The 453,116-nt window shown below is 35.7% G+C and overlaps 1 protein-coding gene and 1 pseudogene across 4 annotated transcripts; both read right to left on the bottom strand.

The window, feature by feature from the left end:
- Window positions 1-4,220: 4,220 nt before the first annotated feature.
- On the bottom strand, window positions 4,221-451,228 carry GPHN (gephyrin). 4 transcript variants are annotated; one of them, XM_053673315.1, is made up of 24 exons: window positions 450,764-451,227; window positions 363,193-363,271; window positions 278,707-278,764; window positions 253,489-253,581; window positions 241,158-241,196; window positions 218,792-218,886; window positions 212,270-212,336; window positions 205,843-206,115; window positions 204,453-204,560; window positions 187,044-187,178; window positions 127,868-127,910; window positions 96,544-96,681; window positions 82,034-82,126; window positions 72,373-72,428; window positions 68,650-68,769; window positions 66,974-67,032; window positions 65,967-66,120; window positions 55,738-55,859; window positions 37,795-37,882; window positions 23,868-23,941; window positions 19,477-19,541; window positions 16,614-16,717; window positions 7,052-7,148; window positions 4,221-5,190 (listed from the first exon to the last, which is right to left on the bottom strand). In XM_053673315.1, exons 1-24 carry the CDS (start codon window positions 450,825-450,827, stop codon window positions 5,057-5,059), a joined length of 2,358 nt encoding a protein of 785 aa, XP_053529290.1. In that variant the 5' UTR covers window positions 450,828-451,227; the 3' UTR covers window positions 4,221-5,056. The 4 variants fall into 4 exon arrangements, with proteins under 4 accessions (XP_053529290.1, XP_053529291.1, XP_036981804.2 ...); XM_053673316.1 differs by lacking the exon at window positions 204,453-204,560 and having other exon boundaries at window positions 450,764-451,228; XM_037125909.2 differs by lacking the exon at window positions 241,158-241,196 and having other exon boundaries at window positions 450,764-451,225.
- Window positions 169,704-169,848, bottom strand: LOC119034825 (uncharacterized; annotated as a pseudogene).
- Window positions 451,229-453,116: the final 1,888 nt, after the last annotated feature.

Below are 453,116 nucleotides of genomic sequence, written 5' to 3'. Positions count from 1 at the left end.
CAGTCTTTGCCTCATCACTGTATCCGCAGTGCCTTGCACGGAGACTGGCATACTACCACAGAACCTAATGAATGCTTGTCCAGTGAATTACTGAATTATTACAAAAGGCCACAGGAGAACTACTGGTAACTGACCATTAAAAAACTGGTAAGAATCGAGCAATTCTTTAACATTTTGGGTCTAGGCCAAGTTATTGGTGAATTCTATAACAATGTACTTTTCTGTCATGGAGTCAGGCTTAGTATTTTTATAGGTATGTTAAAACACAGTGTATTATTTAACTTGAATTCATCATCACTGAAATAACAAGCTACATGGTTTATCTGTTTTGAATTCTACACTTACATTCTGCATCTCCTCTTTCAATGATTGGGAATAATAGTGACTTACCTTGTTAGGGTTTCATGAAATTAAGAGTTTGTTATGGGTTACAGACACAAAGTTTTGTTGGCAAATAATTTTAAAAATGAAAGCCATCCAAAGAATCCACTTGCTATAATATGCAATAACACTTAATAGCATTTACTTGGTAAACTCAATCCGCTTATTATTTTTTTTATTGTGTGATATGGTTTAAAACAACCCATACATAGAACCAAAAAAGCAAGTTAAAAAGAAACCACTTAACTTCCACATGGCTATAAGCAAAAATCTAAAATCATCTTCTAGTCTTTTATTTTAATATTATCTACCAAAACAAAGAATATAATACATCATATATGTGTAATTCTAAAATAATTTTGGTCAAATAAATGCAAATTGATTAGATGGCATTGAGACTTCCGCTGTGTCAAGATGAACCATTTCATTGAATCATAGCTTTTCAATTAAATGTGAGAAAAAACATAAATGAGAGAATGTAGTTACCAATGATAAGGGGTTAATTTCTAAAATATATAAACTTATACTACTCAATAACAAGAAGACAAACACCTAATTAAAAAATGAACAAGGACCTAAATAGACACTTCTTCAAAGAGGACATGCAGATGGCCAATAGACATATGAAAAAATGCTCAACGTCAGTGATCATCAGAGAAATGCTAGTTAAAACCACAATGAGGTATCACTGCATCTGTCAGAATGGCTGTCATCAATAAATCAACAAACAATAAGTGTTGGTGAGGATGTGAAGAAAAGGAAACCCGCATGTACTGTTGGTAAGAATGCAGACTGGTACAGCCGCTGTGGAAAACAGTATGGAGTTTCCTCCAAAAATTAAAAATGGAACTGCCTTATGACCCCGCGATCCCACTTCAGGGAATATATTGGAAGAAACCTGAAACACTAATTTGAAAGAGTACTCATGTATGCACCCTTATGTTCATTGCAGCGTTATTTACAATAGCCAAGATCTGCAAACAGCCCAAGTGCCCATCAGTGGATAAGTGGACAAAAAAAACTGAGGTACATTTACACACTGAAATATTACTGTTCATAAAAAAGGAAGAAACTTTTACCTTTTACAACAGCATGGATGGAATAATAATAAAGATTATTATTCCAAGTGAAATAAGCCAGTCAGGGAAAGACAAATATATGATCTCATTTATGTGTGGGATCGAATGAACAAAATAAACGGATGAACAAAGTAGAAATAGAGGCAGAGATGCATGGAGCAGACTGACAGCTGTCAGAAGGGTGGGGGTTGGGGCCTGGATGAAAGAACATAAAGGGATTAAGGAAACAAATGTGTGTGTGTGTGTGTGTGTGTGTGTGTATCACACAGACACAGACAACAGTGTGGTGAAAGCTGGGGGAAGAGGGGTACAGTGGAGGGGGAGGTGGAGGAAGGGTGGGAAGATGGGGTGGAGAGACTTTGCTGGTGGCAATGGGGCCACGGTGCCACATGCAGGTGTTTTGTTGAGTTGTACAATGGAAACCTGTAGGGTTTTATGAACCCGTGTCACCCCAATAAATTCAATTAAAAAATAAATAAATACCCTGACTGGTGTGGCTCAGATGGTTGGCATTGTCCCACAGAGTGAAAGGTCACCAGCTTGATTCCTAGTCAGGGCACATGCCTGGGTTGTGGGTTTGGTCCCTGGTCAGGGAGCACATGAGCAGCAACCCGACAATGTTTCTCTCCCTTTCTCCTTCCCTTCCCCTCTCTCTAAAAACTAACTAAATATTAAAAATAAGTGAATACATTTCCTTTGTATCTGTGACAGGTATGTTCACATTTTCCCCTTTTCTAACTCATAAGGAAAAATGTTTCTTTTCTTCTCCAGGCTGATTGGACCACCAGGTTCCTTAACTACAGCCTTTCCTCTCCCCTTTCTCCATCTGGGGACTTACTCTTGCTTTTGTAATATGCCCACTACTGTTTTTTTCTCAAAGCCCACAAACAAAAACGTTTCGTCCATCTTATTATCAAACTATCATCCTGTGTCTATCTTTCTTATGCACAAGTTCCAAAGCATTTATATTCATGGTTTCTATTTTGCGATCTGGCTTTTGCCCTCAGCCCATTATTGAAATTGCCCTCTTGTAGCTCAGGAATGATTGCCGAATCAGTAAGTCTTCCTGAACCTTCATCTTTCTTGACATTTCTTTACATTTTTAAAATTTTCTTTCCTCTTGGAAACTCTCCTTGGTTTTTGGAACACGGCTCTGCCTGGTTTCTTCTCTTCTGCAGAATGCGCTTCCTTTCATTCCACTCGTGGACTTTTCCCTCCAACACTCCAAACTAAGATGCTCCCACTGGCATTGACCTCTTCTCTGCCAGGTTTCTGTTGCTTTAGCTTAGTGTTTGAGTATGGACTCTGAAGCCAGATTGCTGAATTCGAATCTTGGCTCCTCTAACTAGCTGTGTGACCATGGACAAGTTGCTTAACTTTTCTTCCTGTGCCTCTGTAATATAGAAATAATAATCCTTACAGGGTTGTTGTGAAAATTAAACAAATGGAAAGTGCTGGGCATACAGTAAGTTCTATAATATACTTCACTGGACAAATATTTACTGATGCCTGCATTAAGATACATAGGTCAGGAAATCTAAGGACTAGGGAATAATATAAGTGAATAAAATAAACAGAAATTCTTGTGCTCAGAGCTTACATTTTGTAAGAAAAATAATTATTATTAACTGTCTATAATTCTCTATTTCTGGAATGCCCTTCTTCCTGCATCATCTTTAAAACTGCACACTTCCTTTAAGGTCCACGAAAATGTCGTCTTATCCCTTGAAATCTTACCTTGTAGAAGGTTATCATTTGAAGTCTTCCAACTCCTTAAATCTGAATTTTGTAATTTATCACATTCTACACACTGTACTATGGATTTCCAAGTATCAACATATCAAATATTATGGTTACACAAGTTTTTAGTATCTCCCTCGATGGAGTTTAATGTTAGCTACTCTCTCTATTCATCTTTGCACACAGTAGCACGATATGCCTTGCACCCAAACACATATTAGATAAATATTTTTGAATGAATGTGGGTAAAGCACTGTTCTTGGCCTTTCATTTGACCTCTATTAACTAACCTTCTTTAATTGCAAATATAAAAAAACTTAAAATACAGAACATTTTATTTTTCAACTCTGGAAATATCAGGTATTAGTATCAAATATTTGTTGTTTACAACTTGGCTTTATTCATCATCGTCACCTGATGCTGTGTGCACTAGGAGTCCGGTATCTGCTGTTCGCTTTACTCAGTGCGCCCCACCGCGGAGTCAGTGTCCCCTGTCATCGCCATTTGAAAAGTGCTCCTGAATTTTTACCAAAGGAGCCCTAGGGATAGAGTGTATTTCACTGGTTGCATTTTCTGCGATCAGCACAGAGTTCTCCCATTTCTCACTTCCTTTCTAACACGATCAAGAAATTTCTAGGTACTCATCTGGAATTTTCTGGTTCATAGATATTTGAAATTTGTTTTTATGGCATCTGAAATAGGATTTTAGTTTTATCCTCCCAAATGAGCAACTATCTTTTCTCTGAATTTGTTCATAATTCTCCAGCTGTGACTGGGAAGAGCAGGCCGACTGCAGGTTCTCTACTGCTTTCTGATCTGTATGTTCACGGTTCTTCAGAGCACGATACTGTAGCGAAATACAGTCATATCGCATTTGAAATCTCCTTTATATCACTTGGGCTTGCTAAGTCATCTTAAATATGCCTTCTTTCCAGGCGGAACCCTGCCAGAATGCATGATAATGTTCTCTTTTTTTAATAACGAGGCCAACACCATGGATTTTTATATAATGATCAGGATTTTTTTATTCATTAAGTTTCAGTATCATTACAGAAAATGTTATAGTACAGAGTTGTTCAACATTATTTTTTTCTTTGCTCTTGATTTCCACATGAATGCTGGTAACACTAATATCTGTACAAGATCAGTCTTTGATTTTATTTTTTGTTCTGTACAATTTTAAATGTATTGGTTAAAAAGGCTGTCAGCACTTAAGGAAGCATTTTTCCCCCAGTTTGTTTGTTCAAATAAAAGGTATCCAGTTACTGCCCAAGAGGACTGTGCCATGAGGCTGCTGGGGTGAGAAACTGCCCCGGAAGCTCTGAGAGGGGTGGTTCTCCTGGAGGCAGGGCGGGCCGCCCCCGTCACTCTTCTTTTGGCACTGTGTACATAAACACGAGATACATGATAAAGAACAAGCAAAAGCTCTCTGTAAAGCGGTTATGAAGCATACTAAGAAGGGAAATCCAAGTGTTGCCTACGCTAGTATAAATAAGCAGACAGCCTTGATTTAAGAGCATAAGTAGTTGTTTAAAGATGAGAAAAACACAAGTTCTGCAGGCACCTACTGCTGTCTACTAAAAGCTATTGCTATCAGACCTAGCATTGAACACACAAAGCGACTGCGAGAAAGGAAAAATCGGCTTTGATATAATCAGAATAGAGTTGTCTGTTAAGATTTATTTTTAGGTGTTTTTTCTTTAAAAGGTATTTAAATTCTTTTGAAATATAGTTCAAGATGTTGACTATACAGATCAACTTTTATCCAAATCAGAAAAACTAGCTGTGCCGTTGCATATTACAGGGTACAGTCAATGATATGTGGGCATGCATCGAGGCTTCTCCTGCGGCGGCCATCATAGCCGTCCGATGACCATGACGTCCACCACCTCGCCCTTGTGGAGCTCCACGTACTGCTCTGTCTTTGGAGGTAGCATCAACAGTCCATTGGCACTGCGCATGCTCATGAGACGGCTGCTCATCTGATTACCTAGAAAGAAACACGCTCATTACAGCAGCCTCGGCACCACAGTGGACACATCTGGAGCCCTTGTTGTTCCTTCCAAAGTAAGAACCCACGAACAGAAGCACAGGTCTTTGAGAGGAAGAGAGATGGTCAGACTTCCCAGTACGTTTTTTAGGTAGCCTTGCTGCTGTATCCTGCAACCTTCCCACTGAACTCTAAAAATAACAATACAAATTACTGCTTGTAAGAATAAAACCAGAATTTTGTAGCATTATGCAAATGCCACAGAATTTCTCTCTTCAGGCTGAAATGTTCTGTGTGTCTGAAAATAGAGGCTTTTAAAAACCTATTAAAATAATGATGATAATAGCAGCAACTACCATTTCCTTCGTAGTAGTTACTAAGTGGCAGACAAGGTGGTAGGCAAGTTACTTAACCATCTTATTTAATTCTTATTCTCACAAGACTCAAAAGAGTTGAAGTAACTTGCTTAGGGTCCTATTAACTACTTGGTGGCGAATTTGAATTCAAGTCTCTGAGACGGCAAGGCCCACGCACTTAGCCATGTGTTAGTTGGTATCTACACTTGAGAGGATGCTTGTTTAAACCACAATACAGTTTTACTGGAGTCACACAGAAGTTAGGTAAAACATGACTAGAGAAGTTGGGGATAAAAGCTTAAAGGTTAGAGGAGGTAACTACAGCACTCCAAATTATCAATACTGATTTCTCAGTCCTTAAATTTACCAACATCGAGGGTATACTAGTGGCTACAGAGAATCACATAATTGGGCTTTGATCTCACATTTCAGGGTGGCTTACCCACAATCCCTTGTTTTCCTACAAAGTTATACTCAGAACTTATTGGTTGAACAAATAGATAAAAATCTTTTGTAATTGTAGATTTGTATTTCAAATGCTTATCTAGAAAGCCTGGCTCCAAGGAATAACAAAATCTTTTTTATTATTATTTTACTCTTGTCCTGTTATGCTATACCGTGTAGGAAAATTTTAGCCATCTAATCTTTCAAAAAGGAAAATATATAACAATTCCAAAGTAGGGATACCTAAAGGAGGAGGCTATATACAAGGTCTGTCTAGAAAATGTCCAGCCATTGTTAATATAGCAAGAATGGTTTGCATGACATCGATGTAACCTGGCAGCCAAGGAGAATGGACTGGAATACACATGTGTGAACAATGAAGACTTCACTGTATTAGCCAGTGGGGGTGGTAGACACTGTTGAGTGAGCATGTGTACTGTGTGGCTGCTCCATTCAAAATGCCTGAGCCAGTAGAGCAATGAATCTGCATCAGTTTATATGTCAAGCTTAAACATTCTTCCATAGAAACTATTCAGATTCAGAAGGCCACAGCTATGGGCAACTGGTGATTAGCAGCTTCATCAAGATAATGTGCCTGCTCATGCATCATGTCACGTGCAGAGATTTTTGGCAAAACATCAAATCTCTCAGGATACTCAGCCACTCTACAGCCAAGATTTGGCACCCTACGACTTCTGGCTTTTCCCAAAATTAAAATCACCTTTGAAAGGGAAGAGATTTCAGACCATCAGTGAGATTCAGGAAAATAGGACGGGGCAGCTCATGGTGACTGGAGAACTCTGTGAGGTCCCAAGGTGCCTACTTTGAGGGGGATCAAGGTGTCATTGTCCTATGTACAGTGTTTCTTGCATCTTGTATCTTCTTCAGTGAGTATCTCTACTTTTCTTTTTTTTTTAAATTTATTTATTTAATTGTTGTTCAAGTACAGTTTTCTATTTTTCATATTACATGGCTGGACACCTTCTGGACAGACCTCTTGTACAAATGGGTGTTTCAGCGGGACTGGTACACAGACATACCTGCGGCTGTGAATGACTAACCTGTACTCTGTGCCCAAGGCAGTGGTTCTTGGTGATGCCAAGTCAGTATACACCGATGGTATTCTGGGCGAGGATCCAGTTTTACATCACATGATAACTATAGAACATAAAGGAAAACAAAACACATTTGGTCACTTGACCACTTTGTAAAACTACAGGGTGGTGGAGGTTGTGCAAAGAGTACAGTGGACATGGGAAACCGTGAACGTCTGTTCCTACCACTGCCACCTTATGTTCCTGACATGGGAAATCCAGAGTTGCTCTGAGGAGAAGAGCCAAGAAGCTGGTTTTCACAGTGGAGGAAAAGGCAGATGAAAGAGATAGTGTCTATTTTTGACATGTAATACTATGGATTGTGAGGACAGGTGCTTCTGACCTATGAATTCAAGAATTTTTTTTAAAGTTCATTTTATTTTATCTTTTTTTAAAGATTTTATTTATTTATCTTTGGAGGGGAAGGGGGAAGGAGAGAGGAAGAGAAACATCAATGTATGGTTTCCTTTTGTGTGTCCCCTGCTGGGAACTGGCCTGCAGGGAACCAGCCTGCAACCCAGGCATGTGCCCTGACTGGGAATCGAACTGCGATCGTGTGGTTCGCAGACCCATGCTCAATCCACTGAGCTACACCAGCCAGGGCCTAAATTCAAGAATTTTAACACTGAAAATAAAAGAAGCAGATGTCAACAAAAAAAACAAGATCTATATCCGTTTATCTGTATGCCCATCTATCTGTCCATCCATCCATATATCCAGCAAGGATTTACTGAGGTGTTATTTAGCTACCCATTCACACACCCATCCCTGATGTAAATGGGAGAGCTCTTTCTTTTTCTCTTGAATACTTCCCTAATGTCCCAATACTGATGTACAAGCTCATTAAGGCAACTAAAAGTAGTCCCTGCCAAAAGTTTTGGTTTAGCCACATCACTGGTAATAAAAGAATTCCTCTGAATAACTCTTTGCTATGAAATTACATCTTTCATATTCTCCTAACAAGGATAAAGTCATTTCTATCATAGCAACTTTAGTTCACATACATGACATAGAATAGACAATCAACCTTTAACTTGGAGCCATTGTCTTTTAAATCTGTTATTAAATTCACACTGAAATCTGAGAAGTTAGTGTGATAATGTGCTAGTAGCAGGTGCCTAAAAGGTAATCGTCCAACAAGTTTATACAATATGTAATTATGGACAATAGCCCAAAGATTAGCTCAATGTTAATGAAAACAAGACTTGTTCCAGAGTATAAGAAAGAACATTTTATTAGCATAATAATAATTTAAGTTACTCTACCTTAAAATGATCTAGAAAGGCTTTATTCAAGTAATACAGATATTGCTTAGATAAAATGATACAGTTAAAACTGAAACTTTTGATTGAAGTAAGTCCGTCTTCAATCCACTTTGTTTACTATGTTTTTAAGCATTCTAACCATTCACTCTGACAATCCATGATTTTTCTCTGGAATCCAGAATAAAATTTAATTCTAGGGTGTTTTCTTTTATTTAATAATACTCCATTCTTTTACTTAATCTTGCTTATGTTCATATTCTATTTCATATGTATTGGAGGTTAACTTTACATTATTCCTAAATTATTTTGTGCTTACCTGAGGGCAAAAATCTCTTTCGGTCTCCCTCTGTGTGTATGTGCATTTGCCAATACTAAACTACAAGAGCTATTCACATGGCTGTGTGACTTGCTAAAGTGTTTGAGCAAGGTTTCCCCTAACAATGCACTGATTGGCTCATGGTGGTGCAGTGGAACAAATCTTGGAATGAAATGATACCTGACACTGAGGTTCTACTTCCAGGTTTACTGCTAACTGGTGGCTGCACTAGCTGGTTATTTAGTTTTCCTACACAGGTCTGTTTATCCACAAAATGGGGTTGTTTATTTTAAAGGAGATATTTAAATTAACTTAAGAAAGAAGAATCAGTTGCATCAAATTGAAGAGAATTATTTTTTTTCATAGCTTCACAAACAGCTGTTCCTTTTGCAGCAAAAGATAAAACTAATTAGATTTTATGGTATTTCACTGAAACGCAGGATACTTTATTATTGTTTTTTTAAATTAAATTTTATTTAGTTACTTTTCAAGTACATTTTTTTAAATCTATTTCTCCCATCCCACCCTGCAGGATACTTTATTAACCAATATTTAGTCATATTGACATAGTGCTGGTGTATTACTTACACCACTTAAACTTAAGAAGGCACCTATTCACTATGAGCTTCAATGCTCGCAAGAATGATGTATCATGAATAAACACAACTTCTGGTGAAAAAGCATTGTGAATGGTTGATGTTTCACTTCTGATGACTTCTTCTATTCACTCAAAATGGGCAGTGGGCTGTGGGCTAGGACTGTTTCCTTGGCATATTTTCCTGGCACACAGTAGTCATTCAAGGGATGAAACTATTATTTAGTGTGGTATTATATATGTTGTATATATAAATGTCTAAGGCAAAGAATTGGGAAAAAAAGGTCAAAACAATCCGGAAGATAAGCCACAGAATGGGAAAAAAATATTTGCAAAAGGCCTTTCGGATAAAGGCCTGTGATCTAAAATATACAGAGAATTCATAAAACTCAACCAGAAAAAGTACCACCCAATTAAAAAATGGGCAAAAGAACCTGAACAGGTTTCTCACCAAGGAAGATATATACATAGGTAGATAAGCATTTGAAAAAGTGTTCACTGTCAAATGTCATTAGGAAACTGCAAATTAAAACAACAGTGAGATATTATTACACACCTACTAGAAAGACCAAAATCCCAAACACTGGCCACACCAAACCCTGTGAAGAATGTGGAGGAATAGGAACTCTTAGTCACTGCTGGTAGCAGTGAAAAACGGTACAGCCACTCTGGAGAACAGTTTGGCACTTCCTTATAAAATAAAACATACTTTTACCATACAATCCAGTAATTGTGTTCCCTTGGTATTTACCCAGCGAAGTACACATTTATGTCTAAACCTACACACTAAGGTTTGTAGCAGCTTTATTCATACCTGCCAAAAATTGGAAGCAACCAAGATGTCCTGCAGTAAGTGAGTGGATAAATAAATGGTGATACATCTAGACAATGGCATATTATTCAGCATGAAAAGAAATGAGCTACCGAGCCATTTGAAGACATGAAGAAATCTCAAGTGTATAGCACTAAGTGAAAGAAGTCAATGTGAAAGGGCTACATACTATATGATTCCAACTATATCACATTCTGGGAAAGGCAAAACTGGGGAGACAGTAAAGAGATCAAGGGTTAGTGGGGAGGGAGGGATGAATAGGCAAAACATAGAAAGTTTCTGGACAGTGAAACTATGCTGTATGATACTATAATGACAGATACATGCAATTATACGTTAATCAAGACCTATAAAATATTGGACACCAACATGAACTCTAAGGTAAACTATGGACTTTGGGTGACAAAACAGGTTTATCTATGATAATAAATGTACTGCTTTGGTGCAGGATATCAATAGCAGGGGACGCTGCCTGTGTGTGAGGACAGGAGGTCTATGGGAACTCTGTACTTCCTGTAATTTTGCTATAAACCTAAATGTGCTCTAAAAACATAGAATGTTTAATGAAAAAAGCAGATATATTTTATCCTTCCTTTTCCCCCTGCCCATCTTATAGAGAAGTGACCTCAAAGAATTCTCAGAGTAAATAATTAATTGCAAATACAGTGTAATAATATTATCACAGAGCTGTGTATGTGGTATAAAAGGGCATGAAGAAGTACGTGATCAACCCTTCTTAGGGACACTGAGAAAAGCTTCCAGGGGATGTGATGCCTGAGTCTTATGACTAAGGAATTTCCTAAGCTGAGAAAGGAGATGGTGGTGGTGAGGGGAGAAACTTCTAGGAAGGAGAACAAACACAGGCACAGGCAGGGGCTCTCATGTCCACTGTGGAAGAAGCAGTAACTAGTTCGGTGTGGTTGCAGTGCAGAATGGGAAGCGGATGAAGCTGGAAAGGAAAACAGGCCTGCAGACGGAAGGCCTTCCACGCTCGCTTGAGCAGTTTGCATTTAACCCTGCGGTCGTGGGAAGCACTGAAGGATATTAATTGGTGATGCTGTCAGGATTAAAGTTAGACAAAAAAGATTTAAGAAGAAGCAAGATTAGTAGAAGGGAAACAATGAAATATGCCAAGGGTTATAATCTAGTAAATGTTGGAGCCATCATTCAAACCAGGGCTCACTTGGCTACAAAACTCAGGGGATGGGGACTGTGGAGGGGCTTTAGGAGGATGGTGAAGTGCGATAAGACCAGTAAGGAATGCAGCAGCTGATCTGTGGGATGCATAAGAATCAACAAAGAAAATTTTGGCCCCTGCTGAGGTTTGTGAATGGAAAGTATTAACTTGAATAGCGGTTTACTCCTCGTTAGTTGTGCTTAGTGGCCTGGAATAAAAGTGAAGGGCAAAGAAGTTTGTAGATACTTAGAGTGGGTTGTAGTGGAGGGAAGAAGAAACAAAAATAAGTTGAAGGTGTTGGAAAAATGTTGAAGTGATACACCACCGGATTTAGATTGGATGGGAAAGTGGTAAAGCCAGAGGGGCTTATGGACCCAGGGCAAAGTGTGAGGGTTACAGGGTTGTTTATACTCTTTTATATCTATTGATCGGTAACTTGCCATTGTTGCTAATTTGTACATCAGAGTTGGTGATTTTTTTTTTAAGGTTTCACTTATTTATTTTTAGAGAGAGGGGAAGGGAGGAAGAAAGAGAGGGAGAAAAATATCAGTGTGTGGTTGCTTCTTGCACACCCTCTACTGGGGATCTGGACCACTACCCAGGCGTGTGCCCTAACTAGGAATTGAACCAGCGACCTTTTGGTTCACAGGCCAACACTCAACTCACTGAGCCATACCAGCCAGGGGTCAGAGTTGGTGATTTTTGAAATGGAGCAGTTCTGGGTATTGAAAAGTGTGTGTGTGTGTGTGTGAGTTGCGAAGTAGGCATAAAGGTATTTAGAATTGCAGAAATAAAGCAAGTGATGGTGAGAGGTGACGCAGTGAAGAGAAGATGGCAATTAGATAGTTGCCAAAGACCTGACTGTCTCTGGAGGGTTTGACGGCGGTAATGAGAAGGTAAAAGCTCTAAAAGATTTGGGGGAACAGGTTGGGACTAAGAGGTGCAGAGGTTGGAGAAGAAAGTTTATGAGGAAACAAATGACCAAAGGGGATTCCATTTGGGTGAAGGTCAAAGATGACATCCTCGAGGACCCGGGGGGTACTGGGGCTTGGCCTCTACTTGGCCAAAACTTCCAAAGAGTGATTAAAGGAGTTTTACATTACATTTTTTGATAAGTGCTATAGAAGTTATGAGACACTAATTTCATCAGTCTACCAGAGAGGACCTTGAGATTTTCACCCTCTGAGTCATCTGTCTAATATTTATCATGTGACTTTAAAAATTCTTGCACAGGTATGGATCAGTTTCAAGTTCGTTTTTGCCAAAATTTCTATGACCTAGGTACCTTTTTCATTTCCTAATAATAAGCTAAAACTGATTTATATCTTTCTTATAAATCATGGACAGTTCTATCATTTTCAGTATCTGTTTTTGATCCACAGGCTATAATATATTCATATAACTGGCATTCAGTAATATCTTTTGATGATCAATGACCAATTTTGTCACAATGAACAGTTAGATTTCTCTTGACAATTGCAAACACCTGAGCAATTTTCAAACAATATAAACATTTTGTTGAAATGTTTTGCATTTTATTATTTATGGCATTAGTCAGAAAGCATTGATTCAGTTCTTATACCATGCTGGACACTAATGTTCAAGAGAAGAGGGAAGGCAGACAAATTAGAATTGTCAAGCGAGGTTCCAACATGCTTGTACTCTCCTAGGACATGCTGACCTGGTCCCATGGGAGATGAAAGTATTTTCCCTTTTCCTTCTCTTAATCAATGCTTGCAGTGAGGTGAGCTGTTAATATTAATAGGAGTTACCTCAGGTATGTTCCTAGTGAAAAAAAATTGAGAATGAGAGACAGCGTTGGTGCTTTGATGAGATAATAAGGAAACACATGATAGGGTGTCCTTTTGTGGAAACATTAGGTCAATAATTCTATTGGATGAGTTGCTAGGATTATGTTTCTGATTGCCTATTAAAAATCAGAAGTATTTCAATCTCAACCATACCTGACCAAGGAAACAGGGAAAATGTTTATTCCAAACTGATGCTCTTCAGAATGTGTTGACATAAAAGGGTGATGTTTTTTGTGCTGACCTTTTAACAGAGCACAGCATTGCCCGACCTGTAGGACAGCTACATCCCCATCCAGCAGTGGGAGTTCCTGATGCCAGCAGTGAATATCCACCCCACCTCCCCAAAGCAGCAGGAACTGGGAGAGGCCGTGACTGGCAAATGTTTTGGAGAACAGTGATAAGAGGTGCAGGCAAGCTGCATCTCAGATGGTCAGAAAGTAGAGACCATGTTTCGAGTAAGTGAACAGGATTATGTTTTAGAGTGGCAGCTAAGTTAGTAAAGATGTGGGGTGATTTGGGACGTTAAAACAAGAGAGGCAAGCAGCCGAGTATACTGATGACTCATTCTGAGCCCCAGTGACACTGCTCTGTAGGAGAAAGGGGTCTGTCTGATTCTTAGGCCAGTTCTCAATTGCCTGGGCGGACAGGAATGAGCAGCATTGTGAACAATGAACGCACTAAGCTTCAGTTTGACTACAGGGCACTATGTTGTCAGAACAAATCACTGCCACGATGTCAATTTTAAAGAAGAGATGGTGGATGTCAAAAATGAGAAATAAATAAGATTCATAGTAGCTTTGCAAAGTTAAAGAGAAGTCTTCTTCCTTTCTCTTACAACAGTATGGGTTTTCCTTATTTCCTAAATTTAGCAAATATGAAAACAGTGGAAAAATTCAGAATTGCTGATTTAAATGATTAAATCTAAGTTTCATGGCTCTGACCTTTTGATTTGGTTTGAATAATTAATAACTTTTTATCTTCTTTTCCATTGAATTTAAAATAAGATGACCACTGTGATTACTGAAAAAAACTGAAGAAAGTTTGGTTTCAGAAATGTCTAACTGAACTTTTACTAAAATTTTAAGGAGAATATCTCCTGTACATACTAGTCTACAAACCTCAATATTTAGAAGGGCAATATTAAAACATCTGAAGCTTAGATTTTCTTAATGTTTTCTATCCTATATATTCTCAGAGTAATTTTTTTAAACATTTCCTTTTACCCTTTTATATTTTATATTCTTCCTGGGAACCAGTCATATAATTCTGTTATATCTGAATTTATTAAGAGCTCTTGAATAGTAATGGTTTGAGTACTGGGAGAACTATATATTTACATTTAAAAGAAAAAAATTAAACTCTTATACAATGCACAAAAATCAACTCAAAATGGATTAAAGACTTAATGTGAGACCTAAAACTATAAAACTCCCAGAAGGAAACATGAGAGAAAATTTTCTTGACATTGGTCTTTAGGAATAACTTCTTGGATTTGACACCAAAAGCACAGGCAACAAATCCAAAAGTCACCAAGTGTGACTATGTCAAATTTAAAAACTTCTGCACAGCCAAGGAAACAATCAGCAGAGTGGAAAGGCAACCTATGAAATGGGAGAAAATATGTAAACCATCCATCTGATAAGCAGTTAATATCCCAAATATATAAGAATCTCTTAAAACTCAGTAGCAAAACCTAAATAATTTGATTAGAAATGGGCAAAGGACTTCAGCCCTGGCTGGTGTAGCTCAGTGGCTTGAGTGTGTGCCTGTGAACCAAAGCACTGCTGGTTCGATTCCCAGTCAGGGCACATGCCTGGGTAGCAGGCCAGGTCCCCAGTCAGGGGTGCACAAGAGGCAACCACACAATGATGTTCCTCTCCCTCTCTTTCTCCTTTCCTTCTCCTCTCTCTAAAAATGAATAAATAAACTCTTTAAAAAATGAGCAAAGGACTTCAGTAGACATTTCTCCAAAAAAGATATACAAATGGTCACCACATGTATGAAAGGGTGCTCAACATCACTAATCAATAGAAAAATTCAGATCAATACTACAATTAAATATCACCTCAAAGTTGTTAGGATAGCTATTATTAAAACAAACAAACCAAAAGACAATAAGTAATGGTGAGGATGTGGAGAAACTGGAACACTTACAAACTGTTAGTAAGAATGGTAGAATCACTATGAAAAGCAGCATAAAGGCTCCTCAAAAAAAAAAAAAGTAGAGCTACCATATGACCCCACAATTCCACTTCTGGGTATATGTGCAAAAAAACTGAAATGAAAGAGGTATCTGTATCCCCATGCTCATTGTAGCATCATTCATGATAACCAAGATATGAACACAACCCGGATGTACTCAACAGAGGAAAGGACAAGGCAGATGTGGTGTACACGTACAATGAAATATTATTCAGCTTAAAAAAAGGAAGCCTACCATTTTTGGCAACATGCATACACCTAGAGTACATTATTCTACGTGAAATAAGTTAGTCACTAAAAGACAAGTGCTGTATGATTCTGCTTCTATGTGGTATCTAAAATAGTCAACCTCATAGAAGCAGAGAACAGAATGTTGGTTACCAGGGCCTAAGGACAGAAGGAAATGGGAAATTTTTGCTCAATGGATATACAGTTTCTGTTATACAAGGTGAATGAGTTCTACAGACTTGCTGTATAACATATAGTTAGTAATGTGATATTGTGCACTTTAAAATGTAGAGGACAGTTCTCACGTTAAATGTTCTTACCATGAAATGAACAAACAAACCAAACCAGTAATAACACAAGGAAATTTCTGGAGGTGCTAGATATGTTCGGTACCTGATGGTGGTGATGATCATGGGTGTATGCGCATGTCCAAACACATGAAAATGTATATTAAATATGTACAATTTTTGTATATAAATTATATCTCAATAAAGCTTAAAAAGAGTCATGGTGTGGTATTTTAGTTTATATTTCCAATAAAATTGTTCATTGTTATACAGTGTGTGTTACATAATTAGTTGTATAGTAGTAAATCAAATCGAAGTTAGTGGTGGTAGAGAAGGGGACTCTAATTTCCAGGTAACTTTTATTGTGCGTATAATTCCTCAGCCTTAGTAGTCCTCTTCCGAACAAAATGGGCCCCTTTCCTTCTGATTCACTAGAGTCTCTTTTTAGTCCTTTGTCTTTTTCTTAAAATTTATCAGTGAGGTTACAGAAAAAGTAGGGGGGTAAACTGCTGTCCTCTGTGAGTTACACAGGGGAAGGAGAGTTCTTGTCCCTCCTCCCACACAGGTTCAGTGTTAGGTCAGTGCCCGCCAAGTCTATTGACAGTTTTCTCATTACCTCTCCACTCCCATCCAGACCTTGTGCTGAAGAAAATCATTCACATTAGACTCATGGAGTAATTTGGGCAGGGAATAAAAGGGACTCGTTCCTCTCTATTTTCAAAACTAATATAAAATTATAGGCATTTCTGGATCTAGATCATATCCTTATATGTTATTAGGCTTTAATTTCAGTTCCTGGTCATTCGAAAACATTACCCTGGCTTTGATGATGGTTGGCCGAGGATCCAAGATGCCCTGCATCTTTCTCAGTGCGGGCACGACAAAGAGGTTGCAGGTGACCACGGCTGACACAGGATTCCCTGGAAGTCAACCAAGCAGTTATTTGCAGTTTACACATAAAAAATTGCCAAGTAATTATGACCGTCTACACCTTCAGGTATCATAGAGAAGTAAAGTGACTACTTGTCTTTCTCTTTGGAATCACCTTAAACCCAAAAGGATGTCAGAATAGGACTGCAGCCAACCAAATGCCACAGAGGGTGTAGCCTTTTGGATTTAGCAGTGAAATTTCTGATGTTTAGAAGCCATTTATTACTATTTATTTCTACTTTTCTGGAGCTATACATTGAAAGCCATTACTAATTGGTAAATTTAAAGCTGTTTCTCCTTCTGTTTTTAAAATTTCCATAGTAACACATGCTCAATACGAAGAAATATTAGAACATAGGATAAGCATAAAGAAATTTATCCCTAATCCCTTCTGTCCAGACATTTCTTTAAATTAAAAAAATAAAACCAAGTGATTTAAAATGTGAAGGACTTGAACACTACATGGATTGAATTGTGTTGTTTTTCCTCCCATTCATTTTTTGATGTCTTAACACCCCGATGTGACTTTATTTGGAGATGGAACCTTTAGAGAGGTATGAAAATCAAATGAGGTCATCAGGGTGAGGCCCCAATTCAATAGAACCAGTGTCCATATGAAAAGAGAAAGATCAGGAGTGTACGTGCACAGAGGAAAGGCCATTTGAGGGCACAGTGGGAGGCGGCCATCTGTGAGCCAGGAAGAAAAACCTCAACAGAAACTAACCTTGTCTGCATTTGGCCCGTAGATGCCCCATTTCTGAAACTGTGAGGAAATAGATTTCTGTTATCTGTCATCCAGTCTGGGATATTTTATTATGGCAGCCTCAGCAGATTAATACAAACACCAAGTTCTTTTAGAGTTATAAACAAAATTCGAGACATTCAGTTGTACCTCTTTAAGAAGAAATCTGGGGGTGTTAAGAGGGGAAAGGTGGGTTGTGAAATAAATGACCGGGCAGAGAATAACCAATTTAGTTTCTTGTGTGGCATGCTAACTAGCCAACTTGTGTGGCCCTACTCAGTTCCAAACCTTTCTGAGTTTAATGAACTCATTCACAAAATGAAAGGGTGGACTACATGATTCTCAGTATCCCTTCTGGTTCTAAAATTCTCATTTTATTAATACTTTTATACAGTTGTATGTGAATATATATGCATATACTGGGGACAGATGATGGGCTATTAGATTTGGAGGTTCCCTTGGCCTGGCTATGTGCTGTTAATTGTATCGTTAAAGTAAAAGGCAACGGTGAGTCTAGCCTATTATTAGCTAAAACCATACCTTTAATTTTCTTCTACCTACAAAAGTAGCTAAGAGTAGATTTTTTAAGTTGTAAAAAGTCATGAGTGATACTTATTATTTCAACAGAAAAATGAGTTGTCCAATAGAACAGCAGACTCTTAATAAGAATCAATTGCTTTTCCCTTGCCTCAAAATACAAATAGATGGAAATTTTTCTGAAAACAAACCAAACCAAAACAAAACAAAACAAAACAAAACTCCTGCTATTGTTCATTTAACAATGATTACAGAATTCCTGTAATTGCTATTGCTTTATGTACAATTACTATATAAAAATAGGACTGGAAAGAGACTGATATAAAAATTGGAAACAGTGGTTATTTTTAAAAAAGGGAGATTGTGGATAACATTTCTTAATGCTTACCAGTATTTCTAATGTTTCCATAGTGAACATGTGTTATACAGTACTTTTAAGAAGTTACAAAAATGGCAGGTAGATACACAAAACTTTTAAAACTGCGTTAAAATTTACCAAGTTTAGTAATGGCTTTAAATGCATGGCCCTTGGGACAGCAGAGATACAATTCTGAATTTTAAAATCCTTGTACAGAGAACCTCTTTGCTGCTTCTACAATCTGAACAATCTGTTGCTGGCTCTTTTGGTTTATTTGGGCTGAGCAGAGAGAATTTCAAATTAAAGTATCAGTTTGAATATGGATTATTTAAAAATCTCCTTCGGTAGATAAACAATACTTCCCTGGTAATGGTGAATGAGGCCTTCGCTCTAACAGTCTTTTTTATTCATGTCACTGATGGTCTGCAGTGTCTTTCAGGCAAATTAAAGCTGGACGGAGGCTCATGTTTTCTTATGTAATGGTTTTTAGACTATCTAAAGGTACATTAAAGGCCCTAAGGAGTTTTATACTACAGGCAAATTTTGAAGACTACTTAACTTACATGTCCTCTCTCTTAACATTTCCTATATGATAGAAATCTAACCTCTTTAATGCTTATATGTTGGAGCTTTAAAAATGATTCTGAAGTTCTACACTTTTTCCGCCTTTCTTTTCTTTCTATCTGTATTTTGAGACTTTTTGTTCTGGCATTTGCACAGGTGATTCTAAGCCCTCCGGCCCCTTGAGTGTGCTACTTCAAGCTGTGAGATGTAGTTAGACTGCTAACTTTGAGCACTTTCCCATAGGGAAAAGCAGGTGCTGCAGAAAGACCCAGGGACAGCCCACACTTGGAATGTGCTCTGAAAGAGACTACCTCATCTGACTTTCACACCAACCCTGTGAAGTCGATGTCAGCCCCATTGTAGAGATAAATAAACACCTTCAGTGAGGTTAAGTGATTTTTACAAGTAAGGAAAGCTGGGACTTGAGCCTGGGTCTTTCAGACCCAAATCAAGTGCTCTGACAAGATACCAGTTACCTAAGATTTGAAAAAAAATTGTTTTTTTTTTTAATCAGAAAAGGCAAAATGAACTATTTTAATTGTTCTTACCTGGTAGTGCAAAAATTATTTTTCTTACACCATCAATATCCAAAGTTGCAAATGTTGTTGGCAGTCTGGAAAAAAAAAGAGGCGTTAGTGACTGCAAAGCAGTACGATGAGTAAATTCAGTAAATCTGGTGTTCTTGTCTCGGGGCTCTCCACATAGAAAGCTTATCATATAAAAATACTTTTCTGTTGATTCTTTCTACCTTGATACTCCCGCAGTGTTTCCAGAGCATTTACATTAATTTGTCTTTAGCATCTACTGTTCCCAAGCAACCAAACTCCCTTGTTTCCTGTAGCTTATGTCCCCACTTCCTGCCAGTGTCATGCATGAGTATCCCAGGTCCAGGGGTTCCCCACCCGTCTGGCTAATGGCGTCTATATTGTTGTTGCTGGAGATTCCAAACAATCATTCTCATTATAAGGAGACTACTTAGTAATACATACCTATCAGATAACTGCCTATTGCTCAATATGAGGATTTCTCATCCCCTTAAAACGGTACTTAGCAATGAACATACGAATCTCTCTCCTATGAAAGGAGTGTTTTGATATGTCAAAACAGATAAAATACCAATGACTAGAACAAAATTAAAGCAACAGCAATTTAAAAAAATTCTGAAATTATGCTTCCTCAAGATTCTGACAGGAATCCTTAGCGTGAGGGGTATGGAGAGGAGTGAGTGTGAGAGGCACGGAGGAGGTGGGCAGTTAGGAAATTTCTATTGATCACCCTTTATACGGCTAAACTGTCATTATGTTAATGAAACTCGAGTGATACAAAATCTTTAGGGAATGCTGAAATTTCCATTTAGTTGAAAAATTATCTTTTTAAGCACCCAAATTACTTTATTTTTACTATTTTTGCAGGTTGGTCATTCAAAAATGGGTCAGTCACTCATTATCTTTAGCAATAATATTTTTGATGATTTACAGCCATCATTATGAACTTATCCTACTCTCCTTTTCACTTAAAAACCATAACCCCACACCGGACACTGCTGTGTTTCTACAGCTGCTGTTGCTGACTTTTTTTCACCAGTATTTTTTCTGTGGCTCCCCGTAATGCTAGACTGCCATCATCTCAACCCCTAAAGCTTGAGTTAGGTTTGGGAACCAGACAGTAGTAATAATAGTTACACTGATGGAATGATAATACTAATAGCAGTAAGAAAAGTCACTATTGTAAAGGAAACATCTATGCATGACATCCATTATTTCATTTAAGTTTCAAGCAATCTCATGAGGTGACAATTGTGGGATACTGTCACCTCATGAGACTGCTTGAAAATTAAATGGAATTGTTCATCCCATTGTATAGATGGGGAAATTAGGACTCAGAGAGATTAAGCAATTTGCCCCAACTCACTTAGCAACTAAGTGAGGAAACAAGGATTTGAACCAAGGTCTGTCCAAGTGTGTGGCTCCTACTTTGACGAGGCTCTCCTCTCTAGGGCATGCTGTGTGTGGACTTTGTGACATCTATTTTTGGCTACTTCGAAGGATTTTTTGCTTACTTTTTGATTCTTTGCTGTGTCTAGAAGAATGAGATTAAATTGTGATCCTAATTTATGTACAGGTTACTTGGCAATGCTTGTTACTGTGTGATGAAAATAATTTCCAAGGTACATTCTAGAAAACAGCTATGTGCACTGCTGATGACCCACAAAAACTGTGATTGGTAGATCAGGTTGACAATACTCCAGAGGCTTTTTTTTTAGTATCTCTGTGTCGAAAATGAAAGAAGTTAATTACATTCTGAATGCACTGTATGTGGGAAGAGCGAGGCTCAATTGTTCTTCAGCTTTTATATTTGTTCTTGTTCTACTAAGCAGCAATTACTTTTCAAATCTTATCTTTAGACAAGTATATAATTCTGGCTGAGTAAAGGAAGCCCATTAAAACTTCCAAACCACTTTATTATAGCAAACTAACAGACATAATAAGAGTGGGGAGGGAATGTCTAACAATTTCCTTCTACTGTATTTAGAGCCAATTTAAATCATCTTCTGCACCTTGCAGACAGGTGCTGTGATTTTCCTAAAGGCACTCACTTAGAAAAGATTGCACTACAAGAAAACACTCTGTTTTCATGCATTACTATTACAAGTGTCCTACTGCTAGACTGCGAAGTTGTTTTTTTCTAAGCTCTGGGAAGCCATTTCCTTGGAACTCAGCACTTATTGTTCAATTCTGTTGAGATGCGACTACACAGAATTTCTACAGTGACTGTAGTCACAGAGGCTTATGACTAAGTGAGTAGAATAAGTATTAGGATCTGATGAACTCCTAAAGTTGAGGCAAGTGATAAATGGAAGACTGAAAATAAAGAGTAGCAAAATTATACATCATAGGTGCTGAGATGAATTTAAATGATATATATCACACAAATAATTCTCTTCTAGCAGTGAGGGCAAGTAGTCTCAGTCTCTGTCTCACTGCAAAGGGAATAATCAATTTAATTTTAGGGATTAGTTAGAAGCACACTGACATGCTTTTGGGATGTCCTCTGTAGTCTATCAAATTAGTACTGCTCATAGAGACAGGAAAATAAAAAAAAGCCTATGTACTCATACCATAGCAATATTTGCTTAAGACAAAATATTCTTAATAAGAATGATCCAAATCTGATAATTTCAACAATAAAAGAACATTGTCAGTGGCAGCCATATTGGGGCAGAAATAAAATGCCAAGAATTCTAAAGTCTGTCAAGTTGTGAAGAAAGCTTTAGGGATAATCTTAACTTCATACTTAAATGGCAAAATCATGGAGGTAAAGCCTGATCTCTATCCCAGAACTGACATGAGGAAGCAATAAGTCAGGGAGGTTTATGAGCGCTAGCTGGACACGTAAGATAGGCTTCTGGAATATGCTAATAGTTCCCATAGCTCACAACAACCTGTAAATCTCACCTCTCCTCCCTCGGGGTTCATGTGAGCACCCATCAGAGTGTATTTCTGAACTAAAGCATCACTACTGCTGTCCCTGACAGCATGAAGGTGTGCTGGAAAGCCCACCCACGCTCTGAGCCTTTGAATAGGGAACGAGAGTGGTCTGAATAGCCAGACTATTGCTCGAAGACATGGCCACCAAGATTTCATCAACACCAACGTTTGGCATTCCTTGGGGATTTATAGTTGATTACAGAACCTCTACCAGTCATTCCTTAAAGAGTTATTAGTTTTCAGGCTATGTGCAAGATCTTGGTATGTGGTTATTTTTCTTTCCTCCTGGGAGGCAGTAAGAAGCAGTATGAAATCCTACTTAGGAAGTACTCATGAAAAGAAAAAAAAGGTGAATCCGAATCTCATCGAGGCTTTAGACCTAATTTCCAGGCTATAGAATATCCTGGAGAGAGCGAACAAATGAAACAAGGCCACAAGGAAACAATCAGCTAAACCCATTTGTTTAGGACAAATGATTCGGTTTCCTCACCAAGTTGCCTGACAAAAAAAGGAGGGGCAGTAAATACGCTCTAACAGCCGAATACCATGAGTGAACTAACTTGAATTCTAATTCAAACAAAACAATCACGAGAAGGCATTCTTTTTCTTGACACGCAGGAGAATTCTGACTATGATCAGGGTATTAGATATTAAGGTATTCTTGTTTATTTTGTTAGGTGAGGTAATGCCATTGTGATTACGCAGGAGAACACTGCTGTTGTTGCTGTTATTATCTGAGATGTGTATGAAAATGAAATTTCTAGAATTTGCTTTAAAATAATCCAGCCCTCTGTTCCCCCAAAAAGGTGAGGGATGAGGCTGATAGTTACAGAAGCTGGGTGATGGGCTCAAGGGGCGTTCACTGTGCTCCCTACTTTTGTATATGAGTTTTTTCATATTAAAAGAGTTTTTTTTTAAGATTTTATTTATCTTTAGAGGGGAAGGGGGGAAGGAGAGAGGGAGAGAAACATCAATGTATGGTTGCCTTTTGTGCTTCCCCTGCTGGGAACTGGCCTGCAGGGAACCGCTTGCAACCCAAGCATGTGCCCTGACTGGGAATCGAACCGCGATCATATGGTTCGCAGTCCCGTGCTCAATCCACTGAGCTACACCAGCCAGGTCTCATATTAAAAGAGTTTTTAAAGAGAGACAAAGAATCAGTGTGGAGAGGGAGAAAAAGAGAAGGAGAGCAAGAGACATGGGAATTAAAGAGAAAAAGGCTGGAAGGTTGCTTTGTTTTATTTATAGCAAACTCAGTGATTCATGAGGAAGATGAATTCCCATTTCAGATAGGAGCTACACTTGTGCAAAGAATTTTAATACTATAATATTTCTCTTATTAGAATATATGATCCATAATAGAACATATAAAATAGAAAGCATTTAAAGCTTTGTTAGTCAGAGCAAGCCAAACCAACCCCATATATGAGATAATAGGATTATTTTCATACCCTGGTTTCATAAAAACCCTGCCAAAATGGATCTGTGCATGAAGATCGATGTCCAGCACCTGCTTGAGATAGTCCTGCAAATACAAAAATAATCACTTTACTTTTAGACACATTCCAACACCAGACTTTCAAAACTTTAAATGAAGATACAATGAATTTATAAGATTAAAATACCATCTTATTTTAGTGAAGTTGACTTGTTTAAGACAAATACTCCTTCATTCCTCAGTCCTTCATTGATTCATTCAATATATATTTATTGAGCACTTGTCTGCTGAGTACCAACCTAGGTACAGGGGATATAGCCTTGAACAGAAGAGACAATGTTCCCATCCTCATAAAAAGTACATCCTAGCAGGAGTACTTAGATAATAAACCAAGTAACTAACTACATTAACATGTAAAGCTTTACTTGATAGGTTATTGTCTCTTTTTCTTTCTCACAAAGAATTTTTATTGTATTTTTTCCATTACCATTTATTCTCCTTATGCCCTCTTCCACCTCTCTCTTTTAAGACAGAATTTTATGCTCAAGAAAGGATGTTAACAAACATGGCTTAAGAAATTGTGCCTGGAAGGGAAGTGACCTGTATGCATCCTACACTAATCCGCTTAATGGATTTAAAATAATGTATACTCCTTCAGGAGAGAGTTGGACGTTACCTACAGATGGCCAATTCTAATTAAACCAACAAAAATGAAAACTGAAATGGTGCTTTAAACAGAAAGCAAAGGGAGTTTCATTGTTAGCACAATTGCTAATGGAAACAAACCAACCCAAGGTTACGGCCAACCCAAGCTTAACTGACAGAACCTGATCTTTGGAAATGAAGGCAACACTGCCCTGCAGTTTGTTCTGCAGATAGAAAGAAAAAAAAGCTGCAGTCCTTAAAATTTCTCAACCTCTTGATCTGTTGTTGAATTTCTTGTTCAATAACCCAAGGGTGAGTCTAGTAATCTAGGAAAAATTTAAATATTTCACAACCTATGGGTCACTGTATTTTTGAAATTAGTTCCCTTCTCTCCATCTACACAGCTTCAGCCAACATCTCACCTGGAATATGGAAACAGATCTCTCTGCCAGCAGTACTGCCCTCCTTCATTCATCATCCCCTGACCCCACAGTAGTGAGAGGTATCAAGTCACTAAGTAAACCTTCAAGTTAGTTAAAGAACAAGTATAAAGGACCCACGGACGTGGGACAAAGGGGTGGGAACTGACTGCAGCAGAGGGGGTGAGGGGTGGTTGGGGGAGTAGGCAGAGCAGGGGAGAGCAGTGGGGAAAATCGAGACAACTCTAACAGAACAAGAACAAAAAAGAACTTCCTGGTTTCTAGGAAGAAGCCTCATCGTTTAAATACCATCTGCGATTCTTGTATTTTCTAGCGCTTATTCACCAGTCTTTGCTCTCATCAGTCAATCCTCTTCCCACCCAGGCCCATTCCTCAATCAATCTCAATCTACCCTCCTCTTTCCCTCCCAGCAAGACTATATAGTTTTCAGTTTTGAAAGCTTTCTTGCCCCCAGCTTTTGAAAATATTCTTCCTTCTGTCTGGAATACTTTTTTGTACCATCCTCTTTCCTCCACCCCACCCTTATTTGAGTCTCGGTCATCTCGGCCTCCCCTCAATTTCTGGGCTGGATGATAGGTAATTTTTTTTGAGGCTATCTTATTAGATGAAATAAATTTAGAAATGTTATATTTTCCTGATGGACTGATCAATGTACATAATATGAATGTCCCTCCTCATATTTAATAATCTTTATCTCCCTTTTTTCTGATATTGATATAGCCACATCAACTATCTTTCATTGTAATTTTTCCTAATCTTTTACTTTCAATTAGCTGTGTTCTTAAATTAAGGTGTGTTTATAAGTATCATCCAATTCATTGTTTATTTAAATGCAGAATGGCAATTTTTAATCGAAGGATTTAATATAATTACTACTATATTTGGGTTTAAAACTATCTCAAAATTAATAAAGACCCATGGCACCAGGGGAAAAAAACAAAACTATCTCCCTACTATTTTTTTCCAATTTGTCACTTTTGTTTTTATTTCCTTCTGTTCTTCTTTCATTCCTTCTTTTGGATTCACCAATTTTTTGTTATTTTAATTTCTTTCTCTTCTATTAGCTTGTTAGTTAGATAATCTTTTATTATTATTTCAGAGATTATAATATGTATTCTTGACTTATCACAGTCTACCATACTTTTGTATTTTTAACACTTCCCAGACAACACCAGAAATTTAAAACATGTTAACTCCACTTATTCCTCTCTGCTTTCTGCACTATAATGTACCACAAATTCTGTATATATTTTAAATATTATATATATCTTTTCTATATATACTATACAGATGATATATACTCTATATTTATGTTTTATATTGAAAACCTCACAAGGCATTATTATTTTATACAATCAATACTAATTTCTATTTATCTACATATTTACCTTTTCTTCTTTTCTTTTGCTGTTCGGTCCTTTCTGAATTTCCATGCTTCCATAATCTTTCTGCCTGAAAAACCTGCTTTAGTGCAGGTCTGCTCAGTGTTTGTTTGACTAAAAATGTTTTTATCTTAATTTTTGAAGAAAATTCTTGCTGGATACACAGTTCCACACAGGCAGTTATTTCCTTTAGCACTTTACAGATGCCATTCCAGTGTTTTCTGAGTTCTATCCTTTCTGTTTAAATCATTTCTGCTAGTTTTATTGTTGGTCATTAGAAGGAAATGTTCCCTTTGTTAAGATTTTCTCTTTGTCCTTGGCTTTCAGTTGTTTTGGTATAATTACTTAAGTATGGTTTCTTCGTATGTATCCTACTTGAGATTAGCAGAACCCCTTGAATTTCTGACTTGATAGCTTTTATTGGTTTTGGAAAACTCTGCCAATATCTCCTAAATATTGCTTCTACTTACTCTCCTTTCCTTCTGGGACTCCAACTGAACATATGTTAGACCTTTCTCCATAGCCCATATGTCTTTTATGTTTCTTTCATCTGTTTTCTAAAACTTTCATTTAACTTTTATGAGTGGATTCTAGTTTTTTACTGAAATTCTTCACTTCATCATTTCTTTTATTAAACATTAATTGCAGTGTTTCAAAGACCATGGTTTTTTAGGGTTTTTCTATTTTCTTCTTCTTTCTTAGTTGTTGGTCATTTTGGCTGGTTATTTAAAAAACTGAAGTCCAAACATTACGTATGGAAAAGAATTGAAGAGGCTCTGGATGATGATACATTCCTCCAGAAAGGGTTTAATTTTCTCTGGCAGCTAGTTAAGGTAAACTAAGATTATCTTGATATAATCAGAGACCCAGGTAATTTGAGGAAGGATTTTAGTCTTTTTGAAAGTTTGCCCTATTCCTAGAGCACAGTCCTCAAGGGTTTAAAATGAAAACCTGAGATACTTGCCAAGGCACCGCCTGCATGGCAGACTCTGAACCTTCATGAAAGTGAAAAATTCTGTTTACTTTATTAATTTATCAGCTATTCTTTTATCCTTGATTTCTTGGCTCCCTGTACCATTATACCTCCCCTGTCTCCCTGGCTTAGGAATTAGTAGTGGGCTGACCAAAAAGTTCATTTAGGCCCTGGCTGGTGTAGCTCAGTAGATTGAGCGTGGGCCTGCGAACCAAAGGATCGCGGTTCAATTCCCAGTCAGGGCACATGCCTGGGTTGCAGGCCAGTCCCCTGGGTTGCAGGGGATGCATGAGAGGCAACCGTACATTGATGTTTCTCTCACTCTCTCCTTCCCTTCCCCTCTAAAGAAAAATAAATAAAATCTTTAAAAAAAAAGGTCATTCAGTTTTTTCCCATATGATGGCTCTAGTAATGCTTGGTTGGCTTTAACTTTATTTGAAATAATTTTGTTAAGATTGTATTATGACAGCTCTCATATCAGTGTGCATTAAAAAGCTTATCAAAACTGGTGAATTTTTGTGGAGCCATTTTAATACCAAAGATGGAAGAAAATATGCAACATTTTCAGTGTATTATGCTTTATTATTTCAAGAAAGGTAAAAAAGCAACTGGAATACAAAAAAAGATGTGTGCAGTATATGGAGAAGGTGCTGTGACGGGTCAAACAAGTCAAAAGTGGTTTGTGAAGCTTCTTGGCACCATGGACTCTTTGGCCATATAATATCTTTGCCGTGGAGCTGTGTTATGCACTGGAAGATGTTTAGCAGCATCCTTGGCCTCTACCCACTAGAGAAGCCAATAGCGGGAGAAAGCTGACATACTCAAAATATCCAAATCAATGAAGTTATTGGTGAGAATGAAAAATGTGTCTTTTATTTTATGGGAAAAACTAAATGGTCTTTTTGGCTAACCCAGTGCCTTGAAGAAAACTGTGGTGAAGAATTTTCAGTGTTAATTCAGTGTTATGGTTTATTTTCTTCTGGTATATTTTCCTTTTTTACCTCTTTAAAATATTAAAATATATTTATTTTAATAGACTTTATTTATTTTTGGAGAGAGGGAAAGGGAGGAAGACAGAGAGGGACGGAGAAATATCAGTTGGTTGTCTCTTGTATGTGCCTGACTGGGGACCAAACCCACAACCCAGCATGTGCCCTGACTGGGAGTTGAATTGGCAACCTTTTTCATTGTGGGATGACACTCAAGCAACTGAGGCACACAGGTCAAGGCTAAAAAATTTTTTAACGTAGCTTTTATAGCTGTTCTTGGTGGGAGGACTGATCCAAATAAGCCATTCCACAGAGCAAGAGCAGAAACATCCAGACCTTTCTTAGGCACTCCTGTACTACTCTGTCCTTGAGGCTCCCCACACTTAGGTTATACTGTAATTGCCTGATAACTGACAGACATCCTTTACTGGAATAGAATCTGAGAAGAGGAACCCTGCACACTATATCTACAATAAAACCCTATTGAGTAGCACATGAATTTCATTCATTCGTTAGTTCTACAATATTTTTGAATATCAGTTATATCATGAATTCTGTATGTGCTAGAGATTTAATGATCAACAAGAAAGACATGGTCACTGACACAAAGATGTTCTGTTATATTTTACTCAGCCTACAGCTTACAATAAGTAAATCAACAAATGAGAATTAATATAGTGTGGTACATGCTATACAGGAAATGAGAAGGTACTGGGATAGGGAATGAGGTGGGGTAGAGAATAAGGCCGTTTTAAAAGAGGTGGTTTGGATGAGTAGGATTCAGTCGTATGAAGTGTGGAGGAATAATTCCATGCAGAAGGAAGTACAGACAAAAGCTTCTAAAGCAGTGAAGAGTGTGCCTACAACGGAAAAGACAAGGGAAGGTAGTGAACGAGAAGAAAAGAAGCAAGGGGTGAGTACGGATTGACAGAAAGTGGCCATGTCTGCAGGGTCTTCAAGGTTATGAGGCAGTTTGGAAAACAGATATGCTCATTACATATTTGCTAAACAAATGAAAGTGTTTTATTTTTCTTAAAAACATCTTTTAAATTCTTTTTGAACATGCAGGAATGCTTCATGTTTCTTCTGACAGAGGGAAATCTTGTAACAGACATAGGAATAAAGGCTGAGAATCATCATCATTCATACGTTTTTATCTACCTATAGAAGCAACAAGAATCTCTGATATTCTGAAAGCTAGAATTAGATAGGAAGAAAAAAAATGAATGAATGAAGAAATAAGGTCTTTTCCTCAACCCAGGTAAGAACGTCAGAAAAACTGTAAAAGACTTTGAAAAGGGCGAGAAGATGATTGGATGTTCAGTGTATCACAGCCTTCTGGGTTATTTGTGTCTTTCATTATCTTTGAGCTATTGTACAAAAAATAAGCTATAGAAAACTGATAGTGAACATGATAATTATCCAAAGAAATGAAAATTAGTTCTGATTATTCACCTGTAGATACAGAATAGTTTTGCATTTATTAGCAAATTTATTTCATCATTCCTGACTATGTTTGTGTTCTCTGAATTTTCCATGAACCAGCCATAACCTCTCACTGGTTCATTATATTTGAACCAGAGATTTATGATTTTATCTTTAAAAATTGTACTTTAATTAATTATGGTGCCCTGGCTGGTGTAGCTCAGTGGATTGAGCACAGGACTGAGAACCAAAGGGCTGCTGGTTTGATTCCCAGTCAGGGTACATGCCTGGGTGGTGGGTCAGGTCCCCAGTAGGAGGTACATGAGAGAAACGCATTGATGTTTCTCTCCTTCTCTTTCTCTCTCCCTTACCCCCTCTCTAAAAATAAATGAATAAAATCCAAGAAAAAAAACTCTGGAGATGCCACTGAAAGGCTCCATTGATTTACCTGGCAGAACCAGGTAAACTTGATTGTCAAAGTGCACTTCATGGGTGGCTTAAACCTAGGCATATCTCTCCTTGGTTCTTGGAGTAAATGCTAAGTGGTAATAAAACTTGAACTCTGCTAATTTTTGGTTTCTCTAATTTTTCTGCTCTATTGATTTTAGTATTTTTTTTTTCTGTGCATGGTCAATACAATGTTCCCACTTGTGGTAACAGTGATTGGAAATATGGTATAAATGGTCTGACCAATTGGTGAGTCCCATAAATATAAGATAAAAACTAATTTTATTGGGTAAGAGAAGACAAAGAATCTGGCTTATTAGTTTTCTTATTTGGCTTACTGTCATTTTAAGCCAACATCATCGATTAAGGGTTTTGTGATGTCTAGGAAGAAAAATAGTTCCATATTTGAGAATGATGCATGTTTTCTTGTTTCTGTTTACTCTTGGCCTGTGGTTGAAATTTTAGAGCTGACACCGTATGTTCTTTATGTGTCAGTGTCTGTGAGACCACCATGTAGAGTGGGCCTTCCTTGGAGTGGGCTGCAGATTCAAGGTAACCCCCACTGGACCCTCTCCATCTGAATCTGAATGTGATGGAGTCATTGGGGAGGGGAAGAGGGGCAACACAGAGTACTCACCACTACCTCTCTGGTTCTGCAGGACCTAAGGAGCAGAGCCTGATCTCAGGGTCACAGTTAAATCTGCTTTGCCAGAGGGGGAACATATAAGCAGCAAAACAATTTTAAAGGTGCTCTGTTCTGGTTGACTTAGAGAGACAATTAAGTGCTTATATACATAGAATATTCCTAAAATTCTCAGATCGTAAGCAATTTAACTTATTTTAAATGTGCTATACTGGTGTATTCTTATAATTTTAAGAATCAAAGTTTACATAATTCAGGTAAATCTTTGAGAAATGAGACTAACAATTATTTTGGTTATTAAGAAAAGCCAGACATGTTCTTTCTATTACTTATCAGTGTTAAGTGTAAGTATAATTAGGCAAATATATTTTATTTCACTTGGGTTTTTCTTAAACTTATATTGGTGTATTCATTAAATAAGCTAACACTATTCCTGCATAATAATTAAGATTGTGAAAAATGTAAAATCGGGTTCAACAAAATCAAAGATGATTCTGACAAACTTAAAAAATATCTTTTATTATATAATTTGACATCGGTATACATTATAAAGTGATTACCGCTACAAGTCTAATTACCAGCCATCATGATATAGCTGACCCTTCACCTATTTTGTCCATGCCCCAACCTTCTTCCACTTTGGTAACCACCAATTTGTTCTCTGTATCTATGAGTTTATTTTGTTTTGCTTGTTCATTTGTTTTGGTTCTTTTAGATTCCATGTATTAGTGAAATAATGCAGTATTTGTCTTTCTCTGTCTAATTCCAATACCTTGAGCATAATAATTCCCTCAAGGTCCATCCACACTTGCCAATGGCAAGATTCCATTCTTTTTTATTGCTGAGTAGTACGTGTGCATGTATAGAAATACAAATAAATAAATAAATGCATATGCATACCGCATCTTCTTTGTCCATTTATCCATCAATGATATCTTGGCTGCTGTGAATAATGCTGTGACAAACACATCTTTTTGAATTAGTTTTTATATTTTTCAGTTAGACACCCAAGTGGAATAGCTGAGCCACACTGCAGTTCTTTTTCAAAATTTTTTGAGGAATCTCCATAGTGTTTTCCATAGTGGCTATACCAAATTACATTCCCATCAACAGTGCATAATGGTTCCCTTTTTTCCACATCCTCTCTAGTACTTGTTCTTTCTTGCCTTTTTGATAATTGCCATTATAACAGGTGTGAGGTGGTATCTCATTGTAGTTTTGATTTGCATTTCCCTAATAACTAGTGATATTGAACATTTTTTCATGTGCTTGCTCACCATCTGTACACCTTCTCTGGAGGAATGTTCAAATTCTCTACCCATTTTAAAATCAGGTTTTGTTGTTGTTGAGTTGTATGAGTTCTATATATATATTTTGATATTAATCCCTTATTGGATACGTGGTTTGCCAATATCTCCTCACATTCATTAAGTTGCCTTTCACTTTGATGATGGTTTCCTTTGCTGTGCAGAAGCTCTTTAGTCTGATGTGGTGCCAGTTGTTTATTTCTGCCTCTGCTTCCCTTGTCTTTGAAGAAAGATCCACACGAACATCACTAAGGTTGGTCTCAAAGAGTTCACTGCCTTTGTTTTCTTCTAGGAATTTTATGGTTTCAGGTATTACATTAAAGTCTTGATCTATTAATTTTTGTATATGGTATAAAACAGTGTTCTAGTTTCATTCTTTTCCTTGAGGTTGTCTGGTTTTCCCAGCCCCATTTATTGAAAGACTGTCCGTTCTCATTGTATATTGTTGGTTTGTTTGTCATAGGTTATTGTCAACACCTGTGTTGACAACATTTATTTCTGGAATCTCAATCATTTCATTGATGCATGTTTGTTTTTATGCCAATATCATACTGCTTCAAATACTATAGCTTTGTAGTATAGTTTTAAGTCAGGATGGTGATACCTCCAGCTTTGGTTTTCTTTCTAAGAACTGCTTCACCTATTTGGGCTCTTTTGTGGTTCCATATAAATTTAGAATTATTAGAATTCTGTGAAGTATACCATTGGAATTTTGATAGGGATTGCATTGAATGCATAGATTGCTTTGGGTATGATAAACTTTTTTTGGGAAAGCTTTAATTTATTTATTTTTAGAGAGAGGGGAAGGGAAGGAAAAAGAGAGGGAGAAAAAACATTAATATTTCGTTGCCTCTCGTGCGCCCCCAACTGGGGACGCAACCAGAATTGAACAGGTGACCCTGACTGGGAATCGAACAGGTGGCCCTTTGGTTCCCAGGGCTGCACTCAATTCACTGAGCTACACCAGCCAGGCTGGGTATGATAAACTTTTAAGTTCAAAAGTAATTATGTTTGTTGTATGTCATCTTAAAAATTACTTAACATCTTGAATTGATTTTAAGTTAATTAATAAATAATCATCATATATATCTTGATTATTTCTAAGTAAGCTAGCACACTGGATCACTGGTTACTAATTATGGTTTTAAGTTAACACTTTTGTTTTTTAGTTAATATATTTTGCTTTTTAAAAAATATGCTATAGACAGGCTGTATCTTTGGGTCGTGAATGTCTCTTTCATCTTTGCTACATTAAGGTGCAAAAGGAATGTATGTGGCTGTAGAGAGTTGTATTCTGTGTGATTATGAACCTGCTAGTCTGCTAAACTGCTTGTACATGATTTCTCAATGACCTGAATCTCCAGTTTTTGCTGTGAAGTAGAAAGTAGATTTTCCTTAAACATTATAATAAATAATGTGTGACTGTAATTATGCTATGAGCAATAATAACAAAAAGTATAATTATGTGTGTTCTTCCATTTTTCAAGAAAAAATAATACTGCTAAAAAATCCAGTTATCAAAGTATTTGTTCTTAGGATTCTTTACATACTTTTTTTTTGGATTCTTTACATACTTGTAAATTAAAATTTATTAAAAATCCCTACTTTTGTTCATGTGGGTTATATCTACTGTATTAGAAACTAAAACTAAGAAATTAAAAAAATACTTATGGTGGGTTAATTTATTATAGAAATAGCAATGGTGAAGCCATTTCATGTTAATGTAAGCACCTTATTTTTTATACATTGTTGTATAATTTTGAAAATCTCTTTAATATTTAAGTTAACGGGAGTCAGTTGTATTCTCTTATTTGCTTCTGCATTCATTTTGATGAGCTACCACACATCATATGGCCACTGCAAAAATTCACTGTATACTCACAAGAGAAGGAGAACAAAAAGGCCATATAAAGTCTTAGTTTTATTATGAAAATAGTTGTGACCCACTTAAAGCAGTGATTTTCAACCAGTGTGCCAGGGTACACTGGTGTGTAACAAGAATTTTTAAAACATGAATACTGACTATTTAGTCAGGGGCACTGATCACATTTCCCTTAGATTGTCAAGTAAAAAATGACAGCAGCCAACACAACAATAGCCATTTGGTGTGATGAATAAAAATTATACCTATATTTCTGTCAGATCAGCAAAAATGTAATTTTTGGTGTGCTGTAGAATTTTAGTAATTAGTTTATGTGTGCCATGAAATGAAGAAGGTTGAAAATCACTCACTTATCAGATTTCAGGGACCCTGGTAGGTCTGAGGACCACTCCGTTCTAAAGCAAAGAGCAAGTTTGTTAAAAAAGATAAGAGTATATAATAAAGGACAAAACTTTGAGACTGATTTGCCTTGGTTTACAACCTATGTCTGAAACAAAGCTGGGAAATATATCAGAATTATAGTAAGCTCACTCAGGTTTGATGGGCTTATTTCTTTGGTTTACTACTGATATTAATGCCTTCTGTTCAATATGAAAGTTTATTCTTTTTGTGTAATCTACTTTTTTGTGTATATTGTTTACTTTATTTTGCCTTTGATTAAGGCAATAAAAAAAGCAAAGAACTAAATGCACTCATTTATGAACAATACAAGGTTATTTTACAGTAACGTTACATTGTATGCTTATTTTCCAATACCTTTTATTGTTTGAAAACTAGGTAACTAACTACTATTTCTCAGATACCCATGATCTGATGTCAATTAGATACCCAACTAATTCTTTCTGACAACTCTTTTGATTTTTCCTTCTAAAGATCAGACCAAAATTTAGAACAAAAAATAAATTTTAGACTATCTTTTACACCTGAAACTATCTTTGAAATTTCCTAGAGGGTCTCTAGGAAATCAAAATGATTTGTTCTTTCATCTTATTAAAAATGTTAAAAATAGGTTTGATTGACATGTTACCATTTTAAGAGTTTCATGGGAGGAGAGTTGCTGACATATCTGAGAAGAGAGGCTGCCTTAAGGTGAAGATTTGTATAGGTAAAATGTTAGTAATAAAACTGCTTCGGAAATTGTATGCTTTACGGGAAATGCCTGGAGATTTGACAATGCCCTTGCTGTCCATTATGTATTCACCCTCAGGGAAAACACTGATAAAAACTTTTATGAAATAGGTAGATTTCTGTATCTCACCAGAAAATTTTACTTATCGTCTATTTTGATATTATAGACTACAGCAACAACAACAAAACATGTACAGGCATAAGTATCTGTCATTCATGGAAAGTTTTTGTTTTATTCTGATGCTTGCAGATAGCTCAGCTACAAGCTACAGTGAATAGCTTGTATCTGCAAAAAAGGCAGATTCAGAGCACTAGGGAGAAGGACTGTCATAGGTACTTTAAAATATGGGCACTTCGAAGAACAGTCTCTTGGAACAGGTTTCTGAGGTGATGTAGCTTAGATAAATTTTATTCGGTGCCAGTGGACTGAGCCAGGAATCCCAGGACTCTTTAGAGTGGAAGCAGGGGGGTTCATGAAAGCAGACTACTAACCCAAGATCTAGCAGATCAAGAATGACACAGGGCTGAATGAAATGATAAGAAAAATTTTATTGTATTTATTTGTTTGAAGTATTATTGATTAGTTTTAATATTCTATTGCTGTATAACTCTAAATTTGCAAAACACACTTGAGAAGGCCTATATGGTTAATTAGAACGCTTGCTGTTAACTAATCAGGGAAGCCTATGAGACTAGCCTTTTTTGTGATCAGTAATAATCTTTGTGATTATTTGGATCATATGAGGTAAAGGAGACACTCAGGAAAAACTAAGAAGCTCTTAAGTAGGCAGTCTGAGTGTTATCTTTCTTGGTTATCTGCACCATTCATTGTTAGTGAGCTATTTTATAATTTTGCAGGTTATATAGTAATAAATATAATTCTTTAGTTTTCAGGGCAAAAATCAGATCCTGTTTACCTAAAAATTTGGGTGTTTTGTAAAAATAAAAACTCTTTGAAAAGTCTATGTGGAGCAGGGTGGGGTAGAGGTGGGGAGAGATTCTGAGAGAAGCAACTGTGAAAGGGTCATTTTTCTTTGTGGAGATCTGTGGGTTCCAAAAGCATCAGGGGCCCTTTGGTAAAGAAAACCAATGTGCATTACTGTATTGGCTCTGTTTACTTGTGAGCAAATTTCTAGGATGAATGACATCTTTTGTTAGTTATACGCTTGTTGCCTCTTTGGAAGTACTAGGAAAGACAAACGCTAGGTCTAATGGATAGGTATTGTCCTATAATTAAGTTCATTAGTAACTAAGATAATTTATACATGACACACTTCCTGGGAATAACAAATTTAACATTTAAGTACTCAACTTCAGGATTGCTCTTGTGGTACTAGAATACCATGGGCAGTTTGATGATAGTAAAAACAGACATTTTACAAATAATTTCTTACAGATCTACTGCAATACAGACTTCAGCCCTTAGCCTTTGTAACCTCAGGGAGTCCACAGCAATCCACTCTACCTAAAACCAAAAACTTCTAGGAGACTTGAGGGAAGACTAACCCAGCAAACTGCGATAAGGAAACTTCCTACCTAAACTTTAACAGCTTTACTCTTCGGTGTAATTTGAGATGGTACTCTTGGACTGAGATTCTTTTTCTTTTATGGTTTTGGCATCTGAAGTGCTATCCTTAAATATTCTAAAACTAAAGTTGTGAATGGAAGGCAGGCATTCTCTGTTCAGGTTACTGATTCTGACATTTGTTCCCAGAGCCGATAGAGTTCACAGTGCAAAGAGCCAGGTGATGACCTGAGGCAGTTTTATAGCTAGTGAATGCAGACACCAATAACACTCATATGTATGTAAGATTTAGCTAAAGAAAAATCAAACTCCTAAAAAATACAAATTTTAGTAAAAGCTATTATGAAAATCTTTTCAAAATTTTCAGTTCAGTCATTAATATGAGATAAAAAGAAACATGGAAAGGGATTAGAGGATGGCAAAGTATTTTGTAATCTGAAATGTTAATGTACCAAAACAAAGCTGGTTATTATAATAAAGAATATTTCACTTTCATGACATTATTCAATGGACACAATAAACATCATGAACTAACACATTTCAATAAGATACATAAACTTGATGCTGAGATATTCAAATATTCAAATTGTAATTTTATAAGACTAAGCATATACCATATGCAAATATACTGTCTTTTAAAAGCCTATATGTTTCTATCTATGCTTGTATTTTATATTCACTATTATTATGATTATTATTATTTGTCAAGAGGGGCAAGGGACTACGTAATCTTTCCTTTCTTCTCTGTGAGGAACTAAGGATTCTTTACCACATTTACAGTATGTGGTGGGGGAGGTCATCTTTAACATAAATTTAAGTAGAAGGAAGGATCTTGGAGCTTTAACTTAGGGGTAAATATTACATATAAAGGAAGTCCTAATGCACTAAAGTTGAGTGAACAAAAAGCCAGAAGTCTCCAGGGTGGATAAAAACCATTATGTGCATTGTGGGATTCTCTATGCGGCTCCTGAAGTAAGCTCTCTGATCTATATCACTTCCCTTTTAGAATGCCCAGAAATTTCTGAAGCCCCATGGATTTTTAGCTTTGTAGGAGTCCGATTATGTACCAGATATTTACCAGATCATGTACAGTTAGTATACTACATGTAAGGATATTACAGTGGATAAAGTTCCATGAGACCCATTTCTCATACCTTTTCCCCCATGGATACACCCCCTGATGTGATGATGACATCAGCGCGACTGATACCCTCATTCAAGGCGTTGAGTAAGTCATCTGGGCTGGAAAAAAATAAAGATGAATATATTAAGACACGAGAAAAATATTTCAGACATGATGCCTACTTAAAACTAAACTACATTTTTCATTGAGTAGGCATTAATCTGAGCACAGCTGCATATTCTGTATGAAGTAGGAATCAAAGGGTCTCTGTCCAACAGCAGCATAATTCTTACTGTGGAGAAAAAATCGTGAGTACGGAAGGCAGTGGCTACTGGTACTTTCACAGGCATCCCCCCCACCCAACCCCCACTATTTAACAAGCAACATAATAAATGAAAACATGAGGTGTTGGTATCCCCAGTTGCCTAGACATATCCCAAATTTTATATTGAAAGTCACATGTCTTAAGAAATCCCAGGCAGACAGGACAGTTGTTTACCCTACTGTTGGAGAGATCACACAAGACTGTTGATGGGGAATATGACTTAAGTTAGTTCGGTTTTGAAAAATGGGCTGGATTTTTATAGGTGGAAGGGTATGGGGAAGACGATTGGCCTGTGGTGAAGCCCTGGCGTCCCTAGATCAGTGGGGAAAATAAATTGTGTAGAATGAAGGACTTGAATTGAAATGATGGGGTAGGTGGGGGTAATCTTATGATAAGATTTTGCAGGGCCCTCAAGCTCAAGAATTTGGACTTATCTAATGGGAAAAGGGTGCAGGGGTCCAGTAAAAAAAAAAAAAAGAGGAGCCAGTAGGTATTTCCTAGGGGAAAAAGGGATAGAAAAAAAGAACAAGAAAAGCAGAGACCATATGAAACATTCTGAGAGGGTAAAAGGACAGGATGAATATGAGGGACTGAAATAGGCAGATTCCTGATAGTTGACTAATAAGACAAGTGCACTGGCTCCTTCGGTTGCACAGGTCAGAGGCCTGGGATGAAAAGATGGAGTGAAATCAAGGGTCTTTTCATTCGGATGTTGGAGGGTTGCAAAGGCCTAACTTGAGATTAATCAAATGGGAACAGAATAAAATGCCAGGTGTTGGGGCTTATGGAGGGACAGGAAGGCAGCAGCTGAAAAAGAATGTTTAGTTAGTGTCTTTACTCCACACAGGCAGCTGGGCAATGTGCACTGCACCTGCATTTTCCTTCAAGTGATGGAATACAGAAAAGGAGCCTTTTGAGGAATATTCGTCCAAATTACACCTTTGTTTTCTGAAAACTTCTTACTCTGTGGGTGTTACCCTTCTTTCCCCTTGGACATGCAACATATACATCTAAAAAGAGAGAAATCCTAGCTTCTGATTTTTTTTTAGTTCTTGCTTTTAGTCCCTTTTGAGGCCTATTTTTGCTCTTGGGTTCCATGAGATAGGACTACATCTTTCCATAAATCCCTTCTTAGCTTAAGCTAGCTTCAGTAGGCTTTTGTTAACTTGGTATCAAATATCTCAATGAGGTAGCATATGTTTTCTGAAATCTTTCATGGTAATGAAGTTTGTTCAAGCAGAAGGAAGAGGAGGAGGAGCAGAAGAAGAAGAAGAAAAAAATCGTAACCAGGACATCACTTAATTTTATACAAAGGGGGCCACAGGTAAAGAGAGAAGCCTGAGATTTACCCGAGAGGCTACACTTCACAGGCTCTACAAGAGATAAGCAAGTTGGGAGGTGACTTAGTGCAGAGATTAAGAGTGTGAACTCAGGCAGGCTGCCAAGTTTAAATCCTGGTGTTACTATTTGCTAGATGTAGAACTTTGGACAAGTTACTTAGCTTCTCTGTCTTAGTTTTCCATCTATAAAGTAGGGATAACATAGGGTTGTTATGAAGATTAAGTGACATAGTACATATAAAAGTTTATGGATACAAACTAAGTTTTAAGAAAGGTAGTTGTTATTGCTGTGGTATTGACAGACACTTATCGTAAAAACATACTTAACAACCTAGCAAAGTTCAATGCTAGCATGCTTGGCAGTTTTTACTCAGGAGAATGTCTGTGATTAACACAGAAGGAAATCTGAAGCTGGGCCTCAAATGCATTCGCACAGCTATATGCGTAAAGCCTCGGTCCTCCTTCTCCTTAAGCCAGTGCCTGTCCATGTGCGTAGTGGGGGTTGCTCGGCTCTGAAGAGTGAGATCCAAGGAGGAGAGATAAAAGTAAAGGTTTGAAAAATGGCCTTCATGAAGTTCAACCTACCGACATAAGGACTCTTCAAAAAGAGTCATCCAGTAAATGGCTTAGGCAGCCAAAAAAGTACCCCGCTATTCAACAAAGGTAAGATCTATGTGTAAAAATAAAAAAAACTTTAAAAAGATACCAGTTTATTCTTTTCTGTTGAAATACCATAAGCTATGCATGTGATGGGTTCCTGTCCACTGTATTCCTTGCTGGATTTCATTATCATTAAGCTGAACCAAATGGCATATCTATGGAGTAAATGGGAAAAACATTACAAACACAGGATGTGGAATGTGGTTCAGGTGAGTAAACAATGGATACTATCAACAAAATACAAATTTGTGTTGGTATAAACATTAGCTAATTTCACCAGTCTTATTATAGAATTGATAACATGCTGACTCCACAAAGCAGCAGTGACATACATATCATCATGTTATTAATCTTTGTAGGTGGATAAAGGTCTTGCAACAGGTTAGCTGAGTATGAAAACATACTTTTCAGAGATTTGTTTCCTTATTCATTGCTTTCATATTATCTGGGACATATATTTTTCCTGTTTTTTTTAAAACTGCAGAGTCATTAACTCTGCACATAAAATTTTCTAATTTGTAGAAATAACTAAAAGAGATTTAATACTAAATCCTTATTGTGACTTCTCAAGTTTCAAAGAATATGCTCAATGCTGTTTTCTACTCTGTGGCTGCTGGGTTCACAAAATCATTGAATATCAAAGTTGGAAAGGTCTTTAAGGGTCATTATGTTCAGTATCACAGCTGGGCACATTCGTGGGTCCTATCCTTCTGTCTCCCTTGCCCTCTCTTTGACTCTACTCTGTTGCATGGTTCTGCCCTCTGAGATCTAGTCAGAGATTTTGGCTCAGGAAAGGCACAGCTACCAATATATGACAGTAGTCAGAGGATGTACTGTAAATTTCATTCATGCTGCCATTAGAATTGCACTTGTTCTTTCACAACCTGAGAGGTAGACTGAACAGCTATTACTATGCCCATTTACAGAAAAGGAAAGTGATATTCAGAGAAGTAAAGTAGTAAATTAAAGGCAGGTAGAGTAGTAAGTGGTGGAGCTAGGACTAGGAGCTCTGGCTCTTCCTTAAGTGTTTGTTCCATCCCACTACCTAATCAGAGTGATTGTCTAGTTTTTTCAGAAATATGACATGTCATACAGGGAAAATTCTCATGATAATGAACACTTGTTCAAAAGCATCAAACAGAGGTGCTAAGGCCGCAGGTAGGGATCTGTCTGGGTGACCAGGAGAGTGAATATGTGGACATATTGGCACAGTTCTGAGGAATGAAACAAACATGACTATGATTCCTATATTTGGATGAAAACTAAACATTTTTATGAAATATAACTTTAGGGATTGTTTACAAGTCGCAAATTTGCTCTTTTTGTGATTCATATTATATTTTAAATAGTGAAATATTTCCAACATAATAGTATAATAAACACCCATGTATCCTTCTCTCAGATTTGACAAACACTAATATTTTCTTGTATTTATATTTCCTCTCCCCCACTTTCTTACTTTTAAGAAATAAAAACTGAGTTTGCTTTCTAAGACTAAGAGATTATACTGAATAATGATAAGAGAAAGAGGTAATAAGAATTATAAATCATGGATATTATAGTAGAATATAAACAATTCATGATTTTTTCAGTTTTGTTAAATAAAGAGATCATAGCATATAATCTCCTCAAAGGTAGGAGAATAAAACTATAAAACATTATAATCTGATTTTATGTAATATAATGTGAGCTCATACAATATGACTTTATGTACTTGTATATGATATTACTTCTTATATCTAAGATCAGTTAATATTTAAGAATAAAATTAATGACAATAATACTCATGTTTTAAAAGACCTCATATTTTAAAATGTTTTAACGATTTAGTAGCTAGCTTTCTGAGGGCGGAGGGAAATGGAACTCTCAGTAGGCAAGAAAAATATCGGCAGTTTTAGATAGTGGGTGGCATAATAAGCCTAATATTTAGGACAGCTCACAGTGAAATAAAACTGCTGAGGGAAGTATATAATTTTAGCAACAACAATAACAACAAATAATTAAAACACTAATGGAGATTCACTTATGACATTAAAAGGATGTTCTGGAACAAAAAACATAATTAAAAAATTTTAAATTTAGTAGTGACTGTATTAAACAATTTAGAAGGTAACTATATCCCTGTTGAAAACTAAATTAGTGGCCTGGAAGACCAACTGGTAGAAGTATCTCAGAGGAATGAACAAAAATACAAAATGATGGAAATCATGCAGGAAGTAATAAGACACTTGAAGAACAGGTTAAAAAGAAACCGATGGAAGTGGAAAACAGAAGAATATTTCATTTAACCAAAAGACCTGGGCTTGGAGATTGAAAGCTTTACTGAACTTCAGGCAAGGTGTGTAGTATCCAGCCATGTACTATAAAAGACAGAGACAGTTATTGAAGACACATGGCACACAGGACAATGACACCTCAGTCCCCTTCAAAGTGGGCACCTTGGGACCTCACACAGTTCTCCCAATTGCCATTAGCTGCCCCATCGTATGTTCCTGAATCTTATCGATGGACTGAAATTTCTTCCCTTTCAAAGGTGATTTTAATGTATAATGGAAAAGCTAGAAGTCACAGGGCACCAAATCTGGGCTGTAGAGGGGCTGAGTCACCAGGGCAGTTTGATGTTTCACCAAAAACCTCTGCACAAGATGTGACACATGAGTGGGTGCACTGTTGTGATGAAGTTGCCAATCACCAGTTATCAATAGCCATGGCCTTCTGAATCATCCAAATAGTTTTCATGGAGGAATGTTCAAGCTTAATGCAAAATTTGATGTGGATTTGTTGCTCTATTTTCTTAGTCATATTGAATGCAACAGCTGCACAGTACACATGCTCACTAAATGGCATCTACCACCCCCACTGACTAGTACAGTGAAGCTGCCATTGTTCATGCACCTGCATTCCAGTCCACTCTCATTGGCTGCCAGGTTACATCCATGTTGTGTAAACTGTTCTCATATTATCAATGAATGGATTTTTAAAGGACAGATATGTGTGTGTGTGTGTGTGTGTGTGTGTGTGTGTGTATAAATGCCTGGTAAGATTGTGTAATTTCAAGGATAAAGAGAAAATCTTACAAGCTGTCAGAGTTACTAAGAAAAAAATATTGATTTTGGACTTCTTACCTATAATACCAAAAATTATAAAACAGTAGATCAACATGAACACATTCTGAGAAAAAAGCCTGCCACCAAATTTTATATCCAGTCAGATAGCATTCACCAATCCGGACAGAAGAGTGATATTTGTGAAAATGCAAAAGTTCAGAGAATAATCAATAAATAATGTTCTGGAAGAATGAATCAGAGATTTCGAGATAGGGGAAGAGAAGCAGAAAGCTGGTGAAACACGAACACCTTTATATAGCTATATGTAGCTAAATCAAATACATACATAATGATCAAATATACTGAAGAATTATATGTGCTACATATGAATTTCCTGAGAAGTTGTAGAGACATACTGCAAAAGAAAACTTAATAATAACTGACAATTAAGAGTGTGATCACAGCAATACCACCTAAAAGTTGAGGGGGTGGGAGGAGATGGAGGAAGTAAAAGTATTCTCAAGTCTCGCTGGTGTAGGGGACGAATAAAAGAAATGGGAATGTCTTGCAGGAAGGATACAGTTAACATCTTTGTAAAACACAATAGTGTAGAAATGAATATTTGATTATTAGTATCAGACACTGGAAGGAAAGCATGAGGGTGAGACTACAGCATAACTTCAAAAATAATAAAGGGATAAAAGGAAACAAATAGTATCTGGACTAAACCAACAAGACGAAAAAAGGACAAGGAAGGAATAACAAAGCTGTACAAACAGGAAAAATTAAGTGCAACATAAACATAAACATAAAGGAAAGAAAATGTCAAGGGATGTTCTTCATAGCAAACTTCATGGTAAAGCAAAATAAACGTCATGCCAGGAACAGGGTTACACAAACTTAAGACAGATGCAAGACTGAGTTTTTCTTCTCTTTAGCTCAAATCCCACTGAAATGTTATTTACAAAAGATACACTTAAAAATGACAGACTGAAAGTAAGGGTAGGGAAAAAGACACCAAGAAGCAAATGTAAACAGACAAAAAAGCAGCAGTGGCATATTAATGTCAGAGTGGAATTTTAAGTTAGAAGAACTGAAAAGGATAAAGAGAAGCAACAATCTGTAATTAAAGTCAAGTTTATAAAGATGAAACAACAATGTATGACTGTCTCACAGGACAGGGTCTCATATTATCTGAGCTCCTTCATTGCCCTGCCAGATCCCTGCACATTGTGGGAACTCAATAAATGAACTGAACACACCCTGGTCTCTACTCACTCTTTCCACAGTAGATTTGGGAACGCATGATGTTCAATGATCACAACCATAATGATATTACATTGTCTGTGGATGGAAGAGAAGATACTATTTAACATTTATATGATCATAAATAGTACTTTATTTGAACGGCTGTCATATATAAGAGGGAGTCAATTTATTTGGTGTTATGCTAGAGGGCAGAATTAGAATGAGTGAATGGAAGAAAAAGTGATAAAGACTTTAACTCAATGAAATGGAAAAAGCATCTGTGTCATAACAGCCATCTGACAATAAAATATGCTCTCTTATGAGGCAAATAAGATTTTTCTTACTAAAGTATCACACAAAAACCTGATGGCTAATTAGAAATTTTTCTAACACTTCCAATGGTGAAAGATTTGACTAAGGTAACATCAGAAGTTCCTTTCAATTCTAACATATTGTAATCATATGGAAATAATGAAATTTATGGAAATAAAATGACCATTTTCTCTTCCCACATAGACAAGAGCATAGAGGGAGAAACTGACTCGAGCACTGCAGTATAATAATCATCTTGTGATCACACTTTTCTCCTTCTCACTTTTTGAACATCAAGAACATTTGACTATTTGACTTGTATAAAAAAACCACATCTTTTCTTTTCAAAGCTATGACATTCACCTTCAACCTGGGAGACGGCTACCCATCATAAGCCCAACAATCTCCCGAGAGTTCTACCTTAGTCAGATGTCAAAGAAGCTTAAACTTAAAGGAAAGCTAGATAAAAGAGAAAAAAGAAGTATATCTCAAAATACATCTATCAGAGAATAAAAGTGGCTTTCTCAAACTTTATGTATGAATTAGTTTCTGGGAAGTAGGAATACGTCAATGGTATCTTTTGACTGTTAGATCTTTTCAGACTTCAGGGGGCTTTCGAGACCTGCTTTTATTTCAGAATTTTTTGCTTTCTTTTTGAAAAAGATTTTATTTATTTATTTATTTACTTTTAGAGAGAGGAGAAAGGAGGGGGGAAGAGAGGAAGAGAAACATAAGATTGGTTGCCACTTGCGTAAGCCCAAGCAGGGACCAAACACGCCAGGCATGTGCCCTGACCAGGAATCAGACTGAAGAGCTTTTGCTTTGCAGTACGACACCCAACCAACTGAGCCACATCAGTCAGGGCAGGACTTTTTGCTTTTTGAAATTTGTATCTGCCTTAAGTTACCATAATTCTGATTCTACTCTGCCTTTTTTTCTTTACTATGAAGTCTGCAATAAAATTCAAAACCAAGACGGAGTTTTATTGAAGTTTAGATTTTATGGATTTCAGATAGAGCATTCAGAATGCAAATGCAGTTTTATTTAAAAATATTTAATATAAACACACAGATGGACAACACTTGCTAATTAGTTTCCTGTTTCATCTGTTACACCAACTGTGCGCTGCATCATTTTAAGTCGAGTGAAGATGACAGTGAGGATGAGAAAAAATTGGGGGATTGGAGATTAAGGATAATGGCAGTTGATCATACCAAGAAAACAAACAAAAAATAGTTAAGGACATAACCTAATTTCCTCAGAGGTCAAAGATAAATTCCTTAACTACAAATACTTTCTGGTGCCTACCTCATGTGTGGAATAAAACTACACACTGCACGCAGTCATCAGTTAGTCCCTCTCCAGGCCCACGAGGTGTGGAGTTAGATAAAGACAGAAGAAAGTGCAGTCTCTGATTATGTTCACAAGGTAGTGCGGAAAACATATGGCAAAAATTTAGGACAGTAAATGAAATTAATATCACTGATTGAATTCAAATATGTTAATTAAAATTAAAGTAAAATGCATATAAGGAGAAAAGATGTAAATGTTGAATGGCACAAAATAATTAATATTGGTTTAGGATAATTAGAAAAGGCTTTTTGGAGGACATTTCTTTTTATGGGGGTGAGTAAGAAAATGCTTTCTAAAAGTCCAGTAAAACCTAGAGGATATTCTTAGGAGAATCAGTAACATCAACTCTTAAGGATTAAGAAAGTCAACAGTAATAGCCACTAGAGGAGTCTGTCACCGAGAGTAGGAAGAATATTTTTGTTATTAAACACATGCTTGTTAAAATAGAATGAATATTTTTGGTTAATCAATAAAAGTCTGAGACCTCTGCTGATTACTGGTCAGAAAAAAATCCATTATGTTGAGTCAGAAATTAATTCTTTGCATTTTGTGCAGAAAAGGGAAGCACGCAGTTTATAAAGATGACGACAAATTGAATTCAGATCAAATTCCCCCCGATAATTAGAGATTTCCACTTTTAGAACGTTAGGTAAGTACCAGGAAGTTAGCATATGTTTCATTCACAAACTGGAAGATGTAAGGCACTGGGCTTTGCCCAAATAATCACTGTACCGTTAAGTCTATTTTGCTAATTCCTGCTAAATGTGCCAGTTTATAAAAATCCTATTTGCTATCTCAGTGCTTATTCCCCTTCTGTTCATGCTTTAATGTGAAGAGGCAGCCTCACAAATTGGCAGCAGCGGGAGCAGGCAACTCAAACCCAAAACACCATCTCTGACAGAGCCAAGCAGGCCCAGCACGACTAGAGTGGGGCCAGCTTCTGTGATCTCCTCTTTTCCAGAATGGGAACCTTTCCTTAATCATGGGAATGTCCCAGCCCCTTAGGCCTTGAAAGGATAGAAGGCCCAAGTCAATAGTTTGGAGGCTGTATTACCAAGCTGTTTTACAGCTGACTAGACGTATAAGCAGCTCAATAGTTAAAATCAGTTTTAGGAATAATATAAATTCAATTAATGTTATGGTTTATTTAAAAAGATTTACCCAAGTAGATTCTGGTATCTGGATCATGATTACTGCTTGTTGTATTTTAAGAGGTATATGTGTAACATCATCTGTTTAAGTCTGAGGGAGCAGCTCCTTAGCTTTTTAAATTAGAAGCTTCCTAAATCCATTTGGAATTCTGCCTTCATCCTCATCTTATACTTCTTTTTCTTCAGAAATATAAAAGAAATTGCCCCAGTTGCAAAAATTTCCATTGCACCTTTTATGAAGAGGCGTCTTAGTTATTCAGGCAGTTCTGTTGTCGGTGCTGGGCTTTCTGGCCTGCTCCTACAGCTAAGGTTTTCGGACTCACTTTAAGGGACCCTGTAAGATTCTGCTGGGCAGTTACACAGTTGGAAGTTTGTAAGTCCCATTGAAAGACAGGGTGGTATACGAAAAGATGGCAGGACTGTCTAATCTAGGAGATGTACTCTTCCCAAGTTCTGTGGATGCAGAGTTACCAAAACGCAACTTGTCCTAGGCATCATGGAGCTGATAATCTGGTGAGAAAGAAAGTGCCCTGGCTCAATATGAGCAAACCCCTTTTGCACTGTGTGTAGGCAATAAAAGGTAGCAATTTACTTAAGAAATTTTATCAGGAAACTGAGGGAAAAGGAAAAAAAGTAAAAACAGAGAAATATGTATGTGCCCAAATGACTGATATCTTAACCAAGTCTGGCCACGGTTGTCTTTGTTAGTACGTGTAGTAACTATACTTATTCACCTACACAAACACCCTCATTTGTCTTGGACTCTTCCCACACAGTAGGGAAACAGTAGCTCATGCTTCCTTAGGAGGCCTGGTTACCAAACCAGCCATGGGGAAAACTAGGGCGTCTACTGACCCATATTCTCGCCAGCTAGTGTTCAGTTGGTTATTCAGGATGACTTTTCTATAATTTAGTTGTAATTCCAATCTGATCCTGGGTGGAGGTTAGTGTAGCTTACACTACTCGGCTGCCATCCTGGACCCCCAGCTACTGACCTACATTCAATGTAGAAATAGGATGGCTTAGAAATAGTCTGTCCCACATATGAGTGAAATTAGATGGTTCTTAGCTTTTATAGGTTCTTACATATGGTTCTTATATATATATATACTCTCTCTATAAAAAAGGAGTCTATAAACTCACACTAATTTGGACCAATTAGAAATCTCTAGGCTTGACTAATTTCATATCCAGGCCGTGTCTGGTGTTGCTCTCTTTCCTTTTCCTCTGCTTCCTGACATGTATTGAGTAACTAGCTCCTGTGCACTGCCACTGTTCTAACTGCTGAGAATAAAGCCATGAACAACTGGTTTTATATGCCTACCAGCAGTTGAGGACAGCAGTTGTTTTATTTATCATTCTCCTGCTGCTATTAACATAGCTTTGCATATGGAAGATATTCAACAATTATCATAACATTAAAAGAATAAAAATTTTAAAATACTTTCAAATAGAGTTATATGCTAAGATCTAGTTATAAATATGTTCATCATTTACTTGCAGTTGAGAGAAAGATTAGAAACAACCTATTACCTGACAACAAGGGATTATATAAATAGATCATATTATACTTTATACTACAGAATAATATGTAGGCATGGCATTAAAATAATATAGCAGAGTACTATGTAATGATATGGACAGATGTTTATAATATATTGAGTAAAAAAGGTTAAATAAAAATACAATTTCTTTGTTTTCTTACACACACGCGTATATAGTATACATGCACAGAATTAAAGAATGGAAGAAGAGTAATATTGGGAAACAGAATTATGGGTTAATTTCTTTTCTTTTTTTAACCTATGTTTTCTAAATTTTCTTCAATGAACACTTATTTATTCTGTTGTAAGATTAAAAAGTTGCATTACAGATATATATCTAGGACATTTGTTTATGGTATCTTGCCACCTACCTTTCTATATTGTTCTTTCTTCTTGCCAAATGCACTTCTTGTCAGGCCTCCTGAAGGAGGGCTACACTGAAGTTCTGATGTGGTCTTGACTAGGGTTTGCCCTGTGCCTCAAAGAACTCCAAGTTCTAAATGATTTACTCACGTTCATTTAGGACAAATTTACTGAGATGTGGATGTCTGATCTGAACAAATTCACATTAATATGTGAAGAACTCTCTCAGATAGAATAATGTTGAACACAAATGGATCTCTAAATATTAGCTTGTCAGAGGGTATAACAAAATAAACAGAACACATTTAGCTGGTGTGGAAGATTTCTGGGGCTAAAATAATAAAACTTCTCCTCAATAGACTGGGTCTTGAGGGTCAGGGGAAAAAGAGATGAACTGTCTGCTAAACTGTTCTTGCTGTTCATTCATGGCTTTTTAAACTCTTTCACTTCTTAAAAAGCTTTTTCTCCCTGACCTTCTCTTAAAGCAGTGACAGAAGAGCTCAGATAGTGAGTTGGGGAGGAGAAGAATAGGGGTAGCCGTTTCTGAACCTGGGACATTAGTAAGTTGAATGAGTGTAGTTCTGACTATCAAATTATCATATATTCTCATTGTGTGTACTCTCTCTTCTCATTCTCTTCCCCTCACTCCCTCTCCTCCCTACAGAAGATAGTATGAACTTGAAATAACAAGTTATCCAAAGTAATAGATGCTGCAAAAGTAGCTCCACCAGTTTTGGGAGGGAAGGAAAAAGGGAAGAGATTAAAAAGCAGGAGGGGCTCTTCTCTCTGTGGAAGGGAGAGTGGTCTATTTTGCTGTGTATAAGAAGCATTATTTAGAAATCTGGAAAGTAAACCTGAACTACTGTATTAAGCCTTCCTGCCATCATCTCCACTTCTGTATCACTTAGAGATCTGGAATTTTGCAATTTAGTTTCTTATAATTTATTTATACACAGTCAATATTTAGTTTAAAATTTAAACTAAATTTTCCTCTCTGCCTTTTGAAATATTCACAGCTACTATTTACTTATGAGTTTTATTTATAAAAATGGATATTGCTTATTTAGATGATTGACCTTAATGTTAATGAATTGTGGGTATTAACCCTAGTTCAAAGGGCAGCATGGTAGTGCGAAAAGAGAAAGGACCTTGGAGTTAGACAGGCCTGGCTTGGACTCCTTACTCTGCCTTTTGCTAGCTGCATTAATCTGAACAGGCTATTTTTTTTTGAGCTTCAGCATTATCTATAAAATGTGGATAAAAGATATGTGGCTCTGATGTTTCATGAGGCTTAAATAAGAGATACAAGTAAAAGAACGTACTATAGTTCTATGCAGGGGTTGGCAAAAGTAGGTTTATAGTTGTTTGTATGGAAAAATATATAATACAAGAATAAATAGTGATACAAGAATAAACTGTATTTCAGTACTCACAACTATAAACCTACATTTGGGTACCTCCCACATATATAGTAGGTACTCAGTAAAGATTAATAAAGACTGACATATTTGGGGTGAGAAGCCTGGAGAAAATGAATGTGGACTGCATAGAGAGGAGTAGAATAGAATCAAAAACCTCTTTGTATTAATAATTCTTACTAATAACTGTTTCATTAATCTCTGTAGTAATGAAGATTGGCACAATGCCTGATATAGCATAACTATGCATAAAAGCTTGCTGAATTATTACAGTATGCTTACCCGTATATAATAAAACCTCAGTTCTGCCACAGGCATATACTTTGCACTTTAGAAAGATCAGATTGGTAGCAGAACAAAACTGGTCAGTTAGCAGGCAACAAAACCTGAGGCAGGGAGACCAGTTACAAGGCTAGTTTCGTATGTCTGGACAAAAATAAATGGAGCCCTGAACTAAAACAGGATGGTAAGGATGAAGAGATTGGAATGTAGAGAAGAAATACTGAGGAGGGAAAAATCTCTGGTCCTTAAATATAGGTATGAATATGAGAGGAGCTGTAATAACTTCCATTCAGGCTTCTTTTGGGTTGGGGACTGTGTGGATGGTGGGAGCAGACATAATAGAAGAACTATAGGAAATGGAACAAGATGTTAGTGGGGAGGGCATTGAAAAAGGTGGAGATGATGAATTTACTTTTGGATATGTTGAGTTTGCAATGGATACTGAATTTAAAGACATATCTAGTAAGCAGGTGAATTCTAGGCATGGAACTGAGAAGATTTGTGAGCCATTAGCATAAGAAATTATAAGGACAGAAAGCCAAGAGTGACCCATGTTGCCACCTACATTTAGGGAATGAGCATTGGGAGAGGAACTATGAAAACCAAGGAGGGGTCCTGGCTGGTGTAGCTCGGTGGATTGAGCATAGGCTGTGAACCAAAGGTTTGCTGGTTTGATTCCCACTTAGGAAACTGCCTGGGTGGTGGGCCAGGTCCCGGTGGGGGGCCACATGAGAGGCAGTCACACAGTGATGTTTCTCTCCCTCTCTTTCTTCCTCCCTTCCACTCTCTAGGAAAAAATAAATAAAATCTTAAAGAAAAAAAGAAAGGTTAAACTACAAATGAAGCAAGAAGAAGTAGAAATGGTATACTGCTAGAGAGAAATGTATAATTGTGTTGAGAGAACTACAGCTGCGGTCTGCAGGCATTTTATTTGTGATCACAGACACACACAATTTAAACAAAGCTTTATAATTCAGATGAAGGTGGATCAACACTGATACTCTTCTATGTATCACAGTGACTTCTGTGACTTCACAATAAATTTTTATTTAATCTTCTTTTTTAAAGAATTTGTTTATTCATTTTCAGAGAGAGGAGAAGGGACAGAGAAAGAAACATCCATGTGTGAGAAATGTCGATCGGTTGCTTCTTGCACACTCCCATCTGGGGACCTGGCCTGCAACCCAGGCATGTGCCCTGATAGGGAATTGTACCAATGACCCTTTGGTTTGCAGGCTGGTGCTGAATCCACTGAGCCACACCAGCCAGGAGTGATTTAATCTTTCTTTTTCACTCTACTTCCGACTTTGAGTTTTGGAACTTTCTAAAAACATTTTTATCATTTTACTGGGATATAATTTATAGTACACTTCTAATACATGTAATTTCAAGGGCAAAATCTATGTCTATTTTAGCTTTGTATCTTCAATCGCCTTTGCCTTAAAATTTACAATAGATGCATGATGGAATTTACTACATCCTACTTACTTTCTATGATTCATAGAACAGCAGCTTGGTATCCTTGGGAACTTGTTAGAAATGTAAAGTCTGAGCCCACCCCTGATTTAATGAATAATTATTTTTAACAAGATCTCTAGGTGATCTGTATGGATACACAATCAATCCATCCTGACTGACTGAATAATGAATAAAAAATTGTATTGTTCTTATTTCTAGTTCACCTCCAATTTTAGCCCATGTGATACACCTTGGCCAAATTGTCTTTCTAAAATAATGATTTGTTATGTCAATTCTGCTTTAAAGAGCTCCAAATTTAACTAAACTGAGTAGTTCTGCCTGGAATGCAAAGTCTTTCAAAGTTTCTACCAAATTTACTTCCATTATCTTCCTTACCCAAACCTCCTCCTAGTCAGTCTGGTCTCACTGGAGTGGCTGTTTATTTCTACTTCTCTATTTTTGTTGTTTCCATGTTCCCTATTCAACATACTCGCTTCTTCTAACCATAAAAATACTATTCATCCTTCATGTTCTAGCTAAAACTCATTTTTATAAAACAGACCACTCTCCCACAGTGATGCTTCTCATCTGACACATTTATATTGATTATTAGCAGGGAATTGTGATTATTAATCTCAAGAAAATTTGATTCCATTCATACCTCTGCCACGACCTTGTATAATGCTAAGCAAATTCACTGAACATATTTGGGTTTCAAAATTTGTCTTTTTAGAGAAAAAGAGTGGGAACCCCAACAATATTGTGTTTGACACAACATGACAAAATATACCTCAAGAAATGTATTTTAACATACACATAATACTTAAGAGATGAACGCTCTTAAATTACAATTGTTAACTCTCAGGTATTTGAAGCATCCCTCCCATAATCTTCACTAAAATGTACAATAAGCAAAGGCAAAATTCAGTCCAATCCAATCCAAACATGTTACACAGTAGTATTCTACAATTTTAATATTGATGTTAAAACTGGATATGTGGTAAGAATAAGAGTTGAGAAGTAGAATCAAATATCAATAGAATTTCAAAACCAGGCTCAAATCTGTTTGTAAATACAAGAACAGAGTTCTTACTCCCTCCTCTTATCTGTCTTGGCTGAGTAAGGGTTGTGTCCTGGCTGACATTCTTGAGCTATTTCTTTCTCTGCTTGAAACACAGGGCAGTTTCTGTCATGACCCTTCTTGCTGCCTTGGAGAGCTTCAGGTAGAAATCTGTATAACAACATTTACTTTCTTCAGTAAATGGTTACATAGGAAAGAAAAGAATGAAGAGGGAGGCGACCTTCACAGAATATCAACAGGCTGCAGATTAATTGTACCTTGTTTCTTTTGCTAAACTCCCAGCACAGATTTCCATGAGAACAGTTATAAAGTCTCCCCTCACACATTCCACCTCTGCATTCCCAACCATTTCCTCTGGGCCCCTGCAATACAGCATTCTAGGCTGAGGAGGCCTCGATTTGTATCAATTGTATTTAAAAAAAGTTTTGTTCTATGAAGGTATTTCAATCCGAGAAAAGGATATACACTGGAGATCTGTACATTCTCAGAATTGCCCACATTTATAGTTTTGTTGTTCTTCAGATGCTGTTTTCAAGATGCATTTGGAGTTACATGCAACACGAACACTAATTATTAGGAAATGTCTACCACAAACCAACAGTGTGGGCCCCAGACAATTAAATGGTAGCCTCTAAATATTAGACAAATACATGAACGTTTCATTGGTGTTTTGGCTTTTAAAGTAAGGTAATGGCAGCATATAAAGTGTATCAAGTAACTTTCTTTTTTATATATAAGGGTACCAAAATAAGAAAAGAAAATGGACAGAATTATAGTCCAGAACAGATGGAGATTAAAATGACACATGCTTCCAAAGCCCCTTTGCCTTATGCTATTTCTTAGAGCTCATTAATGCTCTTGGAAGGAGGGCCGGAGTCAGTGGGAGATAGGAAACAAAACCCGAACAACCAGGTGGGTTTGTTCTACAGAGTTTCAGGCCTGCTTTGTGTTTTTGGAACTCTTCCGAGTCCTATCTTTCCTCAGAAGTGAACTTTTGCCTTTTTAAAAGATGTATCTGCATCAGGATAAGTCTTATGTGTTTGAAGTTTATATGGAAGGAGAGGTTACTAGTCAGACACAAATTCAAATACCTACCCTTACCCATCCCACCCCCCTTATTTCAGTGGTTTCTTTCTACCGGGCTGGCGAGCTTGGAGCAGGGCCATATTAGGTGATCGGCGAGACTGGCTTCACCACCATGCGTTCTCTGGGGGCCAGGACTTAGCTACGGGCTTCTCTAAGGACATCCAGGCAAACGTAAGTCGTGAAGAATATAAAAAGAGTCACGTTTGAAAATATGTCTCACAGCCTCTACTTCAATGTCCTCAGAGAAGGAGATAAAATCAGGAGGAAAGAAGAGACCTTTAAAAGGTGAGATGACATAAAAGCTACTGCTTCTCAGGTTACTGAGGAGGTTTGATGTGTTGTGCCCAGTTTGAGCCTAAGCTGGGGTTTGGAGGTGTGAGAGTGTGCGTTGTGAAGTGGTAGGGCAGAGCCTCTGTAGAGCCCCATCTGATCCCTGAGAAAGCACTCATCTCCAGAGATGAAGTATCAAGGTATAATGAGCCTTAGTCAGTGACAGGGCAGTGATGAGAGAGAAGGGCCATTATGGGCAACAGATGCATCATGGTCTCCACCACACAGATTTGTCTCCTAGCTGTGTCTCCACCGGGCTGGTACTTTGGAGTTACTAAAAGCAGGCATACCTCTGGAGACCTGGAAACAGTGCCTGGTGAAAGATGGCTGAGTAGCAGTGTTGCCTGGTGGTGGGATACTCAGAAAGAGCAGACTTGCTTTTGATCACATGTAAGACAGTTGGAGACTCACAGAAATACGTGGGGAATTTAGCAGAGGGATGAGTTAATTTAGTAAATAAATATGCTGCTAGATATGGACATTATAGTTAATGTGCTTCCTTTTGAACTTATAAGTGGGTGAAGCCTGGAGAAACTCAGATTACATAAGGATGCAAAAATAAATATAGAAGCCCTAGAAAGCAATTGTACTTAAAGTTCAAAGAATCAGTTAATGCTAATTTTGACATTTTCTCTTACTCTTCTCACCCATGTCTTCCCTATCTTTCTCGACACAGTAAAAGTATGAATAGGAATAAAACATTATCACCATTAGTTCTACTAGGTTAAAGACAACGCTATCAAAAAAGATTCCTGCAAACTTAATATACTCATAGGATAGCAAAATATTTCTCCTTCTGTAATGGCATTCCAGGAAAACGCCTGCCCTTAACATATAGCAGCTTCATTCTGAAGAATGAAGATTAGTGAAAATTATGGTATTTACTTTTGGTCTCTTAAGCAAAAATCCCACCTAGTTAGTACTCCCAAAATTCATATTTGTACAAGAACAACTTAAAAATAAATCCAGTACTTACTTGTCTCCTACAATTCCCAAGTTGATTGTGGGGTAACCATGTTCCTGAATTGTGGCTAAGAGGGTTGAACGGTTGCTGTCTCGAATCTTTCCTGGTAAGAGGTCATCTTCAGGATTTAGCAGCTACAAAGCCAAATAAAAAAAAAACCCACCACAAATTATTCTCTCAGGATAATACTACCTATTGTTAAAGGAAAAAGTAGATCTAGCAAACAGAGGTTAGTATATCTAGCATCTATGACAGTATTTGGCACGTAGAAGATATATGCTCAAAGGGTCTTTGAATAAATATTGAACGTCTAGGAAAATAAAAAAATGGTGTTGCAAAAATTTAAATGGTGACTAAACAGAAGGACAAATATAATCCCAGCTCTGGCTTATTCGACACTAGTGCTCTGGAGATGCTGGTCTTCCCAGTGGTTGCTTCCTAGGGCAAACTAAATAAAAACTTTGACTTTAACTCCCAATAGTATTTTCCAATTTCTTTCACTGAGACCATTTGAGGTGGAGACTGTGTGACGTGATAGTCTCGAATCTGAAGAGAATGGTCATTTATCTTTTCTAAGCTTTTGATCTCTTTTCTGAAATGGAATAAATAATACCTAAGAAGTTAAACTTATCTGAAGGAGAAAGAGACGTCTTATCTCTTTATTAGCAAACTTGAACAAGTAATCCTTACTTATAAATATAATGCCATGAACTCTGAATTGAATTGCCCTTTAGAGATTTAATGTCTAATATCATATGTCTGTAAGGAAAATATAAGAAGCTTCTTCTATGTTAGGATGTTCCAGTGAGACAGTTGTAGCAGAGTAGAAGGAGCCCAGGATTCAGATAAGGTTCAAATTCAAGTTGCACAAACATATTATGACTTAATTTCCTCACTTATAATATATTGGAGTGAACAAAAGTAGGTTTATAGTAATAATACAGATAAATAGTACAATAATGAATAAATAATAATACAAGAATAAACTGTCTTATGTACTCACAACTGTAAACCTACTTTTGCTTACCATGGTATAGTAATAATAACTACCTTACTGTAGTAGTTGTTAGGATTAACTGAGATAATGAATACTCCATTAATATATCATAAGTGATGTGCTTTCTTTTCTTTATGATATGGTACTGAAAGAGCACCTATTTCCCTCCTAATTGTTCTCATACTGTTACTCCTAGATGCTTGTATAGATTAAATTAGTTTCTAATGTGAACGTGGATTTAGCCATATTAGATGGTAAAATACTTAAGAGCAGGGAGTCCTTACATACACACATACACACGCACAACACACAACTTTAGTTTTATATGTTAATTTTAAGATGCATTTTGATTTCAGAAATATAAAAGGAAAAAACTGTACATACTCGAAGTGAGGAAAATCTGGAATATTATCTTAGGAGGTTGAATGCAAGCCCGCACATTTAGATGTTCAGGCTGTTCATAAAGCCAGTACTCGGGGCTGCATATCTCACTTCTCCCAAACAATAACCTCTAGCTCCTTCATTCTTCCTTTTGACTCATGTGGCCGGCCCTTTAGCTTTATGTTGGAAAAGTAGTAGCTTTGCAACAACCTGTCCTCTTGTAATAGCTGGAGAAAAACTCTGATTGTCTTACTTAGTGTCGCCTGGGAGTCTTTTCTTTGTATACTGCACTAATCTAACTTAATCAGATGCTGTGTGACACTGCAACCCACTTTCATTATTAGTCACTGGCCGAGCTTGAAAAATTGTCATTGCAGTGTTAGTATAGATTAATTTTCTGATCTCACTTAACATACTGTTAATGAAGTCATTATAATTTTATAAAGGCCAGGGCTTGCAGCTCTTTAACTCCATTAATGAAATAACTTGTTTCAGATAGAAAACTGTGTGCTTATATAATTTTTTTCCACAACATGGTACAGACCACCAACTAAGTAAGATTCCTCTGTTATTAGTGTGTTTTCTTTGTCATTCATGCTCCTATTTTGCTGTAAACAGTTCCAGAAATAACAGAACAATTAAAGATCATAGGAAAATCAGTTACTGTCTGTAAAACTGACATAATGAAATAACAGCTAGTTAAATGAGGGATTGGGATTTATAGTGTATTTTAAATATTTTCAAAGAAGGCATAAGGAATTGAATGGAAAATTATAAAGCTGAATATTCTGCAACAGAAAAAAGTTACAATATGCCTTCCCCTTTAAAACTGAATCTTAATTTCTGGTATTATACTTCTGGTCATCTCTGGAAAGATGTCTGAAACTTATTACAGTTAAAATACAAAAGAAATAAGATACAAAGTAGTTGTAGGGACAGTGCACCAACCACAAGGAACAATATTTCACAGAGAAGTTAAACTGCCTTTGAAGAGCAAGGCTCCAGGCTTTGGGTTCAGGATGGTAGACTAGGGAGATCTTGAGCTCTCTTTTTCTCATTGATACCAACACTGCAACTATATAATAGTTACTACCTCTGCGAACTACCTGAAGACCAGCAGAAAAGATTTTCTACAACTATGCATATTTTTTAAAAAGCCACACTGAGACAGGTAGGAGGGGCAGAGACTCAGTCTAGTTAGACCCACCCTGCCCCTGTGTGGTGGCTCACAATTGGGAGGGTATCACAACGGCAGAGGTCTGCCCCTGAAGAGTGAGGTGTCAGAATCGCAGCCTGGGGGTCCTGTACCAGGAAGAGGAGCTCCTCTAACATCTGGCTTTGAAAACCAGCAGGGGTTAGGTCTGGGAGAGCCAAACGGCTGCAGGAAACTAAGGCTGCACTCTTCCCAAGTCTCAGGACAGAGGCAGCAGTTTGAAAAGCACTTGGGTCACATGTAAAGGTGATACACTGACTAATTTTAGGGCATCTGCTGGAGGGACGGGGATCTGTTGGAAATTTCTCTAGAGTCTGAAGTGCTGGTGGGCATTACTTATTTCCCCCTTTTACTCTCCTTCCATCTACCTGGTCTGATGCTGGCAGCTGCCATTGCTGACACTCTCCATTAACCTTGCTAACACTGTTCACCTTACTTCGGTATTTCCCTGAGGACCCACACAGGACCCAAAGTGGTTCCTAACCTGCCACACCTGGCTGGTGGCTTCAGTCAGCACGAGCACACAGCAGTGGGTCTGCAGCAAGCTGGGGCTGAGCCTTGTGGCCAGACACGCCTAAGGGCTGCCCTCCACACCACCATGCCCGCAACAGGTGCAGCCAGGCCTCACAGCCAGCCTGGCAGACACCAGCCTCTCCCGACAGTGCGTTCAGGGCAGTTGTGGCCCAACCACAACAGAAGACCTATCAATAATCACTTTAGATGTAAATGGACTAAGTGCTCCATCCAAAAGACATGGGGTGGCCGGATGGGTAAAATTACAGGACCCTTGCATAGGCTGCCTACATGAGCCTCACTTCAGATAGAAAGACACACAGAGACTGAAAATAAAAGGGTGGGAAAAGATATTACATAAAAATGGAAATGAAAGCTGAGATAGCAATATTTTTACCAGACAAATAAACTTTAAAACAAGAGCTAAAAGAAGAGACAAAGAAGGACGCAGAAATTCCACTCTGGGCACTTATTCAAAGAAAACAAAGCAGTAATTCGAAAAAGATACATGTGTTTGTCATGGCATTATTTACAATACCCATGATATGGAAGCAACCTAGGTGTCCATCAATAGATAAATGGATATATAGGAAGTTTTACACACACACACACACACACACACACACACACACACACACACACAGAGGAATATTACTCATCCTTGAAAAAAGAATAAAACTTTGCCATTTGTGACAACATGGATGGACCTAGAGGGTATTATGCTAAGTGAAGTAAGTCAAAGAAAAACAAATAGTGTATTATCTCACTTACAAGTGGACTCTAAAAAACCTAAACAAATGAACAAACAAAACAAACAGACTCAAAGATAGATACAGAGAACAAACTAATGGCTGCCAGAGGATTGGGAGGTGGAGCAACTGGCAGAAAGGTGAAGGGGAGCAAAAGTACAAACTTGTAACACAAATATGTCATGAGGACGTAAGTACAGCATAGGGAATAGTCAGTAATATGATAGTAACTTTTATGGTGCCAGGTGGTTACTTCTCACGGTGCTCACTCCATAAGGTATGGAGGTGTCAAATCACTGTTGTACACCTGAAACTAATGTAATATCGTGTGTCAACTAAACTTTCATTAGAAAGAACTTGACATTCTAGAATGAACAAGAAAAACGAAGTAAAACATAACCCATGGTCTCCCTATCTTGTTACTTTCCTAGCTACCACACGTTCAGTTTTGATGTCCTGTTTCTGTTGTCAGTGGTACCACTGTCTTCTCAGCTTTCAAACATTTGTCTTTGATTCTCCCCCGCCTTTGCAGTCCACTATCTTTTCAAATGTCTCAACCATTAAGAGCATCCTAATCAATATCCTCCTTGACCCAATATTTTCACTCCCTCTCTTATCAATACTGCCCATCCCCCAATTTCAGGCATTCAATACCTCTGAGTTTCTGTAAAGGCCTTATAATTCACTGTCTTGTTTATAAACTCCTTCCTTCTGAGAAATAAAACAGAAACAGCAACTTGCAAGATAAACTGTATCAAACCATGCCATATAACTCAAGCTACCTTAAGTCGAATTGTTTTAACAGACGCTTCTTCAGACCTATATGCTCCAACATAAGACTGAACAAATTGAGACCATGGTTAAGTTGTGGTCTCAATATGGACTCATATGCTGTAAAGATAAGAGTATTTCAGCAACTCACTTATTTTACAAAATCTGACTAGTTTCTGCCTAAAACTTACAAACTTTTACCTTAAACCCACCCCATGACAAACTCTCAAAATCCCATAGGTATCCTTCTGTAACTTGCCCTTTTTGAGACACTACTGAGACTTTGTCAAGGTGGTGCTCTCCCTGCTCGGAAACTCTCATGTATCTAGTTGTGGATGATCAACCAGTTTCCTTGGTCGCCCTCATATTAGGACTTTGACGGTCACTGGGCTCCCACCAAGAGCTGGGCAGGACTCCCTGCCACCGGTAGTTTCATACTGGTTACACTGCACTTCACTGCGGTCTCTTGAGCCTCTTTGGTTGGGGGACTCTGCATCTATGGTAACACATCTAGCACTTACGCCAAAGTGAGCCATATGTATTTTGTTTGTTGTAAGAATACTGTTCCCAGGATGTCTTGGTTATCTGATTAAATTTGTCCTAATTTTTCTTTTCAGATTGTGGGAAAGACAGCTAAAGGAATGGGGAAAATTTTGAGGTAAAGGGAAGGCAATGAGGGAACCCTCATCTAGTTCAGTTTGACAAGTATTTTTTAGCTTTATTTTTTCCATAAAAGTCACAGTGAGGTTATCTGGCAGGAGTGAGAAAGTAGGGCTGCTGCTGAGGTTTAAAGGAGGTGTCGAAGGCATAAATGAACTACCTACTGCAGGAATGTACCAGGAAATCAACAAGACAGTTACATCAGAACTACTGAGCAACTCGTAGGTGCCAGGCTGATATTAAATGGCAGAAATTTGCAGTGGTAATTTCAGTTTTATGAATTTTTTTCAGTAAGTTTTTCCTCTTGGGAGCAAAATTGTAGGTGGAGGATGGAGTCATCAGTTCTGGTATTAACATAGTAAACAAGGAACAAATTAAAGATGTGAATTTACGGGAAGTGTTAGTGAGGCAACTTTAAAGTAGTGAGCCCTGGTCTTCAATCTAGACAAGAAGTATATAGCTTGAAGCAAGTAATACACAATCTAACCTGATAGATTTCAGAGACTTCTATTGAAAAGTTGGAGAAATGAAATTTAAGAAAGCTCTAGTGGGAAGCATGTGGCATAGTGGGGAAAGTTATTACAGGGAGACAACTTAGCTACGAAACAAGGCTACAGCACTTACACAAAATATTTTATGAAAATTGCTTTGTTTTTGACCGTCAATTTTCTGGGTAATTATAGTAATCTCACAGTGTTACTTTAGTTATAAAGCACATAGCAGCTCTGGGCTTAGTAAGTACTCTACTTCTTATTCTTTCTCTTATTAGTGGGGAAAAGGATTTAAAGATTCTAGCTCTATAACAGCAATTGCTTGTGGAAGGCCCCAAATAGCCTTACATAAAGATTTTAGACAGACCGTACATATTTAAAGTTCAAACTTGTTTGCACAGCCTCTGCTGTTGACAGGGGCCAAGAACATTATAAAGAAATGAAACAGAAAGAGAGAAAACTTGAATGAAGGAATGAGTTATAAACTATGGCTGAAGGGAACTGAAACAGAACCTTAAAAACTAGAAGACCAGCATCTATTAAAGGAATAATTATTGCTAGTACTATAGGTTGGTAGATAACAAGCATGCAATTTGACTTCTTGAATATACTGGCAGCTGGCCAACTGCTGCCCAGTCTAGAGACCTGTAGGTCACTATCTAAAGTTTAACGAGGATAAGAATGTATTTTATGAATAAAGAGATGCTGTCATCAAGAGTCAAAATTAGAGAAGACAACTGGGAAACAGAAAGGTTGGTGAAGAGGAGGAAGATACACGTACAACTGCCTCCCAAGTGTAAACTTGCATCCCTTGCCTTCTATTTATACGTGCTTCCTAGGTGACGTTGGTTAGTCTCAAGATTTTAAATGCTATGTATATCCTAAAAAAAAAAAGAAGGAAAACCCTACTATGTGTATGCCAGTAACTTCAAAATATACACTTTTAGCTCTGCTCTTTTTCTTAATGCTCAGGTTTAAAGCTCAAGACTACATAACTTAATTGCCTAATCAATATTTCTACTAGGATTTTTGATAAGTATCTCAAATTTAACATGTCCAAAATAGAATCTCTGATTTCTACTGCCTACATCTTTCTCATTTGGGTAAATGATAACTATCTTTAGAATTGCTCAGACCAGAAAGTTTGGAGTTAGTCTTGACACTTCACTTTCTCTTATATCCTGCTTTGAACTCACCCACAAAACTTATTGGCTTTATCTTCAAAATATATCCTGGATCTGATTATTTCTCACCATCTCCACTGCTACCACTCTGGCCCAGATCTCTTGCCGGAGTATTGCAGATCCTTCTAACTAGTCTCTCTGCTCTCTTCCTTTTCCTTCCTTATACCACATAGAAGCCAGAGTTAACATCTAAAAATTTATAGCATGCTGCTATATCCCCAGCAGTCAGAACAGTGCCTGGTATCATCAGCACAGCAGCTTACTAAGGGGAAAGGATGATGGGAGTGGTCTGTTCCGGTAGAGAGGAGCATTTTACCATTGGTATTGTTTAAAACTGCCAGTGCATGGTGATAATAGAAAGCAGACTGATCTGCAGTCAGTTTTATTATTGGTTTCTACTTTTCTACAGATAATGCATCTGCAGAGTAAAGGATTAATGAAAAATTTATCCATCTCCACGGATAAAATTGACCTTGGGTTGACTTTATAACTCTTTTCTCCTGAAAATTTGATAAAGATGAAACATCCGCTTGTTACTAGGCAACATTTCTATGGTAAAAATGATAAAAAATACCTTGCATATGTACTGGAAGGAACTATTATACACATAAACTATAAATACCTAGTAGGAAACTATAGCATTGGGTTTCCACCAATGTGGTAAGCCTTGTAACTGGGAATTTCTCTCGGGAGGACCCTAGAAGCTGCCTAAGATTGCAAGAATACTAATTCCTATGTAGGACATGGAGCCCCTAAGTTGGTGGCTCCCATACTCTTCTAGTGAAATTCTTGTTCCCTTGCACCTGAACGTCATTTGAAGGACAGAGGAGATACTCTTAGATGGCTATGTAGACTGCCAAGAAGACTGGTCCCACTGAAGAATGCCTGCTGCTGTCCTGCTTGATGCTGAGTTTCCTTTCCAATATCAAAGTACACTCGTTCACAATACAGTGTATTTACATCTCATAAGTCCGATGTTTAGAAAAGAGAACCCCTGGTGGGAATTCCAGCATTTAATTAATTGTTCAAAAATATTAACTGAACAAATGCATGACTTTGGAAACATATGCCTAAAATTATATAATTACTGGATAGCATTAACTAAATTTTAACATACACAGTTTGTTGAAATCAATAAGGGTCCATAGAGGCTACACTGTGGTAGTTGTGGTCTATGACTGTGCTTCCCAGATTCTGATATAATTCCCTTATCCTGAACAAGTTCACGTAGTCACAAAATATTGGGCAGGTTTTGAATATGGTATACACAGACATCTTGTGTGCCTTTCTTCGGTTTGCCTAAGGCCACTGTTCTGCTTACCAATTACCACAGCGAATTCAAGAAGCAGACATATGTGACGCCATTAACATCAGGGGAAATCAGAACTAAGACTTAAGGAGAGTTGTGCTATGAATGACTAAATACACTTGCCACAGTGACAGACAAGTGTAATTTCTTTTAGCCTCTCTGAAAATAAATGAATAATATTTTTCTATTGTTTTTGGCTATCTGAGGATCTCAAACCTTTAGGAGAGATACTATGCTTTATTTCTCTCTTGTCCCCCCAGTTTCCAGTATAGTGCCACTCACAGAGGCACCCAATAAACATCTGTTGAATGAAACTACAGGATCATAGAGAAACATAATAATGGCTAATTTGGGATTAGAATAGGGGAGGAATGTTGAGCTATGTCAAACCACAGATTATAGAATTTATAAGCATTATTTCCTTGGAAAACAATGAATACAACAGGCCAGAGGAAGTAGAGGAGGGAGGTCATACAGAATCTATCAAAGCCTCTCCAAGGATTATCAAGTCTATGAGATCAGGAAACTGGGACTACAAATTCTTCCTTAGATTTCATAATGTAAATTTCTTCTCTATTTTCACCCCATCACCTTTCCCTACCAGCAGTGAGTAGCTTATAAAAGAGTATAAAAGATAGATTTAAAAATATTGCCAATATATGGGGATAACTGCAAATATTAGTCCAGCCCTACAAAAGCAATAGGAAGAATACAAGAAATATAGCTGAAACAAAGTTGCCTAATAACTAGTTATTTATGAGTTTGTTCACTTTATTTAGTTTTCTCACTTAGATGTGCAAAACATATAAATAAATCACAAATAAGAGTAGTTCATTTAGTTCAAAATAAATTACTTTCTGACACTAAACATAGTTGTCAGTTGGTCCTCGGGAAATTAAAACCATTGCTATGTAATCAACTGAAAAGAATGTTTTGGGTCAATCACTAGTTTTAGGGAATGACTAGTACAAATATACTAGGAAGTAAGCAAATCTAGAATGCTGATTTACCTCTCCATTAGCAAAACAAAATATTTTATTCTTTCCAAAAGAACTATAAGGGTATACAGAGAGCCTTGAAAATGTTCATTCCCAAGACATGAAAAGATTAAAAATAATAGTAACAAATGACTTATTTTCAGAACAAAGCTAAAGCTAGAGAGAGGGAGAAAAAGGAGGAGGAGGAGGAGGAGGGAGAGGAGAAGGAAAAGAGAAAGAAATCCTGTTAATCTTTCTATAAATAGCAAGGTCTAAAGAAATTAATTTGAAAAAATACCAATAGTTTCTGATTTTCATCTTGGGCTTTGAATTTCCAGCTGATTCACTTTTCAGTATTCCTAATTTGACATTAGAGTCTCCAACTGAATTTTTGTATAACCCAAGCAGAACAGGAATAGAAAACTTTTCAAGAGTTCTCAGAAAAAGATTGACTAAATTCCTCTTCCTAAATCAGGGGTGAGATGACATTTTGACATATTCTAAATAGCATGCCACTAGAGATGCTATCTTTAGAGGGGAAAAAAACCCCTAATTATCAAACCCTTCCTAGTGATAAAGATCACATGGAATTTTAGCAGGAAGAAGGCTAGCCATGGTATCCCAATTCACTGAACTATTTCCTACACAGAGGGGCCCTATATCACACAGGAGTGGGCACAATTCATTGTCCTAATAGACTCAGCACTTAGTTTGCACAGCTGAGTATCTACAGCTATCAGTCAACATTCTTATATTGTACTGTGTGTGTAGAAAGGCCATGGGTTACAATATTTTATTTTAATAAGTGAAAGGAACTATTTATATGTAATTTCTAGTTCTTCCTTCTCTTATTCTATACTTGAACTATCCTGAAGCCAATTTTTATTTCTCTGTCATGGGAATGTGGTAATAGCTATAATCCACAATGCTCTACATACAACACAGATGTCAGAAATACTTTTATCTGAAAGTCCCATTCCGCCATCTCCTTTTTACCTCATTCCCTGTTGACATGACTGCAACCACCGGGAACTTATTAACTTCAACCTCCGTGACACCTACAGTTGCCAGAAGACCAATCTCTGAGGGGCCCATGTGAGTTCCTTTGGCCAACACGCATTCTCCTCTTTTAATGTCATGGCCAATGGGTCTGAAAGTCAAAGCAAAACCATAAGCACGATGAGAAAGAGTAATATTTTCTAAACTCAGAGGGAAATGCTAGTGTCAGAGAAGGAGGACACTTGCGGGGAGAAAAATGGCAAGAGATGAGGCAGGAGCAGAATAAGGAAAAGAAGAGGTTCTAAAAACTCCATGCTTTTAAAATTAAAAATATTGAATATCATAGAAGACAGAAACAGGATTTGTATCTATTATTGCTAAACAGGAATATGGTACTTCATATTTGAAAATTACTTTACAAATTTGCTTTGTACCACATTATTGTCGAAAACACCAAATGCAAACATTCTTTGAATAAGGAAATAAATTATACAGCATTAGTGATAAAAAGTCTATAGCTTGTTAGTTTTGTGGTGAGGAGAATAATATTAATGAGATTACATCTATGGAATAATTTCCATTTGGGCCCCTTAGGCTGGTCCTAGTTATGTGTCTGCATCAGTCCATTCACCTTGGCCTCTTGACATAGGGGTGGTAGAAGTGTAGCTTTGTCACGAGGAGATTTGAGCAAATTAGTATGAATGAAATCAGGGTAAACATATTCCATTGTAAGCAAAATAATGTAAAGTATAAGCTCTACTCATGGTAGGACAGTGGTCTCATCTTTGCTTCTGACTATTTCATTTGCCTTTACCATCTCCATGAAAATGTGGGCAAGGCAGACATGGGATGTAGAATTCAGGAAATTCACTTTCCTACTTGTTAAAACCCTGAAAGCTAATGGTTAACTGACGAGCTGTGGATTTATAATAGCCATGCTCTCCTGAGTTCAAAATCATGTAGGAACAAAAGTCAGCAACACATTCTATATACTATGAACTTACCTGATATCTTGGCCTGGCCGAGCTTGCACCAGAATTCGGACTTCAAGTTCTTCAGTGCCCTATAATAAGAGGAATTTTTGTAATTTCAGATAAAACAATTGATAGAATTTCTGATCAATAAAACTTAGCTCCTCAGATGCTTTTATCATCAGACAGGCCCAGAATATATACAAATATAGAGAAACAGAAAATCATTTGCTAACCCCTTTGAACATGATGACTTTCTATCATAGATTCCTGCTAAATAAGGTTTGATGCCAAGGAATAAATACAGTATTTTCACACTTTAAAAAATATATACCAATTAAAATACTGAGTCTTACTTTATAAGTAGCCTTCTCAAGGAAAACTAATTATAAATGTACAGGGCAGGGCAAAAGTAGGTTTATAGTTGTCCATATGGAAAATAATACAATAAATAATATGAGGATAAACTGTTACACACTCACAAGTGTAAACCTACTTTGGCTCCACCCTGTGTATATATTTGGCTACACTAATAGATGCAGTGAACGTGTAAGGAGATAACTTATCTCTTCTTTCCGAAGAACCATGGTTGCAATACTATTCCAAGGTCCCCAAATTATCTGTAGACATTGCAGTGAAGGACTGATCATCTGCCTGGTAGTAAATCTCTGTAAAGTAATAATGGTCATCAGTTTTTTTACTGATGGCTGTGAACAATATTGTGACACTGTGACTGCATCTTGTCATCTGGCAGAGTCCGAGGATGCACATGCTCTGCATTTCAATGCTCTGTGAGGGCAATAAATCTGCTGACAGTTTTAACAGCAAGCAATGTGATCTGTATTCCAGGAGGTGATTTTATAAGCCTGACATGTGGGAAGATGACATAAAAAAACCCCAGGTCAAGAAAAGTGGCTGTCTCTCAGCATAGCCAAATTTTACTATATGCTGGACCAGGGGAATATTATTAACTCCAGCTTTTAAAATATGAGCTATCTTAAACTTCTTCACAAAGCAATTAAGATAACCAGTCATTAAAACCTCAGTTGAAACTACTTTTTTGACTGGTGGCTGATCCTCTGGTTTCAATAATTGCCACTGGTTTCAGTGAAATGAAGGCCTGCTTAGACCAAAAAGGGTCCCAATGTCCTTCATTTCGAGCAACAGAGGGAGAACTGGCATGAATTTAATATTTCCAGGCTGTCATTTGGTGGCACACATTCTCCCGAAGTACAGATACTAGAGCTGAGTGCCACTTGGTTCAAATGTTTGGCTTAGTGAAATGTTCAAGAACTTGCCCAAGTGTTCTTTGTTAAATTCTTCCTATTAAATTCTCCTTCACATTTTATCAGAAGGTAGTTTCAATTAAAAAATTTCTCAGCCAGAAGGTATGCCAACAATTAGTACCTCTGCTTTTCTATCTTGAGCCAGTTTCTTTCCTTGTTTGCATGTGAAGTTTTTTTTGAACAAATGTGGTTCAAAGTTTGGTATAATCACAGTGATGATCATAAAAACATCTCCTATAACAAAAGATTATAGGCAATTCCTAAGCCTAAGGCAATTCCTTATTTAGTGGAGACCCATACAGTACATTGTAAACTCCTCACATAACCAAAAACACTGGGTTGATCTCATAAACATTGCAGAAAATGAGCATAACTTAAAATGCTGCTGCAGGAATGCAGTGATAAGACCTGGTGATGACGTACATCATCGGACTCCCTGATAAGTTCGGTATCTTCTACTTGTACGACTGCATCAGCACCGCAGGGGATGGGAGCACCTGTTGTAACCCGCATGACTTGTCCAGGCATTACTGTCTGAGTTGGCTGGAAATAGGAACATGTAAGAAAGAGCTGATTTACTTTACTGCTGCAAAGGAAAAGTAACATTTTCCTACAGGAGATGTTACATTTTAAGAAACAAACCATAAAAGGAAAGTCTTATGGTCTTATTCATTTTGGGCCAAAGTAATGAAAGCTACCCCCAAACAGGTTCACTCACACCAAGAGGCTTTAACTTGATTTATGGTAATGACCATTATATAGATATCTTTCTTGGTGCTCTGTTTTCCTTTTGAAGAACTGCCACTTAAATTTGCCACTACTGTCTCTCACTCAAATGATGTGGTTTTTCTTAATATGTGTAAAGTGACTTGAGAATCAAGGAAAAAAATGCCATGCAATGTGATTTTTGTGAATGACAATTATGAAAAACCAGCACGTTAGTCATTGCTTAAAGTTCTGATATTTGAGAAAAGTAATTTATAACTAAACTTTTTGGTTAAATATAGGCAAGTCAGAAAAATCAGATTATTGGTCTTGAAAATCTTTCTAAAACATATTAGTTCATCTTTCAATTCATATTAAAAAGTCTAGTTAATATAATTAATTTAAAAATGATTCCAGTGTCTGTACTGATTTAGGTGAAACACTATATTCAAAGTTCTCATTGTCTGTCTGAATGGCACAGGGGACTGACCACGGGGCCTGCCCGGCAAACTTCTCCTATCACAGGGAAGAGTGTATTTCTGTCAGATCCATCTAATAGGTCTAAGAAAAGGCCTCAGAAAAGTCACTTGTCATTGGCCATATTTTAGGTCAGAACTGGGGAAAAAATGCTTCAGATTTCTCCCAAAATAAAACTCTGAGATAATATTAATTCCCCAATAAAAATATATTACAAAGATCTGCCTCATAAGTATTTATTTTAAAATTTAGGTCACAATAATGTGAATATATTTAACAGTACTGTACACTTAAAATGATGAAGATGGTATCTTTTAAGTTATGTCTTTTAACAGATTAAAATAATTTTTAGGAAATAGCTAAGGAAATATACCTCTCCAATGGATATACAACTGAAATAAAAGTGGACATTTACTTCTTAGAACAGCCTTAAAAAGCTGCTTTCAGTACTATCACTACAAACAATATCACCAATGATATTATTTGAACCCTACTCTGTGTTAGGTACAGTGTTAAGTGCAATGTTACATTCTGTTTAGGTTGTTACCTAAGCCTGATAAAAGGCGAGTATTTGTTTTATTTTCTGTTTGCCTCTCCAGATCACATCATTGTACTATCCTGAGCTAAGGCCTAAAAGGCTGACCTCTATGGACTATTTCAACCAGGTTTCCATCACCGGCTTCTGGTTAGGTAAAGCCAATGTGAGGGGCCAAAAGGAGATTAGAGGGGAGAAGAAAGAGAAAAGTCGAGTTTATATTCCCTTTGTTCTTTCCCTGCTGGGCTGTAGGTGAAGGCTCTGTCTCACGTCTACTGCTGAGGGGTGGCCCTGTCCCATAGCTATGAATCTCCATGGGTCCAGGTTCCACTCTTTCCCTTCGCTCCTTCAGACTAAGAGGTGGTAATAGAGTTTCACTCTTAACTTTGGAGTGCTTCACATTCCTTTGTTAGTTTCCTTTAACCCTGCCTGCATCTTGGATATAGTCCCTGTATCAATCTTCATAATCACCCCTTTCCAGGCATATTTATTGCTCTATCATTCCAAAGCCTAGAAGGTACCTGGCCCAAAATTGGTAGCCAATAAATAGTTCTGGAATGAATAAATGAACACAAATAATGTCATTATCACAACTGCCTGAATTGTGATCCTTTGTGGTTTACACCTCCGGTGTTATCCCCGCTTTTCTCCCACAAACAGTGAAGGGGATTTTTGGGATTGAACTGTGTATCCCCTTATTCTGTTCTCTGAAGAAAAGACATTCCAGGCTTATTCAAAATTGTTGTATTTTAATGTAATATTTTACCAAGGTAATGCATAGGATTTAAAATGAAAAGTTTAGGGCCCAATACACTCAAATTTCTTCTTTAATATTCAACCCCAGATACTTCTCCTCCTCCTCCTACTACCTATTGTCTGGTACATCTCTTAATATGCTGTATATGACCATTTTTGTAGTACAGTCACCTCTGATGAAAAACACTGAAGGTATGATATGACATGTGTTTTTTAGTAGAGATGCTAATGCCAAAACAATCTTCTGAGCCTGTGGAAAAAAGGCATTTAATATAGGCCTAATGAGGTCCTTCCTTTGCTGAAAGCGCTTTTTTGGCTAAGGCAAAAAGTAAATCCTAAAGTAAGTTTCAGGGCCTTTGCTTCTTAAGCTGAAGTATGTTAGCATGAGGCCCTACCTTAATTTAGTTGGGTTCAGTGTACCATATACTGTAAATATACTTTAAGGTTTACTGTAGTTATATGTGTACTTTTTTCTACTTCTTACTTAAATCAACACTTAAGAAGTGTTTTGTGTGATTATTAAATAAAAAATTTGGCACCTCTCCAAGACTAGTCTAAATGATAAATGAAAGATCACTACCAGCTCACTTATATTAAATACAATGTAAAAGATATTATTAGATATGTAAAGACATTTATATATCCATTTAGAGTAGATGTATAAACTGCACTTGAATTGAATCAATGGACAAACTCTAGCAATATGTGAAGTATAATTACTTCTTTTAAACTGTTAAGACTAGTAACTAATTCTTTATTGATATACCTATATGCTTTATATAAAAAAAGTTTAAATATTGATTTTTCTTTAATGGTTATATTAAACTGGAGTTTTTGAGCTTTGTCCAATGACAGCATTGTATAATTAAATAATATTTTCTTTGAAAGTGTCCAGTGCTAATCAATAGGACCAAACCACACTCTGTTTAAGACCAATTATTTTGGTACAGCAAGAAACCATTCTGTAAATCACTTTCTCAGTGTACGCAATGGCACCTCAATGCTCACGTGTATGTCTTTCAATAAGTGAGCAATCTGACTCATCTGTATGATATGTAAGTTAAAAGGATATCACAGGTAATTAAAAGAAAAACCACCCATTTTTTGGGTATAATTTTGATATTCTTTTTCCCACTAGACTTCTATAAGAACTTACAAGAAGTTGGCAACTTTTAAATTTCACAACTTTTCTTGAGCTCCTAGTTCTTGAGAACAGTTCGTGGTCTTAGCTAGCAAATAAGGTTTGTGAAATCCACAAAGTCCTTAGCAATGTGCCGCTGCCTATCCAGATGTGTTCTAGGCCGAGACTACCACAAACTATTTGCAGTTCCCTAAACATTCCATGTAATTTTAAAAACACTTCTGGAATGTAGTTCTACTCAGAATATTGATGTTTACACAGGAACAAAGAACCATCCAATCCCAGGGCTCAAACATGTTTGTTGGCATGTCTGTGAGACATATGACCTACACAAGCCATACATCAATAGATGAAGATTCTTTCAGTTAAGGAAGAACTGGTTCTTCTAATGGGAATTGTCCCTTAATCTCTTTAATAACCTGTCTAATGATTCTCTAAGATTTCCCTTACAATGATGGTAGAAATTAGAATTAGATCCTGAAAGTCCATGCAAACTGAAATCTTTAGGACCTGTCAGGCCTATGAACCTCACCTGCTCACCAGCTTGGGATTCCCCAATGATGAAACGATCTCCTGGGCCATCAGCAGCTGTGAGATGAACAGAACCAAGAACAAACATCAGAATGGACCTATAGCAAGGAATAAAAACCTAGTGTTGGAATTCTAAAATTTGACTCAAATGATCATATAAGGATTCAGGAAAATGGAATACATTTTTGATCTCCCAGACGAGATAATGGCTTTGTTACTCCTGGTTTGATCTGTGGTATCCAAAACTCACAAGTACCCACAGAAGTATTCTTAATTTGTGCTCTTTCTTGGTGCCCTTTGATATGGTTAGTCTTCCTGTCGCTTGATAATTTACACATGTACTTTTAAAGTAGGAAGTTCTTTTTTGCCTACCCTCCTAAAATGGATATCACTATATAGATCACGGATATCACTATATAGATCAATATTTTTCCATTTTCTATATAACTTGTACAGTTTTCCATAATATTTTCTTATTTACCACTCACTTGATCTTCATAATAACCCAGTAAAGTAGGAAAAACATACATTCTTTTCCTCATTTGACATTTGAAGATAATGAATCATAGAATGAAGGAACTCAGGTAGAAAATGTTAAGTACATCGAACAAGTTCTGGTTAGTGGTAGGGCTAGGACTAAAATCCAGCCCTTAATTCCCAGTACAGTGTGTATGTGTGTGTGTGTATATATTAATGGGCCAAAATGTTATTTCTGAATCAGAATGCATGGGCAGCGCTGCATCACATTTTCCACTATTTTAAAATGGGAAGAAACCCTTTCGCAATTAAGATGAGAAAAAAAACCCCACCCACCAAAACTTCTTATCCATTGTTTTTCTACATACGATACAGTAATGATAGGATAAAAATATTCCAAGAGATAAATGCATTCCAAGGGGTTTCTTCATAGATGATATGGATTTCAGACCAATACTACTGAAAAGGCAATGCCTAGCTAATGACTTTTAAGATGAGGACAATTAATTCCGTGTTATCTGCCTATAGCAAAGGTTTGAGACAGATACAAAGAAAAGACAACACTTTCTCTATAACTATTTTAATTATATTTGCAATCATGCTGATAAATAATAAAAAGTATTTTCCTTTTTTAAAAGGGACATATGAAACTCATTATTTCTCTATGTGACTACAATGTCACATTTTTACTAAAGGCTTATAAACAATACTGTTTACAATGAGCTACTCTTTTTGCACAGATGGCTTTGGTTAACCTACTGTGGAGAGAGACACAAGAATTAACATTGGGTGTCTTCTATGTACAAGATGTTGGCTCTTGTGCTCCCCAGACATTATCTCAGTTAATAAACTCTCCGTTTCCTTGTGTGTGTGTGCTTTTAAATTATTATTGTATTTTCAGTGTTCACTGGTAAAAAAAAAAAAGAACAGTATTCCTGCATAGTTATTCTTATTATGCTGTTTTCATGGGTCCTTCTTTGTTAAAAACTTTTTTTTAAGTGAATAATTTTAAACAAACATAGAAGGCATTGCTTCAACAATTATCAACATTTTACCAATCTTGTTTCATCTATTCCCCCACTTACTTTTGCAGTATTTTAAAGGAAATTGAGATTTTCTTACTGTAGATGATAAGAACTCAGTTACCTTTCAGAGCTCTGCCCTCGATGCATCTCAAAGGTGAATACATTTATTTCAAATTATTTTTCTACTAACGGTATTACCAGCTCGCCATCTCTCAGCAGCAACCTAGACATTTTCTCTTTTTACTTCTTTGCAAGGAGGGAAATTTGCTGGTTTTAGAGTAAAATAAAGCTGAATCCGAATCTTACTCATTCTCTTGGTTCTGCCTCTTACTAGCCTCAGGATTTTTGGCAAATTGCTAAACTTTTTTCTAGCCTTCAGTTTTCTTGTTGATAAAAATGGGGATAATCATTCTTTAAAAATACTAACATCTTTTAAAGCTCTTCATTTCTTTCACTCATTCACTAAATTTCTACTGTCTTTTATGCCCCAAGTGTCACACAGGTGCTGAGATAGAGTCAGGAGTAAAACCAGACACTGTTTCTAGTCACAAGAGAAGGTGAGCTCCAAAATCAACTTGTAAACAATTTTTTTAAATGAGAAAAAATAGAAAATATATTTATCATGCATAGTAAGGATAAATCCTATTTCATGAAGTTTATTTTTATTTACATGTGTGCATATGTATATTTGTATGTATTGTATATATTATATGTGTGTGTACATCATTAGCATGTACTATATACTTTATTTAATGTGTGTCTTCCTATGAATGTGGTTAAAATAAAACTCTTAAAGCCACTGATGTAATCGGGTAGACGGTTACTAATTAATCATATTAATGTATATAGAAACAAATTAAGAAAACCACTCTAAAGGAACATGGTTTTATGAGAGCATACAGTGAAAGTACCCACACTACACTAAAGGGTCAAGAAAAGCCACCCCGATACAAGGAATTTTGATTTGAATACGAAGGATGAATAAGGCTAACTAAGCAAAAGGTAGGGATGTATGTGTGTGTGTGGGGGGGGAGAGATACATATGAAGTGGAAAATGCTCTATCTGAAGATCTTCACCCGAAGACAGCAGTATGCGTAAAGGCCTTTGGTTCATGTCTTCCTTATATCTTATATTCTAGCCATTCTCAACTTCTAGCACTGTAGCTCCCTGAGATGACTCATATTTCAGCCCCATAACATGAGCTCTTCCCACTGCTTGGAATGTCCTTTCTTTATTCCTGTCTTTGATAAAAAAATTCTCAGCTTTTAAGACTCACTTCAAATGCTATTTTTTATGATGTTATATCTGATTCCCCTTCCTCTTTTGTTTCTCCAGTTTATTACTCAAATAACTCTATTTATGGTTCCTAATATATTGCAATTATTTGCTTATTTTTCTCAGGGGAATCCCTAACACTTGCTGTAAAATAAGCATTCTATACATGTTCAATATGTAAAGTATTCTAAATGTCCAATAAATGGGTGTGGCTTCTAAGAATCTTTTTAGAAAGATGCATGAATGAATAAACAAATATATATTACTTTTCAACACAAAATGCTGTATTTTGAATGCCTTTCATTTTCTGCTAGGTACACTGTTTTCTAAATGTGTGTTAACATTCACTATCTTTAGAATGTTTAGAAAGACTGTTCTGATGGAGTCTATATAACTTAGGTAATGTTGCCAGTTATTCAGTCAAGAATAGTGTCTAGTTCATCATTAATACTCAATAAATATTGTTAAAAGAATGCAGACATGAATTTGGCATTTTCATAATACTTAGGTGAGAACTTATTGTAAATTTATTGTATGTGTTACTATTGTGTTTTATCAATCTCTTAAAAATACTTTCATAATTGTATATTTTCTCTTATGAGCTCTGTAGAAATAGGGATCATTTCCTTTCTTTTTTGAAACCTCTTTCTCTTCAATCTTCCTCCCGTCTCCTGCATCCTCACATGTGCAAATGAACATACACTCAAAATGTTTACAGCAATGTTCTGCACAAATATTCTAAATAAATGTCACTGAATAATGAGTGGCTGGAGATCACCGGGGGCAAGCCTGGTACAGAGTTCTGGGAGGCCAACACCTGAAAGAGCCTTAAATGATTCTAAGCAGTAAGATTAGGGAAGGTGCGCTGAGGAGAGAATATGTGCTCACTTAAACTACGTTCTCCACCTTGTCCTGGGAAACAGGCCTCTATACGGAAAGCTCAGTCAACCAACATTATAGAAGGCTCTTGGAACCAAGAGAGAAGTCAGTTCTTTAAAAAATATATTATTTCCCTCATAATAGTGTTTCTTAACCCTTAAAGTGCATATAAATCACCTGGTGATCTTGTTAAACTAGATTTTGATTCAGTGGGTCTGTGATAGGGCCTGAGGTTCTTCTAACAAGCTGATGGTGATACTGCTCATTCATGAACTACTCTTTTTGAGGAGCAGAAAAGACTGCAGTGGAAATAGACGAATTCAAACTAAGAGAAAACTGAAGGAATAAAAAAATCAGCGAACAACTGAAGTCCTGATTTTACATTAACACCAAGATTTACTATTTCTTACAGGACCAATTTGATATATATTAAAAAATATCTATTAAAGACACAAGCAAAAGAAAAGTTAATATTTTCAAGATGAATTTTACAAGCTTGGGTGTGAGGGAACTGAGGTGGAGGGACAGTGGTATTATGAACTTAAAGCCTGAAATGAAATTAATGCCACAGTATGCCATTAAAAAAGATGAATGGATTCCAAGAATTTCTGTAAAGGCTTAGTATCTTCCAGTCCCCCCACTCCCCCACCAATTCCGACATTTCTGTTAATACGTTTTCTCTTTCTGTTTTGTAATAGTAGAATTTAATTTGAAGGAGTGGTAAAGCAATATAAACCAAATCCTAACAACAAATGCATTAGGTAAGTAATTTATAACACTTAATACTAGATCCTGAAGCTGCTCCCATGTCCACCGTTTTGTTAACGTCCAGAAAACAATTTTAGGTAGTCTTGTTTATCTGTTTACTTAAAGATTTATGATGATATCATTTGATATAAAATTAATTCCATTAGGTAGCTCTTCATTGTGGCAATGTATAGAAAATAATCTTCCCAAGCCATTTGCTATAAACTTACTACTCATTTTCATTTTCCAGTCATATGTGAGCTCTCTTTAAGCCTCATGAAATGCTTGACAGATATTAATTTCTTTTTAATAATAAAGAGTCTCATCATTTCCATGTTAGGGCTGAATAAAGTGAGACTATAGAGATAGCAGAGATCCTAGGAAATATCTTCAACAGAGGAAGAAAGCAGAAGGATTAAGAATTTGTTTATTGCGCCCTGGCTGGTGTGGATCAATGGATTGAGCACTGGCCTGCGAAACAAAGGGCAGCGGGTTCGATTCCCAGTCAGGACACGTGCCTGGATTGAGGGCAAGGTTCCCAGTAAGGGCCATGTGAGAGGCAACCACACACTGATGCTTCCCTCCCTGTCTCTCTCCCTTCCCCTTTCTAAAAATAAATAACATCTTCAAAAGATGAATTTGTTTACTTTGATAATGGAACCAAACTATCTAAGACCAGGATGATAGGCAGTAATAGGGTAATAGTATTTCAGTATCCTAAAAGTAAGATTATAGGAAGAATTGGGGTGGGGAAGGGGAAGGTGAGAAGAGCAGCACAAAACAATTAGTACTTGCTGCAGTTATACTGAGGGAGCAAGTCAGGTGAGTTGTTTGGAATTTTAAATCTGTCGCCTTCTCTTATGGAAAGCAGGGAGCTAGGAGAAAAACATTCATTTATTCTTAGTATTGGTAAAAGAGAGATTATTTCCTTAAATAGAGTATTAATTAAAATTACTTATTCCAAATTATATCTCTGCTCACATGAGAAATACTCCCATAATCACAAGGCCTCTTCCTCATCCGGAGTGTCCTATAGTGGAACTCAATAGGCTGTCAAATGAGTTAGGAGAAGCAGCTATGGCCAAAGAGGTTCTGAATGGCCAGAACGAAAACCCTGGAACATGACTTTCATGCAGGATTAAGAACTAGCTTTAAATCAAAGAGGTTACACTGATAAATAAATAAATGGAAATAAAGGTCATACTGAATTAATCTACTGGAAAGAGGTACAAAGAAATGTTAATAGTGGCTAGAAAGTGAGATAATGGGTAATTTTAAATGTTCTTTTTCATTTTCTGCATTTTCCATAAGCATATACTTCAATCAGAAAAAAAGAGAAAAACTTTAAAATTTACTTTACCCAAATGGCAAGGATTTCTCTTAATACAACCTCCCAGAATTGTTTGTAACATGTAGTTATCAAAGTAATTGCTGACTTGTTATAATTTTCCCTTCTTCTAAATGACCCCAAAACAATTTTTGAAGGGATAAGCCTTCCAAATTGAACATTTCAAGCTAAATCTGAAATTCTGAGATATTTTTGCCTTTATTAATGTGTAAGAAGAATTTGTGTAAGAAAGTTGTCTAGTTTCATTTTTTTGAATGTATCTATCTAATTTTCCCAGGACCATTTACTGAATAGATTGTCTTCACCCCATTCTATGCTCTTGGCTCCTTTGTCAAATATTAATTGTTCATATAGGCATGGATTTATTTTTGGGCTCTGTATTCTGTTCCCTAGACCTATATGTCTGTTTTTATGCCAGAACCATGTTGTTTTGATTACTATGGCCTTGTGGTGTTAACTTGTTATCAGGTAGCATGATATCTCCACCTTTGTTCTTTTTTCTCAATATTGCTCAGGCTGTTTGAAATTTTTTGTGGTTACATATACATTTTTCGAAGATATGTTCTAGTTCTGTGAAATATGCCTTTGGTTGCTTTTTTTTTCATGCAACAGGATGGGCAGACCTAGAGGGTATTATGCTTAATGAAATAAGTCAGTCAGAGAGGAATCTAAAGAACAAAACAAACAAAATTGAAACTGACTCATGTACACAAAGAGTAGCCTGGTGGTTGCCAGAGGGGTGGGGGGGCTGGGGGGCTGGGAGAAAGAGGTGAAGTACAAATTGGTAGTTACAAAATAGTTATGGGATGTAAAGTAAAGCATATGGAATATAGTCAATAATGTGGCAGTAATTATGTATGGGTCCAGTTGCGTAGTAAAAATATTAAGGGAAACACTATGTAAAGTATACGATTGTCCAATCACTTAGCTGTAAACTTGAAGACAATACATAATAATATTGAAGTAAACTGTAATTAAAAAAAAAAGAGAAATTGTATGATAATGGGAATCCACCCACATCTCTACAGGAGGGTGTGAATGCATCAAGATGACTGATTAGCTTAATGAGTGTTAATGAGGGAGAAACAGCTTAAAAATATGAATAAAAATATTGTATTGATTCTAGTTGATAATACACTTTCATTTTCTTTTACCTTTCAAAGTCACTCCTGCTGAATGCAGTTTTAGGTTCATTAGGTCACAGTTCTTCCTATTATTTAAATCCTCATCACTTGATTCCTGCCTTCTATACATCTTATTCTATCTTAATTTTTAAAAGCTGTTCCTATTTCTTATTTCCTTAGTCATTTTTTTTTTACTGTCTTGATTTTTCAACCCACATACCTTAAAGCAAGTGATCCTCCAACTGGTTTGGAGTTTTATGCCACATATTTCTGAAGGATACTGGCTAATGCTTAGTGATCCCGAGCAAGTTAGCAACCTCTTTACACCTAGAGAGTTAGCAATGCTCACAGGTGCCACTGGTTATTACTGGAAGGCCTAAGGCAAAGGCAGAGGAGAAGAAAAAAGGGAGAGTAAAGGGAGTGGGGAGAAAGGGATGACAAGTGAAGGAGGACAGGGGTGGAGAGAAGAAGGTACACAAGTAGAGTGGCAGAGAACCACAACAATAGCCTCAAGGATATTCTTACCAAAACACTGCCTGGCGGTGGTATTATAACACAGGGAAGAATAAGATCTTTTCTTATAAGTGTCTTTTTGTTCACTGATGACTTTTGCTGCTTTAATTAAGATGCTGATATATATACACAGATATATCAACCATTCCCAATTTGAGATTTAACTATATCCACAATGTCATCTGTTTTGTGTTATGTCTCTGCTGTATGTTCTATATATTAGAGAACTATCAAGACTTCACAGGAAATAAATCATATGAATTGGATGGATGCATGATATATAATCTGTTGAAAATTTTACACTGTGGGATGTCATTTTAGACGTTTTTCTCTATGTCAAACAAAACTAAAACCCTACCACTTCAAAATAAAAGAATAAATAAGACACTGAGTTATGACTTTATATAAAAATTTCCTTGATAGATTCTATAGCAGGAGGCTCTTTTGTGGCTCATGGAGGATAACTGGTCTTCTTGGCAATAAGAAAAGCCGAGAGCAATAGTTTCTTTTCATTGAGCTGCTGCTACCTCATGAACAAATCACAGAACAACATTCTATTTGGGGATAATTTTGCCTCAATTTATTTTCTCACTTTCTCCTACTTTAGGTTACAAAGGATGTAAAAGATAGTCTTTTTTGCCCCTTTGTTATTTCATTTGTTGTAGCTGTTTGTCCTATTCTGGAAGTAAGAATTTTTTTGTGTGTGCTTTCATTGCAATATTTTATGGCTACCAATTTATAAGTTCAAAACAGAATTTATATTTTGGATTAGGAATAAGAAACAAAAAGATCCAATGAGGCTGTCAGGAGATTAAAATAATTTTATTTCTGGACAATATGCATTATATAATATATACTGCAGAAAGACTACATTTGGAAAAAATTTGTTAGGGATTTTTTATTTATGTTTTCAGAAATACTCTAATTTAGTGAGATCAAACTGAACAAGATGCATCTAAGACAGTGTTTCTGAGAAAGAAAACACTAGTAGGAATTAATCTCTTTACCATTTTATTTACATAGAATATGAGGTTAACAATTTACATAAATGCTACACTTTTTTCAGAGATGGTGTAAATAACTGTGTTTATCACAATAACAGTAGTGATAGTCATAGTACTATTATTAAACATTTAAAAAAACAATTATGGAGTGTTTTTTTTTTTGTGGTGTCAGGAAATTTACTAAGCCTTTTTATAGTCTCATTTAGTCTTCACAACCATCTATTGGGGCAAGTACTGTTATGATTATCACCATTTTACAGATGAGAAACTGAGGCTCAAAAAGTTTAGGTAATTTGCTCAAAGTTATATGGATGGAACTGGTACTAGAACCCAGATCACCCTTAACCACTTCCTATACTGCCTCTGCCATAGAAAGATTCTGGTATGAGATGGCGATGGAACACGGAAATTAATGGATGTATTTAATTTCAAAAAAGAGAAAATTATTTCAATAGCTAGATAGAGTAAAAAGAAAATAATGACAAAAAAAACCAAGTAAGAGACTCCAGAAATGATCATTACAAAATAATTGGTCTTAACAGCTTTGATAAGCTGGGAAATGTTTTTGGACATTTCTTTGACGACATCAACCTTGAGCTAATAAACAACAATAGTTTCTAGGCAATTCAGTTGCATTTTCATTTTGGGTTCTTAGATGGGACTTTAGGCAGGAAGATGCTATTTCATATGTGTTTTTAAGCTTTACGTAGTCTGGGGCAACTCTGACGGTGTGAGCTGCTGGTACCATCTGGGCCTTCAGAGGTTTGAAATATGGCATCTTTCAAACAATTAGAGGTTTCCCTCATGCTTGCTTTTTTATAAAGCCTTTATTGATGTGTGAGTTTAAAGCAAGAGAAAAGACCACCCACTTTATTCTTACGTTGGAAATCTGCTCTTCTTTCTTGTGCCATATAGATGTTTTCAACTGGAAAACATATGGCAAACCTCCAGATCAGGCAAGACTGTCTACTGTCTGGTATGTGTAGAGGTTGAAATAAATTACAGAATAGTGTTTTTAAAACTAATTTCTACATTTATTTGTAAATAAGATTTTCAAGCAACTATGGTAATTTCACTGAAAAGTCTTAAACAAGATTGTGTCAGAAAATATATAGGTATAGGTTAATTTTGTTATCTGTGAATAAAATCATTTTGATAACAAGGGGGAAACAGATTTAACTGTTGTTGGATGCCTAGGTTGAGCAAAATATCTGGGAAAAAAAGTACAATGTGAGTTATGATGATACTCAAGAAAGCCAAAATATTTACCTCGAACAGCATAGCCATCTTTTACTGATGCTGGGAAGGGGGGTAGATTATCTTTTGCATATATATCTTGAGCAAGGACTCGGCCCATTCCATCTGAAAGAAGAGAAAAGAAGCAAACCATGGATGTTGAGAGTGATGGTTAAACAGGCAGTCATAGAAAAGTTAAGCAAGTGTGCTTTTCTGGCAAGGCTTGTCCACATGCTCAGTCAGTCTGAAATGAAAGACTAGATTCAAACAATTAATAGTAATACCTGCAGAGATTATCTGAATATGAGTAGCTACAAAGTCATCAAAGATGTGTTCAAGTTGACATGTCATTGATTCTTTGACAACCCAAAGATGACTTTACAAAGCCAATTTTTAAACATTTTCATACCCATTAACATGGTAATTTCACCTGTAGAAATATATCATAATAAAATGACTAAATCTTTTTTCCCAAAAGATTTATTTATTTTTAGATAGAGGAGAAGGGAGGGGGAAAGAGAGAAATATCAATGTTTGGTTGCCTCTCGCATGCTCCCTACTTGTGACCTGACCCACAACTCAGGCATGTGACCTGACTGGGAATTGAAACCCTGACCCTTTGGTTTGCAGGCTGTTGCTCAATTCACTGAGCCACACCAGTCAGGGCAAAATGACTAAATCTTTATGCACATGTTTATCTCAGAGTTGCTTACATTAGTGAGAAATGGGAAGAAATAAAAAACCCAATAGTACAGACATTTAAATAGACAATGATCTATACTTATGGCAGATAAAAATATACAGGCCAAGTAACACTTATGAAGAATATTCACTGACACAGGAAAGTTCTTATAATATAGTTAAAAACATGCAGAATTGCACGTTTAGTTAAGATACATGCATATATCAATAGAAAAAGATGGTGAGGGCATACATGAAATACAAAGCATTATTTCAGTATGCTAGAATTCTGTATGATTTTTATTCCCTTTGCTATACACTTTTCTGAAAATTTCTAAGTTTTCTAAAATAATCATATCATTTTTCTGAATAATTTTCCTTATGAAGAGATAAAGAAAAGAACTTCCTTATCATTCCATTTGAATTTTTGCCTTGATTTTGGCTTTATTAACCTAAAAAAAATTAGCAACTATAAGAAAAGGGCAGCAACCTACAATGTGAAGTGGTTATTAAAAACACTCAGGATGACAATTATTTTTGGCTAGACCTCAGGAATTTGAAGCAATGCCAACAAGAATAAGTTTCAAGAGTTATGACCAATTCCTTATATCCTCTAGTCAGAATCTTCATTATTGTTATTTGAGAGAAGTAAAAGAGTAGTAAATAGGAGGTGAAGAGGAAGAAGAGGGTTAGGAAAACAGCCCCAAATTTCTCTGCAAAGACTGTAAGTAATTAAGGACTTGATTTACGTGAAATGTTTGTATAATTTAGAAAATAGCATTGTTTCCATAGCTAGATGGGTGAGCTTTTGTGTTTGTTTGCTTTTTGTTTGTGGCTTTGTCCTTCACAGCCACCTAGGACCCTTGGTTTCAAGATCCAGAACCAAGACATAACGACGGAGAGATTTTAAATATTCTACTCTGATGCACAGCAACGGTGACATCTGAATTAGAAGCATGAACTTCTTGGCAGATTTACAGCTTCACATACTGCTAGCAGGCTGAGGCTGTTCTGGAGCTCTCCTACAGCTATGGACCATGGTTTGTAAGATCAGGGAAGTGGTGGGTCCTGAGTGCTGGGTTTGCATTCACACATACAACGTTAACTCCCAAATGAACCTAAGGCTATAAGGCAGTCTCTGGTAGTAAGGCCTGTGGCATTTGCCTAAGATTACAATAAAACTCCTGGGAGAATCCTTATGGAGAAATAATCTGGCCAGTGTAGAAAATAAGAATGTGAGCTCTATACCTCCTCAGATCCCAAGAGAATGGCTTTGCTGGAAATTTAAATAGCTTAAAGTAATTATCAAAGATAGCACAAAGGCTGAGTTTCTCTGTAGTCTGGTCCAGTTAATCTAGTAAATGTATATATAGCATTTTATAAATTATTAAATAATATCACATACATAATTTCATTTAATTCTCACAAAAATCTAGTAAACCATTATTATTTTCATTTTACAGATAAATAAAGAGAAGTTTAAACAGGGTAAATCACTTACCCATGGCCATGTATTTCATAGGTGGCTAAAGTAGAATTGAAGTTTAAATCATTGAACTTCAATCTTTATTACAATGGCCAATAGCTACAATTCATGTTCCCTCTACCTATTGCTTTTCCTCTATTTTTCTGACAGAAAAAAATTTTACAAGGTGATTCGTCAAAAAATTAATATAGAATTACCATATGATCCAGCAATCTGACGTCCAGGTGTATATCCAAAAGAACGGACAGCAGAGACTTGAACAGATATTTGTACACCCATGTTTACAATAATACCAAGTTGCACCTGGGGAGGCCAAGGGAGGCCTCAACCTGATCCAGGTTCTTGTCAAATTCCAAGAAGGAATTTGAGAGCATGACAAATTTAGCAAAGCATAGCACATTTATTAAAACAATGGTATGCATTTGAGAAGTGAGAACGGGTGACCTCGAAGAATGAACTGCTCCAGTGGGTTCTGAGGGGAAGGTTCTTATTAAATGCGGGCAAGGGGTGGGGGATAAGGTGGTCCTTGGCTTCTGATGCTAGTGGGGTGACTAGTGACATGATTCATCCTAGTCCCTCCTCCTCTCCGGACAGAAATTTTTCTTTCTTTTGTCTTCTCAATTACAGGAAATGGGGGAGGGAGAAATAGGGGACTAGGTGGTCAGTGAAGGTCATGACTGATATTCAAGCAAAGACAGAAAGGAGGAGGGGTAGAGTTAGAGGCCAGTGTTTCATATTCTAACTTTTCTGTCTCAATAGCATTATTCACAATAGTAAAAAGTTGGAAGCAACCCAATTGTCCATTAATGAATGAATGGATAAACAAAATGTGATCTATACTAACAGTAATACAAAGTCTGTCTAGAAGGCACCCAGCCACATAATATGAAAGACAGACTTCCAGTCAAGATGGAGGCATAGGTAAACATGCTTCGCCTTCTCACGCAACTGCAGCAAAAATAACAACTAACTACAGAACAAATATCACCCAGATTTATCAGAAAATTAAGCTACGTGGAAGTCTGACAACCAAGGAATGAAAGAAATCACACTCATCTTAATGGGAAGGAGGGGTGGAGATGCAGAGATTCGCTGAGAGGTACAAAGTGGTGGAGAGGCAGGGAGAGGTGCAGAGACACAGAAGGGTGCAGAGAGGCATGGAGGTGTGGAACAGGTGGTCCCACATCCACGTGTGGTGGATAAAAACTGGGAGAGATACCTCGGGGGTAAAGGACCCCAGCCCTAGACCAGATGACCCAGCCCAGGGTTCCAGTGCCAAAAAGTTAAGTCCCCATCACTTCTGGCTGTGAAAACCAGTGGGGGTTAGGGTGGCAAAAGAAACTTCAGGATTCTCAGGAGACTCGTCTTAAAGGGACTGCAACAAACTTTGGACTTAATAAGACCCACTCCCTCTGGGATTAGGCACCAGGGCAACAGCTGGAAGGACACCAGTGGAAGTGCGGGAGAGGTTGGAGTGACTGGCAGGAGAATGGGTGCAGGGAAACAGCTTCTTGCAAGGCAAAACTCCAGAGGCCAGGCAGTGGCGTTGTTCCTCCTCTGAGCCCTCCCACCAAAGAGCCACAAAGTGGTAACATGGTTTGCCCCACTCTGGTGATTACCTAAGGCTCTGCTCCATATGACTTACAGGTGCACTTTTCTACAATAGGCCATGCTACTAGGACATGGAGTGAAAGCAGCTCTACCTAATACACAGAAACAAACAGAGGGAGGCTGCCAAATTGAGAAGGCAAAAAAAAAAAAAAAAAAAAAAAGGCCCAAATGAAAGAACAGGACAAAATTCCAGAAAAAACTAAACGAAACAGAGATAACCAAACTATGAGATGCAGAGTTCAAAGCATTGGTTATCAGAATGCTCAAATACTCACTGAGTATGGTAACAGCATAAAAAAAGACCCAGGTAGAAATGAAGGTTACATTAAATGAAATAAAGAAAAATCTGTTGGGAACCAGCAGCGGGGGGGATGAAGCCCAGAGTCAAATCAATGACTTGAATCATAAAGAAGAAAAAAGCATGCAATCAGAACAGCAAGAAGAAAAAAGAATTAAAAAAAAACAAAACCAAAGACAAACTAAGGAGCCTCTGGGACACGTCCAAATGAAAACAACTCCCAAATCAGAGAGAAGCCAGTAGGAGAAGAGGAAGAGCAAGAAAATGAAAATTCATTTGAAAAAATAATGAAAGAAAACTTCCCTAATTTGGTGAAGGAAATAAACATACAAGTTCAGGAAGCACAGAGTCCCACAGAAGTTGGACTCAAAAAGGACCACACCAAGACACAACTTAATTAAAATGACAAAGGTTAAAGATAAAGAAAGAATCTTAAAAGCATCAAGAGAAAAGGAGACAGTTACCTACAAAGGAGTTCCCATAAGATTATCAGCTGATTTCTCAAAAGAAACTTTGAAGGCAGGAAGGGACAGGCAAGAAGTATTCAAAGTGATGGAAAGCAAGGACCTACAACCAACACTACTCTACCCAGCAAAGCTATCATTTAGAATGGAAGGGCAGATAAAGTCCTTCCCAGACAAGGTAAAGCTAAAGGAGTTCATCATCACCAAGCCATTATTACATGAAATGTTACAGGGACTTATTTAAGAAAAAGAAGATCAAACCTATGAACACTAAAATGGCAACAAATACACAACTATCACCAACTGAATCTAAAAGAGAAACTAAGCAAACAAGCAGAACAGGTACAGAATCATAGGTATGGTGATTACTTGGAGGGTTACCAGCTGGGAGGGGGAATGGGGAAAATAGGGGAAAATGTATGGGATTAAGAAGTATAAATTGATAGGTACAAAATAGACAGGAGGATGTTAAGAACAGTATAGGAAATGGAGCAGTCAAAGAACTATATGCATGACCCATGGACATAAAATAAGGGGGACTGCTGGAGGGAATGAGGGTACTGGGCAGAGGAGGGCAAAAGGGGAAAACTTGGGACAACTATAAAAGCATAATCAATAAAATATATTAAAAAAGAAAAAACAGACATTTATTGAAGAATGTACAAGATACAAGAAACATTGTACATAGGACAATGACACCTCAGTCCCCTTCAAAGTGGGCACCTTGGGACCTCACGCAGTTCTCTGAGTTACCATCAGCTGCCCTATTGTATTTTTCTGAATCTCATTGACAGTGTGAATTTTCTCCCCTTTCAAAGGTGATTTTAGTTTTAGGAAATGCCAAAAAATCATAGGGTGCCAAATCTGGGCTTTCACGGGCAGAGTCACCTGGGTGATCTGATGGTTCATCAAAAATGTCTGCACAAGACGTGATGCATGAATGGGCACATTGTTGTGATGAAGTTGCCAGTTACCAGTAGTGGACTTCTGAATCACTGAAATAGTTTCTGTGGTGGAATATTTAAGCTTAATGCAAAATCTGATGCAGATTTGTTGCTCTACTCCCTGCCACTTTGAATGCAATGGTCACACAGTGCACATGCTCACTGAATGGCATCTACCACCCTCACTGACTAATACAGTGAGTTGTCACTGTTCACACGTGCACATTCCAGTCCGCTCCCCTTGGCTTCCAGGTTGCATCCATGTTGTGCAAACTGTTCTTGTTACATTAACAATGGCTGGGCTTTTTTTGACAGACCTAATATTATTCAATCTTAAAAAGGAAGGAAATTCTGACATATGGTATAACATGTATGAAACTTGATGACAATGTTAAGTGAAATAAGCTATTCATACAAGGATACATAATATATGATTCACTTACATGAGGTAATTAGAATATGAGAAATCAATTAGTCAGGAAGTAGAATGGTGGTTGCCAGTGGCTGGGGACAGGGGAGAATAGGAAGTTATCATTTAATGAGTACAGAGTTCCAGTTTGGGGAGATGAAAAGTTTGGGAGATTGATGGGGTGGTAGAACAATGTGAATGTACTTAATGCCCCTGAACTTTACAATTAATAATGGTTCAGATAATAAATTTTATATTATGTGTTTTTTACTATAATAAAAAAGAAATGAGGTATTGATACATGCTACAACACGAATAAACCTTGATTTTGGCTTTATTAACCAAAAAAAAAAACAAAAAAAACCTAGTGACTATAAGACAAAGGCTAAGTAGAAAAAGCCAGTCACAAAAGATCACCTATGATGCCACTATGTGAAATGTCCAGAAGAGACTTACAGAGATAGAAAATTGACCACTGGTTACTCAGAGCTAAATGGGGGTGTGACGGTAGGAGAGGGATGATAGCTAATTGGGATGGGGGATCTTTTGGAGGTGATAAGTGTTGTAAAATTGACTATGGTGTTGGTTGTACATATCTGTGAATACACTAAAACATGAAATTGTATACCTTGAGTGGGTGAAGTATATAATATATAAATTATATCTTCATAAAGCTCTTATTTTTCAAAAGGCAGGAATGAAATTTTTAAAAGAAGAATATTCCTCTCATTTCACATATAACTATATTTAGATGAGTCAAGAAAAATCATATTTATAGCACACATATACCATCAGGTCTTTATAGACTTCCTTTAAATATCATGGAAAGAAACATAAAACATTTCATCTGGAAAAAAACCCCTGCTTCATACATAGGTTATTAATATAAATGTATTAATATATTTATATAATTGGCCAGTATTTTTAATTTTGGACTTGCACTAAATATAGGGCTGCTATAAGATAAATTATATCCCTAGTGGATTAGTTCTGCTTTTGGAGTTGGTATCAAATTAACTTACCAGCAGATTTTAAATCTCTTCAAAGAGAAAAACATGTATTACCTCAAGGTTTGGTCTAAAAGCCTAAAGGACAGAATTTTTAGAGAAATATGCAATAGATTAAAAAATGGTAAAGACTCCCTGTTTCAGTAGATACTAGATCACTGAAGGAATAAATGTCAGATACACAAGCACCTACTGTGTACCCATATCTCTCAACAGGGTCTGGAACTAAACAATGGACTTCTTCCAAGCAGTCAGTGTAAGAATTCATTCAATGTCAGACCAGATGATCCACGCGGGAACTTAAAAAGTATGTAGTAGCTCTGAAAATTACGTCCTCACATGGGGCAGCCTCTCTTGTACACACATAGATACACAGATGTCAAAGCACCTCTTTTGTGTGCCCATAGGTGGAGCCCAAGTATTAGTGCTGAATAAACTTTGGGCCTGTGATTTGAAAAACGAAGCCTCAGCCTTCTTGAAATTTGAGTGGAACCCAGGCAGCAATAACTTTTCAAGTAGATAATATGACTGTTTTAGGTTTCACACTTAGTAGAGAAACACAATGAGCAGCTGAAGCTGTGGGAGCCAAAAGTTTTAAGTTCATGAAAACATGAGCAAAATTCCTTTTTCACAGGTGCTCCACTCTAATGAGAACCTTATTTATAATAAGCAAAAGATGGTCCCCCCAATATATAATTAATATAATATGCTTTCTTAGGAATAGTTGGTGGGAGTTTGCAGCTCCTCATAGTCAGAAGCAAGCCTCTCAGCTGTAGAAGGCTAGACTGCGTGCCAAGGAGCTGCGGTCCCACTTTGGAGTCTGAGGAGGTAATGCCCATCGTGTTCTACTCTCCCTCTCACACTGTATTCTCTAAGTTCTGTATAACAAAGAATATATTCAATTTGATGAGGATGATAACAAATATGTATATTTCTAGATTCTGTGCAGGCAGAAATCTTAAAGGCAGGGCTATGTATCACTGGGGACCCTGAGCCATACATACCATGCAGTGCTCTGAAGAGGTCGGTAAGACGGGAGGAGTGTAAGATTCATGCTGTTTTGTGGGGTATGCTCACTTACGCCGTAAGAAGACAGTGGCAGTTTGCCTGGCCCAAAGGTGGTAGCCTTTTTATGTTGTCAGCAGGAAACTCAAATTCGAGCCAGCATCCCACAGATAACAGTCATTAGTGAATTCCCTACTCTCTAGAGTGCTAGATTTTTTACACTGAGATGACTGGCCTAAAAATATCTTCAGAAAGTCTTTACAAATTGAAATGGCTGACAATAGATGTACATACAAGGAAAATCGAGACAGAGAGCTATTTATAAAGTTGAGTATGATTCGTGAGCATTGAACCCAAATGTATTCTCTAAATGGTAAAAGTAAATATTTAATTTGGTTGGTTGGGCATTTATTCTGTCCTAGATAATAGTCTCTTCTTGGCTGTCTAAAATAAGATGTTAGGAGAGCTGAGTGACTTTTGGATGTAAGAGGGAAAAGCATGTTAATTTCTCCAAGTCATTTATCAAAATGATTTGACAGTTGTAAAGTTCCCTGTGTCTAAGAAGGAAATCAAGGGAAAAGTCTGAGTTTAGTGGTCCAGGAAATTGATTCCTTGTCCTCACTTTGGCTAACTAAGATACCAGCAGTTAGATATTTCAGGAATGCGGGAAGAATGTGGTAGATAACGGAAGGCTGAAAAGAGAGATAACTATCCAAGACTTCCTAATATAAAACATGAATATAAGCCAGTTTTCTGTTGATTATAAAACTCTCAAAAGTTTACTTATCTCACTACAACATTTAAAAACCATCGTGACATCCAATTTGTGGGAGAGGCTCCTGAAGGATCTTTTTTGACCTAAGAGCTACCCACTGTGCTCACAAAAATAGTTGAGAAGGCAGACTTGATGCATACACTTAGCTTGCCAAATGACCCGCAGCAGGAGCAATATTAGCTAAGTGCATGGATTGAGAGGAGGGTGAAGCATGTACAGATTTGGGTCATTACCACATTAACAAAGAAAGTTTTATCATGAAGTAATATACTTATAGAAAGCCTCGTGATTATTTAACAGACACTAAACATTGAACATGGTGAGTAACTTCAAGCCTATCCCAGTATAAGTTATTCCCTGCATTTGGACAGTGAATTTGAAAGACTATACAACATTGGTGCATTATAAACCTCACTTTCATATCATAGGCTTCATGTAAGGCCATATTACCCTGAAGGTGCTGAGCTCCTCTCATATTACAGGCTTCATATTTGTGTACACCGAGAAAGAGCGAATGATTTAGGGCTGAATCTTTATTTTTTTGAGGAAAACAAGTATATTAATTAATATCTAGTTACTGCAGAAGACAAATTTATGGAATAGTACAATAAAATCCCTATAATTGTGGGGGTGAGGGGGGTATAAGGGGACTAAATGGTAATGGGAAAAAATACGATGAAGTATTTGGAAAAAAATTCCTATGCTTTTGAAACACATAGCTTGTTCAAAGTGATACTGTGTTGTGCATTTGTATTTTTCCATCTTAGGGATGCTCATTGTGTGCCACTGTAATGAGTGAGAGCAAGCATTACAGTTCTTATATCATAAAATAAAAATAAGCTTTGTGCAAGGTTATAGAATTTGGATAAAAACAAATGTTATGATTATCAGAAATGATTAAGTCATGATTTAACAATACAAAAAGATGCAATGGAATTGGTAATGAAATTAGTTCTCAGGTTGTGGTGCGGTTTCATGATGTAAATTTTATTCTTGAGTACTATAACTTACATGATATATTCATTTCTATACATAAAATATTAAGCTTTAAAAATACTAAGTGTAAAAATCATTTAACTAAATTTAAAGCAAAAGATATATTTTTTGGGGAATATTAGTTTAAAGAAATATCTATTGTTTTTGAGGTCTCAGAAAATGTTTCAAATGAGAGTAAATGCTTGCTCTTTGAGGTACTTAATGATGGAAACTACCACACCAAGGTGCTAGGAATAGGGTATTACTGATAAATGGGCAGCTCATAAGTTCAAGGGTGGACTTGTTGGTTAGGATTTGGTAGAAACAAACAAAATGCTCTTTATATAGTTCGAACAATTGAAACTCTTCTTTATTGGTAATTTCTCAATTACTGTTCTATAAACTACAATATATTCCATAGGAAAAACTGTTTTTCTTATTATAATTTCCATTATTTTATTTTGTGTTTTTATTGTATTTTTTTATTACCATTTGTCTCCCCATATACCCTTTCACCTCCACTCACCCCTCCCCCTCACAATCACCACACTGTTATTGGTGTCCATGAATTCTTTTTTGCTCTATCCCTCCACCCCTTCCAACCCTTCCACCCCCAGCTGTCAGTCTGCTCTCTGAGTCTCTATTTTACTCATTAGTTCAGTTTATTCATTAGATTCCACATATGAGTGAAGTCATATGGCACTTGTTTTTCTCCGACTGGCTTATTTTACTTGGCGTAAACCACATATCCTAGTATCCTATAAATAACTGCTAACTTTTGCAACATTAATTGTCCTATATTAGAATATTACAGTGATGATTATAAAAGAAAGAAGGAAATACTTGTAATATGTAACAAGTATTTTATAAAAAGAAAAAAAGATAAATGAGGAAATAAAGCTCCTAGATGAGATGCAAGAAGAAATAAATATTGAATGTACCAATCATAATGTTGACTTTGAAGTAATACTGGTAACTTACTTTGGAACTGCTTAAATCAAAGGAAGGAAACTAGTAAAGCATACAGTCTCAAGGTTGTAATAGTATCACAGAATCATTCAATGTTATTTACAAATGATAAGACAAGACATTAATAGTTGATTTTTATGTTTTTTAGCAAGTTAAAGAAGGAAATTGGGATTGTGCATAAAATGAGTTGAAGAAAGAAAATAAAAATTTTAACTATTTGGAAACATTCTGTTTTTGAAAAATGGAGTTAAAGTTTTAAAAATTATTGCAAATCTATTTTGTATACACATTGGACAGATTACAAAGATTATTGCTGATTATGATAGAATTTTCTTCATATGCTTATGTCCCACAGTTAAATGGAAGGAAGACTGCGACGTCCCTGGTACAGAGCCCATGCCATGGGGTGAGTGAACAGCCTGCCAGGAGTTGCAAAGTCTTTCAGAAAACAGGCAGAAAGGTAACTGCTGCAGCACTGGATGTTCCAATAGAAAAGTTAATCAATTCAAACCTAAAAAAAATAAAATAAAAAAAAAGCTAATGCCAAGTTTTCTTTCCTGGTAATTCTCTTGTTGGTGGTACTGGCAAGCCTTTACTGACACTGAAATTTGTTTCTTTTCCTTTCTTCTAAGTTTCTCCCCAAAGCTTGGAAAATTTTGTATATTTACATACATTTTCATAATTCTACCAATATAATTAAGAACAAACAGAAATTTCCAAAAATCTGAGTTCCTTCTTTGAGATTTGATCATTACAGGGATCGGGTATCCTGATGCTATTCCTCTGTAGAAATTTTCTATTTTTGTTCCATTTTAATTGAAACATTTTCTCCATTGCTTATATTCTGAATCCTAACCTAATACTGTTAATATAGATGATGGTATCTCAAAATAGATACTGAAGGAGTTCTAGCTTTGATTCCATAATTTGTAAGTGCTTATCTTCGGGCTATGTTCTCAGAATCCCTATGTTTCTATAGAAGGGAAGGGAATCATTTACTAAATTCTCAATATGGCAGCTTAGTGCAAACTAGATGACTTACATTTATTATTTTCTTTAATAGCATCTCACAGTGACCTTATTGGGTAGACATTGTTTCTATGTATGAGAGATGTAGGACTCAGAAAGGTTATATGGCTGCCCAAGGTGTCTCAGGTAGTAAAAAGTAAAGCAAAGAGTATGTTTGATGGCAAAGCCCCTTCCAGTACACCTTACTTCACTTTTCATTACTCTCTGACAGCTCCTGAATCCTCAAGAGGAGTTAATGAATTCCTAGCATGACTTGTGAACCATTTTGGTGAGAACCTCCTACAGGTCAAAATAGGGAGCTTCTAATCTCTTCTGGAGGGCATTAATTTCTGCTTAAGACAATCGCCTATCTTCAGGCAGTTAGCTCACTGTAAGTCAGAGACAGGAGGGATTCTTCTGCTGTGGTCAGCGTTCTAAAAGAAACGTTGCACTTCACTCCTTCAAAATGAGTTCCAACAGCAAAGCTTAAACATTTCTTGACTAGAATTACTTAAGCCTCTTTGGAAAAACAGAGAACCAAGGTCAGAGATGCTGAAGTCTCTGATCATTTAATCTTAAATATGAAAGCCTTAGTGCTTGTAATCTAAAATAATGTTCCTAGAAGAGCAGAATCCTTTCTACTGAAAGCTCATAGTTTCTCCCTTGTTAACTGAAACATACTGGGAATTACAGGAACTAATGCCAGAATATTTAAATCTGCTTTACTGTAGCTAGCACTGTACCAAATGTGAAGTTGTAATTTATTCCTCCAACACAGTTTACAAGCAAAGAAGATGAACTGTAAGTGGTAGTCTTACAAATACTATCATCCATTGTTATGCCAGGTATGCCTCTCACAAGAAACCAAAGGAACGTATTTACAGTCAATGGAGCACTTGCTCCTTAAAGGCCTTGCTTGCAGATAGGAGCTGAAAATGGCAGAAATGTTAAAAGACAGACCAGAGATAATAAAAAATTCACTTATAGCAAAAACATATGAAAATGAACAATGTTTTATACAATCACACACATCTAGGCACTTGCTTTAGAAGAACAATAATCCCAGAAGTTAATAATAAAGACCTAAACCAAAATGACAGCTTTGGGAATGGCAAACAAGGGATGGAATCAAGAAGACATAGAAGCAGCAAGTGTTGTAGAGGTAAAGAACATAAGTTGAGTTTGGTTATGTTCAATTTACTAGCAGCGTGTATACACTTGGTGCATTAAGTTTAGAGCTCAGGCAAGGCCTGGGCCATGATACAGATTTAGAAATCATATAATAGGTGGTATTTGAAATCGCTGGCATGCATGAGGTTATTTGAAGTGCATGTGTAAGATGTGAAAAGAACCCAAACCAAAAGTGTCATAGAAAGTTTACATTCATTTAGATTCAAGGAATGGACAAAGGAAGGCAAGCCTACAAGAGCCTATGAAGGAGACAGGTATCGCATTGTCTACCTGTCTCCTAAACTACACAGTGAGATCCACGAGGGAAGAAGTGTTGTTTTACTCATCTTTGTCTATCAAGGACTTAACATAGCACCTAACATTTAGCAGATATTTAATAAATGTTTTGGAAGAAAATGAATTATGCTTCTATATATGATGTTTTAACAATCCAAACCTAAAGTGCCTAAGAGGTCTAATTATATATAATACTCTTGCTTTAAAAATTGAGTTTGATCAGATTCAAAGATTGAATGCAAACTTCACTATTATTTTCCATAATCATGAGTGGAAACACTTGACAAGAAATTTAACAGTCTGTGAAGAGTGTGCTAATGTGTAAGTGACAGCTGATTTGATGAGCAGATGAAGGGGAAACAAGCACGTGAGGGGAAAAGAGAACCCATCTGAAGGCTTTTTTTTTCTAGAGGAAACAGAAATGGCCACTTTCAATTCTTTTTTTTCCTTAAAAGGACTAAAATTTTCGTTTAAATGTGACTTGGCATACACTGAGATTTTTCTAAGGACTGATGTTAGGGAAAACCCCCCCTGAAATTACAAGAGTCCAGGGATGGTTAATTTACGTTCCTAATAGGTAAAATATTATTTACATTTCTTCCCAACTTAAGTTTACGTTCATATTTTCTAAATACATTTTGGTGTTGACTGATAAAAAAATATATGAATATCCTGCATTAAATAATAGAAAAACCCTATTTCATTAAAGATGATTTTGAAATCACATAGTTAATTCTTGACTAATTCTTCACTCTAGCAAGTGTCTAATCTTTATTTCCTTTAACGAGAAGTAATACAAAACAACAACAAAATTAAGCCTACTGATATACATATTATAGGATTAGTGTAAACTATATAAAACTTTTTGTCTAGGTAGCGCCAGGGAATAAAAGGCTAGAATTTGACATTTAAAATTTCACTAGACTTAGGCCTTTTAATTTTAACATAATTTGTTTTGTTACCTCTCATTCAGTTTTATATTTTTGTACTGGAAAAAGAGCACTATCATGTGGTAAAAAGGAGCATGTAAGCCGGGAGTCTTGGTCCTATTCCTTTTCTGCTGTTCTATCTGAGTCTGATTTCTTGCAGGAAAATTAGGGTGTTTGTATAGATACCCTCTAATGGTTACTTAAGTTAGAATACTTTATGACCTATGAACAAAATCTTTTTAAATGTAAAATCAATCCTTTTGTGTTGTTTTTATCTGCATAACAAAAATAATGAAGAAGCTATATTTTATTCAGATTGCACTAAATGCAACTTTCATGCTGAGTTTTAAAGAAAGGAGCGTTTGATTAAAAACTGAGTACAAACCCTGTTCTCCCGTAAAAACCCTGGAGAACACCACCTTTCTGTTGTCTTTAGGGAAATTGGTTTTAATGGTCTATGAATCTTACTTGAGGAAAACATGAAAAGAAAAGGCAATGGGCAAATAGGATTGTACCTCGGTAGTTGATGATTTCTGTCCCAAGCACCGGAGTCATCTCCAGGACTGTGATGAAGGCTTTGTCCATAGATGTTAGAGGAAAGGGAGACATGCGGTGTCTTCTAGCCACCTTGGTGATATCGACAGCACTGTGACCTAGACAGGAAGATAATTAACTAAGAATATGATGCTTAAACACTGATTAAAAAGTGGGGCTGACATATAAATATCAACAACTCTCAATTTCTTATATCTGCAAATGAAGATTACAAGGGGAGGAATTTTCTCCTGCCTCCAAAATATAGCTTGCTTTGGTGGACTATTAAAGCAGGTCAGTGATGTTTTACATTATGTGTGAAAACTTGGTGGAATTTTAATGATGATATTGTTTGATCCTTTTCCAGCGTTACTATGTGTCATGGCACTGTTCCAGTAACTCAATCTTCACAATGATCTTGTAGGATGGATCATGATTATCCTTTTTTACAGATGAGGAAAGAGAGGTTTAGAGATTACATGTTTTGGTCTAAATCACAGAGCTGGTAACTGAAGAGCCACAATTCAAACCTAGGTAGCTTGGCTGCAGAGTCCATGTCCTTAATCACTATACTAAACTTTGAACATTCAATGAGCTAGTTAGTAAAATGCAATACCCAAAGTTCATCTTATTTAAGATTTCACAGGAAATCTTTCTTCTGAAAAGAGTCATAAGAGATTAGCATTTAACTACTTTCGACATCACCTTAGTCCCATGGAATTAATATCACCCATTTACTAAAACTCCTAATTTTATATCTCTAATCCCAACCTCTACCCACAACTATAGATCTGTATGCTGTGCAAAGAGCCAGTGAATAAGAATATATATCTCCAAACTTATAAATCATCCAATGTGCACTTGGATATGTAACACACAATTCAAACCTAACCTGTTCAAATCACTCTTTATTTCACTACCCTCCTATGCTACCCACACAATGTCTTATTCTCTTGCAATTCCCATCACAATAAACAGCAACTCCACATTTCCAGTTACTGGTCTAAAACCTCGGAGACACTACACTCTTGATTTTTCTCTTCTTGTCAGAACCATATCTAAATTGCCTTTGAAACACTTGGAGACTCTGATCATTACTTGCCACCTCCACCACTATGACAATAGCTGGAACCATCCCTTATTTCCTGGGAAACTGAGTAGCCTCCTACAGGTCTCCCTGCTTCTTTGTCCACTAAAATTTATCTTCCACACAGTAGTTACAGGAATCCTTTTAAATTGTGAATTGGATTGTGCTCATCTCTACTCACTCCCTCCATTGACTTTCCATTCCACTCAGAGTGGAAGCTTTGCTGTGGTTTACAAAGCCCAGAGTATTATGGCCCCCACTGTTCTCATTTATTATTTTCCCCCTTGTTCACTGTACTCCATCTATGTAGTTCCTTATTTGTCCTTGAGCATGCCAAATACATCTCTCGTCAGGGTCTTTGTATTTGCTGTTTTCTCTATTTGGACCTTTCTCCCTTGATATTATGGTTCCATCTATCCCTCACTTCTTTCGGGTCTCTGTGCTAAAATATCACCTCATCAGAGGGTCTTTGTTAAACTTCCTATATGGAATATCACCTACCACCACTCTCTATTATCCTTACCCTACCTTTCTTTTCTTTATGGATATATGTGTGCATGTGCATGTATCTAGATATGGATATTGATATCTATATACTTATAACATAATGTATTTATATTCATGTGTTTATAGCTTTCTTCTTCTTAGTATAATGTAGGTTCCATAAGAGTAGCAGCTTTTAATCTTTTTGTTCAGTGTTGTTATTCCTAATACCTAGAACAGTAACTGGCACATATTAAGCAATGAAAAAAATAAATATTTGTTGAATTAAAAAATAATCTTTAATGACCAAAAAAGAGACTTCTTAGAACACTATATCCTTATTCATAAATAACTTGACCTTTTCTTTGGAACCTTAAAGGTCTGTGGCCTAAAAGGTAAATGGAAGAGGAGGAACTGCAAACACTGTTGCTTGGCTATGCTAACCTCTACCCACAGCTCCCTTCTCACCAGCCACCTTGCAGCTAAGTGTCCATATGATACAGTTCTGGGCAGTGAGATGTGTAGGAAGAAGTCCCTGGGGCAGGCTTCTCATCACAAATAAAGTGATAAAGATGCAAAGGTCTAAGAAGAGAAAGCTTTTGCTCTTCTACCTTCTTTCTACTTGGAACATGACTAAATACTGAAGGTGCTGTAGCAATTTTCAATCATGAGGATGAAAACCTACTCAGTAAGTATGGAAACATAAGAAAAAAGAACCTGAGCCTCTGATGACAATGTGGCCTGTTGACAGGTCTTCAGCTGCCTGCTTCCAGACTTTCGATATGTGAGACAGACTTCCACCAGTTTAATCACTCTATAATGATTGCCTATATCTCTCAGTTGTCTGTTAGTTCCTAATTACTGCAATTTATTACATTTAGTACTCTTACCCAAACCCTAGCAGCTGCTTCCTACATGTTTGCTGAATTCACTTAAAGGTACTACATCAAAGAGTTTTCATTCTAAGACAGATGACATTATTATAAGCACTCAAGGAAAAATATATATAACGATGGTTATAATTATGATATTCCTTCCCATGGATAATCATAAAATTAAAAAATCTTCAACGCTTGAAAGCCCTGAAAATTTATTTAGTACTAAATATGAACAATATTTTCTACTCAGACTTTCAGTGAATATATAAAAGAGGACTATGTATGATTGATTTATCATTCACACAAGTGAATGATAAATGGAATATATATGGAAATATATATAATTATTTATAACTCACTTTCACTGAAGTTCTGGTCTTGTTATTCAAACATCATAAAAACATACTGTCACAACCACTGTAACTGGGAGAATGACAGAATGCTTCTGCTTTTTATTCAGATTTATAGATCTCGGATTTGATCTTTTCTAAAATAGCCTTTCTTTATGTTACAAATTGCATATAATCTTATGGAAGATATCCTTTCAAAATGTTGTTTCTGATTAGAAAGCTGTACTTTTTAATTGTGCAGTTTTTTGTTGAATATGCATTGTTTTCCATAGACTTTTTGTTATTAGGAAGCAAGTTTGATTATCAGTAATACACACCCACTGAACAAATATTAATATTTATTCATGGATTTTATGAACCAGGAACAGTTAGGGTCGTGGGATATACAGAATAAGATATATTCTGCCATGAAGAACATTACAGCTCAGCCAAGGTAACATTACATTACCCTGCTAAGAAGAAATGTAAGTAAAGAAAAAAGCAGGAGGGTAGCAAACCATCTGATGGTTCTCTAACTATAGAGATAGGTAGTTCTCTCTCTCTCTTTAAATTAGAAATTATAATGTGGATATCTACCAGCCTGGAAAAATATTCCCCATCTTTAAAATAATTTGTACCTTGTTTATATTTTTCTTACAGTACCCACTGCCTTCCATCATAGGTTATAGGCATTTAAATATTTGCCTTATCTATGTTGGTCGATTGTAAACTCCTTGAAGGCAGGTTTATATCTCCTTAATCTTTATATCCTTTGCCACACTTAAAATAGTGCTTTTTCTTATACTTATAGTAGTTACTGAATAAGTACTTGTATGTATGAGTAACAATCTTTCAAGCAAAGTCAAAAGTTGGGAAGGAAAAGACAAACTGGTGCTTCCTGTTCTGCCCTTTTGCTTTTCTTTTTTAAAAAAGTACATTTTATTGATTATGCTATTACAGTTGTCCCAGTTTTCCCCTCTTTCCCCTTTATGCTCTTCCCTCCAGCAATTCCCTCCTCTTTCCCATCAGTTCATGTCCATGGGTCATGCATATAAGTTCTTTGGCTTCCCCATTTCCTATACTATTCTTAACATCCCCCTGATCGATTTTGTACCTAACAATTATGCTTCTTATTCCCTGTACCTTTTTCCCCATTTGTCCCACTCCCCTGCCCAGCTGATAACCCTCTGAATGATCTCTATGTCTATGATTCTGTTCCTGTTGTAGTTGTTGCTTAGTTTGTTTTTGTTTTCTTTTAGGTTCAGTTGTTGATAATTGTGAGTGCTGTCATTTTAATGGTCCTAGTTTTGATCTTCTTTTTCCTAAATAAGTCTCTTAACATTTCGTACAATAATGGCTTGGTGATGATGAATTCCTTTAGCTTTAACTTGTCTGGGAAGCACTTTATCTGCCCTTTCATTCTAAATGATAGCTTTGCTGGATAGGTAGGTCCTTGCTTTCATTACTGTGAATACTTCTTGCCAGTCCCTTCTTGCCCTCAAAGTTTCTTTTGAGAATCAGCTCACAGTCTTATGGAAACTCCTTTGTAGGTACTTCTCTGCTATTCTCTGCTGCTTTTAAGAGTCTTTCTTTATCTTTAACCTTTGTCATTTTAATTCAGATGTGTCTGAGTGTGGTCTTCTTTAGATGTAACTTGTTTGGAACTCTCCATACTTCCTGGACTTGTATGTCTATTTCTTTTGCCAATCAGGGAAGTGTTCTTTCATTATTTTTTCAAATAAGTTTTTAATTTCTTGCTCTTCCTCTTCTCCTTCTGGCATACCTATGATTTGGATGTTGGCACTTTTGGAGATGTCCCCGAGTTGTCTTACTTATAAACTGCCCTAATTTTAAAAAATTCTTGTTTCTTCATTCTGTTCTGGTTGAATGTTTATTTCTTTCTTATGTTCCAAATCATTGATTTGAACCCTAGCATCCTTCTCTTCCTTGTTGGTTCCCTGTGGATTTTTCTTTATTTCACTTAGGTAGCCTTCATTTCTTCCCTTATGTTTTTGCTGTAATCATTGAGTTCTCTGAGCATCCTTATTGCCAGTGTTTTGAACTCTGCAACTGATAACTAGGCTATCTCCATTTCATTGAGTTTTTTCTGGGTGTTAGTTCTGTTCTTTCATTTGTGCCATATTCCTGTCTCCCTGTGTTTGTTTCTGTGTATTAGGGAGAGCTGCTTAGATGCCCTGTCTTAGTGCACTAAGGTGTGGAGCCTTAGTCACCTGGGAGGGGCAACCCACTTCACTGCTTTGTGGTGCTATGTATAGGGGAAGGGCGGGAGAGGGGACAATGCTGCTGCCTGGCCTCTGGAGACTTGCTAGGCATTTGCTCCCATTTCCTATTTGTGACTAGAACCCTTCTCAGTGCGGCCTTGGTGATGATTCTGAGTTGGTGGATTTGTGAGGTTTCTAGGACCATGCAGGCCCTTTAAATGGGCTCTCCTGAGAAACTGGAAGTTTCGTCCACTACCCCAACCCTCACTGGTTTTTACAGCCAGAAGTTGTGATGATTTCTCTTCCTGGCCCTGGAACCCTGGGCAGCACAGTCTGGTCTGGGGCTGGAATTGCTGGTCCCCAAGGTATCCCTCTAGATTTTTATCGAGCACACCAAATTTTATCAATTTTATGAATGTGGGAGTGCCCACTCTGCCACTGCTGTTTCTCCACACCACATCCTCTCTGCCCAGCACCCTGTCTCTGCCCCTCCTACCAGTCTGGATGAATGTGGCTTCTTTAAATCCTTGGTTGTCAGGTTTCCACAGTTCAATTTTCTGGCTGTTTTGGGTGTTTTTTGTTTTGAGGTTAGTTGTGATTCTTCTTGCGGTTGTGTGAGGAGATGGAGCATGTCTACTTATGCTTCCATTTTGACTAGAAGTCCCTTTTGCTTTTCTAGCCCTTCTAATATTTACATATTCTGCCACGATGTGACTACTCACTGGATGAATAATCCAAACTTTGGTGCTAATGCATTAATATTGGTTTCTGGCTAAAATTTTTGCATGTTATCAGAAGGGCCTTCCAGATATATAACAACTTATCTGAAGAAAATAGGACAAAGAAGAAGTATTTTAATTCTCTGGCATAATAGAAGGTGTGTGTGTGTTCTCTATAAATATTTACTGAGCACTTTCTACATGCTAAGAGGCGTCTTCCCACTCAAGATCCATCCAAAATTACACAGTAAGAACAGTTGGCTACTTCATCAATACAGAAAGGTTAACTTGATCCTATAAAAATGAGAAAACAGAATTTGTAACTGACTTTCTACATACAAGAGTAAAACTAATAAAACAGACAACAGCTGCTGTTTTTAAGTAAAAGGAACTACTATATAACATTAGCACACTTAGTTGTGTTTTATCCATCACAATGGGCAAGACAACTCTTTGTCCATATAAAATCCCATTAAAAAAACAACAACTGTAGCCCAAATAGGTTTGAAAGCCATTGATCTAGGTGATCCAGTGCCCTCATTTTCAAGTCAAAAGTGGACAATGCTCCACGGGCAGCACCAGGGACATCTACACCGAAGCAGCAGCAGCTGGAGGCCTAGGCTGAGAACACGGCATTCACACATACAGCAGGGGATCTTGTGCAGGCTTCCCAGGAACGGCCCATTTTTAAAAGGCACAAACTTCCAAAATAAATCTGGTAAGCAAATAGCTATGTTTCCTTTTTTGGTTTGCTTCAATTTTTAAAAGAAACACAATTTCAACTGTTTTCTGACATTGACACCAGTGATTTACAAGAATCTTCAAAATGAAAGCCTCACAAAATTTAAGAGTAGTTATCTCTGATTCCTTATTTTGGAAATTACAACCTCAAAAAGCACTTCTATCCTGGGTCATTAGAGAACTCAATCAGGAAGGGGAAAGGATCAAGAAATATTTTCTCCTAAACACCAACCCTCTTCTTGATTCTGAGCCTAGCACAGAAATCTGATAGGAGAAGGAAAAATTGAAAAAAAAAGTATGCAGTTTTTTGTCTTGAAGGTCAGATGGGATATACTGCCTAGCATCCAATTTTCATTGAGTAGTCCATAAGCCCCACTTAGAAGGAGGAAACAAAGGAAAGAATAATTTTTTTAAGCAAGAAATTTATAATGAAAGGAAGTTTGGTTTTTGGATAGAGAAATTATCCAAAATTTTATAGAAAATTTGGATAGTTTTTCCTGTAAAGCAAAAAGTATTTCATGGCCACAAATATATTGATTGCTATCCTACAAATGAATACCAATGGTCACTAAGAGGATCTGTGAGGACATTGGCTCCATTCAACTCATATATACTACACTGCAAAACAAAACCAACATGTGAACTTAGGCTCTACTGAGAAGATTATAGTGTGCAAGGGGATATTTATTTTAACTTACAATAGTAAAATTAGCTGGTGATGTACGACTGTTAGTGCTAATTGGTAGGAGGGCTAGCTAGTTTAACAAACATAAGCTTTAAATTACTTTAGGATATTGCTTTAGAGATCTTTACATGGGAGTGGGGTGTGGGGATGGGGAAAGGGAGTCTAGACATCTCCCCCACTAGTAGCTTCCAAACTGAGCAAAGAGTAACAGCGTGAATTATTATAACATCTATATTATTATAGCATTCTTCCACAATGGTTTAGTTTTCTGAACTAGATTTGTAGAATTAAAGTGATCCTAAATTAGCTACAGATTGATGATCTAAAAGTTTCTCTAATAAGCTTAGGTTTCCATAAGTAAAACTGAAGTTGTCTCATTTATATTTTCTGGTTTATAAGTCTAGACATGAAATTGACTATATTAGTTCAGAATCTTTGCAGGTACTCAAAATGTTATTGAGATTTCTAGCTTCCATGCAGCAGCTATACAAAGACTATATAAGAAGTCAGTGTAAAAACAGCACAGGTTCACTCAGGATTGCATTATCAAAGACAGTTTAAATAATAATGGCAATGTCTAGGATGTAGAAAGGGACAATGTCAAAGGGACACAGAGTACAAATGGCCTCCTTATACTAAGTAGAGTGAACGAGGATCTTCATTGTATAGCAGTAATCTTGTTTTTCATAGGGCATGACCATCTTGAAATAAAGCTGTTTATACCAATGAAATGATTTGTCCCACTTCAAATGCATCCTTTTTTAATCTGCCAATTCTTAATATATAATGTCTCATGTTGGCTTGAAAATCTATTTTTTAAATTAGAAGTAAATGAGGAAAAGATGCTTTCAGATAACTGAACAGCACATAATAGAAACAAGATGTATATGCAGGTTCTTCTTGATTAAATTTAAAATCTCAAGAGGAGACTTCATTCTTCAAAACAATCAGTAAAAGAATTCCCCAGCTACTTGAAGTGTAAATCAATATTCATTCTTTGGATATGAAGAAAATCTAAAGGAAGGGATCTTTTCTGCCTTATCAATATTACTGTCTCTATTTTCCCTTGTATTTGCTTCTTGCTTTCCTTGTATTTCTATTTCCTGGATCTTTCTGAACAGCAAAGCACCTAAAATAATAAATAGATGCCTTAGGAAATTTAGAGAAGATGATAGTAGTATTTTTTAGGTTAAACAGCTAGGGAATTTGGTAGGGCAAAGCATGTGTGGTTCAGATATACGAAGCACTTTGTCTTTCAGAGAAATCTCTCAAATTAAGTGAAATAAGGTATAAAACTCTCGAGAAACACTGGCAACAGGAGAGTTCTTAGGCTCAAGATGACAGGGTATGCCCTCTGTATTTTAGAAAATAATGTCTTGTGTTGTTTCAACAACAGTTTTATATGCTTTTATTTGTTTATTCAAGATAATGAGCCTCACAGCATTTCTGATAAAACCTAAAACCATGGCTGAAAGGACTGCATTATCTTCTACAGCTGTATAAAAAATGTTAAAGAAAAGCACTCTTGAGATTTCTGTGCATCTAGATTATAAAACAGGGTATTGTTATCACAAAATGTTTGCTCCATAGTTTATATCATTGGTTCATAATTAGCGGAAGGATAAAACTCAAGTCCTTTATAAGAGTAGGTAAAACCCTTTTTGCTTTCTTTTTAGCCTCATCAGTCATTACTTTATCATTTAGAAAACTGATTCCATTGTAGATACTGGAATATAATATACTATTTCATATTTTCTTGCCTTAGTACATTATGCTCTTTTTGCCTGGAATAAATTTTTGTTCTCATCTTTTTGTTTTCCTTGGAAGTTATTCTTCTTCCTTCACAACTTTCTTTGGTAAGGGAGCACTCAAATAATGATGGTCACATGTCAAAATGATCTTGGAGTCAACCTGAAGAGACTGCCTTTGGCTAAAACTGGGACAACATAAAAATCAAAATCAATTAGGAGAGTAAGAGTTTATATAACCCACTTAATAAAATAAAAATAAAAATCTGTTAGCACATCAAAATATAAATAAACAAATGATTAAATAAAATTCTTTCTTATGACAGAATGTCAACTGGTAAGTGAAAAAATGTTAGAATTAGAAACTCACCACATGGCAACCATCACTGTAATAATTGGTTCAGGCAAAAATCATCAAGAATACCAAAATTAGAAGGTGAAAGCCTCATGAAAAATAGTATTTATATGGTTTCAAAGCATATCCCCACAAGATTATTAACTACAAAGAAAAATGATAATTTTACAGTGGTGAAACCTGGCAGACACCATCTTAACCAAGTGATCAAAGTTAACATGACCAGTAATGGCACAAAATTACTGCATGAGCATCCTGATTTGATGCACCAAACACACATCATCACATTTGAGGTATTACTGACAAAGCCATTAGGAAACGTGTCTAATTTGATAGTCTAATAATTGGTTCAGTCTAATTTGATAGTCTAATAATTGGTTCAGTCTAATTTGACAGTCTACAAAATAACTGACCAATAACTGCCTCTTCAAAATGGCAAGGTCATGAAAGACAAAGAAAGCCTGAGGAATTGTTCCAGATAAAAGAGCCTGAAGGCACATGATAGCTAAAAGTACTGCATGGTTCTGGATTGGATCCCAGATCAGAAGAAGAGAACTTGTTTTTTTCCTTTTGCTATAAAGAATATTATTAGAAAAAACTGGCAAAATGTAATTTGAGTAAGATTATATAATAGTATTGTGGCAAGGTTCATTTCCTGATTTTGATAATTGTACTGTGCTTATGTAAGAATATTTTAAATATTTTTTCTTTCTTTTAAAAAAGGAAATATACACTTGAATTATTAAGGGGTAAAGAATGATCACATCTGTAATTTATTCACAAGCAGTTCAGAAAACAACTATTTAATATACAGAAAATTAATAAAGCCAGTGTGGCAAAATTCTAAACTGGGTGAAAGATATATTGCATATTGTAATATATCTTTGCTTTGCATATTACAATTCTCATTGCATATTGTATGAACTACTTACTTTACCATACTTGCATTTATTTATATACATGCCTGTTTTCTTAACTAGATTATCAGCTCTTTTAGAAAGAAAAAAGTGTCTTAAGAGCAAGGCTGAAGAATGATGTGTACACACTGGTTACACAGAAAATTTCTGTTGAATGAGTTTTAAAGGTTTGACTTTACTCAGTCTAGAATATATACACTGACAAAGATAAACATTATATATAATTTCAAACCTTATTCTGGTCAACAATTTCAATATGCTTTTTGATAGAACTGTCCATAAAAAAACTATTGCAAATGTTTGTTAACAATGAAAACAAGTTTTCTTCTTTCCTCTACTTTTTAATGAAAAAGTGATGAAAAGATCAATGTAGTAGTAAAAAGAAAAAGGAGAATAAGAAAATATGATAATGACCTTTTTAAGCTAAGGTTCAATAATTAGAGAAATGAAAAATTACCTTTGTTTAATGTATATACTGTCAAGTTTAAGACTAAATGATAACACTGTAAACAATAATGTAAGCAAATTTTTACAGTTATTTCTGAGATCAAGAGGTTTAATCCATAGAAAAATTATAAGGCCAAAAGGAGAAAAACATAATTTATCTCCCAAGGTCAGGTATTACTATCAATTTGTCATATACAAGTAAGCTAAAAATACAGTATTACAGGTAAATATACAATATTTGTTGAGAGAACAGGGTAAAAAGAGAAGTAAAAATGGTATTAAAAATATAATCAATCAACAAATATATTTGCTAAAGTAACATAAAAAAGGGATAAAATATTTTAAAAAGTTATAAATGTAGAGGTCAAGTGCTAATATTCCCAAGAAAGGAACACAAAGTCCTTTGGGTTGAGGTGGCTTCAGATGGTCAACAGGAATCCTTCATGACTGTCTTTATGAAGCTAGTCACTACAAGGTGTTCTTAAGGACTGAGAGCTCTTGAGGAAGGTCTCAAATTGGGATCCTTGGTGTTTTGCCCTTAATTAACAACATTAGTGGTGTATGTACATTAATAATTGTGGGTTCTGGTAACAGACACCATGGCAAAAAAAAAAAAGCTTCAGACACAATCTTCCCCTGCCCTTCACCCTTCTTTTGTCAGATCTTTTTTGTCTTTGCTTATACTATTGATTAATTACCCTTTGCTTTGCCGTCACTCTGGTTTAGCAATAAAAGTCTCACAGCTTGTTTATTATTTGAGCTGTGATCCCTTGGCTCATTTCTGTCCTGCTATTTTATTTCTGGTTTGGTGCCCTTTTTGGGTCTCCGAACTATAGCTTGCTTTGTTAGGCTAGCAGAATCCCTTTTTTCTAACCCTAAGTATCCAAAAAGCTGATTAAGAATTCTCTTATGCCCAAAGAAAGAGTATGTTAGAAAACAATTTCAAAGGTATTAATATATAAGTGTAAATATATATATATATATATATATATATATATATATATATATATATATATATATATAATTTTTTGTCAGCTTGCATTTGTAATGTTTTCATTGTAAGTACTACTGGTATTAAAATGCAGAATTAGAATTATGTTTTCTTTAGTAGGTCCTCATTCTAAACATTCTCTAGACAAAAGTAGAGAAAATAATTTTTCTTTAGAAATCATAAGCTATTATATCTCTAAAAGTGGAATGTTTTCTAAGCATTAACTGTTCTCTATAATGCCTTGGGAAAAAAGACCAAGAGAAGTTCAAAGTCATCTTTGTAGTTGGAGGATTTTACCAGCTCATAAAATAGAATTTCCCTTAGTTAATCTTCCCTACAGGATGGTGTTTCTCATAGAATTAGGAACAAGCGCATACGTATTCAACTTCCAGAATGCCCATTCAATGACAAACAAATAAAAAAGTAAGTTTCAGTTAATATCTTTTGTAAAATATAAACATTATTAAACATGATTTTTTGGCATGTGGTAGATATTAATTTGTGCAGTTGAGAAAAGGAAATTCTTTGAATAGATTATCGGTCATAGAGAATGTAAAGACTGAGCTTGTGACACTGGTGAAAACAGAAATCTAGTTTTTAAAGTATTTTGCACATGATAGATAAAATCTATGTAGTTTCTTTTTTTTTTTTTTTTGAGAAAGTTTATTTAGCAAATTACAGAGGTAGTAGAGGTGAGTCAGCTGGGTTGTGCAGGCACAGGAAACAAGCTGCAAAGAGAAAGAAGGGCCCTAGGAGCTTAGGAGAAAGGCAAGGGTAGCCGCTGGGGGAGGTGGAGTAGAAGAGGGGGACAGGAAAGGTTCGGGTGCGCTACAGAGAGGGAGAGCACCTATGTAGTTTATCTTATATTGGTACGTGATATGATCTAGGTCCTTCTACACACCTAAAAAGTGGGATTAATTTACTATTAATTCTCCTGATACAAGCACTACATTTTTTCCAAAAAAGTATGTATCACAGCATGATTATAACTACAGAAATAAAATCCAATCCAGTGTATGTACTGGGAAAAAAGAAGTATATGTATTAGTCATGGCTGTCTAATGACAGCCATGGCTGTCATACTACCATGGCTGGTAGTATGATGAGTATGATTTTTTATTTCCTAATTTCCTGTATTATTCAGATTCTTGACAACGATCATGCATCACTTAAGAATATTTAGTAAATGCTTTTTGATGAAAATAATTAGTTTCTTAGTCAATCCCAATCAATATCTTCCAAATTCTGTGATTCTAGGAAAAATTCTCAACAGCATCTGATTGCCTTTTTAACCATCAAATGGTTCCTATTATCCTAAAGATAAAATTTAGACTACCTTGAATAATGTGCTAGGCTTTTCATAATCTGTCCTTTCTCTCACACATACCCTTAGTTCAGCTATAGCAAACACCAATTTCTAGTGCAAAGCACGGTTTTGTCCATGCATCTGTCTCAACTTTCCTTCCCCTTCTAGTCCAATTAGCAAACACCTGCATATATCTTAAGACTATGAAAATAAAGTATAGGTCATATCAATAAAAGGTACTATAATTCATATATTGCCAAAATTAGAAACTGGGCATCATTCTTTCTTTTAAAAAATCTTTATTGTATTTTTTCATTACTATTTAGCTCCTTATAGCCTCCTCCCCCCAGCAATCATCACATGGTTGTCCCTGTCCATGAGTCCTTTTTCCCTTTTGTTTCGCTCCTCAACTCTTTAACCCCCCCCCACCCCACAGCTGTCACTCTGCTCTAATTCCTAATGCTGTCAACTGTGATGCCTTAAATATTTAAAAAATCCTGCTTTTTTTCTATTTCTATTGCTTCAGCTTTAATTCAAGTTCTCATCAGATTCCTGCTTCTGATCTCACCCCAACTCAATCTATCCTCTACACAGTAGTAAATATTATTTCAAAAGTTCACATTTGATCTTGTCATTTCCATGTTTTATTATTTGAGATAAATAGACTTAAATTCCACTGAACACTGAATTAGTACCTCCCTTTGCTCCTCCACATCACTTTCTACTGTTTTCTACCTTGGTCTGTACCCCCAAGGGGCTAGCATTTATATACAGAACAGTCTCTCTGTCGGTGTGGCTTCTGCTTGATTTCATCCAATGGGAAGCACTGGCAGGGAAATGGAGAACAGACGAAGAGCAGAGACAAGCTATTCCTTAGTCCTCCTGTTTGCTGCATTAGCTCCTCTGTTGTGACTCATTCTTTCATTAAATTTTTCCTATCTTGTTTGAGTGTGTCATGTGACTCCTGCCAGGACTAAGTATCATACAGAAGCCAAGGTGAGACATAACCAGACACAGTATATTTAGGACAGAATGCAGAGACCAGTATGGTTAGAGCACTTAGGTTTTAGCGGGAGTTAAGGCTAGAAAAGTAATTAAAACCAGACCATGGAGGTCCCTAAATGCTTGGCTTTGGAGTTTGAACTTGATCATACAAGCCAATGGGGAACCATTTACATAACTTTATCTTGTAAGCCAACATTTTAAAGTTTTTAAGTATGGGAGTGGCACACACAGAGATTTCTGGTACACAACACATTCAACCATAGAAAAGTTAAAAGATTAGTTCAAAGCCACATTTCTAAATACAGGGTCTGGCAGAAATAATGCCGTTGAGTGTGGTTGGTAGGGTATGTGAATGTCTCGTATGATATGGACAGCAATTTGAACATTTCACCTAAAATGTCATATGGTGTGCTTGAGTGTGATGTTATGTTACACACACATATGAATTGTTGTGTTACAGAATTACATGCTTATGATTTTGTAAAGAAAGGTTTTTATGTAATAAAAAAGAGGTGTTATTTGTACTAGATCCTGTGGGTAGTAGGTCAAGATGAAAGAGCCAGATCTCCAAATTTTTAGTTCAGTGTGCTCTCTCCTATATCACAAAAAGAGAACTTTCTTTCCTTCAACTTCATTTACACAATATGAATTGAATACTCTCTCGCTGTATAAAAGCACTTTATTAAACATTAGGGAGTGATGTTGAAATAAATAAAATGAGATTCCTATTTTCCACAGTTTCATGGAACACACAAATCAGGCTGTGTTTTAAGAAAAAAGTGAAACAAAACAAAACAAAACCCTGTAACTGCTATGTTTTAATTAAAAAAAATACTATGATTGACAGCAAAGCAAAGTGAACAAATAATTCTGATGGAACAAACTGTAACCTTTCACAGATGAGGTGACAATTAAGTTGAGCTTTAAATAATAAAAAGGGAGAAACATTTGAAGCAGAATGAATAAATAATACAGATTTCAAAGTACATACTTTTAGAGAATGAGGAAGCGCCTAATGAGCTCAGAGGTGAAGAGGATAAAATATGTATAAGGTGTAAGGCTGGTCAATTAAGTTAAGGAAAATTTTGAAGAGGCTTAGTAGTATAGAAAATAAAGAACTATTTAAGATCTTTCACAGAGAAGTGATGCATACTTAAAATTGGAATACTTGGCCAATGGTAGATCGGAAGGCAGAGAGACTGCAGACGTACAGACTAGAGAGTATGCTACTACAACCTTGAGGGTGAAAGATGAAGAAGGCCTGAACTAATGCAGCAGGAATTGGAAAAGGGGTATTAGGAAGAGCCATAAAAAGGGGTTCTATGATTGATGGTGCTTTGGGAAAGAGAAAGTAAATATTATAGTGAGATTTCAAGTTCGGTTAATAGGGTAGGTGGGAGTGTCATTAATTAAGGGAAAATTACAGAAATAACTTAGAGGGAAGGGTATAAATCTGGTTTGTGATGAGGAAAACGTGAGAAGCCGGCTGGACAGCAAGAGGTGATTGCAGTATGTAACAGCAAGTGAGGTATGCAGTTTGGGAGAGAAGGTGGAAGTATATTTAAGAGTCATTAGTATACAGTAGGTAAATCTAATAATATACATTTCTTTTTTATTTTGACCAATTTATAAGTGTATAGTACAGTACAGTTTTGTTAGCTATATGCACGCTGTTGTACAGCAGATTTCTAGAACTTTTTCATCTTGTGTGATGTAACTCTATACCTATGGAACAATAATGCCCGATTTTCTCCTCCCTTCAGTCCCTGGCCACCACCAATTTATATTCTATTTCTGAGTTTGATTACTTTAGATATCTCAGATAATATCTCATGCAGTACTTGCCTTCTTGTGATTGGCTTATTTAATTTAGCATAATGTCTCAAGGTTCATTAGTGTTGTAGAATATGACATAAGTCCCTTCTTTTTTTTTTAAGGCTGAATAACACTTTATAGCATGTATGAATTCAATTGCCGATGGACATTTCATTTGCTTCCTTATCTTGGGTATTGTGAATAACAAATGGTACAATGAATGAGTGTGCAAATAACTCCTTGAGACCTTGTTTTCAATTCTTTTGGAAAAATATGCAGAAGTGGGGTTGCTGGATCATATGTTAGTTTCATTGTTAAGACATTGAGGAACCACCTTAAGCTGCAAGGAAGCTTCCCATAGTAAGTAGTTGCACCATTTTATATTCCCACTCACAGTACACAAGGGTTCCAATTTCTCCACATCCTCACCAACGCTTGTTATCTGTGTTTTTGTGATAGTGGCCATCCTAATGGGTATGGTTTGGTTTGCATTTCCCATATGTGTAGTAATGTTAAGTATGTTTTCATATGCTTGTTGGCGTTTGTTTATCTTCTTTGGAGAAATGTTGTTCAAGTCTTTTGCCAGTTTTTAAATTTTTTTTTTGTTTGTTTGTTATTAAGAAGTGTTTTCTCTTCTCCCAACTCTCATAAGAGTTTGAGAAAAACTGGCTTTAATTATTTTTTAAAAGTTTGGCGGAATTTAACAGTGAAGTGCTCTGGTCCTGGGCTCTTTGTTAGGGGGCTTTTGATTGATTACTGATTCAATCTCCTTACTACTTATAGGTCTGTTTCCTCATGATTCATCTTGGTAAGCTGCGTGTTTCTGAAAATTTATCAATTTCTCCTAGGTTGTCCAATTTGACACAATTGTTCATAGTAGTCTCATAATTCTTTTTACTTATGCGGAATTAGTTGTAATTTTCTTCCTTCACTTTTACTTTTAGTTAGTTGAGTCTCCTCTCTTTTATTCTCAGTCTTGCTAAGTGTTTGTCAAATTAGTTGATGTTTTAAAAAATACAAGTCTTAGTTTTGTTGATTTCTTCTATTTTTTGTCATTATTTCATTTACTTTGGCTCTAATCTTTATTGTTTCCTTCCTTCTGCTAACTTTGGGTTTAGGTTTCTTTATTCCCTTTTGCCAGGTCTTTGAGATGTACAGTTAGGTGGTTTTCATTTTGGTTAGTCTCAAGGTATTTTCTAATTCCCTTGTGATTTCTTCTTTGACGCATTGGTTGTTCAAGAGTCTGTTGTTGAATTTCCACATACTTTATTCCACAAACAGTAGGAATTTTACAATTTTCCTACTGTTTTTGAGTGCTAGTTTGATTCCACTGTAGTTGGAAAAGATACTTGGTAGATTTTTTTTTTGGATGGGGAAGTTTCATCCAATTTTATTTAAAGTTAGTACTGATAGCAAATGACTTAATATCATCATTTTGTTAATTGTTTTCTGTCTTTCTGGTAGCTATTTTGTCCCTCCTTTCTGCTCCTGCTGCCTTCCTTTAGGTTTTGTTATTTTTTTAATATAGACCGTCTTTGATTCCTTTTCCACTTTGTTTTTGTGTATGTTTTGTAGGGTATTTTTGTGTTTCTATGGAGCTTACATAAACCATTTTATAATTACAACAATCTATTTTATGCTGATAATAACTTCAATCATATACAAAAACTTTTATATCTTTCCACTTCTACTTTATATTATTGATGTGACAATTATAGCTTTATATATTGTGTATTAACATACTCTTATAGTTTTTTGATGCTTTTATGTTTTAAATTGCCTGAATTAAAAGTGCTTTATACACTACCATTACAATATTATAGAATTCTGAATTTATCTATTTGCTTTTACTGGTGAACTATGTATTTTAATATGGTTTTGTGTTGCTATTTACTGTCCTTTTGTTTCAACTTGGAATGCTGCCTTTAGTATTTTTTTATAAGGCATGTGCAGTAGTGATGAATTCCTCAGCTTTCGTTTATCTCCAAAAGTACTTATTTATCCTTAATTTCTCTTGACAGCTATACTAGTACTCTTAGTTGGCTCTTTTTCTGTAAGCACTCTGAATGTATCATCCCACTCCCCTCTAATTTGTAAAGTTTCTGCTGAGAAAAACATGATAATCTTATGGCAGTTCCATTATACATGATGAGTTGCTTTTCTCTTGCTGCTGTCAAAATTTTCTTTTGTCTCTGACTTCTGACAGTTTGACTCTTCTGTGTCTTTGTGTGGGCCTCTTTGGATTCATTCTAGTTAAAATGCTTTGAGGTTCTTGAATTTTATGTCCATTTCTTTCCTCAGAATTGGGAAGATGTCAGCCATTATTTCTTCAAATAAACTCTCTATCACTTTTTCTCATTCCTCTCCCTCTGAAACTGCCATGATGCATATATTGATTGGTTACCTTGATGTTGTCTGATAAGTCCTTTAAACTTTCTTTACTTGTCTTCATTTTTCCTTTTTGCTCCTCAGATTTGATGACTTCAAATTATTCTTTTTTTCAAGATATTTCTTCTGCTTTATGAAGTCTACGCGAATGTCTGGTAAATTTTTTTCTATTCAGTTATTATAGTATTCAGTTCTTGAATTTCTGTATAGTTCTCTTTTTTTATAGTTTCCATTTCTTTGCTGATATTCTCATTTTGTTCATGCATATTTTCCTGATTTTCCACAGTTGTCTATCTGTGTTCTCCTGTAGATTATTTAGCTTCAAGAAAATTACTTTGAATTCTTCATGAGGAAAATTGTAGATCTCTGCTTCTTTGGGGTTTCTGGAAATTCATTTAATTCATTTGACTAGCCTATGTTTTCCTGTTTATTCACGTGCCTGATAATTTTTTCCCTGAGTTTATGCAATTGGGAAAATAACTACAGCTCCTAGTCTTTGTAAACTGGTTTCATATAAGGGAAAACTTTCACCAATCAGCCCACTAGAGGTTCTTGGGACCTGTGAAAGCTTTTTGGTATAATCTCCAAAGCACAGGTTTGCCAGTGTTCCCCTCCCCACCCCCGCCCCGAAGGCAGCAATCTCTTACTCCTTCTGGTGTCTGTCTACAGTAGTGTAGGTGCTATGGTGTTGCAACCAGAGCCAGTCGGCTCTCCTTTATTCTCAGGGGCCTTCAGGTACCCAAAGTATGCTGACTCACATGCCCAAAGTCAGTGGAGATAGGAACCAGTCCTTTGTGCAGCGCCCCCAAAACTGAACTATGGGACATATATTTTGCTCTTCTAACTTCTTCCCAAGGCAGAAGTTGTGAGTTGGGTGCCTTCTCCACAGTTCCTTGAGCTACACGGGTCTCTATACCATTTCAGGCTTTCAAGCAGCCCCTACTCTCCCTTGCTTTCTGTGGCCCCCAGGCACCAAACTATGCCAGTTCCATCAGTGTTCCAAGCCAGGCGAGACAGAAACCAGTTCCTCAGGCAGCCTTCTGAAAAGCTAACATGTTGTATGCATATTTCACTCTTCTCTTACTCTCCCTTCTGCAAGAGCCTGCAAGCCAGGTGTGCTCTGCTGATCATGGCAACCTGTGCTGGCTTGGGGGAGAAGAGGTAAAGTGAAAAAGCCCTTCTTCCCATTTTAATGCAGCTGTTCTTGGCTTTGCATTCACCTGGGGTACTGAGACCTGTTAAATGGTTTTTGGACTTTTCATAAAATATTTTGGTCTACATGTTGTTGTTAAGTTGGTGTTTCTATGGCAAACAGAAGGGTTGAATTTCCTACTCTATGATCTACTAACTTAATGTTTTTAGCTACTATAGCAGATATAATATTGACAATTAAGAAGCAGAAAAAGTTGACTAAAAGTGATAAATGAGCCATATTTTTTCATATAAAATAAAATGTGATAATCTAAGAAAATAAGACAAGTGAGATAAAATTTAAACTAAATTAGTTAATTAAACTACCTTATGAAATTATTAAGTTTCACAAATAAAAAATGTTTGAGAACTTGGTAATTAAATTATACGAGGATATATGAGTTGATTTATTTAGGATATTAGATGAGAAAGTTGAGAAGGGCAGTGCTTATAAATAATACCTCACTAAATTCTTGTGGAAGTGAATTGCTAATTGTCTTTAGTTATGTAAAGAAAAATTAAATAAGTGGTGATAAGTGCTGTTGTCTGATCCAGTAAGTGCCAATCCATATGGTAAGGAATTAGACTGTAGCAGAAGAAAATTAGAAACATTTTTCTAAAAACAATTAACTATAAAAATTTAGCATACTTCTTCAAGGACTATTCATAATCCTTTTTACTGGGAATCATAAAAGAAAAAAAACTTCATATTTTCAGTATCAAGGTAAGAGAAAATTAACGAGGAGACTTATCAATGTAGGGTAGATTGAAGGTAACTTGTTTAAGATTAGAACAAAAAAGCATGATAAAATACTCTAGGCAAGAGGTGGTTAGTTACTGGTTCAGAATCTGGGTGGCAGCAGTGAGAATGAATGAAAGGATAAGGCCAGAATGAAAACATGAAATACTCTGAAGAGAAGGAGCAGTTAAGAAAAATAGTATTGGTGACAAAAAGATTAGTGATTTTGCTAATGTTTACTATTTTCCTTCTCTGTTCCAATTCTGATTTCTTACTTGGATGTTCTGTGGTCCCTTGCTTGCTCTGCTTGCTCAAATTTTCTTTTCATTTATTTACTTACCCATTGAACTAATTTAGTGAGAGACAGTCATTGTGCTAGATCCTGGGAATTAAGCCAATTAACAAGATAAATGAAGTACCTACAAGGAGCTTAGGGTGAAGTGGAGAAGACGGACAACTGCTATACTAGAAAAAAAGGCTTGCAATAAATAAGGTTTGGAAACTACAGGGTACTAGAGAAGAATGTAGGAAGGACACTTTGCTCAGATTTGGGCAGTGATGAAAGTCTTTTGGAAGAAATGTAGGATAAGTAAGAGTTGTCCAGGGGAAGAGACAGGAGAACAACATTTTAGAAAAGAGGTAATTATTTGTAAATTGAAAGTTTCATCTGGCTGGAGCACTGAATTCCTGGTGGGAGTGGTAGAGGGTGAAACTAGAGGTGAGCAGGAGCTCCACTGTCAGCAGCTTTAAAAAGTTGGGACACAAAGAACAACGAGAAGGTATTAAAGGATGAATGGAAGTCATTTGAAGAGTATGAAAGGTTTAGATTTGTATTTTAGAAAGATAAAAGTGGTTGAAGGAAGAGGGATAAAAAAACACTGAAGATTTTTTGGTTTGGACAACTAGGTGTATAGTGATGTCACTCCTTGAGATATGTGAAGAATATGCGATATGAGATTCTAAATTTGGTTTGGTCATGTTGAGTATGAGAAAATTGTGGAGTGTCCAAGAAGAGATCTACAATACATGATTGAAAATACAATGGAAATTTAGGGAACAGAAGGATTTACTGAAATTTTGTGAGTGAATGACCTTATTCATGCAGAATGTGGAATGTGAAAGCAAGGTCTTAGAACTCTGAATAACACTGATATTTAATGAATGGGTCCAAAGTAGAAGTCAACAAAGAAGACAGAGAAAAAGGAAACAGGAAATTTAAAAGAAGAGAACAAAAGCAAGGAAGGTAGGTAATTGTTTCAAGAAGGAGGGAGTGATTAAAAGTAGTGTCCAATCCTGACCTGTCTTCCTTTAGGCTTTCCCTTCTGTATACCCTCATTTTCTTAAAACTAGGCCCTCAGAGGTGGCAGCCAGATTATCTGATAATTTATCTAAGATTAATGAATTCTACAGGCTACGAATGAATTCTAATTTGTTACCATAACCAGTTAACAGATTTTCATGGAAGTGGTAGGTTTTTTTATAGGAGGCAATGCCTTCACACTAAAGAGCAGTTGTTACAACAGTAACAGTAATGCTAGTAGTAGTAACTGTAACAACAGCTAACACTTATTGATTACTGTGCACCAAGCATTTAGCTGTTTAATCCTCACAACAACCTATGAGGCATACTTTTATTAGCATCAAGGGAACTGAGGTGAGGAATGTGGGACAGAGGTAATGAATGAGCACTTGCTCAAGTTCCTACAGCTAGTAAGCAGAGACATCCAGACTCGAACAGAGGTAGTTTAACCCGGGAGCACGTTTTCTTTTATAAGGTGAAACAATGAGGACTGGTGTTTGATACTTGCAGATTTTCATTCTACCTCAATTTACATTAAAAACGCAACAACTTGTTCTGCTTATGTGTAAGCCTAAATTTGAGTAGATCAATTTAAAGGGTATAGGCTTGTTAAAGCACAAATATTGCTTTTTGAAAATTGTTTTATTGTGTGCCTAAATTAGAATTAACATTTGGGATCTACAATATTTTCAATGCTCAGGGGGTTTAATGGACTGGATCTACCATTACAGGTAATATTTATCAAAACTGATGGTTGTGGGATGATGGACAGGTTTCTTAAGTACACTGAAGATCACTATTATTAAAATAATGACAGCAAAAGTAGGATATCTGACATTTATGTATGGGTATTAAAAGTATGTGAACAAGTCTGGATTGTGGCTCACTTGGAATGTTAACCTGTACACCAAAGGGAGGTGAGTTCAAATCCCTGTCAGGTCATAGATGAGATGTGAGTTTGAGTCCCCAATCAATATTTCTCTCACATCAACATTTCTCTCTCTCTCTCCCTTCCTTTCTCTCTAAAATCAATAAACATATCCTTGAGGATTAAAAAAACAACTTTGTGAACAAGATGGAGATACAAGTAAGATTATAAATAAATCAATAAAATATATTAAGAAATAGAAAAAAACAAAGCCCCACAGAAAGTTAGGAGCTGCAGATAAACTAACATACCTAAAAATTTTCATTTAATATTTCTGGTAAGAATTTTGATGAATGATATTTGTATTTTCTATATCCACCGAACCCCCTTCTATTATATAATAAACATACATCTCCAATAAAATAAAAACACCTTCAAGTAAACAGGTCTTTTTTAAAATATATTTTATTGATTATGCTATTACAGTTGTCCCATTTCCTCCCCTTCATTCCCCTCCACCCTGCACACCCCTCCCCCCCATTCCTCCCTTTAGTTCATGCCAGTGTGTCTTAAGTTCTTTAGCTTCTACATTTCCCACACTACTCTTGCCTTCCCCCTATTTTCTACCTACCATCTATGCTACTTATTCTCTGGACCCTTTTCCCCTCTCTCCTCCTCTTACTCCCTTGTTGATAACCCTCCATGTGATCTCCATTTCTGTGGTTCTGTTCCTGCTCTAGTTGTTTGCTTAGTTTGCTTTTGTTTTAGGTGTAGTTGTTAATAACTGTAAGTTTGCTATCTTTTGACTACTTATGTTTTTTATCTTCTTTTTCTTAGGTAAGTCCCTTTAACATTTCATATAGTAAGAGCTTGGTGTGATGATAAATTCCTTTAACTTGATCTTATCTGAGAGGTACTTTATCTGTCCTTCCATTCTAAATGAAAACTTTGCTGGATAGAGCAATCTTGGATGTAGGTCTTTGCCTTTCATGACTTGGAATACTTCTTTCCAGCCCCTTCTTGCCTGCAAGGTCTCTTTTGATAAATCAGCTGACAGTCTGATGGGAACTCCTTTGTAGGTGACTGTCTCTTTATCTTTTGCTGCTTCTAGGATTCTCTCCTTCATTTTAATCTTGGCTAATGTAATTCTGATGTGCCTTGGTGTGTTTCTCCTTGGGTTCAACTTCTTTGGGACTCTCTGAGTTTCCTAAACTTTCTGGAAGTCTATTTCCTTGGCCAGACTAGGGAAGTTCTCCTTTATTATTTGTTCATATAAGTTTTCTACTTGTTGCTCTTCCTCTTACCCTTCTGGTACTCCTATAATTTGGATGTTGGAACATTTAAAGATGTCCTGGAGGTTCCTAAGCCTCTCCTCATTTTTTCGAATTCTTGTTTCTTCATTCTCTTCTATTTGGTTGTTCCTTTCTTCCTTCTGGTCCACTCAATTGATTTGAGTCCCAGTTTTCTTCCTATCACTATTGGTTCCCTGTGCATTTTCCTTCATTTCACTTAGTGTAGCCTTCATTTTTTCATCTAATTTGTGACCGAAATCAACCAATTCTGTGAGCATCCTGATCACCTGTGCATATGATAGGTTGGCTCTCTCTTGGTCGCTTAAAAGTATTAGCTCCGGGGCTTTGATCTGTTCTTCCATTTGAGCCATTTTTTTCCCCTGGTCTGGTTGCACCTGTTACGTATGAGGGGCAGAGCCTTAGGTGTTCACCAGGATGGGGCAACCCAGTGTCTGGTTGTGACATTGTATGTGGGGGTGGGGCCAGAGAGGGAGCAATGGCATTTGTTCCTCTGTCTTTCAGATTTCAGTCCCTTTTGCCACTTCCTACAAGCGAATTGGGCCCTTCTGGTGCTGGTTCCCAGGTGGGTGGGCTTGTGTATGTTCTAGGACCTCGTGGGTCTCTTCAACAAAGTCTCCTGTGAGCCTGGGAGTCTCTCCCAGCACCTCCGCCCCCACAAAATTTTTCAATCAGTGCTTTTAGGCTTTGTTTCCCGGCGCTGGGGCCCTGGGTTGCGCAGTCTGTCTGTCTCGCTGCCTGTTTTTGCCTGTTTTACCTTGCCTGTCTCACTAGGTCTGCTCGTTGCCTCCCCCATCTAGGGTCTGCCAGCCACTGGTTTTTCCTGCCATGACCCCTCTCCACTGGCCGCTGGCTCTGCCCCTCTTACTGGTCTGGAAGAATGGTTGTTGGACTTCCGTATAGTTCAATTTTCCGTCAGTTCTGGTTCTTTTTTTTTGTTTCTAAATTTTTGTTGTCCTTAAGTTTTCTCCTCGCACACGGAGCGAGGAGGCACAGTGTGTCTACTTATGCCTCCATCTTGGCCAGAAGTCCCAAGTAAACATGTCTTTAAGATAAAATTATTTAAAATTAAAAGCCCATTAGAAATGATGAGTGTGCTAGTCTTTGAGAACTGACAAAACAGTTTGGGAGAAAACATTATTTGAAAAGGAGAGCAATGCTGAGTTAGTTTCAAAAGAGAGCCATGGGAAATCCCTTACTTTGGTAGTAACTCAGCTGAATCATAATTTTACTTTCTTGCACAATCTCTTAATTCATTCAAAAGAGAAAGTCAGTTTTGTCTTTCTATTAGCCAAAAACCTGAAGTCTCTACTTTACTTATGTTATAGTGTATTCAAATGAGAATCTCCAGAAATTAGGACAGAATTCTATACCATAGTTAAATAAAGCAGGATGCCTGTTCATGAAGTTATGGTGCAGATAAATTATGTTGCACCATAGGGATATTTCTGCCTGGATAACTACTATTAGCTATTACATTAGAGCAATCTAACAAGAGCCAGAAGGGAGGAGAAGGGAACAGTGGGAAGAAAGATTATCAGGAACTACTATAAAGGACACATGGACAAAACCAAGGGGGAGGGTGGAAGCAAGGGAGGTAGGGAGGTTTGGTGTGGGTGGGGAGAAAATACGGACAACTATAATTGAACAACAATAAAATTATATAAATAAAAAAAACAATGGAAACATTTCAATTCCACTGTATTATTCCACTGTCTTCATCAATACAACTTTAGTAATCCAGAAAACTCTTGCTTAGGAAGATAAAACTTACAAATTACTTTATTGTTCATTCTAGGAACTTCCTGAAAGGCTCTTAAAGTAGCCAGCAGCAAAGACAGGTTTACATACCAAGACCCTTTAAGCCCTCATCTCCAAATTCTTGTACTGGAGGTGGCTTGGGTACTGCTGCAGTGCACAACTTCTTCCCAAGAACTGAGCACACTGTGGGCACAGGGGCCCTGGTCTCCACTGCTTGCCACAGGGTGACCTGTTGCAGGGCTAGGATCGACCTGTCCTGCCTAGCCCTGGGCCCTGGCTGAAGAAGTGGGTGGACAGGCAACTGGAAGGAGGTATCTAGAATTTGGCACAACAAATCATACTAGTGCTAAGTTTGACATTGATATGTTGGTTTCACTTCTGAGGCAAGAAAGAAAATACAAGAGACAGTGTGTGATAAAAGTTCCTCCAGAAATGAAATATTAAGATTACTTTGTGGCTGGGAGTGGAATCTCCACATGTGGTGGTCTACTTCATCGTGAAAATGTACAAATATCGCAGAAGGTAAAAGTGAGTTGTAAGAGTGAGCCTGTCATTGAGATCTAAAGGAAGATAGATTAGAAGACAATATTAAGAAAGCAATACTACCCAAAGCAATCTATGGATTCATTGCAATACCTATCAAAATCCCCAAAGCTTTTTTTTTCTTCCAGAAATGGAAAAGCCAATTCTCAGACTCATATGGAATGGCAAAGGGACCTGAGGAGGAAAAATAATACAGAAAAAGAACAAAGTTGAAAGACTTTCACTTCCTAATTTAAAAATTTACTATACATTTACAGAAATTAAAACACTGTAAGACTGACATAAGGGTAGACACAGATCAGTGGAATAGAACTGACAGCCCAGAAATAAACCAGTACATCTGTAGTAAATTTATTTTTGACAGGGATGCTAAGGCCACTAAATAAGAAAAACAATAATTTCTTCAACAAATGGCACTGGGACAACTAGATATCCACAAGTCAAAGAATTAAGTTGGATCCCTCCTTATACTACATCAACCTTAAACCTCACACTGCAACACAGTCTCTTTCTTGGAGTAAAAAACTACTCTTTGGTAGGTATGACTGATAATCCTCCGGTACATGTTCCATGTCCTTCATAACTGCCACCCTGAATGTTTAACATAGAAACAGTCTTTATTCCTTTGTGATATTATTTGCGCTGACTTGACAGGAAGAACATACTGAATAAATGGAATTAGTTAGATTAAGTATTCTGATGATTTCCTTCCTAGAAAACCCCGAATACTGTATTTGTGATGATTACATCTGATTTGGATATTGAAGTTCTCAAGGAGATAAACCCCAAACTGAAGATTTCAAAAAGCTGCCAGACCTTTTGCATTTTATGGGCAAAATTTCAACAAAAGTGGGAAAATTGCTAGGATTGAACCCATTAAGATTCAAATGAAGCCATCTAAACCTCTATCCCTAAATGCAAAATATTCTTGTATTGTTTTCATTTTACAGATGAGAAAACTAAGGCAGTAGAAAACATACTGCTAAGAGCTTTTTCCAGAATACATTTTAGCTGATCAGTTTCTTTTTTAAGAAAAACAAACAAACAAAAAACCAGATGGCTAGATTGTTAGTTTATTTTTATTTTTTTAATTTTTAATTAATTTTTTATTGATTATGCTGTTACAGTTGTTCTATTCTCCCCTTCATTCCCCCCCACTCTACCCCCCGTCCCCACCATTACCCCCCTTTAGTTTATGACCACATGTCTCAAGTTCTTTACATTCTATATTTCCCATACTATTCTTGCCCCCCCATCTATTTTCTATCTACTGTCTATGCTACTTATTTTCTGTACCTTCTCCCCCTTCTCCTCCTCCCACTCCCCTGTTGCTAACCCTCCTTGAGATCTTCATTTCTATCTTTCCACTCCTGATCTAGCTGTCCTTTTAGTTTGCTTTTGTTTTAGGTGTGGTTGTTAATAACTGTGAGTTTGTTGTCCTTTCACGTACATGTTTTTTTAACTTCTTTTTCTTAGATAAGTCCCTTTAACATTTCATATAATAAGGGCTTGGTGATGATGAACTCCTTGAATTTGATCTTAAAAAGTAAGAAAAGTGGGCATTGATTTAAAACTCAAAATCCTAACAACTGAAGGGAAATTCTGGATTTCTTTCTTCTTTTCTTCAGCCTCTTTACTTTAAGCTTTACAAGAGGCCCTGCAAGTAGGGAAGGTGCTACATACTATGATTCAGAGAGTAGCGGATGAGCTACATAATGCCACCAAGGAAGTTTCATGAAATTACAATGACAGTGGCTCAGCTGCTTTAGTTATAATATTGGCCTCTCATAGAATAATATGTGCTGATTTTGAGTAAGAATGTTCTTATTTGCCTGTAGACTTCTCTGGTATCATTGATATTACTAAAAAATCCAGGAAGCAAATAAAGAAGTCAGAAAATTGGGTGATTTGACTAATAACCCTATATCTTGTTCTAAAGGACCTCAGTTGGAGGACCAACTGAGGAAGGGATTTATTCTCTTAGCTTAATTTTGTTGTTTTATTTCCTCCAATTTTATTGAGACATATTGACATACATTGTTGCGCAAGTTTAAGGTGTACAGCATTATAACTTGACTTTCATATACTGTGAAATGATTACCACAGTAAGTTTAGTTAACACTATTATCTTATACTGACACAAATATTTTTTTTCCTTCTGTTAAGAACTTTTAGGATCTACTTACTCTCCTAACAGCCTTCAAGTATATCACACAGCAGCGGTAACTATAGTCATCATGTTGTATATTATACCTCCAGTACTCATTCATTTTATTTTTGGAAGTTTGTGTCTGTTGACTACCTTCATCCAATTTCTCCACCCAATACTCTGGACCTCTGGTAACTGCAAATGATCTATTTTTCCATGATTTTTAAAAATTCCGCATGTAAGTGAGATCATGCAGGATTTACCTTGCTCTGACTTATTTCACTTATGCCCTCAAGGTCTATGTTGTTGCAAAAGGCAGGATTTCCTTCTTCTTCTTCTTTTTTTTTTAAATCACAACTTCTTCAGCTATTCATTTGTTGATGAACATCTAGGTTCCTTCTCTGTCTTGGCTACAGCAAACAAAGCTGCTACGGTCATAGGGGTGCAGGCATCTTTTCGAGACAGTGATTTTGTTTCCTTTGTACCCAGAAGTAAAATTGGTAGCATTTGATATTTCTAATATTAACTTTTTTGAGGAAACTCCATACTGTTTTCCATAGTAGGTGTACCAATTTCCAATCCCACCAACAGTGCACAAAGGTTCACTTTTCTCTAGTTTTCTTTTGTCTTTTTGATGACAGCCATTCTAATAGGTGTAAGGAGATATCTCATTGTACTTTTGATTTGCATTTCCCTTACAATTAGTGATATTGAGCATCTTTTCATGTACCTGTTAGCCACTCATGTATCTTTTTCTAAAAAAATGTCTATTCAGGTCTTCGCCCATTTTTAATTGGATTATTATTATTATTTTTGCTTTTGAGTTGTATATATTTTGGATATTAATCCCTTATCAGTTACATGGTTTGCAAATATTTTTCCAATTCCCTGTGCTGTCTTTTCACTTTACTGAGTTTCTTTTGCTGTGCAGAAGCTTTTTAGTTTGATTCAGCTCCATTTGCTTAATTTTGATTTTGTTGCTTAGTCTTTAGGTGTCATATCCAAAAAAATCATCACCAAACTCATGTAAAGGAGCTTGTTTCCTATGTTTTTTTCTATGAGTTTTAGGGTTTCTGGTCTTACAGTTAGGTCTTTAATTTATTTTGAGTTAATTTTTGTGAGTGGTGTGAATTGAGTGTCCAGTTTCATTCTTTACATGTGAATATCCAATTTTCTCAGCATTATTTATGGAAGAGACTATCTATTTTCTGTTAAGTATTCTTGGCTCTTGTGTCAAATATTAATTAATCACAGATGCTCTTGATTCTGTTCAATTGGTCTATGTATCTGTTTTTATGCAAGTCCCATATTGTTTTGAAGGAACAATAGGGACATACAAGAAGGATCCATCATGTTTCCTTGGGGAAACTTGGAGAAGGCATCACAGAGATCACATGAACTCAGTCTCAACAGATAAGAATTTTCTAGGAAAACAAGGGGAATGGATATTTTATGTTGCAGGAGAAAGGGTCCAAAGGAATAGAGGCAGGACACAGTACTGAGAGAATGGTGAACTGCTAATAGGGTCTACATGACTGCAATATAGTAATACATGGCAGAGGAAGAAATAAAGAGAGATAAAAGTAGACTAAGCAATAAGATATTGAGGTTAGGAAGTTCAGAGTTAGAACAGCTTATGGAGATGAAGGAATTCTGGGTATGGCTATGGGTATAAGTAATAAAGTGGGGCTGAGAGGAAAGAATTTTAACTTGTAGAAGTCACAGAACTATGAGGCTATGATGTTAGATGGGCTCTCTTCATGGATCTAAATAGCTATATGGACCACCTACATGACAACTGCACCCTAGAAAACCATGATTAAGAAAAACCTGGACCTTCGTGATGTCTTACCAAAATGATTAATAGCAACCAAGCCAGTAAGAGCATTAACTGAAATGAAAGACAGTCTTAACAACACAAAGATCCATTAGAGGTGAAAAAGGTTCAAGAAGTCTGTTCTCTGTAAGAAATTATTTTTGTTCCTAATCACCATCAGTTTATTCATCATCATTTGAAGATCAACCATAAATGGAAACTGTACAGTAATCATCACAAAACATCATTTTAAAGTTCATTTATCCCTATTATTTTATTTTAGTGAATATTCAATCATCATTCCCTTGACTCTTAGGTTTCTTAACCTTAGTATGGGACTATAAGACTTTACATCTCTTATAATTGAAGAGTCTTCTTCAGATTCTCATGCCTTCCAAATGTGAACACTCACTAAAGTGTAGAAGTTAAACAGAGCTGTTCATGTTTATTTTTACATAACTCTGACATAAAGGTCCTGAGCAAACAACTGCAATGTGCTTGCCTCTCAATCCAAGGGTTTCGAGGTGAGGTAACAGTTTCACAACACAGAAATGGGAAAAATTTACATTGAAGACAATAAAATAAAAAATTAATTTTTACCTATTTGAAGTACTCCGATTATATTTTGATTGTTAAATAATAAACACATTCTACTGGAAATATAAATCATCTCATTTACTAAAACTTCCAGTGGTGAAACTATCAAATAGACCCATTTCAGTATGATCCAACTGTACTTTTTCTCTTAACAAAGATGAGAAAGAAGAAAGGATGACACCATTAATATTAAGTGAAAGAGAACAGTATTAACATAATTAGCACTTATGTAGCACTTTTCTCTTAGGATCCCAAACCTTTTAAGGGACAACATTCAGTGTCACATAATTTCAAGGATACAGGTAAGGAAAAGCTATTTATGGTTCCGTTTTATAAAATAAGAAAAAATGAATAATATAAGAAGCTAAAGGACTTCCAAGTCAGTATTACTAGTAATCAAATAAAGGAAATAAAATAAAGGTTTCTTCATCCATAGTTCAGGGCACTATTTCTAAAACATGTGCCTGTGAGGTAAAGAACTTTCAGGAATTCATATTCACAAAATGATCATGATGTATCCTCTCAGGAGTGACTTTTTATTTTTCAGTTAAGAGCCCTTTAGTGAATTTATATTATGATTGTTTTCAGTTAGTCTGTTTTTAAATAGCTTTTTGCAGTGGGCAATGAAAGAGCGTTCTCATCCTGGAATCACAGAGGAGTTCACTACCACCCTAGCTAGGAGTGCTATCAAAGTTTTGCTGCCAGCTTGCAGAAACAATCAGAATAAGGGAAACATCCATTAATATATTGATACCAATACTTTTAGAAGGTAAAAACTCTAATATTCATATTCTTGATATAAATGTTACCTACTACCTTCTTCATTCTTCTACCAAAATGTGATTTTTTAGTTCTCATTCCCAGTGAACCCAAAACACTAATTCAGTAGTCCATCTAAAATAAGGACATACTTACTGGCTCTGAGGATGTTTTCCTTGCTGCTGCACCTGGACTGCACCTGCAGAGAAAGCATAAACTCAGTAATTTAGGGCTTAGAACATAGGTAGCCAGATATGCACACAGTCCTACTGGGCAAGCTCCTGAGGTCTAGGAGCAAAGGTTTTATATATCTCAGATACCACAACTTGTTAGTAAAAATTTATTATATTTGTTCCATATGTTTTATATGATCATTTCTTCACTTTAAACAACTAATTTACAGAAAAAATGGGTGTATAATATTGTAAGTGTGACAGAGGTAAAACCAAAGGCAATTTTTTGTTGATGTGTATTTGAAATTAGTATATGGAAAAAAATTCAAGTTACCAGATATTCAGTTGTGAAAATAGACACTTAATCATAAGGCATTATGAATATCTCTCGACTAGAATAATGCAATTCAAGTAATGAAGTTGTAATCAAATACTCTATTATCTTTTTTGGTTATGTATGTTAATAAAACAAAAAAAGAAAAATCTTCAGATGCAATATTTATGTGTGATTTTAATGACATTTGTTATTTATTAATATTGGTTATAAAAGATGCTTCTGTTGGAAATCAGTGAACCTGAACACATTTCTCAGTTCTTATGTCTGTATATAGTTTATCAATCAGAAATCCTTAGGCTTTGATTAAAATATTTTAGTTCAAAGTGGGACATTCTTTCAAATGCTGCAAAACTGATGAATTCAAGAGCCACACTGAATGGCAAAACCACTTATTAATTTTAGAGATAATTGTATTTAAACTCCACACCTCTTCTTCCCATTCCACAGCAGCTTGCCCCAAATGGATATATACACAACAAATTAACTTCTATTGCTTAACACAATCTACTATTGTAATGAAACAACTTATGAAAGGAATGTTGCAACTTAGGGTGGGTTATGGTTGTCCGTCCCTGAAAAAAGCAATTGTTAATGCTTAAAAAAATAAAAATAATCACAAACATACACACAAGAAAAAAAAAAAACACATACACACCAAAAAAAAAAAAAAAGAAAAAGAAAAGAAAAAAAAAGGAAAAATAAATCCAGATGTTAAAGTTATTCTCTTTTGGTCCAGATTGTTTAATTAATTTTAAATATACTAGAATAAAGAAGCTAATGTAAAACAGTATTTTTATATTCTTTTATTCAGAATTTTTATTGAGGAACAATTCTGGACCAAATGGGAAAAAAATTAATGACTACTTAAAACAATATAGGGAGGAAAACACAAGAGCGAGATAAAAAAAGAGAAGAGAGGGGCTTGAGGAAGTAACTCTAGTAAATAGAAAAGAAAGTATGGGTTTATAGAAGGTACAATATGTAAATGCAGAATGTTCTGCTATTTCTTATTGAAAATTCATACCAAGAAGGTAAGAATCACTAATGAACTTGCTGCAAGATAAACAAGCAAGTTGGCATACCATGAAATGAAAATAGGTGTAACTATACCACTACAGCCATAAAGAAGAAAATAAACAAATGCTAATAGAAAAATTAATAGACAAGCTTAATACAGAGATAAACTACATTCTAAAAAGCGATTCAAAGAACACAAGAGAAAGCTAAAGAGTGAGAGAATAATCTGGGAGAGAGAAGAAAAAGAAAGGGGAGAATGTTTAAAGACAAAAACAGAGTTCAAAGAAGTCAAATGGAAGTCAAGAAAGTCTTCAACAAGATGTAGAAACAGAAGGAGCCCAAACCCATAACGCAAAGCAATGTTTGCGAATGGAAAGCAGCTCCTTTGATCAGTAATAGTTACTCTTAAGTCGTAGCCTCTATTCCTCCAGAGTTCATCTTTAAGCCCTTCCAATCTAGAGTGGAGCTAGTGTATGGATAGAAACAAGAGATTTATAATGAACAGAACAGTTCAGATGAGTAGTTTAATTTTTCTCATCAAATGTTTCAACAGATTTGTATAGTGTCTAAATGGAAATGGTGGTGAAGAACTACCTGGCTTTACCAAAATAACAAAACAAAACAAAAAACAAACCCAAACCAAAACAACAATAAAAGAACACCATCTCCCTTCCTTAGATGGCTTAAAAAGTTAACAAAAAGTTCATTCATACCATAAATTTAATAACTAAAACTAAGTTTTGCTTTGTGGCACCTCAGTTTAGAGCTGTATATTTCAAACAGTTTTGGAAGAGAAATTTGGACAATAAAAACAATTCAATTCCCTGAATCTGGGTTATTTATTTAGGTTCACAAATTGTCAACAGCAGTATAAACCAATGTTTTCTCAGCTATGTTACACTGGGTATTTGACCCAGAGTTGAGGAAAAACACTTTTAAAATAAATAATTACATAAACTTTACTGATCTTAAGTATCTATGTAAAAAAACTGAGGAAAATAATTTTAAAAATATTTATGCATGTAGCAGATGCTCCTCTCTTTTACATCATGAAACTGGTCATGTTTAGGTATTTACTTCACTTTATACAATCCCAATATAAAGATTTTATCTAACTCACAATGAAATGAAATTTACTTGAAAGAATAAAGTTGAGAAGCAACTATTGTTCTTGTTATTACACATATGAATTATAAAGAAGGTAACATGGATCTGTCTTAAGTTTAATGGTTTATCGTTTTATTTTTCTTTATCTTACCCTGGCTTTTCAATGGAAATTAAAGAAAACAAAACAAAGCCAAGATTTTGAAGACTAATAGCAATTTGTCAAACATAAAAAATGAAAGGTATGGTATTAGATTATTTATTACTTTATTCTGTTGGAATACACCTGACTTTATGGTGTTGACAATGAAGTCTCTTTTCAACTGGAATCAAAACTAAAACAATGTGTAGAAACAGTGTATTATATTAAAGTCAATGGAGGAAATTAAATATACAGGAGACTTACTAAAAACATAAATATTCATTTACTAATCAAGACTGCTTTCAGACATCAAATAATTCACTTAATTCATTTCAACATGTGTTTATATGTGTAATGTAATTTTGCTGAGGATCACATTGTCAATTAGCAATTCTTAAAGTCATGAAATAGAAAACAAAATGGGGGAGAGCACATAACAAATGGTAAGGGGAAAAGTGAAAATGCTTTAAACAAAGCCAAGAAAATTTTAACAAACAACCACAATCTGTAGATACAGTTAGAGAATTGACTTACCTTATGCTTAGGTCATAACAAGAATAGCACAGTGTTTAAAGTCAGCTCTTCATTATGGGAGGTACAATTGAAAGCCATAGGTTATAATAACATGTATTGCTACACAGAAGTAAAACTTTTTCAGCCCAACATGAAAAGCTAACTCTTATGGGAGAACATTTCAACTTATGTTTAATGCAACATGAAGAACAGTTGAGGGTGTAAACATCAAAACGCATGAATCTCACACCAGTAAGAGAGAGAGAGACCAGTCTCTCAGGAACACAGAAGATTTAATCTGTGACCATAATCTGTGACACATATGGGAAGGCACATCACTCTAACATTGAAAGATGCATGCATGAGGTATAACCACCCTCAGACAAGCCTCCACCCGAACCCCCACCCCACTTGTACACACACAAGCCCACTAAGGTACAGGGAAAAGAATGTAGTGCCAAGCTGTTATGAAGAAAGCAGGACACACAGAAGCGCAGCAGTGGTTATGCGATTTGAGAGGTGTTCTTCCCTTAAACCATCCCATCACCATGCTCATTTAAAGAAGCCAGGAAAAGACCCTCTTCAATGCTGCAGTAGCTACGAGCCCCCAGCATGAAGCTAGTGTGTGGAATTTTGATCACCGTTCCCTGCGATGTCAGGGGCTCTCCAGTGGAAGCCAGATGTGTAACACCAGTTAGTGGGGTACAATGTGTGAATAACAAACACCTTTCCCTTCTGCATCTCACAGAAGTGAGGGAGGAGAAAAACAAATAAAAGCAAATCCACATTAAGAGTAGGTTCATAACAATATAAATATGTATAAATATTAAAATAAAGATATTTGACTGCAGGTTCACATGACTTAGGTTTCTTAAAAACTGTCTCTATTTTGCTGCTCACCAGGCTAGTATGTACTTTTTCCCTATAAACACTTGGAATAAATTAATCAAAAGAATATGGCTCAGTGAAAAATTCTGAGCAGTTGGTCAAATGGGGTTAAAGTCAAGAACAAAATTAGTCATCTTTGAGAAATATTAAGCCCTATATATTTTTAGCATAATTTTACTGGTCAGCAATCACATTCAAAATTAGAAATTAAGCTTCTATAATCTGCTTACTCATGTAATCTGAGAAATTCTATAGCAGTTTTTTTTAAACACTCAACTTAAATTTTAACCCTTTTTACATTTTAAAAAGCAAACAACAAAAAACTATCTATTTAGAAACATTACTTTCTTTCCTGTGTGCTTTTCTCTACTGTCAGTCAAAGATGGGCTGTTCTTCTTCCTGTCAATAATGGGGTCATATCAGCTCTTTAGGAAAAAATTCAAATGTGCTTTTCTATAACTGAGGATAGTAGTTAACTTCATCTATTTTATTTTTTGTATGAGATGAATTTTGAATCATGTGTGGCATGCAATTTAGTTAACAGTTTTTTAATTGCTCAAACATCAGTTATGTATCTCACCATTTTCTCTCCCTCATCCTATTCTTAGCAGGCCAGAATATCTTCACCTTCTTCTTAGCATGTCTGTATTTTAGGCTCTAGGTCATTCCTTAATATCAGTTTCCTGACAGGAATATAAAGACCATGGGGCTGAAAGGAAATAAGTATCAGTGGTTTTAGCTATCAAGGTGGAAACAAATGTCAGGAGCTGTTATCAGGGGAGCCATTGACAGTTGTGAAATAACTCTGTAAGCACACACTCTCTTCTTGTAACTTCCTCATCAGCTCAAAATGGAAGCAAATACTTATTTTTAATTCAAAGGAAGAAATTTATTAATGTACAGTTATGTTTTACAATAGGGGTCGACCAAAACTGTTTGGAAATGCCATAGCCATATAGCCATATGTACTGGTAGGAAGGCAAGACATAATCTAAGGCATGGGGTGAAGTCTGAATTACCTCCTCTATAACATTCCTTGTATTCTTGAACTCTTAAGATTGTAGCAAGCTGCTTCTTCTCTCTAGAATATCCTATTGCTTATTCTTTGATCCAAATACTGCTTGTTTTTTAAGGTCCAGTCTAAAAAAAAATCCAGCCTAAATTATACCTGGTGCAAATAATATTGCCCAAATTCCTTAATCAGAAAAATAATTTCTTCTTTCCCTAAACTCTTTTAACAGCCTTATTAAGATACAATTAACCTACCATAAAATTCACTAATATTAAGTATACAGTTTTATGATTTTTAATATATTTAAATGGCTGTATAACTATCACTACAACCTAGTTTTAGGTTTACCTAAGCTCTTAAAGCCTCTTATCTGAACTAATATTCCAATTATTGGTGCAGGTCCCAAAATATGCTGTAGATTCTGGAGGGAAAGGACTTGATTTGAATTCTCTGTATATTCTCTTTCTACTAAGTCAAACATAGTGCTTTGTACAGAGTAAATATTTGCTAAATTTGAATGTTTGTAGTAATTATAGTTTTTCAATCTCAGCAGATTAAAAATGATTTTTATAGTTATAGGATGATCATAGCCATTCCTATGCAAGCTTAAAAATAATTTTACTTATTCGGGTCTGCTCTATTAAGAGATAAAATATGAAGGGTATGGGTTAGATCTAAGAAATATATGGGCACCCTACAGAATGATCTTAAAAGTTTGGAAAATGCAGTACTATTATTATTACTTAAGGATATTAAACAGTGACATGTGGAGTACATAAAGGTATTCTATACCAAAAGTTTCAGTTCGGGTTAAGAAGATTCCTTATTTTCTAGGAGAACAGGATATTCTATAACTCATACAGCCAGATCACTAGAATGAGAGAGAATAAAGATTTTTGATGCATCATGGCCCCTTTCACTTCAATTTTTCTGACTTATTACAGTTATTTAAGAATAATCTGTCTATGAAAGAACAAAGTTTGTTGAATGCTATGTATTCATAAAAATAACAGGACAGAAAAAAAGAGCCTCTTCGGCATTTCCCCAGATTTTTTTGCCTCTTTAGCCTACCCCAAACAGAAGGTTTGATTTAAACATTAGGCAGCAACTCAACAATCTCAGACCCTTAAATTCTATTTTTTTCTTTTCCCACTTCTTATAGCAAACATGGATGATTGGTCTAGAAAAGCTCTCTTCCGTAAGTCCACTCATTCACTTTACCTACAAATTAGGGTACCACCAGTATTTGGCTCATCTGAGCCTGATGACAACTCATTTGTGTTTAATGAGATTTATGGTATCACGACACATATGCAACTGAAGAACTCAAAATTCTGGTTTATTTCTGACATAAAAGGCAGCACAATAATGTGAGTGTTTAGTGGTATGGTTTCTAATATTGGTTTTTACTTTTCTTCGCTATGTGGCCTTAGACACAACAATCAACATCTTGAAGTTTTAATTTCCTTATCCATAAAATGGGGAAAAATTAAGTAGGGTTCTGTATGTGAAAGTGAAAACTATTACAAATAAAAAAGAGCAATACAAATCTGTAATTATTATTGTCCTTATGTGGATTTTAAGTCACCTGTATTGTATATTGGTAGAATCTGAGCCACAATAAGAAGAATGACTGCTCCAGATCATGCCATGAATCAGTAACAATATAATTACCAACCTCTATACTCAAGCTTCAAAAAAGGCTGAGTAAAACCTGCAAGGATTAATATAATTTCATTTTGTATGATCTTAGTCAAGTTATCTCATTTCTATCATTCTTAGTTTCCTCAACTGTAAAAATGAGGATATTTCCAGGGGTTTCAAATGAAACCCCTGGAAAAGGGGTTGAGGTTGATGGACCCCTAGAAAGAACCTGTGGATACAAGTCAGAAGGGTCCATTCACTGGAATGAAGAAAAAAACCTCCATTTTTTTATATTCATCAACCTAAATAAATTTGAGTATTTTCTTTCATTATGAGCTTAAGTGACAAGCCAGTGTCATATTAGCAGAACCTATTGTTTTAAGTTATTATGAGCATCTTAAAATATTGGGATGTTCATCAAGATTTCAAATTATAGCAGTTTAATGATTTTGTTAGGTTTTTATTATTTAATGGATTTATAAAGCAGTATTATATCATAATTTATTTTATACATATTTTGATAATGATTTCAATTTAGTGTTTTTTGTAATCCTGTGCATTTTATTTTATATATTTAATTTTTTTCTGCAAAGAAGAGTATAGGCTTTGCCAGATTTCCAAATGGGTCCATGGGAGAAAAAAGTTAAAAAAAACTGTCAGAACAAGATAATTTCCAAGCTTCCTTTTATGTCTAGAAGTTTGTGGCTCTAAGAAACCATTCCCACTTCCATCTGCTGCCCTTTATTAAATTATATATAAAAGAAGTTCTTTTTTGGGGGAAAAATTATATAAAATTGGTCTCTGAATTAAGAAATTGGTCATTTAATAGGTCATCTACAAAACAAGAAAGGAATATGGATATCAAAGAGTTATAAAGAAGAAATTCGGCTTCACTTACTCTTTTCCCACTGGTTTAGATAATTAATTAAATGGGTTAACATTTAATAGTCATACACTGAAAACTCTCTACCCAAAGATAAACTTACACACACACACATACACTCACACCTCTATAGCTAATTATTCTTCAAGCTCTTAGTCATGTGGTGATCACAGAGTGCGGCAATGCTATTATCTATGTACAACATAAGCCTTTGAAGGTGCACAGACAATATTCATAAGCAATAACAATTGTACAAGTCTCTTCCAGAGGATCATGCTTAAATGTCTTGCCACTGTTGTATAAATTACTACTGTCTCAAATTCCTCTGATTTTCTTAAATCCTAGGTAAATGTAAATAATTTTGTTTTTCAGTACTGACCTCTTCCAAAGGAAGCTAGAACTATGACAGATTATAGTGATAGTGAAGTGAATTACAATTACCACTGTAAATCAAAAAACTCTTTATGTTGCTTTATAGGTGACTTGGCAAGTTCCTTATTCCTAAAGAGAATAGTATAATATGTAGACCATTTCTAAGACTAAAACTGGTTATCACCATGTCTCAAGGGAATATGAGTTTGAACATCAATATTCTTGATGAATATTCTTAATGTATTTCCTAGTATGTTTACTTATAAGTTGAGCCACCCTCAACCCAGTACTAGCAATATTTTTGAGTTGATGTTCTGGGAATTTTAATGTTGATTATGATAAATATGAGGAAAATATGCTATCTAATTATATATATAAAACAAAGCTAAACAGCACATTTTTGACTAATAGGACTTTCAGGTTATTCATGACACCATTTCACAATCTTCAGATGGATAAGTGATTATTTTGCAGAGAAATTTATATCTATTCTAGAGATGAAAAGCAGGGATTGCTACTGGCTTCAGATCATACAGTAAAGTGATGAAGGGGAGCAGAATATGCCACCAAACATGTTCCACTTTGGCATGTGGATTATTTCGAGATAAGGTAATCAAGACCCAGCGGGCTCAAGAAAAACTTTTACCTCTCCTTTATTTAAACTACAAGAATTTGAATAGGGGGCCTGGTTCAGAGAGAGAGAGAGAGCTATTAGCAGAAGTACCTTTTGTCTGAATCTATCTGTATGGCAAAGCAAATGTCTGCTTTTCATATTGTGAATTATCTCCTCCCCTTTGAAGCCTCAGGCCCCCATTTCTTTCCTTGTCTCAGAATGGCATATAAGCCTCAACTGTCTGACTTGCTGTTGAGTCTCATATTTTTATTGGGCTCCCATAGGCACAAAATAAATAATCTGTTTTTCTCCTGTTAACCTGTCTTACGCCAATTATTAGATGAGTCAAAGAACCTAGAAGAGTGGAAGAAAAATTCATCTTTCTCAACATTAGCAACAGAATTTAGCTCTCTTGACTTCCAAGTTCACTTTTCTGCATACTAGTAGATGACCTTGTCTTTTTAACCAGTGAATGGCAACCATTGCATTCCTAATCAGACCACGAATTTTTATTGCCTTTTTGCTGCTGACTCTTTCTTTTAGCAATGACATCTACTTAGAGTAGTCATGTGGATGTACAAGTAAAGAAAAACTGGTATGATGAAAGGCAGGTTGGGAAGTAGCAATTTAAAGCCAGACTGCCTGGATTTCAATCTTGGTTCTATCATTATTAGAAGTGTAACAATGAATAAGTCATAATTTCTCTATACCTTTGTTTCCTTATGTATAATATGAAAATAATAGCAGTACCTATTTCTTGTGGTTGTTAATAAAACAACATGTGTAAAGTGCTTGCTTGGAAGATTATCTGGCCCAGAGTGAACGGTATATGAGTATTAGCTATTAGTATGTTTGTTGTTATTATTATTATTATTCTTTTGTTTGGATGATATTCTGGACCTGCAATAAAGAATGTTAACTATAACAATTTCTCTTGTGATTCTGACAGCTCTCATAAGTAAAATCAAGTAAGATCAGTTTAGATCAAATGTAATTCGATTTGATCTAAACTTTAAAAAAAAGTTTAGAAAAAGCACTAATCAATTTTATGAAAGAGGCTAAGAGACAGATAGTCAACACAAAAGCCTGAATTATTGGGCACTGATAATTATTATTGTTTTCTGACATTTCTGGAAGAACATCACATAGGTTCTCACTAAACACAAATTTTGAAATAATGAGTTTCTAACTAGATTTGATGTTCTTCTTGGTTTTCATTGAAGGGTAGCAGAACATGTCACCCCAAAATGTGCTCCTTTGGCATAAAGATTATTATGAGAAACAGCAGATACAGAAGAAGCTCTGAAAAAAGAGTTAAAGGTACCCTTTTAGTAAGGGATTTACAATATATTTATCAAATAAACCTGCACTTATAAGACTGTCTCCAGCTGTATAACTAGAAGAGAAGGATGACTAAATCACAAGAGAATCTTATCAGTGGAGTAGGCACTAATTTAAATTTGCATAACAAACCTTAACTCTGGTTTAAGGTGTTTTTCCTGGTAACCTCCCCCAAACTGGCCTCCCTACCCCCCACCTTTTTTTAGCTGAAGGTAATATTTAAGTTGGTGGTTTAGGCCAGTTATTTCAATCAATGTGCTGTGGCACAATGGTGGGCAGTTAAGGGGTACATTGGTGTGCCTCAAAAGATTTTAAAACATGCAGTACCCGATTATTTTTAGTTCAGGGCACTGACCCCTTTTCTCTTAGATTGTCAAATAAAAAAAATGAAACAGCCAGCACAACAGTGGCCATCTGGTATTAATGAATCAAAATTATACCTATTTTTGTCAGATTAGTTAAAAACATGTATTTTTGGTGTGTTGCATAATTTTAATAATTAGTTTACATGTGCCATGAGATGAAAAAGGTTATCACTGGTTTAGGCTATTTGGGATGTTAATCATTTTTCCCTGGGCATTTCCAAAGTATACAAGAGATATACATGTTCATAAACTTCTGTTTATTTTTCTCTTATTAATCTTTCATCAGAGTCGGTTCTCAGGCATGAACTCAGAAAGATAGACGGCAATTTATTTTCCTCCCCTACACATTCTTAAGTGTCATATTGTATCATTTATCCATTACAAAACAAACAAACTACTGCTTATACTGAGTATAATATGCTATGTAGGGATCAGGCTGCATTGCCTTCCTCTCTAAATCAAAGGTTGGTATACTGCAGTAGTGGTTTGAAAGTTGTGACTTATTTCTCTAAATGCTTATCTAGCATTCACAAGGCACATGGCAGATATATAACAGCAAAGGTATTTCTACAGTATTATTAAAGTAGCAACGATTTGAAAATGTTTAGGAAGCGCCTTTGAAAATTGGAGATAAGAGTTAAGTTGTCGGAAGTTTTGTGTTTCAATTCATTTGTGGTGTATGTTATGTCTACTCAAGCCTCTCATGATCTGACCATGTAAACAGTTAAAAGATATCATTTGAAAGTATTATTAGACTCTCATTTACATTATGTATGTCCTTTCCATTTTCTTTGAAGTCTCAAGTTTTAGATGTTTGGGGTAAGTCAAATGGAGAGAAAATCCACTGCCAATAAAACCAAACTTTTAGCTTATAGAGAAGGGATAACTATGCTAAAAGTTATTTTTTAAAAGGTACATTTAAGACTCTCATATGAATATAAAATGAATGTGCGTCAATAATCTTTATCTAAAGTGTTAATGAGAGAGCCAGGAAGATGCTCTAATCGGTTCAAAAGAGAGTCAGAAAATACACAGGCATGAACCATCAGAAATGTTGACATGAATTTTCAGATCAGTTGCGCAAAAATTAACTGCTTCTCCAACTGAACACAGTGTGCATTTCTAGGAATTAGGATCATTTGCATTACTGTTCATATGCTACAATTTAGTGTTGTATGATAGCTGGACAGTGAGAGGAGATGACTCAGAAGGGTGCCCTGCACAAGAAAGTCAATAATCTTTTTTTGAATATTTTGAAGTCTTAAACAATTTTACCTGAGAACTTTATAAACTGGGAAGCCCTATTAATAGAATTTATGTCTGTTACTTAAATTCCAGGATGCATTTGAGCATTTCCCCCTAGTATGTACCTTGAATTTCTAAGTTTCTGAGATTGTATGAAACACCTACTGTACTCATTTTTAAATGGACTGTAGTTTTTGTTTTGACTGTAATTTTAAAATTGTTTATCATATTAAAAAATAAAATAAACTTAAGTGAAATATAATGTCCATTAAAAATGTGACCTAAAACATAATTTCTAAGTGTTAACACACAGCAAAATTTTGTATTTCTTTTTCATCCAAGTCCAGTGAAAACACAGTTTGGATATACCTTATTTTGTCAAGATTCAATCATGATAAATTACAAAGGCAAAGAGAACAACCTATTAAAATCAAAGACATGCAGTGTAATGTATGTCTTTATCAATATATTTATACAAGATAAATATATTGATCATGGAATTACTATATAATTACCCATTATATTTTTAGGATGAATTTTCATTTTACATGCTTTGTTTATTAAAAAATAAAAAGCCAAATAACCATGTGTAAGAGAAGGTATGAATTAGAAGCGATATTCTTTCTTAGAACATTGTTAAGTTTAGGTTTGCATGCAGCTGGGGTTGGTTTTAGTGCACTTTAATTACCTTGCAATTGGCTCATTTGCTCCATGTATATTACTGCTTCTACTCCCTCATACTAGTGTTAAGTTCACATATTTACATTCGTTTAACTCATTCTGGGGATGAGCAGGATAGGTTAGATCATTTTAAATGTGTGTAACTTTGTTTTTTCAACATAAGCCCTATAGGTCTATGCCCAGGATCATGCATTATTTGATCTACTAAAACTAACTTTGTGCATGTGACACATCCTTTTTTAAGCAGTGAAAAGCAGAAAGTTATGCTAGCTACATGACCTTGGCTAAATTACTTAACTTTGTAAACACTTGTTTCCATATGTACAAGAATCAGGATAATCACATTATTCATTTACTGGACAAATATTTCTTAAGTACCAGTGCCAGACTCTAATTCAGATTCAGGGAATAAAACAAGAACAAGATTAACAGGGACCTTGGAGCTTACATTCTAATTGGAGTAGATTGATAATAAGCACTTAAACTAACTGGTAGATAAGCCAGGTAGTTTTTAGATAGCATAGATTTAGTTTATTGAAGTTTTAGTAAAGATTTCTGTATAAAAGCTTTTGTGGTACCTTACTGCTATAAACCCATGATAGCTACTATACTTGTCAGTATGCTCCAGACAGCATATAGATTTGTACTTAATTAGAAATGTTGATGAATTTTCAAAGTTTATATAAAAATGCATCATATATTATAATGATCATCAAACCGGTGATCTTAGTACAATATACATATATACCTACTTTTGTCCACCCTGCATTTTGTGTGTATACCCATACAAACCCATTTGTGTGTGTGTATTCTATTTGCATTAGCAAATGCCAAAAGTCATTAAACTCATTCTATTAAACAAGTGTTTTAAAAATAAGTAGAAGCAGGAATATATCTGGGTGTCAGAGAATCAAAACTGATCCTGATAAATACAGTACTATTCAAATGCAGGGTTGATATATGCCTTCCATGTAGAAAGAATACATTCCTAATTTTCTATTATATTATTTTTATACAATTACAGTTCTATGCAAAGGGAACCTGAACTCTATCACAACCTTTAGAAGTGTTAAAAGATCTAAAGATATTATAATAAAACATTAGTACTTGTTAAATCTAGGTGGTCAACATAGGATATTTGTTATTTATTCTTTGTTATATGTTTAAAATATTTCATTAAAAATGAGAACAGTACAACAATGAAAAAGAACATGATTCGTCAAAGGACATTTAAATGAGGCCACCAATATTTATAAACCCTTCAGTTTAGATTTCTTGAGTTTAGAATCTGGGATCATCTGGATAAGCTTTTGCCCTCTTTAAGAACAAACAACATGCTTATGTTTTCAAACCATGTATTTTTCTTTTTTTCCCCCTCTTGGCTAAGTATACATTGAACTGAGAACACTGTTAACTTGTTACCACTGTCCTCGACAGTGTCACTATTAACCAGTTCAGTCCCTTTACTATTCTCAGGGTTGCTTCAAATAGTTTTGCTATCTATGCCTTTCACTGCTCCGTTGTTACAGGTGGAATACAATCCAACCCAACTGCAGAAACTCATCCACCAGAGCTTTCCAACTCTTAAATCTCTTATACACTAATAGTTCTTAAAATTTTTTCACATAGGGAATTCTTTAAAGATAATTATTCCTTCTATATATGATTCTTTTTAATTTACTCTACATTCTCTATAGAATTCCCTTTCTCCTCTCTTTTCTTCAATTCACCATTCTTGTTATTTCTTTTTACTAAATGTTAATAGCAATTAACATGGGGGAGTTCAAAGGTTGTTTCTTTATAGCAAACTGAGATACACACATTCATTTTCTCTTTGCTTATTCATATTCACTGAACATGAGAAAAACAAGACCACCATTATTGAAAATGAAAAGAAAAATAGAAACTGCTGTTGAAAATGACAGACATTTGCTTTAAAAAATTTTCCTAAAATTCAACCCTCTTAGTATAAACTGACCATTATTTTGTTTGTTCAAATTATTGATAGATTTGTCCTGAACCATCAATACATCCTTCCTCAGTCCTTCCCCTGCATATATGATTGCAATAAAATATTTAGGATTAGTTTAGTCTAGAATTGCAGAACAACTTTGAAGTTAACTGGCTTCACAACTCTGTAACCCTGGGCTCATTCATTTACATTATGTTTTAACTCAACTAAGCTGAAAAAGGAATATATATTCTTTTTATAAGTAGTCTTCTTACAGGGTCACTATATGACTTAAAATTATAGGTAGAAATGTTATGCCTAATTAATTTATGATGGTTTCATCAAGATTATCTCTCTCCTATTCCTGTGAGCTAGTTGGCCTAGAATACAGGCATAGTAGACGGCTACACCGCCACATTTATACACTAAAGCAGCTATGTGCATCCCATTTTGTTTCTTTATAGCAAGCTGAGATACACACATTCATTTTAACAACAATTATTAAGGCTGACACTCTTTCTCACTGTCTGAGATGGGTAGGGTTATTACTTATTGAAAAGAGGAAGGAAAATAAGAAACAGGTAGAGATTTAAAAAGATAGGTAATTTCTATTAAAAAGACACATATGAACACAAGGAAAGGAAAAAGAAGCACAGAAAAGAGTAAAGTGAGGGAACTGCAGTAAGAAAATGGGTGAATGTAAATGAGGTAATACATTACAGTACAGGGGTTTTTATAGATTATTTTCCTCTTTACACTTCTTACTTCGATCTTCAAAACACATGGCAGACCTTAAAAGCACCAATATTATCTGTGATCTGATATTATCTTTTAATGTAAATGGTCAGAGTTAACAGGCATAGCTTATAAAATTTTAAAAGGTGTGCATGTCAGAGAAATAACTGGTATTTTGAATCACATCATGACTTATGAACAGCAAAATTTCTTTTTATGGAAATTTGTAACTTCAAACATTAAAGCAATGTCAGTACAACAATATATAGTAGGAGAAGTAACGAAATAAAGAACGAATAGATAGATAACTGGCTGGGAAATATTTCAGACCAAAGTCTTGACACAGAGCTCAGTTACATCTAAGTTAAATGCAAGTGAAAGGGAGTGATACAGATGGACTGGAACAGTGGTACCTACATGCCCAAGACACTTTAGAAATGCTAGAATCACTGACCTGTAGCAGTGAGAATGGCTACAGAGACCCTTGCTATGTATAATGATAGCAGCTGAGGTTGAATGAATAACCTAAGATTATTTTGACTTGTCTTTTGAACTCTTAAACTGTACTACAAGACTCTAAATCAGATGAACTAGGGAGATTACAGATAAACTTGCTATATATAAAGGGAAATGAGCTAATGGAGTTCATTTAGATAATTCTGAGCTTCTGGCTATACATTTTTTTTGTTATTGTTTAAACTTCATTAGCTTACATTTCAAAAGTTGGAGTAATTGACAGTTTTGTGGTTCAATTACTGTACTCACATTGATTTTCTTTGGGAACATACTGATATGAATTAAGCAACACAATATTTTGTGTTTGTAAAAATAATTCAGGAATACAATTAAATGCCCAATTTCAGGAACATTCACTTGCTTCCAATCTTTTCAAGATAAAACTTTAATGTAAAAGGAAAAAAAGAATATGTTTTTTCTACTTAGAAAAACAGTATCCAGTTTAATTTATATTCCAGTAAATAAAAATGCATACATGAAAAAAGGTGAATGCTTACTGGAATTAATGAAGAGTACTGATCACCTGATCATTAAATCAATGCATCTAATACACAGTTAATTATTGAAGGCAATTATAAGGTTTGTTTAAAAAACAGTTTGGAACTGTCATGGACAAAATGAAGTTATGTTTAATATATTTAAAACTGTATGATTAGGCTCTGAAATTTGATGGTTAAGAAAACTAAAGTCATTCTTTTTTTAAAAGATTTTATTTATTTATCTTTAGAGGGGAAGGGAAGGAGAGAGGGAGAGAAATATTAATGTATGGTTGCCTCTTGTTTGTATCCTGCTGGGAACTGGCCTGCAACCCAGGCATGTGCCTTGACTGGGAACGGAACCGCGATCCTCTGGTTTGCAGGCCCGTGCTCAATGCACTGAGCTACACCAGCCAGGGCTAAAGTCATTCTTAATTTGACCCAAACTACTTCAGACTCAGCCAAAACCTGAGATTGATAATTGAACCCACATTTTCTCACACAACTGCTTTCAGGGCTCAAAGGCCTCATTTTCTTCTCTTTCCTACTCTTTAACTTGCGCATTCTTTGAAGGATGCCTGCTTCCAAAACTAAGAAGGACTAGTGACTAATTTAGTAGCATCTGACTCCATAAGATGATTTTTGCCGCAGTTCTCACTTTCAAGGGAATTCCTTGTAAATTCCCTTCTCTGTCAAGCACTGTACAGAAGCTCATCATCTATTTCTGCAGCTTCAATATTAAATTCAAAGGGCTCCATTACTAAAGAATTTTTTCTTTCAGTGCAGATATACAGAGCAGTCTTCTCAAAGAGCCATGCATTAGTTCACGTCATGCTTCTCAACAAAAACAGTTAGGTATGGCAGCTCAAACAGGATGGGATGTAATGGCCGTATACTGGTATAGCAGTACGTTGCCAAAGAGGAAACAACAACAACAACACAAAAGAGCAAGTCCAATTTTTATGAATGAATCTAGGTAATACTGAGTGCAGAATGGCATGGACAAAATTTCAAAAATAAACCCTTCTTTTCTCGCCCTAAGGCAAACTTAGAAATAGGACAAGGAAAACTACTAACATAATTGCAAACTATGTCTATATAAGTCCACGTGAATCTGAATTCCATTCAGGGTTTCATGGAACATGAATCCAAAAATATCTTTAAGGTCTTTCTGAATTCACCCTTGTTCTACAAGTCACTACTTATGCTTTGTAACTAATTAATTGGAGAAATTCAGAATAAGTGACCTATTCTTTAAATACTAAAGCAGATAACAATTAAAAACCAGTGCTTGTTTCCTTTTCTCCCTATCTTCTCTCCCCACCCTTCCTCTTTTCTTCCTTAAAATACAAACATTTGAGAATCCACATCCTTACTTTTCCTGCACTCTTAATTTCAAGGCGTATATTCAATTATCAGTTTTCCTATGTAACTGATATTGAGCCAGTTCTATTTTACTATAAATTATGTTATTTTTATATAATAACCTTATTATGTTCACCATTCTTTGCTTTCTGTAGTAACAAAAGTCACATGGAAATTAAGTCAAAAGCACTTTAAAAGGGAGATTCACAAATGGTTCAAGTACATATATTTCAAAGGCCGTATGTGATTTCAATTTATTGTCCAATCATTGATACTTACTCCTGGATAGAAAATACCTTAGAAACCACACATGAGTTTGGGTCCACAAAATATTTAAGCTGAAAGTAGTGTGATAAAATGAGTATACATATAAAATACCCTGACATCATACACATGTAATTATACAAGTTGAACTTTTCAAAGCTTATGGAAAGGACACTAACATAGATTGTCCATTTTTATCTCTAGCTTAGTCTATTGATGATAGAGTACCTTATGAAAAAACCCTCAACACTTCTCTATAATTCTTAATTCTATGGTTCTTGTTAAAATGAGATTAAAATAAAAATCCTGTCTTAGATGCTATGGAAAAAAAAGATAAAAAAGAATTAAAGACTGTAAGCATTATAAATTAACCTACACCAGAAAATGATAGCTGTAAAAAAAAAGAACATCAGCTAATACAAATAAGAGGCTAAAAATACATGGGAAAGACTATCAGTATGATTTAAGTGGATTCCACAGAATTCAAAACATGCCCTTATGTGGAATTGAGTGGACTTAAAATACATTTATCAAATTTCTTTGTAAACTATATCTCCTTTGCATATGGTATTTATTCTGACCAATAATGTTTGCTGAGTTCTCTGAATGTCTTCTGTACCACTCAAATGTATAATTTAGAGCAGAGAAGAGCATTTAAAAGGTAGAAATTTGCATTCTCCTCTAAAATGTAATATTAATAAATAATAATAATCAAACTTTGCCTTTTCTCCCCTTTCGAAAGAGGTCTATACTTGGCACATAAATTAAATAAGCCTTACCATCAAGTTAGAATAACTGACACAATCTCTGTACAGAGAAAAATATGGCCTAAAGAAATATTATTCCATTTTTAAAGTTATATAATAAGGCCTCAAGAACTCATGTCTATTCTAGGAAAATCAGCCTTAAGCAAGTTCTTTTGAGGGACTTAACAATAACTTGGTGAATTTTTAAAATAACTCACCCATGACTATTTTGTGAACACAGGACCCCAAAATGATGATTTTCCTATAGACTCTTCTGACACTAACACTGAATAGCTTTAATTTTTAGCCTGAATACATAGAATGATTGAAAAAAAACAGACAATATTCCCAATTTGTATAATTCTTAGATGGGGCCCTATTTTTAATTTTTGGTATATTCTCTGTATACCTAATACAGCAGTATCTTCTCTGTAGTAGAGATGCTCAATGGATACTTGATTAATCATAACCTATTGGTAGAGTTAGAAAAACCCAAGGTATAAACAATCAAGTAGAAATAACACAATCACATCAATTTCAATTTTTACATTCATCTAAGACATCCAAATCCATTACAAACTTTCAAGGTCAAAACTTTTTTTAAATCTGAATTTGGTACTCTGACTGAACTTTAATGTTGAAAGCAAAACGCACAGAGGATAATCAAGATCAAATTCCTTTAAAACTTACCATTAATACTTTAACAGGATTAAAAATCCTGTTTGATACATTCATGATAAATTAGCTTTCTCATGCACAGACCAATGAGCAGGCATAATCTCTTTAGATTCATAGTCATACATCTGTTTAACTTTCTCAGCTGGCTCAAATACCTATGTATCTTGTTTACCAGATACTAAGGACCCAGAAGGCATTTAATAAGTCATAAAAGTCAGCACTCCCTAGGGGGGTTCTTAGAAATAATAGCACCACACTATAGAAACCTATAGAAATTTAACTATATAGATAAAAACCACTGATATACGTGTCCAATTTATAAAATCATTCAACACTGACTGATGCTGCTGTGTAGAGGTCCTTGCCCTAAATTGCCAGTTTCCCTCTTCCTTTACCATCCACTATAATGAGTATTCTAAGAAAGATGTTCCATTTGAGCTACTGGAAGAAGAAAACAGAATGTAAAATCCTGCTGCCATTTAGAATTTGTCAGGGTAAAAATAAAAATGCCTTGGAGTAGGCTGAATTCTGTTAGAGGTTAAAATGCATTTTCCCCAAGAAATAATGTTACAAATAGTACACACATCCCTATATTAATCCATGCATATCTATTTGACCCTCAATTCAATTAAACTATAATGCTATTTCAACTTATTAAGGGTAATATAAACTTTTTAAAAATTTAATTGTTGTTCAAGTAGTTTTCTGTCTTTTACTCCCAGCCCAGCCCACCCCCCAGCTCCCCACCTCCCTCCCATTTCCACCCCCACCTTAGTTGTTGTCCATGTGTCCTTTATACTTGTTCCTGTAAATCCTTCCCCTTTTTCCCCTGAAATTCCCTCCCCTGTTCCCTCTGGTCACTGTCTGCCTGTTCTCTATTTCAATATAAACTTTTGAGTAGTAGACTAGAAGTCTGGCCACCATTTATGAAGTTATCTTTATGGGAAATGCTTTGCCCCACTCATAAGGTAGAGTATGCCCGTGGAGTATGACATGCAGTGGAATTCAAGGACAATATAATGATGGGTTTGGGACATTCTACTCCCAAATATGGCACTTTGGCATACTGAGTATTTTAAAATAAAAAAGTTTAAGAAAATGGCAGAAACAAGAAGGTCCTTTGATCCCTTCCTCACCCTTCTCCCCTGAAACAGGACGTAAGACCCTAAGGAAAGGAGAATCCTTATGTCCGAGATGAAGGGGCACTGAGAAGAATCGGAACAAACAGGTATCAGAAGAAACAATCTTTGCCCTAGCCTATTTCTCCATGACTGTCCACTAGCCATCAAAACCAGCATAAAAACACCCAGGCTTCACTATTTCTTTGGGACTTTATTTCCTTATAAAGGCTCCTTGTCATGCAAAATTTATATAAATAAATTTGTATGCTTCTGTCCTGTTAACCTTTGTCAGGTTAACTTTCAGACTCAACCAGGAATCCTAACAGTGTCAAGGAAAACTTTTTCCTGTCCTAAAATAACAATTATAATAAAAAGTACTATTTTTAGTAGCTGTAACCTTCAGTGAGGTGGTATGTGTGTGTGCTAAGGAATCCAGACACAAAACAGAAAAGTAATTTTGGAGAAAAAAGACAAGAGAAAACCTAAAGAAGAGAGTCAATTGGCTGAATAAAGGAAGCAGTTGTTCATATATATCCTATTCAATATACTTGACCATGAGTAGGAAAAAGAAGCAAGGAGAATGGTGTAAGTGTTGATGTTAAGTTAGGTCAAGTTGATGGTGAAGTTAATACCTGATTTCATTCAGTCAAAGTGTGGCTAATAGCCATATGCAAAACATATTTCACTGCATGACAAATGTAGCAGATACTATATCTGACAGAGTTCAAACTAAAAATAACTTTACTTTGTGCCTTTAGTAAAGTTTATATTTATTGAGTACTTACATATAGCAGGCACTGTACCAAGCAGTGTTAAGTGATTCAATACTTAAAATACCCTAAAAGGGTGCCATTGTTCCAATTTTATAAGAATATGAAGTGCAGACAAGTTAACTTGCCTAAACTACGAAGAGGCAGGGTTGGGTTTCAGATCCGGAGCTGAGATTCAAATCTAGCCCAAACTCAAAATTTTTAAGCACTATGCTAAACTGATCTTTAGTAAGTTTACTTCAATACTCTGAGAAAACAAATATAACTAAGAAAGCACGAACATCTTTATTAAAATATGGTGAGAAGCTGGTTTAGCTAGATGCTTTCAAAAAAGTTTATTTTAAACCAATCTCAAATAAAATACATATACCACATTGTCAAATCTTAAATTTACCTTATATGGCAAGCATGAGACTATTTAGAGATTTTAATATTCAAAGAAAAAGGCAATAAGGAAAATTCCCAAAGTAGAAATTTTAAGTATGACTTTAAATAACAAATGGCTTCAAGAAGCACTGAACAACTTAAAAGCCAAAAAAGAACTACTACACTGTACTTTTCTCAACTCTGGGAGAAATGCCCTATGCACTACACATCCGCTGTATATAATATGTCAGCTTCTTAATGAATCTAGAATGGCACCGCTTTTACAGGAGCTTGAGGAATCCTGGTTGAGAAAGGAAGTGTTTTTGAAAGGGGGAAAACGGTGACCAGAGAAAACTGACATTGCTACTTGGTGAAGTCCAGTCTACATATTACATTGTACCCAAATGCATGTTTGTATGAACAAGCAAAAGGAACTTTACCTTGTTGGCTGTAAAGAAGACACTTTTCTGAATCTTTAAAAATTAGACCAGGTTTGGTGACAAACTAAACCTGTCTGTAAATCTTTGGATATGAACCACCATAGGGTGTGACCATGAGCCTTAGTGGTCCTGCTCTGTGATTCGCAGGCAGCTATGCACTTATACTCTCTCCCACACAGCAGAGACAGCGGGGTAATTAAGAAAAAAGAAGGGAAAGGAAAACAAAATGCTGGCCTGTGGTTTGTAAAGACACACGAGGGAAAGAAATAATGGACATCAGCCCAGTTAGCAGTGAAAGTCACTTTGATGTCAATTTTCCTCACTATTGAATAGAAAGTTAAGGAAAAAAAACCACTGGAAATTTATATTCTGATTCCTCTTTTGACTTAAAATGCCTACCAATACTTGTGTAGTATTTTGATAATAAATAAGGAAGTTTTAACCAGAGGCCTATATATATGACTTATTTATCAGTCAATAACATCGGATTCTGACTTCAATTTTGTTGAAAGTTAACTAACAAATATTCCCTACTGGCTTAACAAATAAATCTCAGCTTACTACATATTTTCTTTGTTTGCGTACCAATTCTGATTGTCATATGAACTCCTATGTGAATTTATAGAAGTATGATTTTTCATAGACTTTTAGTCTCAGTGTTTTTCAAACAGGATGTCAAGGAGACTGATGGGGGTCACAGAGAAGAAAGCTGCACTGCTCTGGGTAAATTTCAGGTTTCAACAATAGGGTGAGAAAGTCAATTCTACAGTTTGAGATTCCTTTCCCTTCTACTACATCTAAGGTCAATAGGAATTAAAGTTGTAGAGAATGGAATAACTGTTTCATATTGATGAAGCTCACACTCAAGAAAAACTGGGCCAGCTGTTCTATTGCTTATTTAAAAAAAATGGAATATCAGAATACACTGTAGGAACAGTCAGTCAGGCAATGGAAAATTACAATGTTTTCGAAGCACTGACCTAAATCAGCAATTTCTAATCTTTTCATCTCATGGCACACATAAACTAATGACTAAATTTCTGTAGCACACCAAAAAATACATTTTTGCCAGTCTGACAAAAAAATAGGTATACTTTTGATTCATTCAAACTGGATGGCTATTGTTGTGTTGGTTGTTGTCCTTTTTTAATGTCACAATCTAAGGCAAAAGAGGTCCGTGCCCCTAGGACATGCAACAGTTAGGCATTGCATGTTTTTAAAATTATGGTGGCACATCAGTGTGCCCAAGCACACCGGCTGAAAATTGCTGACCCAGGTTAACATTATGTTTCAGGGAATTAAAAAATGCACGCAAATCTTAGTGATATTTGACACATACAAAACGGGATATTTGAGACTCAGTTCAAACTCATGACCTACTTATATTATGACTAATAACCTAGCTCACTGCATGCTAGATGGGAGAAGAAAGTATAAAATCCAAAAGAAGTTAAGTCAATGTTTCTATCCAATCAAGTTTTATAATCTAATAACAGAGTATTATTATAAATACAGCAATTAGAAAATAATTAGACGTCATTCATTCAACTCACATTTACTGAACTTACTGTTTTTACCAAACTGATTTAACCTGTGAAATAAAAAGCAGCCTGTGTTCTCCAGGACCTCGCCATACTACAGAGAAAGGCAGTTGCATGCACATCAATTATAACTCATCATGGTAAGTGCTATAATAGAAGTTAGTACAAACTGGCATTGGGAATATGTAAAGGATTCCTAACTCTGACGGGAGCAGGAGTTTGGGGGAGATTATCAGGAAAGGCTTCTTGGAGCTGGGATACATAACAGAGTTTTAAGGGACATTAATAATTTAGGTAGGTGAAGAAAAGGCAGGGAGTCAGAGAAAAAGGCAAGTGCAAGTCACAGATACTAGGGAACCTGAAACTCAGACAAAAAGGTATGGTTGAAGCTAATTTTAATCATCATGGGGAGTGGTAAGAGGAGTAGTTAATAAGGTAGATAGGAACCAATTCCTAAGGGTTATAGATAGCCATTGAAAGATTTTAAGTAGGAGAGTTGTATGATTACATTAATATTTTAATAATTTCATTCTTTTGAGGAATGTGAAGATGGATTAAAATATTTATGAGATAAATGATGAGGATAGAGGGTTTGAAGAGCAATCTAGTGATACATAAGAAATTCAACTAAGTCATTGAAAGTAGTTCTGGAGAGAAGGACATAGGTTCAAGAGATACAAACAAAAGAAAATGTAGGACTTATGTCATGAGGGATATAACTCCTAGATCTCCTATCTGAATAATTGGGTAGGGTCATATATAGCAGATGAAGGAAAAAGTTTGGGGGCTGAGTTATGTTTAAGGTCCTTATAAGTTTGGAGAGAGATATGAGCTAGAGATAGAAACTGATGTTAAGGTAGTTACTATATAGAATATGATGGTAATATATATGAAGTTCTTAGAATGATTCTCTACATATATAAGAATGGATTAAAAATTCAGTGGGCTATAATCTACAAGAAATATAAAAGAAAAAACACATTACTTATTAAATAAAATATAAGTTAGATCAAAGAAAAATGTTACCTTTACTATATGCAAATGTCTAAACAAAGGACAAAAATAATCAAAGGCATAATTAAAAAATATTCTGAAAAGAAGAGCAACTTAAAAAAAAGATTTTATTTCTTTATTTTTAGAGAGAGGGGAAGAGAGGAAAAAAGAGAGGGAGAGAAACATTCATGGGTTGCCTTTTGCATCCCCCACCTGGGGATCTGTCCCACAAACCAGGCATGTGCCTTAACCAGGCATGTGCCTTGACCAGGATTCAAACCCATGAGCTTTTGTTTGTGGGCCTATGCTCAACCCAGTGAGCCATACCAGTCAGGAAAATATTCATGATATTTTTATGCATTCTAAACGTGAAGCCAATTCCATAGGTCAATAACTATCTAGCAAATTATAATTATATTTAAATAAGGCACAGTAGGTCCTCAATAAATACATATTAAATTACTATAAAAAATAGTAATATATTTATGCTATGTGATATCTAACATGTCCTTGAATCAAAGTTTTCTATTTTATGGATACATCTACACCCTCTCCTCAAATATTACCCAAAACTATATAATCAGCCTAAACCAGGTAAATATATACTGTGAAAATATAAGACTATTGCATGACATTCAGAGAGCTGATGGCTTTTAGGAAGTCCTGACCAGCAGAAACCATGGCATTTAAGAAATACAGTTTTGGCAGCTTCTATAACTTTGGGTAAGATGGTTAAACTCTTTGACCCTTATCTTACTCATCTGTAAAATGAGAATGACAATAATATATTTTGCAAACAGAGCTGTACTGAAGATTCATTACGATAAAATAAATTAGATAAACACAGAGTTTGTCACATAGTTAGGAAAACTATATTTTTTTACAAAGGAGCTGTCAATTACATGGAGTAACATTTTCTGGGTAGTGTTAGCCAGGTAAGAAGGTAAGATTAGAAATTATCTTGTTCTTGTACAACTCATGAATGAATTTATTTTTGAACAAAGCTTACTATGTTTTGGCTTTATGAATGCCATAGAAGATAGTGACATGCAATTGGTAAAACCAACATGTTGCATTAGGGGTTGGAGAATCTACTTCTACAGTAAGTAGAGGTAAATGAAGACGTGAGGGAAATGTGAGGAAAAAAGAGACTGCTCAATGAAGGTTTGGCTACCTCCATGGTGATGCTTTAGAATAAATAATGCACTTTATCAACAGTCCCATTAAGAGGCTTGTATATGAAAAACATGAGGCCATTCCTAAAATTCTAATAACTAAAGTTTTTAGTCTAAAATTTTGTGAAACAATCATTTATCAATTTAAGAGGAAAGCTATTTCTGTCCAGATGATTATCATGAATATTAGATTCCCCAAGGAGTTCTTCCTGGTATTGGCATTGAGTGGAATACAGAAACCCTACCACAGTGACAAAAAGAGAAACACACTTCATGACAAATAAATAAAGCTCATGTGTCACAATGAAAGAAACAAACCCAGATCTAAAGCCAGAGTTCATTTAAGAGCCGAGTGCTATGGAGGAAATGCCACGGCCCACAGGATCCCGTCCCCCAGAAACCAGTTCCACATTCCAACCTGAGAGCCCTCCTGCACACATGCTGTCACAGAGAAAGCAATACCCTGATGGATGTTGTAGGCTGTGATTGGAGATGATGCCAATGGTAGACTTCGTACACACTCTCATGGGAAATGGAGAATTGCCTGGATGAAGTGGCAGAAAGAAATGGGTTATATATTTTTTACACTGGGAATCGCTAATCCTGGGAAATTAAGAAAAGACCTATGAAAAAATGTGATGAAATATCAATCTTCTCTTTCAAAGTCTTTGCTGAATCACAAGTAATTCATTTGTTGCGCATTACCTGGCTTCTCTCTATAAATATGTATTTCAAGAAGAAATTAATTATCCACAAAATCAGTTTTAAGAGAAGAAATCTGTGAAAGCTGCAATTTGTAAAAGAAAAAAATTAAAGATGACATAATTCTATTGACTCGGTAAATTAAAATTTGTGAGGCTATGGTTTTAGTCATGTTATCCCTTCAAGACTTTTTCTTAGAATTTAAAGCCAGAAGATGATATTCTGCCTCTAGTCTTCATATACTATCTGGTATTTTAGATGGTGCCATCTTTCTGTTTTTTTTCCATAACATTATGAGATAATATTTCTCCAGTCAGATGGTAGCTATTGTGGCTTGCACAAATAAATATATATAGATATTATATATCTCTAAAGTAACCAATAAAGATCTTAAAATTTATAGGCTATTAAAGTCCTTTTATTTACTAGTCATATTTTGAGTTATGTATACCCTTTCCTTTTATCTACTCAATAGTACCCCTGCTTTGGAAATAACATTATAAGCCAATTAATAACATTTTAATAAATCTGGCTTATAAAAACAAAAAAACCATTTATGCTATGGTTTAACACAGTAAGAATAAGAAATGAACCCCCCTAAAAAGACAAAGAACATAAAGGTCAAATTTCATGTAGAATATTTTGTTAAAATATGAATCTAATGAAGATAAGTTCTTCTAGCTTATAAAAACATATATAAATATAAGTATCCTGAGTAACCTAACTAGCTTTTTAAAAGGGAACAAATCTTCTGCTTTATATAAATACAGGGGAATCATTGACTTTTAGTTTAATAATCCGTTTGGATATTTTCTTGCTTCTACAGTTAATGAACCAGAGTTTTCACTAATGTAATCTAAATCTTTAGCCACTAGAGACAGACCTGGAATCTTTGTCTTTAGCCAATACGAGTTTAATAATGAATTACTTTGTTCAAAGGAATCTTTATATAATTAAAGGTTGTGGTAATAATCCAGTGGGCTGTTTGGACTTTAACCATTCAATGTGATACAGTGATTGCCAGAAAAAAGTTACTTAAAAACATTGCATTATAAAGATAGGAATTTCCCCCTAAAACAGCTTACTTTTCCCCTTTCAGCCAAATGCAAAGTGCAAGGCAAAATAAATTAAGGCAAAAGAAAAATAAAATAAGAAAAATGGTGAGGGCGAGCATGTTTTTGACCATGTAATAAAACACGTGCAAAGTATACCTCAGATACACTATAGGTAGATGAACACGAGGGAAGCCGAGCCTGGTTTTGCAGTGGGGAAAAGAAAACACTGTTAAAGAGGAAATGATAGCATAGTAAGGGTCCCAGAAGTTTAGGTGGCTCCATCACCAACATACTTGTCAGATAATAAAACAGCCTTATAAGAAGACACTTGAGTTTGAAATCTCAAGGTTCAAGTGATTTGAAGAGACCTTGTGATAAAAAAAATGCCTGGCTTATAAAAAAAAATTCCATGACGAAGATGACCCCTCTGATCAGACTCTGGTGCACTTTTGCTGAAAAGATGCTCATTGAAGGTTAACAGGAAGCAGAGCACTGGTCACTTTTCCTACAGTACCACACTGATCTTCACTGGTTTAACACGTGCACACTACCTGTGACATTATCACAAGATGACTGTACTGTACATTTTCCTGTTATTCTTAAAGGAAACTAAAGCCATCCAGTATTCTGATTTCCTGTTCCTATCATTCCATTCTCAGTACTACTGAATCAATCTCTCTTTCTGCCAATAGCAACACCAAAAAAGATAATAAAATGTGAACACAAACTCTTCTCCAGACCTGTTTTTTTTATCAGAAGGTTTCAATGTTTCATTTTTTTAAAATGACTATTTTATATTCAAAACTATGTTCTATCTCTACGACTTTGAACTGATAAATTTATGGCCTGTTTTTCCTTTCTAGGTTGTCACACTCATGTTTAGTTCTGTGGCTTCTTTCATCACATTGTCATGATGCCATGCGAGGTACATTTTTAAGGATGCATTCTCTAGTTACGGGCTTCTTCATGAAGTTACAAAATCAAAGTTAGGGTGGGAAAATGAAGGCATAGGAAACATCAAAATGAAAGAATCAGAAATACCCTTATCATTGGATTTGTCCTTTAACTGTCTTTCAGAACCCAGCACAGCTAAATGTAGTAGGTGCTCAATAAGTGTTTAATGAATGAATAAACAAAGAAACTCTTTTCTCCTTAAAAAAAAACTGTGTGAAATAATTTTCAGAAGGTTTTACACTTCTCATTACAAAAATTTGTAATAAAATGTATGACCACCACTTAATGGGTTATTTTAAACTAGTTTCTAAATTATGGTGAATTCTATTCATATTAATAAATTATAGCTTTTGTCCAACCACATGCACATCAGATTTTCTTTAACAAGATACCAGCTGTTAGAAAACCTTGCTCTGCATGTTTGTTCTGTTTCCATAACTATACCCATAAAACTGAAAAACTTTATCTTTGAAACAGTTTGAGTCTTGTCTTTCGTTGCCTATCAGTTCTCCAGTTTTTATTACTAGGGAAATTTACTTGTCCAGGAGATCTTCTCTTAGTACCTTATTTTTGTAGAAAAGTTCTGAGAAGGGCAATTTTGCAGTAAGCATTAAACAACTCACAGATGATGTCATAAGCTATTGCAGGCGATTTTGTAAGTATTAGATGATAATTTTTTAGTTTGAAGCACAAGATAAATTTTTATTTTTCAGTAGAACCAAAACCTCAGGATTATAATTAAGTTTACATGTTAAGAGAATTCTAACAAAGTGAAAGGCAGCAAAATTAGCCTGTTTTCCAAAGAGATAACCCTGAAATTGATTTACGGCCATCTTTATCATTCATAAGACATTGCTTATCAAGGTACCCAGAATGTTACATAATTGTTATAAATGAAGTGCATATTATTAACATGAGTAAATGCCAAAATGTCAAAAAAAAAAAAAAAAAGACCCGAAAGCCTCGCATAATGTTTTACATACAAAACCTGAAAGACACAGAAATTTGTCTAAAGAAAGAAGAGTATATCAACTGGGGTTTACTCATTTAAAAGCTACTGAATGTTTATTTACCTAAGGACTGATGTTCCAGCTATTCTTCCACACCTCACCAAAAGTTGGCTGATTCAATGCAGATACCTTTTAGATTTTTAAGTGCTGCTGTATATTAAGGTATGAGGTTATTACTTGTTTCTGTCAGGGTGTCTTTCCCATTTGTATGAAATTTCTTATAGATAGAAGATGTGATTTTTAGGTGAGGTCAAATAGGACATTCAGTAGAAATAAAAAATTGATCATAATCTCCAGGGGAAATATGTTTATCAAAAAATAATGACATAATAAACAGAAGCGCAATGTAGACAGCAAAAATACTTTAAAAACACATTGTTTAAAAAGTTTAAGAGAGGAAGAATGGAATTTATCTTTATACATGAAAGGGTCACCCCCAAAAGAGGAATTTATAATCTATACTTTTTCCATGATAGTTCTATATTTGAAGGGTTTAATGTTAATTCCATAGTGAGTTTTACTTTGTGAGTGTGTGTGAGATATAAAGAGGAAGTAGCTAGGAAAACAAACAACATAAAAAGAAAGAATAAAAATGTAAAAGTAGAAAATTTCAGAAGATCAACTTTTTCAACACATGCTTCCATGCAGGATGATGTGAAAACATCTGTAGAAAAATGAGCAACTCTTCTTTGTTCAAGCATTAAAATGAAGATAATTTCACACAACCTCTATAATAATAATTTTTTTGGTCAGTGTCATCTTGATGCTAGCCAGTTATAACGCTTCTGGGCAAATGTGTTCTGTCAATGATCAGGAAGTAAATACTTTAGGTTTTGTGTGCCATATGGCCTGTGCTGCAACTGTCCATCTCAGATGTTGTAGTACAAAGACAACCAAAGATTATATGCAAATAAATGAGTGTAGCTGTGTTTTAATAGAACTTCACTTTTTCATATAACTTTCACATGTCAAGAAATGGTGCTCTTTTGATATTTTCCTCCATCATTTAAAAATCCACTGAGCCATACCAGCCAGGGCTCATTTTATTCTTGTCATTATTCTCAACACATTATCCATCTAAGGATCTGCAGTAATGTTTGTACTTATTAGACAAACTCTGCTTAGGTACAAAATGATAATTTTATTATCATTAAAATTACCAAAAATACACTGGGGGTTCAGAATACTTCAGCTTTGTACAATGTATAGAAAAAGATGACAAACTGTTAACTTGGAATCAACAATCTAATAAATCCTACTTTTTGGCATATAGGAGTAAATGATGGATAAAGATGTATATAAATAATATTCAAAAATTACATTTGACAGAATATTCTATTTTATAATTATTGATTATCCATAATAAATAAGAATGCAAGGTTCTTTTCTCTCTACAAAATATATTGTGTAGATGATACTAACTGAAGTATCAATTATTTAATAAATTTCTTATTCCAAGCTTCTGTATGTTGTCTCACTTTCTACAATTACTAAATAAAATATTTAAGTGGCAACATGGTTCTGAATGTTTCCTCTCAATGAAATATTTGGTAATGTTTCAATGAACTGAAAGGCACCCACAGACTTATTCTTGTGTGTAACTCCAACAAATTTTCACAAAACTGAATGGCCACTATCTGCCAATTTACTTCATCTTCCAACAGAAACAAAATCTGTTTATATAGTGTATCACACTGAGAATAACTTTTTTCTGCTTCTGTAATCAACATTTTTTAATGTTCAAGGCATATTTTAAAGCATTCTGGGATAGCAGAAATTAAAGGGGGAGAGAAACTGAATATTCAGCTAAACATTGTTTTGCATCTTAGCTGAACTCTCCCGGGAAAATACAATTTGCCTTTTGATAGTTTTTTGCTACACCTTTCTAGTAAACAGAAATCTTAGAATGATATACCATTAGTCAATCTTTTCAGAAAAAAGGCAATGACAACAAACTGACACTGAAATGAAACCAAAGATGAAGATACTGAGATCAGCCATTATGTACTGTACTATGCAGTATAGGCGTTGAAAAAAGAAACTGAAGAGTGGCATGAGATAAACTAATTTGCAAAGCATGGAACTTTTAATTTAACCCTAATATAACACTAACTCCCTACCAGACTGACCTGAGCAAGTCTCAATTTTCTAGTCTTGGTTTGGTTAGGGAAGAATATGACAGTAAATACATATATTAATGAATATAATCAGAATACTTTGTGGTTTTTTAAAATATCCAGATATGTTTAGGCTAATTTAGTAATAAAATTTGTTACTCTTTTTTAAAAATTTTCTATTTATTTATTTATTTATTTATCAAAATATATTTTATTAATTATGCCATTACAGTTGTTCTATTCCTCCTTCATTCCCCTCCACCCTGCAACCCCTCCCCCACCATTCCCGCCTTTAGCTTATGACCACATGTCTCAAGTTCTTTAGATTCTATATTTCCCATACTATTCTTGCCCTGCCCCTGATCTATTTTCTACCTATCATCTATGCTACTTATTTTCTGTACCTTCTCTCCCTTTCTCCTTCTCCCACTCACCTGTTGCTAACCCTCCATGTGATCTTCGTTTCTATGGTTCTGCTCCTGATCTAGCTGTCCTCTTAGTTTGCTTTTGTTTTAGGTGTGGTTGTTCATAACTGTGAGTTTGCTGTCCTTTCACTGTTCATCTTTTTTATTTTCTTTTTCTTAGATAAGTCCCTTTAACATTTCATATAATAAGGGCTTGGTGATGATGAACTCCTTGAACTTGACCTTGTCTGAGAAGCACTTTATCTGCCCTTCCATTCTAAATGAAAGCTTTGCTGGATAGAGCAATCTTGGATGCAGGTCCAAGACTTGGAATGCTTCTTTCCAGCCCCTTCTTGCCTGTGAGGTCTCTTTTGAGAAATCAGCTGACAGTCTGATGGGAACTCCTTTGTAGGGGACTGTCTCCTTAGCTCTTGCTGCTTCTAGGATTCTCTCCTTCATTTTATCTTGATTGATGTAATTATGATGTGCCTTGGTGTGTTCCTTCTTGGGTCGAACTTCTTTGGGACTCTCTGAGCTTCCTGGATTTCCTGTTAGTCTTTTTTAAACAGTGGAATAGATTCTGAGTTTGATTATGGATGATCTTTTAAATGCTTTAAGAATATGAATACAAAAGGACTGGCTCAAAAGAAAGAAGTAGAAAAATGAGATATTTGATATCCTTTCCTTCTCTGTTTAGCTATTAGAATTTAATGACTGATACTAATAAAAACAATTTTAGACTGCCATAATAAAAAATTTAATATAGAGATATCATAACTATATATGGTAATAATTAAAAACAAATTGAGAAACCAAAGAATTATCATATTACTATATTTTTTATTCTATCCTTTATAACAAAGCTATTATAGAAATATGAATTAAATGTATGGCAATAATCTTAGAAGATGAAAATCATGGCTAGAATTCATAGGAACTTCTTAAAAAGCCTTAGGAATGGGACGTTAGGGCTAAACAGAGTCAGAAATGATTTATTATGATAATTTAGTGTTTCTTCTGCCATATTTATACTACATACCATTTCAGAGATTTATTTCTATTTATCTTAAAAAGACAATTTTGGTAGAACAGGAAAGCATTCTGAGTCTGAGCTGATGGTCACAAAACACTGTTTGCCTATATTATATAAGTATAGTACTGAGTGGCTTACTGCATTGCTGTCCTTCCAAGTGTTATCTTGAGTATATTACCCTTTATCTCAAGTATTTGTAAGATGTTACATGATGGTTTCTTATTTTTAAACAAAAGATACCTTACGGTTAATTAAAAAAAAATAGAATCTGAGTTGAGAAAAGTCTATTAATTCTGGAAAAAAGTCTACTTGCCTGAATAACTATGGTAACACTCTTAACACTGATTATTTTCCTTGACAACTGAAATTGGATCATAAAGCCTCTATCACTTGGATCCAGCCCTTCATCTGTAATCTCACTGACACGTCCAACTGGGGGCAGAAGACGTCATGAACAGAAAAGCTCCAAATGAAGTCTCATGGAAAGAGCCACAGAAAATTATTTAATCGTATAAGAAACACAGATTTTGCAAAGAAAGTTTTAATTTTGTAATGAAGCCAGAATGTTACTAAATCAACCTCAATTATCAGTGTGGCCTAAGAGTCCTCCGCTCTGCCAATTTAATCCTTATTTCATAAACAAAGAGCATGAAGCTGCAGCTAAGAAAGAAAGAGAAAGGGAGAAAAGAGACAGAAAGTAAAAAAGATGGAGATGAGAGGACAAACCAATCAGATTTGGAATTACCGGCCAGCAGAAATTTAGGGAAAAAAAATCACCGAGTGAAACCGTACATTTACTCTGAGAGAGTATCCTTTCACATTGCCTTCTAGGTGATCTCTGAGCTCCTCCAGCTTTCGATGGAGCTACATGTAAACATCAGAAAACGAATTGAAAAGGCAACTTGTTCTCTTTTCAGTTTTCCTTTTAAAAATAAGATCATAGCATTATACATTTCTCACTGCCTTTGGCAAACATTTCAACACATCAAAGATCTTTGTATAATACAAGAATACATACTCAATAAACCCATGACTAGGAAGCCAATATTTTCTTTTAATTATTGCATCTTGTCTCCCAAAAGTATTACAGAAAATAAATCCTGTAACTATCCTTATAATCCTTTATAGATTTACTTAAATTTTTTCTATTTGGTAGAAATATGGAGTAATAAATTTAAAGATTATGAAATTTGCCTTTCTTTCCCTAACACACTTTCTGATTTAAGGCTGCATCCATATTAAACTGACTGAATTCTAAAATGTATCTTCTGTCTTATACATAACTTGTGTATATACATAATCATACTATGTATACACTTAAAAACAATAAGCATAAAATTACGACTTGATTGTTCCTATACACCTAAAAACCGAATGTAGACGTAATTAAACACACACGCACTCTCACACACGATCCATTTTATAGCAGATGGTGCTGCAGGTATGGATGCCACTGGATCTTTATTTCACTATCAGTAGTTTCCAAAAGGTTATGTTGTTCCTCACATTTTCGCTTGAGTCTGATTCATAATCCACAGTCTAGACAATTATGGAGTTACCTTTCCCTAAAGACAAAGGTACAATATGACACCTCACAGACAGACAGTGAGGAATGCTACTGTTACACCATCGGGATACATTAACGTATTTTAATGTATTTTTCTGACTGAATAATTTTATCTTGCCTCATTTTTGAAATAGGACATAATCAACACTTTCCATCCCTTCTGATTATGCTTAGTGAAATAACACTTAAAAAAATACTACCCAGTATATAGCAGTGTTAGAGAACAGAGAGGATGGCTTGTCTGGAGTAAAGGACACATACACACAGACACACCTTCATCCATGTGCACTCATGTGCATGGCACACACACAAATAAATAAATGGACACAAACAAAGTAAAATTAAGAAGGCGGAAGAGGCAAGGAGAGGAAACTGTGTGGACATTAGTGCTTCATAAATTGTTAAATAGAAACAAATTGAAGGTGTGTAAAATTTTGCAATGACTCAATATTAGGCTTCATGGTAGGTACTGAATTTTGGGACATCACAGTGCAGTGAAATTTCTGTTTTATCGATTAGTTTAACACTCCTGTTATAAGAACAAATGGGATTGAGATATAAGAAGTCATTAATTTGGAGGGATATTCCTCTGTATATTGCAAAATTCAGATTTTCCATCTTGCATTTATAATGGCAGCGTTCAAAGTTATCAATGGCTATGTCAGTAATTCTTAAGAGTGATAACTTGTTTAACTTTTCATTGTGACTAAATGTCAGAGTATCAAGTGCCCAAGATGTTTAATAACTAGCAAATGGGACCATCAGATCAGAAATCTTTAAGTTGTATATTAGCACATCATATACACGAATGGGCAAACATTAGATATATACTGTTTCTGTTGATTGTTATGTCAAATTTTTAACTTTAAAAAAATAAAACAAAGGGGATCGAGAGTGCTTAAATACTGTTAGCTATATTTGAGCCCATTATACTAGCATCATATACAATTTCTAATTCTTAAGGTTTTATGTATATGTATGAAATATCTGTTATTATCTCATAATAATTATTTTCCTGGACTAAATTACAAATGGTAATGATACTAACATAACATTTAATTACTTTTTACAAAAAATGTAAAAGGAAAGATAATGTTCTGAAAATAAATACTTGTTCTCTGTAGGGCAGGAACTTAACACACAGTGACATCAGTCAGAGGAACGGTTTACTCCAGAACCCCGAATTACAGGCACCTGGAATGAGGCAGTTGCCCGTTTTCTTGTTTGTGGTGCCATTCAAAGCTAGTTATTTGGCAGCTTGCCTTCAGCTGGTTGCTCTATGTGTAGCTGAAACAAACAAAAAATATGACCCAACAGCCAATAAAAATATTAAAATAAAAAAAAATGGGATGGTGAAAAATGGAAAAAGCCCCCTTCCTCCCACCACCCTCCAAAAAGGAAGAAGTGTAGGCTATAGACAAAATCTTGCCAAAAAACGTTAGAAACATATTTACTTTGAGGGATCCAACTCTACTAGCAACTCCTTTGCTTTCATCCGGCCGTCTAATTTGCTACAATGAGGGAAGATGGGTAAAAAAGACAGAATAAAGAAAAAGTGAACTTAAAAATTTTTCTATGCATTAGTAAGTAATACATGCAAAAACATCAATTGACTCTTTGAGGTACCTCTTAGGAGGTCAAGGAGTTAACTAACCCAAAGGCCATATGACATGCTCTGCAAATAGGCTGGCCATTAGAATTTAATCATCGTCATGGCACTATTCCTGAGATGAAGAAATGGGCACTTACTTTCAGTTATCTTGGAGATTTCTGATGAAGCAGTATCTGGAGTAGTGTTACATTTACATTTGGCTTATGAAAAACAAAGAATTACAAATACACCTATGCACAGAGCTTTGTCTCTTTCAGTGTTTTAGTGTCTTTTCCACTGTAGTATCAGAAAACATCAATGATATGATTAAAGGCATGAAGGTTCCCCAAGTGGAAAGATCAGTCCTGATAAGCATCATTCTTAATAGGTGACAGAGTGAAGCTCCTCTGCTTGGTGACCCCAAGCACGGAGATTATTCAGCTGTCACTGAGAGTCCTAATTAACAATTGTGCTGCCCAACCAGAAAATTTTAATGCCAGACCAATATCAGATAAAGTCACTTTCTCAAAGCTTTCTGTATTTCAGTTGAATTTTCTTCTTAGGTAAGATAGGGGAAAATAAAGCTGCAATTTAAAAAACCTGTTTTATATCACTATACAAATGACAAAAGGAAGGTTCTTAACACAAAGTGTTTTATCAGATGAGATATGAACTAGAAACTCCTTTGCTTTTAAAAAAATTGTATTTCTTATTGTATTTTTTTCTATTTCCATTTATCTCCCTTATACTCTGTTGTTACTTTGTCATGGCCCACACTAATCCTTTGCTTTTTAATAGAGCTGTAATGACAAACAGGATTTTGTTTAAAGAGGAAGACAAAAAAGGCGGGGGAAGAAGGGGAAAGAAGTTTCACATTAAGTGGATTCCTACATGTGCAGAATGGTGGTCTCCACTCTGACCAGCATAGGCCAAGTTAACTGTGATGCTTCTGTTCATATTCAGAGACAGTAGAGAATATCAACGTGATGCCAAGTGTTAAAGTCCCCTGGAACAAATAAAAGAAACCTGGCCGTGCTGCAGAATTGTATCTGGCAGGCACACTACAGACGGTCTTATCCCTTTTGGGACATCTCTGACAGTATATAGAGATTGCTTAGGAAAAATACTAAGAATTAAACTTTCATTTTGAAGAAAAGCATCTTGGCACAAAAGAATGGTGCCAGCTTCTGGTTTCACTTGATCTAAACAGTTTTTACTAATCATCAGCATTAACTAAATGTTATGCCCAAAAGATAATCACCAGTTCTCATTCTTCTTTGTCAAACAGAATTCTCAAATTTAGAATTCTCAAATTTAGGCCATCCTATAGGACAGGGTTTCTGGATAGACAGTGAATTACTCTCTTGTGCTATTTTCTTGACCTCAGAAAACATCTTTATATCAAAAGCTGTTTCCCACTTTAAAAGGAGACTCACAACATCTCAATTATAAACAGAAACTATGTATTTTCACATGAAAATATAGTCTAGTGTCTAATGCTGCTTTCTGGAAATTTTCAAAAATTGTGAAGACTTTCAGTAACAAGTGAATACCCTTTTCCTAATTTTTTTAAATTAGTACAAAGCTTAAAATTATATCAAATCCAAAAACATAAGGCTATCTTTTCAAGGTTACACAGATGTTAATGTTAAATCTGGGCACAACATCTGCAGTTCCTGACTGTTAGTTTAAAGTTGTATTCCCTTAATAGGCCTTGAAATAAATGGGTAGGACAAAAATTGATACCTGTAAGAGGACATGTATGTAATAGATCTCTCTGTAAACAAAATTTTGTTATTATATTTATTTATGGAAGACATTTTTCCTAAACCATTTCAGTTCCATTTGCAAGTATAGAAACTTAAAGACTGAATTATAAGAAGAGAAAAGATTGTCGCCATCGAACACTAAACAGAAACTCAGACTATAATACTATTTTAAATAAAGGTTTGGAGCAGACAGCTCATTTGTCAGTGCTTGACATCAATTTTCTTCTTATAAATCAGATGTTGTAAATTCAAAACTATCGTAACAGGAAGACTTTAGAAACCCAGTGTGGTTATCAATTTCAGAAGTGCCATGTGACGCTCTGTGGCTTCTGAAACAGGTGCTGATACCAAATACTGAACATCTTCAAAGGGAATTTCAAAAAGATATGTCTCATATAAACTAAAATTTGAGAAGTAGAAAAAAGTCAAATCGAGGAAATTTAAATTGCAATGCTCTCATTTATTCTAATCAACCCTGATTCATCAATTATGATGGAGATGAAAGAAATTCATAGTGAATCCAATTGCTTATATTATTTTTCTCTGATAATTTAAAAGTAATCACAAAATATTAGCATTTGAGTAAGATGAATTAATTTATTCTTCTTGAGTTTTATGAACCTCATAAATTATCTAATTTTATACATTCTCTTCTGTTAGGTTAAACATTCTCTACCAGTAACTAAGCAAGGTTAAATTGTACATGTTTATGTTACATACAGGATCACTGCAATATTAGTGAAGTGTGAGAATTAAATGTAAAGAATTGCAGGGATTATGAATTGGTTAAAATTGTTAGTTTATTAAATATATTGAAAATTAAAATGAAAGTCCCAAAACAGAAAAATGTTATCACTAATAATCTTTCTACTCTGAAGGTATCCTTTTACCAGGATTTTGCTGAAACTGTAAAAGATATAAACCAGAGGACCAAAACCATTTCAATATTTTCCTCAGCCTCTCAGTCAGAATACATAACAAAATATTCATTAAAAGTAGTCTGAAAATATTGCCCTGTATTGCTTCTTTTGCAACATTCTGGGAATCTTTCCTCAGGGATTAATTACTAGGGAATCTATTGTTATGGGTAAATTACCAGGATGTGGCCTATTAAGTAGTAAAATTATTCTGCCGTATTCACCTTTTTAATAAAGGTTTGGATGCTAGAATAATGCAACAAAAAATATTACCTGGAAGCTAATACAATATGGGTTATTGATTTCCTCTGGTTTAGCTCAATTCTTCAAAACTGAGCTTACTGTAAAATCATTTTGACTGCTAACACGGTAAAAAATTATCCCATCCTACACTCTCTTGCCAATAATAAGTAGTTGTGCTATGTTTTCATTGAAGCAAATATAGATTTTAGAGTAAAAAGATAATTTTATATTAATTTCTTTAAAATGTATTTCAAAGAAAGTTTAGGCTTATAGAAGCCACATTTAAAGGTAAGCCATATAAAGTGCCCATATCATTGGGTGTATTGCAGTCACACTTCAAGATCTTTGCTGAAATTTTTTGAGAAAAGGTTGTATATTTTACGTGTTTATTCTATTGATAAGAGAACTAAGGTCTAGAGAGGCTCAGTGGCTTTGTGGAGAACTATAAATTAAATAAAGCACAGCTGGCATTAAATTCTCTGAATCTCAGATCTTCTCATTAAATTTAGATCTCATTATGAAATGACTAATGCAGATTCTCCCCTGATATATTTTCTATTGATTTAGATTAAGTTTATAAACTTTTTTGTTTGTTTGGCCTCAGGGCTGAACTATTCTATTTTTAGAATTATCTGATTTACACTGAATTGCCCTGAAAGAGAAACATTTTCAACACTATTTTATTATGTCACTTTTTAAAAAAAGTATGGGCATCAATGACAGAAAATAAAACTTTTTTCTTAGAAATTATCTGTCTTCCAGTCAATACCCCTCAGGGTATATTGGTACAGCTATACAATGTTTCTGCTAGTTACGATGTACAGGAGGACATTTTAAAAAGTTTTACTTGAAACCTCAAAATTTAAGCAAACTCCTGTAAATAAAATACTTTTTAGGAACTGGTTATTATTTCAAGTCACTATATTTGAACCCTTTGAATACCATTGGTACTTCACTGTAAAACAATTCTGTTTCACTTGTGATTTATTAAGGCAAGTAAAGCAAAAATATTTGATATAATATGTGCTAAAATATTCATGCAATAAATTTCTGAATTAATTCATTTTGTCTTTAGTAAAAGTAGAATGAGAAGAGAGAGCAGATAATCCCAATGTATTGAGAGAGCAAAATACATGGCCAATTTTAGAATACATATCATTTTAAAAATTAAAAATCTAGAGAATAGTTTACTTTGGGATCTACTCTTTATTAAAGTAATGAGTGAGACATAGCTGGTTAATTATACAGGTTTAATAGATGGCTCTATCTAGTAAATTCTACTGCCAAAATAATGATGGCACACGTTATTTTTGTTGAGCTGCTTTGGCACAAAATTAAAAAGAAGCTTATAGGAATCAAGCTTGAAATCAAAAGGCTGCATTCTTAATTTCACTATTCTTTTATTTCTACAGTTCTCACTTTCCTATCTTCCTATAACTTCTTGTAACAAACTTCAGTGGGCACCAAGAGAAGTCATTGTTTCATTTAACAGAAACAGCTTGACTTAAATAAAAAATATCTGAAATGAATATGAAAATTTTCAGTCAATAGTCTAACTTTATGGAGTAACATGGAATACAAAGCCTGAATAAATAAATGTAAATTATTTTACATTAATTGGATAGTAATATAATATCAGAGAGAGGAGCTAAACAGAATGGTAATATTTATTCAGTCAGTGCAGAAACCTATTTCAAAGGAACAGACTTATAAGACTACCAGGAACTTTAAAGGCTACTAACTTAATACCATGATGTTACGAATATAGAAACTAAGGTCTATTTCAATAATGTTACAAAGTGACGGACTAGGAATGATCCTCAACATTTAGTGTGTCATAGTGCAATACTTTTACATGAGCAAGATAATTTTTAAATGTGTGCCAGTAAGTCAAATACAAATGCTAAAAATTGCTCTTTCTAGAATATTATTGAATTGCATTCATCAAGATGTAAAACTGATCTCTTCCTGGTATGCATATAAATTACATGAATCAATAGCTTAAAATTTCTGCATATAATTTAAACAAAGGTACAATCAATACAAGTTGCTGAGTTTAATTAACAGAAAACTGTAAAATATTTAACTTCCAGACATTACATCATTTTTTAAAAACAGAAATAACAAACAACTAAAATATCCATAATAGGGGATGCTGAGAAAACTATACTATATCCACAAATTAGAATCCAAACAATAATCAATAATAACATTGTATAAGATTATTTAAAATAATGTAAAGATGTTCATGTTACTAAATGAATAAGAAAGGTTAAAATATTATACAGTTGAATAATACTTAACATTTAGTGAGCATTACTTGTATTTCAAACTCTGTGAAAAGTGATTTACATGAATTTTAAAATTTAAGCCTTAAAACAATGAGGAGTATTATTATTTTTCATTTTATAGTTGAGATGATTATGACTATGGAGGTGAAGTGACTTTCTGAAAGCTACACATCTAGTAGTGATAAAGCTGAAATCCATCACCCGGCCTTTCAGACTCCAGAACCTGAACTCTTACTCACTGCTTTCCCAATATGATCCATTTAAATCAAATATTTCAATGCACAAAAAAAAATACAGAATGATAACAGCAAAATTTTAACAGTTATATATTAAGTGTAGTCTTAGAGGAACTCTTTCTTTTCTTTATATAAATTTTCTAAAATGAGCAGATATATTATTTTTTATTAAAAGAATAAAAGAAAAACCTAACCAGATTGACTAAGTGATAAAATTTAACTCTACAGCTAATAATGTCTGGTTAGCTATATCTTCTCAGGCTACCTGATCAAATGTCATTTTCAAGTTCAGACTTCAAAGTGGCAATTGCACATTTCACAGTTAAGTTATACTTAGCATCAATGATGAATATATCAACATTAATTAGAAAAGGATGGGGAAATTTCAGTTTCAATTATCATTATATATAAAGGCAAATGGGAAATAATCACATGAACAAAAAACAAAAATCAATGAAAAATCCTGTATATTTGGCAGAATGTCATAGAACAACTATTCAAAATAATTGGTAAACTCTTACTTTTTACAAACATTTGTTCTATGACATTCTCCTAAATATACAGGATTTTTTTTTTTAGCACCACACTCTAACCAACTGCCTGCTAACTGGCTGCCTGCTAAGGATGTTTGTTTTTTTATGTGCCCCAAGCATGAACCAGCTCTGGCCACCAATGCAGGCAACAAGCTAGGATGAACCCAGGACTGTACAACTGCTTTGCCCCTGACTGGTGTGAGAGCAACACCACCAATCAGGTTTGTCCTTGCTCATTGCCAGGGGGTTAAATATACAGGATCTTAAAATGGTGCGTAAACTCTTAATAGCTAAAATATATTAGTATTACCTAATTAATGATTTATAAACTCATAGTAATAGCTAAAATATAATACTATTACCTAATTTCAGTTTTATCAAAATATGAAATACTTTACCATGCTTGACAGTGCCTTTCTCATTCAAAAAGTATATAAGAGAACCATCTTTTTTTTTAAAAGATTTTGTTTATTTATTTTTAGAGAGGTGAAAGGAGGGAGAGGGAGAGAAACATCAATGTGTGGTTGCCCCTTGCATGTCCCTGACTGGAGACCTGGCCCACAATCCAAGCATGTGCCCTGACTGAGAACTGAACTGTTGACCCTTTGGTTCGCAGGCTGCTACTCAATCCATTGAGCCACACCAGCCCAAGATAAGAGAATCATCTTTTATTTGAAGTCTCAAAATTTGTTTTGCTACAAAACCAGAATAATTAGCAAAACAAATAGGGACATGGCAAAAGTGGGGGAAAATGGGGACAACTGTAAGAGTGTAAACAATCATAGTAAAAAACCACAAACAAACAAGTTGCTATAAAGGAGAAACTAAACAATAATGAACAAGAATAAAAACCAGTTATTCAAGTCTATAGGAGCTGGTTATTTAAGGCAAGTGAGTGAAAGAGCCTGCAGGATATAACGAATGCTAAGTATTGATATGTCAGGTTGATACTATTTTTTAAAGGGAAGCTGAAATATTTTATTTTTAATTAAAAGCACACCATTTTAAGTGTTGTAAATTTATCTTTTTTTTCTTAAAAAAGAGCTCCCTCAATTATATCTCTAATGAAATGATTTTACAACAACTGGGTTATGACTTAACCTTTGACTTAAAAGAGGGCTCTCTCTATCTATTAGAAGACAAGATATCATAAGGAGACATTAGTTGCTATCCAAATGCAAAAATAATATCACATTGGAAATGAGTAGAGTTGGCTGGGAATTACAATTTCTGGTCTTGAATCTTCAAAAGACTTTGTGAAGCATCTCTCATTTTGAATCAGGGAGCAGAAATTCTGTTCCCTTCATAGAGTGAGGGCAAATCATTGTTAATGCTCAAGCACGGTACTGGTGGTCACTTACACATAGAATAAGATCTCTGGACTGAGAATACCATGACCACATTGTCTTACTGGACAAATAAGATTCAAAATACATAATTTTGACCCAGGATATTTTTGAGAAACATAAGCAGTTTGCTCATTTGATTATATTGGTGGTTCTTAAAGTGTGGTCCACATTCCTGAGGGTCCCTGAGACCATTTTAGAAGTTCAAAGGCCAAATTATTTCAACAATAGTATTATGATATTTGCCTCTTTCATTATGCTGACATTTTTCAATGATGCTACAAAAGCAATGGTGGTTTGGCACATTAGTGAAAATTAAGGCAGTAGGTCCAAACAGTAGGAATAGTCATTGTATTATTCACTACCATGTACTATCAGATTAAAAAAATCAATAGTTAAAACAAAGAAAGCTAGTTTCATTTAACATTGTCTTCAATGAAACAGTAAATACTAATTTAACTTAATTTAAACTTGTCCCTTAATTGTGACAAAAAGAGAAGCATGAATAAAATACTTCTCCTCCATACCAAAGGATGATGACTGTCTTGAGAAAAAGCACTTAAGCAGTTGTTTGAACTGCAAGCGGAACCAGTCAGGTTTTGAACAGAATATCATTTTTACTTGAACAAATAAAAGAATACTGACAAGCCATAATTATTCAGTCTTAGATATTTGGTAGATATTTTTCTTGAAAATGAATGAAATGAGCCTGTCAATTCAAGAATTCAGTCCTAGATATTTGGAAGATATTTTTCTTGAAAATGAATGAAATGAGCCTGTCAGTTCAAGGAAAACAGACAGGAATCATTGTTTTGCCAAAGATAAAATTCTAGGTGTTAAGCAAAAATCAAAGTTGTGGAAAACATGTATTACGGTGAGTTTGAAAGTTCCCAAAGATTCCAAGTCTTTCTCGATGAGCTTGGCGGTTATATTTATAAAAATGATTTCAAAATATAATAAAATGAAATTTGCCAACACTGGGCAGAATTGATATTTTCTAAGTTATATATGTGTTGCAAAATCATGCCTGGTAGAAGGCTCATTTAAAGTTCAAGAGAGAATAATGGATTTTAATATATCAGAGCATAAAATGGTCCTTGACAGGGTTTTAGATTCCACACTTTTAACGGGCTATTAATTGTAAATTTTTGGTGAGTTTTCAAATATCCACAGTTATCTGCAAATGCTATTAAAATGGCCCTTCCTTTTCTAACTACGTAACTGAGGCTGATTTGTTTCTTCACATTCTTCAACTCAAACAACATGTTACAACAGACTGAGTGCAGAAGGAGATGTGAGAATCTGTCTTCTATTATACCCAACATTGAAATACATTTGAAAAAAAAAATAAAACAATGCCATCCTTTCCAAATTTTTTGGGAAAATATTATTTTTTCATAAAAATGTTGACACATAAAAGATTATTATTATTTGAAGCAAATACACATTTAAAATTCATTGGTTTTAATTTCTTATACAGTAGATATTGCTACATGTAATCCAAGTAAACAGAAGATACGTGGGGTCTTTAATAATTTTTAAGTGTGTGATGGAGTGCTGAGACCACTATGAGAACTGCTAGATTTGACAATGTTGAGAATATTATTGCTCAATAACCATCAGATGGGGCAAAAACTGTGCACAAAAGAACTTACATTTTTATGTTTAGAGAATGTACATTTGATTATCACTAATTTAGTGTTTTCCAACATTTTTTAGGCATTTGTTGACTAACCCATATTGCTATAATGTCATTTACAGCTGAGGAGAGGTTGATATACCAATGTGGATATAATTTCAGGCAAAAGCAAAGAAACAATGTTTAGTGTAGTCTTAATGATTTTGTGATCTTAGAAATAGTGAAAATAGCCCTGGCTGGTGTAGCTCAGTGGATTGAGCACAGGCCTGCGAACTAGAGGATCGTGGTTCAATTCCCAGCCAGGGCACATGCCTGGGTTGCAGGCTACTTCTCTGCAGGCCAGTTCCCAGCAGGGGACACACGAAAGGCAATTATACATTCATGTTTCTCTCCCTCACTCCTTCCCTTCTAAAGATAAATAAATAAATTTAAAAAAAAATAGTGAAAATAATTTGCAGGCCCCAGTTGGTACTATGAGTGGTACTATGATCTAGGCTAGAATTTCAGCAACTCTATGAGATTCTCCACAGACTTGTGAACCTCAAGTTTAGCAATGAACTTGCCATGTCACATAACCACCCTGATGTTCACAAAGGAAAGTGGTGATAATATGAAATAGTTCATAAAACTATTTCTTTAAGAAAAAAAGTCAGAGGAAGTATTATCCTGATACTGGATCACTAATACCATTTTTATATGTAAAGGAAATCACATTGTCTTCCAGAAGGCCTTAATCATTGAAAATTGTGAGTTAAGAAAATACTTTATCTTTTATTCAGAATAATGTGAATTTTTATGCTCAAAGGATAACAAAAACATATAAAGAATTCATAATTATGCACTTTCTTTGAATATAAGATTAGACAATCTATAAATGAACATACTATTAATGTAAAGATATTGTAATATACTTTTTAATTGTTGTGTAAACTTAAGTTCAATTAAATAGAAAGCGCTTGTATTTTCTCCCTACGAGGAAAATAATTTGCATGTTAGTCTTACACAAAATTCCATTCTAACCTTTAAGGTACAAGAGTGTCAATTGTGTTAATTGTGACAAATGTGTCAATTGCAACAAATGGGTCAATTGACTACATTTATTTATTTAATTTTAAGGTCAAACTTCAGATGCTTAGGGTATAAAAGAATAATTGAATTGGTTTAAGAACATCCTCTACTTTAATAATTATAGGGAATAATAAATTGAAAATTTGAATTTTTTTCCTTTTCTGTTCTCTTCCTCAAGCCTCTTAATTTTTTAATAGAAATGCTCCTGCTTTTCATAATTGAAAGCCAGCCCTCATTAAGTGGTGAATCCTGCTCACTTTAAAATAGAATTTATCTATAACATATTCTTTTAGCAAATCGTTTTTTTGGAGACTATTACCACTTTAGAACTTGAGCCCTCTACATGTTACCCACTTCTTATTTAAATAAAATCTACATATCATTTGATTTCTGGCTTAGGAACCATTTTACTTAAAGAAATGAAAAATTAAAATCTCAAGTTTGTTCGTAAAAGATACCTCATTGTGTCATAAAGCAAGAAGAGTGGAAATCATCATTTCAACCATATTTCATTAAACGAAGATATCTGATATAAAAAAGAAAGAACTTTTTCCCCCCAAATACAATAAAGTAATGTTATGTTAGGTGATAAATATTTGCTGGAGACAATGCCTTTCAATGAACAATTATTTTAAAAAGTTAACTATATTTTAATTAAAAAACAAAACAAAAATCCAATAATTCATAGTTGTCTTCATTAGATTATGAGGAAGGTACTAAAATGAAATTCAAAGTTGGATTATATATATTTTATAGGTTTTGTTTTCACTAATTTTAAAAGATCAAAGCTCAATCTAAGATATTATGTTGCACTGAATGTATAAAGTGTAAATCCAAAATAATATTTAATGTTACATTTGTTGACATAAAAGAAATAGATGCACACATGCAAAAGGACAGGGAGTCTTTCAGTTTATATGCTGCCCAATAATTAAAAGCTACAGAGGGCAAGGCTGGAATTGTTTTTGAATCCTAATTTGGTTATTTAAAACTTTTTTTGTTTTCACAAAGACTAGGTTAATTTCTTTTGATGGTTATTCTCACATTATTCTATATTCCTGCTGATAAATCATAGCACTTATTATACTGTACTACAATACTGGGTGCCTGTTCTGTTTGTTTGTTAAAGTGAGAACAATACCTGCTCATGACTGTTCTCTGAGCACCAGGCAAAGCCTTATCTAATAAATTAATAAACCCTGTTGGGGAGGCAAGGATTACCAGTTATTATAAACCTCAGAAAATTTAAGCAACTTGTTTAAATGTAGTATTAAGTAGAGACCCAGCAATTTAATCCAGGTCTTCCATAATCAAGTTAAGTGTTCTTTTTAGTGCTGATCATTTAAAGACTATATTACGTAGCTGATGTAAAAAAATATTTGCACATATATTCTGTACATAACAGACTGCATGCCTAATCTGAAATGCAGGAGTAGAGTTTCTACAGAATTTGGCAAACACTGAAATGAATTAAATTATAAATATCATAACCAAGCTGTAGTAACAATAAAAATGTTAAACTCAACTTGTGTTCTAATTTTGTATTGGACATCATTCCTGGGATGCTGCATACATATCTCAAATTGAACACATTCAGAACCAAAATGTATTTATTTTCTTTTCTTTTTACCTTCAACACTTGTTTCTTCTCTTTTACTCCTTGATGTAATTAAAAAAACATTGCCATTTACCCATACCTCAAATTAAAGACCTAATTTTCCTTTTTACTTTTTCTCTGTCCTAAATTTTAATGCTAAAAATTGAAATAAATAATTCACCTAGAATAGACTGAAGTGCTGAAATATACAGCCTTGAAATCTGATCAGTAGGCAAAGGCAAAGAAAATTCATTATTTAAAATAAAAAAGAACTAGTAACTAAAAATGAATTTTGAAGTCACCGAATTAGACCATGTATTCAATACTAATGAAGATTTTGCCTGATGGTTCTTGATTGGTGATAACTGCCTGAAGGCAACTGCCTGTGAAGTGGTCATTATTGCTGAATATAGTTCTCAAAACTTCCACCTAGCACAAAAGATTCTGTTCTGTTTTTATTTATTCATGTGCTTGGTAACTCGTTAGAGAGGTTTTCTCTGATTATCCTAAGTAAGATTTCCCTATTATTTTTTATTTTCTTTTTCTTTTTTTAAATATTTGAACCCTGGTGTGCAAATCCTCCTATCAATTATTTTCATTGGTTTATGTATGTAGGTATGTATTTATTTTTTACTTTTTTTAATGGTATTTGTCCCCATTGCCATTTAGTCTTCTTATATCCCACTTCCCACCAAGCAATCACCAACACTGTTGTCTACTTCCATGAGTACTTTTCCCTTAATTCCTCCAATCCCTAATCTCCTCTCCCCACCTTAGGTGTCATCCTGCTCTCTATGAGTCTGTCTTTGTTTTCCTTGTTAGTTCAGTTTGTTCCTTAGTTTCCACATATGAGTGAAATCATATGGTATTTCTCTGGCTGGCTTATTTCACTTAGCATAGTTTTCTCCAGGTCCATCCATATAGTCCCACAGGGTAAAATTTTCTTTCTTTTCTTTTCCTTCCCTCCCTCCTTCCTTTTTAACAGCTGAGTAGTATTCCATTGTGTAAATGTACCATAGTTGTTTTATTTAGTAATCTACTGATGGACATTTGGGGCTGTTTTTTATCTTGGCAATTGTAAATAATGCTGCAATGAATACAGGGGTGCTTATGTTCTTTCAAATTAGTGTTTTAGGTTCTTTCAGATATATTCCCAGAAGTGGGATCTCTGGGTCAAAAGAAGGATCCATTTTTAATTTTTTGAAGCATCTCCATAATGCTTTCCACAGTGGCTTTCCCACCAACAAATGGGTTCCCATTTTCTCCACATCCTTGCCAGCACTTCTTGTTTGTTGATTTACTGATGACAGCCCTTCTGACAGTTGTGAGATGACAAGTCACTGTGATCTTAATATGCCCTTCTCTGATGATTAGTCACATTGAGAGTCTTTTCATATGTCTACTGGCCATCTGCTTTGGAGAAGTGTCTATTCAGGTCCTTTGCCCACTTTTTTAATTGGATTTTTTATTGTTGAGTTTTGTAAGTACTTAATGAATTTTGGACATTAATCCCTTATTAGATGTTTTGGTGAATATGTTCTCCCACTCTGTGGGTTGTCTTTTTTTGCTGTTGACAATTTCCCTTGCTGTGCAAAACCTTTTTAGTTTGATATAGTCTCATTTGTTTATTTTTCTTTTGTTTCCCTTGCTTGGGAAGATTTGGCTGATAAAATACTGGTATGGGTAATGTCTGAGATTTTGCTGCCTATGTTTTCTTCTACGGTTTTTATGGTTTGGGGCCTAACATAGAAGTCTTTAATCTATTTTGAATTTATTCTTGTGTGTGGTATAAGGTGGTCCAGATAGATTTTTATGCACATATCCGTCCAATTTTTCCAATACCATTTCTTGAATGAACTATTTTTTAGATCGCTGTCATGTATTTGCTTCCTCTGTCAAACATTGACCATAAAGGTGTGGGTTTATTTCTGGGCTCTCTATTATGTTCCATTGACCTATGTGCCTGTTTTAGGCCAGTACACGCTGCCTTGATTACTATGGCCTTATAGTATAGTTTGATATTAGAAAGCATGATTACTCCAACTTTGTTCTTCTTTCTCAGGATCACTGTTGCTATGCAGGACCTTTTGTGGTTACATATAAATTTTTGAAATATTTGTTCTAGTTCTGTGAAATATGTCATTGGAATCTTGACAGGAATTGTGCTGAATCTATAGATTGCTTTGGGTAGTATGGACAATGATGTTAATTCTTCTTACCCATGAACATGAAATGTGCTTCCACTTATTTGTATCGTCTTCAATTTCTTTCTTTAATGTCTTATAATTTTCCAAGTACAGGTCTTTTACATTCTTGGTTAGGTTTATTCCTAGGTATTTTATTCTTTTTGAAGCAGTTGTGAATTGGACTGCTTTCTTTTTTTTTATTTTTTTATTTTTTTATTTTTTTTATTTTTTTATTTTTTATTGATTATGCCATTACATTTGCTCTATTCCCCCCTCCCTTCCCCTCCACCCTGCATACCCCTCCCCCACCATTTCCCCCCTTTAGTTCATGAACATGTGTCTCAAATTCTTTAGATTCTGTATTTCCCCTACTATTCTTACCCTCCCCCCATCTATTTTCTATCTACTGTCTATACTACTTATTTTCTGTACCTTCTCCCCCCTTCCCCTCCTCCCACTCCCCCTGTTGCTTACCCTCCATGAGATCTTCATTTCTATGGTTCTGCTCCTGATCTAGCTATCCTCTTAGTTTGCTTTTGTTTTAGGTGTGGTTCTTACTAACTGTGAGTTTGCTGTCCTTTCACTGTTCATCTTTTTTATCTTCTTTTTCTTAGGTAAGTCCCTTTAACATTTCATATAGTAAGGGCTTGGTGATGATGAACTCCTTGAATTTGGTCTTATCTGAGAAGCACTTTATCTGTCCTTCCATTCTAAATGAAAGTTTTGCTGGGTAGAGCAATCTTGGTTGTAGGTCTTTGGATTTCATGACTTGGAATACCTCTGTCCAGCCCCTTCTTGCCTGTAAGGTCTCTTTTGAGAAATCAGCTGACAGTCTGATGGGAACTCCTTTGTAGGTGACTGTCCCCTTAGCTCTTGCTGCTTCTAGGATTCTCTCCTTCATTTTAATCTTGGCTAATGTAATTATGATGTGCCTTGGTGTGTTCCTTCCCGGGTCCAACTTCCTCGGGACTCTCCGAGCTTCCTGGATCTCTCGGAAGTCTATTTCCTTTGCCATCTTGGGGAAATTCTCCTTTATTATTTGTTCAAATAATTTTTCAACTGGTGGTTGTGCCTTTCCCCCTTCTGGTACCCCTATAATTCGGATGTTGGAACGTTTAAAGATGTCCTGGAGGTTCCCAAGCCTCTCCTCATTTTTCTGAATTCTTATTTCTTCATTCCTTTCTGCTTGATCATCTTTTTCTTCTGTCCGGTTCTCTCCCTTGATTTGAGTCCCAATTTTCTTTCCATTACTATTGGAATCTTTTGTATCCCCATTCATTTCAATTAATTTAGCTTCCATATGTTTCTCTAATTTGTGGCTAAAGTCAACCAGTTCTGTAAGGATCCTTATAACCAGTGTTTTGAACTGTGCATCTGAAAGACTGGCTATTTCTTCATCACTTAGGTCTATCGGTTCTGGGGCTCTGAGTTGTCCTAAAGCCATTTTTGGTCTGTTCGCGCTGTTAAGTGAGCGGAGCGAAGCCTTAGTTGTTTACCAGGACGGGGCGACCCAGGTCGCTGGTTTGTGACGCTGTGTGTGGGGGCGGGGTCAGAGAGGGAGCAATGGCGTTCCTCTCCGCTAGCCCAGCGCATCCAGTCACTCAAACGCCTCGGGCTTGCTTATCCGATCCTAATTTTGCGAGCCTGCTGCACCGCGCAGGTTTCCCTTCTCACTGGTTTCTCCGCACGTAAATGCGCGCGTAAATGCGCGCGACTGAGCGACCCACCGCGCCTATTCCCTGTGCGCTCCGGCAGCCAGCTCGCTGGCGATCAGCCCTCGGTTGCCTGCGCGCCCCGTGCACCGCCCTGGGAATTTTTTCTTGCTAACCTGCTCTGCTTCTGGCCTCGCTCCTTGTACCGGTCCAGCCGAGTATCTAGTTGTCCTTTGGACTCCGTATTGTCGATTTTCCGTGTGGCTTGGTTGTGACTGCTGTTAAAAATAGTTGTTCTTAGATTTGGTTGTTCACAGAGGCGAGGTGGACCCTCCACCTACTTCTCCATCTTGGCGGAAGTCCCTGGACTGCTTTCTTAATTTCCCTGTTAGCTCACTACTGGCATATAAAAATGCATCTGACTTCTGAATATTAATTTTGTATCCTGCTACTTTGCTAAGTTCATTTATTAGTTCTAGTAGTTTCTTGGTGGAATCTTTGGGGTCCTCTACGTACAGTATCATGTCATCTGAAAGTAAAGACAGTTTTACTTCTTCCTTTCCAGTTTGGATGCCTTTTGTTTCTTCTTGTCTGATTGCTGTGGTTAGGACTTCCAGCACTATGATGGATAAGAGAGGTGAAAGTGGACATCCCTGTCTTTTCTCAATTTTAAGGAAAATGATTGTAGTTTTTACCCATTGAGTATGATACTGGCAGTGGGTTTGTCATATATGGCCTTTATTATGTTCCCTTTAATCCCGCTTTGCTGAGAGTTTTTATCATAAATGGGTGCTGGATTTTATCAAATGCTTTTTCTGCACCCACTGATATGATCATGTGGTTTTTATCCTCCATTTTGTTTATGTGGTGAATCATATTTATTGAGTTGCAAATGTTGTACCAACCTCACATTCCCAGAATAAATCCCACTTGATCATGGTGTATAATCTTTTTCATGCATTGCTGCATTCAGTTTGCTAATATTTTATTGAGAATTTTAGTGTCTATGTTCAGGAGTGATATTGGCCTATAATTTTTTTCTTTGTTGTATCTTTATTTACTTTTGGAATCAGGATAATGCTGGCTTCATAAAATGAGTTTGGGAGCTTTCCCTCCTCTTGAATTTTATAAAATAGTTGCAGAAGGAGAGGTGTTCTTCTTGGAATGTTTGTTAAAATTCACCTGTGAAGCCATCCAGTACAGGGCTTTTGTTTGTTGGGAGTTTTCTGATTACTGCTTCAATATTTCACTAGGTGTGATCTGTCTAGTTTTGGGAGATTGTCTATTTCTAGGAATTTATCCATTTTGTCCAGGCTGTCCAGTTTGTTGGTATATAGTTGTTCATAATATTTTCCTAAAATCCTTTGAATTTCTTTAGTGGTAGTTGTTGTTTCTCTTCTTTCATTTCTGATTTTATTTATAATTATTTGGGGCCTTGCTCTTTTTTCTTGATGAGTTGGGTTAAAGATTTGTCAATCTTTTTTATCATTTCAAAGACACAGCCTAGATCCACTAATATTTAGTACTGTTTCACTTATTTCTGCTCTTATCTTTATTATTTATTGCCTTCTACTCACTTTGCGGTTTATTTGCTTTTGTCCAAATTCCTTTAAGTGTGAAGTTAGATGGTTTATTTCAACTTTTCTTGATTTTTTCTCTCTCTTTTTTTGAGATAGGCCTGTAATCCTACTTTGTACCTATCAATTGTTTCTTATTTCCTGTACCTGTTCCCCCATTTTCTCCCCTTTCCCACTGACAACCCTCCATGTCATTTCCATTTCCATGATTCTGTTCCCGTTCTAGTTGTTTGAGTTTGTTTTTGTTTTTTTTAGGTTCAGTTGTTGACAGTTGTGAGTTTGTTGTCATTTTAATTTCCATAGTTTTGACCTTCTTTTTCTTGGATAAATCACTGTAACATTTCATATAGTAAGGGCTTGGTAATGATGAACTCCTTTAACTTGAACTCATCTGGGAAGCACTCTATCTGCCTTTCCATTCTAAAGGATAGCTTTGCTGGATAGAGTAATCTTGGGTGTACATCCTTGCCTTTCATGACTTGGAATACTTCTTTTCAGCCCCTTCTTGCTGGCAAGGTTTCTTTAGAGAAATCAGCTGATAGTCTTATGGGCCTCCTTTGTAGGCAACTGTCTCCTTTTCTCTTGCTGCTTTTAAGATTCTCTCATCTTTAATCTTTGGCAATTTAATTATGATGTGTCTTGGTATTTCCTCCTTGGGTCCAACTTGTTTGGGACTTTCTGAGCTTTCGGGTCTTGTATGTCTATCTCCTTCACCAGATTGGTGAAATTTTCTTTCATTGTTTTTTCAAATAAATTTTCAATTTCTTGCTCTTCCTCTTCTCCTTTCAGCACCCCTATGATTCAGATGTTGGAATATTTAAAGTTGTCCCAGAGGTTTATAAACTTCTCATTTTTTTTGGAATTCTTCTTTCTTCATTCTGTTCTGGCTGTAGGTTTATTTCTCCCTTTTGTTCCAAATCACTGATAAGTCCCAGTTTCCTTCTCTTCACTGTTGGTTCCCTATATATTTTTCTTCATTTCACTTTGTATAGCCTTCATTTCTTCTTTTATTTTGTGGTCATACTCACTCATTTCTGTGAGCATCCTCATTACCAGTGTTTTAAACTCTGTGTCTAATAGGAGTGTCTATCTCCTCGTTGCTTAGTTCTTTTTCTAGAATTTTAATATGTTCTTTTATTTGGGCCATATTTCTTTGTCTTATTTGTTACCTTGTTCAGGATAGAGCCTTAGGTATTCACCAGGGTGGGTCTGCATACCTAAGTCTCACTTGGCTGCATTGTGGTGCTGTATGTGGGGTAGGGGTTAGAGAGGGAACAATGTTGTTTGCTTGGCTTTTGCCCTGCTTTCAAGAGACTGGCAGTTCCTGCTGCCTCCATAATCCCCTCAGGTTTTTAAAGCTAGAGGTTCTGAGGCTTTAACTGGTCCTAGAACCCTGTGTTGTATGGTCTGTATTGTTCCCCAGTTGTTCCTCTTAGTTTATCTGCACGCAAATATGAGACTGCCTGGTCTGCCAGCTGATGCCTTGCCATGAGTCTTCTCTGACCCGGCTGCCTGTCTCACCCCTCCTATCAGTTTCTGGCCAGAAACATTTTGGGTGAATGTTTCTTCTTTAACTCCTTGGTTGTTGGACTTCCATACAGTTGAATTTCCTGGCAATTCTGCTTTTTGTTTTTAAATTGGTAGTTTCCTTCTTTTGGCTGTGTGAGGAGGCAAACTGTTTCTACCTAAGTGTCCATCTGGCCAGAACTCCTATATAAGGATATTGTTTTCTTTTATTTTTAAAGATTTTATTTATTTATTTTAGACAAGGGTAGAAAGGGAGGAAGAGAGGGAAAGAAACATCAATGTGTAGTTGCCTCTTGCATGCCCCCTACTGGGGACCTTGCCTGTAAGCCAGGCATGTGCCTTGACTGGGAATTGAAGTGGTGACCCTTTGATTCACATAGGTCAGCAGTCAACTACTGGGCCGCACCAGCCAGGGTGGGTCGTGTTTTCTTATCCTTTCACCTGCCCTATGTGTTTCAGTTGAAGCATTTAAGCCATTTACATTTAAGGTGATTATTGACAGATGTTTAGTGCTATTTTATTGATAGACTATTTTCCTGTTCTCCTTCCCCTCCTACTAGCAAGTCCTTTAACATTTGTTGCAGTACTGGTTTGGTGTTAACAAACTCCTTTAGATCTTTCTTGCTTGGGAAACCCCTTATTTCTCCTTTGATTTTAAATGATAGCCTTGCTGGGTAAAGTAGCCTTGGTTGTAGGTGTTTGCTCTTCATCACCTAGAATATTTCACACCACTGCCTTCTGGCCTAAAATGTTTCTGTTAAGAAATAACATGACAGTCTAATTGATGGTCTTTTGTATATAACTACTTTGTTTTCTCTTATGGCATTAGGATTTTTTTCCTTGTCTTTAAGCTTTGTCAATTTAATTATGATATGTCTCTGTATAGACCTCTTGGGGTCCAACTTGTTTGGGACTCAGCTTCCCAGACTTGTGTTAATTAGGGAAGTTTTTGGTCATTATTTCTTCACATAGGTTCTTGACCTCTTGCTCACTCTCTTCTCCTTCTGGTATTCCCATGATGTGGATGCTATTATGTTTCATATTGACCAAAATGTTTCTTAAGTTCTCCTCATTTAAAAAAAATTCTTTTTTCTTTTTGCTGTTCTGCTTGGGTTTTTTTTTTCCTACTTTGTCTACCAAATGATTGATTCAATCCTCTTTATCATCTAATGTATGGTTTATTCCTTTCAGTGTATTATTTATTTCAAATATTGCATTCTTTATCTCTGACTGATCCTTGTTTATTGTTCCTATGTCTTTTTTCATGCTGTTGAGTATCCTTGTAATCATTACTCTAAATTCTCTATCTGACAAATTGCTTGCCTACATTTCATCTAGTTCTTCTTCTGGAGAATTCTTTTGTCCTTTCATTTGGGATCTGTCTCATTATCTACCCATTTTGGCTCCTTCTTTATATTTGTTTCTATGTATTAGGTAGATCTGCAAAGATTCTGGGGTAGGCCTTTGTCAGGTGCTGCTTGTGACTGGCCCTGGTCAATCTGTTTGGAGCTATCGGCGATCCAGAGCTGTGGTTTCCTCTGCTAGGCATGGGTGTATGCAAAAGAACCAGGCTGCACACCAAGGCTGGCTTCAACCAGCACCAAGCCAGGGGGAGTGTCAGCTGAAGTCTCAAAGCCCCCCAAGATCCACCTTAGTTGTTAACTAATCAGTGATATAGCTTTAAGCTATACTCAGCATCCTCGATTAAACTCCACAGGGTTGGGCAGAGCATCCTGAGGTCAGGGCTATTTCATCCCTTCAGGCTGATGCCATTTGGAGGGGAGTGCTCTGTCTTAGAAAAATTATTCCTGTAGTATGGGGGATGAGTCTGGTATCTTGGTGGCTGTTTCTTTGGTTCTCTCCCTAGAGCCACCAACCCCAGACTCTCCTTAGCATCTCTAGTCTACTCTGCCCTCCCTCTTCCAGAGCCCAGGGTAAATGGCTACACATGAAATTTTTTGCATTGGCTGTTTACAAGGCTCTCTGTGTCTCTAGCCATCTCTCCCTGGTGGACAGAAACCTCACTGGTTTTCACAACTATATATTATTTGAGTTCCTTTCCCAGCTCTGGTGCTGTAGGCTGGGGAGACCAGCTTGGAGATTAGACCGCACACGTTTAGGGGGAAAGCTCTAGCTGCCAAAATATCTCTTTTACACTTCAGCTGCCACCCATGGGAGCCTAGACTGCCCTCGCACACCTCTTACACACTCCCTACCAGGCCCACTGTGGTGATGTGGCTTCTTCCATCTGTCCCTGGTTACACAGTTTGTCTCTAGCTAGTGTTCAGTTCCCTCCTATTATTTTCTATCACTACGACTTTTTCATTTCTTCTTGCATGAATTTCAATGTATAATTATTAAGTTATTGTGAAATTATAATTAATAGAATTATTTATGTTTATCTACCTATTTATTTTAATATACCATCAACTAAACTGTAAACTCCATGAAGGCAGCAGAAATTATGTCACTGACATAAAAGCACATATCAAGAGCATCTAATTTAGATTCAATCAGGAAGTCTTATAATTTGAGACATTTAATAAAAAGATAAATTTGACTTTTGTTAGTTCTTTGAAAAGTCAATATTATGGTAAGTGAAATAAGCCAGGTGGCCAAAGACAAATACCATATGATCTCACCTATAAGTGGAACCTAATGAACAAAACAAACAAATGAGCAAAATAGAACCAAAGACATGGAAATAAGAAACAAGCTGACAGTGACCCGATGGGAGGCAGGAGAAAGATAATGGGGGAAAGAAGGGGAAGGGTCTAGTCAATAAACATGTATAAAGGACCCATGGAGATAGACAACAGGCTCGAGAGTGACTGAGGGAGCAAGAGTAGTGGGGTGAAAAGGCAAGGAGAGCAGTGGGGGGAAAACTGGGACAGCTGTAATTGAGCAACAATAAAACAATAAAAAAACAAGTAAAAATATCAATATTTAAGCTAGTTTTTTTATTATACTAGTATTCTGATTCAGCCTTAACAGTTTAATTTTAAAATTACAACAAAGCAATAATTTTATCTTTGAGGTACACCTTCCGGTGCTGGTAAAAAGTTACCTAAAAAGAACAGATTCTTATTCCTAGTTAAAAATATGAAAAAATTCTTAGGAAAAAAGATATTTAAATACTATGCTTTATTTTAATTTATTGTCAGTTTGAACATCTAAGTGCTAACTAAAGAAAAAAATGTCAAGAGAAGCTACCTGCTCTCCTAAAGCTTTGCGATAAATATCAAGATTTTTTGGGGGGGAGTTTCACTTAAGTAAATTTGGAAATACCAAGTCATTTTTAAAAGTGGATTTAATATTCCCTTTGTAATTAAAATGTAATTACAAAGTTTTATTAAAAAGGCCCAAGTACTAAGTATAATTAAATTATGCTTAAAATATTCATGTTCACAGGATACTGTTAAGGGGAAAAATACTTTGTCTTGGATAATTCTGTATTCCCAAGATTTAGGTCTTAATATTTGGTGAATAGCTAACCATTAATACTGACCTTTCAGCTTTAATTATTTCCCAGACTTGATAAATGAGTACAGCTTGTACAATTAAATTTAATGCAGTCAATAAATTATTTTGTTTTAGCAATTTAGAAGACATGAATGAGAGTCATCTATCCAATTTGTCTTGAGAACTCAGTGTTTTCATTCAGTTGAGGGTGTAGCTGACTGGCATCTGAATGGTACTGACATACATTTTATGTCTGGAACGTTTTTACAAATTTTCTTCACTAAAGATATAAAACTTCAATTTTTTAAAACTATAATAAATACCAGTAATTTTTGGTATAAGTCTAAAGACAATGATATACAACACTAATGCTCTGAAGACTTTGCTGTGAAGGCTGTACCACATGAGACGGTAAAAGCACTGCTTGATGTTACTTCTAGTTAAATCCAGTTATAACACTGATACATTCAGAAAAGTTCAAATTGAGGAAGATAGCTATGTAAGTCATTAAATTTGATGACAGAGAAAAAAGTCACCATTTGAAAAATTACCTGAAGGTCTCTAGAATAAATTTAGTGTACAGCCCGATATCTAACACCATATCTTATTAAGTAAAAAAAGAAATTTTACTGTTAGCCTTTTGACACCCCATAGAAAACTTAATGGCACAAATGACTATCTTAACCAGGGCAGAGACATTCCAAGAGATAGCAGTAACAGCTATAATTAAGTTTTTTACTTAATTTATCACATACACGAAAATAGGCAGCGAATGTCTAATCCTTATTTTCCCCATATATAATTCAGTACTTGGGAAAATGACAAAAAACAAATACTAAGATACTTCTTCCTTCCCCCAAAGGTTGGCATTAAAACTTTCTTTCTAATTAATTTAGATTTGTTTCCAAATATTAGGCAGCGACATTCCAAGTTGAATATGTTTGAACAAATTCGGAATGATACTAGAGCAGGGAGCTACCCCAGCCTGGATAAGTTAAAAAAATTCCATCGGTGACAGTATTTTACCTTGTTAATCTTATTATTTATTGGCCAGAAATGCATTAATCTTCTGTGTAAGCATGTAATTCCACATCTATACTGCTGAGTATGCTAAGAAGATAACGAGTCTACAACAAAGAAACAGTATCTACAGAGAGTGATACCTGTAGCTGTGATGATGTAGGAGTAGACATTTTTATGCAACTTTCATTGTTCTAATGTTGGCCTAATATGACAATTTGTGAAACAATGGATGGTAACTATTTTACAGTCCATTAATCTTTCACTGTACTATCATTCATGCAATCCGACCTTGACAAGCAGAGGAAAATATTGGTTAGTTTTTCCAGATTCACATAGTAGACTATGGTGCTAAGGAACTGTACTTACTTTTGGTGTTGGGCAGGAAGCTGTAGAAAGGCGAGATGTGGCCTGAGCACGAGGCGATTCCGAAGGAGTAGTGCTGAGGGAAGCTGTATCTCGTGGGAGCACCTGAACGCCACGAGAAATAATGGATTCTGGAATCTGAACAAGGGGGATAAGCATGGCTTAATATTCTGAAATTACCAATAGTATGTAAACTCAATACCTGCACCGAATATTTTTGTGGGGAGCATGGTATTTTTTGCTGTACAGTGCTCATGTATTTTGTCTCATGTACTGTTAGAATGCATTCAATGATTTGGGCTAGAATAGAAGCCTTCAGGTTTAAAATATTTTCCCTGGCCAAACAATATTTTATTAAACTTTTTAATGACAAATTCCAACCACAATGTAATTGTGGTTTAATGTAAATGTGTTTAGGAGTAAAGTAGTTGGTATGCATATACTGGCTTTCATTTAATAGTTATGTGTTTCCTAGATATTTTCCATTTCTTTTCAGATTCATTTCTATCCTTCAGCCTCTCTGCTCCAAGCTGACCTGCATAGATAGAATCAACAAGCTAACTTGAGCTCTCTGCCTTCCAGTTGGGTTCAGCTAAAGGGAGGCACTGTCAAGAAACTGAAGGGTTGGATGAAAGTAAGGTCTGATATTTATTTCCCTGGTTTCTTCTCTACCAGGTCATCATAAGTTGGCTAGGATCACAGCTCGTGTCAGATGTCACATACTTACAACTCTTTTCTAGATTCTAACAGCCTCTTTTCCCTTTGCCCCACTAAGACTAGGAGTACCAATGGTTTCTTCCACTATTACTAGTCTCAGGGCACTGCATTACATCAGGTTGCTGTCCCTAAAATCTGCCCAGACCTTTGTAAATACCATAGTCCTTTATTAAGCTCTTCTTAATTATCCATTTAAGTATGCTATGACTTCTACTGGAACAGTGATGAATATACTTTTCCAATTGCCATTTCCTTTATCTAAAAAATGAAGATAATGATAGAATCTACCTCAACGGATGACCGCTGAGGGTCACATATGATAATGTATGTAAATTATCTAGCATTTCCAAATAGTAAATACTTAATAAATGTTGGCTATTATTGTTACTACTATACCTATCAACACTATAAAGACTGATGTAATTGAGTATCACTATTCTAAAAATATACAAACAGAAGACAAATCATGTGAATTATTTATTTTTCAAGTCATTAATATTTATGTCAACTATAAAATTTATTATTTGGGGCTATGCATGATTTAGTTCACGTTCTGGGCTAGTACTGATGGTGTGGGTCTTCTAATCTCAAAGCGAGAACTTGAACACTTTCATGTTTCGTGCACAAGAGGAGTAAAACATTTGATAAAATAAACATGTAATTAACATTCAAATATCACTCACTAAGTAAAAAGGAAGCAACAGCCAGACTTTGTGATTAGAAAGGTGCTCCTGGTTTTATGTACCCTGTCTTTCTCACAAAGGACTTAATATTGTCCTATTTCCAAAGAAGCTCTTTCATTTACTTTCTGTACCAACATCCTCAATGCCAATGGTACTGCCACTATTTCAAGGCTTGACAGTTTACATAATTTATGAAAAATATCCCCATAATTAGGATGAAAAGCAATACAAATTCTGAAAAGAAAAATGGCTCCATCTGCCAGTATTTTGAGTACCAAATTGTGATAAACATTCTAAAGTAATTAAGGTAGTCTGATTTAGAAGAGCTATATGTTGCCACTTATGCCTAAAAGGCCATGATTAGAAAGAAGATCAAATGCCTCTATTATATTTCACATGACATCATGTCCCTCTACTTCATAGCAATTATCACACTTATACTACAGTGTATGTGTGGCAGATGGATCAATGTCTAGCTCACTTTCTAGAATGCACTATTATAATGATGCAACTGTGTTTTAGGTACTATTGTGTGTCCAGTACCTAATAAAATGCCTACACAAGGTTTGTATGCATATGTGATATATGTATTTCCAGATTCACATACACATACATATACTACACATCTCTTTCGCTCTCTGTGTATGAATGTAAACAAAACACTACGATATTTGAGAGGAAAGATAGGTTTAAATTTTGGGGTATATCCTTTTGAGTTAATAGTCTGAAGACACCCAATGAGCTATTAGAAACATGAGACTGCAGCTTACGAAGGAGTTAGGGACTGGATATATACTCTGGAAATTATCAATGGAGGTGGTCGCCGCAGTCATGCAAATGTTTCAGATGACCCAAAGAGGCTATGTAAAAGAATGAAGATAATGGTTGAAAATTCTAGGTGATATCCGTATTAAGGGGCTATAGAAGAAAAAGAATTGGGGAAAACATCTAAATAGGATGAACATAATCCTATTTTTCCTTGAATAATCTGAATTTATATCTACTATCCTGGCTCAATTATTATATAGCACATTTTTACACTTTCAAAAGTATTTGAGTTTGAAAAATAAGTTATTCATCTTCCTCTCTTTTTTAAAAATTAAGTTTCGGGGGGTGATACTGGTTAACAACAGTATGTAAGCCTCAAGCGCACAATTCTGTAACATTCATCTGTCAACTGCACTGTGTGCCCACCACCCAAAGTCTAGTCTCCTGTCACCACATGTATATCTGAACCCCTTTACACTCTTTATCTTCCCCCAAGCCCTTTCTCCTGTTAACTTTCATACTGTTGTCTTCTTCTCTTTAAGAAACTGTTAGAGACAAAAGAGGAAAATCAAGAGAGTAGCTATAAGGGAAGGAAAAAAAGAATAAACTTTCAAGATGTTAAAATCTATAAATATTGGAGAAATAGGAGTAGGATGATAGTTGAAAAGAAGCCATTAGTTCTATCAATTAAAGAAGTTACCAGTAAAGGAAAAAGTAAAAATAAGGAAGCAAGTAAGTATAATAAAACAAGGTAATTTTTGGAAACAAAGTGAGATATTCAGTAGTTGGAGTAAAGATCTATTGTTGAGAAAACAGGCAAGTAAAGGTGGGAAAGATAACTTTTTAGAAGACTAGTCACAAAAATTTGGATTAATGCTTTGAGATGAATGAGAATGGAAGACAGCTATTAATTTGCCAAAGGAATTATCAGTCATCCTTGTGGGTCCTTTCAATTTTGGCAACCATAAATTTGCAATTTCATTATGAAGCCTGGAAATAAATTTTCAACCCATCTCAGAAAAGAAACTTATGCTAGAGATACTTAAAAATTATTTGCACAGATATGGTTGGGGAAGATATATAGATAGATAAGATCATAAAGACAAAGATCATATTGCAAGAATATACCAAGATAAAAAGAAAACACTAAATAAGATGGGGGTAGTCATTAATTGCCTGAGAGAGAGCTTATTTCATGAAGATAAATCTTGGTTATAAGACATAAAGGAAAAAGGTGGATGTAAGAAAAAGGAGGCAATAAATATGGATAACTTTGCTCATGGATATTTGTATTATTTTCATTTTGGAGACATTATGAACAATGCTACTATGAACATTCTTGTTCATGTACCATAATTCCCACATGCATTAATTCTAGGATATAAATACCCAGGAAGAGAATTACTATTATAGGGTATGAATACCTTCTTTTAAAAATATTTTATTTTTTAGAGAGAGGGGGAGGAAAGAAGAGAGGAAGAGAAGCACCAATGTGCAAGAGAAACATCAATTGGTTGCCTCTCACATGCCCCCAACCTGGGACCTGGCCTGCTACCCAGGCATGTGCCTGAACTTGGACTCTAACTGATGAACTTTCAGTTTGTGGGATGACACCCAATCTACTGAGCCACACCAGTCAAAGCTGAATACCTTCTTTTACAAATGTCTAAATTGGTTAAGCCAATTTATATGTCTATCAAAAGAGAATGGTAACAGTTGCTCTTACTGCACAATTTACTTCTACCTAATGTCAATACTATTAATTTTAGTCAAATCTGGTAGGTAGTAATAATATCTTCTGGTGGTTTTAATTTTCCTTACACTATCTGTTAGTGAGAGTAAGCTCCTTTTCATGTTTATCAGTCATTTAGATGTTCTCTTTTCTAAAGTCCCTGTTCAAGTCTTTTGCCCAATTTTCCCTTATTGTATTACTCTTTTTTATTAAATTAAAAATTATATTTCTGTATTTATCCTGAATAACTAGTCATTCATCAGTTTTATATGGTGTAAATATCTATTCCTACTCTAAGGCCTATCATGTCTTTTGATGAATATAGTATTTTAATTTAGTTAAATCTATCAATAGTTTCTTTATAGTGAGTAGTTTCTGTCTTAAAAGGAATCCTTCCTGTGGAAATGGCAGGGTAGGAATGCCAAAAGTCCATCCTTCCACTAAAGAGGAGATTTAAGTAGCAATAATGTCAAAATCAACTTTACCAGAAATCTAGAAACTAATAAAAACTTTATAGCAACCAGGAGAAGGCTTAATCAATTAAAAAACAAAACCAATGAATCACCCACTATATAGTTCAGTGGGGGCCTTGAAGACACAGTCCACATTCCTGGTAAAGCTTCTTACAACAGAATAAACCTTATTCTCAAAAATTTTGGCTGTGTATTTCAACATGTTTGTTGGCTCACTGAAGGACACACTTGAAGGGCTTGCCTTTATTTCTCCTGGCTTGGAACAATTTCAGAGTTCAGAAAACTAACTGGTGGGGGGCAGTAATTGTCAACATTTAAAAGCAGATATATTAACCTCTGTCTTGGCAAGGAATAACAGTTGGGACAAACAACAGAGTAACTGAAATATTCAGGTATAAAGGCTTTGAAAGTTCCCAGATATTCCTGAGAATCCAAAAACACATGCATATGCCCAGGGTTAGGCTCATTCTTGCAAGGCTTCACCTGATCTTTCACTCCTTGTTTAAGTTCAGATTGCACAATCAGGAAGTGAAGGGTAAGGCAGAGTTGTAAACTGCCTGGCTGAGTGATGAAGACATGCCCTGATACATACAAAGAACCCATCTGCAAAGAACTGAAGACTTTTCTATTTCTGTAGGCATATTTATTCAAGGTAGTTAAGGAAATCTTTTGAGTCACTAGCTGACCATGGTGCTAATGGTATAGAGACTTCAGTTGCCACATATAGCAAAGAATAATAGACTCGACAAAAATAGTTCAGAAAAGTTAATCAACAAATAAAAGAAAGCAGCAGTAATATACTCCAAGGAGAAAGGAGAATCTGATTTCCAGATTGCCACTTTTAATAGTCAAAGAATTCAGTTTTCAACAAAAAGAAGGAATAAATAGAAACTGTCCCTGAGAAAGCCCAGACATTGGATTGACTAGACAAAAACTGTAAACCAAGTATTTAAAATATATCAAAAGATATATTTTGATAACCATGGACAAGACACTACATAAAGCATGGAAAAGAAAATATTAATAAAAATAAAGAAATAAAAGGGAACCAAATAGACATTCAAAAGTTGGAGAGTATAATAACTAAAATGAAAAGCCAACTAGGGAGAAGGGGATTCAGCAGCATATGAACAAGAAGAAAAAAAGAACTAATGAACTTGAACTTAAATCAATTTAGCATATCTAGTTTTAGGAACAGAAAAAAAAACAAAAAAGGAAAATAAACAGGACTCATCAAACCTATGGGACACCAACGACTGTCCAAAGACATGCGTGATAGTTCCAGGGGAGAAGAAACTGGCAGAGGCAATAGTTGAAGAAATCATGCCTGAAATTTTTCCAAATTTGATGAAGGCATAAATCTACATGTGTGAGAAGCTCATAAATCCCAAGCTGGATAAATTCAAAAATATCTAACCAAGAAACATAATCAATCTGTCAAGAGTGAAAGACAAAGAGAATCATGAAAGCAGCAAAAGACAAGCAATTTAGACAAGAAGTACTCAATAACAGTAACAGCTGATTTCTCAACAGAAACCACAGCAATCAAGAGGCAGTGAAATGACATTTTCAAAATGGACCTGAATAGTAAAAATAGATGGCATATGAATACCTAAATGGGTTCTTTCAGAAAACATATATTATGTATCTTCCCAGAGTTTTGGTACTAATCTTTTAAAGGGTATGACTAAGCATAATGAAAAGAATATATTCTTTACTAAAGAATAAAACTATCAAACTAGGTTAGTAAGGTATCTGACAAGTCATTCATAAAAGTCTTGTGTAAAAGATAAAGAAAGTGGGTTTTGATGACTATAAGAGAAAAATATGTTACCTGATCAAGCAATTATAGCCATTTGGGTTTCTGGTAATATGTGCAACAACCTACCCTAAAAAAACACTGTAACAGTGATTTAAATAAAAGCATAATTAATATATCTGTAGGTGACAGAGCTACAAAAAACAAGTAATATACTGAATGGTCAATATAGATTTCAAAAAGATCTCCCTAGGCTGATCAGTTGAATGTAGCAAAATGAAATTTAACAAGAATAAATATGAAGATGTGAATTTAAATTAAAATCAATGATACAAAAAATCTACAAGAATATACAAAGAAAATACATACTTCATGACTTTTTTCTAGACAGTAAACATGTAAGGTGTGACTATAACCTACCTTTATATAAATGTAAAAATGTAAATGTTCATATGAATGCTTCTTACAAGGGTTAACTATACTTATTAAAATTACTCTTCCATTAATTTTTTTTTTAGAATTTTTGTTGTTCTCAATGGTATGAATCAGAGTCCTTATTAACATTTGTTTTCCTATGTAAATTTGCCTTCCAGGAAAATAAAAAGGGGTAATCTTATTGATACCTATATTTCAGTATCAATTTCTGATGGTATATACAAAACAGTTAGGATGGTGTCTGCTCTATACTGTAGCGTTCAAAAGTTATCTATTATCATTATCAATACAGTTGTTTAATATAGTGGTTTACTACTGGGAGAGAATATGCTGGGTTTTTTTGTCTATTTCTTAGAAGATTCCTTATATATCAAGGGCATTATAAAATATATCTTACTTTATTTATGATTATTAAGGTATAGTTGGCAAACAATATTATATTGGTTTCAGATGTACAACACAGTGATTTGACATTTATGTATTTTGTGGCACGATGACCACAGTAAGTTTAGTAAGCATCTGTCACCATACAAAGTTATGCACTATTATTGATTACATTCCCCTTACCCTGTAGTTTTATACATGTCTTATAAAGTTAATTAATGGACATCTATTCCTTAGAGATGTATGAGGCACTGTACTTTTTCATGGAACATATTTAACAAATATATACTATATGCCACACTCTTTTGGATGTTGGATAGATCATATAAACTGAGAGATGTAATCCTCATCCTCATGGACCTTATACTCTACATACATATAAATCAAACATATGAATAAGTATATAATTGGAAGTTGTAATAAAGTACTATAAAGGAATAGAACATGGTCCTATGAGAAAGAATAACTGCAAGAACAATTTAGGTTGGGGGAAGCAGATAAGACAAGTCTTTCTGTGAAAGAGATAAACTGGAACAGGAAGAATAAACACATTAGCCCAGCAAAGAGTAGGGTTAAGAATGCGTGTACTCAACATGTGTGTATATGAGCCTTTGGAGAGGGACAGAGACATCACATTCTGAAAGGAGGTTACCATTAATAAAAATGTAAGAACCACTCACTGAGCTAGGGCTTACAAGGTGGCTAAAGGCTGAAAAAGAAGAAAAAAAAAGGAAAAAGAAAGGATTGCCTGGTTGGGTAAAGAAAGAGGCATGAAGGGAGAATTGCATAAGTAATATCTGAAGGTTGAGTTAGTAACAGTGAGGATAACAACCCCCTATTATTAAATGTTTACTTTACCCAGATACCATGTTAAGTGCTATTAAATCCATTTTCTTATTTAAATATTCATAAATTACTCATGAAGTGATAATAGAGTTAATATCATTGTTATTTCTATTAGAAATGTTAGAGAAGACTGGGGCTCAGGAAGGAGAAGTAATTTATCCAATGTCAGAATTAATAGCGACAGAACTAAAACTATTAGATGTGAAAGCTCATGTTAAGTACAATGAATACTGCTTTCCAGATTTGGAAAAGACCTGTGTACTTTATTTTAACGTACTTTCTTATTTATCTTATTCATAAGATAATAGTGAACTTTGTGAAAAACTTATGAGAACATATATTAGCCCAAGTAATACTTGCTACTAATTCATCACACTTACATATATAATTAATCCAACAATATTACTCAAAGGTCAATGTTAGGAAAAAAACAATTGGCATCCTAATGAGATACCCCTTTATTAACTATAATAGTTCTATAAAGATTTCAAACATTCATTATTAAAAATCATATAGCCTTCTACAAAATCCTGCTTTGTGGCATCCATATGAGTAGAAACAAATAGTATAAACAATAAAAATGGGAACTAGGCATATGAACATCTTTAACAAAAATTTATTTTTTTTGTAAACATCCACACATCATTGTATTCCTTTTGACTCGAGAAAAATTGTGAAAGACTTTGAAATGGAGAAAACAGTATTACTAGGTGTCCTGGGTAGTGGACAATTCTGGATTATCTGCACTGTTCATAGCCTTTCAGCCATTTTACAATTCTAAATTGTAAAAACTGATAGTAATGTAAATGGTTTTGGTCCATACGATTCTATTGGAGGTGTAATGACTACTTTGCAAATAATGACCAAGTACTGCATCTATTTGTAAATTCATTTTAGCTTTTTTAATGCAAATATAGTTGCATTCTGTTTTCTGTGAACTAGTTGTAATATCTTTCTGTGATCCTCATTAATCAATGAATAAAATAACATCTTTGTATTCATTCATTTGATATTTGTATTAAAATTTTATTTAAGAACTTATTTTTAGCAGTTTTAGAGAGCATCCACTGAGATGCCCAGTGGAATTATCTAATATAACAAACTGCTGTCAGAATACAATTTTAAGCACTTGCTTAATTAAGCCCACAAGTATCTTTTCTTTGCAACCAGAGGTGAATCTCAAATGCCAATGGAAATTATATAACTGTTTGTTTCTTCTAGGTTTAAAAAAACTGAAATACAAACCCCATTATTTTGATTTGTGTTTCATCTGTTTCTGGTTTTTGCACTGCCAGGAAATTACTGCTCATTAGTGGCATAAATAATTGGGATGTTGGTTTTTGACCACGTGGTGATCTCTGTAAATAGATTATAGATTTTTATTCTCTATTGGGTGAAAGATGACAGAGTGCTGTTTATAGTCCTTTTTTATTTCTCTATTTCTTCATTTTGAGCGCAACAAGCAGTCAAAGAATTGTAAGTTGTAGAAAATTGTATTATGTATACACTTCAGCTTTACTGTCTGCTAAAATACATGTATGTATTCAGATAATTCTTAATTACCTACCCCTCCTGATTGTCTCTGTGAAGTAAAAATGTCTTACTTTCATTAAAAGTTATAATTAATATGAATCACTGAAGTTACAGTAGCAGCAAGAGTGTTACAGAAATACAACCGGGCATGTGCTTTTGTTTTTTTAGGGCCAAAAAACTTTCTCTAAAGCAGTTTCGAGCTTTTGGTCTCTGGACCAAAAACCGTTTATACATTTAGAATTTATTTAGAACTCCTACAGCTTTTGTACAAGTGGGTTATAATTTTCATTATTTATTGAATCATATATCAACACAAAACAAAAATTTAAAATACTTATTAATTCATTTGAAAAAAGCAAGGATTAACATATTGTATGTTAAGTAAATTATATCACAGTATTATGAAGGTAGTTTTCATCTTGTGAAAGAGCCTAATATATGATGTCTTTCTGGAAAAAGTCCAGCCATTGTTAATATTATGAAAACAACATGTGTAACACTGATGTGGCCTGGCAGGCAAGGAGAGTGGACTGGAATGCACATGCCCGAACAGTGACCATTTCACTGTACTAATCAGTGGGGGTGGTAGATGCCTCTGAGTGAATATGTGTACTGTGTGGCCATTGCATTCAGAATGACTGAGCAAGTAGAACACCAAATCTGCATCAAATGTTGTGTTAAGCTTGAACATTCCTCTGCAGAGATTATTTGGGTGATTCAGAAGGCTGCAGCTATGAGCAACTGCTAATTGAAAGCTTGATAACAACACACCTGCTCAGGCATCACATCTCCTGTACAGTTTTTTGGCAAAACATCAAAACGACCAGGTGACTCAGCCCCGCTACAGCCAGATTTGGCGCCTTGTGACTTCTGGCTTTTCCCAAAGCTAAAATCACCTTCGAAAGGGAAGAGATTTCAGACCATCAATAAGATTCAGGGAAATACAGTGGGGCAGCTGATGGGGATTGGGAGAACTGTGTGAGGTTCCACAGTGCCTACTTCGAAGGGGACTGAGGTATCATTCATTGTCTTATGTACAATGTTTCTTATACCTCGTATCTTATTTAATAAATGTTTATATTTTTCATATTAATGGTCGGATACCTTCTGGACAGACCTCGTGTGTGACAGAAGATGGTTTAACTTTGGGTGGTGGGCACACAATGCAATATACAGATCTTGTATCATAAAAATGTACACTTAAACATATAAGATCCTATTAACCAATGTGACCACAATAAATTTAATTAAGTAATTAAAAGATATAATTAAGTTTGCTAGATGGATCACAACTGTAAATTTCATGGGAAGTTAGCATATCAAAAAAGGAGCCCAGCCTTCTCCAGGCTAAATTTATATAAATAAAAGTTATAGCTTCCCTGGCTGGTGTAGCTCAGTGGATTGAGCGTGGGCTGTGAACCAAAGGGTTACTGGTTTGATGCCTAGTCAGGGCACATGCCTGGGTTGTGGGCCAGATCTCCAGTAGGGGGTACTCAAGAGGCAACCACACACCGATATTTCCCTCCCGGTCTTCCTCCCTCCTTTCCCTTCTCTCTAAAAATAAAATTAAAAAATATATAGTTATTTCAGTAATCGCATGCTTTGTGTAAAGTCCCTGGAAAACTGTCAATTCCCTCATAACGTCTTTATGGTAAGGAGAAATGCAGCTCAAAATTTTTGAAATAGCTATATTTCATCCCCAATAGAAAATTTTACTCTCTTCCATTCTGATATTGTTGGTTACAGTTACTAATTGTGGCTATAAATTCTCTGTTATCTCTACAGATGGATTTTGATGCTTCCCTGAACTCCTGATACTTCATAGACTATATATACTCTTGGCTACAGACTTCTTAAGTGACATTGCTTAGACAACTTTTAGAGGACAACAGTGGGCCGTGTTAGTATACCTAAACCCTTTTTAGTCTAGTAGCTGGAAGCTTCATGAAAGCAGACTGCATACATCCAGCAAAATGAGAATTAATTACACAGGACTGAATAAACTAAAAAAATGTTTCATGCTATTTATTTACATTACCGATGTTGTATCAAATGTTTTTTCTGATATGTGAGGAAGTTCTTTTCCTCCATTAGCTTTGTATTACACAATTTAGTAGATCCTGATTTCTTAAAACTAAATGAAACATTTAGAATGATATTTAAATCTGACTCCCTCAGAATTCAGAAACCCTTACTGTTTTGACAATATATAATGACCTTCTTTACAATAGTGATTTTCCCATATATATTGGACAAATTGATGGTGAAATGGTGCTCACTTAATCTAACAGGATTGCCACTTTTTAAGAACAAGGATTGGCTGTATTCATGAAGCCAGGGCTCACAAAGCCCTCCCAGGAATTAAATGACCTGGTACCTGGAGTAGAGGGCCTAAGCTTTATTTATATGAAGTAAGAAAGGTCAGTTATATATGCTAATGAAATTTTGGTAACCTGGAGAAGAGAAGTCACCCAAATGACAGATACTTGCAGATGAAATATCAGGGTGAACAGAGTTTCTTGGGCTTGGTTTCCTATTCTTGTCATGGCAAAAAAAAAAAAAAAAAAAGAGTTTTAAGGTAGAATCTGAGATTCCCTATGAAAACTTTGAGATAGAAGTTAATTTTGTGGCCTCTGATTTGCAAAGCAAACTTACTGAGGCCATATTGTTAACTAATATCTTGCTGCACTTACATATATAATCAGGCCAAAACTTAGTCATTCTTTTGTGTCCCAATATCACTTTTGAGACTATTATGATCATGGGGTGGGAGAGAGCTGTCACAACACATGGGAAAAGACTATGAACTATCCTGACTTTTCATCGTCTTTCACTATTTTCAACTCTGCAAGTTACAGAAAATCAATACTAATACAAACCATTGTTGTGTATAAAAATGCAAATATATTCTGTCTGGAGAAGGAACACTTGATTATTGCCCTGTGTACACTAACCAAGTTTGTATCTATTTATAAATTCACCCTAGCCTTTGAAACTATTGATATATACTTGTGTCCCTTAAATTTTTCTCTGAACTGGTTGTAACAGCTTACTGTTCTCTCATTAATTAATTAGTTAAATCTCTGACATAGATTTGTTTTATATTTCTATGACTAGTATGATTCAACCTTTAAAAATATTAATTTTTAACATATATTGTGGTCTCTAAACTATTTGGTTTCATGTGGCTTTATCTAAATATATTTCTGACTCCACTGGTGTTTATAGCTTAAAGCTGTTGCTTGAATCAGTAAACTTTGTGAGTAAATACACTCTACTTACAATTCTTAGACTGTGTAATGCATTTTATCATTCAAGTATTTCAAGCCAACATCAAAATATCCCAATTCTAATTTTTGAGAAGAATTTATGACTAGTCATCTTCCAGAATATAACCCTGTTTCTTTCTTCTTGTGCTGAGAGGTGCTATAGCAGAGTGGTCAAAACTGCTGATTCAAGAGCCAGACTGCTAGGACTTGAATATCAGTTTATTCACTAGCTACTTATATGCCCTTAACCTCTTTGTGTTTCGATTTTTTTATAAGTAAAATGACAATGTATGTAAAGTGTTGACACATGTAAGATATTTAGAAGGGTGACTGAACACAATATTATTTGAATATACCAAATAATCATGGGTAGAAACATAGGATATATATATCCAGAAGGTATCCAACCATGTAATATGAAAAATAGAGACATTTACTGAAAAAGATACAAGATATAAGAAACGTTGTACATAGGACAAGGACACCTCAGTCCCCTTCGAAGTAGGCACTGTGGAACCTCACACAGTTCTCCCAATCCCCATCAGCTGCCCCACTGTATTTCCCTGAATCTTATTGATGGTCTGAAATCTCTTCCCTTTCGAAGGTGATTTTAGCTTTGGGAAAAGCCAGAAGTCACAAGGCGCCAAATCTGGCTGTCGCAGGGCTGAGTCACCTGGTCGTTTTGATGTTTTGCCAAAAAACTGTACACGAGATGTGATGCCTGAGCAGGTGTGTTGTTATCAAGCTTTCAAGTAGCAGTTGCTCATAGCTGCAGCCTTCTGAATCACCCAAATAATCTCTGCAGAGGAATGTTCAAGCTTAACACAAAATTTGATGCAGATCTGGTGTTCTACTTGCTCAGTCATTCTGAATGCGATGGCCACACAGTACACATATTCACTCAGAGGCATCTACCACCCCCCCTGATTAGTACAGTGAAATGGTCACTGTTCGGGCATGTGCATTCCAGTCCACTCTCCTTGGCTGCCAGGCCACATCAGTGTTGCACATGTTGTTTTCATAATATTAACAACAGCTGAAATTTTTCTGCCATATATGTTGGTTTGATTTTTTTCTTCTTTTTTAAAGATTTTGTTTATTTATTTTTAGAAAGAGGGGAAGGAGGTAGTAAGAAAGAGAGGGAAACATCAATGTGTGGTTGCCTCTCACATGTCCCCTACTGGGGAACTGGCCTGCAACCCAGGAATGTGTCCTGACTGGGAATAGAACTGGTGACCCCTTGGTTCACAAGCCAGCCCTCAGTTCTCTGAGCTACACCAGCCAGGGTGATTTTCTTATCAAAACTTTGTAACTATCTCTGTTTCTTTTTGTAATGGTATCATTTATTTCCAGACAAATCAATAGGATGGCAGGTTGCTCATTCCGACTGGAGTTTTGAATTCAACGTACTGTTTTCTCCCTATCCTTTACCAGTAGGAAATTAGCAATTCTTTTTCTTCCCAGGGCAAGCAGCAGATTTTTCTGGTATGCAGTAGAGCCTAGGGGACAGTCATTACTGTGCTGAACTTCAGAAGATTTAATTTCTGTCAGTGAGACGAGATTCTCTGTTACACATCTCTTTGGATATCATTTTCCTTTGTCTCAAATTCCCCTTTGCCTGTCATTGTGACTTGGATTTTCTAAACTATAAGTTGCCTTGAAGCTGCATTGCAGAAGTTATAATTTTTTCAAATTTGGATCCAGTCTCTTTGAAAAAACCTTCACCCTTACTTAGCAACCAGAGGGACAGGATTTATTTTCCTTCGTTTCCCTCTTCCTGTCACATTCCTGTACTTCCTGTCCTTTTGAAACAGGATTCTCACTCAAATACAAAACTTCAGGGATTCTTATTGGATACATTTGTCATTGTAAGAAAGACTTTTCACCTGTTCGATGGGATGGTATTTATTGAGGTATATTAGTTAAGATGCTTTTTGGTTTACAGACAACAGTATATCAATTTCTAACTCTAACTTTTAAAAAGTAATTTATTGGCTCATATAACTGAAAAGTAAAGAGGTGGGCAGAGCTCAACAGGGGTTTGAGTAAGTGGTTCAAACCTTGTGAACAGGACCCAATGGCTCTCTTTCTCTTCTGTTTCTCAGGACTGCTTCTTTACTGTTGGTTCCATTATTGCCAGCTATTCCTTTCATGGTTCCAAGGTTAAATTCTTGAGGCTGTGTATTTCCTCATTGATATCCAGTAAGAAACAGTGAATTTGTATTCCCAGCAGTTTAAAATAAAACTTAAGAGTTGAGACCCACTTGCTCCTACTAGCCTGAATTAAGTGTTTCTTGAACTAAAAACTGTGGCTATGTGAAATAGATATGCTGATTGCAGTAAGCCAACCTGTCCTGGAGGTTTAGCCAGTCCTCCACCAAACCATGTGACTGGGAAATGCAGTGTAGAGTTAGAAAGAGGGAATGGGAAATGGCTGCTGGAGAGGCAACTAACAAATATCTATTGTAAAAAGCATTCCTCAAGCCTGTTTATTTTCTGAAAAAGCAAACTGAGCAGTTTAGCAAAAACTAGTAATCAGATCACATAACTAACTGTTGAAGAGTTAGTACATTGATCACGTGTCACATTTTTTTATCATAAGTAGATAATTGAGTTTGGAAAGTAAAAAAAATAATAGAAAGAACTCCCTAGTTACATTATAAATTCTTTATAGGCTAAAACAATCCATTTATATTTGCATTCTGAGCATCAAGTATGGAGTTTGGTACCTAGAAAGAATTTTGTAAATATTAAACTCTAAATTTATACAGTTATGATTTTTCCCAATATGCATTATTTGGTACAAACAAATAGCCTCTTGTGACTTAAAGGACAATTATTCCCATCTTATACATGAGAAACTGAACTGTGAACGTTGAGTAATTTGCCCCAAATGTTAACTGGGAGACTCAGGACTTAAATCTAGTTTTTCTGATTTTAAGTTGCATAATTTTACATTATTCCATGTTTCACATGCCTCAGAATGGGAACCAGCTGAAGAAAATTGTGATGTTTTCTCTCTAATAGGCAATTGGATTATCCTTTTCAAAAATTAATTATTTTAAATTTACCTGGGTAAACCTTATAAAATTTAGCCAAATAATTCATAGATAAATTGTAAATGACTGCGCTCATGTAGAGATCTAAAAGACTGACAATAAACCAGGGCATTCAGAACCAATGAGGCTCATTAATGAAGTTGGTGATAGATAAGCATTCATAGAGTTAACGTAACTTCTTTAGGAGCATTAAAAACATTACAAACCTCCCTTTTAATTATTTTCTGTTACCTATTTCTTCTTTTTCAATTTTTTTCTATGGATGCTAGTTCTGAAAAACTAGAACATTATAGTCTTTGATATATAGAAAGCACAAAAAATGAAAGTCTACTTATAAAACTGGGTTATCTGTGAAAAAGACCATAACCACTAAAAGAGGGGATTATTAAATATAAATCAATAAATAAGAAGTTCCTGAGTTATGACATCTAATTAGAACACTTAAACAGCCATTATCAACTAGTTCCTCCAGAGAATGAAACCCTAATGATAAAAGGAATCCACTGTATGTAGTAATGAATTTCTCTTCCACGCATCTAGGATGGTACTAGTTATGTGCCATCCATGAGAGGACTAAAATATGAGTCACTAAAATAATTTTGAGTGTAATAATATAAAACTCAAAATACAGTAAGTTAAAAGTTGGGCTATGCATACAAATACTTTAGTTTGAAAACCAGGATGGTTATTATAGTTGTTGTTTTATAAGATGTTGTGGTTTTATAAGATGAGAATACAAAAACAGCCCTGCTTCAAATCTGGTATATTTTTGAATGTTTGTAACTTATAACAGAGCTATATTGAGCATTTATATACTAGTTGTCAACTGAAATTCATCAATAAATTTACTAATCAATATTTAAATTTTCTCCTTGTCCTTTGACTAGCCCAAATTTATTTCCAACCAGGCAGTGCTTGTTGGATGTAAGGTTTAAAATACCCATTTTGGTTGTGTACCTCCCAGGATACTGCTGACACTAGTTCTCTACCCACCCGTTTCCCCAAATTCTGAGTTTTTGTTCTTCCTAAGTATTTAAAGTCAAATTTTACTTTAGTACTTCTTTTTCCCTCTCAGTTTATATCCATGTTAGAGATTGAGACTGATTTTTTTTTTTGCATTCATGGTCTAAAATATCACTTTAATCTTTTCTAGCCTGACAGTTTTTGCAAATATAATTCAGCCAATGACTGAAAGAAATGGTATGTATCCTTAAAAGTTTCTATTGGAAGGTTAGGAATCTCAGGATTTGTATCCAGACTCAACTCTCTAAATAGTTGTAATGAGAACATAGTGAAGAAAAAGAAAAAAAGATGCAAAACCATGAGCAAAAAAATCCAACATTAATACAAATGAAATATTAGCTTGACCAATCAGTTTAGGTTTTAAGACATAAGGTGAATCTCTTAAAGGGATTACTTTAATAAATTCAAATAATTTATTTGAAGGTATGTGATAAAATTGCTAAAGACAAAAACAAAGTCTGAGCAATGAATTTCTTGGATGTCATGTGATGAAAGCTCATTGCCACATACTAAGGAATCCTAATAATACTAGAATAGTTTAGGTATAGGAGAAACTCTATTAAATTAAATTCTGTGATGAAATATACTCAGTGGCACTTACACTTTCACAAAAAAGCACTGCTGAAGATCTTTCAGAATAAAACACATCTTCCATAATATGTTACAGCCTACCTCCAATGATAGGAAGTAGGCGGTATGCTTGCCAAATCATTTATGCAAAAACCTCTTACCCGTTCATCTGCACTGCCTGTTGCATGATGGGAATAACTGATGAGACCAGGGATGGGCTGCTCACCGTGTGCCATGATAACAGCAGGACTGGTGTAGAATGGATGCTTCTAATGCACAACACATAACAACTATGAATATAGTGACAAGAAAACATGAAACTACACAAGCAAAATGACTGGAAAGGAAAAAGGGTGAAAAACAAATGGAACAATGAAATGTCAAATCAGTTTAGATTTCAAATGCTATAATCTTTTTTTCTTAAGATTGAAATTGGTGGTGCTTTTTACTCTTTTAATTAAGAGTAAAAAAAAAGAACATACATTTATTTTTAAATGTACCTAATTCACCAATAAGTTCCATAAAAACAAAACAAAACAAACCTCACACACAACCTAAATAGTAGTCTTAAGTAACAACTTAATGGGTCAATAAATAGGTCTCGAGATAGAATCATCTGGTCTTTAGTGAAAGAATCATCTACTAGTTATCCGAATGGACACTTCAAAAGGATCTCTATGATACTTTATAATCTATATGCTGTCAAACAAAACCCTCATGCCAGCATCATAACCAAAATATCTGGATGATCCATAAAACTTTAGGAATTACTTAAAATGGCAATTAGATTTTCAATCTGTATGCTTTCAATCAATAAACAGTCATTATTCCCAGAATTGGTATGCTATTTCCTGATGATTTTAATGCATACTGGGTAGATTATACTAGGTATGCATAATAATATAAATCATGTTCTGTGGTTTTAAGATGACCAAATTCATTCAAGTACCTCATGGTACTCTACTCCCAGAATTTCCCCAAAAGAAGTTTTAATACTTTGGAAGTATCCTAATACTAGTACTTTATTAAATTAAAATGAAAATACCTTACATCCATTTCCTCTCTACACCACTGTGGTAATTTGTGTTAAGTTACATTTAAATAAGTGCTTAGTTAATTGCTGAAAAGCCTTACATTAAACAGCCTTTATTTCCTTTTTAACTAATCTCTTGAATCATCTAAGGTCTCCTATGTTCAGTTTGCTGTTCTTTTAAGAATTGGTCAATATTTGATGTTTTGAATTTATGAACATTGTATATTTAGTATGATAATACAAATGATACCTCCAAAGAGTTCTTCAATATCACACTGTTTATTATTGCAGCTATTACTTCACTGTACCAGCAGACTCTTTAAACTCAGAACACCCTTCAATGTGTTCAAGGACCCTACATTATGGAAGAAACATCTGGAGTGTCGTGAGTATCCCAGTTCTTTAAAGGATGTACTGAAGAGATTTTAAACTTAGGGAATGATGGCTTGGGAAGATTGATGAAGTCAGTACATTTACCTGTGGGTCCTTTAGATCTTTCAGTCTCTCAGCAGGCTTACCTTGGCAGCAATAGCTGCTGCTGTTATATGTGATGAAGAACTGTCTTCTGTGGAAGCAACACCACTATCTTTCTTCTCTTCTTCCTCTTCCTCACACTGAACCCCTTTATCTTCTGTCTGTTTATGAGGGCTAGTTGTGGGAGGAGGGGAAAGAGGAGGTGGTGGGGAAGGTAAATCTTCAAGTTCATCATGCACTTCCTTTACTTTTACAATGGCATCACGTAAAAGATCAATGGCATGAGGTAGAGCTGGCAGTATGAACTGAAAGCATTCCTGTATACAAGAGGGAAAAAATGAAGATGAAGCACTCTTGCAGGCATATAAAATGGAAACAATCAAATTTATCTGTGATTTTGGATTTGTATTTCTCTTATCAGTCTTAAGAATAAATCATATTTAAAGCATTACTGTTGTAATATGTAACATTAAGTAGCCATGGCATATATTACAGTATTCTGTGAAGAACTATAGTACTATATAAGCACACAGTACACTTAAAAATTTTTTATACAACTTTGGGGTTTAAAGATATATTATGAGGGAAAAGACAGTTTTCATTTTTCTAATTAGAACAGAGCACTATAACAAACCAACTGAAGACGGAACTGTTTTATTCAGAGATCTCAAGTTCTGACTACCATCACAAAACATAGTTAGGCAATGTTACATTAAGTTTGTACAGAACACTGCATTAAAGTCAACACGGTCTTCTGGTCAGCTGCTCACTATTAATACTATATCACCAAAAAGAGAATAGGTAAGAACTTTAACATTAGAACGTAGGGCCAGATATGTTTGGGGAACCTGTTTGGGCAGAGGCCTTTCTCTTTTACATTTAAGTAACTTACCTTAAAATGTAATCTGTAAAGATGTATCTTAAATTCATGTAGGGTTACTGGACAATGTGAAAGTGTGCCCAATATTTTGACCTCTCTTTGTATGACTCAATCACTTTACTGATAAAGGCTGTATTAAAAAGAATCTAACCTTAACCAAAAGGAGGTCTGGCCTTTACACTCAGACTTTGGGAGTTGACCTCTAGTTCCTTGGAATGTCATGCCTGATTAGAATCATCTTTGTGCCCTGGCCAGGTGCTCAGCTGGTTGGAGCATTGTCCCATACACCAAAAGTTTGTGGGTTCAATTCCCAGTCAGGGCACATATCTAGGTTGAAGGTTTGATCACTGGTTGGGGCATGTATAGGAGGCAACTGATTGATGTTCCTCTCTTTCTCCTTTAGTCTCTCTAAAAGCCTGGGACTTTAGCCACTGGACAATGTAACGATGTGGTTTTTTATGAGGGCTTGGGGAAATATAGCACTTTTGCCTTTGGAAAGAGCTAAATGACAGCTATGTGGGCAATATGTGATCAAGTCCCAACAATAACTCTAGATACCAGAGGCAAAGTGAGAGTACCTAGCTAGCAATACTCTGTGTGTACATTCTTATATTATGGAGAGAAGGCAATGAGAAGATGCCCAGAAGTTCCTCATTTGGTGCCTCTCTTAGACTTCTTCCCTTGGCTGATTTCAATCTGTATTTTTCCCCCTGTAAAGCACTGTGACTGTGAGAATAATAGCTTTCAGTAAGTTCTGTGAGTCCTTCTATTGAATTTTTAAAACTGAGGGTATTTCAGAAATCCCTTGAATTGCAATTGGTGTCAGAAGTGAGGGCAGTTTTGTGCAGTGTTCCATCACAGTAGTTGGCTAACTTATGTAGTTGGTCAATACTCCCTACAATTGGTGTTATAAGTGCCATTTACTAGAAAGACTCTGATGCATGAAACATGTGATCTGGAAGGAGGAAAGATGAGAGAGTGAGGAATAATGACTCTTAAGAGCCTGAATGAACACAGGGTCACCCACAGAATGGAAATGCAGCTGTTCTGCAATTAGTTATTGAAGATAAAAGTTAGCAATGGAATTTCAAAATGAAAGATTCAACTCCTAAGGAGTTATGCCATTAGATGTAAAATAAATGCAAAATAACAAGAAACAAGGTACATATACAATCCCTTGGTTACTGTTATCTGTGCTAGCAAAAATGAATGTAAGGGAGAATGTTGGGTGGATGCTGAGGCTGAGCCAAGCTGAGATTCTGGCTGGTCTGATACATATAGTTGGTAGCCTCAGAGCTGCTTCCAAAGGAAAAAAGTTAGGTTGAAGCAATAAATAGTGAATAAAGTTAGAATGATTCATAAGAGAATGAGAGATACAAGGAACTTGTCTTAGCAGGGTGGAAACTGAGAATATCATGCTCAGCAAAATAAGTCAGACAGAAAAAGTTAAGAACCATGTGATTTCGCTCATAAGTAGGATATAAAACTGAAAGCAACAAATGAACAAACAAACAAAATCCCTTAGACACAGACAACAGTATGGTGGTTACCAGGGGAAAAGGGGTGGGAGGCAGTCAAGGGTAAAGTGGTCCAATATATGATGACGAAAGAAGATTTGACTTTGCGTGGTCGGCACACAATGCAATATAGAGATGTACTATGAAATGTACGTGTAAAACCTATATAATCTTATTAACCAATGTCACCCCAATGAATATAATTAAACAAAGAAACAAAAATGAAAAGGCTAATAAAGTGAGCACTGATGGGGGCAAAACAAAGGTCTTAATGTAGCACTGTTGTGGGTTGAGTAAACAACTGGGAGCACTTGCTGGTCTCCTGATAGAAGTGTCTTTGTTTTCCTGGGGACTATGGCCACTGGGTTTAATATGAGGGCTTTTTGGCTTAATATGAAGGCTTTGAGTCCTAAACAAGTCTCTACTGACCTGAGTTTAGAAATATTAAAAAAGCTAGAAGGCAAAGACGACTGTAAAAAAACTCACCTTGCATCATTTAAAGTGATGGTCCCATAATCTAAACCCAGACATAGAGTCTGGGTCCCTTGGCCCAATGCAGGCCTAGAAATCCAAGGCCATATGCACAAAAAATGAGTAAAATGGTCAGGGAATGAAGAAGAAATTTGGGGGGAACTTTTTGACATGGGAGTCCCATGTATTGTGATTCTAAAACCTGTTGAAGTCTTAATGAGGGATACTATTAATTCGAGAGGATATAGGAATGAAATAGAAATTAAGATAAAAGTTTGGATGAAATAGAATGTTTGTACAGTGAACTTTTTGTAAAGCGGTGAATATCCTTTACTTAAATATATTATGGGAATGGATATTGTGTTTGGAGAATTTTTCCTCTACTTAGTATTGTAAAACAAGGCATGCAAACCACTCTTCCACTGATATAGATTGGATATGCTAAGTGGGAATCAATAAGACTCTCTCAGCCCACCAAGGTCATTAATTTGCTGTACAAGAGCCCTGAGTGGAGTGAAAACTGGGGCTTATGGCAAAAACACGTGAGTGCCACCCAGCAACAACGTCTGGGATTTTGGACCAGAAAATTTCTATTTGGGAAGGCAATTACTAGCTTATTATTGAACTTTGAGACTTCTCTTATTATTGACAGATATAAAATAATATAATCTTGAAACCTGAAATATCCATAGTGTCTTAGGTAATGTCAGAGAAATGCTCTAATGGGGAAGGCAATGCCCAGGAGAGTTCCATAATAAAATGGAAATGGTGGATATAGGATCATGCTACCAGGAGAATGCAAGGAGGTACTCACGAGCAGGTAGCCTCTTTTCACCTAGGGCCGACTTCGGAACCACCTGAGGAGCTGCCGGATCCTATGGCCACTTGGGCCACTTGGGCGGTGCCCTATAAACAGCTTTCTATTGATCAACAAAGAGCTGCTTGGTTTATGGATGGCAATTCCAAGGTGAAGGGACAGCATCCTGTTTGGAAGGCCGCCACTCTGATTGAAGAAGGTAAAAACATATCAGCTCGATGGGCTGAACTGCATGATGTTTGGCCCTATGTTTGGGTTTTTATTGACTCATGGGAAGTGTCTAATGGCCTGGCCATATGGTCAGGCTGAAGGACAATGGAAAACTGGTCTACTAAAGGGATCCCTGTGTGGGACATGGTCGTATAGGAATCACTCTAGGAATGCAAGGGGTATATTAAAGTAGAATATGTTAGTGTCCATCAAAAGAACCCCCTTCCAGAATTAAAAACTGATTGAAACTTGTAAGCAGATTCAGTGTGCTTCTTGAAATGGCTACCTGGGCCCATGAGATCAGTGGATGTTAGGGGGCTTCAGAGATGGGATGAAGGTAAATATATTCCCCTTGCACTTTCTGAGACACAAAATGCCAACAAGAACTGTTCTGTCTGCTAACAAGAGAGACAGAGATGGCAGAGGGCTATGCAGAAGATCCCACAGAGGGAAAGTCCTGCACACAGCTAGCAAGTTGGCCTGATGCCAGTAGTTCCTGGAGGCTACAAATGGGTCCTAACAGGAATAGACACTTACTCTAGACTGGGCTTTGCTTAACCATTGGTAGATACAAATGCTCAGTGTACTATGAAAGGATCAGAACAGAAGATATTGCATAAATGACCATTATACTAAGGAACACACTTTCATCAATAGAGCAATGATTTGATAGAAAATTGGGATGGACAACTGAAATATTTGTTATCTCAAAGGGGAGGAGATAAAGACATGAATGGCTGGTGTACACACCTTCATTGGTGTGTGATCACATTCAACATGAGGGAGGCCAAGGGACAGTCCCCACTAGACAGATCCCTCTACTTTTCTGGGGAAGTGAGGATTGGGGGAGGATATACATTTTAGGATATACATTTTACTTTAGGACTATACTTTTTTCCCCACATCACCTCAATTTTTTTCTACCAGATGTAGCACCTCAAGGACCAGGGCTATAACTGTTAGTGCCTATTAGTTCTGTATTTGAGTAACCAACCCTACCTTCTATGAATGGAAATGAACTGAGTGGGAGGCACTTGCTAAACAAGCATTACTGATGGCAATCTGGATTGCACAGTGACCAAATCAACTGTCTCATTTGAAGATTTTCAAAGGAAAAGTTTGTGTATAAACAGAGAGAAAAAATGATAGCTAAAAGTTAATGAATGAATAAATGAATTATACAATGAGGGAAATCCAATATTATATTGATGTATCAAAAGAGGTTTAAAACAAGAGATGATGTTGTTTCTTAGCTCGGTTGTAACAGACACCAGAAAGGGAAATGCCATATGTTGTTGAGACTATTGCTTTTGGAGCATGCCAAGCCTTAAACCTGAGTAGCGTCATTCTGGGAGGCGTTTTGGTCATATGATATGATGAGAGACTAGGCTAACTGTTAATGTGTATGTAGAAAGCCAGTTGTGCACACCAGTATCTCCTGAGTCTCATTTTTCACACTGTATATATTACTATACTGTGATATGTTATAACACTGATAGGTCAGTAAGATTATACAACTGATATCGTGGTTATATGAACTAAGAAACTGAGTTAAAGCCTCCTCAAAATGTAATACCAAAGGAAAATGACTGGCCTGAGCAAAAGAGCTTATTTCTATGCATAATTTCTATGATAAACAGTTTTATGTGAATGTATCATAGACTATAAATAGTAGATCAAGGTGGAAAATCAGTAAATCAGTACAAAAATATGAAAATGTATGTAATAGCTATAAAGAATACATTAGTTGTTTTTCTAAATCTCTTCCAATCCCACACTGGCTTTTCCAAATCTTAGGCATATTCATACTTGTACTGTTTTTGTGTCTATAATAAAAATGCTATAGTCAATATAGATGTCCAGCCAGACAAATACAATCATTTTGCCATAAGATACAGCACTGGCCAAAGGCCAGGGGGTAACTTGTCTAAATAATTAACCTTATTCAAAGAGAGTCTGGTTTTTGCCCTCAGTAACTGAGAAGTGATAGGAACATCTTTGTACTGGGGATTTGACCACCAGACAGTTTAGCAGTGTTATTTATTATGGGGGGCTTTGGGCAATGTGGTATCAGTTTTGCCTCTGGAAAGTATTGGATATTAAAGGTATCAGTCCAACTTCTGGGAAGGGCTAGAGACTAAAGGTCAGCCATATGAGCAGTATGCAATAAGCTCCAGTAAAAACTTTGGACACCAAAGGTTTGGAGCTTCTCTGATTGGCAGTACTCCCTGGGTTGCAATACATCGATACCAGGAGCTTGATACATTCATGACTCCACAGGAAAAGGATAACAGAAGCTCCCATTTGGTAATTCTCCTCTACTTCTTCCCTTGATTGATTAAATCTGTATCCTTTCCCTGTAACAAGCCATAACCGTGGGAATACCATCTTTCAGTGAGTTTTGTGAGTCTTTTTGGTGAATTACTGAAACTGAGAGTGGCTTTGGAAATGCACTGAATTGCAATTGGTGTCAGAAGTGAGGGTAGTCTTGTGAAGTGCTCCAGCTTACTGGTTGGCTAACTCACAGCTGACCAAAACTTTGTACACTAAACCATGTATTTCTTGAAGTTTCTTACCTGAGATCCTTTCTTGCTACCCGGCAAGTTAATTATGAGAGTTTTCCCTCTGATTCCACATACAGGTCTGAAAGGAAGGAGAAACTCGAGTTTCTAAATGTTGGTTTAAACACATTTAACAACAAAAATCAATCACTGTACTGCACATGTGAACAACTGTTTTAGAAATAAAATCGTTGTGGCTAGAGATGCACCAACTGCTATACAAATTGGGAAATCTAAGGTTTTTACAATAACACTTATTGTGGAAGATGGGAAATATGTGCTGAACATGGAATCAGAATAAATTAAAGCCACTTTAAAAAAATAAGAAATAATGATCAAATTATCTTTTTTTCCTAACATCAGGCTCTTCATATCTCATACAGTTGTGAGACTTTAACATTTAGTCCCCTCATATCCCCTTGCCCCCTGCAATCACTACACTGTTGTCCATGTCCATGCGTTCTTTTTCCAGTTTGCTCAATTCCTCCACCTCCAAAATTAAAATGATTTTAATGACACAGGGTATTAAAAATGACTAGTGTAATAATATTTATGTTTAAAAGGCTAACACAAAGGTACTCAAGAGCTAAATGAGACATGTGAGCTCTTCTCAGGAAGTCAGTAAGTTTTAAAGCAAAATAAGGTTTCTCACGAATGAAGGGCAGTGGTGAAGAGTTTGGTGAACTCAGTTGTTAACAGATGCATTGATAAACAGTCAATTTAATGTAAAAGGTCTTTCAGAGACCACTGTAAATTTCCAGGCCACTTTTAAACCAAGTGGTTACATAAGAAATATAAACAGTATGAAAATACTGAAAAACTGAGATAAGAGTTGAAGGACTTCATGAGTTGGAATCATGCTCTACCAACAGCTGCCTGTGTTACTTTAACCTGGAAACATCTCATTTTCATCATTTCAATCAAAGGTATTGATTAGATCAGTGTATTTCTAAAATTGCATGGGTAAGATAGAAAAAGTCATATAAAAATAATTTTCCTAAACTTCTATGATTGAGTTTATTCCTTAACTCTCTAAAATAACCTAAAATTATCTTCTATTCTGTTTTTTTTATTTTCTTATTCACAAAGAGAAGAGCTGACAGCCATTTTTTAACTCTCCATATTATTTTGTTTTCAATTGTGATTTAATTGACAAGTAACATTGCATTAGTTGTAGGTGTGGAAAATAATGGTTTGATATATGTATCTACTGCAAAGTGACTATCACAATAAATTTTGTTAACATCCGTAACTACAGTTACAATTTTTTTCTTGTGATGAGAACTCTTACAATCTACTCTCTTAGAAACTTGCAAACATACAAAATGGTATTATTAACTATAATCCCCAGGATTTAGGTTTCTTATAGGTGGAAGACACCTTCACCCATTTCACCTACTCCTCAGTCCCTGCCTCTGGCAACCACCAACTTGCTCTCTGTGTCTATGGGTCTGGTTATTTTAGATTACACATATGAGATTACATAGTATTTGTCTTGCCCTGACTTATTTCACTTAGCAAATGCTTTCAGGGCCCATCCATGTTGTTGCAAGTGGCAGAATTTCCTTTTTTAGTGGCTGAATAATATTTCACTGCACACATATATATGTCCTTCCCCAGGCTAGGGGCATCTTCAGCCATGATTTCTTCTTTACCCATTCATCTATCAATGGACACTTAGGTTCTTTCCATGTTTGAGCTATTGTAAATAATCATCCAATAAACATGGGGGTGCAGGTATCTTTTTGAGACAGTGATCTCATTTCCTTTGGATAAATACCTGGAAGTAGAATTGCTGGATCATATGGTACCTCTATTTTTAATTTCTGAGGAATCTTCACACTGTTTTCCATTCTCACTGAACCATATTACATTCATCACCACCAACAGTGTACAAGGGTTCCCTTTTTTCCACATGTTGCTGTTATCACTTGTATTTTGATAACAGACATTCTAACAGGTGTGAGGTGATAACTCATTGTGGTTTTGATTTGCATGCCTTTCATGGTCAATGATATTGACTATCTTTACATGTACCTGTTGGCCATCTGGATGTCTTCTTTGGAAAAATGTGTATTCAGATTCTCTGCCAATTCACAAATCTGATTTTTTAAAACTTAGTTTCATGACTTCTACATCTTCTATATTTATCTTTGATATTAATCTTTCATCAAGACGTATTACTTGCAAATATCTTCTCCCATCCTGTAGGTTGCCTTTTTTATTTTGTTGATGGTTTCCTTTGCTGCATAGCTTTTCGGTTTGATGTTCCACTTGCTGGTTTTTGCTTTATTGGCTTTGCTTTTGAAGTCAATTTCAGAAAAGTACTGCTGAGAATGATGTTCAGGATCTTATTCCTAATGTTTTCTTCTAAGAGTATATCTTCATGTATTATATTTAAATCTTTAATCCATACTGAGTTGATTTTTGTGTTATGATGTAAGATAGTGGTCCTATTTCATTCTTTTGCATGTGGCTATCCAGTCTTCCCAACATTTATTGAAACTATCCTTTCCCTATTGTATATTCTTGGTCCCTTTGTCTTAAATTAGTAGGGCATATATATGTGTATTTATTTATGGGTTCTCTTTTTTGTTCCACATATCTGTGTGTCTGTTTTTATGCCGTACCATACTGTGTTGATTACTCTAGCTTTGTAATACAGTCTGAAATAAGGAAGTGATTTTTCTTTTTTATAAGGATACTTTGGCTATCTGGCTTCTTTTGTGGTTCTATTAGGATTATTTGTTCTATTTCTGTGGAAAATGCCATGAAATTCTGATAAGGGTTACACTGGATGTGTAGAATGCTCTGGGAAATATATAACTTTGTTATGGTAAGGTGATTTTCTTCTATTTGCATTTTTCAGTTGTCATTAACATGAACACATACTCAGTTTTGTCAAATGATTTTTCTGTATCAACTGAGATGCTCAAGTGTTTGTTTATCCTTTATTTTGTAACTGTAGTACAAAATCATTACACTGATTGCTTTTTTGTATGATGAACAATCCTTGCTTTCTAAAGATAAATTCCACTTGGACATGGTGCATAATTCTTTTAAGATGCTGCTGAATTTGTTTTTCTAGTATATTGTTGAATATTTTTGCACCAATGTTCATAAAGAGTATTGGTCTGTAGTTTTCTTGTACTTTTTGTCTGTCTTTCTTATCTGGATAGTGCTGGCCTCATAGAATTAGTTAGGAAGTATTCCCTTTCCAAATTTTTGGGAGTGTTTGAGAAGGATTAGTGTCCATTTTTTAAAAATTTTAGGTAGGATTATTTAGTGAAGCCATCTGATATAGGCATTTTAATTATTGGTAGGCTTTTGATTACTGATTCAATTTCCTTACTAGTTATAGATCTTATAGAGCAATTTGGTTTTTCTATTTCTCTGTGATTCAATATACTAGGCTTTGTGCTTGTAGGAATTTGTCCATTTCATCTAGGTTATCTAACTTACCAGCATACAACAGTTCATAGTAGTCTTTTATAATCATTTTATTTCTGTAGAAATGGTAGCAGTGTTCCCACTTTCATTTCTGAGTTTAGTAGTTTACTTCTCTTTTTTTCTTAGTCAATATAGCAAAGTTTGTCAATTTTGTTGATCTTTTTGAAGGCCCAGTATTCGGTTTAGTTCATTTTTTTCTGTAATATTTTTTATTTTCTATTTAATTTATTTCTTCTTTAATCTTTATTATTTTATTCCTTTTGCTAGCTTTGGTTTTTGTTTATTTTTCTTTTTCTAGTTCCTTAAGTTGTAATGTTAGGTAGTTGTTCTGAAATCTTTCTTCTTAAATGTAAGCATTTATAGCTATAACTTTCCTTATTAGCATTGTTTTCTCTGAATTCCTTAAATTTTGGTAGGAATCATGGAACTGAATATGTAGGAATATGTGCTGAAAGAAAAGAGCTATTGATTCAGAATTCTCTGTCTACTGAAAATATCCTTCAGGAATGAAGGTAAGAAAAAGGTATTTTCAGATGAAAGAAAGCTATTAGAAGATCTCTCCAGCAGATTTGTCTAAGAACTGGAACTCTCAGTCAATAATAACACAGTAATGATTAACACTTAAACAAGACATCGTAAATCAGTTGTTGTTCTAAGCACTTTACAAGGATTCACTCATTTAACCCAAAGAAGACTGGTACTATTAATACCCTCATTATACAGATGAGAAAACAAAAAGGAGGTTAAATAGCTAGTAAGTAGTAGAGCCAGAACAGAACCCAAGTCACCTGTCTGACTTCAGAGATTATGCTCTTAACCATTACTCGATATTATTTTCCAACTTACTTGCACAGAAAACCTGTAGGATATTAAGTAATCAAATAGATAAAAATGATTTGAAACAGATTTGGTGAATTTAGAGTTATTATTTAACTCTGCTCTCTAGAGATAAAAACAGGAATGCAAGGCACCAACATGATACATTACCTCGAAAAATTCTGTTAGAACTAGAATGAAATACTGATTTATCAATAGCAACCATAACGAAACATTTTTTTGAGTACTTACAATATGTCAAAAGTTGTTTTAGGGGGCTGAGGATGTAAAAATGAATAAGATGAAGCTCCTGTCCTTAAGAATTTTATGCAAACTAGGTAATATAGACAAGTGAGTAAATAACTACAATATAGCATGTGTTATAATAGAAGCATGTACAAAGCCCAAATTACAGATGAGGTAAAAATGCTTTAGAAAGAAAGCATCAATCTAATCATGGATGCTTTAGGAGGGAAATTTTTAAAAAGCTTCAAAAACCACAAAAAATGAACATTCATGGAAATATTCTACAATTCCCTTTTCTATAATTCATGTAGACTATCGTCTGTTTCAAATCTGTGAAAACTCCCAATTAAGTCAGCAATGAACAAAAAGAAAAGTCAGTGGAATCTGTTATCCTTCTTTGTATGCTTTAATTTTCAAAGCCTTCAGTATAAAGATGATGAGCTTACACAAAGTACTTAGAATCAGCTCATGCTGATTAATTTTCCACTTACTCAGCAGTCCAGTGCTCAGTAATTATGTAGATTCAAAAGGTAGAAAGGAATTAGTCCAGAAAAATCTTTCAATGACACAAAAAGTAATATTTCTATAACAGATCAAGAAAGCTATAGTCAATTTAAAGAGTTACTTCAACAGATGAGAAGAACAAGTTTTCCAGGTTCACTGTGGGATCCTTAAGGTAAGGACCAGACCTTATTTCTTTTTCTATCCTTACTATCCCTAATAGTTAATATTGGGCCTGACAAATAGAGCATTACCATGTGTGCTACCTTAGAATTTTTACTATAAAAAAATTAACAAGAAATAAAGTTTGTCTTTCTTGACTTTATGTCTTGTATGCCAGAAAGAGCTTTCTATGCTCAAAGATCACCACACTTAATTCCATACAGAAAAGGGACCAAAGGTGACCCCTTGAATTCATGTGTAGGTAATGTAAGAAAGGGTTAAAAAACAAACAGAATAAAAAAATCAATATGAGCTCCTTAAAGAAAGTCCATCAGCATGGACTTTTAAATTTAAAATCTCTACCCTTCTACTTTAATTCTATTTTTGCTCTTACTAAAATAAAATGTTACAATATAGGACATGTGGGAGCAAAAGAAATACAGTATCTAATGACCACTCACACTTCCCAGTAGCTATGCTTCAAATGGCTGCCATTAATGGGATATAAACATAGTCCAAGCAATAGAAAGGGCATTATAACTCATATCCTATGCATTGAATGCATATATTTACTTTTATATTCATATGCACACAGGATCAACACATGGCTATAAATAATAACTGTGAAATGTTTAAATTTTAATGTTGCTGTGCATTTAGGTTGCTCTGAGGCCAAATGTCTATTGAATTAAGTTATTAAATCAACAGATTATTACTAGGTTGACAGTTCTGTCCTTAACTTAAACGGTACATGTTGTCATCATTAAGAGAATTTTAATCTAACAGTTGCTAAAGTAATAACCAATAAGTAACTAAACCATCAGATTGAGTATGGATCTCAACATCTATGTCAACAAAGGCATAGATTTAAATATACAAATTTAATATAATAATACATCATTAATTGAGCTTTTTTCATGGCCTACATATTAATATCTCTAGTTAAAAATTGGAATAAAAGTTCCTAACATAAATGAAAATAACTTATTTATAAAACTCTACTGCTTAGTTTTACTAAATTAGGAGTTAATGACAGTTAATGAATATTAATGATGGCACATAATCACAAAAAAGAATAATTTTACATTTTAATAATCTGGACTCTCCTCTGGGTTAGTATTGACAACTTTTAGCAGTAATATAATACTTTTTATAACTTTAAATATAATATGAAGATGAAAAGTAATTTGAAAGAAACTATGACCAAGATTTGGCTGGACAGAATACTGAGACTTTTAATTCTGGGGAACAAATAGGGCAAACTTAAGTGTTACAACTCAAGGATCTTGTGTTTGTCAGTCTATTGTAGTGACCAGTGGTAAGGAATTAATTTTCCTTGTAACATGTTGGTGACTTTCTTACCTAGAGAGCATGCCCAGAGGTGTAACATTAAGTGATCCCATCAGCATTGCCAGGGCCATCCCTGGCGCTTCCCGTTCTATTACTTCTTTTGTGGCCTGTAATTAAAGATTAAATAGTAAACTGAGTGAAATTAGCCAAAAAGAAGGAATGCAGAGTAGTAAAAGTAACTTCAAAATAATTATAAACCATGCTTTCTATAAATCGTTCTTTGTAGATCCTCAAACATTTTATTAAGGCATTGAGACTCAGTTCTTTGGGACCACTGAATAAGAGCTCAGGACCACGATGTGGGGGGGTCTTTTATATCAGCAGACCTTTCTTATCCTTTACAACTCAGAAGTGTTTGATAAAAGTCTCATACTGCCTAATAACCTGATTTTAAAAGGAAGTATCAGACTGCTATAATAGCACAATAGATTTTCACAGGGTAAGAAATCAGGGTTTGTTTTTTTTTTTTTTGGTCAATTACTCTTGAAATAATTAGTCCATGAAAACCTGAGATGATGTTGTATCTCTCCTAGCTCTAATTTTATGATATAATGAAAAAGAACTCAAAAAGTTACCAGGCAACTTTTCCCATGTATTGGGTAAAAGAAAAGCTCTAGATTACATATCTTCAACATAAATTAACTGTTTTAATAATAATTAATAAAGTGATAGGCTTTAATCATATAATAGAAGTTTTGAGAAAGGGCATTCTTCAGACAAGTGTGTTTAAATCTGGGATAAGCTAATTAAGGAGACAGGAAAATTTAATTTTCTAAAGGTGAACCAAAATAAGCTTATATTTATTATTCTGTGATGGTAAAGATAAGATTTAGGTTAAAACTTAGGAGTGAAATATATGATTTAATCAATTTCTAATCCTCTGTTTGTATAGATATAACAGATTTTAATACTTCAAGGTGGTAAAAAATGAAATTGGTAAAAGAAAATGTTCCAGTACATAAGAAAAATGAAAATAAAATAAAAAGTAAATTACAGAGTAACAGAGGGAAAGGTTCATATTTCAATATTTAATTAGAAGTAGAGAGATATTCCTAAATAAGACTGTAGCTCTGGGAAAAATTTTGGTTGAGGACTGGGCAAAGCAGTTATTTTATCTCAAGTATGTGTAGTATGTGTTAGAAGTCAGTTGATACCATAAATAAGCTCTTAAGATACTGTAAATTAGTTAATCCCTTAGAATTACACAAAAGAAAGGACCACTAGAGTTGATGTAATCTACAATACTTAACAATGGCAGAATTTTAAAAAATATAATCTTTATTATATTTTACCATTACCATTTAGCCTCCTTATCCCCCTCCTGCCAGCAATCACTCCCCTGTTGTGATTGTAATTTTGATGATGCCCATGTGTCCTTTTTCCTTTATGGTCAATCCTTCTACACCCTAACTTCCTCTCCCCAAATTTTTAAAGGAAAACTAACACTACCAAAATGCTTTTCAATAAAATGTGCTTTAAAATAGAGGGCCAGAAGGCAGGACAAAAGGAAATTCTTAAATTCCTAAATTTGGGAGTTGATTACTTTCTTTTAAAAATATAATTAAAAACTGTCAAGCTAGCTTTATCCAGAATCTATCCCTTGTTTTCCAAATCCAATCTATTTGGTATGATTTTGAGGTATCTTGATAAGAAACACTAGTTCCATGTTATAGTAACATACTCTAAAGTATAGCAGCATACTTTGAAGATAAGGAAAGAAAATACTGACATATAGCTGAGAGGAAGTCTTTCACTTAAATAGATGGATGAAATATTTATCCATGTCTATATTAGTTATTAGGATACCCACTATGTTATAAGAATAATTCTACACATTGATGTAGCATTAATGAAAACAAACATATAAGACAGTGTAAACTCACTGTTACCTAGTACATAATAAACTCAATTGGCAAATTATATTTGAAAACTACCTAAAGGGGATGCAAATCATTAAATTTTCTGGAGACTCTAAAACAGAGGTGTCAAACTCATTTTCACCGGGGGCCACATCAGCCTCGCAGTTGCCTTCAGAGGGCTGAAATAATTTAGGACTGTATAAATATAACTACTCCTTTAATTGTTAAGGAGTTGAAATTATATTCGGCTCTTTGAAGGCAACTGTGAGGCTGATGTGCCCCATCCCACCCCGTGAAAATGAGTTTGACACCCTGCTCTAAAATATACAATTGGATTTGGCCAGATCACAGTGGACCACCTGTAATGCCTCATCTCACTTTTTAAATAATTGTTTTTTACTGGATGTTTCTTTTGTGGCATGCAATTGAAGACAATGAAATGTCTTAGTGAAATGCAGAGTTATATTAGATAGTATTTGAGGCCATTGTTTACCACACTGTGGTTCACTTTAAGAGAGAATCTATATATAGGAGAGAGTTCACAACTTAAGTGTCACAACTAAAAATGGGTTCTTTTCTGTGCTACCAGTATTTTTTAAAAAATTATGTGGCTTGTAAATAAAGCAACCAGAGGGGAAGGAGGGGGGAGGGAAAAGAAGGGGAAGGTTCTAGTCAAGAAGTAGGTATAGATGACCCATGGTCATGGACAACAGGGTGGGGACTGACTGTGGGATTGGTGGGCAGGAGAGAGCAATGGGGGCAATTGTGAAAACTGTAATAGAACAACAATAAAAAAGTTACCCTTGAGGACAGAGCCAAATTCATAGATACCTTTTTAGTAGACTTCTGGAACACAATCTAGTTTCATCTTATTCTTCCACATTTATCTTATTAAAAGTTGTGTTTTATATATTTGGGTATATCATCTGAATTAATTTTAGGGTATATATATATATATATATATATATATATATAGATTAATGAACATCATGTATTCTTTACACAGAGGTCTTCATCTTTTTCCAAACATAATTTAGGGAGGACAGTTAATTTTTTCTGAAGACTTTCTAGAGAATTTTGGCTTATAGACATAAATCTTGTATTTTTAGAGCAGAAAAGATAAATATATATTGTGTTGATGTCACTAAAAGGCACTGGTGCTGACAATGGTGATAGAGATGGTCAGACTCTTTGGGACTAGACACACAAGCCTTTTCTATGGGGTATCCCTAAATAATGTACAAATTAGGCCTTTCTCACATCTAGGTCAAATATATCTTTCCCATGAAACAATGGAACCTTCTATTTCCTTTTTATTTTCTCTCCCTCTTAAGCTGTGTGGTACAGCAGTGAGATCACCATCCAATGCCACTACATAGTTAAGGCCCATAAGAATACAGGCTGGGTGTATTGCAGCACCTAGCACAATACTCTACATGTAGTATGTATACTCAGTAAATTTTGTTGAATAAAAGAATTCATGAATGAGTGAACCAATATGGGTTTGAAACCTGACTTTATCACTTAGTTGTTCAGTGGATTAGAACAAAATATTTAATCTCTCTGAGGTTCAGTGTAATTATGAATAAAATGGAGATAATGCTAAAACATACCTACATCTTATGAGAACTAAATGATGTAAGTAAATCACCTAGCACAGAGTAGGTATTCAATACATGTCAACTCTGTCTCTACTTTCCAATTGACCTTACATCCTTGTAGTTTTGATCATACTAGTTAGAGAACAAAATATAAAAATCCAGAAACCAAACCTATGAACAGTGGTTGATAACTAAAGCTGAAGGAAAAGAGAATGGAGAGCAAGAACCTAAATCTCGGAGTGTTGGCAAATGGGGGCAGGAAGCAGAAACTGAAATAGTGACATCTAAAGGGAACAGGAGGTCAAATGATGTGGGAATTAGGAGTCAGGTGAGTAAGAGCTGGTGAAAGCATCTATAAACCAAAGATGGGAAGGCACAACTAGAAGAAAAAGAACAAGAAAATAAAACAAGAAAAAGTGATCTAAATTATTAAATATTCAAACAAAAGAATAGTTTTAACAAATGTAGCTTTATCCCTTCAATCGTGTGCACTAGTTTGCTACAGATAATGAAGGTTATCCATGCCATTATTATCCATGTAGATAACAATTATTCATTATCAATAAACTGTTCATAATCAGTGGCAAAGAGGATGCCATTAGAAGTTTGAAACCATTTTTCTTAATTAGCTTAACATTCCCACTTTCTTATACATTATTAATTTGATTATCAAATTCTTTTTCCTTGAGCAATAGTAGAAATTTATATTCCTACTTCAGATATAACCTTTTGTGAACTAGAAAAGTCCAAAACAATGAAGTTTAATTGGATCCAGCTTTTATCTTTAAATTAGGCATTTTATCTTTAACTTCTAAATACTTTCTAAACTATGGAAGTTGCAACTTCCTATGGAAAATCACTTACTGTGATCTTTTAATTTTACCCTTGACACTTTGAAGATAACATAAAAGTCAGAAAGATGCTTCAAAGATGGCTCAAAGTGGCAGGGAAAAAAAGTGTGCATAAATAATGGTTGTGTAGGCCAGGGAACTTGCCAGTGAAATTCAGGTTCATTTGTAACTTCACAGGAAAAATGACCTTAAAAAATGTTATTGCTAACAGACAATTATGTTTAAATATTTCCAGGATACCCAACAGCTACATGTAAATGTGTAGAAATTGCTTATAAGCATGGTGATTGTGAAAAAACACTTAGTCTAGTGCTTTTAATTATTTTTATAGGCATTTACTAAGAGCATAATTTGTATTAATATTTACATGTTTGTTATTTGACTACATGTAGATTTAACAATATTTCCTTGTAATAATTACTGCAGTGCCCTCTGCTGATTAAATAATCTTAAGTAACAAAGAAAATCTTTGAAACATCATCTAATGGCTATTAGTAATGTTGCAAAGCTATTAAGATAGGACATGGTCAGAGGAGAGGTTCTCATATTTCAGGGAAGTATAATCTGATGATAATGTATTTTTTTCCATGAATTTTTAGCCTCCTTCTTAAACATTTACATCTTCTCCCACTCCTGGAAAAAGCAGAAAGCTTTTCAAAATGAATATACTTCATTTTGTTTTTCAGTTAAAGTTGTGCAATATTTAAATAAGATATGGTTATTTAAATGTACAATATTTAAATAAGATATTATTTCTCTCTAAATGTAGAGAGAAAGCAAAAATAAAAGAGTAAAGGCAGACTATAGTATAGTCTTTTCAAGACTATACTTGAAAAACAATTTAAAAATTTTAAAAAAGAGTAAAAGTTTAAGTACTGCAGGCAATTTTATCTTCCATTCCATTCTGTGAACATACAAGTATATTTTCCAATGAGCGTGAGATGCCAAGTTAATTCTATTGTTTCTACAGTTCATTTCAGCTCCCAAAGGCATCAGTGAATTAACATGACACTGTGCTAAGTAAGGTTCTAATGTTTAAAGGTAAGTGTTTCATGTATAACATGGTTCCTAAAGCAAGCCCACCAACTTGTCTGACTGAACAAAATTATTTATTTCAATGTTAGGGTAAAAACTAATTGTTCAGCCACTGAGAACATACCTTCTATAATAAACCAGTTATTTTATGAAAAATCTCCGTTTGCTAATATTTAGATCCCAACTCTTGTTAAATAACCAACTTGAGTACACAGCAGTGATTACTCCTTAGCTTTCACACATTTTCTGTATGCAGTGATTATTCATATCGTTTTCCTCCTTTATCTAAAAATTAATTTAATAAGTATAAAATATTATCATACAAAAAATCAGGGAGCTCAGGTAAAAATTGTATTTTATAACATTTCACAAGAATACATATCTTTACATTCTACTTATGTAAATAGTATTACTCTATACCTCACTCCAGATAATGTGAAAGAATAGTGATATTTCAATGGATTACTAGCATTTTTATATCTGAACCATGCATTTATTTTTTTTTGGCATTGTGTGAAAAACAAAGTTATCTCTTATGGTTGGGTGTTGGTTGTATGTCTTTCAACTATATAGGGAAAAATGTTATTCATTCACGCTCCTCAAAAGTTAATTCATATGTAGATAATGGGGAAATAACCTGTTACTCAAATCTGAAGCAAGATGAAGTTGGAAGATGATCCAATTTGAAACAATATTGAAAGGCTGTTGTTTAGCCAGTGAACTGGTGAATATATAACCCAGTCTCTCTACTCCAGGTACTCTGGACTTCTATTTTATTTTTCAATGACAATGGGCGTTCAATAGTATATTAGGTTAGCAGTGTGTATGCAGAAATCTAACAGCTTCCTAAAAAATCTATATGTTGAATTTCCACTGTATTAAAGATTACACATCAATTACTTGGTTTACTAAAAACAGTGCAAGTTTTTAATGTTCACACAATAATATAACGTAAGGCTGTTCTTAAACATCTTAACTGAGAAGAAACAAGCTTTTAAGTACTATTGGCAAGTGGCTTACTGCAAACTGATTTAAGAAAGCCGGAAACTCTGCTCCTTTGCCCGGAGGTGTGATGATTCTCACTGCTGGCATCTTTAGAAAGTATCCACATTAGAAACATGAAATTGCCATTTTGGTTCTCTTTCTGCAAAACTAGAGTCTCACCACAACAGGCACAAGTGACAAAGTGAGAGAAACAAGAAATAGGTGGGGTAAAGAATATGAACTAAGTGAAAAAAATTGCTGTGAAGAGATGGAAAAACCCCGCAAAAGCTGCTCCTTTCTACTTTAATTATTATTATAAGGTGATAACATGTTGTCATCTCATACCACCTTCAGTTTCAAATTAGGGGCCAGTGAGGAAAGAGGAAAGTGAGTATAGTACTTCCTAAAAGCAAAGAAATCTGATCTATCTCTTGTCTTGAGATAAGCTTAACTCAGAAGTTCCATGAGGCAAAAATAAAGTTCAAAACAAGAAATCAAATAATAACAAATTTATCTATCTAAAGAGATTAAAAATGTATACACATAAATAAACTGTCCTCTACAGTTTGTTCCTCTAAAGATTTCAGAGTTCCTAACTTCTCACTTTATGATCAGGCCTGTTGTTCATCACCTATAATCTAATCATCCTTTATTATTCACATGTTAAGTGAATACCAGCTTCTGTTATACTTCCAGAAATTTACTACTCTCAGTTTTCCATTTGTAACAAGAGGTAATGATATTTGTTACCCTGCTTAAAAACTAAAGTGTTAACACTACATAGAAAGCATTTTTAGTTAACTAAAAGAATGTCACAATACTTATAATGCTAGTATTAATATTATATACCATATAAATTTATAATGCTCTGAAAAACTTTTATTTCTTATTCATTACATCAGCAAGCTAAACACAAATACTATTATTTAGCTATATAATTCAATAATTAAAGAAATATTCACATCAGAAGTTATTTATGGTACCTTTCTTACAAACACCTATATTCTCTATTTAAATAGTTATGTGTTCCTGTATAACATAATACAGAGGAAATATATTGTATTACTTCTCTTTTTGTGAGTGAAGAAATAGACACGACAATAAATTTTATGACTAATCCAAAGCCAGAGTAAGAAAATCAATAGCAAATTTAGGACTTGTAGACTCCAGTTCTGAACTTAATCCATTAATCTTTTACTATATACTTTTAGTTTATAAGGCACTATCTCCTATTAAGATATAGGAAGGATCTCGTACTCTGTTTAAATGAGACAGGACATATTAAAAGCTTAGTATTATTCCTAACACAGAGCAAGTACTTCACAAATGTTGGTAGTATTATTTATACTAAAGCACAAATCTAAAGGCACCTATATTGCAGAAAATGCAGTTATAGATAGTCAAGGCACTTATGGAAACTGACAGTTCTATAGTAAGCAGAGTAGAAGCTATGAGTATGTCTGTTTTGAGTATGTATGAATTACCAGATGTTTGAAGAATGAAACATACCATCAAGAATCTTGAGAACTTAATATTTATCAAGTAACAGATTTGGAGATACCAGTTACTAGGTATATATAGCCTTGGACATTCCCACAAAACCTCTAAAGCAGACTGGGGGAAGAACCCAAGAAGATTGAAAATATCTTTTGAAGAAAAAAGAACAGCACCTTGTTCTTTTTGCTTTCACCTTAGGTGAATTTTTGCTTTCACCTAAGTCCAAAAGAAAATAGCAATGCAATTATGTAACTAAGCAAAGATGAACAAAATATATGTGTCTATAATCACTTGTGGTAAATAGTTCAAATTGGTAATCCAAATAAGTTTATATCAATTTTTAATTTCCATAGCAACCATACACTAAAATTGAAAGCTGCAGCCTGGGTCTTTCCTCTTGTCAGGGCTGAAATAAGCCTCAGGATGATGTAAAATTGGGGATTATAAAGAGTCTATTCAACTCAATGCTCTGCTGCTCATACTAAACACATGGATCTTACCATAGTCATTTTAAACCATCCATTTTTATACTTCATAGTAGAAAGATCTACTTTGTAAGAGTCTCTACATATATAAGAATGGATTAAAAAATTCAGTGAGCTATAATCTGCAAGAAATATAAAAGGAAAAATATATTATTTGTTAAAATAAAATTGACATAAGTTAGATTAAAGAAAAATTTTACCTTTATTATACGAAAGATAAATGTCTAAAACAAAGGATAAAAATAATCGAAGGCCTAATTTAAAAAAACTATTCTGAAAAGAGGCGTAACTTAAAAAAAAGATTTTATTTATTTATTTTTAGATAAAGGGGGAAGGGAAGGAGAAAGAGAGAGAGAGAAACATCAACGTGTGGTTGCCTCTCACGCACCAGCTACTGGAGACCTGGCCCACAATCCAGGCATGTGCCATGACTGGGAATCGAACTGGTGACACTTTGGTTGCCAGTACTCAATCCACTGAGCCACACCAGCCAGGGCAGAGGTGCAACTTTTTTTCTTAATCCCTTCACTTTTTTTACCCAGCCCCACAACCCTCCTCACGTTTGAGAGCTGTCAGTCTGATTGCCAGAGGGAAAGGCGTTCGGGGGAAGGAGAAGAGGGTATGGGGGGAGAAATGGTGATGGAAGGAGACTTGGTGTGGTGAACACATTACAACATACAAATGATGAATTATAGAATTGTACACCTGAAGCCTACATAATTTTATTAACCAATGTCATCCCAATAAATTCAATAAAAAATAAAAAAAATAGATGCAGCTCCCTTTTGCCACCAAAAAGGGTAAAACTGCAAAAATGAAAAAAGATAATAAAAATTAAAAAAATTCTCTTTAAACTTTAATTTTTACTGTTGATACTATTACAAATGTCCCCATTTCCTTTCCTTTGCCTGCCTTCACCCAGCCCCTGCACCCTCTTTCCCTCTGGCCATCACCACAGTGTCGTCTGTGTCTATGGGTTATGTGTATATGTTTTTTGGCTAATCCTCTCACTTTCTTTCATCCAGTCCTCCCTCCCTGTCCCCACCCCTGAGAGCTGTCAGTCTGTTTCATGTGTTCATGCCTCTGTCTCTATTTTGTTTACCACTCAATTTTGTTTATTAGATTCCTTATATAAGTGAGATCATATGATATTTGTCTTTCTCTGACTGGCTTATTTCACTTAGCATAATAACCTCCAAGTCCATCCATGCTGTCACAAAATGTAAGAAAAAATTAAATAACAGTTCTTTTGCATACTCTAATTTGAAAACTAAAAGAAGTATTGTATTTTCTAATTATAAGAGTCTTTCAACGAATCATTATAAACACGTGCACATGGACACATGTATTTGTATGGTATCAGATTTTGGGCTGATATTTCAGAATCAAGATCTGCAATTTAAGGTCTGAAGATCCCAGACACTTTCACAACACCCAGACTATGGTGCTCAGAACAAGGTAGTTCACTCTCCAAAAAAAGCCTATGTCACCTTCAAGTTTATGGGTTTTTTAAAAAATATATTTTATTGATTATGCCATTACGGTTGTCCCATTTCCCCCCTTCATTCCCCTCCACCCTGCATACTCCCTCCCTCAACATTTCCCCCCTTTAATTTATGTCCATGTGTCACAAGTTCTTTAGATTTTATATTTCCCCTACTATTTTTGCCCTCTCCTCTGTCTATTTTCTATCTACTGTCTATGCTACTTATTCTCTGTACCTTCTCCCCCTTTCACCTCCTCCCACTCCCCTGTTGCTAACCCTCCAGGTGATCTCCAAAGAAGTTGGACCCAAGAAGGAACACACCAAAGCACATCATCATTACATTAGCCAAGATTAAAATGAAGGAGATAATTCTAGAAGCAGCAAAAGATAAGGGGACAGTCACCTACAAAGGAGTTCCCATCAGACTGTCAGCTGATTTCTCAAAAGAGACCTTACAGGCAAGAGGGGGCTGGAAAGAAGTATTTCAAATTATGAAATCCAAAGACCTAGATCCAAGATTGATTGCTCTATTCAGCAAAGCTTTCATTTAGAATGGAAGGGCAGATATAGTGCTTCTCAGATAAGGCCAAGTTTACGGTTTAAAAGAAGTAAAAATGCAGTCCAACCTTGTACAATACAACAAAAAATTGCATTTCATAAAACTAAGGATAATGTATATGTGTGTAGGTGCAGACACACACATCCTAAGCCTGGAACTGAGTTTCTAGGGCTATAGGCAACTGAAAAGCTGATGTTATTAGGGCAGTTGGTGGGACTGGGGTGGAAGAAGTTGGTTGCCCATCACCTAGTCGGAATGGGTGGAGATGAACGCCCCTACGAACACACACACATATGCACCCATGCCTAGGGCTACTTATTTACAATATTTTCTCTTCCACTGCTACCTTGATGATCATTTTGGATGAATGATATGCTGTAGAAATTATATCCTGAAGTGTGGCTTAGGATATACAGGAATCAAAACAAATTTACAAGAATCAACTAACAAAGGATATTTAAAATTCAGGTTTGTAAAACAAACCAGAAGATTTAATAACCAGGTAGTATTATTTTATATTAAGATAACTATGAACAGTTTTAACTCAGGTCCTGTCTTCACATAATAAAAACTAAGTATCCAAGCACAGAGGATACTCAAAGCAGGAATATTAAGTGGGGTAACAGACAACTGACATTTTGTTCAACACTGTAATACAAAAAGGGCAGACTTGTATACTAACCAAGTTTGTTGCTGGGGAAAGGACAGCAAACAAAGAAATAGGTGAGGATGCAGGGGGTGACAATCCTAGATTCTGTCACATCCTGGTTTCTCAGAGTTTTTCTTCTTCTTTCTTTTATTAATGTAGGTTGCCCAGAAGCTGTAAGACTCTTTATAATTATTTCAGAATAATTTTCAGATATCACAGCTTCTGCAAATTCTCTATTTTAAAAAACTTTTCATATTATAAAATGATGAGTCAACATAAGAAATATTTCCCTTAATCTTCTTGACCTGATTATCAACAGCAATGACAAGAAAACATCAAAAAGATGTTTGTTTCAAAAGAAATAAAAAAAATTATGAAAGTATTCATTTGAGCAGCTCAAAATAAATCTGGCCTAAATCAATCAGGGCAAATATAGGTCTATTCTTAAAGTTATGTATAAAAATGTTCTTGTGTCATTCACAGTGGTAGGTCAAAAAGCTAAATAAATGGCAACTGATAGAAATTCAAAATACTAGTGTTAAAAGCAGTAAAGATTATTAAAGCAAAGGACAAGTGATATGGCTCATTATTATAACAGAAAAGTAACTTCACAATTACTGAGGTGCTACCTCAGAACAATGTAATGTTTTGAGTTTAATATTATATATTCTGGGCATTAATCTTTAACGATAAAGGACACTGCTTTTGGTTAAACTATGGGTAACTATGACATGAGGCTCAAAAATGAGTGAGTTTTCAATCCTGACATATTAAGATTGTGCTATGAATTGTGCTCAAGGTTTTCCAAAGTTTTTCAATTAAGTGGAACAGTAAAATTATTCTAAGAGGCCAAGTTATTTAAGAGAAGCAAACTTTAAATGTATTATTTTTATATTAATGTAAATATCTCAATTTTTTCTTGATTCCAATATTTTTCAATTGATTCTTTTGGGTTTTCTAGGTGAATAATCCTATCTATTAACACAGGGTTTACAACTTAAAAAATCATGTTAAAGTTCTTCATCTTTCAAAACACTGGTAGACAGTGCTATGTTACCAAAAGCTAACTGTACTCATTCTCTAGGTCACAAAGAGACAGCTAACTTCACCACTGTCTCAGACAGCTAGTTGATACATCTTTGAAATGATATTACTGCTAGTTGACTACTGGGAATTTTCTGATTTACTGCCTTTATTCTCTTCAGTGATGCACACACAAACAAATTAAAATGCAGTAATCATCCCGTCTAGAGATAACAACCAGGAACTCTACTAATTCTACTTTAATCAATTTCCTTTTTATTCATACAGATACATTATTTTAAGCATATTTTAACCCCTTTCTTCCTTTCTTCTCTCAACTGTTTCATTTAACACATACATATGCATACATACCTTCTCTCATTTTTTCTTACTGAGGTGAAAACAACTTTATTCATCACTAAATGTATAAATTTATTGAAAAGTAAAACTAGTAAAATATGAAACAACAAAAAGACGTAAATTTAAATTAAAATGAAAACAAAGGCCAATACCATTAATCAGTCTAGACTGTTAATCAATTTCCCTACAGATTCTCCATGAGGATTTCCATCAGTTTATTCATTTTTGACTAATGATACCTATTTTTCTACAACTATGGACACTAAAGATAAATTTGGACATTATTTTTAGTTCAATTTTTATTACTGACATCAAATTCTATTATTTTTCTTTATTGCTATTTCAATAACACATATAGGATTTTGAAGGTTGGCTCAGGAAACTACCTTCTGTAATCTCCATAACCAGTTAGTCAGTAAGTGCTATAAATTCCATCCTGAGAGTCATCTATCTCTTTGTATCCTCATCAGCATTTAGATTCTCAGAATTTTTTTCCAGAATATTTCAATAACCTTCTGATGGTGGTATAACTAAGTTTACTCTCACTCAACCCATTCTATACTCTGTTGCCAAAGTGATCTTTCTAAATTGCAAATATTAAATTTACCACTGTTTAGCATTTTTGAAAAAACTTCATTTCCTTCTACAGAGAAATCCAAATGCCTTTTGTATGACACAGAGTCTCCATCATATGACCTCACCTCCCTCTCTAGGTTCTCTCCTGCCACTTCTCAAAACCCAGTCTGTAGCCAGACTGGCCTATTGGAAGGTTTATGATTTCAGCCATTTTGCCTGTATAGAATTGATACATTCTTTACAATATGAATCAATTTTACAAACATAAGGTTGAGCAAAAGAATACGGACATACTAGGTTACGTATATGGTGTCATTTATATAAAGTTTAGTAAAAAAATCTATAATACTAAAAGTCAGAACAGTAGTTACTCTTGAGGTTAGGATGTAACTGAAAGGGAACACCAGGATCTTTTGGGATGCTAATATTCTGGTGTCTTGATTTGGAGGCTGCTGGTTACATGGGTATGTTCATTTTCCGAAAAATCCATTAAACTATAACTATACTATCTGTGTGCTTTTTATAAATTCAAGTAAGAAAAAAAACAGTTCCTTTATCACTTCTTTGAAAATTTCTCTAATTCCCTCAGATGAACTTTATCTTGTCCTAATATATCATATACACACACTACTATATTGATGATCATGTTATATTTTATTTATTCAGTTCTTTCCATTTTTAAACTATAATGTAACTTCCTTGAATGCTGAGATTATAACTTTAAAACTTTTTTTATTTATTAATTTTAGAGACAGAAAGGAAAAAGGGGAGGGTGAGAGGAGAGAAAGGAGAGGGAGGGAGGGAGGGAGAGAGAGAGAAAGATCATTTTCTTTGTTGTTGTACCCATTTATGTGCTCATTCATTGCTTCTTGTATGTGCCTTGACTGGGGATGGAACCTGCAACCTTGGTATATCAAGAAAACACTATAACTAACTGAGCCATGCAGCCAGGGCTAAGATCATAACTTTCTGTCCATGTGTCCCCAATCCCTGGCAGAGTGCGTGGCAATTAGTGAGTACTCAATATTACTCTCTATATAGTATATATTATATAATCTATAGTACTCAATATTAATAAGGGTTTTTCAATTTCTGCACTATTAACACTTTGGGCCAGAGAATTCTTTGTTGTGGGGCCTGTTCAGTACATTGTAGGATGTATAGAAGCATCCTTAGCCTCTACTCACGCCATGTCAGCAGAACCCCCTCCCCCAGTCATGACACTGCCAAATGTTCCCTGGGGACCAGATATGCCCCCTGATTGAGAATCATTTACATAGATAAATGTTTCCATGGAAAAATACAAGCCAAATGTTAAACAATTCACTTACCCAGAAACTTTGGGTCTGAGATAAATTACATGTTAGGGGAGACTAAAAAATTATTGGAACTTTTGAGGGAAGTTAAACTTTACCTGTCAGAAAAAAGTTTATAAAATGCTTTAAGTGTCTATATAACATAAACATTAATCTCATGCCCAAATATTGTTTTTACTAGAATTCTTATGTAGAAAAAAAACTTTACAAAATGATTTGCAAATAGAACTATATATTTGGTATTTTTTGAAATGACTACTAATAGTACCTATGTGTAGTCAATGTCCTAATTATAAATTATTTCCAAGGTTTATTATCCCTGAACAAAACATTCATTTAAAATATTAAGGTTCAATAAGTTTTCATCTGCAAAGTTATCATAAACTTTCGACAAGAAAAATAGCTAGAAAACAAACTATTGTGTACCAGCTATTAAAAAAAACTCACAAAGGGCACCAGTAACTTGTTAGAATATAATGTGCTTGTATTTTATTAACTGTATATCTTTGATTCAGAATGTATTTTGAGCTTGACCTCCACTGTAAGAGGGTGGGTAATGAAATAATTGAGTACTATTATATTAATGGAATTTGAGAAAAGAGAAAATAAATTGGTGTGTACTTATATGACAAATGATATAAATTATAAATCTGACTCTGCCAAAAGTATTTCCTTAAACTTCTCTCTGTAATTATAATCAGTCTTTATGTACTTTTCTGAGCCAAAAGAAACCAGAACAAAGGGAACAGGCAATTTATAGAAGAAGAAACAAAATTGGACAAGTGCAAGAAACATATTTCATCTCACTATTAGTCTACAATATGCCAATAAAAGCATATAGTTTTCAACTATCAAACTGGTAAAATTAAAAATGATAATGGATGTGCATTCTCACAAACTGACAGTATGAATACACAAATTTGTATACATATTCTACAGGGCAATTTTGACTCAGTTATTCTAGTTTAAGAATATTTCTAGCCCTGGCTGGTGTGGCTCAGTGGATTGAGCATGAACCTGCGAACCAGGGGGTCGTGGTTCGATTCCCAGTCAGGGCACATGCCTTGCGGGCTGGTTCCCAGCGGGGGATGCAGGAGAGGCAATCATACATTTCTCTCCCTCTCTCTTTCCCTTCCCCTCTAAACATAAATAAATAAAATCTTAAAAAAAAAAGAATATTTCTAAAGTGATAATCAGAAATGTATTTGATAATTTGTATAAAGAGAATATTTATGATAGGAAATAAGAATGAACTTAAATAAATAATGACAGGAAAATTAATTTACTTATAGCTTATTTATACTCTGATATGACTGACAGATCTCACTTTTTAAAGAACAGCTAATTACATTAAAAAAGCTTAATTTATATAAAAAAGAGTGATTAAGAGCAAGGTCTCTGGAGTAAGACTATCTATTTCAAATTCTCGTTCTATTATCTTCTACTAGCTCTGAGATCTGGGTTATATCACTTAGCAATTTAATCTTTTTAAACATAACTTTCTTATCTGTGAAATGGTACCCATTGAATTGGCTTGTTGTGAGGATTAAATAAGATGTTGTATAGCCTGTCACACAGTGAGTGCACAATAAGTTATAGTAGTTATGGTAACAATTGAGATGATGTTATTAAGAAACCCAAACCTGTATTTATGATGGGTTCCTAATTTTTCAAATTAATCAATTAGTCCTAGCGAATAATTATGTATTGAGATTATTGGTAGTTTATATTTATTTCATAAATAAATCTATATTCATAAAACAGGAGTTTTTAAAGCAATTAATAAAAGGCAAGATAAGTAGCAAAAAATCTCTTCCTTCTCCTAGATGTATATACTTCTAAGTTAAAATTTCATCTTTAATACTATCTCGCAATAAAAAGGTCACCAGTTTATGCTCTTATTGAATACCTCTGATATATGCTAAGTACTGTGATCCTGAAATTCTAACAATAGGAATAGAAGAAAACTTTGAAAACAGATCCTGTTAATAAAATAGGATCTTCCTGCAGATGATTTTATTTTTAAATTAGTAAACATTATGAATAGCAGAATATCTCAACAAAGCTCTGTGTCTTTGATCCTCTCTCAAAATTGACTTATTTTTAACCATAAGGCAGTGAGTTGGGATGAAAAAATAATTAACTTATAAGAGGTATTTTCTTTCAGAATATTTGCTTAAGACCTCTATAATGGAATTATCTGATTATAAAATAAATATGCACATGCCTACTATTGTAATATGGCTATGAAAAAACAAAAAATATTTATTTCTGAACATGAGATGTTTTTAATGCTGCTGATATGAACAGAAAATAATCTCTAAGCACTAAAGTGAAATACTTTAGTACTTCATAAGTACTAAATGATGTAAGAAATCTAAAAGCATTCAGAGATAAATACAAAAAATTTGGAAATGCTTTGTATTTTATAAACATCCAAATGTCTAACAAGTATGTTTTTCAGGTAATTATTTTGATGTTAAAGACTATTAAATATATATAAAGGAGCTTTAAACCAAACAGTTTATGTGTCTGAGGCAATTAACTTTCCATTTCACTCCACCAGACCTCTTGTGCTACAGGTGTAATGTGTGAGTTTTTGCCAGCAACACTAAAACATTTAATGGTAGGAGAGCAAAGGGGAGAAAAAAAGATTAGGGGACATAGAGACTGGTTATTACTGCTTGTTATTTACTGTCTATCTTTAAAACCAGGGAGTGAAACTACCTTCATAAAATGTTCATGTAAGGAAGCTGCATCTTCCTTTGCAAGGTCCAGAATATGTCCTGCAGGTAATTCTTCAGGAGGGAAAGGGGGGGGGGGTGGGATTAGACGACATCTTGTTTGTTCGGAGTATTTGCCTATAAGGAATCTGATGATCACGAGGAAATTTACAGGATATTCTTGTTACTAAATATAAAAAGGACTTGAAAACTATAAGGGAATGGTAGGAATATGGTCTTTTCAGGTTAACTTTCATACAAAAAGAAACACATTATACAACTCTATTTTCAATTTATCATTCCTCAAAATAAAAATAGAATTCCAGAGATCATAAAAAGTATATTTATTATTAATAAATGAGTTAAATAGAATGTTGTTATTCTTATATTTTCCTTTATTCCAGATCTTATACTTTAAAATATCTGTATAATTTTTTCTTGCATTAAAAATGTTTTTCAGAATAAATGAAAATCTTTAAACTCATTTATTATGAAGAAAACAAGTTACACCTGGGTATAATTTCTATTTTACTGCTTTGCTCCTGACAAAAGTATTTTTTAATTGAATTTAAGTGGTGACACTGGGTAACAAAACCATACAGGTTTCAAGTAAAAACTCAGAAAAACATCATCTGCACACTGCATGGTGTGCCCACTGGCCAAGCAAAGTCTCTTCATCCCCATCTTCCTCCCCACTTTGAGCACCTCCACAAGAGGACATACAGATGGCCAAGAGACATAGGAAAAAGTGCTCAATGTCACTAATCATCAGAGAGATGCAAATTAAAACCACAATGAGATTATCACCTCGCACTCACTAGAATGGTTATCATCAATAAATCTACAAACAAGAAGTGCTGGCAAGGATGTGAAGAAAAGGGAACTCTTGTGCACTGTTGGTGGGAATGCAGACTGGTGCAGCCACTGTGGAAAACAAACACAGAGTTTCCTCAGAAAAATTAAAAATGGAACTGCCTTTTGTCCCAAAGATCCTACATATGGGAATATATCCTAAGAACCCAAAACATTAATTTGAAAGAATATATGCACCCCTCTCTTCACTGTAGCACCATTTACAATAGCCAAGCTCTGGAAACAGCCCAAGTGCCCATCAGTAGATGAGTGGATAAAAAATCTGTGGTACATTTACACAATGGAATACTGATGCAAGTACTTTGATCTTTCCATAGCTGTGCTGTTAGAAATAAATTACTAGTAGGACATCAGGAGAAGGGAGGAAAAATAGGATACTAAAACTTAACTGTAGTACTTTAAAGGATTTCTTCAGAAAAATCAGTATGAAACACTGAGCAATAAGAATAAAGCTAACTGTGTCCAAGTTTAAAGGCGCACATTAATTTAAGGAGGACAAATAAATTCCTAGTTTAAATGAGTAACTAACCAGATCCCTCACAAAAACTAATTAATATGACTGAACTTTTCCCGACACCAAGAATTCAAGTGAGCTTTAGTTGATAATAAAAATAAATTAATCCCAAACCTTTTCAATATATAGTTATACTTCTTGGGAGAAGGGGGATCCTCATTGTGTTTATAATTACATTCAAGAACTTCCTAAACATTAGTTACCTACTTATCTCTAGCCAACCTCTATTTTCCACTATAAAACTAATAATCTTGGCTTCATGTGATGCTGTTTATTAACAGCTACCAATGGAATTGTAATCTGTCACTAAGAGCTCTAGGCCTTAAAATTAAAGAGATTCTTACTGGCATTTAAACTATTACCAGAATCCTTCAGCTGTGATGAGGCATTAACATAGAAGACATTCTTATTCCTGAATCAATGATGCTTACAAGAGGTGAAAGAATGCTCTTATATACAATCATTCTTTGAACATTTTCCCTAAAGAATTAGAAGAAAATAACAATAGTTTGTGGGTACTACATTTTTTTGTTAAATGTTTTTTCCCTCTCTTGGGATGTAAATTCCTTGAGAGCAAGGCATTATCTTTGCCTCATATACTCCTAACATACACATGGCATATAGCGAGCCTTTTAAATAGGCGGAGCAGAATTACTGGATATAATGAAATAATCTCTCTCCCATACATACAGAGTAGTACAAGTTTATGTACCACCTTTGGAGAACTGAGAAGAGAGTCACTCAAATTTTGCTGTTTTGACAGGTTACATGAGGAATCTTGGCTGAGACAGGCTGGATTGAGCATGTAAAAATCACCAAAATAAATTGTAAAAACATTATCTACTAATGGATTGAAAATCTCCTTTCCTAAATTCATTATTATTACAAATTTAACTACTACAGTTTTAAATTCCTTGAAGACAAGGACCACTGCTCTCCAACTTTGGTTACTCTTCTAAAGTCTAGGACACTATGCAACACAATTCAATTTAATAAAATTTTTTTTACCAGTATATTAAAACACATACACACTCATGCACACATTGCCTAAATCATATCCTTGGTTCATCATCTCTAGGGGTTAGGCCCAGGAATCTCTTCAGAAAAACCTCTATAGGTAGAAGGCTTGGGTATCCAGGATTGAGGACTACTGCACTGAAATGAATTCCTACTCTCATGGCTGGTTCTTCTAAACACACCCTGGTTGCCTTATTTCAGTCCCATTATCTTTATTAAAACCTTGTCTTTCAAATGCATCCCTCTTCTCTTTTTTAAAAGTGAGCCTTTCTCTGGTTCAAAGACATGCCATCATTTTGTCCTGAAGTTGGTATTTTTTTAATTCAACCGTCAGAATCATTTTGAAGTCCTTCATCTGTCTGTGTTATTTTACTTCATTCTCCTTTTCATTCTTAGAATCTAGGATCTTCTAAATTTCACATGGCCTTCTGTAACCTTTCTAAAAGTTTACAATTTATTCTCCTAATACAATATCTTGACCTTATCCATCTTTCATATTAATTATGTAGTTTCCTGATATCTTTGCCATTGATTTAAATTCCTCTTAGACAAATGCATTAAAAGTTCTGAATACACTTCTAGGTAAATACTCAAAATATTTGAAAGAAAAACAGCACCTGCATACCAATGCTCACAGCAGCATTGTTCATAGCCAAAACATGAAGCAACTCAAGTGCCCAGATGAATGAATAAACAAATTGTGGTATAAACATACGATAGAAGAGTAGCCTCAAAAAAGAATGAAATTCTAATATATGCTACAACATGAATGAGTGTTGAAAATATAATGTTAAGTATAAATCAGACATAGAAGGACAAAAATGGTATGATTCCACTCATATAAGGTACCTAGAATAGGCAACATCAGATTCAGTAAAATAGAGGTTACCAGGGCCTGTAAGAAATGGGGAGCTACTATTTAATGGGTACAGAGTTTCCATTGAGATGATTAAAAAGTTATAGAAACAGAGAGATGTGATGGTTGCAAACAATCAGGACTGTACTGAATTGTACATTTAAGATTAGTTAAAACAGTATATTTTATGTTATGTGTATTTTACTATAGTAATAAAAAACTACTGAAATATTATTAGAGGAAAGTAAATTAAAACCCCTGTCCATATCTTTTTTCTATATTCTCTAAATTTATAACTTTCTTTTTAGCCTTTTCCCTTTCATTTTTGAAAAATAAAACAAAATTTAATATAGATACTCTGCATTTTCCACATTTTAAGTGCAACGATGCTATAGATATGTACACACATAGATATACATACACTTGTATGCAAATGTACATACTCTACTTTAAATCTCCTTGGACTCTTTACATTATTTGCAAATCTTCATTTCTTGTTTGATCTGGATTTTTATTTAAATATCAGTGAATAAGACAATAAGCTTTATAGTGCAGATAATTTTTTATTCCAAGTACTTTTAGATGCCAGGTACTCAGCAAATAATGAGAAAATGTCAATTTTAAAACTTTATCCATGCACAAGAAAAATAGCCTGAAAGGAGGGAAAGATAAATACGTTGAAAGGATCTCTATAGAACTGATATTATATAAATTATGGGGTGACTGAGAAATGATATTCTCAAAGGAAAAAAATGAACCAAAGTGGAAAGCTACTTTAATTTTAAAAAACTATAAAAAACTATAAGTAACATGATTCTTTTCAGAGATACTTTTAAATTTTAAATAAAATTAATAGTTGTAATCTGTCCTTATGATGTCCTGGAAAAATTGGGGGAAATAAATTAGAAAATGAACTTAGTATATGGAAAATTATTAAAAGATTCTATACACAGGAACAAAAGTATATAATATATGATGTAAAAAGGCAACTGAAGCAAAGACAACAAATGACTTAGAAAGAAATATATTTCCAACTAAAGAGAAAATTGTAGAGTTGTATTAAAAAGCTGAAAGGATGGTGATAATGAGTTTGAAAGTCAGTTTAGGAATAAAGTGGACTGGACTATTAAATAGTGCAGCATTTTTCTATTTATAAGATATGTTTGGACAATATGTAGGCAATACTTTTCTTGGAAATAAAATCTGATCAGGGTTACAAGATAACAGAGGAACAATGCCAGTGATTTATCAAATGCAGACAAGTATAAAGGAGGCAATATGGGCCAATCAGCATGTTTCAAGGCTGAATACATAGGAGATAAACATAACATCTCAAGTTAATTAAGAGGGCGGCCATGTGCATCAGATAGGTAGAGGAGACAGTAGTCAAGCAAACTTAGTCAGCAGTCCAACTTAGTGGCATAAGGCAAGTAGAGAAAGATAGCAGAAGTGCTAAACAATCTGAACCTACATATAATATTACAGGCATAAATTGGGCGGGGCAAGATAAGGCAGGCAGATGGTGTAGGAGTATGGTAGGAGAGCTGATAGAGAATGCTGAGCAGTCTAAAATGCTAAAATAGCAGCAGATGGATATGGTAGTACCAGGCCATTTGCTGATGGACAAAGCACCAGTGAGTAAAGAATGCAAATCAATCAGCAGATGAGTAAATGGGGGAAAAAGTTGAGGAAAAAAAAGTCAAAGGCAGTCAAAGCAGGAAGACAGAATAGCAGAGAGCCAATGGCAGATCATCAGAAGCAGTTGGGTAGGGGAGTGAAAAGCTGTCAGCAGGGGAACAAAACACCATTCAGGAAAAAATGACACTGAGGGTGAAGCAATCTCCTGAATTTGGTGTCTTCAATCTAGAAAGCAGTCACCCATAAACTGCATATGCGAATTCACAAGAGAAAAGCACACAAATGGAAATAGCCAATGGATCTGAACTCTACTGCCCAGGGATACACAGTGACCCTAGAACATAGATACATAACAATCCACAAAAAATAAAACAGATGGGAAAAATGGGTCAGAGCATTTTTATAATGATTAAAAACCAAAACACTAAAAATTATTAATTTGGAAATGATTGGCTGGGATTGAAGTCTTCGCTTACCCCTTTCTGGAGCCCACAAAATGGGAATGTTGGGAATTTCTGCAGCAGAAAAACAGAAGAGAAAAGGGATTCTGACTCCCAGTTTGAGGAAAGCAGATCAAATTTAGGGCTGTTTGAACTGGCTCATGGAAATAAAAACCAGCCTGAACCTTCTCCCTTCCTCAGAATAAAGCCATTTCTGAGGTTTGAGAAAGGTTTTGGAAGCCCTCACCCCATCATTTCCCACAACCTCCCCTTTCACACTTACCTCCAGTGCAAACAGTTTCCAGCAAGGAGGTACTTGGGAAAATTCACTCCCATGTTTACACCATGGTAAAATTTGAGAATGGCCTAACTAATAGTACTACTTCCTACTACTAATAGTGTGGGTCTGCTTTCTGATTCAGTGGGATCCCTTCCATCCTTTTTTGTGTATGAGCAGAGGGGACAGGTTACTAGAAGCAGCCTACTTCTTTGAAAGTGAATGAGAAAAAAAACAGGGGCAGTAATACCAATAAATAGTAATATTAACCAGTACCTTGGTATCTCAATTGTCAGGGGTCTTAATTCCATTAAGATAGCCACATCTTGAAATTCATCAGCTTTAGAACCTGTCAAACTCTGTACTCAGCACATTTTGACAAGAAAAAATATTTCAGCACTTTGCTCTTGCTCGAGACTCATCACACTTGCTAGAACTTGGAAGGAAGAGTCACAATGCTGCTCACAGGAGAAAATGCTTCATTGTTCGGTACTTGTTGGTTTCAGCTCTTGTCACAAGTTCCAGAATGAATTAACTATGAGTATCAACACAGCACTATATGCCTAGCCCAGACTTCTACCCTGAACTCAAGATGCAAATATCTAACAGCCAACCTAACACCTCTACTTGGATATCTTAAAGACTGTTGAAATTTCCATGACCAAAGTAAAACTCCTGACCTTCCTCTTCAAACCTGCTTTTCCTAGTCTTTTACATTTTAAATGAATGGAAAAATTCAAAAGAAATATATTTATGATACATAAAAATTATATGAAATCCAATCTCATTATCTATTAGTAAAGTTTGATCAGGGCACATGTGGTAGAGCCCATTCATTTATATGCTCTTGTGGTGGTTTTGGGCAGGCAAGGGAGAGCAGTTATGGTAAAGACCATATATTCCACAAAGTCTAAAATATTTACTACCTAGACTTCTAAAGAATAAGTTTACCGACCCCTGTCCTACGGCATTTTGTTGTTGTTGTTGAGAAAGCAAGGAATAATAACTAAAATTCAAACAAAAATAGAGTATTATTGTTAATACTGTTGTTATTGGTGTACAAGGTAAACATATGAGGGAAGGTCCATTTATACTAGAATTTGTTTTCAGTATTATATAAAAGAAGCCCTCTTATTTCTCTAAATTTTATTTAATATTGATGGTGATATTCATTCACCTATCCAACACACAGAACAGCCCCATCTTAAGGGACAGGGTATAACATAGGAAAGTCCTGAAAATGGCAGAAAGAGAAGAAATGAGGAAGGAAAGTATTAGGACCCACAGACAAATCTTGTATCGAAGAAACATAATACCCTGTTTCACAATAACGGTAGCCCTGGCTGGTGTGGCTCAGTGAATTAAGTGCCGGCCCGAGAACCAAAGGGTCACTGGTTCGATTCCCAGTCTAGGGCACATGCCTGGGTTGCATGCTAAGTCCCTAGTGGGGGGCATGTGAGAGGCAACCACACATTGATGTTTCTCTCCTTCTCTTTCTCCTTCTTTTCCCTCTCTAAAAATAAATAAATAAAATTTAAAAAATGCGAAACTGGCATCATGTGAATCTCTTTTGAGCTTCATAAATGGTGTTATACTAAAGTGACCTCATGATAATGGAGGTCTATATACATATTTATATAATATTCAAAACTAACAGTCATCCTCTTATTGGCTGTAATGCCTACATTTTGTAGAAAAGTATTTTTAAAATTTGCAAAACTGACATATCTTCTCAGTACTTAAAGTTTTAGCCTGAGAATTATTACATGAAAGGATATTATATCATATACTGCAATCAAACTATGGAAAGTGCTGAAGAAGGTGGGGGGAAAACACACTTAAATGATCACACTGACATCCATCACTACAATGCAATCTTCAATCTTCACATTGTAGTATAATTTATTTCCTTTTATATCAGTTGGTCCTTTAGCACAATCAACTGCTTCTTCTGCATCACTGCCTTTGACCTTTGGTCTCTCTCTTTCTCTCTCTCTCTCTCAGTGAGACTGATGAGGGTCCATTTTCAGAATCCACACTTCCAACAGCTTTACTGCTTCTTGCTGTTCAGCATCTTTTGAAGAAACTTAGATTCTTTCCCTAAATTCTCATCAGTGTGTCTGTCATTAATGATTACCTAAAATGGTTACTGCCCCCATTGGAAATCTGTCCTCCATGTTTTAATAGCAACCATGTTCTTTCCAAGTTCCAACATGAGGAAATAATGCTTATAAAATTATTAGAATAATTCCAAGCAGTTTATTGTTATATGAATCTACTTTCTGACTATCAGTTCCCTGTAAGTTTCCTTTTGTGGCAGGTAATTAAAAAGTTACAAATACTTTGCCTTCCTAAACATAGTGATATAATTCTAAGAAGTTCAGGCGGACTGACAGATATAAATCCATTTGTTGTCATTACATTTTGTATGAAAAGCAACATTAAATTCATTTTATAGGTGGAGATCTAAGATAGATGAGTACACATTCATGATTTCAGACAATAATAACAAAGAAATATCCTGAAAACTTTATTTTTGAAAATATGTCTATGTAAATACACTTTAGCACTTGTATTTGCAATCTATTTAATGATATTTAGTTGTCAGTATCTTAGCATATATTTTGCAAAACTAAAGTATTCAGGTATACTAGCCTCTGTACATTTTATGAGAGTACGCTTATACGGGTGAGCTGGAAAGATGATTTCAAGATTTCATCATTCTGGCAGATTCAAGGTAAAAAATACAATATTTAGCATGTCATCTCTGTTTCTTTTAACTTTTTTATAACTACACTACTGTAAACTTTAGGAATCTTGCTTGATTTTTCCCCAAGAAAAAATTCTTTCAGTATTTATTCAATCATTATCTACTGATTTTTTAAACTAAAGCTCTTTATAGTATATTGCAGGTAATAACAGCAAATATTTATGTAGCAAATAAGTATCATTTTTACTCATATTAATTCACATAATATAATTAGCTTATGAGGGAAGTACTTTTATTCTCTCCATGTTACACATAATCAATATAGGAAATTAGTAAAGTTGTGTAAGGTCACACACTAGTAAGATGTGAATCCAGTATTCAAACCACATAGTCCATGCTTTTAACCACTGTTATAGTGCCTCATATATGGTTAAATGGGCAACTCTACTTTTCTAGTAAGAGCTCTATTTAGACATAGATTTTGTCATAATAAATATATTTTTATTTTACTGATATAATCTCTCTTCCCCATAGGACCCCCTAAAAGCTGAGTATATATTCTGGTACACTGCAGGCATGTAATTAAGAAATACACTTAAGGGAAAATGAAGACAGCATTTTATTTATAGGCTCTTTATATATGACATTTTAAAAAAGATTTATTTATTTTTAGAGAGAGGGGAAGGGAGGGAGAAAGAGAAGGAGAGAAACATCAATGTGTAATTGCCTCTTGCATGCTCCCTACTGGAGATCTGCCCTCACAACCCAGGCATGTGCCCAGACCTGGAATGGAACCAGTGACCCCCTGGTTTGCAGGCTGGCACTCAATCCACTGAGCCACAGTAGCCAGGGCTATATGTGAAATTTTTATTTTTGCTTTATACTCAAAATTCTGACCTCGAGGAACAATGTGCTTTTCCCTCTTTTGTGTGGCAATATGAAATGATAGCCTTTCAACATAATAGTTTTAAATGTAATGTCACTTACTGCCCTAATTATATCACGTAAATGGTTTAATTTTGTACCTGTAACTTTGTATTGGCACAATTATACTAAAGAGCTTTTCTTTTTAATGCATAAATAAAGTAGAGGGTAGCTGTTTTAGGAAAGGCTATGGCTGGTAGAAAAAATGAGTACAAAAATAATACTAAAGTAAGTGGACTCAAGAGAGAAATGTACTGTTTACCTTCAATTATTGAAATTGTCATGCAAAAGAAATGTACCTTCTTTTGTGTACTTCAAAGGGCAGAACTGGGACTACTAGGTAGAAATTATAAGGCATCAAGTTTCAATTTGATATGTTTAGACTTTTAAACAATTAGAGTTCCACAAATAATGAACTCTCAGATGGAGAAAGCAGTGATTGAGATGTTCAGGCAAAGCCTGGGAATGATAAAAAGGACATGCTAGGACTTTGAACACAGAATCTCCTCAAACTCTGAGAAATTGTGATTTCTCAATCATTACACTGTTTGTAGCTTTCTTTAAAATGCTAAGCTAACTCAAGATTCAACACAGATAAAATCTATAAGAAAATATTCCTTGATTGTAAGATTAGTATTAGCTAAAAAGGTTCCCAAACAACAAATCAAAATAAGAATTTTGTACTTCACAGCAATTTACATTTTATCCGCAAACACTGGTATAGATAGTAACTAGATTTTCCAATTACAACAGGACTTTAAAAAAAAAAAACAGGTCAGGTAAATAATCTTGAAAGAGAATGACGTTAGATCTGGGGAATGTACTGATATGCATTCGAATAAATTCCAAATCTCAAAAAGGGTCTATTTTTAGAGAGCTTTGATGGCATGATTTTACAGTGTTGATAGTAGACTTCTGAATCTGGCTTCTAAAGAATCTCTGAATAATGACAGTTGCTGTTTTTCATCTCTACAGATGGTACTCTAGCTGTTCTAAGAAAGATTAAAATAACATAGGTCTAGTTTATCCATTCTTCTATATAAAGTGAATTCTCTGCTCTTGCCAGAAAGATTTTTTTAATTGTAGCTTCCTCTGTAGCTTATACAGTTCCCCTTCTTCTTTACTCCTATCAGTAATGTCCTCTTCTCTCCTAATCTAAATACTATTTTTTTCTCCCTCAATTTTAGCTTAAATTCTACTTGTGTAAAAATTTCCCCAACTACTTGGCTCTCTCTTTTCCCTTTTAAAGACATCTTTTGCACTGAAATGGCTGAACATTTCTGGCACTAGCTTTATATTCTTTGATTTGTAAAATCACTACTTTAGGAGTACATATACTTTAGCGTTCACTCATTAAGGCCTAAAGCGCTTAATGGGACATTGTTCCTAAATGGGACAAAGGCTGTGAATGTTTGATATTTTAACTGCTTTTCAATGCATAATGCAAAATAATTATAAGCCCCATGATAAAGTGGGCTATTACAAAAATGTTATCCTGACTATCACATATCTGGGCCACTTAAAGCCATTTTCCAACAATTTTAAACTACAGAGAAACTAGAGACCTAAAACTAAAATAATCCACATTCTTCACATCATATAGATCACAGGTGGCAAACACAAGGCTTGTGGGGCAAATCCCGCCCTCCACTTTGTTTAATCCAGCCTTCCTTCTACCTTGTTTTATCCGGCCCGACACCTGGTTTCTACCTGGTGGCAGTGCCCAGCTCTCGCTTAACTGTTAAGGAGTAGTTACATTTATAAAGTCCTAAAATTACAACCATGAGGCCTGGTGAAAATGAGTTTGACACCCCTGATATAGATTATAGAAATTCTTATTATTGTTCCTTTGCCCTATACCTTAGTGGAAACAAGTTGACTTACATTTTTACCTTTTTTAGACATATGTACCAGATATATTAGAAGCTAACATATAAGAAGTACAATGGTAAATAGCAGATTTATTTGGGGCTGTCATGTCTAATTAAAGCTAAATAGGTAATAACATTAACTAAATTAGAAAAAAAAGTTAAGAAACAAAAACGTTTACCAAACATCTAAAAGGTACCAGGCATTGCACTAGATACTTTTACATGTGTTATAATCACCAGCTTGGATGACCTTGGCAAGTCGATGAATTGATCTGTGTCTCAGTATCTCCATCTTTACAACAGATACAACAATAATACCTGCCTCAACGAATTAGTATGTGCTTAAAACAGCACCTGACACATACTAAGTTCTATACACAAGTGCTAATTACTATTATTATTAGCTACTTTTATCTCAATTATTAGAAAAACAACCTTAACAGGTAGGAATTAGCTAATTTAGCAAATGAGAAAATTAAACTTTGAATAGGTCAATTTGCCTTAATTTCATAGTTAGTAGTAGAGTGGGGTTCAAATTCAGGTCTGACTTTATAGTTTTAGTGTTTCCACTATAGCATACTACATGCCAAAATGTTTAGACAAAGATAAGACAAAGAAACATGTTTGCCATTTTCAAGACTATAAAAATTATAGAAAGAGCTCCTTAACATGGCATGAAATATAACCTTCTCTGACCATAAAATAGTGATGTATTTTATTCAATTTAGTTTTAAATATTTCAGGTATAAAGGTTTCTTGTATTTTGTTCTGTTTTCTTGTATTCTGCTCTGTTATCAATTCTATATTGTTGAGTTACTCTACTTATACAGAACAACTTTATGATACTCAAAATCCTAGCTCAATATAGTTATTTTTAGCTTTACCACATATAACTATTTTATTTAGCCAAAATAATCGTAGAACTGTAAAATAAATATTCAATACCAGTAAATGATATTTTGCCAGGGAAGAAATCAATGTTTTCTAGACAATACTGATACATACTTGAGAACAACTATATACAAGGTCTGGCACAAATAACGCCTCTTTATTATTACAAAATAATAAGCATGTAATTCTGTAACATTACAATATTACATTCAAGCACATCATAGGACATTTTGGGTAAAATGTTCAAATTAAAACTATACATTATTACACCCATATTATTACCCTACCAACCACACACAAGCAGGTGTTACTTCAATGCTGGACCCCGTATTTTAAATCACATAAGTTAGAGACCAAATTCTTTCAAAAACAATGTTACTGACTGTGTTTCCTATGCTTTACTTATTTTACTGTGACTATTTTGTAACTACCAATTTGTGCTTCTCAGTCCCTTCACCTCAATATTGTAGTAAATATGTGTGGTGCAAGATGGGGTGTTGGAAATGTTGTGTGGAACACTATAAAAAATAAGATTGTTTAACCACTAAGCTGTACACTGAAACCAATACAAAATATAATTGAAAGAAAAATTTCTTTCAGAAACAAATTATTAAACATGGTGTTGTTGCTATGTTGCTATAATGTAGGAGAGTTTTCTGATTGCTAACATGCCAAATGTTAACTTTTAGGTGAAGCTGTTAACTGTCAATTTTCATGAGTCACCAACTGATAATAATCAACATATAGCCAGTAACTCGGGGCAATTATGTCTCCTTCCTTTAACTTACACAGTGTTTGTGTTTTTAAGTGTTATAACATAAGAAAGAAAAATGGTTAATGACTGCATGAACTCACACCTTACACTTATTAGTGTAAAATAATAAAATATATAAATTTCAACAAATTGATTATAAAACAGATTTTATAAAACAAATATTTCTTCTGTGATTTGATATTTTAGAAAATATTATTCATAACCTAAGTGAAAAATATTTGTGGACAGGCTTAGATCTGTTCCAAAAAGTACGATATAAATATTATATAATCTATAAACAGAATATGACTTCTGAAAATCACAGTCTTTCCCTAGAAATTCATCCTCTATACCAGACTATGCGTATTCTTCCCTTTTCAGCACTGGTCATTTTCTTAGATGCCTCTTCACTTACATAATGAAGTATAAGCATCTTTCTAAATGAATATCCCTTATATCAAGTTTACAGCTTTCCAAAATTTTTGCTATTCCTCCTTTTGTTTATTTTATAATGACCATTTATATCAGGAGGTACTGTGAGGAGGCATTGCTAAGAACTACAGTTTGAAAATATATTGAGAGATTTTATACACTGCATAATAAATCCATTAATTTGACCAGTTTTGAAAATTGAAAATTTTATACATTATTTAGAATAAGGGATCTTTTATTCTTGTTATGCTATACTGTCTATTAAGTCAATGGGGCAATACATTTTATTATGGCAAAAAAATGTTTTCTTTTAAACTTCCCTCTAAAGTTCAAGATGTCAATGAAACCCAACATCATTTCGGATTAGTAGAAACAAAGGTAAAAATCAATGAAGGTAAATTAAATATCAATTTAAAAAGTCAATACAAATGTGCGTAAAGATGAATTACCATTGCCCAACAGAATAGGGGCTGACAAACTTTTTCTGCAAAGAGTCAGATGGTAAATATTTTAGGCTTTGCAGGATATAGAATTTTAATTGCAAGTCCTCAACTCTGCTTTTGTAGCGACAGGCAATATATAAATGAATTAGTGTGGCTATGTTCCAATAAAACTTCATCTATGAATAGTGAAATTGAATTTCAAATAATTTCATGTGTCACAAAAGATTATTTTCCTTTTGAGTTCTTCTAGTCATTTAAAGATGCAAAACCATGCCTCGGCTCACGAGTCATACAAAAGATGACAGACAGGCTGGATTTGGCCTATGGGCCATAATCTGCCGACCCCTGTGATAGATTAAGAGTTTCTTGAGGATAGGGACTACACCTTATTTTTTTAATTCTAGCACCCAGTATGGCATCAAATACATATTAAGAATTAAAAATACCAAACTTGATGAATGAATGAGTGTATGAAAACTAAAATGTATTATAATTCATAATTTATGAATTAAAATGTATTTAATTCATAATCAAAATAATATATTAGTATACAGTCCTTTATTCTGGTATAGCATAGTACCCAAGTGATGAAAATTATTTTTACCTTATAAATATTAAGTAGCTTAATATTTTCTAATTTACCATTACATAGTAAATATTTCTTTGTAATTATATAGCTCTTTTAATGCTTCTTAATCTTTTATTCTCTTCTAGAATTTACGTCTAAAAGGTTTTTACTTCACCTCACTTATATACCCTTAATTATACTTTTACTTTTAAGAAGTAATTAAAAACTACATAACAATACCTATTTTGGAAATAAATCCTGTTGATAAGACAATGGGACATGAAGAGATAATGCTTTGTATGGTAACGAGTTCTTATGTTCCACAGAATATTATATAATTAGCATTTCACTAATGCCAACAGATTATTCAACCTTTTTATAAGATCAGAGATAATGCAATTAATTTTTTTTTAAATTAAGCTTTTCATAGGAAAATAAACCTAAAAAGTTGACGAGTATAGATTATTATGCTGTATGTTAGCTTTGATAATATCTCATGTTTAAAGGCGGAGAGCAGGCCAGCAGGCATGGAACTATCAGATGAACTATATTCTAAGATACAAAGCCTAAAAATAGAAAAAAATCATAACTTGGAAAAATCCACTGATTGCATAATTCCTATAAAATATGTAAATAAGATATACTTTTTAAAACTTATTATTCCTTATTTTTTAAACTGACCTGGGAAGAAATCTAAGTCTATTAAATTTTTCATCTTCTCTACAGCTCATTCACACTGATAAGTTTAGAATGCTTTATTTCTTTCATTCGGTTTATTGCCTTCATTTTTCCCTAATAACACACACATCTCACAATCAATCATCCTTTTTGATTGTAGATAAAACTAATTATTGAAAGTTACTCACTATAAAATATTGGTACGTGAAGGGAGAAGTTTTATATTATTTTATATTTATCATTAATATTTGTGTTTTCTATCAGTAACTTCTGAATCTATTAAAAATATTTGCAACCCTAAGTTTTATATAAGTAAATGTGGTCTAGAAATAGTTTCCTCTCTTTTCAGGAATAATTATGTAAGACAAACAACTTAAAGACAACCAACTATATTACTACAAGCTCAAAATTGTACTTCTGGATTCCGGACATCTCAGTGTTGTTTTAAATACTACAAGAATTGCAACTATTCATGGGTGTAGAGGAAATGGGAAATTAGCAGAATTATTTGGGGGTGGCCCTATATTGCTTTCTTGTTTATTTTTTCAAAGGCTTAACAGTCCAATGGACTTTTGTTGTACATAATCATACCATATATATTTATATATAAAATATAAAGTGATTGTATTAAAGATCAAGAATTCACAATGAGGTAATTACCTGTTTCAAAAACAGAGAATACATATTAATGTATATTTTTAAATCATAAAAAAATAACCTAATACAATTTTGCCCAGTTGGTTGCTATAGGTATATAAGAATATAAGAATATAAGAATACCTCAGAGTTTTACAGGTAGCTGAAGAATAAAGAACTTCTCAAGATCACAGAAAAGGATAGACTCTTGTTAACTAACAGTCCCCAAATAAGGGAATGGGAGAATAAACAGACATTAGAATGGTAGAAATTCAAGACTCCTGATTTATATATATGGAGATGCAAAAAGTAAAATACAAAGCTTACTATATAAAAATTTAAAATAGGATTGTGACAATTTCATGGATATACTTTAAATCTAGTATAAGATTTTTTGTTCATTTGGTAGTTACATACAAAAAATACTATCAGATTTCTCCACTTGGTAGTTATGTAGTAACTAATAAAAAATCTTTACCCCTTATAAGTTAACCCTTACATAGCACTAGTACTGAATCCTCACATTTACCCTGGTAGATAGGTACTTTTATTTTGCTCCTTTTATAGGAATCTTAGGCACAAAGCAGTTTAGTCTATAGCCAGAATTCAAAGATCTGAATTTTCAGCCTAGCATTTTGGTATTGAAACTCCACAGAATACAATAATACTAAACTTTGTGATGTAAATTATTTCCCCATAATCAAAAATAATATTATTATCTGGTTGTAAATGGATTCATGGAAACTGTTTATACTTTTCTGATGTGAAAATAAGTAATATGAAAATATCAAACCATCACACACTAAAACAGAGACATATAAACTTAATTTCATTTACTTCAAACACAACACCTAACTCCAAAAATCAAGGCCTTCACATATGTAGGCAATTTTCTTATAAACAAAACAAAACAAACACATCTCTACAGGGGATGGCTTCCCTCCAACTGTACTTATTTAGTCTCACAGTTTAAAAGAAATGTAAAAGTTGGTCTAAGGACCATTTACCCTTAGGGCCCAGAAACTAAATAAATTATGCAAGGATGACTTCATTTTTAAACAGCTGAAGTTAAGAATTTCTCCATACAACACTATTCTAATTGACTTAAAAGTAAAACTATTTTATTTATAAGCCTACTTATAATAGTATCCAAAAAATTTCTGTGTCATGAATAGAATAACACAGAATTCTATTACATAGAATAGAAATTAATTTACAACTTGTTTAAAAATTTGTAGTTTCATACACTAAAACAGTGGTTCTCAAAGTTTGGAAGTAGGGTCTATGAGCCAGTAACACCCCCATCACCTGGAGCTTTGTTAAAAATACAAAATCTCAGCACCCACTGAGGATTTTACTGAATAAGACACTCTGTGGGTGGTGCCCAGCAACCTGTTTTAACAAGCCCACTTTGTGGTGCAGGATCATTTGAAAAGGACAGTATAATATTTAATATGTGCAGAGCAAAAGTATCCTGCTATTAATAAGATAGTAGATAGTGTACTGGTTTGAAAATAGAAGGACACAGTTAACACTAACTTGAAATTCAGCCAAGAAACACTTTTCGGGGGAGGTAAAGGAAACAATATATATAACTCTGAAAATGACACCCGGCTTATGGCTTCCTTAAAAAGAAAGACTTTCCCCTGTACCACCGAGTACTGGCTACTCTTCATTCTTTCCCTAATTTCACTCCCTGTGCAAAGGTTGAGGTGATTCTTGTGGCATAAAGCCTAGATATTAATTCTGCTTTTTGACTTAATTAAATTCAGATTTAAAATTATAGAACATACAACTTTCTCTCACTAAAAGAACTGTAATACTGGTATATTCTATTGCAACCATTTTACTGTGCTTTAAGACCAGTGACAAGTGTATCTAAAGAAAAGAGAAATCAGATACATTCTGAAGTATATTAAGAAAGCACATCAGACCAGATATGCTAAGAGTCAGAGTTCTGATATCACCTCCTTTGACGATATGCCTGAATTTTAGCTGATAACCAGAGACCACTGAGCAAATGCAGGAGTATCTTCTGCATCAGCTCACTCTTCCTTATATTCTATCACTTCTAGCTTAAGTACAAAGAAAAAAGTCAAGAAACATTTTTTTAGATAATTTTTCCACAGCAAGTTTTTCATATCCTCAGCACATGAATACAAGAAAAGCATATTCTATCTCACCTCTGGAGTGACATCTCGTGGTGCAAACCCTGTTCCTCCAGTTGTTAATATCAAATTAAGTTCCTTTTCATCACACCAATCTATCAGGGTTTCCTGAAAGAAAACAGCAATAATGTCACATGCAGAAGGATGTTTCTGTCTGCTCAAAACATCCACATACTCAAATATATTATGTATAGTGAAGAAAAACAGATTATTTTCAACAATCAACATAAAAATTTTGAAGCACAATTCATGGAACAATTTCTCTGTTAATGAAAACACACTGCAGTTTTGGGTACTTATTTTACTCATAGAAAATAAGGCAGTTTCATTTTTAGTTTTCTGAGGAAATGCCACACTGTTTTCCACAGTGGCTGCACCAGTCTACATTCCCACCAATGGTGCTCTAGGGTTCCCTTTTCTCTTACACCCTCACTAGCACTTGTTTGTTCATTTGATTATGATGACTATTTTGATGAGTGTGAGGTGATATCTCATTGTGGTTTTAATTTGCATGTGTCTGATGGCGAGTGATGCTGAGCATCTTTTTACATGTCTCTGGGCCCTCTGCATGTCCTCCTTGGATAAGTGTCTGCTCAGGTCCTTTTCCTACTTTTTAATTGGGTTGTTTGTGTTCTTGAAGTGAAGTTGTGAGAGTTCTTTATATATTTTGGAGATCAAACCCTTGTCTGAGGTATCATTGGCAAATATGTCTTCCCATACAGTTGGTTCTCTCTTAATACTGTTTTCTTTAGCTGTGCAGAAGCTTTTTATTTTGATGAAGTCCCATTTGTTTATTTTTTCCTTTATGTCCCTTGCTCTAGGGGACAGATCAGTGAAAATTTTACTGCTTGGAATGTCGGATTTTCCTGCCTATGTTCTCCTCTAGGACTTTTATGGTATGGCAACTTATATTTAAGTCTTTTTTCCATATGCAAGTATCAAAGTCTTACAAGTAAATGAAACACATTTACTTTCAATGAAATACCGTAAGTTTATAATTAATGTTTGCTATGTACTCATATGGCATATCTAAGTTATTTAAAAATATTTTATTGTTTATGCTATTACTGAGTTCTTTTCAATCATTCAAAATCTATTCAGGTATAAAAAACTGAGCACTATCTATGTGTCAATTATATGATCTCATTATTGAAAACTGTACCAATCCCACCCTGTAAATATTCATACTTCAATTTCCTATTTAAAGAAAGAGACTCATTCATTTTTCATTCAGGGATTCTGAGAGATCAAGAAACTTATTTGCTTATGGGTTCAGAAACTAAAGAAGAAAGAGCTAGGATTCAAATCAGATCTGTGGGATCCTCAATATTATGTTCCCCTATATTCTGCCTGTGGTTGTCAATATTTTCTGCTAAGTCTCAAGTTCATTATGGAAGTTTTACATTATTTTTGGATCTATTTTACATGGCTGCCTTAAATAACAGATGTAAGAATAAATAATTGCTTACAGTTTTTTCCCCCCACAATACTATGGCACATATAGAGACTACCATTAAAGAATTATATACTAAAAAAATTTGGAGTTAGTAGAGTCCTTTGAAGATTTGGCTCTTATCAAATGCTTTTCCATATGTATTGATATGATCATGTGATTTTTGTCTTTCCTTTTGTTTATGTGATATATTATGTTTACTGATTTGTGAATACCATCCTTGCATCCCTTAGATGAATCCCACTTGATCGTGGTGTAATGATCTTTTTAATGTACTGCTGGATCGTTGCCAGTATTTTGTTGAGGATTAGTGTCTATGATCATCAGCAATACTGGCCTGTAATTTTCTTTCCTTGTTGTGTCTTTATCTGGTTTTGGAATTAGGATGATGTTGGCTTTCTAAAAGAGTTGGGGAGTCTTCCTTCTTCTTGGATTTTTTTGGAATAGTCTGAGAAGGATAGGGGTTAGCTCTTCCTTAAATGTTTTGTAAAATTCTCCTGTGAAACCATCAGGTCCAGGGCATTTGTCTGCTGGAAGTTTTTTTGATTACCATTTCAATTTCATCAGTTGTTATTGGTCTGTTCAGGCTTTCTGATTCTTCTTCATTCAGTTTTGGAAGATTTTATTTTTCTAGAAATTTGTCCATTTTACCCTGATTTTCAAATTTCTTGGCATAAAGTTGTGCATAATAATTTCTTACAATCTTTAGTATTTCTGTGGTATCCACTGTAATCTCTCCTCTTTCACTTCTGATTATGTTTATTTGGGTCCTCTCTTTTTTTCTCAATGAGTCTGCTTAAAAGCTTGTTGATTTTGTTTATCTTTTCAAAGAACCAGCTCCTGGATTTATTGATTCTTTGGATTGTTCTTTTAGTTTCTATGTCATTTAATTCTGCTCTGATTGTGGTTATTTCCTTCCTTCTGCTTGCTTTGGGCTGTCTTTGTTATTGTTCCTCGAGTTCTTGAAGGTGTAGGTGTCTTATTTGAAACATTTCTATGTTTTTCTAGGTATGCCTGTATCACTACGAACTTCCCTCTCAGGATTCCCTTTGCTGTGTCCCATAAGGTTTGGACTGTTGTGAGTCCATTTTCATTTGTTTCCAGAAACTTTTTGATTTCTTCTTTGATCTCATTATTAACCCATTCATTGTTTAATAGGATGCTATTCAATCTCCATGAATTTGAGTGTTTTTGAGTTTTTCCCTCTAGGTTAGTTTCTAGTTTCAGGCTCTTTGGTCTGAGAAAATGCATGATATGATTTTAATTTTCATGAATTTGTTGAGGCTTATTTTGTCCTAATGTGGTCTATGCTTAAAAATGTTCCATATGCATTTGAAAATAATGTATATTTTGCTTCTTTGAGATGAAAGGTTCTATATATACCTGTTCGGTCCATTTGATCTAGGGCATTGTTCAAGGCCACAATATCCTTGTTGATATTTTGTTTGGAAGATCTATCCATTTTGGAGAGTGGGGTGTTAAAATCCCCTAGTATAAGTATATTGCTGTCTATATCTTTCTTGAAGTCCTCCAAGATTTTCCTTATACATTTGTGCTCCTATATAAGGTGCATGTATGTTTACAATGTTTATGTCTTCTTGATGTATTCCTCCCTCAAGTATTACAAAGTGTCCTTCAGTGACTCTTTTTATGGCTTTTGCTTTGAAGTCTATTTTGTCTAAGTATTGCTACCTCAACTTTTTTTCTTGTCCATTTGCTTGGAATATGTTTTTCCAACCCTTCACTTTCAGTCTGTGTAGGTCTTTTTTTCTGAGGTGGGTCTCTTGTAGGCAGTACATGTGTGGGTCATGTTTTCTTATCCATTCAGCTACCCTATGTCTTTTGATTGGAACATTTAATTCATTAACATTTAAGGTTATTATTGATAGGTACTTAGTCATTTTACCCTTTTTATACTTGTGTTCTCTCTGTCACTCTTTTCCTTCCTCTTCTTATAGTAGTCCCTTTAGCATGTCTTGCAGTGATAGTTTGGTGAAGGTATATTCTTTCAGCCTTCTTTTGTCTGGAAAACTCCTTATTTGGCCTTCCATTTTAATTGAGAGCCTCGCTGGGTAGAGTAGTATTGGTCTCAGGCCTTTGCTTTTCATTGGAATATTTCTTGCCATTCTCTCCTGGCTTTCAGTGTTTCTGTTGAGAAATCAGCTGCTGGCCTTATTGGAGTTCCTTTGTATGTTAACTTCTCATTTCTCCCTTGCTGCTTTTAAGATTCTCTGTCTTTAAAACTTGGCATTTTAATTATGATGCATCTTAGAGTAGACTTCTGTAAGTTCATCTTGATTAGGACCCTCTGTGCTTCCTCAACTTGTGTGTGTTTTCCCCTCTCCAAGTTCGCAACGTTTTCTGTCATTATTTTTTCAAACAGGGTTTCTGTCCCTTGCTCCTTTCCTTTACCTTCTGGTATTCCTTCGATTTGAATGTTGTTGTGTTCCATGTCTGCAGTTCCCTTAAGCTATCTTCATATTTTTTTTAGTCTTTTTGGTGCAGCTGCTCCACTTCGGTGTTTCTACCTTATCTTCCAGCTCACTAATTTAGTCCTTTGCTTCATCCAGCCTGCTTGTAATTCCTTCTACTGTTTTTTAATTTCTTTCTGGTTACTGTTTATAGTTTCTATTTCCTTTTTCATACTGTTGTAGTTCCCACTCAGTTTCTTGTAGTTGTAAGTTCCTTGAGCATACTTATGACCATTCTTTTGAATTCTATATGTGATAGTTTGCTTCCCTCCATTTCATTTAGCTCTTTTTGTGGGGAGTCTTCCATTTCTTTCAATTGCAGCTTCTTTCTTTGTCTCCCCCTTTTAGGTGAGTCTTTTTGTTTGTTTCTGCGATTTCTGATGCTCTGCTTTACTGTCTTTGTAGGATGAACTTCTATGGTAAGAGTTCTGTGGGACTCAGTGCTATGATCTCTTTGATTTCCTTGTCTGGATGCTCTAGGGTTGTCCATTATTCCATTTGTGTGGGCTCTCTTACTGTATTTGGGTTTTACCTGTTGGTGGCTCCTTTGTTGGTGGGTTCTCTTCTCTGGTGGGTTTACTGGTTATTCAACAACTCCCACCATGTCTTGAATGTATTCAGAGGTGTCTGTTTTTAAATGTCCTCTGCAATCTCTGGTTTCCAAAGTTCATATAAACTAGGATTCTGTTGGCTGTTCACTCTGTCTTCAGAATATTGGTGTCCTAGTTGGGTCCACGAGCAAATGGGTTCAGTTCCCATCTACCTTGCTCCCATCTTTTGCCTCCAAAATTCCCGATTCTTAATTCTCAAATTAAGGCCATGAATTGTAAAGCTAATTATTAAAGTCTATATTAACTTACTACTTATCAGTCCTTTAATCTTTTCCATTTTGTCACTATTTTGCCCATGCCATGAAATAAGCTTACTTAAAACATTGTGTATTGTGTGAGTCCATAACCTTTTTTAAAAAGAGCTTTATGATATTTCACATATCATAAAGTCATCTTCTTAAAATATACAGTTCAGTGGTGTTTAGTATATTCACAGTATTGTATAACCATTACCACAATCTAATTTTAGAACTTTTCAGCACCCCAAAAAACACCTGGTAGGCACTAGCAGTCACTTTTCTTCTTATTGGGAGGTCCCAAGAAGCATGAATTTACATTCACAAAACTGGAAACATACTAGTCTTTTGTGACTGGCTTCTGTTACATAGCATAATATTTTCAAGATTTATACATGTTATAACATTTATCAATATATCATTCTATTTTTATCAAAAAATTTTAGTGTGGGAAAAATACTTATATAATAAAACCTGCCATCTTAATCAGTTATAAGTGTATAATTCAGTGGCATCAATTACATTCACAATACAGTACAACTATTACCACTGTCTATTTTTAAAACTGTGCACTACCGATCCCAGTATGGCTCAGTTGGTTGGAGTGTTGTCCTTTAACCAAAGGATTGCAGGTTGGCTTGCTGGTCCAGGTATGTAAGATCCTGGTCTGGGTGCCTAAGGGAGGCAATCAATCAATGTTCCTCTCACATTTATCTGTCTTCCTTCCTCTCTCTTTAAAAGCAATGAAAACAGTGTCCTCAGGGGAGGATAAAAAAAACAACTTTTTCATCAACCTAAACAAATCAAGATTCTTTTGATTCAGTGTTTGCTTGGTTGCTATAATCTTTTGACTTTTTTTGAATCAGAGTTCTGAAAAAGTTTGTTCTGACAGTTTCTGCTTGTTTTACAGTGTTTCTGTGGAGGGATGGGAGCCTGGAGCTCTAAAACTAGTTATTTTACAGCCCATTAGTAATCTAAATCAATATGCCATATTACATAAGAAATCTGTCAAGGTAAAACAGTGCATTGTCTTTGGTGTGGTTCCTATCTCATACTCAAGTGTTTTTTCAGAGTAAGAATTCTGAATATTTTCTTATTTTTCTTTTATTCTACCTATAATTTCCATAGTATAGTCCCATTAATAAACAATACCAAAGCTTTCCAAATATGAATAACTAGGTATGAATTTTACTTGTTTAAAAGCTAATTCAATGTGCTTTAAAGTTTTATTTAATAGCACTGTATATTTATTTTACAATTTCATCACCATCAATTTTAAACTGGTTCATGTGGGACCCTGAATTCAAAGATAAAAAGATTCTTTCAACATAATTTGCTGTTATTATATTTTTCAGTTCTAAAATTTTCATTTGATTATTATTATTTTATTATTATTTTTTTTTTTACTAAGGTATGGGCTTGTGACCTTGCATATTTCCACCGGTGATTTTTTTAAAAATTTTATTTATTTATCTTTAGAAGGGAAGGGAAGGAGAGAGGAAGAGAAGTATCAATGTATGGTTGCTTTTCGTGTGTCCCCTGCTGGGAACTGGCCCCTGCTAGGAACTGGCCTGCACCCAGGCATGTGCCCTGACTGGGAATCGAACTGCGATCTTTTGGTTCGCAGGCCCGCACTCAATCCACTGAGCTACACCAGCCAGGGCTCATTTGATTATTTTTAATAGTTCCTATTTTTTATGCTAAGATTTCATACTTCTGCATTCATTACAAGTATATTTTCCTGTCCTACTTAAGCTGGGTTATAGTAACTACTTGAAAAGTCTTTCTCTGTTAAGTCCAATAGCTGGATCATGTTGGGGTCAGTATCAGTTGATCATGAATAATTTTGGACTGTACCCTAGGCATGGTAAATGATATGTCGAGACACTCAGTTTTGGTATATTATTCTGAAGAATGTTGCTTTGTTTTTATTCTTGTAAGCAGATGACTTGTGAAGACTTAACTGCAAACCTTCTCTGCTCTGTAGTAGATTACAATTCAAAATTTAATTCTTTTAGTCCTAGCTGTGATGCTTGTAGTTTGCCCAGCACATTCATGGTTTAGATGTCAGAGATCTAGGAAGCTATTTACAAAATTTGAGGCTACTTTCCACACCTTTCTCCTTTTTTGCATTTCCCTCTTCACTTTAAAGCAGCTGTGATTGCACCAAACTGTTCTTCAGGCCAGGAAGCCTGAATATTTGAGCTGCCAGGTAGGTTAGACTGAGGCTTACAATCAGGATAAAAGTCATACAAATGGGATACTCAACCAGTGCCTCCTTCCAGATGTCAGAATCTGCTTGATTTTGATCACTCTCCACTACTTTCAGATAGTAATGATTTGTTTGGTTCAGAGTTTATAACTATTTGTGATAGCAGATAGGTGCTTCTGATAGGAGCTCCTGAGATAAACTACAATAGAGTTTCCCACCAAAGAAACACCTATTATTTTATTTATCAATAAAATTTTGTATGTCCCTTTAGGAGTCTACCATCATTTCACACCATTCTATTCAATGCTGCAATATGAAAAAAAAATTAGTGACTATGCAAAAGAAGCTTGATTAAATGTATCATCTGTTACACAATCATAAAATAGGTTCTATAAATGATAATAAATGAGAAAAAGTGTTCTCTGTTTTACCCTGTTCTCATTTTTTGTTCCACTTTTAATTTTTTTTGGCCCCAAGTGAGAATGGTTTTAGTGATTAGTTTAGTGATTGATTTTAGTGATTTAGTTTTAGTGATTTTTATGATTCTAAAAATACATGCCTATTAAAAACACAAAAATAATTCAATCAACATAAAGAACTGGAAATCACCAAAATGTTACCAGAGATAACTTATTTTAAACTTTGGTTAATCATCCTTACATAAAAACTTCCATATATAAATATATATAAACAACATATATAAATGCAGACAATTAAGCACAGGTGTTTTTAACTTGCTTTTTCTTTTTTTCCTTAAGATTTTATTTATTTATCTTTAGAGGGAAAGGGAAGGATAGAGGGAGAGAAACATCAATGCATGGTTGCCTTTCGTGCGTCCCCTGCTGGGAATTGGCCTGCAGGGAACTGGCCTGCAACCCAGGAATGTGCCCTGACTGGGAATTGAACCTCGATTGTCTGCTTCGCAGGCCCATGTTCAATTTTAACTTGCTTTTTCAATTCAACAGTATGTCATAAATAAATTCAGTATAATGATTTTGAAGTCTACATAATAGTCTGTATATTTTAATTAAAAAACCTACTAGTAAACATTTATGCTGCTTTTGGTTTTTCGCATATATAAACACTGTTTACTCATTATAAATATTCTGTGAGGCACTAGGGTAGAAGAAGAAGTAATGGAAAGGAAATAAATAGGTTTGAGGGCAAGACAGATTTGGGTGTCGATTCCATTTCTAGTTGACTTACTAGTTTTCAGTCCATAGACAAATTACTGAAACTCCTAAACAAACAAACAAACAAATAAAAAAATATATATATAATGAATAGGAAATAGAAGAATTTCTATCAAATCACTTTTTTGCAAATGTCAATGATAAGCTTCGGACAAAGTTTTGTATGTGATGTGACTTTTCCTTTGAACATTTTGTTGCAGGCTAAATATTGCTAGAAAAATTACCGGGCATGAATACCATATTATTTAATTAACTTAATTCCACTTAAAAATCTTAACAAAATCCATCTGGAAACAGTTTTATTTTCTGACAGCTTTCAGTAACTTTTATATAATAACTGTCACTGTGGTTTTGTTTTACATTAGAATATCAATGGTAACAAAATAAGATGTTACAATATAACTTATATGTCCATTAGTAAGAAATAGAGGAAATTCATTTTAGCAAGGTTAAAGAAATCATAGTTTTAGCCCCGACTTCTCTGTAAAGATATTATGTAATAATTAGTAAAGGAAACAATAGAATATTGATCTATAGGCAGCAAAAAAGGAAAAAAAAAAACCAGAAAGACAGGTAGTTTTAAACTATCTTTTCAAAGGTAGGCAAGAACTTTTTCCTTTACCAAGTCAGACTGTTCTGACATTGAGAGGAAAATCACATATTCCATATTATACAATGGTAATGCTAAATGTTGTTTTTTTAAGGGATGGTGCTGAATGATGAGAAATACAAAGGAGACAAAACGTGTAGCAGTTTTATATTCCTTATACTTGAAATATATATATGTTTTCCATCATTTCTCTGGGATGCTATTATTCTGAGAATATAACATGAGGAAAAAAAGCCTCTCAGTTAAACAAACAGTACCAGAAAAGAAGAGAGATGAAAGTCATCAACAGTGAACAAACCAGGCAAAGCCATTAAATTATTTGGTTGGGGAAATTAATAAACTTCCAGTTACAGGATATTACCTGTATGCTGCAAAGAACCACAACATTCATTACGCCCCTCAAATATAATTCTTCCATGAAGTTGTCTAAGCTAAAAATCTGAGTTAATCTTTATTTCTAACCCTCGCTTCTCAAGTCTACTTGTATCATTTCACGTGACTGTCATTTACTGTGTTTACTGTGTACCGGGCACTATGCTAAGTACCTTATAAACATTTAATCTCCAGAACAACAGCAGGTTTTACAATCCAACAAAAGCATGTTTAGGAAAACACAGAATGATCACGATACACACAAGGTCACAGCTCAATTAAGGTGCAGAGCCTGTTTTATTAACCACTATGATGTACTGTCCGTTACTGTTGCCACTAACATGAGCCTTGTCTTTATCCTTATCCATCTAGATTGGTAGAAAGCATCCTAAGTGTTCCGCCTTTCTCCTGCCTCCTTCTAATTGGTTTTGATATGGACAGTAAATCCTCTAAAATAAAATCTGAAAATGCCTTTGCTTCAAATTCTCTAGAAGCTTTCCTTCCTAACACATTTAGATCATTTAATGAGACTCCAACCTAACTTTTCAGCCTTATCTCCTGCAATTATTCTTAATAATCCCTTGACTAGAACCAAACACGACTGTTTTTTCTCCTATGACCAACTGTAAATTATGGTGCTGTACATAAGAAAGACAGAGTGATTATCTGCCAGTTTTTGAGGCCTATACCGATTAGGCTACAAGCTATAGAGCTGGGGCAGAATCTATGAATATAAAGTTAAATCTCCTATTGTTGTTCAGGAATAAGATGGAAACCTACTACATTCTCAACCCATCTCTAACCCAGCTCAATTCCTAGTTGGACTGGAGTGATCATTTTCTCATACTTTGAGCCTATCAGTAGAAAGGGAGACAATCTATGATGGATGTTAAATATTACCAATATGGTTCTTTTATACTCAAAATAAATTTATAAAAATGACTTAGCATGCAAGAAAACAGATCCACTATTAATATAAAAACATGAAAAAAACTTCAAAATAGATGTGTGGGGGGAGTGGCAGCAAAGGACTTCAAAGTAAAATATAATTAATATATTCAAAAACAGAAAATATATAAAACAAAACAAATGAAATCATTGAGAATTTTACCAGAAAATTGGTAATAAAATATAAAACTGTAATTCCTGAAATTCAGATCTAAATGAATAGGTTTATCAAAATTAAAGAATGTAAATACAGTTAAAATGCAAAAGACAGAAATATTAAACTCAAAGACAAAGTAACAAAAAAGTACAAACAGATATGTGAGACATACTCAAAAGGTTTAGTTTATGTAGAATTAGATCCCCAAAAGACAGAAAAGACAGAATGGGAAGAAGCAATAGTCAAGAACAATGTCAAAAGATTTCTCCCAAACTGATGAAAGGTATCAACAAAAAGCAGTAAGTACTATTGGAAATGGTAAAAGTAATTATTAGTATTAATAAAGGTAACAGTGGTGTGTTGTAATGCACACTGGGATAAATCACCGACCCCCTGCCAAAACCTGCAAAAAACTCCAAACAAAACACACTCATAATATACATAACAAATTAATTAAAAGGAAAAAAATTGAATAATAAAAGCTACTCTATTAGAGAAGATGTCTGTATTTTTGCTATTTATATGTAACACTAAATCCAACTCACCACAGAACATCTCAAAGTTTTAAAGAACTGAAATCATACAAAGAGAAGAAATTATGATTTTTTTTCTGTATGAACTGTATGCATAACTAAATAGGAGGTAAGATGAAGCATCTCTTCATAACTATATTTCAGTTAACTGAAAAAATTTAAATCTGGCCCTGGCTGCGTGGTGCAGTTGGTTGAAGTGCCGTCCCATACACCAAAAAGTTGCGGGTTTGACCCCAGTTAGGGCACATACCTAGGTTGCAGGTTTGATGCCTGGTTGGGGTGTGTATGGGAGGCAAACCAACAGATGCCTTTCCTTCTCCCTGTCTCTCTCAAACCTCCCCCCCAAACCCAATAAAAACATATCCTCAGGTGAAGATTAAAAAAAGAATTTTAATTGTCATTTCTTCTAATTGTTTGCATGATATTTTTTCTATTTTTTAAAGAATTTTTAAATTTTTATTTATTCTATTACAGCTGTCCCAATATTTTCCCCTTTGCCCTCACCCATCTCCCCCATCCCCTGCTCCCATAGTCCATCCTTACTCCATTGTCCACGTCCATGAGTCATTCATACATGTTCCTTGATTACTCCCTTCCCCCCTTTTCGACCATTCACCCTCTCCCCGGCTTTCCTCTGGCAGCTGTCAATCTGTTCCCTGTTTCCATGTCTCTGGTTTTGTTTTGCTGATTAGTTTACTTTGTTCATTAGATTCCTCTTATAAGTGAGATCTTATGGTATTTGTCTTTCACTGAGTGACTTAGTTCATTTAGCATATTATTCCATCCATGCTGTCACAAAGGGTAGGAATTCCTTCTGTCTTTCCGCTGTACAGTATTCCATTGTGTAGATATACCATGGTTTTTTAATCCATTCATCTACTCATGGCACTTGGCTGTTTCCAGCAATTGGCTATTGTAAATAGTGATGCTATGAACATCAAGGTGTGTAAGTTTTTTTGAATTGATGTTTCAGGGTTCTTAGGGTATATTCCCAGCAGTGGAATAGCTAATTCAAAAGGCAGTTCCATTTTTAATTTTTTGAGGAAATTACATGTTGTTTTCCACAGTGGGTTTCTATTCTTTTAATATGAACCTATATGACATCTTTCAATACATAATATCTCTACTGTAGATAACATATATTTGGGTCTTTACAAAAAAAATTTTTTAAGATTTTATTTAATTATTTTTAGAGGGGAAGGGACGGAGAGAGGGAGAGAAATATCAATGTATGGTTGCCTCTTGTGTGTCCCCTGCTGGGAACTGGCCTGCAACTCAGGCATGTGCCTTGACTAGGAATCAAACTGCGATCCTTTGGTTCACAGGCCCACGCTAAATCCACTGAGCTACACCAGCCAGGGCTCTTTACAAAAAATTTTTATTCAGTTTAACAGTGTGTACCTTTCGATTGGGCTAGTAAATCCATTTTCATTTAACACTATTATTGATATGGCTAGATTTATATCTGCCATTTTATTTAATGTGTTCTATTTGTCTCATTTCTTATTAATTCTTGTATTACTCCTTCACTCTTTTATCAGAAGTAAATATTTTCTAATGTAACATTTTAATTCCTTTAATATTTTTTCATTACATTTTATTTTAGCTATTTTGTTAGTGGCTGCTCTAGGTTTTACCATGTGTATCTTCCTAGAATCTACTTCAGATTTATGTTAACTTAATTCATCAGATACAAAAATGTTACTTCTATATAGTTTTATTCTCTATTCTTCCTTTTTTGTGTGATTATTGTTATCCATGTTATATATGTTTTTTACACATAAATATATATGGACACACATATATCAAATCCAACAATAAGCAATGCTATAGTTAATAATGTTAAAGAAGTTGTGAAAATATATAGGACAAATACATATTTATAGGGTTTGTTATATCAACTTATTTACTATTTGTGGTTCTCCCATTTTGTTCTTTTGGATTCAGAACCATCTATGCAGCTTTGCTTTTGCACCAACCTGATTTGCACTCTTACTTCTAAATATATTGCATTTGTATTTTATAGGCTCAACGAAACAGCTATATAGCTATTGTTTTATACAACTGACTTTTCAATCAGTTAAGGGAGGGAAAGAACATGAAATATGCATTTACACATATAATTATATGTATAAATTATATATGTATATAATGTATAATTATATGTCTTATAATGATATAATTACCTTTGCCAGTGTTCTGTGTGTGGGGGGTGGGGACTGTGGTTATCTGCTTTCAGCACAAAGAATTTTCTTTAAATATTCCCTGCAAGGTGGATCACCTAGGAACAAATTATTTCAGTTTCTGTTTATCAGAGAATTTCTTTATTTCATTTTCAATACTGAAAGACAGTTTTCCTAGATAAAAGATTCTTAGTGTGTTGACAGCTTTTTTTCTTTCTGTATTTAAATATGTCATCCTACTGCTTCTGGTCTCCATTTCTATTGATGATAAAGTCATGTTAATTTTATTGTAGCTCACTAGTACAGTATGTGATGAGTCTTTTTCTCTTACTGATTTTTATTTTATTCTCCCTGTCTTTATTTTTTGGTACTTTTACTATGATGGGTGGTATGGAATGAAAGTTTTTCTTTAATAAAAACTCATATGTTGATACCAAATTCCAATGTGATGCTAATTGAAGGTGAGGCCTTTGTGAGGTAATTAGGTCATGAGGGTAGGATCCTTATAAATGGTATTAGTGCCCTTATAAGAAGAGGCCAGGGAACTGGCTAGCTCTCTTTCTGCCATGGAAGGACGCAGGAAGGAGTCAGCTGTCTGCAACCCAGACAGGGTCCTCATAAGAACCTGACCATAATATCCACCCTGTTCTCAATCTTCCATTCTCCAGACCTGTCAGAAATAAACTGTTACTTGAGTCACACAGTCTATGGTACTTTGCTGTCTGAACTAAGACTATGTGTGTGGGTGTGGATTTATTATTTGAGTTTATCCTATATGACATTAATAGTTTCTTGGATGTTTAAGTTCATCTTTACAGTTAAATGTGGCAAGTCTTTAGCCATTTATTCTTGTAGCAATTTTTTCTGCACTTTTCTCTTCTTCTTATACTCCTATGCCCATATATAGGTGTGCTTAATGTCCCACATTTCTCTTAGGTGGTATTCATTTTTCATCATTCTTTTTTCTCTCTGTTCTTCAGTTTGCATAATCTCTATTGATCCCTCACTGTGTCCACTGATTCTTCTGCCAACTTGGAAATGTTGTTGAGTGAATTCCTCTAGTGAATCTTCCATTTTCAGTTTGTGTTTTAGCTTTCTTTACTTCTTTCGGTGTGGTGTCCTGTAAGTTTTTTTAAAGAGTGTATTTATATAGACTGCTTTGAAATCTGTTAAATTCAAGATTTAGAACTTCTCATAGGCAGTTTCTGCTGTCTGCTTTGTTTTTTTTGTGTATGGTTCACTCTCCTGTTCTTTGTATGTCTTAGAATATTTGTCAAAAACTGGACATCTTATATATTTTAGCAGCTCTAGATAATGACTCCTCACCCCTTCTTCAGGGCTTTGTTTTTGTTTGCTTCTTTGTTTACTGAATTGGCTAGGCTACTTTAATAAAGACTATTTTTGATATTGCTCCTCCAAGGGTGCAGTCAAGGTATGCACAAAATCACCTAGAGGTGATATTAGTTTTAATAGGGTTCTCTTTGCCTCCTTTCTTTCCTTCATCTGTCTGTTAAGCTGTCTGCCTCTTTGCTGGCATACCCAGCTGTTATGCCTCACTAATTTTCAGCTAAATGCCTGGGAGATAAATCACTCCACAGTCTGATTCAATTAAATTCTGGCAAGACAGTTTTTCAATCTAGACTTTCAAATTTGTTTTGACTCAAAGAGGACTCTTTTTAGCTGTCTCTTTCCCATGTTTTTTTCTGGTAAACTAATTGTTTTAGCTTCTTCCTCTTGTAGAGCAATTATCAGCTTCCTCTTCATGGTTTACCACCAAAATCTCCATTATTTTTCAGAATGACTTTAGGTTTGAACTTCCCTACACTCTGTTTCAAATAAGTCCATTCCTTTAGGTAGAGCTTCAGACCTATATGTTCCCAAGGACTATGCTGAATAAAATCTTTAAGCCACTGTTCTAAGTGTCGTATAGTGTTGGTAGCCTTTGGTCTTTTTGACTTGCTTCACCTAGTATAGATGTTCTGCCCAACGAAAAAGCTAAGGTGAAGGTGATCAAGCCCCCAGTTCTCAGCCTGCTGCACCTGGGCTAAAGCTTCCATCCAATGAATGGGGACTGGATGGAGGAAAGGGGTCCCTGACTTTTCCGCTGAATTCATCAGGAATTTAACCTCCACAAGACAGAGTTGGAGATATAATAAATAATGAAGGCCTGTCCGCCTTGGGAGCTGAGGAGAGAGGGAGCCCCATACTTGAAGCCAAACTAGAGTGAAGTTTCCATCATGCTGAGGAGGAGTGAGGAAGGGATGAGGTTATGGTTAAGTGCCAGACACTGTCACTGTTTCATCTGATATTTAGAATTACTTGAATAAATGTTTCCTCATTTGTTGTTGTGTTTATAACAACATCTAGATACTTTCTCTTTTCTTTATTTTTATTGTTTACACTATTACAGATGTCCCATATTTTCCCCTTTGCCTATCTCCACCCAGTCCTTGTCCTCCCTTCCTTAAGGCTATCACTACATTGCTGTCTGTGTCTATGGGTTACACATAGATGTTCTTTGCCTAATCCCTTCACCCTCTTTCATCCAGTCCTTCCATGCCAACAGCTGTCAGTCTGTTCCGTATATCCATGCCTTTATTTCTATTTGTTTGTTAGTTTATTTTGTTGGTTAGATTCCACATGTAAGTGAGATAATATGGTATTTGCCTTTCACTGGCTCTCTATTTGACCTAGCTTAATAGCCTCCAGGTCCATCCATGCTGTTGAAAAATGTAAGAATTCCTGCTTTTTTATTGCCATATAGTATTTCAGTATGTAAATATACTACAGCTTTTTTATGTACTCATTATTGATGGGCACAGACAATTTAAATGGTTGTTTACTTTTCATTTTTACCAGATATAATTGATTCACAGGGGAATGAGGTCCAACAGCGATTCTCATTCATAATTTATAGAAGTAGCTTGGCAATAGTCCAATTTTAAATGTATGTTATACCTCAACTACATTAAAATATATAGGTAATGTTACAATAAAACTGTATAGAGGAAACACTGCATTTATACTAAGAAATAAAATAGAACACAACTAAAAATAATTTTAAAAGAAATTGCAAAGATCTGTATGAACAAGACTAAATGACTTTACTTATACACTTATATTACATTTCTAAATGTGAATACTCATTATTGAAAAGACATATACTTATGTGCCAAAGAACATTTCAGTCTAATGAACCACATATAAGACAGTGTTCCTATAAGGTTATAATGGAGCTAAAAAACTCCTATCTCCTAGTGACATATAACACAATGCGTAACTCACATGTTTGTGATAATGCTGGTATAAACAAACCTAATACATTGTCAGTAGTACAAAAGTATAGCACATACAACTATATACAATATTATAATACCTGAAAAAAATGACTGTATTACTGGTTTAAATATTTACTATGCTTTTAATCATTATTTTACGGTGTACTCTTTCTACTAATAAAAACAAAAATATGCTGTAAAACAGTATGCTCTGTTATGCCAACAGCAGCCTCATACAGCTCTTGTTTATTGTGTCTCTTGATTGCATAATCAAGAGACTTTATAAAAATCTCATGTTGTTTTGAAAGTTACATGTTATATAGGCTTGTAGCCTAGGAGCCATATAGCTTAGGTGTGTGGTAGGTTAGACTACCTAAGTTTGTGTAAGTTATTTTATTTTGGTTAGTTTTAGTAATTTGTGAATTTTTAGGAGCTATTCCATTTTTTTCTGTTATTCAACTTACGAGTATAAAGTTCTTCACAGTATTCTCTAATCATCCTCTTAATGAATGGGAAATCTGTAGTAAAAGTGTTTGTTCAATCCTGATATTGATGATTATGTCTTCTTTCCTTTATCTTTGTTATTCTAGTAAGAGGCATATTAATTTTATTGAGTTTTTAAAAGAACCAGCTTTTTATTTCATTGATTTTTCCCTATTGTTTTCCTGTTTTCAATTTCACTGATTCCAATTCTTAAGTATTTCCTGTCTTCTGGTTTTGACTATATCTGGCTCTTCTTCTTTTAGTGTCTTGAGGAAAAAACATAGATTATTGACATGAGAGCTTTCCTTTTCTTTAAATATTAATGTTTTCATGGTATATCTTTTTATATACTTTTACTTCCGACCTACTTGACTCATTGATTTTGAGATAATTTATCTGAGAACAGCATATGTTGGGTCATTTCTAAAAATCCATTATATCAATTTGTCTTTAGATTATTTATATTTAAGGTAATTACTTGATATCTTAGGACTTAAATCTGTGCCTTCTCTTTCTCATTCCTGTTTCTTCATGCTTTATCATGGACTACTTCAAAAGTTTTTAGGATATCATCTTACTTTGGTCTATATTATTTTGTATATGTACTTCTTTTAGTGGTTGCTCTGAATATTACAATTTATAGATGGAATATATGACAGCCCACTTGTATTGACATTTTGTGTCAAATATAGAAACTTTACTTACATTGAGGCACCTTTACCCTCCTACATTTTAAATATAACTGTGTTAATTATTTACTCTACATACATGTATACCACATTATAGGCTTTATAAATTTTGTTTTAACCTACAAATGTGATTTAATAAAATCATTTTTAAAAAGATAGTCTACTATATTTATACATTCTGTTGTTTTTCCTTCTTTCTGAAGTTTCAAGCCTTTTTCTGTTATCAATTTTTTTCTCTTTAGGTATTTATTAAGCCATTATTTCAGGGTAGGTTTTCTAGTGACAAATTCTTTCAGTTTTATTTGCCTGTGTATGACCTTATCTCCCAATCATTCCTAAAGAATAACTTCACTGGTTATAGACCTTATGGTGGACAGTTCTTTATTTTAGCATTTGAAAAATGTTGCGCTACCACCCTCCCCAAACCCCTGCCTCTCCATGTATACTACTAGCACACAAAAAAGATAAACATAATAGATCAATGAAACAAAAGACTTAATATATGTGTATGTTTCTGTAAGAATATGAAAATCTAGTATACAATAAATGAGGCAATTCAAACCAGGGGTTGGCAACAATTTTTCAATAAATCGGGCTGCAAATTGTAAGTCATCCTATATATAAATAAAAACAAATTTATACCAGTGTAAATTACAGGTAGACTAAAGAGTTAATATTTAAACATCTCTATTTTTCATATATTTTACTGATTATGCTATTACAGTTGTCCCATTCCTCCCCATTCATTCCCTGGCACCCCTCCCACCTTCATTCCCCCCTTTTAGTTCATGTCCATGGGTCATACATATAAGTTCTTTGGCTTCTACATTTCCTATACTATTCTTAACCTCCCCCTGTCTATTTTGTACCTACCATTTATGCTTCTTACTCCTATACCCCCTACTCCCGCTGCTGATAACCCTCCATATGATATTCATTTCTGTAATTCTGCTCCTGTTCTAGTCGTTTGCTTAGTCTGTTTTATGTTCAGTTGTTGATGGTTTGAGTTTGTTGTCATTTTACTGTTTATATTTTTGATCTTCCTTTTCTTAGATAAATTTCTTTAACATTTCATATGATAAAGGCTTGGTGATAATGAACTCCTCTAACTTGACCTTATCTGAGAAGCACTTTATATGCCCTTCTATTCTAAATGATAGCTTTGCTGCATAGAATAATCTTGGATGGAGGTCCTTGACTTTCATGACTTGAATACTTCTTTTCAGCCCCTTCTTGACTGTAAGGTTTCTTTTGAGGAATCAAATGATAGTCTAATGGAAACTCCTTTGTAAGTAACTGTCTCCTTTTGCTGCTTTTAAGATTCTCTCCATATCTCTAATTTTGGGTAACATAATGATGATGTGCTTGGTGTGTGCTTCCTTGAGTGCAACTTCTTTGGGACTCTCTGAGCTTCCTGGACTTCCTGGAAGTCTATCTCCTTTGTCAGAATGGGGAAGTCCTCTTTCATTATGTTTTCAAATACATTTTCAGTTTCTTGCTCTTACTCTTCTCCTTCTGGCACCTTTATGATTTGGATGTCAGGAAGTTTAAAGTTGTCCCATAGGTTCCTAAGCCTCTCCTCATTTTTTTGAATTCTTACTTATTCATTCTGTTCTGGTTGACTGTTTATTTCTTCCTTCTGTTTCAAATCATTGATTTGAGTCCCAGTTTCCTTTTCTTCACTGTTGGTTCCCTGTACATTTTCCTTTATTTCACTTTTCATAGCTTTTACATTTTCCTCTATTTTGCGACCATACTCAACCAATTCTGTGCACATACTGGTTACCAGTGTTCTGAACTGTGCATCTGATAGGTTGGCTATCTCTTCGTCAGTTACTTGTATATTTTCTGGAGCTTTGATCTGTTCTTTCATTTGAACCCATTTTGTTGTCTCGGTGTGCCTGTTATGTAGTGAGGGGTGGAGCTTTAGGTATTTGCCAGGGAGGGGCAAACTGCATTGCTGTGTTGTGGTGCCATCGATGGGCAAAGGGACCAAGAAGGAACACTGCCACTTGCTTGCTCCCAGCTGGCTTTCAGTCACCTCCCCTACTTCCCAGAAGCAAATTTGGCCCTTCTGGTGCTGATTCTTGTGGGGGTGGGCTTGTGTATGTTCTAGGACCCTATCAGTCTCCCCAGTGAAATCTCCTGTGAGGCTGGGAGTTTCTCTCACCACCTCAACTCCCAAACATTTTTTCCATCAGAGATTTTGAGGCTTTATTTCCCTGCACTGGAATCCTGGCCTGAGTGGTCTTTCTTGCTCCCCAGTTGTTCCTCCAGTTTATCTGCATGCAAATGTGGGGCTGCCCAGCTGCTGCCTCACCCACCCTGGTCCTCTAGTTGTTGCCTTGATGTGAGTCCTCTCCATCCCTCCTATCTGTATGGATGAATGTTTCTTTTTTACTTCCTTGGTTGTCAGACTTCCATATAGTTCAATTTTCTGGCATTTTTTGGTTGTGTTTGGTTTTAAATTTGTTGTTGTTCTTTTGGTTGTGGGAGGAGGCCAAGTATGCTGCCTACACCTCCAACTTGGCTGGAAGTCTCTCTTTAAAATAACTACACACAAGCTGGTAGTGTAAATTGGCTTAACTACCTTGGAAGACAGTGATTTCATCTAGAAAAGTAGCAAATACACACTACTTAAAGACCAGGAATTCCTTTCTCAGTATATATTCAGAGAAACTTTTACACAGGATGGTTTTATAAGAAGTTTTCATAATAACTACAACTGGAAACAGGCTGAATGTCCATCAACGGTATTTCTCAATAATTTGTGACATGATAGATTATTTTGTGGAAGGAAGGAAGGAAGGAAGGAAGGAAGGAAGGAAGGAAGGAAGGAAGGAAGGAAGGAAGGAAGGAGGGAGAGAGAAAAGAAAGAAAAGAAAAAAGAAGAGAAAAAAGAGAAGAAAAGAAAAAAGAAAAGAAAAAACTAACTGCTATTGATGACATGGATGAATCCCAGAGTTGAGCAAATGAAGTAAAGCACAAAAGATTACATACAGTGTGACTCAATTCATATAAAGTTTAAGCAGAAGCACAAATAAATAAGTTACAATGTTTAAGAATGTGCATGTAAGTGGTAAACTGTGAGGAACAAATAATGACAAAAACTCAGGATATTGGGTGAAAAAGATGGTTGTGATTGCACCAGGAATGTATTCACTTTTTATCCCTTAAGCCTTTGGCCAAGCATCTATTCACCGTGAGGTGATTTATTGTAATTAATATATGTATATTTAATTCAAATTATGTATAAACTAAATAATGATTAATTCAAATTTAAACTCAGTTGCTCTACTTAAATAATTTAAAATCACTCAGATATTATGCAACTAAATGAGTACTACAATCAGATGTTTTACATTTCCTCCAATGAAAACAAAAAAATTATACATATTATCTGATTTCAGCTGAAAATGTTAATGGTGGTATCATATGCTGGTAAAATAATTTATAATAGTTTTTCTTCTAACACTTTAGAATGCAAGAATCAATTTCATATATTTTATGCCTTGGGCCCCAAGCTCTCTGAAGCTGTTTTAGATATAATACTAGTAGTTGATAGAAAAAAATCATATCACCAAATGTCATCTGTGAACTGTGCTTTTTTTCATAAAAATCTCTTTGGTGATAACTCATGTAACTCTACAATTTTAAAAAAACACAATGAAAGAAACTCTTTAGAGAAAAATCACTATAATAAATAGGCAACATTTCTGTGCTTAATTAAACTGAAACAATAATATATTAATCCTCTGGTTCTATAATAGTGCTTTCCACGGGGAAGGGTTTCAGTCCACTGTTATTACCTCAGGCAAATTTTTTAGATGATTGCATGTATGAGCATAGCCTCAACTAACTTGAATAATGACAATCCCAATATCAATGACAAGACAGGATTATCTTTTCTGAGTTCCAGCTGATTTATCCAATGACTGTTGGGAACTGCCCTGCCTAGTTTCAGAAGCTGCAACCCCCTCATGGTTAAGGCTGAGTGAATGATCTTGGGACCATAAGCCACTAAGGAGACAAAGCTTATCTCCCTGGCAGGGGCGCTGCCTCTGCTCCTTTTACTTCACTCTGCCTGGCTCCCAATGCTTGATCGGTTAGCTAATGACAGGTAAGATTCCTCAAGGGAGGAATGACCTAAGACAGGACAATCATGGGGAGGCCCCAGAGAAGGACTTGGGGGGCTATAGCAAAAGGGGGTGAAAGACCCTTGCCCCTTGGCTTTGACATAGCCTGAGTCCTCATTCTGTCTGTAAGAAGTCTCCTAATCTCTTGGCTGCCTTACTTCTCCTGCCTTATACTTGACACAATGACAGAGGGCAGTGCAGCCCGTGCTGGAAAGGGCGGGTTCCCCGGGTAATCAGGACAAAGAAAGAATATATAAAATCCTGTGAAACCTGCTTTGCTAAGAATACTCTCAATTAAATGATACGGGTCTGAGCAGGAAATAAGTTTGTTTCCCAAAGTTTTATAGCCCTTTAGCTAACAGACCCTGACTCAGAATAAACCCTAGTAGTTCTTTGTATGCTATCTATTGTTTGATCTTTACTGCCTGACAATGATTAATGAGCTTTACCTGTACTCCTGTGCAAAATGAACCCAATAAAAGCCCACTGAGGAAAAGGCGCTTGGCCCTTCTCCTTTGAGACATCGGCCACCTTTCCTCCCCAAGAAGATCATGTCTTGGTAGACTTATTCTCATCTGTGGTGGCTGGCAGCGGGCCAGGGGGTGGGGACCTGCGGGTGGAGCCCCCCCACAAATGACTTAGTGAATATTTGGTTATCTGAGAGAGACACATAATACAAAGTAAGTAAGTCCAAAACTTACACTCTTTTCTCTCAACTTAGTCCTTTTCTTGTATTTTCTCTTCAAGTTAACAGTTAATACAATCTACTCAATTTCCTAATCCAAACACCTGAGTCCATCTTTCCTAAACATTCAATAAATCACCAAGTATTTTTTTATTCTACTTTAATATTTCTTGAATCTGAGTTTATTAAGCCTTACTGCCACCACTTTAGCTCAAGTTTTAATCATTTTGTGCCTATATTCCTGCCACCTGCTCTCCTTCATTATAGATGGAAACTCCTCTTCACTGAAATAATTTTTCTCATTCATCACAGAAAAACCTAAAAAATTTTACCAAACTGATTATGTTACTTTCTATCTTCAAATCCCATGATGGCACCCTGTAGTTTTCAGCATAAAATCTATATTTCTTAACATGGCATAAAGGCCCAGTGTCAGCCCTATAGCTCAACAGTTTATTTTATACCCTGTGATCTGTTGCCACATTATCTCATTTTTACATGCTTTCACAGAATACAGAACTATATAAAACTCCAGCTTGCTGAGTTCTTGAAAAGACTCCTGATTATCTTTTTCAAATGGCCAAGTGTTCTTCCCATGTCTTTCAAGAACATTTTATTTACCTTAATTGCTTAACATATTATTATTGTAAATAAGACAGAGCACCTTTTAGAAAGATGGATTTCAGCTCTATATCCTCTATATAAATATTATTTAATTATATATATATACATATATATATATACATATATATATATATTGATTGATTATCCAAAGCTTCCACAGTTTAAGTTTTACTGACACATAATGCATATTTCAAGAAGTATGCTCACATTATTCTGACCCTTTAAACCCTTGATTATATTTCTGGAAGTAATGGATCACAATTAATTTTAAGAAACTCACCTTTATTAATTCCCATTTTCTCTTTTGAAAAACGAGAAATCTGGATTAGACCAAAGGTTCCTCCCAGCCAATTATTTTGTGAAATTATATCACATTTCATGCTGTTGACACTGCTTTTTTTAAGTCTCTTGACACTGCTTTTTTTAAATGCTAGAATATAACCATGGCATTAATTTCTGATGACTATACATAATACCTGACATACTGAAACTAATAGTATATTATATAATAAAGAACAATGAGCTCAACTAATATAAAAATTAAATAAACAAATTAAGAAATTATTTATTAAGATTGAACTTATTGAACTTGGTTTTGAAAAGTGACCAAATCAAGCTTAATGATTTGTTGAGAGCTTTACATGTCATTTTAAAGAACTTAACTCAGTACTGTTTATCCTTGACTATTGTTATACAATTGTTCAAATTCTATTTATGAAAAAGGTAGTAAGTTCAGTTTTTGTTAGATTGTAAATTAAAAAAAAATTATGGGCACTTTTACAGATGTTCCCCATTTTCCCCTCTTTGCCACCAAGGCCCTGCCCCTGGCCTTCACTACATTGTGACATTGGGCTATGCACATACTGAGGTCTGTCTAGTGAGTACCCAGCCACATAATATGAAAAATAGAAACATTTATTGAAGAAGATACAAGATACAAGAAACACTGTACATAAGACAAGGATGTCTCAGTCCCCTTCTAAGTAGGCAGTGTGGGATGTCATAGTTCTCCCAATCACCATCAGCTGTCTTGTCGTATTTTCCTGAATCTCATTCATGGTCTGAAATCTCTTCACTTTCAAAGGTAATTTTAGTTTTGGAAAAAGTCAGAAGTTGCAGGGTGCCAAATCTGGGCTATAGTGGGGCTGAGTCAGCTGGGTGGTCTGATGTTTTGCCAAAAAAATTCTGCAGGAGACATGATGTATGAGTGGGCATGTTGGCGTGATGAAGCTGTCAATCACCAGTTGCTTGTAGCTGTGGCCTTCTGAATCATCCAATAGTTCCCATGCAGGAATATGCAAAATTTGATGCAGATTCATTGCTCTACTTGCTCAGTCATTTTGAATCTGACAGTGACAGAGTACACATGCCACTCAATGGCATTCACTGCCCTCACTGACTAGTACACTGGAGTTGTCATTGTTCACGCATGAGCATTCCAGTCCACTCTCCTTGGCTGCCAGTTTACTTTGAAGTCGCACAAACCATTCTCCTTACATTAATAATGGCTGGACTTTTTCTGGACAGACCTTGTCATATACATATATGTATTTTGGCTAAATTACTTTTAAACAAGAGCCACATGTTATGTTAGAAGACCAACAGTCCATAGGATTTAGTAAAATGTTAGAGACACACAGAAGATTGTAGTAATGCTTTAATTTTTAAAAAGGTCAGTTTTAAATTTTATACTGTACTGTACTGTAAATTTTAAATTAAAATATTGTTTCCAAAGGAACCAGAAAATATTTACTAGAAGACTAATATTATTTATAACTGCTGCAAGCTCATAGGGAAAAGAGATTAAAACAAGATAAAAAGATAATACATTGTGCATGCTAATGCTTACATGTAGTGTTTTCTTAAGTATATTTTCAATGAATTTCACAGGAGAGGGTTCCTTTTTGATTCTCTTCACATTTTTTATAGAAATGCATTGATAATGTTAGATGAAATCTGATGGTGGTTATCTGATATATATACACACACATATAAATGCATAGAGTCTGGCATAAATAATGTCCCATTTTTATTACAGAATCTTATAAAATCATAGGCAAACAATTCTGTAACATAACAATATCACACTCAAGCTTACCATATGACATACTAGGTGAAGTCTTCAAATTAAAACTATTAATTACTACACCCATATTATTAGCCTACCAACCACACTCAACAGGCACTCCTTTTGCTGGACCCTGTGCCTGTGTGTGTACAAAATTCAAATAGGATAACTGGGAATTAAATGCTATACTAACACACCTAAATATTCAACAGCATAAAGAATAAGATATTATTCTCCCAATTCCCACCAAGATACTAAATCTTTGTAGAGGTGAAAAATGCCATACTATACCTTGATTTCTTCTATTTCATCTGGTACTATCTTGTATGCTGATATCGTCCCACCCAACCTGAAATCAGAGGAAAATATTCTCAAAGCTGGCAATAGTGCATAAAAAAATAAAACTATTTCTGCTAGTAACATCACAATGCTACCAATAATCCCCAATGTCCACCCCAATAATTGTGGAGGAAAAAACAACCATTTTGTGATTAATTTTTCCATATAGTAGTTAAAAGGAAGTGGATAATGAATGACTACCGAATGAGAAAAAACATTAAGTTAGATTTTTAACCATACTAAACTTTTATGATCGATGGTTTTAATGAATCTGAAATGGTCAGTTTTGCTGATAGATTGTCACTAAGATATATCAAAACGAAATGGCAGTTATGGTATTTGCTTTTTTTGTTTTGTTTTTTTATAACAGACTTTATTTTTTACATAGTTTTAGGTTTACAGATAAATTAAGCAATAAGTAAAGAAATTTATTTCACAGACGCCCCACCACAGTTTTCTTTCTTAAAATTACTCATTAGTGTGGTATATTTGTCACAACTGATAAAACAGTACTGATTTTGCTTCCTTTAGGAAAAATAATTTAAAAGAGGATTCAGAGAGATTTGTGTATGCAGCACTGTGCAATGAAAAAAGACGATGTTCGAGGGTTACAAATTTAATGTTTAATATATGATCTTTGCCTTGAGGCAGTAATGTCATGACATGTCATGTTCATGTGTTTGAAATATTTTTGGAAAGCAACTAAGGTTTATGTAACACCTAACACTTCCTAGGCATGTTATATATGATCTAATTTAACTGTTATAACTGTCTTCATTGTAAAAAATGGGGAAATTGAGACACAGAAATATTCAGTAATTTTCTTAAGTAACTGAAGTACTTAGTAAGTAAAGGTGCTAATTAACATATACATTAAGTATAAAATACATACCAGACTTTAAATACTTAGTATAAAAAAGGTTAATTTTAAAATAGTGATTACATGTTAAAATAACATTGTAGAGATACTGAGTTAAATAAGCTATACTGTATTAAAATTAATTTCATTGACTTCTTTTGAGTTTTTAAAATGTGCTACTAAAAATTTTAAATTACATCTATGGCTTGCATTTGTGGCTACTATCATATCTCTATCAGACCGGTGCTCTAGGTTCTTAAAATTCCTAGATACCTACCTAATACTGCTCTAATTCAGTGCTTAAAAAGGAACTTTCTGATTATGTATTTGACTTTATAAGTACTAGATACCAGAAAAGGAGTATCAAAAGTAAGGAACTTATAGATACTTTAGGATATCTCCTGTCTCATATATATTAATAAATGACACTCTTGTTTCCATTAGAAAATAACAATCTAACCAAATTATCTTTATTGAAAACTCTACATTTAAACTCTTTGATGTTACCATTTATTCTTGCTAATAGAACTAGTGTTCAGATCATTATTTGAGATTTCACATACTTAAAGTGTCATGATTGAATGATAAAAAAAAACTAATGAAATTTAACTTAATTCATATCATATTAGGTATATAATTGATGTGCTAAATAAGACCACAGTAAAATAACTAGAGCAGCACTGCATGTTACTAAAATGACAAATTATATAACTCTGTAGGAGGTTTAAAACAGCTATTTAAAAATCATTTTCATTGTCAGTTATTAAAGCTATACAATTAGGAGTTAAGATTGTTGGTTGTTGGGGTATTAGTATACACATTAGAGCAAAAACACTACTGAAAACTTAAGGACTTCCATTTATAGCCTTTACAAATAATGAGTGCATTGTTTTATTCATTGAGTTCATAGTATGTAATAGATACAATCAAGAGTATGACAAAGCAAAGAAACAAAAATTTTTGTAGGGAAGCAGATGAATACACAAATATCTGTAATAACACACTACAAGTAATGGATCTAGTATACTCACTAGATAGAGACTGAAAGTTTGAAGTTATTTCAAGGTAAAAGTTTTAAAGTACCTATCATTGTAAAGTAGACTGGCTATAATATAAGCAGTCTACAATGCCTATTACATAAATGGCATAGATTACAGAAATATTTCAATTCATTAGTACAATGATTCAAAGATGCCATGGTATTAATGTTTGATTTACAGAAGGAAAATAAAAAGAAATTTGCTATGATGAACTTCAATTTTACTCAACAAACAACTTGTTTTTCTTTTGATAAATGCTGACTAACACTACCTCAAATATTGCCTTTCCTGGAATCCCAACCTGGGGAAGGTAAACTTCCAGATTAGTATTCCTACATCAACTTCAAACCAATGATAATGGTTTCAACTGTTAAGGCAGGTTAAGTGGGGATGGAGAGTCACACAGGAGGGTGGCACAGGGGGGATAAATGGTGACGGAGGAAGACTTGATGGGATGGTGAACACATAATATAACATACAGATGCTGTATTACAGAGTTATACACCTTAAACCTATATAAGTTTTAAAGTAATGTCACTCCAATAAATACAATAAGAATAAAACTTAAAAAAAAAAAAAAAAAAGGCAGGTAGCCCTAACTGGTGTGGCTCAGTTGATTTAGGATCATCCTATAAACTGAAAAGTCATGGGTTCGATTGTCAGTCAGGGCATATGCCTAGATTAAAGGGTTTGGTCCCTGGTCAGGATGCACATGAAAGGCAACTCACTGATGTTTCCTTCTCTCATCAATGCTACTCTCCCTCTTTCTCTCCTTCGCTTCCCCTCTCTCTAAAATACATAACTATGCCCTCAGGAAAGGATAAAAAATGGCAGATAAAATATATGATTTAATGTATTGCTACTTCTTTTAAAATGAATGTAGGACATAAATATTATGCATATGAATAGTACATTGACAAAATAGGGTAATCATATGATTGAATGACTAAAAACATGGGAAAGTTGGAGTGTGTCTGTATTATACCAACAAAGAAATGAGAAAGGAGGTTAAAACTGATAAAAACACCAGGAAAAAATTAGTAAAAAAGAAACTGCCCAGGATTCCACAATGGCTGCAGAGTAGATGGAAGCTAAACTCACCTGTTCCCAGTGCCGAAATGTTTTACAGGTAAATTATAGACCAATCAACCTGAATAACCAACTAAATACTAGCTGAACTAAAATACAGCCATACCCGGGTCCTCATCAGCTTCAGAACTCATCAAACCCTGTGCTCACTGCATTTTGACAAGAAAAAATGTTTCAGCACTTGGCACTTGCTCGGGACTCATCACACCTGATAGAACTTGTATGAGTCACAATGCTGCTCCGCAAGAGAAAGTGCTTCACCACTTGTCATGTTAGGTACTCAGCAGTTTCGGTACCCTTCTCGAGTTCTGAAACAAATTAACAATGAGTCCTGAGGCACCACGGTACTGCAACCAAGCATTTACAGAAGAACCCACACCAAGACTAGTAAGAAGGACGAAGATTTAGAAAGGGCTGGCCCCTGGACCCATGTGTGGTGGCTGAAAAGCTGGAGGGATATCTTGGCTACAAAGCTGCCCCCTCACCCAGGAGTGTGGAATCTCTACCCCAGGCAGGGATCCTAAACAGAGCAACAGAGATGGGAAGAGGAGCCTACTAGTATCTGATTATGATAATCAGTGCCGTCCACCCGAGAAAGAAGAGAGTCAGAGACCCAGAACCCACCATCCCAGGGTCAAATACTTATTATTACCACACAAGCATGGGGAGTGCAGTGCCTGGTCCTACAACTATAGGTGACAACACTCTGCTGTGCTTAGGTACTGCAGAGGGTCTGCTGACTGCACCCAGCAGGGATCTTTGGGGTGCTCTTTTTCTGGAGAAGCTCTTGGTGGGGACTCAAGCAGTGACTGAACTGTGTAGCTTTGGAAAGCAGACCAATCTTCCCTACCTCAAGCACCATGTTAAATCACCTGGCCTGCCCTTCCACTCTGTGGCCCCACCCTGATGAGTTTAGTTGTTAGTTCGGGTAAAAGAGCCATGCAGAGTTGGGTCTTTCAGAGTATATCTCCTGAGGAAGCTTTTAACTGGGAATCTCTCAGGTAGATAGTGGGTTCTATGGCTAGATCCTGAGGGGATGGGGGTGCTTCTACCTTCCCTGTGAGCTCAGGCCGTGCTATACTTCAAAGGAGAAGAAGTGACCACCCCACTCCTACAGGCTTGCTGGCATCACTCGCAATGGGAGATTGTTTGGATTTGTCCTTCGAAGTCCCAGTGGCTACACTGTACTGAGCTCAGTTCTGCAGGGGCAATGGAGTACTGCTCAGATCTGGGTTATTCAGAGTGTGTCTTCCTCAGAGGCTACTGTCTAGGACCAGAAAAAAGTACTTGTCCCCCTCCTGCGGGTATGCCCAGCACACCCTAATGGGAGACTCTTTAGATATGTTCTCCCCAATCCTGGTAGCTCTACCCTGCTGAGTTTGCTCCTGCAGAGGAGATGGCTGGCTGCACCCAACCTGAAACTGCAGCATGCTCTTCCTGGAAGAGTTAGGGTTGGAGACTCTGGCAGAGACTGCGTGGTTAGGCTCTGGGCCACTTTCCCCTCATTGAGTGCCTGACTGCGTAGCTCCTAGGAAGGGAATCCACTAACCCTGATCTCCTGGCCCCAGTCACCCAACCCTACCAAGCCCTCAAGCTTTGGAAGGGTCTGTGGGTCACAGCCAGTCTGAGCCAACTCTGCATTCTTTATTTGGAAGGCTCTGGAGGAAGACCAGTCACTGGGCTATGATGCTGTATGTGGGGGCTTGCTCTGTTTGTATTTCAGTCCCTTCTGCTACTTCCCACAAGCAAATGGGCCCTTCTGGTGCTGGTTCCAGGTGGGTGGGGCTTGTGTACGTTCTAGGACCTTGTGGGTCTCTCCCACAAACTCTCCTGTGAGGCTGGGAGTCTCTCCCGGCACCTCAGCCCTCAAAAGTGTTTTCAATCAGTGCTTTTAGGCTTTATTTCCCGTCTCTGGGTCCCTGGGTTGCACAGTCTGTTTCGCTGCCCATTTTCGCCTGGTTTATCTGCGCATGAATGTGTGACTGCAGTCAGCCAGTGGCCTTGCACACCTCACTGGGTCTGCTCGTTTCCTCCATGAATCAGGGGTCTGATAGCCCCATACCACCTGCTGCTCGGGTCTGCCAGCTACTGCTTGTTCCTGCCATGACCCCTCTCTGCCAACGCTGACTCTGCCCCTCTTACCAGTCTGGATGAATGATTGTCGGACTTCTGTACAGTTCAATTTTCTGTCTGTTTTGGTAGTCTTTTTGTTTCTAAATCTTTGTTGTCCTTCATTTTGGTTGTGTAAGGAGGCACAATGTTTCCACCTACGCCTCCAACTTGGCCAGAAGTCCCTTCAAGTGTATTCTTTCTTTTACAATGAGGACAGTGTGTTATAATGGAAAAAACAGGAGATTTGGAATGAGTCTCTAGTCTGCCTGAGTACAGTAATTATGGAATACTTATAGTATGTTAAATTTATAGGTATATTAAATCAAGTTGTGTTTTATGATACCATGAAAATAGAAATGTCATTTTCAGAAATCAGTTCAAAGGTCAAAATTAACCATTGGTAAAGTTTCTATTAAGTTAGTTGTAATAAGGGCATAAAAAAAGATGAGTTAAAGTAAGTTTATTCTTGATTTTTGTTAAAAACACTTATAACTTACTTGTTTTCTTTAATTACTTCTAGATTATGAAGGATTTAAGCATCTATGTTCATCAGGGATATTGGCCTGTAATTTTCTCCCTTTGTAGTATCTTTATCTGGTTTTAGAATTAGGATAATGCTGGCCTCGTTAAAAGAGCTTAGAAGACTCCCTCCTCCTGAATTTTTCAAAATAGTTAGAGAAGGATAAGTATTAATTCTTACTTGACTGTTTGGTAAAATTCTCCTGTGAAGCCATTCCAGTCCAGGACTTCTGTTTGCTGGGAGTTTATTTTATTTTTTAATTACTGCTTCAACTTCCTTAGCTGTAATCAGTCTATTCCGGTTTTGATTCTTCCTGATCCAATTTTTGAATATTGTATGTTTCTAGGAATTTATTTATTTCACCCAGGTTGTTCAACTTCTTGGCATATAGTTGTTCATAATAATTTCTTATAATCCTTTGACTTTCTGTGATGCCAATGTTAGTTCTCTTTTATTTTTTATTTTATTTATTTGCTTCCTTTCTCTTTTTTTTCTTGATGGGTCTGGATAAAGGTTGGTCAATCTCATTTATCTTTTTAAAGAACCGGTTCTTGGTTTCATTAATTTTTTATATTGTTTTTTTAACCTCCATGTCATTTATTTCCTCTCTGACCTTTATTATTTCCTTCCTTCAACTTTCTCTGGACTCTTTGTTCATTTTGTAATTCTTTTAGGTATAGCATTAGACTGTCTGAGATTTTCCTTGCTTCTTTTGAGGTAGGCCTGTAATGCTATTATGAAAGTCCCTCTCAGGAGTGCTTTCACTGTGTCCCATAGATTTTGGATTGTAGTAGATGTTTAGTTGTTTCTAGGCAGCTTTAGATAACTCCTTTCATCTCACTGTTAACTCATTTATTGTTTAATAACATGCTATCTAGCCTCCATGTGTTTTAATGTTTTAAATTTTTTATTGTAATTGATTTCTATTGATAGTTTCATATCAGAGAATAGGCTTGATATGATTTCAGTCTTCTTGGATTTATTAAGACTTAACTTGTGTCTTAACATGTGCTCTTTCTCTGAGAATGTTCCCTGTGCACTTGAGAAGAATGTATATTTTGTTGCTTTGGGATAAAATGTTTTGTATCAATTAAATCCATTTGATCCACTGTGTCATTTAAGGTCACTGTTGCGTTGCTGATTTTTGTCTGGAAGATTTATCCATTGATGCCAGTGGAGTGTTAAAATCCTCTACTATAAGTGGAACCTAATCAACAAAATAAGCAAGCAAGCAAAATATAACCAGAAACACTGAAATGGGAAACAAACTGACAGTAACTAGGGGGCAGAGGGATAATGGGGGAAAATAGGGGAAGGTCCATCAAGGAACATGTGTGGCGGACATGTGGACAAAGCCAAAGAGGATAGGTTCAAGGGTGGGAGGGGGGATGGGTGGAGTGAGGGGGGTGGTGGGATGAAAATGGAGACAAGAATACTTGAACGGCAATAATAAAAAATCCCCCACTGTGACTGTATTCCTATTGATCTTCTCCTTAATGTTCACAAGATGCTCTTTGTATATTTATGTGCTCCTATGTTGGCTGTATATATGTTTACAAAAGTTATATACAGTTGTTATGGCCTTTGTTTTGAAGTCTGTTTTATCTGATATGAGTATTACTACTCCAGATTTTTTTTTGTTTCAATTTGCATGGAATATTCTTTCTATCCCTTCACTTTCATTATGTACACATCCTTCGTTCTAAGGTGGGTCTCTTGTAGACCACATATATATGGATTATGTATTCTTATCCATTAAGCTACCCTATGTTTTTTGATTGGAGCACTTGATTCACATTTGAAGTTATTATTAAAAGGTACTTATTTATTGCCATTTTATTCTTTATTCCTATGTTCCTTTCTTAAGCATGTCTTTCTTTTTTCCTCTTCTTAAAACAGGCGTTTTGCCCTGGCTGATGTAGCTCAGTGGATTGAGCGCGGGCCTGCGAACCAAACAACCGTGGTTCAATTCCCAGTCAGGGCACATGCCTGGGTTGCAGGCCAGTTCCCAGCAGGGGATGCTCAAGAGGCAACCATACATTGATATTTCTCTCCCTCTCTCCTTTCCTTCCTCTCTAAAGATTAAAAAAACAACAACACAGGCCTTTTAACATTTCTTGCAGTACTCTTTTAGTGGAAATGAACTCCTTTAGTTAGTTAGTCTGGAAAGCTCTTTATTTTACCTTGATTTTTTTTAAAGATTTTATTTATTTATCTTTAGAGAGAAAGGGAAGGAGAGAAGGAGAGAAACATCAATGTGTGGTTGCCTCTCATGAGTCCCCGCCGGGAACTGGCCTGCAACCCAGGCATGTGCCCTGACTGGGTATCGAAAGGCGATCGTGTGGTTCGCAGGCCCGCGCTCAATCCACTGAGCTATGCCAGCCAGGTCACCTTGAATTTTAAATGACATCCATACTGGATAAAGTAGTCTTCGCTAAGTCCTTTCTTTTCTTTCTTTTTTATATTTTTCCTTTTAATTGAATATATTGGGGTGACACTGGTTAACAGTATATGCAGGTTTGAGGTGCATGATTTTACAACACATCATTTCAACACTGTATTGCGTTCATTACCCAAAGTAAAGTCTCCTTCCATTAGTAGGTCCTTAATTTTTATTACTTTGACTATGTCATGACAGTCCCTTCTGGCCTAAAGTTTTTGTGTTGAGAAATCAACTGACAGCCTTGTGGGAGCTCTTTTGTAGGTAATTAATTGCTTTTCTCTTGCTGAATATAAGATTCTCCCTTTGTCTTCAACCTTTAGCATTTCAATTATGATGTGTTTTGATATGGGAGTCTTTGAGTTTATCTTTATTGGGATTCTCTGTGCTTCCTAAACTTGTCTGACTTCTTCCTTCACCAGGTTAGGGAAGTTTTCAGCCATTATTTCGTTAAACAGGTTCTCTGTTCCTTGCTCATTCTCTTTTCCTTTTGGTACTCGTACAATGTGAATGTTATTACGCTTGATGTTGTCCCTTATGTCCCTTAGACTTTCATAATTATTTAAAAATTTCTCTTCTTTCTGATGCTCCGCTTGGGTGCTTACTGTTGTCCTATAAATCACTGATTTGATCCTCTGCTTCATCTAACTTGCTGTTGATTCTTTCTAGTGTACTTATTTTAGATATTATATTCTGCATATCTGATTGATTCTTTTTTATGATTTCTATGTTCTCTTTTAATGCTTACTCTCTCTTTGTTGAAATTCTCACAGATATCATTCATTCTTCCCCTAAGGTCCTTGAGCATTTTTATAACCACTGTTATAAACTTTGCATCTGGCTTCTTTGGTTGATTCCATTTCATTTACTTCTTTTGGAAGGTATTTCTCTTGTTGTCATATTATGGGATTTATTTCTTTGTCTCCCCATTTTGTCTCCGTGTAGTAGGTAACTATGCTGCGACTTTCAGTCTTGTTGTGTTCACTTTATAATGTATGTGTCTTGTTGGGCTCAGTGACACATTATTCTAGACCAGCTGAGCTTGGTGCCCCAGGAATGTTTCCTATGGGTTATGTGCACTCTTCTGTTTTAGTTGAGTCTTAAATGCTTTTGGCCTTTCATGGGTGAAGTTAACCCTTCAGGCTGACTATAAGGATACACCTCAATCACTGTGTATAAGTCACTGTGCAGAGGCTGCCCGCAAAAGTGGATCTGTTCCCAGCATCCTCTGGTGCCTGCCAGAATCTCCCTTTGGGTGTGCCATTTATGTGGCTAGTTGGGTGGAGCTCTGGTATGATATGAGGCCATCAGTGGTTGTGTTGGCTCTGGGTCTACTTTGGCTGAATTCAGGTACAGGTCAATGCCAGACATTGTGTTTAACTGGCCTTGGGCTACCTATGTGGAGCTACCACCCTATTCACTGTTTTTGGCTAACTGGCTCTGGATGTGTGTGGGAGGTACTAATATGTGTACAAGGGTTGGATTCTTCCAGCTTAGAGCTGCGGCAGATCTATAAAAGGTCTGAGGTTCCCCGAGGTCCGTTTCCACCTGCCAGCTACTTACCCCACACTGGGGCTCTGCCCTCATATGTAACAGGTGCGACCAGACCAAAAAATTATGGCTCAAATGGAAGAACAAAGCAAAGCCCCAGAGGCAATACTTTTAAGAAACCAAGAGACAGCCAACCTATCAGATGCACAGTTCAAAACATTGGTGATCAGGATGCTCACAGAACTGGTTGATTTTGGTTACAAATTAGATGAAAAAATGAAGCCTATACTAAGTGAAATGAAGAAAATTGCACAGGGAACCAATAGTGATGGAAAGAAAACTGGGACTCAAATCAATTGAGTGGACCAGAAGGAATAAAGAAACAACCAAACAGAAAAGAATGAAGAAATAAGAATTCAAAAAAAATGAGGAGAGGCTTAGGAACCTCCAGGCATCTTTAAACGTCCCCACATCTGAATTATAGGGGAAATCCAGAAGAGGAAAAGGAAGAGCAACTAGTGGAAAACATATCTGAACAAATAATAAAGGAGAACTCCCCCAATCTGGCAAAGGAAATAGCCTTCCAGGAAGTCCAGGAAGCTCAGAGAGTCCCAAAGAAGGTGGACCCAAGAAGGAACACACCAAGGCACATCATAATTACATTACTCAAGATTAAAATGGAGGAGAGAATTCTAGAAGCAGCAAGAGATAAGAGGATAGTCACCTACAAAGGAGTGCCCAAGACTGTCAGCTGCTTTCTCAAAAGAGACCTTACAGGCAAGAACGGGATGGAAAGCAGTGTTCCAAGTCATGAAAAGCAAGGACCCACTATACAGCAAAGATTACAAGAGCAAAGATAGAGCAAAGATTGCTCTATCCAGCAAAGCTTTCATTTAGAATGGAAGGGCAGATAAAGTACTTCCCAGATAAGGTCAAGTTTAAGGAGTTCATCATCACCAAGCCCTTATTATATGAAACGTTACAGGGACTTAAAAGAAGATAAAAAATACGAACAGTGAAAAGACAGCAAACTCACAGTTATTAACAACCACACCTAAAACAAAAACAAAAGCAAACTAAGCAAACAGCTAGAACAGGAGCAGAGCCACAGAAATGGAGATCACATGGAGGGTTAGCAAGAGGGGAGTGGGAGGAGGAAAAGGGGGGAGAAGGTTAAAAGAATAAGTAGCATAGACAGTGGGGATAAGATAGACAGGGGGAGGGCTTGGTGGGAAATGTAGAAGCTAAAAAACTTATGATACATGGACATGAACTAAAGGGGGGGAATGTGGGTGGTAGGGGGTATGCATGGTGGAGGGGAACAAAGGGGACAAAATGGGACAACTGTAATGGTATAATCAATAAAATATATTATTAAAAAAAGAATACAGTTGAGGCAGAGTTCTAGTTTACTTTAGTATATAAACACTTAAATAAAATACATACATATATAAACACTTAAATAAATATGCATGTACATATGTATATGTAATAACCATATGCACATATGGTAATACCATATGTATATGGTATTACATTGGCATTGACAGTAGTGAATAATAGTAGCAATACTATTAATAGTAGTATTGGATAGGCCAAAAAGTCTGTTACATTTTTTCTCTAAAATAAAAACACATATTTCATTTTCACCAATAATTACTGATTTAGATATTTTGAGTATGTTGCCTATCTCCCGCTATTGGCTTCTAGTGGGTAGAGGCCAGGGGTGCTGCTAAACATCTTTCAATGCATAAGACAGACCCACAGCAAAGAATTATTTGGCCAAAATGTCAATAGTATCAAGAAACTTGGCAAACAGCTTTTGTTACATTAGATCAGTCATAGCACCTTCTCTATACACTGCACAAATTTTTAATTATGTTTCTGTTGCATTTCTACCTTTCTTAAAATAATAACGTGTAATATACTGAAAATGTATATTTTCTTCCATCTTTGATATTAAAATAGTTGCACAAAAATTCACCAATTTTGATTTCTTTAAATGTACACTCATACAACTGTAAAAATACAATCTAACAAAATTGTTTTGAATGAAGTTAAAGACAATGAAACACTACTAGAGCTATCTTACAGAACAAACATAATGGACTTTTTGGCCGACCCAATATATTGAGCATTTTCTATATGCCAAGCATTATGTTAGGCTTTACATTTACTGTCTCATTTAACTCTCATAACCTATAATAATGACTATGAAAAAAATGAGAGAAGCAATTTTTCAAAGGTTTCATAACTAAGAGCTACAGAGCTGGGCTCAAGACTCAATTCCAAAACGTGAGAAGCAAATTCTAAAATTCAAATGGAACTTCAAGGGAAACAGAATAATCCATCTTGGAAAGAAGAAAGTTGGAGGATTCTTACTTCCTGATTTCAAGTTACTACAAAGCTACAGTAGAAAAGACAATATGGTACTGGCATAAGGATAGACGTAAAGCAAGAGAATAGAACAAAGTCCAGGAATAAATGTCATATTATGTCACATTATAGTTTTTTTCCTTTTTATTTTAATGTGGTAACTATAATTTAAAGAATTTACATTTTAACCATTAAAAATATTTTAAATATATTTTATTGATTATGCTATTACAGTTGTCTCATTTAACTCCCTTCTCTCCCCTCCACTCTACACATCCTCTCCCACCCATATTCCTTCCCTTTAGTTCATGTCTATGTGGCATACTTATAAGTTCTTTAGCTTCTACATTTCCCATACTATTCACACCCTCCCCCAGTCTATTTTCTACCTACCTTTTATGCTACTTATTCTCTGTACATTTTCCCCTTCTCTCCTCCTCACTCCCCTGTTGATAACCCTCCCTGTAATCTCCATTTCTGTGGTTCTGCTCCTGTTTTAGTTGTTTGCTTTTGTTTTAGGTGTGGCTGTTAATGATTATGAGTTTGCTGTCATTTAACCGTTCACATTTTTTATCTTTGTTTTCTTCGGTAAGTCCCTTTAACATTTCATATAATAAGGGCTTGGTGATGATGACCTCCTTTAACTTGACCTTATCTGAGAAGCACTTTATCTGCCCTTCCATTCTAAATAAAAGCTTTGCTGGATAGAGCAATCTTGGATGTAGGTCCTTACCTTTCATGACTTGGAATACTTCTTTCCAGTCCCTCTTGCCTGTAAGGTCTCTTTTGAGAAGTCAGCTGACAGTCTTTTGGGCACTCCTTTGTAGGTAACTCTCACCTTTTGTCTTGCTGCTTTTAAGATCCTCTCCTTATCTTTAATCTTGGGTAATGTGCCTTGGTGTGTTCCTCCTTGGGTCCACCTTCTTTGGGACTCTCTGAGCTTCCTGGACTTCCTGGAAGTCAATTTCCTTTGCCAGATTGGGGGAGTTCTCCTTTATTATTTGTTAAAATAAGGTTTCCACTTGTGGGTGTTCCTCTTCCCCTTCTGGTACCCCTATAATTCGGATGTTGGAACATTTAAAGATGTCCTGGAGGTTCCTAAGCCTCTTCTCATTTTTTTGAATTCTTATTTCTTCATTCTTTTCTGTTTGGTTGTTTCTTTCTCCCTTCTGGTCCACTCCACTGATTTGAGTCCTAATTTCCTTCCCATCACTATTGGTTCCTGTACTTTTTCCTTTACATTTTAATCATTTTTAAGCACACAATTACACAATAATATTAATTAAAATCACAACGATGAGACACCATCAATACTATTTATTTTCAAAAGTTAATTCACCTTATAAATGCAACATTCATTGTTTTTATTTCAGAATCAGAACAGACTATTGTTTTTGTTTTTAAATAGAACCAAGGAAGAAGTAGTTAGTTTAAATTTAGAGGCTGCGTTGTACCAACATTGTGTTTTTAAATACATAATTATTCTTAGTCAGTTTGGTCAGACACTCATGTACATTATAAGAGGAACTTAGTGACCTGTGACTAACTAAGGGGACTACAGATTCACATCTCCTGTCTCACTCTCACTCCACGGGATGAACAGATTGAGTAGAATGTCTACTGACCATCCCAAAATACTTTAAATAATTCTATACTTTCCTTCTAAACATTTGCTTTCATATACATGACACTTATGAATATGTTGGGTTACATGGCAAAGTGGACTTAAAGTTGCAGATGGAATTAAGGCTGCTAATCAGCTGACCTTATAAGAGGGAGTTTATTCCAGATTATCTTTGCATTCCCAATATAATTGCAAGAGTCCTTAAAAGTAGAAGAGAGAATCAGAAGAATTGCAAGTGTGAAGACTAGGTCTGCCTGATGTTGCTTGCTTTGAAGATCAAGGAAGGGGGCCATGAGCCCAGGAAAGAATGTGGCCACTGGAAGGTGGAAAAAGAAAGGAAATGGATTCTTCCCTAGAGCCTCCAAAAAGGAATGCAACCCTGTCCATATCCAGATCTTAGCCTAAGTAAGACCCTGTATGAGATTTCTGAACTACAGAATTACAAGGTAACAAATTTTTGTTTTAAGCCATTATGTTTGTGGTAATTTGTTATGGTAGCTACAGAAAACTAGTACAGAAATAAACGTGTGATGCCTAAAATTGATAAAGCAAAGGACATAGTATAAAATAAGAATGTGAATATCAGAAGGAGCAACTAAAAGAAAGTGTTTTAGGGAAAACAGCTGGATTCTGTTGTTATTATGAGCTATTTTAGAACCAACTGACTTTATAAAATATTACTTCAAAGAAAAATAAGAATTAAGTTAAAAAAACAAAAAGCTAAGGAGGTTGTTTATATGGTAGAAAAATCTGATTGCTCTTCTAATGTTTTTAGGAGTGAGAGCAGAGAAATCAGCTAAGCTGAGCTGTAGCTGATCTTTTTTCAGTTTTTATTTTTATCATTAACTAGCAATCACCTTTTAAACTTTTCTGTTCTCACCCCAAATATACCTATTCTTCCTTCTTAACTTCTAACACTACAGAATAAACAATAGGACTAACAAGCAGAAAAAGTTTGTTAATCATGACTTGTAACACTAAAATACTGTACTTTCACTCCCAAGTTAATTACTGAGAGGTTAACAGAACTCATAGTATTGCATTGCCCCGTATTACTGACTGGAAACTTGCAGGTAGAAGGATGGTGTGGCTGAAGAATATTCCAACTTCAGATCCATAAAAGAGCTCTAACCTGTGGTAAAAACTTAAATGAGGAATGTAACAAGACAAAGATAGTCTGATTTTTTAGAGAAAGGGCAGAGTAAATGCAAGATGCTTCAAATGCAAACTGTTTGGAAAATAACAATTTCAGGGCAAAATAAACATCTATTTTTCTAAGATGTTTAATATGAATTGGTTATTCAATTCAAGTGTATGTACTCCCATATGCTGTCTTGTTTTTGATATTGTTTCTGGAGTGAGTGTGTGTGTGTGTGTGTGTGTGTGTGTGTGTATGTATTTTCAAAATGCATTATACATTTCTAAAAAGGAGGAACAGTTCATACCTTTTTTTTTAAAAAGGGATTCCACTCAATGTTTACTATTCTCATATGTATATATAAGGCACTTTACATATGACCATTGAATAAGTATTATGAAGATGTTTTACCCTGACTAAGAAGAACAATTAAGGATGTACCTTGTTCATTCTCTATTTCTGTTTTCCCTGTTCCCTAGTAAGTGGTTCATCCAGGCTTCCTGCCAAAGCTAATTCAACATTCTGACAATTTACCTTAGATATTATAAGCTACTAGTGTTATAAATTTAAATAGCACTGAATGAGCACATACCTATAGTGTTCTTTATAGTCCAGCAACATGCATTCACAATAGCATGGAAATTCAATAAAACACTAAAAAAGAATAAGAGGTACTTTCAATAACATTTTAATTTTAATTGCTTTTTTTACATACTTAGGCTCTGTTGAAAAAATTTTGCTAAAATCTCTAGAGTGGCTCTCAACTGGCAGTGATTTTGTTCCTTAGGGACATCTGACAATGTCTGAACTTATTTTTTTAGTGACAGCTTGGATGGTGTTACCAGAATCTAGTAGATAGAAGCCAGAGATACTGCTTAACATCCTACAAAGCACAGGAGAGCCTCCCCCAGCAATTATTTGGCTTAAAATATCAATAATGCTGAGAATGAAAAATCTTACAATAAAGAAATGTAGAACCCAAATAGTTTTTTAGAAGCATTCACAAAATCTTTATCAGGGATCTGATACATATTAAGCTCTAGTTCTATTTCAACCTGTCTTTCCAACATACTACTACTAATAAATATGCAGTTTTATTTATTTAATTCTAATAAATTTAATGAACTATAATACGCAAAGCACCGTGTTGTACACTTTAGAGAATACAAAGAATAAAGTTTATAATACAAATAAGTTTAAGTCATCATCCTGGCCTATCAAGAACTGACAATATAGTTATAAAAATGTAATATAATCAAGTACAGTGACATATAATTAAACTTAAAATAAATGACACACACAATGAGAACTACCAAATAGTAGAGCACAGAATACAGAAATCAGAATAGATTAGAATGGTTACTCAAGAGAAAAGGACATTTATTTAGGGCCTTACATGGACTGAATTTAAATAGGTAGAGATAAAGAAAAAAAGTACTTCATGTGAGAAGCACAGTATAAGAGAGTAAGGAGCTACATGTATTACCTATAACGAAAGTTGGATATTCAAATGAGGACCAAGGAGGTCCTAAATATTAGGCTGAAAAACAGTTCTTACTATGAAGTCAATGAGTAGCAACTGACATTTCTTTAATAAAAGAAACAACACATGAAAGCAGATTTAGGAAGTGTATTAGTCAGGGTTCTCCAGAGAAGCAGAGCCAGTAAAATATGGATTACAGATATGAATACAACTATACATGTGGATAGCATATATAAGGATATTTATAATTGGCTCACATGGTCAGGAGGCCAAAAAGTCCAACAATCAGCTATTTATAAACTGGAGCACCAGGAAAGCAGGTGGTGTAATTCAGTCTGTAGGCTGAGAACCAGGGAGCACCGGTATAAGTCCAGAGTCCCAAGGCCCTAAACCAGGAGCTTCCATGTTCAAGGGCAGGAGAAGACGGATGTCCCAGCTCAAGAAAAGAGAGAATTATCCTTCCTAGAATTTTTGTTTCATTTAAGTACTTGGTGGATTGGATGATGCCTTCCCTCAACAGTGAGGGAAAACTCTTCATTCATTCTACTGAATCAAATGCAAATGCTTTACAGAAATACCCTCACAGATACTCCCATAAATAATGTTTTATCAGCTATCTGGGCATCCCATAGGCCAGTCAAGTTGGCAGATAAAATTAACCATCACAGGAAGATTATTTTGGGAGCAGTATTGGAGCATGAGAGAGGCTGGCAGAAACATCAGAAAGGGCTAACTGTTACTAGAAGAAAACATAGGCAGTAAAGCCTCTGACATTTCTCTTAGCCATATTTTTTTCTGACATATCTCCTAGGTAGGACAAGAGAAACAAGAGAAAAAAATAAACAAATGAGACTATACCACACTAAAAGTTTTGCATAGCAAAGGAAACCATCAACAAAAGGAAGACACAACCCACTGAATGGGAGAATATACTTGCCAATGATATACTGAAGAAGGGATTAATACCCAAATGTATATGAAGCTCATACAACTCAACAACAGAAAAACAAGCAATCCAATTAAAAAATGGGCCGAGTCCCTGAATAGACACTTCTCCATGGGACATACAAATGGCCAATAAACATGAAAAGATGCTCAACATCACTAATCTTCAAAGAAATGCAAATTAAAACCACAATGAGATATCACATCATCATACCTATCAGAATGGCTATCATCAATGAATCAACAAATGACAAATGTTGGTGAGGATGTGAAGAAAGGGGAATCCTCTTGCACTGTTGGTGGGATTGTAAACAGTACAGGCACTATTAAAAACAGTATGGAGTTTTCTCAAAAAATTAAAAATGGATCTGCCTTATTTCTCATATTTCTATTAGTAATATTTTTCTGATCTATCTCCTCAGACAAGGAAAAAAAAAAGAAAAATGAATGGGACTACATCAAACTAAAAAGTGTGGCACAGTAAAGGAAATCATCAGCAAAATGAAAAAACAACCTACTAAATGGGAGAACATGTTTGCTAATGACAAATTTGACAAGGGGTTGATATCCAAAATTTGCAAGAAACTCATACAACTCAACACCAAATAAACAAGCAAACCAATTAAAAAGTAGGTGGAGGAGCTGAAAAGACACTTCTTCGAAGAGGACACAAAGATGGCAAACAGACACATGAAAAGAAGCTCAAGATCACTAATTATCAGGGAAATGTAAATTAGAACCAAAATGAGATATTATCTCATACCTGTCAGACTGACTATTATCAATAAATCAACAAACGAATGTTGGAGAGGATGAGGAAAAAGGGAATCCTCATGCAGTGTTGGTGGGAATGTAGATTAGTGCAGCCTCCGTGGAAAACAGTAAAATGGATCTGCCTTATGACTCAGCGATTCCACTTCTGGGTATATTTCTGAGGAAACTCAAAACACTAATTCGAAAGAATATAGGCACCCTTATGCTCATTCCAGTGTTATTTACTATAGACAAGATATGAAAAACAACTAAAGTGGCCATCAATAGATGAATGGATAAAAAACTCTGTAGTACATGTACACAGTGGAATATTACTCAGACATAAAAAGGATTGAAATCATAATATTTGCAACAGCATGGGTGTACCTGGAGGGTGTTATGCCAAGTGAAATAAGTCAGTCAGAGAAAGACAAATACCATATCATTTCACTTATATATAGAATCTAAAAAGTAAAATTAATGAACCCCCAAAATTGAAATAGACTCGTAGATACAGAGAGTAAACTGGTGGTCACCAGAAGGGAGGTAATTTGGGTACAAGGTGAAGAAATGAAGAAGTACAAATTGGTAGCTATAAAACAGTCATAGGTATATAAATAAAGCATTGGAAATATAGTCAATAATATTACAAAAACTATGTATAGTGCCAGTTGGGGTACTGGAAATATTAAGGAAAATAATATGTAAAGTATACGATTGTCTAATCGCTAAGCTATATACCTGAAACCAATACAAAATAAAATTGAAAGAAAAAAATTTGTGTTCCTCCTACCATAGTGTTAAATTTACTGGTGCTTAGTGGCTATTCAGCCAGGGGCCACATTTTCCTGTTCCTTGGATGTAGATGTTGCCACATGACCAGTTCTCACTAAATGAATGTCAGCATAATGATCTAACTTTCTGGCTAAGGTTTTAAGAAGTAGATTTTTCTTTCCTTTTGTCATCTGGAAGCAAAGGTCTCCAAGATCTTAAGGGGTGGTGAAGCCACAGATGAAGAAATAAGACCTGCTTCAGGCATAGGGGAGTATTCCCATTGGACTACTACATGAAATATAAAATTTGGGTGAAATCGAAGAAATCCTGGGTTTATTTGTACAGAATTTGGTGTTATCCTAAATCTGTGCTGTCCAAACAGGGTAACCATTAACTACATGTGCTTATTTAAATTTACTGAAATAAAATATTTAGGATCCTTAGAAGGAATTAATGAAAATATTTTTAACAGCTGTATGACAGTTATCTGTTAAGAAATACTGTTAAATACATTATTTAATTTGGGTCTTCTGAACCAGCGTTTTGAGGGTGGCAAGCGCAAACTATGCCACTTTCGTGCACAGCAGCATTTCCCATTAACGTAGCTTTCTTATAGTGCAGGTAAAATTTAGTATAAAAATACATATTTGATATAAAAATATCAAAAAATATATATTATTAAGGCTAACATACAACATTTGAAACAAATAAAGAGCAGGAAAGACAGTGTTGTTTTGCTCCCATTTTGACAAATATTAATTATTTTCATAATTTTGTGCTACATAAAAAACATTTCAGAGTGGAAATAAAAATGTGAAATTCCTTTTAAATGAATTTTGGCTTCTTTAAGGTGACAAAGGTTTTGAAGGGAAAAAAAGCTTTGTTTAACTAAGACATTTTTCTGTAAGTAAATAAATGAGTGTTGACTTCCCAGAAAAAGACCCAACTACTGTGCATAATTTCTAGACAATTAAAAGCACAAATTTATGAAGTTTTAAAATTCTCAAATAACATCATTCTCTTGACTTTTGTGGTCAAATTTACCTTGGAGTACTTATTCTCCGAATGTTTGCTTATAATCACAATCTGACTCAACGAAACTGCAGTTTGTATTTTCTTGTCCTCTCTTCAATCATTATCATGATGAATTAAATTGCTGGTCACTATCAATGCACACAAACATTGAACAGGCATTCCTCTATCATTAGAGTACTTGAATACTTAGAATCACCAGGGTGCAAGAATGGAGTGAGATAAATCTTTCTCCTACAGAAAATCTTACCTGAGGTAAATTACAAAGACTTGAAATACCTAATAACAGGCATTCTAGGATTTCTATGAAAAGGTTTATGTGTCACTAACTCATACACTAACCAACATAGGAAGATTACTTTGCCTTCCAAATTAGTCACTTGTAAAATTATGAGTACTGGTGGTTTTCTATTGTATACTATCTATGAAATTACCTGTCTTTTTCTTTCTATAGTCTATTAGAAAACAACGCTACCCAAAAGCATAGTTATTTTGAATGTAGTAGAAAAACCTGATGATTCGCTTTTATTCTACTTTTACTAATGTTTGGATATGTTACCTGAAAACAAACTTCTCTTTTTTCATGTACAATCAATAATTCTATTCTTTTAAAGGTGGCATATTTGGATTCTCTTCAGTTCTTCATGCTTTAAAAATAAATTATGCAATATAATTGGGATTCAGTGACACAAGACAGCTAGAATTTGGTGATTTTCTAGAGTCAGTACTTACAAGCACAGTAAGACACTGGTGACAAATAGCCACATAGAATGCTATGCATTAAAAAAAAAACTATCCTATCTCATTGAAGAAATTTACAGAGCTTACTTTCCAGTCAAATTAACCATATCCTCCGTCTATACTTTACTATGGTGCCAGATTTTCTGCAGCTAACTCAGTATCATTTTTTCCTCTAGGTACTGTACTACAAATTACCCATTTGGAATTGGAGGCAGCCATAATCATCAGTTCACAATTCTTGAAATTGCTTCGACTTTCTGACTCCCTCAATGGTAGTGGTAAAACTAAGGTCTAGCACAGGTCTTACTGACCTTCATTCCTCTAGTATTTTAACAAATTTTGTAAGCTGCTAATTTTCTGTAATATAGTCCTTCCTACTTGAAAAAGCTGGAGTAGTTTCTGTTTTCCTGATTGAATCATGATTGATACAACTAGCTAATCAAAACCTACAGTTATTAACAACCACACTGAAAACAAAAGAAAACTAAACAGACAACTATATCAGGAGTGGAACCATAGAAATGGCGATCACAAGGAGGGTTAACAACAGGGGAATGGGAGGAGGAGAAGGGGGGAGAAGGTACAGAGAATAAGTAGCATAGATGGTAGGGAGAAAACAGTGGGGAGGGCAAGAATAATATGGGAAATGTAGGAGCTAAAGAACTTGTAACACATGGACATGAACTAAAAGGGGGGGATGGGGGGAGGGGGTGTACAGGGTGGAGGGAAATAAGGGGGAGAAAATGGGACAACTGTAATGGCATAACGAATAAAATGTATTTTTTAAAAACCTACAAAAACTGACTCCAAGCTAAACTTCTCCAAAGTGGCAAAGGGAGAGACATGGCAATAAAAGGGAATATCATACAAAGAAAAATGAGAAAATTTAATGTGGAAAACAAAAAAATAAACTTCTATGGTTAAAAACCATAAGAAATTATTGAGTTATTAACATTCTTTCGAAAACATTATTTTAGGCCTGAGCAGTGTGGCTCCGTTGGCTGAGTGCTGTCCCACAAAGTGAGAGGTTACAGGCTCAATTTCCCGGTCAGGGCACATGCTGGGGTTGCAGGTTCAACCCTAGTCGGGGCCTCTGTGAAAGGCAACCAGTTCATGTTTCTTTCTTGCCTCGATGTTTCTCTCACTCTCTTTCTCCCTCCCTTCCCCTCGCTCTAAAAGTAAATAAATAAAATCTTTTAAAAAACACGCTATTTTAAAAAGCATACATTTAAGTATCTAGCCCCAAACAGTTAAGTTATAAAAGAGCAGATATACTTTTATTAATAGCAATGGATTTTCTTCTTCAGTCAACAGTCTTAGACTTTCACTAGTCTTCCTCTATGAGAAAACTATTCAATATTACTTTCTCGTGTCTACCCTCTTCTTTTACTATCTTAGGAAAGAAGAATGGTAACTGCTACAACTGCAACAATAAACCTGCAGCATTTCCACCATGTCCAGCTGTTCTTATTGGAAAGGAAAAGGTGGCTATTGTCAACTGAATTTCTGTAATATAAACATTCACCTTTATTTTTATCTTTTCATTACCTATAATAAATACAAAAATAAAAAAGTATCAGCTCTTAGGTCGGATTAACATAGTTATGCATTTCCATGCTGTTAAAACTAAAATTCAAAGTAAAGAACTGTAATAAATTTCCACTTCAAGATACTCATATATAATTCATCTCTGAAGGCTTGCTTGGCTTTAAAGTAATTTTCTGTACACATGATGTTCCAGACAGACATTAAATGCCTAGCAAGTGAAACTGAAGAATGGTCACTTGCTAGGAAAAATAAATACGTAACAGGTTTTTAATTGAGACATATACAATGAGCAAAATACAAATATTAAGAGAGTAAACAATGGGAAGAAACTCACTTTAGTAATATTCAGGGTAACTGTGGAATATGAAGTGATGGTTTTGGTTCCAAGAAGATTATAATCTTGATGGAAAAGCAAAATGTGTATGTGTGTGTGTGTGTGTATACATATATATCATGTATAGTCTCTCTGTGTGTATATATGTATGTATATGTATGTATATGTAATATACATAAATATGTAAAATATATTTGAATTTTTATTTATTTATTTTGAGAGAGAGGGAAGGAAAGGAGAAAGAGAGGGCAAGAAACATGTGTGATTGCCTCTCAACGTGTCCCCTACAGGGGACCTGGCCCACAACCCAGGCATGTGCCCGGACTGGGAATAAAATCAGCAACCTTTTGGTTCACAGGCCCATGCTCAATCCACTGAGCTACACCAGCCAGGGCTAATGTGTTTTATATATATATTAGTTACAGCTTATATACCATATATTAATGTGATATATATTAATATTAGCTTATATACACCATAAAATATATATCACATAATAATGTATATGTTCACATGATATATAAAATATATTAATATAACAAAATATTTTATATGTTTTGGATTATATTTTATATATTTTATGTTTTTTCTCATATTTTCTCACATATGTGAGAAAGTTTTAATAATAAAATATGTGAATGAGGGAAGTAATTACACTGCATACTCCCTGAACAAAGCCAAATTTCTTAAAAGTTCTGTTAATCTCTTAGGTAGAGTCTTATATCTCATTCAATTGCAATCTCTCCTTTCTCTCAAAAAGTCATTCAAAGCTTACCTCTTACCTTAACCTTTCCTTCCCCTTTCCTTCCTCTTCTCTGGCCACCTCTTTACTATGTGAAGCATCTAGTATACTTTTGGTTTTTCCAACTGAAGTCTATACTTATTATCCAGGAAGAGAATTAAGAGATATGAAGGATATAAAATACTATAAATATTTTTACTGCTGGCCAAGATGGAGGCATAGGTAGATACACTTTGCTTCCTTGCACAACCAAAAGAAAAACAACAAATTTAAAAACAAAAATCAAGCAGAGATGACAGAAAAATTGAACTGTATGGAAATCTGACAACCAAGGAGTTAAAGAAGAAATATTCATTCAGACTTGTAGGAGGAACAGAGATGTGGTAGATGGGATGAGCTCCTTGCAAGGCAGGGGAGGCTAGTAGACCAGGTGGTCCCAAGTTCCTATGCAGATAAGCTGGGAGGAACAACTGAGGAGTGAGACAGATCACATAACCCAGGGTTCCAGCACAGGAAACTAAAGCCCTAAAATCCTCTGCTGGTAAAAACCCCTGGGGCTGCAGCAGCAGGAGAAACTCCCAGCCTCACAGGAAAGTTTGCTGGAGAGACCCACAGGATTCTAGAATGTATACAAATCAACCCATTCAGGAATCAGCACCAGAAGGGCCCAATTTGCTAATGGGTAGCAAGGCAAGTAACTGAAAGTCAACAGAGAGACAAGTAAGCATCATTGTTCCCTCTGTGACTCCTCCCACACACATGGCACCACAACACAGCAATGTGGGTTGCCTTACCCTGGCTAATACATAAGGCTCTGCCCCATACAACATAACAGGTGTGCAGAGACAAAGAAATATGGCCTAAAGGAAAGAACAGATCAAAACTCCAGAAAAAGAACTTAAGCAATGAGGAGAAAGCCAACCTAACAGATGCAGAGTTCAATACATTGGTAAACATGATGCTCACAGTAACGATTGAGTACAGACACAAAATAAAGTGAAATACAGATAAATATACAGGGAACCAAAAGTGAAGGGAAGGAAATCAGGACTCAAATCAGTGATCTGAAACAGAAAGAAGAAATAAACATTCAGCCAGAACAGAATGAAGAAACAAGAATTCAAAAAAATGAGGATAGGCTTAGGAACCTATGGGACGACTTTAAACTTTCCAACATCTGAAGCCCAAGTGTGCCAGAAGGAGAAGAGGAAGAGCAAAAAATTGAAAACTTATTCGAAAACATAATGAAGAAAAACTCCCCAAATCTGGTAAGGAAATAGACTTCTACGAAGTCCAGGAAGCCCAGAGAGTCCCAAAGAAATTGGACCCAAGGAGGTACACACCAAGATACATTATAATTAAATTACCCAAGATTAAAGATACAGAGAGAATCTTAAAAGCAGCAAGACAAAAGGAGAGAGTTACCTACAAAGGAGCTCCTATTAGACTACCATCTGATTTCTCAAAAGAAACCTTATAGGCAAGAAGGGGCTGGAAAGAAGTCATGAAGGGCAAGGACATACATCCAAGATTATTTTATCCAGCAAAGCTTTCATTTAGAATGGAAGGGCAGATAAAGTGCTTCCCAGATAAAGTCAAGTTTAAGGAGTTCATCATCTCCAAGCTCTTATTATACAAAATGTGAAAGGGACTTATCTAAGAAAAAGAAGAAGATCAAAACCAAGAACAGGAAAATGACAACAAACTCACAACTATCAACAACTGAACCTAAAAAACAAAAACTAACCAAGCAAAACAATTAGAAGAGAAACAGAATCACAGAAATGGAGATCACATGCAGGGCTATCAGTGGGTAGGGGACAGGGGAAAATGGGGGCTATGAACAGGAAATAAGAAGCATAGTTAGTAGATTCAAAATAGGGGGATGCTAAGAACAGTACAGGAAATGGAGAAGCCAAAGAACTTAATATGTATGACCCATGGACATGAACTAAGGGGACAGAGGGGAGTGCTGGCAGGAGGGGTAGTGCAGCATGAAGGGGAAGTGAGAAAATCCGTGACAACTGTAATAGCATAATCAATAAAATATACTTAAAATAAATAAAATCTTCAAAAAGTAAAAAATTAAATGTTTGAAATACGTAATATCTATCCCATATGATCAGATGGAGACAAAGTAAAAAAATCTTGAAAAAAAGAAGAGTATAAACCAAAGCATGAAAGTTGAAATTAGACTTGTTCATATAGAAGACAGAGCAGGAAAGTAAGGGGTATTTTGTTGAAATTAGTATAATATAAATGTATGTAAATAAGAAAGGAATGAATTCAGAAAGCACTTGGGAATACACCATTTTAAGTAAGATGATAACTTTTTAACTTTTAAAAATTTATTGATTTCAGGAAGGGGGAGAGAAGCGGGGGGAGAGAGAGAATGAATTTGTTGTTCCACTTTATTTATGCATTCATTGGTTGATTCTTGTATGTGCCCTGGGCAGGGATCAAACCCACAACCTTGGTGTACTGGGACATTGTTGCAACCAACTGAGCCACCTGGCCAAGGCCATTTTGCATACTATTTTTACAGGAATAGTATGCAAAATGATTTAATTAGTAAGAGAGTAAAGATAGAGAAGTCAGGAGGTCAGTGGAATATTCCAAAAGAAGTGTAAGTAGTAAGCTAACAGAAATTGAGAAAAAAGATATTAAAAAAAATACAGCCACAGAAATCTTCAATAAAATTCTAACAAATTAAATTCATCAGCCTATCAAAAGGATTGTACATCAGATGAAGTGGGATTTATCCCTGGAATGTAAGGAAGGTACAACTTGTCCAAAACAATCAATGTGATGCATCACATTAACAGGATGAAGAATAAAATTACATGACCATCTCAAAAGATGCAAAAAAAGTATTTGAAAAAATTGAACACCTTTCCATGACAAAAGCACTCAAATTTAGTACAGAAGGAATTAACTCAACATAATAAAGAAAAGTCCATAGGTAACATTACACTGACCAGTGAAAAACTGTTAATTTTTTCTTTAAGATCAGGAATAAGACAAGGATGTGCACTCTTACCACTTCTTTTTCAACATTGTACTAGAATTCCTAACCAGAGAAATTAGACAGGAAAAAAATAATAAAAGGCTTTCAAACTGGAAAGGAAGAACTAACACTGTCTCTGTTTGTAGACGATACGATCTTACATAAATAGAAACCCTAAAAAATGCACACATACAAGAATAAATCAGAGCTAATTAAGAAGCTTAGCAAAGCTGCAGGAAACAAAATAAACATTCAAAAACCAGGTGCACTTTTATATGCTAAAAACAAACTATCTGAAAAGGATATTTAGAAAACCATGCCATTTAGAATAGTATCAAAAATAATAAAATATTTATAAACTTAACCAAGGAGGCAACTAATTTATACACTGAAAACTTCAAAATATTACCAAAAGAAATTTTAAAAGATAAATAAAAATGGAAAGACAGCATGTGTACATATATTGGAAGACTTAATACTGTTAAAATGTCCACATTATTCAAAGCATCTGTTGATACAATGCAATCCCTATCAAAATCCCAAAGACATTTTTTAATAGAAATAGAAAAAACAATCCTAAAGCAAGAACATAGCTATAGGCATCACTCTTCCTGATTTCAAAGCTGCAATAATTGATACAGTGTGGCACTGGCATAAGAATAGACATATATCAATGAAACAGAATAGAGACTCCAGGAATAAGTCAATTTATATACAGTCAATGGGTCTTCAACAAGGGTGCCAAGATTTCAAAATGGGTAAAGGATAGACTCTTCAAAACTGATGTTAGGAAAAATAGATATCTACATGCAAAAGAAGAAAATTAGACCAGTGTCTTACACTATATATAAAAGCAAGCAAACAAACAAAAACTCCAAATGTTTAAAAGACTTAAATGTAGGACCTAAAACTGTAAAACTCTGAGAAGAAAATATAGGGGTTGATATTGGTCTTGGCAATGATTTCTTGAACTTGACACCAAAAGCACAGACAGCAAAATCAAAATAGACAAGTAAGACTACATGAAATGAAAAAGATTCTACACAGCAAGAAAAAAAAAAGAGTGAAAAGATATCCTACAGAATAAGTGAAAATATTTGCAAACTACTAATCAAGAGGTTACTATTCAAAATATTTAAGAATTTCCTATAATGCAAAAGCAAAATAGTAATAATGATAATAATAATAATCCAACTAAAAATAGGTAAAGGGCATGAATAGACCATACCCAAAGCAGACATACAAATGGCTGCCAGATGTGAAAAAGCACTCATTATAACTAATGTTGTTCAACATCACTAATTATTACAGAATTATAGATCAAAACCTTAATGAGGTATCGTTTCATACCTATTAGAAGGGTTATTGTCAAAAACAAACAGACAAATAAGCAAAAGAAACCCCAAAACCAAGAGATAACAAGGATTGGGTAAAATGTGGAGAAAAAGGAATCTTTATACAGTGTTGGTAGAAAGTTAGAATGATATGGCTACTCTGGAAAATGGTATGGAGGTTCCTTAAAAAATTAAAAATAAACAACAATATTGTCAACAATCCCACTCCTGGATATATATACTGATCTGGAAGAGATACATGCACAATGTTCACTGCAGCATTATTCATAATAGCTAAGATACAGAAATAGTGGGAGGTTCCATGGTGTAATGGTTAGCACTCTGGACTCTGAATTTAGCAATCCAAGTTCAAATCTCAGGGGGACCTCTTACGAATCCCAAAAGAAATAGACCAAATGTTCTTCCGCCAAGATGGAGGTGTAGGTGGGAACATTTTGAGTCCTTGCACAATCAAATCTAAAAACAACAAAGTTTTAACAACAACAAACGCAATCAAACCACACAGAAAATCGAATACAGAGTCCGAAAACAACGAAATGCTCAGCTAAACTGGTGAGAGGCGTGAAGCCAGCAGCGGAGCAGGTCGGACAAAAAAGATCCCCGACCCCGGGGGCATGCAGGTAGCCAAAGGCGCGGATCCCAGGTGCGGGGTAGCTACAGGCGGACCCAGGGAAGGCGCAGGATGGCTGGCTGACTGTGGCTGGTCACGCATTTGCACGCAGATAAACCAGTGAAGAGGCGAGCATTGAGACCGCACGGCGCTGGGCAGGGGGCTTGCACATTTGCACTCTGATAAGCAGGCAGGGGTGAGCGATGAGGCGGACTGGGCGAGTGGAGAGGACTGCCATTGCTCCGTCTCTGACCCCGCCCCCACATACAGCACCACAAACCAGCAACCTGGGTGGCCCCGCCCTGGTGAACACCTAAGGCACCTCTCCTCATACATAACAGGGGCGGACAGATCAAAACATGGCTCAAGAACAACTCAGAGCCCCAGAGCCCAGAAATCTAAGCGATGAAGAAATAGCCAAACTTTCAGATGCACAGTTCAAAACACTGGTGATCAGGATGCTCACAGAACTGGTTGATTTTAGTCACAAATTAGAGGAACATATGAAGGCTAAACTAATTGAAAGGAAGAGAAATGCACAGGAAACCAATAGTAATGGGAAGGAAACTGGGACTCAAATCAAGGGAGTAGACCAGAAGGAAGGAAAAAAAGACCAAACAGAAAAGAATGAAGAAACAAGAATTCAAAAACATGAGGAGAGGCTTAGGAACCTCCAGGACATCTTTAAACGTTCCAACATTAGAATTACAGGGGTACCAGAAGGGGAAGAGTCATGAGTGGAAACCTTATTTGAACAAATAAGAGAACTTCCTCGTTCTGGCAAAGGAAATAGACTTCCAGGAAATCCAGGAAGCTCAGAGAGTCCCAAAGAAGTTGGACCCAAGAAGAAACACACCAAGACACATCATCATTACATTAGCCAAGATTAAAATGAAGGAGAGAATCCTAGAAGCAGCAAGAGATAAGGGGACAGTCACCTACAAAGAAGTGCCCATCAGACTGTCAGCTGATTTTTCAAAAGAAACCTTCCAGGCAAGAAGGGTCTGGAAAGAAGTATTCCAAGTCATGAAATCCAAAGACCTATAACCAAGATTGCTCTATCCAGCAAAGCTTTCATTTAGAATGGAAGGACAGATAAAGTGCTTCTCAGATAAGGTCAAATTCAAGGAGTTCATCATCACCAAGCCCTTATTATATGAGATGTTAAAGGGACTTACCTAAGAAAAAGGAGATAAAAAAGATGAACAGTGAAAGGACAGCAAACTCACAGTTATCAACAACCACACCTAAAACAAAAGCAAACTAAGAGGACTGCTAGATCAGGAGCAGAACCATAGAAATGAAGATCACATGGAGGGTTAGCAACAGGGGAGTGGGAGAAGGAGAAGGAGGGAGAAGGTACATAAGTAGCATAGACAGTAGATAGAAAATAGATAGGGGGGAGGGTAAGAATGTATGGGAAATATAGAATCTAAAGAACTTGAGACACGTGTTCATGAACTAAAGGGGGGGAATGGGGGGAGAGGGGTGTGGAAGGGAACAGAGGGGGGAATAGAACAAATGTAATGGCATAATCAATAAAATAAAAAATATTAAAAAAAAGAAATAGACCAAATGTTCATCAGAAGATAATGTCGTACATACATACCATGGGATATTATTCAGCCTTAAAAATGAAGAAATTCCTGCCATTTGCAACAACATGGATAAACCTAGAGGACCTTATGCTAAGTAAAATAATCCAGTCACAAAAGGACAAATACTGCATGATTCTAATTATATGAAGTATTTAAAATAGTCCATGTCATAGAAGCAGAGAAAAAGAATGGTGGCTGCCAGGGGCTGGAGGAAGGGAAAATTAGAAATTGTTTTTCAATAGGCATAAAGTTTCTGTTATGCAAGATAAATAAATGCTAGAGATCTACTTTTCAACATAATAGCTATAACAATATGATATTGTGTACTTAAAAATATAAGAAGATAGATTTTATGTAGTGCTCCTTACCAAAGAATAACAACAACAACAAAATAATAGGAGGACATTTTTGGCGGTGATGGATATATTTAACACCTTGATTATGGTGATGGTAGCATGAGTGTAGGCAGAAACCCAAACAGATCAAGGTGTATAAATTTGTAGGTCAATTATACTTCAACAAAGCTAAAAACATTCTATTCCTTACTTTATAATTTTTTATTATTATCAAGTGGACCACAAGAAATCTTAAAGAGTATATTTTCAAGTATATAAAATTATAATTACTTATACAATTTACACATGCTGTGGCATGTATAACCCTGTACTGCTCTTACTCATTCATCAGCCAAAATATTTTTCTGGTACCATACTAAAAGGCCTTTTTCTAACTATTCTTTTCTTTTATCCATTTTAGAGAGTAATAATACGCTGTATTTCTGAAACACCCTGTGTGTGCATACTATACATTGCTGGCTTGCTTTTACTGTTTTGAGTGTTTCTATGCCTTTTTAGGAGTGATGTTTCCTATAATTAATCTCTGTACTTTGCTAGCTGTGGTTTTTTTTTCCAGTATCGAGTTTCTACTAGTATAAGTGAATGAATTTTGGACAGCTTTATTTCTTTCCTTCCAATCATCCTTTTAAAAAAATTCTTTGTATATTTGCATAAGATTAGAATGATTTACTCTGTAAAAACAGGATGCCTAAACTTTATTTTAAAAGAAATGTGCCCATTATCTGAAGAAGACAAATTCATCAAAGAACTAAATCAACATAGTTATTTTTTAAAGGGGGCAGGGAGAAATGAGATGGTGTGAGTTAATTCCTCACCTTTTATAGCAGGAAATCCATAAATATTCTCTAAATTTGACAGATTCAGAAACACAGGATAGGACTATCATCTTTAGTTATGAAAGTAAACATGATTAACTGAAATCAGAAACAGTCAAAAGTAACTATTCATAGGGAGCTGGTATAGGACTGGATATGGGAAGAGTAGCATCTTCATTTTAACTTTATGCTTTTCACTTCTATATAAATTATTTTACTACTTTGATAAAAGAAAAAAATGAAGATTTCTTAGTGGCAGAAATTTTATAAATCTGTCACTAGGTGGCAGTATCAGCAGAAATCTAGACTTGAACTTCTCAAACTTCAGCATGTAAATTCTGATAGGGTAGATTTTGTGTAGAATCTGAAGTACTGTGTAATTTACAAGGTGCTAGGTGGTGCTAAGGCTGCTGGATCAAGGACTACACCTTAAATAGCAACCAGAAATCAACTGTACTTTCTGTAGGCTCATTCGTGATTACTATAAGAAATTTTATAATTTAAGATTATACATGAAATTAAGACAAAACCACTACCCTTCCTTTAAAAATACATTTCCACTGAAACTACACAAGGTAAAAACATTAAAATCAGTTTTTAAAGATTTTAGTTGTGTCTGTACCCAAGTAAAAAATAACTATTGCATATAAATCCATGTATACACCTGTGACAAATCAGCAAACTCCACTGAACAGACACATATTAAATGTAGACAAACACTATTTTTAAAAGCCCCATTGAATTCTTCTAACCATAAATTAAAAACAAGAAAGTATTTATGAATGTTACTGCAACCAGCACAATTACTCAAGTGTTAAGTAATTCTTTAAGACTTTCATTTGACAATATCACAAGTGTTTGATAAAAATCTAACTTTAAGCTCAAATTGATATGCAATGATTTGACAGCTACACTCACAGAAACGTGATAAAAGATAAACACATTTAAGTTCAATAGTACTTAAAAGTTTTTTAGCAGGCTCCTAAAAATCAACAGTTCCTCCCATGAATGTCATTAATATATTAATCTCTCACAATGATCCAAAATTATCGGTTCAGACTTCAGCTCTACACTAATTATAAATAAGATATGTGCCATCTTCATTACTCACATGGATAGGAAAAAATGAGGAATAAGAACTGTGTGGGAAACTTAGAGCTTTTAATTCCCAAGTCAGTGCTCATAAACTCTAGATTACCATAGTACAATTAAATTACTATGTCAGCTGCATGGTAATTTAAATTTTTCTAGTAGCCCAATTTATAGTAAACAGAAATTAGTAAACTAAAGTAATATACAATACAATGCAATCCCCATCAAAATACCAATAACATTTTCACAGAACTAGGAGAAAGAAAGCTAAAATTTCTATGGAATCACAAAAATCTCAAATAAATTAAATAATCCTGAGAAAGAACTAATCTGAAGGCATCATGCATCCTGACTTCATACTATACTACAAAGCTATAGTAATCAAAACTGTATGGTCCTGGCATAAAACACAGAAACACTCACCAAAAACCAGATATATAGATCAATGGAAAATAATGGACAGCTCAGAAATAGACCTACACATGTATGGTCAACTATCTATGACAAAGCAGACAAGAATATATAATGGGGACTAAATGACAGTTTCTTCAATAAGTAGTGCTGAAAAAAAACTGGAAATCTATATGCAAAAATAAATTTAAAATGAATTAAAGTCTTGAATGTAAAATTTGAAACCATAAATCTCCTAGAAGAACATACAGGCAGTGAGCTGTTTGACATGAATATTACCAATATTTTCTTATACCAGTCTCCTCAGGCAAGGGCAACAAAAGGAAAACTAAACAAAAGAAATTATATCAAACTAAAAAGCCTTTGCACAGCACAAGAAATCATCAACAAGGCAAAAGGGCAACCTACTGAACGGAAAAAGATTTTTGCAAGTGATATATCCAATAAGTGATTAATATCCAAAATATATAAATAATTAATACAACTCAACATCAAAAAGATAAGTAATCCAAATAGCAATGGGCAGAGGAGATGAACAGACACTTCTCTAAAAATATACACATGGCCAGTAGACATATAAAAATATGCTCAACATCACTAATCATTAGGGAAACACAAATCAACACACATGAGATATTACACCGCACCTGTTAGAATAACTATAATTAAAAAAAGACATCAAATTACAACTGTTGGCAATGATGTAGAGAAAGGGAACCCACATGCACTGTTGGTGGGATTATAAACTAGTATACTCACTGTGGAAAATGGCATGGACATATCTCAAAAATTAAGGACAGAACTACTACTACACACTCCAACAATTCCACTTTTAGGCACTTCTCTGAAGAAAATAAAAACAATACTTTGAAAAGATACATGCAACTTTATGTTCACTGCATTATTATTTATAATAGCCAAGATATGGAACCAATGTAGGTGTCCACTGACAGATGTATACACAATGAAATATTACTCAGACATAAAAAAGAATAAAATCTTGCCATTTGCAATAAACAACAAAGATGAACCTACAGGATATTTGCTAAATCAAATGAGTCAGGCAGAGAAAGGCAAGTACCAAATGATGTCACTTATATGTGAAATCTAACAAGCAAAACAAAACAGAATAGAACTCATAGACACAGGAACCAAAGAGGTGGTTACCATAATTGGGAGGGGAAGGAGGGCAGATGATATATGGGAAGGGCATTAAGAGGTACAAAATTTTCATTATGAAATAAGTAATGGGGGTATACTGTACAGTATAAAGAATATAGTCAGTAATATTGTAATAATTTTATATGGTAACAGATGATAACCAGACTTACTGTGTCACTTTATACTGTAATAAATATTAAATTACTATAATACATACCTGAAACTAACAGAATAGTGTATGCTAATTATACTTCAATAAAAATGATACATATTGCATAAAAGAGATACCTTTAGAAAGTCAAAACATAAATGACAAACTTAAAAATACTGTATCAACATACTACTAGTTAGATTAAAAAAAAAACCTCAGTGAAAAAACAGGCAAAGGTCTGGAGCAGGCAGGAAACAAAAATGGCTTTTAAACACGAAATGAATATCAATGTCACTACTCCAATTAAGAGTAAAGCAAACAAACGTAAAGGAAACATCTCATGTCAACAAAGAAAACACCTTTCCTGAGTAGTGTACTAACAAGGATGTGGCTAAACAGGCTCTGTAGTGCATTGCCATTAACATTATAAATTACATAGATGGAGAAATGTCTATGGCTATTAACTGTACATGAATCTTCAACCCAGTGATTCTACTTTTAGTAATTATAATTTATTCTGTATTTGCACATGCATGTAAATGCCAATACCATGGATATTCATGAAGTTTGTAATAACAAAGAACTGAAAACAACTCAAAGGTCCATCATTAGGAGACTCGTTTAATTATAATATTGGGCTGGTGAAAAAGTTTGTATGGTTTATTCCATAAAATCAATGACACATTTTTCATTTTCACCAACAACTTTAATGATTTGAATATATTGTGTATGTTGGTTATCTCCTGCATGGTATAATGTTGATTGTTCAAAATTTATGTCTCAATCTGATTGCTGTCAACTTCAGCTGGTCTCATTGTCCAGTGAGAAATCTCCTGCATGAAACTTCACAAACCACTTTTGACACGATTAGTCACAGAATCTTCTCCATACACTGTACAAATCTTTTCTTGCGTTTAGTTCAGTTTTTACCTTTCTTGAAACAATAAAGCAAAGTATGACAAAGTTGTTGCATACGTTCTTCCATCTTCAATATTAAAATGGCTACATAAAATTTCATCAAAGTTGTTTTTTTCTGATGCATGCTGATATGACAGCTGTCATAACACAATCTAACAAAACTGTTTTGAATGAAGTTAAAGACAAGTAAGCACTACTAGAGCCATATTACAGAATAAAACAAACTGGCTGGCCAACCCAATATTTTACAGTCAGTATACCATGTAACTATTATAAAAAAAGGCAGTTCTAAATATAAAAATATAGAAAATTATCTATGAGCTATATGAAATTTTTTAAAGTGTAAGAGCATATGCCCATCATGCTAGCACTGTTAAAAGTTGAATGGGGAAAATTAATTTTAATACTATATTTTATTTAACTCAATATAACCAATTAAGATTTAAGCAAATAATAAATGTAAATAATTATTAATGAGCTATTTAAAATTTTTTCATGTAATTCTTCAAAGTCCGATGTGTATTTTACACTTACATCCCAATCTGGACTACCTACCTTGCAACTGCTTACTAGCAACATGTGGCTAGTGGCTAACCATCCTGAACAGTGTATACCGAGATCAGCAATTTCAACCGGTGCACCATGGCACACTGATGTGCTGCAAGAGGCAGACTGGTATGTCACAATAATTTTTAAAACAGGCAATACCTGACTACTTACCATATTTTGATATGTATAATGTGCACTTCTTGCCCAAAGTTTTGAGGGAAAAATAAAGATGATCATTATACATGAGTAGTACTAATTCTGTATCTATATAAATGCCTTTAATCCTTTTACTTATGCTTATGTGTTAAAAATATAACTCCAGAAAGCAATAACGATGTCCATATGCAAAAAAATACCCTGAAATACAATAATTGGTTTTGTTTCTAAATAGAAATAAATAAAAATTGGGTTAAAAAATTAAAACAAAAGACATTTTTCCTGAAAGTTTGGGCCAAAAACATGGTGCACATTATACATGGCAAAATACAGTAGTCATGGGCACTGACCTCTTTTAAAACCCTTAGACTGTCTAATAAAAAAATAAAAACAGCCAACAAAACAATAGCCATCAGGTGTGAATGAATCAAATTTATATCTGATTTTGTTAGATCAGCGAAAAATACTTTTTTTGGTGTGCCAATAGATGAAAAAGGTTGAAAGTTGCTGACCTAGACCAATGTTTTTCAAATATTTTTGATTCGGTGTTCCATGTGTAAAAATGTTTACCATGTACTCACAGTTTATGTATGTGTATTTATTTAATAAAGATATTATGTTACATAACACAGCAAAGCTCTCTCTTTTTTAAAAAGTTGTATTTATTTATTTTTAGAGAGAGGGGAAGGAGGGGAAAAGTGAGAGAGAGAAACATCAATGTATGAGAGAAATACAAATAGGGTGCCTCTCACACACGCCCTAACAGGGGACTGGGCCCACAATCCAGGTATGTGCCCTGACTGGAAATTGAACCAGCGACACTTTGCTTTGTGAAACAATGTCCAACCAACTGAGCCACAGTGGTCAGGGTAAGGTATGTGTATTTACGTATAAGTATATTAATAGACTATTGCCATGAGGTAATATCTCAAGATATAAAATATATTTAAAGTGAAATATTTCAGTATTCAAGAAAGTGAATATCAGCCCTTATTTATAATGGTTTTCTTAGTATTATAATTTTTGACTGACCTTGGATTAGATTTGATTTTTGAAGGCTTTATAAAAATCTCATAATGTGGCTACAAAAATAAAACAATCCTGCTAAAAGTATAAGACTCAGCATTGTCATTTTCTTGTTTATATTATCAATATTGTCTATAACGTGTTGTATTTGCAGAAATCTTCTAAAGCCATTTGCCTATTTTATGAGTTAGTGTAATCAGAACTATACAATATATAAAATCCACTTAACCAGGGTACCTATAAACTAAAAGCAAATGAACAATGAGGGCATCGCTGTCAGCCTCTTTATATCACGGAACTTCCTTTTCCCTTGGGATACCTCACCATACTACACTTATATGCTAGTGACAGTATCTATCTAAAACATTGGTTAAGTTTATATTCTAAAATTTCAGATAAAAATAAATGTTTTCACACTTTTTACCAACACAAAACATTTCTATAATAGAATAAATAAGCTAAGATGCTGTAATATATCCCCCCAAATTCAGTGACAATGCTCTATCATTGTCAACATTTGGTTTCCAAGCTTGTTACAGCGATCTCAATCCTAGTTAGTCAGATGAAGAAAGAACATGAAAGAACATGCATGGAAATTTTGGGGGGCCAGACCAGGGAAGTAGCAAGCATATAATTCAGGCTCATATTCCACTGGCTGGCAGTCAACACATGGCCACACCTAACTGCATGGAAGGTTAGGAAGAAAGAAGGGACAATGGTTTTGGTGAATAAGTTGCATCTCTGCCACAATGGTCTCAAAAAAGCTGTACTCTGGAATGCATAAAAACTACTTCAGAGACAACTACTCCAGATTGAGTGGGTATGTGAACCACATGAGGGCTAGTTAACATCCAGATTCCTAATTCCATCCTTGGAGATTCTGATTCAAAAGGCTTTGAGTGAGAGTTGGAAATAAGCATTTTAAACAAGCTCTAGGTGATTATGATGTAGGTAGTCCAAGATCACACTTGGAAAAACACAGCTGTAGACCTCTCTGTTGTCAATTTGTGATTCATAAACACCCACAAGCTTGCAAAAGAAGGGAGATACCCTGACCTTTCCTCTCATCAGAATTTTTTTCAGTATGAAAAGAAGACAAGTTAAAAGAAAGCATGGCCAACCTACTATACAACAATGCTTCTTTTAAGAGCCTACAGAAGATCGTAACCAAAACATGAGTGGCACAGCTTTTTAAGTATCATTTACTATTCTTTTGCTATTTATTTGTTAAGTACATAATTTCTAGAAAAAAAAAGAATACTATAAATACAGGTCTGACATTGATATCAAAGTAAGACATAATTATGGTCCAAGGCCAACAAAATTAGAAAACCAGCCAAATAATATACCAGTAGAACAAAAACTTTATTTTCAGGACAATTGTTCCAGATCACCTGCCTACCTTGCTGGAATCTAAGCCAAAGCTATCTGGCCCAATTAGGAGTGACAGTAACATGGGGAAATAAGTCAGGATGATCAAAATGATGTCTTAGAATATGTTCACTCCAGTCTCAAATTCATTTACTTGTAGAATTAATCATGAGATTTTCTACATGGATAAAATATAAGAAGGCCAATGACTTTTAGAATTTCACTGAGCCTTGTTAAGCTTTAATTTATTTTGTTCCTGCTACCAAAAAAGTACACATTGATATTATTATAAATCAACCTTATCTGTTTTTTACAAAAGGAACCAACACCATCCACTCTATTCATGCCACCCTCACCCCAAATTAATGTATTTTTCATATTTTAGGATCCATAATAACCTGGTTATTATTGTTGTGCTAGTCCTTTCTATATTTTCAGATTTAGAAATAAGAGTTGTTATAAGTTTGATTTTAGTATCAGAGAAGTGATACTCCCAGAGTCAAAAATCAGAACCCCAGTCTTCTGAAAAAACTAATAATATATAAAGAGATGATTAGGTTTGTTTGGGTTATTTTGTTTAGATTTTATAAAGAAAAAAGTTTTCAGCCCTGGCTGGTGTGGCTCAGTGGATTGAGTGCCAGATTGTGAAGCAAAGGGTCATCGTTTGATTCCCAGTCAGGTCTCATGCCTGGGTTGCAAGCCAGGTCCCCAGTAGGGGGTGCATGAGGGGCAATCACACATTGATGATTCTCCCCCTCTCTTTCCTTCTTCCCCTCTCTCTGAAAATAAACAAATAAAATCTTTTAAAAAAAGGAAAGAAATTTCAGAAGTAACTTGGTTTAACCCTCCATTTTAAAACTAAAAAAACAAAACAAAACACATAAATGCCTTGTAGGTCATCTCTTCTGACACTGCACCCAGTTACACAACTCATATCTCTTGGCTCCTATTCCAGTATTCTACTTCAACATAATGCTTCTGTCATCTCATTAGATGAAATATAGAACAAACATCAAATCTGAGAGGTGGTAATAGGCATATGCCATATAGACAATAGGCATAAATGCCTATGTCTATAGGCATTTATAGACATAAATGTATAAATATATAGACACAATTATATACATAAACTGTCCATAAAAGAATGAACAAAGTAATTGGGTTGTATGTTAATGATTACTAGTATTGTATAAGGAATTGCCAAAGTTTGGCTCCAAAAAGATGCTAGTATTCACTGACTACAATGGCATATGGACTCAGAAGATGTACACTAAAGGAAACAAGAGGGGAAAAGTAGGACTGGTAATGTAAGGAAAATCCTCACAATTGCTAAATATTCAAAATCTTTTCTGATGTTTCACAAGCAAATAAACAGAAGTCGTTAGGAAAAAAGAATTGTTTTATTGACTATGAAAGCTATTTCAACATATGTGTTGGTTGATTAATTAATAATATTAGTTGAGAAGTCATAAATAAATTCCTTATGCATTTTACTTTATCTTAAAATATAAATATCTATCCACCCATCTTTTGATGTGAAGCTAAGGCTTTTCTCTAAGTATGGGTCTTCTTATTAAAGTTAACACCTAGTTTCTTTCATTAGCCACACAAAAAATTATCTATAATTATTTATATAATCATCAGTTAGAATATTTTTATTACTTTACCCCATAAATAACCTAATCATATATCATTTTTTAAAGTTTTCGGTAACTTTATTTTTCTAAAGCTTACTTTTTATGCCAATAAACTTTTCAGTCTTTTATTCTGATAGTTTTTAATATCTTACTCAGTAATTAAAACAAAAAGCTGTATTAGCATAAGCTGATTTGGGATAAACATAACTGATTATTGAAAGATAAATGTCAACTGCTGGGAAAGAAGTATGCAGCTATGCTAGAGAGTAGCCTAACACTCTAATAGTAAAGGTTTAGTAGATTATGTATGCCTGTTAGTGTGTTTTATTTACAGAAGCAATTGAGAAGATAAATTCATCCAGTGCATTAGTTAAGGGAAGGTCAATTAAATGTATATGCGTTATTCTTGTATTTCTTATATTTTGGCATTTATATTTTTCATCAGTTTTACTATCATATCATGGCTTCCTACCTTACCACCTAAGGTCTTAAACATTAGGAACTATTTCTTCATTTCTCCAGAGCCAAGAAATATGCCTGACTACAGGAGGACCTTTATGTATGCTTACTGCAAGAATGAAATAAGAGATTTCTCAATAATTTATCAAACAGCCTAAATTTCTCACAAATTTCCCTTTATAAAACAGTAACAAGACTATTCATATCCTGTTATATGAGACAGAAGTATCCTGGTACAAAGAAATTTCTTACATTGGAAATATTAGAAATAGCACTCAGAGTAGTAGATGAAATAAAGTACAGTGAAGAAATGATATTGGGGAAAATGGCCCTGGGGAAAAATGAAAACTATGGGAGGATATGATGAAAGTTCTTGGCCAAAGTCACCAAATTCCAAATTCATTATTCTACTTAATGTTTAATATTTTAGATATTAAAAGTTTGCCAGTAATATATCACATTTGGCATGTCTAAAACAATTTTTAAAGTCTATTAGCCATTAGACTAAGTTTATAGCTATTAGCTATAGCTAATGAGATTTTTAGTTCAAATTCAATATTTGGTTTGTCAATTCTATATCCAAATGCTGGTTAAGAAAAGTGCCTGATGATTAAGCTGATCTCTTAGGGATGAGATATAAAGCTATTTACAGCATGACATCAGAGTAATGGCACATGAGAGGTTCCTCTGGTCTCTCCCTGTTAAGTTACAATAATTTGAACAGCTATCATTCAACAAAGAATTCTCTGATCAACACACAAACATGTCTGATGTCTTAGAGATCTGCTAACTGAAACATCTAAAGGTGGGCGAGTGGAAGCAAGACTAGGAAGAGAGAAGGGAGAAGAATGGAGTCTGTAGCACACCGTGAGTCTCAGAATAGAGGAAGAATCAGGTTACCGCTCACACTTCTTGATCCTTAGAGGAGGAAGGAGATACTGTGAGCTCAGCCAGAGTGGCTGATCCCTGGTGAGGCTGAGTCCAGTGACTGGATGCAGAGTCGGAGCACAGAGGTGTGACTGCATTTGTCTGGAGGCCACAACTGCCAGGCAGAACAACAAAGCTAAGGAGCCTGGCCGACCTCCTTCACCCTTTCAGAGGTTGTCTCTACCCTCAACCCTCCCAGAGCTAGCAGTGGGCCTAGAGAAGACTGGAGTGGTGAGTGCTGGGCTACTAGAACAATGGAGGCATTTCTTCCTGAGTGCTGAGTACATGTGGATGGTCCCAGTGACAGGGGGTAGAGGTAGTGAGGTGGCTGAGGTCTGGCAGTTGGCATAATTGGGAGGAGACAAAGCCACAAAGGTACCAACAACCTCTCACAGCTTACTCCTCTCCCCCCCACCCACTTTACACTGTCAACAGTGTCTGGTTGCAGGGGACAGCAATGGGAATTTCACAGGCTTGAACCCTATTGCCCAGCACATTCCCTCATGGGGGTGGTGCCATGAGATAGAGGTCATTTGGTCACAGAGGTGACACCCACTTTCCCAGGCAATAAAGGACATTTTCTCCAACCCTAAAGAGATCCTGTAAGCCAGAGCAGTGCAGGAGAACTAAAAACCCTGGGCTTCAGCGTCTCCAACTGAAAAACAGGACTTATCAATCTACTAGAGAAGCACCACTCTATAATCTCATTCCCACAGATGCCTAGATACAGAAGGAATCCATCGAATACCATGAATCACCAAGGTAATGAGGCAGCTCAGAAAGAAAATAAAAAATCTCCAGAAAATAAACTTAAGGATGTGGATATATGTGATTTTAAATGACAGAGAAGTCAAGATTGCAGTTCTAGAAATGCTCGAGATACAAGAAAACACAGATAGACAGTTTAATAAAGTCGGAAATAAAATCAATGAACAAAATGAGTACCTTACCTAAGAGATTAAAACTTTAAAAAGGAACCAAATAGAAATTCTAGAGATGAACTCAATAAAAAAGACGAAGAATGAATTAGTGAGCTTAGGAAACAGAGCTGACCAGTTGGAGGAAAGAATTAGTGATATCAAGGAACAGAAATCTAGAAATAATGCAGATGGAAGAAGAGAGAGAATTAAGAGTAAAAAAAACAAAAAACAAACAAAAAAACACTATAAGAATTATCTGACTCCATCAGAAAGAACAACGTAATAATAATGGATCTATCAGAAGGAGAAGAGGGAGAAAGGGAAACAGGACCTACGCAAACAAATAGTTAGTGAGAACTTCTCAAACCTATAGAAAGAGCTTTAATCCTTAAATCCAAGAAGCAAACAGAATATCTAATTATCTCAATCCAAAAACACCTTCTCTGAGACACATTATATTAAAACTGCCAAAAATAATGACAAAGAATTCTCAATGCAGCCAGGAGAAGAAGACAAATATAAATATATATATATATATCCCATTAGATTATCATCAGATTTCTCAGCAGAAGACAAACTATGAGAAGACTCAAATATTCAAACTATTGAAAGAGAGAAACTACCTGCCAAGAATAATATATCCAGCAAAGTTGTCCTTAGATATGAAGGAGAAATAAAGATTTTTCCAGACATTCAGAAGCTGAGGAAATTTACCACCACAAGACCTCCATTACAGGAAATACTGAAGGGGGTTATTCTACCTGAAACAAAAGACAAAAGGATACAAAACTATGAGTAAGAAAATTACTAACAAAAGGACAGAAGCAAAATATTGCAACCCTTTTTCAGAATTGCATATTATACATTCTAATATAAGGTTAAATGAAGTAAAAACATTAAAAATACAGAGAAGACAAAAGCTACTGCAACTTGGAAATGAACTAATAGCATAATTGGAGAAATCTGTGACAACAAAAACATAACAGGGAGGGTATAAAGGCCTCACTTTGCAAAGGGGAATGGACATAAGATGTATTCAGAAGAAAAAGGACTACTGTAAATATAAAACTTACTTTTGCATATACCTAATGGTAACCACACATACAAAAACCAAAACTGAGACATATAACTTAAAAAAAGAGAACAGAGAGGGAAAATTAATCACAGAATACCACAAAACTAAAACAACAGGCAGAAACACAGGGGAAAATAAACAATGAAGACACAAAGCTACCAGAAAACAAAAAGATTAAATGGCTAGGGAAAATCCTTATACATCAACATTCATCCTAAATGTAAAATGACTGAACTTATCAATAAAATGGTACAGCATAGGATATTTAATAAAAAAAACAAAACAAAACCCAACCATATGCTGCTTTCAGCAGGAGACACATCTTAGCTGCAAGGACAAAGGTAGACTCAAAGTGAAGAAGAGGAAAATAATTCTCCAAGAAAAAGGCACTCAGACAAAGGCAGTTGTAGCTACAGTTATATCTGACAAAACAGATTTCAAGATAAAAAAGTTAACAAGAGACAAAGATGGATATTTTATAATGATGAAGGGGACAGCACATCAAAAAGGAATAATACTTCTCAATATATATGCACCTAACCAGGAAGCACCAAAATATATAAAGCAGTTACTAATAGAACTAAAGGGAGAAACTGACAAAAATGATTTTAGTAGGGGACCTAAATATCCCATTTGCACTAGGTATAGATCATTCAAACAGAAAATCAGTAAGGAAATATCTGCCTTGACCAACCAAAGGGACATAATTTACATTTACTGAGCCTTTCACCCCAGAATAAACATTCTTCTCTAGTGCACATGGACCATTCTCAATGATAGGCCATATGTTTGGACACAAAACTAGCCTTAACAAATTTAAGAGGACTGGAATCATACCAAGCATATTCTCTGACCTCAACGCTCTGAAATTGGAAATCAACTGCACAAATAAAGCTGGAAAAACCACAAATACTCATATGTGGAGACTGAACAACATGCTACTAAAAAATGACTGGTCAAAAAAGAAATAAAAGGAGAGATCAGAAGATACACAGTGACAAGTGAGAATAACAGTAAGTACAACATATCAAAATGTTTGGGATGCAGCACTACCAGCAATGAGGGCATTTTATACCGTTACAGACCTATCTCAAGAAATAAAAAAAATTGCAAATAAACAACCTAATATTACATTTTAAAGAACTACAAAAAGAAGAACAAATGCAGCCCAAAGTCAGCAGAAGGAAGGAAATAAAAATTAGACCGAAATTAAATGAAATAGAGAACAAAAAGTCAATACAAAAATTATGCAACAAAGAGCTTGGTTCTTTGCAAAAATAAATAAAATTGACAAACCTCTGGCTAGACTTACTGAGAAAAAAAAGAGAAAAGACTCAAATAAACAAAATTAGAAATGAAAGAGGGGGAGTTATGAAGAACACCACACAACTAGAAAGGATCACACAAGAATGCTGTGAAAGCCTATGGTTCACCAAATTCAATAACCTACAAGAAATAGACAAGTTCTTAAAAACATATAACTTTCCCAACCTGAACCACAAAGACTGGGAAAAATCTAAATTGACCAATCAACAGTGAGAGAGTTGAAATAATATCAAATGCCTTTCAAAAAATAAAAGCCCAGGACCAGATGGCTTCATTAGTGAATTTTACCAAACATTAAAAAAATTAATACCTATCCTTTTCAAACTCTTTCAAAAAACTGAACAACAAAACCACATACCAGTATCTCTGATGAATACAGATGCAACAATACTAAACAAAATAAGCAAATTGAATATAACAATACATTAAAAAGACTATACTTCACAATCAAGTAGAGTTCATTCTATGGGTACAAGGATGGTTCAACGTATGCAAATTGATCAATATGATAAACCACATTAACAAAATAAAGAATGAAATCATATGATCATATCAACATATGCAGAAAAAATGTTTCACAAGATATGATATCCGTTTATAATTAAAACATTCAATAAGATGGGTATAGAAGGAAATTGCCTCAACATAATAAAGGCTAATATCACAAACCCTCAGCTAATATCATATTCAATAGTGAAAAACCGTAAAATTTTCCTGTAAAATCAGGAAGAAGACAAGGTTGCCCATTCTCACAATTCTTACTCAGCATAGAGCTAGGAGTCCTAGCCAGAGCAATGAGACAAGAGAAAGAAATAAAAGGCATCCTAATTGGGAATTAAGAAGTAAAATTGTCACTTTTTGCAAACAACATGATTGTTTATACAGAATACCCTAAAGACTCCACTAAAAAACTATTACAAACAATTAACAAATATAGGAAAGTTGCAGGATAAAAAATTAATGTACAAGACATCATGGCATTCTAATATACACCACCAACAAAAAATTAGAAAAGGAAATTAAATAAATGATTCCTTTTGCAATTATAACAAAAAGAATACCTAGGAATAAAGTTAAAAGATGTGAAGAACCTATATGTTGAAAAGTCTAAGACATTATTAAAAGAAATTGAAGAAGACACAAAAAAATGGAAAGATATTCTCTCAATAAAATCGACATAGTTAAAAATGGCTATATAACCGAAAGAAATATACACATTTAATGCAATCTGCACCAAAATCTCAATGGCACTTTTTTAAAGAAATAGAACAAAAAGCATCAGATTTATATGGGGACACAAAGACCCCAAATAGCTGAGAAAAAAAGAACAAAGCCAGAGGTATCACACTCTCTAACTTCAAGTTACACAACCAAGTGATGATAATCAAAACAGCATGGTGCTGACAGAAAAAAAAATACACACAAAACAAGAAACAGAATTTGAGCCCCAAATAAACACACATATATAGGCAAATAATCTTCAACAAAGGAGACAAAACATAAAATGGAGAAGAAAATCTCTTCAATAAAACATGCTGAGAATTTTGGAAAGACACATGCAAAAGAATGAAACTAGACTGTTGTCACCACACATAAAAATTAACTCAAAGTGGATCAAAGATCTAAATATAAAACCTGAAACAATAAATTACATAGAATAGATATGTATTAAACTTCTGGACCTTGGCCTTAGAAAGGATTTTGGGACTTCAACTTCAAAGGCAAAGGAAAAAAATAAATAAATTGGAAATACAGTAATAACTCAGTACTCATAGGCTTTAGAATTCATCAAACCCCTATACTCATTGCATTTTAATGATGAAAAAAAATGTTTCAGCACTCAGGGCTTGCTCAGTACTTTAGCACTTGCTGTAACTTGTATGAGTTATGATACTGCCCTGCAAGATATGATGCTTTTGCATGTGGCTTTGTTTGTTTCAGCACTCATCATGAACTTTGGAACAAATAAACGAGTACCAAGGTACCACTGTGTATGAAAATAAAAAGGAACTGCACAGCAAAATAAACTGTCAACAAAACAAAAAACACAATCAGCCAAATAGGGGAAGGTATTTGCAAATAACACCTACAATAAAGGGTTAATATCCAAAATAAACGAAGAATTTATATGACTCAACAACAACAACAACAACAACAACGAACCCAAAGAACCCAATTAAAATGGACAGAGAAGTAGGCTCAGAAGTCCTGATGCCCCTCTGACTAATCATGCCCACGCTGAGCTGCCTGGCTGGCACTTTCTACCTGGTGGTCACATATTCAAGTTTTGTTAGATGCTCAACTCCCCAGGGTACCTTCAGTAGCAAAGGTGCTTCTCCCACTGCTGTTCCACTGCAGAATTTCTCAGAAATCAGATAGATGCACTTGGCTTTCTTTCTTTAGGGGACAATGGATTGGTTTAAAACTATGTTGTTGTTTAAATATTATACTCCAATAAGGAATTGTTTGCTTCCTATTTGGTCTGGAGATAAAACTGATTTCTTCCCCACTGTTTTTAGACTGCTTTGCCAGAAAAAGGAAAATTTGAATGAAGGGTGAGAAATGCTCCCTGGTTAAACTGGTTGTTTTTTTCCAAAGAGAAAGGGTTGGGGAGACAGAAATTTTTTAAAAAATGGGGAGAGTACCTGAACAGACACCTCTCCAAAGACATATAAATGGCCAACAGATATATGAAAAGATGCTCAACTTCATTAGCTATTGGGGAAATGTAAATAGAAAATACAATGAGAACTCACACCTCTTAGAATGCCTATTGTCCCACATTTCTAGGGCTCTGATTACCCTTTGCTCGTTATTTAATTTTGTTCATTAAATTCTACATATGAGGGGGACACAAAAAACTAGAATTTGTTTTTAAAATGTATATTTATTCTTATACATGTAAACTTCAGTTACTTTAAAAGTATTTCCATTTGATGCAATACACCTATTGAGACATTTTTTCCACTGCTCAAAAGTTTTTGAACATCTTGATTTTGATGTCTTAGTGCTTCTGCAATTTTTTGTTTCACCTCTTCCATATAGCCAAATGTTTCCCTTTGTGGGTTTTATCTGGGGTAGGGGGAATGGTCACTTGGGCTGAAATCAGGTGAACAGGGAAGGTAAGGCATGGAGATCATGCCATTTTTGGTTAAAAACTGCTGAACATTCAGCTTCATGTGGGCAGGTGCACTGGTAAATCACCCATTATGACATCGGCAAATGCGCTGAGAGAGTCTTAAAAAAAAATTCACTAAACACAGCCTTTCACAATGATGCCAGCCGGTACAGTGATACAGAGATTCCTAAAACACTCAACTAGTGGGGGAAGCCTGCACTACAAGGGGCCCACCCACCAGAAAATAATTCTGGGCATTGTTAGGTCCCCTCTCCATTTAAGTGAGATCATGTGGTATTTGTCTTTCACTGACTAGCTTATTTCACTTAGCATAATAGTCTCTTGGTTCATCCGTACTGCTGTAAAAGGCAAAATTTCCTTCTCTTTCATTGCTGTGTAGTATTTGATTGTGGAAATGTACCACCGTGTTTTGATCCACTGAGCTGCTGGTGGGCACTTGGGCTATTTCTAGATCTTGGCTATGGTGAATAATTATGCTATGAACATAGGGGTGCATATATTCTTTTGAATTAATGTTTCAGGATTTTTAGGATATATTCCCAGAAGTGGAATTGCTGGGTCAAAAGGCAGTTCCATTTTGAATTTTTTGAGGTAACTCCATACTGCTTTCCACAATGACTGTGCCAGTGTGCATGCCCAACAACAGTGCACTAGGGTTCCCTTTTCTCCACATCAACAAGCACTTGTTGTTTGTTGATTTATTAATGGTAGCCATTCTGGCAGGTGGGAGGTGATAGCTTGTTGTGGTTTTAATTTGCATCTCTCATCTGATTAGTGATGTTGAGCATATTTTCACATCTTTATGGGTCATCTATATGCCCTCTTTGGAGTAGTGTCTATTGGGGTCTTTTGACCATTTTTAAATTGGGTTGTTTGTTTTCTTGGTGTTGAGTTGTATAAGTTCTTTATCTATTTTGGAAATTAACCCCTTATCAGATGTATCACTGGCAAATATGTTCTCCCATACAGTGGGTTCCCTTTTCATCTACTCGAACATTTCTTTTGCTTTGCAAAAGCATTTTAGTTTGATGTAGTCCCATTTGTTTTTTTTTTCCTTTGTTTCCATTCCCCTAGGACATCTATCAGCAAAAATATTACTACAAGAGATGCCTGGGATTTTACTGTCTATGTTTTCCTCTAGGATTTTTATGGTGCTGCAACTCACATTTAAGTCTTTAATCCATTTTGAGTTTATTCTTGTGTATGGTGTAAGCTGGTGGTCTAGTTTCATGTGTTTGTATGTACTATCTAATTTTCCCCACGCCATTTATTGAAGAGACTGTCTTTACTCCATTGTATGCTCTTGCCTCCTCTGTCAAATATTAATTGACCATAAAGGCGTAGGTTTATTTCTGGGCTCTCTGTTCTGTTCCATTGATCTGTATGCCTGTCTTTATGCCAGTACCAGGTTGTTCTGATTGCAATGACCTTGTTGTATTACTGCCAACTTTGTTCTCTTTCCCAAGACTGCTGAGGCTATTCATGGTCTTTTTTGGTTCCATAAAAACTTTTGGAATATTTTTTCTAGATCTCTGAAATATGCCTTTGGTGTTGTAATATGAGTTGTGTTGAATCTATAGATTACTTTGGATAGTAGGGACTTTTTTTTTTTTAAAGTTCATTTTATTTTATCTTTTTTTAAAAGATTTTATTTATTTATCTTTAGAGGGGAAGGGAGGAAGGAGAGAGGGAGAGAGACATCAATGTATGGTTGCCTTTTGTGCGTCCCCTGCTGGGAACTGGCCTGCAGGGAACCGGCCTGCAACCCAGGCATGTGCCCTGACGGAATCGACGAACTGCGATCATGTGGTTCACAGGCCCGCGCTCAATCCACTGAGCTACACCAGCCAGGGCCTAGTAAGGACATTTTAATGATGTTAATTCTTCAAATCCATGAACCATGGCATATGCTTCAACTTATATGCATCTTCCAAAATTTTGTTCTTCAATGTCCTATAATTTTCAAGCACAAGTCTTTTACCTCCTTGATTACATTTAATCCTAGGCACTTTTTTGGGGGGTGCAATAGGAAATGGTATTGTCGTCTTAATTTCTCTTTCTGATAGTTCATTATCGGTGTATAAAAATGCCACAAATTTCTGAATATTAGTTTTGTATTCTGCTACTTAGCCAAATTAACTTATTAGGTGTAATAGTTTTGGTAGGATCCCTAAGATTTTCTATGTACAATATCATGTCATCTGCAAAAAATGGCAACTTTATTTACCTCTTTCCAATTGGATGATTTCTCCTTCTTGTCTGAATGCTTTGCCTTGGACTGTCAGTACTATGTAGAGTAACAGTGGTGAAAGTGAACATCCCTGTCTTGAACAATCATTCTTTTCAAGAGGTAAATGACAGAATAAAAAGTATTATAAACAAATAGATACTGACTAAACTAAAAAAAAAAACTATACACTTGAAACCCATATAACTTTATTATCTAATGTCATCCCAATAAATTTAATAAAAACAAAATAATACTACATTAGGAAAAGACTATAATGTATACACTGGTATAAGGTATTTACTGTGACAGAGAAAGTTTTAAAAGACCATGAACTTCTGTTTTCCAGTGTGGCAGCTAAGCATCTTGGACATTTTTTATCTAATGTTAGAATTACAGCTTACTACCTAAGCAAATACTATGGCATTTTAAAGTCTTGGTAGAAAAAAATTGTATGACTTTATTTACAAAAATAATTGCTGGGCCAATAATTTATTTAATTTATATAATTATTTTAAATGCATTTTAACAAGATCTTCAGATACTTTGTGTATAAATATGTCAATGTACATCTAACGTAATAGCGCCCCACACCCTTAAACATTCTAATTTTAAAGAATAAATGGTAAAATATTTCTATGAAGACAAATTACAGATTTACTTTGCACTTCTGATCACAGAACTTTTATAATAATATGCTATAAAAAGCCTGTCTCACATCTGTTACCCCTTCTAAAGAAGAAGCTCTGGTCCTGGCTGATATGGCTCAGTGGGTTGAGTGGTAGCCTGCAAACCAAAGGGTCACTGGCCCAATTCCCAGTCTAGAGCCCATGCCTGGGTTGCAGGCCAGGTCCCCAGTAGGGGGCAAATTGATGTTCCTCTCCCTCTCTTTCTCTCTCTCTTCACCTCTCTAAAAAGTAAAATAAAATAAAAAATATAAATAAACAAACAGGAGAAGCAGCAGCAGCTCTGCTATCTTGTTCATTATCTATAGCCCCAAGTCAAGAGTTAGTTCCATTAAATTTTTTTAGAATGAGTAAAGTAATGAAGTAATATTTCATTTGAGATCATTTTCTTCTTATACTGTTTTAGTTATACCTTCTATAAAGGTTATCTCATGTAGAATGTCCAAATAACAATTACAACCAAAAAAGTCTAATTTTTGTTTTAAGTTCACTTTTCTCACAATTTGGAAGTTATTTACTGAAACACATGGTTCAACAAGTATGAGGTCTGTCTGGAAAAGGTCCAACCATTAATATAATGAGAACGGTTTATATTATATTGATGTACCCTGGCAGCCAAGGACAGTGGACTGGAATGTGCATGAGTGAACAATGAGAACTTCACTGTACTAGTCACTGAGAGTAGTAGACGCTGTTGAGTCACAAGGTATAACATGTGACCATCACATCCAAAATGACTGAGCAAATAGAGAAACAAATGTGCATCAAATTGTGCCTTAAGCTTGAACATTCTTCCCTACCGAAACTATATGAATAATTCAGAAGCTGTAGCTATGGGCAACGGATGATTGGCAGCTTCATCATCACAATGAGCCCACTCATGTATCATGTTTCCTGTAGAGTTTTTTTGGTCAAACATCAAATCACCCAGTTGACTCAGCTCTCCTACAGCCCAAATTTGGTACCCTGTGACTTCTAGTTTTCCCAAAACTAAAATCACCTTTGAAAGGGAAGAGATTTCAGACAGTCGATGAGATTCAGGAAAATGCAACAGGGTAACTGATGGAGATTGGGAGAATTGTGTGAGGCTGCAAGGTACCTAATTTGAAGGAGACTGAGGCATCGCTGTCCTATGTACAATGTTTCTTGTATCTTGTATCTTCTTCAATAAATGTCTCTAGTTTTCATATTACATGGCTGGATACCTTCTGGAGAAACTACACATGTTCTCAATACTGTTTAAAAATTCTATTAGTGGTTCTGGTTCCTCTGAAACTGATTGAAAACCATTCTTCCTTTATCTCTTACCAATCAATTATAAAACTGGATAGAATATATATAGACTTATTTGAACACTCTGAAAGTTTCAGGAAAGAACATCAGAATTTAAAATATTACTGAAACAGCAGTAAATTTATCATTTATTTTCTTCCATTATCTCTAACTTGAACTCACTGAAGATAGAAATCCAAGTGAGCACTGTGTGTTGTGAGTGATACCCTGAAGAAATTCTCTGAACTCTTAAAATGCAGAGAGAGAGGAGCAGAAATCCCTAGGTTCTTTGTTTTTCTTTTTCTCCTTTTTCTACCCTGTGGAGTCTGTCTCACCACAGCTATGATAAACGATGGCAAAAACAAGAGCCGGCAGAAGCCAAAAATCTCTGAAGGAGGTGAAACTACTTAGAGAAGCAGTGACACCAAAAGGGAAGGACCAAACCCTGTAGGTTTTTTTCCTGTATCGCTGTCTTCCCACTGAACTCTGGATATGGTGCAACTGCTAAAGGGAAAATTTCTTCCTACAGAACAAAAAGCAGACTCCAAGGAACTAGAGAGGACCTAGGACATAATTGAAGGAGATAAGGAAAGCAGTTAAGCTGCTTTGAACTGCTGGACTCACTCTGTAATGGTTCATGCAAGGATCTGATCCTACCTAGCACACCAAAAATTTAGACTTTAGGTAATGAGGAAACCTACACACAGTTCCAGAATAACCACTAGGCAATGCACATGCAGGACAGACCCAAACAGCTTTGCAAAGTATTAGAAAACCAAACTGACATTAGAACCACAACAGTCCACGGAGAGCCAACACAAAAACATCAACATAATTCATGGGATCTAAATAAGATTACATGTCTTATAAAACATATAGGATATAAACTCAAATGGAAAAAGACAGCAATTATCTTGATTGTGAAAATTACGTTAATGCTGGAAAACATTTGGGCCGTTTTTTAAAAAGTTAAATACATTTTTACCATATGACCAAACAATTTACTTCTTAGTATTTATCCTAGAGAAATGAACATTTATGTTCATACCAGAATGTATACACAAGTGTTAAAAAACAGAATTTATTTATAAAAATTGTATACCTATTCTTACACTGAAGTTGCCTTTTAAGGTAACTTCAGTTACCTTAAAAGGACTCTTCATTAGATGTAACACACCTATTGAGACTGTTTTTCCACTGCTCAAAACAGTGTTTGAACTTCTTGATTTTGATGTCTTTTAGTGCTTCTGCTGTTTTTTGTTTCACCTCTTCTACATCAGCAAAATATTTTTCTTGGTGTACTATTTTCGTCTGGGAGGAAAAATGTTGCTTGAGGTGAGATCCAGTGAAGAGGGAGGGTGGGGCAGGGGGGTCATGCCATTTTTTTGGTCAAAAGCTTCTGAACACTCAGCATGGTGTGGGCAGGTTTGTTCACAAATCACACATTATGAAATGGGCAAATACACTGAAAAGGTCTTTAAAAAAATTCACTGAAGCCAAACGCAGCCTCTCACAACAACACTAGCTGGTACACTGATACAGTTGGGTTCCTAAAGCCCTCATCCAGTGAGGAGACCTGTACTACAAAGAGCCTGCCATCCAGAAGATAGTTTCATTTTTTGGCATGCCCCCCTCATATTTGTAATAGCCAAAATCTGAAAACAATAAAATTGTCCTTCAATGGATGAATGGATAAACAGGTGTGGTATATCCATACAATGAAGTGCTATTCACCAGTAAAAAGAAATAAATTGATACATAAAACAATTTGGATGAATCTGAAAAACACTGCACTAAGAGAAGCCAATCTCAAAAGGGTATATACTACCCAATTCACTTTATTTGACATTCTAGGAAAAACAAACTAAGATGACAGAAAGCAGATCATCAGTTGTCAGAGACAGTGTGAAGATGTTGTGGTATGACTGTGAAGTGACAACAAAGGGTTTTGTGGGTATGATGGAATTATTCTGTACTCTTGTTGTGGTGGTAGATAGAAAAAAGCCAGTTTTACTGTATTATTATTTTAAAAATAAAATTAATTTTAAAAAAGAGACAACAGATTCAATTCAACTAGGGTATCATGAACACATATCTATAAGCAAACTATTTTCAAAGGATTAAAATCACCTTAATTTTTAAAAAATAAGTTTATTCTCACTCAAGGGCTTATTAATTTTAGAGAAAGTGGAAGAGGGAGGAGGGGAGAGAGAGAGAGAAGAGAGGGAGAGAACCACCAATGTGAAAGAGAAACATCAATTGGTTGCCTCTCTTATGCTCCCCAACCAGGAAACAAATCCACAATCTAGGCATGTGCCCTGATCAAGGATCCAACCTGCAACCTTTTGGTTTACAGGATTACACTCCAACCAAATGAGCCACACCTGCTAACTGCATTAAATAATAAAATCAAGTATATCATAACAGTCATAGTGCAATATTTCTAGATTGTCTTGGATTTATACACTTTTCCCATAACACCTAAAATAATTTTCAAAGTTGCTAAAATACAGTTAATCTATATCAAATTTATATAACTTATATAAATAATGAAGAGATCACTATCAAATGCCATATATAATCCTTAGTAGAATACTCAATTTAAAAATCCATAAATAATATTTTGGGAAAATTGGAGAAATCTAATTATACACTGAACTGCAAAATAGGTGATATTATAATTATCAATAAACTTCAGCATATGATAAGGATATTTTAAATAATGACCTTATTTTTAGAGAAACATGCTGAAGTACAGAAGGGTAAAGTACCATAATTTATTAAAATGTTTTTAAATAGAAAAAAAATGTGAAACAGAGATTTGTATAGATAAAGCATGTATTACAAAATATTAACAATCATGAATCTAGGTGTAAAGTGAACATGTATTCATCATACTGTTCTCATCATTTCTAAAAATGAAAATTTTAACAATAAAGAAACAAAAAGTCAAGGCATAACTACAGAAATGTGAACATAATGGATTCATGATCAAATTAATTTAATGTTGTATTTATAACCTCTATTGAGATGTAGAAATTTTTTACATTTGAAAACTTGGTCTTATCACTGTCCTGGGCCCGAATTGGCCTTCTAAGTAAAATGTAAATAAAATTAATTTGATTTAAGGCTTTATGAGCATCTACCATAGAGATAAAGGTCCTGAACCCCACAAAACATTACCCAAATGTCAAATACTACTTAGTATCATAATCCCTCATAAGGAGGCTTTTAAAAAGTTATTCATTGCTATTAGATTTCCAACCAGAAATTGCAACTAAATCACTTCTCAAATACACAGCTGCTTTTCTACATGGAATCATCTATTCAGAGTCCAATCTAGAGATGAAGAGTTTTTGTGAATTTGTCTATAATAGACAAATATTATAGTTTATTTTGTCAGCTACAATTCCTACCTTTTCAGTGTTCTGAAATTTTAGTCAATTACCAGTGTATAACAATTGAATACTCACTTTGGATCAGGCGTTAGACCATACTTTCTGTATAAGAAAATTTATGCATATTCTCTCAAGGTATACAATAAAATTATAAAATATAGTAGGTAATTCATTGTGTATGCTAAGCACTGGATTTAGAAGTAGATAGTCTCATGCACAATGTAATTTAATGACTATTATGAAGATCTCTCTCTCACACACACACACACACACCCCCTTCCCCACCAAAAACATGACTCCATTCTTTGTTTAAATTGCAGATAGTTCCAGAAGATGAACATGTTTCAGACCACTGGCCACTTAAATCTTTAGTAAACTGGCTGATCAGATCTTGAGAAAAGGTTTAAGAAGAAGAGATCATGAAGGTAATGAAGATAGGAATGAAAGGACATGGAAAGGAGAGTAGAAGTAATAAAACTTTTTGTAGTATAGTAACTCAGAGTAGGCCTTCGGTAGTCTCTTACTGTACTCAAGGTAATTTTATAATCAAGTTCAAGATAGAGGGCTACAGAATATGTAAAGCTGGATCCAGTATCATTAACCTATTATATACAACTGTTCTAGTTAAAATTGTGAGTTACTTCTTTTATTCAGATGATTAAAGTTGAACAAGCTTGAAAGCCTGTAGCAGAAAGGATGAGAAGCAGTGTAAATAACAGGCAGAGTTCTGAGAATAAGAATAAAATGTAACTGCTTCACTTAAAATAACAATATAGCTAACATTTATTCTTTACCAATGATGATTCACTTATACTGACTTGGTAAATATTAAATTCTAAAATTTTCACTTTGACAAGACAAGGTAATACAAGAAAAATACAAAAAGAAAAAGAAGTCAAGAGTTTGTAAGGTATTTTTAAGTAATTAAAGTGCCTTTGTATGGAATGGTGAGTTAGCTTTTCTGGGTACTCTAATAAAGGGAATTAGAACAAACAACAAGAAAATTGGTGCTCAATATAAAAAAGGTTGTAGTAATTTTTTTTTTAAAGGAAAAAGAAATGGGCCCTCGCTGGTATAGCTCAGTGGATTGAGCGTGGGCCTGCGAACCAAAGGATGGCGGTTCAATTCCTAGTCAGGGCACTTGCCTGGGTTGCAGGCCAGTTCCCAGCAGGGGATGCACAAAGAGCAACCATACATTGATATTTCTCTCCCTCTTTCCTTCCCTTCCCCTCTAAAGGTAAATAAATAAATAAATCTTTTAAAAAAAAGAAATGGAATATGTTACTGTGAAAAGCAATGAATTTTGTCTAAGTGTCTGAATGGAGAGTAGAGCACTATTATGGTACTCTTAAATGATAGTGGGACCCACTGAGACAGGAAAAACAGAGATTAAAAATAACCAAAAGTATAAATTGGAGCAATTTAAAAAAGAACCAAAACGTCTCTACATAGGATAACTTGTTCAGATCAAGAGAGGCAAGTCCCCCTGCTGTGTGTTCACAAGGCATGAACAACTGAAGCAATGTGCAGGGTTCTTCCAATGTGAAGGCAGTGAGTGTGTATCAGGCAGAGTAATTGGTTGGAAACAAACAAATAACAATGACAAAACCTCCTAACTCTACCTTTATTAAGCAAGAAAAGGGAATAAACTTAAGAAATAGAAGCTTGGTATACCAAATGAAGACCAGGAAACCAGGGTTTGAAGGTAAGTGGAAACAAGATCAACCTCACAGGCAGCAGGAAAAACGATCAGATTTTAGTGCTATAGCACGGCTCACTGTATCTACCACAAATTACTACTCCAAACTCAGGTCACCACCATGGTTGCTGGATATCATCACCATTGCTTCCAATAATGAGTACTAATAGGGGCCAGACACTAGATGGCAAGAAAACCACAGTAAATTTCTACAGTCAGATTTATACAGACTGAGAGGTGTATTCAGTCCCATCTAACTGGGATAGCAGCCACAGTGCAATGGCCTACAAATTAAACTGCACACACTCATCTTGTGTTTCTGCTAAGGGTCATTCATGACACTTCCTTTCCTTGGGGCTTTTCATATTACTTGGGAAATAATTTATGGCATTTCTTTGAATTTTAAGATAAAGTATATTTACCCAAGAATTTGTATTTGTTTCTTTCAGATGCTCAGAAGGATTATCAGTCATAGACTATTTTAGACTAAATTCACACATTTATGATTTTTTGTAGAGTTCAGGTGATTCGAATTCTAAGGTGAGTTTATGGTTACAACTTCTCAGAGACTTTTCTTAAATCCCTGTTTTGTCCAACTTTAATGCATCTTTCTTTCCAGTTTCAAGTCCTCTGGGAAAGGGAGAGAGAGAGAGAGAGAGAGTGTGTGTGTGTGTGTGTGTGTGTGTGTGTGGTGGGAGTAGAGGAAAGTACATATTTATTGGAATGCTATTCAAAAAGGAAATATGAAATGGGCACTCAATAAAACATGTACTCATGAAATGGCTATCTAAAGACATGCAATTCCTGGAGTTATAAAGATAATATAAAATGATTACATTAGGAGGTGGTGAGGAGCAAACTTTTAGCATTTCTAACAGAAACTTTCTTAGATAATTAAAGCAATGATTTTGAACATAAATTTAGCAAACAGAACTCTAGACTTACATATATTTATTGTGGAAATAAATAAATTGAGTAAAGATATTTCATTTGTGTTATTTAGTTGAATTAGGAATTAAGAGATTTTTAATAAAATGTTTTCTATAATGGATTTAAAACTTTTTTTTAATGAAGGTAATGTAATGTTTTCCAAATAAGCTTAATGTAATATTTTCAAATAACCTTTTTGCATCATTTATTTCTCCTCAAAGCAAGACCCATATTATAAAAAAGTCAAGAGTCAGTAATGCAAAGGTTTTCAAGTATTTCAATTTTTCAGATTGTAGTCTAAACTACTTACGGGTATTTAGCAGAGCAGATGGCTTCAAAGGATAAATATTTGTAACTTAACATTTTAAATAGAAACTATACCCTTTATAATAGAATAACTTTATAATAGAACGACTTCTGTGACAACAGACTGTTCTTCTGTAATTATTTTGAGGTAGGAAGAAAATCTGTTTTAGTTTAACACTTTAAAGGAGAAAGATAGTTTTGAATTAACAGTGCTTCAATTCTAACTTGAGTTTTGTCACTCTTTTGGAGTAATATTTAAAATGACTACAGAATAACTAACAAATGGTATCTCCTCTTACACCCCAGCATACTTACTGAAAATTCTCTATAGTCTTAGAAGATTCAGAAATACTTCAGGCACGTTTCACCACTTAAAATGTTCCTTGGAGAATTAGGAGTCTGTTAGGCATGGCCAGGTCAGCCAGGTCCTCATTTCCACCTCTGGGAAAAGTGACAGCAAATCCACACAGACGAGTTCTAAGGTTTGTGACTTGCCTCTGACTCCAGTGAGCACAGATTCCTGTAAGGATCTTCCAGAAAATCAAATGGATTGTCTTTTTGTAGACTAAGATATTTGGTTACCTCCCCTTCTACTATATCACAATAAAAAATGTTGAAGATATACAAGGTCTGTCCAGAAGGTATCCAGCCACATAATAAGAAAATTAGAGACATTTACTGAAGAGGACACAAGACACAAGAAACACTGTACATAGGACAAGGATGCCTCAGTCCCCTTCAAGTTAGGCACCTTGAGGCCTCACACAGTTCTTCCAATCACCATCAACAGCTCCATCCTATTTTCTGAATCTCATCAACTCTTTGAAATCTCTTCCCTTTCAAGTGATTTTAGTTTTGGGAAAAGCCAGGAGTTGCAGGGAACCAAATCTGGGCTGTAGGGGAGCTGAGTCACCTGGGTGATTTGATGTTTCACCAAAAAACTCTGCAAGAGACATGATGCATGAGCAGGCACACTGCTGTGATGAAGCTGCCAATCACCAGTTGCCCATAGCTGTGGCCATCCAAACAGTTTCTGGGCAGAGGAATGTTCAAGCATGATGCAAAATCTGATGCAGATTTGTTGCTTTACTCGCTCAGTCATTTTGAATATGATGGCCACACATTACACATGACCATTCAACCCATCTATCGCCCCACTACCTAGTACAGTGAAGTAGTCATTGTTTTTGCATGTGTATTCCGGTCTACTCTCCTTGGCTGCCAGGTTACATTGATGTTGCGCAAATGGTTCTTGTTTTATTAATGAGACTTTTTCCAGACAGATTAATACATATGTGTGTGTGTGCATACTGGAAACTAATTTTTTATACAAGATCATAAAATAATAGGAGGTAGAAATCCAGATAAATAAAGAGATCTGGGGCCCATATTTTCTGGGTCTGGGTGGCACTTGCTGATGGGTAGCTTAGAGTCTGTGTATTAAAGAGCCCCATTCTTAAACATAGGAATTCAGAGTTCAATCTGGACATGAAGGCCTGTCATATAAAATCCACATAGAATCAAGAATCTCTAAATCATAAACTACTAAAATTGAACAAATAAACAAAAAGCCAAAGAGAAAGTTGACAGTAATATAGACCTGTCTGCCTTGGATCTGGATAGAATAGAAAAAGAATTTTTTAAAAAAGATAGAAAAAAGCCTCCTCTTAGAATTAATAACCACAAATCCACACTTATGAAGGTTTATGGCCTAATTCACACAACCCAAAAATTTTAAGTAATTACAGATTGCTACTGTCCTTTGTGTGCATAAGAAAATAAAATTTCTCACAAAGGAATGAACTCCATACATTCCAAAGTCAACAAATAAATTTAAAACAAACAAATGAAAAACTACCGCAAGGAGTATATAGGAAAAAAACACACTATAGAATCTGACCTGAAAATACAAGTATTAGAATTATTAGATATAGGAATTATTAGATAAATAACATTAATATACTTAATATGCCTAGACAAAGTACTAAATGTAGGAAAACTAGGCAGATTTAAAATAACCAATTAGACATCCATGAATGAAACATATCATAAATATATTAGGAATGGGGAAGAAACTAAGGAAACAGCAGAAGATTAGAGATGGAAAGTAAATTCAGGTCTGAAAAAATGACAGAGAATGCAGCAAAAAGAGCCAAAATATAGAAAATAAAAAAACAAAATGAAAAGATATGGAGACTGGTAGAGATAATTCAAAATACTGCAGAAGTTATAGAAAGAAACAATAGAGAACAAATAATAAAAGGCCTTTTGGGGGCTCCAGTAATGTTTTTAGGCTCTGTAAGCACACAGGCAAGAACACATTCGAAACAAAAAATTCATAGTGAAAAGTTAACTGCAGTACTTCACTTCCATGGATTATTAAATTGTCAATGATCAAACTTAACTATGTATACACTACAATAATATATTTACTGATTGTTTGTTATAGAAATAAGGCTAGTGATTACACTTAACAAAACTAATAATCCAGGAAATGATATTTTTAAAAAAAACCCAGCATATACAATTAGGACTAAGAATTAACATAAAAATCCTATCTTTAGTGTTTACTTCCAATCCTAAAATCTACAACATAAATTTTGTAACCTTGATCCTCTACCCAGTTAATTCCCTAAGTTGAAAATAATACCTTAAGAATCACCTTAAAGAATCAGCCTTCATTAATACAGGGTTCCCATAAACAGGAAAACTATTGGTCCCCCATCATAAAACTAGCATAAGCTTTGGAACTACCTTTAAGTACTAGTTTCACTCATTTATCTTGATCAAAATATATGATCTTTGACCTTTGGTTCTTGCCTATAAAATGGGAATATATCACTCGTAAAGATTTAAAAATAATGTCTATAACATAGTAAGCACCCAGTAAGCTTCCACAATACTCTATACACAACTTATAAACAGAAATGACTTCTAGAGTGGTTCCCAAATTTTCTCAGTTCTAGGTACTCTTAGTATTGAAATAATTATTTAATAGTTTCTTACTGATTTTAAAAATTTTTTCACCTGAGGATGTGTTTTTACTGATTTTTAGAGAGAGAAGAAGAAGAGAGAAAGAGGGAGGGAGTGGAAAGAGATACAGAGACACACACACTGATGTGAGAGAGAAACATCAATTAGTTGCCTCCCGTACACATCCTGAACTGAGATGGAACCCACAACCCAGGTATAATTCCCGACCAGGGATCAAACCTTCAACCTTTTGCTGTATAGAATGAAGCTCCAACAAATGAGACACCTAGCAAGGTCACAGTAATTTTTTTCATGTTACTCCCAAGTCAAAAGAACCACAGTCTTATTTATGAAATAGTTAGGTCCAAACAAATCAATACATTTTTATGTTCTAACAAATTAGTTGCTAGAAAATAGAAAAATTCTTTTTCTATTCTATCCAGATCCAAGGCAGATAGCTTATAAACAAATAAAATTGAAAGAAAAATGTTTTCATTTCTTCATTAAATAACCACAATTACTTACAAAATAAATGGGTGTACCTATTGAACCCTGTACATATTCTGAAACCTGCAGTGTCTGCTTTTTATCACAGTAACCACTGGTATCATCACAAAGACAGACCATCATCAAAAATACGCTCCAATGTTGAAACTGAACCATCTTGAGCCAATAATTTGTGTGGTATCCAAATGATGCTGCTCAGTTTTCCTCAAAATTAACTATCTTGTATACTGCCCCTAAGAGTTTGCTATGGCAGCAATGTGAGGCAGGTACCTGTGCAATTGTCCAAGATGGCAATATAGGGGCCTTCTGAACTCACCACCTGTCAAGTACACACTGAATCTACAGCTACACACAGAGTAACTCTCTGAAACAAATACCGAAACTAGTTGAGTAAATTCTACACATTGAGTGAATTGAAATAATCAGGTAAATGGACCTCAAAATGGATTTCATGACAGCCTCAACTAATGGAAGTCTCTAAAAATGAAAGTGGTGTCTTTTCTTTGTTCTATTACAGTTGTCCCAATTTTCCCCATTGCTCTCCCCTGCCCCGCCCAACCCCCACTTCCACAGTCAACCCCCATCCTGTTATCATGCCCATGGATCATTTATAGTTGTTTTTTAACTAGACCCTTCCCCTTCTTTCCTCCCTTATCCCCTTCCCCCCTCCTCTCTGGTCCCTATCAGTCTGTTCCTTATTTCCACGCCTCTGGTTCTATTTTGTTCATTTGGTTACACTGGCGGTGGCTTAAACAACCACAAAGGTTTAAGAGAAAATCAAGAGCTCATGCTGGCCTCATTAAAAAAATTCATCTCCTACAGAAGACTACTCTAACAAACTGGGAGAGGTGTTATTTTATTTACTGCATTGAAATCACCAGTCAAGGAAAATGGGAATACAAAAGAATATGTTACAAAAAACAGAATAATGCTCCAAAAACAGACCAATAAAATGAATATAAATGATGAACCTAATAAGGAGTTCAAAATCATGGCATAAAGATGTTCACTGAGGTCAGGAGAATAATACATTAACAAAATGAGAACTTTAACAAAGAGAAAGAAAATACAAGAAAACACCAAGCACAGGGCTGAAAACTACAAAAACTGAACTGAAAAATTCTACAGAAAAGGTTCAACATCAGACTAGATAATGTGGAAGAAAGGATAAGCACACTTTAAGAATGAACAGTGGAATTCAACCAATCAAGGGAACAACAACAACAAAACAAAAGAATGAAAGAGAGTAAAGATAGCTTAAGAAACATACAGGACACTATCAAGTGTACAATACACACATAATACTGGTCCCAGAAGGAGAGGAGAGAGAGAGACAGAAGAAGAAAGCTTATTGAAAGAAATAATGACTGAAACCTTCCCCAGTGTTGGGAAAGAAAAAAAAATATCCAGACCAGGAAACTAATTCTGAAGTGACTCACACTAAGACACACTGTAATTATATTGTCAAAAGTTAAAGACACAAAAAGAATCTTAAAAGCAGCAAGAGAAAAAGAATTTGTTACATATAAGGGAACCCTGTAAGACTACCAGCAGTATTTAAGCAGCAACTTTGCAGGACAGAGGGAGTGACACATTATACTCAAAGTGCAAAAAGAAAAAAACTGCCAAGCAACAATACTCCACCCAGCAAAGATGACATTCAGAACTGAAGGAGAGATAAAAAGTTTGCAGAAAAGCAAAATAAAGGAGTTAATCATCACTGACTTACAAGAAAATTTAAAGGGATTTCTTGAAGCTTATAGCCATGGAAAACACTGTTCCTCAAAAATTTAAACACCAAATTATAGGATAAGCATTTTTACTTCTAGGTACACACCCACATAAATTTAAAGCAGGGTCTCAAAAGACATATTTGTACACAAATGTTCACAGCAACATTATTCACAATAGCTAAATGTGGAAGTAATCCAAGCGTCCATTAACAGATGAAATGATAAACAAAATGTGGTATATGCATACAATGGAATATTACTTAGCCTTATAAAGATATTTTGACATATACTACAACATGGATGAACTTTAAAGACAATAAGCTAAAGAAATAAGCTAGCCACAAAATAACATATATATGATTCTACATATATGAGATTTCTGGAGTAGTCAAATCCATAGAGACAGGAAGTAGAATGCTGCTGGATGTTGGAGAGGAGCACAGAATGGGAGTTAGTGTTTGATGGCACAGAGTTTCATTTGGGGAAAATGAAAACATTCTCAAGTTGATGATGGTGGTAATTTTACAACAATATGAATGTACTTATATCATTGAAAAACACACTAAAAATTTAAGATTGTATATTTTATGTTATGTATAAAAATTGAGGAGAAAAGAGGAATCAGCTACTTGAGAGAACATTTTTGCCCTTCATTAAAATAGTAAATAGTGTTACTTCGTGACCAAGCGATTCCACTCCTTACTATGTATCAAAGAGAAAATAAAACAGACTTCCCTATAAAAAAACTTTACAAGAATGTTCACAGCAGCATTATTCATAATATCAGAAAGTGAACCCAAATGCCTGTTGACTAAATAAATAATGGTACATCCACAGAATGGAATACTATTTGACAATAAAAAGAAACAAAGCACTGATACACGGTACAACATAGTATACTTTGAAAATAGTATGTTCAATGAAAAAAGCCAGTCACAGAAGAACATATTTTGAGTGACTTAATTTGTGAAAAATATCCAAACAACTATACAGACAAAATGAATAGATTAATGGTTGCTTAGGAAAGTGAAGATGGGAGAAAATGGGGAGTGGCTACTAATGATTCAGGGCTTTGTTCTGAGGTGATGAAACTATTCTAAAATCCATAGTGGTACTGTTGTACAACTCTGTGAACACACTAAAAACCACCGAGGTGTACACTTTAAATGGGTGAATTTATAGTATGTGATTTACATCTTAGTTAAAAATAAAACTTTAAAATTTTCAAAAAGATCACTATGAAACACCCCCTGCTTCCCTCAAAGAAGTTAAAATACACTCACAAAGAATTAGAAGAAACAGCAAACATAACGTGAGCAAATTTCAATCTCAGTAACATCCAGGTCAAATCTAAAACACTGTGTTCAGGTCCTGGCCAGGTGGCTCAGCTGGTTGGAGAGTTGTCCCGTGCATCAAACAGTTATGGATTCGATCTCCAGACAGGGCACATAACTGGGCTACAGGTTCTATCCCCAGTTGGGATATGTATAGGAGGCAACCAACTGACATTCCTCTTTCACATCTGTATTTCTCTCCCTTTCTCTCTCCCTAAAATCAATAAACATATCCTCAGGTGAGGATTTAAAAAAATTAAAAAAATAAAGTACTGGATTCAGTTCTTGCTATTACCACTTCAAGGGAAACACTAACAAACTACAGCTTATTCTAGTGGCTTTCTCAAATTTAATTAATCTGAAATCACTGATTTCAATAAATGAAAAAACTAAATTTAAAAGTTATAAATAATGTATGTAATACATGACCTAATTTTACCTTTTTAAAAAAATACAATATACTTTAGCAGGATAGAAAACTGAGCTTTGAATAGTTTATTTTTAGTAATATCTGAAATTTCCCACGCCACAGTCCTTTACAGGTATCCTGAGAGCAGAGTACCCTGAATTTGATTTTATTACATAGTTACAAAAATTATTACAAGAAACATGTGTACTTTATTCACCATTATTTTCCATATTAAATGACACACAGCAGGTACTCAAATATACACTACTTGTTTTTTCCTAAATTCATGGCTTACTGATAGAGTAAGAGTGAATGTTTGCAAATAAGTATTTTAAAGTATACTAATTGCATTTCATTTATTTATATTAAAAAAAAAGTCAAGACTTAATATTATGTTGCTTCCAATCTAAGTACACCGTAAGAATTTACACTCAGTGCCAGGTGCCTGAGTGAAATGCTGACCAGAATATAAGCGTCACTTCACCCCAAATCCTCTGTAACTCATAGGTTTTTCCAGTTTGATCATGCTCTTAGTGATTTATAAAAAAGAAAGGGAAATAAGATAGAACTTTAAAGAGAAAAAAGAAAAATATCATCTGAACTTTTTTAACTATTGCCTCTTAAGAAGTTAATTTAGGACTGAATAACTCAGACTATTTATTTTCTCTACTGAAATTATGCTATAAAGGTTTTCTCAAAGTGAGCTGTTTAGAAAATATACTTTGAAAATGCTTTCAGAGATCTTCCTTGATTTCATTAAGAAAATAGGGAATCCTTTCTTACTTATATCTGTTCTCAGTAGTCTGAGTATTAAGTGCTTATAAATAAAAACCATGGAGATTAAGGAGGTCATCATTTCCTTTTGCTCCTGGAGTTAGGTCTCTCATTATCGCACATTTACAAAGATGCTGAGGCCGCAGAGGGAACCCGTGTTGATCAAAGTTTAAATATAGCCATCAGATCACCTGAGAGTAAATTTTTGTAACAGAACACAAACAAAGGCTGAATGTTAGAATCAGAACTATGTAAACAGTGAGAGAAAGGCAGGTATTGCCAATGCGTGTTCACTATGCACTGGAGCTGTTCTCTCATTCCCTCTGTTACCCAAACATTCATTTAGTCACTAAATCACATATTCATTCCTTCATTCATCTATTTTAGGAATATTTCTGGTGGGCCTACTAGGTATTAAAATACTGTGGTGAGTGGTAGTGATACAACATGAAAAAGGAACAGTCTCTCCCCAAAGGAGGTTATATTCCAATGAGAAATACAGACTGCACACAGACAGTGATAATGTAATATAGGTAAAAGCTATAACAGATGCTGAACAAAAACATAGGAGGAGCACATGGGAGATCATAGAGGACTCCAGGAGGAAAAAAACCCAAGCTAAATCAGCCTTCCCTCCTAAATGAAATACCCTAAATTTTAAAATTAGGCTTCTTTCTAAACTTAATTTGCATTTATCTTGGAGGGCAAAAAAAAAAATCAAGGTAATTTTCATTTACTACACTGTTTAGGTAGCAGTAGAAAAACGGAGCAAGAAGGGCTGACTTCCTTGAAACTGTTGCCCAATAGTCTAATATTAGAAAAAATTTCCATAATATTTGCTGGTGGGTAGAGGTAATTTAATTCTCCATAATCTCTCAAAAATAGTAATTTAGAATTTTTAAACTCTAAAAAAATCCTTTAAAAAATGGTGTCCCTACTTTTTCCTGTTGTCATTTTCTTCCTAATTTTGGCTGAGTCACAAGCAGGTGCTTGAATGGAAGGACAGATAAAGTGCTTCTCAGATAAGACCAAATTCAAGGAGTTCATCATCACCAAGCCCTTATTATATGAAATGTTAAAGGGACTTACCTAAGAAAAAGAAGATAAAAAAGATGAACAGTGAAAGGACAGCAAACTCACAGTTATTAAGAACCACACCTAAAACAAAAGCAAACTAAGAGGATAGCTAGATCAGGAGCAGAACCATAGAAATGAAGATCTCATGGAGGGTTAGCAACAGGGGAGTGGGAGGAGGGGAAGGGGGGGAGAAGGTACAGAAAATAAGTAGCATAGACAGTAGATAGAAAATAGATAGGGGGGAGGGTAAGAATAGTAGGGGAAATACAGAATCTAAAGAATTTGAGACACATGTTCATGAACTAAAGGGGGAAATGGTGGGGGAGGGGTATGCAGGGTGGAGGGGAAGGGAGGGGGGAATAGAGCAAATGTAATGGCATAATCAATAAAAAAAAAATTTAAAAAAATTAAAAAAAATAAAAAGATGCACACACACACACACACACATTAAAATAAAACTGGACTTCTGCCAAGATGGAGGTTTAAGGTGGATGTGCCTGCCTCCTCACACAACCAAGTTGAGGGACAACTAAATATTAGCATCAGAAAACACAACCAGAACACGGAAAACTGAACTTTTCGGAAGTCCGCTAACAACAAATTCTTCGGCCCGACCGGTAAGGGGCGAAACCGGCGTCGGGTGAGGAGTTACAAAGGAGTCAACCCGGGCGCGGAATCCAGACGCGGGAATCCAGTCGCACGGGTTCCAAACCCAGGATTGGACCTAGTGAGCAACTACGGAGGAGTCAGTGGGGAGGCGGTGGCAGCGAGTTGACTGAGATTGCCTGGTTGCACGCGGGTGAGGGAGTGAGCGCTTGGACCGGGGCAGCAGCGCCACTGCCATTTCCCCGCTCTGACCACGCCCCCACATACAGCGTCACAACCCAGCGACCTGGGAATCCAAGGCGCCGCTCCTCCCACTTAAAGGGCCAGAACAGACCAAAAATGTCGCAGGAAGACCTCAAAGCCCCACAGATAAATCTAAGTGACGAAGAAATAGCAAATCTCTCAGACGCACAGTTTAAAACACTGGTCATCAGCTTCCTCACAGATCTGGTGGACTATAGCCACAAATTAGAGAAACATATGAAGGCTAAATTAAGGGAAATGAATGGAATTCCACAGGAAAACCATAGAGATGAAAAAAAAACTGGGACTCAAATCAATGGAGTAGACCAGAAGGAAGAAGAAAAAAATCATCAAACAAAAAGGAATGAAGAAATAAGAATTCAGAAAAATGAGGAGAAGCTTAGGAACCTCCAGGACATCTATAAACGCTCCAATATCCGAATTATAGGGGTACCAGAAGGGGGAAAGACACAACCACCAGTGGAAAAACTATTTGAACAAATAATAAAAGAAAATTTCCCCAATCTGGCAAAGGAAATAGACTTCCAAGAAATCCAAGAAGCTCAGAGAGTACCAAAAAAGTTGGACTCAAGAAGAAACACACCAAGGCATATCATAATTACATTAGCCAAAATTAAAATGAAGGAAAGAATCCTGGAAGCAGCAAGAGGTAAGGGGACAATCACCTACAAAGGAGTCCCCATCAGGCTGTCAGCAGATTTCTCAAAAGAGACCTTACAGGCAAGAAGGGGCTGGAAAGAAATATTCCAAATCATGAAATCTAAAGACCTACAACCAAGATTGCTCTACCCAGCAAAACTTTCATTTAGAACGGAAGGACAGATAAGGTGCTTCTCAGATAAGACCAAATTCAAGGAGTTCATCATCACCAAGCCCTTACTATATGAAATGTTAAAGGGACTTATCTAAGAAAAAGAAGTTAAAGAAACAGGAACAGTGAAAGGACAACAAACTCACAGTTATTAACAACCACACCTAAAACGAAAGCAAACTAAAAGGACAGCTAGATCAGGAGTGGAAACATAGAAATGAAGATCTCAAGGAGGGTTAGCAACAGGGGAGTGGGAGGAGGAGACGGGGGGAGAAGGTACAGAAAACAAGTAGCATAGACAGTAGATAGAAAATAGATGGGGGGGGGCAAGAATAGTATGGGAAATATAGAACCTAAAGGACTTGAGACACATGGACATAAACTAAAGGGGGGGTAATGGTGGGGTTGGGGGGGCAGGGTGGAGGGGAATGAAGGGGGGAATAGAACAACTGTAACAGCATAATTAATTTTAAAAAAATAAATAAATTTATTAAAAAAATAATAAAATAAAATAAAATAAAACTGACTGTATAAAAAAAAAAAAAAAGCTCATTAGGGAAGCATACTTAGCAAACTTCTTTACCTGCCTGTTTGATTGTTTTCCTAACCCACCGCCAGCAAACCTCTGCTAAACCACCCAGTCAGGAGTTCACACAGAGGACTGAACTGGGGCTTTTCTTTGTGCAGGTATTAAATCTCACTTTCAGTCTTTGTAGTCTCACCCCTCGGACACCAATATAAAAACAAAACCAAAGGGAACAAAGATTCTGTTTCCACCTAACAAAAATTGAGGAAAAAAATATATATGGTGAGAGAACAATTAATCAAAAACCACACACCTATAGGCCATACAGAAAAAAAACTATTTTTAAACATTTGAATATCTATTTTATTTTTCTATTTTAGGAATATTTCTGGTCGCCAGTACTTAGAGTTAGTCATCATGTTTTTAATAAACTTAGTAACACAAATTGAAACTAAATATAAAGTCATTATGCTGTACATCTTAAACTTATACAGTGCTGTATGCCAATTATATCTTGATAAAACTGAAAAAAAAATAAAAAATTAAAAAACCAATATAAGTGATACCAAAACCAAGAAAGCCAAAGCTGAGGTGTTAAATGGATAGAGCACAAGTCGGGCTGTCAGGTGACCCATTCATCACTTTAGCTAAATAACAACTTAGTTGAACTTTAGTTTATACATCTCTAAGTTGACAGGATTAAACTAATCAAATATGACTCCCATGTAGGAAACAAATTTTCACAAGTATTCCAGTTGACAGACCCTAAGATGTCCCCAACAATTCTCATATCCTGGTATTCACACTCTTTGTGTAATCCTTGAGTGTGGCTGGAACCTTGAGTGTGGCTGGAATCCTTGAGTGTGGCTGGAACCTGTGACTGGTTTCTAACCAAAAGGTTACTCCCATGATTAGGTGACATATGGTAATGATGAGAGCTGTGGATGGAAACTAGCCAACACCCAGCAAAAACAGGGTATTTAGTCATACAATCACAAGAACTCTGCAAACTTAAATTTGTTTGGAGCAATTCCTCCCCAATCAAGCCTCCAGATAAAAATGCAACCTAGGGAACTTCAGTTCAAGATGGCACATAGGTACACATAGTACTCACCTTCTTCTACAACCACGTCAAAACTACAGAACAACAATCATGCAGAACCACTGGAAATATAGCTGAATGGAAGTCCTACATCTAGGGAATTAAAGAAGAAGCCACATTGAGACTGGTGAGAGAGGCAGAGATGTGAATTGGGCTGGTCCCATACCACTTGTGGCAATAAAAATCAGGAAGGGTATCTCGGTTGTGGTGGCCTACCCTGAAGTTCAGGGGTCCCAGCCCCACACCAGGACCCACAGCCCAGGCTTCCAGTGCCAGGAAGAGAAGTTTGCATAACTTCTGACTGTAAAAACCAGTGGGGATTGAGGTTGAGAGAGACAGAACTTCTGGCAATTTCATCTAAAGGGCCCATACAGAGACTTGGACTCATTCCCTCTCAGTTCCAAAGCTGGGGAAGTAGCTCAAAAGACACCAGGGACATATGCAGAAAAAACTGAATTGTCCAGCCCTGGCTGGTGTAGCTCAGTGGATTGAGTGCGGGCCTGTGAACCACACGATTGCGGTTCGATTCCCAGTCAGGGCACATGCCTGGGTTGCAGGCCAGTTCCCAGCAGGGGACTCATGAAAGGCAACCATACATGGACATTTCTCTCCTTCTCTCCTTCCCTTCCTCTCTAAAAATAAATAAATAAAATCTTAAAAAAAAAAACTGAATTGTCCAGCATCAGGGCTAGAAGTGGAGGTACGGCTTTATGCTAAATAGATGCTACGGCAGAGGCCACTATACCTTAGATGAGCCCTCCCCGCAAAAAGCTGGCAAACGGATAGCCATACCTTAGTCTCCATTGTCCTGGTGCACACTGTCTGTCCTGTCCTTGTCATTCCCTGAGACTCTCCCCCACCCAACTGCTTCAACTGGCTTTTCCATGCTAATGGCCTGTCTTGGCTCATGTTTCAGATTTTCTTAAAATCTCTCAAATAAGCAGCATCTGGTCTCCACATGCCCCATACCTTTCACCAACTGGCCTCAGACCCCGTACTAGCGGCAGATGGCCTTGGTTCAGAGTGTGGCCTTGAATGGGCACTTCCAATCCCAGTACAAGTAGCAGCCATCTGCAGATCACTTTCTAGTTCATGCTGGCTAGCTCCAACAGAACACAGGAGGTGGCTCACCTTGGCCTCCACTTCCTGACAGATGCCAGAGTCAATCAATACACCCAGTAGACAGCTACAGGCCATGCCAAAGCATCACCACCCAATGCCCTCCACAAGTGACACATTCAAAAGGTGGACTCAGTGGTCACCAGAGTCCTACTGATGTAATTCCTGCTCTCTGGGATAGGCCCCTGCACAACTGATCCTCCACAGTGGTTGAAGGTTAGTGGGCAGTGGTCACAGACAGTCCTTGCACCCAATTAGCTGGGAGATAAATACCTCCCACTGATGTGGCAATAGCGATCAAGGCTCAACTACAAGAGGAGGGTGTACACAGCCCTCTGTGTATGGGGGGCAGGGCACACCTCACGTGCCAAGTGTGGGTAATCAAGCAGGCTGTGCCACTAATGTAGAACATCTACTACATTAGGCCACTCTATCAAGCCTGGGAGATGTAGCAGCTCTACCTGTTACATAGAAATAAACACGGAGAGGCTGCCAAAATAAAGAGACAAAGAAAACCATGTCCCAGATGAAAAAACAAAATGAACTCCAGAAAAAGAATGAAACTAAATGGAGACAAGCAATCTACTAGATGCAGCATTCAAAACACTGATTATAAGGATGCTCAAAGAACGTAGTGAGAACCTCAACAGTATAAAAAAGGACCATTCAGAAATGAAGGATATACTTATTGAAAGGAAGGATAATTAAGAGGAAATCCAGTAGAGTAGAAGTAGTAGTAGAAGAATCAAATCAGCCATTAGAAATATAAGGAAGCAAAAAACAGCCAATCAGAACAGCAAAAAGAATTCAAAAATTAAAAAAAATAAGGATAGTGTAAGGACCCTTTGGGACAACTTCAATTATTCTAACAACACATCATGGTGGTGTGAAAGGAGAAGACAGACACCAAGGAACTGAAAACACATGTAAAGAAACAATGACAGAAAACTTCCCTAACTTGGTGAAGGCAATGAATATATAAATACAGAAAGTTTAGAGTCCCAAACAAGCTGAAACCAAAGAGGCCCACACCAAAACACATAATTAAAATGCAAAAGGTTAAGACAAAGAGAGAATCTTAAAAGCATAAATAGAAAAGCAGTTGGTTACCTCCAACAGCACTTCCATAAGACTGTCAGCTGATTTCTTACCAGAAACTTTGCAGGCCAGAAGGGATGCAAGAAATATTCAAAGTGATGAAAAGCAAGAAACTACAACCAAGATTACTCTACCCATCAAAGCTATCATTTAGAATTGAAATACAAAGAGCTTCCCAGACAAGAAAAAGCTAAAGGAGTTCATCATTACCAAGCTGGTATGAGATGAAAAGTGAGTCTTCTTTAAAAAGGAAAAAAAAATAGCATATAATCTCACCTATAAGTGGAAATTAATCAACAAAACTAACAAGCAAGCAAATATAACCAGAGACACTGAAATAAAGAACAAAGTGACAGTAACCAGAGGGGAGAGGGGATACGAGAAGGGAGAGGATAACAAGGGAAGAAATGAGGAGGGTCATTAAAAACTTGTGTAAATGACCCATAAACAAAGCCAAAGGGGGATGTGATTGAGGGTGGGAAGTAGGGGTTGGTGGGGCGGGGGAGAATGGTGGGGGGAAAATGGAGACAACAGTACTTAAACAATAAAATAAAATATGAACTATAAAATGGCAATAAACAATATCTATCAACAATTGAATCTAAAATAAACAAAGAGCCTAACAGAAACAGATTAATAGATACAGAGAACTAGTTTCCAGATAGCAGGTGGGTTGTGGGGATGTGTGAAAAATGTGAAAAGATTAAGTACAAATTAGTTGGTACAGAATTCTCATGGTGATGTAAAGTACAGTGTAGGGAGTATAGTCAACAGTATTCTAATAGCTCTATATGGGGCCCAGTGGGTGCAAGATTTACCAGGATGATCACTTAGTAAATTATGTGGAGTCTAATTACTGGAGTATACACCTGAAACTAATACAATGATATGTATCAACTATAATTGAAAGATAAAAACATGATTTAAAAAAATGCAGCCAAGCCTATACCTAGATTACAATCATGGGTGACTATGAACAGAGAGGATCCAATTACATCATGCTCAAAATCCTGACTCATGGGAACTGTAAGATAAAAAATGTTTGTTGCTTTTAGATGGTAGATTTGTGGTGATTCGTTATAGACAATAGAATCATTCATTTGTTAACTCTGAGCATCAGTGTCAGATGTATCAGTGAGTTCTGGAGTAATGAAATAAACGGATATCAAAATTTTGTTTTTAATTTTAACCTCCTAGATTCTTATTCATCTCCAGCTAAACAGAGCTGCTAAACTGCATAACATACTCATGAACTTCCCATTTTCCTCTTAATCTCTCTCTTTCTCTCTCTCTCTTTTTCTTTTCCTAACAAAAAACCTCATTTCAGGGATCACCTCTCCTTGGAATACTTCCTCAGTGTTCCCATTAAACTTTTACATACCTCTAAATGAGACTCTTTGAATCCATTTTCCTTTTTGATTTATAGTGGTGAGGTTATTCTTTTCAGGAAAGAAAGATGGGAAACAGACATTACCTGTTTTTATTCCACCTGCTGTCTAGCCAGTTAAAATTAGTAATGAATTCATGAATCATTTCACAAGTATGTGTATGTCTTATAATAATCAATAAATAATATCAGCAATGGGAAACTGTTATCAATTAACTGAATTATGTCATCTTTAAAATGATTACAGATATTGTTATCAATACCTCTCTAATTGAGATGCCATTCTTAGGCAAGTAAAAATGCTCTATATTAAAGTAATAACACTTCTTGACAATGTATTAGTACTTCTTTAAGTTAACAACTGAGAAGCAAGTATATCACATATCTCTTGGTTTTATCAGTCTTTTTTTCTGGGACTACCTACCCCCTCATTTAATTAGGATATCCTGCCATTCTGGAAACAGGCATTTATACTACCACTAGCCACATTTTTTAAAGTATATTTTATTGACTACACTATTACAGTTATCCCATTTGTTCTCCCCTTTATTCCCCTCAGGCCTGCACCACCCCTCCAACCAGCATTCCTTTGCCCCCTTAGTTCATGCCCATGGGTCATACATATAAGTTCTCTGGCTTCTCTATTTGCTATACTATTTTTAACCTCCCTCTGTCTATTTTGTACCTACCATTTATGCTTCTTAATCCCTGTACCTTTTCTACCACTCTCCCCCAGCCCCGTCCCTGCTGATATTCCACCATCTGATCTCCATTTCTATGATTCTGTGCCTATTTTAGTTGTCTCAGTTTGTTTTCAGGTTCAGTTGTTGAAAGTTGTGAGTTTGTTGTCATTTTACTGTTCATATATTTGATCTTCTTTTTATTAGATAGGTCCCTTTAACATTTCATATAGTAAGGGTTTGGTGATGATGAACTCCTTTAACTTGACCTTATTGGGGAAGCACATTATCTGCCCTTCCATTCTAAATGATAGCTTTGCTGGATACAGTAATCTTGGATATAGGTCCTTGCCTTTCATGACTTCGAATACTTCTTTCCAGCCCCTTCTTGCCTGCAAAGTTTCTTTTGAGAAATTAGCTGATAGTCTTATGGGTACTCCTTTGTAGGTAACTCTCCTTTCCTCTTGCTCCTTTTAAGATTCTCTCCATATCTTTAATCTTGGGTAACTTAATGATGATGTGCCTTGGTGTGTTCCTCCTTGGGTCCAATTTCTTTGGGACTCTCTGGGCTTCCTGGACTTTCTGGAAGTCTATTTCCTTCACCAGATTGGGAAGATTTCCTTCATTGCTTGTTTATATAAGTTTTCAATTTCTTGGTCCTGGTCTTTTCCTTCTGGTACCCCTAGGATTTGGAATTGGAACATTTAAAGTTGTCCCATAGGTTTCTAAGCCTCTCCTCATTTTTTTGAATTCTTGTTTCTTCATTCTGTTCTGATTGAATGTTTACTTGTTTCTTCTGCTCCAAATTGTTGATTTGAGTCCTGATTTCCTTCCTGTCGCTGTCATTCCCTGTACATTTTCCTTTATTTTACTTTGGATAGTCTTCACTTCTGTATTTTGTGATCAAACTCAACCATTTCTCTGAGCACCCTGATTACCAGTGTTTTGAACTCGGCATCTGATAGGTTGACTCTCTCTTCGTTGCTTAGTTATGTTTTTGGAGCTTTAATATGTTTTTTTCATTTGGGCCATATATTTTTTTTGTGTGTCTCAGCCTGTTACATTCTAAGGCGCAGAGCCTTAGGTATTCTCCAGGGAAGGGAAACCTAGGTTACTGTGTTGTGGTGCTGTGTGTGGGGGAAGGTCCAAAAGGAAATAGTTCCACTTGCTTGGTTCTCGACTGGCTTTCAGTAACTTCCCTGGATTCCCACAAGCAAATTAGGCCATTCTGGTTCTGAATCCTGTGTGGGTGGGCTTGTGTATGCTCTAGGATCCTGTAAGTCTCTCTAATGAACTCTCGTGTGAGGCTGGGAGTTTCTCCCCCTGGGGCAATTCCCACGGATTTTTAACAGTCAGAGGATTGAGGCTTTATTTCCTTGTGCCGGAATCCTGAGTTACACAGTCTATCTTGCTCCCCAGTTGTTCCTCCCAGCTTATCGGCATGCAAATGTGGGACCACTCCATCCACTGGCTGCCACCTTGCCCACTCAGTTCTCCAGCTGCTGTCTTGCCTTTTGTACTTTCTGCCCTGGCTGCCCAACTCTGCCCCTCCTACCAGTCTAAAAAAATGTTTCTCCTTTAACTCCTTGGTTGTCAGACTTCCATACAGTTTGATTTTCTGGCAGTTCTGGTTGGTTTTTGTTTTTAAATTTGTTGTTGTCCTTCTTTTTGTTGTGTGAGGAGGCAAACTGTATCTACCTATGCCTCCATCTAGGCCAGAATTCCTATGTCTAGTCAATTAATATAGCCTATACCTCCAGCCACAAGGTTTGGCTATAGTGTGAGCACATGACCAGATTAACAAAATTAGAACTCCTACGGGGCATTTTATGTTCATGGAAAAAGCCTCACTACAAAGAGAGACTAAAGCTAACAAGGACAAGAGAAGATAACAGCAGTTGCACAAACTCCCTAATTCTATTCTTTGACGTTCCTACATGCATCCTTGTTTCTAAAGCTCTTTCTTGTTTGTGTGAGAGGTACTCCTTATTACATAAGTCAATTAAGTTTCATTTTGCTGTTGGAGTTACTTTGACTTAGGTATCTGTACTCTGAAAATGCACAAATCAACTAATTAAAATAACACACCATTTATTTCACTAAAACTTTCAAGTACCAGATTTGACATCTATATGCTTCAAGTGGACAACTCAGATTCTGTCCATCTTCAATCATGTTCCTTGATTATGGGAACAATTTCTGTTAAACATAATTGCTGAAGAACTTCAGATAAGCTGATACTAGTGCTTTTCAAATAAAAAAAATCCTAAAGTGAATGAATCCTCAAAAGAATTATACATACATTTTCAGGAATGTACAGAATGATGAAAATGAGGAAAGTCTTCTAAAAGCAAAGTAAAATTTCGTCTTTGTATTTTCAGTTCTTACAATAGAACATAGTACAATAACACCACAGCACCAGCCTAGATTAAGCTGAATTGTCCCAATATACACTTTATAGACAAATAAATACGTAAGCTGAAAAGTAATGTTTAAAATTATAAAAACGCAGAGATATTATTATAAACAAGGCAGCACTGGTAGTTGTCTTAGTTTTAGCAGTACTATTGGCAGCAGAGCAAAATGAGTGATAAGTAAATTTTAAAATGCTGCCATTAGAAAAATGCAATTCCTCATCAAATAAAATTAATTTCCAGAGTAAAGAAGATAACAACATAAAAATGTTTTCTAGCTTGTGTAATAAATATTAAAGGTCTCAAAGATACTCTAACTTGGAAAAATGGACAATTAAAAAATTAACTAAATTTGGCTCTGGCCAAGATGTAGGCGTAGGTAGAAACACTTTGCTTTCTTGCACAAGCAAAAGAAAGATAACAACAAATTTAAAAACAATGAACAACCAGAAATGCCAGAATCAAACTGTGTGGAACCCTGACAACAAGGAGTTAGAGAAACATTCAGCCAGATCAGTAGGAGGGATGGAGACAGGAGACAGGCAGCCGAGTAGAGAGGATGGACCACGCAAGGTGGTGGACCATGCAGGTGAGACAGGATGGCTGAACAGGAAACTCAAGCCAGCTGTAAAGACTCAAAGCCAGCTGTAAAATACAGCGGGTGTTGCCATGGCAGGAGAAACTCCCAGTCTCACGGGAGAGTTTGTTCGAAACAGGGGCTAGAGCAGAGCAAGTGAGCGGCATTGTTTCCTCTCTGACCCCTCCCCCACAGACAGTGCCACGGCACAGCAAAGAGGGTTGTCCTGACCTAGCAAATACCTAAGGCTCTACCCCCTTACAGGTGCACCCAAAGAAATATGGCTCAAATGAAAGAACAGACCAAAACTCCAGAAAAAGAGCTAAGTGACAAGGAAATAGACAACTTACCTGATGCAGAGTTCAAAACATTGATAATCATGATGCTCACAGAACTGATTGAGCCCGGTTGCAAAATGAAGGAATAAATGAATGCTACCCAAAGTGAAATAAAGTAAAATATACAGGGAACCAACAGTGAAGGGAAGGAAACCTAGACTCAAATCAGCAATTTGGAGCAAAAGGACAAAATAAACATTTCACCAGGACAGAATGAAGAAACAAGAATTCAAAAAAATGAGAGGCTAGAAAACCTATGGGACAACTTTAAATGTTCCAATTCCAAATCCTAGGGGTACCAGAAGGAGAAGACCAGGACCAAGAAATTGAAAACTTATATAAACAAACAATGAAGGAAATCTTCCCAATCTGGTGAAGGAAATAGACTTCCAGAAAGTCCAGGAAGCCCAGAGAGTCCCAAAGAAATTGGACCCAAGGAGGAACACACCAAGGCACATCATCATTAAGTTACCCAAGATTAAAGATATGGAGAGAATCTTAAAAGGAGCAAGAGGAAAGGAGAGTTACCTACAAAGGAGTACCCATAAGACTATCAGCTAATTTCTCAAAAGAAACTTTGCAGGCAAGAAGGGGCTGGAAAGAAGTATTCGAAGTCATGAAAGGCAAGGACCTATATCCAAGATTACTGTATCCAGCAAAGCTATCATTTAGAATGGAAGGGCAGATAATGTGCTTCCCCAATAAGGTCAAGTTAAAGGAGTTCATCATCACCAAGCCCTTATAACAGTAATATGACAAGGAACACAACTATCAACAACTGAACCTAAAAACACAAAATAAAAAACTAAGCACACAACTAGAAAACGAACAGAACCAGAGAAATCAAGATCACATGGAGGGTTCTTGGTTGGGGGGGAGAATGGGAGGGAAGGTACAGGGAATAAGAAGCATAATTGGTAGGCACAAAGTAGATGGGGGAAGTTAAGATTGGTATAGGGAAGAGAGAAGTCAAAGAACTTAGATGTACAACCCATGGACATGAACAAAGGGGTTGGGAGGATGCTAGATGCCTGGGGAGTCCCGGGTACAGGGGTGATAAAGGGGAGAAAAAAATTGAGAAAACCATAATAGCACAATCAATAAAATGTACTTAAGAAAAGAACAAAACAAAAAATAAATAAAAAATTAACAAAATCCATCTACCTTAAAATTCAATATGAGAATATACAGTTCTATGGAAAATAACCACTTCAAAACCACTGTTTATCCTCTGCTGACTGGCATTTTTAAGAAATCCAATTCACCATAGCAACCTGTCTTAACACCAGCTATATTTAGATATGATTGCTTTCCAGATGACAATCCTGCCTTCCTTCATATTTAATGCCATGATCCAAGGAACCAAAATATCATTCAATCAGATTGTAGTGTGAAGACAAGTATACTAAAGCAGATTAGGCTGTGTTTCAGAACAATGAAAAGAAGAGTTTCCACCAAAGATGGTAAAATTTGTCAAGTACTTAAAGGTAAATAAGATTTTGATGTCTAATAAATTTACAATCATATACAAGTATTTTATGCAATTTTATCTTTGTTCTTAAAGATGAAATGCTGTTATCAAGCACCAATGATCTACAATACACATTTAAACTAGCAGGTTTAGTGTTGTTGTTTTTTAAATCGCTATCCTGCATTTCCAATCTGGTATATTCTAATTAGAAGTTGTTTTTTTTTTAACCCAAAAGAAATTGTTTAGATGAGGTACAAGATCAGTAGTAATACAAAGGAAATAATACAATACAAAATAAGGATGATAAATTGATTAAAATGTTGTTGTCACAAAATTACTATGTACCTATTTGTACTTTAGAATCTCTATAATGACAGTGAAAAGACTTTCTGTTGTACTAAATAAGTACCTTAGTTTTATACAGTTTATGTCACAATATACCAAAGTATCACAGTAATGAAACATAGATAGTACCTTGTCTTTTTTTTTACTAAGTAGATGAGTTGTATCAAAATCATTATTAAAGACAAGATGTGAAGAAGTTCAATTAAAGATACCAACAGCATATTACCTTAGTCTCATAAGAATGGCTATTATCAACCCCCTCCCAAACCCAAATGAACATATAAACAAAAAGTAACAAATACTGGTAAAGTGGAGAAATCAGAACACTTGTGCATTTTTGGTGGGAATATAAAATGGTATAACTGTTGGAAAAACAGTATGGCAGCTCTTCAAACAAATAAAAGCAGAATTACCATATACAGCAATTCTATTTCTGAGTATACAACCAAAGAAGTGAAAGCAGGATCTCTTGAGGAGATATAAACACATACATGTCCACAGCAGCATTATCCACAATAGCCAATATGTAGAAGCAACCTGGAATCCCCTGATGGATGAATAAATAAAGAAAAGATGGTATCTTTTTTTCTTTCTCCTTCTTCTTAAAGAAGACCTTTATCATTTCTTATAATATCGCTTTGGTTGTTATAAATTCCTTTACTTTTTCATGTGTGGGAAACTCTTTATCTGTCCTTCAATTCTAAATGATAGCACTGCTGGGTAATCTTGGTTATAGGTCCTTGCTTTCCATCATTTTAAATGTTTCATGCCAATTCCTTCTGGCCTGCAAAGTTTCCGGTAAGAAATCAGCTGACAGTGTTATGGAAGCTCTCTTGTAGGTAATAACTGCTTTTCTCTTTCTGCCTTTAAGATTGTCTTTACTTTTGCATTTTAATTATGATGTGTCTTGGTATAGGCCTCTTTGGGTTCATCTTGTTTGGGACTCTCTAAGTTTCCTGGACTTGTATGTCTATTTCCTTTAACAATTTAGAGAAGTTTGCTCTTTTTTTTTTTTTCCTGCAGAGATTTTCAATTCCTTGCCCTCTCTCTTCTCATTTTGGCACCCCAATGATGCAAATGTTGGAAAACCTGAAGTTGTCCCAAAGGCTCCTTATACTATCCTCATGTTGGGAACCACCCCACCTAGTTTCAAAAGCTGTAATCCCCATGTCTAAGGCTGAATAAAAAGACCTTGGGACTGTAAGCCACTAAGGAGACAAAGCCTATCTCCCTGGCAGGGGCACCGCCTCTGTCCCCTTTACCTCACCCTGCTTGACCCCCAGTGGATGACCAGTTAGCAAATGATGGGTAAGATTCCTCAAGGGAGGGACAACCTAAGACAGGCATAATCATGAAGGGGCCCTCAGGGAAGGACTTGGGGGTCTATAGAAAAAGAGGGCAATGGACCCCTGCCTCTTGGCTTGACATGGCCTGATTCCTCATTCTGTCTGTAAGAAGTCTCCTAATCTCTTGGCTGCCTTATTTCCCCTACCCAACTTAAACCTGAAACAATGCCTTAAGCCTGAAACAATGCCAGAGGTGGGTGTGGCCCTGTGCTGGAAAAATTTGAAAATAGAATAAAAAAGAATGTAAATTAGAATGATCTAGGTGGGTTCCCTAGAAGGGATCAGGCCTAAGAAAGAACGCATAAAATCCTATGAAACCTACTTTGCTAATACTCTCAATTTAAATGATAAGGGTCCAAGCATGAAATGAGTTTGTTTCCCCAAAGTTTTATGGCTCTTTAGCTGTCTGACCCTGATTCAAAATAAGCTCTTGTAGTTCTCTGAATTTTATCTATTGTTCGATCCTTACTGCCTGGCAAAGATTAATGACCTTTACATATACGCCCTGTATTCCTATTCAAATTAAACCCAATAAAAGCCCATTGAGGAACAGGCTCCTGGCCCTTCTCCTTTGAGAGATTGGCCACCTTTCCTCCCCAGGCAGCTCATGTCTTGGTAAACTTACTCTCAACCATGGTGGCTGGGGGACCCTACAGGCGGAGCTCCCCCACATCCTCATTTTTTTATTCTTTTTTCTTTTTGCTGTTCTGATTAGGTGTTTCGGTTTCCTTATCTTCCAAATTGCTGGTTTAATCCTCTGCTTCATCCACACCACTGTTGATCCCCTGTAATGTATTCCCCATTTCAGTTAGTTATTCTTCATTTCTGACTCTTTCTTTTTTTATGGTTTCCATGTCCTTTATTATGCTGTTGGAGTTCTTACCTAGTTATTTGAGCATCCTTATAACTATTGTTTTGAATTCTGTATCTGGTAGTTTGCCTGTCTCTATCTCATTAGTTTTTTTTTCTGGAGATTTCTGTTGTTTGTTTATTTGGGACCTATTTGTCTCATTTTGACTCCTTCTCCGTGGTTGTTTCTATGTATAAGGTAGAGCTACTACATTGCCCAGATTGGTAGACTTGGCCTTATGCAGTAGGTGTTCTGTAGGGGCACAGTGGCACAGCCTCCCCAGTCACCTGAACTGGATGCTTCAGGTATAACCCCTGTATGGGCTGTGTGCACCCTTCTATTGTAGTTGAAGCTTGATTCCTGTTGGCATGTAATTGGAAGGGATTGATCCTGTCAGGTTGTTTGGCTGTAAGCACTGTCCATAACCACAATGGAGGATCTGCTGTGCAGGAACCAACTGTACAAAGGAGACTTGCTTCAGTGGTGCTTTAGTGACCTTTGAGTCCATTCCTTGAGTATTCCACTCATGGAGGTGGTTGGGTCGTAATCCAGCATAGTCTAAAAATGTCAACTGGGTTTACTGGATCTGGGGCCTTCTGGGAGGTACAGACCAAGGTCATCTAGCACTTGTACCCTGACAGAAAACACCAAGTATAAGCTAGAGAGCAATCTGAAAATAGCTGCCACTTGTGCAGGGCTTGGAGGTACCTGGGAGAGGTCAACCTGCCAACTGAGGCTTGCTGGGCTAGTACCAGGTGTAGGTCCACAGATATTGCTTGTTTGAGAGATTTTAGGAAAATTAGAAGCATGAACCAAAAGAAAGCTGTTTATATAAAAAAGCCACTATAAAAGGCTTTTGTGAGCCCACAAGTTAGGTGGAGCAGAGAATCACGAGCACGGGGAATCAGTGTTAGCCAGGTTGATGGAGATTCAAATATGGTACCCACTGGCCTGCTCTGTTGGGGGAGGGCTTATCAAAGGTACAATGGCCTGTGCTATCACTTCTGTCCAGCAGAAAGCTGCCCCCCCAGCTCTAACTGTGATGTCAGATAATTCAGTTCCTCCCTGTATATCTTGGTGCCTTTCAAGCTGCCTCCCCAGTGCTGAAGCTCAGAGCAAGTGAGTCCAGGTAAGTCTGTGCTCAACCCTTTAAGAGAAATACATGGAACTCCAGACACCTAAATTAAAATACTATCTGGCTACTTCATAACAGAAAATTCTAAATTATTTTGCCCCTCCAAATGCAGTAGTAATCTGAGACAAATTTTTCTTAGAATACTAAGATTAAATTTAGAGTTTAGTTATAGGTTGCATGATAAATATTATTCTACATTCTGGAAAGAAGTACCAAATTCTCTCAAAACACTACAACACATTACTATAACCCACTATTGAAGCATAATTCTTCGCAGTTTCTATGTCACTTAAGTCCACATAAGTACACTAGTTTTCACAATGGCTGCAGTAAACAGATCTATAACCCTACTGTGCCAGAATTACACCTTACAAATAATACAATAATGAAATTATGTAATTTACTCCTTAAAAATGGGTAAAATCTTTCTAAAAAATTATAAAGTTTCCTCCCATATCCATAAAAAATAGAACTATTCGTACAAATAAGTATTATTCAATATTCATTTAGAAAAAATATTTACATTCACACATCTTAATTAAATATTTATAGGACTGAAAGGACAACTTTTAATCTTCATTGGAATTAAAAGCATGGAAAAAGAATATTGGCAATTCTTTTGATGAAGAAAAGAGAGAGGTTAAGAAAAAAGCTGAGAGAGTTGGTTTTGGAAAGTCATACCTGAAATAATTACACTAAAATATTGAATATTCAATTGTTTTCAACAGTCTGTCTTGTGACTAAATTTTTTAATGAGTGAAAGATCATTATGGAATCTATAACCTTCAGGTTCAACACATTTTTTAAAAGATTTTATTTATTTACCTTTAGAGGGGAAGGGAAAGAGAGGGAGAGAAATACCAATGTATGGTTCCCTTTCATATATCCCCTGCTGGGAACCAGCCTGCAGCCCAGGCATGTGCCCTGACTGGGAATTGAACTGTGGTTATTTGGTTCAAAGGCCCATGCTTAATCCACTGAGCTACACCAGCCAGGGCACATTTTTTGGTTTTTTTCCTTACAACATTCTCAATAAATTATAAGAGTTGTGGGATTATAGACTACATGTGATGTGGAAGGCTGATTTTCTGTTAAAATATATTTTACTTGCATGCATTATACAACATTAAAGAAAGCACCTGCCAGCACTCAATTTTCTTTTCTTTGCTGCCCAAGGCTTAACTAGTCCTGATTTTTTTTTTTTTAAAGTTGTTCTTCCTGGGAAGGTATTATCATGTAGAAGATAGTGCACATGGTTTCCAGTAAATATACAACTGCAAAAAAATAAATAATTCACAAAATAGAAAGTGACATTATATCAAAGTACATACATGTTGATAAAGAATGGGTTGACAATAAGCAAAAAGATTAAAAATTGAAACATAAAATTCTTCAAAAACCTTGTGCTGTATACAGCTTTCTAATGTAAAACATTAGAAATATATTTGATCTACTCAAATATATTATTCAAATTATTATTTTATATTTGTAATTGTCTTATAGAAATTATTATAAATAATTCAAAAAAATACTTAAAATTGATGTGAGTAAATTCAATCTCACCTTCCCAAGCAAAGAAACTACTAATCATCTTCTCTGCTTAGTATCTACTATCCTACTGGAAAGATATCAGCAGCCATGAGCCATATCCCTTGAAAGTCAATCATTAATCTAACACTGTCCCTTCCTCTAATATCTCTTACATTTCTAAAAAGTAACTTTATCTCTGTTTAAACCATTCTATGTGCTTCACTATGTGTAACAAAAATAGAATAAAAAAAGAAATAATGTAAATTAGAATGATCCTGGTGGATGAAATTAAAAGCCAAAAAATATTAGAAAAGAATTGCTTAACCTTAAGTCAATTCGCAGTTACAACTCTTTTGAGAAAAGTCACACCAACCATAGACTTTTAAATAATAATATTAACAGGCAAATACTCACAAAGAAGGATCTTGTACAAGATCTTTGAGATTTATCCCACTGCGATCTTCTGCAAGATTCCTGAAGCAACTATCACTCACTAGACAAGAAAGGGGAAAAGAAGAAAAATTATTTTTTGTTTATGTTTCATTTAAATCACTGCTGATGAAAAGAAAGTTTGAAATTAAAATTGGCTCTCAAAATACACTTTTCCAAACAGCAATCTTGACCAATATCTGGGCCCAGTACATTTAGCAACAATATTAATATTCAATAACAAACCAATAATCTAAAAACAAACTTTATATAAATATAATAGATAAAAGAGTAATGTGTCGATCTAAATTTTTTTACTTTTACAAAGCTAATTTACCAGCACACAGCAGCATGTCACTACTTCCACAACACCTAGAAAAAAAGATAAATTATCTCCCCAAATTATATTTTTAAATATACTGGAAAACAATGGAAGCAAAATGGATAAACTAAGAGAAAAGTGACATCTAATCTTAGGTAAACTAAGTCTCCTGATTGCTTTCATGTCTCAGAGATTTGCCATTTAGACACAAACTAAGAATCAGAAAGAGTGACACTACCACTCCTTCCAGAAATTGGAATCTAATGGAACCCCCCAGACCAAATAGCTTTCCCAAGAGATCTACTGGGGACTGAGACTGTACAAGTAGACCGAGAAAGAAGGAGAGGCTGAGTTAGAGGAAAAAGTAATGTTTTCTGGAGTGTTATTAAGAATAGAAGTCAAAAACACACTATACAACAGGTGGTGCCTACCACTTTTAGTATAGAATTTCAACAAATCTTCCATCAAGACATTTGTTCTCATTCAAAAAACACCCTACACCATTTACTCATAGAGGGGGATGAGTAAATGGAGGCAAAACTCAAAAAGTGGAGTAAAATCTCCCACAGTTTCACAGTTCATTAAATACAAAGTCATACTGGAGAGAAATACCTGCAACCCAACAGGTCTTGCCCTTAAGACATTTAACCAGAGGCAGACTAGGTATATCTAAAGCTGTAATTCAAATCACCCAGCTCAATCCATAGTGGAATAGAGGGGATTAGCACTTCATCATTTTTTTCTAATATAGGAGAAAAATAACATTTACATGAATCTGTGATACTATAATAAACAGTCTTTGGTATACCATAATAACTACGAAGCATAGGAAGGGACACAAAATGTGAGCAATAACCAAGAGAACAAATAACATCTATTAGCTGACCCATATATGACACAGATTTAGAAGACAAATACTGTAAGACTTTAACAAAAGTCAAACATGGTATGGAAACATGTTTGACGTAGAAGAAAACAAAATTTCAACAGATAATTTAAATCTACTGAAAATAATATGATCTCACTTTTGTTCATTAGTGGAACCTAATGAACAAAACAAACAACCGAGCAAAATATAACCAGAGACAGTGAAATAAAGAACAAATTGGCAGTAACCAGAGAGGAGTGGGGAGAGGAATAATGGGGGAAAATAGGGGAAGGGCTATCAAGGAACATGTATAAAAGACACCTGGACAAAGCCAAAGGGCGTAGGTTTGACAATGGGGCAGGGGGAGTGGGGCAAAAATGGAAACAACTATACTTGAACAACAACAAAAAAGAATTAGTCACTTTAGAACTAAAAAATACAATATGTAAAACAGAAATCAGTGGCTGGGTTTTATAGCTGACTCAACACAGCCAAACACAGGTTAATGAACTTGAATAGACAAGCAGATACCCAAGTAGAGCAAAGAGAGAAAAAAACAAATGAAAAGAACAAAATGTAAGAGACATGTGGGAATCAAAAAGCCCAATGTAACTGCAGTTGAGGAGAGAATGAGGATAAACTAATAGTTACAAGTGAAAAAAAAACCAAGAATATAGAATATACCAAAACTGATACATTAACTCACTAAGAAAATATAGACAACCCAACACTGAAAAACATGAAAGAAAAATCATATCCAGCAGTGAAATGGCTGAAAATTAAATATAATAAGAAAATATATACAGCAAGGGAAGAAAAAGAACACATTAACATAAAAAGAAAAGCAAATTTACAGCTGAGTATTCAACATAAGCTATGGAGTCCAGAAGACAATAGAATAACATGTTTCAGATGCTGGCGGAGGAGGGCAGAATCTGAGAACCTAAATCTATAACTCAATAAAATATCAATTCTAAAATTAATGCAAAATAAAACTTTATATAATATTTTACATTTGTTAGCATAAATATTGAATGATCATGTTCTATTTCAAGTTAACACACACATACACACACACACACACACACTCTACATAAAAAGCAAGAAGACCAGAACACTTGCCTGGTTTTTTTATCTGGATATTATATTACCTTTTTCAACGAGAGTCCCTCAAAATTATAAGCTTTAAGCTCTCAAATCTGCACTTGCTCCTGATGTAAATGATTAATACACACAAACAAAGATGTATTAAAAATATCTGAAATTGAAAAAAAGTTTGGATTGCTTATTATTCCCAAGAATATACCCCCTCCTTTTTGCAATGAGTGGAATAATTTTGATAAATATATAATTTTTATTTCATATTTAACAACACTGATCTCAACCTGTTGATTTTAAGCAAATTTTCTGCTTTTCATAATTTTAACACAAATGCTTTTAATTATACCATTTCCTGAGTAGGGCCAAATATAAATAAAATGTTGCCACACTTCAAGAAAAATTAGTTTCCAGATGAGCTGAACTAAAATTGAAAGTGTAATACATTATATCATAAAATTTGTTCTCATAAAGTTTCTAGCCCGATTTAGCAAATATGAATGCTTAGTTATGAACTTCAAGAGCCTGAAAGTTTGAGAGGCTTAATTAAAGTCGAATATATCTTTACTCCTTTAAGGGCTTGTCAATCAGCTACCTGTGAAATGAGTTTTGCTAAAAACTGGTACTTTTCAAACATTCATGCTCTATCCATATTTTAAGTTAAAAACAAAGGAAAAAGTCTAAAGTTCTTTTAAACTAAAACCTGAAACTTTGGCTGCCCAATAAAATACATTTGTTTTTAATTAAGATTATTTTCACTAATACCACAAATATTGTTTCCAAATTATAAATAAGATATGGTACATTTTAATTAGCAAATGAGCATACTTTTTCATGTGTAAAACACATAAATCCATCTTGGTCATATTTTACCCCCAGCATATTGCCAACTAAAGAAATTACTATGCTCTCTGTTCCACTGATTAATAAATACTCTTCAACATGTCACTACAAAAAACAGATAAAACAGAAGAAATTAAAATAGAAACAGGTAGTCAAAGTTTATGGCACTAATATGAAAACTATAAACTTGCATATCAATCTGGGTTCTATTCATGTAATAACTTTGAGGGGAACAGAGAAAAATTAATTACAAATGTTTGTAAAATGCACTTCATCAGCAGAGTTCTTATTCAACATATGCATTTTTTCCTGTAAATGTTCATTTTCTAGATCTATAATCAAGATGTGCTAAGCATTTCATATCAATATCTCAATCTTCACAATCATCCAGTAATATACCTACTATTTGCATACCCCTTTTCCAGATAAGAAACCAAAGCAAGGAGAGACTGAGCATCCTACTAGAAATCATATATCTAATAAATAGCAGTACTGGGAAAATCCAGAGCCTGTAACTCTAGAGCCTGCACTCTTAACCACTATGCAATACTGACCATAGTTCTCATAGATTTCTCATCTATTCTGGAGTCTCATGCAGAATATATGAAAAACTTTCCACAATTGTAAAATAAGTAAAATTATCCTATTATAAGTAATTATGAGGTAATAAGTACCATCCAAAGTATTATTAAAAATTAAAGTTTTAAAAGCTAAATCAAAAATTAGGGATCTTCTAGTTAAGTGGCTAGTTAACTGTACTTCATATCTCATGGGTTCTATGGTGGTATCTCGGATCAATGACATCCTTTTTCTCTTTCAGCTAAAGAGTTCTATCATTGTTTTATATATTATACTGCTTGAAAAACTACACGTAAAGAAATTTTTGCCACAGAAAATTTTATAGAGGCTGAAACACACACATACATGCATACACAGATACCTTAAAACAATATTAGTTGTCCTCTCCATTATTTTATAGAAGAGAAGCACTATTTTCCTGTGATCAATAAAAGTCAGCATTCTAACTCAGTATAAACTTAGAAATTTGTAAAATGGACCCTTAGCAAGGTTATTAACTTACTGTAAGTACCATTTTTGTGTATGTTAATCTTTCTGGTCAATAATCAAGTTGACATTTATTATGTGCTAAGCACTTCACATACCTATACTTACTTGTATAAAGTATAATACAGTATTATATAGAAGTCCTATTATTTGAATGATTCCATCTGGTTATTAGCAACTCTGTTACAAAAGACCTGGGTATCTATTTCTTACTTTTAGGATAACATCTATATTCTACCTTGCTATGGTCAGGAAGGATATACCTATAACAAGTAAATTTCTATCCTCAAAAGTACATGTTCAAAATATAGCATAGGGAGAATTCAATATTTATAAAATTAATTGTATTGTCCCATGTCTGAAAGCACAAAAAGAGCCATATGAAAACTCCTTAAAAAAAAAAACAGGCTCAATTTTTCAATTTCAAAACCCATTTATTCTCTAGTGTCTTAATATTCTGTGAAATAAAATTACAAAGTAAGGAATGGCCTTGTAAAAACAACTGATATTAAAATGAAATGCAACCCTATTCTATAGACAATTCCAGTTAATTCACTCAAAGCTTGACTGGACAATGAGATAATAGTTTAAAATCAGAGAAAAGAAAAAAATACTGAAGTGAGCATTTCAAAAAAATAAGTATTTGAGTATCAAAAAGTTAAGAGCTGGTTTTCAGGTACATTACATATACTTCCAAATATGCTCCTCTCCCTGATTATACGGTGAAAGGTAAATGTTTAGTGAAAAAGTTACAATGCAATAATTTTTAAATAGAGCCAAAATATTCAACACTTAATTTGTTTTATTCTATCTTGAAAATATATGATAGTTTAATACCTGATATAGGAAAATTTTGACTCCACAATTCTTGGTTTCATTTAAGATAAATCTTTTTTTGGTAATCTAGGTGAAATTTACATGACACAAACCCATTTTTAAGTGCACAAGTGAGTGACATTTAGTACACTCACAATGTTGTGTATCTACCACCTATACCTATCTCTAAAATATTTTCATCATCCCAAAAGAAATTCTGGTACTCTGTAGGCAATGAGTCTTCATTCTCCTTTTCCTCCAACCACTGGCAACCACAAATTTCCTTTCTGTCTCTACAAATAACTATCCTGGATAGGTCATACAAACAGAAAAACTTCGAGTGGGGAGCACGGGGCAGGTGGGGCTGGGATGGGAGAAATAGACAAAAAACTGTACTTGAAAAATAACTAAATAAAATTAAAAAAAATAAAATTATATTTAGAGAAAAAAAAGAAAAACTTTGAATAGTAGAACAGCAAAACTTTGAATAACTGAAAAACAAATAGAAAAATGTGACTTTTTGTGTCTGTTTTTCATTTACCATAATGTTTTCAAGGTTCTTCATGCTGCAGCATGTATTATTACTTTATTCCTCTTTGTGGCTCAATATTATTCCATTGTATGTGTGTCTTACTTTTATTTACCCACTCATTCTTGGTGGTCATTTGGACTGTTTCTACCTTTTGGCTATTGTGAATAGAGGTAAATGAGCATGTCTGTACAAGTATTTGTGTGAGTTCTGTTTTCAATTATTTGGTGCATGTACCCAGAAATAAATTGCTGGATTATATAGTCACTCTATATTAACTTTTGGAGGAACTGACAAATTGCTTTCCAAAGTAGTTGAAATATTTTACTTTCTACCAGCAATGTAGAAGGGTTCCATTTTCCTATGTCTACTGTTGTTATTGCCTGTCTCTTTAAATTTAGTCATAATAATGGGGTGCGAAGTATTATCTCATTGTGGTTCTGATTATGTTTCCCTAATGGCAAATGATGTTGAGCATTTTTTTTATGTGTTCATTGGCCATTAGTGTATCTTCTATGGAAAAATGTCTATTCTAGTCCTTTGAACACTTTTTAATTGAATTGTTTATTTTTCTGTTGTGTGTTGTAAGACATCTTTTATATTCTGGATACTAGACCCTTATCAAACACATGATTTGCAAATATTTTCTCCCACCTGTGAGTTTGTCTTTATGCTCCCTTCTAGAGGACTAGGTAATGTCCTCTAGTGAACGAAAGTTCTTCCTTTTGATGAAGTTCAATTTCTCTATTTTTTATTTGGTACTTTGAGTTTTTGTGTCATATTTAAGAAACCATTGCCAAATCCAGGTCTTAAGAAATTTCACCTCTGTTTTCTGGTAACAATTTTATAGTTTAAACCATATTCAGTCTCTTATCCATTTTGAGTTAATGGTTTGTACACAGTATGAGGGTAAAAGTCTAACTTCATTGTTTGTGGTTGTGCATATCTAGTTGTTTCAGCACCATTCGTTGATGAAGCTGTTCTTTCCCCAACTGAATGGCCTTGGTCTAAAAAATCAATTAGACATAAATATGTGGGCTATTCCATTGATCTATATGTGTACTATTAGGCTAATATCACACTGTTTTGATTACTGTAGCTCTGCATAAACTTTTTAAATTGAAAACAGTGAGTCCCCCAACTTTGTTATTCTTTTTCAACATATTTTTGTCTACTAAGCGTCACTTGCAATTCCTTATGAATATCAGCATTCTAATCCATTTGTGTACAAACTTTGGTCCCCATTTTATCCAGATTAATTTTAAGACACTTTTTTTTGTTACCATTTCTCTATCCTCAGATAACATGTTACATTTTTTTCCATTTCTGAGCCGTACCATTTTCTACAAGTTAAAAGAAAAGTCCCTGGAATTTTTCTAAGGTGTTAACTAAGAACAAAGAACTATTACTGCTCAATTGAATGAGATACATGAACAATAAAAGAAAGGAAACTGTCATGATGAAAATTTGATAATTGTCTTAATGTATTCAACCTAAAAATACAAGTCAAAAGAATACTTACATGCAAAATTTATACACTCATGAGTCATTTCACACTACCAATGTTGTTTCACTATGAAGTACCATAATTTCTAGATTTTATGAACTTTGTGTGCTGTCAAAAGGTAACCTATTTCCACCACGACAAAATTTAAAACAAGAAGCAAAATCTCCCTTCCCAATAAATTTGCAACAGATATAATTTCTGAGTTTAAACTACAGCATCATTTTTGGATCTATTGCAAGTGCAAAGAACATTTTCATATTTTAAAATCTATCAAATGCTGTAACTGGGGAGCTTCCACCTTATCTTCAATTAGAAGTGATTATTCTACAATGTAATGACATGCTAAAAGGCAAGAAAATCTAACAGAATTCTAAAAACACATACCAAACAATGAATGTGATCAATTAAAATTATATCATCATGGTGACTTTTGGTCAAGATGGAGGCATAAGTAGACATGCTTTGCCTCGCTGCACAACCACAAGAAGAATTACAACTAACAGGAAAACAAAAAACACCCAAAACTGCCAGAAAATCAAACTGTACAGAAGTCTGACAACCAAGGATTTAAAGAAGCCACATCCATCCAGACAGGAAGAAGGAGCTGAGTCACAGAGACCAGCATAGAGGTGGTGTGGCACAGACAGAAGGCAGAATGGGTGGTCCCACATGCACAGACAGAAGGCAGAATGGGTGGTCCCACATTCCTGTGTGGTGGATAAAAATCATGAGATATAACCTAGGAGCCAGAGATCCCAGCCTCAGGCCAGACCTGCTCAGCCCAACATTCCAGTGCTGGGAAAATAAAGCCTCATTACCTCTAGCTATAAACCAGTGGGGGCTGGGATGGCAAAAGAAACTGCCAGTTTCTCTGGAGAGTCCATTTAAAGGGCCTGCATGGACTTAGACAAATGCAAATCCACCCACTCTGGGAATCACCACCAGGGTAACAGTTAGAAGGGCATTAGTCACGTATGGGAGGTGGGGATGTAACTGGGCTAGGAACAAATAGGGCGAGTGCCAGGCAAACCTACAGAAGCCAGGCAGTGGTATTATCCCCTCTCCACACTTTCCCACACAGAGCCACAAAACAGTGAAGTGGGTTACCCCACCCTGGTGAATACCTAAAGCTCTGCCCTATACAACTTAACAGGTGTGCTAAGACAGGGAGTCAAATGCCCTACCTAATATACAGAAACAAACACATGCGAGGCTGCAAAATTGGGGAGACAAAGAAATATGGCCCAAACAAAAGAACACAACAAAACCCCAGAAAAGGAACTAAATGAAACAGAGATAGCCAATCTATCAGGTGCAGAGTTCAAAACACTGGTGATCAGGATGCTCAAAGAACTTAGTAGGGCAAAAACACAAGGGAAGAAATGAAGGTTACACTACCTGAAATAAAGAAAAACCCACAGGGAAACAACAGTGAAGGGAAGGGAGCTGGGGTTCAAATCAATGATTTGGAATATGTGGATGAAATAAACATTCAACTTGAACAGAAGAAGAAATAAGAATTCGAAAAAATGGGGAGAGTATACGAAGACTCTAGGACAACTCCAAAAGTGACACCATCTGAATCATACGGATGCCAGAAGGAGAAGAGGAACAGCAAGGAATTGAAAACTTATTTGAAAAAAATAATGAAAGAAAACCTATTTTGGCAAAGGAAATAGCCATATAAGTCCAGGAAGCCAGAGTCTCAAACAAGTTAGACCCAAAGAGGACTACAACAACACACATCATAATTAAAATGCCAAAGGTTAAAGATAGAGAATCTTAAAAGCAGCAAGAGAACAGCAGAGAGTTACGTACAAAGGAGTTCCCATTAGACTATCAGCTGACTTCTCGAAAGAAACTTGGCAGGCAAGGGATTGGCAAGAAGTATTCAAAGTGATGAAAAGCAAGGACCTACAACCAACGCTACTCTACCCAGAAAAGCTATCATTTAGAATTGAAGGCCAGATAAATTGCCTCCCAGACAAGGTAAAGCTAGAGGAATTAATCATCACCAAGCCAGTATTATTATATGAAATGTGAAAGGGACTTACTTAAGAAAAAGAAGATCAAAACTGTGAACATTAAAATGACAACAAACTCACAACTATCAACAAGTGAATCTAAAAAACAAAAACTAAACAAAGCAGAAGAGGAACAGAATCATAGACATGGAGATCATTTGGAGGGTTATCAGCTGGGAGGGGGAAAGGAGAAAAGCTACAGAGATTAAGATGCATAACTGGTAATTGTATTTGGATGACAATAAAAAAAAAGAAAGAAAGAAAAAGAAGCATAAGTGGTAGATACAAAATAGCTAGGGGAGTGTTAAGAATAGCATAGGAAATGGAGAAGCCAAAGAACTTATACCCATGATCCTTGGACATGAACTAAGGGGGTGGGATTGCTGGAGGAACAAGGAGTATTGGGAGAAGGGGGGCAAAGGGGGGAAATTGGGGCAACTGTAATGGTATAATCAATAAAATATACTTAAAGAAAAAAGAAACAAATAAAAAATCAGACCTTCATGGACTGATATTAGTATTTCCCAGTCAGTATCTTTGTGAATATATATTTGCAAAGATCAAATATTCCATATAGATCAGCATTAGTAAACATTTGCAACTAATTTTGATTATAGGAAATGATAACTATAAATAACTCCAATTATCCCCAATTCCATTCTTTAAAACTGTAGTTATTAAACATATATTACAAATATTGCACTCTATTATTATATTTAATTTCATAAATTTAAAAAATTATGGAAATGTTTTCTTTTTTGACACAGTAGTACATATATAATATTCTCAATTTTGCCTCTTGCCCTGCAAAACCTAGAATACTTACTTTCTCGCCTTTATGGAAAAAGTTTACTGATCCCTGGTTTACAGACAGTAAAATTGCTATGTACTACGGAGAGCTAGTTGATGCTATAATTTCTGATGCATGCATTATTATACAATATGCTCATGCCTTTGCACCGAAGGTGCTAACTGATATATACTCTTCTTTATTCCTTTATATCTCTGTCCAAACCCATTTCAAAACTCAGGTTATTAAGGAAACTTCCAAGCATCTCCATCCATTGACATACAGGTTATTCTTTAAGTTCTAAACAATTAGATATCAACAAAGACTCAGTGGGAAACCAGAACCATCAGGACCATTTAGCAGTACCATGGAGGCCCTACCTAGAGTACCAAGGAAGTCAAGTGCAGAACTTAACTTCTTTTTTTTTTTTACTTTTTAAAATATATTTTATTGATTATGCTATTACAGTTGTCCCAATTTCCCCCCTTAATTCCCCTTCACACTGAACCCCCCCCCAACTCGCATTCACCCCCTTTAGTTCATGTCCATAGGTTGTACATATAAGTTCTTTGGCTTCTACATGTCCTATATATACTATTCTTAACCTCCCCTGTCTATTTTGTACCTACCATTTATGCTACTTATTCCCTGTACCTTTTCCCCCATTCCCCCCACCTCCCTGGTGGTAAAAAGGCAGTGCCTGCCTCTCTTTACCAGCCTGAGCATTACATGTATTGGTGAAATGTTTAAAACTTTCCCTTTCAAATTGGGAGTGAGACATAAATATCCACTATCAACACTTCTATTCAAAAATAAACTAATGGTGCTAGACAGCACAATAACGCAAAATTGCAAATGATGTACTGATAAACTATTAGATTTAATAAGTACATTTAGCAGAGTTGAAAGATATAAAATCAATATGAAACTTAATTGCAACAAGAACTGAGAAATGAATATTTAAAAAATGATACCACTTACAAAGGCATCCAAAGATATTACATAACTAGTAATATATCTAATGAAAGATATGCGAAGTCTCCACAATAAAAATTATACACTTTTATTCAGAAAAATGAAAATAGCTACATAAATGGTGAAATACATCAAATTCATGGATTGGAAAGCTCAACATTTAAAGATGCACCTTTGTTTGTTTACCTCTTAATTAAGGATAGTAGGTTTTAGAGTGTGATTTAAAGGTGGCAATACTGTTGTATAATGGTTAAAAGCATAGAAGTTAGGTAAGCCTGGGTTTGAAATCATGTTCTGCTATTTTCTACTCATTTGATCTGGAACAAGTTACTTAATCTCAAAGAAGCTTGATTTTCAAACCTAGTTTTTTTGGGGGGAGACACATTTAATTAATTATGAAAAGTTCATTTACTACTAGGTTATTTGTTGTCCAAGTTCTCAAAACTTGTAAGTAGAAGAGCTAAGCTTTGAATCTAGGCAATCTGGTTCCAAAGTTTGTGTACTTAGAACAAGGCTAAAATAGTACCTCTTTGAAATATTACTTTAGCGAATACAAAGGTGAATTATATGCTGTCATCAAAAAGTTTCTAGTTTGGAGAGAAAGGAAAGATAAAACATGAGCTACTAATTATGGCAAATAAAAATAAAATGAGCATTATACTGGTTAAAATTGAGGACTAAAAATACCAAACATCAGTGAGTATTTGAAACAACTGGAACTCTTATGTATTTATTGCTGGTAGGAATTAAAAATGATAAAACTAGTTTGGAAAAAGGTTTGGCAGCATTGTATAACATTAAAGATACTACTTGACCCAGTAATGCTACTTATATTTATCCACAATCAATGAAAACATATGCAGATCTTCATTACTCAAAAAATTAATCTTTGTGAGTTCACCTGCTTGCTAAAATTAATTTGTAACCCAATAATCAATATTCAAAGTGCTTTCACAGTAATTTGTGGACATGCACAGAATGGAGAAAAAAATGAGTTGCCTGACATGCACATCTCAGCTGAGGTTGAACACTCTATTTTGTTTAACCTTCGTACTGTGAGTGTCCTTTTAGTGGTCTCTTTAATGATATGTTTTCCATGTCAGTGTGCTTTTTGTTGGTGATATGGCTGTTTGGAATGGCCCCTATATAGTGCTGAAGTGCTATCTAGTATTTCTTTTTTGTGTGTGTGCTAGAAGGCTATGATATACCTTAAAAGAGAAAATATAAGTGTTAAATAAGCTTCATTCAGTCATGAGTTATACTGCTGTTGGACTTGAATTCAATGTTAATGAATCAACAATATGTATTAAATAAGCTGTCTTTAAACAAAAACACACATAAAAACACACTGAAAGTATCCTAAGTGCCTGTTAACTGAATGAATAAACTGGAATAATCATACAAAGGAACAGTACTCAACAATAAAATGGAATAAAAACAACAACAAGAGATAAATATCAGAAATTATGTCAAGAGAAAAAAAGCCTTATATGAAGAGTGTAATTCCATTTACATGGTAAAAATTAAAAAGGGAGAACAAACATAAGGTGAAAAAATGTGATAGTGCTTGTCTCAGGACTGACTGGAAAGGGGCATGAGAAACTTTCTGGAGAGATGGAAGCATTCTATATTAAGGAAGCAGAAGAGGTTTCAAGTGTGCTCTTATCGTTGTCAATGCTGTACAGCTACCACGTGAATTTAATATATGTAACCACTACCTCAAAGAATTGACAAACATTGAGTGGAAGGTGTAAGTTGGGAGAGATATAAATGAAACAAGACTACCACAAAGATAACTACTATATATGGGTGATGAGTACCTGGGGGTATACATTACTATGTACATTCCTTAAGTTTTCCAAAATGAAAAGTTAAAAAATAAGAGTAGCAAGTATGTAGAGGAATTATTTATATGTGAGAAAATTAGCTCTATAAAAGAGAAAAAGTTAAAGTGATATCTTAGTTTGAAGTTCTTCATGGAAGTCATTAGAATTGGGCACATTTGGCATATTTTGGACATGCAAAAGCAAGGAAAGGCCATTTCATAAAAAGAAAACAGTACTTAAAAATCATAAAAGTATTACTGCTGTTGGGCTATTTAAGGGATAGTCTAGCTTAAGTATAAGGTCAAGGAAAAGAAATAATGGGAGATAGACCTGAAAATGTATTAATAGATGGAAGACGAAGTCAAAAGAAAAGCCTGAAATGTAATGCCAAAGAAAACACATTGGGCAATAGGGAATCATTGTGCACATTCAAGCTGGTCTAATATATAGATAATAGAGCTGGTCTAACAGTAATGTGAAAAATAGTATGAAAATACTACAGTGTTCCTGCTAAGAGATAATAATGCTGTAACAGAGCAATGATAGGGAGATCAGGGAGCCAAGGACAGAGACATCTGAGTTGGTAATTGATGGTTAAGACTTTCAAATGGACCAATATCAAGTTATATAGCTTTGAAGATGTTTAAGTACTGAGATTCTTCTCCTCAGCATAATATAATACTGAGAACGTTTAACCTACTGAAAACAGAGTATGTTAAAGTCTAATGCCAATTTTCTCAAGATTTACAACTGGAAGTGTTAATTTACAACTAGGAGTGTCAACTCAATGTTGCAATTTTGGTTTTATATGTTGTTTTAAAAATAACCTTGTTATGGAACTAAGTATAAAAGCACAAGGACTCCACATTTGCCACAAAGTACTCCAAATAGCAATGAGTATATTCCTGCACTTTGTTGCCATTACATGAATTGTTAAAACAAAAAGAATTTCTACTGGATTAAGGGCATCTTATCCAATAAATTTTTTTACTATAGTTGTATCACTATCACCAATGAATGGCTTTGGCTATGAAAATAATGTTTTATATTCAAGGGAATAAACCTTAAGTCAAAGAATTCACTAACACCTTCACGTAACTTCTACAAAAGAAAAAGTAGCTCTATAAAAGAGAAAAAGTTAAAGTGATAACTTAGTTTGAAGTTCTTCATGGAAGTCATTAGAATTGGGCACATTTGGCATATTTTGGACATGCAAAAGCAAGGAAAGGCCATTTCATAAAAAGAAAACAGTACTTAAAAATCATAAAAGTATTACAGCTGTTGGGCTATTTAAGGGATAGTCTAGCTTAAGTATAAGGTCAAGGAAAAGAAATAATGGGAGATGAAAGTAGAACTTTTGGCTGCCTCTCAAGACTTTGTGATCATCTAAGCAGCTGCAATTTATTCCTGATAGGTTCTAGTTGTTGTGGGTGCCAAGAGCTGTCAGTGTTCCAAAGGGAGGGATCTCAGTAAGCCCCTAGTTTTGAAGGCAACTGGAAGATAAACTCTTAGGCAGAAGCTTTTAAAGTATGCAAATGTATACAGTTCTGTGAGATCACAATTGTAAACTGTGCTAAACTCAAAACCAGGCAATCTGGAGGTGTCTCCTAGATGACAGTGGTAAAAATAGGGACTCTAGATAACTGTATGAACTCTATTATTCTGGGAGGGACCAGTGAGTGTCGAGGCTAAAGGAGAGCATAATGACAGCATTCCCTAACATACTTCCCTTTATTTCTTCTCAATAGCCTCTAGATATGTGGCAAATCTGAAGCCTGCCCTACAGGCTGAAGCTGCATAACAAGTAAACAGCCTTTTTCACAGAAAGACCGGGGGTATGTCTTAACCTGCTTTCTTTGTAGTGACCTGGGAGTGGTAGGTAGCCTGCCAAAAACTGTCTCTCTATTTGTTACAGACCAGTGGGACCCAGGAACACAAATTCCCTTAGTCACCAGAGCTAGGCAGTAAAGTAGTGTACCTTCTGTGGACTGTGCATACCTGCCAACTTTAGCAAGGCAGTGGGAGAGCACAGAGACAGCAAAAATGGTCCTTCCTGCGACCTCCATCCACAAGGAGAGTCCCAACAAGACCCTGCCTCTCCAGCAGATCCTTTAAGATAAGCCAATGAATCTCCTTCACACATAGTCTAGGTGCTTTACAAACTGCTGCTTTTCTTTTTTTTAAAAATAATTTTATTGTTGTTCATTACAGTTGCCTGCATTTACCTCCCACCATTCCCCTCCAACCCCAGCCAAACCTACCTCCCTCCCTTGCTTCCACCCCACCTGCTTGGTTTTGTCCGTATGTCATGAAAACCTTTCCCCCCATTATTCCCTCCCACCTGCCCTCCAGTAACTGTCAGACTGTTCTTAATTTCAAAGTCTCTGGTATATTTTGCTTTCTTTTTTCTTTTGTTGATTAGGTTCTTATTAAGGTGAGATCATGTGGTATTTGTCTTTCACCACGTGGCTTATTTCAATTAGCATAACGCTCTCCAGTTCCATCCATGATGTTGCAAACAGTAGGAGCTCCTTCTTTCTCTCTGTTGCATACAATTCCATTGTCTAAATGTACCATGGTTTTCTGATCCATTCATTCGCTCATGAACACACTTAGGTTGCTTCCAGCACTTGGCTACTGTAAACTGTGTTGCTATGAACAGTGGGGTGCACAGGTTTTTTGGGATTGGTGTTTCAGGATCCTTAAGGCATAATCCCAGCAGTGGAATTGCTGGGTCAAAAGGCAGTTCCATTTTTAATTTTCTGAGGAAAGTCCATACTGTTTTCCACAGTGGCTATAACCAGTCTGAATTCCCACCAAAAGTGCAAAAGTTCCCTTTTCTCCACATTCTCTCCAACACTTGTTGCTGATTTGTTTATGATAGCCATTCTGCCCGGTATGAAGTGGTATCTCATTGTGGTTTTAATTTGAATCTCTCTGTTGGCTAGTGATGCTGAGCATCTTTTTATATGTCTCTGGGCCCTCTGTATGTGTTCCTTGGAGAAGTCTTAGTTCAAGTCTTTTGCCCATTTTGAAACTTGGTTTTTCTCTTCCTGGAGTGGAATCATATGAGTTCCTTATATATTTTGGAGATCAAACCCTTGTCTGAGATTATCATTGGCAAATATGTTTCCCCATAGAGTTGGTTCTCTTTTCATTTAAATGCTGTTTTCTTCAGCCATGAACAAGCTTTTTAATTTGATGAGGTCCCATTTGTTTATTTTTTCCTTTATGTCCCTCGCTTTAGGGGACATATCAGTGAAGAAATTGCTGTGTGGAATGTCTGAGATTTTCCTGCTGATGTATTCCTCTGGGACTTTTATAATGTCATGACTTATATTTAATTCTTTTATCCACTTTGAATTTATTCTTGTGTATGGTGTAAGTTGGTGATCGAGTTTCATTTTTTTCATGTGGTTGTCCAGATCTCCCAACACCATTTGTTGAAGAGACTATTTTTACTCCATTTTATGCTTACTCCCCCGTTGTCAAATATTAATTGACCATAAAGACTTGGGTTTATTTCTGGGCTCTCTGTTCTGTTCCACTGGTCTATGTGTCTGTTTTTATACCAGTACCAGGTTGTTTTGATTACAGAGGCCTTGTAATACAGTTTGATGTCAAGTATTGTGATCCCTCCTACTTTGTTCTTCTTTCTCAAAATTGCTGCAGATATTTGGGGTCATTTGTGGTTCCATATAAATTTCTGAAATGTTTGTTCTATATCTGTGAAATATGTCATTGGTACTTTAATAGGGATTTCATTGAATCTATAAACTGCTTTGGGTATATGGGCGTTTTGATGATGTTAATTCTTCCAATCCACGAACATGGTACATGCTTCCATTAGTTTGTGTCTTCCTTAATTTCTTCCTTCAGTGTTGTGTAGTTTTCTGAGTACAGGTCTTTCACATCCTTGGTTAGGTTTATTCCTAGCTACTTTATTTTTCTTGCTATATCAAATGGGATTTTTTCCTGATTTCTGATTCTGATATTTCATTGTTGGTATACAGAAATACCTTTGATTTCTGAATATGGACTTTGTATCACTCTGTTTTGGCAAATTCACTTATCAGGTAAAGTAGTTTTTTGGTCGAGTATACAGGATTTTCTATGTACATTATCATGTCATCTGCAAAAAATAACAGTTTTGCTTCCTCCTTTCCAATTTGGATACCTTTTATTTCTTGTTCTTGTCTGACTGCTGTGTCTAGGGCTTCCAATACTATGTTGAATAGGAGTGGTAAAAGCGGGCATCCTTGTATTGTTCCTGATTTTAGTGAGAAAGCTCTAAGTTTTTGCCCATTGAGTATGATGTTGGCTGTAGGTCTCTAATATAAGGCCTTTATTATGTTAAGGAATGCTCCCTCTATTCCCACTTTGCTAAGTGTTTTCATCATAAATGGGTGCTATACCTGATGAAATGCTTTTTCCGCATCTATTGATACAATCATGTGATTTCTGTCTTTCCTTTTGTTTATGTGATGTATTACATTTATTGAATTGCGAGTATTGTACCATCCTTGCATCCCTGGGATGAATTTGATCATGGTGTATGATCTTTTTAACATAGTGCTGGATGCAGTTTGCCAATATTTTGTTGAAAATTTTAGTGTCTATGTTCATCAGTAATACTGTCCTCAAGTTTTCTTTCTTTGTTATATCTTTATCTGATTTTGAGATTAGGATGAGGATGGCTTCATAAAATAAAATTGGCAGTCTTCCATCTTCTTGAATTTTTTGAAATACTCTGTGAATGAGGGGGGTTAGTTCATCCTTAAATGCTTTGTAATATTCTCCTGTGAAACTGTCTGGTCCACAGCTTTTGTATATTGGAAATTTTTTTTATTATTGCTTCAATTTCATCAGCTGTTATTGGTCTGTTCAGGCTTTCTGCTTCTTCATTCAGTTTTGGAAGATTATATTTTTCTAGAAATTTGTCCATTTCACCTAGGTTTTCAAATTTCTTGGAATACAGTTCTTCGTCATAATTTCTTACAATCCTTTGTATTTCTGTGGTATCCACTGTAATCTTTCCTCTTTCATTTCTGAGTGTGTCCATTTGGGTCCTCCCTCTTTTTTTCTTGATGAATCTGCTTAAAGGCTTCTTGATTTTGTTTATCTTCCAAGCCCTTATTATATGAAATGTTAAAGGGACTTATCTAAGAAAAAGAAATTAAAGAAACATGAACAGTGAAAGGACAACAAACTCACAGTTATTAACAACCACACCTAAAACGAAAGCAAACTAAAAGGACAGCTAGATCAGGAGTGGAAACATAGAAATGAAGATCTCAAGGAGGGTTAGCAACAGGCGAGTGGGAGGAGGAGAAGGGGGGAGAAGGTATAGAAAATACGTAGCATAGCCAGTAGATAGAAAATAGATGGGGGGGCAAGAATAGCATGGGAAATATAGAATCTAAAGGACTTGAGACACATGGTCATAAACTAAAGGGGGGGTAATGGTGGGGATGGGGGGTAGGGTGGAGGGGAATGGAAGGGGGACTAGAACAACTGTAACAGCATAATCAATAAAAAAATTTAAAAAAAAGAATCATCTCCTGGATTTATTGATCCTTAGAATTGTGCTTTTCATCTCTATATTGTTTAATTCTGTTCTGATCTTGATTATTTCCTTCCTTCTACTTGCTCTGGGCTGCCTTTGTTGTTGTTCCTCAAGTTCTTGTAGGGGCGGGGTTATTTGAAATGTTTCTATCCTTTTTAGGTAGGCCTGTATTGCTATGAACTTTCCTCTCAGGATGGCCTTCGCTGTGTCCCATAAGTTTTGGATTGTTGCGAGTTCATTTTCATTTGTTTCCAGAAACTTTTTGGTTTCTTCCTTAATCTCATTCTTGATCTGTTTATTGTTTAATAGCATACTATTCAATCTCCATGAGTTTCAGTGTTTTGAGGTTTTTCCCTTGAGGTTTGTTTCTAGTTTCAGTCCCATATGGTCTGAGAAAATTCTTGATATGATTTCAATTTTCTTGAATTTGTTGAACTTGTTTTGTGTCCTATCGTGCGACCTATCTTGGAAAATGTTCCATGTGCATTTGAAAAGAATGTGTATTTTACTTCTTTGGGATGAAAGGCTCTATATATATCAGTTAAGTCCATTTCATCTAGGGCATTGTTCAATGTCACAATATCTTTGTTGATATTTCATTTGGAAGATCTATCCACTTTTGACAGGGGAGTGTTAAAATCCCCTACTATAACTGTCAATATCTTTTTTGAAGTGCTTCAAAATTTTCTTTATGTATTTGGGTGCATATATATTTACAATGTTTGTATTTCTTTGATGGATTCTTCCCTTCATTATTATGAAGTTACCTTCTGGTAACTTTGCCATTTATGGTTCTTTTTCCAAGTCTATTTTGTCTGATATGAGTATTGCTACCCTGGCTTTTTTTTTTTTTTTCTGTCCATTTGCTTGGAATATTTGTTTCCAGCCCTTCACTTTCAGTCTGTGTAGGCCTTTTGTTCTGAGGATGTCTCTTGTAGACATATGCTGTCCATATGCTGTCTCTTGTAGGCAGCATATGTGTGAGTCATGCTTTCTTATTCATTCAGCAATTCTATGTCTTTTGACTATGACATTTAATCCATTTATGTTTAAGGTTATTATTGATAGGTACTTATTCATTGCCATTTTTGTACCTATATTCCTCTCTCTCTCTCACTGTTTTTCTTCCTGTTTTTAAAGCAGACCCTTTAGCATCTCTTGCAGAGCTGGTTTGGAGGCGTATTCTTTGAGGTTTCTTTTGTCTGGGAAGCTCCTTATTTAGCCTTCCATTTTAATTGAGAGCCTTGCTAGATGGAGTAGTCTTGGTTGCAGGCCTTTGGTTTTCGTTAGTTGGAATATTCATTGCTGATCCTTTTTGGCTTGGCATTTTTCCAATGAGACGTCAGCTGCTAGCCTAACTGGGGCTCCCTTGTATGTTACTTCCTGTTTCTCCCTTGCTACCTTCAAGATTCTCTCTGTCTTGGAATTTTGCCATTTTAATTATGACATGTCTTAAAGTGGGCCTCTCTGGGTTCCTCTTGATTGAGACTCTCTGTGTTTCCTGGATTTGTGTGACTTTTTCTCTTGTAAAATTAGAAAAATTTTCCATCATTACTTTTTAAAACAGGTTTTCTATCCTTTGCTCTTCTTCTTCTCCTTCTGGTATCCCTATTATACAGATATTATTATGTTTCATGTTGTCCTGAATTTCCCTTAACCTCTCTTCATTCTTTCTGAGTCTCTTTCCCTTTTCTTGCTCTTTCTGGCTGGTTTTTTTTTTTCCTACCTTTCCTCTAGCTTGCTGATATGATCCTCTGCTTCATCTAACCTGCTTTTGATTCCTTCTACTGTGTTCTTCAGTTCAGAAATTGTATTATTCATTTCCTTTTGGCCCTTGCTGATAGTTTCTATTTCCTTTTTCATGTTGATATAGTTTGCAGTGAGTTCATTATAGCTTCCCTGCAGTTTCTGGTAATTCTCTGTGAGCTCATTGAGCTTCCTGATAACCATTGCTTTGAACTCAGTATCTGATAGTTGACTTGCCTCTATTTCATTTTGCATTCTTTCTGAGGCTTCCTCCTTTCCTTTCACTTGGGGATTGTTTCTTTGTCTTGCCATTATTTGCGAGTCTCTTCTTGTTAGTCTCTGCTTCTTAAATTGATCTGTTCTGACTCCCTGGGTTTATGGTGTGAACTTCTATGGTAGGAGACCTGTGAGATTCAGTAGTGCAGTCTTCTTGATCTCCTGAGCTTGCTGCTATTGGGCTGTCGTTTATGTTGGCTCTCTGTCTGTCTTGGGGTTTTGATTGTTTTGGGTCATTCTTTGATGGGTCCTTCTCTCCAGCTGGTTATCTGAGGGTCACTCCGTGTACCACATTTTGTATTCTGTTGTGCGGGTGTGGATAGGTTGTATTGAAGCTGGTTCTTCTGTGTGTGGGAAGTATTGAGGCTTCTCTCTATTGTTTAGTTGTTTGTTCTGGGTAATTTCTCCACCATTTACTTGTATTTCCAGATTTGTTCTGGGTGGTTAGTGTGGCTTCCACTCCTTCACCTTCTCTGTTACTATCTGTTGGTGGTTCCTTTGTTGGTGGGTTTCCTACTCCAGCAGGTATACTGGTGTTCACAGCTCCCACCTACTCTTTTCTGTGATCAGTTGGAAGGGGAAGGTAAAATTGATTAAGACAGTGGGAATCTATTCTTTACTATTTAAAGTACCAACCCATGGAGAAGGGATAGGAGATCCTTTGGATATGTATAGTGTTAACTGTAATAATTCACCCAACTAGCCACTTTTTAGAAAGGGTGGAAAAAAGATATGACTCTTGTTAGGTGAGGGAAGAATTGTGAGTTAGATCTGGAAAGCAGTGAGCTTGTGGGAGGTCAGATTATGAGATATAGTGAGAGTAAAGGATAGAAAATAGGTGTAGTGTGTGAAAGAATAGTTAACCACAAAAGCATTAAAGTTCCAGAAACAGTGAAGTGAGCTAAGATCTGGGGTTCTGTGTAGTATTATAATTGTATGGAATTGTAATTATTTACAATAGTAATGAAGCAACAATCATATGACAGATTCTATGTGATCTGAGTAACAAGAACAGGAAGTACATGACCTAGAGCAGTGCACTATTGGAACACCAATGAAGTAAAAGAAGGAAAATTAAAAATACACTATGAAAGAAAAAACAAGGAAAACCAGTCAACAATGCAATTTAACAAAGTGAAGAAATCTAAACAATAAGAAGAGAAAAATAAAAATACTAATAAAAGAAAAGATGTAAAAATAATGAAAAAATACAAATATACAATAACTTGTAAGTGCTCTGGAACAGGAAGTGAAATTTGTCAGTTGTTGAGATGAACCCCTCTTTTGGTCTAGCTGTGGTCCTTTCACAGCTCCAGGTTTTATTGTCTCACTTGTGGGAATTTAAAAAAAGAAGAAAGAAAGACAGAAAGGAAGGAAGAAGGAATTTTTTTTAAAAGCCTCCTGCTGGCTTTAAATGGGCAAAGCCAGTTCTGCTGGTCTTCTTGGCTGCAGCAGGGGGAGCAGGAATTGGTTTCACTTTTCTCCCCTCCTGTGGTTTTGCAGGGATGGGGACCAGGTCTGAGCCAAACTCTTCACAGTTGCCCAGCCTCCAACCCAGTTCCTCAGTTCCTGGGGCTGCCAGGGCCCCAGTGCTCTTCTGCACCCAATCTATGCCTTCAGTCCAGCAGTTCTGCTGTCCTTAAGACGCACCAATTGGGGGCAACTCACACACTACCTTCTTGCTCTTTGCTGCCCTAGATGCTAGGGACTTGTGGAGTCTCTTTAGGGTAGTTGGGCTCCCCCACTGAATTAAGTCTTTCTGGGGATTGCTGACTCCCTGTGCCCTGCTGCTCTCCTTTGTGGGAGGGGGTGTGGGAGGCCTCTCTGCTTTCCTCTCAGCAAGCCAGTGAGCCCACAGGGTGGAGACACTGCCATGGATGCGTTGGGCAGATGCCCAATGAGGTCCGGCATGTGGAGCCTCTGGGCATCAGGGTCAGGCACACTCTGACCTTGGGCTGTGGGTATTAGTGTTTGGCCTCTGTTGCTGAGTTGGGGTGGGAAGCTGCTGGGCGGTGGGTTAAGGTGTACACCATCCCCAGTTGCGGGCTGCAGCCACCTCAGCTATGCATAGGCATAGCTTCAGGTGTGAGCACTGAGCTCCCACAGTTGCAGCAGGAGCACAGTGGTAAGGGTGGTGGTGTCTGGCACACACCAGTCTCCACTGCTACAGCAGCAGCTGTGGCAGGATGAGGGGTAGGTGGATCTGTGGCGCACCACTGAGGTCATCGGTTTGGTTGGGCACCCCCTGCTGCTGCGACCAGGGGTAGGGGCACTGCCCCGGTCCTGACAGCAGAGGATCATGGGCCCATAGCCGAGGCTGTGGAGGCTGCACAGGCACAGCTACAAGAGGCAGGCGGCTACTGAGGGAGAATTGCCTAATCAGTCACAGAGTGCCTCTTTTTTTTCTTTTTGAGAAATTCCTCCTATTCAAGCCTGCCACTCTAAACAAGCCCCTGGCCTCTCACACAACCCAACCCTCCCACCAGACTGGGGACTATCCAGGTCAGGGTCCCTCACAGCCCAACTCTTCCCAGCCAGTGTCTACAGTCTCAGCAGGTAACACACAGCCCCTGTGTGTTTACCACTTCATCTTTATGCCCCCCAGCAACTTCAAGCACCCAGGTCCATTCTGGTGCTACTCAAACCTCCTTGTCTGGCAGAGGAGGGAACCACTGACCTGGTTCTCTCCCAAGAATCCTGCAGCAGATGCAGTGGGCAGTGGGCCTGGGGCTGCAGCCACCCTGGTCCCCACGCTGGTCCCAGGGACCTTATTGTCCCAAAGCAATCTCCTTACCATCTGATTTTTCAATGTCCTCTACAGTTTTGGCCTCCAACCCTCAACTATGTTGGGATACCATTGGCTATTTACTGTGTTTCTCAGTAGATCGGATAGGTGTTCCACCCGTGTGCAGGGGGAAGTGGACTCCCAGCATCTTTTTATTTAATATTCTAAATTCATTCACACTGTTCCAAATTCAAAGCAATATAATCAGGCTTGCGAGAAGAAATTTCACTCCTGTACCCACTGCACCCATTGAACCTCACAACTTTGAGGTAACCACTCAAAGTTTTAAAAAATTGCTGCTTTTCTACTGGCCCCATAGTGAGTGACTCTGCACAAGCCCTTAAAGGGCAGTATTTTCAGTTTACTATAGACCTTTGGGTCTCTGGATGTAAGCATCATTGGGCTTCAGAGCCAGACATTAGGGGGGGTTGTCTCTTCAGTGCAGGTCCCAAGAGTTAAGGTGCCTGATATGGGACATAAAGCCCTCACTTCTATGGGAGAAGCTCTGGATTTGTGAAATCCCTCCTGACTGTGGGTCACCACATCAGGAATGGGACATTTGGTGAGACCACATCTCTGCTTCTCCTACCTATCTTGGTGTGGCCCCTTCACCATTTACTATTATAGAGCTATTGAACTAGTTTCCAGTACTTTTTCGAAGGGGGTTGTTCTGTGTCAATTTCCTGTGTTTGTGGGATGAGGTGAGTTCAAGAACTGCCTATCTTGCCATTTGGTATTGCCACCCCTCATTTCACTTTTGTTTTAAAGAGCAATTGGACATTGAAGTAACAACATAAAGTAGTCTACAGCTTTGCTTTTCAAACTTTCATTTCCATGTAATCACCCAGGAATCTTCTTAAAATGCAAATTCTAATTCAATAAGTCTAGCATTCGGACCTGAGACTCTGCATTTCTAACTAACTCCCACATGATTCTGTTACTAGTCCAGATACCACATGTAAAGAAACAAGAGACTTAAAATAGGGTATATAGTAGGTTACCACAAAATTTTAGAGCTGGAAAAAACTTTACAAAAGTTATAATCCATCTAAAACCACATATATCCTCCTATTTTATTATTACTTTTTTTAATCCTCACCCAAGGACTTTTATTTTTTTCATTGCTTACAAAGAGAAAGGAAGGGAGAGAGAAAGAGAAATATCGATGTGGGAGAGAAACACCAATTGGTTGCTTCCTGTAGAGAACCAGACTGGGGAATGTGCATGCCTGGACTGAGGACTGAACCCACAACCTACGAATGTGCCCTAACTGGGAATCAAACCCATGACCTTTCAGTTACAGAACTGATGACATTATAACCAACTAAGCTACACTGGCCAGGCTATATCCTCTGCTTTAAAGATGAGGACAATAACACAGAGAGTTTAAGGGTCTTGAGCAAGGTACCTAGTAACAGAAACAGAAAATCCAACTTATCCTACCTACAGATTCAGTTCACCTTCTGCTACATCAGTGCTTCTCAAATTTCAGTTGTTTATGTGTAATGGTGGGATACATTCTGGAAAATATAGAGAGAGCCTGAAATCCCAATAGTTCCTTCTTTAAGTAACCCAAATAAATTATGGCAAGATTTTCCAATCAAGGTCTAAATGATACCTGTACATCTACACTAAGAGAAAATAAATAGTACATGCGAATTATGCTTCTGAAATTAAGAGCTTCTGCCTTCTGTACTTACCGGTCTCTTTCTTGCTAAGATATTTTGATGACAGACCTGTCCATTTGATTATCAAATAAAGCAAAAGAAAAAAACTAAAGGAATTTTGCCTGAGGAGAAGTCTAATGACATTTCACTATGGACAGAATTATGATTAAATTATGACTAAATAAACATTGTGTTTGATCAGGGAAAAAGAAAACGTGAGTCTCTTAGATACATCTCTCCTAAATTTCTTTTTTACTGTGATTTAAAAAAATTAAAGCAACTAAAATTAATTGCTTCAATTAATTAAAAAATTAAAGTCAGGAAAGAGTAGAAAGTCATTAATTTTCACAGTTCTTAAAATACTTAAATAGCTTTCCAATGTTGGCCATTTTTAAGCAGCTCACTTTTTCAACAAAACTTCCAAGTAAAATCTTTTATCATTACCAACAAATGAGAAAAAGTATGACTTGCCATAAATAAAAGATATATATTTCATTAAATTTTACTACAAAATGTTCTGAGCCAAAGCCCCTCTTTGTTAAAAAGGGAGAATGGTTAAGTGTTCAAGAGGTACCAAGAATTTATGTTTATAAATATAATAAAAAAGGACTAAGAAAGAACTAAAAAGGGAAGACTTTTTGTGATTTGATATTACTTAATGCTCTGTCCATAACATCCCTAATATCATTCCAAGTATCTGAATATGACACACTTTGAGAAACACTATACCATGTTGTTTTTTAAAACATAATTTTTATTTGATTTTATTTTTAAAATTTATTTATTTATTTATTTATTTTTAGAGAAAGGGCAATGGAGAAAGAGAGGGACAGAAACAGCAATGCATGGTTGCCTCTCGCATACCCCCTACTGGAGACCTAAAACCCAGGCACATGCCCTGACTGAGAACCAAACTAGCGACCTCTGGTTTACAGGCCTTTAAACTCAACACACAATAGTTTAAATTCTATCAACAGAAAATGAATCTTACAGTTAATTTCCAGAGCACCTAGTCTAATAAATAGTACACAGTGGCCACTTACTGATATGTTCAAGTGAACCGAAAAGGTAGGTCATTAAGCCAGACAATTTATTTAGAATTGTTTAATTCTTAGAGTTGAAAAGTCTCATAGATCACCTATTATTCATTCAAAGATGTGAATGCTAAGGACCAAACACATTAAGTGACTAGACTGATATTCAGATTTGTTTTTAATGAGATTTCTTAGTTCTCAGTCTAACAACTTTATGATGGCAGATATCAATTGAATGGCTTAAGGCAAACAATCCTGTTGACATAAATTTTATAATATTTAGGGCCAGAAGAACCAAAGATTGGGGGAAGGGAGGAGAGAAGGGTCACAGACATTGAGAGATATAAGTTGCCCAAAAATGCTCCACAAGAAGGAGAAGAAATCTTAAGCTGGAAAAGATACCAAGTCAGAATTATATCCATATTTCAAAGATTCCCCCAGGTTAAAGGGTAGAGAGGCAGAGGATAATTTCAAGGTAGTAGCTATGTCCATGCCTTCATGAGAATTATCTAAACCTTTTTTTAAATCGCTATAAGAAGTGTCCCATACCTGAAATCTCAAACATTTGTTGACTCCACAGGTTTCCTCCAAACTCCCAATCCTCAATCCTGATCTGACTAGAAGGATATGTTCAAGATCGCAAGAAGAGTGACAACAAAAATACAAAATATAAGTAAAGTTTGAACTGAAAATTCTGTCTCTAAACCTCTGACTTAATAATATTTTTCTAGCCCACAGAAAAACATTTGAGGCTAAAACAGAGTCAACTTCATCAGAGGATAAGCTTAAAAAATGAACTGGCATCACTGCTATGAAAAATAGTTATTTTGTTTGCAAATGATGTAACTTACCTTATAACAGGGGCAGTGGCATAGGGTTATTATAAGATATCTAGAGTATATAAAAAACTGGCCAGATTCATGGACATGGGGTACTAGAACCTGGCAATCAACCACCCCATCATGATTCTCTCTGCCCTTCTGTAAGTAGATCTCGTTCTCTCCAAATAAACATAAGTTACATACCTATATGGTATGGTAAATGGAAGAGCCCATGACCTTTGGCAAGTTGGAATTCCTGTCCACCCCTGGATATATTACTATAGCCAGTGGGGTGAGACATTATGATTGGTTATATCTGGGTTAACTCCCCAGCCTAATAATCAAGGGTAGAATATTCTGATTGGTATAGTCCCATCAAAAGCATACTGGTATGTGTTGGGGAGGAAGTGTAGTCTGTTAACAGAAATTAGAAAAGCATGCTAGACAGAGAAAAATACTACCTACCATAGTTTAATTCAATTTCACAATGATAGTAACAGTTTTCCCTTTCACTTGTGTATAATCAATTCCCAAAGATACCAATAGATTTATTGGTGCATAAGGAAACAGGTTTGTTTAGTTTTTCAAGAGGAAAACACCTTCTTCATTAGTTAAGGTGTACAACTATCAACAGAAGTGTTTAAATATGGGCTGCCATGCAGTATTAATAAATTGAGAAGGTAAATACATGCTTATGCGTATATATATATATACGCACACACATTATATATATATATATGTAATGTAGTATTTCATATGCTTTAAGTGACTTGAATTTAGTTATAATATACAGAACAACATATTTTCTTTGACATACCTATATTGAAGGTATTTCCTTTGATATCTTTCAAAGGAAGATAGGTATTTCCTATAGTATCTTTCCAAGGCTAAATGCAACTATATGTTTATAAATATGCTATAAATTTATATAGTGATGGAATATCAAGATAATTTCATAATTCACTGAATTACCCCACTGACTGAAAAGATGAGAATTCAATTCATCATTAAAAAGACTTTGATTTAGGAGAGCAGCTTGGGGACTCAAGATGGAACTAGCGGGGACTGAGGATGGAACTAGGGGGACTCAGGATGGGAACTAAGGTCTGCACTCCTGAGTGAGAAGGGCTTGGACTCAGGATGTAATGAGGGCTGCGCCCCTGAGAGAAAGGCCTGGGTGGGAGCTTGAAAAAGACTGGCTCCAGGACATGAAGGGTCCCCACTTGGCCAGATGAGAGAGAGCCACGCGGTTTCAGCAGAGTGAGGACCCCCCTGTTGGTGAGGTGAAAGAGGGAGCCACGTGGTTTTGGCAGGGTGCGGACCCCCTCTTTCCCAGGTGAAAGGGAAGCACCACGCAGCTTTGCCAGAATGGAGATCCCTGCAGCCAGGTGAAGAGGAAAGCCACATGCTTTTGGTGGAGTGCAGACTCCTGCAGCTTTGGTAGAAGAGGCCCACGCGGCTTTGGGGTGCCCCCTTTGGCTGCGGGGCCTGAAAAGCAACAGAGACTTTGACTGGAACTGGGTACAAGGGACTCTTGCCAGTGGACCATGAGAGGATACCACAGTACTTTGGATTAACTCGAGATCCTGCACAGTGACACAGCTGATGGCACCAGAGGCCTGAAAAAGGGACGTGTGCTCTTTTCCTGATTTACGGTACCCGGAGTTAGCAGCTGCTCTTTTGAGAAAGAAGAACAAAGTAGGAGGGATCACAATACCTGATATCAAACTGTATTACAAAGCCACTGTAATCAAAACAGCCTGGTACTGGCATAAAAACAGGCACATAGACCAATGGAACAGAACAGAGAGCCCAGAAATCAACCCAACTCTCTACAGTCAATTAATATTCGACAAAGGGGGCAGTAACATAAAATGGAGTAAAGATAGCCTCTTCAGCAAATGGTGTTGGGAGAACTGGACAGCTACCTGCAAAAAAATGAAACTTGAGCACCAACTTACACCATACACCAAAATAAATTCAAGGTGGATAAAAGACTTTTTAAATATAAGCCATGACACCATTAAAGTCCTAGAGGAGAACATTGGCAAGAAAATCTCAGATATTCCATGCAGCAACATTTTTACGGATATGTGCCCTAGAGCAAGGAATATAAAGGAAAGAATAAACAAATGGGATCTCATCAAAATAAAAAGCTTCTGCATGGCTAAAGAAAACAGTATTAAATTAAAAAGACAACCAACTGTATGGGAAAACATATTTGCCAATGATACCTCAGACAATGGTTTAATCTCCAAAATATACAAAGAACTTATACGACTCCACTCTAGGAAGACATCGAACCCAATTAAAAAATGGGAAAAGGACTTGAACAGACACTTCTCTAAAGAGGACATACAGAATATCCAGAGACACATGAAGAGATGCTCAATATCGTTAGCTATCAGAGAGATGCAAATTAAAACCACAATGAGATACCACTTTACACCAGTCAGGATGGCTATAATAGACAAAGCAACAAACAACAAATGTTGGAGAGGGTGTGGGGAAAAGGGGACCTTAGTTCACTGTTGGTGGGATTGCAGACTGGTACAACCATTATGGAAAACAGTATGGAATTTTCTCAGAAAAATAAAAATGGACCTGCCTTTTGACCCAGCAATTCCGCTGCTAGGATTATACCCCAAGAATCCTAAAACATCAATTTCAAAGAACCTATGCACCACAATGTTCATAGCAGCACAATTTACAATAGCCAAGAGTTGGAAGCAACCTAGGTGCCCATCAGTAAATGAATGGATCAAAAAATTGTGGTACATATACACCATGGAATTCTATGCAGCAGAGAGAAAGAAGGAGCTACTACCTTTTGCAACAACATGGATGGAACTGGAAAGCATTATGCTGAGTGAAATAGGCCAGGCATTGAAGGACAAATACCATATGATCTCACCTTTGACAGGAAGCTAAAGAATAAAACAAACAAGCAAACAGAATAAAAACAAAGACGCTGAAATAGAGAACAAGTGGGCAGCGACCAGAGGGGGAGAGGGAAGGGAACTTAAGGGGAAAAACGGGGAGGGATTTTGAGGAACAAGTATGAAAGACACAGAGATGAGGACTGGGGGGGGGGGGAATGGGAGGGAGGGGGGAGACCGGGCGGGGGGGTGGGGTGGGATGGGAGAAATAGATTAAAAAAAAAAAATGTACTTGAAAAGTAACTAAATAAAATTTAATATTAAAAAAAAAAGACTTTGATTTAGGAAGGAGAAAGATATGCTCATGAAATGAGGAATATAAAAGTAGAAAAGCATAGAATAATGATGAATAGATAAAGTGATATATAAGTAGTTCAAGTAGGCTTTTGATAGTATTCAATGTATTTAATGTACTAGAAAAAGAATGTATTTCAAGTTCAAACTCAACTGCTATTTCCAACTAATGAATTTTTAAGATGCAAAGCACCTATTTACTCATATCCTTTTGTTAAAATATCTTGAGACTGAACAACAAATTAGAATTTAAAATAAAATTAGATACAAAAATAACTAAGTAAAAATATTTTCCCCTTGGAAATAATATAGGTGTTATATTATGTTATTGACTCAATAGATGGTACTACTCCCATTAAATGAAAATGGACCTAATAATCTGTCTTGAAATGTCATAACAAGAAACATGGCATATAAACTTAACCAAGAACACTATGTGTTTATCAAAAATACAAGAAATATCCTGAACATCTGCATAAATTAATGCACTGATCCAATCAAATCTTAAATATGGTGAGTGGTTATGTATAAAACATCTATGCATTTCTTAGTATAGCTAAACTAGAATTCTATAAATTTTCTTTGTAAATATCAATGAATGATCTAAGAACACTTCTATTAAAAGATAAATTGGTTCTCTTTCACCTAATTACAACAACAATACTTATTATTTCTTCATCAGTGCCTTGTTAAAAATAAGAAAATATTAGAGAATAATGTTTTCAAAATACTAACTAGGCTGTCATTATCTAGTTTTAAAGTATAGTTATAAACATTTTCTTCTTTAACATCATTCACTGAACTCTTCATTAATGACTGGTATAGTTGCCTAACTTTCTGTGAATTAGCTCATTAGGCTCATTATTGACAAAGATTACATCTTACACATTTTTACTGAAGCCATAGTACCATAAACACACTCAGGGTGACCCTCAAAAAACACTTACTTAACAAAGGTACAAAGTAAAGTTAACCACGAAACATCATATTCTTCAACAAAATGTATTAACTTATTTACTGAGAGTGGGTATATAAAAGCAATAAAACTGAAACCAATAAAATCTATTACACAGAGTGGTAATTGAACCTGGGGATTTTATATTTAAATTCAGAATTGATTAATTTTTTTATTTCCACAATCACATAAAGGAAATACTCCACATAACTTAAACTAGGTTGTATTAAAGGCCCTAAGACATCTGAGTGACTACCTTTATTTGGTCCGTCATTCAACAGGTACTTTCCAAGAACCCTATAGTATATTATATGACTTCACAGTCCAAGAGCCCACAAATCCCTAGGGATTTTTTTAACAGGAATCAAGCCAAACCTACTAGTTCTATAAGCTCTATATCCCACCCCTCTCTCTCATTTTCTTGCTTCATATCTGAACACAATGGTCACACCCCTGGAAGAGTCCAGATAAAATCAATTCAGTATTAAATGGCCTTACCTATTTAGGGCTTAACATTATTCACCCTTTCAGACCAAGTACTGACATACAGCCAGTACTGCCAAAGGCTATACCACCATCCCAAGTCCCCAAGGCTGCTAAAACAAATGTGAAGATCCTACACCACCACCTCTAGGCTCTAGTGCTGCTCTGAACTATCAGTTTTGCTTTCCCATAGTCTGTAGGCTCAATTTCCAGGATTCTGCTATAGTACCTGCATCTCTGTTTTCTTACCAATTCTTTATCTAGGGATTGATAGCCAAGTCCCAGAACTCTGCTAAATGGCAAAATTCAGCTCCAATAATAATCACATCCCTTCATGATGATTACCTATGTTGAATTTCCTAATCTACTCTGACTACCTGATTGGCACCAGCTCCATTTGAAAACTTAGTGCTAACTACACTCTTTTAAAAACAATCTAGCCCACTATATCTTTTGGTTACTCTTACTTCTAAGTTCAATTTCCAAAATCAGCATCTACAGCTTAATCTGTGCTACAAAGTTCCAAAGAGGCTAGGCCTTAAGTCCCAGGCTCCTGAATAACTGTTAACAGCCCCGTGTCACCAAGAGAAACCTTGCCCCCAAATGTGCGGTAACCAGCTTTATTCTTCAAAATATTTAGGAGTCTATAAACGCTATTAAACCTCTAAAAATCAAAATATCTCTAGTTCAGAAAACAAATCAATAGACAAAAATTAACTGATTATCTGCTAGCGCTAGGCCTAATTAAAGACAACTTAAACTGCAAAAAAAGTAGACAATAAACAAATATTTATCAGGTTCCTACTATATTAACTGTTAGACAGTTAATACAATTCCTTAGCATATTTATTCCTTCATAAAACTTCCTAGCTGTCTTCTAATGTCAGCCACAGAATAAAGAAAATACCCAAGAGACGAAACACCCAATGATGAAATCTCTTCAGAGATTTTTTAAAGTATCCCATAAGATACACAAATGTCATGAGAGCTTTCAGTTTAAGGTTCTTTAAGGCAAGATGATGAATTAGGTGAATTCCCAACATGTAAAAGTTAAAGGCAACGTGTAAAAGTTGAAAGTAGGGGAATGGGGGGAAACTATTTTAAAAGACAAGAAGAAGAAAGAATGGGATTGATACAAGAATGGGATCCATATAGTTGATGATATTTAAAAAATTAAAGATTTTAAAATAAGTAGATAGAAAGTCAAAAGATGATATTATTTTTGCTTTTGTTTTGGTTTTTCTCTTTTATTGCTTCCATTTTTCCTCAAAGCCTTAAAAGAATTTTTCAAATCTGACACTATCTTTTATTTTCATGTTTTCAGTATTTCCTTACCTACTTTAAATCTCATTATTTATGTAGCAGTGTGGTAAAATGACAAAGATAAAATTAAAAATGTAAAAACATAAGTTAATATCTATTAGTTCACAAATAAAGGTAGAAATTTAGAGGCAACATTTTCAATTCGAGTGTTAACTGTGTTATATGTGATATCTTTTGCTATTGCTTGTCTTGATTTTTAAAAATTAAGGTAGTAATAACTTTGAATATGATATTAATAAACATTAACATTTCACAGTGTCATCTTTTTACATTAACTAGTTTAATCCTAACAATCACAAAGGTTCAACAAGTCTGTTATCAAAATATATAAAACTAAACCAAGACTCAAAATGCAAAGATCACAATGTGAAAAGAGAAGGAATTGGAGTGAATAATCTCTAAAGTCTTTTTATGAGTCCTAAACATTTTATAACTATTCTGTTTCAAACTTTGCTACTCTGCACTAGAAATGGTATATCAGAGAAGTATATGATGTGTTTCTTAAATTGGAAAAACTCACTTTGTGGCATTTATCTTAAATAAATTTGCACCTCAACCAATAGAGCTAACTTTTGGCAGCTGATATAACATATCAGAAATTAGTACAAAATCACTGCCTTCCTTATCTTATATTAAAAAGAAACAAAGAAACAAATAAAAAAAAACCTTTGATTCTTATTCCAATGGTCATATACTTCAAAAATCTAAGCCTAATTCTCTCCAATTAAACACCAATAAATTATAGGTGAGAACATGACAGTGTTATACCAGTAATGCAAACTTTACCTTAGACTTTGAAATGTAAGATGCATTCTTAACTATAAAACTGTTATCACATTAGTCATGATACTATTAAATGAGAATCCATATGGTTCACGGGCCTAATTTACTATGTGGCCCTGTAAGAAAAACAATGTCAACCCCTAATGTAACTGATTGGGCTCTACTGTCTATCTCGAAGTCAAATAATAAACAGAAAAATAACTAATTTTTTAAAACTAAAAAAGTCTAACAATCTTAGATAAAAAGTTAAAAAAATCACTGAGGCATTTGTTAACTATTTAATTTATATGTGCCTATGCTACTTAATTACTGGGATTTATTCCACTAGGAAGTTGCTAAATCTTTCTGGAGATTTTTCATCTATGAAATGATAACAATAATTATTAGTTATTAATAATTAACTGTAAGTTATTGTAAGAAAATGATTTTTTGTAAAAAGTTGCTAAAACCTTTCTGGAGATTTTTCATCTATGAAATGATAATAATAATTATTAGTAATAATTAACTGTAAGTTATTGTAAGACAATGATTTTTTGTAAAAATTAAACAAGGATTAAATAAGATGTAGAGTTTAACAAGATGATTGGCACAGAATTTACTCAGAAAAAGAACGACTAACAGAACTTACATTTCCAGACATGTCAAAATAACGTATCTGTCAGAATAACTGGTACTTGACCAGCCCTTTCATCACATACAACTATAAAACTGAAAAAATTATATAGAACAATAACCTGTTTTCAGACTGAGAGGCAGCCTAGCACTGAGACCCATACGAAAAGGAAAACACATCAGCTAAGGCTTTTTCCCCCAGAGACTTATTCCAAAATACCCTGCAGGAAGGTAGAGGCCGAGAATGGCAACAAGGGTCTCTGTGAACTAAGGAGGCAGAGATCAGAGTTTAGGGTTGTCAATGTGGATGGAACTGCAAGGCAGTTTACAGAAGAGTAGGTAGCTTTACAGGGAAGTAGCTCCAGAATCTGCAAAATGGCCTAATGCTTTGGTAAATTCTACACTGTGCATACACAGGGGGAGATTATAAAAGATCTGGCAGACTCTAGTACTAGGAAGCTTGAGCTAAATGGATGTTTCAGAATCAGTGCTGCACAACACAGAGGCCCTGACCAGCCAGGGTACATACAGTAAACTCACTGAACACTCCAGGCATTCAAATGAGTTCCCAGAAAGGTTACTACTTAGTACAGTTACTCTAGATCTGCCCAACAAAGCTTCAAAATGGCCACACAGACAAAAGAGCATCCAGGATACCCATATCAAAGAATAAAAATTACTAGAAATTCAAAGGAGCAGGCAAATGTGACTCATAAGAATAAAAATAACTGACAATAAATACAGAAGACAGCATACAAGAATTTTAAATCAGTATTATAAATATGTTTGAGACATAAAGGGAAGAAAAACAATGATTTAATAGGTGGATGATAGCAGCATACAAATGAAAATATTTTTTAAAAAGCAAAAGGATTTCCAGTTTAAGATTAAAGATGCAAAGAGCTGTAAAGAGTATCACTCCCATCAATAAATACAAGAAGAAAAAAACCTGGAAAACTCCAAATAAATAACTTTTCCTAAGCCCATCATAGAACCAAGGCCACAGCCAAACAACTTAAGCTGAAATCTGAAGACAGACACCTAGGGGATGAAACAGGATCTGAGCTTTTCCTCACCTGAAACAGATGCCACTGAACACTATACAGGCCTTTTTAGCCACCAAGGAGATTAAACTAGAAATTATAAGTGAACTGTTAAAGGTTGACTGTTAATGAACGATTAAGAGAACATGAAACCCTAAGGGCTGCAAACACAGGGTGTGTGTACACTGCAACATTGTGATTTATAATAATAAATATCTATTTGTTCTTCCTTCCCATTATTGGTAGAACTACTAACATCTTTGTAATTTCCTAAGTGGTGAGAGGAATATAGATGTCTTTTGTTATTCTAATGAGCCCCTGTCAACCATACCTGAGTTTATGAGGGGACATTTCCAAAGACTCTAGATAACCTAAGGATGAGGACTAGTTGCCAGGCAAACCAACCCAAGTGATAGAGGGTTGAAACTTCCAGTATCACCTAATCTCTCCTTTGGGGAGGGGAGAGGCTGGAAATTGAGTTCAATCACCAATGACCAATGATTTAATCAATCATGTCTATGTAATGAGGCTTCCAGAAAGAATTAAAAGGACAGGGTGCACAGTTCACAGGTTGGCAAAAACTTTGGAGAGGACAGGATGCTGTTCTGCCTGGAGAGAGAGCATGGGAGCCCCACAGCTCTTCCCATATATCTTACCCTATGCCATTCTTCCATCTAGCTGATCCTGAGTTACATCCATTTACAATAAACTGGTAATTTAAATGAGTAAAGCATTTTCCTGAGTTCTGTGAGCCACTTCAACAAATTGATCAAACCCAAGGATGGGGGCATGGGGACCTTCGGTTTACAGCACATCAGTCTCAGAAGCACAGGTAACTGGGCTTGCTACTGGCAAGTGAAGTTAGCAGGAGGCAGTTTGTAGGCCTAAACCCTTAACTTCCAGTACATAGTATCAGAACTGAGTTAAATGCAGGACAACTAGATGGTGTCACAAAACTGCTTTTGCATGGAAAATCCACACATATAGTGTCAGAAGTGTGAAATTTAAGGCCTTCTAGGCGCGAGTATTGAGCGTGGGGAAGACACAAGAGCGTTTTTTCTTTACACATACCTTCTTGCACACATTCCTTCCTGAAACCCCACCAGGAACACAGATGAGAGAGAATCTCAAGTCACCTCCCCACTGCTGACTAAGGGAGAACAGTAGACAATGCTGAAACTCCACCTAGAACCATCTAGCCCACATACCCTCCCCCACAAAACAAAACCTTAATCTGCAAACCTGCAGCTGAGGACACTGGTGCAATTCCATTCAACGTAGGTGAGAAACACTGACCAGACCCATTTGGTTTATCTCCCCCAAAAAACAAAATCCTTAATATGTAGTGCGAAGTATATAAATACTACAGCTTGCTGGAAACTCACTGCTGCTGGGAGAGAGAAACATGGGGTGAGAAGTGGCTCTACCCTTGGGGAGGAGTAAAAATATAGGCTAGTTCCAGCATTACAATTGGAAGAGGTACAGGAACACTTGTACCTCTTAAAGACCATAATCCCAATAGTCAGAGTTCACAATGCCTGCCTAAAATTGAGGCTTAATGATAACAGTATATGACAGTAGGAGAGTGTGCACACACACATGCATACACAGGCATCTATCTGACTATCAAACACAAACACAAACATAATCTTATCTTCACCTCACACCAGCCAAGAACTCCTGATTCTTTAATTCCTTCATTATTAGTTCATGCATTTGTTCTGCAAAGGGATTGTTAATAACACTTTGTCTCATTTAGAACTTGCACCCTCTCAATTTCTGAGTCCTAAATCATATTTATGCATTAAAAAAGTAAATTTAAATGAACTCAAAACAATTTTGGCCTGAGGTAGGAAGAAAAACAGAATCATAAAATGTCACCAAATTTTAGAAGTAAATTGGATTTCAATGATAAATTGGGAATTTAGCTCCACTATTTAAAAGGGGGGGGAAAGGGAGGAAACTAAAGCCAATAGTCTGAATCCCAAGTTAACTTCTTAGCTGATGAATCTGGGGAGTTGGGGGGGAGGCAAGAGTAAGTTTATAGTTGTTAGTACATGAAACAGTATATTCTTGTACTATTTATTTATTTATTTATTTATTTATTATTTGTCTTATTATTCTGTGTCCTCACTAATAATTCATTGTGACATTCTTTTGAGTTAATAAAGCTATTGTAATAATCACAACTTGCATGTCTTTTTCCATATGAACAACTATAAACCTACTTTTGCTAATTTTCATATACAAACTTGCTAACCCACTGAAAACAGTTCTTAGCTAGACAATGAATACAGTTTTTTGCTGATGACTACAATAGTCACACTTGCTAGCCCACTTAAAAATGTGTTCAAAAAGTTTAGAATCAAACATAAAAAACTAGTATTATTTAGTTCTATTCCCTGACAGTAAATTAATATTAGCTTCCATACCCTAAAAGCAGAAATTCTCTGCCTAAATTTCAACATTGTAAGCTCAAGCTATAGGTCACTTTAAAAATATTAATAATCATTATCATCATAATCACAACATTGATTTTGTAAAGGAGACAATCTACTTCCGGCCAAGATGGAAGTGTAGGTGGAAACACTGTACCTCTTCGCACAATCAAATTTAAGGACAACAAAGATTTAGAAACAAAAACACAACCAGAACAGACAGAAAATTGAACTGTACCAAATTCCGACAACAACGTACCATTCATCCAGACCGGTAAGATGGGCAGAGTCAGTGGCTGGCAGAGGGGTCCCAGCAGGAAAAGGTGGTGGTTGGGGACCAGGGTGCGGGGGGAGGGGGGGACCAGCAAAACCAGTAAGGCACACAAACTGGTTGGCTGACCACAGACACACATTCGTGTACAGATAAACCAGGCAAAAAATGGGCAGTGAGACAGACCTAGCAACCCAGGGCCCCAGCGATGGGAAATAAAGCCTAAAAGCATTGATTGAAGAAACTTTTGGGGGTTGAGGTGCTGGGAGAGACTCCCAGACTCACAGGAGAGTTCTCTGGAGAGACCCACAGGGTCCTAGAACATACACAAGCCCACCCACCCGGGGAACCAGCACCAGAAGGCCCCGGTTTGCTTGTGGGAAGCAGCAGAAGGGACCAAAATCCAAGAGAGCGCAAAATAAATGCCATTTCTCCCTCTCTGACCCTGCCCCCACATACAGCATCACAACCCAGCAACTGGGTTGCCTCACCCTGGTGAACACCTAAGCAAAAACAGGCAGCAAGACAGACAGACCATGCAACCCAGGGCCCCAGTGATGGGAAGTAAAACTAAAAGCACCAATTGAAAAGGTGCCGGTTTGTGGGAAGTGGCAGAGGGGACCGAAATCCAAGAGAGCGTAAAATAAATGCCACTGCTCCCTCTCTGACCCCTGCCCCCACATACAGCGTCACAACCCACCAACATGGGTTGCTCCGCCCTGGTGAACATCTAAGGTTCTGCCCCTCATATGAAACAGGTGCAACCTAATCAAAAATAGGTCAATCAAAAGAACAAATCAAAGCCTCAGAGCCAATACATTTAATCAACCAAGAGATAGCCAACCTATCAGATTCACAGTTCAAAACACTGGTGATCAGGATGCTCACAGAACTGGTTGATTTTGGTTGCAAATTAGATGAAAAAATGAAGGCTACACTAAGTGAAATGAAGGAAAATGCACAGGAAACAAATAGTGATTGGAAGGAAACTGAAACCCAAATCAATGGAGTGGACCAGAAGGAAGAAAGAAACAACCAAACAGAAAAGATCAGAAAAGAATGAAGAAACAAGAATTCAAAAAAATGAGGAGAAGCTTAGGAACCTCCAGGACATCTTTAAACATTCCAACATCCGAATTATAGGGGTACCAGAAGGAAAAGAGGAAGAGCAACAAGTGGAAAACTTATTTGAACAAATAATAAAGGAGAACTTCCCCAATTTGGCAAGGAATATAGACTTCCAGGAAATCCAGGAAGTTCAGAGTCCCAAAGAACTTGGACCCAAAGAGGAACACACCAAGGCACATCATAATTACATTACCTAAGATTAAAATGAAGGAGAGAATCCTAGAAGCAGCCAGAGAAAAGGAGGCAGTTACCTACAAAGGAGTTCCCATAAGACTGTCAGCGGATTTCTCAAAAGAGACCTTACAGGCAAGAAGGGGCTGGAAAGAAGTATTCCAAGTCATGAAAGGCGAGGACCTACATCCAGGATTGCTCTATCCAGCAAAGCTTTCATTTAGAATGGAAGGGCAGATAAGTGCTTCTCAGATAAGGTCAAGTTCAAGGAGTTCATCATCACCAAGCCCTTACTATATGAAATGTCAAAAGGACTTACCTAAGAAAAAGAAGATAAAAAATATGAACAGTGAATGGACAGCAAACTCACTTTAGGTGTAGTTATTAACAACCACACCTAAAACAAAAGCAAACTAAGTGGACTCCTAAAACAGGAGCAGAGCCACAGAAATGGAGATCACATGGAAGATTAGCAACAGGGGAGTGGGAGGAGGAGAGAGGGGAGAAGGTATAGAGAACACATAGCATAGATGGTGGGGATAAAATAGACAGGGGGAGGGCAAGAGTATTGTGGGAAATGTGGAAGCTAAAGAACTTATGACACATGGACATGAACTAAAGGGGGGGAATGTGGGAGGAGAGGGTGCGCAGGGTGGAGGGGAATGAAGGGGGAGGAATAGGACAACTGTAATGGCATAATCAATAAAATATATTAAAAAATGAAAGAGCCAAACTAGAGTTTGAGAAAACAAAAGAAATTTAACAAGCAGTATTCAAGCTAAATAACCTTAAAATATATATGTATATGTATATTTACATTTGTAAGAAAGGATGCTCAGCATCATTAGCCATCAGAGAGACACAAATTAAAACCACAATGAGATACCACTTCACACCAGTCAGGATGGCCATCATTAACAAATCAATAAACAACAAGTGCTGGAGAGGATGTGGAGAAAAGGGAACCCTAGTACACTTTTGGTAGAATGCAGATTGGCACAGCCACTGTGGAAAACAGTATGAAATTTCCTCAAAAAACTAAAAATTGAACTGTCTTTTGACCCAGCAATTCCATTGCTCAAGATGATACCCTAAGAATCCTGAAATACCAATTCAAAAAAACCTATGCACCCCACTATTCATAGCAGTGCTATTTACAATAGCTACATGCTGAAAACAGCTTTAGTGCCCATCAGTAAACAAGGGGATCAAAACACCATCTGGTGGTACATTTACACAATGGAATGCTACACAGCAGAAAGAAAAAAAGGAGCTCCTACCCTTCAAGACAGCATAGATAGAACTGGAGAGTATTATGGTAAGTGAAATAAGCCAGAGGGTAAAAGACAAATACCATATGATATCACCTGTAAATGAAATGGAACCTAATCAACAAAACAAACAAGCAAGCAAAATAGAACCAGAGACATAGAAATAAAGAACAAACTGACAGTAACCAGAAGGGGGGCAGGAGGGAAATAACAGGGAGAAAAAGGGAGGGTCAAGTCAAGGAACATCTATAAAGGACCCAAGGATAAAGACAACAGGGTGGAGGGTAGCTGGAGGGAGGACTGAATGTGGGAGATGGGGGATGGGTAGAGCAGGGGAGAGTAATGGAGGGAGAAAATGGGGACAACTATAATTGAACATAAATTTTTAAAAGTTAAAAGAAGAAAAGAAAATACATCAGGCAAGTCCTAGAAGTGAGAAACAGTTTTCCAAACTTGTGAACTACATCATGTGACCAACTCCTCCAGAATTATTTAGGTTGTCTTATCATACAGAATTATAAAGATTATGTGAATATTACCTTTATCCATTTTGTGTAATCATTCAGGATGATTCAGTTCATGAATAGGGAAATTATGTTTTTACTTCATTAAATGGACTTAATTTCAAAAGACTAAAGACCAAATATTAAACCTCATATTCAGCCCTGGCTGGTGTAGGTCAGTTGGTTGAAGCACTGTCCTGTAGACCAAAAGTTCATCAGTGGGATTCCCAATGTCTAGGTTGTGGGTTAAGTCCTGTATGAGAGGCAACTAATGGATGTTTCTATCTCACACTGATGTTTCTCTCCCTCTCTCTTTTCCTCCTTTCCCTCTCTCTAAAATCAATAAGCATGTCCTTAGGTGAGGGGGGGGGGAATCTTATATTCATTTCTTCTGGCTGAGAAGTGATTTTTATTATAAATGGCATATCTGAGTTAAACTAAACACAGTAAGAAACAGCACTGGAAAAAAAACGCCCCCCAAAACAAAAAAGCACATGCACACTAGTTTAGCAGATTGCTTTTGTCAAAACACCAAGTTCATTGTCTAAGAAGAAAACTTTCAGTCCAGGCAAAACAAACCTTTGAAGTACCACCCCATTTGGCAAGTTGTCCATTGTCATCAAAGAGAAGTACTCTCAGCCTACAGTTCAGTAATTTGCCTAAACTATGAAGAATGCAATCAGGGAAGTGCACAAAATTTAGCCACAGAACTATCACCAGAAGAAATATACAATACATTGACAACAAAAACGAAACACAACTACATGCTTTACTCTGTGGTTGCAGCAATAAACTGTATTTTTATGAATGGGCATGACTGTTGACATATAGTATACCCTCTTCATCTGGTAATTTATTTCAAATCCATTCTAAATTAACCCATATCTGACATACACACTTAACCCTCGCTTCTTCATCCTCATTTTATATATCATAACCAACAAAAAAACCTAACTAGAAATAGTAAATTTTACTTTTTGCATGCCACAGTGCTATAAAACTTGAGGAAAAAATTTAATGATATACGTGAGAAGGAATGGTGCTTTCTAATACCGGTAAAAAAAAATTCTTGGCTAAAATCACATTAACACTTGTAAAGACATGATTAATAATTATCAATACAGATTTAATTGTTACATACTAAACATATAACAAAGTATCATTTATTTGTATCTTGTACCAGGAAGAATTTCAAATACAAGGGTATTTTATTTTGTTATATTTTTTAAAGTATATTTTATTGATTATGCTATTATACTTGTCCCATTTTTTTCTCCCCTTTATAGCCCTCCGCCCTGCTCCCCCACCCTCCAGTATTCCTCCCACTTAGTTCATGTCCATGGGTTGTACATAAAAGTTCTTTGGCTTCACCATTTCCTATACTATCTTAACATACCCCTGTCTATTTTATGCCTAACAATTATGTTTCTTATTCCTTGTACCTTTTCTTCCATTCTCCTCTCTCCCACTCCCTACTGATAACCCTCCATGTGATCTCCATTTCTTGATTCTGTTCCTTTTCTAGCTGTTTGATTAGTTTTTTTCATTTTTTAGATTTGGTTGTTGATAGCTGTGAGTTTGTTGTCATTTTACTATTCATAGTTTTTGATCTTCTTCAATTTCCTAGATAAGTTCCTTTAACATTTAATATAAAGGTTTGGTGATGATGAACTCCTTTAACTTGACCTTATCTGGGGAGCACTTTATCTGCCTTTCCATGCTAAATGGTAACTTTGCTGGATAGAGTAATCTTGGATGTAGATCCTTGTCTTTCATGACTTGGAACACTTTTTTCCAACCCCTTCTTGCCTGTTGGGTTTCTTTTGAGAAACCAGCTGACAGTCTTATGGGAACTTTTTTGTAGATAACTCTTTTCTCCTGCTGCTTTTAAGATTCTCTCCTTATCTTTAATATTAGGTCATTTAATTATGATATGTCTGGGTGCGTTCCTCCTTGGATCCAATTTCTTTGGGACTCTGAGCTTCCTGGACTTCTTCCTAGAAGTCTGTTTCCTTTGCCAGATTGGGAAAGTTTTCCTTCATTATTTGTCCAAATAAGTTTTCAATTTCTTGCTCTTCTTCTTCTTCTGGCACCCCTATGATTCAGACATTGTAGCATGTAAAGTTGTCCCAGAGGTTCTTCACCCTCTCCTCATTTTTTTGATTTCTCATTTCTTCATTCTGTTCTGAATGAAGAAAATTCAGAACAGAAGAAAATTCTTCTGTTGGATGTTTATTTCTTCCTTTTGTTCCAAACTGTTGATTTGAGTCCCAGTTTCCTTCCCTTCACTCTTGGTTCCCTGTACATTTTCCTTTACATAGCCTTCAGTTCTTCCTTCATTTTGCAACCAAACTCAATAATTTCTGTAAGCATCCTGATTACCAGTGTTTTGAACTCTGTATCTAATAGGTTGTCTATAACCTCATTGCTTAGTTCTTTTTTTGGAGTTTTGATCTGTTTCTTCATTTGGGTCATATTTCTTTGTCTCAGCACACCAGTCTGGATGAATGTTTCTTTTTAACTCTTTGTTGGACTTCCATGCAATTTGATTTTCTGCCAGTTCTGGTTGCTTTTTGTTTTTAAATTGGTTGTTATACAAAAACTGTGATGAGAGAACATAAATTAAACATAAAAACTTTAAAAATTGAAAAGGGTAAAGGCAGAGAAGATCCAGGAATAAAGCTAAAAATGTACCATTTGTGTAAAACCATTTGTGTTTGTTTTAACAGATGTATCAAGTCTGTCTGACAAATGTCCAGCCATTGTTAATATGAAAATTGTTTGCATGATATCTGTGTAACCTGGCAGCCAAGGAGAACAGACTGGAATGTACATGCATAAATAATGGCGACTTAACTGTACTAGCCAGCGGGGGTGGTAGACATCACTGAGTGAGCATGTGTACTGTCGCCATTACATTCAAGATGACTGAGTGAGTAGAGCAATGAATCTGTGTCAAAGTTTGAGTTAAGCTTGACCATTCCTCCATGGGAGGAAGGAAAGCCTTCCTCAGAAGGCTTTTAGGTGTGATGTGATGAGCTCAGCATTAATAAAAGTATAGCATAAACCCTTCAAAGATGGTCACGAATCTGTTGAATATTCTCCACATCTGGAAGGCCTGCCACAAACAGAACAAATGAGAATGTTGATCGTGACAAACTGCAATCAACAAAGATCGGTGAATAACAGTGCAAGAACTACAAGCTAATCTGGTCATTCCAAAAACTACTATGTCTGCGATTTTGATGCAGAATCATGGCATGAAACATCACATGGCAAAATTCATTCTGTGGCTTCTGCTAACAGAATAGAAGGAACATGGTGCTGCAGTTGCTAAATGACTTGATTTCAAACTTCCTCAACAAGGTCATAATTGGAGATGTATCATTGGTCTACGGCTATGATCTAGAAATGAAGACTCAGTCATCCCAGTGGAAGTCACCTGGTTCTGCATGTCCAAAGAAGGCCTAGCAAAGTCCAGCAAAATTAAGACCATGTTAACTGTGTTTTGTGACTGGGAGGGTGTGGTCCATCAAAAGTGCACCCCTCCAGGCCAAACAATTAATAAGGTTACTACCTCAGTGTTCTTCATTGGTTAAGAGATACAATATGACAAAAACGACCACAGATATGGGCAACTGGTGATCAGCAGCTTCATCATGACAATGCACCCATTCATGCATCACATCTTATAACAGTTTTTTGGCAAAACATCAAATCACCCAGGTCAATTAGTACCCCTAACAGCCCAGATTTGGCACCCTGTGGCTTCTGGCTTTTCCCAAAACTAATATCACCTTTGAAAGGGAAGTGATCTTATACTGTGGATGAGAGTCAGGAAAATATGATGGGGATGGCTGATGATGATTCCAACAAAGGGTTTTGTAGATGTTTTGAACAGTGTAAAAGATGCTAGGATAACTGGGTGAGGTCCTAAGTGCCTACTTTGAAGCAGACTAAGGCATCACTGTTTCTTTCATCTTGTATTTCTATAATATATGTCTCTAATTTTCATATTACATGGCTGGATACTTTCTGGATAGTACATACACATATATACATACGTATAAATAACCTACAGTAATCCATACATATGTATCACTATCCTACAGTCCAGAAATAAAATAAAAATGTATAGTGCTGATCAGAGCCAAAGTACAGACCTATTGAGCTCCTGTGTACAAAAGAAAGCAACAGTAGTTTATCAGTCAGTTCCTATAGGCTAGTAGGAAAGACCACAGCTAGACTCAGTGCTCTAACTTACACCTCAACCCACTGTCAAAATATGACAACGCAGCTGTCCTCTGGAAAGAATGCTACGGGCAAAAAACAAAACTACTGTCAAACCACTACTGGGACTAAGGAGTTAAAGGAACTGCAGAGAATGAACCCCAAAACTTGAAAAGATATTCCCTCAAGTTGTTTACTTACTTCTTAGCTCCACATGCACAGGGAAAAACTTTAAGAATGCCAGCAGAGGCCTGACTAGTGAGGCTCAGTGAGCAGGGCATCATACCACAAACTTGAAAGGTCGCTAACTCTATTCCCGTCAGGGCACATACCTGGGTTGTCGGCCAGGTACAAGGATGGAGGCATGCAAGAGGTGACCAATTAATGTTTCTCTTACATATCAATGTTTCTCTTCCTCTCCCTTTTCCTCCATTCCCCTCTCCTTAACAATAAACAAATAAACTCTGTCAAAGAAAGAGTGCCAGTTGAAAATGGCAACTGGGAGCTAAAGATTTGAGTGGAGATGTCAGTGGCTACAGTGTTGGGAAGATTGCAATGTAAAGCCTGTCAAGTTAAAAGGGGGCTTAACAATATATATGGAAGATGGTAGAAGAAAGAGAAGTTGAACACTGATCAATTAAAATTATCTCATCTGGCAGAGAGTTAAAAGACTGAAGAAAACTTAATAAAGCTTCAGGGACCTGTGGGACAATATTAGATAATTTAAAGTATGTGCAATTGTGGTCCCAATGGAGAAGATAATAAGACAGGGACAGAAGAAATATCTGAAAAATAATGGCTGAAAGCTTCCCAAATATGATGAAAAATATCAGCTTTCAAGAAGTTTAGACAATTCTAAGCAGGGTGAATATAAAGAGAACTGTATCTATGCATATCATAGTCAAATTGATAGAAACTAAAAATGAAAAAGTATCAAAAACAGTTAGAAAAGGGAGAAAAAAGATGCATCATAAATAAGAAGAACAAGGATAAGAATGACTACCAATTTCTCACTGGAGGTCAGAAGACAGTAGAATGACATCTTTAAAGTACTGGGAGGCAGAGACAAAGTAGCAACCTGAAATTTTATACTCAGCAGAAATACTGCTCTTCAAAATGAACATGAAGTGAAGACATTTTCAGCTAAGTAAAGGCTGAGAGAATGCCTGCCAGCCAACCTGCACTGTAAGAAATACTAAAGGATGTCCTTCAGGCCCAAGAGAATGAATACTTAGACCTACAGAAAGGAACAAAGAACACCAAAAATAGTAAGTTAGTGGCTAAATATAAAGACTATGTTTTCTTTCATCTTATAATTCACTTAAAAGTCAAATAACCATTTAATACATAATACAACGACACTGTGGAGTGGGGTTTATAACACACAGAAGTAAAATATATGATGAAAGTCACACCAAAAAAGCAAACAAGAAAATAGAACTATATTGTTGTAAGGTCTTACATTGGAAATTGGAACTAGGAAGCTGGGTGGGTCAATGAGACAGAGACAGAGTGATACAGAAGTGTCAGGTATAAATCATATATTTCAAAGGCTAAGGTTTTAATACATACTCCAAAAAGAATGGCAGTTGGAGAACAGTTAAGCACTGGCCTTCTCATACAAAGCCGAAAGTCAGAAAGAAACTATGCCTCTTATGAAGAACTACAAAAACAATCATTGCTCATGGCCTCAGACAGGATATGGAGCTGTTGGCTCACCTGTGTGTAGAAAAAAGAGACAACCTTAAAATCAGTCAGAGATGAAGTATGGAATCAAGGAAGAGTTCTGACAAGATAGGAAAGACATGAGGAATGTGTATCTGTTATCTTTAGCTATATAACACACTACTCTAAAACTCAGTAGATTAAAAATAACCATTTATTTAGCTCATAATTCTGTGGATCAACTGGATAGTTAAGGTAAAAAAAATTAGAAAAGTTACCCAAGCTGGGCTTGCTGATATAACTGATGTGTCAGCTGATGTCTGGATGATGGCGGCACTGACATGCCTGTCAGTGAGTAGACTATCAGTTGGGACAATAGGGGTGACCAGGCCCTGTGTGTATCATATCATGCTGGAAGTTAACCCAGGCTCCTATACACAGCAGGAGTGGAGAGGCTCCGAAAAAGCAGCAAAAGAGGAAGCTACAAGACCTGTCTTGAGGTCTAGGTTCAGGACTTGCAAAATAGCCCTTAGCCATATTCAACTGATCAAAGCAAGTAATAAGGAAAGTCCAGATTGAAGGGGTAAAATTAAGGGCCCTATCTCACAATAGGAGAAGATACAAAAGACTGTTGCCATTTTTGCTTTTTACCACAGTACATTTAATAGAGAAATGAGGCAGCTTCCTTAACAGTAAAGTCCAAGAGCTCATGGTCATTGAAATATTTAAAAAAGCTGACAGAATACAGAGAGAACTGTAAATTAGGTACCAGATACAAACCAAAGAAACCTAGAAACAGATTTGTTGAAGACTTCTTTAAAGAGAAGAGCTGTGGAAATTGCATAAACTCTATCCTTACTAAAATAGTTACCATAAATAAGCCTACATAGGGTTGTCTAAACTGTCATTTAAAAAATAAAACCTGGCTTTTAGCTAAGTTAACTCAAGGACTTCACATAATGCTACCAAAATTTGTTGGATGACCCATTAATTTGGCATGCTTACTTCAGCATTATTTTGTATCAATAAATTATTTCTATGTTATTTCTTTTACATTAACTCTAAATTGATAACATTTACTTTGGAAAAGACAGGTGAGTAACTTAAGCACATTTACTAGAAAAAAAGATATTTCAATGCCATTTTCCTTTCAAGTTCAGTTATACCAAAACATTTTAAATTGATATCACTTGACCAAAAATAAGCCAAAAAAATCACGAAGTAACACTTTCATATTAACTGAATACAGTGACTTAAAAACTAGATACCTGAATAATTTTGCATTATTTTGAAAAGTACAAAAACGGGTTCACTTTACTAATTCTATTAAGTAGATATCTCTGAATATCATATTTTAAATATTTTTATTGTTGTTCTATTACAGTTGTCCCAATTTCCCCCCATTACTCCCCCCTGCCCACCCCACCCCCACCCCAGTCAATCCCCACCCTGTTGCCCCGTCCATGGATAATTTATACTTGTTCTTTAACTAGGCCCTTTCTCTTCTTTCCTCCCTTATCCCTCTCCCCCCTACCCTCTGGTCCCTGTCAGTTTGCTCCTTGTTTCCATGCCTCTGGTTCTATTTTGGTCATTTGTTTGTTTGTTAATTAGGTTCCTGTTACAGGTAAAGTCATAATATGGTATCTGCCTTTCACTGCCTGGCTTATTTCACTTAGCAAAATACTCTCCAGTTCTCACTTCCGCCAAGATAGAGGTGTAGGTGGAAACACCTTACGTCTGCGCACAACCAAATCTAAGAACAACAAATTTTTTAACATCAGTAAACACAACCAAAACACACAGAAAATCGACAATATGGAGTCCGAAAAAAATGAAATGCTCAGCTAAACTGGTAAGAGAAGCGAAGCCAGCAGCGGAGCGGGTTGACCAAAAAGATCCCTGACCTGGTGGTGCGCAAGCAGCCGAAGGCGCGGATCACAGGTGCGGGCTGGTTACGGGCGCACACAGGGAAGAGGCACGGCTGGCTGTCTGCGGTAGGTCGCGCATTTGCCTGCAGATAAACCAGTGAAGAGGCGAGCATTGAGACCGCACGGCGCGGAGCAGCAGGCTCGCACAATTCCGATCCAATAAACAGGCGGGGGTGAGTGGTGGGACGGACTGGGCTAGCAGAGGGACCGCCATTTCCCCGCTCTGACCCCGCCCCCACATACAGCATCACAAACCAGTGACCTGAGTGGCCCCGCCCTGGTAAACAACTAAGGCTCTGCTCCTCATACTTAACGAACGGACCAAAAATGGCTCAAGAAGAACTCAGAGCACCAGAGCCGATAAATCTAAGCAATGAAGAAATAGGCAAACTTTCAGGTGCACAGTTCAAAATACTGGTGATCAGGATGCTCACAGAACTGGTTGATATTAGTCACAAATTAGAGAAACATATGAAAGCTAAACTAATTGAAATGAATGGTAATGCACAGGAAACCAATAGTAATGGAAAGGAGACTGGGACTCAAATCAAGGGAGTAGACCAGAAGGAAGGAAAAAATGACCAAACAGAAAAGAATGAAGAAACAAGAATTCAAAAAAATGAGGAGAGGCTTAGGAACCTCCAGGACATCTTTAAACGTTCCAACATTCGAATTATAGGGGTACCAGAAAAGGAAGAGGAACAGTCATGAGTGGAAACCTTATTTGAACAAATAATAAAAGCGAACTTCCCGTTCTGGCAGAGGAAATAGACTTCCAGGAAACCCAGGAAGCTCAGAGAGTCCCAAAGAAGTTCGACCCAAGAAGGAACACACCAAGGCACATCATAATTACATTAGCCAAGATTAAAATGAAGGCGAGAATCCTAGAAGCAGCAAGAGATAAGGGGACAGTCACCTACAAAGGAGCTCCCATCAGACTGTCAGCAGATTTCTCAAAAGAGACCTTTCAGGCAAGCAGGGGCTGGAAAGAGGTATTCCAAGTCATGAAAACCAAAGACCTACAACCAAGATTGCTCTATCCAGCAAAGTTTTCATTTAGAATGGAAGGACAGATAAAAGTGCTTCTCAGATCAGACCAAATTCAAGGAGTTCATCATCACCAAGCCCTTATTATATGAAATGTTAAAGGGACTTACCTAAGAAAAAGAAGATAAAAAAGTTGAACAGTGAAAGGACAGCAAACTCACAGTTATCAACAACCACACCTAAAACAAAAGCAAATTAAGAGGACAGCTAGATCAGGAGTGAACCATGGAAATGAAGATCACGTGGAGGATTAGCAACAGAGGAGTGGGAGAAGGAGAAGGGGGGAGAAGGTACAGAAAATAAGTAGCATAGACCGTAAATAGAAAATAGGGGGGAGGGTAAGAATAGTAGGGGAAATACAGAATCTAAAGAACTTGAGACACGTGTTCATGAACTAAAGGGGGGCAATGGTGGGGGAAGGGTATACAGGGTAGAGGGGAACGGAGAGGGGGAATAGAGCAAATGTAATGGCATAATCAATAAAAAATGTTAAAAAAAATACTCTCCAGTTCTGTCCATGCTGTCCATTAAAGGTAGAAGTTAATTCCCTCACTCAAAAACACATTCCATTCAAAGATCTTATTCTGTTATCTTCAAGTCACTTATCTCAAAGATATATAAAATTGTAGTGTAATATAACCTAACAGGATTAAGAATATGGACAACCCATTCAACAGTGGCAAGATAATGGTGGAGTAAGAGGATCTTTCTCGCACCTGCTATGGGAGCAGAACCAAACTGGAAATAAAACTAAAAAGGGGAACAGCTCCCTGAAATACACGACTGAAGACTACCTGAAAAAGAGACTTTTAACCAAGGACAGCCAGAAACCAACTAGACCTGGGTAGAAATGTTGGGGACGTACAAGGGGTTACCCCGTTCCCTCCAGAGGCATGCTGAGGTTACAGCATGGCTGTGGGGGCTTCCCCCTGGCAGGAGGAGACCTGGACCCCAGATCTGGCTCCCAAGCCAGAGCAGCATCAGTGCAGAGATCAGCTGCCCACACCGTATCTGGCAGTGAAAGGCCATGGGGTTTTTTGTCTTCTGGGGAGAGATAGAGCCCAGTGAATAGAAAGCCACTGTTTTTTTTCTTAAAGAGGTCAAAGCACAGGTTTTTAATTCTCAGCAACACACCTTGGGATCCAGAGAAAAGACAGCAGCGGAGACTGGAGTCGCCCAAGAGAGTCTGCAGTGGAAGACACTGGGGAGGGACATAGGGAGCATTTGTGGGGATTTCTGTGCCAGGACATACCACAATACTGCAGCAGCCACCCTTCTTGAGAAAAGCAAGCCCCTCACAGGGGAAAAACAATTACCCGACCCTGTGGGATACCACTAAACTTACCCTCAGAAATCCTGCTTGCTCCCTCCTCTAGAATCCCACTTGCCCCACCTTGCATCTTTTGTTCTTTTTTCTTCTTCCTCCCCTCTCCCCCATCCTGCATCTTAGTACCTGCTGAGGAGACAACAACATATCAGAGTCAGTGGGTATCAGAGACTGGCTGTAGGATGCAGCCATTCTGTATACTTTCCCAGGAACCACACTGGCACTTCTCCCTCGCGGGATAGCCACAGAAACACCCTTCTGGTTTCTGGCAGACCCAAACTCTGGACTCCGGAAGCCTCGCTGGCTTGCCTACTAGAGGCTCCACCCTGCCAGAGTTCAGGAAAATAATCCAGGACAGGAAAAGCAGCTTGGATCAGGGGTGGGGAAGCATATCCACCATGTTCCCCAAAATCTGAATGGCACCTTCCATATGGGAGATCCAGGGGGTCCCATCACTGTGATTCTATCTCTCATAACCATGATTCCACCAGAAGCACTCTCAGGAACAGTTGGGTCAGTGTCTAGTCTAAGACTGAAACAGGCTGCCAGGAAGAGCCAGGCAGAGCCAGGCAGAGGCAGATCCTGAGGTGTCTTAGGACGTATGGTGATCCACCCTTGAGCCCAAAAGCTGATAAAAGACAGCTTTGCAGTGCAGCTTAGCCCATAATGTGTGCAGCCAAACCCAGAGGAGACAGCCACAAATTGTGGGTTGCTTGTAGCTTTAAACAGGCTGTGGAGGGCTAGACTTGGACAGCACCTGACAGTTGCTTACATCAGCTTCAACAATATCAGAACTGTACCCGTAGGGAGAACCCTATGGGTTCTAGCAGACAACACTAAAATCTGCTGAGATGACTTCCACTTTATACTTTTTCATTAATTTCATTAGTTTTTTACTATTTTTAGTAAAAATTTTATAGCATTTTTACTATTTTTCTTTTTATTCTATTTTCGTTTCTCTTTTTCATAATTCTCATTTAATCTTACCTTTTCACACTTCATTTTTCTTCTTTCCTTTTCTTATTTTTTTATGTGTTCCCTTTCTTTGTTCTTTCTCTCCATTCTCCTCTTTCTATTCCTTACTCTTACTATTTTCTACCTTTTCTTCACTCATAATCACTTTTCTTTCCTTTGGTCTTCTCATATTTTTTTCTTTTACTATTCTGTTTCTTTTTTCATTTTTATTATCCTTTGCTCTTTTGTCACCGATTCTGCTGTTGTTGTTGAGAAGGGGGTTTCATTGTTTTAGTTCCAGTTTTTGTGTTGTTTTGCTTTGGTCTATCAGCATTTATGCAGTCAGCCAGCCAGAGTGGAGATCCCACCAATGAACCAGCCAACAACAATCAGGACCCCAAAACAATAGGAGAACCCAGGTTACCCACACACAGGACACTCAATCTAGAGCATCCATCAGGAGATCAAAGATACTGCAACACGGAGTCCCCTACTGCCCCAACCACATAAGGCCACCACACAGACAGGGAGTCAAATCAGATCTATCTAATACATAGAAACAAATAAAAAGAGACAGTTAAAATGGGGAGGCAAAGAAACAACCTCCAAATGAAGGAAGAGGAGAAATCTCCAAAACAAGAGCTAAATGAAATTGAGGTGAGCAAATGATCAGACATAGAGTTCGAAGTAATGGTTATAAGGATGCTCAAAGAATTTAGAACTTGATCATCAACATGAAAAAGGACATAGAAATGATGAATAAAAACCAGTTGGAAATGGAGAACACAATATCTGATATAAAGAATAGAGTGGACGGAATTAAAAGTAGGCTAGATGAAGCAGAGGATCAAATCAGTGGTTTGGAAAACAAGGTAGAAAAAAATATCCAGGAGAAGCAACAAAAAGAAAAAGCTTAAACAAAATCAGGAAAGTTTAAAGGTGCTTTGGGACCACATAAAACAACAATATGTGTATCATATGGATACCAGATGAAGAAGAAAAGGAGCAAGGGATAAAAAAACTGTTTGAAGAAATAATTACAGAAAAATTCCCTAACTTGGTGAAAGAAAAAGTCACAAGTTCCAGATACACAGAGAGTCCCATTCAAGATGAACCCAAAGAGATCCACACCAAGATACATCACGAGTAAAATGGCAAAGTTTAAAGACAGAGAAAGACTCTCAAAGGCAGCAAGAGAGAAACAGTTACCTGCAAGGGAGCTTTGATAATGCTGTCAGCTGATTTCTCAACAGAAACACTACAAGTCAGAAGGGACTGTCATGAAGTAGTGCAAATAATGAGAAGCAAGGACCTATAACCAACTATTCTATCCATCAGGCTTTTTATGTTATCATTGTTATTTGTACCTTTCATATACATTAAGGACTGTGGAAGGTATAACTAGAACATTATAAGAAGAAATGATCTCAAATAAAATATTAATTGATTGCTTTATTCATTCCATAAAAATGCAAGGAAACCAACTTTTGGCCTGCAACTACAGATATGATCATGAACAAGATAGGCAAAGCTTCTTCTTTAGAAGGGGGTAACAGATATGAGACAGGCTTTCATAGTACACTGTAAAAATTCTATGATCAGAAGTGCAAATGGAACCCATAATTTGTCTTTATAGAACTATTTTACCATTTATTCTTAAAGATAGAACATTTAAGGGTATGGGGTTCTATTACATTAAATGTACATTAATATACTTATACATGAAGTAGCTAAAGACTTTGTTAAAAAATGCACTTAAAATAATTACGTAAACTAAATAAATGATTGACCTACCAAGTATTTTTGTAAAGGAACCCATACAATTTCTTTCTCTCAAGACTTTAAATCCCATAGTATTTGCTTAGGTAGTGAGCTATAATTCTAACATTAAATAAACAAGGTCCAAGCTCCACACCTGCCAGACTGGAACACAGAAGTCCATAGTGTTTTGAAATTAATTTCTATAAGAATATATAATGTATACCAGTGTGTACACTACACTCTTTTTCCTCTGTAGTTTTATTATTTTTTTATTTATTAAATGTATTGAGGGTGACATTGGTTAATAAAATTATATTGGTTTCAAGTGTGCAATTATTTTTCTTTTATCAGTATCCATTTATTTATAATACTTTTTATTCTATCACCTTCCTTTTGAAAAGAATGATTGTTCCTCAGCATTGGGATGTCCACTTTCACCACTGTTACTCTACATAGTACTGCAAGTCCAAGCCAAAGCAGTCAGATGAGAAGAAGAAATAAAAAGCACCCAATTGGAAAGAGGGTAGTAAAGCTGTCATTATTTGCAGATGACATGAAATTGTATGTAGAAAACTCTTAAGGACTCCATCAAAACTACTACATCTAATAAAGACATTCGGAAAAGTAGCAGGATACAAAGTTAATATTCAGAAATTGGTTGTAATTTATACACCAATAATGAACTATCAGTAAGAGAAATTAAGACAACAATTCCATTTACTATTGCACCAAAAAGAAAATGTATCTAGGAATGAATTTAATCATGGGGGTAAAAGACATACTTGGAAAATTATAGGACATTGAAGAATGAAGTTTTGGAAGATACAAATAAGTGGAAACATACTGTGTTCATGGATTTGAAGAATCAACATTGTTAAAAATGCTCCTATTATCCAAAGAAATCTAGAGACTCAATGCAATTCCTATTATAATACCAAAGGCATATTTCAGAGATCTAGAAAAAATATTCCAAAAATTTTTATGGAACCAAAAAAGACCATGAATAGCTCAGCAATCCTGAAAAAGAAGAACAAAGTTGGCAGTAATACTACAAGGTCATTGCAATCAGAACAACCTGGTACTGGCATAAGAACAGGCATACAGATCAATGGAACAGAACAGAGAGCCCAGAAATAAACCTACGCCTTTATGGTCAATTAATATTTGACAGAGGAGGCAAGAGCGTACGATGGAGTAAAGACAGTCTCTCCAATAAATTGTGTGGGGAAAATTAGATGGTACATGCAAATACATGAAACTAGACCACCAACTTACACCATACATAAGAATGAACTCAAAATGGATTAAAGACTTAAATATAAGTTGCAACACCATAAAAATCCTAGAAGAAAACAGACAGTAAAATCTCCGGCATCTCTTGTAGTAATATTTTTGCTGATACATGTCCTAGGGGAATGGAAACAAAGGAAAAAAAAAACCCAAATGGGACTACATCAAACTAAAAAGCTCTTGCACAGCAAAAGAAATCATCAACAAAATGTAAAGGGAACCCACTATATGGGAGAACACATTTACCAATGATACATCTGATAAGGGGTTAATTTCCAAAATAGATAAAGAACTTATACAACTCAACACAAAACAAACGATCCAATTTAAAAATGGGCAAAGAATCTGAATAGACACTCCTTCACAGAGAACATACAGATGGCCCATAAATATGTGAAAATATGTTCAACATCACTAATCATGAGAGATGCAAATTAAAACCACAATGAGCTATCAGCTCACGCCTGTCAGAATGGCTACCATTAATAAATCAACAAACAACAAGTTCCAACACAGACTGGAGAAAAGGGAAACCTAGTGCACTGTTGGTAGTAACACACACTGGTATAGGAACTATGGAAAACAGTATGGAGTTTCCTAAAAAAAATTTAAAGTGAAACTGCATTTTGACCCCACAGTTCTACTTCTGGGAATATGCCCTAAAAATCCTCAAATACCAATTGAAAAAAAGATATGCACCCGATGTTCACAGCATAATTATTCACCATAGCCAAGATCTGGAAATAGCCCAAGTGCCCATCAGTACATTAGTGGATAAAAAAACTGGTATATTTACAGAATGGAATACTATGTAGCAATAAGAAAAGGAATTCTTACGTTTTTGAGAGCATGGATGGTACTAGAGATTATTATGCTAAGTGAAATAATCTAGTCAGTGAAAGACAAGTAACACATGATCTCACTTCTAAGTGGATACTAATGAACAAAATAACCTAATGATCAAAATAGAACCAGAGGCATAGAAACCTGGAATAGACTGACAGCTATGAGGATGGGGGGAGGTGAGGACTAGTTGAAAGAAGGTGAAGGGATTAATCAAAGAACATATGTGAATGACTCAGGGACATAAACAATGGTGTGGGGATTGACTATGGGAGTGGGGGCAAGTTGAGTGGAAGGGGACAAAGGGAAAAACATTGGGACAACCGTAATAGCAATAATATTTAAATTTAAATTTAAGTATCTAAATTTTAAAAAAGAATATGGCTTTGGCTGGTGTGGCTCAGGGCCAGCCTGCGAACCAAAGGGCCACTGGTTCAATTCCCAGTGGGGCACATACCTTGGTTGCAGGCCAGATCCCCAGTAGGGGGCGTGCAAGTGCAACCACACATTGATGTTTCTCTCTCTCCCTCTCTCTAAAAATAAATAAGTAAAACCTTAAAAAAAAAAAAAAAGAATATGGGCAACTCACACTACCAATTTGAAATTTTAGCTCCACCATTAAGCTGTGTAATTTAGACATATTACTTCACTTCTCTGTGCCTCAGTTTCTTCATATGTAAAATTGCAAAAATAGGCTATATTATCCCAACAGGCTATAAATAATTTTTACTGAGTTAATAAATGATAAGTACTCAGTACAGAACCTGATATATAGGAAGTAAAAGAAAGTAATAGACTATCTTATTAGAATGTGATGCTTATTAGTTTTTTTTGTTATATAAGAAAAGCCCCGGATTTTCTATTCTTCCATTTATACATCTTTGAGCAATTTATTTGACTTTCGTGAGTCTCCTCCATTTCCTTTCCTATAAAATGATGAACCCTGAGGTCTCATTCAGTTTGAGAATCTCTGATTATGTTGTCATGTGTTAAGGAGAAAATCTACAGGTACTTCTCATTAATTAGGGAGTTTGTATTATCTCTTGCTAATTATGAAGTTATTTCCTTCACTCTTAACTTCTCATTTCTCTCATTCATTTTAATATTTACCAATTTTCTTATCAGCCCTATTATGTCTTATTTGTCTCTAGTGACATTTTCCCAGGGGCTTGATACAATTGTATTCTTACTTGTTTCTCCTCAGTCATACCATTTTCTATAATCTCAATTCAGTCATGGTCTACCACCCTATGATGGAATAATAACACAAACAACACATTTAATAGCAATTTTACACTCACTCTCTCGTTTAACTCTCACAACCATCATCCTGTAAAAGGTCATCAGGCTCAGAGAAAGAATGTGATTTAACCTATAATGTGCAAAGCCAAGCCATAAACCTAGGATAAATGACTCAGACTATTTTGTGTGCTATTCCTTAGTTTCCTTGTTATACTATCATGAACATGAAATTAGTTATCAAGAGGATCTAGTTTTGAGTACCAACTCTAACACTTACTGTTTGAACTTGTACAGGATAGCTATATCACCTGAAACTCAGTTTCCCCATTTCTAATAATGTGATAACAAGAAGCTTTGTAAGAATAAAACAACAAAAACATTTTATACAATCTAAGGGCTATACTTTTTTCAACACCTTTTTTGTGCCAAAGACTGTCTATTTCTGATTCACTTCATAAATCTATTTTCTCCTTTTGGCCCACGTAGCATAGGGCTATATCAGCTTTTACTCACTATTCTGAATAACCACCTACTCCTCAGACTCTTTTGCTTCTTTTAATCCATAGAAGAGACCTACATTTGAAAAGAGCAATTCCACTGAACAGAGAAAATGTAGTCATTCAAAAATTTGTTGAGCATCAACTGCATGCCAGGAACTGTGAACCAGAAAATAAAGAGGGAAAGATAATTAAAAGTAGAAGTCTGATCAATTTTTCTACCTATAAGAATCTGTAAGATCTTTTCCCTTCTTCTTTCTACTCCTTTGATTCTAACTCCTTCCAGCTCCTCTGCTGGATGGAAGAAGTCGCAGAACAAAAAGAGGAATTGAGGAAAAGTTGGGTTCAACTACAAAGACTACAACAGGGAGAATGGAATAATATATGGTATCTAGAGTCTACAACACTCTTAACATTTTCAGATACCTACACAAAGTATAGTAACTATGAAGCAGGGAAGAAAGAGAACGAACTTATTAAACATGTATAATGTCCCAGTTACTGTCTGCGCTTTACAAGTATATTATCACATTTAATATGTACAAAATCTTGAGAGGCAGGCATTCTTTTACTCAACAAATATTTACTGGGCACTTATATGTGCTAGGCAATATTTCAGGTACTTAGAATATATCAGTAAACAAAACAAATAAAGTTCCCTGCCCTGATGAGGTTTATTCTAACAAAAGAAAGACCATTAATAATTAATATATAAATTAAAATGTTAAATGGCAATAATGTTATAGGACAAAAGGAGCAAGTAAGGGGAATTAGGAGTATATTTGGGGAGAGTATATGTGAAGGAGAAGTTGTCATTTTAATCACAGTGGTTTGAGAATGTGACATTTAAGGAAGTTGTGTAGTTCCTAGGGGCAACTGAGAGTTCTGAGCAGAGGAGTGAAATATTTTACTTAGCTTTTGGAGGGCTCACTGGGCTACTGTGTTGAGAAAAGACTGTAAGAAGGCATGTAAGAGGGCAAATGAGAGGCAAGTTATGAAGTTACTGCAGTACTCCAGGGGAGAGGTAATAGTGGTTTAGACCAGAGTGGTAGCAGTAGAGGTGGTGAGAAGAGATATATTTTAAATACATTCTCATATTTTGAAAGTATGGCTTGACAAGATTTTCATTACGAATTAGTTATGGGAGTAAAAGAGACAAGAATCAGGGATGGCCCCCACTGGAAAAATTTAGTAGGCATTTACTGAGCTAACAAATACTGTGGAAAGAGCAACTTTTAAGCAAGGAATCATTAATTTGGTTTGAGACGTATTAATTATAAGACATCCAAATGGCTATATAGATGTATAATGGTATATTTATGAGCTGGAATTCAAGAGAAGGGCCTTAAATGGGTATATAAATTTGGGAGTTTTCAGGAGGAAGTTGGTATTTTGAGCCAGAGTTATCAAAGGAGTGAGTGTAGACAGAGAGGAGAACCAGGTGGATACTCCGACTTTTAAGAGACTGAGGAGAGGAGGTGAATAAGAGATAAAGGAAGAAAGATTTTTTGAAAAGTATAATTTCCTCGAAGCCAAGTGAAGGTGTATGTAAGAGGAAATGATCAATTAAATCAAATGCTGCTGCTAAGTCAAGGGAGATAAATATTGAGAAATTAACTTAAAATTTAGCGATATGAAGGTCATTGGTAACCTTTTCAAGAGCAGTTTCAATGCAATGACAGTGGTAAATAACTAACTGTGCTGGATTTAAGAGGGAAACTAGAAGAGTGGAACTGAAATCAGTGAACACAGACAAATCTTTTAAGGAGTTTATTTTGAATGAGGAGCAAATAAAGTGTTACCTGGTAAGATAAGTAAGGCAAAGTAAAAGATGTTTTAAAGATAAAAACAGCAGTAAATTTTGTCTTCTTACAGCAGTGATATGGTACTGAGAAATCTGAGAATGGAGAATTGCTGGAGCAATGTCCTTAAACAAGCATAAATACATAGAATCTAATATACAATGGAGGAATTTGTCTTTAGAAAGGTAGAAAATAGGTGAGAATATATAGTCTAGAAATTGGAGATAGAGGTAAGTAGATGTGGTCAAATGAGTTTATGTAAGATCTCTTCTGGTTGCTTTAATATTTTTCAGTGAGCTAGGAAATAAAATCATGAGCTGAATTCAAGATGGGGAGTGAGATATTGTTGGAAGGTCTGATGACAGAAAACAAGAAATAAGCCACCTAAAAAAATAGAAAAAAAATGATTTCGGAAAATACAGTATGAATACCAGGCAGTATTAGGGACTCATGTAATGCTTCTGATCATGACTTAAAAGTAAAATTAGACAGCATGATTTTACATTTTCTTCTAAACACATACAGCTTCATGGGTACAGACTTGGAGTTAAAAGAAAACTGGGTTAACCTGGGGTATAGTTTTTCCAAGTGAGCATGATTGAGTTAGAGTGAGAGAAGATAGTCAAGGCTGTATACCAGGGAGTTGAGGATAAAGGACCATAAAATTTAAGTTGGCTAAAGGAGAAGCGATGACTAAAGAGACTGAAGGACAATTATTGTAAAAGACGGTAGAATCAGTAAGTCAATTATTATCTCCATTTATAAATAAGACAAGTCCGTTGCTCAAATCACACAACTTTTAACTGGAATAGAATGTGAATCTAGATGTACCACATTCAAGTCACTCTTACAAGTTTGATTTTCATTAGCATGCCACCCTCCACCAGGCTGAACCTAAGGTAAACTTACAAAAATGTTTCCCCATCCTCCTTCACCTCCCTTCTCTTCCATGTCCCAAATGCTAAAAGCCCTTAGTGTCCAAATTCACAAATGAGACTTGCCCTTCCCCAATTTCTACAAAATTACTTTCAGTTTCCCTACAGATGTACCCCCTTCATGAAAATCTGAACCACTAAGAATTTCTCTGAATAGAAAAACATCTATAAATATAAATGACTAAAAAAACTTAACCCTCTTCATGGCTATTCTAAGAGGGAGTCTAGTTAACCCAGTTTAAACACACTGTGAAATATACAAAAACTGTGCAGAAGGTATTCAGCCACGTAATAGGAAAAAGAGACACTTATTGAAGAAGATACAACATACAAAAAATACTGTACATAATGCAATGACACCTTAGTTCCACTCAAAGTAGGCACTTTGGGATCTGACAGTTCTCTCAATCTCCATCAGCTGCCCTGTTGTATTTTCCTGAATCTCACTGATGGTCTGAAATCTCTTCCCTTTCCAAGGTGATTTTAGTTTTGGAAAAAAGCAAGAAGCCACGAGGCCCCAAATCTGACCTGTAGGGAACTGAGTCACTAGATTTATTTGATGTTTTGCCAAAAAACTCTGCATGAGACGTGAGGTATGAGTGGGCTCACTGTGGTGAAGCTGCCAATCACCAATTGCCCATAGCTGCAGTCTTTTGAATCATATGAATAGTTTCCATGGAGAAATGTTCAAGCTTAATACAAAATCTGTTCCAGATTCATTGCTTTACTTGCTCAGTCATTTTTAATGCAATAGCCACACAGTACACATGCTCTCTCGATGGTTTTCACTACCCTCACTGACTAGTATAGTGAAGTCATCATTGTTCATACATGCACAATCCAGTCTACTCTCCTTGGCTTCCAGGTTACATCCACATCACATAAACTGTTCTTGTTATATTAACAATGGCTGGACTTTTTCCATACAGACCTTGAATTAGGTTGGATCAATAATTTCTTGCTCTTCATTTTTATTATCTCTAGCACTTTCTCCCTTAAAAAAAAACCTTTACAAAATCCCAAAATTCTGACTTTTATCTTCTCAGAGAATAAGAAAGTAATAGCACTGAATGTCATGGATCGGATCCAAACTTATGTTAAAGATACTTTATATTTGGGACTACATGGCAAAGCAAGACTAAATGTACCCAGTTTGAGAACTTTTCTGTTACCATGAGTAAATGGTTAAAAAAAACAAAGGTCTTATTTGCCTTTTGCCAGTTATCTTTCTTTTCCTGTTATAAGAACAGTGTGGCCCAAATATTTGGTCACCAGCCTGGATCTCAGAATTAGAAGATAAATGGAGCAAGAGTAGAACTAGTGCCAGTCTTTAGCTAACATATAGCAGGAGAAAAAAATAAACCTTTTTGTTGTAAGTCAATGAATTACTGGGAGCATTTATTATGCAGTATCAGTTAGCTAAAGTTAATATAGCATGTATTATTTTTATAATAAGTAAAAACCAGACTTCACTGTTTTAAACTTTAAGGATAGCAGTTATTACTATACTTCAACAACCAGGAACAAAATGAATGAATTTCAATCTTATTTTTACAACATTGGAGAGCTTATAAAATAACAAGAAGTAGATAATCCAAAACTGCTGAAAGAGAAGAGCCCTTCCTAGGTGAGTTGATAATCACTTTCTATTTCTTTCCTAAGATCATTTAAGGATTCTGGGTATAGATTGAGAATAGAGATTGGCCCAGGCAGGACTGGTGAAAACAAAAAGCAGTAGAGCTTTTGTGTAGTGGACTGAAAACTTTCAAATGCAAGACTAAAAAGGAATATTTGCCCAGTTCTACAGTGATGCAGGGAGACTACAGGAATGAGCTAGATGGCAGAGTAAAATCTCCCTCAGTTTCATGGTACTTAGGATAAAACTTGCTAGAAAATGAGGAATAACCACAAGCAATACATGACAGGTCTCCAACATCTGCCTGAATTTGAAGCAGTGTGAGGCAAGAGATCAGAGGGCCAATCTCAAAACCTCCGAAGGGTAATGAATCTCCAGTAGTCTTTCAGGACTATGGAGGGGAAACCTAACAATCTCTCAGTCAAAAACATAGTAGGTCAATGTTGACAAGTGAGAGATGACTAAATCTTCCTAAAAATGCAATTCCAAACTGACCCCAATTAAATAGTTAAATTCCTAAATAAACTAAGGTGTCAGCACCTTACTCAAATGGCCTGAAAGTTAAATGGGAGAACCACTACTGAAAGAAGATACCCTCTTCAGCCTCCTTGGAGTTAAATTATATAGGCATACAATATTTTGTTTATAATTTTTAAAATTAAACTTCTATTAATATAATCATTCTACTTTTATTTTCATCAATATTTTAATGGTAAACCATCAACCAAAAAAACCCCCCAAACAGACTGACTGCAAAGAAAATCAGGCTTGGAAACCATGTAGTCAAACTGTTATAAACTAAAAAAACAAAAATAAAATCTTAAAAGCAGCAAAGAAATACACATCTTTAAAGGAGCGACAGTAAGACTGATGGTTGACTTTTCAAACATAAATTATAAGCAGCCAGAAAAGAAAAGAATGACATATTTGTGGAGTCAAAAAAGAAAAAAAGATACCAACTTAGAATTCTGTGCCAGAAAAATTTTCCTTCAAAAAAGGTCAAACTTCTAGTCAAGATGGCAGTGTAGATAAAGGTGGTATCGTCTCCCCCTACAACTACATCAAAATATACAACTAAACTACAGAACAACCATCATTCAGAACCATATGAAATCTGGCTGAATGGGTATGCTACAACTAGGGAATTAAAGGAGAAGCTGCACTAAGACTGGTAGGAGTGGAGATGCAGAACAGGCTTGTCCCACACCAACACACAGCAGAGAAAAATTGGGAGGGATATAATGGCTGCAGAGGTTCCCATTGAGGAGCATGTGTCCCAGCCCCATTTAAGGGCCCCCAGCCCTGGATTCTAGTGCCAGGAAGAGAAATCCCCGTAACTTCTGGCTGTAAGAACCAGTGGGGATTGAGGCTGTGGCTGAGGGTTTCTGGAGTCCTAGGTAGTTCCTCTTAGAGGGCCTGCGCATGAACTGTTCAAACTCTCTCCCTCTGATCTCCAACACTGGAACAGTAGATTGAAAAGCACCAGAGACACAGGGAGAAAATGAATTGTCTGGCATCAGGCAAGAGATAGGGGAGAATAGAGGAGGATGAAGCGTGGCAGCTTTCTCCCAGAGAGAAGAGCATGTAGAGGCCATTGTTTCTTTGATGAGCCCTTCCCACACAGAGCCAGCAGGGTAGTTACCACATCTGAGACTCCATCAACCTGGCTCACACTGCTTGCCCTGCCCAAGTGATTCCGACCTCCTGCCCCTCCCAATTTTCAGGCCCACCCAAGATGTTTCCAGGGGCTTTTCCATAACAATGGTCTGTATTGGCTCATGCTTCAGAATTTTCTAAAATCTCTCCAACAGTAGTATGGGGCCTCAGCATGCCCCATACCCTTCACTAAGTGGTCCCGGGCCAAGCACTAGTAGTAGACAGCTTTGGTTTGCTGAGTGGCCTCGCCTGGGCATCTTCAACCCTTGCACAAGTGGTAGCCATCTGCAGATTACTCTGTAGCTCATGGTGGTGGCACCAGACAGAACACAGGCAACAGATAACCCTCGTCTGCACCTCCCAGGAAACCCCAAAAGTACCCAGGGTAGCTCCAGACCACATCAAAGCCATCACCATCCAACAACCTCCACAAACAACACACTCAAGGGGCAGACTCAGTGGGTACCACAGCCCCACTGAAGTAAGTCCTGCTCTGTTTAGTGGGCCCATGCACAGCTGATCCTCCATGGTGGTTTGTGGTGGCAGCCATCCTTGCAGCTGATTGACCTGGGGGTAAATCCCTCCTTACTGACATGCCAACAGCAATCAAAGCTCAACTACAAAAGAGGAGGGTGTACACCAACCCCAGAGGGGGCACACCTTGAAGGTGGAGGTTCAGTGATCAAGAAGTTTTTGTCACTAAACCCGACAGAACACCTCCTACTACATAAGGCAACTCTACCAAGCCTGGGAGATGTAGCAAATCCACCTAATACATAGAAACAAACACAGGGAGGCTGACAAACTGAGACACACAAAAAAAAACATGTCCCAAATGAAAAAACAAAGCAAACTCCAGAAAAATAACTAAACAAAATGAGACAAGCAATGTACCAGATTCTGAGTTCAATGGCTATGAGGATGCTCAATAAAATTAGTGAGAACTGCAACAGCATAAAAGAGGGCCAGTCAGAAATGAAGGATATACTAACTGAACAGAAGAAGAATTTATAAGGAATCAACAATACAGTAGATGAAGCTAAGAATCATATCAGCAATTTGAAAAATAAGGAAGCAAAAAATATCCAATAAACAACAAAAAAGAAAAAGAATCCAAGAAGATGAGGACAGTGTAAGGAGCCTCTGGGACAACTTCAAGTGTAACAATGTTCACATCATGGTGCTGGAAGGATAGAGCGAGAGAGCAAGAAATTGGAAACCTAGATGAAAAAATAATGACAGAAAACTTCTCTAATCTGTTAAAGGAAATAGACATACAAGTCCAGAAAGCACAGAGTACCAAACAAGATGAACCTCCTCTTCGGAGGCCCACACCAAAGCACATCATAATTAACACAAAAGATTAAAGACAAAGAGCAAATCTTAAAAGCAATAAAGGAAAGCAGTTAGTTACTACAAGGGAGCTACCTTAAGACTCTCATCTGACTTCTCACCAGAAACTTTGCAGGCCAGAGAAACTGGCAATAAATATTCAAAAGGATGAAAAGCAAGAATCTACAACCAAGATTACTCCCTGCGGCAAAGCTATCATTTACATTTATAAGACATATAAAAAGCTTACCAGACAGGAAAAAGCTAAAGGAGTTCATCACTACCAAATCAGTATTATATGAAATGTTAAAGGGTCTTCCTTAAGAAGAACAAAATATATATATATACATATCTATATATCTGTATATATATATATATAGATATATATACACACACACACACAAAATATGGCAATAAATACATATCTATCAAGAATATCAAGAATTGAATCTAGCCCTGGCTGGCGTAACTGAGTGGATTGAGCACCAACCAACCTGTGAACCAAAGGGCTGCAGGTTCGATTCCTAGTCACCACAAATTCCTGGGTTTGGGCCAGGTCCACAGTAGGAGGCGCGTAAGAAGCAACCACACATCGATGGTTTTTTTCCTGTCTACTTCCTTTCCCTCTCTCTAAAAATAAATAAATAAAATCTTTTAAAAAAAGAATTGAATCTAAAAAGACAAAATAAATGAACAAGCAGAACATAACAGACTCATAGATTCACAGAACATTTTTTTAATCTTCATCTGAGGATACGTTTATTGGTTTTTACAGAGAAAAAAAGGAAGAGAGAGAAAAAAACATCAAGGTGAAAGAGAAACATCAACCAGTTGCCTCCATTATGTGTCCTGACTGGAAATTGAACTCATAACCTTTTGGTTTATGGGATGACTCTTCAACCAACTGAGCTACCCGGCCAATGTGCAGAGAATATTTTGATGGTTGCCAGATGAGAGGAGGGTTGTGAAGACAAGTCAAAAGGTAAAGGGATTAAGAAGTGCAAATTAGTTGTTATAGAATAGTGAAAGGGTTTTAAGTTATAGCACAGGGAATATAGTCAATAATATCCTAATAACTATGTATGGTGTCAAAATAGTACAAGATTTATAAGGATGATCATTTAGTAAGTTATGTAATATCTAATCACTCAGGTGTACACCTGAAACTAATATAATGTTGTATGTCAACTATAATTTTAAAAATTTTTAATGATTTTTTTAAAAAGTCAATATAAAGGTGTTTACATACAAATAATACTAAAAACAATGCTTCTAGCAGATCAGCATTACAAGAAATATTAAAGGAATTTCTTCAGGCTAAAGGAAAATTATCCTGGACTGCAGGAAAGAAATGCAAAAATGAATAAAGAGTACAAAAAGTGTGTATGTGTGTGTGTGTGTGTATATGGATAAGTAGAAAAGAATATTGATTACTTACCAAAATAACCAATAACATATATATGGTTTATAATACATATTGAAGTAAAATACATAGAAAAATTTCACAAAGGCCAAGAAGGAGCAAACAAAGTTAAACTTTCTTAGATTTTCTAGTATTAATGTATAATACATTAATAAATCAAACATGTTTACTAAAACCTCTAGGATGATTAAAGTTGTAATTATAAAAGAATGTATACTGAAAACCTAATTAAAAATATAAAATTTATAAAACTCGACAAATCAGAAACTGGCAAGAAAAGATTTTTTAAAACATATGAGATAGATATGACCTAATAAAATGACAGTTTTTTTAATCCAATTATAATAGTAATTATATTAAATGTAAACAGAATAAAATATCAATAAAAATGCAAAGATTGTCAAACCGGATCAAAGAAACAGAAAAATCTACAGTATGCTATGTCCAAAAGACATGTTCTAAATATAAAAATATGGATAGGCTGAAAAGGGAAAAATAAATTGTAGAAATAGGGATAAAAAGAAACATAGAGTGATTATATCAACAGAAGTTCAAAATAGGTTTCAAGGCAAGATATACTATTTGGTATAAAGGACATTTTACAATGACATAATAGTTCAAACATAAATTATAATAATCCTAAATTTTTACACATTTCATAAGAGCTCCAGAATACCTAAAGGGAAATTTGAAAGGACTGAAAGGAAAAACAGATAAATATACAAAGCTGGTGATTTTAAGATTCTTTCGTCATAATGATAAAAACAGGAAAAAAGAGCCCAATCATTATTTTAAAGGCCCAATCATTTAAACATGATTAAAAATTTGACCTTATTAACATATGACACTAGCATCAACAAACTGCAGAATAAACATTTTTTTCTAGTACACATGAAATGTACCAATCTAACACAAAGAATTGAATAAACTTCCAAATGGTTTATGAAGCCAGCAAACCTTAATACCAAAGTCTGAAAAAATTTATAAGAAAAGAAAATTACAAGCTAGTCTCTCTCACAAATAGATGTAAAAATCCTAAACAAAATATGAATAAATTGAACCAGTGATATAATACATCATGACACAGTGGAATTCATCTCAGGAGTTCAAGTTTACTTTAACAGTGAAATCAATCAGTGTAATTAATTCATCATATGATAGAATTAAGGACATAAACCATATGATTGATCTCAATAAAAGCAGAAAAACTACTTGATCAAATTTAAAAACAATAAATAATTTAGAAAACTCAAAAGACTAGGAATGGATGGGAACCTCCTTCATGTGATAAAGAGGAGCTATAAAAACCTATAGCCATCATAATAATTAATGGTGAAATATTGAACATTCCCCACCAAGTTCAGAAATAAAACTATCACTATTTCTGTTAAACATTGTTCTGAAAGTATTTTGCAAAGGTCTTTCTTTGCAAATAGGAAAAAAAGAAAAAACTATAAAGACTGGAAAAAAATAAGTAATATTATCATTATTCTCACATAATTTGTCGGCATACACAGGAAATTTAAAAGAATCTAGAAACTGTTAAATATTTAAAATAAGCTAATTTAGCAAGGTTTCTGTTTGTAAGACCAAATTACAAAAATCAATTGTATTTCTATGTGTTAATATGAAACTGGAAAATGAAATTTAAATAATACCACTTACAATAACACTTTTCAAACATCAAATAGCTAGCCATAAACCTAACAAAATGTGTGTAAGATGTGTACCATGGACATCATAAAACACTGCCAGACGAACTTAAAGACCCAAGTAAGTGAAGAGATAATCCATGTTCATTGAGTGGAATATTCTATATTGTTAAGATGACAATTCACTCCAAATTGATCTGCAGCTTCACTGCAATCCCAATAACAACAACAACAGATTTTTATCATTATAATCTGATTCTAAATGTATATGACAATAAAGAAGCTGTAGTATAGCCCTCTTGTGCAAAAAGGAAAAAAAAGTTAAATAAAAAACTTGGAGAAATTACATTACCAGATATTAAGACTTAGTGTAAAGCTATAGCAATTATTAAGACAGGATGACGGTGGTGCAAGAACAAAGAGCACACTGCACAGAATATACAGACCAGAAACAAATCCATCTGATTTACATACCCTAATAATCCAGTGGGAAAAGAATAGTTTTCAAAAAAGGGTGCTGAATCAACTGGATATCCACATGTTTAAAAAATAATTCTTAATCTCTACCTTACATTATTTATACAAGTTAATTTGAAATGCATCCTAGAACTTCAAGTAAAAGGGAAAATTATAAAGCTTCTAGAAGAAAATTTTCTAGAATAATTTCGTGACCCTGCAGTAGGCAAAGATTTTTAAAATAAGATACAAATAAAATGCACACACAAAAACACTAAGCATAAAAAGAAAATTTAATCAATTAAATTTCATTAATATTTAGAATTTTTATTTATTAAAAGACATTACTAAGACAGTAAAAAGACTAACCACAGACTGATATCTGCCATACATATATCCAAAGTTCATTACATGTATTCATAATTTGGAATTGTAAATAATTACTATAAATCCCTAAGACAAAGACAGCCATATTAAAGATATACTAAAAATTAAAATAGTAAAAGGTATTCAACATCATTACTCATCTGGGAAATGTAAATTAGAAGCCACCACACATGGACTAGAATGGTTAAATTTAAAAAGACCAACAATACCAAATTTTAAGAAGAATGTAGACCTACATTACTGGTGGGGATAGAAAATGGTACAGCTTTTTGAGAAAACAACAACCCAGCAATTGTACACCTGAAAATGAGACAACACATTCATCAAAAGATATGCATGAAAAATTCACAAACAGTAAAAAAAACTAGAAGCAATTCAAATGTCTATTAACAGAAGAATAAACAATGATCTATTCATTTATTGGAATACCACATAGCAATAAAAAGAATGAACAACTGCTATATACAACATGGATGAAAATCACGGACATCATAATGAGTGACAAAAGTCATTCTACTTACATAAAGTTCAAGAACAGGCTAAGTTAATCCTTGATGATAAAATCAGAATAGTGATTATGTGTTCTGGGTGGTATTTACAAGGGTCTATGCATATGAAAAATTCACCATGTTGTACAATTAACATTTCTGCACTTCATGGGATGTATGCTGTATCTCGAATTTAAGAACTGTTACAGCAGGTAATTCAAATGGGTGTATATTTTTAATAAATACTCTTACTACAGACAGTATACTGTAAAATTTTTTTAAATATCCAAAGACTAGAAATAAGGTGGCATATATGTTAGACCTAAGTCTATCATTTAGAGGTGTAACCTTAAATAAATCATTTAGGTGGGTCTTAGTTTCTTTACCTACTACAGGGGGTTAGTATAGATAATCTTTAAAGTTCTTTCTATATCCAAATATGTGAGTATTTGAGATAAACTGTTTAATTAAAAAATCAAATTCTCGCCCTAGCTGGAATGGCTGAGTGGATTGAGTGCCAGACTGGGAACCAAAAGGTCGCTGGTTCAATTCCTAGCCAGGACGCATGCCTAGGTTGCAGGCCAGGGTCCCAGTAGGGGGCATGCGAGAAGCAACCAGTCACTGTATCTCTCACACATCAATTATCTCTCCTTTTTCTCCTTTCTTTTCCCTCTCTCTAATAATAAATAACTAAAATCTTTTAAAAAGTCAAGTTCTCAAATTTTAAACTACCATATAGTCATCCAAGGCCTGAATGTAGCAAAACCAAGTTAGAGCTTGTAAGTCTAATTGGTTAAAGTCAGATAAGTGCATGTTGCTGTTTATCCTGAATTAGAAATATCTATATTTAAGCTCATCTACTTTAGCCTAGACATTCTGGTGCCACCCCTTCAACAGTCAAGAAACCTGACAGCCAGATTACCTTTCTTTGCTTTTCTGAGCATGGGTTTTTCATTCTTCCAGGCCGTGCTCAAACACTGTCTTATTTAAAATACCAGGCCTCCTACAGCCATTCAGTCAAAATTAACTGCTTCTTTCTCTGTACACCCACAGTATGTTGCTTGTACTTCCATTATAGCTCTTATTTCATTCTGTATTATAGTTACTCGCTTTCATGTACGCAAGTAGTCCCTTTTCAGAGGAAGGATATACCCACTCAGCCAGCCAAATCAGCCAAATTAACTCTGGAAAATCAGTGGGTAATTACAGAGTAAGATCACCTTCATATCTAATTCTATATTAATGGTAGCAAAATGAAATAGTAGATACTAATGCTGCTGTCCCCTACTCAAAGCAAGAAAAGACTACAATGAATATTCAAGATACTGAACTAATTTCGGTCCTTACTTGAGCCTTCTCTCCAGCAGAACAATGAAACAGACAAATGCAGATAGCTGAAGAAAGAGGTACCAGGCCTGTATGAACAAATTATTTTATGTTCATACATAGATGGTTAAGGAGGAGACAAGTGAATTACTTGGTAGTTATATATTCAGCATGACTTTTCTGTTAACTAACCCTGCTCCTATCCATTTGTTGGTATAATGTAACTTCTATCCCCTGATCACAAATGATTGATCTAGGCCAAATTTTTTCTTCAAGAATTTTAGAAACACAACTGTAAAAATAAAGTCAGTCCTTGTCTGAATGGCTAACATGGGAAGATATAAACAACACAGGAGCTGTCAGTGGTAGTGCTTTCCGTTGTGTAAAGGCAGATCTGTGGTAAGAGAAAATGAAGTTTACAGAGTGAAGCGATGATAAGAAAGTCTTAAGGCCCGTAAACCCTGAGTCCAGTACACCTAGGGTCACATCCCAAACTTAGGTTTTATGAGATAGACATCCAATTATTCTTATAGTAAATTTCTCTTTAACTAAAGCTAGTTCAATTTGAGCTGCCACTTGAAAATAATCTTGTGCTAAACTGTTACATTGATGACCCCCAATTAAACATGCTTCCTAGTATTCCTAGTCTCTTCCCACAATAACTAATTCAGGCCGTGACTATTTTGACCAAGAGAATAATGGCAGAAGTGAAGCAGTGCCAGTTTCTGGCTTAAACCTTAATTGGCCTGGCAGCTTCTGCTTCATTGCTATCACAGTGCTACTAGCTCTTGGAATACTTATTGGAACCCTGCCATCACCACATGAGGCTAATGAATTAGCCATGTGCAGAAACCCACATACAGAAGAACCAAGGCCCTGGACAACAGTCCTACTCAGGCCTTCAGGTGGCTGCAGCTATACCAGAACCCCAACCAATGCCTCCTAACACAGAACAACTAAGTTAACTCATAGATATGTGAAAGACATTAAGTCATAGATTAAAGCAACTAAATTTTGTAGTGGTTTATAATGTAAATTTTAACTAATATAAAAGTTCAATCTATATATGCAAGTAACTTGGAATTGTACTTTCCTAACACAGACTATTGTCTTGGAACACCAATTAGACAGTTCTGGCCTGCCATCTGTTTCTGCAAATAAAGTTTTATTGGAACACATCTTGTTTACTTACATGTTGTTTATGACAGCTTTCATGCTACAAGGACAAAGCTGAGTACCTGTGGCAGAAATCATATTGCCCACAAAGCATAAAATATTTACTATCTGGCCCTTTACAGAAACAATTTGGCAAACCCTATCATATAGTACTGGGCAAGTGTCTTAACATAATAAATGACTTAACATGTAAACCTACTTACAGCCAATTCTTCACACTTGAAGGTCAACACTATATCTACAGGCATATCTCATTTTGTTGCCCTTTGCTTTATTGTGCTTCCCAGATATTGCGGGGTATTTTGTTTTGTTTTGTTTTATACAATGAAGGTAAAAGTCTACATAAGCAAAAAGATTACAACTCAAATGATGGCTAGCATTTTTTTTAGCAATAAGGTATTTTTTTAAGTTACGTATATACATTGTTTTTTTAAAATATAATACTATTGCACACTTAATAAGCTACAACATAGTATAAACATAACTTTTATACACACTGGGGAACCAAAAAAATTCATGTGACGCACTTTGCTGTGATATTCACTTTATTGCTGTGGTCTGGAACCAAACTCGCAGTATCTCCAAGGATCGCCTGTCATAGTTGTAGCCCAACACAATGGAAAGTACGTCAAATGGTGCATACTTGCCACAGAATGTTTGCGACCCCTCTCTCCAAAATTTACATGTTGAAACCTGTATTTCCTCAGTGTGATGGTGCTTGGAGGTAAGAACTTTGGGAGGTGATTAATCCTGAAGGTGAATACCCAGAGTTCCCTCCCCTCTCCCACCATGTATGGAGACAAAGATAAGATGGCTGTCTGCAGGAAGTATGTACTCACTGACACTGAATCTGCTGGTACCTTCATCTTAGACTTCCTAGCCTCCAGAACTGTGAAAAACACATTTCTGTGGTTTATAATCTACCCAGTCTATGGCACTTTGTCATAGCAACCCAAATGGACGAAGACAATACTGACCTGAGTTGTACTGTTTGTTAACAAGTCAAGCTATGGTTAGACTAACATATTAATAATAGACAGAAAAACAACCAAGTAATAAAATCAGTTCTATAGCTATTTGGCTGCTTAAAAATTCCTACTATGGGTGTAGGGGTGTCTCCATTTCAAGTTTCTCATGTATTAGATATGACTCACTTCTGAACTGTATTAAAAATCAGAAAAGAATAAATATTTCATTATGATATATAATTGACATTTTTTTCAATCAGTATTACTTCACAGATCCATCTGCAGGAAAAAAATGGAAAATCCAAGTCCAGTATTAACCTGGAGTTAATGATTCTCAAACTTTCCTGCCAAAAATTATCTAAGGTAGGCACTGGTATTCCCCATTTCACAGATGAAAAAACTGAAGCTTAGGGAAGTTAAGTAACTCTAAAACCTTAAGTATAAACTCAGATGGTCTAATCCAGAGCCCTTCTACTATTCTGAGTATAGTAAGTCCTCACTTAATATCATGAATAGGACCTTGGAAACTGTGACTTTAATGAAATGGTGTATAACAAAATCAATTTTACCACAGGCTAATTGATGTCAACAAAAGTTCTTTTTTATTAATATTTTTTATTGTTGTTCAAGTACAGTTTTCAGCCTTTTATCCCCAACCCAGCCCAACACCCCAGCCCTCCCCATCTCCCTCTCCCTGTTTCCACCCACCCCTGTTATTGTCCATGTGTCCTTTATAATTGTTCCTGCAAACCCTTCACCCTTTTCCCTTGAAATTCCCTCCCTTCTCCCCTCTGGTCATTGTCAGCCTGTTCTCAATTTCAGTGTCTTTGGTTATATTTTGCTTGTTTGTTTGTTTTGTTGATTAGATTCCTATTAAAGGTGATATCATAAGGTATTTGTCTTTCAACACCTGGCTATTTCAACTCAGCATAATGCTTTCCAGTTTCATCCATGCTGTCATAAAGGGCAGGAACTCCTTCTTTCTTTCTGCTACATAGAATTCCATTGTGTAAATGTACCATAGTTTTTGGATCCATTCATTTACTGATGGGCACTTAGGTTGCTATTAGCACATGGTTATTGTAAATTGTGCTGCTATGAAAAAGTTAAGTTCTTAAAGCACATTTCTGGCAACAACCAAACTTCTAAATAAACACCCCCAATACTTCCGATACTAAATATTGAAACAAATATGAGTTATACCTACATTTAAGAAAAATTAATAAAAAACAAATAGGTAATTATTTTCCAGCTTGCTTCTTCATTGCAGAGTCACAGGTGGCTGGAACCTGTCTTGGCAGCTCAGGGTGCAAGGAGGGAACTAGCCTCAGATAGGACCTCTTCGGTTGCAGGGAACATCACACACACCCACATTCACTCAGACAGGGACAATTTAGACACACCTGTTCATCTAATGTGTGCATCACTGTGATGTGAGGGGAAACTAGAGTTACCCGAAGAAACCCACACCGACATGAGACGATCTGTAAACTCCATACATAGAGAAGTTATTTTAAATATGTAATGGCAATGTTCATAACTTCTTTTGAAAGGAATACTAACTTTACTTTCCAGATCTTTGGTATATTACCATAATTATAATTTAAAAAGAAAACAGTAATACCTGAAATACCTCTAAATCACTATTATTTTTCCAAGCCTGATGTGTGAATCAGTTATTACACTTATGTGCATATAATTTTTATTCTAAGTCTAAGCATTTTGCAATCCTAACTCTCTATAGCATGTAGATTGAATGAAATAAAACTGCATATATTATACAGTGGAAGTCATTTATTTCCATTTACACTTGGCATGAATGTCAGTGTCTTTTTCCAGCAATTTTTCCTCTTTGAAGGAAAGTATTTCAGATAATTTTGTTGATATTAATAGATTATAGATAACATGAATACAAGCCATAAAAGAATGGTAAATATGAGGTATGTTCCTGAGATTAGTATTAATAAGATTGAGAGTTGAATGAGATTTTAGACATCATCCATTGCACTTTTCAGATAATGATTTCCATCACATTTTACAGATAATGATATCACACTCCCAATGGAAAAAATCCAAAATAGAAATTGATCTAGTATTCCTTCCCCATAAAGTAGCAACAGAATCAAGACTGGTCTTCTTAGGCTTTGCTATAACGGATTTTCTAAGATAATATATTCATCCAATATTTTAATGTAAAAAAAGAAAAAGAACAAATAAGAGGTGATGAGTGATTGGCAAAATATGTATTTTAAAGGTAAATACAGAATAAACAAATTCATTTTCATAGTACAGATGACTTTAGGAAACCACTATTTCTACAGCAAAAAGCTAAAAGAATAAATATACAGATATCACATAAATTTCCAAAAGATCACTTGCAAAGGAAAGATCACTATTTCCCAAAGAGGTGTTGCATATAACTCTGGAATGTCTTGAAGAAATACTTCATTACCAAAAAGTTTTGGAAACGTTAGACTGATTAAGGTTAAACAGGATTTACAATTGTATTTCTCACATCTTTAATATGCTAATATGCTTGAATAGACTGAGAATCTCCAAAAGGAGGGATATATTATACAGCACTTTCCACATTCATTTGGCCATGTAAAAATTTCCTCATAACATACTTATTATAACATCTCCCAGAAAAGTGTTGCTAGCACAGAATTTAGAAAACACTGGGGCGATCATTTGTAGGAAAAAAAAAAAGACTAAAGACCCATAGCTTATCATAAATTTTAGAATAAAGCAACATAAAAGGGCCATTGTAAAAACTACTAAAATTTTACTCTCTATTATACGTGTACTACTGTTCTAAAATGTTCTTAGATAACCATTCCTATGTGGAGTATAAAAAGTGGATGCTATTGTAAAGGATCCAGATAAATAACCACTGTTGACACTAGGAGGCCCTGAAGTTAACACAATAATCTCACACCTTATCTTGCTTCAGTTCTAATTTGGAACTATCTACCAGAGGATCATTTTCATGGAAGAGGCAAGAGAAAGAAGAAATTAGATGGATGTAATAAATTATACCAAGGCCTCACAACTTTAGGGAACTTCTAGAAAGAGCTATCTGCTAAGCACCCTTTACCCCTTCTAGTGGCAGAAACTCCCCTTCTTTTGAAGGCCTCCCTTTCCCCTACGTTATTCTGGTGAGGCTGCCTATTTGGTGTACCAGTCCCAAGACAGACATATGATAAAGAACTGGCCAATTAAAGTCGTCACACTCCTAGTCACAATGACTGGCCCAAAGATGGACATGTGAACCAAGCCGGCTGAAGGAACATCCTGGAATTTTATATACAAATGCCATGAGAAAGAAAATCTTTTCTGTGGACTCACTAGTTGGGAAGAAGAAAGCATGAAACTGTTTATTATTCTATCTCCTAACCTGCCTCTCTTCCTCAATTCTGGCTACGTAAAGGAAGTTAGGTTACAATATACTCAGAAAATCAAAGCACTGAAATGGAAAATGTGTCTGTGATCACATTGATAACATGATCACACTGCTTGAGTCCCTAAAATCAGTTCCTCCTCTATACTCTGTGGCTACATAAGTTAATAAATTTCCCTTTTCACTTAAACAAATTTTGAGATGGGTATCAGCCATCTGCAATGAAAAGGTCCTCATCCACATATGAAACTAACTTAAAAAATAGATAAAAAGATGAACAGTGAAAGGACAGAAAACTCACAGTTATTAAGAACCACACCTAAAACAAAAGCAAACTAAGAGGACAGCTAGATCAGGAGCAGAACCATAGAAATGAAGATCACATGGAGGGTTAGCAACAGGGGAGTAGGAGTAGGAGAAGGGGGGAGAAGGTACAGAAAATAAGTAGCATAGATGATAGGTATAAAATAGGGGGGAGGGCAAGAATAGTATGGGAAATATAGAATCTAAAGAACTTGAGACACGTGGTCATAAACTAAAGGGGGGGATGGTGGGGGAGGAGGTGTGCAGGGTGGAGGGGAATGAAGGGGGAAGTAGAACAACTGTAATGGCATAATTAATAAAATATATTTAAAAAATAAAAAAGAGATAATCTCAAAAGAATTTGTATAGATAAAAAGATAATAACAAATGAAGATGAGAATATTAATTACAATTAGCACGCACTTTGTCAAAAGCAAGTTTGTAATTCCTATCAAAATTTTAAAATTCATATGCCATTAACCCAAAAATCTACTTATCATAATAAGCAATCTTACATTTTTAAAAACTCACAAATATGCAGTGATAAATGCACAATAGTATTGTCTACATTTGTCACAGCAAAAAATTAGAAACCTCGGTAACCATCAATTGAGGGTTGATTGAATAATCAACCTATAATGCAATTATAATAGAGCCATTAAAAAGAAAGATGTATAGCTATATGAGCTAACTGTTAAATGCCAAGGAGTATAATGTAGTAGTTAAGAGCTTACACTCTAGGAACAGGCTACATGGGTTCAACAGGAAGCCTGGCCTCTCATCTCAGTGATTTGAGCAAATTACTTAACCTCTACTACAATTTCAACTGTAAAACAGCCATACTATTATGAGGATTAAATAAATGAATTAATAGGCTCTAGAAAAGTATTCTATACTTGGTAAGCTCTCAATAAGGTTAACTATTATTATTTTCCCTGATACAAAATGATGTCCAAGATATGCTGGAGAGAGAGGGTGGTGCAGAATACTAAGTATGTTACGTTTGAGCAAAGATTACAAACTCAGATGCCTATGGGGTGAGGAAGATCAACATACTTAGGTTAGGTGGGAATTGTAGGAAACTGGACAATAACAGGCCTTTATCTCAAGGGGGCAGCCACTCTAACAAACTACTGTCATGTGAGAAAGAGGTTACAGTGTGGCTAAATCTTAAAAAACTCTAAAAGTATTGGTTCATATGAAATATATATTTTAAATGCCAGAAACATACTTTTTAATGAAAACATATTGTGGGTCTAATAAAACATGTTTACTGGTCATTTATAGCCAATTTGCAAACTCTGATATAATGTAAAATTCAATATGTGCATATTTAAAGACATACTTGTATATACAAGAAAAAACAAAAACAAAATCTTAAAAGTGGTTAACACTGGAGAGACTCAAAAATGAAGGAGATAGGGCTTAATTTCACACTTCGCCTTTCTGTACTGTTACATTTTATACAGCACAAATACACTCTAAAAGGTTTTTGGAACTAAAAATATGACTGAACTAAATTCAAATGGAACTTCTATTACATGGATATTAATTTTATCAAAATAATATTTTTTAAATGTTCATTAAAATAAAAAATTTCAGCATTGACTCAAGTGCAAGGAAAGAAGTGATCCTTTTAAGTGATTAATCTTTTTAATGTTTGAAAATAATATTTACTCTACTGAATTTCTTGCTTATAAGATATCAAAAAATTCTTAACCTAAATCAGACTTTAAAAATTGTTATTTTCAAGTTTACTTTTTTTAATGTTCTTTTTTAAAAAAGAACTTAACAGTACACAGGAAATATTAAAGGAAATATTTCATTTGTACTTAGCACTCATAATGTATTTGCTCTCTTCCTTTTGCAAGTTTCTGGATTTTTTATTAACATTTTCAGCATCAGGCAGATCCAATTAACCATGATCCTGAAATCTCAAAGTATAAAAAAATAAGTAAAGTTATAAGTAATAACCCATTTATCTTCAATGCCCTCAACCCAAAAGTGAAAATTCTTAATTTTGAGACCTCATTTAAAGTCTAACTGAATATGATACATAATTCTTAGCAAGGTTGCTTATGTGCTTCTCAACACTATAGCGGATTGTAAACTAGATAGGAAAGTGCAAGTATGTAAAGCCACAACTGAAAAGCAAATACAGAGTGGAAGCAAATACAGTAGAGATCACATTACCACACTCCACAATAACAGATTCAGAATAGAATATAAAATTATAATTGCTAAGAGTACAGTCAGACACATTCTTGAAGTCTGGCACTGCCACTGATGTAATCTTGAACAAGTTACTTAACAGTAACTTCTCTACTTCTCAGGCAGAAGAAGGACTGAATAACATATGCAAAGTGATAAAAACAAATAGAACACATTTATTTTATATATATATATGCCTAATACATATTACCTATAAATAAAAATGAACAAAAATAATTATATTATGTTCAATACTTTCCATCTTTAAAAGCAGGCAATGTGCAATGGTTTAAAAATTTGTGTAACAGCCCTGGCTGGCGTAGCTCAGTGGATTGAGCGCGGGCCTGCGAACCAGAGTATCGCGGTTCGATTCCCAGTCAGGGCACATGCTTGGGTTGCAGGCCAGTTCCCAGGTGGGGACCCATGAGAGGCAACCATACATTGATATTTCTCTCCCACTCTTTCTCCTTCCCTTCCCCTCTCTCAAAAAATAAATAAAATATTTAAAAAAAAAAAAAAAAAAAAAAAATTTGTGTAACATACAGAGGGCCCAGGGACATATGAAAAGATGCTCAGCATCATTAGCGATCAGAGAGATGCAAATTAAAACCACAACCACAACAAGATACCTTTCATATCAATCAGAATGGCCATCATAAACAGATCAACAAACCAGTGCTGGACAGGTTGTGGAGAAAAGGGAACCCTGGTATATTATTGGTGGCAATGCAGACTGGTGCAGCCACTGTGGAAAACAGTATGGAGTTTCCTCAAAAAACTAAAAAAGGAACTGCCTGCCTTTTGACCTGGCAATTCCACTGCTGGGATTATACCCTAAAACACTGAAACACCAATTCAAAGGAACCTATGCATCTCAGTGTTCACAGCAGCACAATTTACAATAGCCAAGTGTCGGAAGCAACCTAAGGGCTCATCAGTACAGGAGTGGATCAAAAAACTATGGTACATTTACACAATGGAATACTATGCAGCAGAGAGAAAGAAGGAGCTCCGGCCCTTTATGACAGCATGGATGAAACTGGAGTTATGCTAAGTGAAATAAGCCAGGTGGTGAAAGACAAATGCCATATGATCTCAGCTATAAGTGGAACCTAATCAACAAAACAAGCAAGCAAGCAAAACAGAACCAGAGACATTGAAATAAAGAACAAACTCACAGTAATCAGATTGGAGATGGGAGGAAGATAATGGAGAAAAGAAGGGGAAGGGTCATCAAGGAACACATATAAAGGACCCCTGGACAAAACCAAAGGGCATAAGGATTGAGAGTGGGGAGTGGAGGTGGGTGGGACAGGGAAAAGTGGTAAGGGGAAAATGGAGACAACTATACTTGAACAACAATAAAAAAGTTTGCATCAAAAGTGGCTTGAAAACAGTTTTGGTAATTACACTTACTACATCAAAAATAAAATATAGAAGTACTTTATTCCTAGAAATGCAACATAAATTAAGCATGAATCTGTCAATATCCAATTTGATTAAATACTGTGCTCATGTTAGTGCTAAAATACAAGCTCCAAGAGGACAGCTTGTGTCCGTTTTATTCACTATTGTATCCCTCGCTAGAGCACAGAACTGGGCTAGTGGCAGGTGTTGAATATAAAGTACATTATTTCCTTTGTTCTTCACATTAACCCTATAAGGTAAGCATAGTTACCCACACACAAATCTAAGGAAACGTAAACTGTGGTTGTGTCTTGAAAATGATAGAAGAGGTACAACTTTTGACTCTTATTTTATGCTATTTTGCTATTTTGACCATTATAGTTAACCTTCAAAATAAATAAGAGCATTTTCAAAATTTCTTTTACTTATAATTTTAAACTTTCATTTAAGATGACATTTAAAAAAATTACTGTAATACTACCCTAAAATAATCCCCATACATACTATGACCATCAACTAAGAGGCAATATATTAAATTTGATAGCATTAAATGTCTCAAATACACATTATTAATATCACCCTGTTACCAGCTATAAATATATATTGTAAAACAGCCCTACTTGGTGTGGCTCAGTGGATTGAGTGCCAGCCTACAAATGCAAAGGTCACTGGTTCGATTCCTAGTCAGGGAACATGCCTGGGTTGCAGGCCAGGTTCCCAGTTGAAGGTATACCAGAGGCAACCACACATTGATGTTTCTCTCCCTCTCTTTCTCCCTCCCTTCCCCTCTCTCTAAAAAAATAAAAAATAAAATCTTCAAAAATAAGAAAGGCACAAGAGAAGTAAAGAATACATCACCTGTTTGAAGAACTCTAAAATCTAACTTGAATAAGATTTTTATACACGAAGCTGTTGCCACAAGCACCAAAGGAACATATGAAGGGGAAAGGAAATAAAGATTATTGAGTACTGTATATACTCTAATTTAGACATACAGGGTAGGCATTTTCACATACATTATCTCAGTTAATTCTTAAAACTCTGTGAAGTATTGCCATCTTCATTTTGGAGGGGAAAACTGAAATTCAGAGGTTAAATGACTTCCCCTAATCAAGGGCAAATCAAAGTCTGAAATCCAAGTCTAACTCCAAAGTCCTTTTTAAAACCATAACCACACACACACACGCCTTTCAGCCTCCCACGTGTACATGATTACAGTGTATGGACAATAATTTATAAACACTGTAGGAAAACAAAGAAAGACATCACTGTAGAGAGTAAATCCTAGGAAAAATTTTGTTGAGGAAGTGAGGCTTGAGTTAAATTTGAAATTAAGGGGAAGACGGGAAACTACTGTTAACAGAAAAAGGGTTAATGGCACAAAAATTTCTAAATTAAAAAAAATCTAAATACTGTTCCTTTATTTTATACTAACAGTACCTGATATCTGAAATTTTTATCTTTTTTTTCAGTTCTTATTCTCTTGCATTTTATATAGAATTTACCTCTCTCCCATAACCATTTCCATTGTAAAGACAAAAAAATAACTAAGCCTGATACTCTATATTTCTCTTTCCAGATGGTAAAGATGCTAAAGGATAGAGATATATATTGCCACAAATCTTAAAGTGATCTCAGAGAATGACTTCTTCATGTTACTGGTGAGAAAAGTTGCAAGAGGGAGCGTTAAGTAATATTGTTCAAGGTTATAAAGATTTTACTGGTCATACTAGCATTAGAATATGAGTTTTCTAGTGCTCTATGACCCAGTGTTCCTTTAATTTTTTTTTGTTTGGCCAAAGTACTAATAACAGAAAATTATGAAGTCTGGAGTTACATAATAGACTCACTTGAAATTTCTTTGAAGTTTCAGATTTTATCTTAGAAGCTCATGTGAATTCTACACTCTGTGCTTAATTTATTCATTCTTATCTAATATAAAAGTGGTTTAAATTACATAATCTCAAATAAAATAGATACATTTGATTTTATTAACCAAGTCACTCCAGTAAGTTTAATAAAATTTTAAAAGAATTATTAGATTTGTCCCCACTGCTTATATTCTAAGGTTTAGAATCAGTAGCATATCCTTTAACACAATGTGACGTACCCCAGCTTGAGAAGCCAGGAGCAAATTGTGTGATGCTCTTTTCACCAAATCTCATTTCTTTGCTTCTCTATGTTCCAATTAGTAAAATTTTAAATCATAGTAAATTTAATTCCATTCTTACAAAATGTATAGTTACTGGCAAAACTACTGTAAAAGCTGTTGAGCTTATTTCTTTTAATTACAAAAGTTTCAAGAAGTTCTACTCACTTAATTAAAATTAATTAAATACAACCTGCTTTAGGAACTCACTAAACAACCTGAACAGAACTTATATGTGTCAATACGTCATTAAAGGTCACTCACAAATTAAGTAAGAATTGTATGCTATTTGTATTATTATAACTACACTCCCAATTACTTTTAAGCAGATTAATCTTTTCTCCTTCCCAATTTATCCTGTCTGCCCAGATGTGAAAGAAGAAATCCCTATGGTTTCATTACTTTCGTTTTTAGTATTTTTTAACATCTCAAATTCAAAATATGCTTTATCAATCTTCAATACTACTTCTAGGAGCAAAGTACTGATATCATCTGTTTTACTCACTGTTTCAGAAAAGCACCCTATTCAATTTAACCTGAAATCTATCACCTGAAAGAGTAAAAATAGACTCATATATCATTTCCTTCTCAATAACATATCACTGATTCTCTACCATATAGCTCAGTTAAAGTGAAATTGTCATATGGGTTTTCAATAAAGTTAGAGCTCTTAATATGTAACAACCTATGTACTAATAGTTTATAAAGTCTTTGGTCAGTGATAATAGTATTAAGTATATTCATTAGAAATTAATTTAATGATTTCACACTTGAACTAAAATTTTAAATCTCTAATACATTGCCTGCAACCAAAAATTCACGAAAGAACAACCTAGTTTAAGAGCTATGTTTCCTTTCAACAAAAGTCACACAGATCAACGTTGGTATGTCTGCCAGAATACACAATTCCATTTGGTAGGATTTAGGTTTTGTTTGCAATAGTGATTTGGCCACTTAATGACAACATCTATTCTCCAAACAAAGATATATTTATATATCCTCATCAATAAATGGGCTTTTCAGGATACAAAATTGACAGTTATAATGTAGAAGGATAAGCTTGACCAATGAAATAAAATAAATGCTTAAAAAATTCCAGAGTTACAAGATTATCATCTCCTTGACTTAGTCTGGTTTTTAACTATTTTGAATGACTGAAATACTCCCTACATGTAACTAATATTTTAGATATTCTAGTTTACAATTAGTCTTTTATCTCTATTATCTAGTCATACATCTTGTTCTAATATCTCTTACTGATTATAAATATACAGCTTTAGTGCAATAAAAGGAGTATTACTAGAGCAAAAGGATGATTTTTAAAATGCCCTTTCTGAATATTTGCATTATTTCTCACCCGTGCCACTGTTAGTGAAAATTTAGGTAATGAATTACCATCTTTATCTAAATGCTTTGATACTGAACATTAGCAGTGGCTAGCTAATATGACCTTAAATACCCAATGGAACATAATCTGTCTCATTCTCTATTATCCACACAGGTATTCATTATTTTCCTGCTGTCTTGGAGAAACATTTATAGTGGTAGAACTAATGTACTCTTTTGATAAACAGCTTCATTAGAAATAGAAAAAATTAGGTGAAAAGTGACCATTTGAAATATAGTTACTCAGCTGTGTAATTGTTAAGACCTTCTAAAAGTATAATTACTACTAAAGTTATCAAAACCCTGTATCTGCCTTACTTCTTGTTTCTAGTTTCAAAACAGCAGATCCGTGTTTGTTTGCCCTGTGTTATTCATCATCACATTGTCTTTTGTCTCTATTATAAAGAGCAGTAGAAATAGAGAATATTAGAAACATATATTGGAAACTAGATATTAGATCACAAAAGACCTATAACACTTCATTTATACATAGTAAATCAACATAAAATAGTTACTAACAAAGATATTGTTCCTAGAGATGAATAATAATATTCAACATAAAATGCTTCCATGATTACTTATTTTGTATAGAAAAATGTTCCCAATTTTCCTGATTATTTACTATAACTAAAATATCCATGTTACATGATCATAATCTAACTTCCAAGTCTAAATAATTCAAGATTTTAGGTAAAGGAATAAATGGCTTAGTAAACATTTTCTTTTCTACCGCTATTCTTTCAAAATTCTAATAGTTATTTGATAAGAAGTTTCAATAGACTGCATAATATAGTTGCCAAATACATAACTGACCTAAAGACTTTAAAAAATCCAGAAGATGAAAAGTTTCAAAGTATAAATATTATCTTGCAACATAAAATCAAAAATATCACAAATAAACCAATTAAAGATTTAGAAATGACAATAAAGTTTCACAAAAATACTACCACACTGTAAAATGTATGCACAAGTAGAGGTACTTTCCACTACCTCTACAGAATAGATTTAGATAAAATATTTAAAATCCCTGGTATGAAGCATGCAGAGGATATTTTATAAAACAAGCCCTTCACCTTTAAAAAGAGCCTCGAATTACAATTCATAAAATCATAGTTTTAAGTGCGGCCTCTTAACTCAATATTCTTAAGTATAAAATCATAGTACTTAAGTTCGGTAAAGAATAATTTCACACAGTAAAACTGCAACATTCGAAGTTCTACAAGACACAAAATTGCACAACACACCTTCACTTTTACAGGGGTTTCTTTGTTGCATAAAATTAAATGGAATGTCAAGAGCATAAATATTAAGCTGTTTGTAACAAAATTCACTACTTGTACACTGAGGGCTGGTGCTCTTTTGTCTGATTCTTCTCCATTTCCAGGCTCATAGTAGAAAATATTTATATCAATAACTTTCCAAGTAAAAACCCTAGAATTATTTCTGACTTCAAATATGCCATGCCATAATCAAATCCTATGGTCCTCTGTTACCACTTCTCCCAAATCTACAACTTTCTCTTCATTCCTTCAGCTACATCATTATTCCTGACCCTGGACGTTCCCCCTCAACTACTGTACCTCATTCTCAGGAGACAGCTTCTCCAGACTATCTTCAATTCCATTGGCAAAGTTCTCTTCTCTCCTTGACATTTTGTCTGTCGCCTACCAATATCACCTGGGCTTTTCCAGGCCTTTGCATTACATTGTTATTCTGCTCAAGAGCCTCATCCTCACCAACATTTTCACTTATAAGGTTCTCCACTTTCAACTACCCTTAAAAATATCAATTTTTACTTAACCTCTGGTAAATGTATTAAATTCTGCCTTCGGTAATCACATTTGATCCAAATCCATCTGAACATGGAATTCCTTTTACGTTTAGTACTCAAATGCACAGATAATTTATTTAGACAATTTCAGCAAAATAATTGCATACATTGTTTCTTTCATTGTTTGTATATCAATCTTTTCCCTACTGGACTGTAGGGTTACAGATGAGGGTTGAATCTTTCAAAGCATTCTCTACAATTCTGTCACCAACCAAGTAAGATGACTCACTAAATAAAACTATCAGGGAAAGCTTAAATAAACGAAAAAAATTTAAATCTCTATGGTTTAACTTTTAAGACATCTATGACCTTTCATTTCCATGGTCAGCTGATATACTTTGGTTTTTATTAAGTTTCATTTTTTCACTACTCTCTAGCTTTCAACACATGAGTAGAAATCAAAGAGTAAGTTGAGAGTTGAAACAGGGTTTACACTTTTACACCCTACGACCAGATTTTGAAAAGCAATGTTAACTTTAACGATTCTGAGATATAAGTGAATCTTAGCCCAAGACAACAGTTTCGACAGAGAGAGAGAGACAGACAGACAGCGAGCGAGCACAGCCCATCTTCTGATGTGGGGGGATTCCCTTTCTAGCAATTGGTTTAGACTAGTTTCTCTATCTAAGAAGCTTTCGATTAGAAAAATTCAATAAATCACCATTTACATCTGGGAAGAAAAACTAGGAAAAAGCAGCCCATTTACTGAAAAGAGTGGGTGGAGTGTCACGGATATCTTCTTGTCATAAAACTCAGCAGCCAAATTAAGCTTTAGCACTCAGTATGTATTGGCAGGGGTTTGTTACCACCTAATAATAAAAGCAAGTCTCATTCAATTTAGTCCCTTCTCGAGCACCGTCTCAACCTGTCAGAATCTGACAAGAAAAAAAAATTAAAAGGAATTGGGGCGGGGTGAGGGGGAACACTAGGATTCCCGTTTACATCACTTCTTTTTCCGAAATCACAACAGTAAATCTTGGATTCCCTTTACTCTGTACTAAACCCTCAGATCCTAAATATAGTTATTTAACCCCCGCCTTGCCACTCAATTACACATAAGCCTCGTCAACTACAGAACCACAGCAGAAACCCCTACAAACTGGCTTGCTATTCATCTCGGAAGTCATGCCCTGCAGCAACTGCCTATCGCCGAACTGAGGGACATCACCCAAATACAACGCAACGGAATCAGACATGCAGGGCACACACTGTTTCCGCGAGGGAGGGAAACGCGACCGGGAAAAGTGCGCTCATCACCAGCCTCGGGACCAAGGGGTGGCGGGGGGGGGGGGGGGGGGGATCTAGAGGGGAAGAGGACAGAAGAGCCCAAGAGGGGGAATCCTCTCCCGAGTGAAAAGGGCTGGATCCCCAGGAGCAGGATCAGCCAGTCCCTCTTAGGGAAACGCTGAGGCGAGCAGAGGGGCCTTGGCTTCGGAAGGCGAAATGCAGACACTTTCCGAGGTCCGGGTGCAAGCCGATCCCCCGCCTCTCGGGGGGGACTGGGGTGTCCCATGGGTGGCTGAGGGGAAGCCCGGCCCGTGAGGGGCAGCCCAAGGCTGAGCAGAGTTCCGCCTGATGAACACCCAAGTGGGGTCCGGCCCGTGCCCCTGGCAAGCGCGGCAGGAGCGGCGCGGGGCCACTGGAGTGGGGGAGGGGAGGGTAGCGAGGGGGTGGAAAAGGGATTCCCCCCCTTTCTTGGACGTGCATTAGCGGAGGAAGCGCGCGGGCCAGCCCAGCGGCGTGCTTGACTGCGGAGCCCCAGGATCCCGCCGCCTGCACCGGCAGCAAGGAGCCCCGCAGCGCCCGCCGCACCGGCCCCTTGGTCCCCAGGGTCCAGGGACTTGGGCTGCGAAGCGCTGGGGCCTGGCATCCCACGGGACCGGCTCCTGCTCCCAGGGGGCCCCATGGGAACACCCCAACCTACAGATCTCCGCGGTTGTAAAACGCCCCCCTTTCGCGTTCCCCTTCTCAGGCTTCCCTCCTCCCGAGGCCTCAGAGAAGGGTCACCACAGGCAAGAATCCCGAGGCAAGTCGAGGACAGCGGCGGTGGCGGTCCCGGACCTCCTCCCCGGTTACCTGTGAGGACTCCGACACGGATCTGATGGTCGTGGTTAGTAAGGATCATTCCCTCGGTCGCCATGTTTCCCAGCGCAGTCACCGCACTGACAGAAGCCGGGAGAAGCCGGAGCTCGGAGCGCGCCGGCCGGGAGCGCGCTCGCCCTGGACAGCGCGAGAGCGGGAGCGCGAGGTGAGCGGGGAAGGAGGGGGAAGCGGCCCCGTGCCGGTCGGCCTGCGCTCGGGGGAGGCCGCGCCTGGAGCGCGCGAGTCCGCGGGAGGGGGCGGAGTCAGGGCGCGCGACCCGGAGCAGGGTCGGGAGCGGAGCTGCGGTGGGCACACGCTGAGGCCGCAGGAGCGGAACGCGCGGAGGTGTCGGTCCAAAGCCGGAGAGACCCGCGCTGTTCGGCAGGGCGCGAGAGCCAGAGCGGCTGGCTGGCTGGATGGCTGGAGACTGAGCAGAAAGGGGAGCACACGCTCGGGAGGTTGTGGGGGCGGGCTTGAGGACGGGGCGGGGCTACACCGCGAGGCGTGGAACTCGTGGAGAGTGAGGGGAGGAGTGAGCGCTCGGTAGCGGAGTGCTGGAAGCGGGAAGGAGCCTCAGCTCCCGGACAGCTGGCGAACGCCCCGGGATGCGCGAGTAGCGCGGGATTGGCTAGGAGTGCGGGGGAGCGGGTGCGCGCGGGGCTCGAACGCAGCCTCAGCGGAGCGCCAGGCAGAAGCAATCCCCTGCCGAGCTGCGCGCCTATCAGTTGGCGAGGCCTCTGGCCGGCTCTGTGGGCTTCGGTGACGGTCTTCTGAGCCGTAGAGGAAAGGGCTTTGCAAGAGGGGCCATTCGCATCGCCCTGGAGCTCCCTGCCGGCCGATTCCCTGAGGGCTCCTTGGCTGGCGCTTAGACAGCTGCGTGAGTGGCAGAACGGCGGCTGCTTTGACACTCCGCCGGGGGTTTTGAAGAAGGTAGAATCCAGTCCAGCCTTGTCTTCCGATTGCTTCCTCAGTCTGCTTCTCCAGTGCTTTAGGACCCCATCTCGAAGTCTGTGCTTTAGGACCCCATCACGCGATCTTCACAAGCTTAGGAGTCTGCAGCATCTTAGTGTAGAGAACCTGGCATTTCCTCCTGCGGCTCTCCTTTGGTTTTGTGGCTTCTTTGATACAGTCTCTGCTTTTCAATGAAAAGCATCAATTTTAGTGATAAGGTGTCGCTCCCACCTTAACCGTGTCACAAAAGTGGAAATAGAACCCAGGCTAAGGCATTTGAGTTTCATTTTAGTATTTACCACTTTTTTTCAGGTGTTTTGCATAAAATGTTATTAATCACCTGTGCCTATTTCCTACCGGTTTCTTAGTTACCTTCTTTTAGCCCTTTCAACTTATAAATTAAAAAGTTATATATGCACGTATATATTTTTCCCTTTGGTTCTCGGCCATGGTAAAACCTGGGACACTTGAAAAGCAAAGTGTCCGAAATGTATAATCAACCTTGGTCCACAATTAAAACCTCAGTTTGATGGCTATGTGTTTTTTATTCTTCCATTTGGAGCATGGATTTGACCTCTCACTTAAGATTCACATTGTTAGTATTTCATTTTAAATAACGGGAGTACAAAGGAGATGGTGAATGGCATTGAGGTGGGATAAATTAGTAAAATAAAATTTGAGTATGTGGATTGCTAGTATTTTCGACGATGGATTAAAAATTGAAGCCAGGTCCTGAATCCACTTCTTATAACTATGAACATAGAGCCTGATGGCCAAGGGATTCTTACCAAGTTTCAAATGAGATACAGACACTTATATGGGAAAGTATGTCCAAGAGAAGTTTCCTTTAACTCTGAAGATAAAGAGCAAATAGGTGGTTATATTGTTACCTCTGTAACCTATTTTTATTCTCTACAGTTCCCTCAGACATTTGAAAAGATTAAATGTCTTGAATTTTCAGAGAGAGAAATTCTAAACTTGTCCACTAATAGGTTCTGTAATCTTCAACAAGTTTGATCTCTTCTTCTTCAGTTAAATAAGGTGGTAGACTAAATAAGCACCCTTTCAACTGAGAAATTCTATAATTATTCATGGAAAGAAACTGACACTTGTTTCACAGATAACATGAAACAAGGGGCTTACTGTACAAAAGTAGTACTGGTAAACTTAGTTAAAATTTAATTAGAAAGGGTGAATATGAATTAAACCTTGTAAAGTATATGGAGGTTTGTTTGCTGCAAGTACTCGTTTCTGAAAAAAAGTGATACTAGTAGAACTAAACTGGACAATTATAATGGATACTTGTCCTCCACAAATTTTCTCAAGTGTATTAATGTCTGGTAAATTTAGCAAGCTGTAATAAAATTTACACAGGAAAAACTGTGACCTTACTGTC

Source organism: Artibeus jamaicensis, unplaced genomic scaffold, assembly GCF_021234435.1.
Source record: "Artibeus jamaicensis isolate MK-2021 breed Jamaican fruit bat unplaced genomic scaffold, CSHL_Jam_final contig_851, whole genome shotgun sequence".
Taxonomy (NCBI): Eukaryota; Metazoa; Chordata; class Mammalia; order Chiroptera; family Phyllostomidae; genus Artibeus; species Artibeus jamaicensis.
This window is presented reverse-complemented; position numbering and strand designations above follow the sequence as displayed.

Coding starts and splice junctions, on each gene's coding strand:
- GPHN (XM_053673315.1), bottom strand. CDS start 450,827: ATGGCGACCGAGGGAATGATCCTTACTAACCACGACCATCAGATCCGT. Junction 212,337..218,791: donor CCTCTGGGCATGCTCTCTAG/GTAAGAAAGTCA, acceptor CCTTCCTTTCAG/ACCTGTATGTGGAATCAGAG. Junction 67,033..68,649: donor TTATCAGGGAGTCCGATGAT/GTACGTCATCAC, acceptor CTCTTATTATAG/GGCACTGAAGAACTTGAAGT.